Source organism: Colias eurytheme, chromosome 2 (assembly GCF_061535395.1).
Source record: "Colias eurytheme isolate Ceu_HAF_F1 chromosome 2, ilColEury1 Martin Lab GWU primary, whole genome shotgun sequence".
Classification (NCBI taxonomy): Eukaryota; Metazoa; Arthropoda; class Insecta; order Lepidoptera; family Pieridae; genus Colias; species Colias eurytheme.
In genome coordinates this window covers 10968825-11416305 of record NC_142981.1, presented here as the reverse complement: position 1 = coordinate 11416305, position 447481 = coordinate 10968825, and the positions used below count along the sequence as shown (strand labels likewise).

The window sequence follows — 447481 nt, the reverse complement described above, 5'->3', positions numbered from 1 at the left end:
TTTTGCGCGAAGTGACAGTAGTACCCACCTCAACGCTTCGCTTATGAGGCGTGCAATTGGCCTGAAAACTATTATAAATTCTGATTGTGTAAAATTCGCGCCAAATTGTGACATGTAGGACGCCATTTTGAATTTAGTGTGACGTAAAATAAGAAGAAAATTAAGCACTTAATCAATTTTAATGTTGGAAAATATTAATATTTAAACATTTGTAAATTCAAGAAAAAAAAAACTTAGGTACTTACTTGAAACGTACAAAGTTTTTATCGAACAATTTACTTTTTGCGACATAAATACTGTCGGATACAATTTTAATAAATGTATGGATAATAATGAATAAAAAATTTCAATATTTTTTTTTCGAAAATAGTTTTATAAATTTCCATTGGCTAACTTTTTGATAATTTATTACATCGCAAGTACCTATTGTTTTTTTAATAAATATGTAAATAACTACAAAATAATTTTTGAATAAAAAAAAGTTTTTATCATAACTAATCTCAGTCTGTTATTAATTAATGCTCTTAGGTTATTAACTTGTTATTAAATGTAATATTTCTTACTTCGATTTCTTACTTTCAGTCATTATTTATGTCATTAATGATAAAATAATAAACGATTAAGTTAAAAAAAAACCGTTTTATTCACATTAAAGTTATACTAACTACCTTATCTTTATAAGTTATAACATTATTTTCGTATTTTTGGTAAAAGTTATGGATTATGGATACCTACTGCTTTTTTGCAATGAGTAAAACAACACCTCTGTGGAAGAACAATAATTGAGGTACCTAGTGAAATTTAAAAAAATGTTTAAAAAAATTTATTAACACAAAATTACCCTAATTCCTTCTAGTCAAAATCTACGTACTTTTTACTTTACATGCTAGCTTTCTGTTTAGTGTCCAACCAAATACATTAAAGACATTACCTAAAATAAAACTTCCGAACATTATAACTAATCTCGTAGGCCAATTCACGTGAATGAGCACTGCATATGGCCATAGGCCAGTTTGGGCATAAACAATAAATATCCAAATTAAATACGAAATAATGTACACTTGCCCTATAAAAAGATTGATTGTCTTTGATGGATAGTCTATATTGGCTGTAAACATCTCTTTATTAATGAATACAGCAGTGATTGTATGCATTACATGGTTTAACCAAGGGGGATAAGCTCTTTCTACATGTTCAGGGTATATTAGGTCTTTCTGCACATGGTATATGCCCCAAAATGCTATTGACACGTAAATAGCTGAGGGATACGCTAAACCAAATATGATGTCCTTGATTTGTCTTATTGCTGGTGGTTTTCTGGGTGAAACTTCATTGGTGCCGATGACGTCATTGAGGAATGCTGTGGTCATGTACAGTGCTTGTAATATCTGAAATTAAGTAGTTTAGAATAAAATATTGCCACCGTAGACATATTTTATTGGACAGTAGTATTTTAATGGTTTAACGGGGATACGAGGTTTCACAATTGTTTTATGGGAATATTATGTATAATATCATATTTAAATATGACCGGACATTCTTGTGTGTGCATAGACCGTTACAAGTCCGTGATTAAATAGTGGTTAAGCAAGTTTTTTATAATTATTAAGATATGAGTGATCAGTGATTAAATGATGATTGATTTAAAAAAATAACCTCAAGATTAATCAGTGGCGGATTTATCAGCAGGCTGAGTAGGCTGGAGCCTAGGGCTGGCAAATTTTAAGGGGCGGCAAATTTAGTTCATAAATTTATTACTTCGGTTTACAAATAAAAAAAAAAAAATATACACACACATAATACGAATTTCGAAAATTGGAGAGAAATTAAAATATTTAACAAAAATCGAAATATTCTCACAGTGCTAATTAATAAATATTTCAACATCTTTGCATTAACAATGCCTAAACGCTTTAATAATTAATAATTATACATTAATGATTAGGTATGAACTTTTAGAATATCGCGATTCGATATAATAATCGAAATAAGAAATTTAGTAATTTTCACATATTATATTCTTCACTGGTAACTGCTATTATAGACTACAAGCCCGCATAGGACAAAAATATGGGTCAAATGAACCACCAGGGGACATATCTAGAACGATAGCAGATCAAAAAATAATAAGATTCATCACTATGCCGTCACTTGTAAGCTGTCCAACTGAGTGCAGATGAGAATTGAAAAGTACAGGTAGACTCGGTAAATTTTGCTCATATATTTTTGTACGGCATTCTTAACCATCGATAGATCCATTAAAAATAATAAGAAACCGCTCAGTGCCGTACAAAAATGGTGGTCCACCAAGTCGGAATTTTTATTTAATTTCCGAGAGTTACCGGGGGTAAATTTGGTCATTTGACCATGTACGGCATCTGTGTCATACTATTGCTATACTGCTTTTAATCCATTATTCCGCAACGCCGTACAAAAATCATGGGGACAAGGGGAAAAAATCGAGAGTTGTAATCCCCTCTCTTTCCCCACTCCAGGGGGTCATTTGACACAACACGAAATAAATTTATTTTTAAAGTATTTTATGCATAGATAATATTTTTTCATGTGCCGTACATTTTCGTTGGTTCAAAGGGGAAAAATCTGAAAAAGAAAAAAATCCATATAACGAAATGTTTGCTTTATATTTTTATAATAAAATATAAATATACATTAATATTAAGAAGCTCGAGGTGGTTAATTATCACCTTGGAAATTGACAGTCAGGTGGAATGGACTCCGTTAAATTGATGAACTAATAAAAAAGCTATGAACGAAAAGATGTGAATTATATGCAATCAGTCCATGAATACAGGTAAAGTCACAAGCAAATGCTAGTAATATATACATATTCAAAATGTACAAGTAAAGCGCTTTCAAATGATACCAAACACTGCATATTTATCTTAACTTTATTTTTTTACTCTGTATGTTTTGTCCGCTAGAGGGCGCCACATTAGATTTTGTGAAAACCCATATAGCCTTTAGCTAGCTAGTCGCTGGTTATCCAGTGAACAATTCAGACGCTTCTAATGATATGTCATTTGTCGAATTCTGATAAGTAGTTTAGAAGTTACGAGGGAATAGATGAACATACACACATGACCTGTAAACAACCATAACCCTCCTTTTGCTTTGCCGTAGTTGGGTAAAAATATGTTAATGCCGTACTGTATCAAATGGCCATAAAGCACCCTTAAAATTGTAGCTTTCGTCGCTTTCATCAGCCTAAAAGATGTGGTCTGCACAAAAATGTAAGGCATCGTTTTTTCCTAATTTATCTATGTTAATACTATTTAAAACAACGGATAAAGTGTAGAAAACTATTATATTTCATTAATCTACGATGTTTAAACTTTAACAAAATTTCTGGTTTTGCATTTCTCTATAACTTTTTTTAGAACGGTTTCTTTTGAACGGCAATACTATACAACAATTGAATTTTACAATATCATGTTAAAAAAAAAGTTCCCGTACAGGGTCAAATGACCTTACAGCTCTTTATATCAAGAATTCGATGAAATTAAGATGATTATTGGTATTACATTTAAAAGAACAATTATTTTTTGACGGCATTGCTTTTAATAGTACTTTTGAGTGCTAGATAATGTTTTGGAACCGAAGCCGTACTTAGTCAAATGACCCCCTGGAGTGGGGAAAGAGAGGGGATTGCAACTCTCGATTTTTTCCCCTTGTCCCCATGATTTTTGTACGGCGTTGCGGAATAATGGATTAAAAGCAGTATAGCAATAGTATGACACAGATGCCGTACATGGTCAAATGACCAAATTTACCCCCGGTAACTCTCGGAAATTAAATAAAAATTCCGACTTGGTGGACCACCATTTTTGTACGGCACTGAGCGGTTTCTTATTATTTTTAATGGATCTATCGATGGTTAAGAATGCCGTACAAAAATATATGACCAAAATTTACCGAGTCTACCTTTACTTTTCAATTCTCATCTGCACTCAGTTGGACAGCTTACAAGTGACGGCATAGTGGATATGTCCGTAGATATGTCCCCTGGTGGTTCATTTGACCCATATTTTTGTCCTATGCGGGCTTGTAGTCTATTATTTTTTCTCCGTGTGCCTAATAATTATGAGATCTACTTACCCAATTCAATCGATATAATATCGATGGTCTAATAAAATACTGACCAAAATTGACTAATTTTTATTAAATACTAGCGGTCCGCCCCGGCTTCGCCCGTGGTACATAATATTTACGTTTTCTCTACATAAGAACCATCCTCGTACTTCAAGGAATATAATAAAAAAAGAATTATCGAAATCGGTTCAGCCGTTCTCGAGTTATGCGCTTACCAACACATTTTTCGATTCATTTTTATATATAAGACTAGCGGTCCGCCCCGGCTTCGCCCGTGGTACATATTTACGTTTTCTCTATATAAAAACCATCCTCGCACTTCAAGGAATATAATAAAAAAAGAATTATCGAAATCGGTTCAGCCGTTCTCAAGTTATGCGCTTACCAACACATTTTGCGATTCATTTTTATATATAAAGATTAAACTAGTTCAATATCTTATAGAGATGATGTCTAAGAGATCATATCAAATAACTGATATTTGAACGACTGTGACTTGACAATAAAAAAAAATCCCTCCACAAAATATGAAGTGAAACAAGTGGGAAAAGTTGATGTAACGAGGATGATGGAACACAAATTATAAAGTTGAAATTGTATTGATAGAAAATTGATATGATTGTGGACTAAGATATCAAAATTTAGAGGCGGCAAAAATTGAATAGCCTACGGGCGGCAAATCTATAAATCCGCCACTGAGATTAATAATAATTTCGCACGAAAAAAAAATCACCCAGCAAAGACCGTCTTGCTTATATTTTTAGGTAGGTAATCATAAAACCAAATAAGCAATAATTTATTCGATTAGCGATTTATCGAAAATAAGAATAACGTACAGGTAGACATATAAACAGCTGGACATATTTTTAAATGCAGATTTTATTTATTATAAATAATAGTTTAAAGTTAATTTTTAATGTAGATGAGTAAATATTAACATGATTTTTAAAATGTTAAATAATAATAAATAAATATCTTGTACTTACCAGTGTCCAGATTGTTAATAGAAGAACTCGATTTTTAAAAGGATAACCATCTAATCCATCCATGTAATTAACTTCCACATATTTTTGATCGTACCACAAAGCATAGAAATATAAAATTCCCGCGAATAAATGTAAAATAGGGAGCGCCATTTTCTTTTCTGCCGAAAAGGCGCGAAGCATGCGCGCGCCCTCACTGACTATAATGAACATGAACCATTAATATTTAATACTAATACAACATAAATTTTAACGTTTAATTATATTTTTTACGTAAAACACGCAATGAGTTATCATTTAGATATTTTATTACATAGCTGTACTCTATAGTAACCACTTTTTGTTCCATTACATAATTATTAATAACTTAGGAATTTGTTTTGTCGTTTTTATTAAAATCAATTAATTACTTACCTACTTACAAATTTCAATAACAAAAAATATAATTTTTGCATAAATCTAAAACCTAAGATAGAAGAAGAAATAATTCTTTAAGCTTAGACTCTCTTCGCTATTTATTTATAAGATTTATTTTGTTCTATGTAAAATAACATAAATACTTTTCAAACATGTTTCAATCTTATTTAATTCGATCAAGAACAGTTTCGTCGGTACGTATATTTTACCTAAATCTAGGTACTTTTTATTGTACGAACGCGTCTATTTAATTATTTTTTAAATGAACATAAATTCATAAATATTTAATGAAGGTATACTTAGTACTTAAATACTCTTTACCGACGACCCCAAATTCTCACGGAATAAGTTTTTATAATGCATAAAATCCTCACGTATTTCTTTTTATTAATCATTAACTTGACCGTGATAATATTTTTAAGAGATATTATGTATTTCAAATGGAGAATTGTATTTTAAATTTCTGGTACAATTATATTTAATTTTTTTAGGTTACTTTTACTTACAGGGCACTCACCTACTCACCATGAAAATACGAAATGCTGATTATCCTTACTAATATTATAAATGCGAAAGTAACTCTGTCTGTCTGTCTGTTACTCAATCACGCCTTAACTACAGAACCAATTTGCATGAAATTCTGTATAGAGATATTTTGATATCCTAGAAAGGACATAGGCTACTTTTTATCCCGGGAAATAGGATAGGTTTTATCCCGGAAATCCCACGGGAACGGGAACTATACGGGTTTTCCTTTGACTGCGCGGGCGATATCTATATAAGTGTCGATGTAAATATGTGACTGAATATAATCGAAGTACGTAATTTAAAATTATTAAGGCTGTTTAAATAAAAAAAGTGCTATTAATCATTCTAACTTTATTAATTTATTGAAATTTAAGAGAAAAAATAGTTCAATATCCGCAAGGTTATTGAGAAATTTAATTTAATAAAATATTACTTAAGTACATCTATGTCTCAGAATGCTTTAAATAATCTAACGCTATGCCTATGTTAACTTAGTTTTACTCTTAGACAATTTTATGTTCAACGTTATTGCTATGGAATTAATACCAAAAGTTATTACAAAAATTCCGATCATAAAGAAAAATCGGCCGGTCCAATTCATAGAATCGAATATCACATACGGCCAATGTCCTGTTTGAATAAAAACAGTTAAAATCGTCGTTATATATGAGAACAGAAGAAATATAATCATCGTATAATTTACTTTCTTTGACGGATACTTAATATTGGCGGTAAACATTTCAATATTTATAAAAATTGACACAAATGTGTGCATTACATGATTTACCCATGGGGGGTAGCTTTTAAGGACTCTTTCAGGCAATACAAGGTCCTTGTCAATGAAGGAAAGGCCCCAGAAGTATATTGTAACGAATACAGCTGAGATATAAGCAATGCTGAATAATGCATCTTTGATTTTTCTTATTGTTGGCGGGTGAAGAGGATCTGGTTTGTTGGTACCGAAGATGTCGTTGAGACAAGCAACTCCCATGTAAATTGTTTGAATAACCTGTAATATCAAGATTATAATTAATTATTCCTCGTTTTACATAGTAAAGTCTCGTGTCCCCTAGTAGGGTAGGGGGAAGATGCATTATGCATACCTACATCTGTTTCTCTGATCGATTTTCTTTAGGGACAAGTAGGTGATCTACCTTCTGTGTCCTGGCAGACTAAGAACTTTTTTTCTTCGTCTCTACTGGGAATTGAACCCAGGAATCTTCAGTTCTACACTGTTTTACAAAATGAGTTCTATTTTTCTTTGTAAAAATACAGTAGACTCTGACTAACGATATTAGACCCTATGTGCTATATTTTCTTGCTTGAACAGTTTTGATAGTGAAGGAACGGATTATATTATTTTACGAGCAACCCAATTTTGAAAAAAATTGGAGGGTCGAAGCCAATATTCTTTCAAGTGACCCTTAGCATATAGGGGTCACTTGTGTGTTTAATATTACATATAAGCTAAAATTGAATTAAAAAAATAATAAAATTCATGTTACCTATTTTGTATTATTAGCACCTCAATCTCATGAATTCATAAGGGTTTTTTATAATTGATTATTTATAATACTAAATATGTAGTATAAATCGATCAATTTTCGAGTTCAAAGTCCAAACATTTTTCAAACCTAACTATTAAATGTATCGGGAAATCAGAAAAAAAAAACAGAACGGCTATCTTTAAATTTTTATAAAAAGGCCAAGAAATAAAAATATTGTAATTTGTAACGTAGAAAATAAAATACATACAAGGGTCCATATTGTCAGGAAAATGATGCGATTTTTGAAGGGGTACTCCATGCCTCCCAGACCGTCAAGGGTTATGTATTTCTGGTCGTACCACAATGTATATAGATCTAAACTACAAACAAATAAATGGAATAGAAAATTCATATTGTAGAATAGAATATTATATAGGTAAATATGTGGTAACGTGAGTACGTCAATTTTCAAACTAAATTTTAACTTTCATTTAAGGTCGTTAAGATAGGCTCACTTGATATAGAAAAACAAGAATTAATTACTTTAAATTAAATGATTAAATTCAATTGTAATGTATATTGTTCCATTCGTCATGATTAAAATTATACTATTCTATCTGTCTTGTAAAATGAAAAAATGCCTGTTTACATTGACTACGGGAAAAAATTCTATTATACCTAGGTACTATAGATAAAATTTTTTTTTCTAATAAATATTACTTGCACCTAGAGTGAAATTAGGTAAGTGTTTCTTCCCGTACGACTAGGGCCCTTCCGGCCTCCTCCACTCAAGCGACAGCCCAAGCCGAGGTTCGAGATCCCCGTCAAGGACGCCCTTGCGCATGTCGCTACCAGGGTGAACCTTCAGTTCACCCAAGCGTCCGCGTTAAAATGTAGAAGCCCTTCTGGCTAACATTGAGAAACGCCATACTTATTAACTTATCTTCCTTCCTTATTGAGCGTTGCAGGTTCTCACTTTTGCCTCAGTAGGTACCTACAGTACAGCAAAGAAAATATTTTATATATTATAGTGTATAACAATATACCAAAGTGTTACTACCAATTACTCATAGTATGTGTGTGTGTGAAATTGAGAGGGTTGTTAGAAATGAAAACTTCTATCTGTTTTCTTAGAAATGATGGAACGTCTTCCATGTACGTATATGTACGTACGTACATACGTTCCCACTGCTGGGAACGGGACTCCTATGAGGGTACAGGCCATAATCCACCACGCTGGCCAAGTGCGGTTTGATGGATGACACAATGTCGTCGAACTTTTGATTCTTCGAGCATTCATGTTTATAATGATGTGAAAAAGTGACTCCTTCGTCTGAATAACTGGCAGAAATATTTTCGCAAGATTTGCTCAATGTATTTATAGTAATTAGAGTGTATAGAGTCATTTATTTATCTTATGAGTATCTTAGAGAAACTTTACTGAGATATGGCTTTTAGTGTTTATATGTATTATAAGTAAAACACATTTAAAACATCATAAATTATTTTAATACACATTTTACAAACCATCATTTATTTACTTTTCACTTTAACAGACGACAATTGTCTATTCAACGTCCTACCGACTACATTAAAGATATTAGCTACGACAATACTTCCAGATATAAAGAATAATCTAGCTGGCCAGTTCAAAAAACCAAGAATGGGATATACCCAAAGTCCACTCTGCCCATACACGACAAACAAACACACAACATAAGATATTACAAATATTTGAGTTAAAGCGAAATTGATGAATTTTGATGGGTATTTAATATGTGATGTGAACATTTCCACATTTATGAAAACTGCAACTAAAGTGTGCATAACGTGATTGGCCCATGGAGGGAAGGCTTTTTCTAAATGCTCCGGGAATATGAGATCTTTGTCTACGTAGTAAATACCCCAGAAAGCTATAGATACATAGATGGCGAGGGGATAAGCTAAGCTGAATAGAGCGTCCTTAATTTTTCGTATTGCAGGCGGTTTCTTCGGTGAAGCTGCGTTGGTTCCGATGATATCGTTTAGGAATGCTATTGCCATGTACACTAGGGTGGATCGTAATTTTTTTTTTGGAATTTCGAAATGGAACTATTGCCAAAAGTTGTCAGATATGATTACATTTAAAACTGTATATTTAAATTTCTTGATATATTTATGGAAATACTGCCCCAAGCCCTCTGATATTTTGAGAAAATACACTTTTTAGACAATATTTAGATGTTTGATGGAGATCAATAAAACAGTAAATTTTCAATAAAAATTACTTTTATTAGCTTAGAAACTATTCCGTATTATCATAATTATAAAAACACGGATCTTAATTATGGAAAATTATAACTAGTGTTTCGACAAAAAAAAATGCAAGAAATAAAAAAATCAATGTGTTTTGTAATCTTTTTTTGTTTCAAAAACAGGCATAATTTTACGTGATAGAAGGCGGGTTCGTATGAATCCATCCCTTCTTATTGGACCACACACTGCAGCAGAGGCTTCTGTTACTATTTTAACACACCTCTCTGTAGCTTGGGTGTGACAAGGGTACTTTTTTAGAAGAGGTATTATAAAATGATCATTTTTTTCAGGCGTCTCAATGCACTCGAGTATTATGCTTGTGCTTATGTTTTTTTTAAAATTGGAGGCTCCGTGACGACCATATCATTCCAAATGACGATGTCAATGTAGTCAACAGCATTGAAATTCAATTGAGGAACCTTAAATTCTCTCACGTCCCTAACTGCTGAATCACGTGCCTTAAGGATTTTACGCAGTGCCAAAACTCTTATATTTTTTCTTTCGTCAGCCAACATAGCCAACAAAATATTCTCTGTATGACCAAAGAAACCATTTCGTTGTATGACTGGATCTACTATCATTTTCAGGTGTTCGGGGAGATACCTTGAAAGAATAATGGTTTTATGCAAATGTTTTGCACCATAAATACATGTTGGTTTTGTTTTGATGAAAAATTTTGATGAAATAGTAGTCTAATTGAATAAATGAATGTTTGAGTTTGAGTTTGAAACCACATAGGCGCGTAAACATTCAAAATAAATGTTACCAAGTGTATTAGGTTTTCCGTAGGAGACGTTGTCGAAACATATAATCTAAGTAGTCTGTTTGCCATCGTGAGCCACCTGGAATGAACAATTTTGCAAGGATTCTTTTTGGATAAACTTATACTACAATGACCGCAATTAATAGCCATACAAATATCATACAGGTACCTACTGTTGATCGGAGCTCAAATCTTGTACGTTAGAAATATCTCGATAGACCTTTATCCTTTTTATTACTGAGCGAACTTCAATAGTAGGTATTGATGCTGACTGCCATTCCAACAACAATTTCTCAGACAGCGTTTTGTAAGTGTCAGTAGCTAGGTTACGATACTGTTTCTTACCTCGACTCAGCCAAATGTAACATAGTATAATATCTTTATATGTAGGTAAAACATTCGATTTTAAATCACGTCCATGACCGAACAAAGGACACTGCAAATCACTACGAAGAGTAGACAACGACATTTTAAATTATTTACTCGAAAAATTACAACAGAACTTTATTCAAGTTTAAAAAATTTCCGTTTTTTGCTAGTAACTAGCGGGACCGCGGGGGTCGCGGGGGTGGTACTAGTGATGTCCTAGGCGATAATATTGAAAGATTGACTTTTACCTAACCTAAATTGTATTACAAAGTTTTAGAAATCTTATTAAATTATATAAAACAAAAGGAGAAAAATACTCGAAATTTTTGAAATTTCTCAAACTTGAAGTTACTTGGGGCAGTATTTCTAATTGACCAATTTCAAAAATATTTTGGCTATAGAAGATCTATACATTAACACAACTTTTGGTAATAGTTCCATTACGAGTTAACAAAAAAAAATTTTTTTCATACAACGACAATCCACCCTAATGTACACGGCTTGAAGTGCCTGTAACAAGAAAAAATGTGAATACTTAAATAATTAGCAGTAGCATCACTATATTAGGTACATATTGCACGACTCATGATGCGAAGCATCATAGAGTGCTTTACGATCGAAAAATTTTTTTCGCCTCATTTTTGCAGCTATTCTTATTATTATAGCCTTGTTAGTTCACGGAATCAAGATATTTTGCATACTATTGTCGAGATAATTTAATGGAGATTAATCCCATACTTTTTAAAAATTGATTTACTTCAATAGAATTGGAAAAAAACACCGAAATAGGTCAAAAAATTTTCCTGTCCGTCATGTGTGAAACCTGAAAACACTATAACTTGAGAAAAAATCCATCATTTGAGTTAAATTTTTTTTTTAAATATTCTAATCGACGATTGTAGGTCACTGAATGCGAATGATTAATTAATTCAGTGTCGTTTAATTGCAATTAATAAAAAACGAAAACTACAATAAGTTTTTTTTTTTATATTTCATAATTAAATGAGCATTTATGAGTTGTGCACTTTTGGATTTTCCAAACTTTATTGTTTGCTTTATCATGCAATCGCGTGAGAGCTTAGCGTGAGAGTAGTTCCTAGATATAAACTATGGACCAATCAATACTATTGGTCCATGATATAACATTTAAATACACTTGAGCGTCTCCAAAATTTCTGCATTCGTTTTGTTTACGGTCTTCGTAAATATGACCACGTATCCCAGTTTCGCAATAAACTCAAGTGGCTTCCTATAAGACTTCGCCGGAATGCAAATGCGTTGAAGTTGTTATTTTCCATCCTCTTCGATCCCAATTCTCCCTCCTATTTAAAAAAACAATTTAAGTTCCTTGATTCAGGTGTTTATACTCTCCGTTCCGCTGATAACCTTCTCCTTAGTTTTCCTTCTCACCACACTAGTTTCCTTGGTAAATCCTTTGTCATAACCGCTATCAGACTTTGGAATTCTTTGCCTATTGCTGTTAGACGAGCTTCCTCGAAAACTTCCTTTAAAACTCTTTTATATAAATATTTCTCTAATTTAGCTTTTCCTTCTAAATAAATATGTATGTACAATGTACATATTATATTCCCTCTTCTTTTTCATATAATATGTATTTAGTTTATTCTCTATTATCTTTACTTTTATTGCCGCCCGTGTATCTATAAATCATTAAGTCATTATCCTTTACCTTGGGCAGCCTGGAAGAGATCGCTGATAAGCGATAAGGTTGCCTTATGTGCTATGCATGTTTTCCATTTCTTTTAATATTATGTAATGTAATGGTACATAAAATAGTTAAATAAATAAATAAATAGTTTTTGCGGAAAAATAATTCGTTTTGTCAAGATTTTATAGCATATTTGAAATTTCATCAAAATGGGATCAGTTGTTTACTATAAGATGTTTTTGCATTCATAGTGGGGGATTTTTCAATTCACAAGTAAAGTTGGAAAGACATTCTTAGAGCTTTTAGTTAAAATATCATGGTCTATGGTCCATATTATATTTTAGGTTATTTGAACGGCTGACTGCTGAGTGACATAGAATCAATTTGACCGATGTTGTTTTTTTTATTTTTTTTAACTTAATTGGGTCTTCTGCCATCTATTGGAAAATTATAACAACAGTTAGAAACAGCTGTCTTGTGAATTTGTAATAGTTCTAATATTTAATGATAGATGGCGCGGTAATATATTTCCATACATATGAAGAATATGAAGCAAAATCATGCAAAATCAATTTAAATTTAATTTTCATATCAACTCAGAAAATTAGAGGACATACAATACCTACACGAAAAAAAAATTATTACGTACAAAATTAATTTATTTTTGTTATAACAAGTTTAATTTAAAATTCTATTTAATTAAAGTAACTAATTTCAAATATGTACTTTAACATTAAGTTAAATACTTAGGTTTACTCTCTAAATACTTAGGTGAGTAATTAACAAACTTTTGCGATATTTATTTTTAATGAGAAAATAATATAATGTTGTCAGTAATTTGGTGGTTTTGTCGATCAGCTAGTATTTACTTATAACTTATAGGTATTAGGTATAGATATTAGGCTTTATTTACTACTTTTAAATCATTCTATCAATGAAAGTACCATCAAAATTGCTTCAGCCGTTATGTAGATGAGAAGAAAAAGATATTTTTATAGCTGGTAGAGAATGGTGTTATTTTATTTAAATTTAAAAAATTTTGAGATACTGATATATTTTTTAATTATTTATAATGTAGGTAAGTAGGGTAACTACATACTTTATACATAAACTGATAAAGTACAATGACTTCTTTTATCGCGATAGTGTAGGTAATCAAAACGTTCTTTAGATATAGGTACCTAAAATGGTTACGAATATTTATGTTAATTAAGTACATAATGTGTCATTTTTAATTAACATACAGTGTAAACTCCATGTAAACTCTATATAACGACACTCCATTTAACGTCAAACTCCGTATAACGTCAAGATTTCTCGACTTTGGTTGGTTTATATTGTTGTCTATACAATAATACACTCCATATAGCATCACGCTCACTCTAATTAACGACCACAATAAGACATTACAACTAGGAACTAGGACTAGGAAGTACTGACTAAGTTGCCGAAATCAATGAAAATGTAGTTGTTTACATTCTTTTTTACTGACATACCGAAGATTCTCAGAAATGCAGTCGTAGAAAAATAAAGAAAAAATTCTACATGCTGAAGAAGATGGACGATCTGCCAAAAAATTGAAGAAACCTCAATATGAAGACCTTGATCAAGCGATGATAACATGGTTTCATAGGCAATGTCAAAATAATATTCCTGTCTCGGGACCAATCATGCAATTATTATCCTTTCTCTCCATTTAACGACCACTCTCTATAACGTCGAAAAATGCACGGTCCCTTAAGTGACGTTATATAGAGTTTACACTGTACCTATTTGAATTTCAGGTAAATAATTTGTTTTTTTTTTTTGTATAAAATATGTTTCCTTTTTGTAGTTAAAAACTTACGAAACGAAATAAGAATTATAAATGAGCATAATTAATTATTAAGGCTTATCAGATTATTCATATTATAATTAGTCAGGTTTAAAATAGTTTATAGAATACTACATAGGTATTTTTTTTCTTGTATCGCGGGCGCATAGTTTAAAAATCTCCTTACCCTTACTCCATTAATCAACTATTAGGTACATATGGGTAAAAAGTAAAAACATTTAATACAATATGTTGAATTTTTATATTTTTGGTTATATGGCATTCAAATGCTTTATAAATATGATAATTTACATTTATACCTTTTTATTTTAAATTGAATATTTTAAAGAAAATCTGGCCATAAACTTAATGCATATTAATGCATATATGCACGTGTTACAAATTATGATGAGACAATAGTGAAAGTGAACAAGCTAAGCAACAGTCAAACGACTGTATGTTTTTACTTTTTAATTTACTTTTTAAGTAACGATAACATTTGAAATAAATTGTATAATATAGGTACTGAGTACTGACAGTACATACACACATACAGATGAAGGTAACATTATAAACGTGTATGGTGAGAACCTTAAATTATGTATGTTCATATAATAAACTTTAATATAAACAGGTATTAGTAAATAATATTTAAAAAAAATCTTGTTCTTTCCTACGATAATTATTATGATTCATAATTAATAAACTTAAAATTTTAACTTTCATAATTAATAGTTACTATAATACCTATACATAATTGTTTTTAAGTCTTATATTATTCGTATTTATTCAGTCACCTTTAAAGCGTTCTTGTTTTATTGTTACAATATTGTTTGTGTAATTTTAATTTTTTTTAAATATATCAACGAACTAAAATTATTATTTTCGATAAATACCTACAGTGATTGTTGTAGTTTTATAAATATCAACTTCCTGCTCTCGCTGCGAACAAGTTTAAGATATTATTATTATCTAGGTGTCTTTAAATAAAATTAAGCGTTCCTTCTCATAAATACACAGTATACTAATATTATAAAGCTGAAGAGTTTGTTTGTTTGTTTGAACGCGCTAATCTCAGGAACTCCGATTAAAAAATTATTTCGGTGTTTGATAGCCCATTTATTTTATTTGATAGCCAGGAAGGCTATAGAAATAGGCTATATATCATCACGCTAAGACAAACAGGACCGGAGCCACGCGGGTGAAACCGCGGAGCACAGCTAGTTAGGTATAAAGAGTAAAATAAACACTTAAAAAACAGTGAAAGTCTGTTGTTACTAATCTCTGGACCATAGAAATCTAATTAGCCTTGTATTTAGATTTCTATGCTTTGGAGTTTGGACCTATTGAGCAGACATAAAAAAATATTTTACCAATAGAATTAGGTAGTCATGTTATCTATCAATCAGAGGCGGCTCGCCCTAAGGAGCGCTGGTGCAGTGAACTCCCATAAATAATTATAATAAAATCATACTCTTAATTTAATTATTAACATTAATTATTACTATTTAAAATCAATCGTAATCTTTAAAACTACTGTTAAATGTTAATACCAATGAATATATCCATCATTCCATCATCCCATACACTTGTATAATACCTACTGTATTATGTAACGCGCGAAGCGGAGCGCTCACGATTGCGCTCCAATGAAAAAAGATTTAGTTCATTTCCTAATACGAAATCCAATAGGAGTGAAAGAGAGGGTTTTGCCAGAGCCCTGCGCGTGAAACAAAAGATTTTCTATGGAAAAGTAGCAAAATTCGGAGCGCCGCACCCGCAAACGTTGCCGGTTCGTTTTTACCGCCCGGCAGGACAGCGATTGCGCGCGACGTTGCCAATTGCCACTTCTTTAATATAAACAAACACTCGAGTCAACTTCAATGCACGCGCGCGATTCATGCAATTTTCTAATTAAAATTATAAAATACGTGTTGAAATAGCCTGTAGTTATCAGTATTACTTGTGAGTGTTAAAATGAACAATAATTATAATGTGGCGTTCATTAAAAAGTGTGATAAAACGTTACAAATTCGGCTTGAATGTAAAGAAAGCTAAGGGACCGCCACGGCCTGAACATGATCTTACGCAAAAATGTACGACAAAAACGAAAACATATACGCGTGTGTTTAAATCTGAACAATATGTGAAAACACCGTGGTTGTGTGGTTGTGATGAAAGTAACAAACTATTTTGTTTTCCGTGTCTTTTATTTAAAGCGGGCGCGGCCGGCGGAGGTGAGAGTGCTTGGACTGAAACGGGCGTTGACGACTTAGCTCATCTTTCAATCAAGATGAAAAAACATTCACAATCTCGGTACCATTTGTTGAATGAACTGCAATTGGCGTCTTTCGGTCTTGTCGCTTTAAGTTATAGATATTTTTGCACACCAAAAAGAAAGACGTATCACGTACCTATGCATTTTCTTTATAAGTAATTTTTTTGATAAATTGTACTGCTTTACACCATGTATTTTCAGCGTTTTATTTCAAGTGAACACCCATAAAATTTTGTCACGAGCCGCCTCTGCTATCAATGCCACGGACTATATTGTATTGCACGCCTCATAAGCGAAGCGTTGAGGTGGGTACTACTGTAACTTCGCGCAAAACATCTGATTTTTCAAACTTAAAATGTCTTTATGTATCATACATTGCACTTGTAAGATAATACATACACACACATATTAAGAAAAAACACTATTTTTAACGTTCATGATATTTTTGATGTCATTTTTGTTATTTAAACTAGTTAAAAAACAGTTTAAAAAAGTTCTGTCTTGGACGTCCGTGTGTCTGTATGTGCGGATCCTTTTTCTTGTTAACACGATAGCGACCGAAATACCTACTTTACTAATCGAGTCTTTTTTGCACGCCTCATAAGCGAAGCGTTGAGGTGGGTACTACTGTTACTTCGCGCAAAACATCTGATTTTTCAAACTTAAAATGTCTTTATGTATCATACATTGCACTTGTAAGATAATACATACACATACATATTAAGAAAAAACACTATTTTTAACATTCATGATATTTTGATGTCATTTTTGTTATTTAAACTAGTTAAAAAACAGTTTAAAAAAGTTCTGTCTTGGACGTCCGTGTGTCTGTATGTGCGGATCCTTTTTCTTGTTAACACGATAGCGACCGAAATACTTTACTAATCGAGTCTTTTTTTTTCTCTTACGCTTGAGGATGCTCAGGAATAAAACCCTTTCATTTTTCAGGGTCTGATTCGATGTGGTTTAATTGTTATTAAATAAACAAAAATAATAATTAATAAATAATTATTAAAAAAAAATTATGAGGCGTGCACTTTTGGATTTTCCAAACTTTTTTATTTTTCTCTTACGCTTGAGTATGCTCAGGAATAGAATCCTTTCATTTTTCAGGGTCTGATTCGATGTGGTTTAATTGTTATTAAATAAACAAAAATAATAATTAATAAATATTTATTAAAAAAAAATTATGAGGCGTGCACTTTTGGATTTTCCAAATTATTTTGTTTTTATCCCAGATATTATACCTGGGCGGAGCCGGGAAGAGCGGCTAGTTATTAATACAACTGAAATATGTAAGTATATAAGAATAGAAAGACCATTTGCATAAAAAAAATAATGACATGACATTTTGTTAATCGGATTGTAGCACTATCATTGCATTGATTATCGTAAATTTTATCTTTATTATAATCTATTTGACCCCTTATGAAGTAAAACAGTAATAATTATTATCACTTCATTACACAATAATATGTACAATCTACCTTTATTAGCTTACCTATACGTATCTTATATATAAAATTCTCGTGTCACAATGTTAGTCTGCATACTCCTCCGAAACGGGTGGACCGATTCTCATGAAATTTTCTGTGCATATCGGGCAAGTCTGAGAATCGGCCAACATCTATTTTTCATATGTACCACGGGCGAAGCCGGGGCGGGCCGCTAGTCTATTTATATTTTACTAGCTGCTCCGCGCGGTTTCACCCCCGTGGCTCCACCCCTATTGGTCGTAGCGTGATGATAGCCTATAACCTTCCTCGATAAATGGGCTATCTAACACCGAAAGAATTTTTCAAATCGGACCAGTAGTTCCCGAGATTAGCGCGTTCAAACAAACAAACAAACAAACAAACTCTTCAGCTTTATAATATTAGTACAGATTTTTATGACTGGTTTAAGAGCAACTTTTAAGGGTTTAACTACCGGTTGTTCATTTAATTTTTATTTTCATAGAACAGTTATAATATCTTCTAAATAACTGGGTACATCTACAATTATTTTAATATATTATGTTTGATTAGTTGTAACTTGGTTCTTTATTTATTTGTAGTAAATGAATTTTCGCAAACAGATTACAGAAAAACTATGTACCTATGTTATCAACCAATTTCGCGGTTTTTTCAAAAGAGGAATAGGTACTAGTCGGGCGCGATAACTTGACACCTGCTACCTATACCCGTCTCTTTCACTCTCACGTGATAAAAGAATGGAATGAAAGGGACAGGACCATTTTTCAGGTGCCGAGTTATACCTACTACGTATTTAAATAAATAATTCCTCACAGTACCGGTACCAAAAAAACTAAAAAGGCCATCACATCTACACATATTTTTTATTTGAAAGAAGAAATATCTAAGTGAATTTATAAAAAACGTCTACATTGTTAACGTTAAATTCAAAAAGTCTAAATTAGAAGTTTTTTAATCGTTTATACCAAGGTTCCGATAACTATTGTATTGAATACTTTGCCTATTAAAATGATTGAAAGATAATTGCCAGATTAATTGTTTCTACATAACTACTTACCATAATTAATAATTATGCATAGTTATTATAGAAAGGCTAGGTTAACTTTTAGACGTTTTAGTTTTACCTCAGATTACCATTTAAAATATGTAGTTAGTTGTTTTACAAAACTATTATCTAATGAAAATGTCATATAACAATATATTATATAGTAATAATATAAAGCATCAATGTTGTAAAAATATGTGTGTAGTACTTACAAGATTCCACATAGTTAAAAAAAGTATCCGACTCCTAAACGGATAATTTTCAAGTCCCTCCGAAAATTTCACATTAATGTAATTTTGATCGTACCACAGTGTATAGAAATTCAAAACCGCGGCAACTAAATGTAAAAATGGAAGCGCCATTTTTGAAAAAAAAAGTTAAAAAAATAATAAAATAAGCGCGGGAAACAACGCCAACGTGCGCGCGCACTCGCGTCTGTCGTGAATATGACAATGGCATGCATAAATGCAATGATTGCTAATAATTCATTACATATTTTGTAGGTTGTTTTTATTGAACTGTATGTTCTTTTATTAACCTGAAATTGCACATTAAGTATTTTTATTGAAATAATCACATATTTTGAATAAAATTAAGTATAACTTCGTCGTTTATAACCTTTCTTCCCGCTGTTTCTTATGTTCGTATTTAAAAATTTTAAAAGTAAATACTGTTCAAATGACTGTACATACATTTTATTTGATCAAGGCTTAGCGCGTTTTTTTTTAAATTATCGATTTGAATTAAAAAAAAATTTAGCTTACTTCATCATACTTGAAAATTGTCCATGGCTTACCGTAGTAAGGAAACCTAAGGAAACCTTTTTTTCTTAGATTAAGGATTGGTCTCCGCGCGCGCGCTACGACTAGATACCGCCGGCGTACTTGAAAAATGCGGCAACTAATAGTACGCCGAATTCGGCGTACCCAAGCCAGTCACAAGCCAGTCGTGTCACAAGCATTGTGTGGAGAGGGCGAACCGATAGTTTATAAAGATTTTGAACAAAATCTGAAGTAAAATGCCTATTTGTGTCATAAAACTATTTAAAAATAATACAACAAAAAATAAGAAAGACACAGGGATCACGTACCATCACTAAGTATCGTATTATTCGAAATTTCTCCTTTACTTCGAAAATTTTTTCTACGAAAATACGACGCCATTCGGTGTTGCCGTACTGCATATCCAAAAAAATACACGTGGTTGAGGAAATCTTTTAGCAATAATTTGAACTTTTTTTTCAATACTATTACTAACACATGTATAAAAAAGTATAATAACAATAATTTATTTATGTTATTTTTTTATTTCTTCTTTTTTACTTTTAAACAACCTTTGTGACTATAGTATAGTAGCGTCGCAAGTGGATTTGAGTCATGCGACTCAAATCGTTCATGGATTCGATTCCCGGCCAGGTCAGGATGAAAAAAAATATTTTTCAAACTTCTTTCCAAGGTGGCAGATTTCCCATTTATGAGGCAAAATTTATGTAGCTGGCAGCCCAATTCTTCACACACACTAGCGTCTTTACAAATTGCCTAACACACACTACAGAAATGAGTTGCCGCACTCACAGAGCTATTGTTTTTAGGTGGGGCGGTATCTAGTCGTAGCGCGCGCGCGGAGACCAATCCTTAATCGAAGCTTTTTTTCTTCTTAATTTTTTTTCAAAAATGTTTCTGTTTTGACTAAATATAGCAGACCGCAAGTTCAATGTCAAAACCAGTTATGGCACTTACTAGACTTACTACTAACTTATAATTATACTGGCTATGGCATAGAACAAGAAGCTTATATCTCATCATCACCAACTTGCCAAGTTAGGTGTGAAAGGGATAAAAAAACATACAGACGTCATTCAACGTCATATTTTCTTGTTACAAGTTAATGGTCATTTATTTATTTATTTATATTGGTCATAGTGCAATCTCCAGTGTATTAGATATAAGCTTCTTGGCATAGAATAATAATTTATAAGTGGATAGGTTGTCCGAAATTTTAATTTCATTTTTTTAAATCATAACTTGATTATTTATTGTGAATTCTCACTTGATATTCTTAAGTGAGAAGTCACTTTACCACGCTTTTGTAGTCGGTTAAAAAGTAAGTGTACCTACCTAATTTTAGTCAAAGATCCCACAGCAGGATTAGTTTATAGTTTTTTTTGCTGAAACCAAAATTTAATGTAGTTTTATAATTAGGAGAATCTATATCGACTAGGTTGCCAGCACAGGTTGCGAGTGAAAATTTGGCCACAAGCATTTTTAATAAAAAAAAAGACGGTTTGCACTCCGGGAGTGCCGGCAGAAGTGAAAACTTGATTATTAACGTTGAGCATGTTTGATATTTTGGAATGGTATCCGTCTTACACTTTTTCGATCAGGTCACGTGTCCTGACGCGAGTTTAGATTTTATACCCATTACAGAAAAAGTGCTCAACACCGCTAAAGAAGTTTTCACTTCAAAAATTTCTAATCGATTTTTCGGAAAACATTTCGTTCACAAATCACTAACAATCCTGCAGTGGGATCTCATACTATTATCTACTGTCTAATATGGTAATATAATACAAACATATTTAATTAATTTAAATATTTATATTATCTGTGGCAATACGAATTGCCGTGCTGGTCACGGGCCATGACCACTCCCAATGTTTTCTTTTTTGTGGACATGGGCATTGGCTTATTTGTATAATTTAATGTACCTACTTATTACTAACTATATTAATGTTTTTCTTTGTATAAAATTCTTACGTTGTTTTTGAGAACCCACTTTGTTATTGTTTTCTATAAATTTTTGAGATACAGCGAGCAAATATAATTTATTTGTACATTCATAAATACATAAGTAATATTTAATTGTAAAAATAAAGTGTTTGAAATTGAACGATGCTTAAAAGCGGAGTGAAAGTAGATAAAAGTTGTTTTGACGGTGATTTCTCTTTGCAAACAGCATATTGTATCGGCATATGCACATATATGAACCTATATGTCTATTTATTGTACCTACTGTTCTCATGTAGAAAGTAGATACTTCACTACATAGTATAAAACATAATCACTTCCCGCTGTTTGTCTATCTGTCCCTATCTTAGATCATTATGATCTAAGGTCTATACATGCATCTTTAAAACAAGATGAGTTGTTTTAGTACATGTAGGTACGTAATTTTTTAATGTTTTTTAATCCGGTGAAACCAAAGGTGGAAAGCTAGTATGTATAGTATTCTAATTAATTGTTTGTCCTTTTATTTACATAATGTATGTACTTACATTTGTTTAAATTAAGACCTATATTTCCCTAGAGTCTAGACACAACTTGTTAAACAATGTTTAACAATGGCGACCGAAAAACTTTATTATTAAATTTTAATATAAATACCACAGAGAACAAAAAACAGGAAAAATTATAATTATTTTAATTATTGAGAATTTGAATAGTTAGAACAAAAGACGTCTAATTATGAATAATCTATGAGACTGGTGAGATAGAAATGTACCTAAATAAAAATAAAAAAAAAAATCTATTAATTGTTCCAATTTCAAAATGCTGTCACTATGAATGAATTTGTTTTCTTTTTATTTATTATTTTTACAGCAATCTCCGGGTTGGCAGGGGGAAAAGGTCACAGATAACACCAGATAATGTAATCAGATATTACAGCGATGGCCACACTGCGGCGAGTTTAAATTCATATATTAAGTAATTATTATAATACTGGACTAGTTTATATGTGTATAAAAAACTATAGTTCTGTCTTTTTTCTTTTAACATAATAAAAAATGACTGTAAAAAAGGGTTTCAAAACGATATCTTGTTTCTGGTAATAGAATAGAAGCAGATAGTGATAGATACCTATACATATTACCTACAATAAAATTATAACCTCAATTTAAATAGAACATTTAAAAATTTGTATATGATATTAAAATATAGGTAGGCTAATAGATAACTTTTTTAATTTATTAGTGCTTCGTGTAGGTACATATTATTAATTTGATAAATATTTTTAATTGGCTTTTTAAATAAGGTCGTTAAATAAATTATATGAAGAAAATTTTATTGATTGTTGCTATGGAAACGGAAGTTATTTTAAAGAAATACTTTATTTCATTTTACTGAACAGTGGTGGATATAGTTTTAGATATTTTTGAACATTTCTGTATAAATTTATGTCTGTCAAGGTTTACTAAATGATGATCATTCATCGGCATCTCTTTACGAAAGTACAAAAAAAAAATTGAAAAAAAAAACTTTTATTTTTTATTTCTGTTTCTTTATCAAACTATTTCGCGCCATTAGTTGTTATTGTTTTACGTTACAGATAATCTTTTTTTGTTTATTAAAAACAACCTTGAATGAATTCCTTATCTTATAATCACGATGTCGTGACAAGACAGCTATTAAATGTAAATTGTTTTTAATGAAAAAACAAATACTCTATAATTTTACTTAAGTAATAATTTCAATACCTACAACTATCATACTTATATATACCTATACCTATTACCTGTGCCAACTTGCCAAGAATAATATAATAATATGTATGTACATGTATTACGATATGTATTGTATGTATTTATTTTACTTATGGTATGTATATATAATTATAGGTATATACGTATGTATATATATATGATATCTATTATTATATCTAGGTATTATTTATAGTATATTTATTAGTATTTTTTTTTCTATTAGTTTTATATTACATAATTATTGCGTTTACTTTTTACCCACCTCCTTTTTTTCTATTATGTTATCCCATCTTCAGTTGGTTGCCTGGAAGAAATCACTTATAAGTGATAAGGCCGCCATCTGTGCTGTGTCTTCTTTTAGTATAAGTTTCCTTTTTGTAAGTTTTTTTGTTGGCAGTACAATAAAGTATTTAAATAAATAAATAAATAAATAAATATATACCCTGTGTGTATGTATGTTTTAGAAGTAAATTATTCAACCAACATTCATCATTAAACCAACACGTTTAGAATGATAACATTAAAACCTAAAAGCCATTAACTAATAGGTACAATTTAATGGATATTTTTATAGTCTACAAAAGCGCGAAAGTGTGGTCACCGAGAAGCGTGCTTTTAGACGAAGCAAGGAGATTAAGCTCTCTTGGGATTAAGATTATACCCTATATTGACCGCCAATATCTGCTGAGAACAAAAATTGTTACAATTTGTTGGATACTTCTTATAGTATATGACTTAATTGTCTATATGAGTTTTTTGGGTGAGCCAATCTATTCGAATAAAGCTGAACAGTTTATTTGTTTGTCTGCTTGAACGCGCTAATCTCAAGAATTACGGGACCGATTTAAAAAAATATTTCAGTGCTAGATAGATCATATTTTATCGAAGAAGGCTATAAGGCTATCATCAGGCTTAGACCGGAGCGGAGCAATAGAGTAAAACCCCGGGGCGTAGCCAGTTTCTTTATATGTATCTTGTATGTACCTACATATAAAATTTAATATAAGTTTTTAAATGACCCCATCTTTAACTAAATTCGTTTCACGAAGTTAATTTCTGTAATACACATTAACAGAAGTAGGTAGATTATCCCAGTTAAAGATACATAGATATATCCAGATCGCGAATTTTTCACAACACTTTCCTTCTATCATACCTTCAATAAAAAAATAAAAAAACACGACATACCTAATATTATAACACATAGGGTCGATTTTTCAATCCTTGGTTAAAATTTATCCGTCCAATAAAGTATTACACGAACATATTAAAATGTCACCTATAAACCGTCAAATACGGACAACTAGAATACATTTTGAAATGGTACTATAATACGTTATTCGACGAATAAGTTTTAACCAAGGATTGAAAAATTAGCCCATAATATAACTACAATCAAGAATGTACATAAATAAATAAAATATAATACAAAAACTTAATATTATGTAGGAATATTATGTACGATGTAGTTATAATCCCCCGCATATAGATATCTAAACTACATTGTCAACCGCATATTTTATCTCTATTTATACACAGACATACCGTCTGAGAGTTGTCTGAATATTCATGGGATATGTCTCAATTTCATATTCTTCGGCAGGCACAAAGTGACTTCCATGAATATGTATGCCCACTTTTTAACTGGAGACAAGCAGATAAGTTACGTATAGCATTCTTTTGTTTGTGATTTAAGATTATTCCAAAAATGGTGTATCATTTTTCTGTAATTATTTTTGCATGCAATGTGAATGTTTTTATAATGTAACTAGCTTTCCGCCCGCGGCTTCCGAATAAATGCGCATAGTTCTCGTTCCCGTAGGATTTCCGGGATAAAACCTAACCTATGTGTTAATCCAAGTTACCCTCTATATGTGTGCTAAATTTCATTGTAATCGGTTCAGTAGCATTTATAGCAAGAGTAACAAACACACACACACACATCCTCACAAACTTTCGCATTTATAATATTAAGTAGGATATGATCTGTATTTGATATGTATTTCAATAACAATGCATGTTATCAGCGATGTTATTGGTGAACTGATTGCAATACTTGAAAAAGTTGAAACTTTAGTTATAGAGTACATAAAATATTGATAAAATATCATCATGCAACATAATTTATAAATGAACTGTGAAAAATGATGTAATGTTACATCGCGTTTAAAATCCGTAAAAAATTAAAAAACCTTTATTTATAAACAGCATACAGTCTTGTTGCGACATTTAGAATTAATTAAAGACACATATATATTATACAACTTTATAGACCACTAGATTTCCGCCCGCGGCTTCGCCCGCGTTTTCAAAGGAAAACCCGCATAGTTCCCGTTCCCGTGGGATTTCCGGGATAAAACCTATCCTATGTGTTAATCCTAGTTACCCTCTATATGTGTGCTAAATTTCATTGTAATCGGTTCAGTAGTTTTTACGTGAAAGAGTAACAAACATCCATACATCCATACATCCATATTCCATACATCCATACATCCATACAAACTTTCGCCTTTATAATAGTTATTAGATAAGTTGCTAAATGCTCCATTTTTAAAAGGTTTATTATCCCTTAAACACTACAACCGCTTTCCAAAACATTCAAGTATCTTTCCTCATACATAATCTTAGGATATATCCGTTATACTAAATGTGTGTTACCATGTACATAGTTAAGTTGGGACCTAATTATTCCTCGCATAATCCCCTAATGAGTAAATGGCAGGATTAGTGTTAGTACCCTTTTAATTTATATATAATTTAATTTTACGCGTGAAATACGAGCACTGAGTAGAGAATTCAACGGTAATTTGAGGGTAATCTGTTATTACGGTTACAGTGTGTTACACCATCTAAAATCTAAATGAATATATATTATAATTTCTGGAAAACACAGGATATTTTTTAATGTACATTAAAATACCAGGTATAAGGATGGAGTTAAAAGATATAATATTTTATATGTGCTATCGAGGGGAGTGATAATATGTACTACGGGTCTTTCATATACCTTATTCAGGCAATAATTCTTAACAAGACCGTGTTATAACTAATACCACTCTACTATGCTAATACGTTACACGAACTAAACTAATATAAAGTAAAGCGTTTCAAACATAATATAACAATACAACGAAACAATCACGTGTGTAATAGCCACTACGTAATTATTGCAAGGTTCTCTCCCACCGGACAAAAGTTTAATTGAGTTGAGGCCATTAAGCAAGTATCAAGACCCTTCATAAAAAAGCTATAACACATTGTTTCAAACAAAAATGAGTTATGTGCGATCCCTTCACGTCTATTCCGTTGAAAATTCATTTTCTATTTGCAGCGTGCAGCAGATTTAACATCGTCACACGCTAAATACGTAATATTTAGGATGGAAACTGCAAAATTAATATTAATATTAAACCCATCCCAGCGGTTTGCGGCGGATTAAAGAGGTACGTCAGTCGAATGTGACAAGGAGGGGTAAGGGGTGGATGCGGTTGTATTAACCTTCTTTTTCGTAATTAAGACTAATAATATGTACTAAAAAATTAAAAAGTACATTTATTTGCTTTCACAACTTAAAATTATTAAAAACGAACTAAATATGTAAGCGTTTTCGTTGTGAAGGACTAGAGTCTGAAATAGGTCCGTGAAAGATCTGTTGTACAGATCACTAGCCCCCCTCGCGTAGCACTACTTCATACACTTATACATAGTTTCAAGAACAGCTATACTAAATATATTGTATAAGAAACATAATTAGTAATTACCCTTATGATGTGTGCACTGGTACATGTATCCAATGAATAATGTATGGAGGAGTTGGGATAAAAGCGAATAGTAAATAATCCTCACTAATATTATAAATGCGTAAGTGCACTGGTCTGTTTACTGGGCTGTGGTCGAGGATTCGAGACCAGAAGAAAATAAAATTGATGCAGGAAATAAAATTGATCATTAAATTTATCTGCAGATTATCCAAGCCATTAGCCAATGCTCGAAATGTGAAAACATCGTAAGGAAACCGACATGTCAAAGAATCAATAATCAGCAAGATATGTGACATCTGCCAAGACGCACTTGGCGTGTGTGGTGCATTCTGTCCTCAGTATCATAGGAGTCCCCCCAATGGTATATAATGGCTGATGATGGTGCTAACCGCGATACATTTTATTACCTTATCCAACTTTCCAAAATCAATGTAACTGTAATGAATGTAGAACGAGTGGTGGGTTTTTAAGGCTAGCTAGCGTCGCAACACTGAATTAAGGATTTCTCTTTTACAACGACTATTTTTATCATTTCAACAGACATACTGCATTTTCAAGATTAATTGTAAGCACCTGCTACATTGTGCTGAGGTAATAAGGTAATATTAAGGTGAGGTGGTTTTTCAGAGGCACTCTTATGAAAATGTCATAATATTATGGCGATGTATAACAGCTTAGTGCAGTGGTGGCTCAGTGGCGTGGACGTCGGACATCAAATCAAAAAGTCGGGGTTTCGAAACCAGGAAATACATACATAAATTCAATTTAAAATTTATCTGTGCATGTTATAACATCACAACTGCTCGAAGGGTAAATGAAATTAATATAACGTGTAATAATTATAATAAATAAAAAACACAATGATGTATCTTAAAATAACTAATGAAAAAGCAAATCTGGTTTACAAAACAAGTTGAAAAAATCTTTACTTCATATTTTCTTAATATCTCACAAACAAAAAAATCACCATACATCTTTATTCACATAAAAACTAGGCTATCGACCATCAAAGCCTAACACAGGACAACATTACTATCCAATTCCAGAATGTTCTAGAATGTTCTAGAACTATTTCGAACACAATATACAAGCGACCTCATACAATTTCGCCACTCCACATTGTGCAAGACTGCGGGTTGATTATATCCGCCGATATTCAAAGCGTATGAATGCACCTCGTTACGTCTTCAAGGATAGACGGAGCTTGGTTATCTAGCGTTGTATAGCGTCTGGGCTTCAGGCGTGTTCATGGGCGGATGTAATGTTAAGGAAAACAATATGTACACAATTTATTAATAGTTATACATATAAGGCAACATTAAAAATGTTACTCCCGAATATTTAAATATAGAACAACAAACGGCTAACGCCCTGGCTTCGCATGGGAGCAATTCTGCATTTTATATACTTACTAGCTGTGCTCCGCTCCTATTGGTCTTAGCGTGATGATAATTATATAACCTTCCTCGATAAATGGATTATCTAACACCGAAATAATTTTTCAAATCGGCTCAGTAGTTCCTGAGATTAACTCTTTCAAAAAACAAACAAACAAACTCTTCAGCTTTATAATATTAGTACTTATAGATACAAACTTAGATAATACATACCTGTGGATAATACATATCAAAATCAAATCAAATTCGAAGAATCGAAGATTTTATAGCATACCATGATACAAGTACAGACAGCAGGATCTGCAGGAAGCGACTTTGTTTAATAATTAATGCTAAATTATATTATCTGTGATACTATGTAGTGATAATGTTAATATGTAGTTAACTTATGACCAGTTCAGTGTTTTGTTAAAAAAAACCGTAGTATTGTGTCATTAAAATTTTTAAAATGCTTTGTTAGCAAAGGTTTTAGCATGTCAGAACTGATATATTGATTACGTTTGAGCTTTGAACAATTGAAAACCACAAAATGCTGATATGGTGCTGAAAAGGCAGCCCTATTATAGAATAGTCGATGACCGATGGCTTATTTTACAGTTCCAGTTAAAACTAATAACAGCTGGGATTAACAATACCCGACCCACGAATTCGTTCCAAACTCTGTATTTATAAAATAAATAAATATTTCAGGACATATTCCACACACGGCTCGATTTTTTGTATATTGAGCTTCGCCTGAGCTGTTTTTATACACTTACTGGTTGTGGGCTGTGGCGTAGAGTGTTGGATGTCCTTTTTCCCTCAATTATTGTAGAGTAGGCATGGTGTTTATTGGCCTGAAATATTTAGTTTTCTGTGTCCCGGGAAATCGCTTATTAAGGTAGATAACGTTTTAATTATTTCATTCAATTGATACATAACAAGAAATCTTCTTGTTTCATTGAAACAAGAAGATTTTTTGTTATGTGGGGCATTTCACGCCAAGCGGACACAGATTTCAGGGTCAGGTTTCAGATTTCGGTTATATTTTAGTATGTTACACCTGTATATATCCTCGGTATGTATACGAAAAATTTTTGCATTTAGAAGCTTAGTTTTCAAAATACAGGTCTTTGAAGATGTCAGTAAGCGCGAGGTATGGGGGACTTTGAATGTAATTATCAGTTCAAGAAAAGTAATTTTTAAATAAATTGATGACTGAATAATATACCCCATGAAATAAACTTTTTATGCTCATATTTCGAATTTTGAATTTATATTTAAATTCCTTAGAAAAATAAAAAAATATTTTTCTTTGTCAATTTTTACAAACTTTGCGTATTTTTAATTTTTTTAAAGATCATTAAATAAATAGCTTATATTATGTTTAAACTTCAGGCAAAGTTCTAGAGTGGTCATCGCAGGACTTTAGAATCTACATGTATTATAATGTCGAAGCGCGGCAATATCCCCATACTAGCGCTTAGTTGGTTAGCGCACCGTACTGCAGTATTTATCTCATTATAGTTAGTTAATAACACCGTTTCAGGTTTAAATAAGATTTTATAGTGGTAAATAACAAGCAAGAAAATGTTACTTTAGTTTTCTTAAAAAAAAAATATTCATTAAAGTAATATGACATTTTTACGACTTTGAATACGTATATCTCGTCAATTATTTATTTTAGCATAAAACTTATTTATAAAACTCTAATCAATTTTTAAAGACCTATCTGTTGACACTTCATTTAATTCAAATTTCTAGAATATATTTTTTGTCCCCGTTTCTATGGATATTGCAGTGCGTCGCGCTAGGCGCTAGTATGGGGATATTGCCGCGCTTCGACATTATAATACATGTAGCTTCTAAACTTCTGCGATGACCACTCTAGAACTTTGCATGAAGTTTAAGCATAATACATATAAGCTATTTATTTAATGATCTTTAAAAAAATTAGAAATACGCAAAGTTTGTAAAAAATGACAAAGAAAAATATTTTTTTATTTTTCTAAGGAATTTAAATATAAATTCAAAATTCGAAATATGAGCATAAAAAGTTTATTTCATGGGGTATATTATTCAGTCATCAATTTATTTAAAAATTACTTTTCTTGAACTGATAATTACATTCAAAGTCCCCCATACCTCGCGCTTACTGACATCTTCAAAGACCTGTATTTTGAAAACTAAGCTTCTAAATGCAAAAATTTTTCGTATACATACCGAGGATATATACAGGTGTAACATACTAAAATATAACCGAAATCTGAAACCTGACCCTGAAATCTGTGTCCGCTTGGCGTGAAATGCCCCATGTGCAAAATTGCATATCAACAATAAATATCTTCACTTTTAAAGTAGCTTTATACAAAAAAAACCTAAATCAGTGTAACTTTCATACCACACTCGGGCACCTTCGTTCAGAAATTGCTCTGAATTTTAGTTACGCGCGGAATTTACATAATTGTCTATTCATATTGGATATTGAAATTGTAGCCGCGCAACCAAATTGGATTTTGATGTGACGTTTTTGGATTTTGTTCGGTTTTCAGAATCGCTTAACTCGATATTTTAGGGATTGAAAATGTTTGTAGATGGCGAATTCTTTGACCATGAAGTGATTATTAAAGTGCTCATATTCCTACTCTAAGGACAATATACTATTTTTATAATTGGAGTTACTTTTGAGGATTTGCTTTGATAAAAAAAAAAATTCAATTCATGGTTTAATAGCTGCAAGGAAACTGAAAGAAAGAAAATGCAAAGGTTTTGCACCACGCGTTCTTTTGCAGATTAACAAAATATAAACGTTGAACCTTTCTGTTGTTTTTAGAAATAGATTTTTACCTTTGTTATACATTATAACACTTACTTTGCAAAGATTTAAATATTTTTTTGCAGAAATCACCGTACTTTAAACTGTACGGTGACATGTATAAATTTTTGCAGTTTGCAACTTCTAAAACGCCATAGCTCTTACTAAAATTAGGATGTGATTCTTCAATCTGGTAAATATATCTATCCCTTTGGGTATGGCGCAAATATATTTCGCACTCGTGTCATTGATCGATATTCTTTACGAGGAAGTGAACAACTTCTGTATAATGTTAGTTTGTGAATCCGCTTGGGATTGGTATGGCTGTATGGTCTCTCAGTTGCTACGCAAGCCCTTAAAGTAAGTATAAAAGTAGATATATAATATATGCCGAGCACACGTGTCAGAAGTGAAACTTCTTTGGCAAGATTCAAAGATACCAAAATCGTCGCCTTACTCCATGACGTGATCTTGAAATTTTACTTTCAAAGTGCCTAAAGAAGTTTCACTTCAATAATTTAAATATTTGAGCCATAATTTATGCTAGTACGGGGAACCCCCCACCCCCCTTTTAAACCTATAATGCATCAGGACTATATTTGCTTTTTGAGACTAATTTTAATTATTTCAAGAGCCTATATGTTCTATTTATTATGTGCTCCAGGTATTGAATCTACATATATCTTCACTCACTAGATATTTACTTTTTGTTAGAGACTTTATACATATTTTAACAGATAATATTAAAATAATCATTCTTTGTATCTTACTGTATAAGTCTAGTGAAGTCGTTAAATTAAAATACAATATAGCATGCTAATATTAAAGCACATAATATTATCATCCCCTTGTATCTGTCTATCATAGAATTTAAGGCAAAAATTCTAAATTTCAAAACGGTAAACTTTTCTAATTAACCACCCTTGTGAATGATCATAGAGTTTAAGGGTGTAATTAAACTTTTTGTATATGTTTTCAAATAAGGGAAACTTTGTTGTTTTCAACAAAATCTAAAATGTATTTTAAATTTATATTTTATCAGTGTGATGACAATAATTAAAATTAAATTAAATGTTGTCACTTACCATTGTCATAATATAGATGTTTAAAATGCTCGTATACCCATGAAAGTAGTATGCAAGTAATCATTATAATATATACTTCATGTATCGTTTCTCCAATTTGTTTATTTTTAATTAAATACCCCTATTTGTAAACATCGCAACAAATTGTTAAAGGGCAGCTAAATATTCCGATCACGGCGCAATTTACATTGACCCTACATACAAATTACGTTTACAACTGTTCTCCCAATGAAGTAAATATAATTTATACAAATACAACAGATTTTCCACCTGTATATAGCACAATTACCGAAAAACCCGAGTCTCGATAAAGTTCGTTTAATGGCTACTCCATCGGCATACTCATTCGATTTTAATTATAACTTATTGCTTGCTGAATATTTTTCGCTTTATTTTTTAAATTGTCACTTTTATATCGTTGTTATTTTTTACTGGCAACCGATGATTAAAATTATGATTAAAAACGTGTTAATGACGTATGAATGGAACGGCATTTCAAATTTTAAATGCCGCTCCGTAGACTGTACTTTTTTTTTAATTAAAGCAAGGTGCAAGATTTATATTGTTATAATTAAAATAATAATAACAACAGAAGTTTTTAATTCCTATATATAATAATATATATGCTTTATTTTTATGTTTTACACATTATTATAAAATTACTTAGTCTGCTCGTTTTTAAAAGTAAATAGGCATGACGAAAGATTTTGAAATTCTCTTCCATAATGTGTGTATACGTTTACTATACAAGAAAAACCCTATATTTCGGTAATATACTTAAATTTAACGAAGATTAAAGCCATTTTTCAAAAAATATTTAATATCTGTGCCAAAACAGCTCGCAGGTGTCATGGCGTAGGCGTGACGTCAAACTTTGGTAAATACGTAATTATTTGTACGCATTGCGAAGAAAACTAAAAAAGTCTTTATTTAATATGTGTTATAGAAACGAATTACAAAGTTTATAAGTGGTGTGCAGTATTGCAGTGTGAATCCACATAAAAATAATGCTCAAAAATGTGTTAGTAATTATTTCAAGCGAAAAAATAATAAGAAATTATTGTATAAAGTTGGCGCGGAGAATCCCGAACCATGTATTCGTGAATTCGCAATTATATTTTTGTTCTGAGTCGATAAAGCATACGTGAAACAATAGAAAATAAATAAAAATGCGTATTCTCAACATATTCATAACAACAAAATACATCTGACGTGAGTTGTTTACTTATGCGTGACGTCACGCGTGTTTTAGTCAAAATGGCGAACTTCAGAATTTCAATGTTTTATTTTATTGATAATCTCTTTAATCTTAATGTTTTTAAGATTTCTAAGTCGCTATATTTAATTTATTTATTATACATTTTCCCTTAAAAACACTAATACGATCATTTATGGATACTGTCGTCATGCCTATTGATACTCACTAAATTGATACTCACAGTCCTCAACAATTTATACTTATTCGATATTTAAAATTACTGTCCATTCCATGGTCCATTTATTAAACACTAGCGGTCCGCCCCGGCTTCGCCCGTGGTACATATTTCACAATAAAAGGTAGCCTATGTTCTTTCTCAGGGTCTAAAGATTGTTTGTGCCAAATTTCATCAAAATCGGTCCAGTAGTTTATGCGTGAAAACCATACATACATACATACAAACCTTTCCTCTTTATAATATTAGTATAGATTAATTATAGTTTGTATTGAAAAAAGGTGATTCTCAAACTTTAATTTACCTAACAGTCGGTTTTAATGTTGTTTTAGCTCAATTGCTATGAAGTTTATAATATTTAAACTAAGTTACACGAAGTTTAATAGCAAGTCAAGTTCTTGGCAAATATTGTGTTAGATCCAAGAAACCCTTAGCTATGAGAACCCTTCAAACTAACGAATATATTGAAGGCTTGATAACAATATCGGTTGGATATTCTGTAAGAAGCTTCTAGGCGTAAGTTTATATTGACGATTTAATACATTTTAAGTTAAGTTACAATTTACATGATTAATTGGTGAAAATAAATATTAAATTTTGTACCTTATAATATTTCATTGAAACTTATTTTACTTCAAGGTACCCTTACTTTACCGTACCTTTCCATTGAGATAATATGTACTACATAGTACCTACATATTATCTCAATGTACCTTTCACGAATTGTATGTTATTATTTGTTTTGAAAGGTAAAATATATAAATATCACTGTCATTACTTTATAGTAGGAACTATGAAATAATAACTTACCAGAATACATTTCAGGGAATAAAATTATTTTCTGTTAGCACAGTTATTTTGTAGTTTCTGATAGATATTTTAAAGGAATCTCGTAAGTATTTTTTAAATGTTATAGGTATGTTGTGCTAGTATAGCACTACATCAGAAATAATTACCTACACGGAGCCTTGGTAGTTAAATATTCTCAAAAATTTTGTGAAGTCTAGTCAACTGCGTAAAAGATAAATCTTCTCTATTACACAAGCATGCGTGAATTCACGAAGATAATCCTTATTCCTAAAAATGGTAATGTATAGCTTAAACAATTTTCTGCACGATTGACGGAGCATGTACTGTATAACGACAAAAAGTTATTAATGGATGTCTGTCTGTCGCGCTCAGTCATTCTTGCCTTCATTAATTATATAGAACGTGTTTTTTGTTGCCATTTTAAATCTACCTAGGATTTATTGGTGTCTAGTAGAAATATATTAGACTAGCTTTCCGCCCGCGACTTCGCCCGGGCCCGGGCCACCTGTAGGTCTACCATGAGTTTACGCACACGATACTCGCTAGCGATTGTAGTAAGCGGTTTGTATGAAATTTCGTACAGCGCCCCTAGTGTGCCGTATTAGAACTAAAAAGCCTACCATGAGGTGCATTATAGTATACTACAGTAGATAACGTATAGTAAACTATACTACACTCGCTGTAGTAACCATACAATTTTTGCACCATGAGTTCTAATTTTGACATATGTCATAGTTTATAACTATTCGATGATAGATACGTCATTCACGGAAAATAATCTCGTGAACTATTCACGTTTACTATTGTAGTTACGTCAGACGATTTAACTATGTCAACTCATGGTAGGGGTACTGATGTTAAGTGGTCACCACCGCCCATAAACACTTGTAACACTAGAAGTGTTACAGGTGCTTAGGATACTCTCTATTATTATAGTTTTATATTATCTGTGGTAAAGATTTTATTTCGTATCTGGTAAATATAATAAATATGTAAAAATATATAGGTATTTAAATTAAATTTCTTACTTATCTTTTATTTATGTGGTTGGTTTATAAATAACGTTTGTTGTTGTCCTTGTTATAAAAAGGTTTTATTATTCAGTTGCTATTTATGCAACTTTTGCGCATTGAACAAAAAAAAAACATCTTTTACAAAGGCAAAGTTTGCCCCTTTATTATAAGGTACATATCAACACAACGTCACTTGTATTTATAGTATTTTACAATCTCTCGATATATTTTACATGTTAAACAAAAACTAATAAATAAAGCCAATCTGTAAAAAATCAAAAATAAATCCTTGTATTTGTTATCAAAACAAATGCATACAAATTGTTTTATTTAAAATGCAAATACGAATTTGTTATCTGTGGCCATTTTAGATGCACGTGTCAATGGCCGACAGCGAACTGTCTAAATTTCCTGTCAAACGAAAAAAAAGTATGTGAGTGACCGTTCTTTTAGTTTTTCGAGGTTATTGTATATTACGTTATGGTAAAAAATTGCTGTTTGTTTATAGTGTGTAATGTATAATATTGACTTTTAAAAAGATTCTTGAACATTAGTGAAAATTCCACTATGCATAGAAAACTGTTGCAGATCAAGCTGATAAAATGCTCGACATAATATAGTAGGGGAGCCCAGGATGCTAAATGTGGATTTACTCGAGCGTCACGGGAACCTATTAGAATTGGTAGATTAGACCATAGCGAGAAAAAAAGGTCCTATAATGTTTTCACTTTTAGCGGTGGGGAAGGGTTTTTTGATTTTTTTTAATTTAAAAAAGAAAAAAATTGGCTTGGAAATACTCAAGCGCGTTAGATATTGATATTTTGCATGCTCCAGGACGTCACTGAAAAAAAGTATACGTTAATCTGACGATTTAAGTGGCGATTTAATCGCTATGAAGAAAGGGTAAAAAATTAAAGTAATATTATTCGAGCGCGTCAGATTAATATATGGGGGGATTAATTACAATATAAGAAGTCCCCATTTCGCTAATCTGACGATTCGAGCTCAACCTTAGGGAATTATGGATTATTCAAATTTTCCAGCGGGGCCCCTGAGCGCACCCACCAACCATAACTGCTCATATTGACTAGAGGTACTAATGAATAGCTAAGGTACCGTCCCTTATAGTAATCTGACGCGCTCGAGTAAATCCCAAAATCCCCCTCTTGGCCTCCCCTACTAATACTTTTATGAGTAAAAAAGAGTAGATTTTTAAACCAAATTTTTTTTAAATTTAATTTTGGACACAGTATTTGAATTTTCCTTAACTCAGTTCAGCGATGAATATTCAAAAATTATTTGCAAATAAATTTAAAAAAATCAACGATATTACCACAAAAACTGGCAACCCTACCTGCATATGAGAGCAAACGACGTGTCTCAGTGGCCCCGGATAGCATAGCTTCAATTTCATGTGTGTTTTCACACAGATGATCACGGACTCTTATCATTTGGGGCCCCGAGTGGAGGAAAATGGCAAATAGAAAATCATAGAAAATCTATTGTGTAAGGGTTATCTATGCGTTAGTGTATTCTGAGGGCCTTGCTACATAGGTACATATAATATAATGTCATAGTTTATTTGGTAGGTAAAAAATTAGTCTTTTTTATAAAAGATTAGACGTTACTAAAACCCTAGTTGTTAAGCTTACCCTAAATGTTAAGCTTACAAATTTTACTTCGTTATACATAATTTAATTTTCGTAAAGTTTGAAAATCTTAGTTTTGTGCTTCAAAAATAAATAAAAATAAAACCTTTTATTTATCAACTATAATGCATTAAACATCTGTTGAAATTGTTACATTACACAATGTATTTATTAGAGTAGGTATAAAATTGATTGTAAGAAAGTTAGTTAAATATAATTCTCAAGGGCCCCTTTTTCATCAGGGCCCCAATAAATTTCGTACAGATACGTACCCTTAGGAAAATTGTGCATTCCCTTCGCATAAGGAGCTTGCATTTCTTGATTCGAGTGTAGATTTGAACAAGAATATATTTATTGATACATCTAAGTGCATTCTGATGACGTGCTTCGAACATGGAAATATTTGTTGTATTTTGTGGTTTTGTGGCCGAGAACTGTTTTGTTTCTATTGTTAGGTTATTTGTATTGGGTGAAATAGTAGCAATTAAATGTTTTGATACAAATACAATGGTTTATATAAATAAGTTGTTATTTAGAAGCGTTTGATCTATCAAACGCTCTATCTATCTAAAACATTAATCTAGCAGTCTACTGCTAGATTAATGTTACGTGGTTAAAGTTTAATCATTTTTTAGTTTTAAAGCGAATAGACGAATGCCGAAGCCGCGGGTGAAAGCTAGTGCATACTAGACATGTGCGCCGATGCTCTTTTGACCGGCGGCGGCGTCTAGCATCTTATTTGCCGGCGGCGGCGGCGTCATCGGCGTAATCGGCGTGGATGGGGAAAATGAGTAAAATACGCCTAAATCTCCATTAAATTTCTTATTTATACCATTGGCGACAATCAAAATCAGAAAAAAAAACAAGGAATTATAAAATAGGGAAGTACGAGCAAAATATAAATGACAAGTACAAATAATATGCAAATTATTTTACCTTTTGTACTTGTTTCTTGCACATGTCATCTGAATCGGCCTTAACAAGATTGTCGTCATGTGGGATAGTGATGTCTACTAAGAAAATCCTGGAAGTTGCTCGGTCCATCACCACAATATCAGGTCTATTCGCTAGAATAGTCCTGTCTGTGATGATGGGCATGATCCTAGTACCATTTGGCACGGTTATTTTCCAGGACCGGCTCCGGCGCGTACTTGTAATAAGGCACTTTTCCGTCAAGAAGGCCATACTTCAGAGCGAGCTCTTGGTGGATAATCCTAGCTGCTAGGTTGTGCCTGTGCAAGTACTCAGTGTTGGCGAGCATGAAACAACCGGAAGTAAATTGTCGGAGAGTTTCTCCAGGACGGTGACACATACGACATAAGTCCTAGGTCCCGTCCTTTATGATGTACTTCCGATAATTATTCGTTTTAACCACCTGATCCTGTATCGCACAGACAAAACCCTCGGTTTCCCCAAAGAGGTCACCAAAACGCAGCCAGTGAACGGAGGACAAGAAATCTACATGAGGTTCATGCAGAATCCTGTGAAACCTACCGTGTAGCTCTTTCTCTTTCCATATGGCCTCCCTGTCGGAAATGCTGAGCACCGCCGGCTTTCCTGTCCTGTTTGGCCAGGGACAGGGGAGTGAGTGAGTGAGTCCTTTGTTACATTCTATGACTTCAGCATGGATTGCATAGCCAACATTGCGAGGAAATAGTCTCTGAGTTTGCATATCTCACGATTGTGCAGCAATATATTAATTTATTATTATTATATATTGCACGCCTCATAAGCGAAGCGTTGAGGTGGGTACTACTGTCACTTCGCGCAAAACATCTGATTTTTCAAACTTAAAATGTCTTTATGTATCATACATTGCACTTGTAAGATAATACATACACACACATATTAAGAAAAAACACTATTTTTAACGTTCATGATATTTTTGATGTCATTTTTGTTATTTAAACTAGTTAAAAAACAGTTTAAAAAAGTTCTGTCTTGGACGTCCGTGTGTCTGTATGTGCGGATCCTTTTTCTTGTTAACACGATAGCGACCGAAATACTTTACTAATCGAGTCTTTTTTTTTCTCTTACGCTTGAGTATGCTTAGGAATAGAACCCTTTCATTTTTCAGGGTCTGATTCGATGTGGTTTAATTGTTATTAAATAAACAAAAATAATAATTAATAAATATTTATTAAAAAAAAATTATGAGGCGTGCACTTTTGGATTTTCCAAATTATTTGAAAATACTAATGCTTTATTTAAACTATATACGCCGATGACGCCGGAAAAAAAATCGGCGGCGTCGGCGTGACTGAAACGGCCGGCGGCGTGCGCCACGCCGATCGGCGCACATGCCTAGTGCATACCCACAATTTATACTCGTCATATATAGATAGCCTCATTTCATAATGTAAATTACTTAGTAAGTAAATTACATTACATTTAAATAACTTGTGTCAGATCCATTTTACATTTTTCTTGTAATTGCAGTACTTTTCAAAATGGACGAACCTATTCCGTGACCGTACAAGTTAAAAAAAGTGATTAATGATATATCTTAAACCTGCGAAGTCATAAAAGCCACGTTTTGTATAAAATGTACACAGGGTACTAAAATATAGAGATATCCAATATTTGGCTTTTAGTAGTTCGACATGTGCCGGCTCGAGTTTTGTGTGGCCACAGTTGCACTGCAAAGTTTTCAAAGTTTTAGATGGTATTAGCTTATATATTTTAGTTGTACAGATTTTGAATTCGTGCAGACTGTAAATTTTGTAACATGGTCTATAAAGGAACTTTCTAAAATAAATATTAAGTTTATTGTTTAGTACTGAATCAAAATTTATTATTTGTTTATCAGTACTTGTGTGCAGTGAACATTGAATTCCCATCCGTTCCGTTTTAGTGTTTTCTAATTTAAATTAAGTATGTACAGTACATATTTGTAACAAAAATATGAAATAATATTTATTAGTTGTATAATCATTAGTTTTATGGTTTAACCTAAGTCTACTAACTACTAACTAACTACCTAGTCTAAGAACTGTTTTAAAAACCATTATTATATGTACATTTTTAAACTATTTTACACTATCAAATATCCAACAATCTCTTTTATTTTATTCATTAAATTCAGCACGAGCCTCTCACAAATGTTAGTGTTAAGATATAAAGATTAACAATAGAGGTATATGTAATGATTGTTTATTTGTGTTAATTTAATTTAATAATTTAATTTAATACACCAAAAAATCTTCAAATTTATCATACTTATAGCCATACTCGACAATCGAAGACGCCATTGAGAATTTTGTATCTATGTGGTGTAGTCTCTATATATTTATTATCTGTGTTAGAAAAGGGTTGTAATGGGGGTCACGTGACATGGAATCGTTTGAGCCGAGTTCAGGAAATGCCTTGATTAATGGGACACCCGAGCTACATGTGTTTTTATTCAATACTATTTGTTTACTTTTTCAGTTTCGGCGCTTTGGTAGTGGAACATATTTGCTGTTTTAATTTAATGTTAGTACACTATGTTTGCACGAATCTTTGTACTTTTTATGTAATGTTTTTAATGGCCTCAATTGAGCGTTTAGAATTGACTAACATATGGATACTAGCGGTGCCCCGCGGTTTTACCTGCATTACAATTGCAATTGCAAATTGCTTCTCTTCTATCTAGCGTGGTGATAAGTAAGTAGCATTCATTCCTCGATACAGGGAATATCCAACAAAAAAATATCTATTCACACCAGTATCTAATTCCTGAAATTCACAAACACTTTAGCTTTACATTCGAGGTATTAATATACTTAGTTAACATATAGTCCTACTTAATATTATAAAGGCGAAAGTTTGTAAGTATGGATGTATGGATGTTTGTTACTCTTTCAAGCAAATACTACTGAACCGATTACTATGAAATTTAGCACACATATAGAGGGTAACTTGGATTAACACATAGGTTTTATCCCGGAAATCCCACGGGAACGGGAACTACGCGAGTTTTTCTTTGAAAACGCGGGCGAAGCCGCGGGCGGAAATCTAGTATCATATAATACCGTGTAGTCGTGTATAATAATTAGGAAAAATTTAATTCTTTATTCCCACCAGCTACATTTACTATGAAATTATGATAATAATTGTAAAACTCGTAATTAGCGTATTGTATCATAGATATAAGTAGAGTAAGTCAAACTGTAAGCTGTGTAGTTTTCAAAATAAATAAATAAATAAATAAAGAACTTCTTTACCCAAATTCTATTAATCCCAAGCATAGCCAAGAGTCGATAAGTCGATAAACTAAAGTAGCGAAATGCAATGTTTAAGAGAAATAAAACTTCTTAAATCGCTACCAGAAATGTCTTTAAAAGGATTTACGTGAAGGCGAAGCTATTACGGGCGTTAACCGCTTGCTATCTGAGCTAGGATTAATGGACTGTATTTAGGTTTCCTTTTTAAACCTATGACGTATATTTAGTACATACTGGGATATAGGTATAGGGTGTAAACGCGCTGCTAAAAGTAGGTCATGGTAGTACCTACTCGAGATGTAATAGAAGATCCAATGTAAGCTCGAGCCTGTATTTTCGTTCGTGTTACTAGAAACAAAAAATATTGTTAAAAAAATCAAATTGAGATACAGATAATGTTGTTTTTTTCAATGTGTAAAAAATAAAAAAATACAGTTCAAATATGATGCTATAGATGACGTCGTTGGCCTCTGTATCTATGCTTAATTATAGGGGTGGGGCAGCAATGAAAAAAGTTGCAAAAGTTGGAAAAACATTTCTATTGCGAGCAGACGAAGTTGCATGGGTCAGCTAGTGTGCACTGTGCTGTATATTAAAATTTAATGTAAGGTGTTATGTGTTACAGGTACAGCCAAAGCAAAATAATAATAGTTAAAAAAAACTAAAAAACACGCTTAGTTCGGTTTTCTATAAAACGCGTGTTTTTTATTTATTTTTTAACTATTATTTATTTTATCAAATTAGGGTATTGTCATCGGTCCTAAATAAATCTACAAAGTTTGAACGAAATCTGGCCGTTTAAAGTGGGTCAAAATCAAGCCCAAAGAAGTCGGTTACAAACATACAGGTGAAGCTAATAGCGTGTAAAAAGCCAAAAATTACATTTCCCATTCTGAATAGTAGAGATCTCTTTACACACATAGATTTGTTGAAGTAAAAGCTAACATGGCATTATAATATTGTATGCACACTTTTACCAAGAATGTAATTACTATTGTAAAAGTATTTACAATAGTATCGTATTTCATATAAATAGATATCATATTGCCGTTTACGCTCTTCAAGGGTTTTCCTTTAACAATGAGAGTCATGAATTACTTTCCAATCAATCTTTGTAAAATAAAGCTAAATAATTGTTCTATGCCGTCTATTTATTATTTTTGTAGAGAAATCTTGTAAAGATATATACCACAGTTCCCCGGGAAAGAACCACAAGCAAGTAATGTCAATTTCTACCGAAAATTCCTCTGTGTTTCAAGCCGCTTTAATTCCTGACATTTGAATGTCAAAATATCTCCCGCTATATTTTATGTGTGGATTGACATCGGGTTCAAAATTCAAAATTTGCAGCATTTGTTATGCGAACGAGGGTTTTACATGATGGCAACCAGAGGGCGCTGTCGGAATCAAATGACGGGCCTCTGTACACGGAATAATAATTACGGCTAACACTATAGAGAGTAGAGGGTTTATTGTGTCCTTTTAGTTGCTATTTGGCTGTTTCTATGGTGCCAGTATTGATCGTTTCATAGAGTATGTATTTTTAGTAATAACTAGCGGTCCGCCCCGGCTTCGCCCGTGGTACATGTTTACGTTTCTCTACATAAAAACCATCCTCGTACTTCAAGGAATATAATAAAAAAAGAATTATCGAAATCGGTTCAGCCGTTCTCGAGTTATGCGCTTACCAACACATTTTGCGATTCATTTTTATATATATAAGATATAAATGTGAAAGCTTTGTGTGTCTTCGAAGATTCACACGTGAACTGCTGAACTGATTAGGATAAATATTGATATGTAGATAGATATAAACTTTTAAGACAATCGAACGTTACCAAGCTGTTTATATTTTTCGTGACTTTTTACTAACTAGACTAGATCTATAATATTTTATAATAATTTAATTTGCGAAGATCCCAATCTTGCCTCGATTAGTCAGACATATCATTCTACATCATTGCCTTATTCAATTTAAAAGTCCTAGGTCATTGTGTATTTTAAAGAAAAAATTTATATCCTCCTCACAACACATAACAAGTACCTAGCAAATTTTTTCACCAAAAATTGTACAAATAAAACCCTAACACATTTATAGCAGACAATACAATGTAACTCGCTGAAAATATTAAAGTTGACTCCCAGAGGGCGTGTACAAACAAAACCGACTTGTCTCTTGATAATTTCGTTTTTACTTTAGTTATTTCGCTATTTCTTATTTATGAGGAATAATATTGAATTTTATTTTCAGGAATAGTGAAGTGGATTTTTGGATAATTAGGCCCGGCGCCGATATGACGAAGCGCAGCGCAGCGCATTTTTCATTGTCAAACTATTTTCGACATTGTTTTCATTAAAATAACGTTCAAAAAAGCGCAGATCTATCTAATGATCCAGATTTTATCCCCGCAAAAAAAGCTACCAACAAATAATTTTTTATCCGTATTATAAATATTACTAGTGGTCCGCCCCGGCCCGGCTTCGCCCTTGGTACCTACATGTTTAAACTATCCTATCTCTCAAGTTGGATCGAACTGCACATGGTGTGCGAATTTTATTATAATCGGTTAAGTGGTTTAGGAGTCCATTGAGGACAAACATTGTGACACGAGATTTATATATATTAAGATAAGTGTGATTATGTTTTTACACGCTTCACCCTCTACCGCGTGTCCCGCCCAGCAGATGCCCGTTTCCAGGCCGGGTGGAAAGCCTGTAAGTACATACTTAATAGTTAATACAATATTTTAGATAATTTGTGGGTTAGGACAATTCCTAACCCTATTTCTTCTCTTCTATTCTATAGACAAAATTTTGTACCATGCTGTGATATAAGTATGGAATACGCCCCAATTTAAACCGTATAAAAAGTCCTGCAATGTAATGCAGTTTCATAATATGTAACACAAAGACTTACACCGTAAGTTGTAAACAGTATGGCCGAACAGCTGTTTACGTTAAAATTTGATAAAGTAAAACTTTGGCCGTTCGGTAATCCTGAATTGTTAGTTTCAATATTTTACAGGCGTGTGCATTTTTTTCTGTAATCTGATAGCTGCATAATCTTGGCCGTATGTTACACCGAAATGAATATTATAAGGTAATTTTCAATCAGTACCTAGGTATTCCAACAAGGTAACTACTAGATCGATGTGGTAGACGTACATAGAAATAATTAGTTTTACAACTTTTTGAATATTCATTGTTGACGCAAACTTTATTGAAATCGGTGGAATTTGTTAACTTATTAATGTCTCTTTTGCAAACAATTGTTTTAATTGAAATGGGAAAATTTTAATATTTATATTTTTCAACTTTCTGAATATTCATGGCATTGATATTATACCAATTATAATATTTATATTATGAATGTTTTTATTTTCATTTACCTATTGATGAACTGGTTGCAAGTAAAAATATTTTTTTCCTTTACTTGCTATGTAAAGTTTAAACTGTGAAGGTAATTAAATATATCAAGCAATCTTCTAAATAGATCTCAATTCACATACTTACATATTATTTTAAACGACCTATTTTCGAAAACACAAAAAATAGTCAATATGTTTTGAAGAAGATACGTTAGAAACACTTAAACTAGTTTTATATAGTTTACAAAGCACGGAACATATTCATAGTTCTATAAAATATACATACGAGTGTACAGCAATTCCCAACGGTGTGATACACAGCCCTTATTAAGTCCAGCTGACCTCACGTATAGTGAATAAGTCACAGTTTTGGCTCAGCATGTTTGTTGTGAGATAATGTGAGACAAACGGCTATGGTATTGCAACTATATATCGTGTAAGATACTACATACACGGTAATGTATTACTGTAGATAAAGGTAATTGTTGTGGCTACTAGGAGTTTGATACAAGAAGACTTTAGGTAGGTACTGAACTGAAAATAAGTTGTGTGGAGTGGAGAGACCATCGCTCGGCACTAACGGAAGACTCTTTTAGCGTTCCTACATTTTATTATAAGGTTATAGGTTTAAAATATAAAACAAAATCACATCAATCACAAAGATAACCAAGCGGATCAACCAGGATGTGTATAAAAAACATTATAAAGCTAGACAGATAGTAGTACCCGTGGCAGAATGAATACTAAATTCCTAGGTATGTATAAGTAGCCTGTGGACATCAAGCACAGTAAACAGATTGTGCTTTAAGGTTTATATTGCTTTTTTATAAACAATTTCAATTCCAAAATGAATTTGTTGATAATAAAACATTGAAAGCAAGGCAAATAAACAAACAAACCCGTAAAAGCTCGTATATGAAAGTTTCCATCACGCGATTCGTGGTCCCAGTACGTGAATTAGTAACATCGTCAATTTAACTCGGGAGCAAATCCATGTCCCGAGCATAGAATGGCTTTTAAACATTTATCTGTCGGTAGAATTTTCTAGAAACGATTACCAGTGGTTTTATGTTGTATGCAATTTTGTGCGCCTTTTAAAAAATAAAAGCAAGTTGTTGGATATTAATAATGGCTAGTTAAACCTTTAGATGATAAAGTAATAATCATTTTAATCGTATTATTATTTTCAAATTAAATTTGTTAAAATGTTATTCTTCGATGTCGAGTCTATTTCAATGCTACAATATATTTCCAGTTTAGAACAGTGCTAAAAGAAAAATATATCCACATCCAAACTTTAAAACATTATTCCTACGTATAAAATTAAAAATAATGTACATAATATAAAAACTTCGAGATGAAACTATGTTTACGTAAAAAATGAAAAAGCAACCATTTATTGCTCTAAATAAAATCAGAGAACGGGAATGTTTCTAGAACTTTCGCGAACAAAGGAGCCGTCAGACAATCGAATAATTAATTAATTTCGAAGTTTTTTACTTTCAGGCGAAGGAAAAAGTTCGAATTCACGCAATGCATCTGACTTGTACTTTGTAAATGAACAACGAAACACGTAAATGGGGAAGTTTGGAACAAGAAAATGTATTTAGACGAATTTGTACTTTGCTACTAATTCAAGTGAGTTTCTTTCGCTTTGAACTATCTCAAGTTTTCTTACAATTGGTTTCTGTCATGTAGTTTGTTTCCAGCTTATGGTTTATGGCCTTTATGGGAATGGAATTGTGATAAGATCACTGCATTTTGTGGTGGGGCTTAAAATGCAAGTAATATGTTATATGATTCTCATATTATATGATAATATTATCATGTTATAGACAGAAATATTATAAATTGATATAATTGAAATTTGGGTGGAATAAGAGTTTGGAAAATGAGTTTTTTAATAAAGATAAATTTCTGTGGCTTTCGCGTGAAATACTTAATCATAAACACACACATCCTCATCTTTTACATTTATAAGATTCTGCAGTTTTCCAAATTATAGTGTTTTGGTCTGTCATAGTTTGTAATATCATACTTTCTACAATATTGAGTCTTATTTATTTCCGTAACGCACAATATGGCAATGATTAAAGCACGCAATCATTGCTCATAAAATTTGGCCAGGCGCTACAATATCGCGTGAACGAAAGTTAATATCCAAATAGTAGGTATTACGCGAAGTTTCGCTGTTAACTTCCTTGAAACCATAGAAATCTAAATAACAAGACACTAGAAGTCGTAAGCGCGCGTGACATTGTCGCCGCTCAGGTGGTTACCATTCCACAAGTCTGTTCGTCGCTTGGTGGTCGCTTGTTCAGTTGTTTCTGACACGTGCGTGAGTAAACATGGTGTGTTGCAGCATTTCCCAGTGCGGAAATTCTTCCATAAATTGTAATTATACTAATAAAGGAATAACATTTCACCGGCAAGTATTTTTGTTTATAAATATTGCCGTTTTTCCTTAAAATTAAACAATATTTACAAGCAATACGAATGACACAGTCAACCGTTCCTCTCATCACGTTTAGCTATACATTGCCTTTTACTATTGTCAACATCTGACAGGTCGGTTGTTATAACGGCCAGATGTTATCAAATGACAATTACAAGAAGCAATGTACTGCATTGTTAACGATAAAGAGTAAATAGTCGCAAGCTAGTGATGTGATGTGTTAAAATTTTTCGATATCGTAATACGATGTTTTTTTGCGTAATATGACGACTGATGGAATAATTGGATTATATTTTAATTTGAATTCTATTTTATTTTTATAACTGATATATAACTTTTTAAACTAAGTACATCGATACAATCATTTTCGGACAATTTTACTGTCGATACAGAATCACATTAATTAAATATACAATAAAGGACATTCTTCGCTTAGGTTGACAAAACTATTTTATGTTAAATATATTCTTTGTAGATTTCCACAACGCCGTCCTGACATTAAGGACGAATGGATATCCGCGACTGGGAAAAGAAATTGGTTCCCTACAGGCTATAGTAGGTTATGTTCAAAACATTTCAAAGAAGATGATTTCAACGTCACAACAAAAAGACGTACATTAAGTAATTGTTATAACTCTTATAATTTTTGGTGGTCTGGCGCGGTTCTGCATCAGGTGTTCGAGATTTTCAAATTTAAACTCTCAGTTTCTAAACCCCCTCCATTTTTTTTAATATATAATGTACAGACACTGTTTTATTATTTGTATATACTAGTTTGTATATATAGATAAATAAATATTTAAGTACATAACATGTTTTTATTTCTTATACCTATATGTACCTACAGTCTGCCGTGGGCCCACGAGATGAGCCTACCACTGTATTAAAATCAACAACTATATATTTCTTATTTGTTAACTATCACTTAACTATCGATAACAAGGCTGATGAAGTCTTACATCACTAAAGCGTTGAATGAACGTTAATGAAATTTCAACCTTATTTCTATGCGTTGAGGTTAAAAGTTATATCTATCAAAAATTAACGCCCTCTGTTGTCGAGTAGCCGAACTTTTTCGTATTTGAAGTTTCTAAGCAAAAGGAAACAAAACATCTTACGTACCTAGGGATGTTATACTAAAATAAACCGTAAAGTCGTGATTTAGGGTACATATTAAAATGCGAAATTTATTATTTATGTTAGTTTTCATTAAAATGAAGCTTTCCAATAAAAGGCATAGTTTACTTGTGTGAACTGTCTAGATATCGTTTTAAATGTGTGGATTTTGGCGACAGTGGTTTTCATACTAATTATGACATAATAGCACTTCTATGTGTCTTGTTATTTAGATTTCTATGCTTGAAACTGATAAGGTTCTCTTGTTCCGGGAATTTATTCATATCCGCTTTGTTCAACAGACGTTTGTTCCAAGTTATAAGTGACTACGATGTTATTTCCCGAATGATTCGGTTAGAATCTGGTACTCACCAATTTTGCACTAAACTTTCCGCCTTTCTTGTAAATAAAGAAAGAGAATACACTTTTGCTTTAAAATTAGCAGCAATTCACGAAAATAGTAAAGCTAAAGCGCAAATTGTTGGAAAAAAAAACATATATCGTGAGCGAATTTTTTTTTATTCTCCAACGTACCTACTCGTTCCGTCGTACATGTTCCTAATGAACAATCATTAGTCATAGAATCGGTTCAGTAATGCAATAAACTTTAACAGGCATGTGAGAACTAAAAAGAATTGTTCTTTTCAATATGTGAAGTAAAATTTTCTAGCTATATTTGGTTAAAGTTTTAGCTTATAACTTAGCCCACCATTCTTGTAATCGACACCTATAACTAACTCGATTTCCGCGACGGATATAACATTTCTTGACAAAGACTGCTTGATTGATGGTCCCCTGATTGGGATCATTTGAATGCCTAATGGCGGACCTTTTTGATAAAAAAATCCCATTTCCGAATTATTGGTGCGGTTTTAAAAGGTTTTAATGGACTGTCATGGCTTGATGAGAAATTCCCAGTTCAATTTATGTTAGTTAGATCATGTTAATTTGCAATGGCTTCTATCAGATAGCTTGAATTTCGGATTTTCTCTTTCTACATTGCTTTCCAATTATCTATCTATCCTTCTCATCTCTATCAATCTTTTCTTTATTTCTGATATTCTTATCATCTGTTGCTTCAAAAAAAAGTAAGTACGGTTAAAAAAAGAGCGTATGTACTGAGCATACGTGTCAGAAGTGAAACTTTTTTGACAAGATTCAAAGATACCAAAATCATCGCCTCTCCATGACACGGACGTAACGGTATTGCCATGACAAGAGCTTGAAATTTTACTTTCAATGCGCTTTAAGAAAATTCATTTCAAAAATTAAGAAGTAATATTACAATAATTACTTACATACAATTAAATGCCACCTATCTATACACGTCTATCTAATTGGCAAAGTTGCCACAAAATCTTATTGCACGTGCAACTAGTAAGCTAGTTCATACATAAACCTCTCAGCCATTCCCTACATATGCAATTCGAGGGTAGTTGTTAAATCGCGCGCACTCGTGACGGCTCATTGCCATTCAAGCGTTCGCCGGTGAATGACGTGTTCTGCATACAATTTGCACCAAACGTGCTACGTATGCGGAGTGGCATAGTAAACAGTTTCAGTTGAGCGTTAAATAGATCTGTTTTGAATTAATTGGTTCTTCGTATCTGTATTGATTTAATAAATGTTTACATACCTATTTGTACTTTCACAGAGATGAATATGACATGAAGAGATGAACATACATGTGGTTCTTTAGAGCGAGGCTATTCTTTAAAAACATAAGATAAAGCCTCTTTTTGTTTAATCTTAATTTAGAATGTGTTTTCTTTTAAAATAGTAACATTGGGTAGTAAAATAAAACAAATTCTTCACATTACTCTTTTTATTAAAAAAACACAGTTACTTAATTGGATAATTAATTATATACGTTACGTACACTTACTTCCTAATATAGTAACATTCATATCTGTTAAAACTTGATAAAGTATCAAAAGCCACATTGAAAAAACACTCACTACACACTGAACGACGCTGATTGGTCGGAATAACCTCCAAAACCGTTCATTAGCTAATTGCGATTGGTTCGTTTCCCGCCACAAACCGACAGTTGGCAATTCGAATTTTAGATTTGTAATTGGAACGATAACAGACGTTGAAATCTTTGATCAAGATGGCGGAGTTTAATGGAAAATGATACGAAACGTTGTCATAGAAATGTGATACTTTTAGTAAACATTACGTTAATATGACGATGTTATTTTGCTGGAAAATATTCGTGTAACGAGACGAGACGTAGCGTATTTATCATAGTCGAGTTAATGAAATATATTATATATGTAGTTATGCTTACATAAATATCTAAAAATGATATACCTAATTTACCTTCTACGCGAACAAGCTATACCTATATTAAGAAGAGCTGGAACGTCAACACATTTACACATTTCACATGTTAGGCCGGGAGATAATGACACAAAATTTCGGGTCATTTGTAACAGGATTGTAAGATTTTATTCGTAGTTACACCGGAAAAGTATGGCATGACACTACCGACTACATCTTTTTTATGGGCTATCGGTAAATTCTAAAATTTTTGTGTTACAAATCGTTTGACTTTCGCTATTTATCCGACGAGTTCGACTAACGCCCACGCGACTAGTCCGCCGGTACCAGCGTTCTGACCATCATTTTTCTTTTAGTCATTGCGTAATAAGACCCCTGTAGAACCGCCATTCTGTTACAAATGACCCGAAATTTTGTGTCAGTATCTCCCGGCCTATGTGTAGCTTTTATTTTGCAATTGTTTATAAATACAGGGTGATGTAATTGGTGTAGTACGAATATCTAAAAATCTATGAAGAATTTTGTGATACAGTAAATGGAAGAATAATTATAGACTATTTTACAGTATTTAATAAAATCATTTAATTTTTTGTTCATTTTCATTAGAAATGTCAATTTTTCTCACCAATGTGGAAATTTGGATGATAAGGATCTTGTTAGAAAAATATAAATTTTGACTAAAATCGGCATTTTTTTTTCAAAAATCAAATTACCAATTAATAATCAGAGTTATCACCATTTACATTAATTTACAAACGATATCGGTTGTTCTTACTTAAAATTGAATACCAATGTCTTATTGCGGTATGTGTTTTTTGGAAGTGTTCGTAAAGTTGTTGATCCGTAATTAAATTTTGCGGAAAATCTTTTAGAGCGCTTAGTTGTGACATATCCTAAGCATATTCAATAGAATTAAAAGACGAGCGAATATGCAAACCAGTCTAAAACTTGAATATTTTGGTCTCGAAGAGCGGCCGTTCCCTGTCATGTCGTATGCGAAGGGACATTATCATTCATGAGTAAGAATTTCTGGTCCATTTTTACTTTGTATGAGACAATACTTTTTAATTTACTACTACTTTTTAATTTACTACCTCCTCGTGTTTTTATACTACCTTTGTAACCAACAAACGCGCTGGATTCATGCGCCAAAGTAGACTCCTGATCCGGACCCACATTATGATATTCCCGTGATGATATACATAGATGTACCTCCTGAGGATGCCACAGATGGCTAATTATCCCAAGCGTTTCTCCGGCTCGTGTTCTTCGTGGATCCGGATGAAAACCTAACCGGAATCATTGGTGTGTTGGGAGTGAGCGTACACGTGTTATTTGTATTGTTTTTATGACCTGAAATTTAATTATTATTTGATAATTGAATGATTATTAATACTTTTATCCAATTGATTATTATTAGAATAAATAATTAAGTTCATCAATTGATTTACTTTTAAATTATAATTTTACATTATGAGAGCTTTCATAATTATATTTGCATATACATAGTTATTTATCTACAACGCACCATTTTACAATTCAAGTCTAAAATGAAACTAGAGTCGCATTTATTTTTGAACATACTGTAAGTGAAATTGCATAAGTGTGAGTACTGTGAACATGCCAGCTTTCCTTAATTGACCGATACGTCAATTAAAATTATACGAACGAACAGTTTATTTTTATAGTTATACTAGCGGTCCGCCCCGGCTTCGCCCGTGGTACATATGAAAAATAGATGTTGGCCGATTCTCAGACTTACCCGATATGCACAGAAAATTTCATGAGAATCGGTCCACCCGTTTCGGAGGAGTATGCAGACTAACATTGTGACACGAGAATTTTATATATAAGACTAGCGGTCCGCCCCGGCTTCGCCCGTGGTACATATGAAAAATAGATGTTGGCCGATTCTCAGACTTACCCGATATGCACAGAAAATTTCATGAGAATCGGTCCACCCGTTTCGGAGGAGTATGCAGACTAACATTGTGACACGAGAATTTTATATATAAGATTTTGTCTTAAGATGTTGTCTTATATAATTGTCTTAGTTTTGTTAATTCAACGGTTCGATTCCATAAAAATATGTAAGTACAAAATACTTATTTTTTTTATTTTCTTGGCCATTCAGCGTCTTGAAAAATTCCCTCTTTATTCCTTTAATGCACATACTTAACATACTTAACGCAAGTCAAGGTAAGAGAGCATACCTTGTCATATAATTGCCGCTCAAAGGGGTTAAGTGTGACTGCGAACTATAATTAATTTAATGTGTAATAAGTAATGCGTAATAGATTTGTGCCAAGGCTCTTAACTACACTTTTCTTGAATATGACATCAAAAGGACGATATTAGTATTTTCAAGTCAAGTTTTTCATTTATTGTTGTATAGAAATAGATATGGTATTATAGTTCCTCGACACGCACTTTAAAATGTAATTTCTTAAAATGTCTAACAGTTATTATTGAAATATTATCCTAAACTAAGCGGAGTCAAATACTACAAACCAAAAGCTGTTATGAACGGCTGTTAGTCGTTATTGAATTATAAGTTACGATAATATTATCTCATTTGTAATATTGAATACATTTTTCTGAGTGTCTAATCGACATTATAATTTGAACAGCTTATTGAACGCACATTCAGGAAAATATTGTGTATTAAACTTCAATAACATTTTCGTAGGCAGCACATTTAATAATTAAAATGTTGTTACTCCCGTTAATTACTTAAAATTAATGGGGAAAATTTAAGTTGACACAGGAATTTCATCATTTTATAATGAATTCAAACATGAATAGGTTTATACACGAATATTTGGATGCATTTTTGATGCTTTGTAAAAAAAATTGGATTAATATTATAATGTCAGTAAACAAAACTAAAGAATATGCTGGTTACCTGTTAAAATAAACTACCACATTTCTTTTATTGCAAATATGCATTCGTACATAAAATACATACAATGTTTAAACATAACTAAATAAGACTAAAGACTCAGTTCATATCGGAGCGTCTAATAAAGTGAAAACTATAAAAGTTTGAAGCAATCAAATTTCGTACACGTTTCTCTTCGACATGAAAACATTCATCATATTATTAAAAGCCATAAAATAAGTCCAGTAATAAAGCACCGGGTTGGAAAATATAAATTTCCATCGCGGTGAAATTACTGGGTATCGTAACTTAACCCGTGTTTACAGGATACCTTCAAAATTGCTATTGGTGGCCACAGGTAGGGATTTCGCCTTTACGGAGCCCCAGATTTTTTTATATATGTATTAGCAACGCTCCAGAAAGTCCAGGCTTTTCGCTTTTTTGAGTCAGATTCCTAGGTGGAGAAAACAGAGGATTTACCTCTGTCACATTATTATAATTTTATTTAAAGAAGTGTCTACAATCGTCAGTACCGAAGCAATGCCAGCACCAATTACGAATAATTCTTGATGTCTCTCTGTGTTAGAAACAGAAATTGGATCTTTCATCAGCCTAATATTTAGTCTGTACATTATCATTTACGTACGTGAATCTCAGTAACGCATAAGTATCTCACAAACCTCCTTTAGAGGCCCCAAATATAATTGAGGCAATGGGGCCCTTAAAATGAATTTTACAACTGAATGTAGGAACAATTGTTCCTTTAAGGTTTTATTTGCTTTTAAATTCAGTATAATGTCGGTAGATAATTCTGCTATAATTTGTGTTTTAGAAACTTATGCCAAATATATTTGTTTGATAAATGTTGATTATACGTACTAAAAATTCGTGTTACTGCGGTAGGTAATTACACTTTTTACGTATAGTAAAATCTATTAAAATTACTGCAGTAGCGCTATTATTTTTTTAATGGGAAGATATAATGTAAAACTACATTACCTACAATAGATTTTGGTCGACAATACAATCGACACACTTTAAAGCTTTTGTTTTCAAAATTATTTGTTAATGTTTGTTTTACTTTTAACCCACCTCTTCTTCTTCTTTTTTCAAGTGGTAACTCCCGATCCCAGAGTGGACGGATTCTGCCAATGTCAAGTTTTGAACAGATGATCAATTTAAGTTAATGCTCATGTTATGCGTACTCTGTGCTGAGAACCCACCTCTAAGTATCAAAATTGTTACAAAACTGCTGGATTTTTAATTTGAGTTAGTAATATTAATATTATGCCAATTAATCAAACTCACAAGCAAAGTATTGTTTGTAAACATCAAAGAAACTCTTTATAAATAAAACAATATAGGGCAATTAAGTATAATTGGTATTTATTGAAATAAAACACGAATAAATAGAAAATTCAGTGGAGTGCCTTCGTTACATTTACCCTATCTTAATAGCCATTTTACGGCCTCTTGTTGACTTTTCGCTACCTGTACTCTTGCCTTGAATTAATCCGGTTTTTCGACTTATTTCAAACGGAGATTTTAAAATTTTTTTCATTTCTATTCGTAAGAGGAAATGCGTATAACATTTTGAAGTGAAACTTCTTTAGGCGCGTTGAGAGTAAAATTTAAAGGTCGCATCATGGCACGTCACATCATGGAGAAAGGCGACGATTTTGGTATCTTTGAATCTTTTCAAAGAAGTTTCACTTCTGACACGTATATAACCAAATAATCAAAAATGGATATTTTTATAGTCAAATTAACACATGTTTCTTAAATTATATATTCTATTCTTCAAATTTTAATTCCGTTGAACTACTTAATTCATATTAGTTATTATGTAAATAAATATTGAAAAATTCAAATAGAGTTCTAAGACCTAGAATGCTATCAACGGTACCTAAAGCTCTGTGATAGACAGACGGATGGATAGACAGAGGAAGTTTAGTAAATACCGAATTTACTCTACGAAAACTAGAATTAAATAAAGAATAGTATTTTCAATTCGGAGTAAACAAATTTCGATAGACCCCGAAATAACTCTACCCTCTCAAGTACCGCTTTATTGTTATTTTTATAGCTTTTAGTAATTTACGCATTTCTAATGTTTCTCCCAATTTGTTGCGAAGATAATATTTAACTGCACGAATAATATTTGTTAATTTGTGAATGCAGAATAAAATACAAATGAAATAGCTTGAACGTTTGTTTCCATTTTGTTACTAATGACCACTTTCCATTAAAAATAATGACGTCAGTAGTTCTTTATTATGAATAAATTATTTAAAATGTGTTGTGTTTAACTATTATTGTGTTTATTATGTACTTTTGTTGTCAAAGTCGTTAATACTGTCGTTGACTGACCCGTTGGCTTGGTTGGTAGTGTGGCCCTGCCTTCCAAGCCAGAGGTCGTGGCTGAGAGGTCGTGGTTCGATTCCCACCCGGGGCATATAATTATTTGTGTGATGAACATAGATGTTTGTCTGGGTGTTAATCCTATAATCCTAATATACTATTATAAAGGCGAAAGTTTGTATGTATGGATGATTGTTACTCTTTCACGCAAATACTACTGAATGTGATGAATGATAATATGTGTGCTTAATTTCATTGTAATCGGTTACAATGAAATTAAGCACACATATAGAGGGTAACTTGGACACATAGGATAGGTTTTCATTAGGAAATCCCACGGGAACGGATTTTCTTTGAAAACGCGGGCGAAGCCGCGGGCGGAAAGCTAGTTATCTATATAAGTATTTATTTAAAAATTATATATGTATGTATTTATCAGCCATCTGGTTTCCATAACTCAAGCGAAAGCTTAGTATGGGATCAGTTTGTGCCGTGTGTGAAAATTGTCCTGAAATATTTATTATAATATTCATATGGATTTATGGATGAAATAATTTTATGTTTTTATTCAAGTTAAGTTCATTATGTATTTATATTATAGACTAGCTTCCGTCCGCGCGGAAAAATTAAGAAAAATTAAGATTTATTTGTTTTCTACGTATTTTTCCGGGATAAAAAGTATCCTATTTTATCCCCAGGATAATAAGGTATAATTATACCAAGTTTCATCGAAATCGAACCGTTAGTTTTTACGTGATGCCTTCACATACAGACAGACAGACAGACAAAAAAATTTTTAATCACATATTTGGGTTTGGTATCGATCCAGTAACACCCCCTGCTATTTATTTTTTCAATATTTTCAATGTACAGAATTGACCCTTCTACAGATTTATTATATGTATATAGATAACATTTTTATAATTTGAATTTGAAAAAAAAAATTGCCTACTAGGATAATAAACTAAAAATTTAGCAAGTAGTTTAGGAAATTCGCTCCTTACGGTGCCAAAATAGCTAAGACCAAATTGTTTTACGCCAAGCAAAGTGGGCACGAGTCAGCTAGAAAATTGTAAAAACGAAATAAAATGCATGAAATTTTTTACTTCTCTACACTATTCTTTCAATAGATATTTTTTACCATTTTATAGGTAGTAGTTTTATGAAAAGTAATTTAAGTTAAAGTTCTCGATACAAGAAAACATTTTGCTACATTGTAATGTTTCCAGTATCACTAGATACATACATACCTAGTATAAAACAAAGTCGCTTTCTCTGTCCCTATGTCCCTATGTCCCTATGTCCCTATGTATGCTTAAATCTTTAAAACTACGCCACGGATTTTGATGCGGTTTTTTTTTAATAGATAGAGTGATTAAAAAAGGAAGGTTTTAGTATATTATGATTTATTATGTTTTAGACAAAGCGAGCGAAGCCGCGGGCGGAAAGCTGGTAACAAAATAAAAGGGTAACGATGATATAATAGTACCCTATTTCGTAAGTTGTTCACGCTGCAGATGCGGGGATATAATTTATGCCTTATGGTAATGAATGAACGAACAATGCTGCAACACCAAATGTGTAAATTAGATAGTTTGTGCAGGTTTGTATAAGATATAGTTAAACTGATGATATTTAAACGGTTTTAAGCTTTCGATTCTAATAAATTTAGTACCTAAGTTAGTAGTACTTTATGTAGTAGGTATCTAATTATTTAGTAATATGTGGTAGGTGGATAATATTTAATAAAATGTGTGCTGTTATTGATTTTCCTGATAATATCATTTATCTATCAGTGAACACCTCATCAAAATCGGTCAGGCGTTTCAGAAATTAACCGGTTAGGTTAGGTCATGGGCAAAAATATTAATAATGATTTGTGTTGCTATTTGAAACGATAACTTTAATGTAACAGTACCTATCCAAATTTTATTATTTCTTCAGCACGTTTAAAGAATTTGATTCATCTTCAAAAGAGCTGTTACCTACGAGTAGGTATAATTGCAAATGGATTTCGAATATATTCGAAATGTGTTTAGAATTCGACACATTTTCCAATAAAATGTTTTTTTAACCAGAATAGTGCATAGATTAGACTTGGTATGTTAATTCCTATTTTATAATTGATAAAGAATCGTATAGACTGTTGCAAATAAATAGATTTACAGATTCAAAATTAGCATATGAATTGTACTTCAATCACATTGACACATAGAGTGTCACCAGACGGTCTCGTGAGATGCGTTTATATCAGCAAGTATAATAAGTTTCCTATGTTTTAGTAGTGTTTTGTTTTGTGTGAAACGCTCTAACATTTCTCGAATTGACATTTGAGCTTAGTTTGTTGTAAGGAGCATGTATAAGAATATATTAAAACCGAATGGATTAATGTTTCCCAGGTCTAATTTAAAGAGCTAAATCAATACAGTGGTTGTGGTATTTTACGCCAAAATTCTTAGAAATTGGATCCTTTTTCACCTCCATGCAAATCAATAATATGGTACAGTATTTATATAATAAATAGTTGCTATTGACAGACACAATTTATGTCTTTGTTTAATGCAGCAAATGTTCTGAATAAATGTATCTTGTACAAAATGTGTTTATTACCATATTTCAGTAATGTTTAGGGAAATATCGTGTATAGTATTTACTTAATACTTACTTATTGAAGCACAGTTCAGGTAATAAGGTCAGGAATAAATAAAACAATGAAATTCAATGATGAAGTTTATTCTAATTAAATTTATGTGGAAACATGAATCATTACAACACGTATCTAAAGAAGGAAACGCTAATATATCTTAATTACCAAATACTTATACAAAATAACAAAATGTCTTTCATTGTTCGTTGAAACATAAAACAATCAATAATCGGCTAGTGCCAGTCGCTTGCTCTACTTCACAGATAACTAAAACATCATTTAATAGACATATAAATTAGTTAACATTTGATCTTTCATTTACATATCTAACCGTTTGAACCCTAGAATACTCCCTTGCGGAACACCATAACAATTTTCTATTCTATCTCCCAGTAAAATATCACATTACACAAAATTCTTGTAAATGTTGTTGCAGCCTATCACTTACAAACTTAAGAATAGCGTTCAAGAGATTTACTATATAGAAATTTATATAAAACATTGACACACAAATAGGTAGGTAATGTCTTCAATGCCAAATATAATTCTTCTTAAATCCTCAATACCTTTTTAATACCAGACCTTCACGCATAACATATAAATTTTTTCAATAAAAGTCGTGTAGAATTGATATCGTTAGCACACAATTCTGTCTGGGAACCTGAGAAGCGATTGATCGTGTGTCACACAATGAAAGGATGACTTAAAAGTCCTTTTGGAAGAAAATAAATGATCATTTATGAATTTAAGCTTGTACAATAAAAGGCCAAACTGGTTTTATATATTGTGTACAAGCAAAAACATTGTAAATTGATTGATAAAATAATTTGTAAAATATATATTTTTTATCTGTGAAGTAAAGTCCAGCGTTACAAATGTTCCTAATCAAGCCATACACATGGCACTCCGGTATTCGAAATAATAATTATTGTTAAAAACAATGCAACATATCATGTGCAAAATTGTGCCTAGTTCGAGTTCGTTGGTGTCAAGAAAACACTAATCGATATAGAAAATAACAATTCTAACTAATTCACCATTGGTTTTTCAAATAATGTCAAAATATATTAAGAATCGGATAAAATTTCGTTTCTCGACCACCACGCAAACTCGATATCCGAATGTAACCCTACTTACCTTTAATTACAAAAAACCGTACGGAAAAACGTTCACAATTTTATCAATATTATTTTTTTATTATTTTCAGAAGGCACATGAAAATTTCTTACAAATAAATAAACCGCCCAAGCGTTCAAAAAGGTGTTTTGATATACTCGTAAAATAAGAGAAACGGTTGTGTGAGGCGATCCCACAGCATAAACGCTTAGTAATACATACAATGAACAAATACTTACACACTATAAAAATACAACAATACGCGAAGCCTATTCGACTACGACATTTAATAGGCTTGGCTAAGGTGATATGCCACTGTATACCTCTTTACATTACCATATCCAATGATGTGCCAACGTAACTAATATTGGATATCATGATCTCGACTATAATTTACGAGAATTTCAAGATGACTCACAAATAATAAAACAAATGATTGAAAACAGTATTACATTTCCAAAATAAAACAGTATTGAACATTCTAAACAAGCGAACGGTACTACGAATATTTTAATTCTTACTAATTACAAGAGTTGTTCCCAAAACAGATAGATTGTATGATGGAAAACGTATATCTGATGGCACATTTAGCGTATGTACAGGACAGCTATCGGCAGCAGAGTTAACATTGAAATCCACTTTGTTCGGGCATTAAAAAAACAATTTGCTGACGGTTTACGTAAGCAAGATTGTATGATTCTTTGAGCTACTTTTAGATGGATTGCAAAATTCTACGATCATAAAGATCAACCTTTTTAAGACTTTGTAACTTTAATAAATACCTTTGAAACATCACGATTAATAAATTGACAAATTTTAATCCAGAATTTTTCTTCTTTCGCAAATATGAGTTCTTTACAAGTTTAGATGCTGACATACGAACAAAGTGAATATCAATGAAAAAAGTAAGCGAAGACGCAGTGAATGCTAAAACTTTTACTCAAAACCGTTTACTCCAAAACATCATTGCATAAATACAACAGAAAGACAGATACGCGCTACGTCTACACTAAAAGTACGAAAAATATATATGTATTTCCATAGAATTAATTTATTGAAAGCTCGTGAAAATATTTTTATCAAAGTTACAGTAAGAATTGTCTTTTATTATAATACTTGCTAACGTTATACACGAATATCATATACCTACGGTTTAAGAACAATCCAAATAAAACGCGTAAAACTAAAATTGGTTCCTCTTAAACGATAACACGCAAACTTAATGTTAAAAAAAACTAAGTGTCTTTAAATGTGCTGCTTTGACTATAAATGATCGACTACTTGATATTAAAATATCTTTGGAGAAAACCTCCGCTGTTACTTTGGTTATGATAAATAGAAAACTAGAAAATATCGCTGTAATTGATAAGAAATAAAAAATTATTGCGAAATCGAAACGTCGGTCGGTCTAATGAAGAAAACTGAACAAAGGACGCAAATAACAAAGAATCTGATAACAATGTTGATATCGTAAACATTTACTAAAGTATAAAAATCTTTTGAATTTTTCAAATATTTACAAATTGTTTCACTACTCAAACACTATGGAAGCCAAAGTGACGAAAATTTTTATTTTACATATTTTACGCTTTCATATTTATATTACCTAATAATCTTATTTAGATGTTATTCTTGTTTAAACAGTGGTCATATTTTAATAATTATATTTACTACGAAATTTTAATAGTGGTCCAGATTTCATCGAACAAAAAACAATTTTGAATAATAATAACTGCTAATTCGAAAGAGACAGGATTAAAACGAAAATCTCTATAAAAAATACAATAGCCGTGATGATCTTATACTCGTGTGTCAACACCCTGCTATATTAAAGCGATCTATTAAAATATTACTGATATTTTTTTACAAAATTACATCACTATATCTACAATAAGCTTGACGAAACATTTAGGCCCGACATATTTTAACATAGGAACTGAACGGATTAAACCTTAAATAAAACGTAAACGTTAGAAACGAACGTCTAAAAATTTAGGAGAAAACAATCAGAAAGTGCAAATAACTCACCAAACGAAAAGGGTACACTTACATCTAATCTTACGTTAATTACAAAACTTACGTCTTCAACATTATAACAGCCAAGATGATTATCGGTATCTGCTTCGACTCCACTGAGAGCGCGTAACTTAATATCATCACATTATCAACAACCTCATTTTTATGTTTAACAACTTCAAAATCAACTTTATTAATATGTGTATTAAGGTCTAAAATGATGTCCCCTTTAATTTCTGGATCTTCACTATGTTTATCAGTCAGTTGTATGTGTTCAATGTCTTCTGGATCTTTATTATCACTTGTTGTGTGTGTTCAGTAGAGATGTTTTATCTTTAACAACTTCAAAATCAACTTTATTTATATGTGTATTAAGGTCTAAAATGATGTCACCTTTAATTTCTGGATCTTCACTATGTTTATCAGTCAGTTGTATGTGTTCAGTAGAGATGTGAGGTGGCGCGTCCACAGTGGCGACAGTTGCTGTAACTATGAACAATCCTGCTCCTCCCACTCCACGCTCGCCCACTGTGGAAGCTCCGTCTCGTATTCCCAACCTGGTCCCTGTTATACAAAATTTATAGTTACAAATGTTTCTAATTCTAAGGTTTGTTTGCTAAAAAAAATATATTGAAATTATATTAATTGTGCGTTAGCTATTTCTTTAATTTCAGTAGCAGATAGCAATTTTATTGTCAATTTTTGGCAATCAGTCCAGTGTTTTAAAACAAATAGAACGAAACGAGTTTTAGTAACTAGAAGTTGTTTAAATAATCAATAATTTGTTTAAAAACTCTTAAATAATCTATAATTTTATTTAGTCTGTGAAATTATTATTACTAATTTCTCTTTCTTATCTTCAAAATTAATGTATAGCAATGCGACACAGGTAAAAAAAATCTGCCCTAATTACGTAATAACATACCTTATACTTCCAAGCGTGTAGATACATGATTAGGTCCCTCGGCCTGGGGTCCCTGTATCTCACTCGGCACTCGTAGCAGTGCGGGTCCACTGCGGGCTCCGCGGACCCCGGGGCCACTGTGGACCCCGCGGACCCTGGGGTCCCAGCGGGCCCCACTTGAATCGCGGCGCTACAGCCGGTTTGCGTGGCTACTGTGACTTTCTCCGACTGGATGATTGAAAGTAAATTATATGAAAATAATAATAAATATTGCAGGCAATGTTTCATGAAGAAAAATGTAAAAACAATTATTTGAAAAAAGTCATATCGAATAGAAATGGCTGAACACTTGAACAAAGACAAATGCAATCTTTAAGACTACGTTTGCGTGTATTAAATAATAACAAAATATGTATCAGCTAAATTTATTAAATACTCGTAATGTTGGCAAGATTTAATATAACATTCACAAGTTGTATAGATGAAAGTAGATTTCAAATGAAGTGAATATTTAATCACATCAAAATAATATGAAATAAAATAATATCAAACAATTTTACGACCGATTAAAAACATTAACAAAGAATATCCAAACTACTAAATAAAAGACTGATAAAATATGTACCAGTGACATAAAATATAAGACTTATAGATACCTTAGCATCATTGGAGTCCTCGTTGCTGTTAGGCGAGGCGGCGGGCGAGTGCGCGCACGCGTCCGCCTCCGCACCGCTCGACGGACTTGCTAGCGTCGCTACAGTAATACACACATTATTCAAATAAATACAAATATAAGGTTTTCATCATTCAATTGATAAGTCATACTGTAGTGACAGTCAATGAATAAAGAGAAAACTTAAAATAGAAGTAGTAGCAATATTTATGTATAATGGTACCAGAAACATTAATAAATATATACTTTCTATATTTTGATCGTTTTAAGAACTTAGGTTATTATTGTTGAACATTGTAAATAAATTGAATACGATATGGATATTTTATACATAAGCATATTTAGAATAATTATTTTTGAATGAATACATTCAATAACAGGATTTTTACTAGATCAAATACATACGCCATTAATTAATAATAATGATTCATAAAAAACTTACGTGTCATAACAGTAGCTGGCGTCAAACCGGGCGCTGGAGACTCTAATCTCGGAGATGACTCTCGTGACGCTGGTCCCGTGTCACATTCGTCTTCACCAACTGTAACAATATGATTAATGATAAAAATCATGCAAAAATCACAAAATATATTTAAAAAATATGGTTGATATTGAAATATAAATAATAAAAAGAGTATTAAGATGGATTGAAAATGCTCTCAGATACTATGTTCTATTGTATTGTGCATCTGCTTAAATGTGGTATACTATTTTAGTTCACAAAAAGGTGAATAATGTTTGTACTGAGAGTTACATCACTATTAGTCTCTTTCAACACCTTATTCGAGAAAAACTCATCGATCATAAAAATTATTGACTTCATACATTTCTACATTAACATATTTGTTTGTCCTACTCTACACCATTTGATGCCCATCATCATAATATCATCTATCTCACCCTTATCATCAGCAGCCGGTTTCGAGAACAGCATATCATCATCCCCCGCGTCCACTCCAAGCCAATTCTCAGCATTGTGTATCGCGATCAGGTCTCTAACCAGCTCCTCATCAGATTTTCCACCCGTGTCTCCACCCTTGCCTCGCAGTGGACCGAATACGGGGTGGTTGTAGAGGGGATCGTTTACTACGGGATAACCTGTACAATTCGAGATGTTAGAACATTTTGTAAATCTATAAACTCAAACATTTATTTATTCAATTAGACTCCTCATAAAAGCTTTTTTGAATCATCATAACATTTTTTATTTACCACCGATTCGGAAAGCAGTATCTATGGAGAAGGACCGGCAAGAAACTCATAGTTGCTGTAGTTATAGTTGTGTAATGCAAAGGATACGTATTTGTAAGTTTCATGTGACTATTTTGAAATATTATTTGTGCAGCTATAATAATAAATCTATAATGTACGTGGTATGGTAGGTATAAGTGTATTTAATAAAATTTTTAATTAACTTTAGATATTTAACAATTATTGTAAACTAGCTGCTCCGCGCGGTTTCACCCCCGTGGCTCCACTCCTGTTGCCCGTAGCGTGATGAAATATAGCCTATAACCTTCCTCGATAAATGGGCTATCTAACACCGAAAGAATTTTTCAAATCGGATCAGTAGTTCTCGAGATTAGTGCATTCAAACAAACAAACAAACAAACAAACAAACTCTTCAGCTTTATAAAATTAGTATAGATATACTTACTATGGAAATAATAGATATTCGGACGGTATATACGGACATACTTGATGTCAACAGAGTATGTAACTTAATTCTTAATTAAATCGTGGAGAAATAGTTATTAATGTTTAAATTGAAAATGTTTAATAGAGATCATATAAATTTGAGACGACCTAACAAAATAGCTGATACGTGAGTTCATTTAGGTCTAAGTATTTCGCAGAGAGAAATTCCTAAAGTAAACCTTAAATAGATAAATAGTGGATGTCAAAAGATAACGTAAATGTGTTTCTAATTGCGTTTACCTTGGATTTGAATAAATTTAAAAGGCAAAGGCTGTGTTTTTTCCATGTATTTAGATAAATGAAATAGTTAACTCACGTATTTGTAAAGACCGCATATTTTTAGAACGAGCAACGTTCTGTCATTAATCCGAATATAATTCGTGGAGCATTCGTTCAAAACAACACGGGGAATTGCCTAAAATTTCACGAGCCACTCATTTTCATAATACGGAACTAGCGAAAACAGGTATTGTTGAATTAAAAAAACATCGAGCGAGACGAGTGGTGGACCCATTGTGTGGAGTAGTGGTTAAAATTAAAAAATAAATTTTAACAAGCGCTGGAAATGAAAATTGGCAACACGAAAGTAGAAACTTTTCGCCAACTCCATGATTGCATGCGAAAAGAGTTTTTTTTAGTGGATATGATTTTGCAACGTTGCGGTTAGTTTGCCAGAAGTTTTAGAGGCTTATGTTAAAAATAACCTTGGAATCCTTGGCAAAGGGGATTACTCTAGTCTCCCTGAGCGTAATATCAAAGTAAGTGGATTGCTTATACACTGCTAACGGCGTATAAAGGGAACAGTTTATTATGTTTTATTAAAGAATATTACGGCCACATTATTTTTAATATTGACCTATAAATGCTTTATGGGTTTTTAAAAACGTATATAGTTTTATTTTTTTGGGCAAAGGTTTGTTATCGTAATTCGTAAAGAATTAAAAAGATTTTCTTTGTATTTGAGTGATGGAATTTTTTTGTGCAAATAGAGATGTGCACTTTATTGTACGTAAATATAACTGTTGAGTGTACTAAGCTACAAAATTGTCCAATAAAATTTTTACTTTAGTTCTTGCAATAAAACTTACCTAAATACTGCAAGTGTACTCTGATCTGATGCATCCTTCCAGTCTTCGGCTTACACAGTACAACACTGGTGTTCGTACGAGTGTTGTAGCCGAGCCGCTTGAACACGGTAGAACAGTCCTTGCCCTTGGGGGACACCTTGCAGACCCCAATCTTGTAGCTGACTACTTCTATAGGCTCCGTGCACTCGATCTCCTCACTGCTGATTTGGGTATCATTAGGATTGAGTTGGAGGTGGTTGCTATGGCAACGTCTATTGAATAATTCTGATATTGCTGAGCCGAGCATTTTTCGTAGTCAAAATATTATCGATAATGTCCTCATTAAAATCTTATTCAAAATCAAATAAAAAAAAATATTCGCGAGGAGCATCGAAGCGTCACATGCGAAAGGTAGCACGCTGTGCTTTTGAATGTTATTTTAATGAGGACAAAGGATCGAATCCGATCAAATTTGGTACATAAATGGATTTACATAAAGGGTGCTTGAAATGTTTTCATAGCGCGCGAGAGGACCTTTGTTCGGAAGCTAGTAAAATACAAATACTGATTTTTTATCAGATAAGGGTTTATTTTGGAAGTTTTGATTAGTCTAATAAAATTAGTGCTTGCGTCTTTACTCATAAAAAAGAATAAGTAAAAATTTTTCAACAAAATATTGTGAAAACCATTTATTATTTGTTTTCAACTAGACTGTTTTTCATTGTGAGTTCCAGACATTTCGCTAAAAAATTGTTAGCTCATTTTTTCATCGGTCGGAGCGTTTTAGAAATCAATATCGGACTAAATTCCCGGGGAGCTACAAGCTTGAAATTCTAATGTCAAATAGTATTGGATGATGACAATGCAAGAAAAATGAAAATACCCGTTGAAACTGTTTTAGAATGAAATTAAAAATAAATTCTGATAGTTTACAAGTTCTATCACTTTCTATATAATTACCTATAGTATAAAGTTTTTGTCTCTCTCTTTTGTTTCTTTTTCCATATTATTGTGTTGTAACTTGTAATAGGCGAAATTTCGTGAGCACAAATATTTTGTTCATTGTGACTAATTAACACAGAAACTGCTGACCAGAACTGAATGTAATATGACCTAGATAGATTCTAAATCTAATGTAAATAGGTTCTAGATAGTTCTAGAGATAATACCTATTTTTTATCGCCGTACCACGCGACTATGAGTTGAAGCATTTAAAAGAAACGATTGAACATATCATTACAAATAGACACATCTACAATTACGAAGCGCACAAGAGCCACGCAATCAACACGGTTCATTGCTAATCGATTAGATGCCGCAAATGAATATCTTAGCGCAATTAACATTCATGTTAAGACAATGTGTAATCACTTAATGGGACGACTGTGTAATTAGATAAATTGTGTTTTCAGATGTGAGTATAAACTAGCTGGCAAATTGTTACTGGTGTTCTGATTACAATTGACTAGATGCGTAATAAGGTAACAGGGATATTTAAATATATGGATAATATAATGAAGGTAATAAAAAAGGAGGATGGTAAAGTTTAATATGAAAAGATAGGTTTATTAAACCATGTAACAAAAGAAAATTGGATTGATTGACAGTTAACGTGAAGTTAGAATTAATAAGATATTATTTATTGTATGGAACAAAACTTGCTACAACTTCTATGGGAAGCGTGATTTATAATAGTTAGTAAAGTAGTATTTACTTTACAATAGGAAGGTATGCTCGAATTGCATAACTGTGCTTATTTAAGCATCGCGTGAAAGCCTATTGAAATTTCTAATTACCCGTCCGTAGCTCAAAACACATTACTCCCAACGTCTCAAATTTCCTCGCGATATACCACAAACTAATCTGTCACGCGAATCCCTCCAACCGCAAGCGTTAAATATCTCCAGTACAATTAATATTAGGGCGTGTCACGGCGAGACAATATGTAATCACGTAATGGTCACGCATTAAATCTTACGTGACAGCGTCGGACAGCGGCAAAGCCCTCAAATTATATCCTGTCCACATTGTATACCACATTGTAACCATTGAAGTGGTGCCAAACGGTCACGCGAAATAGGGATGGGACATTCTATAGGTAGGTAAGTTTATGAATGTCTTGATAAAGGAGTCTTCTACAAAGAATTACAAATAATATTACGCTAAAGGAAATCCCAAAATTATCTAAGCTGGATAAAGTTTACTGAAACCCTATGCTTCTATTCAAACGAAAGCACTTATAATTCTGATGCTAGAATAGAAAAGTGAAAAGACAATTTTTTTTGCTTAAAGGTTAAATATAGGGTTAACCTAAATAATAAATAATAACAAAGATTAGAAACAAAATAAATACTTACTCAGGGAATTCCCCATCTACCCTGCAAACGTATTCCTTCTGCACTTGTCGGTTCCTGATCTGGTGTTCCATCTGTCTCGCCTTCTTTGGACTTCTCCCGAATAACAGGAGACCTGATAAAGTGATTTAAACCATGTCATGCAGAATTCAGAAAAATACTGTAGTATTGGTATCTACCTACCTTACCAAGTCTAGGAAAGACATTGCAACAAAAGTATTGCATAGATAGTACAGCCTATAATATGCTCTCGCATTGATAATTTGTTTTATATATTAAAAAAAAAACTTAACATATTTTGTAAATATGTTGTGTAAAATGACAACAAGTTTAACAATTAATATTTATTTGCACAAGGACACTTTCACAGTTCAATGAAGTTCACGAAATAGATAAAGTTTAAAAAATTAATTGGCTGCAGGACTTATGAACATTTGGAATAAATATAATTTAGAATTCAATCGAAAACTAATACATTTAAATTAGTTTCGGCGCTATTTCGTTAGGGTTTTTATCGTTCAATATTCAATTGCTGTTTACAAATCAATGAGCTTAAATGAAAATCAGACTTTCAAAGACCACGTTTATTGTATTAAGAGTTGAGAGAAATTTAAAATTCATCTCGCAAATTTAATATTAAAAGCATCCTAATTCAACTAGTAAAGAATCTTGAAAAGTCGCGACCTCAACTTGAAATACTTGATAAAGTAAACCCCTTTCACAAACGTAAACATTTCAAAGTAGCTGAAAATAACATTGATATTTAAGCGGACAAAAATAGAACGTTAGGCAAAGATTTCCTAAGCCGTTCGTCCATTACCAGGGTACTGAGAGATCAACTCACTCAAAGGCTTTTAAAGGATCATAGCGAACCCACCGTGAATACTAACAGATGAAGAGTTCACATTTAAAAGGGAAATCGCGAGTGTTAGAAATCATTTTTACGAGATAAGTATCTATACTTTTGAAGCGTGTAAATTTCTAGCGAATTATCTTGATCGCTTTATCTTATATAGTTTCTTTGATATAATTTATTGTTTTATGCTATATTCGATTTTTGATACGATAATATCGATTATATAATAATATATAGGCTCTATCATCCATCATCCTTCAACAAAAGCCACAATTAATTTCTGAATATAACTAATTTACATAAATATTTCTCTACTGGTTGTATTCTAATACTTATTGTCCTACATGCACATACTATGGAGCTTACTTTTTTACATAGTATATTTTACCCACACCTATTAGTCTATCAGTATATTATTGTCCCTATTCTTGTCCCTATCAGTCTTATTACAATTAACTTCGTCCGCATGCAAATCAATATTTATGTAAGATCTTTTCAATTAATTAAACCAACATACTTTCAATCTTTATTGCATACTATATTTCACTCACATAATTCAACTAACCAAGCAAACTTCAGTTCTATATCACCACTAACATTAGCTGTATATATTTACCTGACGTCAACCTGTCCAGTCTATGAATGGTCCTCAGGTTCTTCAAGTTGTACTCCTTGGCAAGTATGAACACCACCGTGTTGTGACGGTATCGGCCGCATGGATGCACCTGTGTGTTCAATTGTTATTTATTTGTTAGAATTTGCGTTGTGTGCGTGTGATGTGTTAAGATGTACCATTTGATAGGTGAATTTAGACGGTTTTTATGTCCCTGCTTTGAAATAATTAACTAGATCACAAAATTATGAATTATTTTTAAGTAATAGGAATCATTTCGTATTATTAAAATGTGACTAATTGTAGGAATTATAGTGAATTTTCGGTTTAAATATTTTTAGAAAATAACGACAGTAGTTCGATTTAAATATAAAAAGTCATTTTCTATGATTTCGCATCTAAAATTCTAATCTAATAAAGAATGATAATAAACTCTTAGAGAAACATCTAATTCTCACAGCACACAACGCTACCAACCAAAATACTTAACTTAGGAAATAAAATTAAAATCAGTGTCATTTTTAAATAAATTTTTAATAATTAAACAGTGCGAGTTAACACAAGCTAGTGACGTGTAAGCGAAGCACTAAAAGCTGGGGTTATACGAAATATTCTTATTTCAGTTAGTTGCGAGTTTCGATGTAAAACATAAATTTCTCTCCAGCAGTTTGTTCGACAAAAACTTTAATGTTCTTTACGTGATTGTTATGATAAAATGTCAAGAAGTAGAGCTTTATGCTCCGTTGCTATAATGATTCTTCTTGCTTACGGATCGTTGAATTTTGACGTCACTTTCTTAGAATGAATAAGTCAACGGTTCGTAAGGAAAACGTTTGTAAGAAGGGTGTGAAATTAATTCAGGGTGTCCAGTGCTATATAAAACTGCTAACAAATATGGTGTCCTGAAAATAGACAAAACGATAGAACTATATCTATTGATATAAATTTACGAGTTCTTTTTGAAAAAGTAAATAAAAATTGCGTGTGGAGAGAAAATTATGTTAAAGCAATACAAACCTGTAAAAAATAAACATTTCGATATCCACTTGTAGGTGGTATTACCGTCTCAGCTATTGACCGAACTCCTCAATGAAAGTGTTACATATTGAAACAATCGTGTCATTCAGGTAAAAACGTAGTTTAACGCAAATAATATGTAACACTTGTTGACAATCTCATGGGCCCGTACACCCAAACCTACCTAGTAAGTACCGACATTTCTTTTGGCGCGAACCGCACGGTCTTTTTTTCTTCAAAATACTTCAAAAGACGCAAAGGAGTTTGCACTCAAAGAGCATGCAAAGAACATGCTAGCCTCTCCGAGGGCTGGTACAAGCGACTCACCGGTAGCGAGCACGGCTTATCTAGGACGAGGAGGTCCTCATCGGCGTATATGATGCGCAAGGGACAAGCTAGCACTGGCGTCTCGTGCCTGGCCCATCACAAAATAACAGTGGTCAGAGCCAAAACACATCTGGACGACACGACATTTTGTCGTGACCCGATATCGTGTGACGACCAAATGTCGTGTCGACAATTTCTCTGTTTTATTCGCGAGAGATGTGTTTTACCCCTTATTTGTTATTGATTATTGCGTCACACATCTCTGACATTTATTTACATTGCTATTTAACATTTGACAATAAATACGTTAGAACAAGAAGTAGGTAGGTACTACTGATGTATAAGTATATGCCAAAATTGTCGTTTCGCATAGCGTTTTGTGTTTTATATTATATATGTGTAAGTGTCTACAATAATGGTGATATTCGTGCCAAACTTCATACAACTCTTGAATAATTCAAAGTGCATACATGAATGTGCATTGCACTAAATACCTACATGAATATGATGAGTTGAGAAATCGTTTACTTTGCACTCTTCGTTCAAAGAGAGGCCTTTTTATGTGTATTTCGAAAATAGTATAGCTAACAAAGTTATTTTATTATTTCAATTTTAAAATGTTGCCTGTATAGTAAATTTTAAGGAATTGCTTTTAAAATAATTTTTAGTTGAGTATTTTGTGTGCTTTTGCTGAAATTTGGAAAAAGAATAAATATTTTTGAACAAAAGATCATGAACGGAACGGAAATAGTGGAAACTAAAGGTTAAAACGTTAATTGTGTGGAAAAAGTAAATAAAGGTAAATTCGTTGTTTATTTAAGCAGGTTGAGATAGTGCAAAGTAGGAAATAAAAACATAACTCCAATCTATTGTCAATCATGAAGGTAATTAAGGATATTATTTATTATACGCAAAGGTGCAGAATATTGTAACGAATTACTAATCAGTAAAAGAACCAATTCTAAAATTAAATAACAATTTGGAATTTATTCATCCAATTCATAAAATGTATTTCAATAATTACAGAATTCGTTTTATTGTTCAATTACCGAAGTCAGGTCAAGGTGCCTTAAACAATTTGAGGGTTTAAAATGTATTTTTATTGCATATAATCTTCATATTATACCAGATTTACGACATTTTCATGAAGTTGTTTTAACATGTAAATTATACATATTACGTAGACATAAATTAGTACAAATTGGTGATGTACACCTTAATTAAATTACACATAATTGAATTGCAATACACGATTATATCCGTTTTCGTATGTAGTCACGCACACATGCAGAGGTGTGGCGTACAAGTGTAATCCACAGAGAAGCCCTATGTGTTCATCACATAAAGGTGTTAGTTCTGATTTATTGAGCGCATTTTAAAGTAGGACGTGAGTAATTTTTAACGGTACTAAATCGCGGTTTATTACCTAAACGTAAACTGAATAAAAAGTTTATAGAAAATTACTTGAGATATAAAAACCGCAATCTCGTTACGAAAATGTGTCAATAACATTTGTATAGTATAATAATTTACTTTAAAATTGAATTACTAATGTAATTGAGAGATTTTTAATGAGCTATATATTTATCCACAAGCAGCGATTTTTAAATCCGATGTTATACGTTGTAAATAAAAATTATGTTAAGTTTCTTTAAATTTTCATATAAAGTTGCATTATACAATTAAAATTAATCACCGTCGCTTTAGAAAAATAGTTAGTTTAACTTTGAATTGAGTTTCAATTTGTAAATTCACCGTGGAGACAAAAAATGTTCAAAATAAAACTCCTAGTCTTTTTTAGTACAGATTTGATATCTTTATGAATTTGTTTAACATAGTATTTGGTACAAAGCTTTGTTCTATTCACAATATGCGAAAGGAATGCTTTATTACACTTACAATAGATATTCCAATCTCGAGTAATAACAATAATAATTACCGATCAATATACCTCATATATCACAATAAGCTTCCCCGAAATACATATTAACAATAATATCAATAGGTTTGGTTCTCTAGAATCACTGAGAAGTGAGAACAATCTCTCATTAATATACGTACTGATATTGGAACCTTCTAGAATATTTAACACACCTTATGTATATTAATTTTATAAGACTTTATATTGGAAACATTTTATTATGCAACTAGCTTTCCGCCCGCGGCTTCGCCCGCTTTGTCTTAATAAATATATAATAGTATATACTAAAACCTTCCTCTTGAATTACTCTATATAATAAAAAAAACCGCATCAAAATTCGTTGCGTAGTTTTAAAGATTTAAGCATACATAGGGACATAGGGACAGAGAAAGCGACTTTGTTTTATAATTTATACTATGTAGTGATGTGTTTTCATATAATAATGAGGTATCCATATTTTTCTTTGCCATCAATATTAACCGTCGGAGTCAATGAATTGTTTGAACACAATTATTTTCTGATGAATTAATTATTTAAAATCTCGAATAGTTAAATCAAAATAGATTTATTTTTCAATGATTGGCTTCGGATTGATTATTGTTCCCACCTCTCTTTATCAAGCTACTCCATTACGACAAAAGTATTGAAAAAGCTCAGTAGGTATCTAATTGAGAAACTGCATCGAAATAATCGTTAGACGCTCTTTAATAATATCATAACAATATTAACATAACTGTAACAAAATAAAAAAACATCACAAATTCTATCGTTCCATTTCATACACAACGCACCACGGAATGTCCGACAAAAACTACCCAATACGATTCGTCCATTGTATTGTAAACATACAGTGTACAATCTCTTGATTAATAACTCAGCCACCACCGCATTAGTTACGACTGCGGCCCGTCGCAAATAAAAATCGCACAAATGAACGCGTAATAATAAACAACTGAGACATCTACATGACTTGACTTCTTTGCTTTTTAGGGTTCCGTAATCAAATGTCAAAACGGAAACAAAATAAAAACGGAACTGAGACTTCACTGCCTGTCTGTCCGTCCGTCTGTAATTTCCAGGCTGTGTCTTATATGAACTGTGAGACTATCACTCAAAATTTTCAGAGATGACATATTTCTGTTGCCGCTATATCAACAAATAATAAAAAACTAGGTTGAGCAATGGTTAGCACGGTCATAAATTAGGTGACGAAACGACACACGCGGCAGCGTGTCAAGCCAAGTTCAAACAAAAGACGACTCAGCGCCGTGTATATACATATTTGATTTACAATTGCTCATTAAAATGTTTGTACGGAACCCTAAACGTCGCGAGTCCGACTCCTACTATACCGATTTTTACATCATTATGCGTTTGTTGATTACACTAATTTATTTGATGCCCGCGGCGACCGATAAGCAAATCGAAAGCACCAATATTGTCCGCAACTTATTATTTTCGCCCGAGGGAATATATTTTATTTCACAGCAATATAGAGCATCGCGCAATGTCTTCTTTATAAAAGAATGTTCGTTTTTTAATTATTAATTTGCTACGGATCATTGGCGCATTTCTCATTTTGATTATCGCATTAGTTGCATATCTTTATTGTGAATAACGTCGGACGATTTGTTTTGTATGAAATGGCTAATGTAAAATTGTACATTTTTAGATATTGATCAATCTACTGTGATAAAAATAGCGTTACTAATCTTTATTGTAGCACACTTTCTTGGACACAAATTCATTTATCTCGTAAGTGGTCATATCAAAAAAGATTTCAAATAAAATTTATCATCAGAAAAAGTGTATTTAGGTGTTATTTGTAAGAGCTGTGCATTACAGGTAGTATTACGATATTACAATAGACAACGTTCTCCATTATATTCAACGAATCACATATTGAATATTTATCTATAGCTTTCGTTGATATCAAAGTATAGCACATTTTATCGAGCCCTTGTTACAACTCACATACCTACTATCAGCATGAACTCAGACTACAATAAAGCTGTACTAAAACTCGATACGAAGTGACATGACGGTATTATTAAAGGCACTCCATCACGGAATATTTCTTGTTAAACTCAAGGGACCGTTTTACATCCCGTCAAAGGACTTTGTAGCGAAAGCGGATTTTAACCGCAACTTATGCTTTGAACGCAATTCATGCTCGGTAATGTTCAAATAATTTGTATAATGACCCTTTTTGTAAGTTTGACGCGACAGAAATGCTATCGAAGTTTCGAGAATATGAAATCACGGTGCGACTTTTACACGGTATTTTGTGTCGCCTTGCCTATAGAATTATGAAACACGATCATTAAAATCAATGTTTTAAAATACAACGTTATCCTTTAAATAATTTTAATTGTTTCTATAAAAAAACTGTCTCGTTCACCTTAAAGGAATATGTTTAAACATGGATACTACGAGCTTCGCAAACGATAATGCCTTTATTTACAAAACAATAAAAGCCGAACAACATAGACTAACTACGTACTCACCTCTGCTTTACCATCACCATATACCAACAAATATACCAACCTTGGAACTTAAACTAGCGCATGCAAAGGATAATGAAGACTATGAAAAGAAGCATACAAATATGGCCGTCTCATTTGCCACTTACGGGAATAGAGGCTGGTTTGTTGACAACCACTATGTCCTCGTCGATATGAACGAGGGTGATCGGTTGGCTGGTCACAGGAACTTCGTGCCTGCAACGATACACACGTCAGGCAAGGCTGAGCGGAGCCGGGGTACCAAACTCGTATAAGACTCTGAGCTGTTAGATATAGATGGGCAAGATTCGGAAGATATTTGATTATCTAATCATAAAGATATATTAATTGTAAGTAATAAGGTAGGTGAACAAGTTGGACAGTGTTGTGATTAATTTGAATTATACGCTAAATGTACTGTTTTATTACTTACCTAGGTTTCGTTAATAATTTAAGAAATAATTCACAAAAGTAAGAAATAAATGAAAAATTTTAAACACATTCAGTGACAAACATTAAAGTCTAAAATTAACAGTGTTAAATGAAAAACTTTAAAGTGGCTCAGAGTCCTCCGTACTTTTGCAGTGAAGAGATAAGATAAAACCAGACATAAACACAGCTAAAGACATGGGCGCAGTCATAGGATGTCAACAAAAATAAACATCTCATGATGACTTGTTTGCTTGCCCAAGCATAGTGCACTCACATGCTAATCCAGTGCTTTTAATGTCCATACTGTATATTGACAAAATATTTACAGATAATCGAACTGACCGAAATAATGGTGGTAATTCAACTTATAAATTCTTTCAGGCAAGGTTAGTAAACGTTCTACGTTCCAAATCCACCGGTCCATCGTTCCCGTGTGAGTAAAGAGAGAGAAGTTAAGGATGGAGTAGCAGAGGATCTGTTCACGGAGCTATAAGACAAGTGTCATGTTCGTTCATGTTTTGATCTCAGTGTAGTGCCAGATGACGTACTATATATCGTAAGCTATCTACAGATTTTGGCATCGCTATCATTAAGGATGATTTTGAAATAGATTAAGTACCTATGGACGACGTTAGCGAGTAGGTCGTTGTGTTTGAGCCTATAGTCTGGGTCGACTCTTTCGTAGTTGACCGTGAGGGTGCCAGCTCTGATGCACCTTTCGTACTCGGCGGCGGGGTGCGCCCTGAACTCTCGGGCGAACACATCTAGAATCTTCTCGCCGACCCATCTCCCTTTCGTGAAAGTGGTGAATGTGAAGTAGTAGGGGTACACTTTCCTGAGTCCTGCAATTTTAGGATTTTACACTCAGATTTGCGATGCGTTACGCTCGTGGTGGTTCAAAGTTTAAATACATACAATCAATAATATTTTGATCTCTGCAATGTATAAATGAATATAAAATATATAATGATAAGAAAGTTGTCCTTAAAACTAAATAATAACAATATAATGATGCATGACACAAAAATGTATAACAATATTGAAATTTTTGCCGCATTGATGGCTCGTTAGCACAAAAACTTTCCAAGGCTGCAATTTAACTATACCTGTTAAACTACAGCAATGCAGTAAGATGATTCGCCTCAAGATTGATTAGGCCTCCATTTAGTGGTAGTGGGTTTCAAGAAATTGAAAAATCCCGCCTCGTTAACATGACTCCGCAAGAATTATAATCCAATTTGTTACTTTTTGTTAAGTGTACTATATTTTATTGGATGCCTATTGTGTTCTGGGTTATGTAAATTGAACGTATTCAAATTAATGCACCTTGAAGGTTATTGCTATAAATAGTTTTATACAAAGGTCAACCTATGAGTAGTATGTCGGTTCTATCAATACCTTCAGAAACTGTAGTTCCTTGATTTACGTTCTTTCATTTAATATGTTTACTACCAGGACGACAGCGTAAACTAGCAAACTAAAGAAGTGCATTTAGAAAATGTAAAGTTCGTGAAAACCAAACACTATGTAATGCTGTCTGCCATTCGCAGGTGGATCTGGCATCCGTCCAAAGGTAAGGACCATATTTTACGCTTAATTCGCTTTTACATTTCTGATTCTACGCTTTATGTGTAGAACAAGGTGCATCGTAAATTAAACGATATTAGATGACATTGCTTTAATATTACAATACTAGCTAGTGAAATATACAGCTGCTCTACATTTTTGATCTATTCTATATAATAGAAATGAATCGGCTAAAATTACTGGATTAAAAGGCAAGATCTGTTGAAAATCTAATTGAATTGTTTTTACTCCTAACTAAACCAATATAGTAGAGAGGCAAACTAAATAAAAAATATTGAAAAAAGTATAAGCAAGAAAGAAGCTTTTTTATACAAGCTTTCAAATCTGTTATTTATACATTCCAAATATTATTTCATGTGTTTTTGGATACGTGGTTGGTCTTTCTACACTATTACATGATTTGGTCTTAATTTATGATTTCTTCGGAAAAAATGAGCATGTATTAACAAACATATTTAAATAATTCTTAGGAATAAAATTTTACATAATATAATTTAGTAAAATTCCTTACCGTTCTCAATGTAGTACGAAGTTTCGTTGTACCTGTCGTCCGTGAATCCCGGTCTTTTGGCTTTTAGCGCCTTTGTCTCTAGCTTAGCCTGTAACAAATGACAAATATAAGAACTTATTTATATAAGAAACTAGCCGTCCGCCCCGGCTTCGCCCGTGGTACCTACATGTTTAAACTATCCTATCTCTCAAGTTGGATCGAACTGCACATGGTGTGCGAATTTTATTATAATCGGTTAAGTGGTTTAGGAGTCCATTGAGGACAAACATTGTGACATGAGATTTATATATATTAAGATGATAAAAAATAGCGTCCATATTTATAACACTCCTCCTATATTCACATTTTATCTGGATATAAATATGTGTGTATAACAATTTAATGATAATTATACATCGCTTATTTCAGCTTTCACCCTCAGAAAAAATACAGTACATAACCTGTAATGTAACAACATGTCCATACAAACATCGCACATAATATTCATAAAGAAAAAAACCTATAAAATCAACAACAAAGCTTTAATTCAAAAGTATCATCTGCTGTATTATCACAAGGAAAAACATCTGCCAAGCGCGTACGAGATTTTTAATGGAAGGTTCCGTACATTTTCGTGCTAAAATAATTGATGGGTTCAGTGCTAAAATAAGGAGTTGATTTTGGACATAGTCTTAAGCTATTATGATAAGGACTATATTATTTTATAAGGATCCTTAGTAACTTGCTGAATTCCGTCTACTTTATGACTACTAGATAAAATTCCGTTTGAAACTTGGTTGTTCGTCTACAAAAGTGAAACGCACGAGTTACTTTTTACCGACGTGCAATTCATATGGTAATTATTATTAAATATTAAGCTATGATAACTTGCTATTAATATGATAATTTTTATGAAGCTTTACACTATTAAGTACACATATCTAGTATCTACATACATAAAACATCCTTCTAAAATAACACTCAATTGTACAAAGCACAAACAATTCCATTTTCACACGCGTCCCGAACTCCAAAAGGGGAAAGTATAGAATATTGAATCGACGTTACATCGGCCGTATTGTCGAGAAAACGCGTATAAAAACTTCGCTGGAGCGAGATGAGAAAAGTTTTAAAAACGACACAATCTACGCGTTGTTATGTGCTTATTACTCATTGTGATGTAAGGTTTGACGCGTGCGGTTAAAATGTTTGTTTATATTTATCGGGTAAAGCGCGTGACACACGGTGAAGATACTATAATATTTTATCTTAAGATACTGTTATATCTTCTTATATATAAAATTCTCGTGTCACAATGTTAGTCTGCATACTCCTCCGAAACGGGTGGACCGATTCTCATGAAATTTTCTGTGCATATCGGGTAAGTCTGAGAATCGGCCAACATCTATTTTTCATATGTAGGTACCACGGGCGAAGCCGGGGCGGACCGCTAGTTTTATATAACAGTATCTTAAGGTATCCGGTATCAGCGTTCGGACCATCATTTTTCTTTTTGTCATTGCGTACTAAGACCCCTGTAGAACCGCCATCCTGTTACAAATGACGCGAAATTTTGTGGGTCATTTGTAACAGGATGGCGGTTCTACAGGAGTCTTAGTACGCAATGACAAAAAGAAAAATGATGGTCCGAACGCTGATACCGGATGCGTTAAGATACTGTAATATAAAATATAACAGTATCTTAAGATAAAATATTATAGTATCTTCACCGTGTGTCACGCGCTTAACGGTGCATTTAGATCAAACGAGCGAATGCTCATTCTAACCCCACTATTTCATTACTTTAAGTGTAAACAGGCGTAGAGCATTCTTTCGTTGTTCTTAGAGCGTTCGAAAAAATTATATGCAATGTTCTAATACTGAATAGGTATGAGTTTTCGTTTACACTAAAAGATCACGAAAGAATGCTCCAGCTCTATGTTCGTTAGATGTAAATGCACCATAAGAATTAATCTTTTCGGTTGGGGGACAGCTTTAAGTGAAATTGTGTGTTATGTACGATTGTATGAGGGGTGTTTTTTGTAAATTGTACGAAAAGGTGCATTGTCTTAAATGTCGTTTGTTTAAATCACGGCCCTTTTCATTGTGAATAATTATTTTTTTTTGCAAATAGTTGGTTGGTACAAATGCTCATAAAATAAAAATAAAAAAATACTCAAATATTTTGTCTGATAGGTACCTACACCATGTATCTTGTGTGTAGGTGTTTATTATTATATATTTCTAATATACATGTGTGAATAAATTTCTTATTTGTTCGGTTTCAAATTTCAATATAATACTACAGGCTTCACCTAGTTTCATAAGACCTAGTGTTTGAACGGCAAAATGTATCATGTAACAACACAGATTTTAAATACCTATTAATTTTTTGAAATACTTCATCTCTTAGATTACAAAATAAAATACAGATGGAGCATGTCAATCATTCATCGACCTTGTCAAAGAAAATACGAAATCAAAAACGAATACGTTCCTCCGCTAGTGCTATAGCGATTCTAGTGTCATGCAATACGTCAAAAGGGGTTTGATATTTTAGTAAAAAAATGCTGTCTTGTGATATTAAAACGCTGTAAAACTTGTTCCCGAAAACAAACAAAAAGATAAAACATCGTTTTACAGATTTTCTGTAGATTATTTGGCTTATTTAATTTTGTATACAAATAATAATTTTACAAATACGAAGGAATTCAAAACTTCAACGTATGCTGCCAGTATTTTGAAAATGAATTTGCCATTTTTAGGGGTAAAATGGTTAAAAGATATTCGGGGTAGTGCTGTTGGATTTTTCGATCGTGAATGTGATTATTTGTATAGTGCAATAAAAGTTCATGGTCATTATTAGATTATTTTAAAAAGCATTATACATTTTTTTGTTACTTTTATAAAAAGCGTCGTTTTCGCTTGCGATTTAATTCATGTGAACACATGATGGATAATATGATGAAAATAAAATGTCCAGCATTCTCGACTAAAAACTACCGCTATTCGCATTCATATGTTTTGAAAAATAAAAACTTTTTTTAATGTAATTTATTTAATAAATTTAATGTAATTTATTTAATAAATTTAATGTAATTTATTTAATAAAAATTGAATAAAATTATTTTGTCCATGTATAGATAACTTTAGTAGATACTAGCTAGATAGGTGATAAAATAATTTTTACAATATTATAAAACAATATCAAAAACCCGAATTTATATTAAAATAAAAATTAAAACATGACTGCTAATAATTTATGTAGCCTACGTCACTACCACCACAGCTACCTTCATAATTCAGATGATTGCAATGACACCTCACAAGTCACAACTCAAAATCGATCCAACAGTTTATACTGCAGGGCGTGTCAAAGAAATATTATACATACATACCTACACTCGAAAAACATAACCCTCTTTCTTCCGTAGTCGGGTAAAAATTTGGGAAATTTTTCATTATCTGGTAACATAACACGCACACAGAAGCACCGTGTACGTACAGTGCAACGGCGAAATGACAGCACACATAGCTTTATGGAAATGACGATAAATTATTCGGTTTAGTTCGGCAACGCTCCATCTGTCTTTTATTTTGTAATCTAAGCTTCATCTATACTAGACAAAGGCCTTGTCATCGCCTTGTCATCGCCATCTAACATCAAAAACATCAAAGAAACACGCCAGTAAAACATAGCTAGATAAAATTCCAAGGGCACATAGGTACAAATCCTTACAAATACCTTCCACCCGAATTCTTATTCCCCTACATCAAACTCAAACTCAAACTCAAACATTTATTTATTCAATTAGACTACTTTTAGTAGCACTTTCGAATCGTCATTACATAAGTATTTTTAACATTTACCACCGATTCGGAAAGCAGTATCTATGGAGAAGAACCGGCAAGAAACTCCATAGTTGCTCTTTTAAAATCATATTGTCAATATTACATAATCTGTAACTTAAATCTAACTACATAATATATCATAATATGCCAAAGAACTGTCCTGTGGTTCTTACGCGACAACCCTCCATGGATTTTCATCTTCCATATATTCCTTAATGCTATAATAGGCTCTCTGAACTAATATATTTTTTACATAAGTTTTAAATTTAGCACTACCAAACTCTTTAATATTATGAGGAATTCTATTGTAAAAGCGTATGCCTTGACCCATAAATGAATTTTTAACTTTAGCTAATCGGAAAAATGGCATTTCAATTCTATTTCTGTTCCTTGTGCCATAACAGTGTCTATCTCCTACTCTTGTGTGTACGTCGGCATTTTTGTGTACATGCAAAATATTATTAAATATATACTGTGATGGTACAGTAAGGATACCAGTATTCTTAAAGAGATCTCTTAGTGAGTCCCGAGCACGTAAATTATATATAGAGCGAATGGCTCTTTTCTGTAAGATAAATATAGTTTCTATATCTGCTGCCCTGCCCCATAGTAGAATTCCATAGGACATAATACTATGAAAGTAGCTGAAATAAACCAATCTAGCTGTATCTTCATCGGTGAGATGCCTTACCTTTCGGACTGCATATGCTGCTGAACTGAGCTTACCTGCAGCGGTGTTGACATGGGCTCCCCACTGTAGTTTCTCGTCCAATGTTAACCCAAGAAATACAGTCGATTCTGTAGGGTGTAATACCTCCCCGTTCAAGGTAATATTTCTGCTCAACTTTTTAACGTTAGGTAGTAAAAATTCAACACAAGTTGTTTTTTTGGCATTTAATAATAAATTATTAGCAGTAAACCAGTCGGATATGTGTAAAAGAGTACTGTTCACTTCGTCAACATTTGGGTCATGCCTATCCACATTGAATATTAATGAGGTATCATCTGCAAACATAACTATTTCACACCTATCCTGTAAATAATAAGGTAGATCATTGATATATACCAAGAACAAGAAGGGTCCTAAAATAGATCCTTGTGGAACACCAATGTTAATTGACGCACCGCTAGAACGTTCTCCATTAACAACTACAGTTTGTATCCTATCATGCAGGTATGAGGCTATGAGGTTCTGAGCTTGTCCTTTAATCCCATAGTGATTAAGTTTACGCAATAATGTACAATGTTCAACGCAGTCAAATGCCTTGGAGAGGTCACAAAATATCCCCAAAGCATTTTTTGAGTTTTCCCATGCCTTATATATATGTGTTAGTAGTGCAACTCCAGCATCTGTGGTTGAGCGCCCCTTTGTGAAACCAAACTGTTTGGTGTGCAGCAAATTATTAGAAGCAAAGTGACTAGTCAATTGGTTTAATATTAACTTTTCGAATACCTTACTTAATGTTGGTAAAATCGAGATAGGTCTATAGTTGTTACAGTCTTCTTGATCGCCTTTCTTAAATAGAGGTATAACTTTACTAAGCTTTAGTAAATTAGGAAATGTACCATAGTCACAACACTTATTAAATATGAAAGCTAAATTGTTTGCAATATTTTCTATTATATTATTAACTAAATTTACGGACATTCCCCAAAGATCACAAGTGTTTTTTAAATTAAGTGTCTTAAATGCTGTAACAATATCATTAGCAGTTACGTGACGCAATTGAAATAATGTACTGCACCCCGCAACATGGTCCCTCAAAAAGGTCTCTGCAAGTACTGAAGACGAGTTTAAATTATTAGTAATGCTAGCAGGGACACTACTAAAGAAATCTTCAAAAGCAAGCGCAACATCAGCATTTTTGTCAATAACCATGCCATTATGTACAAGTTTTATGGTATTACTTGATTTGCTTTTACCCATTTCACCATTAATAATAGACCAAACTGTTTTAACTTTATTATCCGAGTCGCGTATTTTATCTCTGATATACAAACGCTTCGCAGTAAAACAAACAATTTTAAAAGTTTTTGAGTAATTTCTAACATATCTAAGAAAAGATGGGTCTTTATTATATTGCTTCATACCATATAACTCATAAAGAACGATCCTACACCTATGTATGCTAGGTGTCGCCCATTTACTAAATGGTAAATCCTTGGTAATATTTAAAGATTTAACTTTAAATATTTTTTCAAATTCATTATGAACTAAATTAAAAAGATTTTTAAACATTTCACAAGGATTATTATGACAGGATTGATCATTCAGTACGGGCAGGTTTTTATTAATATTATCTCTAAATTTATTAATGCCTTTTTTAGTTATAGGCCTAACATTAATTCTTTTAAATTCAGGTAAGCAATCCCATTCAAAAACTACTTTCTGGCCACAGTGATCCGAAGTGAGTGTATTGAGAATATTTTTCTCTAAACAGATGCAGTCGCAGTATATATTATCAATACAGGTTGCAGAAGTAGGTGTAATTCGTGTGGGTTCATTAAAAAGTTTATACAGATTAAATGACTGAAACAAATTAACAATTCGTGTTGCCGTTTGTGTTTGTAAAAGTATATCAATATTAAAATCACCACATACTATAACTTTTTTTTTACTCCTACTTAAACGCTTTAATATTTCTTCCATGACTGTCTCAAACATATTATAGTCACTGGAAGGGGGTCTATAAACGCAAACAATAATGTAACGCTCCAGTTCAACACAGGACAGTTCAATGGTCCGTTCTACAGAAAGACTAACAATGTCAGTTCGTTCTTTGCATTTTACACTATTATGTACAAAAATAAGAGAACCTCCATGAATAGCATATGTCCTGAAGTATATACTTTTTAATTTATAATTATCAATATTTATTAACAACTGACATCTTCAAAGCTCTATTCAAATGAGAGCAGAATACGTCTCGTAAATTTAAGAAACTCCGCGTTTGATAATGAAAATAAAGTGACCCCGAAATGGTTGAATGGGAACGACGTAATTTAATTGAATCACTTTTTTGACGCTTTCTCGTATAATTTGCGGGGTTAAAGCGCTATTTGTGAACAGTTTATAGGTTTTAAATGCTACCAAAATAAATGGTGGGCATTAACAGTGCGACTTTGTAATTATAATGTGTCTATATAATTATTAGACTACAGGCCCATGTTGAAAAAATTATGGGTCATTTGAACCACCAGGTGACCTATCTAGAACGATATAAGAGTATAAAATCACTTGTAAGCTGAGTGATGAGAATTCGAAAGTACAGGTAGAGATTTTTTCACCTTGTCTCCATGATTTTTGTACGGCGTTGCGGAATAATGGATTAAAAGCAGTGTAGAAATAGTATGACACAAATTTACCCCGGCCAAATTCACTGTATAGACGCGTCTCAAACGGTATGTACTGCGAAATTAAATTCACTGCAGTTAGCAGAAAATTAACATTATCCAATAAATAATCAACTAAAACAATCGCCCCTCGTCATTTTAACAATTCTGTTTATACCCAGTCATTATAAGATAATAGTTTATTACGAAACATAAGGTATGCGAGTACAATTCGATGTATTGGCTGCCAACCAAAAGAATCACTTTTGGCATCTTGCCGCTGAATGTGAGGCGAAAGTTTGACATGTCTACCCGTGCCGGCTTAGGGCTGCCAACCGAGAAAACAATATTTTATCGGATAACTGGTCTATATATTAAATTGTAGAACGACAGAACTATAATACAAAAATAACTGAAGAAATCGGTTAAAGAATGAAAACTAAATATTTTGTAGTATACGATGATAAACCTTTAAAATGTTTAAAAAGGTAGGTACGTTTAATACGCTATACATTTAATATTTTTATTTTTTATATCTTTAATGTTTTTACAAATTATTTATTAATATGCCAACCCTACGTCTCATTCAGAAAGATTTACGATACAAATAAAGTCGGAGCAAGTTAAAAAGTAATCAATAAGAACAAAGGAATCAGAAGTGAGACCTGGAATAGAAAATATTGCTATCATTTCTTACGAATAATTTCAAAATACAATTATTTTTAGTTTTATTAAAGTTCTTTATAATATTAACGATCACATCTTCAGTCTTGGCCAGCTACTGGGCAATGTGATAATTTTCCTGATGAAAATTCGACCTAGATTTAAAACAAATTTAATTCTTTAAAACCTAGGATTTTCATTTAAAAGCCTATTTTAAAACGGCATTTCGTATTTAAAACAGTACCCATAGATGTTTCATGTTAATAATCCCTTACTCTTAATTAAATCTCAAACGTATCTAACATTAGAGTCCTTTAAAGTCCCTCCTACACTTTTTCTTTGCTATTTAAATTTCGACCCAATCCCTATCCACTTAAAGTTTATTTACGATCGGACAATACAATGTGGCGTGACAGAAACTATTGAGGAGTACGCAGTGTTGTTAATGGCTCGTAATATTCGCGCCAATAAAGAATCGAATCTAAAATGAGACACTAATAGTTGCGTGTTTTTGCAAATGTTATGTCTATAGACATTTATATATAAATTCATACATCGTCTCTAGCTATTGTCATGCAAGACTATTCTAATTCTGTTATTTTATTTTTTATTTCTCATACTTTTTGAACAGCGGTTGTTTTGCTAACGCTACTTTATTACTCAACATAATTTCCGTACTTACAATAATACTATGGAGCTGGAAAATTCTCAAGTGCATTAAAATGTTGTGAAGTCGCAACCAAATTGGTACTTGAAGCAATTTCGTATTTTTACAAAGCTTTAGAGCTGCTCAGAATAAATTTATTGAAAAATAACATTTGAAAATGAGAAAGGGTTGCTAATGTACTAGTTACTTTGCAACCGTAAAAGTAAGTATATTCCTTATAAATAATTTACAACGAAAACAAAATTCTTGGTTCCTTACTTCACCACTTGCTGTATTTGTTATTTCAAGTCATTATCTACGTATGCCTTTCAGTAAAATTTATTTTATGGTAAAGAAAAAGGAGGAAACGAAACTTCACAGTTTTATAAATAGTTTGTCATGTATTTATTTACTATTTACTTATATATTATGCTAGCAAATTTCCAAGACCGATCACGACTACTCATGTAATTTTTCAATGGCCATACATTTTTATAGCATTTTCAATGTAATTTTTGCCGACCGTACATCGCATTTCGAATCGCTCCACTATTCGCACGGTGAGTACCGACAGAACGTCTCCATTACACTCGTTTATGCGGTATCGGCTTATCGCGGCCCACACGCTCTGCGCAATGAATGCATAAGCAATCGGCTTTATCATCATCTTTAGTGGAATAGCACACGATAGCATGCTATGGGCAGTGGTTACTAGTTTAATTCACAGGTTCAATGTTGAATAAAAGTATTGTTATATTACTTACAATTTTCTACTTTTACGACACAAAGGATCATCGCATACATTTTATATACAAATATGGATAAAATCTTTATTGAGCTTTTTCAACTAATGTGTTCAACAGTTCGATCGTTGAGATAATCTTTCGATCTTCTTGTACAAGTAAAAAGATTATTTATTTCAATCATATCATCGACCACCGAGTCTATATAGTTCTCAATACGCGACATCATATGGCACAAAAGATGTCCTACCACCTATAGCAATATCTACCAGAAATATGTTCTTATAATTGCCTACACAGCTAAATCTATGTCATACTATAACTATAATAAAAACGAAAAAAGCCTTACCTTCTTCAAGTCCTTATTAATGTCAGTGTCATCGGCTTTCCGCTTCTCGCAGGAGAGAATACAATTCTTGCCATTGTCCTTTTCGCCCTGTAACAAAGAAATGTACGTGATTAGATCCAGGAAATCGTTCCAGTTAGTTGTACCGTGGTTAATCGTCGGCATCGATTGCTTGTTTTGCTTGCTTGTTACATAACGGCGATATTATTTATAAGTACAGAGGGAGCAATGTAATTGAACATGTGTAAATCGCTCAACGTTGACAATGTATGGTTTTTGCTTTTTTGACTTATTTTGGTAGTTTGTTAATAACATACTAGGAAAAAAGCTCTATTTAAGTATGAAAATATGTTCCCTTACAGTGTGTATTCCATCCTTTTATAGGAAGTTAGGTTATATTATAGGATCTTGCTAGAAAGACAAGATATAACAACGTTTCATTCAACACACTTTCCTAAGAGTATATTTATTCCCAAAATACAAACCTACAATACACTAAGCTCACGTTTGCATAAAAATACCGTACAAATTTAACATTCTGGATACGCTGCAAATAACATTGTACAAAGGAGCCATAAAACTCGCGGAAAATATAGAAAAATAACGCGAACATCCAGCACTAGACCAGTGATCTGTTGGGATTTCCACCGTGTACCGTAATACAATTTCTCGGGAACTTTTATTCTTATAAGATTTGACTGGAAAGCATTACATTTTACTCCAGATCTAGTAACTTGACTCAAGAGAGTTTCTTGATAAATAACTCTATATATTTAGGAGTTGGATACGAATTTTGTATTAATGTCATGTCTGTGTTACTAATGGTATAAATGAAAATACCACTACTAATGTACTAATGGTTTATATTCCTTGTAAACAATGATAAAATTATGGTTTATTTCGGAACTCAATACAAATAAGACTGCGTATGAATGTACGGATATTTGTTTGTTTCTCCGCAGCTCATAACGTTAACAAATTGGTATAATTATCCTTAGGTATATACTTCTACAAAAGCAGTTTTTAAATGTAGATAAGGTTAATCTTATGTGGTAAGTGTTATTTTCCTTTAGACCAATTATTTTTAAATCTACTCATGTTATCCCAAACAATCGTTAATAAATAATATTCTGTAAAGCGCGTACCGAAATTCCCGCGTCGTTATAATAACAAAATTATTGAAATAAATCCGAGATATTTCATTAGACCGTTTCACCTGAGCTACTGCATTAATATAGAACGGCATTTATTGCGAGGGGGATGATGGCTCTGAGGCCACAATCTTGGTATGAGCGACGCGACAAGCGGTGATTATAGCGGGTTTATAGTAAAGCAATTAGAGTTTGATAATCCAAATTTGCTGTAATGAATATGGCTGTTTTTGTTATTTCAAAGTTGATTGGCTCATAATTTTAGAGTTTACTTACTAAATATTCTTTACAAATAATATTGCATTAACCATATAAATAAACGACAATAGGTAAGTGTATTGGATGTAGAATGTGTAGGGAGATTAATTCAAACTGTTTGACGAATTCCAATCTTTATATTTTACGTTCTTCCAAAAAATATACTACACTAAGGATACGCCGCAATTTAAACTACTGCGTCCGCGTACCAGCTACAACTGCATATTTAACATAATAAATTAGAGAGAGATTTAAGACAGATGTTTCACAAATCCGCTCCGCTAATCGCTCGTATCATAACCTCTACCTTAAGGGGGCAAATCCCGAGATACATTCCTGTATTCATACCTCAATAATCTTTTGCGTGCGCGTCGGGCTCGGCGGCCATGGTCTCAAATCGTTCCACTCAGTGAGATAAACATTGGATTGTATGATGAAAACGCAATAATGTATAAAACGGATGATAAAGAAAATGTGTGATATTACTCTGTGGTTTTATGAGGTCTCTGGGGTTGTGTTGCTCTGTAATTTATCATTGGAATAAAATTTTTTATTACAATGATATTTAGATTAATCTGTAGAGATTTTGATTGTTTGAAGTTGTAATTGATAAACTCAAAACCTACCCTTCCAATCAGATTATTATATTTTCTTTAGAAATAAGTGTAAACAGTATTTGACTTTATTATTCATTTGTTATCCGAAATTTTCTCAAATCTATCCATTAAATATACGTTTTCAATTGTATTTGGCACGGTATTCAGTTTCGTAATCGTAGGATTCTCTCGATGTAAATCCAACTTGCGATCTATGATGAAAACATAAAATCATTGTTGATTTAGTGAAGACAAGCTCCACGGTTTGATAATGCCACGGAGGAATAGCACGAACGCGAGAATTGAATTGTATTTTCAAGGAAATAAAATTAACTATAAAATAATACTGGTATATATCTACTGGCGAATATACTGGCCAAGTATTTAAAAGTATTATTAAGGGTTCACTTTGTTATATGTACAAATATGTATATAATAAACCTGGTTCGCCAAATATGTTGCTAAGAATTAAACTCGAGAACGGCGCGACCAATTCGGCAAAATTTTTTAAACGTTTTTGTTAAGGATCAGGAATGTTCTTATGGAGAGAAAAAAACATAAAAGGGGCGTGCTTAGGCGACGTATATGTTCTAATTTCTAATATTTACATTACGTGTTTTGCTAGATACTTTATAAAAGTAAAACAACAGGACGTAACGTGGGTGTAACTATATTAAGAAGTAGCTTTCCGCCCACAGCTTCGCTCGCGTAGTCAAAGGAAAGACCCATGGGAATGAGATGTTATTCCGCAGTAAAAAGTCTCAATAATTAAAAATATTAGTATAAATTATAATGTAACTCGCTCAGACTTCACCCTAAATTATTAATGCTAATTATAATTAATTAATAACTGTATTTGTCGAATCAAGTCTCGCTTTAATATTAACATAGGTCTTCAGTTAGACTAACATTAGTGCTAATTACATATAATCAATTAGTACAGAGAGATAAAGCCACTGGATTATCATCCACATCACATGATATTAATTGTTATAGATTACTAGCGGTCCGCCCCGGCTTCGCCCGTGGTACATAATATTTACGTTTTCTCTACATAAGAACCATCCTCGTACTTCAAGGAATATAATAAAAAAAGAATTATCGAAATCGGTTCAGCCGTTCTCGAGTTATGCGCTTACCAACACATTTTGCGATTCATTTTTATATTATAGATATAGAAGACTAATATTATAAAGCCGAAGAGTTTGTTTGTTTGTTTGTTTGAACGCGCTAATCTCAGGAACTACCGGTCCGATTTGAAAAATTCTTTCGTGTTAGATAGCCCATTTATCGAGGAAGGCTATATATCGTCACGCTAAGAGCAACAGGAGCGGAGCAATGCGGGTGAAACCGCGGAGCACAGCTAGTTATAGATAAAATACCGTTATGAAAATAAATTCAAATATTGAATTATTTCATAATACTTATAAAACTGTAATCCTATGCCTAGCAGTTTAATATTTAGGACGAAATTCAAAAGAAACTTTCATATTTCACTAAGCCCTTGTAATCCAATTCATTGTTCATTTTACTTTGTACTTTTTCTCGAATTTCATTTATCTTCAGAAATTCCTGTTCCTAACTACAGATTAAATAATTACGACGTTAATTAATAAGTTAAAGGTTTACCTTTTATCATGCAAATGTATTCAATTTGGAATTTTATTATAAGTCTGATAAGTCTTAAACTTCGGAAAATAATACGTCAAACTAATATTTTATAATCAGAAGACTTTTGGAATGAATAAGGAAAAGCTTATCTAAAAATGAATCGCAAAATGTTTTGGTAAGCGCATAACTCGAGAACGGCTGAACCGATTTCGGTAATTCTTTTTTATAATATACCTTGAAATAGATGGTTAACAGGAGAGAAAACGTAACTATGTACAACGGGCGAAGCCGCAGCAGATCGCTAGTTTCAAATATAACTCTTATAAACACACAGCAACTACAAAAATAAAGTTCATCACAAACCATACAATCACCAAGCCAGGTTAAAGATAAAATATCACACTTCCTACTTTATCGCGTTTCCAACAAAAAACAATCTTTTTTGGTCGCTAAAACAATACATTCGCTACAGAATCAGAATATTTCAGGCACGCGCAAAGCAAAGCCGGTATAATGTGTATAAGTTATTCATAACGAACATTTTCACCGGATTTTACGTGTTTATTTATGTACCGTCAACCGACTTAACGGTTTGTAAAAACATATGATTAAAAGTCCATTTTCATATAATTTTCGGGTTAAAACAAAAAAAAAATAATGTGTCAAAATCAGTTGAGCGCTCTACATAGAGTCAGGCAGAATAATACATAATTTATGATAAATAAAAATAATTATTTTCAAGTTGATACATTCAAAAGTTCACGAAAAATGCAATCTTTCCTATTGATATAAAGCCCTTGAAGAATACTTGAAGACTTTGAATGGTTGAAATTTTTAATTATTTATTTCCTTTCCTGCATAAGAGAAACAAATACTATAATCTTAGCAACTGTATGTCTATACATATAGTCGCCAATATATATTTATTAATGTCTACCTACTAATATAATTAATAAATCCCATAACCGTCAGAGTAATACCAGTAATTCATTGTGGAATGCCACACTATAAGAGCGAGCGCGCACGAGCAACTTTGTCTCCGCAACTATTTTGTCTCCGCAACTATTTTGTCTCTTCACCCATGGGCTAGTATGAAAGTGCGCGCACGTAGCGACGCAACTCCCCATACAAATTGATGGGAGAGACAAAATAGTTGCGGAGACAAAGTTGCTCGTGCGCGCTCGCTCTAATAATTAACACAGCCTTCAAAATCATTTACCTTGAAAGTACAAAATATTTATATTTTATTTCTTTACTTATTTATGTCTACTTTCATTAAAGAATAAAACAATCCTATAACTGTATCAACAATATAATAATTATAACACTTAACACAGTCACAAATCAATCTTTTACCTAGAGTGACCACACTTCATACAAGACGGGCTCATAAATAATATTGTAATGAACCCACTCGGTCATTCTCATACGCGATAAATCAAATAGGAGAAACGAGGGTAGACTGTCAAATCAATCCAGTCAGTGTGAAGGGTGTTTGAAATAATCACCCCTTTCGACGCGTAAATTCATATTGTTTTTTACGTTCGTCGATCGATATATGTTGAGGACTTATGATTAAAAGTGTAAGAGGAATCGAAAAAGTTGGAGTCGTAGTTTTATAAAAATTGATGTTTAATTTAAGGGTCTTTAGTATTAATTTTGACTATGAGCCATGAGGTATTTTTGGTGTTAGGTAATGAAATTTAGGCGCTCTATTTATTTCTTTTGTAAAAATATTTTTTTATACCTACTTAGATTATAGAAAAAAAAAGAGGTAGAGTTTGTTACATAAGCAACGTATTCTCTCACTTCTAAAGTAGTTATAAGCATAAAGTTTATTTTAAAATTCAATTGGTTAAGACTTAAGACTTACCGTAATAAAATATTAACATAACAAATGTAAAACAATAATAATACTTGTTTACTACAAAAACTGTTTACTTTACTTACTCTATTATAGCTACGTAAAAACTAAAAATAACGCTTCTAAAATAAAGTCATTACTGCGTCGAGAACGGCTACGTAGTGCTACGATCGATAGGTGCTACGCTGTGCAGGCCTACGTTGCTACGTGCAACAGTTTGATACACTTATAGGCGTAGCGGAAATCACTATATCAAGTTATAGTATGACGAATATTTATTTGCAAGTAAAATTCTATTAGAATATCGAATGAGAATATTATCATAAGCGATGTGAAAAATTCAAAGTACATGAATTGATAATAACTTTTAACGTTCGTTAAAAGTGGTTAGTGGTTATTTCAAATCAAATTTTCAAATCTATAAATTTAGTCATTGTTGTGGTGCGGAAACGGAAAATGTATGACCGTGTATATCGCGGCGTAGGCGCAGTACGATCTTGCTCGTACGCAGGTCACGCAATATATTGTGCACGGCCGATACACAACGTATGTCAATCTCCGCTGAGTGAACGCCTTCGAACGCTGGTTCACGCTCACTCCCGACGCTTCTGCTAGCGTCCGTGGAAACGTACTATGCCGTCACAGCCCGTTTAGACGCGAGGTATTTATTTCGCGAGCAAAGCACGCGGGCTTCGCAATAACGTATATTACGAAACGTGGCGAAATAAAACTGCAGCAATTCTTCTTCAAGTAGCTTTCGAGGGCTGGTGATAGTCGCGTAAGTTACGTGTGCTCCGTACCGTTGACTCCCGAGAACTGACTTGCCTACGCCCGGCGTGGGGATTTTATACACGTTTAACACGGAGAGCCCGTACGTTATGCTCAAACCGTGCGTATCGTGCAAACCCGTTTTGCTTTCAACCAGCCCTTTACTTGCTGGTAACTTTATTAATTCAAATTTACACAATACAATAATCTTAATTTCCAAATACAATAAGCTTTCAATTTCGTACCCATAGTACACAATATCATATAATATTTAAACATGTTATAAATCACATATAGTTGTACAACTCTACAATTTCAAGATAATATAAATCTACACAAAACAACTAAAATACAATATTTACAATTATTAAACAATATCATTAGTAAGTTACACAAATCATCACCAAATAGGTGAGCGGTTTCCAATGTAACATATTACACTCATAAGTGCAGCATAATGTTTATAAAAATTATTGTTAAACTAATACAATGAGCGCTTAATTAAATAACATTTCTAATTATGATCTACACTAACAAATTTTTACATAAACATATTTACAATGACGCTATGTCGATCGCTAACATCCTCCCTCTCGTGCATAGCACTAATCTCTGTGATTAGCGATCGAGCCTGTTTCATAAACGCTTTCTTTAGCGTGTATCCCATCAGTACCAAATTTTCTATATCTCCAATTCATGTATCGTGTGGGGGACCAGTTAACTTGACGATTCATTTCACCTTTGTGAATATTCGGCCTTTGTATGATGTTATGTCGTGAGGACACCTTGTCTCTAAATGTCTTTGTAAGAGACATGTTAGAAACATTGTTGTAACTTTTATATCGGCCCTTTCTCGTCACGTGTTCATGTTTATCAATAAATTTCAACGTGCAAGTTTTATTATGCGTTGTAAGTGCATAATTTTTCACTTGTAGGTCACGTGGGCTTTTTGTGCTTTTCATAAAATTGTCTGCACTTGCATAAAAACATGTATTTACAACGTTAACTGACCTTGTCGTGTTTGTAGTATCAACTCCATGAAGCACCCATCCAAGCGCTGTACGTGAAGCGACTGGTTGGCCTGGTTTTCCTTTTCTCGTTTGCTTGGATGCTAATAATTGCCAATTATCTTGACCGATAAGCATCATAGGTGCTTGGGTCTCATAGTAAATTTGATCAACGAGATTACGTAAATGCCGACACTGTTCAATTCGTTTTTTATCCAAATATTGTGGAGTTAATTTCAAATTGTCTATAGTACACACTTGTTTCAGTTTTAGCACTTTCTTACTGTTTACACCTTTCACTGTTAAGTTTATCACTTGTGTGTCACTATTCACGATATTTCCTCCACCCACAGTTTGTATCACGAGTTTTGTTTTAGCACCACTAGCACCAATACGATTCGCTACAGCTGAGTCCAACAAAGTAACTGTAGAGCCTTCATCTAAGAGAGCAATAATTTTTTCAGAGCCCTTTGGCCCAAATATTTCAATTTCAAGCATTTTTAAATAAGCTCGTGACGTCTTAGGTGCACACACATTGTTCACTGCATTCGTCGTTACAGGCTCTTGATGCACACTATCGCTGTCTGGCTTTTGCACGGCATATTCAACATGCAAAAGCGAGTGATGCCACCGTTTACAATGTTTGCATGGCGATTTGCGACAGTTCTCTTTGCGATGCTTTCCTTTTAAGCAATTAAAACATACGCGATGCTTCTTAACAATATCCCAACGTTCTTGTACTGTTAATTTCATGAAATGTGGGCAATCACTAAGCACGTGGTCTTTATTGCAGTGAAAGCACATGTTGATACTCTCACTCGTACTATAATATGACGCATGTTCGTGTTTATCGTCATTAATATCATTGTAGTATACATTTTTACTATTCATTTTCCAATTATTTGATCTATCAAGACTCACGTGTGATCCACAACGATCTGCTTCCCTGTTTAGCCATTGCGAAACACGTGTAATATCCGAAACACCATGTTCCTCGTCGCCGATAAAATCATACCACCGATATAAAAACGATTGTGGTAGCTTGTCTAATATCGTTTTCACAATATGCGGCGCTTGCAGGTATTCGGGTCTCTTCAAACCTTTGATAGCCGCCACACTGTTATTTATTTGACTTGCGAACATACACACATCGCGAGGATCGTCTGTTATTTTTCTTAATGCTTGTAATTTATCTAACTCGGCAAGAACCAAGGCATCTGTTCTTCCGTAGCGGCGTCTTAGTGAGTCAATGACGTCATACGGCTTAGCGGCTGAATAAAGCAAGCTTTTTATTGCTTCACGTGCACGACCCTTTATTGCCCTTCGTAATCTTGCCATGTTTTGTACATCATTAAACAATGGGGCTGTATCGTCATAAACTGTTTTGAATGCTATCCATTCATCACTAATGCCGTCAAAGTGCGGCAACTCGTTTATGTAATTCAGTTGCGCCGCCGTGTTATTTTTTGTGCATATAATTTCCTTTAATGCATCCGCCAATGTTTGCACTTCGATAGTCGGGTTTTTGCATTCTTCCTTAACTGGCTTTTGTATAGACGGTTTATTACACTGTTCATTATCATCGGCGTAATTTGTTTCTTTGATCGATGCAGCGATCCAATTTTCTTCATGTTCCGATTTTAAATCAGTTTCATCACTATCGGACTCTAACAGCTCATTTTCACATTGCGCGAGTTCCATCTTAACGCGTGCTAATCGCGCTGCCGCTTGAGCTGCTTCCAATTCGCGTTGAAGCAATTCTTGTTTCGCTTCTAATATACGTTTTCGTGCACCAGCCTGTGCCGAGCGAACTGACATCGCTTTACGGCCCTCTGTAGCCGATATAAGAGTATCTTTTGATCCAAAATCCTTACTCTTCGACTCGTAGGTGCCCATTTCAGCCATCGTGTGAGTGGCGTGGGTCTCTGTGGCTGGCGGAGTTCTCGGTAACGTTGATACAACATTAACATCTGCTGTCGTAACGTCGTGACTCATCGGCGTTAGTTCTAGCCGGCTTTCATCATCTTGTCTTGACGTACGACGATCAATCGGAGTTTTCTTATGCGACCTCGTGATAGGCATTTTCAATTCTTCGTACGTTTGCTTCTTATAAAACGAAGGACCAGGCTCCAATGAACCCAAAATATTCTGGCAGAATTCGGCTCGAAGAACCAAAAATGTTGTGGTGCGGAAACGGAAAATGTATGACCGTGTATATCGCGGCGTAGGCGCAGTACGATCTTGCTCGTACGCAGGTCACGCAATATATTGTGCACGGCCGATACACAACGTATGTCAATCTCCGCTGAGTGAACGCCTTCGAACGCTGGTTCACGCTCACTCCCGACGCTTCTGCTAGCGTCCGTGGAAACGTACTATGCCGTCACAGCCCGTTTAGACGCGAGGTATTTATTTCGCGAGCAAAGCACGCGGGCTTCGCAATAACGTATATTACGAAACGTGGCGAAATAAAACTGCAGCAATTCTTCTTCAAGTAGCTTTCGAGGGCTGGTGATAGTCGCGTAAGTTACGTGTGCTCCGTACCGTTGACTCCCGAGAACTGACTTGCCTACGCCCGGCGTGGGGATTTTATACACGTTTAACACGGAGAGCCCGTACGTTATGCTCAAACCGTGCGTATCGTGCAAACCCGTTTTGCTTTCAACCAGCCCTTTACTTGCTGGTAACTTTATTAATTCAAATTTACACAATACAATAATCTTAATTTCCAAATACAATAAGCTTTCAATTTCGTACCCATAGTACACAATATCATATAATATTTAAACATGTTATAAATCACATATAGTTGTACAACTCTACAATTTCAAGATAATATAAATCTACACAAAACAACTAAAATACAATATTTACAATTATTAAACAATATCATTAGTAAGTTACACAAATCATCACCAAATAGGTGAGCGGTTTCCAATGTAACATATTACACTCATAAGTGCAGCATAATGTTTATAAAAATTATTGTTAAACTAATACAATGAGCGCTTAATTAAATAACATTTCTAATTATGATCTACACTAACAAATTTTTACATAAACATATTTACAATGACGCTATGTCGATCGCTAACAGTCATCAAGTTGTATTTGGTAGATTTGGTTAGATCAATCAATAGGTTAAGTATCAGTCATTAAAATAAAGTTAAAAATCCATACATAAACGTTTAATTTTGTTTTAATTTCCCTTCAAAATCATCACACATCACTTAGGAAAAGAAATTAAACTATAAAGGAGTCACATACACATCGCTCGCTTATACAACATGTGTTGAGCGAAGACCCTTAGGAATAAAAAGGTAGGGAATAGTGCCCCTAGTAATTACGGCACATGCCAACATAGCTATAGACCCCAGTGTTTTCAATTAAGGGTCTTGTGCACTTCAAATTGAAAAGTTTTATAATTTCTCTCACCTTCTTGACTCGTATAATGATGCAGACTTATTATATGAACTATTTATAAGTAGTTATATATAATGTAAGTATTTATATTATGTTATATACTGCCTTGATGAAAATTATAGAGACGGGGTTTAATAGTTGAAGGATCTATTAATTAGTATAAATTGTAATTTACGTTTATTTTTTTAAAACGTCGCATTAAAATAGTAGTCCAACATATTTGACAAAAATACTCAACATTTTAAATAATACATTTAATTCGATTGTAACTTGTTTAAAACACTCTTCATTTTTGAATAAAATAAATGAATTTATTTCTTCAAATATCTGATTTTAATTGCCTAATGTTAAGTTCTTATCTGCAATTTTTTAGCTGCAATTATGTCTTTATAGAAATCTTTCTAATAATTGCAGCTATTCCTTCTGTCAAAATATCCAAACAACTTCTATTAAAAACTTTTATAACATATGAGGAAATATTGACTTCTGCAGCGGCTGTTGTTGAAAGGTACCGGGATTAAACCTTTCAAGGATGCCATGTTGCGTTTCTAAATTGCTTTTACATTTCATTAAAATGTGCAGCTTAGTTTTATTATTTTTCTATCTTGTTTTCTTCAATCTGTGGAAGCGTTAAGTATATGTATAAACGTACTTATTCCGAGTATTGATAAGTACTTTAATATTATGAATGCGAAAGTGTTTTTTTGTCTTTCTATCACGTAGCTACAGAGCAATTTTATGGTATGACTAGCTGTTCCCCGCGGTTTTACCCACATTGCTCCGCTTCTGTTGGTCTAAGCGTGATGATATATAGCCTATAACCTTCGTCGGTAAATGGGCTATCTAACACCGAAATAATTTTTCAAATTGGGCCAGTAGTTCCTGAGATTAGCGCGTTCAAACAAACTCGTCAGCTTTATATCTTACTAGCGGTCCGCCCCGGCTTCGCCGGTGGTACATATTTACGTTTTCTCTACATAAAAACCATCCTCGTACTTCAAGGAATATAATAAAAAAAGAAATAATCGAAATCGGTTCAGCCGTTCTCGAGTTATGCGCTTACCAACACATTTTGCGATTCATTTTTATATATAAAGATATATAAAATTCTCGTGTCACAATGTTAGTCTGCATACTCCTCCGAAACGGGTGGACCGATTCTCATGAAATTTTCTGTGCATATCGGGTAAGTCTGAGAATCGGCCAACATCTATTTTTCATATGTACCACGGGCGAAGCCGGGGCGGACCGCTAGTATTAGTATAGATTATGGATAGAACACTCTTTACGTTGGTAAAACATCTCATTCAAACTCAAACATTTATTTATTCAATTAGACTTCTAGAAGCGCTTTTGAATCATCATAACATAGATTTACCATTTACCACCGATTAGAAAAGCAGTTTCTACGGAGAAAAACCGACAAGAAACTCCATTCCTATGGGGATTTCCTTTGACCACGAGCGGAAAGAAAGCTATAGAAATAGAGCTTGGATATAACAAGTAACTAACTATAACATTTTCTTTCTAAACAGCAGACATAATCTATATTGAAGATGGTTATAAATATGAATATTTATATTGGACGTATATTGGAACATTATTATAATATTGGACGTATATTAGAAGATACATGTATTGCTACCCTTATTTATTCCGAATGACAAGAAATGCGAATAAATATCGTGAAATAAATAACAGACTCAGATGTATTTGCTATGTCGGTTTCTGAACGTTGTTCCGTGAATTCGCAATACGATATATACAATAAATATATTTTTATGGGGTTATATTATATTATATACGGTAACGGTTACAAATTATATTGCTATATGATCTATGATCAGCATTAAATCGTTATATGGAAAATATGGAGGAACGTGATAATAATTTAACAAAATACATAAACTATTTATGTATATACAAAAGTATATATATAGGTATATATTTTGGATAGGTATATTATATAATATATTTATATTTATACTAAAGATATTTGAATTATATGTCTAAAGTATATAATCTTCTCAGTTTAAAAAAGAACATCAAAACAGCCAGCATCGTTCAAAATATTCGAATTTATTAACATAAAATATATTGTATTGATATTCAGAACGGTAAACTAATTAAAACAATAAACAAACACAAATTTTGTTTAAATCAAGCCCCCAGCTGAGTTCAAAGACACCTGCGTCCTGCACACACAAAATCGCGTGACTGTCTTAAGTAAAGACATCGTATATATTGATGTGTGAGGTCTTAAGTTTTAAGCTGAAAGCGATTTTTAATAAAAAAGAGCGTGTGTGCCGAGCACACATGTCAGAAGTGAAACTTCTTTGACAACATTCAAAGATATCTAAAATCTATCCTAAATCGTCGCCTTACAACGTGACGTGACGGTATTGGTATGAAGCGACCTTGAAATTTTACTCTCAACGCGCTTAAAGAAGTTTCACACGATATTTTTTTCAATTGCGAAAATCGTGTCCAAGAATACATTTCGTATGTAAAAATCCTATAGTTTAATTTTAAATTGTAAATAATAAGCTTTATAAGCTAAATGTTTGTGTTATGCAATAACAGCTGATCAGATCGGTATGAAATTTGGTACGAATAAAAGAATATAATATATTATTAGCACTTACAGGCTACTTTTATTTAATACCACGCGTATTAAGTCCTTCGTACTTTTCAAAACGTAAAGAATATAGAGCATTCAAAATTAAATCGTATTCCCAACGCCATAACGTACATTTTCCACCACACACCATCACTCGTGACGTTCGCTCGTTAAGTTCAGAAAGGGGCAGTTCTGCTCCTTTGCGAACAATTTGGCGAAAGAGTGATTCAAATTCATTGGTTCGGCGAATTAAGACATGATCCTAAGGTTCAATTGAGTACTGAAAATTGTTTGCGTTATTTGAAAGAAAGAAAGGGCGCGGGCACACGATGCGTTGCGGCGCCGCACCGCAAAGATTTCACCGTGTCAGTGGGCACACGAGTGGTGCGGCGCCGTAACGTTTTGATGTCGCAGCGGCGTCGTAGCAGCGTTGCACAGCGTGTCCTTCCTTGTGACGCAAAACAACTGAGCGGTGCCGCTCCGACGTCGCACCGCCCCTCCCCGCCTCGTCTTGGTGGTTACAAGTCCGGTGCGGCGCCGGAGCGCATCGTGTGACATGCCACAGATATTTCTATGTAAGACGACACAGCGACACCGCTCCGGCGCCGCACCGCCGCCGCAACGCATCGTGTGCCCCCGCTCAAAGAAAGATCATTTTTTTGACTCCACAATAATAACAAACACAATTGACACAGAATACAAAACTATTAATTATACTATTATTTATTATTATTATTTATTTATTACTTATTTCAATTTTATGTTGAAATTATTTAGTTGTAGCACTTTGCTAGCGAACTGTTTTATTTTTACTGCTTTCAGTTTTAATAAATAGTTAAAATGAGTATATTTTATAGTTAAACTAGCCGGGTCCGCCCCGGCTTCGCCCGTGGTACATATTTACGTTTTCTCTACATAAAAACCATCCTCGTACTTCAAGGAATATAATAAAAAAGAATTATCGAAATCGGTTCAGCCGTTCTCGAGTTATGCGCTTACCAACACATTTTGCGATTCATTTTTATATATAAGAAGAAGATGAGTTTTTTTTTAATTGAACTAGGTCACGCCCTACACACAAATTCCAGCTTCAACACACAAAATATGTATTAGTTTAAAGTTGAAACAATTAACCCTGGAGGTTAATGTTTTGGCAATACGTTTCCTTTGTAATAACGACACCGTTAAAACGAACAATTTATTATCATCCATACGTACAATCGCGAAGAGAATCTTACTCCGATTCGATAGAATAAGATTTCCCATGTCGGCTGGGCTGAATTCTTTGTACAGTCGAGTGCACATTTTATTTGATGACAGCACGGAATAATAGACCTTATTGTTGTATACTTTTCTATTTAATGGTGTGGAGACATCTGTTTTCGAATCTGTTTGTTATTGAACGTTTGGTAAAAAATTATACTAAGATATTTTGAAGTGAAACTTGTTTAGGTGCGTTGAGAGTAAAATGTCAAGGACGCGCCATGTCAATACCATCACGTCGTGCGTAAGGCAACGATTTTGGTATCTTTGAATCTTACCAAAGAAATTTCACTTCTGACACGTGTGCTCGGCACACACGCTCCTTTTTTGTTGGTTCAAGTAACGAAACATGTCTTTCTTCTATAAAGCGTGACAATTTCTGATAATGTTTGTTTTCTTCTGAATTATAGGAATTAGATGAAATTATGTCTGTGCCAAACATATTATAATATTTTAAATCTTAGTTTTTTCCCTACACCACGAAAGTTAACCGCGGACAGAAACTTGTAATTGCAGTGAAATATATATTTACAATTAATATTCAAAACATATTTGTAAAACAAATTTAATTGAAACTAACATAGGTATTTTTTTTATTTATAAAATTCACCATAGTTAAAAGCACAAACGTGCTTTAGCTTACCACAAGCGCTTAATCCCAAAATTAACAGTATCCTTTACATAAAAATATAAAGAATAATTAACTTTAACGAAATCCCCGGTGGTCCGGCATTAGGCAATTTGTAAGAGGATCCCAAAAATTAAACTGTCAAGTACTCAAATGTGCGTGTGCGCAAGATTGATGCGAAAAAATCGAGCAAAAGTTAACCAAATTACAAGTTACAAGAGCACGTAAATTACCTGTCATTGATTTGATTTGTTAATTTAATATGAACATTTTTGGTTCAACGGTTTTGGAGGAATTTCGGTACGCACTGAGATGCATATTTTGTCGTGTTGTTATGAATTCATGCTCCTTTCTGCATCCTTTCCTTCTTTTCTCATACTTCTATACTAATATTATAAAGAGGAAAGGTTTGCATGTATGTATGTATGTATGGTTTTCACGCATAAACTACTGGACCGATTTGGATGAAATTTGGCACAGATAATCTTTAGACCCTGAGAAAGAACATAGGCTACCTTTTATTGCGAAATATGTACCACGAGCGAAGCCGGGGCGGACAGCTAGTTTTATATAAAGAGGAATGATTCCATTTTACTAGTTATATTTTACGGTAGTAATAAGTGTTAATAATTTTAATTAATCAAGTTTTAATTAAATATTTCCATGTCCTCATATTGATTATTTTTGTACGTAAAAAGAATGAGAGGTATATTGAATAATTCCTATCAATAGTGAAGCTTATCAAGAGGAATGTAACATTCCACATAATCGTTGCATCCTGCATTTAAAACCTTCAAACTAAGACCATAAGATCAAAATTCTCCACATCCAAGCCAAATATAACTTTCGGAACTCTTTCAGAAACATATTGACTCTGGCCGAAAAGCTGACGCTTATGTGGTTAGGTTCATACAAAACGGAAGCTAATTATTCCTTCTCGATCTAATATACCCTTGGGTCACCATTATTCTAAGATAAGTGTTGTAAGATCATTGTATATCGTTTAATGTAACAGTAAGAAGTTGGGTATTTGATAATCCGCTTATTACATCCATACTAATATTATAAATGCGAAAGTAACTCTGTCTGTCTGTCTGTTACTCAATCACGCCTAAACTACTGAACCAATTTGCATGAAATTTGGTATGAAGATATTTTGATACCCGAGAAAGGACATATAGGCTACCTTTTATTGCGAAATATGTACCACGGGCGAAGCCGGGGCGGACCTCTAGTACCATATATATGTGGTATGTAATATGAATGGTGATATTGGTAGCATTACGAAAAGACTATGTCCCTATTATATAATGGTTGTTTAAAAGCTAACTACCAATAACATGAACTCTATTCGTATAATTATGACATTTTACGGATTCAAAAAATATTAATTAGCAATGAATGATGAATCATAAAAGAGGACAGGACTTTTCCAGCATTTTCAACATTCCACATTTGTCGATTTCAATCGAATGTAATAAAAATGTTTGATTAAAAATTCTAATTAAACTCAATGACCTATTATACTAGTAGACGCGGCATACGCCAACATCATTGCACTAAAAAACAGCGTAATTAATACATACCTACTTACTCACGCATTATCACCAATACAGTTGTTCTCTCTTTCACTCTCACGCACGAGACATAATACATGTCTCACTCATGTACTTCGTAATAACAACTGCCGATTAAAATATAAAAAGAACGTCCAGCCACGACGCTGAATGGTGCGTGACTAAGTGAAACTCGGGCACTTAGCTGAGTTTTTTCTTGCCAAAATAGAGAGCGGGTAACGTATCTAGCTTTTTTATATATCATAGATTAAACTACATTAAAGTCAACATACAAGATTGCTCCACTAAATAACCAGATAAAATGCTCTTACATATCTTAATTACAAGCTAATAATAGAGATATAGAATACGTGGGAACGGCTCCAGTCTACGTCGCGAAATAGGCAAATAGCATAGAAATACAACGGCAGGTGCAGATATTCAACTATCGGCAATAAAATCGAATGAACATACATTTATGTCGCTTGTGACCTTTATTTATGCGCCCGGCTCCTTTATTTAATATATTTTATTGGGATTATAAAATAAACAACACATGTGTTATTGGCGATAAAGAATTTAACGTGTTCAGACGTTGTAAGTGTCTAAAACGATGGGTTGTAAGAAAAATTATAATAACAACAAATTAATAAGCGATGCAAAATTTAAATGTATAGAATTTTCGGTAAGTTATGTTTTCAATGTGAAGTCTTATTCATTTCTTTGATTATTTAAAACTATGTTATGATAATGTTAACAATAAACCACTTTTATGATCTATTCCATTTGTGAATATTTTATATAGAAATAAATATATGATAGTATAGGAAAGATTTCATGGTTGGACATGAAACCTTCCTTTATGGAATAATCTCAAAGATGCATGAGCATAGAAAACTAATAATAAAATTGTATAAAATGAGTAATTACTTAACAGCTGCAGCAGCATAATATTTCAATAGTCAGGTAACATTATCTCGATAATAAATTTTCTATGCCTCCCTATTTGTTTTCAATAATGTGTCCCTATATTTACACCTATCAATCTTTATAAGCGCCATCTATCTTCCATCATAAAATATACATCAAGAAATTTATCACTCACTAGGTAAGCCCCGCGGTTTAACCCGCAGTGCTCCGCTCCTGTTGGCCTTAGCATGATGATATATTCCTTATCCTGTCCTTCCTCGATTAATGGGCTATCTAACAACGGAAGAATTTTTCAAATCGGACCATTAGTTCTTGAGATGCAAGTTAAAACAAACAAACAAACTCTTCAGCTTTATAATATTAGTATAATAGAGTTATCACTAATTTCTCAAAAACAATGTATCTTAAAACCGAACAAAAGATACAAAGGTATATTAAAACGAATCAATACAAACATCCAATTTCCAAGACTAATTCGAGCGAACATAAAACCGATAATTGTATCGCTACACAAAAGATTGTAAATCAAAACAAACGCACTCAGTTTACGAAGAAAAGGAGTTATGGGGCATTAAGAAAAAAATTAAAACCATACTTTGTTGGGACTGTTTGGACTTGGCAATATTAGTGAAGGGTTATTATGTAGCTTTAGTAAATGTATGAGGAATATACACTGAAATAATTAATCTTGATCGAAACGGTAACTATTTGTCAGTAATTATATACACATTCCATAAATTGACAATTAATTTACAAATAATGGACTATCATTAAATTAATTAAAACTTGTATCTCCTTTGTAACAAAGTTCATACAACTAAATTTATTAAAGGAGCGCGCATGTTACTAATTCATACACGGAACGGAAATTATGACGAAAAATTTTAATTAAATTCCAACTCTGTACACAAAACTAGACACGAGCCAACTGGAAACGAATATAAAAATTAAAATGAACACATTCCGCGGCGCAAAATTGTAAACTCGAATGGGGAAACATTAAAATCCGTTTTCGTAAATTAATCCGGAGCCTAAACAAACAGGGTTATGTGGACGCTTCGGCACCGATCCCCGAAAAGAGGTTAAGTAAAAAAAAAAGTAAAAATTGAATAAAAAATATTCTGTGAAACTCGACGGGTGGTTATCATCGACAAAGAGTAAAACACGATCGCTAACGAAGAGCGCCGAAAAAAGGGCAACAATGCTAAACTGTGACGATGACGGGAATGAAAATAAAGCAGGATGAAATGCCTCGGCCCGCACAAAGGAACTGCGAATGGTTCTCGGAAATTGGTATACGGTGAGCATGGGAAGGGGTATTGTGGGACATTGATACTCATAATGCAACAAATTGAATTGAAAACAGTTCAGATTTATGCTGTTCCAATAGCCTATAATGAGTATTGCACAATTTTTTTTTCACAAAATCACTGTTTCAACTAATTAAAGCTTCAAAATATTGGCACACACATTCAAAATACAACAATGTATACACAATATCAATACTCAGTATTCATTGTACACTAATATATCAGTCCACGGCGTTACACAGAAATATGTGTTCCCAGTACAATGCGCCATAACGCTTCCTTCATTAGATATGTAGTGTTGTGGCCAGAGACACGTGCTAGTAACCCTGTCGACCATGTCATATACATTTCCTGTAACACCGTTGCATCATGCATAATTTATAAATTAAATTATTTTACGTCTGTATCAAATTTTACAATTTCTAGTCTGTCTTGATGGCCATTGTCTACAGTTGTAGTTTGCCGAAATTATTATCAAAATTTTATACATGCTTTAGATTCGTAAGAGACGGCACCAAAATCAATCTTCCATTGGCTTCCTAAACGGATTCTCGATTAACACTAAAGATATAATCGATTTCTATGACGCAAGAAACCATACAACTCTAATTCGATTGCACCTTACCCAAATACGCCCACGGAACACTTGACATTCCTCTGACATAATAAAAAAGTAATTGTTGAAAACGAGAAACGATTAATTGCCCCGAAACAAATTAATTCGGAACGTGGGGCATGGAAAATGCCAATACAATCGCAAACGGTGATTTTATCGAACTCGTATTAACTTTAATCGATGTTATTGGAATCGATTTTGACGACTGATATAGAATGCATGATGGAATAACCAGTTTTGATCGTTTTTTAAATTTGAGAATTGTAACAAAAAATATGTCTTTCTTGTGTAGCAACTGCGTGGAGTATCGTTTCCGAAACGAGATTTGGAGAAGTATTTTGAGTCTGTGGAAGTAATTTCGTCGTTGGTAATTTCTTGTAAATGGTATAATGAGCTTTTAATTACACGTATCACGTACTAAACGAGCGGTGCGCGTTTAATTGAGCATTATTTCTTTCTTCAAAGGGACGCGCTTATTTCTTACAAATTACCCCGAAATAATGAACTGTATTCTATAAATAGTTATTTTCTTATAGTAGGGATATTTTATTTCTATTATGTTTGAAGCGATAAACAACAAAAAAAAATTCTTATGTATGATGATTCTTACTAGTTTTCTTTGTAATCATGTTGATTATTCTATAATATCAATTCATTTGTTCTATGAAATGATAATTTAATCTGTTTTAAATTGCCTTGATATTACACTTAGTTTATATAAACTATTTCAGTAAAATTTCAACTAAATTTAACATTATAAGCCACCGTCAAAGCGAAAGCATTTTAAACTAAAACTCAAATGTTCCCGCTTCACAAAAAGAGTCAGAAGAAAAGTCCATATTCGTATTTCGTTGTTATTCAAATTTGCGGTCGCGTTGTTTTGGCGGCAAAACGAAAAGTTCACAAAAATGTCGTTTGACCCTTGTCAACGGTGACGTCACTGGCGGCCGCGGATCAAGATTGATCGGTCCTTCGAATGGCAGAAAAAGTTTTACGATTTTATGTGAAGCCGCTTTGGTTTTCCGTATTTGGTGATATGAGTAAGCGAGTGAATACATAGAATATACAAAAATATTTTAATTGGAATATTTTTTACGATAAAAACTAGTTTTTAATAGAAAAATCAATCTAATGATTGCAATAAACCGCATGTGTCTAGTTCAAATATCAATAGACAAATATATTCGTTGAAATGCAATAAAATTTAATAACTCCTCACACATCCGGGTAAAATAAACAGCATTCAACAATGTATGAATAAAAATATTCCTCAAGACCAGTTTTACAGGTCTAGTGACTCTTTCGAATCTATCAATGACAATATTAATAAATAAAGATCCAGTTATGGAAAAAATAACAAAAATACTCGTTTACAGAACGGGAGCAGTTTTAAAGGACATCTTGACCGATCATTAATAACTGTATTTAAGAGGTTTTATGCGCTTGTCTCAGTTAAAATGGTATAGACAATTATAGTTAAGGGAACTTGATTCTGGATGGAATTTGCTATTCTTTTATTTTCTTATCTTAGAGTGTAGAAGATAATTCAGGTAATATTCTAATTGGTGGTAAGTGTAAATCCACTGTAAATTTAATACAAATGTGTAAAAACTTGTGACGTTTTTTTTTACAAATATAAATTAAAGCTTCAAGTAAATAAGGTGCTACACAACACTGAACTCATAAATTATAAGCAGAGTGACGTGACCTGACATAATATTACGTCCTGCCTTCGCGCGTCAGGAATAAAGTATGAGCAAACTCGAAAACATAGCTAAATTAACAAAATAATTATATAGAGATAGATAAACTTATGGCGTATCAAATGGAGTATATACTTTTTACTTCCAGTTGACAATATCAACGCATTTGCAAATTGCCGACTCAATCGTGTCGGCTGACGTGGGTGACATACCGACGATACAAATGTATTGCGTTTTTTTGTATTGCTGTTTTTTATTTGTTTATACTGGATACAGATTAATAGGGAGTAGGGGACTGTTGTTAATAAAATTATAAGACTGTTGTTATTGCTTCTATGCTATATGTAGTAAGTTTAGGTTGCTTACTTTTTAATGGTTTGTGCATTGTATTCAAAAACGAAAAAAAGTATTGATATGAGTAGGTGCTTAATATGCTGTTTTCAGCGTTTTATGATTTTGTTTATTGCTTAGAAATAATGCATGATTTATGGAGTTAGATCATCGGTTTATACTTCAACATATCAAAATTTAACAGAGATTGATAAGCACATCGTAAGCATGTGCTACTAAAATTTAATACAGAATGATTTACATTTTTGTATATTATTCTTTTAAATCCATAAAATATTAAATTCTATTAAAGATCTGCAAACATCACATACCCGCGTCGAAATAACTTTTTTGCGATTAAAAAAGAGGAAAGTCCATAAATCCCCAATAAATAATTGATTTACAATCCACAAACAGCGCCCTCTATTTGTCACGGAGTACTTACATTTCAATATGAAAGCGGAACGGAAATTGGTTTCAAAGTACTGAACACGACCAGTGATTTGTAGGCACAAGTTACAAGCGATTTTCGACTTTACAACCTTGTTAATAGGGGATATCGAAAAATCGATTGGACATTTTATCTTAGCGTCAAAGGGCACTGTAAAATACTGGAGAAATGATTGGACGGAGTAAATTGTTTTTTTCGTTCTAATTTTGTTTCTCTGTTTTTAAACGTTGAAGTCTGGATTTATAAATTGTAAATATTCGGAAAGTTTCGGTAAGGTAAGTATAGATGTTGAATATAACAAATACTAACAAATAGATTTTCTGCTGTAGGTAAATATAGTTTCTTTCTTTTTACAATTTTAATTATGATTGGTAAAAGATTAGAATGGTATGTGGAAAGAAATAGTATTTTGTCTGTTCATACAACAGGGTTTAGAAAATCGCGTTCTTGTCTAGATTCAGTAGCTTGCCTTGTCTCGTCAATTCAGATTGGTCTTACTAAAAATATACCGACGTTAGCTTGTTTCATTGATGTAGAAGGGGCGTATAACAATGTTCTTACAGAAGCCGTAATTAAAAAATTAGACCTTTTAAATGTGGGTTATAAAATGTGCAATTATTTTTGGGAGTTTTTAAGTGAGAGACATCTACTAATTAATAATTCTAATTACTGTAATGATAATAGTAATAGTAGCTGTAGTAGTAGTAATCTTTTGGTTAGGTGGGCGTCTAACGGTTTGTGCCAAGGCGATCCAATATCTCCTCTTCTTTTTAATTTGGTTACTGCTGAGATTAGTAAAACCATTAGTGTAGGAATAGGTCAGTACGCTGATGATTTTGTGATATATTCGAGTAATCCCGTTATTAATAATAGCGTTCAGGACATTCAAAATGCATTAAATATTTTAGTATCCTTACTTCATGATATAGGTTTACAGGTATCGGTAGATAAAACAAATTTTTGCCTATTTAGCAGGGGACGAAGACAACATAATATTACTCTTAAAATCAATAATTTAGATTTAAAATATAATGAAAATATTAGATATTTGGGTGTTTGGCTGGATCGCTCTTTACGTTGGGGTAGGCACATAAATGAAATCTGCGGCAAAACTCAAAAATTCATCAATATATTGAAAGTCTTAGCTGGTAGCGGTTGGGGAGCTCATCCTAAGCACTTAAGAAGGCTATATATAAGTATCATTAGGAGTAGAATTGATTTCGGTAGCTTTTTATACGACAACAGTGCACAATGTCATGTTTCTAAACTTGATAAAATACAAAATCAAGCTTTAAGAATTATTGGTGGCTTTATTAAATCCACGCCAGTGCACGTAATGGAGAGTGAAATATGTATTCCTCCGCTAGCTATACGTCGGAAATATTTGGCTTACAAATATTGTCTTAAAGCTAAATCTTTTTGTAATAATCCCGCTACTAGTCTTTTGGACAAGCTCGGTGCTCTTTGTACAAATAATTATTGGTCTAGAAAAAAGCAGCCACTGTTGGCGTTAACTTACATAGAAATTAAAGATGAGAGGCTTTTTACCTCTAACACTTTAGAATTGTTTCGGTTTAAAAATTGGGTCCCTGGAGCAAATATTAAAGAATATATATGTGATTACTTGGATTGTATACGGGATTCAAAAAAAAATTATAATTCATTGGTTTTAAAAAATGAAGTTGTTCGTGAAATTAATATTAAGTATAGTCATTGTTTTAAAATATTTACGGATGGATCAAAGGGCACCGGGCTGCCCTCCGGTTGTGCTTATATCGATGTTACTTCTAAAGTAGAAGATTGTTATAAAAATTCGTCGCCTGTTTGTATCATGACTTTGGAGTTGTTTGCTATATCAGCAGCTTTATCCCATATTCTAGATAATTATAAGGCACAGGATAGTGTAGTTATACTTAGTGATAGTAAAAGCGCTATACAACATTTATTGCACTGTTTAAATGGGACTTTTAGAGGCTATCCTATGGCATACGATATTATAAGTAAATTAATTAAGGCAATTGAAAATAATATAAATGTAAAACTGCAGTGGATACCTTCCCATATTGGCTTAGCAGGGAATGAGGAGGCTGATCGTTTGGCAAAGGCAGCAATCAGTGACGGTTCGGAAATTTATATTCTTCCGAATCACTATGAACTTTTACCTAAATTTAAATTTTTATGTTTGGAGCAGTGGCGCGAGTATTTTGATGTCCGTTCAAAAACAAAGGGTATTTGGTACAAAATTATGCAAAGTCAGCCTCATCGTTCTCCTTGGTTTGTTGGAAATATACCGCGCAATATTGTTGTGTTGGCACATAGATTGCGTTCCGGGCACATGCCATTAAGAGCTTTTGCACATATGATGGGTAAAATAGAGTCTCCTTTGTGTATAATTTGTGGAAAGACCGAGGACGTGCATCATGTGCTTGTGGAGTGTGTCCGGAATGAGACGAAACGTGTGGAATTATTTCAAAAGCTAGATGCTTCGCGGGCCAATATGGGAATTTTTTATAGCTCGTTATCCAACCCTTGCTCGGAGGAGGCAGGGTTGGTGTATGGCATGGTGGGAGATTTTCTTTCAACGTATAGCGCTGGCTCCTAGGCGTTCTCATTGTTATTTAGATATATATTATGTTTATTAATTTGTGTTTAGTTTGTAAGTTGATTGTTACAATGGGGCTGCCATGAACATTCGTTCAAAAGCCTTGAATAAATGATTTAAAAAAAAAAAAAAAAACAATTTTAATAGATAATTCCTTGTATCTAAAAAATATAATTTATCTAGATAATAAATGGAAACAGTAAGAGGAATTTGCATTTTTTCTATATAATTCCAAGTGTAATTAAATATCAATATGCAATCATAATATTACAAATATATTTATGAGTTCTGTATAAGTCTGAATTACAAAAGTAATAAAGAAGTTGCAATGAAATTAAAATTGCAACAGTCTGCGTGCGGTTTATTGACTTATTGAATTTTAAAATGGAGCATTATTGAGTCGCAATTAATATTGTTGTTTCTTAGTTTATGTTTTTTGTTTTAGTTATAAATTATTGTAACTGGATAGTCAAATACACAATTGGGATACAAGAATATACTACTATGAATTAAATTGAGGAATTAATTTGCGTCTATAATGTAGATAGTTTCATTTATTCGTTTAGCCGTGGATATTTGATTTTTGTTACTGCAACATAAATTATTTCTATGAGCCTACTTAAAAAGAAAAGATCATTGATTTCGTAATTGAGTGTTTATATTGTAATCGATAATCTTAAAAAAAACAATCTACTTAATCATTCCACTAGGACATTTTCACAATTCTATATATAATATATTATCTACTAGCTTTCCGCCCGCGGCTTCGCCCGCGTTTTCAAAGAAAAACCTGCTCCCGTAGGATTTCCGGGATAAAACCTATCCTATGTCCTTTCTCGGGTATCAAAATATCTCTATACCAAATTTCATGCAAATTGGTTCAGTAGTAAAGGCGTGATTGAGTAACAGACAGACAGACAGAGTTACTTTCGCATTTATAATATTAGTATGGATTAATAATACTTGATTATACAAACAAAACATAACAAAGCAGAACAATATTACAAAAAGGCATCATTTGTACAGCAGGCGGCCTTGTTGCTGAACCGAAATCTCTACCAGCTAACCTGGGCCTTAGACAAAGTAACAATTAAAAAACGATAACGAAGTTAGAAAAGGCAAAAATGTATGGGATTGACATTAGATAGACCACGTGATCTAACGCGGCGTATGTCAATCCCATACATTTTTGCCTTTTCTAACTTCGTTATCGTTTTTTAATTGTTACTTTGTCTAAGGCCGCTGGTAGGAAAGGAAATATATGAAGTTTATGGGATAGCGCATATTGAATACTTATAATTAAAAATATTAACATACTACACGATACTTTGTCCATTTTAATCACTCCACCAGCATCTATCAATATTCCACACACTATATCATCCCTTCCCTATAAATAAAATAAATCAGAAATATACCATCAACACTTGTCAAGGCAACTAATTGCGATCCATCCAATACTACAGTATTTTCTATTTGGCATCACTTCGTAATAGTTATCGACTTTTATCTCAGCTTGTTATAAATCAAGCTGGAATACCGCGATAATGATATTCGCGGTTTAATAAGGATTAGCGTATATTAAAAGTTGTTATCAATTAGCACATGAGCGACATACCTTATCGGTGATAGTCTGGTTGTGATCAGATTACTGGCACTAGCGGTTTTGATGTACCTTTAGATTATTTTAATTTTATTGGTAAATTGTGGATAGTGATTATAGCCGATATAGTCAGGGTTCTTGCAGTAGACTCAATAATTTGCAAATAGCAAAAATGTTTAACTCTTAACGTGATTCTAAGTTAGGTTCAATTGAACCTAAAATTGATCAAAGAAACAAATGAGATTTTTTAGATAGTGTGTTTAACAAGAACAGTGATAATAGATAATAACCATGTAGTTATTGTACTCTCTAATTTACAATATTATCTACAAATGACCCATTGAACTTTGCACCATCAACACTTAACAACGAGACGAAAGTAGGTAAAAATGAAGGACGAAAGACATCAACATAAACCAATCATTTTATTATTTCAATAACGTGATAATAATGTAAAGGTTAACAAAGATAATGAATAAGAGATATTAACGTCTGTCAATCAGCTTTTTCAACTTTTATAATAAATCGCTCCTCGCCACCCGCCTACAACATACCACCACCCGATCTATCGTACCCTTATCTATTCTTCTAACTCCAGATAGGCTATGTACTAAGCCCCATGTAATTTATACCTGTCAATAAACTTAGATTACACCGTGATAGATGTTTGTTTCTCGAACACTTCTTTTTCTCTTAACACTCCAGTGTAAGATCATGCATGAATTAAAAAATGGGCTTAAGATTTATGGATACTAAGAAGTAGGTATATATGATTAAGTGGTCTTTTGAAAACGATTAAAGATGAATAGATATTTACTTAGTATAAAGTAACACAATGTTAAGGGAATATATTGAAAAATTTCTCACCTAAAGGGGTTTTATTCGAACTTTAACCAAGATTAAGAAAACATGACGTAGGTAATATATAAAGTTAGGTACAACTTTTTTTGATAGCATCTACACTAATATTAAAAATACACATTAAATCCAACAGTCTAAAGCTACTACATACGAATCTAATATTATAAAGGCGAAAGTTTGTAAGGATGTATGGATGTTTGTTACTCTTTCACGTAAAAACTACTGAACCGATTACAATGAAATTTAGCACACATATAGAGGGTAACTTGGATTAACACATAGGATAGTTTTTATCCCGGAAATCCCACGGGAACGGGAACTATGCGGGTTTTCCTTTGCAAACGCGGGCGAAGCCGCGGGCGGAAATCTAGTATAAATATAACTAGGCATTTTTGTCTACAACAAAAATTATCTCAAAACGTTGCAGTAATGACAATAAGCCATCACTTATAAATACAGCAATTATTCCACCTGCATTAATATTTTGTTACTGGGCGCTTTGCCAGGCTCCACTAAGGTTCTTTATTGCATCAGCTGGTATCTAGTATCCACTATCCTGCTTGTAATACACTTGTTGTATAGCATGTATGGAATATATTTACCTTCCGTTTTAATATATGGGCCAAATTTATTTAGACTAAAATTATAAACGCGAATGTATCTGCTTGCTGGTAACGCCTACTAGGTCTACTGTTAAGCACTGAACTGATTCTAATGTAATTCATGATAGAATGAGATAGAGTGGACTTTCGGAAATAACATTGGCTACTTTTAGTGAAAAAAGGTAAACTTTCGTTAAATAGGCGATGGAAAATCTAGTATTTTGTGGTCAGTTCTGTTTTACTGTTAATGTATTGAACAATGCAATGCCGCCCATTTACGGATACTAATTGTCATTAATTTGCAAAAAGTGTCAATGCATGTAGCTCAAAATATAGGATAACTTATTATATTCCATCGCACCATAAAATTACTCGTCTTTAAACGTTCCTATTCCTTCTCATCCTGAACTACTAATTACCCCCTTTGTTCCACCTTCGTAAAACATTAGTAATTCTCGCTACGATACCGACTAATCGTTTCAATTCAATTTGAAATTCGTCGCACACCCCAACACATCAAACGTTTGCTTTATTCAATGCACACTGCGTGACGCGAGCGGAACGATTGTAAATCGATAATTGTTCGATTCGAAAACGTAACGATTAATCGTAGTATAGAATATGTGGCGTCGAAATTGTTGATAGGGGCTTAATTAACACGAAGGTGGGTATGATTTGACTGTTGACCTTCTTGGTTTTTTTGAGGAGTGTTTTTTTTTATTTTGAAGTGAAACATCTTTTAGTGAGTTTAAAATTTCAAGGTCGCGTCATGGCAATACCGTCACGTCATGGAATAAGACGACGATTTTGGTATCTTTAAATCTTGCCAAAGAAGTTTCACTTTTGACACGTGTGCTCGACACACACATTTTTTTTTCAAAAATATTCATTTCTATAATATTGTTTCATCTATGGATCATATAAGTGTGCTCCTTAAAATCAAATACGTATGTTCGTAGTGACATTAAACCAAAGAAATAAAATAAACAAGAACACAATTACAATGTTTTATGAGAAGATCCCATCAAAGTGAGCTGCCATAAATTTAACAACAAACCAAATAAATTCACAAATGTATACAGCTCACAAAAAGTTTTGACGGCGAAATCCAAACTTCGCAACTATTTCGTTCATTCTCATTAATGAGTGTATTTCGTGGATTTTAACAAGCTTTTGTTTGATGTCGAGATATTTCATTTCCATGTTATAATAATAGTACAGTCGCAATGAAGCAAATGGAAATTATTTAGTTGTTAGTTTGACGCTGAGTTTTCAATCAGTGTGTTTTAAAAATAAAATGTTTTTCACTATAATAATTATATCGCAGCTATATTTATGCAGTTGTAAGTAAATATTTTAAAGCTCTTTACATTTAAAAATATGCTTCTAAAAAAAGATTAAAATAAAAAAAAATATACTGTTGGGGTGAAGAACCTCGTTATGTTCTTTTATCCTTTAAAACGTATTGATTTATAACTCTTCCTTCTCTTCTTATAATGAACTAGCTGTGCCCCGCGGTTTCAGTCGCATTGCTCCGCTCCTGTTGGTCTTGGGATGATGATATATAGCCTATAACCTTCCTCGATAAATGGGCTATCTAACGCTGAAAGAATTTTTCTAATCGGACCAGTAGTTCCTGAGATTAGCGCGTTCAAACAAACAACCAAAAAAAAAACAAACTCTTCAGCATTATAATATTAGTATAGATTTTCCAGATTTAATCATAATAAGCGTATGTTGTAAATTTCATAAATGTGAAGAAATGAAAAATTTAATTGATCCGCAACAGCAGAAAAAAGAATCTTTTTAATTCTAGCCAAGTATTCGTATTACATGAACCATACTTGAGTACAATCATGCCCTCAATAAGAAATAGTGTCAATAAACCACAGAGCAGCAAAAAGTTCCGCCAACGAGACATCAATAATCTCCTTTACCTACGCGGGAAAAAATTACTCTGTGATTCAATAATGCCTGCTTATAAATCAACACAGATCTATAATGGTGTGGTATTTATTGTTCAGAATTTATCCTTAAATCGTCAAATTAAAAAATATGACAATGTACAATAATTATGTTTCTATCATTACATAGCTCGCTGTCGCTGTCGCACAAAATCGCTGTCGCTGTCTGTCCCTAAGTATGCTTAAATATTTAAAACTAGGAAACGGATTTTGATGTTTTTTTCATAGATGGAGTGGTTATTGAGAATGGTTTTTAAGTAAATAATTTACTAAGAGGAATGCTAGTTTAAAATATATAAAACACTATACACACAAAAACTCCCTGAAAGTACTCTTTTCACCGTTTCAAACTTAACCAGTGTCTCAAATTGTTTCTCATCAATAAACCCAGTAGGACCCTTTCACACAACGATAAAAATAGCGCAGAAATTACCATAAATAATGGTTGTACAAATAAATCAATAGAAAAACCTCCCAGCTGCAAATCCTACACGGTTGCAAGTCCGCGCCATTGGACATGTTCAGATAAATTATCAACAGCAAGGTGTTCGAATATTAATAGACAGACTTAAATAACACGTTTTAAAATATTACTTCAGTGACTTCTCATAGTCGTAAAGTAATGTTACTGCCGCGACGGGAATACAAGTTGCGAGATAAAATGGCTGACGGCGTTTGGACTGTATGATAAATAGAATGCATATAAAATTGCCTAACTTGACTTTATGCGGGAAGTACACTAGCTGTGGTATGGCAGATGGCAGGAACCAGGATAAATAATCAAAATGATATCATGAAATTGATGCAATAGCAGTTGTATACCATTGATTGAATGTACTTTAAAAGAAAACAGTTTGAGATTTTGAAGTATCTCTATCTTTGCTTGTTGAGCTTTGTGTGTACAAACAAAATAATATTATATTGTTGAAGTGTTTTTTTATACTTTCTTTAGTTATTCTTACTTCCTTTACTTTTTATTGGTTGTCATATTTGAAAATGTTTGAATGAATACTAAGATTTGTCTTCATAAGTTTGAACTCGAGAGAAAAATGCTGAGCGTTGATATACCGGCTAGTTAAAAATACCTACATAAGCCATCCTAGTTAATGGCAAGAATTTCGCAATCTTAGTGTTAATAGTATGAAGTTATGTAGACATTGTGTTAATTTAGATTCTTTATATGATAGCGATGTAGTTAGAAAATTGCGGCGGCTTGTTATACGCTGTAAGTTCGCTAAGTTATGACTTATGTTATGGTTATGATTTATACGCGGTAGCTGTGAGAGGAGTGTAAAATAAACAGAAAATGTGTGACATTGTGTAGCTATTGCACGCCTCATAAGCGAAGCGTTGAGGTGGGTACTACTGTCACTTCGCGCAAAACATCTGATTTTTCAAACTTAAAATGTCTTTATGTATCATACATTGCACTTGTAAGATAATACATACACACACATATTAAGAAAAAACACTATTTTTAACGTTCATGATATTTTTGATGTCATTTTTGTTATTTAAACTAGTTAAAAAACAGTTTAAAAAAGTTCTGTCTTGGACGTCCGTGTGTCTGTATGTGCGGATCCTTTTTCTTGTTAACACGATAGCGACCGAAATACTTTACTAATCGAGTCTTTTTTTTTCTCTTACGCTTGAGTATGCTCAGGAATAGAACCCTTTCATTTTTCAGGGTCTGATTCGATGTGGTTTAATTGTTATTAAATAAACAAAAATAATAATTAATAAATATTTATTTAAAAAAAATTATGAGGCGTGCACTTTTGGATTTTCCAAATTATTTTATTAATATTACGAGGATACGAGGAACTTATCCCAGTTCTTTTTTTGTAAGTAAAATCATAGTTTAAACTACTGCAATAGTTAGAAAGTACGTGATTTTCACCGTTTCGTCTTCTGCTGTACACAATCTATCTGTTATCTTAAAATTTAACAAACTAAGCAAGAAGATTAACCAAATTATATTCGCTTTTTCTAGCTATTTATAGGTGAATTTGACTTGATCACGGCTCACAAAACTCGTAAGTTCGTATTTCTGTTTCCCTTTGATCCATTGCAAACGATTATACCCCCAAAAAAACTATTTTTAAAACCGTTAAATCTTCAAGACACGTATAACAATTGTACAGACTGGCCCACTCATTACCAAGCTACCCACATCAATGAGTTAGCAAACCATTCCCAGGAGCACGCCGCAAATAGACCGTGATTTATTGCCCTAATACCACCATTTAATGCCAGCATTGATCAGCTACATGTTAATATTGGAAGAAATATATCGAGAAACGTCGGGGGTGAAGCACCAAGGTAAGGCTTGGGTAATGTAATCGGTCCTATGAATGAATATTTATTGCCACGTTATTTTACAAATACAGTAATATTATATTTTGTAACGTAAAAATAAAATAATTATTTTATTCCTTGCTTTACAAGGTTTAGAAATTAAATAATTTCCTCTTTATATTTTAATTCATAGGTAAATTTAGGTAACGTTTATAGAAATTAAAGAGGTGTTATAAAACTTTTGCTGCATATCAATAATTGCAATCTAATTAGAGACTATATTTAAAAGCAGACATGAATTTACGCTCATATTAAAATTTTATAAAACCGACATCCAAAGGTTTACAAGACCAGATGAATACGCCATTGATAAAAGAAGCGGTCACAGCGAGCGAAAAATTTGCTAATTTAATTGCTGGGCGTGTTTGATCATCTTCGTAATTGGAGGTTGCGGCTTTAGTTACATTTTCTGATTTATTATATGGTTTTACTTGCAAATTAACTTGTTTTATGATCGAGATTAGTTCAATGTTTAATATTTTAACTGCATTAAAGATTCGATTATATTATCGATATATGCTTTAGATTTTACAATCAAAACACCATTAGCATAAGCAATGTTTAAAGTTTTATCTTTTAGCGCTGCATGAAGCTTGTATATTTCAATTATTTTAGTGGCAAAGCTTTTATGTTATAATTACTTATCTATTATTGATTTACCTTTAATGAAAACTCATTTACACAGCAATAATGAATATGAAAATTGCTTTAGAAGTATTAAAAATATTGGAATAAAACATGCCAGTAAAACCAGTATTAGTAATGCTAAGGATACTCAATGGTTCATATCTCTAGATCAACAATATGAAATACTGCAATCAAGATTAGAGCGGGCCTAAATTGCTCCCAAATAGGCTCCTATCTAGATAATTTGTGTCGCAAATTACTACCCTTTTGGAGCATAATACTATTTACGGATATATTGGTGACTACACTGAAAAGTAAATTAATGATAAGATTAACATTATTTTATAATAATTAGGTTTTAACAAAGGTATTTGTTAGCATAATCTGTTTAAGGGCGCTTTGACGGTAAAGGTAAGTCATTAATAAAAATAAGATATAGTAAAGGTCGTGGAATGAACCTTGTGGAACCCCCATTATTTTCCCATTATTATCCAAATTTAAGTCTTGCAATAAGTGTACGTACTTAATAAGTTCCAGACAACACAATAATTAACTTCTCCTAAATTTTCTATATGATTTGTCGAGCTAAAGATTAAAGCATTCTTAAATGACCGCCCAAATAGGTTTCTGTCTAGATAAAGTCCATAACAAATCACCGCGCTATTAAACCGAGTTATTTATATGGCACTGGCATAAAGTTGAGATTAATCCTTTGAAATGAAATGAATCAACTACATCATACGTGCTATAATGAAGACGTTACAGTTATTGAGCAATCAGAATACATTGAGCGATATAATCAAGAGATATTCGTAGTGATGAATTTTGAATACTCTCAAATGAAATACAGTTTGTAGGCTAAAATGTTAAAATATACGTCCATTATATAATGGTTGAAAAAAATATCGATTATCAAACGTAGGAACACCCATATTATATATAGTTATGTGACTTTGGAGACTCTTAAACATTTATTTGGATTTATTTACCTAAAGAATTTAAATGATAACCCTATAAAATGCTATAAAGGAGACGATTTTTTTTGTTTGGAGAATAGGCCCACCTCAATTTCTTAGCGTATATTAATGAAATGTGTGTTAATTTGTTCCTTGAAGTCCCCAGATTACAGTGGTGACATTATTTTTACATGTTTTAACCGGAATCCTTAGAAACACGATGTGCAAACATTTACCTCATTCCTACATAAAAACTAACTGATAATGAGCGATTTGTCTTGTGTGACCCATCTGAATTATTGGGTATAATATATTTAAATTAATGAATAAATAAATATTAGAAAACATCACATACATTGTCACGATTCCAAGCTCGGAAATCGGAAACAGCGAAGTTACCACAAACACAGAGACCCGATTTGGTTATAAATAGTATAGAAAATAAGTGATATAAGTGTGTGTACCTCAAGTTTCTGGACCTTATGCGATTTTAGCGAATGGGAAACTGATTAAATAAGAAATTATTAGTTAAGTAGGTAGGTAGGTACGTGATTTATGACTAGGAGTAGGTACATAATATTAGGATAGGTATCCATTTGCACAGCTATGCTATTATTCATGTTCTATTGTAATATTAAACGCTCTTAAGTTGTAGCAATTACATTTTAAAATAGGAAATAAAAACATTGTTTATGTTAAAAACATTACAACTACGACAGGAAGAATCTGACGTCTATCAAAGCAGCCAATAGATGTAACGTTTCGTTACACGGATTTTTTTAGCTTAGTAGAAACAAATTGTTTTATTTGAATTTAAAATCGCTATCAATCACATTCTTCCATATAAATAGGAATAAAAACAGTTTCTAAAGTGATTTGTTTAAGGCAGTTTTTTTTCGCTTTTTGGTTTTATTTTCATTCTATCGATAAAAACGTTTCGTTCCAGTTATTTTTAATGTTGGCCATTGTTCTTGGTTTCTAGACAACACTACAGCAGGGATGATATCAAAATAAAGCTTTTTAATTCGATTTCATGATTCCGGTTTCGTTTGTAAAACAACGAAGCTTCAAAATTCATAATATAATTTTATATTTTTACACGTTTTTTTTTATTACTATACGTTACCGAGTCTTGGTGGGCCCACAAAAAATAGTCTCCTTTAACGAGACATAAAATAGAAAGAGGCAAAGAATTGAAAGTGTCGCATACATTCCAATGGTGACAGCAATGTACATCAAAAAAGTGTTTCCAATAAATCCACACATCAAGTGAGTCTTGAAAGAACACGCCACATCAGAAATTCCCTCAAGTTTTTATATTTCCAAGTCCTCGCTTAATCAAAATAAACAAACGCTAAAAATAATTCAATACATGTAAGGAGTGAAGTAGGAAAACCAGTCCTATTTAAAAACAAGTCGCCAGCAAAAACTAATCTGCCGTCTTAGAAGACGGACGGAGATAATCCGATGTCTAGATGGCGCGCCTATTAGATGCAAGGTAGTGACGTCACGGCCTATCGGTGGGTGGTATATGGGAGAACATGTAGCGAAAGTTTAGTAGTAAAGAGGTAGGTCGTGTAGTTATTAGATAGTTGGGTGTTTGCCTCAAGTTATATTATAGTCGTCTTGTATAGAGCGCGTCAAAGTTAGCTGATTTCCGTCGAATATGAAGCATGTTTATTGTTTTACTAGCGGTCCGCCCCGGCTTCGCCCGTGGTACATGTTTACGTTTTCTCTACATAAGAACCATCCTCGTGCTTCACGGAATATAATAAAAAAAGAATTATCGAAATCGGTTCAGCCGTTCTCGAGTTATGCGCTTACCAACACATTTTGCGATTCATTTTTATATATAAGATTTTATTTTACAGAGATGTTAAGCATAACAACATACTTCTTTATGTAATAAGATGCTGTAGTTCGAATAAAGAGCTACAACTATGTTGTGACGTTGCTTTTCAAAAGCTGGTGTATGCAACAGGTTGAGGCGACAAAAAAAAAAATAAGTTAATCAAATAAACGTATGAGTTTTAATTACAAAATTTTAACGATAGTAATCTACATTTTAATGACTTTACAATTGCATAATTTTATCAATGTCTTATCTTTTAAACTAACTTAAAAAAAGGTCAGTTCTTAATGCAACTACTGTCTCGATCAATTTCAAGTCTAGGTGTAGAGCGGAAGTATAATGTTTTAAGTTTTGGATATTAAATATATTCGCGATTTCTTCCAACTTGCACCACACGAGTAAAAACCAATTGTTGCCGAGCTTACGTTTAAGCTTTTTATTAAACGCGAGCGAAATCGCCGCACATAAAGGTAACAACCTACTTTGCGAATTCTCAGTACATACATTGAGCTTTAAAAGCATATACTTTAGAGCTTTTATGAGTACTCAATACTCGCAGCTTGAAGTACTCAATACATTTATAACATTTTATTTAAAGCATTATTTGAGTAGACGTGTTTGTTTTATTAAATAAAATTCGAATTGGTTTTAAATGGAGAATATTTTATTATGAACTAGGTTTCCGCCCGCGGCTTCGCCCGCGCAGTCAAAGAAAAACCCGCATAGAGACACAGACACAGTTACAGACAGAGTTACTTTCGCATTTATAATATTAGTATGGTTTTATTTAATAATTTGTTTTCTGTTTAAAAGACTATTTATCATAGTAAAAAAGCCTATTTATTTATGTCAAACATTTACAATTACCAATTTAGTCAATGGAAAATGATGTTGCTTTTTTGAAGTTTTTCCTTTTCTATATTAAAAGAAATATTATTGTATTTGCCTTCAGAACACTCTGTACAATAGGATTCACGCATGAACGAAAAATTACTATAAAACGCAATCTTAATTAAAATCTTCACACAATTAAAACCTCGTTTTTTACGGGCACATTAAAGTCATTGTTTTACAATGCTTTTAAAATGTTTATCACCCATCTTATATTATTATTGTCCATTATTTTACGAGGTGTAAACGTAGTTATTAATTCTTAAGGAGGCTGCTAAGAAAAAATAAGTGAATTTATATGGGAATTTTGCGGCATTTAATTAAATTTACAAAAAAAATTAAAGGTCTATTAAAAGACATATTTTAAGTGTGAAAGAAATCGCTTGTTAAAATTGTGTTAGGTATCTGACAAAAAAATCATTAAAATTTACACACAAACACAGAGGCTGTAGCCTGTATTGCTATGACGCGACCTTGAAGTTATACTCTCAACGCGCCTTTAAGAAGTTCCACTTCAACAAACTGCCAGTTGTTCTGCGTATTCACCACCTAAATCGCAATGTAATAAAACTTCCAGTCCCACCTTCCTAGCCTCGTGCTGCATAGGCGGCACAATACCCAAATCTAAATCGCAAAAACTTCCAGCGCATACCTAGCCAGCGCACCTAACCATAGGCAGTGCAACCATACCTAAATCTAAATCGCAAATCTAATCCTACCTTCCTCGCCTGATGCTGCATCGGCGGCGCGATGAGCCTCAGCGGCGGCGGCGCGGGCGGCAGCGCGGCCAGCAGCGGCGGCACGAGCGGCACCACGCCGCCCATCGGCAGCGCGACCGCGAACTTCTGCATGCCCATCGTCCACGGCACGAACCACCCGCCGCCCGCCTGCATCGCCCCCCCGCCGGCCCCGTACCACGCCAGCTCGCCGCCCGTTACCGCATCCACGTTAACACACTTGGTACGGGGGCATTGGCTACACTACCTGTGAACAAGAGAGGGGAAGATTAGAAAATGATCTAGTAAGACAAGTTTATATGGAACGAAATAAATGTGAAATAACACATGTTTCTTGTGATAAGTACTATATTCATTATGCAAATCGTTTTTGTTTAAATTATAATTATGTACACGGAAATATCATATATAAATATTGACACATTGTATTAATTGGTCTGGGTCAAAATCTGGCAATAATTTTCTCCAAGTCAAGTATATTATTTAATTTTATTGATTTTCATAAACTACAAAGTTGTAAGCTGACTTCATCTGTATATATCGTGATAATCACATTGAGATAAAGATAAAAACTTCTATTACCTACATATTTGATTCAACACCACTAAACAAACTACCCGAAGCAATAGCACTCCTTCGACTCTGCGCCTACATTCAAGTATTTACGTTAAATATTTAAATAAGTACAGGAATTCGGGTCAAACGCCCCTAATGAGCTATCATTAGCCTGGATGAGGGTTATTAGCGAGATGAAAATGACATAGCATATTGTATGGCCGCACTAAACTTTTCCCTTGTGTCAAAGGTCGGAAACGGCGGGATGGCCATTTGTCTGACGTATGGAAATAATGTTTTGTTGGGCTCTGTGCCGCTTTTGGTCCGGCCACAACGATTTTTATGGTTCGGAGAACACGATAGTTTGGGTAATATTGTGTTGGAATGTTGCGGCTACTCTGTGCTGCAGAAATACATTTTTGCTAGTTACATTGAGAAACTTCGCCTGAAAATCATATTATGTTTAATACATACATTCATTTTTTAGAATATGAGATTATAGATCGATCTATTTATTTATATATCTCTGTTAAACTAAGAAAATGAACCATAAAGAGCTCTACTTTACAGTCACGCATAATTATAACCAATTTATTTGCCATCAATGCTTAAACATCGTTATTTCTGTCTCACAAATTTCTTCATAATAAGAAATGATTCTCTTCCTAACGGATGATTAAATTTTGACATTTGTTCTATAACACATGTCAGAATCCAACCGCCCGTAAGCGTTTCTTAGAATCTTTTCTTATAATAGAAACTGAGCATTATTCGTCTCTTATTCCGACATAATATGTCATCAGATTATAATTGTAATTGATAGATGTCACTCATAGGGTTATGACGTCATATTAAATGATTTTACTCATTTTATTAAAGCTGTTTTCTTTCGAAGAATAGCGAAAACATGCTCCTGAAAATCGAAAAGTACAGACTTCAATCCCAAAACAATAAAATTAAATGATCAAGATACGAAACGCGAGATAGATTTTGTGTAGATACAATAGATTTTTATAAACTACCACAACGATCTCGTATCATTAGCAGATGTGAAGTGACCTATACGAGTATATATGCTCCATAAGCAGAAATGGACAATAAGGAATTGTAAGAGGATGCTGATAATTTAGTCGTACAATAAGATCTTGAATGGCAACTAGCCGCGACTATGAGTTAGTTTGTCAATGGGAATATACTCTAAAATAGTTTGGAAAATCCAAAAGTGCACGCCTCATAATTTTTTTTTTAAATAATTATTTATTAATTTTTATTTTGTTTATTTAATAACAATTAAACCACATCGAATCAGACCCTGAAAAATGAAAGGGTTCTATTCCTGAGCATACTCAAGCGTAAGAGAAAAAAAAAGACTCGATTAGTAAAGTATTTCGGTCGCTATCGTGTTAACAAGAAAAAGGATCCGCACATACAGACACACGGACGTCCAAGACAGAACTTTTTTAAACTGTTTTTTAACTGGTTTAAATAACAAAAATGACATCAAAAATATCATGAACGTTAAAAATAGTGTTTTTTCTTAATATGTGTGTGTATGTATTATCTTACAAGTGCAATGTATGATACATAAAGACATTTTAAGTTTGAAAAATCAGATGTTTTGTGCGAAGTGACAGTAGTACCCACCTCAACGCTTCGCTTATGAGGCGTGCAATTGAACCAATATTGCATCACGCTGCGACTTGAGAAGTTTTACTTTCTTCTTCCTTAATATAAACTGATTAATAGCCATGGTGTCTTAAGACTATCACAAGTTGTTTAGTAAAATCTTATTTTTACATAAAAAAGTGTTACATCTATGTAGTACGCCCTATGTAATACACCCTTTAACTTCTACCACAAAACCTCCTTGACCCTTACAGATAAATTCCTTACAAACGACCCGACCATTTCTATATCCCCATAATTCTGTCAATACACGTCACCCACATCGAATCACTGGGAACGGCTTGGCCGTCCACAAATTACTGGTATCTTGGCTCTACTGAATCCCTCGTTTATATCGCAACATGTCAACAGCAAGGCTGGCGTGTTAGAGCCGGCGATTTACTGAACGACCACCAATCTGTGTGATTTGATGACGTAGTTACGTCTGCGATTTTGTGTTACCCGTTTTACATGGATATTGGGTCTATGGGCTTTTATTTTTTTATATCGTATGTGACCGGTAATATAAGATGCAAGAAATAATGTTAAGAACTCAATAAAATATAAAAAAAAAAATCAATACCAACTTAGCCTTGTTTTCTACTAAATGATTTGACTCCTTATTTTCCGGTGAGATTGTTTCCTTTACACAAAAATAGTCTCACCAAGGCTGACACAGAAACGTCAATCTAGAAAAGCACACGACCATTCGATCGTAACCATGCGACCATCACTTTTATAGATCAAAGAGATACGTAAAACATCAGTGACGGTAGCTGAAAGAATACACAGCAATTTGTTTTCTTGGCGGTCTGTGACCTGCGTTTAAAATTACAGTACGTCACTATCCCATTCACGTCGTTTAGCTGTAAAGTACTATGTTTATACGATTATATAAGAATGACGATCTTTCGTCTACGCTTTTAACTGCTAAAGAACCTTGAAAATAGTTCGCTTACATCTTTGAAGACACTTCTTTTAAGTTCATAATTCTGGTTTAGAGCTGAGCCGTGAAATACGTTCCCAAAATTTAGTGCAGTAGGTGGCCCATATTTGCGACATTTTCTTTTATTTACAATGCCTTATAATTCTTACCCTATTGGAGGTTAACAACCTGTCTAATTGTTTCGCTTGTGGGCGTTATGTTTCGTCTTCTATGGCAAGAACGTTCTCTACTTTTTTCTGAGACAAATGTCTCGTGAAGATCGTCTGAATGAAACTTGAAGTGACGTCAATAATAAACGTTGCATAGTAAAACGTCTTGCTCCGTTTTTTATTTATATTTTCACACGGAAATGCTGTATTTGTGTTGAAATGTGGCCAATAATTCAGGGATGTTTTATTAGTTTTTATCAAGAATAGATTCACAGGTTTTTTCTAAAAGCGTCTCGACTCGTTGAGTGGATAAAAGCGATCGATCAAAAGACATCAGAATATTATTTTCTCGTAAAGAAAGCCAGATGAGGCGTGTTGGGTATTTGTAGGCAATCTCTTATCCTAAACAAAATAAAGAATTTTGAAGAGCAGGTAAAATAAATGCTTTGAAATTGAAGTGAAAGATTTGACTAATTGGCGTTTAATATCTAAAAATCTAGAAGGGAAGAGCAGAGAATAAATATTTCGGGACTCCATGGGGATCCCATACTAAGCTTTCGCTTGTGTAATGGAAACCAGATTGCTGATAAACATACATATTTAATTTTAAATAAATACTTATATAGATAATTAACACCCAGACACAGAGCAATCATCTATGTTCATCACACAAATATTTGCCCCGATCGAACCCACGACCTCTGGCTTGGAAGGCAGGGCCACTACCAACCAAGCCAACCGGCCAGGCAGTTTCAGATATAAAACTATATCAAGATATAAATATAACAAACTAATGTTTTATATTATACGAACCAAGCATAATATCCCTTCATTAATAAATTGCAAACTCTTACCATTAACTGGAACTAGTCCTCAGGGACGGATTGGTGTCGTAAATTGCGTAATCTACTTTTCCTAGGATAGCTCATAAATATTATATTTTCCTTGATAAACTATCTTGTACATCTCATATTTATAGTTAACATCAAAAATGTATGAAACGAGAATACTAGGTAGACAGCTAAGCTCACAAACAAAAAAGATATAGCCCCGTTTTGTTACAGCATCTCGAAAAAATTGTCCTAAACAGATGATTCATCACGCATTGTGATGTCTTCAAAAGCGGTGCGATATCATTGTATATCGTATCTTATCTGAGGTCATTCCGACCTCACTTCCATAGAAAATAATAAGGCTTTTGTGTGTGAGCGTTATTGTGACGACGATCTCTCTACGGAGGTTTATTTCAGGAATATTTTCTGATGAGTCAGTCAGATGTCGACTTGAACAATTGAAGATTTTCTCCGAGATTCCGAATGGCACGATGTGCTTTGAGATACCCTGTAATACGGTTAATGATTTTATCCTAAACTGAGTCTTAAGGGATTTTACCAATTCATATAAACGTCCTACCGTCCCGACCTTTATATCGATGAAAATTACGTATTAAGCGTATTGGTACGTACTATTTGATTTGGATCTACACAAATCCATATTAGTCTGTGAATTCTCTGGATAGGTATTTACTGAAGTTTCATGACATGGTATTTAATACTGGACAAGCGTTTAACGACGTGTAGCCCTTACCTACCATATTGTTTGATTATTATATTTGTATTAATTGAAAAAAGTATAAAATCTTTTAATTTAAATCTAATTAAATTCAGTAATGAAAAACACGTAAAATTTGAATTAATCCTTAAAGATTACAATAATAATTAATTAAAACTATATCAATGCATTGACTTGAACTTTAGACCTTACACTTTTACTAGCAAAGTTTGTTTTTCAAAAGTTCAATAATCTTTATCTTACTCTAGCAGTTTTAGAATTATAAAATAGCGAATTTTATGGCACCTTCGTGACATCCTTCTGAATTTTTATGTTTGTCCTGTGGCATTCCTTCGGGGGAAAGATATTTGAATCAGCCATTCAGTAAATCCTTACAACGTATAAAGTTACAGGAAATCTTTTCCAAACCAATCTTTTGTGTATAACATACAGTTGTTTCAAAAGCATATTTTGATATATTAGCGACTAGCGGTCCGCCCCGGCTTCGCCCGTGGTACATATTTCGCAATAAAAGGTAGCCTATGTTCTTTCTCAGGGTCTAAAGATTGTATGTGCCAAATTTCATCAAAATCGGTCCAGTAGTTTATGCGTGAAAACCATACATACATACATACATAATTACAAACCTTTCCTCTTTATAATATTAGTATAGAAGTATAGATATAGATAATGTCGACTGTTTTACGAAATTACAAAACATAAAACTATATCCTAGCTACACATTAAAAATAATATTCTGTTGTAAATACTAGGTAAATAATATTAATGTAAAAATCTTGTATCTACATAGATTCATTTATAAACATGCAATTAATAAGCCGAGCATTACTCAAAGAAACGAGACACCGCAATAACTTCAAACAGACGCAAGCAACTGATGTTTATTTTATTTAAATAATCATTAACATATACCTCGTTATTTATAACAGCTTATGCTAGTAGTCTAAGATCCCACCGCAGGATTAGTGCGTTCATCGGTTTTTTGCTGAAAACCGAATTTTTATGTATATTTATAATTAGGAGAATATATATCGAATATATATATTAGCACCAGGCTGCCAAGATGTTGCGGCCAGGTGAAAAGCGGCAACCGTGATTTTTTAGAATTTTTATATCATTTGACGTGATGTAGACTACATTTTATTCAAAAAACAAGTGAACAAATTTTTTTCCCAAAAATCGATTAGAAAAATTTTAATTAAACATGCTTGCGGCCAAATTTTGATTGGCAACCTAGTCGATATATATTCTCCTTATAAATATACATAAAAATTCGGTTTTCAGCAAAAAACCGATGAACGCACTGATCCTGCAGCTGGATCTCGTACTATAGGAATAAAATTATCTACAAACGAATAAATCCATCGATGCTAATCAATTACATTCAGGGGATAGTGTGAACGAACCTTACACGCATCAGTCCCCTTACCACGATGTCTAAGCAGTATTATTTCCAGTGTGGAAAAAGGACAGCGCTATATAGGTTATCTAGCGCCATCACTTTCTCACACTGGAAATAATACTGCTATCAGACTTCAAGCTAACCGTGCGTAGTGTGAACAAGGCCTATCATATTACCGACTAGTTTTTCGCAGCCAACTGGTTTTTCTTTAATAGAAATGCAATTTATTGACTATAATCTCAAGTATTTCCTATCTTTATTTCATTGAATGTGTAAATAAATACTTGCGTGTGTGTCGTCCCCCTTAACAATTTTTACGATTTTGTTTTCATTTCTATCTATAGAAATTTCTATCTATAGGAAAGGTTTGTAATCATGTATGGTTTCCACGCATAAACTACAGGACCGATTTTGATGAAATTTGGCACATATAATCTTTAGACCCTGAGAAAGAACATAGGCTACCTTTTATTGCGAAATATGTACCACGGACGAAGCCGGGGCGGACCGCTAGTCAAATATAAAATGTGAATCTTTCTTGGACTTTATTGTTGTTGGCTACTTTCCTACTGACGTACATTTTGCTTATAGTCATAGCACATAATTATATTCTAATCTACTTCCTTTTAATGTTTAAACTTTGAGAAAGAAAAATACAATTTTATAGTTTTAAAATAAAAAGTTATTTATTAAGGTATTCTTCTTCAGCCCAAATATAATTAATTTTGACCGTTATTTTGTTCGTAAATAAGATTTACGAACGATTTTCTCTAAGGACATACAATAATACGAATATAATCTTATATATAAAATTCTCGTGTCACAATGTTAGTCTGCATACTCCTCCGAAACGGGTGGACCGATTCTCATGAAATTTTCTGTGCATATCGGGTAAGTCTGAGAATCGGCCAACATCTATTTTTCATATGTACCACGGGCGAAGCCGGGGCGGGCCGCTAGTAAGAATGTATTAAAATTATATCCAATACCATAAAACATGACATAAACAAAGCAAATAGGAAGACGTTTTGAATAACAATACTCTATATTAACTTCACGAATGATTTCAAGTGACAGGCCCAATATGAAATACAGTTTGTGACAGACAGAATGACAGGCGAACGTTTTGTAATAATATGTATACAATATGGGGCAAAGGTAACTCGATACGTAGCGAATTAAAATATATTAAAATATATAAATCAGGCGAATAAAGCAAAAATCGACAAGGCTGTTGTAAACGAGAACAATCTAAAATTAATAAGAGGTTTTTTTTTGTATGTTTGTAAGGGAACCTCAGAACCGATCTCGTATGTGTAAAAGACGTTGTTACTGAGCGACTTAGGGCTGATTTTTAAATCCTTGGTTAATACTTATTCGTCGAATAACGTATTAAACTACCATTTCAAAAATGTATTCTTTGCCCGTCTTTGACAGTTTACGGGTGACATTTTAATATTATCATGTAATACTTTATTGGGCGGATAAGTTTTAACTATGGATTGAAAAATCGGCCCTTAATTATAAAATAGTTTTTTTTATGTTCCGTCAATATTGGAATTAAAAAACTCACAAGTAAAAAGATCGTAGCTAAGTATAATATTTTAATTTTAGTTATATTTATTCCTTAACATACGGACAGTTCAGACAGAAATATCGTATTTTTTAAAAAGTTATAAATCTAATGCACCAAACCACTAACTTCTTATTTTACCTTAGATTGTTAGGCGTCTTCTCAAAAATTCACCAAGACATAACATAAATTTGCTCGAAGCGTTTAGCAAGTAATAAATTATGTTTTACGTGTGTTTTATTGTTGCTAAGACCCTTTTTGGGTGTCCAGTATAACATGTTTATTGGAATAAATATGGGTATTTATTGCGTGGGTCCCTAAGGTCACGTATACTCTATTTGTTCATAATTTCTTATGAATTTTCCTTATCCTTTGGCTTATTTAATTTACTTCGTGAAAGGGTTTTTGGTTTTCGTTTAGAAGATAATATTTCATATTATCTAAATTTTATTCAAATAGTTATAAAGTGCAATCTCTGAAAACATTATTTTTTCGCACTACTATTACTCCAAATCTACTGAATCGATATGGAGCTTTTTTTCAATACCAAAAATATGTAGAACACATGAATTCAAGAAAGTTCATGCAACAATACGAAGTTGGACGCTTTATCAGTATTTTTACGAATTACATAAATCCATATAATAACACAGAGGGTAATATTCCCGTACGAATTTAAGAATATTCCCTACACGTATCGCGAAGTTGTTTTCATATAAGATTTGCCGAAAGTATATTTCATCGCGATACGTGCAGTGGAACACAGCTGAGTCTTTAGATGTCAAAATTTCAACCAATCCTAGTTTATATCATCACTACATAGTACATATAAAACAAAGTCGCTTTCTCTATACCTATCTCCCTATGTATGCTTAAATCTTTAAAACTACGCAACGGATTTTGATGCAGTTTTTTAAATAGATAGAGTGATTCATTAGGAAAGTTTTAGTACATAATTTATTAGGTTTTATACAAAGCGGGCGAAGCCGCGGGAAGAAAGCTAGTTATTTGATAAAACACTAAACAAAATAAGCCCACAATGGTAATAACAAAAGGATAAATATCAATTTAATGGTATATAGAAATAATACAACAACATTGCGGACAACCGAATGGACAAACAAATCGATTTGTCAATCACAATAGATTTTTATCCGGTCGTTGCGTTTCAATACACGGGATATTAGCTATAAAATCATTTGTAGAAGTTATCAGGTCGTGGTGAAATAATAATACGATTTTGAAAGGGTTTCTTGTATTTTTAGATCAATATATTTTGCTATTTCGTTGACAAAAGCGCTTAAGTATCAAAATATAAAAAGAAATATGTATTTCTTATGTTAAACTTTAATACATGAATTTGTCAGGATTTTAAAATTTTAAAAATGAAAAAAAAAAAAAAATGAAAAATATATTTGTTTAAAAACCATAATATGTTTGTACGCTTTACACATATTCGTTTTACGCGTATTTATATAGGTAACGATACTCTTTTTTTATAAAACGTATTTAATCGCACATTTTCATTATCATTCAATTTCTTATGTATCATGATTCATGATATAATATTAACAACTATAAATCATAAACTACCAGTCTATCTTAAACATACGTAGTATAAAACTAAATCACATTCAATTTACATGTAAAAGTCGCCTATAAAATTCTATGCAATAAATGTACATCCTTAATACTTCAAACTATTAAAAGAACTGATGAATATCCCATAAAACCGTATCCATTACAAGATACGGCCTTCAAAATATTCCCATACGATAAAAGCCAACAAAAAGCGAAGGTCAACAAACCACATACTTTAGAAGCACAAAACGATCAACCGAGCATCCTTTCAACGCTCTAATCAATAGCTTTTATAATCGATATGATAGGTCCTTAAAATTGAAAGCCATTGCATTGCAATTTGAATCTAATAATATAGGGATAGAGACAGTATTTGTGTGCATTTTAAATTTGGGTCGGTTGTACCATAGTAAATAGAATACGAACAGTAATGTAAGGTAACTAAGCCTTTTCGATACAATAATTGCCTACGCAAAATTGAAGCGATAGGGATGTTACTTTGTTAATCTTTAATTCTTTAACTTATCAAAACGGCGATACTTCGCGGCCGTTGGACGAAGACGTTTCATGCTCTCTTCGAAATGGACACACGCTACTAATAACTCCACGACCGACGCGACGTCTGCTTACGAATTACGTTACGTTATGTTTCTGAGCCATTTCGAACGTCTTAAGGTACTTTCCGTACTGTTCTTCTCTGTACTGTGGTTGTACCTCTAAATGGGTTTAAATATTCGGGAATCCAAGCCGGTTGTTATTGTCCGAGTCATATTCGGGTCATTGTTTGAGGGACACCGCTGGACCATTGTTTGCCCTATTAGCGGCGAGATGACGCAATCGTAATGTAATCGATAGTCGATTAGATGACGATGATTGTTAAAAAGGATAACGAGTTGGGATTTGAAAAAAATCGATGGAATTATGGTTCCTTAAGGTGTTTGTAGTGAAGCTTGCTTGTATTTTTTAGCTTTTTTATTATTAACAATTCATGATGCTTATTTTTATATTTTATAAGTATGCTTCTTTTTATAACTTAAAAATAAATTTCAATGTGCTTAGAATCGATTTATGTCAAGATTTAAAAAAAATATAAATACCTTTTTCGGGTGCGTACGCATGAAATATTATAATATTCATTTATCACAATACGAATCAAGAATATATTATTTAATTTATCTTTTATACAGGTATTTTACATTTATACTACAACATTGTATTACAATACACATAACCCGTACCGAATACCATGAGTTGCATTAATTTCCACATGAATACGTTATAATAGCCGATAAGTAACTACAGTGATCACTGGAGTGGAATTTACGACTTCCCGAAGGCCGGTCCCAAATAACCATCCTATATCGATAGGATTTGCGTTGTGGTTGGCTGGTTTTATTCACTTATATGATAATATATTAGTAGCTAGAGCCCGTGGTGTCACTCGCTTAGTATATGAGAAAAAATTGTCTATGTAATCTACTAATCCAGTCTATAATCATGGCCTATTTTTTTGTGAAAAAGTAACAAATAAACATGCAAACATTGTTACAAACTTTGGCATTAAATTAGTAGGAAGTTCAAATACAGAACTAAAAATAGAAACTAGTTTATTTTAGACTGATCTTTCGATGAAAAAAAAAATGAAACAGATTTTATTTTCACTAAAAATAATCAAAAGTTTCAAGTTACATTTCAATGCGACAGCGTGCATATCATTAAGCGCGTCGCACAATAAACGAAAAAAAACGCGCGTTCCCATACCCACGCAAAAAGGCTACAAAATTCGAACGCGAAAGCATAATGCCTGCAAATTGAGAGCGTGTTCGCGCTCACCCTGCGACTTTTTCAAACTTTTGCGAATACGATAAATTACAAGATACTCTTGAACGGATGCGAAATAAATTTTGTTGTTGGACATTCGCTTTTCGGTCAGCAGCCGAATGGCCGAAGCAAAACGACACGCGACCGTCGGGCCCGTATACATTTTAGATGGAATACAGGAACACGTTGGCCGTTTTTAAAATATACGATGTTTTGTCGAGTTTCCATTTTTGATATTCGTGAATGGTATGCGCGCTTCAAGACCTTTGTGGGTTTCTTTTTGGGTTCGATAAACTTTTAAATTGATATGTGAGGTGAAGCATTTTTGTAATTTATCTTAATATTATGTAATAATTTATTACAAGCAATATAACATTTTAACATCTTAATTGGATGTTATCAATCAAAAAGTGCTGCCAAAAAATTATTAATATTTATTTGTTGCTAAAAAACTTATACAAAAACACGCACTAAAAACAAGAGGAAAACATACGACGTTATTACATTTTATTTATTACATACTTATTTTCAAATTTACTCAAATATTATTATTCATAATCCGCATAACATAAATACAACTAATTGCGACACACAAAACACGTTCCCGTTTTTCCAACTAAATATCTCAAGTCAACAGCCCTCAAAACAGGTTGAATATTCCGATCATATTTTATCCGAAGCCCCAAATGAGCTGCTTTGTAATGCAACAAATAAATATTTGGACTTATTTACGACTGTTGAAGATTTATAACAATATATAGCTACTTTTTGCCGTGTTTCGAATTTAATGATGTCACTCATTACTCGGTGCCCGCTGAGAGGAGGTGCAAAAAGGGAACGTTCAGCATATATCGGTCATAATTTACCTTTAATTAACGTGAGGTGCAAAAAATTCTGAGAGCGATTAAGAAATTTAATCGTTAAGAGTCACAGACTCTTCACTCTAGTGCTAACGCTTGAAACGCTTAATGAATGTCGAAAATTATTTCGAATATAAACTTGAATTAGTTTACGAGTACACCTATAGGCTATATAAGTGCGCTGATGTACTCCGATAATTATAAATGCAAAAAAATTGCAAATGATGGTTTTTGCTTAATCACACAATTCATTACAGTCATATGAAACTTGTAATGTATTTCCCAAAAACCTCTGTAATCATGTTTACTTTTTATCACATTTCGATTATTCAAACCACAAAACAGGTACTAAACAAAAACATACACTCAAAATCTTCCTTCAAATTTGTTGTTATTAAAAATACATTAAAATACGCGGCAACATGTACCAATGACCACTCATCTTTATTTTACAATACAAAAAGCGAAAATCGAGTTGACTGTCTTGTTAATACATACTGCAGCTGCGTTTTAACACAATCTTTTATATTTATGAATTAATGCTTTTTCCTTTCATTCGATACGTAATCAAATAATTAAGGTTTCGTAAATAATTAACTGGATACGTATCCAGGCAGAATTTTATCATGAGTTACGGCTGTTTAACTGAAAATTATGTTAATTTAAGGCACAATTGATAGCATTAAATGTGCATTTATTCAAGACCATTCGTTTTTATTTAACTCTTATAAATTTATCTCGTTCATTCATATATATATAAAAGACGAATAAAATGTTTGGATCGGTTTGAATGTTATCGATACGTGGTTTAAATTATATTTATAAAATGCCTAGCTTTCCACTCGCGGCTTCGCCCGCGTTTTCAAAGAAAAACCCGTATAGTTCCCGTTCCTGTGGGATTTCCGGGATAAAACCTATCTTATGTGTTAATCCAAGTTACCTCCTTTATGTGTGCTAAATTTCATTGTAATCGGTTTAGTAGTATTTGCGTGAAAGAGTAACAAACATACATGCATATACACATACATCCATCCTCACAAACTTTCGCATTTATAATATTATAGATTAGTAGGACTTTTTAAAATCGTGGACCACTTTAATCAGATTTAAATCAGTAACTTCTTAGTTTTTCATTTGTGGTTATAGCGGTATTTTATCATCAAATCACTTTATTTATAGTACTTGTAAACAGTAGCCATAAAAGTGAGTCATTTATTAATTATCCATGTTTTACTTTATATTCAGATTTCCAAGAATAATGGTCTATTTTAACATCAGTACCCTCAAGATCCTTATAAACAAGCTGAAGTTGTACTTTAGAAACTTTGTATGACTTTCCAAGTTATACCTTTGTTCGCGGTTTCGTACTTCCAACCGAGATATAATTTACACAAGTTTATACACTTAGATTGAGACGTTTTATTATATTCAAAGCAAAATAATTTTAAGCAAAAATAAATGTTAAAGTATTTTGTACCGAGCTTATTTGTACTTACTGCTATAATTCTTTTGAAACAACGTATAATTTTTCTCTTATTTGGTTTTGGGCATTTATTTTCTTATATTTCTTATTTCCGTTTCAAACTCCAGGAATGAGAAATAAATGGCATATCAAGCATAAACACTCAAATCCATCAAAATTGTTTAATTTCCATCCTCTGCGGAGTTTGCTGGTCTCCGTCGAAGTTGATTGCCGTGGCCTAATTTCAACCAGAAAACAATGAAATGACAATTTTACTTCTATCAAAATACTACGAAATAATTACAATCTCATCAATCAAAAGCTTTCAGTTAGTTAGTATTTTTACAACAAATTTAATAAATTGACAGATAGCATTGAATGAATGTTTGTAAATAATATTATTCATTCATCAAAATAAGAGCATTTAAAATAGTCCTAAAGTTACAATAAGTTTATCACTTATCAAGCATGCTGACTTTACTTCGTGTAAAAACTTTATGGGCCCTCGCTCATTTGATGGGCAGTGCTGCCAACCTGTGCGGCACCATTGCGGCGATTATGAAAACCTACAATATACCTGCAACCAAATCTACAGAGACAATCACGTAGGCCCTCTACACTATCGTGATTGTCTCTACTCGCCCAACGCTGCCTGTTTTAAAGCGTGTGAAGACCAATAGATAGCGCGATTCACAAATGTCACAATACTCCTAAGTACATAAACCACTAGAACACAAGGCAATTGCATTCTATGCCTGGATGCATCTCACATGTTAATAGCAGCCAATATTCTTATGCCATCACGTACTATCGTCACGATTGTAACTGACGATGTTACTAATCGATCTATGTTATTCAATTGGTATTGAGAAATAAATGACGCGATGATTTAAAATAGCACCTTTACAGTAGCTGTGGTTGTAAATGATTTTACGGCGTTTTATTTAATAGGGCATAGAAAAAAGGGCGTTTATCATGTTAAGTGTAAAGCTACCCTTACTTATATCTTCTTATATATAAAAATGAAGATTTTATCTTTATATATAAAAATGAATCGCAAAATGTGTTGGTAAGCGCATAACTCGAGAACGGCTGAACCGATTTCGATAATTCTTTTTTTAATATATTCCTTGAAGTACGAGGATGGTTCTTATGTAGAAAAAACGTAAACATGTACCACGGGCGAAGCCGGGGCGGACCGCTAGTTGTATAATAAAAGTTCTTACGTAGTTATATAACCAATACAAATTAATTAGGTAATTGATATAAATATGTAGATTTTTGCTGATCTTTGTTCTAATAACTTAATAGATTTTCTGAAATTTTATAGAAAATAGATCAATAATCTGATTATGAAAGAAGTAAGCATGCCGCATACTTGTTTGGTAATCGGATAAAGCTTTTAAATGCTGCTGCATGGTTAATTTTAGACTTTAATTTATAAATATAGTTCTCTACTTACATATTCTTAAATCATACATACACTATTCTACGCTATTTATTTCTTGCATAAACAAGACAACATGGTGAGTGGTGACGTACATCTGTAAATTACATGCTTGTTAAAATAAATTGGTTATTCGGTTCAATATTTAATTTTAATAACATCTTTAATTAATTACGTATTTTTTAATGTTTGTACTCCTGTAAAGTTGAGAGTAAAGTTTTTTTTTCTTTCTTTAATGGAATATTATGCATTGTTATATCAAGTTGATATTGTAGAATGTAAACAAACAGATTACCTACACTCAATAAAATCATTAAGGTCATAACACATTTCTCTTCAAAAACAAAAGTACAATTCAAAAAACTTTCTAGCTATATTTTAACAAACAATAGAAACCCACTGAAAAGATAGCTACGTGGTTTCAGACGATGCATGGCTTAAAAAAAATACTTCCAATACATATTCGCCTCATTTCTAAATTGTCGCCAGCTTTTGCCCCGGGGAAGTCCCCGTGGGACATCAACTAATTACCCTAAAAGCGTTCAGAAATCTCCCCAGTTTTGATTTGTATATGGACGTTTTTATGAACGTAGTCTGGCAAGCACTTTGTTATTAAATTGGAAAATTAATGAACGTGCGTAATATGAAGGGTTTTAAGAGTGTATGGCGTTAATTAAGTATTAACTTAATTTAGAAGTTAAAACAAAGATAAAATACATTATAATATATATTGGGTTTTGACAGAATAGTTAACAATCCTACATTGCTATTACGTTGGTAGAGATTGTCTAATCTAAAAATGAACGCCCCTCCACTAAACTTAATTGTTTCAATGTGTGAGGACAAATAATTATTGAACCACTTTATATGTGTGCGCGCGTCGATTCTACTGCAAACTTTGACACTCGCGCACTGATTTGTCAACTAATCGGGCGATCAGTTCAGGTGCCTAGCATTGTATGGCGGGGAGAGCGCGCTATGTACGGAATGACACGTCCGTTCTGTCGTGCATCGCGTCATTTATGCACTAGTTGGCCAACTGGTCCTGTCGTTCGGGCATGGACGGGACTGGAGGACTGAACGACCAATGAGGCAGACCAATTTGTGTGTATTGCGTCTATACACGTACTTTGAATGTGAGCGTAAGCCGTAAACACAGTGGAGGGGCGTTCATTTTTAGATTAGACAATCTCTACGTACATAATTATATAGAAAGATTATTTATAGTAGAAAACTATATTTCTGAGTGCTTGAAGCTATATATTTTTTCTGTTTTATCCGATCTAGTCTCCAGATAAAACCAGGAAAATATGTCTTTCTAATAATAGTATTATAATAGTTGACATATTAAAAGTCGAGATGTGCTTATAAGCTTTGTTGGTAGTGCAAGACGGAGAGCGTGGGATGCATTTTCTATTCAATTTTGTTGTGTATAAGAGATTTTCTGTTATATTTTTAACCTTTATAAATTTGTTAAGTCGTTCAATATATTTTTATCCTGTGTAAATATGATTTTAGACTCTAACATTTAGAGGGTTGCAAGTTGTATTATTGAAATTGATAAGGATATTTCACAGCCAGCTGGTTGAATCAGCCGTTTAATTATTAACCTAGGCTGTTTATTATATAACGCCGATGAATTAACTACTTAATGAATGATATTTGTTATCCATATCGTTAAATATTACAACTGCACATCGCTTAAGAAAATTCGATTGAAATAAAATAATAGTCACCTAAGTTACTGAAGTTAACAACAAACCTATGTTTGAATCCTTGAATTTGTTTGTGTAACAAAACTTCATCTATGAAAAAAAAACTAATAGACCTTAATCCATTTTATATCAAGACAAACCCAGATTTCTTAATCCACCAATAATTGTACCTAAAACCTCACTACTAATGTACTAACGACTATAATATAGAAGGCAATAAGCAGAATACAAATTAAATAAAGGATAATGCAAAAAGCAAACACTTCGCATTAAAATATCGTGATTGACTACTTATTGATGACATCAACACAAGCAGCATGTAGTACCACAGTAAACAGAATACACACAGTAGCGAAACTCCGTATAAAACGCCGTCACTGCTTGTGAGTGTCTGTGATGATCTGGTCGATGCGTATATTTGTGTAAATGAGCCATTTCGAACGTTTTGAAGGGAGTTTTTATTTATTTATTACTGATTTCTTATAGCTAGGTATTCTGACAATAATTATATAATAATAAATCAAATACGCTAATTAAAAGAAATTCTTCTAATAGAAATAAAAATATGTGTCAAATAAAGATAAGTAAGGTCACAATGTATTAAAAAAATTAGGACCAGAAAAGGAAAACATACCGTGTTCAAATATACTTTTGCTACTGTTTGTATCTGTTTACCGTGTTAGTACATTAATAACAAGCAATGATAGCGCGAACGTGCCTGCTTGATACTTATAATCTTTAATATTACGACTGTATTATTATTCAGTTATCGGTAATAAGATAAATGAAACCTTTTTAAGTTGTGTATTAAATAGTTCCTTGAATTTGGTTGTACAGCAGTTTAAAGTTGACAAATAATTTAACTCGATGAAATTGAGCAATGGTTATTTAATAGGAAGCTGTGACCTAATATTTTTATAGTGTACACTCTTCATATATGTAATATTGTTATATAATTTTTCTTATAAATATGTATTTCGACTATGTGTATCAGTTATCCGAAACCGTTATTGTAACAGTAAAGGCTCAAGCCCGGTCCTATAGAATTACATACAAAAAAAAAAAATTAAAGATTTATCTTGTGGTTAATTTATTACTTTATCAACATCGATTATTCAAAGTGTTGCAATAACAACTTATTCTTAAGCATGATAAAGTTTACTTAAATTCACTTGTGTTTACAAAAATGCTACCAAGTTTAACGTGTTCTTTTAAGGTAATGTTGTATCTCAGTTGATCGTGTCATGGTTTATGAACCGGTTACGTAATTGCTAAGAGTTGAGTAATTACATCATATTATGTGAAAAATATGTACGTACATCACGAAAAGGGCTAATTGTTATTATTTATGTATTTTGTAAGGCTTTAATATGTTGGGAACAAAAAAATATAAAGTTGTAAATATATTTTATGATTATTAAAGCTACGGTATGTAAATGGATAAGAAATAAACGTTTATTACTATAATTACTTACTAATTATGAATTATTATATTTCCAGGTCATGTAAATGCACCTTTTTTTTATAGTGGAGAATGCATTTAGGCATACCCAGGGCACTCGGGGGAAGAGCCCTGGGTTATGTCGGACTCACCCTGCTGAGTGCAGGGTCCTACCGACTAAACTCCACTCTGTTCCGCCGTGCCGCTTTATTGACGGGGCCGCGGGTATTCGGTAGAACCGCGTCCGCAGACCCGTCAGCATGTAAATGCACCTCAAACTCACGGGCTGTCAGTCTATCGGCTGATAGACTGACAGCCCGTGAGTTTAAGCTCATCTATGAAGGATTTAAATACCTTTCGAGTGTAAAACTTTCCTATCTAAACAATATCAAACAATACTAGAATATCATGCGCCTGCGTTCATTAACCTGTCTGCTGGCTTAATCCAAAGAATTATACGATAAACTGAATAAAGACCTATCGCGTTTTAGTAATAGTCTAGAGTAATAAAACGTGTATAATAAAATACTAACGACCTATATACTCTGTACCCACCAACCGTGTAAAAAACCACCATTAAATTTTATTAACGCAATTGAATGTTATTCTTAACAATGTATTATCGGCAAATTGTGAACGCATCATTGTTACGTTTAAAAATATCTTTAAAAACATATTCAAAGGTATTTTTTCAGATTTATTTGTCATCAAACATTTAAAATATCAAGGTGCATTGCTTCTACTATACTATAGCTATATTTTATCAAAACATAACGAACTCTTCTGGATATTTTTATCATATTATTTTACTTTGATATAGTACAAATTAGTCTCGTTACATTCGTCAGTAAAATTCTAGCATAATGAATGTAATTTTTTAATTTGTTACTTCATAAATTTTTCTGACTTTACACCACTATTCATGAAGCAAAGTACACGCGTTCGTTCAACTCAACTACTTATGTGATAGCATAATTATCTAGCTACATATACCTTGAAAACGTAACTTTTATAGTACATCGATTTACACGTTCTAGCTCTATGCGGCATAAAAATTGCATCGATTTGCCTTCAATGATCTTCATGTCAATTTATACGCGTATAACGCACTCGGCACATGCAGCTTTTCTATTTTGCAATATTATTTTTATGACGAGGCTTAGAGCAAGGTGTGAAGGTATCCTTAAGAATGGATTACATTGAAATAAGGTAAGGTAGCTTATATATGTGATATATGTTATAATTATACAGAAGTATCTCCAGGAATTGGATGAAATCTTGAAGCTTTCCTTCCAACTCGTAATTTCTATATAGGTACCAATTCGGAGTTTATTATTATTATTTTTAAGAGAACAACTATAGAGTTTCTTGCCGGTTCTTCTCCGTATAATATACTCATATCTCCATATATACTGCACTCCGAACCGGTGGTAAATGATAAAAATATGTTATGAAAAAGTGCTTCTAGACGCAGTCTAATTGAATAAATAAATGTTTGAGTTTGAAGTTGCTAGAAAAAAGGAACCGATATCTAAATTTTTCATTAGACAAAACCGTGAAACAAACACTAAAACAAAAATGGCGTCGTTAAATTAATTAAACCACGTCCAAGAGTGAACTATTCCGATTTCAGATTATACTAATTAGCGTTACGGAACATTGTTCGTTTTGTTTTATTAATTTGATAATATCGAAGTGAAATATTATGGGAATTCCTTTGCGCCGCTTTAATTGCCTTTTTTATTGTGCTCGTAATAATTGTAGGCACGTGATGTTTGGTCCTTGAACAAGTTTATTGTGTGCTTTTTTATTTTTCTCGTTTTAAGCTATTCCAAGGACGTTTAAATAATTTCACGCTCTCCTTTAAATATAATGCAGGTACAATATAACATCTCTTAAGATCTAGTCTGGGCTTGAATTTGATCTTCCATCTTCTACGGCCATAAAATGTTAATAGCTAGCTTTCAGTCCGCGGCTTTGCCCGCTTTGTCTGAAACTTATACACTAAAACCTACCTCTGGAACGTCTCTATGTATTAAAAAGGTACACCAAAATCTGTTGCATAGTTTTATAGACCTAACAAAATACAGAACCTTTTGAAGTGAAACTTTTACGCGCGTTGAGATTAAAATTTCAAGGTCACGTCATGGTAATACCGTCACGTCATGGAGTAAGGCGACGATTTTGATATCTTTGAATCTTTCCAAAGAAGTTTCACTTCTGACACATGTGCTCGCACGCTTTTTTTCTAAGTAGCGATTAAAAAAACGCACAAACTAGCCGTAAGAAGATGCAAAGATCCATTGCGCTAAGTGAAGTGACCTTCGGCCACAATTCTGTACAACACCGTTAATGGACTACATGCTCTGTTGGGTCAATGCCAATAAATGACGTATCGCAATCGTTTTGAAGCTTTGCAGTTCTTGTATTGAATTTAATAGGTGTTTGTTGAATGTGTGGTAAAAGATAACTTTTAGAGAAGTTTTTTCTTTTCCAGAGTCAGATTTACTTTTACACACAAATTAATTATATAATTTTATAGAGTAAAACAAATATATTAAGATTATAAAGAGATAAAAGATTAATCAATAAAATATAAATTATATTGGTGCCATCAAACTAGTTTCTCATCAATTACACTAAGAAATAATATAGCATTTGACTAATGAAATAATTTTACAAATCGATCTACTCTTTTCGGATATATTATCTACTGCCAAAAATCTAAGGTAAACGGTATATAGTAAACTAGTTGTGTCCCAGTTTTACCCAATAGCCTTCCTCGATAAATCTAACACCGAAAGAATTTTTCAAAGTGTAGATATATAGGTATAAATAAATGATAATCATATGAAGCATTTCCGTTTGAATAAATCTTTAATGACGTGAATTATTACAATAATATATTCGCTGCACACGTGTTAACATAAAATATTAGCGAATAGAAATATCCCTTTATACGACAGTTTATAGTATATTCGCTTGTTTAATGAGAATTAGCTATAAACATAATATTACGACCGCGACGCTATTTCTTCTAATAATCTGAATAAATAGGTGTAGAATAATGCATATTTGGATTTTGTATGTAAGATCACAACTGCTAAAACTTATATCTATTTTGTGTTACATTTAAGTTTGATTTTACAGATGAAAACGTAATAAATGAATTTCCTCAATCACAGAGTAATTCCATATTATCATGTTATACATATTGATGTTATTACCTATATTTACCTACTTTAATGTAAAGTCAATAGAGCCATTGATACCTTGAACAAAAAAATCGCCACAGAAAAAAAATATTGTTCACTTCAACGTACTTAGAGATAAGCTTAAAATAGTTTTTATTTTTATTTTTATCCGATACTAAAAGCTCTTATACCATAGTTCAACGAATCGAATCGAGATACGATCTCGATGGCACGAATCTTGTAAAAATGTATCGAGATATATTTTTATATGGTTCTGCACGTGAACAATATTAAAAAAACGGTTTTAACGGATTTCAAAAGTAATTTTTAGATTTTTGAAGTGAAACTTCTTTATCGGGGTTGAAAAAAAATTTAGTGTAACATTTTTTCGTTACGCGTGACATTTTTCCGTTACGCGCCATCTTTTTCTTATCCCTACCACGCGTGATTCGACGTATTTCTGTAAAGTTGCATATAGTAAATTATTTTTTGAAAAATAAGGTCAAAGAATTTTCACTTCTTACGTGTGTACACTAGTACACGCACACATTTTTTTTTCTGTATCATGATATATTCCTTGAAGTACGAGGATGGTTCTTATGTAGAGAAAACGTAAATATGTACCACGCGCGAAGCCGGGGCGGACCGCTAGTAGTTTAAAAAAATCATAATATGTAATACATACACACACCTATATTAATACATACAGATATATTGCAAATGTAGAATGTACCTAAGTTTCATCTCGATACATGCAGTGGAACACAGATGAACCTCGTCAGAATTAGAACTTCTAATTTCGACCAACACACGATGACTACAGTATATTCGAATAATAGTACCCTAAAACTTATACCATAAACCAAATTATCATCATTAGATACACTTCATATACTTATAATTGCCATAAAAACGTGTATTAATAATAGCACTTACAATACATTCGGTTTCAAATTAGTAATTGATGTGCGCAAAAAATCGAAACCCGATTTATTTCTGGTGATTTGAAAAAACAAACTCAAACACAATGGAATAGAATTATTTTTTACTTGTGAATTCGCAAATAACTAATACGAATGCTTTGTAATAGAGTTATGAGAATTATATAGTTTGATTAAGTGTATTCGATTTAATTAAATGCGGGCATTGACCTTATTTCTAGGAATACAGCTGTCAATCATGGTAACAATATGATACTAATTTTAAGTCCTTAAACCTGTGTAACATCCTGGAAGGTGCAACAGGCATATAAACAAATGTTTATGTCCAAAAATAATTTGTACCTATCTCTATTTTCTGTAGCGTTCTTCCTTCCTTACTTTTTCTATAGCTGTAAATAATTCGTCTTTTAATTTAAAAACCATCTTGGACAACACGAAACTTATAACATCTACAAAATAAACAAAAAGTATCCCTATTTTGGTCCCATAAAATATAGAGTTCATTTACGTATTCATGAATGCTGATACAGTCATTTCGCAATGACAGTAAAAATAACTCCAGTATATATAATATGCTCTCCGTAATCAGTTGCAGAGTAAGTTGTTATCCGGTACCCATACTATTTATAACATACACTTATTCCAACTGTCAACGTATGAAAAAATCTCAATGTATTTTGGATTCGCACTTGTATTTCCCACGCTGCAGGCTTCTCTAGTTATCAACTCGTATGTTATAGGACTTTATGTCTTATTGCATTGAAAATGGGGCGATAATGGAGTGTAGATAAGATGTCCGACATTGTCCATAACTAAGCAAGACAGCGTATTAAAGAAGCGCATTCGCGTGTTTGGTTAAGGGGATTTCACACAAATGTATCTTTGATACATTATGTATATATGATAAGAAGTGACTGGACTTTTTTATATAAAACTTTTTATGAAACTTTAAAAAGTCAGTTTTAAAAATATTAATCAATATTTAAAAAGTGAAGGAGCTACAGCAGAAATATTATTTTAATTTTGGTAGATACATGTATAGGTAAATACATTACAAATCGTATGTGTAATGAAATATTTAAAGGCCAATGTCATTATTGATATTCAAGTAATATTTTAAGCTGAATATTAAGGTATATTTAAACCATTTGAAGATCATAAAATATCTTGATCTTGAGAAGTCCATTTCAAACGCTTTGCGTTCAGAAGCGCGTAACAAAATAGTATTTTGAATAAAATATCCGCGAAAGATAATTCTGTAAATTAATTTACAATTTTGTTATTAATTTAAACTTTCCCTAACTATTCCGAGAGAAGAAATTACGGCAACCGTTTGAAGTTAAAGTTAGAAATTGTTTATTCATGTAAGATATAAATTTCGACGTAGTTTACGAACGAATGTTTACGAATACGAAATTATTTTATCATTTACCTATTTGATTTTAATTGTTGTTTCTATTATTTTGTATTTAACAACTTATTTGTTAAGTAATTAAAATAGATAAATAACTGATTTCTTGCTCTCGTTTTGTATAATGCTATAGGATGTTATCATAATATTGTCATATATTTTCTATTTGGAAAACGTAACTTATTGTTTTAAATAACATAAAAACGTTATAAACAAACAATAATAATGATGGCTTCTTCCAATCTCGTCTCTCTTTCCTCGCACGAAAGTAGATAAATACATTAATAGATATATTATTGCGTTTTCAAAAAACGCTGCGTTTAACGCATCACGTCTGAAGACGCTCTTATCAGCCAGGTGCATTTTAATTGCTCACTGGACCCATAACGAGGTTATTCATATATTGTAATTATTGGTGCCGGTTTATACGAAATAAATTTTAAAATTGTACCTTCAAAGGCCTTTCTTTATTGATATTTATTCGAGTGATATTTCATTTTGTTTTAAGTATTGTAGAGCATTTCTGTATGTAATTGTTTTCCTTTAAATGTAATTATAACCTACTCATATTATGTTGAGATGCATAGATTGTTTTATGTTACATCTAATATCTAATATTCTAATATATCTAATATATATATATTATAAAGGCGAAAGTTTGTAAGGATGTATGGATGTATGGATGTTTGTTACTCTTTCACGTAAAAACTACTGAACCGATTACAATGAAATTTAGCACACATATAGAGGGTAACTTGGATTAACACATAGGATAGTTTTTATCCCGGAAATCCCACGGGAACGGTAACTATGCGGGTTTTCCTTTGCAAACGCGGGCGAAGTCGCGGACGGAAATCTAGTATAAGATATACATTAAAAAGTGGTTTTTGAAATTTATAAGAGTTGTACAGAGTTTTTTTTTATTAGCAAGGAAGTATTTTATGTGCTTTTTAAAGAGCACCTAGAAAGTGATTTTTCCCATAAGACAATAACTTATTTCGCTATATAGAAGATCTACACCTGATAAATAAAAAACCAGTATTATTAATGCGTATTAGATAAAAAAAACTAAAATTGCTATAATATGAGCGAATCGAATTAACAAATACGATGTATTTTTTGTTCGCAAATTGATTTGCCTTCCATCATTCATTCATTAGTAGGCAATTACTTAGCTATTCCTTATGTACTTATTTAAGTACAAATTACTTTACTTGTGAAATAAGTTATGCCTTTTATCACTTGACTGGTTAGCCTTGATTGAAACCTTTTATGTGCCCTTGATGTTTTAAATATCGGAACATCGGCTTTTTTATAAATTTCTGGGTACTTACAAAACTTAATATAGTAAGAGGCAGCCAGTAGCCAATTCCTCATATCTCTCATCACCTCTTATAAGATGAAAAAGAGTGTGTGCCGAGCACACGTGTCAGAAGTGAAACTTTTTTGGCAAGACGGTAATGCCATGACGCGACCTTGAAATTTTACTCTCAACGCGCCTAAAGAAGTTTCACTTCAAAAACCCTGTTTTAAAATATAGCACGTAATTTCGTTACATTTATTTTTTTCGGCCTCATTTTGATCAATCGATCTCATATTATTAATTTGCTTTTAGCCTTCCTTTTAATAATTTGTATGTATAAACATAATTTCAAAATCATTATTCAGTTTAAAAAGACTGGAACATCATGTATCAATGAAGATGCATATTTTATTTTATTTTTCATATACCATTGTGGGAGGACAGAAATTAACATAATAATATGGTTTATCTTTGCGAGCATCCTTTATTAAAACGATTAAAAAATACTGTAATAAAATATTAAGCCCGCATTGATGCAGTTTGGTATTTTAAAAACTCGCCTATTCATAGACGTAGAAGGCAATACCGCATTTTACTTATTGAAGATATTTAACAACTATTTGACCTTTAAATAAATTGACGACAAATATTCCAAAAGTACAACCAAATAAACTTGCATTCTAGTAACAATTGATTGTTATAAAAAATAAGGAATCGCATTAAAATCTACAAACATAATTTTATCATATGTAACACTAGTTTTGCTCTAGTAAAAAAAAAAACCTGTTGCTTTATAGAGATACTAGCGGTCCGCCCCGGCTTCGCCCGTGGTACTTATTTCGCAATAAAAGGTAGCCTATGTTCTTTCTCAGGGTTTAAAGATTGTCTGTGCCAAATTTCATCAAAATCGGTTGAGAGGTTTAAGCGGGAAAGCGTAACAGACAGACAGATAGAGTTACTTTCGCATTTATAATATTAATAGAGATTTTTAAAATAACCGGTAAACCTATTTACTAATCTAATAAACTCTTACTTTACTTGGCGGGATTTATAAATAATAATCGAAGATTTTTTTCACGTAAAACAGCTGATCATTTCTGTATGTAACTTGGTATACAAAGATAGACCAGAGTTTGAATCGGCAAATTTACGGCTTAAGGCGTGAATCGGGTAGAATGACCTTTTAATACCGAAAATTAACTCTAGTTATAACCGTTTTTCTTCTTAGATTCTTAATGTACATATCTAAAAAAAATGTATATTAAAGTTTCGAATATGATAAAGGGCATGGTTGTTTTAATTTGTTTATTTTACAATCAGGTTTTTTGAAAAAAAATCATGAACTGAGGTAGATTTTTGGACTTTAAACCAAAACGCTAAATCGATATAACGTCAATTATTGTAGTATTTTTACAGTGTGTTTATGAAATTGAAACACAGGGCATGGTTGTTTTAAATTTTGATTCCATACCCAAATATCATTTTAAATAATTTTTATACGTACTTTTACTACGGTAGATTCGTGCCGGTCCCCCGATCTCGCCTTGTAAATCGTCGTCAAGGTCGCTAGCCCCTATTAACGCCTTAAACCACACAAGTAAAGTCGGGATCTACAACTACATATATGTAGTTCATAATAACTTTATTATAAGCACATATTTCTCTGAAAATAGAACAAACGATGTTGAAAATATGGACATTAAATTACCAATTACATAACACGATTTACAATGTATCTAAATCTGGCTAATTCGAATACATGATTAATTACTTTCGACCGCAAGTTACAAGTACGATTATATAAACGGAAGTTTAATAATAAACTAAGTATAACTAGAATACGGTAATAAATCACGGTCTAATTTATATGACTGGAGTATACATTCTTGCCCTTGGTAATAACTGCTGCGTTTTGTTTGTCGTAAAACACTGCTCAAGATGTTTTAAACAAATATTAACTCAATAGTATGTACCAATTGGTAGTAATTCGTTAAAATAAATATTATGAAATGTTGAGTACAGATTCATTAAATTATATCACTGATGTCTGATACAAAGAATCGATTTTCAATTTATTGAATGTTAAAGAGTAACTCTGGATTTCTTTAGATTATTGGTTCGCGTTTATATTACTTAATCCCAAAAAAGTTGTCTAAGTTTACAACCTCTATTCAATTTCTTATTTCTTTCTCCTTTAGTTATGTTTTTATGGCAAAAAATTGGTTTTGTACCTTTCGAAAATTGCAAAAAGGATGTGTTTCCTTTATGAATTAGCTTATAACCTCAGTTATTACCCAAAACACAATTATACATTTAACCATATCAAACCTTGAAGAGTCTCAAAGCACATCCATCGCAATGTATAATAATAGCCAGTAAACTTCGATCAAAGATATGACATATTAAACAGAATTGCACAACCTCCCGTCATTATACTTAATTGTATCCGTCTTTTAGAGGTCTCTGCCTGTACTTACTACCAGATAGTAATGGAAATTCATCAATGAGTTTTTGAAGGCCTAGCATTGCATTTACTTAAAATATTAGGTACTATTATCTATTTACTATATCTTTACTATAGCGAACTTTAGCTTTTTTTTAAAGGATCGCGCATAAGAGCTGTCAGGTATTAATTAGGTATCTATTATGCGCTGAATTAGCATCTTAGTTCGGAGTATGTAAAAAAATGCACAACTTCTTTACCATTCGGAAAAAAAGCCCTTATTACATAAAATCTCATTTCACCATACAATTTCAAAACGTATTTGAACCTTAAGATAAATGTTCATTTGATATGCATCAGCACTTGACTTGTTCTTACGTAAACAATGAACAGATTGTATCTTCACGGTAGCGGAATTAGTAGCAATGTTTATCATTATATGTTTGTTTCGTTCTTTATGTGGGATGGTAGAGCTTCTTTAGAGTTAGTTTTTTATTATGTTCACAGTTTAGTATATTTGGATAGTTATAGTTGAAAGTAACGGAATAAGTAATCTGATTGTTTGATATATTTCGACGCGAATATAAATTGCGTTTTAAATCCGTAAAAATCAAGGGTTTTTTTTTAATTTGCAGTAAAATATATATTTCTCAAAAGGTGCTTCAGATGTTTGTAAATAAATCGTTTAAGTTTTGCTCTTGTATTATAAATATAATGAAATTTTAATAATTTTATAATTTGGGGATCAACAAAATAAACTCTGTCTAAAAATAAATTAAGTGTATCATAATCAAAAATTCTAAAATAAACCTCATACATGTAGTCAAAGCATATGCTGAATAACACTAATTCAATAGCTTACTCTGAAATCTGAATCAATTAGGTTGAACAAGGCATTATCCCAAGCCCATCCTCTTGCAATTTGTCCGTAAACTCCATAGAGGAATAAATTTGATATCAGATATAAGCAAACAAAGCTATTTAAAATTATAATTCGTCCACATAAAACGTATAGAACCTCTGTTAATGCTGGCATCACTTTTTATGATCTCCACTTGTATGTAATTATCTTTTACGAATTTACATACAATTTTATAGGCTAGTGAAATCATTGGTACGAGTTGATATGCGGTTAAGTTGTCATTTTGTTATCATAATGTTTTCATTTTATGATATTGTTCTGCGAGTTCATTTGAGACACACTTTTTTTAGTTTTTTAAGTACCTAGGTATGATTTTACATGCGTGCAAATAATTGTGAAACAATAATCGTATGTATTGTAAAGGTCATTTTAATTTTAGTGCGATGTAGAAATAAAAATGGTAAAGGAAGCATTTTAGATTACCAATAACATTTTAAAAGTATTTATTCGTGATATTTGTATAAATTTTATCATACAATTACAAATATCACTTCGATAATATTTTGCTCAACTACAGTATTGCAAAATGAAATATTGTAATACTGTGGCTCAACGCGTGATTGTAGATTTTGTACGATAAAGGTTTTATTTTGATTTTTCGATAACATTCTGTTATATTATGTTCTTGTATGTTGTTGTATATTCGATTATTGCTAGAAGTGACTTTTCGATTGAAATAAAGAGTTTATTGCCTTGTTATCTTGTAAGGATAGAAACAGTATTGTACCTAATAAATGCGTGTTGGTTTAAAGTTATAAACCCAGAAAGATAATCGTCGTTTATATAAATAAATAAATAATCGTTAACGTTTTAGGGATGATTTTTCAATCCTTGGTTAAAACTTATTCATCGAATAACATATTAAACTACCATTGCAAAAATGTATTCTAATTGTCCGTATATGACAGTTTACAGGTGACATTTTAAAATGTTCGTGTAATACTTTATTGGACGGATAAATTTTAACCAAGGATTGAAAAATCGGCCCTTAATCTAATTTGAGTTATTCTGACGAATTAAATAGGCATTATACTTCTTCATAGAAACGAAAAATTTATGGCTCATTCAGGAGTATGTAGCAAATATAATCCATCAATTTCGATTGATTCTATTACCACGCAGCTGATAAACTTTCTGAGTCATCAAATCATCAATTAGCTGTGAACACCTTTTACAAAGGAATCTTATCAGTTGCGCGGTCACCCATCAATAACCTAACCGCGCGGTAAGTAGCTTAACCCGTTCATCCTCCACTGAGCGAAACCACAATTCCCTCTAGTATTCTCACAATAGCATACATTTAAATCAGCCATCTAACATGGAGACATCGAGTCACGCATTTTCGTATATTTTTCATATAAAAGCTTTATCTCGCTCGCTAAAACAATGAATGCACGTCTCCTATGATCCAAGATATGGAAACCAGCTTGTACAATGTAAAATTAATCTAGACTTTATCAGAAAAATGGAGGAGCTTCAAACATTAGCTAGGAATCCTTTGAGTTTGCAGAAGATTCTATAAATTTTTCTTTATTAAACGCTGAGTCTGAAAATAACGAACGTTAGAATGAAGATAAATTCCTAGCTAGATTGGTTGCATATTGCTAGATAGATTTTTCTTTAAGATAACGCAATTTTCTGAATTTATTTTGATAAAGTTTATGATATTAAGTTGGCAGACTAAACGCTTATTAAACTGTAAGTTTAATGATATGAGATATCAATAATAGTCGTATTGTTGATAATTTTAACTTGGTTAAAAAAATATACAAAGATTAACTAAGTTTGTATAAAATATTTTTAATTATAGATATTAATAGAGCCAATGATGAATATAAAAATTAATGTTTGTACATCAAGCTAAAAATTACTGAACGCTTTCGTTTGAAATTACACATACAGCTTGTCTTTTTATATTGATTCTACGCAAGCAAAACTGTGGGTGGAAGCTAGTTATAATTTTTTTTTACTAAGAACTCTGTCAAAATTTACGAAGTATCATAATAATATACTCCACACGTGCGTGTTTAGAATAATAATAATATTACATAATACATAATAATATTACATAATACGCACACGTACGCACTTTGTTGACACACATTTATTTATCACTAGCTCTTACCCACGGTTTCTCTTCTATATACGATGAGAAAATGATTTGTTTTATAGATATCATAACATCAACATATAATATAGATTATATAAGTACTACGAAAGAAGCAAGAAAATCAAAGTCCACGTCACTTGTAGGTATTGTACTATAGGCCTTAATTTTTATTAGGGGAAAGTATCCATCTACCTTTTTAAATATTTATTAGAGCAAAAACAAAAACATACTGTCTAAAATTTATTCAGTTTGATAATGATTTGAAAAGTTAAAAAATTATGAAAACATAACAAACTTACATGGAATGTTATGTTTCTATTAGGTACTTATTTGGTCGCTTTAAAAATAAACAATTACATTTTTAAATCAGTTCTAAGAACTATACTACAATATGTAAGTGACCGCAATATAAGGATCCCGGACGACCATTACAGTTATAAATGGACTACAATAAAACTATTTACGAGATACGTCTTTGTGTATAAGATATTCATATTTTCGTTTATTCTTTGATACCACTAGATTTAATTTGAGTGATTTTATTCGAGTTAATTCATATTAATTGCACCTTAATGCTATTTAATTGTGTCTCATCATTAATTGGCTTGAATCTATACTACATATCTATACTAATATTATAAAGCTGAAGAGTTTGTTTGTTTGTTTCTTTGTGTGAACGCGCTAATCTCAGGAGCTACTGGTCTAATTTGAAAAATTCTTTCGGTGTTATATAGGCCATTTATTGAGGAAGGCTATAGGCTATATAATATCATCACACTAAAACCAACAGAAGTGGAGCACTGCGGGTAAAACCGCGGGGCACAGCTAGTGCTATACAATAGCCAATCACTTATTGAATTTGTAAAATAAATAGAATAAAACTGTCTTTAAACAATTCGTTAAAAAACACCCTGTATAACCAAATAACCGCATACAAAGCATCACGTGCTACCCGTTCCAATAATCACACGGCCGATTAAAATCCACCCATGAATTACTTCACACATGCACCGAATTATCGCCCATTACTGTAATGCAGGGAAACGTCCAAAATACAGGGTGTTCAATTTAGCGAACCGTCAATTTTTTAACATTTTAACTTTAACGCGTCATTTAGGGAACGATTACTTGTAATTTTGTTCGTGGGAACGTATGACTCAAGGCAGTTAACAGATAAATCAAAATGGTTCAATGTACGCAATATATTTTTTATTCAAATAATGCTATATTGTAATTTAAGCTGTTTTTACGTGTTATCGTAAGTTATAAGATATGAATCGATACATAAATAAACCTATTGTCGATAGGTTTCATATCACTTACATGAAAATTAATAAAACAACAAAACTTGTTTTTAAAAATTAAACTCTTTACTTCCTCAATAGATGAACTATTCTACACATAAACATTATTTCAATTAAAACAAACCCTCCAGATTTTTTATTTTATAAGTAAAAAAGATAGAATTTTCTTTTCATCACCATTTAACTAGAGCAGGAGCGACAAGTAAAAAAAATAGTATCACCGCTACTGATTAAAAGCCGCGCCGCTCCTAAGGCTGCGTTTCCACCAGAGATGTGCGAGGATGCGTAGCGAGGGATGTGTTTATAAAGAACCAATAGTATCGCTTCTTTTACCTCGCCAATGCGATGGACACAATTGATGGATGTGTGCGAGAAATGCATTGAGAGGTTTGAGACATAAGGCGCGGGTCAAACACAAGCGGCGCGGGCGCGGGCGTGCCATAAGCGCACCTCTTCAACCTGTTTTGCACCACGTCCTTCTTCTACATTATGTATGAAAGAGCTTTGGAAATAGCCAATAGCGCACCCGATGCACGCCGGCAGTGCGCCCGATGCGCGCCGCGCCGCTTGTGTCTGTCCCGCGCCTAATGTACGAGCCAGTACATAGACGGAGTTTGTTGTATGTAAAAGTTCGCCAAATAGATATGGATGATTGGAAAGAGATACATTTAAATTTAATTTGCGATGTCAGAACGCAAGCAGAAGATATAGACTTTAATATTTTTTTTTAGTTTGTTAAGGCATTCTCGCACATCTCTAGTGGAAACACAGCCTAAAGGTGGAGACACATTACTGCATTAACCTCTATACTATCGTCGCAAATCAAAAGCTGCGATTAGTCGCCAACTTTCAGATCCGATAAGATTCTATCGTGTGTAACCTACTTAACGCCGCTTCGAGAAATAATAGGTAAGGTAAAAAAAGCTTGTGAAGTGGACACATTGACGGTTCTTTTATTTTTTATAAGCTTTAATGATATGAAAAAAATGAAAAGTTCTTGGGTATTTTAACAATAATTAACAACGATTACTTTGGAAGATATAAGAGCTTTCCGTATACAAATATTTATCACATCGGTAAACTTTTTCCGCTCTTAATTTTTAAGTAATAATTTCTTATATCATTATAATTGAATATCCTTAACTTCTATGAAAATCAATAAACACACACAAAAAAGTATGAACTATAAACCTTTTGAATTTATTTAATAACTTAATTATCATATATACATACAGTGTCGCAACAGAATCACGTGATTAATTTAGCGTTTTAAAATCCTGCGATAAACCTTGAAAATTGGGTAATTTTTAACCGCGTTAAGTAGTCACGAGTTAAATGGTTAAAACGCAAACGACGCATGAGATTGTGCTTGTAAGTAATCATCTTTGACATGGTACTTCAAGGTTATAAGCTTTGTAGGTCTAGGATTTATTAAGTTTAATAATACCTACGTTTTCGAATTAAGTGAACATTTCATAACATGGCTGTATTCCCCGAAGGTATGTGTAGGGTATGTAATAAATCCAAATTTTGCTACAAGATTGATCATTCAATCCCTTTTAATAAAACGATAGGAGAGAATGTGAAAAGAAGTTTATAATATCTATAATGTTGTTGTTGATCTTTTAATAAAGGTTTTTGCAACTTTTATTGAACTAATAAATAATTGAATGTATGTTCTAAGCAATTACCTTATACATTCCCAATCCTACTGTTGCGCTAATCAGACAAAAACGGTTAATCAATCATAATCTTATTTCACTGATAAAGAAAAAAAAATACATAAAAAAACCTGCTTTAAAACCGGTTAAAACACACAGTCGCCTCTGTGCGCACGGGAACCATCAAGTCTTATTTAGCTTAATTAAGTATAAATAATAAGTTAGATACTCATCTACTTAGCGGCACTTAGGCATCACAGGTAATCGACTTATTGCCTATAATCCGCCCAGCGGTCGGGCAAGTGTAGTAATCTTAAAAGAATTCATTAGCGCTGTAAAGGGCTTATAAAAGATAGGGCCGTAATGGTACGCTCATTCATGCAATTTTAGTTGTATCAATTAGTCGGTTGTGTCTTTGTTATAAAATAAATAAAGGAAATTATCGATTTTTTTTTAAGAACAGAACAAAATCCCGTCCGAACTCCGAAGGCGGGATTCTTCGAAACCGCGTCTTTTACCATATAGGGGCGACGAAATAAGAATAGATCGTAAGTGGAAAATAATAATTGGAATTTGAAAATTCTGGAGATGGAAACATAAATTATAATTTCACTCTAGCACAGAAGCCTTTCCCGACTTTCCTAGAAGATTATTTTACAGACAAATAATAGTATACAGAATATCAATAATCGTATAACTCTTATACAAAAATAACCTTCATGTAACCTCTAATAATAATTTTAGCAGAAATCCTTTATAAATCATGAAAGAATGTCTTTCAATAAAGTAAAAAATATCTGCGGCATTTAGTTACGAAGCTTCTAGATAATAATCCTCTCAGAGACTATTAAATTTCTCGAATATTCCAAGATGTTTTTATTTCGTCGGCACTTAATTAAAAATCAACCAACGCGTTTTATTTTAAATTGAGTATCCAATTGATTTTGTTTAATGAGTATTGAAAAAGAGGTTGTTCTATTGAAAGATAGTTTCTGTGTATTCAACCGAATAAAATGAATACGTATTTTAAATATTCGTAAACTGTGTTTATACATAATACGCGGTGAACCTATTTTCAATATGCGGTTGGCGCAGTGGTTGTATATGAATTTTAACCCTGTAGAGATAAAAAAGGCTAAAAATGCAAAACTGGTTATCCTTTACTTCTATGTTATATATTAAAAGTTGATTAACAACTTACTCTAATAAATCAGATAGTAGCAGGTGTGAAATGACCGGACGCATAGGACAAGACACACACACACACTCACATACACACACGGTCTATTTATTCCATTTAGACATCTTTGAGAAGAGTATTGGATCGTAAAGTAAGTATGCTTGGATCTTTAAAATTACATAACAGATTTTTATGTAGCTTTTTTAATAGATAGAGTGATTCAAGAGGAATGTCCTAGTATTTAATGTATTCGATTACTAGCTGCGCTCCGCGGTTTCACCCTCGTGCCTCCGCTCCTGTTGGTCTTAGCGTGATGATATATAGCCTATAGCCTTCCTCGATGAATGGGCTATCTAACACCGAAATATTTTTCAATTCAGACCAGAAGTTCCTGAGATAAGCGCGTTCAAACAAACTCTTCAGCTTTATCATATTAGTATAGATAGCGGGAGAAGCCACATGCGTAAAGCTAGTGTACTATGCAAGCTTTTATATATTTTCTTTCCTCCGATCACAATTCATACAGGAAGCGTTCCCTCAATAGTCAGTTTGATTTATATCTCCAATTACGTTCACTAAGGGAACAGGGATTATCTAAGTGGTCGGTATTACAATTTGTAACTTACAGCGTAATTAAAATCGCTGCAATTAGTCGGATAATTATATAGGTTTCAACGGCAACTTATTATTATATTTATTCTATCCTTTCCTAGTGATTATTAACGTGAATGATGGGAATCGAGGCATTGATGTATGTTAATCTTTTATGCAAAAGTAGTTTCAGCTAGAAATTAAATACTTTTTAGTTTTTCGTGATCGTGTGTAGCGCGCTTAACGGAGACTCCTCGTGACTACACTCGCTGTAAAATATTCTGTCTGGTTAATAATATAATGAAGAAAAAGCGTTTGAAATGCGTAAAATTAAAGTCTTTAATTACTACATATGCATAATACTAGAGCTCCATCTAGTTTAATATACAAAAATTTAGGAACGTCTATTTATAACAGTCTTTAGCCGCAGATACGATCGACGATTTTATACATAAAAAACTTACTATTTCAGGAGAATAAGACCAGCTAACAGAAATTAGCAACACTTACCTGTAAAAAAGAACATAAATTTAATTAGTTTTATGATTGAAATTATCCAAGAAAAGTGGGCGTTTCAAATCCATTCTGTCTAGCCATTTCAATGAACCTACAGATATTTATATAACGAACGAGACAAATTGCTTCATTGAAGTGAAAATAATAATTACAGAAAATATTTTCGCAATAAATCTATAAAAAATTCCATTGTCGACAGACTTAAGTAAAAAATAAACACAATATGATTAAACACTTATAGAGGAATAGCAAAACATATAATAACATCACAAATAATTAAATTATTAAAACTACATAGTTGAGAGGGGACAAAAACAAAAATAGCTGACAAAGCACTTATGCCTTATATAGATGGCGACTATCAGAGATGGAATATCCTAGAAATTTATGAAAAAACTCCGATCTCACGCTACCGGCTGGACAGACAAACAATTCCCATACTATTTTCTTTATATATTTATTTACAAGTCGTTAACCGTTGCGTACTAAGGGACCGATTATATTTATAAGATTTTTAAAATAGTTCTTTTATACTACTAGCGGTCCGCCCCGGCTTCGCCCGTGGTACCTACATGTTTAAACTATCCTATCTCTCAAGTTGGATCGAACTGCACATGGTGTGCGTAATTTATTATAATCGGTTAAGTGGTTTAGGAGTCCATTGAGGACAAACATTGTGACACGAGATTTATATATATTAAGATTTACTACGCATATTAATAAGCCTTGATGCGAGGCTCATAGAAAATTATACTCAATTTATGCCGAATTTAATTATTTACTATTACTTTCACACCACGTCGTTACAATAAAAGCAAAATAGTCTCGAGCAATATACTTTTCATTTCCAAAGCAAAAAGTATTTCTATAAATACCATATAAATCAAATAACTAAAGGACTATCTATTCCATTACAAGAAGTACGCAAAGAGCGACCAACACGTTTTGGTCATAAAAGACATGCATGTTTCTGTCAATCAGACAGAAAGCTGCAAATATTGGCGTCCTTTCAACCCACACTCATAAAACCCTTAGCAAAATGAGATTATTCAATCCTTACAATAGTTATTTAATTCGAGATACCATATGATGTTTCGTTACAACACGACCAAGAAACAGGTTCTGCAAGGCCTTACGCTGACACTTGGCTTCTTGAAATTGATAATTAACGCTTCTGCGAACAAGACGGTTTGATCCTTGGAGTGTTTGGTTTGTATGTATTTACGAGTACAATGTAGCACAACTTTGTTTCCCTAGTATAGGTCTTGTACGGCGTAGTTGTTCTATCCTACTAATCCGATGTCCTATTCTATCCTACTGATATCACTACATAGAGGTAGTATAAAACAAAGTCGCTTTCTCTGTCCCTATGTCCCTTTGTATGCTTAAATCTTTAAAACTACGCAACGGATTTTGATGCGGTTTTTTTTAATAGATAGAGTGATTCAAGAGGAAGGTTTTAGTATATAATTTATTAGGTTTTAGACAAAGCGGGCGAAGCCGCGGGCGGTAAGCTAGTTATAAACATAATATAATCAGGGGTTGATGAGATGTTTAAAATTTCCGGTTAAATCATCTGATCGGATCTGTTTGTAATTTGGCAACAGAGTTTTGCATGTATAAAGTGTACCTTGATTAGCAAAACTTTTTTCTAAGATCAGGCTATAATACGAGTAAAGCTGTGAGCTATAGTTATCAGAACGAATGGTCCTTTGCGACGTAATAAATGGATAAAAATAATGTTTGGCTATCTCTTTTCAAGAACAAACGCTCGCCGTTTTTTAATGTTGAATCAATAAATTATTAATAAAATACTGTTACAGTGAAAAAATATTTTTTAATCCTTACCATTAGAAGGGCAGTAAATAAATGGTCCCCAATATAGATACAATATACATTGGGATAATATTTTCCGCTACGATTGATACGCTTAAGGCCTTTATATGGCATACAGAATTGCTGGCGTCTCTCCAATGAAATTCATTAGACCGCGAGATAAATCAATTTGTTAGAGGATCCATCTTAATAATAACGTACTGCTTTGTTAAACGACACTTATGTGTGTGTACTATCGACTTTGTAAACAGCTGAAGATTGAGCGAAATAATAGTGTTTATGACTTTATACTATTTTTATTTTGGGCTAGGCGTTGCTATTTCCTATTATTGAGATTTTATTTCATGAGAATTATGTCTGTATTCTTAGGTATAGTAGGTAACTTCTTAGCTAAAACATTTTTTTGTTTGATGATCACACACAAACGTTACGAATATTCTTGTGAACATTCGTTCAAAACCATTGTTTTAAAATTTATTTAGGTATTTTTTTAAGTAATCCGTCTGTCTATATCTATACTAATATTATAAAGCTGAAGAGCTTGTTTGTTTGTTTGAACGCGCTAATCTCAGGAACTACTGGTGCGATTTGAAAAATTCTTTCGGTGTTAGATAGCCCATTTATCGAGGAAGCTATATATCATCACGCTAAGACCACCCGGAGTCGATCACTGCGGGTAAAACCGCAGGGCACAGCTAGTAAAATATATAGGTACCTAAATGATTTTTAAAAGTACCTACAAGATTTATCAATATTTCATATTTAAAATAAAAAATTGTATTGTTATAAATTAAAATGCTGTCATAACTAATATTGTTCTACACGTGACCCAGTTGGCTATTTGACTAGCCTTACTACTGCCAAGACACAACCGTACGGTGAACGATATTTACAAAGAAATCTATTATTCTTTAAAAACTTTGACAGGAATTCTAGTGTTTTAAATGTGGTGTCACAAGACGAATTATCTCTGAGCTAGAAATATATTAAAATCTAGATAGAAATTGTAGTTTTAAATCAAAACGTCAAAAATGCTGTCTTTATTAATTATTTTTCTGTCTTTACAAACATTATTTTCACTGATATGCCTTTGTTTCTTCCTATGCTATATATATTTTTTCACATAACAATATGTTTTTGTTTCTTTCTATCTTACGTTAAATTATTTTAGAGCGAAAGAGATAAACGAATATTGTGTTGCCAAGGAGTGATTTAAGAAAATATTTTTTCTTAAGCTCGCTTTAAGAGCGAAGTGTTGTCACGCAAAATAATTTAATTCTAAAAACTTGGTGCTGACAACAATAAAAAAAATTGTTCGTCCATTTGACCTAGAAAAACAAAAGGTGCTTTTTTAAATTAATTTAATATACATATTTGATCAAAAGATTATAAAAACAATCATTTTTGAAAATTCAAAATTAATTTATTAATTTTATGAAGCAAATGCTTAATTATAAATATAATACTCAAAATATAAACACAAATTTGCTAAAATTCCACTCGATTTCACACACATGTTTATTAGCATATATCAATATTAAGTACATAAATACACATAGCTTCAATTAGGCGAATTTTAGCTAAAACCAACAATCTTATACAGCCTGCGAGGCTCTGACGCAAACATTGTTGATATGTTTATTGAGCACACATGCGAAGGCACGGATTTTGATTTACAAGGCCTTAGTCATACGTGTCGTAGTATGTATGTAATATGGGGATTGTAGATATAGGAACGTGTACATATGGTCGTAAATTTGTGGGTTAAAATGCGTTTTATATAGGTCTTATTTTTGAAGAAATATTTATTGCAGTTTTAAAATAATTTGGAAAATCCAAAAGTGCACGCCTCATATTTTTTTTAAAATAATTAATTATTAATTATTATTTTTGTTTATTTAATAACAATTAAACCACATCGAATCAGACTCTGAAAAATGAAAGGGTTCTATTCCTGAGCATACTCAAGCGTAAGAGAAAAAAAAAGACTCGATTAGTAAAGTATTTCGGTCGCTATCGTGTTAACAAGAAAATCCTCCGCACATACAGACACACGGACGTCCAAGACAGAACTTTTTTAAACTGTTTTTTAACTAGTTTAAATAACAAAAATGACATCAAAAATATCATGACTGTTAAAAATAGTGTTTTTTCTTAATATGTGTGTGTATGTATTATCTTACAAGTGCAATGTATGATACATAAAGACATTTTAAGTTTGAAAAATCAGATGTTTTGCGCGAAGTGACAGTAGTACCCACCTCAACGCTTCGCTTATGAGGCGTGCAATTGAAAATAATGTGGAAATAATTTGGAAAATCCAAAAGTGCACGCCTCATAATTTTTTTTAATAAATATTTATTAATTATTATTTTTGTTTATTTAATAACAATTAAACCACATCGAATCAGACCCTGAAAAATGAAAGGGTTCTATTCCTGAGCATACTCAAGCGTAAGAGAAAAAAAAAAGACTCGATTAGTAAAGTATTTCGGTCGCTATCGTGTTAACAAGAAAAAGGATCCGCACATACAGACACACGGACGTCCAAGACAGAACTTTTTTAAACTGTTTTTTAACTAGTTTAAATAACAAAAATGACATCAAAAATATCATGAACGTTAAAAATAGTGTTTTTTCTTAATATGTGTGTGTATGTATTATCTTACAAGTGCAATGTATGATACATAAAGACATTTTAAGTTTGAAAAATCAGATGTTTTGCGCGAAGTGACAGTAGTACCCACCTCAACGCTTCGCTTATGAGGCGTGCAATAATCATGCCTGCTGCGAGACTCTGCTAAAATATAGGTTAAATAAAAACATTCAATATAGAGACGTTAGGGAATTTATGACCACTTAAGTCTTAAATCATCCATAATATAAAAGTTTTAGAAACAAATCCAAAAATGAATAAAAAATTTCCAATAATCCTAAAAACTAAAAAGCAAAGATATACTTAATTTAGTATTCACCTAAGTATTAAAAAGAACTACTAAGTACAGGGTGCTCCTAAATACCGCTTCACGTCAAACGCTACGATAGCTGTACACTACAAAATTCGATTGTAACTTCTCGATAGTTCGACAGTTATTGAGGTCTGACAACCAAATTACCATCCCGGTTGACGCTAATTTCGAATCCACCTAAATCGAAGCGATCAAACTCATCGAGTTACTATTTGTATCTACTCCCCTTATACATGGTGTTTGAAATGTAATGTTATTTAAATAAGTTTTTATTGCTTTATATTTTAGAATTATATTAAATTGTTATCATTGAGTGACTCCTTAATTAACCACATTTTTAAATGAATTCGTTAAAAAGTAAAAATTATTTTGGAGTCTTGAGTTACCTAGTATATTGGAAAAAGGAAGAGTTTAATTTGTTTTACTCACATGATGCATTCAATAGAAGTTTTAGTTTTTATCAGACATTTTAATTTACAAACCGCAAAACAGACACATTATTACTTCTTAGACTTTATTAATATTGCGTTACACTAAAACGATGACAGCCAATCGGCTTAACGAAAACAAATACCCCAATAAACTCTTGTAATAACACCTTTCGACGTCGAAAATACACGGCGCCGTAATATAAATTTTCCCTCACAAACACCGGCTATAAAAGATTCCATTTTATGAACACCCTGTAGAGCGTGTAGACATTGGAGAATTGAATGGGCCATGCTGTACCAATATGTGGTATCTTTAGCTAAAATCTATCTGGTTTATGTTTGTCTTTCGTTACGCATAATATGATAAATTATTACAACTAATATAGTGTAACAGTGTCTGTACAAACACGCGTTTAATATAGTTAATGAATGTTGTTAATGGAAATATATTTGCTTTGATAGTAGCTTTGGTACGCGGTTTGGCTTATGTTTAAAGATAGTTTTCTCAATGTATATCTCATAAAACAAAAACGTTATAATGTATTATTTTAATTCTTAAATAATAAAATGTAGTTTATACAGGGTGTCCCACTATTGGTATACAAAGCGCGAAGGGACTTGTAGTTTTGCATACACTGATCACGTAAAAAATACATAAACAACAAAATTACGTCAAAAATTTTTTGATAATTTTTTCCTGAAAATCCATGTTTTTTTTCTCTAGCTTCGCGCAGCCGTCATATACCGCTTCTCTGATGTGAGCATTTTGTCTATGAAAAATTGAAAACATAATCTTAAACGATAGCTCACGTGCTAGTGGCAAAAATGGGCGGGTTGCTTGTTATGGGTGTACACATAGAGTTTTAAGAATTCATCTATTTGAAAAAAAAAATGCGTCTGGAATTTTTTAAGTATTTTTTACGTACTCAGCGTATGCAAAACTATAACCTCCTTTGAGCTTAGTATACCAATAGTTAAAAAAAATCAATATCTAGTGTAATTAACATTATTTCAATAAGTATGGTATTGATGGAACGGGGCTATTTAGACCAGTCTCATGATCCGTATTTTCACTATTTTATTAAAAATAATTTAACATTGTAATTTGCGTATATCAATACTAATTACCGAACTATAAATCACTACTGAATTAATGTTTAATTATGTATTTCAAGGATTTATCCCAAATTACCACATAATCTTGATTTATTACCCTCAAAGGGTTTCTCACATTTCATTGACACCTACTCCCCAATTATTTACGGAACATTCCTTGTAAGGTCCAGTTGCTAAGGCAGGTTATTTCTATATGTATAAGGTTGGTAGACCGTAAGGTTTAATTATGAGTACAATATTCATTTTTTTGTTTATCTTTTTAACAAATTCTTTTTGGGCCGTTTGCTCTCTTAATTATTGTTTAAATCTTAATATACATAAATCTCGTGTCACAATGTTTGTCCTCAATGGACTCCTAAACCACTAAACCGATTATAATAAAATTCGCACACCATGTGCAGTTCGATCCAACTTGAGAGATAGGATAGTTTAAACATGTACGTACCACGGGCGAAGCCGGGGCGGACCGCTAGTATATTTATAATAACTTATGGTCACTTGGCACAGATCACTGGGATAGATAAGGTCGTTTTTGTAGCCATTTATCATGGTATTTTTCAATTTCTACACAACATAATATTATAAAATAATGAAATGAAATATCGCAAAATTAAATACAATATTGTATTTACATATTATCAACCTGAAGTTGGTATTTCATACAAAACAAAAAAAAAGTTCAAAAAATATAAGCTTTACTTTTAATTTACACCGATACGATGGCACCTTAATCACCGCCATACATCTTAACGTGTAATCACCCATCACATGGTGTCTGGACCAAAATAAACCACAATTGGCTCATTAACCGACCAGAACATTCGCCAAATTTATTTAAGGCGCGAAATACTTTTGCGCGAACGTGCACGATGTACTTCGATGAAAAAGACAGAAAAAACTTGTTTTTTCGATTTTTGGTATGTAATAATATATATTTTTTGTCCATTGACTTTGATTAATAAATACGTGTTCTTTTAAAAATTAAAAGAAAAAAATATATTTTTACAAAATTTATTCACGTAAGTAAATGAATTATGATATTCCATTAAACTTTTAACAAGAACGAACGAAGGTTTCGTTTTATCGAAATATAAAAATGATTTTGCGTTTGAAAAAATACTCTCATAAAAACAACCAGTAATGTTTATCAATAATTTACCGCTGTTACTTTTAACGAAGTAAAAAAACGCACGTGTTCGAATCAACGTTGCAACAATTTCCAAGTTCAAATCGAAGACATAAGATAAATATTATGCCCAATTAACGAAATCACGAAACGAAAAAAACGACCCACGAAACTTCGTGCAGTCACAAAGAGATTAAAAAGTATTACCCTGCCAAAATGAAAGTGCACTGAGTATTCTGCACATATACATTTAACTATATACACAATTCGGCCGGCTAATAACACGGCCGAGTGGCTGGATATCAATACATTCATACCAACTTTTACGACGTATGGTCTCGTATGCTATAACAAAATGTAACTCGATTTTAGAGGTCGGCTTTCTTGAGATACGAGAAAGGGCTTTAAATATTTTGCGATACAAAACATTCGTTTTGGTGGCACGTAAACGGGTAAATGGAATTTTTATCTGCTCCTTTTATTTCTTGTCGTATTTTGTTCGGATTTAGGACTATCGCGAGGCGTAATAAGTTTCTGTTTTGTTAGGGGCAGGAGCACGTCATTACTTGAACAAATTAGCAATTTCGGTTATTGCGAAGCTGCTATTTACAATAACCAGATTTAAGATACAACATACAATTGTTATAACATAACATATATCATGAATGAATAGAATGCTTTCTTTTATAGGAAAGCATCCGTTTTACAAAAGTGTTTAAACTAAGTAGCTAACAAATATAAATTCGCTACGAACATACGATTATAGTCCAACACCTACAGGATATGAGCCTCAAACTAATATCATTCTCTGATCTGAAACCAAAATAAATCCCAAATCCTAAACCATTTGCCTATTCGGTGCATCTCGCCAATGAAAACAATGCTGTGACGTCAGACATCCCATCATCGCGATGGAGTAGATGTTTGCCGATCAATTATATTGCGAATGCAGTCTGGTAACTGATGTTGTATGTATTGTTTTTGGTGTTTGTTTGGGCATTAATACTAATGCTAATATAGCTAGTTCATTGCTTCTTTACCTATATGTTTTCGTAAATGCAAAAAAAATCTTTAAAACTATTTTTGTTTCAATTTAGGTAAGATTTACGCATGTAAATTAAATACCAACTTATTTGTATAAAACCTCTATATAACCTTTCATACTCTATACATTTAAATACTTGTTTCAACCTTTTATTAAAATGGCGTCTCTCACTATAATATTGCTAAAATCTTAAATATGCACAGATTTACATACTCATACCTTCACTGACATACATATTATATTCTCTACATATACACAGACACACAAACATCAACTCCCTATCCAAGGCTATCCCATTTAATGATAAAATTAATAACAATAACGCAAAATATTCAAGCCGGTTTGAATAAGGTACAATATTGAGGTCACACCAATTAAAGCAGTCGATAGTTATGTAAAACAATACAATAAAACATCGATTGTACGATGTCACGTAATTTTTAGAATTACAGCTTCTTTAAATATGATTATTTTACAGTTTTTAGTAAATAATATCTATCTACTTGGTACAAAACATGATTTCGCTGGCGTGGGACTTGGTTTTAAATTCCTTATACATAATATTTTTCATAAAGTAGATATTAAACCAAATAAAAAATATTTGTACATATATTTAAAATATTATACAATAGCTCTACATAAAGTTTTAAATTAATGAAAAATTTTTAAATGAATCATATTATCTGAATTCTTGGAGCCCGTATGCTACATTCTTGTAACTGTGCATCCTTGACCCAACCGTTTCAGACACTAGCTGTTAACAACACAAGCAAAAAGACAAAAAATTTATATTTTCTACATAGGTACTATACAAAGAAATTCACTCAAAAGCTGGTTTATTTTGCACAAAACTTCAAGATGAGTACACATTATTTAGGATAATACGACAATTTAAAGTGAATCTACTAATTCAACAGAGTTATTTACAAAGGGTCTAGACCGCTCCAGCGCTGAGTAAACTTAATTTGTTAATGACGCAAAATGTTAAGTCAAGAGTAATATTGAAATAATTTTCGTTAAGTGCAAGTTCATGGAAATGTCGACCTTATTCAGAGTGATTAAGATCTGGGGTTGCTTTTCAAACAGTAAGTGATTATATAGTAGAATAATTTAAAAACATAGTTTTCACTTTTCGACACGGAAACTTGTAACAAAGTTGGTCAAAGGTCCTAGAATAGCTCAACGGATTTCAACGATATTTAATTTGTTGGATAAGTCACCGCTGCTATAAGAATATATTCAACTAACAAAAACGTCAAAAGCTTACAAAAACACGAAGTAAGTGACTATAAACAACTATAATACAAGACGCCAATTGCTTCTGATATCCTGGTATTGTAAAATTAAAAATTGTGTGCAATAAAGAATATATAACTATAACTATACAGGTTTTATAATACGATATATCTGTTCATAAGATACCTTATTTTGACATTACATACTCTAATTTTAATTGAGTTATAATACATAATATATTTTATCACAAGAGCTAGCACGCTAATAAAATTGCGTGCTGAAAAAATAGTAGTCGTTTTTAAACTAAAATGTCACAATCTTTTATTAAAAAAAATTACAAACTTTTTAACGCTCGTGTAGCCAGCCAACATTTTTTAATATTCTCTAGTGTAATAGTTCTACGAATAAAAATTTATAACTCTTATCATAAAAATGCGCCAATATTGTAAAAGCTTGGCATTTTTTAATTTTAACGTCGATAATGTCAAAGGTTTAGCTTTGATAGTAGATTTTTAGCTTTTTATTCTCTGTTTTTTATAAGTGCTACGAATAATTAACAATATCTTTGATTAGAGTTTACATAGGCCGGATATAACTGCTAAAATAACTCTTTTTGAACAAATAAAATATACAACTTAATTTCGGTTCAACAACGATACAGCAAAATCATTTTTTCCGTGTAACACCTTGGCCACGGACACCGGCGGCGCGACCGACGGCGCGACCGGCGGCGCGGCAAGTCGCGCGGCGCGGTAAGCACGCCACGGGCAGTTGCGTTCGCCGCCGCGACCAGTGTAGACGAGGAGACGAGATAGCTTTATCAAAGTTAGCTCGACGTTGTTTGGAGAGTAGCAGCTTTTTTGCTCAAGATTTAATGTTTGGAAGATATAGTGGAGTACACGAATTAAATAGAAATCGTGTTACAGACGGAGAATTCCACCAAAAATATGAAAAATATAGGCATGATGAAAAATTATGTTGCGGGTGGCTAGACTTCCAAATAGCTGGTCTAGCTAGAATTTCTGCAATAAAAGCTTCCGTCTCCATTTTCGCGAAAAAAAAACAAACTATTTTAAATTAAGTTCGCTCCGGGAGTAGTCGCCGCGTCTGCCGCTCGACTCCGTGGCCTGCGCCGTAATAACTCATACATTTGTTTCGATTAGGGATGCTCGATGAACATCGATGTTCGATGATCATCGATGTTGAAAGCAAAAACATCGCTGTTTTAACATCGATATTGCTATACGAAAAATATCGTAACATCGATGTCAACGGCATCTGTCATCGACGTTAACTCACGGCCTCACGCACGACACGACCAATGCAACTTACGAAGTTACGAAACAAAATATGTCTTTTATGAACGCATCCACAACACAAATCAAGTTTATTTTGAACTTTGAACGAGTATTCATTCATTCAGGGCGCACCGGTCGTTCCTTTTATCAAGAAAGAAATAGATTAAAAGGTTCTTCTTTATCAAAATTACTCTTCCTACAGTCAATAATTGATAAAAAATATCGGAATATGTAATCATTTGATCTCTTTCTTAATAAATTCCGAACTTTTACACTGTGTTTTATTTTTATGTCAGTTATTATTGCATAAATCATCGATGATATCCAACATCGATGTTCAGTTTTCGATAAATATCGAATATCGATGTCGGGCTTTCGATTATGACATCGATGTCAACATCGATGTTTTTCGAATATCGATCATCCCTAGTTTCGATCGCTAGTCGTGCCGCGCGATTCGCTCGGGGAAATTCGCCGGTCGTCTCGCTGGTCGCCGCTGCGCGTGGCATGCCCAGTACATTTCCATACATTTGATTCATTCGCAAGACGCGCCGCCAGTCGCGCCGCGCGAATTTTCGCTATAGCGAATTGTCCGTGGCCAGCACGTAACATCTGTTGTCCGATGACGTCAAGTGCACACAAGCGAAGCCGCGGGCGGAAAACTACCATATGAATGCAAATGAAATATAAAATTAGCATTATAATGAAACGATTAAAATAGATGGCGCTCAAGTCTCGACCGATACTTGTTTTCGTATCCGGTTGCTTTTCAATAAAGCTTACCTTTTTTCTTTTAATTTATGTAAATACCCAATAAGGATGAATCTAATAAATTACTGGTGTTATTCGCTGCATAAAAATAAATACTTAAGGCTTAGTTTCGATCGTATTGCGTTTATTTTATAGTATAAATATAGCTTTAATGAACATTATTAATAAGGCAGTTAAATGTTCAGACGCTTAATATAGAAGTATTAATGCCTGTTGGTAAAAAGCGAATTACGAACTTTTTTGTAATTTAAATACTTAAATTATTGTTTTTTAAGAAAAAATAGAGAAACATAGCGATAGAAGGATAATAAACATAAGATTTTTAAATAGCTAATTCATACGCTACGCGGCTGCGATTTTATTATCTCTACCGGAATCGAATTAAGGACCACTTCGTAACAAGTACCACTTCTTAACCACTATACTAAAGAGAAGATGTTCAAGTGTGTTTATCAATTTTATTGTCGTTTTATAACAAAGCTGAAAAGTATGTTGGAACGTGCTAATGTCAGGAACTGCTGGACCGTTTTCAAAAATTATTTCACCGTTGGATATGTACATGATCCTTGAGTGCTATAGGTATATACCATGTACCACGAGCAAAGCCGGGGCGGACCACTAGTTTGTAATAAGATGTTAAATGTACAATTGACATACTTTCGAAGTAAACACAGATTTCAAGGATATTATATAGGAACGAATTGCACCACCAACCGAGTTTAATGTTAAAGATTTTATCTGAACTTTACGATTCAACTTGACCCCTAAAATAATGAAGAAATATGAATAGTAATGGGTTATTAATTCATTAACAACACTTAATTAAATATACACAAATTACTGTAAAATTATACGCAAATAATTTAATGCTTTTTTAAAGTAGTTTTCCGCTTTTAGTTGGCTAGGTTAACAAATATAAAGTGATTTATGTCAATGCATAAATAATTCCAAAAAACCCGAAGAAGAAAAAATTAATAAGAATAAAAAATAGGATTAAAAATTAACATTTGAAGAGCAACTAGATGACCTTCTGACTGTCTAATTGAATTCAAATTGGTTTGCGTGTGTTTTTCTTCGCCTTTTTTATATAAACCACATTTTTTACAAGAGATTAACATCCTTATGCAAAACAAATCATACAGTTTACATAAAAAAATAGTACCTACCTAGTTACATCAGTTGTTAAAAGCAAAAAATTCATACGTGAACCATCCGAGCCGCGTCTTGAATACCTCAACTTAAAAAACATATCATAACCTTGTACCAGCGTCTCATAAAATAGTGAAAGTGACGTCCGTTCAAGGTCAGCACGTACGGTAGAAATGGCGGGGCGCGGGATGCGCGTGCGCATTGCGTAACACTACGTAATCGATTATGTTGACATTGATCGCGTATATCATAATATTATAATCGAGTCGGAATCGTTTTTTTGACGTGACTTTCGTACGGTAGAGATTTATTGTTTACGGTAACGATGAGGTTATGTACTAGCGATAGTCACGTCACACGTGGTGTTACTCGTGAAATCATTTAATTTAAATAGAGTAAGTAATTGTTATTAACAGAAATATAAATAGGTCAGATTCGATCAAATAGAAAAAACTTTATTGGCAATTAAATTTTTCCTTCAACAATTTTAATATAGACTTACATTTCTTTGCAAGTAATTTGTTCTTAAACAAAAAATATCTACGAAGAAACGATAGAGCGCGACGTCTTCACGCAAAACCGGAATAAATATATCTTGTTTTAATCTATGTCTAGGTCTATTAGTTTGCCAAATTTTATCTAATTACCGTTCAATCGTTCTCCATAAACAAACATTCGAACAAATTAATTATAAGCATATTTAATTTATAGTGTCATTAAAAAAATCAATCAAAATAAATCACTTTATTTCATAATTTTAACATCACTCTATGTAATGTATCTGTGTAATTGTGTATTAGCTCAAAATTAATTACAATTAAATACTTAAAACAAAAATACTTAACTTAATAAAAAATATTCAATCAATCTAATTTTAAAACCACTATCTACATAGTATAAAACAAAGTCGCTTTCTCTGTCCCTATGTCCTTTTGTATGCTAAAATCTTTAAAACTAGAAACGGATTTTGATGCGGTTTCTTTTAATAGATAGAGTGATTCAAGAGGAAGGTTTTAGTATATAATTTATTAGGTTTTAGACAAAGCGGGCGAAGCTGCGGGCGGTAGCTAGTCCACTATAAATCGCTTCCAAAAAATCTCACAATCTACCATCACCACCGCCTCGTTACCGCTCTATTTAATATATATTGGCTCTAAATATTTTAATATAATTCAAACTAGAATGAGAGCCAATTCGATCTATTGTTTCGCCTGCGTCTGGTCATCTAGCTGGTGATCTGCCAAATGTCCGACATGCTATTCTTGGCTGTAGTGTTACTATCCCATCGGAACGTTTTGCTAACTGTTTGAGAACCTTTGTTAATATTATAACCACTTTTATTTCATGCCACTGTATGTGAATATTATACCTTTTCCTATTATTTTATGCCAGTGTATCAGAACCTTGGTGAATATTGAACCAACTTCTTCTTTATAAGTGAATGAGAACTTTCGTTAATATTATACCTTGTATATTTAATAGTTCTACTGTTTGAGAACCTTTGTTCAAATTATACCCATTTTTTTAATTTTATGCCACTGTTTGAGAAGCTCGGTAATATCATACTGATTCCTCTCATTTTATGCCATTGTATAAGAATTGAGTACCTTTGTCAATACTGTATTTACTCCTTTTATGTTCAGCCAGTGAAAAAGTATTGGTATGGAACATACGATCATGTTGTCTTCCGGACTGCGGTCATTCGTAAAGCTACACACAATTACATCGCATTAACTAATTTTCCATAGCAAGAAATAAGTTGAAGAGTTGGTTAAAATGGAAATAAAAAATATCTAATTCTTCCATTACAACATTGGCAGAACATAAAAAGCAAAAACTTCGTAAAGATAATAAAAAAAGAACCTTATGAAATAAAACAAGTAATCATCAATTTCTAAGCAAATAATAATTGTCCGTCTATTATTAAATTCAAATGTTAATGGTGAATTAATTCAAAAGGCTCGCGTTTACAGAAATAGAATCAACAGACATTAAACGCAAAAGAAAACAAGGCGATGTGACAATCTGCGTAAATATCTTGCTTTTATTACTGACTAAACAAATTAAGTGGCACATAAAATTGTTTATTACGTCATAAATATTGTAGTGACAAACGATGTTAATTGATTTCCATTTAGACGACAATGCTAAAAGGACACATACATACCTACAAACAAGGTAACACCATAATTCTACAAACTTACACATAAATTAAGCAACGTCCTACTGGAATTAATACAACACGTTCGTTGCTGTAAATTCTGACGTATAAAAATAAAAAACCGGTAAAAGTCACGCGACTACTCGACAATGCGTACGCGCATCTATTTACGTACGTCATAAAACATCGGTTTGATTTGTTCGGACACTTGTACTTCAAAAAGCTGAATCGAGGTCGATATTCCGAGCCATTTACGACGCGGGCCATTATGAATCCGATTCGACGGAAACATAATGTTTATTCAAATGAATTCTCCGATAATAACGTACTGGTATATAAAAAAACGATGCAATATGCAATCAGGTACAAGAATAATCTGATAATGTTGAGGTTCGCTCGTTTTTATGGGCTTTTAATCTTAGGATAAAGGCTCCTCAAATTACATCTGGGTTTAGATTTCCGAACGGATAAGGTAGCGAGGGAAAATAAAAATAAAATTAATAACACACTGGGATCAGTTCGCAAATATTGAACCAGTTCTCGAATTAAAAACATAATTACTTCTATTATAAAAACGGTGGAATATAAAATTGAAAACGGAATGAGCAAAAAAGAGAAGTAAATTCGATGCATTCTAAATTGACCTTTACTTAAATAATAGCCACTACAACACACGTTAGTAGATCCTCAACTAAAAACCATCGAAGCATTACGACCATCGTATTGACCACAGCCTGTGACGGTCAAAGTCTTCGAATAATTAACCTTGGTAACGTCCTCACAAACACTAGTAGCATATTCTTAATGATACGAGTGTAATTATAATTATGATAAAAAATAAAACGTTGAATAATATTTAAGAACAAAGATACGGGTGAAGCAAAAAGCAAGGTATAATTTTGTTCGTTATTGACACGGTGATAATAGCTGTATTGCGTGCTGGAGGCACAAAGGAAATTCGTCAATGTGGCCACGATAACTGGGACCGGCTTATTACTATTGTTGAACGTAATTTATTGGTCTTAAAGACGAAACATGCAGCGTCACATCCGCATACTTCAGCTGATGTAATGTATAGACTACTCATTAATTATAGCAGCATTAAAATAATTACAATAGACATGAATATAAAAATAAACGCAAAAACCGCATTTGATACATTTGTTTTAAACACGTAATAAGCATTAATTTAATCGAGTGCTATGCCACAAAATAATAATAAATATAAAGCTATTCGTGCGAATATATTCCACATAATAACAATGTGGTTATTTCAATTATGAGTATAAACGTATATATCAAATTTCGATGTAATACAAAATTTCCAATCAAAGCTTTTAAATGCCATTTCATCGATAAATATATCGCATAATTGCCAACAGATGACCAAACATTCCATCCATGATAACATTTTGTGTACCTATTGGTTTCTAATTAGTCTTCAATTCGAGCATTACTATTATTTTAATGTACCAATAGCTTATTACATACTAATGAAATATGACTAGATTTATTCGCCAAAACATATTATTATTTTAAAAAGATACTTCTTTCTGTTAATTACAGCGAAATGTTTTATTTACGAAGCAAAGATTGTATAATGTAAGAAAAACAATTTAAGCGAAAGCATTGTCTTAAGATTCAGTAATCTAGTAGAGGATACAATATCTTAAACATTTGCCGCCACTAATAAACATTACTCCACCCTCATAATTTCCAAAACCGTGTACGAAAAACGCCATACATTATGTAAAGAGCGCGAACAATATACTGGCTATGTCAGAACTATGCCAGTGACCCAAATGTGGCGTCACGGAATGAGTAGCCCCCGGAACGTATAGAAATACGAGAACCACTCCGACTTTCATTTTTAAAGGCATCCCGCTTATGGAAAGTAATCTTAAGGTGTTCTTGGAAGCAGATGTAACAAGCAATAACATAGAAGGAACGTGTATTGGATCTGGTTGGTTAGGTATTGATATTTTATTACTTTTGCAAGTCTAAAATATAGAAGCGAAAATAGTTTTATAACCAATTTATTCTATATTTTTATGCTGTGCGCAAATACCTTCGCATGTTGGTATGTTTCAACTCTAAATAAATTAAGATGAATTTATTATGAATAGGCAGGGCTTAGAATAAGTAAAAAAAACTAAAATTTTGCTACTTATTTATTCTTTATTCTTAATGTGCAAATATATTTCCACGTTGGCATGAACGCTAAAAAAATTTACATGAATTCATCTTCAAAAGGCAGAGATTTGAATCATCAAGCTCATTGAATGGCAGAAATAGGGTCTAAAAATTTTCATGCAAAATGGCTGTAATGTCATTGCAGGAATTCAACTCAAGAGTACCTACCTATAGATGGTAGGCACGTCTGCCATAAATCACTGAAAACCATTACCAATTTGATATATAGACTAATTGCTTTCATTCACGAATTTATAGTTCTAGCTTTGTTAACACGACTGATAGTAAATTCCTGGAATAATAGCGTCTATCGAGCCCACGCATCAAAGGGAAATCCACAACCAGTAGCCACAACTAAGACATATCGGCATATGTTCGCAAAGTGTATATAACATGAACTAGCTGGATAAAGACGGCTATTCATCTTGCATCATAAAACAAAACCATCTGGCGATGTTTATTTATTGGACTGTAACTATTTAAGAGAATAGGTTATTCGCAACTTCAATTCATAAAACTCGGTTTGATTAATGTAACTCATACCATGTGGGATAGGCCATAATATAACCGCGGCGCAGTTTCATGTTAAGCTTTCTGTCACGGCGCCCTACCAACCCAACCTAGCTATCTATTTGAAAAGGAAACAGTCGATAAGGTCAATATAAGAATAGAAATTTGGTTAGGCAGAGAAGAACAAAAATTAAAAATATTAACTCAATGGGCGCCGCGGCGCACAGTTTGGGAACCCCTGCTCTGTACAGTAAATAACTACTAACCACTAAACACTGACTGACAGCATAAATATTTAAACAAGATATAGACATTCTCATAACAAACTCACTAAACTGTTAAAAATAATTTTTGAAAACAATACACTATAGAAATCGGAACTTCAAACTTTTTCCAACATCAAAGACTTCAATTAACGTAATTTATAGAACATGTATCGCTATATTTTTGCAACGTTAAACTTATCAACGGGTAAATAAAACGGATAATTTTATACATCATTACGAGCGTGAAAAGTGCGATGATAATCTTCTGTAAAGTTGACGTTAACTTCACACCGCGTCTACATTTTGTCTCACACTGGTCTAAATTCTCTTATAGATAATTTAAAAATACCGACGTCCGACTGCGTTACATCGTCCCTTCTAGTTGGAGATTTCTGTCATCGCTGGCGCCAATATAAACTGAGAGCGTTTAGACTGTAATCTTTAAATTGTAGAAATAATTGCGTGCCTTTTGCACTATTTAAAATTCTTATTTCAATCTATCTTGATGACTGCTAAGGCTAAAGATTCTATCAGAAACAAAATATTTTTGTTATAAGTATAAACGAGTGATAATTAAAAAAATAAAAGAGCAATTTAATGTCACAGGCTGTGCAAAGTTCGCATGTTTCGTTGACATTTAAATTGGAATGCCATTTAATATTGCACATGGAGTAGCATCGAAAGATATTTAGTATCTTAATTTCTAAACGACTGATCTATCAAAGAACAGACCAAACTACTGGACCGATAGGGCTGAAATTTGGCATGCAGATAGCCACATGACATAAGCATCCACTAAGAAAGAATTTGATAAAATTCGGCCTCCTCGAGATTAAATACATAACTAAAGTTACCATAAAAAAGTATTGACAACGCGGGTGAAGCTGGGGCTACATCTACTAAGTATATAACAAGGAAAATAGTAAAGCGTGCTATACCACTTACATGCTCTATACAATTAGCATTCCAGACAAGCATTGTCGGTACAAGCACTCGACGAAAAACCGCAAAAGCCTGCGAAACTTTCCGAATGTGATAACAAAACCGCTTGTTTTATGCGCAACCGAGATATTTCTATGATTTCGTATTTTGTTCGTACAATGCAGAGAAGCGTACTTATATTTTGTACTAATTAAATTTACTATCATTTTGTTTGTAATGGGTAATTGAAATTTTAAGAGCTCTCCTTGTTCTCTATCATACATTGCTTTTAAGTAATGATTGCAAGAAAAAAATATTATTTCAAGTTAAATACAACCATTATTTATTTGCTTTTACCTATATCATACATTACTTCCGTCCTTTAGTTTAACATTAACACTAGCTGTGCTCCGCGGTTTCACCCGCATTGCTCTGCTCCTGTTGGTCTTAGGTTGATGATATAATTATAACCTATAACCTTCCTCGATAAATGTGCTATCTAACACCGAAAGAATTTTTCAAATCGGACCAGTAGTTCCTGAGATTAGCGCGTTCAAACAAGCAAACAAACTCTTCAGCTTTATAATATTAGTAGGTATAGATTATAATTCTCATACATGACTTCCAATCAAACGATTACCAGAAAACATGATGCTTTTCGAAACAGTCATTTTAACATCACTAAACAAACCAGACAAATAAATTATGAAATGTTCGACAATATGCAGAATACGGCTCATTGTATTCACCTTTTGAAAAAACTGATGACTCACCTAGAAACTGCGGTAATTACATTTTAATCAACTGAAAACAGTTCCAACGAAGCGCTTACCGGCTTTTTATTGCCAAAACTTGATTATATTAAATAACACTGTATTACGTAACATTATTATAGTATTAAATTAATTAATTGGGATCAACAATGAAATACTGATAAACTGTTTTATAAACGTATTAATATAAATCAATTAGGATTATTAACAATGAAGAACGTATAAATTACGACTGCCAATCGTCAAGAGTTCTGTATGTCTGTGTGCTGAGCACACGGGTCAAAAGTGAAAATTCTTTGGCAAGATTCAGATATCAAAATCGTCGCCTTACTCGACGACGTGACGGTATTGCCATGACGCGACCTTGAAGGTTTATTCTCAACGCACTTAAAGAAGTTTCACTTCAGAAACAAATATTATATTTTTTAAAGTAAGATCAACAATAAATAGTGAATTCTAAAAACGTTTTCAAAATGAACGCGATAATATTATGTATGCAATTTTATTTTATCGAATCAGCGAATAAGATGTTTTGAATATGATATACAGAGAAGAAATAAGACAAAATAAAGACCTAATATAATAATTTACCCAGACTGAATTCGTGTTATAAGTAAAGCTGTAAAAGGTTTATTTTTGCATTTTGTATTGCTGGCTTATATTTGCATTTTCTCATTTTTACTTTATGATTAACACTATGTAAGTAGGTATGCAAGTTTACTCATCTATTCATCACTACATAGTATAAAACAAAGTCGCCTCCTCTGTCCCTATGTCCCTTTGTATGCTTAAATCTTTAAAACTACGCAACGGATTTTTTTAATAGATAGAGTGATTCAAGAGGAAGGTTTTAGTATATCATTTATTAGGTTTTAGACAAAGCGGGCGAAGCCGCGGGCGGTAAGCTAGTTTAAATATAAAATTTATACACACATATTTTTAATTCTAACTCAGTTTATATTTTAAGTTTTAATGAGATAATGGATAACACTTACAAAAACAGGAAATATTTAGTGTTTTATTATAATTTATAATCATTCGTTTTATTTGGATCAAAACTGTTGATTTTTTACACTCAACATTGAATAAATATAACACGAATATTATTACAAAAATTTTTTATTATTTTATTATTCCTTGAAATACTTCCGTGTAATAAATAATACACGTACAAAAACTATGAATTTATGAAAATTAACAGAATATTCTTAAATCAAATGATACTATCAAGTACATACAAAATAATCTAAATAATTTAGATACATACAAAGTACCTACATAATTTTATTTAAAACACTAGCGGTCCGCCCCGGCTTCGCCCGTGGTACATATGAAAAATAGATGTTGGCCGATTCTCAGACTTACCCGATATGCACAGAAAATTTCATGAGAATCGGTCCACCCGTTTCGGAGTAGTATGCAGACTAACATTGTGACACGAGAATTTTATATATAAGAAGATATTGAAACGTTATAGAAAAACCATCAAAGCAATAGATAATTAAAATAACAATCAACGATTTGCCCCAATTGGAGTTTAATGAAAATCGATATTTAATTAAAATAAACGGAATACGTTTTAAAATATTATGTTTATCAAGTTTTATGATGGAACAACACCGGCCAGGCTATTTCAGCCGATCTGATCATTAACTAACAAAATTATTGGTTTTAAATTATAATAATAGGTTTTTACTTTTTATAGTATGTGCAATTGAAACCTCAAATCTAAATTTGTTAACGCGGAATAAAACATTTTGATACTTTAGTTGACACAGATTTTTTAAGTATATTTTTAGCGGGAAATCATTTATCTAAATCTTCCATCTACGGTTATTTATACTAATATTTTAAAGCTGAAGAAATTGTTTGAACGCGCTAATCTAAGTAAATAGGTACTGGTCCGATTGGAAAAATTCTTTCGTTGTTGATAGCCAATTTATCGAGGATAGCCTTATACGGCATAAGCTATATTATATTATCATCACGCTAAGACCAACAGGAGCAGAACACTGCGGGTAAAACCGCGGGGCACAGCTAGTATTCTCATACATTTGGCAGCCTTGCACTTTACAATACATGTACTATATTTTTCAATTCTTCATCAATACATAATACATATATTGTTTAAGATCGTATACGTTATGTCACAGCTGGCCCAATTTGGCCCACTCTGGCCAAAGCTAATCGCAACGCTTGTCCAAACGTCTGCAACTGCATCTATTTCTGGAACCTTCCTGTCTTAACCGACAGACAGGCTACAAAACAAACGTTATTGATTGCGTATCTTGTAATTCGATTTGGTTCGAGAATATTTCGCGCTATGGGACTTAGGGATTGCGTTTTAATACAGAATTTCATATAGTAATGGTATGGAATATTGTGTAACATCTAAAGGTACATAGATAATAAATCTCTGTCTTATTTATTAATAATCACATATAATATACATCATATAATATAACCTTATAGACCAAGAGATTGAGCTTTTAAACGTCGGCTGATATAAAAGCTGAACAATATGCTTGATAATTCTCTATTTGCTCGATAAACTAAGGATGAACTATGAATATATTATGACACCAAAGTTACGAATAAAAGCTTCTCTAATTGTATACATTGCTTCCAAAATATTGCCGTGTTCCACTCAATAAAATCCCATACAAACATACCACAACCCTTCGTTTTCTGATTCGATGTTGAATTCATTACCTCACGGATCACCATTATTTACAACCATATGGTTTAAACATCCTAAACAACCCTTATGTCTGCGATACACCTCCTTATAGTTTAATGAATAAGATTGAAAATTCCTTGTTAACATTTACCATCTGTCAAGAATGCCGCTAGGTGTACGTTAAATTCGCCGTAGAATCACAGGACAACTTTTGGGTCGAACGACCGTACCTACGTAACTACGTAAATAACAATTTATCAGCTAGGAATTAAATTAGCATGAATATTAACTACTGGACAATGTGCTGCATATCATTAATTTAGTCGTGATAATTAATGCAAATTTCGTCTTTTAATTGTGCCGTTGTATTTACCATTTATAAAGCATGATTCGCACGATAAGTGCAACGTGCAATTTTTTGCTTCGATTTAATAATTTAAATACAATTATTTTTGTATTACTAATGCCATTGGTTCCAATCGCAAACAATGATGAGAAATACTATAGCAATTTACGCTTCGTTCGTGACCCAAATCAATAAACATCATTCTTAAAACGTGCTCTACGAGTACATATTATTTTAGTCCTTCAATCCAATGCTGAATATATAAAGCTCTTTGATTTGAGCTTTATATAAAAATCTATTTGTTTTACTTTCTTAAGTCTTTTAAAAAATCATTAAAATAATTGATTTTTATATGATGTTCCACCCTTTTTTAAGATGAACGAGATGGAAAGATTGCCTTTAATTTTACCCCTAGAGCACATACAAAGCATATCGCGTGATTAATATAATGAAAAAATCGTGTATAAAATCCGTTAAAAATCGTTAATCTCTATATGTACATCCGAACATTCCAATTGGCTTATCTCCTCTATTTATTCTAAGTAAAATTTAGGCCTACATAATATTCTATAGCTAAAGAATCCATAGAAATCCCCAAATTTCCATAGTCTGAAATATGATAAATCGCTTTTTAAAACAACATCGAACTTTGACTTGTAAAGTTGTTAAGTTCACCTTGAGCGATTTCGCTTTCCAAGTAAAGACGTGAGGGAATCAACTTGATAATAATAGAAATGTATTTTGCAAGTTCATATACAAAAAAATCTGGTTGTTTATTGACAAGTCTGTATTTTTGTAGATTAAACATGAAACCACTATAATATGAACTCAGACAATTTAAACAAAAAAAAAATATGCTAGACAAACGACTTATTTTTGGATTTAAAACGTGTTTAAAGCCGGTAAATCTTTTATTATTAAACGCACAGAAGTAGCTATAAACTTATTGTAAGAATTTTTTTTTTAATATACCAATATTATTATATTTACGAATCTTTTTATTAGCTTCCCGTTTAATAAATAATATGTTTAAATCTGGGATATAAATTGATTCATTTAATTTGAGGATGAAGCTTTGTCATTATTTCAACTATTCCATCATAAAATAAAGGGTTGAAAGTACAAATACTACTTCAAAATGAACAAATTACTGTACAAATGATTTACAGTACTTCATGAACTTGAACTTTGAAGTAATAGCTGTCAAAGGATTGTAAGAGCAGTGATGTTGAAAACAATAAATCCGTCAACCATTTCAATTAGCAGTTATAATTCATTAAAAACGGGAATAATGTTGTTTTTAATTACTTCGATTATTTTTGTAAGATAATTATATAATAAAAAATAAAATATGTGGACTTAAGACTATAACTTTAAAAATTAAATGCATTTAAACTGATTTAAAACGGAAATTAAATCAGATTATCTCGTACATATGCCGCAGTCATCTGGTTGAATCTGATATTTGATTGAATGACTAGCGCGTTCATTGAATTCCATAAACCACTAAATGTGTTATTTCTAGAAACTTCTACATCTTCTAAAGGCATCTCGAAGCTTCTATGCTTCTAAATTCCATTCCTACATTGTTAACTTTTCACTCAAGTAACAAAATATATTCATACAACAAACGAGTTTTATTATTATATTTATATAATAATAAAACTCACAAATACTGGTATACAATCAACATCTTTCGCCACTTAGCAACAGGATTCTGAAGGGAATTACTTTTTGTTCTTATTATATTTATTTTTGGGTGATATGTAAATTAAGATTAAGTTTGGATTGAGAAAATACCTACAGCTTTTGTCACAATTTGCTTCAGGATATTCGTACTGAAAGTCGTGATAAACAAATGTACTAAACAAAAATATATTAAAACATATAGGTATTATAAGGTATATGCTCCAAAACATAATCATCTTCCTAGTCAGTTCAAAAAGCAATCAAAAGCTCATCGAATTATTGCTATATGTCTGAAAATAAGCCACAGTCCAAAAAGGAAACAAAACACTCTTTAAGTATACGTTAAAAGAAAATAATCTATACTTAATCTATATATATAAAACTCAAAGGTGACTGATATAGTGATCTATCAACGCACAGCCCAAACCGCTGAACGTATCGGGCTGAAATTTGGCATCTAGGTAGATGTCGTAACGTAGGCGTCCCCTAAGAAAGGATTTTAGAAAATTCATCCCCTAAAGGGGTAAAATAGGGGATAGAAGTTTGTATGAAACTTTTTATTCCTTGGATGTATTTGCATGAAATTTAGCACACACATAGAGGGTAACTTGGAGAAACACATAGCATAGGTTTTATCCCGGAAATCCCACGGGAACGGGAACTATGCGGGTTTTTCTTTGAGAACGCGGGCGAAGCCGCGGGCGGAAAGCTAGTAATAATATAATATTGTAAAGCTGAAGAGTTTGTTTGCTTGTTAAAAAATATTTCGGTGTTAGATAGCCCATTCATCGAGGAAGGCTATAGGCTATATATATCATCCCGCTCCCAACAGGAGCGGGGCCAAGCGAGTGAAACCGCGAAGCGCAGCTAGTGTATTAATAAAAAAACACTTACACTTTTTGTTAATTGTTTGCGTGCGGGTACACTCGCGTTACAATTTATTGCAGTAGTTACGCGAATCCACTGTGTCATAATAAATACTGTATAAATTACAAAAACTATTATTTATTAAGACTTCGTTTCGTATCATTTATTTTCTTCTTCGTGTTTTTTCATCTTTGCTATTGTTGATGATCCATAAAAAGTGTGATAGTATGGAATCGTAATAATAAACCACAAAAATTTTATGCAATAAACACTTAAAAATATCAGATTGGTATCCTATAATATAAGATATTTTATCTTGCTCCGTACCTATTTAAAGAAATAAATGTTGTAGAGCTGTCAAAAAGCAATGGTATCATCCCTTTTAGATACCTTACACAATTTTTACGTTTATCTTTTCTTTTATTTCATCTGTGACAATTAAGAGCCAGTTTAAGACAGACCGCAGCTAATAAAGAACTACAAAACAATCAAATCATTACAAATCAAATCAAACCATTTATTTATTTCTCCTCACAATTCCCAATCACATAAATTGATCTACATGCATACAAAATTATTAAACAATATGGGAATTAAATTCCTGAATATTTTATTTACACAATATCCATAGACAGTTTTACTACCAGCAATTATAATTGGAAAAATATGCAAAGCGCTATTGAATTTTCTTGCATCATACTGATTTGTAGCGCCATAAAATCTCTCAACGCGACAATTATTTTGCTCCTTAATTATTGCCGTTTGCTACAGAAGTATGTGCTGTGAAATGATATTAATTTATTGGCTATTTGCTGTATGTCAAGTGTCATATAATAATCGTTGGATAATCTTCTTCTTATATATAAAAATGAATCGCAAAATGTGTTGGTAAGCGCATAACTCGAGAACGGCTGAACCGATTTCGATAATTCTTTTTTTATTATATTCCTTGAAGTACGAGGATGGTTCTTATGTAGAGAAAACGTAAATATGTACCACGGGCGAAGCCGGGGCGGACCGCTAGTGTGTGATATTTTTTACGATTGAATATGTGGACTACATTTTTGATGTGATTGATGAATTGAAGATTTTATTTATATACCTAGAGTCATTGTTAAAATATGTAATCATAATAAAATTTAATACTTCTTTTCAATAAAAGGATTTGTTTATTTCACAAAGAACCTTATTGCATAATAGTTTTTATGCAGCTAGAGCCATTGCTCTTGCTCTTCTTTCTTATTTAGCATTCTATATCACTTCATAGTATAAAAAATCGCTTTCTCTGTACCTATTCTACTGAATAAATATACTTTATATTCTAAATATACTTATTTAAATCTTTAAAACTCGCAAAGAAAGAAAAAAGTTAGAATAAAACAACTACAACATTACGTAAATAAAATACAAATTCCTTTATTTCATTTACTACACAGATTAGCTTGCTAATTCATAGTTAACTACTGTATTCCAAATAAATCAATCCAGAAGCGCATTAAACTGTGTATTATCTAAAATTATATCGCTATACAGATACGACGGGCGGTTAATAAACAAACAGACAGCGAATACGAACGGCGTTTATTACGTGACTATATTTAGAACTTACAATTAATAATAGAAAAACTAATCATGGAGATACAACCCGCATGCTCTTTAAGTAATGGAAAACGGAAGCCTACTGACAGACAAATAATGCCAATTTATTGCTAATTCATTACAAAAATACACCTTAAAGCTATGGTCACACTAGCGAGTTTAAAAACAACTATGGAGTTTCTTGCCAGTTCTTCTCCATAGATACTGCTTTCGGTGGTAAATGTTAAAAATATGCTATGGGACGATTCAAGCTCTTCTAGAAGAAGTCTAATTGAATAAATAAATGTTTGAGTTTGAGTGTCGCTTGCGATAGCGCTAAATTTACACGGCGATTTGTTCGCGCTTTAAAAATGTTAATGCATGTAAATTCTTTAAGTCCAACAAGAGGGTTACTAGGAATTGATTAGGTACTTGCTGGCTCTTTGTGCAGTGAACTTTGTCCATTAAAATACGGGTTATTATTCAGTTTGGTGCGAACATATTGTTTGTTACGAGTTTCGCTTAGCAACCCAGTTATGGGGTTCGTAGACTTGCAACTTAATAAAAGTTCCCTGTTGTACATACTTTCGCTTTTTTGTTCCGCTGTAGAATGCATAATATAATTAACTGTGTATAGTAATGTACTTGACCATAATATAAGGGTAAAGTATTTATTTAAATAGGTTCCATAAATTATAATAAATAAATAATATCTTATAATCATACTTAACTGTGCGATAACCCTATAAAAATAAATGTGCTTTTTTTTCAAGAATAATTTCTTACATCTAATAAAAACTCAACCTTAATTTAATAATAATATATAAAAACGTGTTTTATCATTAACTGATTAATAGTGTCGTTTAGAATCTTGCTGGTCTCTAGTGTGTACATACACTTAGTCGTTAGGCATGCGAATCCTGCCTAGGTCCGGAATTTCCTCTTCAGTCATTTAATGAGCTATAGAAAAAAAAAATTCTTAGAAACTACGACACTGGAATCTTTTAGTTGAATGCGCAAGATATGTTTTTACGCTTTTATCAAAGGAAATATCCTGACAGTAATTTTTGCGTGAATACGACGTATCCTTTGGTATTGAGGTATAAGGCAGGGCGTAGGCAAAAACGATCCTCAACTCACGCATGATTCAATAATCATATTCATAAATCATGTACCTGACAGTATTATACTACACACAAAAAATCGACAACACGCGTCATAAAATTCATTTCACATTGAAAAGCGCTCCAAAATCTCAGAATACATCTTAGAACAATCCGCGCGTATAAACATTGTAATTGGCTTCAATTTGCACATAATGGCGGACAGATTACCCGTATCCTCGCAGCAAGGCCATCTATCGTTCTTCATATTTAGGTTGCATTGTTCCATTGAATTATATTATTTTTTCAAATTAAATCGTCTGTAGATCTGTTGTCGATTGGGGGATCTTTTGTTCATGAAGGTTAAGGTTTAGATGTTAATGTTTGCCGGATCTAAAACACGCTTTATTGTTTCTAGCACTTTCAGAAATTCTAGAATTTTTTAACTCAAATAAAACACGATTTTAACAGTCAATTATTTTACTAACATGCCTCTAAAACTTTATATTATGTTTTGCCTCGTATTAATTATATACTTTTCAGTAGGTATATGATTATTCTTGTTTTTATATCTGTCTAGCCATTGTCATTTAATAACTCAAACACAATGGAGAAGCCAAACTGATAATATAAGGAAAAAGCGACCCCGGTTTATTACAATAACGTATATTTGTTATTTTGTTATATGTTATTACGAAATAGGAGAGTAAAATCTTACAACCACATCACATACATTTTATTGTTATATATCCTACTAATATTATAAATGCGAAAGTTTGTGAGGATGTGTGTGTGTTTGTTACTCTTTCAAGCAAATACTACAGAACCGATTACAATGAAATTTGGCACACATATAGAGAGTAACTTGGATAAACACATAGGATAGGTTTTATCCCGGAAATCTCTCGGGAACGGGAACTATGCGGGTTTTTCTTTGAACATGCGGGCGAAGCCGCGGGCGGAAAGCTAGTTTTATATAAAAACTAGCTGTCAATGATATCAAACAGGTGTACTACGTAAAAAGCAGGATGATACAATAAATATAGGAAGAGATTATGAAAATAAAAAACTTGGCACCACAGCACACATAGAACAAAAGATAAGTGGAATGTCTTAAAAATACTACGGGTTCGATGTACGCCAATTTCTTTAAAATTATAGGAATCATAGATTATACGAATACACGTGACTATTCACGTTGTATGATAGTTTACGTTTTTTAGCATTGAATATGTGAGTGACTTGTGGAGCTTTTTAAATTATGTTTAGGGGCTAAAGACTTCTGGCTAATTAGAGTAATTAATGAACTAAATTATTTTGTTTTTGTTAGTATTTTTTACTTTGTTATTTTGGCTATTGGGTGTGCTAGCATCTGTCACAAACAAGTTAATTTTATAGGTAATATTGACACAACAATTTTAACAGACGATATACCTACTAAAAAATGTTCATAACCTCGTCTTACAAACAAATCGCCTTCGACACTGCTCTACATTTTAATCTTTCAATTTCTATTCTTTAATTTAATAAAACCGTAATAGTACTAACTCTATACTCAATACAATTCAGAACATACAATTATTCTCTAACAGGCACGACAAAAACGAAATCCCGTAACACATGTTATATTCCTTTTAACATATACATAATGACATTTTGGTGCGTCTCAGTTCAGAAATAGCTGGTCTTCTGGACAATAAGACAATCGACTTGACGCGTAGCATCCGTCTATTTCGAGATATCCAGTGATCTATCTATGTTTAGAATGTTGGACAGTTATATAATTTGTCTTTGGAAAAATGTATCGCATCTGCATCGAATGAAAATCTATTGAGGAAATTATTAAATAAAGGATTAGATGCATTCTTTCCTAATAACCTAATTTAATGAGCTGTAAACGTTTGAATATTACAGGTCTTCATTAAGTTTAATTTAAAGAAAATTACGAGAAATGTATGTTTATATGTTATAGTCAAAGTCCGATACACAGTCTCTTCGCGGAAGGACTGGTTTATCCTAGGTTTGGCCAAAGCCATCAGGCAATCCCCGAAATACATTTCAATTTCGCCCTTTGCCTGAAGTATTTTTAGTCAAACCCAGGAGCTCCTAACTTTTCAGTCAAACGTCGAAAGTAAATTATTCTGTTTCGGTTTTGGCCTAGTCAATCCTAGAAGCGACTGCAATTCTCGGTCAAACGTTGAAAAATTTCTTAAGATCGAAGATGTGCCTGACGTTCGGCTGTCTCTTAGAGAAATCAGTGCAAAGGATTCAAAATTTGGTGGCCAAGGCTTTGTAAAATGCCACTGCAATAAAAAATGCTCTTCAAAATTATGCAAATGTAAAAGGTCTAATGTATTGTGCAATTCTAAATGTCATTCTAAATTATTAAAACAATTAACATTAATGCCTCACCATGTCAGAAAAATGATTAATTTGTCACTTTAATTACCTAAGAAATTATTAAAACAATTAACATTAAAGTTAATGCCTCACTATGTCAGAAAAATGATTAATTTTTCATTTTAATTACTTAAGAAATTATTAAAACAATAAACATCAAAATTTTAAAAATGTTATTTTTTTATACTTAATCTTATATACAAACTAACCTCCGTATATTCCAAAGAATTTATTTATTTATTTTATACTTTATTGTACATCGTACAAAAGGCGGGCCTAATGCCACACGGCATTCTCTCAAAGCATCTCAAATATGAAAGTGAAAATCACGTAAGCTGACCAATCAGGTGTCAGAACTGGCAGAGTTAAGCGGTTCTTAAGACTTGAAAGCTGCTTAAATGATAAAATGCTTCCAAATATACGAAGATAAGACACTTCATACCTATATCGGAGTTTGACTCGTCAAACCCCGATTTAATAAAATTGTGTTTTGACGTTTGCCTGACCAAATTAGTCTCTCCCAGGTTTGACGAAAATTGTTTAGTCAAAGGCCGAAAATTTACATTTGTTTGGGCTTTGACTAAGTCATTCAGTCTGACCTGAGGATTGACCAGTCCAACCTAGGAGCGCCGGAGCTTCGGAGTTTGCCTATAACATATACATTAATTCTAAACACATAAAGTCTGCAGTTTAATTGAATTTAGATTCCCTATTTCATACATGCAATATCCGGAATTATTGTGAGCTCTATATTTTTTGTTAACTCCTTTTTTGTTGCCATCGCAGGCAGATCGTTAATAAGCTTGTAATATACAGGCTTATAATTAACAGATAAGAATAGTGCAAAAACAGCACGCAACTAAAAAGTAAAACCACAGAACAGTAAAACCATAGTTAAACGTAAAAAACACGCTTGTTAAAGCTAGTTATAACTATAGCAGGATAGAATGTGGGGTAAAAAACCAGATTGCAATAGTCATGGATGATTTCCTTCATACTCGTTATTACCTAATGCAAGTGGCACAAATAAAACAACAAGTTATCATACAAATAATAATTGATTGCGTTAATGTAATGCATTTCGCAAAACACAAGGTCGTGGTGGAAATTTATATGCCTGGATATAGATTAAAACAGAATTTTTATGAGAGCATAAATTAGTTTATTGTATTCCGATACGTGGAGCTGCGGGGTTCTTTTTAATACGGATAATTTTTATAATTTACTTTTTTTTGATCGTAGATGAGTAAGTACTTTAAAGGAAATAAACTAGTTATTAAAACTGTTTATCATATATTAATTATTTATTATGAGGAAAAAACAATCCCTTTTATAAACATCCGGTACTGTAAAATTACCTTATATAAGATATAATTGGAGCAGATGGTTATTAAAATATAACTTTATACCTATAAAAGTAAACATTTTTTACACGCTTTATATTAGCTTCACCTGTATGTTTGTAACCGACTTCTTTGGGCGCGATTTTGACCCACTTTAAACGGCCAGATTTCGTTCAAACTTTGTAGATTTATTGAGGACCGATGACAATACACTAATTTGATAAAATTTTCTATTTTTTAGTTCGGTTTACTATAAAAAGCGTGTTTTTTAGTTTTTTTAAACTATTATTATTATCTTTATGTAGGAAGTGAAGACTAAATGAGTTTTTAAATTCATTTTCCATTTCATTTATAATTGCTCGCTATCCAATTAGAATAATTAGTTGGAATTAAATATAATTAAAGTTTTAAAGGTTTACTATGCCTATTTTTTTAGGTCATTAAATTTATATTTATTTGGAAAATGAATTTTATTATTAACTAGCGGTAAAACTGTACATTATAGGGCGTGGAATTTGGGGGTAGTGGGGGGTGGAGAGAGGGGGGGTGGGTACTAGGAACTTCCCCTGTAAAGGGGGGGGCGCGAAAATTAATAGTTTTCGAGATATTTACAAATTAAGTTTTGGTCCGCCTAAAGCAAAGGGGGCGCAAAGTAAGGACTTAGAAAATTTTTGATCTAAAGTGAAAATTGTATAGGAATCATAAAATACATAATTTTTATTCAAAACGCTAAAATAAGCATGTTTTATAAAAAAAACTTTTTCTCTAAAATAAAAAATGGCCGAGATATTCGCCCTCAAAGATTGATGATAAAACCTAACCTAACCCTTTCCCTATCTCCTCATGTCTTTTTTATATTGTCTCAGACACTGCCTTAGCTCCGGCGCTACGGGAAGTGCAGCCCTTCCGCCCTTGCGTGACAAAGCACGGTCGCCCGTACTCCACTTCGCAGCTTCAGCTTATTGGTCGCCTTCGGCGACCAGCCTCAGCCGCTCCGCTCCGCACGGCTCCCGAGCTTTGTCACGGCGGGCGAGGGCTGCTCTCCCTCCGCGCCTCCGGCTTTTTACATACACTCTAGGGGTAGGGCAAACAAGACCACGTGGAATTCGGGGTTGACAGCTTCGGTTCTGTGGCAAGTCTTATGATAATGCAATGCTTATTTTAGCGTAACGTTTTTTAGCTAGATTCGGACTTTCGCAGCTTAATATTGAATACATAATATTCCATCATTGAAAAAATTTACATTTTACAATCCGTCATGTATCTTGGTAATTATCAAGTTTAGAGAAAAGTTGCCCCAACAAAACATGCTTTTATTAGCGTAATCTTTACGATAAAACAATAATAAGTAGGTGTTATAATGATACCAACTCCATCAAAAATTTTCTAAGTCCTGCGCCCCCTTTGCTTTAGGTATTTTTTTCCAGTTCCACATTGATCTGAAGCAATTAATATTAATTATTACTTTACAATAATAGTTTTCAATACTAGTAATATTGCATTAGCTCTTTGATTTGAAATATGACAGATTTAATGTAATAGACATTAGTATGACCTGTAGTTTTTTTTTGTTTGAGTGGGAATCGCCCTAAAGTCGCTTCTGGCACTCGCCGGCCGCTGCCGCGGCACGCTCGCTTCGCTCGCTCGGCTCGTGCGGCAGTTCAAATGTTAACCTAACACGCTCGTCGCTTCGCTCCTCGCTACCTATTTGTATGCTAAAAGTAAAAGTTTAATAGTTTTGTACAGTTTTAGGGCTTAACAGGAGTACGCACGAAACGATCTCGACTGAAAGGTGGCAAACGAACGGTAACTGAAAATGACGTCGTTATTGTTTTGTTCCACGGTACAAAGCGTACAATTAATATTGGACAGCGCTAGTCGTCCGCTAAACGGATGAATAAAATAAATTAGTCGTCCGATTACCGGATGAATAAAATAATTTAATCGTCCGATAACATCTATTATAATATAGTTATCTATATAGTTAGGTTATCGGGGTTTCTTTAGAGAACTGCCGCACGTATTATAGGTTTTTTGTGGGGGGAGGAGGGCACACGTAGGTATTTGATTTTTTTTTTGCGCGTCGACGGAGCCCCGCTTCGCGGGGCTCCTATTTCTGTGTAGTTTTTTTTTTAAAGAAACCTAACCTAACCTAACCTAACGGCTAACCTAACCTAAACTAGATTTTTTTTTTGCGCGTCGACGGAGACCCGCTTCGCGGGGCTCCTATTTCTGTGTAGTTTTTTTTTTAAGAAACCTAACCTAACCTAACCTAACCTAACTTGATTTTTTTTTTGCGCGTCGACGGAGCCCCGCTTCGCGGGGCTCCTATTTCTGTGAAGTTTTTTTTAAGAAACCTAACCTAACCTAACCTAACCTAACCTAAAGGCTAACCTAACCTAAACCTAACCTAACGAATTGAGGGTGAATATCTCCGCCATTTTTGATTTTAGAGAAAAGTTGTTCCTATAAAACATGCTTATATTAGCGTTATCTTTACGATAAAACAATAATAAATAGGTGTTAAAATGACACCAACTCCATCAAAAGTCCTGCGCCCCCTTTGCTTTAATCCAACCCAACTAGCTTTAGTGTTAAAAGGTTATCTAGTAATCCGAATAATCGGACGATTAAATTATTTTATTCATCCGGTAATCGGACGACTAATTTATTTTATTCATCCGTTTAGCGGACTACTAGACACTTCGATTAATATTTTTGTTAAATTATAAATTGCGAATATTAATAATTTTATTTTATTTAATCTATTTTACAAAAACTATACCTAATAATAATTATTTTTAATGTTGTTGTTAAAAAATATACAAATTTCATAAATAAAATTTAAATTATAATATTTTTTTTGTTAGATAGAAATGTTTTACCTGAAATGAAACGCGTTTGACAATCGCTGTAGGTCAATTTGACACTGTCATAACAGTAAGTTCGCGTTTCAAAGATAAAATGGAGTAAAATTTTCCGATTTTCAAAAATTCGTGACTCAAAAACAAAAAGTTTTCGCGCTGTGAAATTTCAGATTTAGGTTCCATAGGACAATAGCTAACCACAAAAAAAATTACGACTCTCAACTCCACGCCCTATAATGTACAGTTTAGCCTTAACTAGCTTTCCACCCGCAGCTTCGCCCGCACAGTCAAAGAAAAACCCGCATAGTTCCCGTTCCCGTGGGATTTCCGGGATAAAACCTATCCTATTTCCCGGGATAAAAAGTAGCCTATGTCCTTTCTCGGATATCAAAATATCTCTATACCAAATATCATGCAAATTGGTTCAGTAGTTAAGGCGTGATTGAGTAACAGACAGACAGACAGAATTACTTTCGCATTTATAATATTAGTATGGATTAGTTTTCGTACATACCAAATTTATTAATAAACTAAGTATGGTTTCATACCTACTTTTGTAATTTTATAATTTTTTTTCACATAACTTATACCTACCGAATAAATTTTTAATATAAAATACCTACTTATTATGATGTAGGTATATTTAATAACATTATACCATCGCATCCGTACGTTTCTTTAATTTTTGTGAATATAATATTGCTTCTTGTTTTTATTATCGATACATTCGAACATAAATTATTGTAGACTGTATTGTAACAAACGTGTTACAATACAGTCTGCTATATTTTCTAGATTTAAATTGCATAACATAATTTACGACTCAATAAAAAACACAAAGCAGTCCAGGAAATCTGAAGTTTCAGCATTCGCAATACTAAATAAAAATAGCAAATAATTTAGTTTTGTATCAACAGGTTAATCAACAACTTAGTCGGTTGCGAAGCGGCAAATATAAAAATGAAACATTTTAAATTTTTCACTTCGTTTTTCAGGTTGATGAATTTCTTTTCAAACATTATGTAGTCGTTTATTTCTTTACCGTTTCAATATTAAAATCGCCAATTTATAACGTTCAAAAAGCATTTAACCAACTACAAATAACTTACGTGATATTTTGATGCGATCACTAGAAAAAATCCTTGCACAAACAAAAAGTTCCAATAAAAATCACTGAGCTCTCACGATCAAAAAATACACACAGACAAATCGTTGCACATTAACATAACATGAAATTTGTATGGAAAACGTTTCGTCCCTTTAGTTGTAAGAACAGCACCGATATATTACGGGCGCGTAAATTTTCGCGGGAAATGATTGCGGAGCGAAGACGTCCCACCCACGTGCCTGCCAGAAATCAACTAAGGCACCGATTCACCTGCAATGCGTGCGCTGATCGGCTGCGCTGGAAAGAGAGCACGTTACATAATATTATGTGCGTTCGAGCGAGACGGCAGCATCGCACGTGCTTTTCCCCCTCCCCCCGCCCGCCGCCCGCCCCGCAGGGTAAAGCCGGTTTCAGGAAAGGGGCGCGTTATTACAAAGCTTCAAAATGAAAAGGTACGTATTTGCATTATGGAGCGTTGGACAATAGGTTCGGTTGATGCCTTTTGTTTGCTGTTTCGAATTTCGCCGCGTCTGATATTACGGTTCGATTTTTATTATTTTATCTTTAGTGGCTTCTGTTATTGCCTCGATTTTAAAATCTTATTACAATAGGCGGTGACGGCGGCTGAAAACATGAGAGCCTGTACACACTAGCGTTACGTACGTACACATGAGATGGGTACGTCCTAAAAATGCTGCACGCACGAAAAAATATGACTCATGCGGCGTTACCTCGCTCTGAGGCGTTCCATGTAAGGCTTGCAGTGCAAGCGAGAGCGCGGAACGAGCGACAAAGAAGCACAATTGGCCTTAAGACGTTGTCACGTTCAACTATCGTCAGTAAACCGACTTTACAGACATCCAATTTTTTTTTCTTTTCTGTAGTCATTTCACTAAGAACAAATTGACTAAAGAAACAAATCTTAACTTTTTCATATGTATACAGGGTTTTACGGTAAATCTGTATTTTGCGCAATGGAAATTGATCGTAGAGCACAAAAAAGCTTCCTAATTTCATTTCATTGCTTTCACGGTCCTTTATTATCATCTGTGATTATCGTAATAAATATTAATATAATTATATTAATATAAGCAGAAGAATAAATTGTATATATAATTATAAATTAATATCGTTCAATAGTAAACATTTAATATCAAATTTATTATTTCAGTCAACATTTCAGTGAACATTATACAACTCATACAAAATATACATAAATTAAACCTTATGAATACGTATATTATTATAATAATATACGTAAATTATTATAATAACTGCGTACATCATAAATTTAATAATAATAAACTTCTAGATTACTTAGAAATATACCTACGATAAAGCGTGATTTTATATATAAATAGTTTATCGACGTTAACTACGAAGTGACGTCACCACAATTAACTAAGCGGATATATAAATATTGCTATCATCATTTGAGAATTTATATTGCTATAGAATATGCATTTAATTTTTCATCTAAACACTTGGTATGGAAAATTCTTGTTAACAGTCTATACAACGAATTAACTACTTCTTCGTATAGTACCTACTAGACAACTACAAGTAGATAAATATTAATTTAACTGTATCATAAGTAGTATATAATTTACTACAAAGAAAAACCTGCATATGCATTTTGTACTGACTCTATTTTCTTTCTCTAATTCTGCCAGATATTTAAAATTCGATCTTATCACCCATACTCTCACGCGTGTTCCAACTTCCAGTGCACGTATTCGTCAACCCTGCGCACAACAAACCAACAATTTATTTTATTTATTATCATAACGATAAACAGGTATTACAAAAAGGGATTTGGATCCGGGAATTCTTAGATTATCTCCTTTACAATAAAAAATAAAGAATAATCAAAGTTCTTAAAAGACAAAATTACCCGAATTGAGAATTCTCCTGCTTTTAAAAGACGGTTAAAAAGAACCCACTGCGTAACCATATATAAATATATTACAAACCCGTATGTTACCTTAGCTTGTTACCATGGCAACGGAACAACGACATAACAATAAAACGATTATATGTATGAATACACCCTTCGCGAATGTTGCCTTAGAGATTTGTAGTTACATTTATGTTATGTTTTCGAAATTGCGCTATTTCAACTTTATGGCTGTTTCACTTTGAGCGCTGGTCAAAGAATAAATTATTTTTGCTCTACATTAAATAAAAATTTACAGTAGATATTATTATTAGTAAAAATCTCTACCGTGTATATGAATACGAAAGTAGCTCTATCTTTCTACATATTATTGCAATTTACGTTGCAACTACAAAACACATTTTGATAAAATTTGCAATGTAGATAGACTCAGCCTTGTGTAAAGATATACCCTACTTTTTGTCAATAAAACAAAACTTTATAACAGTAGAATAGGGGTTGACTGTCACGCGATAAGAAGTGCACGCAAGCGAAACCACGGCATAAAGTTAGTCACTACACAATATTATAATACAAAGTCATTTTACGCCGTCTGTGTAACTGCATGCTTAAATCTTTAAAACTTCGCAACAGATTTTGATGCTGTTTTTTTAATAGATAGAGTTGGTTTTTGTATATAATTTATTAGGTTTTAGATAAAGCGGACGAAGCCGCGAGCTGAAAGCATCTTCATAGCATTAGCAATCTTCATAGCATTAGGAAATATATCTTATTCAAGATATACTTTCTTAATATGGCTTAAGAATTTGTTGGCCTTATATTCCACCATTAGCTAAAAGCTCTACTAAATCAATGGTAGGAAGGTCTCTTGGTAAATTAAAGAACAGCTGTATTTTTATCAAAACTCTCCTAACAAATTAATATTGAACAGTCGTTCAAACTCTGTCAGATACTGCAACTATAACCTAGTCAAGCGCTTCCCTATTGCCAATAATAAAAAAAAAAAAAAAAACTATAACCTCTAGATTTTAATGTCTTAATAACTCGTTCTTTTCGTTCTCGTTCTCTCGTTCGTCTTAATAACAAAAAAAAAACAGGACTTTCAAAAAGTTCCCTACACAGATACATGTCCTCATAAAATGCACAATACTTCAATGATGACATAGCCCCATATATTTATACAAGGAAAATTTATACTATAATATTATTACAGTCGTGATCCATTCAACACAGATGGTATAAAAACAACTAACGTGCATCCCTATGATGTAATAGATTCATTGTACTTGATGATGTAATTAGGAGCAATGTAAATTATTCTTTAACCAGTACTTGGTGTAAATTTATCGATCACGCGCTTAGCACTTTACTTGTAAATCCATTTATGCAACGTTTAAGCTAATCACTATTGCTTATTCAATATCCATACTAATATTATAAATGCGAAAGTAACTCTGTCTGTCTGTCTGTTACTCAATCACGCCTAAACTACTGAACCAATTTGCATGAAATTTGGTATGGAGATATTTTGATACCCGAGAAAGGAAAAGGCTACCTTTTATTGAGAAATATGTACCACGGGTGAAGCCGGGGCGGACCGCTAGTAGGACATAAATAATCAATATTAAAATGATATCGCTGCTAATGTTATTTCTACTTCGATGATTTTATTCACAAAATAAATATTGTAATTCCCAATTAGGTACATTATAGATTGAATATGTCCTTCCTTCCTTCTTTGTTTCACACGATTAATCATGAAGTCTTTATATAATTTACTATATAAAAATAAGTCGGGTATTCCTTCCTGATGCTATAACTTCAGAATGCACGAACCGATTTCCACGGTTTTGCATTCGTTGGAAAGGTCTCAGCTCCGTGAGGTTTATAGCAAAGAAAAAATGTCTCCGGTGGCGAAAAGTTCGCCCGGTTTGCTAGTTTATTCTAATTTTCAATCACTTTGTAATCATTAACAGCACGATTACAAATATTTATTTTCTCAATTAATTTGCTGTAATGTACCTACATTATAACCTTCCGTGTTCCCGAACTATACCTACACAACACTAAACTCAATCCTCACACAAAAAAATAAAGCAATCTATAAAAATCCTCAAAGCTTTAATAGAGTAATCCGAAATGACAAAATAAATCTAATAAAACTAAAGCCTATATCACGAATCCAATAACTTGAAGACGGTAGTATCATAAATACAGGCGTTTCATAACAACCACTAATATACCGGTTCGGTCTGGATAGACTCAAGGCCAGGGACCATAAAATAGACGAAGCTTTGCCACAACGCTGGGTCAAATATATCATTTTGGAAGCTGAGAATTACCTACGTATGTTATATGGCATGAAATGGAGCTTGCTTGAATGCGCTAATTTAGGAAAAAACAATATAGAACACAATACAGGACACATATTGAACACAGGCTCCTGAAAAATAGTTTACAACTATATTTGGAGCCTGGGTTATTAAATTTTTGTAACATATAAAGGTGCAAATAAATGATTTATTTATTTATTTATATTATAGGAACATAATACAGATCAGATTTGAAAAAATAATTCAGAGACTGAAAGCAGTGGAGCAATGAGGGAAAACCGCGGGGCACAGCTAGTCTATTATAGACCTAGTAGAGAGTGAGTGTTATTCGTTATGCAAAATTGCGTATTGAATAAAGATGGAATTTGGCTCAGGGATTCTTTCAAGAATTATTATAGTATGGATTTAATTGATTCCTGTTCTCTGTACATTTAGTGTTCCAAGATAAGACTTATTTTATGGGAACCCTCAAAAGCAAAATGAGGTAGGTCACTTGTTTTGGGGCCTTTTGATAAAATAACTACTTTAAAGCGTTTTGTTTTACGCAATCATAGTATTATATTTCGAAATGAAAAACTTTTAAACTGGTTTAAAAAGTGATTGATTCATCAATTTATAAACTTTTGAAATCGCTTTATATTTTTCGTTGAGTAAAGTATTTGTAGTCGAAATTAAAATTTAGACAGAACTGTTAACTCACTTAACTGCACGGAGCTAAACAACAACATTAGTTTTCTAGGAATTTCTGCTATTCTGCGCTAAATGAACGAGAGCATAACAAAATCAATAACGTAGTTTTCTAGTGGATAAATAATTTTTAAAATACTTTCAGTACTCTTGCAATTTTTCAATACAAACAAAGAAACAATAAGAGTTTCAAACATGATTAAAATAGCTAAATAATATTTAAATAAAAAGGGAACATAATTGACGAATAATTTGTAAAAGAAAAAACAATAAGATAATAACAACATAGTTTCATTACTTTTTGACATTCCACTACAATTTACAAAACCAAAATAATAAACTGGATATTTTTGTTCAATATTCAATTAAAATAGAAATTAATTTATTAACGATTTTTCTTATAATATAAGAAACACATCGTTCGTCGATATAACATGAGCGGAAATTCTTATAATTTCCACGAGTAAATAATCGTTCTGAAACATGATTATCCATCCAAGATATACGTACTTACCTACCTAACTAGGTAAAAACACTATCAAAAAACTATGGTATTTAACGTGACATTAGCACAGGTCAAGGATGCCTATTGTTATCTATAAACGTGACTACCATTAGCTTCAGACAAGGTTAATGAATATTACCTTATATTTATTAAATAACATTAATATTCGGAACACAAGCGAGTTATTGTTATGTTTGTGTGATATTGCTATGATATCGTTATCTATGGTAATATAGTTCACGTTATAGATAGGTATTTTATGGTATTGGAAATGGTCGGATAAAATCGATACTTTGACGGGTTGTACAAATTTAATCCTACTATATACTTAATATTATAAATGCGAAAGTTTGTGAGGATGGATGGATGTTTGTTACTCTTACACGACCGAACCGTACATATACTACTGAACCGATTACAATGAAATTTGGTATGTAGATAGCTGAAGACCCAGAATAAGACAAGCTACTTTCTTTCTTCGAAATCCCACAGGAACGGGAACTATGCGGGTTTTTCTTTGAAAACACATACAAAACAAAACCTTCCACTTGACGTATATCTTCGAACATTTTTTTTATGAAATGGATTTTTTGTTGTTAAAAGCAGATTGAGTTTTCCAACTTAAATGTCCTTTGTACAGGCATATTTTTTGCCATAAACCTGATAATAGATACTTCTTACATACATCGATGATATAACTTTAAAGAGGTTTTTTGTGTATCTCCGAAGACAAGGGTCTAATGACAATGAAATATATATGAGTTCAGTCCGTTTGTTTATTCTTTCGAACAAAAAAATAATTTAGGAACTCGAACTCGAAATAAAGTTTTCGAACATATCAATAAATCATTTTCTCTAGTCGGTAAAATACTAGCTATGAATAGTTGAGTTTATTTAAATTAAAAAATATTTCAAATAGTTCAATAAATATTGGAAAATACTTAACGAAAATATAATAACGTCACTATAAAAACAAGAAAAAATCGCAACAGTAACAATTCTTACAGTTGGAACTCAATTTGCGAGTTGTAAAAAATATAAGCCATCGTAAAAGAGCCCATAAATCAATGCGGAAGCGAATTGTACGGTGTTAATAAATAATATTAGTTTCTAAGAGCAATAGATACTTTCATGTACTACTTGTGACCCCGACTGTGCTCGGGTTAGGAGATACGTTTGAAATTCGGGCTCATGGATCATAACTATACTAATATTATAAAGCTGAAGAGTTTATTTGTATGAACGCGCTAATATCAGGAATTACTGGTCCGATTTGAAAAATTATTTCGGTGTTCGATAGCCCATTTATCGATATCATCACCCTAAGACCACTAGGAGCGGAGCAATGCGGGTGTAACCGCGGGGCACAGCTAGTTAATAATATTTATATATTTTACATATTTACTATACAATACTTAATCACTTATCACATTGTATCAATAAAACAATAATTCCGAAAGGCTAAACATATTTCGATAATTCTGGAACACCAAACAGTCTGTTTGATGTGCGCTTTTTGAGAGATATGAATACTATTTTCCTAGAGTCAAAACAAATTATTTCATACTTTTTGTATAAACGTAAAATAATTACTACAATCGAGAATAAAACGCACTAATAAGCCACAGCCCACAGCTATACAAATTTAAAAATGTTCTTCAAACTTCAATGTTAAAAGTACGTACTCTTAACGTTTAAAAAAAGTGGGGTTGAGAAACGAAAAATGCGAAATCCACGATTTGCTGACAAAGATTTATCGTAGCACATCGTCCGTACCTTTCAGCGGACTAAAACGTTACTAATTACTTCTGTACCAATTTAAAGACTTATTTATTTGACGGACCATTTGGCTCTCCTAACCGAGATTCTTTCCTCCCTATCAACGGAGATGAGAATAATTAAAATTCTTCGTTGTCTTAATTTATATGTTTTTTCGGCAGTTTCGATGCTTTTAGGTGGTGAGTCACGGAATGAGCAGTAAAGTGGACCATTCGGCCATTGTTTTGATACTATTGTGCATTTAAAACTTTTGTTTTCGTAACTTTTACATTTTATTTGCGTGTCTATCGAGAAGATTGACAAAATTTATCTCTAGAACTAATTTTGTACAACAATTCACTAGAATTTTAATTAATTGACTGTCTACCTACTGTCGTGTTCTTAAACTATGTTTTATACATCCATGTATTACTGTTAAAGAGATATTTAATACTTGTTTATTGTTTAAGCTTTTTAAACCTTTTTCCGCTGTTAAATATTCCTACCAGTCTCAGTTATATAATTAGGTCATTAATTGCCTTTAAAATCCGTTAAATATCTTTCATTTCTTATCTTAAAATATTACTATATTGATAGGTTTTATTATTTTTACTTCTTACAGTTGCTGAAGACACTAATTTTTAATTTCCTACAAAATAAACAATTTTGTTGTTTTATATTTCAGACTCTTAAAAGTTTTTCTAAGCTGCCCTATAACTATGCCCTTCAAGAAAAATACATAGCCTATATTCATATATATATGTAGTTTATTCAATAAGATGCCATATAGAATGTTTTCTAACCTAAATACGAAATTGGAAACTCCTTTCATATAATAAACACATGTATTTAATCCAAAAACAAGGAAAAGCCACCACGTGCTACGTAAGTAGGGACCCGGTAATTAAAAGATTACTATCTTTCGCCTTTACTCCCATTCACTTAAGGCTTATCTTAATAGGGTTGTCACAAATATGTTTAAAATGCATTCATATTATTTTTATAGTAGATAGTAAATATTTGTTTCTTGTATTGATGTAATTAATTTAGTTTATTGATTTATGCCTCTCTATTTTAAATACAGTATTGATTACACTAATTTTCGGCCCTTACCATTAGTTCAACATTCCAATCCTGCATAAAATACCTACTATTAATGAAATAATATAGATTTTGTGTGATGCTCGAAACGTACTTATTGCTTTGCGCAAAATAGAGACTCATATTTATTTTGTAAACCGTAACAATGTTTAAAAACACTACATGAAGTGAGCCGATTCCAAATTTCCGTTGAGCTTTGCAAGCTCCTTTTGCAACACAGGTTTGAGGGCTACAATCATTGTGGTCAAAACAATATAATTAAATTCATTCAGTACAATGGCTCTGACTAACCTCTATCACTTTAAATTATAAAAAAAATATATTTTCAACCAAAAGGGGTCATCAAATTACAATTCACGAAATACAACAAAAATCCTTTGACGTACCATCATCGCGAGGCGTGTCACAAAGCCAACGTACCAACATTACCCACATTACGTACATTATCCACATTACCCACATTACCTACATTATCCACATTATAATGAAATTTCGAAACTACAAACATCATTGTTGCGTACCGTATGGCGAGATGGTACAAATTTAATTAATTCCCACGTAATGAGAGATCACGAAGGATTCAGCGGTGCGATAAGCATGGAAATTGTGCGGTTTTAAGATGAGTTTTGGTATCCGATTTGCATTCATGCAAGCTTTATACGTTACTAGCTGTGCCCCGCGGTTTTACCCGCAGCCGTCCGCTCCTGTCGGTTTTAACGTGGTGATATAATATAGCCTATGCCCTATAGCCATTTTCGATAAATGGGCTATCTAAAACCGGAAGAACCTTTCAAATCGGACCAGTAGTTCCTGAAATTAGCGCGTTCAAACAAACTAATAAACTCTTCAGCTTTATAATATTAGTATAGATTAAGGATGACCGACGTATGGAAAAATTGTTGAGACACTTAAGCCGAATTTGAACATTATTGGAACTTCTGTAGTAAGTCTGTAGAAGATTTACAGTTGCTTTGTTGGCCCAAACACTTAATATGCTTTTCATGGCTATATAATCAATCATCATTCATCATGATCATACTTGACGATATCCCATTGCTTTACTGGCCCGTTTACACAGGTATACAGTGTGTCCGGACATGACATCCTACCGATATTTGAAGGGGCTATTCTCCAGGTATTTTTATCGACAATTCAACCCTCTACAGTCCCCTACCTCTCACTCCCCTACCCTCCTCTCACTCTTATCAATTAAATTTGTTTAGTGGTCCCTAGAATAACTTGTTATTGTTCAAATAAAACCAAATTTAGTATTTTGTGACACTCACTTTCGAAGTTATTACAATTTTCATAAATTCACTATCCGAATTGATAGGTTTGCCATTTTGAGGGGGGTGAGGTAGGGGACTGTAGAGGGGTTGAATTGTCGATAAAAATACCTGGAGAATAGCCCCTTCAAATATCGGTATGTCATGTCCGGACACATTGTATAGGTATGTTTATTTTTTGAAGGCTCTTGAATGTACTTACATTGATGCCTTTACACAATTATGATGATAAAAACACGTACCTGAAACAATAGAAGGATTTATTTATATTAATACTGTATGCTGCTGAGACACTGTATTTGTATATTATCTCCCCTATTCATAATAACGGTTTGACTAATGTTTCATTTACTTGAATATAATCATTTAAAATTTGGAAATCTTCTAGCCCTTTCTATTAAGATACCAGCCGAGATTTTCATTAAAGAAGCTTAATTCTAAAGTGTTCGTTCACAAGAAGATTTTTGAAGAAATGCATGCATGTAAGATTATAATATTATATGCATTTGCATAAACCTGCACAAAATTTAATGAAGACCTTTTGCAGAATGTCACATATTGATAACCTCATTTTCAAAGTCGGCTGAAAACGTAATTTATAGAGGCAAGATTAGCGTAATCCTCATAAATGTAATTTACCAACGTTTGGGTGCAGATAAAAATTAATATACGTAATATCAAAGGAGCGGCTAACTAATCTTTATGGTGTCTGCGATACGAACACTTTTATATAAAATTTATTAATGTAATGGAAAAAAATGTGTCACTTGTCGAAAATCTATGTGCATTAAAAAGTACTGTTATTTACACTTATATGAAGTCATAACTCAAGTACAAAACGTAATGAATTATTTGTTTCTTAAAATTGTCTTTGATTGGTTTAGAGAAGTAGAAGTAGTTTACGAATGCTTACTCATAATGTTGTTATTATGCACTTTTTGACATAAATTGCCACAGGTACATTATTTATCGTGTCAACTGATAGATAAGCTTAACAGTAAGTATATATTATTTGCGAAACTGGTCGTTATTAAATAATCCGGAAACTGTGAAATTTGTATGATAATATTATAATTGGCTTTATAAACTTTTCCTAGACGGAGCCGGGGCGAACAACTAGTGTAACGTAATTAAATAACTACACAATTGTCAAGCAGAGGGAACAGGTACTCGACCTGTCAAATTAAAAAGTTTGGATGGAACAAAAAATTTAATGAATTTTCATGAATAGCATGGGAGTATCATTGAACTGCTTGATATTAAGATCTGGAATTATTTTGTTTATTTTAATTTTGTGTAATTATAATAACAATACTTTTAATGTTTTTAACTCAAATAATAACTAGTCGCGTGAGTTGGCTTATTTCGGTAAATGTCAATATTATTCCATTGATTATTTTTCCGACCCAAATATCGACCAATAGAATTGCACCATTCGACGTCACGTGGTACAACCTACATGGTATTATACTGATAATTTTTTGAAAATTTTCTCTGGTAGTTGACGTCAAACTGACAGGTTGAATTCAATTGTGAAATTATTGGCCGACATTTGGGACGGAAAAATAATCCCCCGAATACCACACGAGCTTCAAAATTATCTGGCATTTCCCTCAAGGTTCCCTGCAAACAAATAAAGTCGTCAAGTTTTTTTGGAAAAATCAATCTAATCATCTTTTTTAACCTGAAAAACTTGACTCCTTCATTTGTTCGCAACGAACCTATCGGAAAATACCCGATAATTTTGAAGCTCTTGTGGTATTATAAGTGATTATTCCGTGATTTATAATCCATCATCGATTGTTATTAGAGCAGTGTGCTTAATTGGTAACTTTGGACATCGCTTCACTTACGTTAAGTATGGCCCAAGTCATAAGGTGTCTTGCTATTATTAGCAGTTAAATATCTTCCCTTGTTCGAAATGTTAACAGTTAGTGATAGAGCTATGAACAAAGAATAATGCATCATTATTTTACACCTAAATAAAATGTATTTTCATTGTTGTAACGTTTCCTGAATATGTTTCCTACTTAGGTATAATATACACGCACAAACAACTTAAATATACAATGCATTATTGCCTTGCATTAAACATTAATTTTCTTTTGTAAAAATAGATGAATAAAAAAGACGTGTGGCACTCGGGGACTGCCGCGGTAAAGCTATTGCATAGCATGACTTCAAGCCACACCTCCGTATCCTTCGGAGTGGGGAGCGTGAGGTTTTTCGTTACGGAATTTCTCGATTCGGTCCCTGCGCTCAAGGCCCGCGATAGAAGCTATGCAATAGCTTAAAATAATAATTTTCTTCGATGAATAATAATAGACACGTCATAGGAAAGGAAGGATAGATCGTGATTGATAATATATTCAAAATTTATCAAGCCTTCCCACAATTAATATCTAGTAAATAAATTAAACCTAATTAAATTATGCACTTATAAATACGAGCAAATTCAATTTAATTAATAACTTCCATTTTAAACACATTACTATTCCTTAAATCGCCATCACCCATCACTTGTACCACAACTAATCCGCCAGAGTGTAATTATTAAAGAAGTTTCGCCAATCGTGGAAGGTAACTGAATTCAATTAAAAGTTGAGTCTTCGATCGTATAGTTTTGTTTGATTTGGAATCTCAATAATAAACTTCGAAAATCCATTGAGAATTGTACGAATTCCTCATAAGGGTTTAGATTCTCATGTCAATTTGTTATCAGGGATTTTTCAGTTGTTAGCTTTAGGTAAAAATATTCGGTATTTTATATGTAGAATATTATCTATGGCTCGAAGTAATATATAGTAATATTATATAGGCAGCTCTTTTATCTTTTCAGCAGAAACAATACGCTCATTAACGTTAATACGAGTACACATTTTGGAAGATCGGATAATACTTATTTTCAATTTTTTTTCATAAATGATATTATATGTACCTATTACGAATTTTATTTATGTACAGTTTAAAAAAAGCTTACAATTATAAAAATAAAAAATCTATCATTTAAATCCTATTTAATAATTTAACACCAACAGATGGCTTTAGTATCAGATTCAACATCAAATGTAAATCACATAATGAGACCGCCAGAACGGCAAGATCAAATCACAGCCATCGGATCTTAAATTTTAGCTCTATATTTAAACTATTAGTCAATAGGCGGGTCTACACAGAGCGAGCAGCCTTGCGAATTGCTGCGCGAGGCGGCTCGGTCAGTGAAAACCCGCCAAATGGCGTGAAAAAGTCTAGTGTCGGCTCTAAATTAGTGCCGTGAATTCACGCGCAAATTAACGTCGCGAATACACGGCATAAGTCATGTCCTCCATATTTAGGTATGCTCGCAGTCGTGAAATGGACGTAGTAGGACGACGCCAAAACCATTATGTTACTTCAACGCCACATGAAGGAGGCGTGAATCTTTCACCGGAAAAAATACCTACTCTGGTCGCGGAATTGACGCGAACGCACGTGAACATTGGAAAAACCATCCACATTCACGTTCACGCCTATTGGCACGAATGTAGAGCCGCCATAAATTAATATCTGTCTCCTTATTAATCTATTTCCAACTCATTGTGACGTGTTATTTAAGCTCATGTCACAAGTCACACGCAATGTGCGTGAATAATGAACTTTTAAACTATTTAATGTTTGATGTGACAGTGTCTTGTAAAGTTTCCATTGTGACGCGCGTAACGTTTCGATATTGGAAACGGGGTTGTCACATGTGACGTGACGTGATGTGACGAATTATAATGTCAGAGATTTATTATATTAGAGCAATGTTTTTTTTACAAAATTTAAATTCAATATTGTGAACATGAACCTCTTGTTTACATTAGGTACACAAACTTTGAAGAATCTAATTTGAGCAATGTTCAAATATGAGCGTACCTAGTGTTGTGTTGTGACGCGTAAGAAACGTAAGAAGAGACGTAAACTGTTCACATAATATAACATTTTATCTATAGATCAATATATTAATTGCATAATTCATTAATTGATAGCTAAATTAGCTAATATTGTATAGGGCTGTCCATTCAGTTACAAAATCATTGCTTCAGTATTATTATAACAGTTATTTTATGTAAATAATGCCACTCAATATTTTGCATGTACATTGTACATAATTTGCTATTTTTAAAAGTGTAATCAAGTTGGTAAACAAGTAACTGAATCTTGACTCAAACCAATATACTTGTTAACAGCGGATAAAGCTTAACTGTTTAAATTCAAAGTGCTGAAATATTTTCAGTGGGTATAAAAATATTACAGGTTTATAAAAACCCATCTATTCCATTAATAGACATCTAAATCTGAGTGAAAACTATAAATATGTGAAAAAAATATCAAACCATATTTTATTACACGTTGCGGTTTATCTAATGGATTTTAAATGTTATGCGCGGTTTATCGGTAATAGTTTTACACATTTATTATTTTATAGCGTTGTAAAATTATGATTAGTAGAGCAGTGCATAATAAATATTATGGTACCTAATTTGAAAACAATTTCGGTTGAATTGGTATAGTATTGTGAAATTCAATCTATTTCATAACAATTAGGTAATTATAAGGGAAAATTATAAATATGTATATTATGTTAACATAATAAATTGATTAATATGAATATCGAATTAATACCTACTGATTTATTATTTATTATTCATAGATTATTTCTGTTATCAAGTAATAGTAGATACATTTATTTTTATAGAGCTATCTCATGATTTATCATGATTATTGATTACTAGCTATGCCCCGCGGTTATACCCGCAGTGCTCCGCTCCTCTGATTAATTGGCTATCTAAAACCGAAATAATTTTCAAATCGGACCAGTAGTTCCTGATATTAGCGCGTTCAAACAAACAAAGGAACAAACTCTTCAGCTTTATAATATTAGTATAGATATTATGTGCTGACACTTTTAATAATAATCCCACAACACAGTAAAGTTTTCTAAAGGGCCTCTGCGTGTTGGATCCGTGTCCCCACGTAAGCCTTCCAAAGGACCGGGTACCTTCCTTATGATGGTACCCGAGTATTATGGAATGAGATACACATAATAATAATAAACACATTTATTGTCAGAATCACATCACCATGATAAACATTTACAAAGGAAAAACAAATAAAAGAAAAATAATAAGAATAAAAAGAAGCTTATTCCTAAGAAACAGTTGGTAATGTGGCAGCGAGTGACCTGACAAATGGAGCCAACTCAGTTTATGATGGCAAGGTGATTAATACCTTACCACCACTGATTTTCAGTGACCCCAAGTGACTATTGGAGTTTCAGTCTAGAATTGCATATAAGTAATGAAAATTTAACATGAGTATAATATTTGAAAGATATATATTTCTATATATATATATATATATATATTTCTACTAGCGGCCCGCCCCAGCTTCGCCCGTGGTACATATGAAAAATAGATGTTGGCCGATTCTCAGACTTACCCGATATGCACAGAAAATTTCATGAGAATCGGTCCACCCGTTTCGGAGGAGTATGCAGACTAACATTGTGACACGAGAATTTTATATATAAGATTAATATGATAGATACTAATAAATAAATACATCAGTTAAAACATGTAATATAGGTAGATATAATATCAGTATGTAATTATGTATATAATGTAAATAAATAAAATGAAATTGTGTATACAATTTTAATAATTATAATGATAGATAGGCAGAGAATAAATACGTATATAATATTATGTTATAAAATAGATAATATTTAATGTGTAATTCGATACAAATGCACTAAGTGTAAATAGAATATAAATATTATGGAAATTATTTTTATGGAAAAGTTAATCATTACCTTTTGAAGAATTTGCAACTTTGATTCAAAATCACGCTTCAATCAAATAAATTAAATTTACAAAATTACTTTCATTAATAAGTTATTAGCTAATGAGCATTTCACATCAAACAAAACCATTTATTTTAACCTAATCGAAATCAATACATTTGATATTGCCTTCACAAAATGTTTATTTGAATAATTCTCTTCTAAAAATATTGAGATTGGAGTTAGGGCTGTCACTGACCTTTAATAAAAGTCCTTACCAACCCTGCTCACATTTCTGCTATAAGAACAATAATCCTATTAAAATTTGTGCGTCCAACCGTTACAACAGAGATGAATAACATTCGGTCTGAAATTAAATGTTATCTAAATGTGTTAAAAAGGAAGGTCATTTATATGCCAAGATTTTTTATTTACGAGTTTGAGTTTGAAGAAGTTAAAATACTATATATATACTTATATAGTTTGTATTATTTAATCTTATTTTGAAATGCGTTTTTTCCAAAAACAAAAATCACGATATAAGCTTTGAGCTGTCTTCTGTATATAATATGATCTAATAAAAAAAAAAAAAAACACAAACAAATTTATCATAAATACATTTCTAAAATTCCAATAATACATAAAATTCTTGTGTCTTTGTAACCAAACTCCTCCGAAACGGCTTGTCCGATTTTATGACTTTTTGTGTGTATTCGGTAGGTTTGAGAATAGCTCGTAAACTATGTTTTATACCCCTATACGATATGGCAAAACAACGTTAGACGGGTCAAATAGTGACACTATAAAATATTTTGCTCAACATTGCAAAAGAATTAAGTTGAATGTTTTGAGTTTCATACAAAAAGCGTTGTAACAAACCTTGTATAAAACTAGCTTTCTGAAACTTACAATATTGTATAGTAAATCCTTCCTCGAGAACCCTGCTATTCATTAGTGAAAACAGAATGCAAATCGCTACAGTAGTTTTTGAGTTTATCGCGTACAGACAGACAGACGCAGTCCAAAGTCCTCTGTTTTATAATATTAATACTGTGTATCATGTATAATGCTATTATTTAGTAAGTAAGTGTTTGTGACCCCTACGATAAAATTGTAAACATAATAATGAAAGAGGTCCATAATCACTTGTGTAAAAGGGACACGATAATTTCGGCAAACAGAATTATGTCGTGAGATTTATTATATTTATAGGAATTTATATGTATAGCTTTATTAAATAACTAGCTTCCGCCCGCGACTCCGTCCGCGCGGAAAAATTAAGATTTTTTTTTTTTATACGTATTTTTCCGGGATAAAAAGTATCCTATTTTATGCCCAGGATAATAAGGTTTAATTATACTAAGTTTCATCGAAATCGAACCGTTAGTTTTCACGTGATGCCTTCACATACAGACAGACAGACAGACAGACAGACAGACAAAATTTTTTTTAATCATATATTTGGATTTGGTATCGATACAGTAACACCCCCTGCTATTTATTTTTTCAATATTTTCAATGTACAGAATTGACCCTTCTACAGATTTATTATAATGTATAGATTTTAATCAACCATGTCGTTGGACCGTTGTGTACCTATTAAATCGAGACTAAGGTCAGTTGAAATGACTATGCTGTTGTATGGTCGAGTTTATCATCATCTTTTTATAAGTACCTATGTTTTATTATTACAAAAAAAATTGACTAATTTAATGGATTTATTATTCAAATAAAGGTGCATTAGCACAATAGTCACTCATACATAATATATACTCTAAAAACTAATGTGAAGCTATTAAGTGGAAATTTTTGGTTAAAATAGATTTAATTTTGACTAACTACAACAAATAAGCGCAAATTATATTAAATGTTTTCTATTATCCTTTCACACATATAAATGTTTCTTCCTCAAACAAAAACCGACTAATTATTTCCAACTAAGTGACTTTTTGTTGAGTGAAAAAGTCGCTTACTTCCTCGTCAGGTGAGGGTCGAGTAAAATTCCTTATTTTATACAAAATAATAATGAATTCGGGGATTATGTTTGACATTCTCAAGGTTTATCACGATTTTCCTTTGGCTTTAATTCGTTTTTGGCGTGAGCTAGTAAATACTTAATGTGCTAATTATATTGTTTAGCAATTAACCGAAATATGACCTTATTACGGTTCGCATGAGTTATTAAAAATTAGGTTTAGCGCCTATTTTACTAAAGTTAAAGTTATGAATAATTTTTATATTTATTGCCCTTCATTAACAACTTAAAATAACATTTGCAAATACTTATTTTTTGTTCTGAAAAATTCATCGTGTTGCATGATACAATCCCAAAAATATTTATGCTTGCGGCTCCTAAAAGCAAAAACTACAGGTAGAAACATTGCTACCAATATCTCTGTCCATAGTTAAACGGTGGCAAATCCGATCGTTCCTACGAATAAACTACAAAACAAAAACTCAAAGATTTAGTTATTCAACAACTAGACTTCCTGCAGAAGAGCTTTTGAATCCTCTTAATAGAAAAAGAAATTAATAATTTACTACCGGCCCGGAAAGCAGTTTCTGCACTAAAAAATCCGCCAAGAAACTGCTTTTATCTTTCCTTCCTTATAAAATTATAAATGTGAAAGTTTGAGTGTTTGTCTTTCAAGCAGTTACGGAGCGGTTTCAATGTAATATTTGTGTCTGGAGGTAGGTAGCAAGAGTATCATATGCTACTTTTTACCGCCCTGAAACAATTCCTAACCATAGAAATTACTTTCAACAACTCGTGCGATGTCACGGGTAAAGCCTTATCAGTCATAGTCTTCATCGTCATAGATTAACTCATAGAATACTCTCCTGCCTTAGAAGCAAAGCTATTGGTAGCTATTCTTCCAAAACGTTCAGAAAAACTTAAAAATCCTTATGAATACTCTAGCTTCACAAAACTGAACATCACGCTCACGCCACGTGCGCCGCGTATGTTACATGCATGAAAAAACCACGCTTGGCCGCCGTCCACGAGCGTAATCACGTCTTTTTCTGCCATTAATCACCCGTGACGTCACAGCTCCATTCAACTGTACGTACTATGGGAACTCGAAAGGACACGTCTCGATCGAAAGTCACTATGAAAGTCACGAGAGAATGCTTTGCTTACGCGTAGTTATTAACGTCAATGTTTTGAAAGCTTTCGTAGCAGATACATATTGCTATAAATGTAATTATGTAAATATTATAAATCACGGTGTAGAAATACAAACTAAATTCACTAATACAATTAATACTCTAACAAGTCATTGATTATGACCACATCACTGGTTTTGTTATGTTGTCCGTAATATACAATATTATATAAACACTAAACAGCCTTTAAGAATCACAATTAATCGACACTTAAAAGCTAAATACTATAAAACAATGATGAACTATCGAGTAACACAATTCCTGGTCTTGCTCATCACTATCGAGTTACATTAGTACTAGCACATAATAAGAACATAGTATTAGCATCATTTTTATTCTATTAAATATTCTTTACGACATATTTATGTGCTTCAGCCATTCAGACTCGATTCGACTGGCGTCTGCTTTCTATGAAACTACATTGAGATATTGATATCGGGGAATCGATTTAGTACAATGATTATATGCAGAGTATCGATTATGAAGGGAATTATATAATCGGATACTGTATAATATAATCTGTGGTATTATAAGAGGTTAGGCACAAAGTGCATGATAGAGCTTCCTGACGAAATACGTAATAGATTCGGCATTTATTTTAAAGAACATTTATTAATTGAAATTTTCCAGTTACTACAAACCAATAATAATATTTAAATAAAATCTTAGCATATTATTAAACTTCCAAGAAGACTTCAGCGTTCTTGATAAAAGTTTCACCTACGTCTCTACATTTACTATGTAAACTTGATAAACTTATAAACTAGTAGCAATGCCCTGCGGTTTCACCCGCATAGATAGCGATATCGTGACAGTGAAAAGTCTATACCTAGGTCGGACTATAGGTTTAATTTTTAATCACATGAAAATCACCTTTACCCCGTCCCGCACTACGGCCTGCTCGAACAGTATACCTAGGTACTATTTTCTGTAGATTGACACTTTTAAAAATTCGTTATATCTTTTGAATGGAATATCCAATTCTTTTCATTTAAAAAGTATTTTGCTGGTATTGAAACAGTCTATAATAAAACATCATTTAATGGGATAAAGATTAATATTTTTTAATATATTTGTTCTATCTTCCATAGATTCCGTAGCGCACGCGATGACAGAACTTTTATTGAGGAATTTTTTACACCTTGGGTTACATTATTGCATTTTTGGTAATGATCTCAGCTGATGCAGCTTTCTAATGGTGAAAGAATTTTTGAAATCGGTCCAGTAGTTTATGCGTGAAAACCATACATACATACATACATAATTACAAACTTTTCCTCTTTATAATATTAGTATAGATATGAAAAGTAACAAACTCACGCTAAGCTATATGTGACCACAACCCACTCTTTTACACCTACGAAACTAACCATACACAATTATTATGTTATACTTATATAACACCTACACGTTTCTAAGCTAAATAGAAAAACGGATTGCTACATCAATCTATGATTACGACTACCCACGAACAACATTTGAACACATCTATACTAATAAAGCTAAAGAGTTTGTTTGCTTGAACGCGCTTATCTCAGGAACTACTGGTCCGATTTGAAAAATTATTTCGGTGTAAGATAGCCCATTTATCGAGGAAGGCTATAGGGTATATATCATCACGCTAAGACCAACAGGAGCGGAGCCACGCGGGTGAAACCGCGGAGCGCAGCTAGTTATATTATAATTAAAAAGATGTACTTCGGTCACCAACACAACATTCGTTCCTAAAAAGACGGCAACTGATGTAAATAGTGTCTAATAAGCGACATAACATGCTACTTCAAGTTACAACTCTTAACAATCTATCTGCACCTAATTACAATATCATTGTATTACGTCCTATGATTTAACGATAACCACAAGTCAAACCCCATTAATATCAGAACCGAAATATTATAAATCTCATCCCGCAAAGGTTTCCCGTCGCGAATCCCATTTTTCCTGCCTCCTAGTGGGATTAATATCCGACAATATGACCCAGTTTCGTTGCCTTGAATTCTATGAACTAGCCTCGAGTAATCAACTGTGCTCGTATTATATTAATGTTTCTAATTTTAATTATGTATGTGGCGTTTATAACTTTTATGGTTCTGTTTGCATTGTGATACAATATTGCACATTTATTTGCGTTTGCAAAAGCACTTTGTTTTTAGAGATGTAGGAGTTTATTCTTTCAGAGTTTGTTATCTGTAGCTATTATAAAAAATGGATGAATTCACCACACTTTAAATTGTTACAAAAGCAATGATTTACCACAGGAAACAAAACCAAATTAAAATAAAACGCGTGCTTTTGAATAACACAACAAATTGACAAAAATCAAAAGCGTAATCGCAAAAGAAACGTATCTCCCGCCATTGTACGGCGGTGAAAAGTAAATTCCGAACAATATCTTTTTAAAAATACCTAAAAAAAGGCCGTGACACGCTTCCGTAAGCGCTTTGCCAGTTTTTGTACAAAAAGCATTCAAAAAAATCTCGCTCCGCGTTTATATACGTGTTTTGCTAAATTTAGGTCGGCGCGGGGGAAAACGCCTATTCAAACGTTGACAATTTTCTTCGTCTCCACTACAAAAACCATTTGACGCGCAAGCGCTGTCTAATTAAACATGTAACTGTATGTAAGTGTCAAAATTGACATGATTAATAATGGACTATGATATGTGTTGACAGTGACGCATTCTCGAATTGTGTCGTAAAATTACAAGAAATTGTTTTGTTCAAATCTAATTAGACACATCTATTGTACAATAATAATGAGGGTACACTAAATATTTAGAAATATTTTTTTGTACATAAATTAAAATTGTATTAAAAAAGACAAGAAAAAGAAAGAACGTCCAATAAACATCACCGTAATCTATACTAATATTATAAATCTGAAGAGTTTGTTTGTTTGAACGCGCTGATATATTTTTTTTAATCGAACCAGTAGTTCCCTAGATTTAGGGAACTACTGGTCCGATTAAAAAAAATATTTCGGTGTTAGATAGCTCATTTATCCAGGAAGGCTATAGGGTATAATGTGGTATAATATCATCACGCTACGACCAAAAGGAGTGGAGCCACGGGGGTGAAACCGCGCGGAGTAGCTAGTATAATATACAGCTACAACATTATTCGTAGTCTAGTAACCTAGTAGTTAGTTCTATAAATAAAGTACCAATAATTAGAAACTCAAGACCTTCTTATTTAATTCACCATTCTTCTAGTAACTGTTTTTCTATCCACAATAACAACTTCCATCAGGCCAGCAGATACATTAACGACCAATAATACATCAACAATATTCCCGATTAATAACTAGCCGAGGGAAATAATAAATGCTTCCGCTTTATGGTTATCAATAAATCTAATAGTTCTCATTATTTCATAATGGAACTTATTATAACACATCATTCTATGATTCATTAAAACTTGCAGAAGATTTACACGAGGAAGTCTTGCTAAATAAAACTATCTATTCAATCCTCTTCTGAGAAATAATACGCTGTTTTACGCTATAGTTAAAACTATGAATAATATGAATTTGGCGCTTTAGATCATAATATGATTGGCACTTATAATATTTATTGTGACTGAAGTGCTCTTGAAAACCTTGCTTAAAGATATACTAGACGTCTTTTGAACGAAAACTTATGGACCAATGCTATGAAAGATACTACAACCTAAGAGATCTGTCTCATTCCGACATAAACCAATCACCTGGATACTATCACCTTATTATTACAAAACAAAAATGTTCAGTATGTCCTACAAGGTATGTAAATAATCTGTCCATAGTGCCGATACAAATCGTATTACTTCACTACTTCAAAAGGATTTCAGTTATCTCCTTCGAGCGAATCATAAAATATATGTTAACAATTTCTCTTCAATACAAGGATGACCTCATTTTACACATTTCTTCTGCAAGTTTGATCGTGCAAATATATAATGGAATGTGATATGTCATGCAAATAGATTTTGCTGTTTATTTTTTAACAGAATATGCAGGATATGACATCGGGACACGATAAAAGCATTAGATAAAAATATGACTTCTAAAAATATTTTATGAAGAATGAGTCCTAGTTATTTGAATATAGGTTTTATTCAGTCGTTTTAAACGACATTGGAATTGCTCGCAGTCTTTTTTTGTTCCAAGAAAAACTCAGTGGAAGATAATAAAAAATAGTGTTTTCATCAATGTAGTTGAATGAGAATGCAGAGTGCATAAACTTTAAAGTTTTAAAATGGGCAGAGAGAAAGTATAATCTTTGGGTCCCGTCTCATAAAGGTAGGAAAATTCTAAAGCCTTAACATATGCTTCCATTTTTACACTGATCTTCTTTTACGGTGTAGTAAAATCCGTAGTGCAATGAACTGGTGAACCACTATACAATGCAAATGTTTATCTGTACTAATATTAAACAGAGGAAAGGAAATTTGTGAGATTTGTAATACACTGACTGAAAGCTACATTATTCCTGATAGTTTTGTTTTTATTTCTTCACTGGTAATTCTGGCAAAGCCGGGGCAAAGTATTAGTGTCGAAGTTTTGTTTTAAGACCAAATTAATACAAATTGCAGAACATTTCATAGACGAATTGAATGCCCTCAAATGAAGAAAGATCCAACATCAGCATTATTAATATGACGACCTCTATAAGACAAGTTTCAATAGATTCAGGCGATACCTTATCAAAGGCGCAAAAATAGTGAGTGACATAAAGGCAACATGAAAAGGGTCTCATAAACCGAAGGGAAACCTGGCTTAATATCCTAAAAGGGACCTTTACAGGTTTTGTTTGCTATGTCGAAGGTAGTTACGTAAACACGTCAAGAATGTCGACTCCAATTTTGTTTGTTAAAAGGAACTTTAGATTTTCCGGCGTGCTCTGCGATGTCAATATTTGGAATCTTCTTGATTATGTAAATAACTTGAATGAGTGGGAAAACATTTTTATTACGACTGTATTTATTAGGGTAAATTAAAACGTTATTACTACTGTTGCGACCAGGAATATTAGAATATCTATCTATGACTAATAAATTTTATTACTGTCTTAGACATGGGAAAAATTGAGCGGATTCGGATTCGCTTTTTTATTAGTTTATAGTTAAGGCGTTACCCGGCAATTTTGACTATGTTCAACCTCTATAAAGTCTGGTACAACATAAAGCACAATACCGAAAAAAATATATAAAATAGGATGGTCTTTGATTTTTAATTGCTCGCGAGGACTTTTTTCCAAAGTTAATAGATTTCTAGAAAAAAAATGTGCCGTGGTCATCGATTTTTCCGCAAATACTCTATAAACTTCGTAACCTGCTGACTTAGAGCTCTGAAAATTTTATGTTTAATAAATTATCAGTTACACAACAGTCCCTGACGAGGATTTCTTGTTTCACTGATTGGTATCTTTTTAAATACAAAATGCGAGGAAAAAAGAAGGTGCAGCGGGAGAGGTTTGAGATCCGTCAAGTATGGTCAAGGTTATTAGCGCATGTATAAGCCTTAAGGTTGTATCTCTTTGTAAGATATAATGAAGTGTGAACGTTTCCGTCTTTAGTCTCCACTGTTTTACAAAATTAATTGTTTTTCGATTAATCTTGCTAGATAACATTACAAACAGAATTAATACAAATCCAATATCTATCTAATGCAAGCAAGAGCTTGCATTACGATTTCAATTACAATTACCAAAGATACACCGAAATCCGTTCAAATTCGAACAATTAGAACATTAAAAACTTATTTTATGACCATCATTAAGGCGTCTTGCTCAAAGAGATTTTATGGGTCGTTTAGCGGTGGGATCCGCGATTATTTCTGGATGAAATGTTTGAAGTGCAATGTACAATCGGTTTTGTTGGATGAATGAGACCACTCAAGGCACCATTGGCGCCAAACACCTATCGTGTGATCTGTAAATAACAATTCTGTGTAATTCGATTCGATGGGCTACTGGAATTTCCGATTGATTCTATCTGTAGGTTCTATTGAAGTAGATGTGTTTTTAGTTAGGATGTTTAGATATTTAAGTGTCATTGAGTTATTCGAGTTTATTTTATAATGTAATAAAAAGATCGAGCTTTTCTTTATTTTAATTTTGATTAAAACATGATACGATAGTTTAAAATTATATCGCAACAAGATTAAATTCTTAAAAAACTCTTAGACTAGAAAGATAAGTGAAAAATAATTTATAACTGCAACTAAATTAAGGATTAAACATGTCGGCTAACCAAACAATAAGAAACACAATAATTTTCCCAACAATTAATATTCAAGAACATGATGAATGAATGAATGAATGAATGAATGAATGAATGAATGAATGAATGAATGAAAATACTTTATTTGCACCAAAAGCAAGGAAAACAATACGAAAAAACACAAACATGATATATGAGGGTCATAAATATTTCCTTCGCGAATCAAAAGTAATCCAACATTAATCTTCATTTTATAAAACCCCATTTAGTTCAATCTAACGTGGTTATTATTCAATATATTTTGATTTATGACGGCCATATTCTTCTCAGTTATTCTCTTGCAATTTACCTTATTTTCGGTAAAAATTTAAAATCTAAATATACCAAAAGGAAAACTGACCGATCATGAAATTTTATGTTCTAATGTGTACAATTAGAATATGAAATTTTGTACTGCGTTGGGTTTTTTAGTGCTAAGAAAGAAAGGCAGAAAAAAATGAAAATTCGTCCCTCAAGAGTCAACAAAAGTCGAGGTTTAAGTTTAGCGAAACTTTTCCAGATCAATGTAGTTCACGCAAACGAAGTCACGGCCAGAAAGCTATTATATTATACATAGATATAACATAATTATGCATGATTAATGTATTACACGTGTATTTCTGAATGTGGTTAATTGATTATTTGGATTCAATCCAGCCAAATACTGGTAGGTAAATGGTTTGAGTATCCCTTAAATATAAAACGATTTGCAATCAAATTTCTCAAATCTTTAAAAAAGTTTCGTAAAGAAACATACTTCGCAAAATTGTATTATTTTTAAGCTATTGCATAGCTTCTATTGCGGGCCTTGAGCGCGGGGACCGAATCGAGAAATTCCGTAACGAAAAAACCTCACGCTCCCCACTCCGACGGGCTCGGAGGTGTGGCTTGAAGGCATGCTATGCAATAGCTTTACCGCGGCAGTCCCCGAGTGCCACGTCTTTTTTTTGCAAACCAAATCATTTGTCAAACCTTTATGTATTTACAGAAACACGAAATACATATTTTCATAATAATCGTAAAAATAAACTAAGAATACATAGAAAGGGAATGTAGGCCAATTTTAAATGACGACCACGCTCTCAAAAATAAATTTAATTTAATTTTAACTTATACTATTAATAAACGAAAGGGTGTGAGAATAGATGATGTTATTTCACGTAAAAACAGCTGATCGCATGATGATGAAATTTGGCAAAGAAATTTATTATTATTGAGTATTATAGGAGTGTCCCTTCAATGGGACCATGGGTTTATGACACACGATTGCCACACGTCTTTTTTTATTTTTTATTGTGGATAGGGGAGTGCTTGACCACAATCTCGCCTGATATTAAGCTGAGATGCTTTATCCAGTTAACAAGTATATTAAGCCTCTTGCTGAACCTTGTAAGCAAATTAATGTTTGAATATTTATGTATACCAGCAAAGCAAATAAAAAGTGACAAAATGTAACACCAATCAACCTTGGCTACCTTTATGACTTACTAGCTGCGCTTCGCAGGTTCACCTGCGTGGCTCCGATGCGGTCTTAGCGTAATGCCTAATATAGCCTTGATTTTTTTATATATATATAGAAATAGCCAGGCATTTGACTACACCATTACCTGATGGTAAGATTAAATAGATTAGATGGTATTACATTAAATGGGCTATCTAACACCGAAATAATTTTTCAAATTGAACCAGTAGTTCCCTAGATTAGCGATATTAACAAACTCTTCAGCTTTATAATATTAGTATAGATTAAGCCTTTATTGATGGTAACATCAGTTCTCTCCCAAACTTCTAAGCAACAAAACATTTAACCAGTACTTAAAATGGTATAAATTTCGCTACATTTCGGGCACTATTCACCCAGATCCCATTAATGCAGCCATGAATGCGACAAGCTCGGAACGGGGAATACCCGCCGGTGTCGATTGTCGCTGCATAATCAAGTTGGGCCAGATGAATGAATGAATGAATGAATGAATGAATGAAATGAATGAAATACTCTTTATTGTACATATACACAGTGATAAAGTTACATAGTTAAGATAGCTTATAGTAGAGATGTACAAAGAGCGGCTTTATCGCTCGTGAGCGATTTCTTCCAAGCAACTCGATGTAGATAAAGATACAGTGAGCAAGAATTAAAGAGTAGAGTAAGACAAGGAAAGAAGAAAGAATAAACATAGAAAAGTATTATACATAATGAAGGACACATAAGTTGATACATTAATATTACAATAAGATTAAAATTATATAGAAGGAAAAACTTAAATTTAGATTTATTTTAACGATTTGTCAGTGATCGTGCGAAGGTAGTAGTTCTTCAATTGACTTTTAAAGGAGTGAAGGGTCTGTGCTTTTCTTATCGTGACTGGTAAGGAGTTCCACAACCGGATTGCTTGAACGGAAAAGGAAGAATGAAAGAAATTGGAAGAATGGGAAGGTATATGAAGGGTAAGATTTTCAGCTGATCGTAAGTTCGTATTCCTAGTGCCGAGGAATTCAAAATTAGCTTTTAAGTAGGAAGGTGATGTGGGATTAAAGATAATGGAATAAAGAGAGGCAAGGATATGTGTATTCCGGCGGAGGCGGATGGGGAGCCACTGAAGTCTTGACCGAAATTCCGAAACATGGTCATACTTGCGCAGACCATAAATGAACCGCACAGCAAAATTTTGTAACCGCTCAAGTTTATTAAGTTGTTCTTGAGTTAGATTAGTAAGACATACGTCAGCGTAGTCAAGGATTGGCAGAAGTAAGGATTGGGCCAGCAAAATTTTGGTGGGAATGGGAAGCAAATTACGCATTCGACGCAAACTAGAGGCGGCAGCAAATACTTTGGAACTTATGTTTTTAATCTGATGAGACCATGACAAAGTTTCATCTAGTATGATACCGAGATCTTTAACAAATTTACTGTAAGGAACAGTAGTACCATCGAGTGCAATCGGTGGCAGAGTCGTCCAATTAATCCTAGAAAGGAGACTTTGACTGCCAAATATAATTGCTTGAGATTTTAAAGGATTTAAACTCAGTCCAAAAGATTTACTCCAATCGGATATGTGTGAGAGGTTACGATTTATACAGTACACAGCTTCAGGTAAATCAGTCAAAGTGGCTTGTGAATAAATTTGGAGATCATCAGCGTATAGGTGATAATGTGAGGTCAGTCTTGTGGTAACACAATTTATAAAAATCGCAAATAAGAGAGGTGATAGAACGCCCCCTTGTGGTACACCAGCACTTACGTCACACCAGGAAGAAAAAGTATTTTCAACCTTAACGCGTTGTCGACGGCCGTGCAAGTAGGAACGAAACCATTCTATTGCCACAGGGGATATATTGACGGAAAGCAGTACACTCAACAATACATCATAATCAACTGTATTGAACGCATTGCTAAAATCCAACAGTGTCAAAATTTTAAGCTCTTTGTTATCCATTCCTCTACGTATGTCATCAGTAATTTTCAGAAGGGCTGTAGTCGTACTATGACCGGGGCGGAAACCAGATTGATAGGGATCAAGGAGACAATTGGCATGAAGAAACTGGGATAGTTGTTGGTGGATAAGACGTTCAAGGAGCTTTGACAGGAAGGGTAAAATTGAGATAGGACGAAAATCGGATAGGGATGAAGGATTTCTTTTCTTAGGAATGGGAATGATACTAGCCTTTTTCCAGATATTAGGAAATACTCCAGTATCGAGGGAACAGTTTAGGATATGAGTTACGACAGGGACAATAATATCAAGGATGGGAACGATCATACTACGACTGTGACGATGATATTACGACGATGTTATGTACTTGAGATCTATTTGCTGTGCATTTTCAGGATTCAGCCCGAACATTATATGATGTAAGGAGACTAGGTTAAATGGTAAATTTCAAAGTAATGCAAGAAAGAAGTGCATCTCTGTGTTGATACTTTGAATGTGTTTTGTTTTTTGATCAACTTTTTCACTTCTGGATATTATCCGTTTTGCTTAAAGTGTATGAAAATTTGTCAAGTTGTCTATCAGGAACATTATCAGCTCGTGAATCAACAGTACCATAACAAATTTTATGGTAATCATTTACTAATTTAGTCACTAAACAAAAGTTTATATAACCCTTGTAAGATATAATAATCGTAACGAATTTATAGCTACGTTGTTTCTTGCCGGTTTTTCTCCGTAGAAACTGCTTTCTGAACTGGTGGTAAATGATAAAACTATGTTTTAACGATTCAAAAGTGCTTCTAGAAGAAGTCTAATTGAATAAGTAAATGATTGAGTTTAAGTTTGAATTTTGCATTCGAAATTCAGTATTATATGTCCACAATTAAACTGGCCCACATAAACCATCTTCATTTCCCATAAACTGGTTACTATTACACCAATAAATCTAATCTAACTAAGACACATTAGCTTGCAGTGATCATTAAAGAGGCTACACTTTATAACTTCAGAATTCCAAACACGTTATTTCAATCATATTTTCTAGCTATTTCAAATTGCAAATTCAATGCATACACGATACCGTTTTATTTATTTCTTCTGCATATGAACGCCTGTCTAATGGATTTGTGTCTTTTCAGTCGTAACAAAATTTAAAAAAGCCTGCACTCACTGCTTTGGATTTTTTCGTTTTATATTGGTGCAGTAAAATGTGCAGCTTCTACGGGTAGTGTGTTTCCTAGAAAATTGGAGGAGGAATAAATTTAAATTAATAAATGGACACTAAGCTGTCGTTGTTGTTATGCAAGGATTTGTGTATCGTATTTCGATAGAATTGAGATATATTGTCGATTCAAGAATTAGTAATACATACTTATTTTTGTGTTACATAATATAACTTGAGATTCCATATCTTTCACTGATATAAGAGGTATAATATTTTTGTGTATCCTTTTAGACCAGATATAATGAAGTTTAAGAAATAACCCTCGAAAATCATTAAATTGGATGTCATACGTAATGTGCACATTACTATGAGGAATACTTCAAGAAATTAAATCATTAACCTAGGTACCTGAAAATTTAGTCGAACTCGAAAGTAAACAATTATTATAACTATTTTAGGCAGGAATAAACACACTTAACAATTTTACTTCTTGTATACAATGGGACTTTATCTATGAAAAATCATTTAAAAAGAGCAGTAAAAGCAATGCAATAAATGTTTATTTTTCACGGCAAGGGCTTTGAGATGCCTTAACTTAGCTTAATAAGGCTCCAGACGTTTTTTTATTGCCCTCTTTCTTTCACGATAACAATTTTTAAAAGTTGAAAAATATAATTATACTTCCTAGTTGTGCTCATCCGTTCCATAAAATGAATATACAAAATATGTTTAGGCCACAAATAATATCTATACTAATATTATAAAGCTGAAGAGTTTGTTTGTTTGTTTGAACGCGCTAATCTCGGGAACTACTGGTCCGATTTGAAAAATTCTTTCGGTGTTAGATAGCCCATTTATCGAGGAAGGTTATAGGCTATATATCATCACGCTACGACCAACAGGGGTGGAGCCACGGGGGTGAAACCGCGCGGAGCAGCTAGTAATACTATATTAGGTTTAGGCTATGCGCTTGTATGCCAGTCTCTACCTCAATGTTCCTTTATACTTGCATAGATAACAACATATTCAGAACACGCTGTAGATAACAAAGTCGAACAACACCCTGTATACAAGTGAGTTAGCACTCAGTAAGTTCTTATTTTCGCTGTTAGCAGAATACCATTATAAACTTATTACAGCTAGTTGTGTCGGGACTCTGTTGACGCTTTTAATTCATTTAGCAACTGCATTGCGCAAGTTAAATGTGATTACCTACTTATAAGTGTGAACAATTTTACTTGGTGAACTATTAGAATTCTAGAAGGATCTAGAATGTTCTAGAATGTTCAGGAAGCTTAATTTGGAAATAACGATGAAGAAGCCGATAGAACGAACTACCTACGGACACGCTGTCTGCAGCTCGTATATTAAAATCGATAAAAAATAGTTTTCAGTGCGTATCTTAATAAAACTACACACCAAGTGATTCGTAAACGAGCGTTGAACTAAGTGAAATAATAGAACTTTAAATAAACTGTTTACTTACACAGTTTTTATTGTAATAAACTACCAGTGCAATTTATGTGAGATTGTTCAATAGTGGGTGAAGTGAAAATAAAAACTGTCGTCCTTCCATTGTCCGTGCACTAACATCTCATAGCACAATCTATTATACGCTAAATTCAACTTCAATATCCAAGCATCTATAGCGTACTTCAACAGTGCTCGGACTTACCGGACATCGAAGATTGGGAGATCGAGGTTCGATCCTTGGCAGCGAGACGACATTGAATTATAATATATATATAAATGTTTTTTTTTTTTTTCTTTTCACATTGAGAAACCTGAGAACGTGGTTCATATCCAACCGAGCACCAACTAATTTGAACTTATTATTATTATTATTTTTTTTTTTCCTATTGAAGATGTCTAATAAATGTGGTATTTGCCTCTTGCAAATTAAAGATGCTAAGGGACCACAATGTTACAAATGTTCAAAACATTTTCACGTTGGATGTGCTTTTTCATCTCCCGACAAATTTAATAAACTAAATACCGCTGCTAAATTATCTTGGAATTGCGACAACTGTAATCAAAAAAAGAAGAAAAAAGTCGAAGGGGTTTTAAAAACACATACCTCTGTTAATCTTACTACGTGTTCAAATCGTTTATTGGATACAATTTCAGAGGCGTCATCAACAGAGACGCCTCCATCCATGGAAAAAAAATCATCGTCCATGTTTTCTGAAGAAATGCTTAGAAATTTGATAAGAGAGGAATTGAGCACGGTTTTACAACATTTTGTTGATGAAAATATAAACAAACAACTTAACATCATTAAACGTGAATTGGAGGAGTTTAAATCGTCTCTTTCATTTATAAATCTGCAATATGAAGAAATTAAGTCCGACTATCAAACAAAAATGAACACTTTGCACAACCTGACTACTGAAAACGAAACATTGCGTGAGACAATTCAAAATATGACCTCTCGTCTCAACCAAGTCGAACAACTAAGTCGTAGCAGCAACCTGGAAATTCAATGCGTGCCAGAACATAAAAATGAGAATATTTTAACTATGGTTACCCAACTTTCCAAGGTGGTTAAATGTCCTATTGTCGAAAATGACATACACTATTGTGCACGCATTTCCAAAATCAACAAAGATAGCGCAAGACCTCGGTCTATTTTAGTAAAGTTAAATAGTCCCCGCACACGTGACTCCTTACTAGCAGCAGTAATTAAATATAATAAGAACAATAAAACTAAACTTCAAAGCTCGGATATCGGCATAGGTGGTGACAAAGACACACCTATATTTGTTATAGAACATCTCTCACCAGAGAACAAATTACTCCATGCTGCGGCAAGATTACGAGCTAAGGAGTTAAATTATAGATATACGTGGGTCCGTGGTGGCAAAATTTTTTTACGAAAGGAACCATTATCTGAATGTATTCTTGTTAAAAACATCAACACTTTGAAAGCGCTATCCTAATATGAATAAAAATTCAAGTAGTGGTTTAGATATTGTTTAAATATTATACAATTCGATTCTAAACGGAACTTAAATGTATACTATCAAAATGTTAGGGGTTTAAATACAAAAACAACTGATGTATACTTAAATATTCTAAGTTGCGACCTTGATGTGATTTGTTTCTCTGAAACTTGGTTGTCTGGTTCTGTATTTAATGAAGAAATTTTCGATAGTCGATATAATGTTTATAGGCGAGATAGGGAGTCGAGCGGCTTTCACAATATGAAAAGTGGCGGTGGTGTTTTAGTTGCCGTGTCGAAAAGATTTCATTCTCGACGGATTCCAGAAATGGAATCCGATTGCGAAGATATCTGGGTGAGCATAGACATGAACAGTCGAAATGGAACACATCAAGAAATTTTTATTTGCTGTGTTTACTTACCACCTCCTATCCAAAGTCATATTCTTACTAATTTTGTTAATAACGTTAATAGACTCATGGAAACGCCCATAAAAACCGTAATTGTTGGAGATTTTAATTTAAGCAACATAGTTTGGCCAAACCAAAACAGCTACAACACCGCCGCTGCATCTCGCAGAAACGGTAGCTCTTTTGTTAATATTCTGATGGATTTCATAGCTTTAAATGGATTTTCCCAATATAATCATATTGTTAATAATAGAGGAAGGATTCTAGATTTGATATTGTCAAACTTAAATATAAGTAATGTTGAAGTAAGTGATGTAACACTCTCAATACTTGATCCAATGCATCCACCTTTGATATTTGCGGTTTCTCAATTAGATTTGAAATATATTTCGCGAAACAAAGATGAACGATTTAACTTTTTTAAGGCACAGTATGATCTTATTGCTGAAGAATTAAGCACTATTGAATGGGATAACGAATTTAAAACTTGTTTCGATGTCAATGAGGTTGTGACTACCTTTTATGGCATCTTACGCAAAACTATTGTCAAGTTTGTTCCTAAAGTTAAAAGTCATAATAATAAATATCCTGTATGGTACACAAAATCCTTAATTAGATTGCTTCGTCAAAAATATAAATATCGTATCAGAGTAAAAAAATTTAACAACCCCCTAGATTTAATCACTTATGAAACTCTTAAAAAAGATTGTACTAAACTCATATCCTCGTGTTATTCTACCTATTTATCTAATTTGGAATCTTCTATAAAATCAAATCCAAAATTATTGTGGTCGTATGTGAAAAATAAAAGATCAAACTCTGGAACATATCCTACTCCTATGAAGTTAGGTAATAGCTCGGCAACGGATGGAACTCAAATTTGCAATATGTTCGCCGACTATTTTTCTTCGGTATATGAGACTAGCTCACAACATAATGGTGATATGAGCTCAATGACCCACAACGCTACTTCTTATCTACACTCATTAACTATCAATCAAGATTTGGTATTCAAAGCATTAAAGAGACTAGACCAAAAAAAAGGAGCCGGTTCAGATGCAATACCACATGTATTTGCCAAAAAATGTGCTAAGGAATTATGTTATCCATTAACCGTTATATATAATTTATCACTCAAACAAAGTATTTTTCCATCAGCTTGGAAGGAGTCGATCATAGTTCCAATTCCTAAAACAGGCGACGCGAATTTGATCAACAATTACCGACCTATATCAATCCTATCTGTTTTTGGTAAGGTATTTGAAAGTCTCATCTGCCCAATTATCACTTCTCATATCAAACAATCAGTCAGTAAGTTTCAGCATGGTTTCACAAAAAATAGATCCACCAGCACAAATCTTCTACTTTATCTCGAATGTCTTGTAGAGGCTGTTGAAGCGCATACTTGTGTTGACGTCATATACACAGACTTCTGCAAGGCATTCGATAAAGTTGATCACAATATATTGATCCAAAAGTTACACAACATTGGTATTGGCGGTGGTCTGTTGGGATGGTTTTCGAGTTATCTTTTGGGTCGCTATTCTAGAGTAGTGGTAAACGGTTTTGCCTCTGAGCCCTTTTCAACTAAATCCGGAGTTCCACAAGGGTCGCACTTAGGCCCCATTTTATTTAATATATTCATAAATGACCTCCCACTTAACTTAAAGTACTCAAAAATATTTTTATTTGCAGATGACCTTAAAATTCTGAGAACAATTAAATCAACCACTGATAGTACTCTTCTCCAAAAGGACATAAATTCTTTGGCAGAATGGTGTAAAATCAATAAAATGAAACTTAACTCAGAAAAATGTTACCATATACGATTTAGCAGGCATAGAAGTAGAGGTATTATTGCACCCAGTTACCAGATTAATAATCATATCTTAGCAACAGTAGACAAAATAAAAGACTTAGGTGTTTATTTCGATGCAAAACTTAGTTTTCACGATCACTTCAACCATATAATTAATAACGGTTTCAAATTGTTGGGTTTTTTACTGAGAACTTGTAAAAATTTTAGGAACCCTCTCACAAAAATTACCCTCTTTAATGCCCTAGTTAGAAGCAAATTAGAATATTGCAGCGTAATATGGAATCCAAAATACAATATTCATATTAACAATATTGAACGCATTCAAAAAAGATTTTTGTGGCATCTTGCGTATAGTTGCAACGTAGCCAAAAAAATTCGTAGTTACTCAGAACGTCTTGATTATTTTAAAATACGAACACTTTATCAGAGGAGGAAGGTTTTGGATCAGGTCTTTTTACATAAATTGGTGAATGGTTCAATCGATTGTGTGTCATTGGTATCTCAGCTTAATTTTAAAGTTCCAGTCAGATTGCCTAGACATTCTAATAATATGCCGTTCCATACAAAATTCCACAAAAGTAATCTAGGCCATTATTCAGGCATTTCTCGCCTTACCAAAGAATATAATAATATAGTTTCTGGCAATAACAAGACTATTGACATTTTCTCAAACACTGTACATAAATTTAAAAAGGAATTGCTCTCGATTGAACCTTTACCAAAACCCAGTTGATCAAATGTAGTTTTATTTTAACATAAATTGATTATTTTGCCGTCAAAATTGGATTTATGTATTATGTATTATGTATATTATGTATACTTTTTACCTAATCTGCAGCTAGCTGCAGACTGTGTGTCTTTGATTTAATGTTATATTAATTGTTAGTGGTGGTTGCCTATAATTGTGACAGCACTATGTCTACGATTGTTATAACTTTAATGCTTTTATCTATGTATCAGTGTATGTCATGTTGGTGATCCTTAATAAAATAAATAAATAAATAAATAGAATGTTCTAGATCTAGAAGCTTAATTTGGAATAACGAAGATAAATTTGATGATGAATCATGTAATCGTTTGCCTCATTATTAGGTAATTGCGTGATAATATTAAGGATTATTTTTCTCTACAATAATAATCCATTTATAGAAAACTAGTGGTTCGCCTCGGCTTCGCCCGTGGTAAATATTTCGCAATAAAAGGTAGCCTATGTCCTTTCTCGGGTATCAAAATATCTCCATACCAAATTTCATGCAAATTGGTTCAGTAGTTAAGGCGTGATTGAGTAACAGACAGACAGACAGAGTTACTTTCGCATTTATAATATTAAGTATGGATAGAGTGTGCGATGTTTCGTTTAATCATCATTAAGCTAGTTTCTAGGTATTATATGTATTAAAATATCTCATTCCAATGAATATTATTAGATCATCTTTACTTAATCTTAAAAAAAACTGCTTTTTAATATAACCGCAGCTCAATAAACTAATCGAGTTGTCACATAAAGCAAGAAGCGCTGTCGTAAAGCGCTGAACACGCGCGCTTTAAACTTTGTAAGTCTTATATAAGGCAATGAAGTGATTATATGTTGGACTAGCTTTATCAGCGGGCTTTACTCGTATCGAGGGTGGATATCTTCATAGATATCCATCTTCAGCTCATGCTTATGAAGCTTATTTTCTGTAAAATTTCACTCGGATAAAAACAGCTTATTTTTTGAGAAGAGTGAAGGATATAAAGACATAACTGAAACACATATTATGTATGTCTCTATGTCCCTTGTTAAAAAACCATATTTGTTTCTCGTATCAAACGATTTTTATTAAAAATCAAAACATAGACAACAGGCATTTTTTGGCCAAAAGCTTTTTCATTAGAAGGGGAATAAATTCACAAGCGGAAAATTTAGTTGTCCAGCAACGAGCGAAAGCTAAATAATAGGTCGATTTAACTTCACTTTTCAACTAAACCCTACCTCAACACACGTCACTCCTATAAACCGACCAAGTTGAAACAACAATGACTCCCGTATAACTACACCGGGGTCTGCAATGATGCGCACTCGAGTGACTATTTGTTTAGCCGGTTAATACGGATATTCAGAGAAGTATACAAACACTGGCCAATAGCTGAAATCGCCTTGGGCGCGTTTACATTAAATTGAATAATGTGCAATACTTTATTAATTAAATAGATATTTGTTTATTGTTTGTATAACGTCTACTGTAATTTAAGAAATTATGATAACTTTCATATTAATTCATATATATAGAATATTTCTCATGTAGGTATTCCTTGTGGATAGCAACGGTATAAACGAAGTTATTTTAAGAATACATTATTTATGTGAAGATACTACAATAGCATTTTAACATCGTTTATTTTAAAGTAACTATTAAAAACATATCTAATCTACAATTTTAATTATTTTCCTGCAGAAAAAGTGACGTAGCCTTGGAAATATCATGAATATTTTTTGCGTCCAATTCTTGTATTTTTATTTTTCATTTCTAGTTCAATTGTATGATTATTCTTCCGTTTCCTGCATAAAAATTTCCTATATGTAATAAGGAGATTACAGAACTAAACCATTTCATGTTCATAAGAGGAACAGGATAGTAATAGATTAAATACAAACGAGGCACAACGAAGCAAGCTTGTATAAATAGTTGGAATTCATAGGCACTTTGGTTTTCACAGCTTAAAGGATTCGCAGAATTGTATCGAATTTGTTCAACCTGTGTTCTTATAAATAATTAGGTATACAGTTGGCTATAAATCTAAATGCATTGGCTGGAATGAAACTATGCAGTGATTTATAAATGGAAATCGAATTTCTGGGAAATCTAGAACTTTATAGGATTTGAATTTCGATCAGAGCAAGCTTTATTAACGAATACGGCATCACGCGTGAATGGGTGGACCGATTTCGATAATTATTTTTTATTAAATTCCTTGAAGATGGTTCTTATGTAGAGAAAACGTAAATATGTAACACGGGCCAAGCGCGGGGCGAACCGCTAGTTAACAAACAAAAAAAACATTTAACGTATGTAACGTATTTATTCATTAATGATCCCAAAGCTAAAAAATAGTATTTTAATATTAATAGTTAAAATCTCTTTATTTTCGGATTGTATAAACACTCCATAAAATCATACAATTTTTAAAATGAGGACAGTACCTTGCTATTAAATAAAAAAAAAATCATTACTAAAGTAACTCGCACTAACACAAAAGTCATTCGTTGCGATATCTCAGCTGAATATAATAACAGTTAAGTAATCCCGGGGAAGTGTCTCGCCTCGTAAAGCACTTTGATGCAATTTTAACAGCTCACATTCAGAAAGGCTTTGAAAAGTGCACTGTATAACTGAGTAGTGTATTAAGACGAAATAAATCATAACATCAGGTAGAGTGCGTTTCACGAAAGAGTTCCCCTGCCGTTATGTTGGCATACCTGACTGTCAAAAACGTCAAAGAGCTTAGAAGCGTTACAGAGTTGTCGATGTTTTCCGAGATTTATAAATGTTTTAGAGATAGGCATCATGCCGCATACGCTTAGAAGTGGTGAAAGAGAAATGGTTCTGTAACGCTTCTAAGCTCTTTGACGTATTTGACAGTCAGGTATGCCAACATAACGGCAGGGGAACTCTTTCGTGAAACGCACTATACTTAAGAACGATAAAACTTTTGTCGTATTCATTTTATTGAAATGTATAGGTAGAAGATTTCAGAATATATTGCTGATACGTGAAAATTAACTAACGAGGATCATTGTAAACATATAGGTATTTATATTTTTGGTTTTATGGCATTCAAATGCTTTATAAATATAAATTTATAAAGAATAGATACGATATATATAGATAGAAACATATAGGTATGTTACCTAATATTCATTTTACACAGCTTATATATATATCAATTATGTAGGTAGATGTGTATATTTTTTGCCCTTTTGCTCTATCATTTATAATAAACGAATTATTTATAGAAAACCTAACAATACTTACAGGATAATGTTTATCATGTCCTAATTTATCGGGTTTCCATAGAGATACATCTATGTATGAAACATTATCATCTCATTCTGCCTATTATTTGATCCGTAAACTTCGCAATAAATGGGAAAGAAAATAATATCTTACTATATTATGCCTATTATTTATGAAAAACTACTTACTATCAATTTAATAATAAACTACCTATTACACTTTACATTAACTACGAACTTAATAATAAATTAAAAATAATTTGGAAAATCCAAAAGTGCACGCCTCATAATTTTTTTTTAATAATTATTTATTAATTATTATTTTTGTTTATTTAATAACAATTAAACCACATCGAATCAGACCCTGAAAAATGAAAGGGTTCTATTCCTGAGCATACTCAAGCGTAAGAGAAAAAAAAGACTCGATTAGTAAAGTATTTCGGTCGCTATCGTGTTAACAAGAAAATCCTTCGCACATACAGACACACGGACGTCCAAGACAGAACTTTGTTAAACTGTTTTTTAAAAATAGTGTTTTTTCTTAATATGTGTGTGTATGTATTATCTTACAAGTGCAATGTATGATACATAAAGACATTTTAAGTTTGAAAAATCAGATGTTTTGCGCGAAGTGACAGTAGTACCCACCTCAACGCTTCGCTTATGAGGCGTGCAAAAATGCCGTGTCTTAATTTAAGAGCAATCCTCATCTCAAAAACGTCTGTATTTGACTACACAGAATCCATCATGGCCGCGCCAATCCATTCTAACATTCAAAAACATAATAGACCCTATATTTATTAAAATTGAATATCGCCGATTAATTTCCTACGAATCGGCGCGTCGCTCGCAGACGAGTGGATTAAATGAAAATTTCTGTTTCAAGGATACTCGCAATTAGTCAGTATTCGATAGAATGTGCGACGGAAATCGAGTGACTCTTCACGTTGTTTTCAGTTTCACAGTCGTGTTTGTTATTATATTTTATACATATTTTGATGTTTATGTGTAAGTAGTTCTCGTATTACGGTATAGGGTTTATCGCAACGTAATGAAGAAAGGAAAGTTAGGCTGTAGGCAATTTAGTTATGAATACATGAATTTTTTTGGAGACGTAATAATTAAAAGATGCACAAATGTCGTTATGTGTTTAGTGTTCGTGTTTGGATATAACACATTCATCTTACGATGTAAGTGTGACGATGTATATAAAATTATTGTTGTTTGATGCGCTGTTTTTTTGAAAATCCAGCAAGGAAGCATGTATTTTGGAAGCCCTAACAAATATGTACATGTTAATAATTTCGTTTCTAAATATCATAATGTATTGCGTTGGGTAAATAATCTTCGTTTTCAGAGTCACTTAAAATTGTTATAAAATAAATGTACCCAAAAACCTACTCTTTACCCAGTACATTCGTATAATTTCATTTCTATACTTTTAAGGGGTTCATACAAGCCAGGAGTAAATATCATTAATTTTCATTTGCGAGTCACGTACCGTTTCGCTTTTTCTATACCAATTAAACGATTTTCTTTGATGTTTTTACCTGAAACAATAAGTTGTGAGATTAATTTCTGTATCGCGTTTTAACTTAATGTTCCGTGGTCGAAGGAACGGGAAATCCAGGTTTTCAGGTTGTATCATTAATTTATTATACTAACATAATATGAGAAATCGTTATTCTTGCTTTAGCTTAGGTTCATTAAAATAGGGCTCTGTTTTAAAACAAGTTATTCAGCTATGTTGATATATTTTCTGTTTTTGCGTAGGAGTGGGTAGGTACAAATTAGGCGATTCAAAAAGCGCGCTATGCAAATACGACTTTTAAGAACCCTGTTCTATTTAAGTGTACACACGCCTTTTCTGTATAAATTATAAAAAAATCTGTCATCAAACAAATGCGTCCAAAGCCCGCCTTATACTGCATAGTTATTTCTCCCAGCCAAATCACCATTCACCAACGGAAGGGTAACGCAATCAAGCGCAACTCCATAAATCCACGGGTCAACATATAAAGCCCGTAAATCATTAACTACACAGGACTAGCATTGATCAATAAATCATACAGTTTAATTTATTTCCAGTTAGAAAAACGTGAGCCAACTGTGATGATAGAATAAATAGCAATGATTCAATTTTATGCGAAAAGTGTATTTATTTCAATGGTTACTGTTAACAATTCATGTTTTATGTAAATGGTCTCTTATGTCAACATATTATTATGGTAACTGTTTATGATTTGGCAACATTATAAAAAAAATAGAAAATTAGAGCATTATTAATTATTGTTGTTCCAATAACATACATTTGTGTCGTTTTTAATAAAAATACACGTGTTAAATTTTGATTTATACTTCCTATGAGACAGATAAAAATAGATTTAATAAATGACTTTTATGAAGCAGGTGTAATTTAGGGTTTTCTTCCAGGTAGTTAGATATAATTAATTAGCCTTAGATCTTTATAAGGCAAATACTTATGATGTTTCATTGAGCTACTTTTGCAGGCATTTAGATGATTAGCCTTCTGATCCCTGCCACATCGTATATTTGTCTTAAACGGGTCTTTTAGGATGCGTTGATGGGTTGAAATTAAATGAAAACTACTGTGTTTTTCCAAATACTACCCTTTTCGAAAACAGAATACCATGAACATTGAACATATTGAAAATTTGCAATATTTATTCACAACCACACAACGTGTCAAACAAAAGGTCCATAACTGGAAACAATATTAAAAATAATGGTCTCCTCCAAAGAATGTATTCAGGTTTATGGCGACTTACAATTCCTTTATCACTTTCTGAGGCTGGAACAATGCGTTCGTTATTCATTGTTAGTGCGGTTCCTTCAAACTGACTGTTGGTTTTATGAATGCTTTTTGAGAGTTTTGAGCTTTAAGTAAAAAGATACTTAGATAGGTCACTAGCACACCATTCGATCTTCAAAGACGTCACACTAACGCACACACGATTAGACGCCAAGAAAAGCATGATTCAAATATGGTAAGCGAACTAGAGACATTTGAAGTAAATTTTGGCTAATTAGCAGCATTTCGTCGTGCCAATACCGGAGCGCTATTAAGCTATCTACACATTTCACTCATAATATCATTGGTTTTGAGAAGATATTTGATGTGATGGTGGTTAAGTAGTACTGATAGCAAGCAAACTATAACATATAGGTAAGGTTAGTTTATTAGAATGAGAAAATAGAGGTAATACCAACATGAATTTACATGAGATAGAATGTATGTGGAAAATATTTTAGGTGGATGTTGGTAGCGTTATAGCCAACACACGGAACCCATCTGTTTAAAGCTAATTCGGATAAAACTTTTCTTACTGGTTTTGAATATCATTTTTCTTATTTTTTCGAGTCCATGGATATTTTTCTAAAATCTTGTTGTAGGTAGTTTATTAATGCTACAATAATATCTCCAGTAAACCATATAATCGTGTCTAATACCAACAATTTACTGACCTAGATCGTAAACCGTAAACAGCCCTATTCTTCTAGGGTCAGACAATTTTCAATGCATAAAATCTAAATTACGGATCCTAACCAAACAGACGATGATAGCAATCCATCTTCATTTGAAGAACGTGCGGGCTGAATCCATAACTTGGGACGCTGAATTTTATTACATAAATTGCTGAGAATACGTGAAAATCGATTTTAGATATTGTTGGAATAAAGGACACAAATATATTGTTTTGTTGAAAATAGTTTTTGTTTTAGTATTATTGTTATACATCTGTTCTTCTTTTGTAGTTACGATCACTAATTCCAGTGTGGGAAAGGGATAATCCATACTGGAATTACTACTGCTTTATGACATCACTAGCTGTGCTCTCCGGTTTTACCCGCGTGGCTACGCTCCTGATGGTCTTAGCGTGTTGAAATATAGCCTGTTGGCTTCCTCGATAAATGAGCTATCTAACACCGAAAGAATTTTTCATATAGGACCAGCAGTTCCCGAGATTAGCGCGTTCAAACAAACTCTTCAGCTTTATACTATTAAGTATAGATTGTAACCTCGCCGCATATTGTCAACCATTTAATTCAAAAACTCCTAATATTTATCTAAGCTATAAAAATACGATGGCCATTTACCTTATATAAAAAAGTGGGCTTGAATTAAACGCTGAATGCATTTAAGCTGAATGGCTATTTATAAATGTTCAAGTTTGGATGTTTCCATCGCCTAAAATAGCTGAATGGGCATATCATTTGTAGCAACATGAGTACTACAGAGTGTATTCTGATAAGAAGACAAACATAGATTACTTTTTGATAAAATGTAACAGGAATAAGTAAATTTGTAGAAGGAATGATTGTCGTAACAATGTGAGTTGAAAGTGAGTAATCAGTAAAGCCGCGGGCAGAATCTAGTCTACTATTAGCTTAATAGTTACAATTAATATAATTCCATACAAATTTAATACATTATTGTAATTAAACCAAACCGCGGCAATCCTACCCACAAACATCACCTAGCCATTTTGGAATTAATGATACAAAATTGTTTTCCAATACAACGGAAACATAGCAGTGGACTCATGTTTAAAGCCAGCTACTCACGAACCTGCCCCAGGGGCAATATTGAAACAATCTCGGTTGCACGGCGGTGAATTCAGTTGTTCTCTAATTTGCCCCTGCTTGCCTATACACATCATAATTAAGGAGCCAATTTAGTGTCCAATTCCAATATTGCCCCTGCGGCAGGTATATGAGTAGCCGGCTTTATTCCGCTATTATTTTAAAACAAAACATTGAACAAACAAAGAACTCTCGAGAAAGAATTGCTCGAGCATCTAATTAACTAACCACTTAAATTTAAAAGAACTAATCTAGACTTCATTAATTGTAGAAAATACTTCCCAGTGATGTTGTACGGAAAGGAAACTTTTATTTTTTGAAGTGAAACTTCTACCTATATCTATATCTTCTTCTTTCAAGGTCGCGTCATGGCAATAGCGTCACGTCATGGAATAAGGCGACGATTTTGTTATCTTTGTATCTTGCCAAAGAAGTTTCACTTCTGCCACGTGTGCTCGGCACACATGCTCTTTTTTCTAACACGTTATGTTGGTTAAGTTTATGGGAAAAATTGGGAACATTTCCTTTTATTATTTAGTTCTTGTTATTAATTTAAAATGTATTTCACGATTAAATCAAAAAAGCTCGTTTTATAAGCGCTAAGATCATCCTCTCTTTTCATATAGGTAGGACTTATAAATCAGTACAAAGCATTTTTCTACAAAGGTTGAGATGCAATAAGCTTATGCTTGTACAAAAGGCAAAGAATATTCAGCAATAAAAAACAGTAGGAAAGACTGTTCAAGTGTTCAATACACCTCCTTAGGAATTATTAATTTACTAGCGGTCCGCCCCGGCTTCGCCCGTGGTACATGTTTCCTTTTCCTCTTCATAAGAACCATCCTCATACTTCAAGGAATATTATAAAAAAAGAATTATCGAAATCGGTCAACCCGTTCACGCGTGATGGCGTGACCAAGGAAAACGGGTTTCAATTTAAAAAAAATATGGATGTAATAGAATGGATAAATGAATACAAAACTGAACTTACAACCACATAACAATCATAATAAAAAGTAATTAATTATGTTGAAAATTCATTGTTAAGTATTTATTTTTCTTCATAATCGTCATTATATCTTTTCTTATATATAAAAATGAATCGCAAAATGTGTTGGTAAGCGCATAACTCGAGAACGGCTGAACCGATTTCGATAATTCTTTTTTTATTATATTCCTTGAAGTACGAGGATGGTTCTTATGTAGAGAAAACGTAAACATGTACCACGGGCGAAGCCGGGGCGGACCGCTAGTTATATATATTTATATACCCCAAAAACATTTATTCCTGCATATTATAATCATTAAACAATATATAACGAAACCACGACCATTCATCCCTATAATATTATGACATAGCTGTCCTTTATTCCAAACCCGACCTTCTAAAGGGAGGAATTTACAACCAACGCAATCCAAACATTTGTGAAAGATAATACGAAATCATAATACGCGTAATAATAATAATTTATTACCTCTATAAAACATTGTTTTCGTCTTCATATAAATTGTGTCAAATCAAAATAAACTTTACTCTTCAGTTATAAATAAAGACGTAAAGTGAGATGATAAAAATTACTTTTACGCCTCTATTTTTAATTTCTATTTAGAAAACTGTGCGATATTTAACCTAATTCCTTAATACAAATAGTGTGGAATTTATTTTAATTTTAATACGAAGGATTTCTAGATATATAAATTGGATTTGTGGCGTTTTATTTAGCTACGTATAACAAAGTGACGTATTTAATCATTATGTGTGAGAAGACAAATTGTTTCTCTTTTTCGTGAAAATGTCATAAATTTATGTTACTAAATGACGAATGTATATACAAAATATGCATTGTTAAAAGTTTTATAAACTCTCATTATAAAACAGTCATTCATAATGCGGAAAATATTAATAATTTTCAACAAACGTTCCCGTAAATACCAAAAGTACTGAAATCCGCAATTAATTGCCTCTTAAAATCTGTTATATTGCGCCAAGAGGCATCTGGTTTTGGCATATTTGCAGTACACATACACTTGTAACTTACACACACATATACATGCTATGGTATAAAAGGCATATTTAAGATAATCAAAGGCATACATCGTACCTACATGGTTTTTATCATAAAACAAATGAACAATTAAATGATTTTAATTCAAAAAACAGTTTGTCGTCTGCCTATATTTTGTTCCCACTGCAGGGAAACAAGAGAGGGTTTGTAATATATTTTTTACATGGTCTAGACTTGAAATCTTTTTATACATCAATGAATTAGGTGAAGAAGGTTGAATGTGTTGAAACGAATATGAAGTAATTTTTTCCTCAACTGTACATATTTACGCGAACAAATTGGTACATTTATGCACAAACATTGCTTTGATGTACGCATTATAAGCGAGTCATAATATGTACCTACTTATATTTAGTCAGATGTTTCTTGTCGTAATGATTTAGCGTTCAGTTATGAGTTCCAATGGTTATTTTTAAAGTATTTTTTTTTCTCTACTTTCATAAGTACATTCTCTATGATTATACTTTACTAGAGTTCTAAAGTGTGTTTTTCTACCCTAATATTACAAAGAGGAAACAAGTTTTAGTAAAAAGTAGTTTTAAATAAAAAACAATTTAAGAAAATTATTCTATGAGTAGACAGCTACATCAGTATTTTCATCTCGAGAAAACCCGGGCGAAAAGGTAAGCCTTGTATTATTGTGAATATGACTGCTATACTTAGGTAATTTTTCATCCCACAACTTCTAAAAACCTATACAACCTTCTTAGAACTACCGCGGCTAATCCAAACTCAATGTAACCCACATCACTATATACATTGTAATCAATACGTCTGTTTGTCGCAGTTAGTACTGCACGTAAAATGCACCATAAATCACAATAGATGAACTGGGACATCATGTGGATTGTGGGCTAGTCGTCCAGTGGACTTAGCAGGCGATACTATGCTATGTAAGCTATTAATCTAGTTGATGAATAAATTCACAACTTTGTGATGCTAGTTTTTAGTCGAACATGGGCTCCACGAATGTAATGAGATTTTTCTTTTCTATTTACATAATAAACATAATATGATTTTTAATAATATGCGTTTTGGTCCATAGCAACTACATTCAATTTATTTTTACTCATGAATGAATCTGAACTAGTTTTTATTAGTGTACGAAATAATTAAAACGATTGTATTCAGGGTTCCATTATGGCCATTTTGCAACACATTTTCACCCTATGAATATATTATTCAATGTAGCTCTTCTGTCAGTTTAAATGATAAATATTGTATGAAATTTAAATCATAGAGTGTTGAATTAGCACTACTTCTATCTACTGTGACTTTATCGGCGAAAAAATGGGCACTTTGAAATAACAGATAGCAATTAAACGTCTATTACTTGAACTACCTTTAAGCTATTTAAAGCTACAAGTGTGCGCAAACTTTAGTCAACCATACATTGTATTAATAATGACATCGTTATGCATTTGAATGTTTTAGTGAAAAATATAAGTGATTTACGATCGCATCTGGTAAGACTGAGTTTATTCTTAGTTTATCGCCCATCACAATCAAATATACGCGAGTAACATTTGTTACATTATTATCTTGGAATTCGCGTAATTCTGGTATCCGTATTTTAATATATTCATACTAGCGGTCCGCCCCGGCTTCGCCCGTGGTACATATGAAAAATAGATGTTGGCCGATTCTCAGACTTACTCGATATGCACAGAAAATTTCATGAGAATCGGTCCAACCGTTTCGGAGGAGTATGCAGACTAACATTGTGACACGAGAATTTTATATATAAGATTTTAATAGTCAGTATAGCTAAGATAAGTGATATTAGATTAGTGATCGTTTATTAACAAATAGCTTACCGCGCGTTTTCACCCGAAATGTAGAGAACTTAACAAATTATATAAAAGCTCACTCAATAATGACTCTATCAATTAAAAGAACCACTTCAAAATCCGTTGAGTAGTTTTAAAGATGCATTGGTAAAGACAGACAGCGACTTTATTTTATACCAAGTAATATTGATATCGCGTTTTATACTTATCCAATTTCATTCGAAGGCGTAGTAGTAATGTAGCTGTTGACAATTGGTTGAGTAAATAGTTCTTTAGTTACACACAAATAAATATTGTCTGTTTAGGGCATTCATTTAAATTATGCTGCATAATATGCTAGTGTAGCTAGATATAAATTATATCCGTAACCCCAAATATACGCTAAATATAAAGTTATTTGTCCTACACGACACAGAGCGCAAAATATAAAATTCCTTCTAGAAACTTCACCTGCTACGTAATATTTTACTTGTCCCGAACGCTAGATAAGAATTTATGCTTTTACTGCGTCACAATGAATTCTTTGAATATCATCTTGCTTAAGACTTCCCTTTGTAGAAAATACTTTCATAAACGTTGCATTGATAAATTGGCGATAAAAAAGACTAAGAAAACAGGCAAAATTCTATGTGAAGTGGCATCAAATCCAGAAGAGCTACGGATAAAACTATTATCTTTTTTTACCTAAACAATTTATTTAATTCATTTTAATTCTAATATCACATACACAAACTCCACAGAACATATAAATATGTTCTGTGACTAAATCTTCACCAAAACGTACACGTAAACACTCGTAGAAAATTTGTTTAAAAACTGCAACATTTATAATTTCTTGTAACAATTTTAGCAGAAACGAGTCTCTTCAATATTACTTAAAAATTCCATCATGGACGCATCCTTTCATTTTACGTGACTCTTTCAACCGCATCTGTTAATAGCGACTGGTGAAAATCTAAACTAACGACACGAAATAATATTTTAAATGAGAATATAAGTTTGCACGTCTGTTACACTATCCTGCCTGAAGTGCTGAACGAATACAGATTATGTATAAAGAATATCTATTAAAAAAAAAATAATAAAACGAAGAAAGGTTATGTAGTTTGTTAATTTATTATTTTTCTATTCAAAATCCTACATTTAAATAATGCTTAAGTTTACCCGCCTTCGAAAGAAAGAGCATTTGTTTTTCGTACATATATATATATTTATCTATATTTCTTTGGCTAAGACCAAACCACTGGACGGATTTCTGGATAAATCAGCAGTCGAGTTTTTTTGTTTTCATAATTATAATATTTCGTACTAGCTTTACACCCGCGGCTTCGCCCGCGCAGTCAAAGAAAAACCCGCATAGTTCTCGTTGCCGTGGGATTTCCGGGATAAAACCTATCCTATGTGTTAATCCAAGTTACCCTCTATATGTGTGCTAAATTTCATTGTAATCGGTTCAGTAGTTTTTACGTGAAAGAGTAACAAACATCCATACATCCATACAAACTTTCGCCTTTATAATATATATTAGATATTAGATTAGATATTAGATTAATTAATATTAAATATTTCAAAGCGTACTTAAAACATAGACCGTACCCAACCGCCTCACAAACTTCATTCACACAAAACATTCTCAATTTTATTTAAAAATTCCGCCGCCGTGGAATCTTCCCGCGTGCCTGGTGTCCAAGGAAGACAATTTATCCTGGAAGGGCAATCAATTTCCATAGACACGTACTCTTCATACCTCACCCCTTTACTCCCATTTGCTTGCTGAATCTTTAACAATATTGCTTTTGAACGCATCGAAATGAGGGTAGTTACTTGCTGGTTTGATGATGTTTTGACACAAGACTCCATTAGTCAATAACTTATGGGGGTATTACAAATACATTTCTAACTTACATGCTACAATATAATAGAGAGGTCTTCATATACTAGTTAATTAATTGAAGTGATACTAGAGCAATGTATGAATAGCAATTGGTGCATATGAATTGATTATTACTACCTATGTAGAACTCTCCAAATGATGAGAGGAAAATCATACTGGTTAAATTTTTTTCAAGAATACAATTATCATGCAATTTATTTTGCCCTAGCAACAAAGTATAATATATAACCCTAAATAGGTCGAAAGCACCCACAGCATCTCACTTTAATTTTCCAGAACATTTATATCACATTAGTGGCATAACTCCTGGCTGGGTCACTTAATAGTTCTGGAAGGCTCTCGAAATAAATGACTGGGTATTTCCAAATAATCACTATTACTTGATCAATTAATTGGTTCTATTATTATAAAGGTAACTCCTATAATTGTTTCATTCTATGATGCCTTTGTTCGTCAACTCAATTTCAAGGTTTTTCTTTGTCTTTTCACATCCTATGACTTGTGTCTAGTCATTTTCAGTATCAGTTTGTCGATTTTTTCTCCCACCTTCTTTATAAATTTATTTATGTTTTATTGTTGATGTCCTTAACAAAAATAAAAGTTTTATAAGTACAAAGAACACTTCAAAGACTTCACAGAAAACTGATTAAGGTCCTTTTACATTGGTGGGCGTTTATATAATGAGCTTATTTGTCGCATATAATGGTCGCTCAAATCTGTCCTTATGGGCAAATGGCTCGAGCAGTATAATGATGCCGATTATAATAAGAACCTGCTTCCTTTATATGCTAAATGAGGTACGTGGAAGTGCTATTTGGCCGGGTAATATTACTTTGACGACTTATACTTTACTACCTACTCTATAAATAACAGTAATGTATTTACTACGGCAATTTTGACTCATTTCTTGCTATTTTGTTGAGTACTCTGCCATTTTATTGACATGCTCCTGTATTCATAAAATAATTTTGGTATAACTACATAGCTATCAAAGTTTAGAAGGATTAATTTGATTTAATTCTGGTTTCATTGATTTGTGTGCGCGTTTGATCGCTCAACTTTTTAATTGACCTGCTGGGTAGACTACTACCATTACCTAATCTTACTTTTATTCCACGTAGTTCCACATTCTAAGATTGAATTCAGTTCAGTATCAATATAACAGGGAAGCAAATATGTATAAGTTATTTGCTTCCCTGTTATATTAATATTGTTTTAATTGAATCGTCGTCATAATGAGAAAGCTTATTATTGCAACTGATTAACAAAACTACGGACAAACGCGGACGCAAACGCTCGTAACATTAAAACATCATTACGGAACTCATTTCAGCACTAAACAGAAAAACCACTTATGTTCCTTAAAATTTAATTTAAACTGTAAGCGCTGTCGTCGCTTAACTCTCTTGCAAATGAAAAACGATTCATTTCAAAGAAAATATGTGCAGCTGAAGAGCTTGTTAACTGCAACCGCTCGAGCGACTCTAACGTGTAGCCTTTTGACTTGTGGCTTAAGTTTTCTCGTTTTCAAACTGTTCATTAAATTGTCTTTTTAATTTCTTCAGTTTCGTCTCAATGGTGTGTTATCCTTGCATAATTACGACCCAGTTTGAAGTAAACATCCTCCATAGTTCTTCTTCTTTTTCTTAAGTGGCAACTACCGATTGATATAATTTAAACAAACGAACTTGACTGTAACTATCATTAGTGTTCCCAATTGATGAATGGAAAATTACTAACATTAATTCAATCGTCTCTCTTACTAAATGTTTACAACTAAGAAATAAATTTCATTATACTAAATTGCGAAGAGAAAGTTATTACTTCAAATTTTCCTTAATCGAATCTGTGAGTGGCATTGAATTTGTTTTAGAACTGTTATCTACGTTATTTTCGGCTATTAGAAAATGACTTTCATCTCCATCTGATATTCTATCAACATGAAGCTATCTTTTAGCATCGGTATAGAATTTTTCGCCAATATTCTCGAATTTGTCAATTTGTGTACAAGTAAAGTTTGCGAACTTGTGTTACTTTCCAGTTAGTTTGCTCCAATCAAACATCTAGGGTTTGTGAAAGGAAATTGTGGGCCGATTTTCTGAAACTACTTCAGGAAATATGATTTACGGTTTAACTACTTTAGTTCGAAAGTTTGTGATTTTTTGTGAAACTTCCAGAATTTGGGATACATCGGTTTGTAAGATTTCCTCAACTTTTTTCTGAAGGATAAACTAAATTTAGAAGACGGCATTTAAAACATGGTAAATTTGATGTACGTAATTAGTAATATATGAGATTGTTTAACAAAACTTATCTACAAGTGAACGAGGTTTGCTTTTCCCAGAAAGACCAATGTTACTTCTTCAATACATAGTAGGAAATTTGGGTCGAAATAATCAGGGTTGAATTTATATACATACACAGTTTATTGTGTTTCAAATTATAAGAGATGGTCGATATTTACTGAATCGTATGACTCACAATATATTTAAATTTCTATTATTATGTTTCTTCTTATTTGTTCTTTACATCTGCATAGGCTAATGGATGTATCATGTGTCACATGTCCATTAGGTAAAAACGTCTGACTCTAATGTTTTAGTTAAAATCGTAATTTCTTTATAAAATGTATACCTACTAGTTATTGTGGTACAATTTTATTAACTGCGAGAATAGTTTCTATTATATTAGACCAAACAATAAGTGTCATGACTAGACATCGGATTATATGCATTTGCATATTTGCATATGCAAATGCATAAAACTCTCTAATTACGGCGTTAGTGCATATTTTAGCCTTTTTCCCCAATCGTGCATATTTCGTTAAGTAGCGGGAGTTTTGATTGGTCCACTAACCTTTAGTAGCCAATCAGAACGCTCAGCGAGTAAACAAACCCTATTTTGGCATGGTAAAATGGCAAAAAATTACAAAATGGGCTCCATTTTAAGTAAATTTTGAGCCATTCAAAATAGGGCTAGATTACCCTTTTGGGGCTAAAAACTTAAAACACGGGTTGAATTCCAAAAAAGGGCTAGATTTAGCCCGGAAAGGTCTAAGGTGGCAACACTGGGCTCGCGGGTGACAAACGTCACAAATTTGCGCTCGAAAATTTGGTAAAAATTTGGTTGTATATTGGCACAAAAACTATACTTAATTTCAAGAAAATTTCAATGTTTTGTACAATCTTTGATTTAAATATCTTATATATAAAAATGAATCGCAAAATGTGTTGGTAAGCGCATAACTCGAGAACGGCTGAACCGATTTCGATAATTCTTTTTCTATTATATTCCTTGAAGTACGAGGATGGTTTTTATGTAGAGAAAACGTAAACATGTACCACGGGCGAAGCCGGGGCGGACCGCTAGTATAAAAATAATAAAGGTTTTTTTGATTTTTTATTGTGCATATTTTAGGCATATCAGTCGTTTTTAGTGCATATTTCGGCCTTTTTTAGTGCATATTTGCATGCATATTTTGGCATTTTGTTAGTGCATATAATCCGATGTCTAGTCATGACAATGCAATATTTGGAATGCCCAATGCTCTAGAAATGCCAAAAAAAGCTACATAAGATGTGATGATATTTCATAGATTAATATAATCTAGATTTTTATTTGATAAATCGCTTCAGTTCATCACTTGCACTCTCTCTGAAGGATCCTTACAGAGCCTATTCCACAAATCTGTTTTAATGAAGGTAAGTTAGCAAGTGTACCTTTGATACTATTAGGTACAGATTTTAAACTTCAAGTTTTCAGCTCGTCACGACGATGGATATTTTAGGGAACTGCCTAAGTTTTATATGGATTGATACTGGGAGATAAATGTTTCGATTTTGATTGAATTATTGGTTTATTTGTCTTGAATTTAGTCCTTTCTAGATAAATTAATTGAGTGAGATTAAAAATGAATTCTTGTTTTTAAAATCACTATTTCACAATAAGTACAATAATGTTGCCTGTTAAATTTAATAATTACAACTTACATATGTAATGAATATACTTATGATCATACTAATTATGGTGAATTTTTGCTTCTAGATGGAATTTTGATCTGATATTTAGAACATCCTAGAAAGAAAGTAGGTAGACAGTTAGTTATATAGACAGGCACATACTAGTGAATTACACATAGGGTAAAGGTAGTGTTCATTTAAACTAATTAAATATTTCATAAGCGAAGTGGTTTATTGTTCACAAACGTGTCTCGTTTCATTTTACTTACCTCTGAAACTGCTTTTAGTAAAATTAATTTCGCATAATCAAGCGGACGACAGTCTTTTATTACACATTGTAACAAAAACATTAAGCTATCTTAAGGAATATTAATATCAGCTTCAGGTAAAGTAGGAATATAGACTTATTGTTAAGGTAATAAATTAATTATTAAATATCTATTATAGAGAAAATCTATTCTATATTATTTTTATATACCTACAATAATCATAATATGAAATTCACATCAATTGCTCTACTATTTCAATTATAAGTAGCAGTCATAACCATAATTAAATATTTTAAAAACACCTCATATTTATCAAGAAAAGTAAGTGATCGAGCAAAGCCACAACTTAAAGCTAGTAAACAAAACAAATCAAACTCAAACTCAAACTCAAACTCAAACATTCATTTATTCAATTAGACTACTATTTAGTAGCACTTTCGAATCGTCATTACATAGTATTTTTAACATTTACCACCGATTCGGAAAGCAGTATCTATGGAGAAGAATCGGCAAGAAACTCCATAGTTGCTCTTTTAAAATAATGTCAATAAATTTACATAATATGTAACTTATATCTAACTACATAATATGCCAATGAACTGTCCTGTGGTTTTTACGCGACAACCCTCCATGGGTCTTTATCATCCATATATTCCTGAACACTGTAGTACGCTCTCTGAACTAGTACATTTTTTATGTAAGTTTTAAATTTAGAACTACTAAACTCTTTAATATTGTGAGGAATTCTATTGTATAAGCGTATACCTTGACCCATAAATGAATTTTTAACTTTAGCTAATCGGAAAAATGGCATTTCAATTCTATTCCTGTTCCTTGTGCCATAATCGTGTCTATCTCCTACTCTTGTGTGTAAGTCAGAGCTTTTGTGTACATGCAAAATATTATTAAATATATACTGTGATGGTACAGTAAGGATACCAGTATTCTTAAAATGATCTCTTAGTGAGTCCCGAGCACGTAAATTATATATAGAGCGAACGGCTCTTTTCTGTAAGATAAATATAGTTTCTATATCTGCAGCCCTGCCCCACAGTAGAATTCCATAGGACATAATGCTATGAAAGTAGCTGAAATAAACCAATCTAGCCGTATCTTCATCGGTGAGATGCCTTATTTTTCGGACTGCATATGCAGCAGAACTGAGCTTACCTGCAGCGGTGTTGACATGGGCTCCCCACTGTAGTTTCTCGTCCAATGTTAACCCTAGAAATACAGTAGACTCAGTAGGATGCAATACCTCCCCGTTCAAGGTAATACCTCTGTTCAACTTTTTTACATTAGGAAGTAAAAATTCAACACAAGTGGTTTTTTTGGCATTTAATAATAAATTATTGGCAGTAAACCATTCAGATATGTGTAAAAGAGCACTGTTCACTTCGTCAACATTTGGGTCATGCCTATCCACATTAAAAATTAATGAGGTATCATCTGCAAACAGAACTATTTCACACCTATCCTGCAAATAATAGGGAAGATCATTGATATATACCAAGAACAGGAAGGGACCTAAAATTGACCCCTGTGGAACACCAATGTTAATTGACGCACCGCTAGAACGTTCTCCATTAACAACTACAGTCTGTATCCTATCATGCAGGTATGACGCTATGAGGTTCTGGGCTTTTCCTTTAATTCCATAGTGATTAAGTTTACGTAACAAAGTACAATGTTCAACGCAGTCAAATGCCTTGGAGAGGTCACAAAATATCCCTAGAGCATTTTTTGAGTTTTCCCATGCCTTATATATATGTGTTAGAAGTGCAACTCCAGCATCTGTGGTTGAGCGTCCCTTTGTGAAACCAAACTGTTTGGTGTGCAGTAAATTATTAGATGCAAAATGACTACTCAATTGGTTTAATATTAACTTCTCGAATACCTTACTTAATGTTGGTAAAATAGAGATAGGTCTATAATTGTTACAGTCTTCTTGATCGCCCTTCTTAAATAGAGGTATAACTTTACTAAGCTTTAGTAAATTAGGAAATGTACCATAGTCACAACACTTATTAAATATGAAAGCTAAATTTTTCGCAATATTTTCTATTATATTATTAACTAAATTTACGGACATTCCCCAAAGATCACAAGTATTTTTTAAATTTAGTGTCTTAAAGGCTGTAACAATATCATTAGCAGTTACGTGTCGCAATTCAAATAATGTGCTGCACCCCGCAACATGGTCCCTCAAAAAGGTCTCTGCAAGTGCTGAAGACGAATTTAAATTATTAGTAATGCTAGCAGGGACACTACTAAAGAAATCTTCAAATGCAAGCGCAACATCAACATTTTTGTCAATAACCATGCCATTATTAACAAGTTTTATGGTATTACTTGATTTGCTTTTACCCATTTCACCATTAATAATAGACCAAACTGTTTTAACTTTATTATCCGAGTCGCGTATTTTATCTCTGATATACAAACGCTTCGCAGTAAAACAAACAATTTTAAAAGTTTTTGAGTAATTTCTAACATAATTAAGAAAAAATGGGTCTTTATTATATTGCTTCATACCATATAACTCATAAAGAACGATCCTACACCTATGTATGCTAGGTGTCGCCCATTTACTAAATGGTAAATCCTTGGTAATATTTAAAGATTTAACTTTAAATATTTTTTCAAATTCATTATGCACTAAATTAAAAAGATTTTTAAACATTTCACAAGGATTATTATGACAGGATTGATCATTCAGTACGGGCAGGTTTTTATTAATATTATCTCTAAATTTATTAATGCCTTTTTTAGTTATAGGCCTAACATTAATCCTTTTAAATGTAGGTATGCAATCCCACTCAAAAACTACCCTCTGGCCACAGTGATCCGAAGTCAATGTATTGAGAATATTTTTCTCTAAACAGATGCAGTCACAGTATATATTATCAATACAGGTTGCAGAAGTAGGTGTAATTCGTGTGGGTTCGTTAAAAAGTTTATATAGATTAAATGACTGAAATAAATTAACAATTCGTGTAGCCGTTTGTGTTTGTAAAAGTAAATCAATATTAAAATCACCACATACTATAACTTTTTTTTTACTCCTGCTTAGACGCTTTAATATTTCTTCCATGACTGTCTCAAACATATTATAGTCACTGGAAGGGGGTCTATAAACGCAAACAATAATATAACGCTCCAGCTCCACACAGGACAGTTCAATGGTCCGTTCTACAGAAAGACTAACAATGTCAGTTCGTTCTTTACATTTTACACTATCATGTACAAAAATAACAGAACCTCCGTGAATAGCCTGTGTCCTAAAGTATATACTTTTTAATTTGTAATTTTCAATATTTACTAACGACTGACATTGTTTAAGCCAATGTTCTGTTACACAAAATATTTTAATATTGTTATCATTCAGAAACAATTGTATCATTCAGAACCAACGTGTATCGAACCCTATTTCCGTAAGATATTCCCGCGGAAATCAGTTATATTTCTGAACTCTGTCTACAATCTTTTAACATCCCACTTTATCGTTACCAACATTATATTTTCCTTTTCATTGGTGCTGTTATTCAGGAGTTGATCTCTCACACTTTAACAAGCTTTTCTTCACATGTATGTTTGTGTTTAATAGACTTCTTTAGAGTCGATTATAGCCCTCCTTAAACAGACAGATTTGATTAATACAATATTAAATATAATTTGATTAATAATTTCATGAGTTTTAGCATGTTTTTAGAGTTTTTTTACAACTCTATGTATTTCATTCATAGGACGTTACCTTGAAACGCCGTATTAAAATAATCTTAGTAGTATTATAGGTTTCTACAGACATTTACTTTTGAGACTTTTTTTGCGAAAAGATGAGGATTACTGTGAAGGGAGTAGGGAATGGACTAAATGAGTCGCAAATGTACCTTCCTAAAAGCTTCATAATGTATTTACACATAGGTACGTATTAATTAATGTCATAATATTATATCCTATAAGAGTGTTTTATCGTATACCTACGCATCAAACACCACATTAAAACGTGTTACAATAACCAAAACATTACACTTAAAGTCTTATAAAAAACTAGCTGTGCTCTGCGGTTTTACCCGCATTGCTCAGCTCCTGTTGGTCTTAGCGTGATGATACATAGACTTCCTCGATAAATGGGCTTTCTAACACCGAAAGGATTTTTCAAATCCGACCAGTAAATCCTGAGATTAGCGCGTTCAAACAAACAAACGAATTTATAATATTAGTAGATACCATCAAATAGAGAAAACCTAATGGAATTTTTAGTAATACAAGGCCCTTTATATTTCAATACTACGTCTAGGTGCTACGGCGGAATTTTTATAGCGATATAAAGGCGAAACCGACGGTAAATATCGATTTTATTTACGGTCGAGTGCCGGTGCGTTTTATAGGGCTGCTGATGAATAGTTTTCGCTGCAACAAGTTTCCGGATTGTACCTCTGTTTTTATACTGTGTACGTGTTTACTGTGAAACGTTTTTACTTTGTTTGTGATGTTGGAATTTTTGTACTGTTGGACTAGAGCTGTTGGTAGGGAATATGTATTGTTTGTAAACGTGAAACGAGTGGAAACAGAGATTTATTCAAACAATCAAACTTAGATGTTGATTAAAAAGTAAAACAATGTCCATCTTATTCCACAGTATGTACATAATAACTAATGTCTTTACAATTTTATGCCTACGCGTGAATTTCGAACAACACAATAGAGACAATCTTGACAACAACAACACAATAGAGTGTCTCACAGAATAAACTCGTTAAAAATATAAAAATAAACTGAAAAAAATATATCAATTAATAAATAAAAATCAATTAAAATATGTATATTAATAAATACTATACCAAATAGCATTAAGTATCTTTCTGTTGTCAGCCCTACCAACTCTCAAACGAATAACTTTTCTAAGCCTACGCGGCTCTCCCGGCAAAATATTCTGAAGTAGTTATATGCACATGAGTTTATCTGTATTTATACAGCCGGCAACTTTATGGCAGTGAAGGCTAATCAAAATGTAAGGGTTTCGCGAATTCGGGACTCGACAATGACATTGTTATACTAGACGTGTAAGTTTTAATATTTAAGGTTTTTTTCTTCTGGGAATTGATGATAATTTAGTATTAAGTTTTAATTTATTTATATTGGTTTACTTTGAAAATCTTATGAAATATTTTAGGATTATTTTTGCGCACAAACGTTAAGTTTGTTGAACATTTTGTTACTGAAAATAATAAATATTACAACGACATTAAGTAAAAAAAAAAGCTCTGTTCAGTTAAACATATATTAACCTTATTCTTATCCACTTTAATTAACTGTTAAAACATTACATTTCAGTCATTAATTACCCTCTCATCAAACGAATTAACAAGCAATATATGTACTGAACTATTCCAGAACCTCTCCTATTCTAGAACTTTCGAGAACTATTCCCAACTTATCAATCCACGATCAGTTAATTCTAAACTGCGAACCAAGTAATGTTTACTGAACGATGCTGTACATGTGTCTCTACTTGAGCACAAACAAGGAACTTTGGCAACTTATTCCGTAAGTTCGGGTTGATGACAAAGGGTAATATGGTGCTAGTCAATAGACAATCGGGTATGGTTAGAGAAGTACGGTCAGCAAAAACAAAGAAAATGTTAGATATATTTTAATATAGTTTCTGATTAGTCGCAAAAAAGTGAAGAAGCAATTGAAATACGAAAAAAGATTATAGTATTTCCATTTGAGATGTTTTAAACAAAATTTGAATACGTGTTGAACTATTAAATAAGAATTAAAATCATGGTTATTAACCAACACAACTTGTAAAATTTAATAATAATTATTGTTCTTTGTATAAAAAATGTAGGTTCCTTTAAATACAAACTTCGTTACTAACATTTCGTGATATACGCATATTACATACCTAAATACGTGTACATATAAATTACATAGTAACTATTTAGTCTACAGATAATAAAATCGAAAAACAATCGAGATATCATGTTAGTGAACTTAGCAGATCATTTTTAGCAGATCAAAAAAAAAAATGTGAGTTCTTATCGCGTGCAGTTGAGTTCTACAGTTCCTGATACTTTTTAGAAATAGTTCTGGCGTTTTTACCTTAAAAAACGACATTTGAAAAAATGATCTGCCAACTTCCCGTAGCAGATCATTTTTAGCAGATCAAAAAAAAAATGTGAGTTCTTATCGCGTGCAGTACTTCTACAGTTCCTGATACTTTTTAGAAATAGTTTTGGCGTTTTCACCTTAACAAACGACATTTGAAAAAACCGGACCTGTACCCGGCTTAACGTGATGCTAAGACGTTATGCTACGACGTGATGCTACGACGTGATGCTACGACGTGATGCTACGGCGTAATGCTACGGCATGTGTTACGGCGTGATGCTACGCTGTGATGCTACGGCGTGATGCTACAGTGTGATGCTACGGTGTGATGCTACGGCATGATGCTACGGCATGATGCTACGGCGTGATGCTACGGCGTGATGCTACGGCGTGATGCTACGGCGTGATGCTACGGCGTGATGCTACGGCGTGATGCTACGGCGTGATGCTACGGCGTGATGCTACGGCATGATGCTACGGCATGAAGCAACGGCATGAAGCTACGGCATGATGCTACGGCATGATACTACGGCGTGATGCTACGGCGTGATGCTACGGCATGATGCTACGGCGTGATGAAATATGACATAAATAAATTTTCTAGTGTTTCATTTTACGCGAGTATTTCTAAAAAGTATCAGGAACTGTAGAACTCAACTGCACGCGATAAGAACTCACATTTTTTTTGATCTGCTAAAAATTATCTGCTACGGGAAGTTGGCAGATCATTTTTTCAAATGTCGTTTTTTAAGGTAAAAACGCCGGAACTATTTCTAAAAAGTATCAGGAACTGTAGAACTCAACTGCACGCGATAAGAACTCACATTTTTTTTGATCTGCTAAAAATGATCTGCTAAGTACACTAACATCGAGATATCCCCAACACTCGTATATTCACCAACGGTTGCAATCCCAGAGCAGTGAGTTAATTCTCAATTAAACTTGGTCTCCCGAGCGGCTGTTAATATTGTAGCATACTTGTGAAGGCAACCATTTTAGTACATTTTTAGGGTTCCGTAAATAAATGATAAAATGCCAGACCTTATTACTCAGACTTCGATAACTGTATGTCTGTCTATCACCACCAGGCTGCATTTCACGAACCGTAATAGATAGATAGTTAACATTTTGAGAGATGACTTATTTCTGTTTCTGCTATAACACCAAATAATATAATATTGAAATTAAGAAAATGTTGACACGGTCACTAATTGAATCGGTGACCAATTTTTTTACAGTTGCTTCTTAGCTTATTTGTATAATTAAATAAATTTTATATCACCTTTTGATTGTACAATATTGAATATGAGGCTCTGGCTCTCTTGCTAGGCATAGCCTGTGTTAAGAGAGCCAGTCCCTTCCCTTGTACGGAACCTTAATGTCGCGAGATCGACTCGCACTTGACCGATTTTTACTTTATTTAAAACTATGAATAACCACGCTCTCGCCCGAGAAATGTATTCAATTTGTTTACGAAGTTCTTAGTAAAAGTAATGAATGCTGTTGCGGGTTTTTAAATTGAACCTTTTGTTCTTATGGTTTTATTAACTTTAGTATTTACTTGTTAATGACTTTAGAATTTTCTCGTATTCGATTTTATGAGTGTTAATTAATTTTAATTTAATGCTTAACATAATATTTAGAATTTGTGAAAATTTCTAAATCAATTACAACATATTTATTTACTTAAAAGTATAAAGCAACATAATATGTACCTAGTGCCGACATTTATCTTTCAGAATTACGTGCTACTATAATATTATAATTAATGCAAAAGTTTGTAAGTCTTACACGCAAAAACTGCTAAACCGATTTTCATGAATTATGACACACACATAGGCGGTAACTTGGGTTAACACACACAGGATAAATTTTATCCCGGAAATCCCACAGGAACGGGAACAATGCGGGTTTTTTGATCAAAAACGCGGGCGAAACCGCGGGTGTGAGCTAGTATAACCTATTTATATTCTTAGTAACACCAGCAGCAAACCTCGTCCGTATGTTATAAGTTATTCTAACTAAAATATTCCAATAATAATGAAAATCTTTATTCAACCGTTAATAATCCTTCCTGGAAGTACGACAGCATTGTTTTAAAGTGTAATCCATTGTCTGTGTATCAAATGTTTACGTAATAATTATGAAACAATTTTAATGAGGAAAGGTTTTTATAGATTAATTTTATCAGTTTTATCCGCATTCGTTATAATATTGAAGGGCTCTACCAACCTTCTAATTTGGGTTTTAATTTATGTTTTTTATAGTAGCTGTGTAAAATGGAACACAAGAAAATACACAGCTGTAAATATCTTTTTGAATTCTTTCAATAGTGTTATTTATAAATTTATATAGTGTTATTTAATTAATAAAAAACGGTCTTATTTGAGCTAACCATTGGAAAAGGTATGAAATAAAAAAAAGGTATAAATTCTTATACGACATTTACAGAGGTATTATAATTAAAACTTTTTTTATTACAATTAAAAATTTATAAAATATTGTACCTACCTAAAAACTCACTAACATAATGATAATATAGAACGAACGTGCTCGAAAAGGTTAACATTTGCCGGTGGTTAATGCTTAAACTATGTCATGACGATTCAAAAGTGCCTCTAGAAGAAGTCTTATTAAATTCAAATTAAAGTTTGAGTTTCGACTTCCATCTTAAGGCCAAATATTTCCAATTTACGTACATTCTCAATACAAGCCCGATATATTTGCGTGGTTGTTAAAAAAAAATCGGACCGCAGCAAATGCTTTTCAAAATTTCCCGCCATTTTCCATCTGCAACGAGCTATCTAAATCTAGCTTTTGTCAGCTTTTTCTGGATTATTCTTCTTGACAATAACTTTTTCTTGCGCCTTTGTATTTAAGATTTATTGTTACGCTTTCACTTCGATATTGCCACATTTCTAAATGCTTAGCTGTTTTGTCTATTTTCGAAAAGTTCATAAGGATCGTAAATCAACATGTTAACGGTATCAAAGGTTGGAGGGTCTTTTAAGATTCATTTGTCACTTTTGTATGATTTATTCTTCACTTTTAATTCTGTGTTGTGTTGAGTGAATATATTTTATGTAGTGTGTTATAAAAATAAACAAATAATACACCTTTTAACTGTCCTAATATTAGTACTGGGGTGGATTAAAAGCTAATTATTAAGAAGCTTAAAAACTATCCGTATTACCTACATTATACCTACTAACTGAAATCAGCTGATTACTTACAGAATTAGAGGATCATTCATGAACTACTTTTAAATCGGAAATCTATACATTTTGACAAAATTGACGATTTTTTTAATATTGTAGGTGTACGAATGATATGCGTATTAAATTGTAAACGAATAGGGAACTTCATTTTCTGAAATAAATTAGTATTAAACGGTTTATACAGAAAAGTTTTATTAATAAAGAAATATTAATTATATTATAGAAACAATTCAATACTACAGCGGGCATGGCACCTTTCCAAGTGGGCGATTGCTTTTTTTTTTAACAAAATCTGACCTAGAATTCGTTTTCATTACAAAATAGACATATTCTTTAAAAATAATTATTTTTATAATGTTCGTTTTACGCATTTAGATGGAATAAACTTTTGTGTGTATTTATTACTTAAAAATTACTATCTATATAAAAATGCATTTTTTTTGCATTGACAGAACTTTGAAGAACATAGGCTGGATAAATATAAACATTTTAATAAGTTCATGAATTCTTTAACAACAAATCAACATTTTCATCACAACAAAAATCATTACATTAATAACATCAAATTAATAACACAACTGTTTTATGTATAATTTATTGCAATGTGACGTCAGGGGACGGTGTAGCGAAGTAAAATGTCATACAATTCCACCGGGAAGGGAATAAGGGCTTGATTTCATATACATAAATATAAATTGATGAAAGCTGTATTACATTATAAGCAGTTAGTATACTAATAATTAATTAATGATTTGACGTGTATTTGATCAGATATTATGTAGCTTAAAGTCTTCCTCAATAAATGGGCTAACACTGATAGAAAAATAAAATATAAATTAATTCACCATCTTAAAATTAATCTAATGTTTGTTAAGTAACGGTTCATAATTGTTTTATATTTTGAAGATATTTTGAAATGTATCTATCCTTCAGAGTAATCAAAATATTAGCTATTCCTGTCTGATATATGACAAACTTCATCCTCTAAATCCTGTTATAATCCATTTATTTATTAGCACGCGTGTTTAACACGTTCATTTCTTTGTAAAAATATATTTAACAAACGCACCATCATATTATATCACCATCAATTCCAAATGTACCGAAAATAGCATAGAATCTTTGTCAATCGAGCTCTATTTTAAACTAGCTTTCCGCCCGCGGCTTCACCCGTTTTGTCTATAACCTAATAAATTTAATTATATACTTAACCTTAAAGCTATATACTTAACCTGAAACCTTCCTCGAAAATCACTCCATTAAAAAAAAACCGCATCATAATTATCGCAGTTCTAAAGATTTAAGCATACATAGAGACGGACTGACAGGGACAACGACTGTTTTATACTATGTATTTTAAATGTATGTTTATTTATGACTTTATACCTCCCGATGGTTATAAATTACAGCTTGTTTTATGGTGACTCGATGTTAAACATATAGCAATAACTATATATTGCACGCCTCATAAGCGAAGCGTTGAGGTGGGTACTACTGTCACTTCGCGCAAAACATCTGATTTTTCAAACTTAAAATGTCTTTATAGACTACAAGCCCGCATATGAAAAAAATATGGGTCAAATGAACCACCACGGGACATATCTCGTACGAAAGAAGAGCAAAAAATAATAAGATTCATCACTATGCCGTCACTTGTAAGCTGTCCAACTGAGTGCAGATGAGAATTGAAAAGTACAGGTAGTCTCGGTAAATTTTGGTCATATATTTTTGTACGGCATTCTTAACCATCGATAGATCCATTAAAAATAATAAGAAACCGCTCAGTGCCGTACAAAAATGTTGGTCCACCAAGTCGGAGTTTTTATTTAATTTCCGAGAGTTACCGGGGGTAAATTTGGTCATTTGACCATGTACGGCATCTGTGTCATACTATTGCTATACTGCTTTTAATCCATTATTCCGCAACGCCGTACAAAAATCATGGGGACAAGGGGAAAAAATCGAGAGTTGTAATCCCCTCTCTTTCCCCACTCCAGGGGGTCATTTGACACAACACGAAATAAATTTATTTTTAAAGTATTTTATGCATAGATAATATTTTTTCATGTGCCGTACATTTTCGTTGGTTCAAAGGGGAAAAATCTTAAAAAGAAAAAATCCATAAAACGAAATGTTTGCTTTATATTTTGATAATAAAATATAAATATACATTAATATTAAGAAGCTCGAGGTGGTTAATTATCACCTTGGATAGTCGGAGTCAAGTGGAATGGACTCCGTTAAATTGATGAACTAATAAAAAAGCTATGAACGAAAAGATGTGAATTATATGCAATCAGCCCATGAATACAGGTAAAGTCACAAGCAAATGCTAGTAATATATACATATTCAAAATGTACAAGTAAAGCGCTTTCAAATGATACCAAACACGGCATATTTATCTTAACTTTATTTTTTTTCTCTGTATGTTTTGTCCGCTAGAGGGCGCCACATTAGATTTTGTGAAACCCCATATAGCCTTTAGCTAGCTGGTCGCTGGTTATCCAGTGAACAATTCAGACGCTTCTAATGATATGTCATTTGTCGAATTCTGATAAGTAGTTTAGAAGTTACGAGGGAATAGATGAACATACATACATGACCTGTCAAAACCATAACCCTCCTTTTGCTTTGCCGTAGTTGGGTAAAAATATGTTAATGCCGTACTGTATCAAATGGCCATAAAGCACCCTTAAAATTGTAGCTTTCGTCGCTTTCATCAGCCTAAAAGATGTGGTCTGCACAAAAATGTACGGCATCGTTTTTTCCTAATTTATCTATGTTTATACTATTTAAAACAACGAATAAAGTGTAGAAAACTATTATATTTCATTAATCTACGATGTTTAAACTTTAACAAAATTTCTGGTTTTGCATTTCTCTATAACTTTTTTTAGAACGGTTTCTTTTGAACGGCAATACTATACAACAATTGAATTTTACAATATCATGTTAAAAAAAAGTTCCCGTACAGGGTCAAATGACCTTACAGCTCTTTATATCAAGAATTCGATGAAATTAAGATGATTATTGGTATACATTTAAAAGAACAATTATTTTTTGACGGCATTACTTTTAATAGTACTTTTGAGTGCTAGATAATGTTTTGGAACCGAAGCCGTACTTAGTCAAATGACCCCCTGGAGTGGGGAAAGAGAGGGGATTGCAACTCTCGATTTTTTCCCCTTGTCCCATGATTTTTGTACGGCGTTGCGGAATAATGGATTAAAAGCAGTATAGCAATAGTATGACACAGATGCCGTACATGGTCAAATGACCAAATTTACCCCCGGTAACTCTCGGAAATTAAATAAAAATTCCGACTTGGTGGACCAACATTTTTGTACGGCACTGAGCGGTTTCTTATTATTTTTAATGGATCTATCGATGGTTAAGAATGCCGTACAAAAATATATGACCAAAATTTACCGAGTCTACCTGTACTTTTCAATTCTCATCTGCACTCAGTTGGACAGCTTACAAGTGACGGCATAGTGATGAATCTTATTATTTTTTGCTCTTCTTTCGTTCTAGATATGACCCCTGGTGGTTCATTTGACCCATATTTTTTTCATATGCGGGCTTGTAGTCTATTATGTATCATACATTGCACTTGTAAGATAATACATACACACACATATTAAGAAAAAACACTATTTTTAACGTTCATGATATTTTTGATGTCATTTTTGTTATTTAAACTAGTTAAAAAACAGTTTAAAAAAGTTCTGTCTTGGACGTCCGTGTGTCTGTATGTGCGGATCCTTTTTCTTGTTAACACGATAGCGACCGAAATACTTTACTAATCGAGTCTTTTTTTTTCTCTTACGCTTCAGTATGCTCAGGAATAGAACCCTTTCATTTTTCAGGGTCTGATTCGATGTGGTTTAATTGTTATTAAATAAACAAAAATAATAATTAATAAATATTTATTAAAAAAAAATTATGAGGCGTGCACTTTTGGATTTTCCAAATTATTTTATACGAATGATTAGTATAAAATAAATTAAGATATTTGGCATAGGAATCTGACACATATTGCGACAAATGGTAGTCTTACTAATTTATTTGGACATGATATTGCCTCACATATAAAACTTGATTTTTTGTATATCTCTTTACTTATTCAAAAAGGTAGATTTTAAAGGCAATCGTTACTGTAGCCGAACATGGATGTACATTAAATGTAACAGCTGATACGATATACAGTCAAGACAATACGCCTTCGTTCAACAATTACCTAGGTAAAAGGTAACTCCAAATAAGTGCAAGTTATGCGACTTTTCATCTACCACTTGACGACACCCATCCCTTTTAGCCTTATAAAAATAAAAATTTATAATAATTCATGGTCGTCACTCAATTCCGCGTTCCCGAAAACTAATAAGGAAAACCTTTTGACAATTTCAAATAATTTCCTGTTTTGGCAAAGGGCGGCATTGTAAATCAGTTTATTATAATTTCAATAAAAGTCTTTTTCAGAGGAGTTGAATAAAAAGCGAGGCAGAATAATATTCTGTTTGACAGATCAGATATAGAATATTTCCACTAGTCAATGTAGTGCTGGCTTTTGGCCAAATAATCGATATTTTTTGGCCCCACGCCAGCGTGTTTGTAAAAAGCCGTTCTTACCTGTTACCATACCGGGCATAGCGGTATTTTTGATGTGGTACATTTAACTATGAAAAAGTGGATAAAAAATTCAAAGAATAAAATAAAAAAATTAAATTTTGATAGATTTAAGGAAGTCAGGTTGAATAAAACGTATTTACTTTGCGTTCTAAATTTGTGTAACATAATTCGAAAAGCTTCATCATAGTGTTTCCTTTTGTTTGATCCTTTTTTTTTTTTTTTTTTTTGGTAACGGGGAGGAAATCTTCAAAAGATACTCCCTTTTGGGGGAAAAAGAGAGCATGTGGGATTCTTACCCACTAAAACCTCCTCGACGGCCAAACCCAAAGCATGATAGCGGAGACTCCGGGATCTCTCGCAGAACGCACCAGAGCTCCCGCAGCAATATGCCAGACTACGCGGCTTCCCTGCCTCATTATCGACTACCCAGAGTAGGTAGGACAGTCACAGGACCGGGAAGATGTTATAGGTGGCTCAATACCCCCTTGAACCGCCCTCGGTCCTAAACTAACAGTGTAGTCAAGTGTATAGCGCAGAATCGGAGAAGAAAAACATCTTTTCCGTTATTTCAATCCATATTTCAATCCATGCATATCAACGATAGTAGTCGTGATAATATATCACCTGGAACGTCGTCCAGCATTAGCTCGTTCTCTAGCTCTCTCCGCTGACTCTTTTTGGAGCATAATGCATTCACAAAAATTTTGAACGCTTTGCCATGCAGATCTACTGCTTAGCATAGCATTAATTACTGCTGACAAAGATAGATCAGATCCAATTTCTTGAATTAGAACCATTCTTTGCATAGCCCAAGCAGGACATACCTCGAGTGTGTGTTGAGCCGAGTCACAGATCGCATCGCAATGATTACAATTTTCCTGCGAAGACCGTCCAATTCTACGTAAATATTCACCAAAACATCCATGTCCTGTGAATATTTGGGTCATCCTAAAAGTAATTGTCCCCCAGCGTCTTTTAATCCATAAATGGAAATTCGGTAAGATTGCCGCCACTACCCGCTGTCTAGCGCTTTTTGGCTGTGTAAGGCGAAAGTTCCAGGTCTCTAACGCATCAACATGAGCCTGTCTTCGAAGATCCGTTATATCCACAGAAATGTTGGAGTCAGATCTAATCTCACAAAAGATTCTTGCGTCCATTAATGCTAGAATATCCAGTGGAGGATATCGAGCAAGAAGCGTAGATGCATCATAAGAGATTGTACGGTAGCCCCTTACTACTCTTATGGAGATTATGCGCTGTACACTATAGACTTTTCGCCTTATACGTTGTAGCAATAGTCTGTTCGCCCAAACAGGTGCACCGTAGAGGGCCATTGACCTGATGATACCTGCATAGAGGCGACGAACTTCCTCGCTAGGCCCCCCTAGGTTAGGCAGCAGCCTTTGCAAGTAGCCTGCAAATCTTTTTAATTTTGGGACCAGTCTATCAAAATGTTCCCCGAAGTCCCAGCGGCCGTCTAGGGTGAGACCGAGATATTTAATAAACAGGCCTATATTGACGTTGGCATTACCCACACTAAGACTTGAACTTGGAGGCTCTATTCTTCTCGGTAACTTATGGAACCACAGCGCCTCAGTTTTATGAGGTGCTATTTTTAGGCCAAGATCTTGAATTTTGTTTACAACCCGTGAAATACCAAGTTCTGCAAAATGAGTGGCTTCTCGGTAACTTTCACCCTCAGCAATGAGCAAAGTGTCGTCTGCATAACAAATTACAGACACGCTTCTCGGCAGATTCACTCGTAACACAGCATCATACGCAAAATTCCACAACATTGGGCCCAGTACCGACCCTTGAGGAACCCCGCAGCTTGTTCTTCTTCTGTGATTTTGTCCGCCTCTCGTCACGTAGCAGATAAACCGGTCCTGAAGATAAGCGTCAACAATTCTGCGGAGATAGGTGGGCACGTTATGATGTGCAAGGCCGTCCTTTATCGTATCCCAGGGGAGCGAGTTAAAAGCATTTACAATATCTAGGCTTACAGCCAAAGCAACTTTCCCACTGTTAGTTGCGCGTTCTGCGATGCTGCGTACATGTAAAATTGCATCTACAGTTGAGCGTCGTCTGCGGAAACCAAATTGTTTATCCGAAAGATCAGGGCCAGAGCTACATAAATGTTCATAGAGACGGGCGGCAATTATTCTTTCAAACAATTTACCTATTTCGTCTAACAAACATATAGGACGGTATGCAGAGGGGGAATCCTCAGGCCTATCAGGTTTTTTAATAAGAACCAATTTAGATTCCTTCCAACTCAATGGAAAAATACCAGCTTTAAGACATTTACTAAAGAAATTCCTTAACCTATGTTTTAGTTCCGGCACCGTCAAGGCTAGGGCCCAAGCTCGACCAGGAATCCCGTCAGGCCCTGGTACACAATTCCTGGCACTTAGTCGTCTAATCGCCATGTCCATCTCGCTTTCTGTTACGTCCAATTCATGTGTCCATGGTTCGTCGTTTTGGTCTGGGATAGACATTAAGTTTATTGAATTATGGTTATCTGGAAAAAGAACATCAACTACATTTCTAGTGAACTCAGGACGTAAAGTTTCCGTAAGTGGGGGAACACAAGGCCTAAGTTTCCCCAGGACCATTTTGTAAGGACGGCCCCATGGATTCTGGTTCAGTCCATCTAGAAGTTCATTCCAAGCTTTTTTCTTAGCTTCTGCAATAGCAGATTGAAGATTCATTGTGGCAGTTCTGTAAGAAGCGTACGCTGATGCTACTTCTTCGGCCGTTGCTCGTCTGCGTCTACGTGTCCTTGTATACTGACGCCGTAACCTTAAACAAACTTCGCGCTTCTTCGCTATATCTTCACTCCACCAATATACACTTCGATTGATGATTTTTTTGGCTCTGGGCATTGACATATCACAGATCTTCGTCATAACGCTATTCCAGTTAATTGCTTCTTCGTCAGGGTTATCAGTCTCTTGCCAGTCAGACCAACATATAATGTTGGTTGCTGCGACGAGAAGATCACGGTCTAGTCGCTTAAGAGACCAACGTGCTGGAGATCGCTCTCTGTACCTGTGATCAGCCTGTTTGGTGATCTCAATGAAAATATGTCTGTGGTCAGATAGCGAAACCACTTCCTCAGCCACACGCCATCCCGAAATCAGCGGTGCTGCAGGATAGGACGCCCACGAGAGATCCACAATTGATTCACCTTGCCATCGCACGCAGGTGCTTACAGATCCTCTGTTAAGCAATTGCAGATTTAGCTCAGCAGCCCACGATTCCACCGCTGTTCCCCTCGGATTGTCAACTGTATCACCCCACGTACGAGAACGAGCGTTAAAATCACCTAAAATCAGAATGGGGCGATTAGGATATCTGCGAATGCTTATAGCGAGTTCGCCTAGGTAAGCCTCATAATCTGCAAGGCTGCAGTTCGGGGACACATAACATCCTATGACTACAAACGAATCCCATTCAACTGTTATGAAGCCTCGACCCCTCTCCAAGTATGAGCACACAGAATTGACTGAAGTAGTCTTCCAGTATACAGCTACAGTATTAGTTGTATCTCCAAACCACCGAGGGTCGTTTGGGATATTGTATGGCTCTGCTATTATTGCCAACGATATGGACCACTCCGCAACTGACTGTAGAAATAAGTCTTGTGCCCTTCGACAGTGGTTCAGATTAGTTTGAAGAATTTTTTCTTTGTGATCCATTGTTAATTCTCCATACATTCAACTCCGTCAATTTTCTCGGCGTCACGCAGATTTGAATTTTCTGGTGCCGTTTCACAGTTAGCTAATCCATTAGTTGGAGGCTTATATACAACCTTCCTGGATTGGTCCTTCCTTGGCGGAGAGCATTTTTTACTCCCCAGTCTATGATTTGCAGGGAGACCAGCGCCAGCGCACACTGGGCACCTTGGTGAATCTGCAGTGCATTGGACTGCCTTATGACCGTCTTCCCCACAGTTAAAACAGCACGAGCTTCTGTCTACTAAGTTCGGGCAATTTGGTCGTGCATGACCTCTTTCAAGGCAACGGAAACATTGCAGAGGACGTGTAGGTAAAACACTTATTCTTGCCGAAATCCATCCAATTTGTAGCCTCTTCGTGGCTGCTATAGCCTTAACTGCCGATAGGGGACATTTTACCCAAACCGTTCCAAGCTTTTTTTGGTCTGCTTGAATTCTTCCTACCTTGACATCTTCAACTTTACAACTGCCAGCTATAGCCACGGCAGCTGCCACATCAGGTTGAGATACGGAATCATCAAGATCCATGATCCTTAACTCTCCACATTTAACGGGACGACCTATGTGAACACCTAAATCCCCGACAGCTTCACGCATCTTATTAGCAAGAGTGTCTGCCTTTTGTACATTATCATCTCCAGAGATTTCTAGCACTAAACCTCCAGTTATAGCCTTTCGCTGGCGTAGAGCTGTAATTCCACACTCACTTAATTTTATCTTTTCCTTGGCAGTTGCCATAACTGTTGCATAATTAGCAGTTGAACCTTCAGGAATTGTGATCGTGACTGCCGCTGTTTTTGGCAATCGAGCTACTTTAACCGGTTTTGGTCCTCGTACGGTTTGGCTTTCAGCTTTCTTTCGAGCTTTCCTACCAACCACCGTAGACCACGTCTCATTCCTGGGCTCCTCTACAGCTTGGATAGGAGGTGCAGGAATATGTGTAGAATCAGATACGGCCATCGCATTATCACGGTTTTTCTGCTTTTTCTTCTTATTCCCTCTTTTTTCTGGTAATGGAGAAGATACTTCTGCCGCAGCTTTTTCTTGTCCTTCATTCACATTAGCACGGGATTGGGAAGACGCATCACCCGGCTTCTTTCCTTTCCCCAAAGGCGGCCGACCCAAGATTTTATCAGGGAATATTGAGGCTTTGAAATCATCCAATTTGCTATCTATAAGCGCAGCAATCTTATTCATATCGATGGAATCATGATTACTAACGTTCCTTCGGCCACCCATATTCTGATTGTTGTTCGATGATACCTTACTCAGTCGGGCAATTTCTCCAGTTAGTTCCTTCATGCTATCTTCTAAAGACGCAATCTTGGCGTGAAGGTTAGTGTTCTCACGCTTAAGGCGCTCCACCTCTTCATCTGCCAAGTGTTGCTGTGTCCGTGAGGTCAGTTCGGAAGCTGAGGCTTGCACGATACGCGCTGCTGCTCTAAGCTTCCTTGCGAAATCAGCTTTTAAATTCTTCGAGGAATTAGCGACGAATTCAATCTCTTTCACTGCTGATGTAACGCATGCTTCAATGTCAGGAATAGGTTGATTCCTGAATTTATCCATCAAGTCCTCAATATTTGGAAGTGTCTTCTGAGATTTGGACGAGACTGAAGTTGCCGATAAAGACTCATTGTCATCCGATGTAAAATGTTTATCGGCAATATTCAGGTCTGATGGTACAGAACTTTGGATTCGACTAGACTGTCGAGTCACAGGCCGATTACGGCATCCTCTACGTATGCTTGGCATCTTAGGAACATTGGGTCCCTCAGTTGATGCACTATCATCTGAGACGTAGCGGTTTTCAACCCGTCGCTTACGTCTAACCTTGCTTGGAGCGCCGCTAGGCTGCGCTTCATTGTCATTTGTTGTAGGCATATCAATACTCGCATCAGCATTAGGGCCTGATGCCTGACCCGTGTGGTGGCCAGTGCCCCCTCCAGAATACGATGGGGCTGACGGTACTGTCCCGTCGGGACAGTCCCGTGAGGGATTCTCCACACTCGAAGCGAGGTGGTACCCTCCTGGAGTAGTTTCAGTTTTATTGACCTCCATTTTTGCTTTTTTGTTAACCAGGGGGCGCTCCCCTGAGACATCTCTATCTGCCGGACTCCCACCGACCATTCATCCTCTCGCCGAGTGTCACTAACTTAGGATTGGGGTAATTTTTATAGGGGTTGTCTTCCCCGCAGTCCCGAAGAACTCCCGGCCCTGTCAATTCAGGGTTACGGGTGCAGCCATCGGTAGTAAATAACTAAGCCGAAGCCAATCCGCCGCCTGCAAAAAAGATTTCACAGACCTTGAAGGTCTGCCATCCTGCGAGCAAAAGCTCCGCTGGCCCCTTTGAGCCACAGACACGCGCCAAAGCGCCATGCATCTCCTGTCTACTCTTCTAATAAGAGAGGTACTGAGAGCAACCAGCTCGGTCCATATTCGCTTCACTCAAGGTGCTGGCTTGCACCCCAAGCTACTGAGCCCCTCCGCCGCGACAAGGCTTGGACCACGGGGGGAAAAATATGTTAATGCCGTACTGTATCAAATGGCCATAAAGCACCCTTAAAATTGTAGCTTTCGTCGCTTTCATCAGCCTAAAAGATGTGGTCTGCACAAAAATGTACGGCATCGTTTTTTCCTAATTTATCTATGTTTATACTATTTAAAACAACGAATAAAGTGTAGAAAACTATTATATTTCATTAATCTACGATGTTTAAACTTTAACAAAATTTCTGGTTTTGCATTTCTCTATAACTTTTTTTAGAACGGTTTCTTTTGAACGGCAATACTATACAACAATTGAATTTTACAATATCATGTTAAAAAAAAGTTCCCGTACAGGGTCAAATGACCTTACAGCTCTTTATATCAAGAATTCGATGAAATTAAGATGATTATTGGTATACATTTAAAAGAACAATTATTTTTTGACGGCATTACTTTTAATAGTACTTTTGAGTGCTAGATAATGTTTTGGAACCGAAGCCGTACTTAGTCAAATGACCCCCTGGAGTGGGGAAAGAGAGGGGATTGCAACTCTCGATTTTTTCCCCTTGTCCCATGATTTTTGTACGGCGTTGCGGAATAATGGATTAAAAGCAGTATAGCAATAGTATGACACAGATGCCGTACATGGTCAAATGACCAAATTTACCCCCGGTAACTCTCGGAAATTAAATAAAAATTCCGACTTGGTGGACCAACATTTTTGTACGGCACTGAGCGGTTTCTTATTATTTTTAATGGATCTATCGATGGTTAAGAATGCCGTACAAAAATATATGACCAAAATTTACCGAGTCTACCTGTACTTTTCAATTCTCATCTGCACTCAGTTGGACAGCTTACAAGTGACGGCATAGTGATGAATCTTATTATTTTTTGCTCTTCTTTCGTTCTAGATATGACCCCTGGTGGTTCATTTGACCCATATTTTTTTCATATGCGGGCTTGTAGTCTATTATGTATCATACATTGCACTTGTAAGATAATACATACACACACATATTAAGAAAAAACACTATTTTTAACGTTCATGATATTTTTGATGTCATTTTTGTTATTTAAACTAGTTAAAAAACAGTTTAAAAAAGTTCTGTCTTGGACGTCCGTGTGTCTGTATGTGCGGATCCTTTTTCTTGTTAACACGATAGCGACCGAAATACTTTACTAATCGAGTCTTTTTTTTTCTCTTACGCTTCAGTATGCTCAGGAATAGAACCCTTTCATTTTTCAGGGTCTGATTCGATGTGGTTTAATTGTTATTAAATAAACAAAAATAATAATTAATAAATATTTATTAAAAAAAAATTATGAGGCGTGCACTTTTGGATTTTCCAAATTATTTTATACGAATGATTAGTATAAAATAAATTAAGATATTTGGCATAGGAATCTGACACATATTGCGACAAATGGTAGTCTTACTAATTTATTTGGACATGATATTGCCTCACATATAAAACTTGATTTTTTGTATATCTCTTTACTTATTCAAAAAGGTAGATTTTAAAGGCAATCGTTACTGTAGCCGAACATGGATGTACATTAAATGTAACAGCTGATACGATATACAGTCAAGACAATACGCCTTCGTTCAACAATTACCTAGGTAAAAGGTAACTCCAAATAAGTGCAAGTTATGCGACTTTTCATCTACCACTTGACGACACCCATCCCTTTTAGCCTTATAAAAATAAAAATTTATAATAATTCATGGTCGTCACTCAATTCCGCGTTCCCGAAAACTAATAAGGAAAACCTTTTGACAATTTCAAATAATTTCCTGTTTTGGCAAAGGGCGGCATTGTAAATCAGTTTATTATAATTTCAATAAAAGTCTTTTTCAGAGGAGTTGAATAAAAAGCGAGGCAGAATAATATTCTGTTTGACAGATCAGATATAGAATATTTCCACTAGTCAATGTAGTGCTGGCTTTTGGCCAAATAATCGATATTTTTTGGCCCCACGCCAGCGTGTTTGTAAAAAGCCGTTCTTACCTGTTACCATACCGGGCATAGCGGTATTTTTGATGTGGTACATTTAACTATGAAAAAGTGGATAAAAAATTCAAAGAATAAAATAAAAAAATTAAATTTTGATAGATTTAAGGAAGTCAGGTTGAATAAAACGTATTTACTTTGCGTTCTAAATTTGTGTAACATAATTCGAAAAGCTTCATCATAGTGTTTCCTTTTGTTTGATCCTACGCGTAGATTTATTATTTATAAACTTTATACAAAAATAGAGTACCTACATACTTTAGCAGATTTTATGACCACTTTAAAGTTAGCTATTTTCCATTAAAATCTTTTATTGATATTGTTACTTCCTCACAGAAGTAGATTAAAATGGATGACTTTTTCAAAGACAAAACACAATTGCACTTTATAATTCATAATTTAAACATTCTTACAGACTAAAGACAAATATTACTAATGCATAAAATATATGTTTCAAAACACAAATCATTCTTCATATATATCACCAAAATGCAAGATCTGGCCAATATTTACTCAGGTAATACACCAAAAAGCTGAACAATTATATTTTACAGTAATATATTAAACTGCGCTAACAATTAGGCTAGATGCTATTTACACAATTTATGGCCTAGGTATTGGATGCGGTCCAATTTTCTTATAAATACAAGCAAAAAGTATTTGGATTTATGATGGATTCCCGCTGAGACGTCTGTTCATTTTTATATTATTTTAAATTGTGTCGGACCTCATTATCTTAAAATAGACTAGCGATCCGCCCCGGCTTCGCCCGTGGTACATATTTCGCAATAAAAGGTAGCCTATGTTCTTTCTCAGGGTCTAAAGATTATCTGTGCCAAATTTCATCAAAATCGGTCCAGTAGTTTATGCGTGAAAACCATACATACATACAACCTTTTCCTCTTTATAATATTAGTATAGTCAAGAGTCTCCCCGTGACCACGCTCGCTGTAAAGTGCTCGAAACGCCGGGAAAATAATATAATGAATAAATCGCGTTTAAAGTCCGTTAAAAAGTCTTTCATTTCTAGACAAGACTTTTTTCATATGCTATTCTCTAACACGTTTTTTTCTATTTAAGTCTAACATTAGATAGATTTTACATATTGTCTCGTTATATACATAGAATGTTTAGTTCATTAAAAGATTTTTTAACATGATGAATTTTTTGTTTTGTCAAAACTTGTAACGAACAGACTCAAACAGAAATCACTAGCAGTTGATCCAGCACCGCTTGAGTTGACGAACGGGAAATCTAAATTTCTTTTTTAGAATTTTTGAAATCAATCCGTTATTTTTTGGGTTATACAAATATTCAGCAATATAAATTTATTCTCTTTGTTATAGGTATAAGTTTTAAAACTTCCAATTAACGCGTTTATTTCACTTATCTCACTGTTTACCTCAATCATAAGGAGATAATAATAGAAAGACAAGTCTATGTTGTTCAAGTATTTATGGTAGAAAATTTTGTCCTGTCTATATAGATTCCTGTTCATTTATAATGGTTGTTAAAATTGGGGGGGCAAGTATCTCGCCTCGCGGCGGTGTTGTGAACAACTCCGGCTGAGTGGCCCGACGGCCGGAGTCTAGGGCGACTGAGTGAGGAACCTACGGACTATCCGAGCGTTGTCCAGCAGGACTGCCCGCTGTATCCCCACTGTCATGGGCTTCACCGGTAAATCCAACCTCCTTAAATATTGTTTAAATGTTGTTTAAATTATTATTAGAGTATTTATTTTTCACATTTTCCACAACTCTGAACTTCTCATAAGATATATCATTGTTTATATTGGCTTTAAATATCCGGTGAACGTCTTCATTTTGAGATACGAGTAGCATTTATTTTGAGTCATATAAGAGTCGAGGTTTAATAAAGATGAATTTATAAAATTAAATAGTTTTCTGATGTATTTTTTTTATTGCTTTGATACTAAACAACTAAAATGACAGTATAATTATGTTATGTTAATAAATTCTTAATGTGCACTTAGGTTGATTTCCCAGTGAAAAATAAAAACGTCTACTGTCTATCGGTTTTATTTAATACTGTGATATTCTGAATTTTCACAGAACATCGAAAAGGGTCTGTATTAGATTAGATCATTAGATGTATTAAACAATATTTTTTCATCAATGTCAGTTAACTCTATTTATATACTTTTATAATTTACACGGAATGAAATCAGAACCCATTTGTAATTCTTGGCAATCTTATTTTTGTGATAGTTATCTATTACGTAAATAGTACATTATCGTATTGAATAACGATATCACGATGCTTTACAGTTATACGTTTTTCATGTGAAACATTAAATTCACAGGAATGGCAACCGTCCTTATGTCTCACAAAACATCACACGACTCGTCTTAATTACCTACTACCACAGATATTATAGGTAATGCTTCTACTACGATTGAAATCCGATCAAGCGATTCCAGTTTTAAACTTCCAATCCCATCATCAAAACCAATCAATTGTCAGGCATTCGCGTGATTTATTTACCAATCGGATTGTGTCAAAGGGGAGCGTGTTTTCGCTTGTGCCGCGGCGGCCGTGGCGTGCGCGCGTATTTGGGGCGGACCGCTCGCTATTTGTGCGGTGACCTTTTCTAACGTAGGGATTAGGGCTATCACCATTCGATTTTTAATAGAAGTGAATCTTTAGACGCGTTGAACTGGTAGGAAAATCATAAGGGTTCGCGTCACCGACATTGTTAATGAAACAAGTGATAACTGCGTTAAAAACAACCGACTTCAAACTTGCACTTGCAACATTTACAAATACAGACAAAAATGCTCATAAAATAAAAACTACTAGGCCTATCCGAATACAATTTTTATGGGACCAATTCGACACCATCCCGCATCGAACAAAAAAAGAATCACGTAAATCAGTTCAGAAACCTCGGAGTAATCGGTGTACATACATAAAAAAAAAAAACATACCGGCCGAATTGATAACCTCCTCCTTTTTTAGTCGGTTAACAACAAATGATAATATATAAATGTCATATATAAAAGTTTATAATATTTTAAGTACTTTTTTGTTAATTTCAAATAAATTTTCGTTTGTTTGAACTGGAAATTTACAAGTTATCAATCTACCAGACGTAGAGATTGAAGTTTATGAATGTTTAATATTATTCGTGGTTAAATATAAGTACTTAGTTACGCTTTTAAAAAGTGACAATTTGTTTACCTAATGTTTACAAGGGTTAATGTGCTCTTTAATACTTAGTATGCAAAATTTTAGCCAGTAAAATAAATTTAGACTAGTAAAAATACAAATGTACAATGATTCCAACACATTTATTTGAGCTGAAATTATATTCATCAAATGTCAAAAACCTAACCACTTGCTTCAATTAATGCGAAGATATATTTGTGCGATGACCTTTCCTCCCATTAGCAGGGATTAGGGTTGGCTCAAATCATTGTTGTAAATTTTCTAAACAAGAAATAAATTATTTATTTAAAAGTACCTATTCGTTTAAATGAACACAACAATGTTGATATCATGTTTATAATTATTTTGGACCATGAATCTGAAACTATTCTTATTTTTATTGCTCTACACTCTACAGGTTAGTTTTTTGTTATAAGGCCTAAAAAATTTAAAATGATGATGATGATCATTATAACTGTGTATTCTTCATATTTTTTTTTTGTTTCATATTTGATTCTGCGTGGAGCAAATATAAGATCCAACCTTCAAAAATATGTATTTCATTTACTGAATTTTTAGTTATTTTATTTTTTATTTATAAATAAAACGTGGGCAACCCTAGCTGAAAGTTTGCAGTTAATTGTTCAGTCCGTTTACTACGAATTTAAACGTGTTTGACATTGTGAAGTTTTAATATTATTTTGTTTATTGAATAGCTCAAGTGTGCTTTGTGCTAGGTACCTATATTTGTTAATTATACAACTTTTGGGAATATTCATTCGAATTTAAAAAAAGAGCGTGTGTGCACACGTGTCAGAAGTGAAACTTCTTTGGTAAGATTAAAAAATAACAAAATTGTCACCTTACTCCATGTAGTGATCATGACACGACCATGAAATTTTACTCTCAACGCGCCTAAAGAAATTTCACTTGAAAGCAGAAAAACATCGACTTTATCTCTATCACTACATTGTATAAAACAAAGTCGCTTTCTCTGTCCCTATGTACCTATGTCCCTATGTATGCTTAAATCTTTAAAACTACGCAACGGATTTTGATGCGGTTTTTTTAATAGATAGAGTGATTCAAGAGGAAGGTTTTGGTATATAATTTGTTATGTTTTAGACAAAGCGGGCGAAGCCGCGGGGGGAAAGCTAGTTTTTTATGAATATAAAATGTTACAAGTATAGAATAATTATTTATAGATTGAATACATTAAAGTCAGAAAAATAATTCCAGCTTTTTAGCTTTTATGCTTCAAATGCGATATGAGATCATAAAATGTAATTTATTCTAGCAGACAATATAAATGTACATGTCTCTATGAAATCTATCTTGGTTTATGAGTCAAGATTTATAAGAACTGCGCCAGTACCGGGTTCTGTATTAAATCTAATAATGAAATTAAACTAGAATACAGAAAGTGAATCATCTTACAAAAAATATAGAATAAAAGGTTTACAATCCCCAAAATATTCACCTCTATTTATTACAACACTCACCATATTTACAAACACTATAAATTCCGATAGAACCATTAAATTAAATGATTACCTTAGCTCATAGTTTGAGAGTGGCGGCCATTTTAAAAAGCTTTTAAATTCATAGTGGCAACAGATCAAGGCGTAATACAATTAAAACGCGATTCGTCTAATAATACTTCGATAATCTTTAAAACGACACTGCGAGTTATTGCAGTCAGCTGTGCCCGACCCATTTCGGAGACAATGCTGGTCTGAAATTGTGTCCTAATTAGAAGATATCCGCTTCCCTTTGTTCGTGCGATTACAGCAATGCATATCATTGGCTCTTTGCTATTGATTGGTAAAGAAAATGATTGTGCTATCAAAGACGCTGTTGTAATTAGACGCTGAGATTGTTTGTTTTTTGTAGCTTTTGAAGAAAGGAGGATAACAAGGTAGTGTTTTATGATTATTACCTAGTGGCTTTTAAATCCCGGTTAAAGTTTCCAATAATATTATTGAAGTATAAAATAGTGTACAAATGAAATAATTGATGATTCCTCTAACCATTTCATACATACGTCTTCAATGTTTAACTTATGTTTTATAAAATTCTAATACGTTTTTTATTTAAATTAATACCTTAAAAATGTACGTTAAATTGCAATGCAAAAATTTTATATTGAGTCTTAAACTAAAGAAACACCGCACGTCTTAAATATTAAAATAAATTAATTTAAATTTTATTACATTATAAACTAAAAATAATAAAAATCCGTGCGTATATTTGTAAAGTAGGACACTCGCAGATCGTAACACGTGTGACACTGCATGACATGTGAAACTACAAAGAGATACGGACATTACTCGTTCGCTATTTTAACAATTATCTCAATATAATTTTATTATTTACAATTCGTTTCGTGCGAATATTATTTCAGATGTAATACAAGGTTTATATGCAGACTTACTTTCCTTCCGCCTCGTTCGAATGTGTGAGTGTTTTTTATTACGCGTTTGCATTTATTTTGTAACGCAAAATAAAAATTATTCATCTGTTCAGGCGTAAAAAAATTTCGAAACGACGAAACACTATTCCGAATAGAAAAATTTTTGATTTGAGAGAGAGGAGACACAACTATTTATCCAAATATTATAACGATGATTATAGACCAATTAATTAAAAAGTAAAGGATGAATTATACTTACTTATAACATTAAAGATTTTATAACTATGGTATTGTATCGTAGCTGCACATCTACATATATATAAAAATGAAACCCGTTTTCCTTGGTCACGGCATCACGCGTGAACGGGTGGACCGATTTCGATAATTCTTTTTTTATTGTATTCCTTGAAGTACGAGGATGGTTCTTATGTAGAGAAAACGTCAATATGTACCAAGCTGGGGCGGACCGCTAGTAAATTAATAAAAATGTCTGAGATTGCCGCTATTATAATAATTAAGCACTGAAATGAATGATTAAACAAATTTATTATTATTATTAACGCAATCTATTTATACATTTAAACTCAGGAACGTTGCAGTGTAAACTAGAGACAATTAATGCTCGAAATAAATATACTTAAACAGCTGTCAGCGATAAATTACTTGGTCAATAAAAATAAAACCGCAAAGTGTATAACGACAGTTAATTAAAAATCTTTCAAATACGATACTTACATTGCATAGTAATAAATAAGGGACATTAAAATAACAGCAATATTATATGTTATCTCATATCTGTGACATTATATCAAGAGGTAGATTTCAGTTGTTATGGTTTTTTCGATAAAATACAATGGCAGATGGAAACATTAAGAAAGAATCTTAAATTTAAAACAGGATATTATTGAATAAATTTTAATTTAGGTAAGTACGTAAAATATGAAATTAAAGAAACGTTGGTTAAAACATTAATATTTGTGATATAAATTTTCGTATTATAAATTATTTAAAACAAGCAACACATTATAAGAATATCGAAATTATTGCATCCCTCTTAAATTATTTATTTGTAATGCCATAAAAATCTTACCACACTGACTAGCTGTAGACGACAAGAGAAGAAGGTTACCTGTAAAAGAAAATACGTGTTTAATTTTCGCTCCAATCAAGGCTACAATGTGAATACGCCAAAGGAAATTAGCGTTAGAAAATTGCTGTACACGTGCTCCAATGTACACTTTTAATGGAAGCTCCTCGAACATGAATATACATATTTTCTAAATTCCTTGTGAATACTTACCTCTTTACTAATATTATGAATACAAAAGTGTGTTTGTTTCATTGCCTTTCTTTAACTGTAATTTACATAAAACATAGAGCTAGAGCAAAACCACAATATACAGATACAACCAGTAGGGAAACTTCATACAACATTTTCTAAATGGCTCACGCACACAAGCTAGCGTGTTTACGAGAATCGTAAGGGTATTATGACAATTGACAGATATAAGAACACCCTTAGACATACTTGCTTGTTTGCGTGAGCCATTTCGTACGTGTTGTATGAAGTTTCCCTACTGGTTGTATCTGTATATTGTGGCAAAAGCATTCTCTCGTGATCTTTTAGTGTAAACAAAATCTCGTATTCAGTGTTATTCAGTATTAGAACATGCATAAAATCTTTTCGAACGCACTTAGAACAACGAAAGAATGCTCTACACTAAAATAAATTGACATAGTGGGGTTAGAATGACCATTCGCTCGTTTGATGTAAATGCACTGAGACGCAACGGAGCCATTATATGATATCCACGTAATTATGTATCTTGTGGTTAGTTTGAAGGCTAGAGCGTGACATATAGGTTACTTTTTACCACGGTGATAATCCCATAATTTGGTGAACCTAATAAATTTATTTTATTCATTAGAATTTTCTTTCATTACGCAGGCGTAGGCTTAAAACTATAAATACTATTTTTTTGGAATGATTGGATAATGTTGCTCTACAGAGAAAAGAACCATTGACTTTTTTCTACAATCTATTGCTCGCTTGCAGATTAATATGGGCCGGTCCCTTCTGCTAAAATGCGATGGGAGAAGTCGTTTGGGTCTGCTGGAAGTTGGAATTTTTATCGTTATATTATAAATAATATTGAATTTCGTAAATGCGAATGATACTAGATATTATAGTATTTTGATTGTGGCCTTCGCTATTAATCTTCGTAAATCATTCAATTAGGTGACAAATTTCAAACGTGTTTGATATGTAGCGCTATATATTATGCAGTTGTAAATCAATGAGGAGGTCGTAATTATAATTAGAGTAAAATCGTGTTAGAATATCCAATAGGTATTAAACCAATGACAATTACAAGTAACAAGTCTGCATTCAGAAGCGCCAAGCAAAACAAATTGTGTCCGACGAAATATTTTAACGTGACAAGCGATCAGACGTGTTCCTAATGTCTGGTCAAGGTGTGGTGTGACGCCTACGGCTTCTATTGGTCAGAGAGACAATAGACCGCCCACCATTTAGGTGTCAAATGTGCTGGGTACACCCACTAGTATCTGACATTTAACAGTGGCAACCTGCCAGCCATTTGTTTCCAGTGTACCAAGACGTAGGGCTCATTTGTTGAGCCGTTGTCAACATGTCTCAGGTACACAATACCGTCAGATTACGCGACGGTAATTATAAAGGATAGCGGAGAAAAGACGACACACAACTGTGACGTCACACCGAAGCTTTTAAGTGCGAACCTGACGACATTTAGCCTGCCTTTGACAGCTCTCTTTGAGCGGCCTTTAAAATCGTTGGAGCATTTCAAAATTCCGATGTATTACAACTTCACCGCTGTCTATTTTTGTTTTTTAACACGAAAGAATGCGAGATGGTTAAATTATAACGGAATGTGTTAAAAGGAATTAGTCGTTACATTAATTATGGAAATTTATGAGTTTATAGAAATAAAATGGTATATAAAACGCATTAACGTTTTCCAACATAAAATGTTACGTCTATTGACATCTGGCCCTTGTCTTAAACAAGTATGGCCCTCATAAAATTATGAAGTCTTTGAAGTATGCAAAATTTATCTTCAATCTTGTTATTTTCGTTTTACTATCTCCTTTCTGTTTTCATTCACGCATACCCCAACCACTTCCTTTCACATTCCTATATTTCTACCTCAAAAATTCCATTCTTCACACACATACTTCAAACAAAACAAATATTAAATTTGTACCACTTATAACGTCTATCATATATTTCAACCAGACCATCCATCATATTCGAGCAAAACACGCAGTAAATATAAAAAGCGCTTCTAATCCACGTTATTATGTTGTAATTCAGTCCAGACGTTAGGTCTCATGCGCCTGCGTCAGTGCAGGCTAGACGCTGCAAGCGCCGGCTGACTTGGCACACAGCCAGGGTTAGGGTTGGCAGATGCACTAAATAATAAGAGTAGAAGAAAATATTTGATTGAGTACTCGGATTCGTAGGAGAAAGAAATAACAAACGGACAATAAATATTTAGTATGTTTGAAATTGAAGTAGACAGATTTTTTTTTTTCTTTAAGAGCGCATAGTCTATTTAACGCAAGTCAAAAACTCCGCGATCTATTACGATAGATCGCGGCTTGCGCTATCCTTTTACTATGAACAGCATAGGTCCACAGGAGAGCGCCGAGCAACATGTCCTCTCTCTGGAAAGGCTCGCTGCCGACTGATTTTAATCGGGTCGAACGCAGTGTTTTATAGTACTTTAAAAAAAATTGTAGAAAAATAATAGAGGTACCTTAGTTGATTTTTTAAATTTTATCTTATAAGTAAGACATTCTTTTATTGCAATATGTATAAATTATATTCAATAAAGTCAAATATCTTGGTGAAAATAATCATTTTGTCGACTATAATTTCTAAAAAAATTCACATTGTTCGGATTTTAATTTCGTAAGTTAGGAGTCCAAAATAAAAAAATCTTTTAACTAACTATTTTAATAAGGATTTTTGCAGTTAGTTAAAAATAATTGTGTGTTAGATCTGTCAGCAATTTCAGATATTTTTAGCTTCGAAATTGACACTAAAAGTGAAATCAAGTAATCATCGGCTCAGTTATTTTGATGGTATTCAGAAATACTGTATTAATTGAAAAAAACTCTTAACTAACTACATAGACAATAAAATTTCCTAAAATTATTAGTAATTCATATGTTTGTAAGATAAGTGGTTGATGGACAATCTGGTTTGAAAAATCACATATTTGAGCCAAACAGCGCACGGACCGCGTACACGGCCTTAATGAGTTGTATTGAAAAATAGAGGTGTGATGATGAACACGATACGTGATAATGCATAATTATACTTTCAATGTGATTTTTTACACGCTTTATATTAGCTTCACCTGTATGTTTGTTTGTAACCGACTTCTTTGGGTTTTGACCCACTTTAAACGGCCAGATTTCGTTCAAACTTTGTAGATTTATTGAGGACCGATGACAATACACTAATTTGATAAAATTTTCTATTTTTTAGTTCGGTTTTCTATAAAAAGCGTATTTTTTAGTTTTTTTAAACTATTATTATTATTATAAGGGAATTTATGAAATTATGCCATGAATGCAAACGAGGCTGCGAAAAACTAGGCACTAAAATTATTTATTACCCACCCAACAAATTATTATATTCTTTCTTCCAAAGTTCTGAAAATATCACATAAATAACAAGTTCACCAAAATACTGGTCATTGTTAATATTCAACTCGTTGACAGCCCTACCACCACCTGTTGTCCTGTACTCCACCAGACGACAGGTACAACGGGAAGCGATCGGGAATTCTCAGTTCTGTTCTGGAGATTTGCTCGACTGGCTACACAGAACACGTGTCATTAATTCCATGTCTGCTTGCTGCTATTATAGAACTTTTCTTAGTAGCGCTTTTAGTTCAAACAGGTTTTAGTATGTACTAATTATTTACATTGTTTGTCGTGGCTTGAGAGAGAGATTATTTATGTATGCGTTTTTTTGTGTTATTAAAAGAAAAATTGTGGCAATGAGTTAACATATTTAATATCTGTATTTCAATTTACTTTTCCATTCGATTCGTTGTATATTATGAACACTTTGTTTAAGATTATGTAGTTTTAAAAACTGCAATTCATATATTTAAATTTTCTTCTTCCTCGTTTCTTTGTTCATCATGATTTTCAGTTGTTAAAATTAAATTTCACATCCTTATTCCTTCATCATTTACATGCATAATTTAGTTAATAATAAGTCGTAAATATTAAAATATTTTTGATAATATACTTCACCTATATCAAGAGCATAGACATTTGAACCCATGTTATAACATCAATGCAGACCATAAACCAAATTGATACAAATAAAAAGGTAAATTGATGGGATCAAAGCTCTTTCATTCCTCTGAAGATTGAGTCTTCGTGTCTGGTTGTTTGTAACTTGTATCTCATCTCAATATATATAAGAGTGGAACATCGGTATTTTGTTTGGTGAAGTTGATGGGTTATATGGGATGTTTTGAAGACAATTTGTGTAAGAAGTTGTTAGTTTTTAACCTATGTTATTTTAAGTTGGAATGTATCATAAAAGGTTCTTGTTTTTAATTTCTCTTTAGTATATATAGAAAGATGACATTGCTCCATCGGATTATATTAAATTAAATTTAAGTATATTGATGATATTGTACATGAGTAAACAAATATTGTAATTTTTAAACGTACTATTTTTAATATGTTCATGATGATTTTAAATTGTCATGCTTTGGTGACTGTTTACAGAAATGGTTAATGCACAAACAATAGAACAGATGAGTTCGAATGTAACCATCTATTAGTGATGTAATCAAGAAATAAAACTTGTATTGTATTCACTTGACAACAGTTAAAAATAAAACGTATTTAGTTCAACACCACACCACTAGTATCGTGCGTGAAACGGAATCCCACTTATTTTGGTCCATCTATTTCTAACGAACAAGTGGCCAAGCCAAACTAATTATACCCCACCAGAATATCACTGTCAACATAGTTTAAACAAAAGAACTTCCGTCACCTATCACAATGGCGACTTTGACATATTTTTAGTGACATTTTTAGAGAAACTGTTGCGAAGTTTGCGCTGAACATTTGTTTCTGTGATTGAAAATTTCGTGAGTTTTAACTGGATTGCGATGGATGGAGTTTAAAATGTATGTATGTTTATATGAAGATTTACCGAGCGGTAAAGCTATAGGTATTTGATGCTCTCTGCAGAAAATACGGATTTTAATACCAAGATTTTAAGTATGTGTAGCCGTATATAATTGAATAATATATAAGGTTAAAATGATATTTACAGACAGATTTTCTTCTTCAAAATATTTGATTTTTAAATAAAGTATCGTATAGCATTCAATCACGAAATGGATAGGCCCAGGATCCAAGAGACAGAAAGGCAGACCAAGAGCCCGCTGGGTTCATTATATTCTGCAATTGACGGGCAAAGACTGGATGAAGGCAGCTGGAAACAGGAGGAATTGGGGACAGTTGGAGGAGGCCTATACCCGAAAGGGGCCAGGACATTTAACCGAATTGCATTATTAATATTTTCATGTACTATGTATCTTTTGTTGCAAATTGTATCTAAATGTCATGGAATATAAGGGCTAAATAAATATATAAATAACATTCAATAGATATAGTGCCGCACTAACACATTAAAGCAAAACCCCAAACCAGCACTCAACATGATAAATTCGACAAATCCTAGAAAAAACCTCCCAAGCATTAACCCGATTAAATTTTCACAAATGAAACTGCATCCTCAAAACAATAACCGATGTTATTACGAAAAATTTCCCTTTAAGCCTTGCAATCTCTCCAATTGCGATTATTGTCCAAATGCTTGGTACATTCGTATTGAGAGTCCCTCATTGTTGGAAACCACAATACAGACGAGACAGCTTTGTTTCACTTCCTTTTATTTTAACTTTCAAAGTAATCCCCTATAAGTGCGTGCGTTTATATTTGTGATATGATATGATTGAGTTTGAGTGAAGACTTGATTTTTAAAACGATTTATTCATATTTTTATTTATGCCGATAACACACTGCTTTGCTGTAAAATGCCTTTCAGTATTTAATCTATAAATTGAATACCTAGTTGTAGAGTTTAATTGTTATGTATAACATTTTTGTTTCCTTGAATGATTTACTAGATTATCTGTGTTTAGAAATTCATTCAAATTTATACGGCATTTTAAGCATGATAATTTATTATTTCAACAGCTGTGTGTACATTTGTCTCAAGTTTATTTGTAACATAACTCCGCATTTATCCTTCCATTTATTATATAACTAGAAACTATAAAAACAACATTATTCCCGAGTCCCTTATTGGAAAGAATCCCTAATAAATTGCCATTACGAAATACAGCTACACCTGCTCTCTGAGAAATTCGGTTACTTCCTGTATCGATTTCATTACGTGGCTAATAGATAGAAATCGATTTAGAATCGAATAGATTTTTATCGAACATTTAGTGCTATCGAAAAAGAAAATTTAGGACTATAGGTGTAACAATAAGTCTAGATTTTATTTTATTGGCTAATATGTAGATAGAAAACGATATAGGATCAAATAAAAATCTTATAATTTAAATGCAAAGGCGTTTATGTTTGTTTTTCTTTTTTCAGCATTTTTAGATATAATTTTCTACTTTTAACCGTGCAGTATACAAAATCTTGGGAATTTCCTCTGAAAACTCGTGCAAAGCCACGAGCGAACGCTAGTAGCTTATAATATAGAAAAGAAACTGTATTATTGTATCGATTATATTAAGAGTCAAATAGATAGACATCGATTTGGAATCGAATAGCTTTTTATCGAGACTTTGTTTGCTAATATAATAGAAAATAGGCTGTAGGTGTAACAATAACTCTAAATATTAACTTTAACTGTGTATTTAGGACAGCTATAAACAGATATAAATGTTAAATATTTATTTTCTGTTTATTTCTTTCGGCTAGGAGAAATGTCTTCATATTTTCTTATGGAAGTATATTACAAGGCTACTTATAAATGTTATATTTATATAATAAATGTGTTTTAACAAAGAGAAAGTCAATTAAATAGTAAATTATACATAATAAAAAAATGAAATAAATAAAATAAAAATCATATATCGAACAAGGTTCCTTACATCAAAATATAGACCCCAGACTCCCAATATAACTTTCGCTGTGTTTCAGGAGTCTAACAATAATCATGTGTATTAGTCAAATCATGTTATTGGAATTGTGAAAACAAAGATAATGCAATCTTATTTAAACGTAGTTTGAATGAAAAAACATTTCATATCAGCTCGTTATTATCCTGATAAAAAATGTCAAGTTATAATAAAAATCACTTCATCCGTTCCATACGTTTTTATTTTATTGAGTAACAAACATAAAACATAATAATACAAATATAATAGGTAATACATTATATAAGCCCATTGATACTGCACGTAGGATTTCAACCCACGCTGTGTTTCCAATCATATTATGTCAACAAATGTCATGAATACTGCGCAATAACAGGAATTGGCCAAATTGTCCTGTCCATGTTGATATATGCTATGTATAATAAATTAATAATATAATATCAACTAGGATTCTATACTGTGTATCAATAACTATGTATAAATTAATAATGTACTATGTATATAAATTGCTTTCTGCCGTACGCTCGCGTAGACATTTGTGACGTCACAGCTATAACATGTTCAATACATTCTCTATTTACATTATGATAATTATCTGATAAAAGCTCCAGCAGACACACACACGCACGCACATGCACACACACACAAAAGTAAGAATTCCAAATTATATAAACGTATATTTTTCTCTAACTGATGGTTTTATAATGTAGGTATCTTTTAACATTTACGGTCTTGCGTGTAAAAGATTAAAAAAAAAAGCTACAGGAAGTAAACTATCTTTTACAAGAGGCACGTAGGCGGTCGTCGTTTGCCTGTAAGTCCCATTTACATACCAAGTCCCGGGACTTAGATTTATGTCCTGAGATAACTTATATACATTAAGTGCTAGCAATGTTCAGTAACTACCTATTCTAGTGTTTCACGCTAAAGGCATGTTATTTTGTGTTTAAATATGAGTGAAAAGATTTTGTTAAGTACCTATATTCGTTTTCGAATGCATCTTTGTCTAATAAATTATAATATACTTGCGAATAATATATTTTAAACAAGATAGGTTCAAATTTACTTACCATGAATAAAGTGTGTATCACTTTTACAATTTCATGACGATATGGTACTCTACTTGTAACTAGAAGTTATGTAAAATGTTACACATAACTGAGAGTATTCCATATTTAATATGTTATATTCAATAAACCCTAAACTAATACATAAATAGGTATATAATTAATTATCACATACAATACTCCACCAAAGAATAAGTTTCTATCCTCGCACAATATTGTAATGGCTTAACTTAAATGAACTAACTTTGCTGTCTAGATTTACTGAGCGAACAATACAAGTGAATATTATAAGTATTCGAGTTCGATTTATTTAAATTATCACTCGGAGTATAAGTGTATTTTATTTATTTATTCGAGCCTTTCAAAATTACTAAAAATTCAATTAAAAAAACATGTTTTAAATTCAAACTGAAACTTTCACTCCACAAAAAAGTAAGAGCCCTTAAATATCTATTTTAATTACGTAAATCTAAATTAAACCAAGCCCCTTAGCAATAAATACAAAACTTCAAACAACTGTAATTTAAAAGTGCTCCAAACAAACTTCTAACCTACAATACAATTACGCTCGAACAAAATGCTCTACAATGATGGCTCGACTCCACTCCAATGATCATTGACAAAACCCTTGCTCCATGAAGCACGACACGGTTCTTTTATAGCCATAAAAAATATCACAATATCCCACCGCGCCTTCAAACTTGCCCCGGACGTGACGTTTGGTGGCCGCCTACGAAATTTTTCCTCGACGGGACATCTCCAAATTACTAGCCTACAATACACACGAAATTGCTCCCAACCCCTTTTTTTTTTTTTTTTATAGTGGGGAAATCTTCTTAGATACCCCCGGCTCCCGGGGATGGAGCCGTGGTTATGTCGGATTTCTACCGACTAAAACCCCACTCTGTTCCATCGCGCTGCTTTGGACGGAACTGCGGGAACGGTTACGACTCTACCGCGTGTCCCGCCCAGCAGATGCCCGTTTCCAGGCCCACCACTAGAACCCCCCTCGCTGGTGGCTGCTGGAACGAAGGCTTACGCCACCAACGCGCAGACAATGGATCTTTCCCCGCTCCATCATCCGCGTTCCCCCGAACCCCCGACCCCATCACCGTCCGGCCGGAGGGTGCACGCCGGAAGGTCCTCCGATGTGTGAAATACACGTCGGGAGACCCTCCGGCGCACTTTTATAGAGATTACCTCGCAGCCCCCACCTCACCAGAGGTGGCGGCCCTCGGTCCGGCCCCACGGACCGGATTACGAGTTGGCAGACGGCCGTTTTACAGCGGCCGCCGCCCCACACCTCTCTGCAGGAGTCTCCGCGCGTCATCACAATGACGCGTCGGGATCCCGCCCTCCGCTGCACGGCGTGGCTTGCTAAATCAGCGAGCCCGCCGCGCCGCGACCTCTGGCCGCCATCCACCGCCGCATAAAAGCCGGCTCCTCTCTGGCCCACAAACAGGACCTCTGCCGTCGGGTCAGTCGAGGCTTTCCAACCCCAACTGCCGTTCAGCGCCACCTTTGCCTAGTGGACACGGGGTCCGCCAAGCCACGACCTCTGGCCGCCATCCCACGCCGCACACAGCGGCTGCTGGGCCACACCTAGCCCTGGCCGTCGGGCCGGTCGAATCTCCCCGACTCTAAACCAGCCGTTCAGCCCCTCGCTGGTCCGATTTCGCTTCACTCAGAGGGCCATAACTCTGAGCTACTGAGCCCCTCCGCCGCGACAAGGCCTGGACCGTTGGGGGGTGCTCCCAACCCCTGCTACATGGCTGTCTATAGTAGCTAGAATCGCGTGCACCGTCTGATTTTTGAGAGATGACTCCTACAAAGCCGTAACAGTTTCAAGGTGGAATATAATCAAGTTAATGAGATGGGTCGGCACTGGATACTCGGGACTAAAGCTGTATAATACGAAAATTCTTTGGTAGACACATCTCGTTACTACGATCCAAATGTACGTCATTATCATTTCTTAAGGAAATTACTGAGATAAATCAAATGCGCCTGAATCTTAATGATCAACCTGAGAATAACAAGGTATGAATGCTTCTGTAGGAAGGCCTTTCAAACGCTTGTATGTAATTAAAAATTGCGACGTAGAAATAGAAAACTAGTGTGAAGAAAGTCTGCAAATGAAAGAAGGGATGGAATAATTTTATCTCATTATCTGAATTATAGACTTTTTATGTTTTTTTTATTGACTTTATCTGTATGATTTTATGTATGTATGTAACCGACTTTTTAAGGCTCACTTCAAATGGACATACCTATTTAAATCAAACTTTGTACGGTGCATCAAGGATCGGTTAAAATAGAATAATTTCATGGGATTAAGAGGACTTTTTTTTAATACGTTATTTATAACAGAAATATTTACGAAAATGGCAGTAGGTTACAAAGGGTAGCAGTTACAGAAACTAGATCCTAGTTTCATATTCCGCAGCTACTCCTTTGGGAAGTTCCTGTTTCCTTTTTTTAAACTACCCCCGTATAAAATCAAACGAATATTCAATATCCATTTTCGGCTTTGCGAGACTAACGCAAAGCAATTGATTTTTATATGTATGAAAAAATATTAACATCAAACTTTGAAAACTCAATCCATTCAGTCGTTTGCCGCCAATAAAAAACCGACATGTAAAAAAACTTTAATTAAAAACGTGTTATATTTTATCAAAACGCCGCAACCATACACACTTCAAATGGGTCACGGAATTTTGTAACCAAACGAATCATCAATAAAGATTATTTTTCAGTAATGGCAAGTTATAATTTATTATTACCTATTTGACTCATTTTTTTATTGTGTACAAAATATTATAAACCTAATGCTTCTTATTGTAATGTTGTATACGCCTTAAATTGTTTGCAAAATATGTAACAAAGAGTTTAATAATTTAGTGAAATATTGTATATAACTGTTAGTGTGTGTGTGTGTATAGGTATATAAATAAATAAATCAATAAATAAACTCTAGTACTTGTTTCGTATTGGTTTAAAATCAGTTCGATTATTGAAAATACAGTCGAGTAGTAATTCAATAAGGTTTAATGTAGTTTACAATATTTAGATGAAAAATAAAAATCCAAAGAACTGTTATATATGTTTACATTCTTTATTAAATTAAAACAATATTGTGTCTATTGTAATTTGTATCTACCAGAATAATATAATTGAAATATTTTGCTGCAAAGTATTACAATTCAAATCAATTTCAAATATTGTTACACGACTCAAATATAAAGTTTCAAACCCAGTCATGAATTTACAAAACATAATTCAACTTGAACTCTTAAATATCAGTAAACCAAAAAACGGCGGCGAAAATAAGAATTTCTTTGAACCGGTCAAAGAAAATATTTTTGGAGTTATAAAATATTCACAGAAACGGAACTGTGAAGGGAACGGACGCGACAAACTGTTTCCTCTCAATGAAAGAGCTATTATAATCTATACTGTCTATACTAATATTACAAAGCTGAAGAGTTAGTTTGTTTGGTTTGTTTGTTTGGACGCGCTAATCTCGGGAACTACTGGTCCGATTTGAAAAATTCTTTCGGTGTTAGATGGCTCATATATCACGCTACGACTAACAGGAGTGGAGCCACGGGGGTGAAACCGCGCGGAGCAGCTAGTATCCAATATAATAGATCTCACTTAAAGTAGCATTTCTATACGCAAGGACGTGCGACGAAAGTTTTCTTTTTTGTTGATGCTACTACATAATGTAAAAACGCAAAGTTTTGGGTTTTCACGTTAAACGAAGGTCTGAAATTAAAAGTTCGCAAAGATCTTATTCGACTTTGGATTACCAAACTACTTATATTTATTCGAACAAGCTGCTTGAATAAGCTGCTATTCCTAATTATTACATTTTTTTACCGTGTGTATATGTTTATTTTATTTAAAATGAAATGAAATATGAATTATTTTTGAAACTCTATCACGTAGCCTACTTTACATTTTTTTCAACTATTATTTAATAAATTTTATTTAATATATAGCAAAATGATAGGCAACGATAATAATTGTACAAGTTTTTTTTTAGTCAAACGTTTTAAATAAGAATAATAAAAGTAAAAATAACAAACAAATTTATACATAGAATATTTCCTTCTAAATCGCATGCGACCCATATGACCTATGCCATACAAATAGCGATGCAGTAAATATATTATTTCACAGTACATTGCGCTCATACGTAAGGCTTATTTCCACAGCACGCCATTGTAACATCCGATAATCAAATTATTGATAAATGCGCGTATATTTATTTCATGCTTGGTTAGACTTATGATGCGGACACACTGTTGCAATTGCATTTTAATAAAATTTGGAAGATTTTGGAACAAAAAATTGTCTCAATTTACGTAATGTTTTCGTAAAAAGAAATTGTATAAATTTATAATTGAGAGCAACTATTCTTAAGTTCTAATTATAATTTGTATGCTATCAAAACAAAAAAGTAAGTTTTCTTTTGAGTTCATTCAACATTATACTACTTAATCGGTCTTAATCAGCGTATAATATCTACATTTTGTATGTGACTTAGCATAACGATAACTAAGTTGTTTCCTGTATCAACACCATCGACCTGCGATTTTATAGAAATCTAAAATAGCACTTGAAATACCCATTATAAACCAACCCAATACAAATGAACGTGTGAACGAACATAAGCGGCCGCAAGTGTGCACACACACTAATCCCTCAACAAAATATGGTGTATGGAGACATCTGTTTATTTACGACGCGTAATGTGTTCTGAGCTCGGTAATATTGTAATATTGGAAGGGTTTCGATTTAGCGGAAGGAGCTTTGCGCATTCCGCCTTTGAGTATTTCCTTGTTTTCACCATATTTTTATACGATACGATACTCAGCGTGAAGCTTTTCAAACTGTATATTTTGAAATAACATTTTCTGTATCTTATGAGTAGACGAGGCAATCGATAAGTAACTTCTATGTTCATTTTATTATTATTGAATAAAAATTTATTGTAGGAAGCATACTACATTCATGGTTGGTACGACTATTGTTGAGTTATAAGTCCATAGTTTTAATTTACGTAGACAATTGAAGTATTAGTATTTCTCACTTACTACAATTAATAAACAAAAATCTAGAGCAAAACCCAGTACTAAATAAAATAATAGGTATATGTAGCAGTTGCTATTGCACATAAGGCAAATATAATAGTTGTAAAACCAATTTCATATGAATCTGTCCCAAACCCCATAGTTCATAAGGGTCTATTATTTTTTACGTGTAAATAAAAAAAGACGTGTGGCACTCGGGAACTGCCGCGGTAAAGCTATTAGGCATATTAGGCATATATATTAGGCAAGGCATAGCATGCCTTCAAGCCACACCTCCGTGTCCGTCGGAGTGGGGAGCGTGAGGGTTTTTCGTTACGGAATTTCTCGATTCGGTCCCCGCGCTCAAAGCCCACGATAGAAGCTATGCAATAGCTTTAAAACAATGAAATCTGTTCTGTTCGTTATTGTACCATTTTGAAATTTATTTGCTACACCAAATTAAACGATTGTTAAAAAGTGTGAATATTCGGATCACGTAATATTACAAATAAAAATTTAAAACTAATTATCAGACAGACGGACAGATTGATGAGTAACTAAAGAAAGTTTGGATTAAAGATTGGAAATTTCTACACCTAAGATAAAATATTAACAAATCTTGGTTGATTGGAAGAAGTTTAAAGTCCCACAAAAAATAAAATATTTATCTTCCAGATCTTGAAATATCATTGGCATGGGAAAAGCATTGACAATACTGAAAAGGTTAATTTTCTTGGAAACAGCTAATCACCGTTTTGTACGGAAATAGATCGGATCTGTGGAACAATATTATAGCATAGCATTATGTAATGGGACTGTCCCATATTATTAAATGGAGCAGATAACACTTGAATGTTGTATAATTTATAGTATACTAGCGGTCCACCCCGGCTTCGCCCGTTGTACCTACATGTTTAAACTATCCTATCTCTCAAGTTGGATCGAACTGCACATGGTGTACGAATTTTATTATAATCGGTTAAGTGGTTTAAGAGTCCATTGAGGACAAACATTGTGACATGAGATTTATATATATTAAGATTCAATCTATCATTACAAGACTGAAAACCGTATTTCATTGTATGTATTTAGCAATTTTAAGAGAAAATACAAAATTCGAAAAAAAAAACCCCTTTGCACTATTTTATATGGTTTTTCATTATTACATCTGAGCAAAAAACATTATCTATTTCCCAATAACAATAAGTATATGATACAATTAATAATAGATAGCAAAACGCCTCAATTCCCCGAAGCGCTCTCAATTTAGCAAATAATAACCGCGACACGAACACAGAAGCTTCTAGACTAGAAATAATTAGCATAGCAATAATTAAAACAATTGTTAATCAACGTAAGGCACACGTGTGCATGACTAAAATGAGAAATTTTGTAACGGCGCGTCCACACAGCAAGCATCCTCGCGAAAAGATTGCAAAGGTCGGTCGGTTCACTCGGTCAGTGTGGATGTGGCTCACCCACGGCTCACCCGAGGAAAAATAATGATATAGGCTAAGCCGAACCGGGTCCGGACCGTGCCTGAGCCGGCCTGACATTTCAACGCCGTGTCCCGGCCATGCACGATCGAACCACTCGGTCAGGCACGAATCACTTCATACAAAAAGTATACAATAATATTTGACCCTGCCCCGGCCGGATCATAGCTCGGTCGCGACACAATGTAGAGTTATTAAACTAAACGAGTGTGTAGTCATGTTCCCCGGCACAGCCACGTTGACAAAGATAAAGCTGCTTCGCGTAGCAATTGCCTCGCGAGGCTGCTCGCTCTGTGGAGACCGCTTAATACGTCATAAATTCCTATGTTTACAATCACACATACCTCATGTACGCAATATTATACGCCTAAATTAAATTGTACACAAATGCCTATGTGAGTCATGCTAAATGTTATCGTTACATAAAATTATGTGAAATGAGTTTCGATTATTGTATTGGTTATCTGTTTTAAATTTTAATTAAAAAGCAATGTAAGTTCTTTTGATAGAGCCGGTTAAATAGAGTAATGATTACGAATTTTCATTTCACGTTGAGCATACGAGCTCTTGTATTTTATGTAACTATGCATAAAGCTATTATTGAAAATTGACTTCCAATCTAGTCCTTGTTAGTTATAAGTGATTTTTTTATTTTATTTTTTTTTTGCATGCAGTAAAGAGACGCTTTGAATAATTATAGAAGAATGGTTGATTTTATTCAATAAATGTAAATATAAGTAAATACCTTACCTTTAGTATTAAATTACACAGTATCGAAAAAAATTAAAACCATGAAAATGCAACAATATCAAATTCATAGTCTATAAATAGAATTATACAATCAAATTTAGCGTAAAAAATTTGATGGTAAGTAATCTGAATTAAAAATTAATCATTTATCTTCAAAATAGGAAAATCAGAAACCCAAATCAGGCTCATTATACGCACATTCATAATCAACCAACATACATTCTCTCGGTAATTGCTAATGTAAAATACAATAGCTACGTACTGTGTTATTTTGAATTCCTGTTTTAAATACATATTATATTATTGTAATACATTCTATCATAACAATCGTGAATTTCCTAGAATAAATATTGTATTGACAAAATAATTTCCACTCGAAATACATATTATTTCAATAACTACAGCTTTACCATATCGTAATAGATATCAGCTTCACATCTGCATGTGTATTCTTTACAACTAAAAACATACACACATACACACTCCATAATACACACATCTATAATCATACAGAAAAAGCAGCATAAAGCTTAAAAATCAAAACCCAGAAACCATATTTTCATCGATTTTGACCAATGAAAATTAATGACGGCGCGCTGAACGCAGGTGTTGAGCATCCTCCAAATAAATCCGGCCATGTGCGAGTCGGACTCACTCACCTTGGGTTCCGTATAAACCTATTTGTTATATATGTTGTAACTGTAAATTTACACGTTTCACAATTTTTTTCTTTATATCTACTATATAAAAATAAGTCGGGTTTTCCTTCCTGACACCATAACTCCAGAACGCACCAACCGATTTCCATGGTTTTGCATTCGTTGGAAAGGTCTCGGGCTCCGTGAGGTTTATAGCAAAGAAAAGGTGTCTCTGGTGGCGAAACGGAGTTCGCCGGAGTACTAGTTTGCTATAAGACGTTGTGTAGAATATTTCAATATTCTGTGTTAAAGGGTAGATAGTAGTTATGTATTAGGTAGGATTTCAGCTTGACACCTCAAAGTGAGCCTAAAAGGTAATTTTTTCCTTTTGAGTTTCGGAACCCTAAACGTAATTCACACGGAACACTCAACCGTTCGCGTGCTGACGGAAATTTTTATCTCCTTTAATTTATTTCGCGTTAATAAAGATTTAAATATTTACATTTTTCATGCAGTCCGCGGACGCGTGTGTAATTAACGGATTGATGGTGTTTTTCATCGTTTATATTGAGAATGTAAAATTTTGTGGCGTTTTTATCGGGTCGCGGCCTTGTCAGTAATTATTTTGATCCTTCGTTGCATAGGTATATTTTTCCTCTATTAAAATATAATTTTTGTATAACATTAAGGTTAGTTCCTTTTAAAATGTATGTATTGGTTGTTTATAGCAACGTTTGGACAGTGTTTGCACAAATGAACTTTTATAAGTTTTAATTTTTTATTCGAGAAGAGGAAGAATTGAGACTAGTTTATTTTAACCCATTGACCACCGAGCGGCCCGATTGGGCCGAGACACAATAGATTTTCTATTGTGTCTGTGATCCGAGGACTGACGGATTAATGTAGACATGTAAAACGGAGGACTGAAGTTAGTCATGTATCGTTTATTACATCATTACTAAACATAATCGCACTAAAGCGGTAATAAAATTGCGCATATCTTCACTTTAATTAAACTATACAATGTCTACACATAATACATGAAGGAGTTGACGGTTATGTGAATCATTGAATCAACAATAACAATAAACATAACCCGTGCGTGCGATCTTCTAAATGATTATTATGTTATGTTCCATTGATTCCAATGGTGATTGAGGCACCTACAGCATTATAGTGTTAACTGTTAAATGTTATTTGTTCATTTGTTTTTAATGTGAGAGTTTGCGTTTGTAATGGAATATAGAGACAAATTCTTTATTTTATTCACGCGGTTAGGTTTATAAATCAAAATTCTTTATTATAATTGCAATAGTAGTATGTTTCGTGTATTACCTATCCACAGGTAATGACAAAAAAGGCTTGCATAGAAACGGGCTGATATTATATCCTTCAGTAAAATCTGTATATATATAAATGAAAACCGTTTCGCATTGTCACGGCATCACGTGTGAACTGCTGAACCGATTTCGATAATTCTTTATTTATTATATTCCTTGAAGTACGAGAATGGTTCTTATGTAGAGAAAACGAAAATATGTACCACGGGCGAAGCCGGGGCGGACTGCTAGTCATTCAAATTAATATAAAAGAAAGATGAAATAATACTTTATACAAACATTGTACTAAAGCCTACCTACTCGTAGGCTTAATAGCTTATTCACAAAAACTAAAAACCAAGGATACGAGAGAAAATACGCCAACATTTTAAAATTGCGAAATATAAACTGGAATTTGTTCGTAAGGTTGTATTTGAAACTGTATTAACTGAAGCGTTCCTTCCATTCAAGTGTCCAAAGGGAATCTCTACGCCATCTATCAAGATTTTCTTGAACATCTGAACTGGCATCATACGTTATTTGAAAAATGTAGTGTTTAACTTTGGATTTTATTTATATCTATAATATAAAAATGAATCGAAAAATGTATCGGTAAGCATTTAACTCGAGAACGGCTGAACCGATTTCGTTAACTCTTTTTTATAACATTCCCTGAAGTACGAGGATGGTTCGTATGGAGAGAAAACGTAAACATGTACCACAGGCGAAGCCGGGGTGGGCCGTTAGATTAGAATAAAGTTTAAAGAGTTGTATAATTATGGCCTTTACATTCATAACAGGCATTTATCTTTGCAGTGGGAACAAATATTATGCACTAACTAGCTGTGCCCCGCGGTTTTACCCCCAGTTCTCCGCTTCTGTTGGTCTTAGCGTGATGATATACAGCCTATAGCCTTCCTCAATAAATGGGCTATCTAACACCGAAATAATTTTTCAAATCGGACCAATAGTTGAGATTAGAGCTTTCAAACAAACGAACTCTTCAGCTTTATGAAATAAAGTAGGTATTGAAGTATAGATGATTATATTGAAATAAAAAAAGAAAACGTTTATTTAATGGTACATAGCCTCACAAGTACATAATGAAACCAATTTATACAGTACTTATATGGTATTAAAATACACATTGAAGTGTGTAGTCTGTGAAGCATGATGCCATTAAAAGGGGAAATCACTCGGTGAACATCTGTGACGTAAAAACGTCACAGCACCGATTTTCAGTGAGCCCCGAGAGCAATAATTCTAGGCATTCTTTTCCCTAGCAATAATATTGATAGTTCTGTAACTATTTTCTGTTAGTATATTAAATAATTCCTATAAAACCCATGCCTATCACTTGTACCAGCTATCTTAACCTAAATCCGGCCGGAATCCAGGATTTGTGGCTGAAAAACTTTGTACATTAAGAGTGGACCGGACATTAGTTTAGCTCCCTACTGCGGTCGCAAAACGTTATTTATAGATCCGTGTTTGCTTTTTATGCAGACTGATGTACATTATTTGAGGACAATGTATGAAGGTACCTCTTTGCATGTTTAGTATGTTATCATGTAGTTATAATGGTATGTTTATTAGAGCGTCGTTTGTAATAAAGTAGAAAGCATTTAAATGCTGCAAATTTAGATATCTAGGGATAAGAAAGTATAATTTCAAATCTTAATTGATTCAAGAATAATATTCAATTTTATAATTTATTGGTGATAATATATAAACCTATCTAACAATGAAATAGTTTTTCAAATCGGACCAGTACTTTCTGAGATTGGCGCGTTCTAACAAACAAACAAACTCTTCAGCTTTATAATATTAGTATAGATTCTAAGCAGCGTACCATAATAAGAATCGAGAACCATATAAGAAATAAGAATCGGCTTGTCGTCTGAGTAATTTTAACACTAGTAATTACACAAAATATACGAAACTGTATACAATATAATATGTACCCACTTTTATTCATATTTTTATTTTTTTCGAAGGATATATATATAGTGCGTTATTTATTTTTTATTCAAAAACAATTGAATACCCACATTCCAAACAATCAAAGCTTAAATTAAACCATCGTAGCACGAATATGACGTAGCATTAAGCATTACGCTCTACGCCGTAGAGCTACATTATCGTAGCAAGGGTCTGTATTAAAATTTTAAGCATAAAATTTATATTCTCATCTAAATTTGACGAGTTTTCAATTATAATTAAAGTTAATGTAAATTTAATAGTTCTGGGCTGTATTTTTCTTATTAATTTCGCAGTTAGAATTAATAATTGTTTGATTAAAATAATGGTTTATATATCACAAGCGGTCTGTCCCGGCTTTGCCCACTGTACATAGTAGCCTATAGCACTAATGGATCTCGTATATATATAACAGTGCTTATTATTTTCAAATCGGTCTCGTAGTTCCTGAGATTAGCGCGTTCAAACAAACAAACTCTTCAGGTTTAAAATATTTGTATAGATCTACATCATATAATTGAATCATAATCAGTATCGATTTTTCAAAATATATAAAAAAATGTAGGTATATCGGTTAAAAATAAAAGCTTTTTTAACTTACAATATATGAACTATTTCAGCACATTTGTTTATACGCGTTCGGGATTTCGAGTTATGAATTTATTGCCCATATAGAACTTACAAATTATGCTAATTTTATTGCAGCTCGGTAAATACCGTGCATTTAGCACGTTCAAAATTATCTATAATATTTTTAAAATGATTCAATACATAAATTTATTAATCTTTAAAAAAGTTTCGAAGAGAAGGGCAGATGCATTATACATATGTTTCACTGATCGATTTTCTTTTAGGGATAAGAAGGTGGTCACTTATTAGTCTTCTGTGTCCTGCCAAACCGAGACATTTATTGTTTTCTTCGTCTTCACCTTTAATCGAACCCAGGACCTCTCGGTTCTCTTCTCACGCGTCAACCACTGTACCAAGGAGGTGGTCAATTGATATATACATTTATCAGTATATTTCTCAATATTTGCAAAATTGATATTCAAAACGGAACCAATTTTTGACACAATAAGTTTGGTTGAATTAAAGGTAAAAATATCAAGCAAAACCCTCAACTAAATAATGCTTCAATTTATTTAGAACGAATAAAAATCATAACCGGATGTTTAAATAAAAATCGCGAAAAACTGAACGAGAAGGTAAATATTATCTCAATTCGGATAGAGTTTTTGGAACTTTCTATTAGTTTTACCTGAATTCCGAAACTTCGCTTTACAAAAAACTTGATAACAAAAAACTCGATAAATTGCAAATTTCATACAATTGTTCTGCTTGGTGTAGAATTTTTTCTTTATTTTCATGTAATGAACTAGATTTTTTTGTTAAAGTTATGGACGTAATAACATTATTAACTTATGCTTCACGCTGATTATACGAAAACAAACATGTGTTTCTACATTCGACACCTTTATATAAATCTTTGATTCATATACCTAATCGTGTAGTGGTTTTACTTGCCGAAAACACGGCTAAAGCACAAATATATAAATACTATCTATAAATTTTATAAAGCTGAGGGCTTTGTTTGTTTGTTTGAACGTGCTATTCTTAGGAACTACTGGTCCGATTTGAAAATTCTTTCGGTGTTTGATAGCCCATTTATCGAGGAAGGATATAGGCTATATATCATTACGGTAAGACCTACAGAAGCGGAGTAACGCGGGTAAAACCGCGGGGCATATCTAGTACAAAAATATAAATACTACATCTAATTCACATCCGAACAGCTGTTTCCGTAAGAAAAATCCATTCATCCCTATATAAACCTCAATTTTCATAATATTAGTAAAAAAGTTAGTGATTGATTGTCGACTGGAGTTCCCAGAATAAAGGACGGTTTTCAATACATATATTTTCCTTACGAGTTAAATATATTTTGGGACGAAAATAACCCCATTTGTCACAATAGTTAAGCTAATTGAATTGAATATTTTAATTTCGTATCAATTAATGTTTCCAGACATTTGCAATATCCAATTTTGAAACTAAATTAAACAACCCACGCGGGATAATTTCATCTTGTTTTGGAGATTTTGCTATTTCTACATGTAAATTGTATACAATTTTACTTGACATCAATAGCACCCGTTGCTCATTATTTTTAATCAATACATGTATAAGTTGTTCCGGTAATTGTAACATATTGCACGCCTCATAAGCGAAGCGTTGAGGTGGGTACTACTGTCACTTCGCGCAAAACATCTGATTTTTCAAACTTAAAATGTCTTTATGTATCATACATTGCACTTGTAAGATAATACATACACACATATATTAAGAAAAAACACTATTTTTAACGTTCATGATATTTTTGATGTCATTTTTGTTATTTAAACTAGTTAAAAAACAGTTTAAAAAAGTTCTGTCTTGGACGTCCGTGTGTCTGTATGTGCGGATCCTTTTTCTTGTTAACACGATAGCGACCGAAATACTTTACTAATCGAGTCTTTTTTTTTCTCTTACGCTTGAGTATGCTCAGGAATAGAACCCTCTCATTTTTCAGGGTCTGATTCGATGTGGTTTAATTGTTATTAAATAAACAAAAATAATAATTAATAAATATTTATTAAAAAAAAATTATGAGGCGTGCACTTTTGGATTTTCCAAATTTTTTTATTTTGTTCGCCTGCAAGAAATTCTCACCTATTTGTTAGGGAAATAAAAGGGCATATGTTATGTAAATATTTCAATAAATACCTAATCTTATAAAATAAGCACAATATTTAAATCTTAGACACTTAATTTCCGTCGACAAATAAATCGAATTTTTTATTTTTATCCGACAACACTATCAAATTAAAAATTATTTAGATTATTTCAACAATATAAGTAATAGTAACTCAATAAATATTCCACCATCTCAGATAGAATCTTCCTTCCTAATTTCTTAATTTATGTACAACGGTGCCTAAGGGATAGAACATTCAAACTTAATGTACCTTTCTAGGGACAAGTTCGCAAATTAAGATGTCTTAGAGAGTGTTTTATTAAATCTATGTGGATCCCTGACTGATTCAGAACTGAATAATTTATACAAGTTTCAAATTCTTAGAATGGTGAGCATGTGTGTGTACACTGTACGCACACAGGCATAGATTACGAAATAGTTACTACACAGATACGAGAGAGCTACCGTTAAGTCCAATTAGAATTATTATAAACAAATCAAAAGTTGTTAAATATTTCGTAAATATTAAAATATTATATATGCATGTGTCTACTACAATATATACACCTAGTACTCTATTATTATTTATCTCTTCTTTATAAGCAGTAATTTCGATATAATATAAAACTCACTCAAAAAAATCATAAAATACAAGTATATATTTACGGAAAGATAATATTATTGTAATTTATAAAACATCTAAAAAGCTTTTCGATGTTAAGCAGTTTTTCTTGTACGTAACACACAAATTTACTTAGGAAATACAGAGCTGTTGAAGTTAACAAAAGGGCAGAATTATTAAAATGTATATTGACAGAGCCTAAATACAGTGGTTATCCTAAAATTGTGTTTAGAGGATTTCACTTTAGTATATTTTTCATCTTTTATTTTTATTAATAATTAATTACAAACTTGAAACTTACTTATACCAAACTTAAAGATCGTAAAGCCTTTTTAAATACCTACCTAACATCAACGTGTATTTATTTATAAAAAAAAATATAAATTTCAAGTGACTAGAGTTAAGAACGATAGGTACCTTTTTGTGTACAAAACATAACGAGGTTGTTATTAGAAATAGAGAAATCAATAGTGACTTGAAATAATGAATCAAAATGAAAATTTATTGAGAATTCGTTCTAGATAATAATTCCAATGCTTTTCCGTATAATAAAACATAAAATAATTATAAAAGGTTATCATCATAATATTACATCTTCTTCTTCTCTTCTCTTATATATAAAAATAAGTAAGCGCATAACTCGAGAACGGCTGAACCGATTTCGATAATTCTTTTTTTATTATATTCCTTGAAGTACGAGGATGGTTCTTATGTAGAGAAAACGTAAACATGTACCACGGGCGAAGCCGGGGCGGACCGCTAGTTAATAATAAAGTATCAGTGAACCCTTTTATACTTAGCCATATTGTAAAATAGAATTTGAAATGAAATTAAACATAAGTCGCAATATTTTACAACAAATCATAATACAAAGAGATTCTCGTGGAATTATTTAATTTTATATTAAATTTCGATTGAAACGCTTAAAATTCTCTTTTATTCAAAGTTGGATCCCAATTCTGTATTTTAGTTGAACATAATTGGAATTCATTGTTTTATATGAAACGGTTGGGATGTCTAAATGTTTAATATTCAAATAATTTCAATGCTTAATATTATGTACCTTTTACTGGTTATTTATTAAATCAATACTTGTACTTATTACATGGGTTTTTAGAGAGCTCTCAAAGTTCAATTGATTTTATTTGTAGATATACTAGCTTTTCACATGCAGTTTCGCTCGCGTTGTTAAAAACTTAATAAATTATATACTGAAACCTTGCTCTTGAACCACTTTATCTACTTAACAACCGTCTCAAAATACATATAAAGATACAACGGGAAGCGATTTTCTTTTATACCATGTATTGATGATAAATAGCAGCGTATTTACTCAATCCACGAGAAAAATATGAGAAAATAACATGAAAAGCATTCAAGGCCAACACACTAATATTATCCAAGTTCAATACCATATTATTTACAAAGAGCACACTTCGATCAAGTCAACATCCAAACATAAGGTAACCTCAATCAAACAAACATGCTATTGATATGAATGTCATATTAGTTCAATTTGAAGATATTGAACATAAATCTATAATATAAGGTCTACGTTTATACTTAATAATGCAAAGATGGAGAGTTTGTTTGTTTGAATGCGCTAATCTCAGGAACTACTGGTCCGATTTGAAAAAATATTTCATTGTTAGATAGCCCATTTATTGAGGAAGGTTATAAGGCTATATATCATCACGCTAAGACCAACAGGAGTAGCACTGCAGGTAAAACCGCGGGGCACAGCTAGTTTCCATATAAAACAAAACCCTTTTATCTTCCTATAAGTGGAAAATAACAAATAATTTTCATTTTAATTGGATATTGAAATCCGTCGAACTGTCGTTAATTGAATTGGATCTGGAAGGCTTGCGCCGAAAAATAATTGTTCTATAAATAACGACCTAAATACCAGTGTACTCGACTTATTTTACTTTACAATTGGCGTTGTTAGTACCTATTTTGAACAGAGTGAGTTAACTAGAGGATTTGTTTGAATTTCAACCTCGAATCTACGTAATGCTCGACTCGTATGAGGCGTAAAGTACTACATTATTAGTATTTTAGTTGTAAGGACTTTTCAATGATAACCGTACCGCTTATATTGTCTAGTTACATTACTTAAATAATGATGATAAAAGGTACTTAAGTCATAGAGCAATTTTGAAGATATAACAGAATAAACTATTCTTTATAAATATGCTGTTGCTCGATTAGATGCATTAATATTATCTCAGTCGAGTTCAAGAGATTACCGATTTTTTAAATTTAATGTTATGAAACGTTAATAATATGTTATTTTTCTAAGTCCCTTATAGTATTTAAATGTCTAAGATGTTTCAATGCTTGGATAAAACTTATTCGTCGAATAATGTATAAAACTACCATTTTAAAAACGTATTCTAATTGCCCGTATTTGACAGTTTACGTGACATTTTAATATTATCGTGTAATACTTTATTGGACGGATAAGTTTTATCCAAGCATTGAAAAATCGGCCCTTAATATACAAAATGACCAATAAAGTTCATGACATTTACAAAACAAATAGGTAAGCTTTGCGTATTGTAGAAAAAACAGTTCGTATTTATTTTTATTTGCTACAAAAGAAAACTCTTCACATCGAAAAAGTTAAGAAGGAATTACGGCTAAATCTTTCGAAATAAATGTTGAAACAGTCCGAAAGCCGTTTCTAGTTTGATAAATATGTTAGTTTCAAGGGTTATCAATCATTCCGAGTCGCGACGTTGACTATAGGGTTGTGTACTCGGAAGTTTTTGTACATTACTATTGTAAATTAAATTTTATTCAAAATAAATAAAAAATAAGGTGAATTTACACACCGAAGACAAAGGAACGATACATAAACTTAGATACAGCTTCCCTTATTTTAAAGTAAGTATCTTAATGTATGTAAATAATGTTTAATGTTTTCTCAGAATGCTATCACTCCAAACTAAAAGACAAAGAAATAAAATATCATCACAAAATAACCAATTAAAACTATATTAAAGCTTTTGCTTTTAAGCTTTAGCTAAAAAGCTAAAGCTATGAAGGAAACCCTTAAAACTAAATCAAATAAAATCTGTACAGCCCTATTTGAAGACGATTGAAGTTACACGATATTAGTTCCGGGGCGAACGTTTATTTCCTTTGTACTAGCTCTGGTCGTACTATTCATGTTCGACAGCCCTGGGATAACCATGTCTTAAAGCAGTATTTGATCCAGTGTGGGAAAGGGACGCAGCTAGACAAGTCGTCTAGCGCCGTCACTTTCGCACCCTGGAAATAGTCCTGCTTTAAGAGCGCGAAGTACGTCCCTGAACGTCAAAAGCTGTGTCAACGAAACTCGAAGCCATCGCTACGATATTGAAGTCCTTGCTGAGATCTATGCTTAATTTATTGCAAGCCTTGTGCAATGGTGCTCCAGGTTCTTGGGTGTAAGTAGGTGAATATCTTAGTGCTTGCACTTTCTTGGCACTAAATTTTAAGTGCAGTGAGTTTTGTTAAAACAGCAAAGGAACATCAAGTCAATGACTATATGCATCAGCTTAGTTTTTTTTTAATAATTTATTAAAGAACATACACGCACATACACAACCACAATATACAAGTTAGTCAGCAGCCTTTGGTTAGAATAATACGGTGATATGTCAAATAATTAAAAATTCCATACTTTGATAATCAGCAAATTCAGAACAGCGTAAATCGATAAACAATTACAATTTAAAGAAATCATGAATAAAAACTTTAAAATGCCACATATCATACTTATTAAAGTTATATGATATTCGTTAATAAATATTTATAGTTAGGGAGAAGATATCCAAAATATATAGAAACTTCACATAACCTAAGTCAGTCTACCTCATCTAACTTGCCAATGCTCCATTAAAGAAAATCGGATCAGCAAATAACTGAATTTATTATTGAAAGAGCTTTTACTCACTCATGTAGATTAACGATGGTTCCCTTAGGAAACATAATAATTCCTAGATAAAATTTAGTCTAAAGTTTATAATATAAAATTTTGCAATTGGATTCTCTTCTTTTGGGATAAGGGTGACTTTTTAACTTGTGATCAAAGGTTTAATAAAAATAAATCGCCCGCCTCTGCTAGCCACTGAATTGTCTATAATGTTTGATAGTAATATTAGGTACTACACTATAACAGATAAAAGCTTCGGTTTAAAGCTAATATACCATTTAAAACTAATATCGACAAAAGGTATTCAAATGTTTAAGTACATGAATTTTTCATCCGCAATTGATACAGAATTAACTATAAAACAGAAGCAAATAAAAACCCCGTATCACATTTAACATACAATTAATACTCCAGCATTAATTAAAATATACCCTTTTGAATAAAATCCATACAAATTTCCCAGTTATAATTGCTAAAAAACTCATAAACATCAGTGTTTGAACTACGCGGGGCGGAACAAATATGCGCTCTGCTTTCGTTATTTATATGGCATCCTTTGAAAGGAAGAAAAAATAGGCCTAAAAACGCGCCTCTGAAAATCTAAAAATACACGTTGCGATGTGCTTCAAATATATTTCGCATTTTTCCGCACACATCGATGAACTCGCGCTATTTCATGAAAAATATTGAACGTAAACTGTACTTTCCAATATAAATTAACGTTTCGAACAATTGCAGTCTATTCAATATTATATAAATTTCAATTACAGTTATTGATATTTTACTCGTGTATTTGTTTCTATGAGCGATTTTATTGTTGAAACAATTTTGCTATACAGTTTGTAAAATATTGTGCAGTGTTATAAAAGCATATTAAAATATGTTTTCTGAATGAGTAAGATCTAAGGTAGCTTCCCCTGAAATTAATGTTCAAATCAAATGATATTGCTCAGCATGTTAGTAATTCTGTTTTAATTAAAGAAGCTGTAATAATATAAGGTATTCAAATGTTTAAGTACACGGATTTTCATCCGCAATTGATACAGAATCCATACTAATATTATAAATGCGAAAGTAACTCTGTCTGTCTGTCTGTTACTCAATCACGCCCAAACTACTGAACCAATTTGCATGAAATTTGGTATGGAGATATTTTGATACCGGAGATAGGACATAGGCTACTTTTTATTGCGAAATATGTACCACGGGCAAAGCCGGGGCGGACCACTAGTTAACTATAAAACAGAAGCAAATAAAAAACCCGTATCACATTTAACATACAATTGATACTCCAGCATTAATTAAAATATACCCTTTGAATAAAATCCATACAAATTCCCCAGTTATAATTGCTAAAAAACTGTGTTATAATGCTAACGGCTTATCTCAAAACAGAAATATAATTATTGTTATGACATTTTAAACAAGAAAGCAAAAACAAATACAGAAGTTTTTACCTTAACGATAGAAGCTTCAAAATAATGCACTATAATATCTACCTATCTTTCGAAAAGCTTTTTCCTTTTATCATGTAAATCGGAAAATATATGATTGTATCTACGACCTCTCGATTCCCCGTAGACATACCTACAGACAGTCAACAGGTGTATTGCTATAGAGGAAAATGAAGTTACGAAGAAATATGCTCAAACCAGCAAATAACAAAGTTTCCATATAATAATAAGAGTTCGTTGTTTTAAACCAACTTAACATAAATAATTTTTTGCCTAACACGAGTTTAGCTATGCTATAGCCAAATATACAAATAAGTTGAAAGACTTCTTAAATTACGCTACAGTAAAGGTGTTCTAATCCTTAGAATTCAGTCTGATCTTTGTTAGAGCTTTAGGCTTGCCATACCAGCCATCCATGTTAAAAGGTTTGTAGTGACACGTTTTGGAGACACGTATTCAACAGCTGTTTATCTTTTTGTAGTACGGTTTCTTGAATATTTTTTGTATGTTCTATTCGTAATTTTACCATATTTATAGCGTCTCAAGCACATCACAAATTAAATAAAATTGCATTTCAAAGAGCTCATCAAGTAAATTATATGCAACAGTGTACGAAAAACACGCATTTTGAACGTAAAGCCTTGCAAGCCGGTTTTAGCAACAAGTGTGAAACAAAACCTTATACTTTCTTCTTAAGCACAATAAAAAGCAATATGAAACTTTCTTATCAGACATCTCAAAAGCAAAACATAAAGCCTTTCCAAATCTCGCCCAGAACATCTAAAAACAGTGCCCAAATTTAAGACCCAAATCTAAATACAAACCGTGAATGTTTCCACAGGATCTTGTGCAAATCTTGGTATCACGAGAAACTAGCACGACACAAACACGCGATCGATAGCGGGATGAAGACGTGCGCTCGTCTCGACGGCCAGGAATCGACTGGGGTTGGTGGCGCCAAGGGTTGAACCATCTGTTTACAGGACACTACATTCTTGCCAACTATTTGTTTTGAATCCTAACTTTTATACAAGCGTGAAGGGCCCGGTTTGAAATTTCGATTAGATTCATTGTATTTTATTAAAGCCCCGATAAGTCGGTTATTTTTTCTGGGAAGCTGTCAAAGGAATATATACTGGCTTTTATTGGGTACAGCGTTTATGGCTTGTAAATATCGCCTATAAATTACGAAAGTTATTTGAGTTATTAAATTTGACCTCATGCTAAGGGTAGAGTAGTTCTGAATATCTAGAGGGAATATCTTCAATCAATATATGAAAAATTAATCCCTACTTTTCTTGACCTTTCCATTACTTGAGATTTGAGAACGAGTTAAAATATTTCTTCATTTAATTTTGAAACAAAAGACAACTTTAGGTATTTCAATTTCGGAAAAGCTTTACAATTACTTAAACCTAACACCGACAACAAAAACAACGTTTGTCAAGTCGAATTAATAAGAATTAATAAGCTATTGTATCGGATTAAATTTTTTATCATACCGTAAATTGTATGAGTCTTAAAAAATTTAAATGCTCTCCAGATATTTATAAGGTAGAGTAAGAGTGCTCCTTAGCTTCTGAACAAAAATGAACTTAAATTTTGTATAAAAGAATTAAACTGCAATAATTTACACTAACTATTGAAAAAATGATTACAATAAGGTTACCTATTTCATAATATGTATATTTATTTTCATTACAGATGAACCTGCAACCATTCCCGGCACTCTACATAGCGAACACATGAGAGAGGGAACACAATGGGATTTCGGAGGTTTTACTCTAAAAACCCGGCTCCTCTCCCGTCAGTGGATATCCTATTAGGATTTGCCCGTTTGAAAAGAGCATCGTAACCAAATTTATACCACGGTCGATAATGTAGACGGAATAAGTGTAATACCGTTGTAAAACTTATATTTTAAAATGGTATAGCATGTTTGTTTGTAGAAGGTGATCTCTTGATCTGCTGAACTGGTTTTGGATATTCGTTTACTAATAGGAATATCCATACGTGAGAACCTATTATTAACCCTAAGCTAATATTATATGGGGGAAACGTTTATGAGGTTGTAGGGGTTCTGGATCTACTGAACTAATTTTGATAATTCGTCGTTCGAAAGGCACACTATATTTGTGTCATTGACTATATTATTAATCCCGTGTAAAACCGGGTGATGCCGAGCTAATTGGCTAGTCTATATTTATCGTCAGTACATAAACTATTATAAATAAATCTATACTAATATTATAAAGCTGAAGAGTTTTTTTGTTTGAACGCGCTAATCTCAGGAACTACTGGCCCGATTTGAAAAATTATTTCGGTGTTAGATAGCCCATTTGTCGAGGAAGGCTATAAGTTATATATCATCACGTTTAGACCAAAAAGAACGGAACAATGCGGATAAAACCGCAGGGCACAGCTAGTGAAATATATACCTACAGTATAACTAAAAGTATTCAGTTTAAGTATTAGGTAAGTAACGAGCAGTATCATCAAAAATAACGATTAAGTAGAAGCACAACATCAAGTTAGCGTCTCTTACAAGTCTGAAGTTACTGAAATTATATTAGCAAACTAGCTGTGCCCGCGACTTCGTCCGCGTGGAAAAGTGACTGCATAGTAGTTACTACTTAACAAACAATTATTGAGTAAACACGTCTTGAAACACGTACTATCATATACAACTAAATTATAAGTACTTACACATTATTATAAAGTTAAGAAATAAAATAAATAATAACACAAAAGAACTGTTAGTAAAATTTATTACTAAACTGAGCTATAAAACTTAGGTACAGAAGAGTTCAAAATTTCCAGGATGTGGTTATTCTCCCGCTCCCATATTCCTTCTACTTTCACAGACTTTTAACTTTTCCCTTTCACCCCTAGTAAATGGCACAACCGATTTTGATCTAAATTCTAAACCATGTCTAATCATACCTATATATTATGTACATGTCATATCCTTTCGTTTGGTACTCCATTTGGATTATACAGTATCCCCACTATCACCCCAAGGTGCCCTATATGTAATAAACAGATTAACCAATTTTGATAAAACATGACTAATTGTAATTCACACGTCATTTGATATGCCGCTTGATTATATTATTTGACCACATTCGATTATTCATTCCCACTTTTACCGCTATAAATCAATAAATGGATGAACCGATTTTGATTGAATTTGCCTCATCATACTTCTCACGTCAGGTCATGCCCTTTCATTTGATATGCCACTTGGGTATATTATTTGACAACTTTTATTCCCACTTTTATACCTATATCCAATAAATGGATGAACCAATTTTGATAAAATATGTCTTATTGTACTTTACACGTCATGTCTTTCATTAGATACGTCACTTGAGTATATTTGATAAAATTTATTTATTTATTCCCACTTTAACCCCTATATCAAATAAATTGATGAACCGATTTTGATATAATTTGACTTGTTGTTACTGACAGGTCGTCTTTTTTCATTTGATATATCACTAGGGTATAACAGACAACATTCGTTTTTTTCATTCCCACTTTTACCCCTCTACTATATAATAAATGGATGAACCGATTTTGATTAAATACCTATGCCTCATTATACTTCTCACGTCAGGTCATGCCCTTTCATTTGATATGCCACTTAGGTATATTTGACAACTTTTATTGCCACTTTTATCCAATAAATGGATGAACCAATTTTGATAAAATATGTCTTATTGTACTTTACACGTCATGTCTTTTATTAGATACGTCACTTGAGTATATTTGATAAAATTCATTTATTTATTCCCACTTTCACCCCTATATCAAATAAATGGATGAACCGATTTTGATAAAATTTGACTAATTGTTTCTGACATGTCGTCTATTTTCATTTGATATATCACTTGGGTATAACCTACAACCTACATTAACAACTAACATTCGTTTTTTTCATTCCCACTTACCCCTAAATAATATAATAAACAACTAATGTAACAAAAAAACGCATCTAATTCGTATTACCCGTTAGCGAGCTACGGTGGCACAGACAGACACGCAATACACACATAGCGGACATAACACCCCTCTTTTTGCGTCAGGGGTTAAAAATATAATACCTACGACATAATTTCAAAGACCTTTTATATAGAAAATTTACCTAGAAGTAACCATAATGCTATTCGTGCAGGTTTAAGACTTATGAGCAAAAATCTAAATAAAGTTCCTTTGACCCCCCCTACTACCCCCTCAGCATAACCACCCATAAATAAAAGATAAAAAATAAAAGATAAAATCAGTTTAAAAAAGTTCTGTCGTGGACGTCCGTGTGTCTGTATGTGCGGATCCTTTTTCTTGTTAACACGATAGCGACCGAAATACTTTACTAATCGAGTCTTTTTTTTTCTCTTACGCTTGAGTATCCTCAGGAATAGAACCCTTTCATTTTTCAGGGTCTGATTCGATGTGGTTTAATTGTTATTAAATAAACAAAAATAATAATTAATAAATATTTATTAAAAAAAAATTATGAGGCGTGCACTTTTGGATTTTCCAAATTATATTTTTTTACATATTTTCATTGTACAGACACCACTTTTCTAGAATTTTATTATATGTATTGATGATGATGATGATTGATGATTGATTAAATTCCAACTAGTTCTCTCATAGTTTCGAGTCATTTGAAACTGGAATCTTATTATTGTTAAATACCATTTCGTCTGGAGTAAAATGAAATAAATATTTACTTCAAAATAAGATTAATTTCAGTTCATGGGAATATTAAAATTTTAAATTAAATAATAAATAAATCTTTGCATTTTTTGAATTATATTTTCTTCTGTGTTTGAGTGGAAAATTATTGGTTATTTAAATGAGAAAATTATTATTTTACTAGCGGTCCGCCCCGGCTTTGCCCGTGGTACATATGAAAAATAGATGTTGGCCGATTCTCAGACTTACCCGATATGCACAGAAAATTTCATGAGAATCGGTCCACCCGTTTCGGAGGAGTATGCAGAGTGCAGACTAACATTGTGACACGAGAATTTTATATTATCGAGAATTTTATATTATTTTATAATGTACATTTGTAATTCCAACGCACGTTGACCATCAGACGTTGCACGTCATCGTCAAAGCTTGAGGCTATTCAATCATTTCATCTATTTCAATATGTATGTACTTAATATACATAGTGTATTACATTATTTTATTCTTTGATTCTGACGACATTCAATGATTTGATTGCCGACTTTGTTGAGCTTCCGTCTAAGAATATACACGCAAAACAGAAATGCAATTAATTTGTATGAAACAGTACCTATTTCAATGTTGTAATACTATAGCAATACTCTTTAACTGTCTGGATTATATTTTTCGATCTCTATAATATCTCACCTCAATTTCTTAATGACTCGAATCTCTTAAACATGTCCAAATAATGAAGAGTTACCTCGTATAACGCAAACCATAATGACTTTTAAGGCCATTAATATAAAGTCAAATTTTGATCGCGGTCAGTTAAAACGATTATCTTTAATTAATTGTATCCATAGCCCGAGTGGCCTAGCTTCTGCCATAGTATAAAGAGAGAAGTAGGCCGACTCCCAGCGTTTAGGAGCGCACGGTACTTAAACTCGCGAGGCGCAGGCTTATCACTTGTCACGTTGATATTTTAAATAATTTTATTTATAAACAAACACCGACCGCTCACAGCAATGGCACGCCCCTAACGAGAACGGTCCATGAGAAGGAACCGAGCGGCGTTGTGTGCGTGCGACAAGCTTGCGTACGTATATGAACGGGGGGCGTGGCTAAGCGCTACGCGTACATACAAACGGCGCGATTTTGTTCGAAGATAACTTACTTGTTCTCTTTATACTATGCTTCTGACGATTAATTATATCAAATTAATCAAATAGCTTGTAGTGGCGATGAGCGATATTAATTCAAGCATACCTGAGTTTGAGTACTTCTTCTCTGGATGGAGTTAATTAAATAATTTTAAAGAATTCTCAACTTATTCTCATTGCTTTTATAAGTTGGTTCGGAGCTTTTGAAAGGGAAACTGTTTAAATTACCGTTCCATTTCAATATTAATTCTATAAAAAAATTGTTAAAATGTGTTCGATGTATCTACTAAGTACTAACACAATAAAAATTTTTGACCATCTATGACCTTTCCTAGACAAAAACATTCTGGAACATTCCAGAATTGTCTCTCGATCCCTTCAATACGTTCGATACTTAATTTAGCGATATTTGCCCATATCGATATGAACGCACGCGAACAAACAATAACTCTGATGGACAATTACATGCCTAATTCATTTCTATACGCTGTATTGAATGGAGATATCTTTTATCGTAATATAATAAAGTGCTGGAGTGCTCTTTGGATATATTATGTACTATGGTACAATTGGTGCAATTATGTTTGCCAATTAGAGAGATAACTTTAAAGTCGATGTTAATGGTATTGAGTTTTGTGCTGATGTGTTTCAATAAATTGTGAAGATATCTTTTGATATTATTTCAATGCTATATGATAGAATAAGGGAAACTAAACTCATACTATATAATGAAAGATAGAAATCTTTGCGGAAAATCATGCGTCAATTTTTAACAGTGGATTGGTTCAATGCTAGCTGAAATTTTTAGACAACAATTATCAAAATCTATTTATTGATACTTATTTACTTAACGTAATTGGTTGATGATGATGATGATGATTTATTCGTACGTAACAATTCATCTTCATTCAAATGAAATTTACGATACCACTATAAATATTACCAAGTCTATATTCACAAATAGAAAAGAACGAAAAATAAAAATCTATCCCATATAATGTTATCACGCCTTTTAAAACTTCTCGCTACGATAACGCGAAGCTAAATTATGACTTCATAACCGTGGCTTACTTCAATTTCCTAGCCGTTGTACGGCTTTGCGCTAGACAAAACAATTTTCCCTATCTAAAGTGAGTGTTTATGTAATATTACTTTATTACTACATAGTATAAAACAATTCGCTTTGTCTGTCCCTATATCCCTATGTATGCTCAAATCTTTAAAACTACGCAACGGATTTTGATGCGGTTTTTTATTAGATAGTATCTTTTAGTACCTATGTAATTTATTAGCTCTTAGACAAAGCGGGCGAAGCCGCGGGTGGAAAGCTAGTCTAGTATATATTTGCAGCAGCCTGAAACTAATAAGAAACTCTTTTCGACATACTTTTTCGTCCCGGAATGGTGAAAAAAACTTGTAAAACTTTCCGTCGCGTCGCAAAGATGGGATTTAAATTGAATGTTGATCGGCTTAAGGGCGCGGGCACACGATGCGTTGCGGCGCCGCACCGCAAAGATTTCACCGTGTCAGTGGGCACACGAGCGGTGCGGCGCCGTAACGTTTTTATATCGCAGCGGCGTCGTAGCAGCGTTGCACAGCGTGTCCTTCCTTGTGACGCAAAACAACTGAGCGGTGCCGCTCCGACGTCGCACCGCATTCACCCCTCCCCGCCTCGTCTTGGTGGTTACAAGTCCGGTGCGGCGCCGGAGCGCATCGTGTGACATGCCACAGATATTTCTATGTAAGACGACGCAGCGACACCGCTCCGGCGCCGCACCGCCGCCGCAACGCATCGTGTGCCCCCGCTCTAAGTTTCGCTTCCTTGTTTTGTTTATAAATTTTCCATTGCTGGACGTGATAGCGAGATAATAAAGATATTGATTTAATGTTATGAGAGGAGTTAGGAAATATACGTTTAAATCAAATTTACGAGTATCATTCTGACGAGCCATTTGCCTTTTCTATACTACTAGCGTCTACAGCCTTTTTTGTCTTTGAAATAAGTAGAAAGTTAAATTAATATTTTTGTAATACATTTTTAACGGTATATATGTATCTCCAATCTCCTTTCCTCCATTTAATGATTTCAGCAATTAGGGATCAAAGTACATTCGCTACAGTTCATAATCCGCCTTCACAAAAAATTAACACTCCCATAAATTTACCGACTTCCACGAAATGCTTTCAGGACCATACAATTAAAAATAATCCCGAATATCGGATGTGTTTTTGTTTTATAATCCCCAATTAGGGAGGTCCAGAGTGACCTATTTGTTACTTTACTGAACAAGCTGATTCTGATTTTATACTGCACTTCTTTGCCACAAATAATATAATACCTACTGCTATATGCATACAAGCTTTTGCTTAGAGTGTGTACTGCATCCATCGCAGATTATGTTTGCGTGATTGTTTTGATTTCTGACTGTAATTATGTTGGTACTGCAACGTGGACAGACGTGAAAGTATTCTATTTTTTAGTACTAGTTGTTATTTTCCAATTACTGTAATATTAAAGTAGATAGTTATTACATTTTTTGAGGTTTTGACTTACCATTAAAAATATAGGTAGATACCTACTTCTTTTTATCGACATCCGCTCTAATTTTTATCCCGAGTGATATCCATTTTTTTTTTGCATATCTGGTTGCTTTAAAGTGATTACCTGAAAGAAAAATGTCCATTTAGAATAAAGGAAAATGCCCCTGCCCCATGGATCACCACGGAAAGGCGAATTCATTTTAATTAACCATCGTGTCTTAAAAAAGTTAAAAGTTTTTCTTGATGCGAGCTACGTATTTTAAATTTTAATAAAGTTATCTTGAAGTTATCTTTTTAGGTTACAAATATAATTTTTTTTTAATATTTTAATAAAATTATTGCTTAGGTAGGTATTATAGGTACACCTTGAAAATATAATTTAAAAGAACCAATATTATTAGTGCGCTTGCGCAAACACAACTAGTTAGGTAGACGTTCTCTATTATTTACATAGCACCTAAATGTAAATCGATACGTAATACGTTTGGATTTTCCCGTCATATATTTATTTTTCAAATTTATTAATACGCGAGTTAAATAAACATATTAATATCGATTAATTAATTCTTTTTTAATGATAACATGTTATTAGATTAAACATAACCGAATTAGATAGTTATTTTGGAACTCGCCCACATCGGTTCCATGGTGTAATGGTTAGCACTCTGGACTTTGAATCCAGCGATCCGAGTTCAAATCTCGGTGGAACCTAATATTTTTATATTTATTATATTTTATTTAATATGAAATTAATTTAAATTTTTACATTTGATTATAACTATTATGCGATATTTTGCAACTTTTTTTACTTCTTTCTAAATTTCATAGGTTATTTCAAGATTCAATTTTGAATATAGGATTATATTTAATTTGCTCTATGTTGTTTACAAAGTTCTTTTTAATTAAATAAATTGATTAATTATAATATAAATAAATAATAATATACCTTAACAAAAGTAAGTTATCTTGATAAAGGGGTTTAATTTTATTTAATAAGTAGGCATAGATCTTGTAATCAAACCACAGCCACAAATCACACAAATACTACATCCATCAATAATATTATACAACACAATTTCCTTTCCTCAAATATCACAAAAAAACATCAACTCAATACAACCCAAACCTAATTTAACTGATTAACTGTGGCCAAAATATGCCCAAAACCTCAGCTAAAAATTTCAATCCCTCCGAGTGCAAAAGGGTTAGATCGTAAGACAGCTGTGATTTCGATAAATGAATAATACGGAACGAAATTGCTTTTCTCGATTCCTGGGTTCCCTGGGAACGCATCCATTATGTACCACCACAGATAATATATATAATACTATAAAATATATAAATATACTATGTACCACTACGTGCTAAGCCTTGGTTAGGTTAAATCAAAATTTCCTAGATCAATTTTGGATTGATTTACGACGTTTGAATGTAGGTGAAACTAAATTTTCTTGTCTTTCGTGTAGCAACACTTTTAAAATGAGAAGGAATGATTCTGTGAATTTTTTATTTCAAAATGATTACTTGGTATTTCATATAACATCTCAGATGTCGTAATTGATTATTTTCTCTCATATTTCTTTATTTAATAAGTAACTAGAACTTCCTTTAGTTCATCCAGGATTTGGTGTTTCACCATAATGTTTTAATCGCAAGACATCTTGCTACTTTAACCACCACCTAATCAGACGCACTATTTAGTTCCTGCCTAACAACCACATACTCTGTCCAAAGTCTACCTAACCAGATTCCCATTAACCCCTTCAATGGAAACAAACACGGAACGTTGAGATGAAATTTATTTAGTGACATGTCAACAGCGACCAGTTACCAAATACCATCAGCTTATTTGTGGACCGTATTGACATGAAAAATCCCAGAGTTTTTCTGTTACGCTCTTGTTTGTCTCGGCTGCAAATAACAGAGCAAACAAACTGACGCAAATAAAGACTGGACAAATAAAGGCTTTCGAAAAAAACACTTTAAACTCTTTGAAGGTGGGCACACTGTTGTGGTTGTACTGTGAATTAAACGGATAAACACTTCTGTTCTGTGGTATCGTGTGTATTTTGTTTGTATTTTGTTTCTTTCGGTTAAGCGTAAATTAATATAAACGACGTTTATATTTTTCTTTGTCTTTAAAAAAGTTAGTTCTTTTACTCACGTAGAAAATAAACCTTTTTGATATAATTTTTATTACCTTTTGCTTCAAAAAGAAAGTTATCATAAATGATAACATATTTTCATAAGACTATTTTAAATTTTAATCCAGACACTAGACGACTATATAATTTCATTATTTATACGTAGTAATATCATTTTAGTATTAACTAGCAATCAAACGATGCACATCAAGGCGATTAATATTACCTAGCATAAACGGTACAATACGGTAAAATGTACAAAGAGCAGTTTGCTAATTGCGTAGTGAGCATACGCGAGATTCGTCTACTTCGATAATAAATCGACCCAAGTCAGTATATTTGCCAAGATCTTACAGCCTTTGTAGACCGTCTGGTTGCAGCGTGTGATGTCATGTCGGTTGGTGCTAACATACGGGCTTTTAATAAGGATTATTTTGGTGCAGACAGTCTTATGCTGGATTCGGACGTTTATGTGCGGTATGTGAAGACTAATTCCTACTATTGGCGCGATGCATCACACGATAAACGAACGCCCGTAGTGACAGTTTTGGGAAATAGTTTTGAGAACTGCTCTGTGTTTAGATTTAGTGTAGTCTGTGTTGTATGACAATAAATTCTGATTAGAGGTTTTTAGATGATAGCCATATAAATTTAATTTATAAGGACTTCACTTGTAATGAAATATGTTATTTCATTTTACCGGAAATAATAGCTTAATTTTTCTTTCTGTTTTAGAAATGTCTTCGAATCAAAGCAAACCCCTTTTGTATTTATAATACGAAGAAATACGTACTTCTATTATTCAAATATCCCTATCAATTCTTTCCTTACAAATTTTAAACATTTTAAAAGTCATCAACAACATTACTATTTGCCCCAAAACTCCTCATTTGCTTTGAACCAAATTCCAGTTTTGCTATTGATCTCTCGAAATCCATCCATCCAAAACCCAGATCCTTTGATAGATTCTGAACTAGATTTCAGTTAAACCGGATAATGTTTTGCAAAAGCGACCTTTGCGACATGGAATCCGAAGATTAATTACTCAGCAAACAAATAGTACGGTCAGAGTAATGTACTAGCGTTGTGCTGCGGCTTCCTGCTTCTAAATCTGGTTGCGTCTGGAGGGCACGCGCTTGAGTTCGTCGTTTTGTTGACACTCTGGTTGTGGACTCAATCGTATTGTTGGAGCGTTGATAGAGATGTTTATTTGCACTAATATAGTACAAGTAATGTTGTCATTCTTTTTAATATTATATACATAATTATAATTGTGTTTTATTGATGTTATGACATGATTTTTGTGTTTAGAGACTAGAGTATGGCACAGCTGTGGAAAAATTTACTAACGATGACAATATTTCACTAATAGCAGGCCACATTATTTTTTAGTCACATAGGCGTTTTTTTTTATCCCGTTTATTATTCCCCTGTCTATAAATTATTATCTGTGCCATATACAACCAGAACCCTGTAGGCACAATTCTTTTTTGAAGTGAAACTTCTTTATCGGGGTTGGAAAAAAAATTTGTGTAACATTTTTTCGTTACGCGTGACATTTTTCTGTTACGCGCCATCTGTTTCTTATCCCTACCACGCGTGATTCGACGTATTTCTGTAAAGTTGCATATAGTAAATTATTTTTTGTAAAATAAAGAAGTTTCACTTCTTACGTGTGTACACTAGTACACGCACACATTTTTTTTCTGTAACAACTGCCATGAAATCTACCTTCGAAAAATCGACACAATTTTGCAAACAAAACGATATATTTATCATCGCGATTCGGGGAAGAAACACTCTATACGGCAAGAAAAATCACTACATATTAATTTTCCATAAAGAAATATTTTCTAAGGGTGTTTTTTTTATTATGTGTACCTAGCATACCTAGGTATATAAAAATATTTATAAGTACCTATTATTTTTTTAACCAACATGTAATCGCAATGAATAGCTATCATAAAATTAGTATTTGCAAACAGCTAGGATATTCGAGTTAACTGCATTCCGAACCGGTGGTAAATGGTAAAATTATGTTATGACAATTCAAAAGTGGCGAAGAAGTGGAATTGAATAAATAAATGCTTGAGTTTATAGTGTTAGTTTGAGTATAACCTTTGCAATCTAAAACGTACTCTACGACTGTCCTCTTAAATGTTGACATACTTGTTAAAATACCACCAGTTAAGTGCAAAGCATCAACACCGATCTCGTTAGATTTTACGCCTAACTATCTGTCGAATTATCGACCTTAATGCACCGTAATACGACACTTGATATCCTCACTTTGATTACATCCCGCGTCTTGCAAATTAATTGCCTCTAATGAGACACGAGAAATAGTAAGATCAATGAATATCTCGATCGACCCTATTCCAAGGAGATAGAGTTCAATTTTCAGAGTAGAAGAATTCTTTTACCGAATATTTAAGCGGATCACCATTATTTCTAACATTGTGAGAAGCCAGGGATTAAAGAGCCAAATTATTAGTTGAATATTACGCGCTATAAAAGATTTCATTTGTTTTTTACATACAATTTCTTAAGTTAATATTATAGCATCTTTTTTGTTTTATTTCCACCCGAACTTGATTGCGGGACATGTCAACAAGATTTTGTGGTAAAGGTAAGAAAATGTAAACTACATATAATAATATGTTTCTCAATAAAGATTACTTTGTTGATATAGATATGCTTTTCGATAATAAAACCACTCAAATCGGTGTAGCTTTGATTCAAATAGTAACAAATAAGCCAATTCAAAACGTAGGTACTTTCCCTTATTAGATTTGGCATATAGGTTAACCTATATCCCAAATCAATCAAGTCGGTGTAGTTTATGGTTCAAATGGTAACAAATAAGCAAATAAGCCGATTCTTATTAGTTAACCTATCTCCCAAATCAAGACGGATCCCATCCGTTCTCAAGATGTCGCATGCAGCTAAGGCTTAATTAAGACACAGGCATTACGAATGCAGGATACGAGTTCACGTAATTGCATTCACTCGGCTTTGAATTGTTTACTGCGAAATGAGCTTCGTCACAGGTTGTCTTGTATCGATTGATGTCACTATTAGTTGGAATGATTAATAAAAGCGCACAATCTGTTGAATTAAAATACACAATAAAGAAGGATACATCTATTTGATTACTAGCGGTCCGCCCCGGCTTCGCTCGTGGTACATATTTACGTTTTCTCTACATAAAAACCATCCTCGTACTTCAAGGAATATAATAAAAAAAGAATTATCGAAATCGGTTCAGCCGTTCTCGAGTTATGCGCTTACCAACACATTTTGCGATTCATTTTTATATATAAGAAAGATACATATTACTGAGAACTAGGTACTTCAAGTACATTGAACTGATTTATGGGAGAATTATTGCAATGAGATATTTAGTATTTACTCAGTTTAAAAAGCTGTAATTGAGCACAAGAAGCTAGCAAGCGAAGTGTGTTATGGACGACTTTTAGTCAAATATTTATTGAGATTCATCTAGCACACAGAGATATTAACTTTTTTTAATATATGCCTTTATAAGGATACTATAGTGTCTACATATAAAAATTAAGAAAGATTAATTGTACTGATGATTACTGCAGTTCAAAATTAAATCACAATTATAAAGACGTATAAATTAGTTTCACTAGCACAAAATAAGGATTAGTGCACTCAATATCATTGCAATAATATTATCTCTAATCCCAAATCCACCACAAACCAAACGCTTCCATAAAATTTAATACAAATAGCTAATTTAATTCAAACCGTAACCATATCAAAAGCTCACGAATCAATAACAGACAATCAGAGCTGAATATTCGGTAGTTAGCCTTCGCCTGACGTCACTTGATTATGCACTAATTAATCGAATACAGTACAGCCTTTGACTATGTCACCGTACTGACTGCGAAACATGGCAATACAGTTGTGGTGAACGGAGAAACAATGTGTGACATAACTTTTGTCTACCTATCGCTTATACAATTCTGAAAGATATATGTAAGATTTTGGCTTGTAATAAAAATATTAAATTACAGTGGATCCCATCCCACGTTGGATTATTTGGTAATGAGGTAGCTGATCGACTTGCTAATGAAGCAGCATGGGATGGGCCACTATTTGAATGTTCACCAACATGCTCAGATATGTTGCATTTACTCAAAAAATATTGTATTAATATTTGGAAATTGTATTTTGATGAGCGGTCACTGTGTAAAGGAATATGGTACAAAACTATACAACCCGATCTTACTCGCTCACCATGGTTTGCTGGAGCAAAATTCAACCGAGCCGAACTAGTTACGGCGTTCCGACTCCGTTCTGGACACATCCCACTGAACAGTTTTGCATACCTTATGAAGAAAGTTCCGACTCCTAGATGTTCTGAGTGTGACATGATTGAGGATGTGTATCATATTTTGGTGGAATCTGTTCGGAATGAAGCGGAGCGATATTCATTTACATCTGTAAATGGTATATACAATTTGCGAGAGGTGGGACTGATAAATTCCTTGTTATCAAGTCCTATCTCTCATATTACTAGAAAGTTGTATAGTTTTGTACTTAAAGGAATTAGTCGTAGACCATAGATATTTTTTAGTTTGTACCTTAGAATTAAAATAGTTAAGATGTCCCTATGGGGATGACATGTTCAGTTTATGAACAAATCCCCTTTTATAAAATAAAGATTAAAAAAAAAAAAAAAAAAACTTTTGTCTTTGATAACTAATTGTTATTTTGATGTACCTATTTCTTATGATAGGTCTTCCTATGCGTAATTGAATAAAGTTATTTTAAACTTGAATAAAAAATTGTAGACTAACTACAATTACTTCAAAAATTTGATGGTCAATTTCGCATTCTTCTTCAATTTTTAACGCGAGATAAATAATGTACATAATGAATAAGTCGTTGTTCAAATGCAAACTTTTCAATAAAAATGCTGCATTTTAACTATGTATTCACTTGTCCGGTATTTCATGTCATTCAATTCTTTCTCTTTCGTTTATAATATGAGTGAGAAGCACTTCAAAAAAGCCAAGTTACCTACAAAGCAATTTACTTCCCCTCTTTTACAAACACCTCTTTATCAAAATATACACACACTACTTGGGACTATCGAAACAATAAATCTTACTTACGTATTTACATACATTTACAAGTTCCAAGTGAAAAGTTAACTAAATAACTAGGCTCGCAGACGGTGACCAATCATTTTGTGGTCTGGGGACCGCAACTTAATTGCCTTAGTTTAAATTAACTGTGGGTTGTTCTTGTAATACATAGCATATCATTTGAGGGATAATTGTTTTGGTGTTTGATTTTAGAGGTTGTTGTGTAGCAGTTATTAGATATATATTGAAATTAAAGACGACGCGACGTTTCGAACACTTTACAGCGAGCGTGGTCACGGGGAGACTCGGGTAAATAATATAATGAATAAATCGCGTTTAAAATCCGTTAAAAAGTCTTTAATTTCTAAATGTTTAATACTAGCGTAAAATCAAACACTAGAAAATAGTTATAAGAAATGTTTAGCTTATTTTTATCTTCATATTTAAGTTAATTTTCATTTTAAATAAGTATATGTATACGAAATGAAATGAAAACTAAATGAACGAATTGAGACATTTCATCATTACTAAGCTGTTTGAAAGACGACTGCTTACTAGCAATTTTGAAGCTCTATTCATATTTATGCAGTTACATTCGTCATTTTGCTAGTTAATTTCTATATAGCATTTAATAAAATCAGATCTTATGAACTTAGTAATAAATATTGCTATATTCATTAAATAAATATTTTGCAAAAAAAATGCGACCAAGACATGGTGTTCCTACAAAAATAAATTCTGATACCTGTCTTGGCGTGTCATTTGTGAAGTTTTTGATTTATGTTTGGAAGTGGGCTTTGTTCAGACTAATGCGACTTGACTGGATGTTTCTGTATATTATATGGAGAAATAGGTAGTAAATTTTCGACTTTATAGAAGAAGAAATAAGTATGTGGTTAAATAGGTGAAAATAATGTGGTTTGTTACACATATTAAGTTGACAATAAGTTATAAGCGTGAAATCGAATGTAGAAATAGTGTAAATGCTTGATAATTGTGTTAAAGTTTATACATAGGTTATCTTAACTCATTGATTTACCCACCGTAAAAAATGTTTACAATGTGAAGCAACCAAAGACAAATAAAATATACAGTTAGGTATTTCAATTTTTAATATTTAACTCAAATACTATTCAATCAAATGAATACTTCCACATATCATTCCCTCATCATCATTCCCTAAATTGAGATATTTTTCGAAACATCAAAAACATATTTTCTCAAGCCCTCTTTCACTCAATTCCAAACTTCCAAACAACATTAAACGCGAAATCTTAATAAGATTCACAGTTTTGTCACATGAAAATAAAAATGAAAAAAAAAACAGTATTTCCACAGAATATTTTAACAAACGCCCCCGGTGCGTCCATTCAACGGATCGCAGTGAAATAATTCTTTTCTCTGAAACTGCGTGTAACCTCGACTGTTTCACACGAAGCCCTTTGTTTTATTTTATTCATAGTGAATAGTGTAAGTTTGAATGTGAGATTTAATAAAATATAAATTCGCGTTAAGACTAATTGACTTAAACGTAGTTAAATCTTAATTATGAATTTATTTGGTGACTATTCAGACGTTGGTCTGGCCTATTATCTTTTTTCCGTGTTTACTCTCCATAAGAACATTCATGGTGCCAACAAAAACATAAAAAATAGCCGAATTGATAGAGCCGTTCTTGAGTTTTAGCTTAGCCACACATTTGGCGATTCATTATTATAGATAAATAATTTATTATGTACATTCAGGTTGTTGAGTATGAAACAAACTATAAAAACATTTATTTCTAACATCTGATTCAATAATCTTTCTAATATACTAACACTTGACTAAACAAGGTACATGATTGGTGAATTATTTTATTTTTGTAATCATAGTTCATGTTGCTTTCTTTCACAACGCATATATTTTTGTATGTAGATAGACAGATTTTGTAGTAGAAAATTTTAGATAATTCAGGTGAAGATGAAGACTTGCCATTCAAATACAATTTACCTCACCCTATTGATCCTATTTCCATTATTACCTACATAATAAGTTTAAATGTATCAATTCAAAACTATTCAGCAGATAAAAAATCTTAGATTATTGTCTCATTCATAATTCTTATATCCATCTAAACATATGAAACGATTTATACCAAAAAACGAGATCAAATATCAATCTCATGCCACTTGGCCATTCATTTTCATTCTTCACATCACATAAATTCACGTGACTTGCAGAAATGCTCTATTTTATCTCGTTAGTAAAGAATTATCTTGTCAATTTATACCAAATATAGATAAGTGAATACGAAATAATTTAATTACGAAAAGTAACAGTCATATTATTAGTTTTATTACTTGTAACATTTTCTTCTAGTATAGGTAACTACCTAAAATCTAAATGATGGGACTCAAAAAATTAATTAATATTCGAAAAGAACAACATTTTAATTACCTTCTCTATAAGTACAAAAATTACAAGATTAGATTTAAAGATTAAAAATACACCTACAATATTTTACGAAAACAAATATATCTACTGTAAAACCAACCAGCACATCATATTCAGCCTTTCCATGTAACGATCTAATTCAAAGGGAATTATCCACAAAGAAATTGATAGAAAACCGATCCCACAAAACCCGATGTTAGCCAGCCCAAAATCATTTTTATATAGACGGTCAATCTTAATCCTCAATTCACTCGAAACGGTTATTCGCAACTCGGTTTCATTTCAAGGAAATCCGTGAATAAACAGAGAGAAGCAAATAGCTGGTAATACCGGTCATAGTATAAAGAGAGAAGTAGGCCAACTCCTGACGTTTAGGAGCGCACAGTACCTTAACTCACGAGGCGCAGGGTTGTCACTTGTAACGTTGATATTTTAAATACTTGTATAACCAAACACCGACCGCTCACAGCAATGCCGCGGCCCTCATGAGACAGGTCCGCGAATTTCCAAAGGCTATACAATTACAGTGAAAGTGGAAACTCAAATGGCTTTGCTTTTGTATATGTAGAAAACTTAACGAATGCCCATGGGTAGGAACCGAGCGGCGTGGCCAAGCGCTCCGCGTACATACAAACGGCGCGATGTATCTTTGTTCGAAAATAACTTACTTTTCTCTTTATACTATGTAGCTTGTAATACCGGTGCACGGTGCATACGCAAATATCCAATATGGCCGCCAATATCGTGACGGTCTCATCATAATATCTTTGGGAGATTAGAAAAACGAACATTTCTGAGCGTACCGTATTTTCTGCTCTACCGTATTTAAACTCTGTGTTTGTAGAATTGAAGAAACTTATAGTTAGAACTTAGAGGATAATTTTTATTGAGTGTGTTTTAAGTATGCATGTTTATGGTAAAGTCATTTACTTAAACTAAATAGTTATCAAACCTATATCTTATAATGAATTCGGTATATAAATTCTTGTAGAGACGAGATATTTTAATAGGCGCTACAAGTTGTCAGCAATCAGATGTTTAAGGTTAAAACAAATAGGTTTGTATGCCAAGTATTAAATAGATAAATATTAAATAACAATTTTTAAGTAATATAATTTTTAAGTACCTTTTTTCTAGCATGATACCTTTAAACTAAAACAATCGCGAAACCAAAGTAACATGTACAAAATCATGATAATAATTAAGACCCTGCTACAATCGCTTGGCAAAACTGGCTACAATCGCTTGGCAAAACTTCCTAATAACCTCATGTATAACCGCTTGTTGTATTAACATTTTGATTAAGAAACAAAAAGATAGTTAAATAATAATAATATATATATATATATATATATATATATATATATATATATATAATAGTAAAAATTTTGAAATACTTTTTATTAGTCTCTTTCTTTTTTTAACAAAGTTTGCTAAATATGCGTTAGGGCTTCGTATATTTAGGGACGTAGTAATGCTGCTTGTCCTGACTCTTTAATTTAAAGAAAAAATTTTGATTCAATTGCCAAATCAGTCAAGCAGTTTATAGTTAATTCGTAGATAGTCATCAAATCTTTCCTCTAAAATATTTGTTAGTGAATATTTCTTTAAGACTTAGGCATATATTATTCTTTAAGAAAAGGCATTCAAGTCACCCAAATTGTATTCACTTTTTATGGTTTTCAGTGAACCTTTCGGTAAGGGCTAGAGCGATTACTCAACTACGAAAATAAGTAACTCACTTTATGTAGACATTACGTAGCGTCATAAGAAAACACACGAACAAACAAATTTGAACCTTATTCGTTTCAAATATATTCCATTTTTCCATAGCAGTGACACGCCAATGCTATTTTAGGGACTTCCCAATGCAAAAAAGGTTCGATTCTTAATATTCACAAACTAACTTATTGAAACCCCAGTTGCCCCTTATAAGAGAGAACCTAAATCAACGTCAATCTTCTGATAAATATTTATTTATTTAAGATGCTTCGTACAAACTGTGTTATATTGAGTAATTAGTCTTGGTACTTGTAGTTGAAGTCTATTTCAGCATATTTGATACTTGTAGTAATTAATTAGGACGCCGTGTATACTATTAATCTTAGTTTAAACAAATTTCATCTTAAATTAATGTTATAACCGTTGAAGATTTTGAAGCCGTTTAGAACATCATTAATGAGTATAATCCTTAGGTTTGTAGGTTATAGTGTTTATTTAAGGGCTTTACTATGTTTTAGATAAACCACAAAATGTAAATAGAGGTTCGAAATACATATTCTGCGTTATCTTATAATATTAATTCAAATATAATTTTGTATATTATTGTGACTTATATTTTATGTTAGCCGTTTACATTTATTCGGTTATAGGAATTTGTATCAGCTGACTACCGACAGCAAATGTTCACATGCGGTACCAAGTGATCACACCATCAGACCCTTTCTAAATATGTATGCCTACTTAAAAAAATAAGTAACAAGAAAGGTTTAATCATTTTTGTCATCGTCATGTACCTTCTTTCAAATTTGTCCATTGAAAGTGGGCCAAATATAAAGGTTAAATACAAACATACATGTTAAACTAATATAAGCGTGTTAAAACTGCAGCTCTGGCGTTGGTACGTCAAGTGCAACTAACCCTTCCCACTGAATTCATAAACAGCAAAGTTGGAAACACACTTATTTCGACATGTTTTATTAATTTACTTGCGAACTTCGAGTTCCCATTCAAGACTTTAATGACTTCGTTTAGTTACAAACACTTTGCTGAGTGCTATAATTGGCATTAATATTTTACTTTGGGATTTTCCATAACACCACTATTAATAGCTACTTATTAGATACTAGCTTACCGCCCGCGGCTTCGCCCGCTTTGTCTAAAACCTAATAAATTATATACATATACATTATAAACATTATATATCGCATCAAAATCCGTTGACCGTTAGTTATTAATTTTAAAGATTTAAGCATACAAAGGGACATAGGGACAGAGAAAGCGACTTTGTTTTATACTATGTAGTGATAGTGATGATAAACAAGTAATGATGATTGCAAGAGAAGTAGGTAGGTTTTAATAGACAAAGCTTTCATAGTTCACAAGAGGTGATATCTTGTTACGATAAATTTATAGTGACGTAAATATGATGTAACTATGATAATGTACCTATACGTTGGTATGCAAACCAGTAGGAACATTCATAAAAATAGCGTAATACACGCTGGTTACCTACGTTACTAACATTACATTTAGAAATTCAAAATTTACCATCAGCTATTTCATTCTAGAAGAAAAAACATATCCAGTACAGATAACAAGGTTCTTCGAAGCATCATGGAACATTCATCAATAGATTTCTACACAATTGCAAGATGGAATACCCAACCAATAATACCAAGAACCACAAAATCACGCTCAGCAGTTAATTAAACTGGAATCTCTTCAATTCTGATTTAGAAACTTCAAGTCCATCGAGTTGCAGTTTGTTTTACAATTAATTCCCTCAACATCTACGATTGTCTGCGATGGATACTGTAACTATTTGTTGGAAGGTTTTTGTGTGGAAGACGGATCTCGCGGTTTCTTGTTTTTAATTAATTTGTTCTTGAAGGATCGACTTTTGAGTCGGTATTCGAAGACGTTCATTTTGAACGCTTTCTTTTAGTTAATCTCTAAGTACATAGATCTGCTATAAAAAACTGGATAGTACACACACTTAATATCTATAGCAATTTATAATCTAACTTAATTTTTTTGCAAAATTTAGAGATTTTGTCACTTTGTCCTACAATTGTTGCCTATTTAAATTGGAATTAATGTTGGAGTGTAGGAAATTTTTATGACCTTTTTTCCATATACTAGGCATATGAAAGTAAAACCAACTGACTAAATTTTAAGTATGTGAAGGACTTTCCACTAACAATTTATCTCAATCGAACCCTTATTTATTTATTTATTTTATTTATTTTTTACATACATAGATTCCTTACAGCTATTTGTATTACAATATTTATAACTAACTTTAACAAAACAATACGCCAATAAAAAGGAATACCAATAATAAGACAATTAATGTGACAGTAGTTTTACATTAATTATAACAATGACAAAGTGGAAAAAATTAGTATCTTCTTCTTATATATAAAAATGAATCGCAAAATGTGTTGGTAAGCGCATAACTCGAGAACGGCTGAACCGATTTCGATAATTCTTTTTTTATTATATTCCTTGAAGTACGAGGATGGTTTTTATGTAGAGAAAACGTAAATATGTACCACGGGCGAAGCCGGGGCGGACCGCTAGTACTATATATATATTTTTTTTTGGACATGGTATACAAAAAAGAGGAAAACGTACCCATTATAGAATGTTTGGTATGGATATGTGAGTGTGTGTACTGTGTGTGTAGTGTATAATGGTGTAGTGTGGTGAGAATGTGTATGGTAAACTAAGAAATTATTGAATTGGTGATGCAGCTTTTTTAAAACTGTTACGGGAGAGATGAAATATGTCAACACTTGAAAATTTCTTGTTGTACATAAATATCAGGTAGACGGAAGAGTGTAGAATTTTGCAGGTGTTTGGTTGAAGCGAGATCTTGATTAAACTTTAAAATTTAAAATTAAAATTTAACTTGATCTTCCTTAATCTCCCATTAAATTATACTGAATTGTGGTCACCAACCCTTACCTAGCAGATAACCGGGATCGTTGACTATCCTATATCATGATATAGATATTTGGTGCAAACTTCAACTATTTTCCTTAAATAGTTCCCAAATACCAGGCGACCGGATACTGAACGCGTTTCCGAGATCCATTGTTTGCAATACATTCATGCGTTAGCGATTTCATTATAAACTTTTTAATTGATTTATGGCCTCAAATTTGTTCATGGCGGGAAATTGAAGATATATTTTAGACTTTTTGATTGTTATCTGAAACATTTTTCCATTATAAATCTTTTATTATTTAATTTAAACATTTCAGCATAATTTCTATTTTGGACATAGGATGCGACTGATGATTTGTTAATATTATTAGCTAGATGATAAAAAATACAATTGCATTCTTACTCTTGTTTTGTTGTTTTAAATAGCATTAAATATTAAACATAAATAATAATTGCGATGATAATAGTCTTCGTTATCAATGCAAAGCTTCAATTAAAATATATTCGTAAAAGTCACAGATGACCAAACGGGTGCTAAAAAGAAAAATAAATGTTTACTGCTTACTTATTCAGAGGTTTCCCAAATTCTACGTACAATACTAACCACCATTACCACTCAGAATGTACACATTATTTTAAAATAAACACTAACAAACTATACGACCGTGCCGCTGAAAACCTCTAAAGGTGCATTTACACGTTCATGATCGGCGTTCGCCTCGTCGCTTGACAAAACATTCGTATACAAGCAATCATATTCTTAATCTTAATACTATTATAAAGGCGAAAGTTTGTATGGATGTATGGATGTATGGATGTATGGATGTATGGATGTTTGTTACTCTTTCACGTAAAAACTACTGATAAAAACTGCTAAATTTCATTGTAATCAGCAATGAAATTTAGCACACATATAGAGGGTAACTTGGATTAACACATAGGATAGTTTTTATCCCGGAAATCCCACGGGAACGGGAACTATGCGGGTTTTCCTTTGCAAACGCGGGCGAAGCCGCGGGCGGAAATCTAGTGATATTATAATTTATAAGTAAAAGGGTGTAGATAGGCTATTAGGTTTATCATGTCGTAATGTGGCCGATTACATTTTACTCCAGAAGCCGCTTTTTCGCGCACGATAGTTGATATTTTATGTTTCTTCTCTTTGGACGTCTAATCGTATTTGTAATCTGTTTTGAAGATGAATGTTGTGCTGGTAACATATGTTTTTAATGATGTCTAATATCGTTAACTTATTATTTCAATAGTACGGTCAGTCACCTTTCGTGCCCTCTAATTCGCGTCCGAAAACTCACTTTTCAAACGAATACGCGAATCACAAAGTGGAAAGGGCGTGCACTGTTTACACATGCGTGTACGTTATAACTTATACGCCTCGCTATTCGCGAGCGTGTAAATGCGACATAAGCTGAATTTTAAAATCTCTTGGAAGAGTAACAAATGCTTGATTCATTCTGCATTAGGTAGCATTATATTCAACACGTACTCAACTAAGTAAGGAACGAGCGACGCAATGAGATGCAATATTTGCTTGTGCACGTCCAAATTTGGGTAATCAAAATAAGAATGGAAAATGTGTGCATGTTACTGCAGTCGTGAATAATTCTATGAAATAATGCTAGGATGCGCAACCGAAAATACATTCTAGGTTAAAAAATGTTACCTAAAAAGTTGTACGTTTTATATATAAAAGTCAAGTATATACTGCATGTTTTCTATTTTATGTGATTTTTTTAAATAAGAATAGTAGGAGAGTATTTTTCTGTTTTATCACTAATTAATTAACTTATACGCTAACGTAATTTCCAAACGATAAGCAAATCCAATTAATCCAGTTAAGTAATAAAAAAATAACTCGAATTAATAAGACTTGTATGTCTACACTCTCTGTTATTTATTTTGTAGTCTGATTGCTTATTGAACTGGAACGGAAACAAATCAAATGGCTTGTTTCATACGATTTGAATAGAAAAAATGTTATTCAATGCGACCCTAGGGTAAGCGCACAAATTAAAAATAACATAGATTATTCTCCTTTAGCCAAGCGCATTTGATCCTACAGAAAGCTAAATATCAAAGAGCGTAGTTCAAAATATCAAATACAAGGCACCTAACGCGAGTTTTCAGGCGTATGTAACACAATGAAATTCCATTTTTCTTTTGAATATTGACATACGTCAACAGAGCAAAATTTGTATGAAAAACAAACTTCAATCTATGACGTCACCAATTTATTATTTACAGTTTGGATTTATAGCTGAGCCAAAAAATACGTTTTTTTTTAATTTTATTCAAAATTTTAACCAAAGTTGCAAAGGATGGATTGTGAATCTAATGATGAAAGATCATTGTACATAATAATATGTACTATTTCAATGTTATAGCCGGAATTCTAAATATCCAATATTGGGTGGATAAAAATCAATAAAATTTTATAAGAAAATAATATTACGTGCCTATTATGATTTGAAAATGTTTTTAAATTTCGAACTTATTCGAATTTAGAACTTCGCATACATTTCAATGGCTTATTACCTACTATAAAATATCGCGACCCAGTTCCGAACAATCCATATTGCAATAAAATGCAAACAATAAACAAAAGATTCGTAATAAACTCTCCGAAGACGTTATTTTGGTGTTTCGAATGCGGAAAGTATAACAAAAGAATATTTTTTACAAAATAAGAACAGTTCAAATTGGTTGGTATTATGTAAGAAATTCTTATTTGAAGTTCAAATAATTTACGGAATAGTTTTTATCGCCATTTTTTTTTTAATAATTTCTTGATAGCATAATAAAAATAAACATTACGCATCATGAGAATACGAGAAAAATCAAAACATGACTTTAAAAAAAAACAAAAAACTTTTGTCAGAAGTGGGATTCGAACCCACGCCCTCAGAGAGGACCAGAACAACTCACACTGAGCTCAGCTCAGTAAGGGAACCTTGAGTCTGGCGCCTTAGACCGCTCGGCCATCCTGACATGACGCAAATATGTGAAATTAACAATCGTATTGTTATGATAATATTTTATGACATAATAATATATTTTATACACATTGTGTAACGATGCTTACCGCCATTACGGCGATTATAAATAAACATACAATGACGGCCGATCATAGACATTTAGGCGCTTTACACTATCGTGATTGCCTCTACTCGCCCAACGCTGCCCATTGTGTAGAGTTCCCATAATGCAATGTAATATTTAGTGCATCGAAGCGTGCTATCTATCAGACCCACGCTCGAAATGTTGACCCTAGCTGTTGTGCAGACTTTGTGCAGTAATCCCCAACCTATGCTCGAACGGACATTTAATTTATATAATAGAATCATAAGGGACCACGCTTTCGAGGAAGTAGAATTAAAACGCATTTAGATTTTAGACATTCTAGAGTCGAACTGTGGAATATTAATTAGTGAATACATTGTGGTATTTAACGTGTTCCGTGTTGGTGTGCATGTGTGTGTGTGTGTGTGCAAAACTTTTATTATAACATAGTCACGTTACGCTATTATAGATAATAGAACGCATCAAAACCGAAAACGAAGCGTTTGAATTACCTCCCTTTTGACATCAGTTATAAATGAACCTAAACAGGGAAATGCGCTAAAATAGATACACAAAAATGCATCAATTCACATTTCTAGCACTATATTTCATGCAATATTAGCTAACGTGCCCACAAAACATTCAAAACTTTCATACACAATGACGTCACAGCGTCTGTTTATTGCAGAGCCGTCAACACAACTTATTGCCACGTAATACGAATTTATAGCTCCATATCTGCTACACTACATCCATTACTAGTAGCACGTAATATCTCAAAATTGCGTGCAATACTGGCCCATATTGCAATGGAATAAGCGATAAATTAGTGTGATAAACGGCTCAGTTACAATTTGATGGTGCTTTTTCATTATTTTACTACACTCGTTGGTAAACAATTGCTAGATAAAATCTATATGGATACGGTGACGATTTATGAACAGAAACTGTGGGTTTATCGCTGCGGATGTGAGTACGCAATCATTGATTACAATTTTAACACAAACTTTTGAATTTATCCCTGCAAGTTTAATTTATATGAAAAAACTGACTCTTTCGCTTTCACACCATAACTACTGCACCAAACAGTGACAAAATATTGAACAGAAAGACTAAATAGAGGGAAAGTATTCTGGCTATTTTTTCCAAAAAAAAAACTGGATGGGCGATTATAATAGGGGATGTAAGTGTCGGCTGTAAGGCGAGCGATGCCGTGGGTCGAAAGCTAGTAATCTTCAGTACATACACAACATAAAGTTGCAACCGTAATATATTGTTACATCCTAGAAATAGATATTGAAGATAAACTAATATCTATATTGGAGAAACAGAAGCCAAAACAACAATTTGGAGAATTCCAGTTAATCCCCTAAAGGGCTTACCGATTTTATAATATAGAGAATTATACCTATGAGCTTTATTTATTTATGAAAACTAATTCTGGCTACTTGCAGTGAAAACTTTTTAATCTGGTTATTGACTAATTACTAGTCATACTTTAAATGTAATTGTTTGTTTACTTTTTGTTTTTTATCCGTTGTAAAAGTTATGTTTAATGTGTTTCATTCATCTTCATACTTTTTTTGCGAGTATTCAAAACTATAATATAATGTTTGAAACAACAAAAATGACGCATCTACGCTTTCTCTTCTTTGACAAAAATAAAAAAAGCTCCTCTAAATAAGCAAGTGATAAATTTTAATGAATAATTTGAAGCTTGCTGAAGAAATCTCATCCGATTAAAAAGTTATTAATGTGGCACTCGAATCTTTGGAATTTGTTAAGAAAACACGAATTTAGATGAGCACCCATAAGCTTGATTGAATATCGATTTTTAATCTGTACTTCGTAATAAGATAGCCTCAGGAATTAATTTTTGCCATTTCTGAACACCGTTTATCATAATTGGAAAAATAAAAAGGCCAAACAAAACATTGTTGTTTTTGTTTTTCTACGTACAAAGTAAACTGAAATGTAAAACATTTAAGATTAAAAAAAAGAAACAGTAAAAAATAAATAAAGACGTTCTAAAAGCTGTCCTGTAGTAGGTATGGTAATGTAATGTATGTCACGTCATAGTATACTTAAGGCGTATTACCCGTGGTCCCCCCGCTATGTCCCCCTGTGGGTCTACGGGTAATATTTTTTCCCCGTGGACCCACTGCTATAGAAAGATTTGACACATATAGTCCTGTTGTTCTTCAGTTGAATACAGTTTATGTCAGCATAATACAGCCTACAGTCGAATCAAGTGTTTTATTAACCAACACCAACCATTGCAGTCCTAATTATTAAATTTACCTTTTTTATTTCTATTTTACACTCTCATCTATCTATCGATTTATTCTAAACTTTCATACCTGAAAAACTACGCATAGCCGTTTGATCTTCAAATATACCATTTATATAGTTATTTATATTTGAGACGAGACGGAGTCGATATAAATAAGCTACAACAATATTCTTCAAATATTTTCATAAGTTACAGAACAATATTTCTTCATATAAATACTGTGTTCCATATTTTTTTGTTAAAGAAAGTACTTAAATATGAAATGAATATGATTCTAAATTAGATGCTATTGTATTTGAAAGAACTTCGCAAATAAATTGTTAACCATTTCGTTACCAAAACTGCTTAAAAACGGATAAATTTTAAGCGTGTGGTAACATGCTGTGAGGCAAAGACCTTTTTTTCCCTTGAACGTCATCTTCTGAATTTCATCATATATTTAATGCATTTCTAATAGTAAGTTTAACTTTCATAGGCAATCAAAAAAGTGTAGTTATTTTATTGTATTCAATTAATTTCAAAATGATATTTAATTTCAGTCCATGATTATGAGCTGTTTTATACCTGATATCAATTAATATCATACAAATAAACTTTAATATACAAAACGCTAAATATTTAGAGGCTCCAAACTGCAGTTATATGTAAATTTGTAAACATCGTGCAGATCAAATAAACTGAATCCGTTTAATACTATTTAAATTGCTTCCAAATTACGTAAGTAACGTTCATTTGAATCTAATTATGTAATAGCAATATCATTGAAAAAAAAAAAAAAGCTAAGCATGCATCATTTGTATGTAAGCCACCTAAACACACAAACAAACATATATAATCGCGTCCCAAATTTTATTTAAAACCTTGTCTTCTTTTCTACACACAACAACTTACACAATTCCCTTAAAGACTTAATTACAAAGACCTAGTAACAAATAACGTCATCAAGTCTAGATATAGCTAACACAGACAATGCCATAGCTCCAATTTCTCATCTTAATGAATGCAAAGCGCCTCACAATTATGTATCTGAATATTCATACCAAAGGAGCATCATGAATCAATAAACGCAGACAGTCTACGATGCAGACCTCTATGCCTTCGCGTGATGCACGCCACGTAGTACGAATGATAGTGTAGCTGATGAACTTTCAACCCTGATCCCGAGTGGCAAAGCACATTATCCCTTGGATGGTGCCGATCGAGACAATCTTATCATTTAAGTGAAAAAGCCTTTCAGTCACCTGTTAAAGCGTTTTGATTTTGGATTTGCGAGCGTGCAAATGTATAAGCAGGTTTATACAAGTCTTATTTAAGAGTAAAGAAAACCTTTCTTCAAGTTTTCTTTGTATTTTCCTGATTGGGAAGGGCTCTAACCATTTTATTAAAGAAAGGCTAAGAAAAGACGTCACTATAATTTGTTGAAAATTTGCTGCCAATTTCCCCAGGGTTAGTTAGCGAAGACGGGATAGACAATACAGACATGTTTCCAATACTACACTTGTCTCAAAAATGAGATGACACTAAATTATGGCTATAATGCTCATCTTTTGTGTAGCGTACTTAGGATGTTTTTTGTATAAATTTCGTTTAAGGTAAAACATTTTTTTTTATACATAAGTATGTATGTATTTGACTCCTTTTTCACGATTTCTTGAAAAACAAATAAAAGGAACATCGAATGTTTATTTTAAATACTTGAACAGATTTAAATGCATTCTGTTTTGTTTGTAAGTTAGATTAAAACATACGTGTTGCTGAATATTTACACAATAATTACAATACTCCAGCAATTCCAACCAGATTGCATGACAATGCATACCAATTGCATTCTAATTAAAGGCTAAAACATATTGATGTAACCACCGTTGAAACATGAATCCAAAATTATCCACTGACCGGACTATATATTATAAAACAGTATTATCTATACTATAATATTATATAATTGAAGAGTTTGTTTGAAAGAAAGAAAGAAGAAAGAAAGAAAGAAATAAATTTATTGTCATTTAACAACACAATCTGCCACACAATATAACAAAACACATAAAAAAAAAAAAATTAAAACTAATTACGTCATGACCCTTAAATTATATAGTTTTTTTTTTCAACATCAAAAGAAAAAGAAGGAGAAAAAAAAGGCCAAATCAATATACTGCGCGGCTCGTCGGTTGCTGACAAAAGGGGCTGACTCAGCAAATAGTTGTGTAAGAGCCAGGGCCCTTACACAACGCTGGTTTTCAGCAACCCCTTGTGACATATGGAGTAGACAGTACACTGTTTTTGAATTGTGTACATAACTAATAGAAAATTAAATAAATAAAATACATATTATATATATATATATATATATATATATATATATATATATATTTAAATTAGGTAAAGATTACGGTGTGTCATACATATACTATATATTATCTTATAATTATAATTATAGAATAGAGGAACATAACATAATGTAATATGTATATAAGTAGATACAAATAAAATAAAAAAATAAAAAAAATAGAGAGAAAATAATATAAATAGGTTTCAAATTAATTTTTTTTAGATACTCTGCTCACCAAGGCTAAAATTATTTAGTAGTACTATTTTAGTCTAAAATTAGAAATTGATTTGATTTGTTTTAATGGTGGTGGTATATCATTCCAGCACTTGGTGGCATTGTATCTAAAACCTCCCCTGAAGGCAGTGGTGTGGTGTCTGGGCACTGACATAACTTGAAGCGCTGATCTTGTTTTGATATTTAAGTTATGTTGTCCAAGCCATTCTAGTTTTGTGTATAGGTACTGGGGAGTTTTAAAATTGACTATACCAAAGAGTAATATACCAAGGTGCAGACGCCTCCGAGCTTCCATGTTCAAGATTTTAGCCTCTCTAAGATATGGACTGACATGCTCTCTTGGTGGAATATTCCAACAGTACCTAGCACACGCGTTTTGCACGCGTTGTATGGAGCACTTAGTTTTATAGAGGAGCCTAGGGCCATACAACGAATCAGAATAATTTAATTTTGATAATACCAGAGCCTCACATAAGGTTACCCTGAGTTCAGTAGTCAAGTACCGCCTTATCCTGTATAACATTTTCAACCTATAGAAACATTTAGATATAATATTGTTAATATGTCTTTCAAACCTTAGATGTTCGTCCAATATCACTCCCAGATTACGAGCCTCTTTTACCCTTTCAATATCGACGCTATTAATCATAACCCTAACACTATACTGCTCAGCCACTGCAATTGACTTAGGACTACCTAGTAACATATATTTAGTCTTTGATGCATTTAAAATCAAAGAATTTCGTTGTGACCAATTGTAGATTCGTTCTAAGTCAGCATTTAGAAGAGTAGTTGCATGCCTAATATCTTTGGGATAAAATGAAATATGAAGCTGTGTGTCATCTGCGTACATTTGAAATTTGCTGTGTTTAATGGTGGTCTGTAAGTCAGCGGTGTATAAAATAAATAAGAGTGGTCCCAGAATCGATCCCTGGGGAACTCCAGTCTCGATAGGAAGAGGGCATGAGAATTTTGATTTTCCATCATCACTGGTGACTTCAACAGTTTGAGTTCTTTGACTTAGATAGCTATTAAACCATTTTACACTTTCCGGACTAATACCATAATAAGAGAGCTTAGAGAGCAATAAGGATATATTTATGGAGTCAAAGGCACGTGAGAAATCAAGAAGCACCAACATAGTAACCATTCCCTCATCTTGAGCGGCCAAGATATCATCAACGACATCGAGTAACGCGGTGGTCGTACTCCTATTTTTCCTAAAACCGGACTGCTTATCTGGTAACACCGAATTAGCTTCCAGGAAACGCATTAGTTGTTTATGAGCAATTTTTTCGAGTATCTTGGATGGGCAGGGAAGAATGCTTATCGGGCGTAGGTCAGTGTAATTTATTGGATTTTCATTTTTGGGCAAAGGCCGCACCAGCGCATGTCGCCAAAGGTCAGGAAAAGAATTTGTCTTAAACGAGGTGTTAATTATATGTGTCAGTATAGGCAGTGTATGAGACAGGGTGAGAAGCAACATATCAAGAGAAACATCGTCCGCACCAACAGCATGTGATTTTATTTCATTTATGACGTTAAGTACAATTTTTTCATCAACTGGCTCAAAATTGAAGACTGCACTGCTATGACGATGAAATTCAAAATATGTAAGTCAAGTTTGCTTGTTTGAATGCGCTAATCTCAGGAACTACTGGTCTGATTTGAAAAATTCTTTCGGTGGTTGGTTTAGATAGGTAGCCTATTTATCGAGGAAGGCTATTGATTATAATCATCACGCTAATATCAACAAGCGGAGCATTGCAAGTGAAACCGCGTGGCATAGCTAGGTATGATAAATATAATTATTTTTAATAAAAAACTATTCGCCGTACTACAAGTCAGCTTTCAGTACTAGACAATTTGAACTTGACCAACTGGAAACTTTCAAATAAAAAGAACCATCAAATCCATTCATCCAGTCGAAAGATTTGAGATAGCAAAAACCAAAAAAATAACTATTAATATTGACATGATTTTTAAAGAGCAACTACTGAGTTTCTTGCCGGTTCTTCTCCTACTGTTTTCCGAATCTGTGCTAAATTGTAAAATTATGTTAATTGTTATGATGGCTCAAAAGTGCTTCTAGACGAAGTCTAATTGAATAATTGTTTGAATTTGAGATTGAGAACCTCCCTTTTTTTAAGTCGGTTGAAAATTCATTCAATTTTCCGTTATACGCGTACAATTTGTACAAATTGGGATTATTTAATAGAACCTCTATAGCACCCAATTTGTATGGAGTGTTAGGCGGGTTTTGAGATGAAATCGCTAACAATTTTCTAGAGAGATCTTTTGTAGAGGAGGCGAAATTATTTTAAGATTGAATTGGATGTTTTGTACCTGTTGGGTATTGATTGAGGACCGTGTAATACTTTGTTATTAACGATGAGTTGGTTTAGTAATCATAAAATAGTGTGATTTAAAAATATTTTTTTTTAATATCAATTAAAAATAATATTTTAAAACGTGTCTATCCATAAACAATCGAGAATATACGTGACATAAAAACAGTTATGTAATATATTGAGTAATTTACTATTGTTAATTAAAAAACAAAAACAGACCATTTAAACGTTTTATTTTTAATTAAAAACGTCTCTCCCCAGAGGTACCTATATCACCCTCTTCTGCAATTAAATTATCAAGAACAAGTTAACGAATTTAAGAGAACAGAGAACTTCAACTTTTCACTTAGAAATTAGGCTTTAATGAATTAATTAAGCAAAACGGACTTTCGTATTGAATTTGTCAAAGTTTCCTACAGTTTTATAGCCGCTTTTAAAATGACAAAGTACACGAAACAGCGTTGCGATCTCGTCGTTGTGGAAACTTTTTATACCAGATTTTGAGATACATTTTTATGGATTTTTGAAGGTTCTAGCACAATTTATTGCTTTTAAAGTGGATGAGCTTAATTACAGTGTGTTTGTGTTTATATCAAGTTTTATAAATATGACACCATAGCTGTAGGTAAACATCGTGAGGAAACCAATATGTCAATTGTCAAATTGCCATGCCATATCGTGTCCCAGCAGTGGAAATATAATGGAGGATGATGATGATGATGACAGCTATTTAAGCAAAGGTTGTCTTGATTTACCTCTACTTCTAACGGCTAACACACATTATTTTAGAACGTGTATCTAACACACACACGTATCGAACGAATACCGCCGAGCTGCCGAATCCCGCCTTTTGATAGAAAAATTCTCATTTATAAAGCATTTGAATGGTATAAAAAATTAAATATAATAGCTAATAATTGAATAAGTCTTAGCTTCTAATAGCGATTGACAATAATCTTTCAAACCTATACAAAATCGTCACAAATATAAGCGGAGTGTACTGACCGAGACTCGTGAGTCGAATACGAAATATCCCTTCATTCTACAGCCACATGTGATCTCATATGATCTATTGCTTTCTGTAAACCCGCAGACGTGGGGTGCGAACTCTGTTGTCGTTCTTAGTTATCGATTTGGTTGTGATATCAGAAGGAATACTGATCAGAAAGTTACAAGTATTTAGTTTTAAGATGCAAAGAAATGCAATAAATTAATGATGATGAACATAAAAATTGTTGAATAATTTACAAGTGGTATTTTTGTACTTTGTATTATGAATAGAATAATAGCTACATATAATTGGCCAGTGGTTATGTTCGAATGGTTGAATAAACAGCATGATATCAACTACAATTATTTCGACGACCTCCAAGAAGAGGTGTTTATATGGGTAACTAGCAAACCCGGCGAACTCCGTTTCGCCACCAGAGACACCTTTTCTTTGCTATAAACCTCACGGAGCCCGAGACCTTTCCAACGAATGCAAAACCGTGGAAATCGGTTCGTGCGTTCTGGAGTTATAGCGTCAGGAAGGAAAACCCGACTTATTTTTATATAGTAAGAAGATATATATAAAACCTGTTTTGGGTTAGTATCTAATCTGTGCTTTGTTCAGATATTTATTAAACATTATTATTAAAAAAAACCCTGTGAAAGAACATAGGCTACCTTTTATCAAAACACCATGCGGGCGAAGCCGTGGGCGGAAGCTAGTAGACTATAAGTTATAGTGGACAAAAATATAATCACACACATACATCTCTGAAAATACGGATGTTTGAAAGGTCTTGTAATAAACAAGATCCAACTCCAAGGCATAGGTATAAAAGCTTTAACACTTCTATAGCGTTCCTATATAGGCATTTATCGCAAATGAAATAGCAAATGTCAATGCGGTGTGACATTCAGGTTTTACTGTGGTTTTACTGCTAAATGGAAGTCTTTTTGTTTTGGAGAAGGATCGACAACCATCTTTTATTTTTATATTGCATTTATTATTTGTTTATTAAGATCATGTTTATAGTTTACTAATGTTACGTTTTCCGTCTCTTTTACATATTTTATGCAAAGAAAATTTGCTAGGTTATGGTAGTAATACCTAACACTTGATTTCCTAGGGAAGAATGAATCCTAACATACCTTGAACATTCCTCCAAAACTATCTATACGCAAAACGAATGTATTCTACGTCATATAAGTTGTTCTAGCAATTTCAAGATGTTTAACTTTTAAAAATTCAACGCTATACCAAACTTAAATGTCCCAGAAATTGAATCTACGCCCGTGCGGCCTAACTTCGCAACTTTCCCATTGTTCCATGCGAATGTATCTCGGAATCAATTTGATATAAGTATAAAAGTTCAAAACTTGTATACGAAACAACAGGTGCGTTTTATTGTAGTAGAGATAAATTTCGGTTGGATACAGCTAGTTGTTTAGCTGTGATTTGGAATATATGACGATTTTTACGTAAAACTTTGCCCTCAAAAAATGATAGGTATAGTAACTCTCAAATATTACGACAAAATTGTTAAGTTGTTTAATTCGTCTTTCTTTTGTGTCAGAACGGAGCTATTTAAATGCAAAGTTCTAATAAAGGAATACCTATTTCTTGTTTGAATTATAAGCAAGAAGAGTTGTTATACATACTATTTTCAATTCCGGTTCAATCGGCGCAGTTACAAAATACAAAAGCATAATTAACTTTTACGAGTCGATTACTAAAACTAATTGGCTGTAAGTACTTGGACATAATTTTTATCGCGTCTATTGCGAATAGAAAGTGCACATGAAAATTCGTGACTCAAGTACTTAGTTTTATTGTAACCTTTACGGATTAGGACCTTCATGATTGTTACATAGGTCAAGATTTATACGCTATTTGTAGGGTTCTTTCGTATCTAAATTATACGCGTTATACGCAAAATTAATGATATTAATATTTATTGTTAGAGAAAAAAACAAATATTACTTGATGCAATTACAAACACATAATATAATAACTTCAATTTGCCTAGTTACTAATTCTTGAGTTGTAATTATGTATATATGATCTATATTTGATTAACACCTACAAAAAATTAAATCATATAGCTATGAGTGATAGAATCGGGGGTATTATTTTTTTTTATGTAGATTGTACCTCCAAAATATTAGATACTTGTGCTCTATATTCTACTTTGTATTGTTTTTACAATTAGAGAACTATAAAATAAATCAAGAAGCGTCAATAAAGCTACCACAATAAATTTTAACATACAAATAAAACAGATTTTAGCAATAGAAACTAATGAGTATGTTTATAGAAAAACAGATTAAACTAAACATTCAAAAACAAAACACCTTTAAAAATCACTTTTATCTATCCAATAGCGAACATTACTTAAATCTCACACAACCATAATAAAAAAGGCATTAGCAATTTATTCCACCACTGAATTATCTTCTTAGCGTACAATGTAGAAGTTTCTCGTGGAAAACTTTAAAACTTCCAAGCTTAATAAAACTTACTGAGGCTTAGACTGATAATCTCTTACGATATACTCGGCTTGACTTTGTTTTATAATTCTGTATCTATTTTCGACTTATACACGAACAAACTTATAATGCTATACTGTATTAAAGTAAACTGATAAACGAGTGATAAAATTTTACGGCTTTTTTTAATTGTAAGTCATGTCTATGTACCTACATGTAATACCAGGGGTAGGTATGACTTCAATTTGACTTAGGTACCTCGTAGACTTCACAACTTAATAAATTCGGCTTTTAATCTAAAAAAAAAGCCTTTAAACATTAAGAAATATAATTCCTGCAAATTAAATCATCCTTTATTATTAAAATAAAACACTTATTTCTGAAGGACTGACAGCTTGCTAACATCCCTGTTGCATAAAACATTTATGTATTTATATTCAAACAGCGAATTGAATATTTTCCAAAAAGAAATCCTTACTAATTTATACAGCATCCCTTTAGCATCTGCGACATAATAAAATTGCAAATGTAATCTATTTGAGTAATGGAATTCGTGAAATATCACCGAAATAATTAAGTTCTATTTTACTCATATAACCAAAAACTTTGTAAGCATGGATAAATGATTGAATGAACGTTTTTGTATAGAATATCAAGAAAACATCTGATTTGGTCTGTATTTAATTTAGTACCAAGATAAATAAAGGGAGTATTATGTATTTTCTTACTTATTTATTGTGTATTTCACAAAAAAACAGCATGTACAAATATTGGTCTTACAGTAGGTCTTAACTATTTTATACATGAAATATAAATAAATGAACATCTGTAGACTAACATAAATGAACACTAATTAAAACAAACTTTTTGTGTATCTATACTAATATTATAAAGAGGAAAGGTTTGTAATTATGTATGTATGTATTTCACGCATAAACTACTGGACCGATTTAAAAAATTATTTCACCATTAGAAAGCTGCATCTTCACTGAGCAACATAGGTTAGGCTTTATCCAGGAAATCCCACGGGAACGGGAACTATGCGGGTTTTTCTTTGAAAACGTGGGCGAAGCCGCAGGCGGAAAGCTAGTAAACTATAAAGCAATCGTTTTTGCTATGACGTTATATGGAAATCAACATAATAAAAGCTATAGAGCATTGTGGAAAGGTGACCTTTTATAGCCTTTTAGCGTCGATAGAATTATAGAACGTAAGCTGTGAGAGTATATGTCCTGCAACATCCACTAGTAAAGTAAATTTAATGAATTTGGATTTTCAAAAGTGCGGTTATTTTGTAATATCCATTGAGATCATTACTGTCCCTTAAAATAACACAACAGTTTATGATTTATGAGTTAAAAACTGGTTTATAAAACTGACTTCAGTGGCATAAGGCAGGCACATAATATATCAACTATCATATTAAAAAAGCAACTTGTCGACAACTCTTCAAAGAAAAAAAACTAAAAGGAATCCTTCCTAACAATACAAGGTCACCATAAATTAACAACCAGACACGTAAACTTCCCAAACCCCAACCTAAACCGAATCAACCATCTCAATTACAACAAATACGAAGCAACAAATGGACACATTAATCGGGATGTAGTCACGGCTGAGTGGTCACTTAAATACTATATGCCGGCTAATGGAAGCCGATATAATGGTCCAGACGCTTGACAAGAAAATATTGGGATTCCGAAGCGTATTGGGCAGTTTAGGTGGAATATGTGAAAGCTTTGGAGACTTTAAAAGCGGTTTGAAGAATGAAATCTTTAAATAATGCAACCAGAAAAATAGACTTTATTATGTAAAATAAAAACATGATAAAATCAGAAGAGCTGTCTGCTATACAGGGTGTAATCGTTAAGTGTGCACAGGCGATTATTCCGTAACTATTACAGATATCAAAAAACTTTAAACTGATATCGAAAGTACTTAACCTAATGAGTAAAATGGCCATAATAAATTTTTAAAAATAATACGAGAAATATCTAAAAAATTAACTTTAAGCCCTCCCATACATTTAGTATGAGATATGAATATCCCATGTACATGGGTTGATCCAAAAGTAATGATAATCAATATTAAACAAGGTCATTACAGTTAAAATAATTATGTATTTCTCTAGATAGTCTTCTAACTAGATAATACTTCGATATTTTTTTTCCTTAACTTAGAAAAAAAAAAAACTTTGACTTCATCTACAAAAACCCCTCAAAATCGGCCATCACTTCGCTGTCGTCTTAAAATTTCTTATATCGACGGTGTTTCTTGTGCCGAGGTAAGAGATAGAATTAACTAGGAGCTAAATCTTACAAACAGGGTGGGTGTTCAAGCATTTTCAATGCCGATTTTTGATTGGCAGCCATCGCAACTGACGCTTTGTGATCTGGTGCGTTGCCTTGGTGAACCAACATTCAAGACCGAAGTTTGCCATGTCTCTTTTTCTTACTAACCTACCCGCAATCTTTTAATTTGGTCTGTGTAGTAAGAGCCCTGTGTAGTAGTGGCTACCTTCTTAAAATATTCCACATTTCTTCAGCGTCCCAAAAAACTACGGCTTTAATCTATCCCACTAATTTTCACTTTGAAAATCTTCACCGTCACTTTGGAAGCTCGCATCCAGGCCATTGATTGTTTCTTGGTTTCAGCATAAACATGGTGAACCCAGGTAACGCCCATGGTCACAAATCGTGACAAAAAATTATCCTGATCTCATTAAAAATTTAGAAATTCACCCTCTAAATGTCGAATCGTTGTTTCTTCTTTTCGTCGGGAAACATTCTGGCTCGCACTGTTCACATTAAAATTAATGTTAATACTTGGAATCGTGGCCTGTAGATATAATTTTTTTGTGATAACTTAGTGATTACATGAGCAAGCATAAAACATTTATTTTATATTTTTATGTGCACAGGAAATACCCAATTATCATTACTTTTGGATCAACCTATACATTTAATATGAAAGATTTTAGCTTTTTTTTTGTTTTTTTGGTTTTCTGCTTTAATTACTTCGCAAATTTGGAGGGAAGTTCATTAAGAAACTGTAAATAGACCTCCTCATTGTATTGCACAATAAGGACGTCACTTCGAAAATCTACTATGAATACAAAATGTATGGGAAATAAATTGTATGGGAGCGTTTAATGTAACATTTTTGGTTATTTCTCGTTTTATTTTTAAAAATTTATTATGGCCATTTTACTCATTAGGTTAAGTACTTTCGATATCAGTTTAAAGTTTTTTGATATCTGCAATAGTTACGGAATAATCGCTTGTGCACACTTAACGATTACACCCTGTATACGAATGGTACTGATTTGAGTAGCTCAAACTTTTAATTACAAAATAAATACTTAATATTTTAGTATTAATATATTTCTAGTCTCACGAACTCACGAACTCACCAATTAAAAGTCTGATTTAATTCCTATTGGTGATTAATAATAAACTGCTCAGACACTGCTACACTTTATTAGTTTGTTTATCAGCTATTTAGAAAAATATGCCCTCAATAAGAAGACGCACTAATTACTAGCAAAAAGGCATTGGTACCTTTTATTAGAGGTACTGGGCATTGAACTGCTTTAGACATCTAATAAATCTCACTAATCGATTCTTTAATGCGAGTTATTTTGCCTTCTTTCATTTCGATGTGATTTAACAGCAATACATGAAAGTTCTACGTAAAACCATCGTCGGCAGATTTATTAAATCCATGACAGTGCTCATTTGCGATATCACAACGTTCTATTTCATTAGTCACGAATGAATCAGCCTGTATTTCGTTAAAAACATCAATTTACTATGAATAGTGAATTTAAAAGATTTTAAGCAGAAAAATCACGTGACCAACGTTTAAAAAAACGTCACATAATAAATCTATTAGTAATTAGTCACTGTTGGCAAGACGACGGATATTTTTAGCGTTTTCAATTAGCTTTTAGCCGTCTAGTGTCTGATTACAGGGCGATGAAAGACAAACGTGTCACGCTTGTCTGTCAATCTAGACTTCCTAGACAGAATTGTTCGGAATTGCGCGGTATTTTCAAAGGAAATTTCCTATTGGCTTGCACATTTCTATTGCTGGCTTTGGCTGGTTCAGTTTTATTTCTGTTTGATCTTTCTTTTCATTCTTATTGTGAAAGTTAATTTGATATTGGTAATGACATTTTGTATTATTGTTCAATTGTGTATAGTTCAATATATTTTTGGGTTATAATAAATAGCTTCAGTTAATATTTTGAAAATGACGTAAATATTCCATTAATCATGAGTGGCATTTATTAAGTTATATAAAAATTCAAAGTAAATACCACCAGCTATTTATTAATATAAAAGTACTCGATTAATTAATTACAGAATCAACTAATGAGGAACACGGTTGATCTGTTACAAATTCGTCGAAATGGTATTATGCAACCACACAATACGATTAATGATTATGCTATGCTATTATTCATTCAGGTTTATTCTCTGCAAGGAAGCAATAATTAATTACTAGTCCATCTAAATTACCTACTTTATATAGTATCAGATACAATTTCACGATTCTCGAATGTTCCACTATTATCCCAAGAAATCCATTCAACAAATCAAAAACCAAAAAAGCTAACCCCTGATCACTGCCGCAATCAAACTATAGAAACTAAACCAGTTACTAGTTTAGTATCCAAAAGATTGACTTTATCTAACGAAACTTAACCAGTTACTGCTAAACCAAAAGTTGCACACGAAGTCACGTGCCAGCTCTAGTCAAGTAATGCAAATGTAAATCGCGCCCAAACCAGCCACGGTGTTTGATAGTTCCGAGTCACGGAAACACGAGGGGTTCAATTTCCTCCGCCGATAGTAAAGCGTTCACGTTGCGGGTTTTATTACAAACATTACATTAGTCATTTATTTGCTTGTGAAGACTTTTATTTTGGATGTTGATTTGGTTAGGCTGGGATGGGTGTGTTTTATGAGAGGATCTCACCTAAGTTGGGTGTTACTTGCGAAATGTCTCTTTATAGTTATGTGGAATTGAGTATATTTTATAAATCACTATATTAAATCTTTAACAGTATATTACATGTTATATTATGTAACAGGGTATATAAACTGATCAGTGCATTCGTTTTATCAAATACTAGCTTTCCGCCTGCGGCTTCGCCCGCGTTTTCAAAGAAAAACCCGCATAGTTCCCGTTCCCGTGGGATTTCCGGGATAAAACCTAGCCTATGTTACTCGTGGATAATGTAGCTTTCGAATGGTGAAAGAATTTTTAAAATCGGTCCAGTAGTTTATGAGCCTATTCATTACAATCAAACAAACAAACAAACAAAGTTTTCCTCTTTATAATATTAGTGTAGAAAACTTACTTTTAAACCTATTAATTCTTTAATGCCATATGCTAAGCACTCTTTTAAAGTTTAAAGATCTCTTAAATAACCATTCTTATTATTCACCGTGAAGTTAAACGACGCACGTGCTCAAATCTTTAAAAATGGCACCAAATTTTTATTTGGTCACAGAATCCTAGCAATTGAGTTTCATTGCAGATTTTCAATTTATTTGTGCAACACCCATTAAGCTTTGGCTGTATATAAATGTGTAAATAGCTTATCTCTTAGTAAACATCAGTTTCAGTAAAGATTTTTCTCAATAGATTTTATGGCCTATTGAACAATATACATTTTACTGTTTGTCTCGATTCCAGAATATCATGTCTACGTCTTAACAACTGTACCAAGTCATCATAGTTAGAAGTTTCATTTGTATTGAGCTAACGTGTCATCTGTCCATACATTTGTAACACATAAGTTTAATAGGCCACTGTGTCAACAAAACATAGGCTGTACTCGGCTTTGGATCGCTGCCATAGTTTGGCGCATACCTGCCCTTTGAAATGGCTTGCGGGCAATTTGTAAATAATGACATGACGCGACGGCTATTCGACAGTGAGAACAGTATTATTGAGCTAGCAACTGGTCTAGACTTTGTTTGAAGTGATTTTGTCCTCCGTGACAGTCTTATTTTGATATTATTAATTAGGTAATTTTCATGGTGGCTATAGAAATTTACACGCCTATTTTTTATCAGATTTAGATACTTCATATAAAATCACTATTAAATGTAAAGCAATTTGTTTCATTACTTCTCGTAGCATGTCTATTATATCTAGCAACATGTTTAACTGAGACACAGTTTTCAAAAAATTATTAGTCTATCTCGCATAGACATTACATTCCCAATGAGATTTCCTTCATTATTTCCCGGAATTTCTTCGAAAAACATTGTTTTTACGTATTCCTCCCCTACATCGTCAAGATACGTGCTCGATAGCCGTCTAATTACCCCACGTAATACAGCAATGTTATTAGTATGGAAATATGTAGAAAATTGTTTTACATCGCTACACGCGAACGCTTGGTTCTGTAGAATCTTGAGAATTGTATTATATTGTTTATTTTACGCTGCTATTTTGTAGGTACGATAAAAATAAAATACCTACTGTGTGTGACATTTCGATTCATAAGTATTTATTAAATGAATGATGTAACCGCATTCTTTTATTTTAATTATTAATTCCTAGAACCAAGGAGTCTTGGTTTCAATCTCGGATTTCTGTCGACTTATAAAAAGGAAATCTTACTACAAGATATTATAAATAGGAAGTTTAAGATAAGCTGGAAGAGCTCCGGAATTGGCACGTTGAAATGTGGCTAATTTGCCAGAATTGTCTTTTTTCCACGATAATAGAATCAAGCCATCTTACTTTGACGTCTAATCGTGTGTGCGTTAGTCCGCTTTTAAGATCGAAGTTATTTTAGTAGGTAACCTATCTATAAGACCTTTCTACAGTAAAAAGTCACATATAATATCATTGCATAGCAGGCTATCCACTACCTTCTTAAGAAAATTAATCAGTGTCCCAGATGCATATACCCTACAACGAGATAGAGAAATTTAATATGCTATTTTCAAACATTTTCATCCTCAATATTTCCACAGATATTTACAATTTTGTAATCATACACATGCGGCTACATATGAATAAGATATCTGATGAGATGTGAACATTGAGCCGTGAAATTGATCCTTCGTGTAATATGAATTTAATATTCATTTCGATTATATGATTAGAATTCATTCGATGTTATTTGTGTCAATATTTGAAGAACATGTTTAAAGATAATAGAAGATTTTGATGATAATGTTCATACTATAGGTAGATCGATTATAATGCTATTATTTTTAAGTCTTTGTAATTTTTCACCATCCTTGATAAGTTTTTCAAACTTGTAGTTCAGTCTATATAATGAGTCGGTTACAGTCACAAACATACCGGTGTAACTAATACAGCAAACACAAATCCATATGAAAATCACACTTTTCATCACTACATAGTATAAAATAAAGCCATTTTCTCTGTGCCATTGTCTTTAAAGCTACGCAACGGATTTTGATGCGTTTTTTTTTATAGATAGGGTGATTCAAAAGGAAGGTTTTAGCATATAATTTATTAAGTTCTAGACAAAGCGGGCGAAGCCGCGGGCGAAAATATAGTTTATTACAAGATAAATTCATTTAGAATTATGTACTCTGACGTAAAAGGCTCATGAGATAAATGCCTTCATCAATCCCTTCTAATTTCCTAAACTAATAGAATATGCACAAAAGACCTCGACCTTCCTATCCCAAGATCCCTTTAGGAATCGCCGTATCATTACATCTAGACTGATAACGTTATCTTAGAGAACCAATGGAGCAAATATTCCGATCACTGCACAAATACATAAAATCCGACCTAGCCCGTCATCTATATTTGATGAGATGTTTACCAACAGATTTGCACTGATTAGATACATATTCTACTAATATCATTGAGGATAGATAATATATATTTCTAAAAGAAACTACTGGACGGATTTGGTTGAAACTTTACAGTAATATAGATAGCAGAATTATAAATTAGGTATAGAAATACGGTTTTTCGAGTTCGTCCGCGGTTCATAAATGGTTCATAAAACATATCTTCGTAAATGTTATAGTCCACATTATCAAATGTCTCGAGCCCATTATTAAATTTCGAATTTATTGTTTACTAGGTTTCCGCCCGCGGCTTCGCCCGCGCAGTCAAAGAAAAACCCGCATAGTTCCCGTTCCCGTGAAATTTCCGGGATTGCGTCATTTTCCCGGCATAAAAAGTAGCCTATGTCCTTTTTCGGGTATCAAAATATCTCCATACCAAATTTCATGAAAATTGGTTCAGTAGTTTAGGCGTGATTGAGTAACAGACAGACAGACAGAGTTACTTTCGCATTTATAATATTAGTATGGATTCTAGTTCATAATATTATGTATATCTATAATATTTTGTATCTTGTATGTACTTACGACGTGCTTTCTATCCAACTATGCGACATGAACTAACATTTACAAATTACAATGCACCAAGTAGGTACTCTATAGAGCATATTTATTACAAATATTCAAATACCCGCATTCAACCCTAAATTCTACTTACTAATTGGAATTTCGTACACCCACATGTCTGTCCATTACATTATAAGTCTTTCAAATGCGAAATCGCTTTTCACAGTGTCGATTTCTTGCCTTTGATCGTACTCTATATTCATTGCCTAAACATAGCTTGGAAGCGGTCTAAAAGGGACGCAAGATATTTATATGAAAATGTGTGGAGTTCGGAATATTTATCATGTTTCATAAGGCGATCGGATTCGTACAGTAATCTGATAGTGGGTTCTGTATATCCTACCAGAATATTTAGCTATGCCAGCTTCCAACATTAAATAAATTTTTATTAATGAATAATGATCAAATATTTCCGGATACTAAAAATATGTATGGTACGACTTTAATTTCTACATATTCATATTAAGCACTCACGCTTACCATTAACCACAAAAGTCTGGTTCATAAATTATCGCCTAAAAAAGACATAGTCTTCATCACCTTCGACCTACTTATCTGCATCTGCTTACAACGCAGTATTATATTGTCCTACTAATATTATAAATGTGAAAGTTTGTGAGGATGGATGTGTGTGTGTATGTTTGTTACTCTTTCACGCAAATACTACTGAACTGATTACAATGAAATTTAGCACACATATAGAGGGTAACTTGGATTAACACATAGGATAGGTTATATCCTGGAAATCCCACGTGAACGGGAACTATGCGGGTTGAAAACGCGAGCGAAGCCGCGGGCGGAAAGTTAGTTTACCATAAAAAAGAACCCATGCGTCTATAAAGCGTGACACCCAATTTTGTACAACAGAAAACAAAAATTAATGAAAAATCCACTCGAACACGACGCGCAAATACTGTTTTGTAAAATAATGGCGGATCGTTTGTCAAAGTTACAAGCCAACTAGCATTATCCATTTGCCGTCAATATGTCCGCTTTACAGATTGTATTGCACAGTTACACCGAATCATGTTTATGATTGAATACGTCACTTTTACAACGTGAGAAGTGCAATGTGCAACGTGTAAACATGTTGGTTTGAAATCCAGTATACAGAGATCCGGGACTGCTAATTTAAAAATAGGTAAGTACTTGAAATGCATCCCAATTGAGTCGTGGTAGAATAGGTTGTCAGTTTGGTATTCTTGAAATTTATTGAGACCAATGCTCAATAATATTCACACTTGAACTACCCGCAAAGTATCAATTTGTTATGTAGATACTATTGTCTGGTATGGTATAATTATCAATAATATGATGTTCTTGTTAAGGAATAAATGAGCACTTTAAATTTATTTTCTCCAGACTATTTTAGGAAATAGGTAGAGAATCAATTTGGAATATAGGTATCAATTCCAAAAAATTCCGTGACCAAACCCGCATTTACAAATCGTCTGTACATTAAAAGATTGAAGAGATTAATCCTAAATTAAAGCTCTTATGTACGTGCTGCGTCAAAATTCTTCATTCGCAGGTTGCATTCAAACTCCTAGTTTTTACTTTGTAATTCGGAAACCGAGCAAGGCGAGACGCCAGCAACATTTTTCAACTTTGCATTCACCATGAAAGGATCAAATTTCGCGACACTCCAAAAATGCACCTTGTGACTTTTAAATTGCGTTTAATTTGGCATGACTTCAAATACTGTGAAGCACGTTGTTTTTCTAAAGAATAATTTTCAAAAGAATGTTAATATAATTAAAATTCTTCCGAGTTTATTACGTTAAAAAAGTTTGTTAACGAATTTTGCAGTGTAATTTCGAATGCGAAAGTTCCAACGTTTGTAAATTGTAAATATGTAGTATGTTTAAATTATTTTTATATTTTAAACGTTGTTTACGTTTTAAATGCTACTTTATGAACATTATTTTATATTAAAACAGGAATGACTAAAGAAATATAATACGTCGTTTGATTTGCGCATTTTTATTGACAACTAGCGGTCCGCCCCGGCTTCGCCCGTGGTACATATTTACGTTTTCTCTACATAAAAACCATCCTCGTACTTCAAGGAATATAATAAAAAAAGAATTATCGAAATCGGTTCAGCCATTCTCGAGTTATGCGCTTACCAACACATTTTGCGATTCATTTTTATATATAAGAGAAGATAAGTAGGTACTCCCAACTGAGACAATTTTTGTTAATACATGACAATTTTATGAACCTAGTCCATACGTTCCTTAAAATCTATAATATTATGTGTTCCGTTTGACGTCCGTAGTCCATTATGAGAGAGTACATCGCCTTTTTCCCCGTGAAGTCGCTAGATGGTGCTAGTTTTAAGCCCGTCACGTGGTACCGCCGCCAGCGCCGCGAGTGGTGGGAGACAAAACTCACCACAGTTCCGGCAAGCCACCAGAAATATTCTCATTGTTGCGTCGTTTTTCAAACCGTACGCAAGTCGTTAGATTATATGTAATTTTAAAATACTGTATTTTAAATTACATATATACATAATTTAAATTTAAATTTAAATAATAACTTTATACGAACTTTCGAGATTGAAGTAGAAAGTTCAGTTTTTTCTTTTTAAATAGTTTTTATTTAAGTCCGTTACGTTTCATAGTGAAATGAATATTCAAGTGTTACCTGCGTTATCGTTATTTCAAACGAATAACGAAAATCGGATTTATTTGAAGTATAAATCTGCAACCACGAGCGTGGCATCGCGACCATAAGTCTATAGCGCAGGCCAAGGGCCTACCGAATCGTGTCGAGCGTCTTAACAGCGCGTTTTCTACGTGTTCCGAGCTGAGTTCTTCTTGTTCGGGGTCCAGCGACGACGAGGAGCCGCCGCAGCGCGTATAGCGCCGCCAGCGCGCGTTCAGCCGCTCGTGTGCAGGTTTGAGATTTGGTCTCAACACGGTGAGTCATGTTATTAATACATTATACGTGATTTACGATGATTTCAATACAAATCGTTCAACGTTAATGGTTATTACTGGATGTTACGCGTTAGATAACCTATTTTCACAAATATCGGTTTTAAGATAGTATATTAATTGCCGAAAGCAGATTCGAAACGTGTTTCGATCTTTTGATTTTATTCCTCCTTGAATCGTATTCGCTACGCGGACATTCTAAATGTATGTGAATTGTGCCTTCCTTTTCCAAATTGAGGGTAGATATCAAAAAGGAATTCTCAATCTCGTTAGATTAGAAAATTCATCCGATACGAGTCGAATCAAGTAGAATGTAGTTGCCTATATCTTGTAAGCACAATAGAAATAGGTAAATTATTACGAATTCTTACAAATTTATCAATAATTTTTGCCTGACGCATTAAATTGGTCCGCGACTCTGTGCCTAATTACTGCTAAATTTAAAAGCGACTTCTATTCTCTATACAAATAAACTTAAGAATTAATAGAGATGCTTTGAAGGGGATTATTGATAAGTTTAAAGTCATATAAAATTCCTCCCGCTGTGGAAAGAATTTTTAACTTACTAACATGATTAGTAGCATATGCAGATAGGCGGATTTGATAAGTTGGTTTAAAACTCGTCACAATCAGTTTTTACCAGTACATTCAATAACCGTTAAGATCGACTTTTTAAGTCGTTTCAAATCATTTCATGAATACAAAAACAAAGAATAAAAAAGGGGGGGGGGAGATTTTCAACAAATAAAAGCTCAAATTAATCTCGTCACCCTCGAATACCATGTAATTCGAAAACCAGCCATAGTTTTCACATAAGAGGTAATAATACTTATTTATTCTTTAACTCTGACATCATACTTTATGTCTTTGAAGATTCAAGTCTCTATTGAAAATCAGGGGTTCGTCAAACGAACACCATGACTATTGTTAATCACCCCTTTTCATAATTAAGAAAAGCAAGTTCTGCAATTACAGAGTAATTTTCAATTTCACACCCACTGTTAACTGTGACATGACATACTCAACATAAAATCGTAAATTTTTGTATTTGCGAGGCTATCGACTACCCGTACGTATCGACGCCTCCTATATCCTTGTATCACTATTGTATACCATATCGATATTATAATTATAAATACATCATTAACGAAGGTCAATTACTTAAGATAACGTATCAGCCCTTCGGGCTAGCGTCAGCTCAAAGAATGTTTGAAGAACCAAGGGACTGTGGCCTTTACTTGGTGATTTACATGGGCAATGATTTGCGCTCACCAGAACAGCATGTACACCACATTGAAACGAAATGAAATGATTTATTTTGCAAGAAATGTGAAAAATTTACATATGTTATATTGTTTCATTATTCCGCACAAATCGTCAATTGATTGGCTTGCAGAGACTTTGGAATTGCAATTCAACTCAATTCAATTCGAAATAAAGTTCGTCTCTAACCTACTTTGGAGTATCAATCCGATAGAATCTATTCTGACACCCGAGCGTTGCTAAGATTTTCTACGAATGGTTTGGAGCACGGAAGCAAATTTGCAATTGGCGATGGAAATTAAATTGAAAGTGTCAGTGCCTAAAAACAGGCTTAATAGCAGGCAGTTGGTCCCTCAAGCAGGCATACCACCTCTTAGGGTTTCTCAACTTTGCAACCTTCATCACCCTCCGGGGAAGGATGCACTGCCGCATGCTATAGCGCCAAGGGAACGCCTCTCGGGGCTTATTACCTTTGCAACCTTCATCACCCTCCGGGGAAGGATGCACTGGCGCACGCTGCAGCGCTACAGAAACGCCTCACAGGCTTATCACTTTTGCAACCTCTATCACCCTCCGGGTAAGGATGCACTGGAGCACGCTGCAGCGCTACACGAACGCCCCACGGGCTTATTATTATTTTTGCAACCTCCATCACCTCCGGGGATGGATGCAGTGGCGCAGCACGCTGCAGGGGTACAGGAACGCCTCTCAGGCCTTTTATTTTGAAACCTTCATCACCCTCCGGGGATGGAAGCACTTACGCACGCTGCAGCGCCACAGGAACGCCTATCAAGGTTTGTCATCGTTGCAAATTTTATTACCCTCCGGGGAAGGATGAACTGACACACGCCACAGCGCTACAGGAACGCCTCTTTGGGCTAATCAACTTTGAAACCGTTGTCTCCCTCCGGGGAAGAATGAACTGCCGCTCTTGTTAAAGATCTAGTTCAAAAACATCTTTTAAAAGCAAGTAAGTGAAAAAACAAGTATAATATCTACCAGCCGTACCCAATTCACAGGATAGTCTTGGCAGTGAATGAAAGGACCTTGGACCCAGTGCCATTGAAATGTTTGCAGTAATAGCTTTCCTCATCTTGACTGTCGAGGTAGTAAGAAAAAATTTTATTCAAAGGCAGAACGAAATCTCTTTGACAAGAGTTATTAGTTTGAACGTTTGAACACTTCACAACCTTCTAGGGCTGTACAGCTAGGAAGCCGAATTCTACAAATAAATTTTAATCACAGCTCAAACAGCTTACGTTATTTCAAGTAAGACAGTCATAAACAACCGGCTCTATTGCCTCGAGTTCATTATAATAGTACCCAAGTGGAAGAAACCCTCTTTGCACCCAGACCTCAAGAGGCGTGCTACTATCAGGATAAGTCCTCTCAATCGTTCACTGACAAACACGCACAGGTTCAACTCCAAAGCAAATACAGAACCTACAGCTGAAAGTATGGCTCATTTTGAATAGGTCAACCTGTTGTACACCTTGATGGACAGTTTAAAAAAAAAAATAAACATACATAGACTGCTGGTGGCCACTGACCAGGCTATAAAAGGATGCTAAATACTTAGCTAAATTATGTATAACTGACGGTTTAGTACACTATTCTTATACATAAAATCAGTCGGTTTGTATTAAAATAATATTTTATTAAATTTCATCTGATCATTTAAGCAAACATTACCTTAGGGTATTTCCTTAGCTAGAACAAATCTTTCAAAATTACAAATCCGGAAAGTAAGGAAGGTTATTCAAAAACTCTTATCGAGATATTTTTAAAATAAATCAGCATAATAAAAATAATTATTTAACTATGTGATTTATAAAATTAATAAAAAATTGTTTGCATTTATTAACGCGCAGCTACTATACTGTTATTAGCTTTTGGACGAGTTCTCTATTTATTCCTGTTTACATTGCAATTCAAAACAATAGGTCGAGAGTGAAGACGCGTTTACCTCGCATTCCGCAAGTTAGCTAAATTATTGTCACATATTATGTAAATATGAATCCAGTTTCAAGCGCATTTTCCAATCCATAAGAGGTTCTCTGACTAATCTGTTTATTACTACACAGCATCCGGTGAGACCAGCTACAGCGGCTATCATAGGTGGCAGGGTAAAGTGAGCTCTTTTAGAGTGGAGTTTGAAATCTGGGTAATGTTACACAGTTATAGTAGCATCATCAATCTATTTGGAGAAATATCTAGTTATATCTAGATATGTTTATAAACATTATTATTTACTTACAAATTTTTAAAGAATATAATAAATTCGATCACAAGGTGGGATTCGAACCCCCGTCTTTCCACCACAGGGTGGAATTATTATTATATTATTGTCGTAGTGTATCTAATACTAATTCGTCATTAGTAATCACAATCGAGATATTTCAGCCTACTCAGGTTTAAGTGCATATTATACTGATTAAAATGTTGTCAAGATATACTTGTAGTATATTTATGGATGTATTTTATGCACGGTATTGAGACAAATTTTCAATAATTATCAGTCATGATTTTATACATTATATACTTTGTTTATAGGATGTATGTAAGCTTTTTGGGGCATTACTCTATCACATTGTTGCATCTTATTTATCAAGCCACCAGGAGATATCAAACAACTCTCTCATAATGGACTACGGACGTCAAACGGAACACATAATATATAAATTTTACCTTTAAATAAAATTTGTATTATGTTTCCTAAGACGTCCGTAGTCCAGATAAGGTCTTCCTGGTGTTATTTTTGCACCATTCATTCCGTATCATTTATGAGAAGAACAATGAGAATATTTCTGGTGGCTTGCCGGAACTGTGGTGAGTTTTGTCTCCCACCACTCGCGGCGCTGGCGGCGGTACCACGTGACGGGCTTAAAACTAGCACCATCTAGCGACTTCACGGGGAAAAAGGCGATGTACTCTCTCATAATGGACTACGGACGTCTTAGGAAACATAATACAAATTTTATTTAAAGGTAAAATTTATATAATAATTACCTATAGTATAAAGTGTTAAACATCGGATCAATTGATTTGTCCATTCACGGACAAGTCGAATCAATTCCCGATTGCCATTCCCAACGATTTTCATTGAACAAGAGTAAATCAAATCAAAACTTTGCCGAAGTTTCACAATGAAATAATATGGGGTGTTCTTGCAGGGGATTATTAATAACATTAATAGCTTAGGTATATCTAGTATTATTACTGATTAGAAAAAAATGTTGTTAGTATTGACTAGTAGATTAAAAATTAACTAATATAGGTAAATAGTGAAGTCCCATGTCCCCAAGTGGGGTAAGGGGCATCTGTTTCACTGATCGATTTTCTTTAGGGACAAGTAGGTGTAGTAGCCTTCTGTGTCCTACCAGACCAAGACATTTTTTTTCTTCGTCTCCACCGGGAATCGAACCCAGGACCCCTCGGTGCTACGCTCACGCGTCCACTGTACCAAGGAAGCGGTCGACTAATATAGGGACCTACTACCTAATCGTTACAATTGCCACTTAACTAAGAAATTAAAATAGTATGACCATTTCGAAAGCGTCATCATTTTCTAGATATTTTTAAATAAAAATTCATTAAAATCTCTTCAGCAGTTGACGTACAAACTAAAAATATCTCAACTTTTTTATTCACAAAATACAATAGCGACTTCAATGACGTTAAACGCATGCACCTAGTAAATAAGGGCATGGTTCATTCATTCTGTAGCACCCTTATATATTTTAATTATTGTGTGCCGTAGGTTACGAAATACGCGGAAAAACAAGCTTTTATATCGATATAATATTATATGTAAATTTATCATAATATATACTTTTCTGGATTTATACCTTTCCGTAAGCGGTTTTCGTCATAATGTTAAATTTTTTGCCCACACACAATTATCTATTGTATTAATAAAAGCACTTTTTTAAGATTTTATGTACCATTCAGAAGTCATTGAATCTTCGCGTTCATGATGGATTATTTATTATCCTACTAATATTATACATGCCAAAGTTGGTGAGGATGGACACAATACACATAGCTACCATAGCTAACATATAAAGTTTCGGCTCGTGTAATAACAAAGAATATATGACCGCTATTTTCAAGGTAACAACCATATTGATTATATGCCAATTAATGATATACAACACCAATTATATCAAAGCCTCAGATTGTTTTGTAAATAAGGTAGAAAATAGCTTGAACGTTTTATATTTCATTTAGCGGAGTGACGTCATCCATGTTTTATTTCACATTTGACCTTTTCATAATATTTGATACTAATAAAATATTACATAGTTGTTTTAACTTTCCTTAGTTTGTTGGATGCAAAATTTGGAACTTTTCAACCAGTGTGGGGTTCGTAAAAATAAGGCTGGAGCGATATGAATCAGATATCTGAAAGGTATGGATTTTTAGGGCGCTAACAAAAAACCAAAAATTGATTTCTTTTGCGAACATGCCTGTTATTATTATTATTTCTTAGAATTTAAATTTATTTTTTTATTTTAATATCCTTTTCTGAAAACTGACCATCTGTTCACGTGTCATGCTGTGATAATTAAAAAAGGGGTTTAATTTTATTTTTAGAAGGTCTTACTTGTATTTTCTTGATGTTGTTAAATAAAATCCATTCAACATAATTCCGCGAATATCTATAACACAAAGGATGAAATAAAAACATTTGATTTAAATCGCTCCGCTCATGCCTTGTCCCACGTTACAACGGAGCGATTTAACGCAGACGACCGACGGCGTGGACGCAATGACGTTATTATGTTGCATGCTCTAAACGAATTTCACGCTAATTAAACCTTTTTCCAAACATCTGTTTTGGCTGTGTCAAAAAATTTCATTAGGAAGGGTTATTTTCTATCTGTTGCTTGGTTAATTAATTGGGTCTTTTGTGTATTTGGAGCACGGAGTTAGGAATTGTATCGGAGTAATCGTGTAGCATAAAATAATTTCTGATATTAAATAGATTGTCTTTGTAGTTACTTACCATATATTTTTTTTACAATTACTCTATTACAGAATATGGTCATGTTCTTGCTTTTACTATGCATTTATTTAGTTTTTACATATTTATAAAACTTTATACAACTATAATACTAAAACCGCCGATCTTCTTCAAATGGTTGAAAATTTCTCGCAGGATCAACACGGCCTCGGCGTCCTACGACTCAGCTAGTTAATTAAAAATATATACAAACAATTGTGTGTAATACCAAATCCCTCTCACATAACCTTTAAATTAGATTCAAACAATTTTTTTTATTTTACACAATAATTATCAAAAGGGAATATCACTGGGCCTCAGGCGATCCGAATAATTTCATGATTAAGAAGCCCAATATGAAAAGAGATCCAGATATTCTCAAAAGCATAAATAGGTGATATTTATTTGACCGGACATCAGAAACTTTCGGGCGATATTAAATTCTCGCGCAAAACTATGAAACCGTAGTTGTGCGGGTAGATTGAAAAATTATTTTAATTTCCATATTGGATGGAAATTTACTCACGCAAAGTTTTAGCCCAGTAGATAGGTACCTGAAACAGAAAAGTAATTATTATTTTATTGAATTTCTTTGCATAGTAAATTACAATTTGTTAAAAATATGTATTGACGTTTCAAAAGTGCTTCTCGAAGAAGTCTAATTGAATAAATAAATGTTTGAGTTTGAGTTTTGACAATGGTGAATTTCTTTTCTTTTCGAACATAAGCCATGAGGCTATGTACATATAAACTTTACTAATATAGCTCATTGAACGTTCTTATAGATGTACTAGCTAAAAAACCCGGCTTCGCCCGGGAGTTGATATGAGATGACGTGGTAGAGTCGAAATAAAAAAATAAACTATGACGTAAAAAGTAAAAAAAAAAAATTATTGAAAACGTTTTCTCATTATTTACAATACTTGTTTATAAACAACATTTTTCATTTTATTGTCCGGAGTATATATACATAAATTTTTCGGATTTCCTACTCTTGAAGCAAGCTACATATAGCTGACCGTGAGAGAAGCAGGATTCTTTGAGGTTAATGCCACAATATTTTAAAGTTTGTCCTTGCGCTTTGTTAATTGTAAAACTAAAGGTTAATTTTATTGGAAACTACAGTCTTTTAAATTGAAATGGCAATTCCGAAGAGATCAGTGGTATTCTAGGTATAAATACTGTCTGTCCTTTGGTCTTTCCAGAAATAAGTTCAGCTTCAATGATATTATTCGATAGCTGTTTTACGATCATTCTAGTTCCATTACATAATTTTGGGGAGTTGAGATTTCTGAGTAGTATGATTGGAGTTCCAATTTTCAGACGAAGGCAGTGTAATGGCATTCCTGGTACTTGTAAAGAGTTTAGAAATTCAGTGAGGAAGTTGACACTTTCTTCAATAGATACCATCGTGTCGATCGATTTATATATTTTCTCTTCATCAGGTATTTTCTTCAGAATATTAAAATTGATATCGTCAACAATATTATTTTTAGTGGCCAAAATTGCTCTTTGAAATAACCACTCTGCATTAGTATAGTTCTGAATAATATTTGGATAAATTTTGTCGATTAGTTCGTCTTCAGTAGTGGCTATATTACAGAAATCACTGTTAAGTTCAATGAGGCCGGTCGTTTGGTCAGTAGGATATGTACCTTCGCCGATTTGTAAAAGTATTTTAGCAAATTGTGCTGTTGTTTCATCTCTTGATAATTCAACTCTCATGTTTTTTGTTAATTGCAGTATTTGGACTTGTAGCCAGAGATGTGATTTTTGCAAGCATGCATTGATATCGTCTTCTCATGTTGTCTTGGGAATAACTGGAAGTGTTTGTCGAAAATCTCCTGAGAGTATGAGTAGAGCTCCTCCCATTATTTCAGAGTTTTTTCGCAATTCTTGTAATGTTCTGTCCATGGCTTCTATAAATTTTTTATGGGCCATGGTGCATTCATCCCAGATGAAAATTTTAGCTTGTTTTAGAATTTACCACGTCCAGATTTTCCTGAAATTTTACATACCGGGAATTGTTGTTCGGCTATATTCAATGGTAGTTGTAAGGCAGAATGGGCAGATCGTCCTCCTTCCATAAGTGTGGCTGCAATGCCAGATGATGCTAGTGCCAGTGCGATGAGTTTTTTAGCACGTATTTCCGCCAGTATTAGATTTATGAGAAACGTTTTACCGGTGCCTCCTGGTGCGTCCAAGTAAATAATTCCACCAATATCGTTATTTATCCGGCTCATTATAACGTCGTAAACTTTTTTTTTATTGTCATTGAGAGTTGTGAGCATTGTATTCAAGTAGTTGATTGATGTTGTAACTTTTTTCCTTCATAATTTCGTAGTTTAGCACACTAAAAGCATTTCTTTGTGGTGCTGGCATTCCAAGTTCTACTTAGGCTTGATTATTTATTTCTAAACATTTATCTTCTAAGCGAATGAGTGTTTCATTGAAGATCTCGTCATTGAATTCTATAGTCAGTTCAGGATTAGCTTGTCGGACTTGGTACAATATATCATCACTCATACTCCTTTTGAAAGAGTCCCATAGCTGTTTTGGGTTTGATGGGTTACATGTTGTTAATATTATAGGGAAATTTCACGAAAAAAACCCACAAATAACTTATTTCTATTTCGTTTCAAAATCGAGAGTTAATTAAACACACTATTAAAAATACTCACACGTGATACTTCTAAATAAAGGCTCACAGATAACTTCTCTTATTTTCGTTTTGAAATCGCTCGTTTCGCTGTTCAAATTAAACTAACTCTGGTGAGCGACACCGGGCTCTTATATATTCAGAGAGCTAGGCTCTAGAATATTCGAGAAAATTTGAAAATATTTTCTCTCTCACACCTTCTAGAGTATTCTGGTCACTATCGTCCGCCATAATAAAAGGTTCTATAGCGGTAGCATTTGTACTAAAAGCGCGAAATTTTAAAACCTAAATTTTTTAAGGTTTTGAGAACTAATTTGGATAACTAAAATTATGTCGCTTTAACTCCAAAATATAAGTTAGCTAATGACGTACAAATACACAAAATTTAATAACTTTATTATAGCAACAAATTAAATTTAAGACTTTATTGAAATTTGCTCGCAACGCTTTTGGAAATGCAACCCAAACAATCGTTGTCCTGAATGAAGTTCAAATATTCGATAACAGATGGCGCCACTATGTAGGGTTGGAAAGTTCCTTATATCTTTAGAAACACGCCCTTAGATTAAAACGGGAACTTTCTAGCTTCTGTAGCGGTAGCGTATGTAGTAAAGGCGCGAAATTTAAAAACCTAAATTTTTTAATACTTTGAGAATTAATTTGGATAACTAAAATTATGTCGCTTTAACTCCAAAATATACGGTCGGTCTATTGGAGTGTAATATAGTCTCCGAAGTTCAAATATTCGATAACAGATGGCGCCACTGCACTTAATTTCCAAGTTGAATGGTCGGAAAGTCCCTTATATCTTTAAAAACATGCCCTTTAGATTAAAACGGGTACTTTCTTGTTCGAGGGGGGACAAAGGGCTATCACACCACATAAGTCCCTTTATCGTGTCGGGACTCCTTTTTAAGTTTTATCGGCACGCACATTTTATCGACTTAGTTTTATTATATATACAGGGTTACTGGTAATTAGACCGGATCCTTTTAAGAGGTGGTAGGGGAGGTTATTTGCAACAATTAGACTGCATATTGTTATATCCGGAAATGGCTCATTTTTGAGATATAATTTTTTGAATATTTTTTTAAGAAAATCCAGTTTCACTACTTTAAAATTAAATTAAAAAAAAAATATGAATCGATTTTAATTTTCTTTACAGTTTTAGAGAAACCTTGTTATAGCTCTTAATAATAAATAATAATAGCGTAATAATGTGGATCCATCTAGAAACTAGAGGCGGTTTCATATTTTTTTTTTAATAATTTTCGGAACTTGGTTTACAAAAACATTTATTTTCTCCAAAAAAACGCCGACAAACTTAGTCTGCGTTTTACATAAAAAACATCTACAATTCTTCAGCTATCCAACGACGTAAAAAATTTGGCCCTTTGTTGCACAGTTGCAGAAATAATGCGATAACAAAAGATTCAGGTAGAGACATTCCGAGAAAGGGTTGTCTTTGTTGAATGCGCCGTTTCGCTCTCGCTTTTGTTTGTTGAACGGGCAATGACAACCCAGTTTGCTCAGGCGCATCGTACTGTTCAGACGCTCTTTTCAACCCTCTATTACGATAAAACTTCGACCTTGATAACGTTATTGGACTTGTGTGATTTCTTTTTTCTGTGACTTGGCTTGTGAACTGGACTTTGTGATTGATTGCTTACCCGAAGACTTGGCTTGTACTACCTGATCATGGCTGTGGAGCCCCACGACCATCTACCTCGTCTTCGAGAATTCACAAACGAAGAGTATGCAGACATACTATTTTGTTATGGTTTTGCCAATGGCGTCGCTACTCATGCTCGAACGGAATATCAGTCTCGATTTCCACAGCGCCGTTTACCCCATGTGAGTGTGTTTGAGGGAGTGTACCGGCGACTACGAGAAACTGGTCAAGTTCAAAGACGGCAAAGCGATGCTGGAAGACCTCGTGTTTACCAGTCGGAGGAAGAGGAACAGATAATTCACATGTTTGAGCTAGATCCGACGACCTCAACAAACATCATTGCACGACGTCTTGGCATGTCACAGTGGAAAGTATGGAACACAGTGCACCGCTCAAGACTCTACCCGTATCATTTGACACCAGTACAAGTAATTCATGCCGGAGATCCTGCACGCAGAGTCGAATTTTGCAGGTTCATGTTGAACGCCGATATGGAAGATGTCAATTTTTTATTAAAAATCTTATGGACCGACGAGTCCAAATTTGATCAAGATGGAATAACAAATTATCACAATATCCATTATTGGGCCCCAAAAGTAGACGGTAATCCAGACAAGAAAAAAACACAAGGATCACAAAGAAGGTTTTCCCTAAATGTGTGGATGGGCATTATTAAGAATAAATTGATTGGTCCTTTCTTCCTACCCAACAACCTTAATGGTGAAGCATATGATTTTTTTTTGAGAAACGAACTTAATGAGCTACTCAGTGAGGTACCCCTTGAAACCCGCAGAAACATGATTTATCAACATGATGGTTGCCCCGCACATTTTTCTTTAAGCGTCCGGGAGTGGCTCAATTGTCACTATCCCAACAAGTGGATTGGCAGAGAAGGACCCATTCCGTGGCCGGCCAGAAGTCCCGATTTGACTCCCGTCGACTTCTACGTATGGGGTCACATGAAAAGCTTGGTGTATGACGAGACTCCCGGACCTGTGGCAACCATCGAAGAATTAAAACAGCGCATATTAAATGCAGTAGAAAAAATGAAAATTAATTTAAAGACAAGCGTTGTTAAAAGCAATTTACGCAAACGTATGCGTCTCTGTATTCAAAATAGTGGCTCACATTTTGAAAATAAGCTGTAAAAGTTAAGTCACATTCAGAAAGTATTTCTTTCATAACAACCTCTCATGGATACCTTTCTTTAGACAAAGTAGCCCTTTCTCGGAATGTCTCTACCTGAATCTTTTGTTATCGCATTATTTCTGCAACTGTGCAACAAAGGGCCAATTTTTTTACGTCGTTGGATAGCTGAAGAATTGTAGATGTTTTTTAAGTAAAACGCAGACGAAGTTTATCGGCGTTTTTTTGGAGAAAATAAATGTTTTTGTAAACCAAGTTCCGAAAATTATTAAAAAAAAAATATGAAACCGCCTCTAGTTTCTAGATGGATCCACATTAGTACGCTATTATTATTTATTATTAAGAGCTATAACAAGGTTTCTCTAAAACTGTAAAGAAAATTAAAATCGATTCATAATTTTTTTTTTTATTTAATTTTAAAGTAGTGAAACTGGATTTTCTTAAAAAAATATTCAAAAAATTATATCTCAAAAATGATCCATTTCCGGATATAACAATATACAGTCTAATTGTTGCAAATAACCTCCCCTACCACCTCTTAAAAGGATCCGGTCTAATTACCAGTAACCCTGTATAGATATAATCTATACTAATATTATAAAGCTGAAGAGTTTGTTTGTTTGTTTGAACGCGCTAATCTCGGGAACTACTGGTCCGATTTGAAAAATTCTTTCGGTGTTAGATAGCTCATTTATCGAGGAAGGCTATAGGCTATATACCATCACGCTACGACCAACAGGAGAGGAGCCACAGGGGTGAAACCGCGCGGAGCGGCTAGTTATATAATACATAGCGAATGACATCATTTAAAAAATGCAACAACAATAGAAATATTGCACTTTTACTAGGTAACAAATTGATATTTCTATAAATTACAACAATATCTTGTTTCCTTTTGTGACCTCGTTTAAAATTATAACACTAATTTTCGAAGTCGGTTAAAACTAAATGATTTGTTTGTATTTAAACTAAAATAACTTCCGTGACTTTTGCCATTAAGACATTCAAATGTCATGAAATAAAGGCGCGAACTGTGATAAACGACTTAACGACTGTAAAATTTCATCCTTTTCGCTGCAGAATTGTGAATTCGCTTTTGGTATGGAAGTTTATAATGTATAGTGTATGCGGTTATTTAGAACTTAGGTCCTCTGTTTGTTCTACTTACAAAATAAGGTATAACTTCTTTTCCGTCTTATATAGTACTACGTGCTTATTAATTTATGTTGTATTTATAAATTATGTGTGACGTTGTGCTTTATTTTTTTTCTTCGAATTTATTATTTTAAATTAATTGGTTATTTGGCTTCCTAGCCTTTGGTATATTATGCTCTGTTATTTACCTGAAGGTTGCCTGGTAGAGATGGCTTAGAGCCATAAGGCCGCCATTTGTACATTTTGAATGGTTTTGTTGTGCTTTTATTTTATAAGACTGTTGTACAATAAAGAGTAAATAAATAAATAAATACTTCTACGTCTTTTTATTTAGAACTATTTTTTTTTTATTAGTTAGAAAACCATGTAAAAGAATGAGTAGAGGAAAGGCTTATACATATTTTTCTATGTCTCCTGCTCAGCAAACTGCTCCATAAGAAGAGGAAAGGCTTTCTTACTCATCTTTTTGCATGTTTCCGTCCAGTAGCACAAAAACTGCTCAAACGATTAACGTATAATTAACCATACGGATAGATTACATGATCCTGAAATCGTGCCACGTACGCGAGCGAAGTTACAGGCTAAAGTTAGTTAATAACTCTTATACAATTTGCAGTTATCTGTCACCGTAAATCCAATTTGTTACAATACAATTATAATGTAACGTATAATAGGACAGCTCACTGGACAGTTTTGCGTAATTTTGTTACAAGGCTCGTTGCTATGACATTTAGGTTCAGATTAAAAAAGGAATACATAAATATAGTTACTAAAACACGCTTAAGATAGAATCAACTAATTTGTCTCAATTGGTCCTAATCAGGATCGTAATGGGATAACAAGATAAGCTCATAAAATTATTGTAATATTACCCATCCTAGATCAGTGTACAAAAGTTTGTATTGAAGTCTGTTATTAACCGACTTAAAAAAGGAGGAGGTTCTCAATTTTCACACGTGACATTCGACACACGTGACACCATACGTGACATTCGACACAGGTGACATTCGACACAGGTGACATTCGACACACGTGACAACACACAATTTTGTGCTTATTAAATTACTGTTGATATTATTATATAGGTAGAAGAATAGGCAATAGGGGGCATATTCGGCCTTCATGGAGGTGAAAGATGGAAAAGGGATTGCTGGCCAGTTAGCGAGGACGGTGTATACATGTCAGGCACCGCGTTCGATTTGGCTCTCTTGTTTTTCGACACACGGATCGGAGTCACCATTTTTCGCTTATTGTAATTGTTAATCTTAGTTGTTAATATTTTAATATTAAAATTGTGATTGTTCTCTGAAAGTGTTTTCTTTAGTAAATAACTGTCTAAAAGGCTAATTATATTATATCGCGTAGGTACCTACTGAAGCATTTCATAGACAAATTTACTTTTAAAACGTCGCCAAATAGTTCCAGTTTTATAAATTAAAACCAGTAAAGAATTTCCGAAATAAAGATCCAATTATATTTATTATATTCAATGCACATCTGGCAGCTTGCCAATGTCTTCTTTATATTTAAAATCGTGACATTAACTGGTTCATTTAATTTCCCCCAAGTACTAAAACAAATGAACAGAATGTTTAAAACAAGAGCATCGCTCGATTTTAATCAAGGTTTAAAATAAATTCAACATAAACTTTAACAACCTTCAAGTAATTATAATATTATAGAAGTTACGAAGCGAATTTTGATATTGGCAGCTCGAATTACGTATTTGGATTTAAATATTTCGTTATATTTAATGAACCATTATAAGTTTATTTCTAGGTAGATTTTAACGATGGATTTTAGTATACATTGTTGGTATGATTCTCTGAAAAGATAAATATTATTATTATTTTTGCTTTTGATAATAATGTTTAAATGATAGAGCAAAAAACATCTTCAAATCAAACTATATATAAGTTAATATTATTTATATGTAACAAATACTGCAATAATTCCTTCTTATAATATTATAAATGCGAAAGTAACTCTGTCTGGCTATCTGTTACTCTTTCCCGCTTAAACCTCTCAACCGATTTTTATGAAATTTGGCACGGACAATCTTTAGACCCTGAGAAAGAACATAGGCTACCTTATATCGAAGCACTACGCGGGCGAAGCCGCGGGCGGATGCTAGTTAAAGTAGAAAGACTTAATAAATCAACATCATTTGAAGACTGTATTTAAGTTACTCTAGAATCTGTTTAAAATCTTTAATTCTAAATGTCTCGAATAAAATCGAACAAGAAAATAACTGTATTTTAATTTAAATTTATTCGAACCATATAATTTAATGTATTAGACGTAATTATTATAATTAATCTTGAATATAGCCCATTAACTAACAGTTTACATCAAATAATTTTGTACAATGAACGAAAACAAGCGATAAATATCAAACATAACTGTTTCATGTTATAAATTGAAATAATTTTAAACGTATCTCATGTGCGTGCTATTTTATTTTTTGTTTTGACGTGCCTATCCGATTACTTATTTAGATACATTTTAATAAATTATCTGTGTTACTTACACGTGTTTAATTTTTCGCGAGTGTGACACATTTAGGAATTACCTAACTTGTAAAAGTCATTATATTGCATTCTATCTTCACTTTTATATATTTTTTCATTATTTTCAAACAGTTGGAGAGCGCCGATTCCTTATAATATGTTATACTATATGTACCTGACTAAAAGTCATCTATCTCATTTTCTCATATCCCATCTCTCTTTATATAAAAGCTCACTCGAAGCTATAACGTAAAAAGAACGTCTGTAACGTTTTTGATTGACATTACACACATTAAAGATAACACAGTAATATTGACAAGTAAGATTATTAAGAGTATAAACAGCGCTTCATTCTCATTGTCACAAAACAATTAAACATACGTCTCAGATTACGTTTCATAAATAGCATTAAAATCTTCATCCCTTTTATCCCCACCAGGCCTCGATTAACACAATGCTACGGCTTACGACTCGCTTATACAGATCTTGTTAAGAAACTCGGATTAGAATCGAAATCCTGCAATTGTTTGAGATTCATCTTGAGTATTCAACATATTAATGAACAGACTATTATGTGTATAATGAAATAACTTTTTCCAATGATACCTACCTAAGTACTTTTACTTAGATAGTTTACCAACACAACATGCAATCTTCAAAATCGGCACACGATTGGTATGGTAATAGATTGTTTCAACTGTGAGCGAGAAAAAGGCAACTAAAGTAAATTGTTCCTAATTGGCCACATTTTTTATATTGAATGCCCAGAGTTGGGCTGATGATAAGATAAAATGGTAATCCATTTAAGCATAGCGTCCAAAAGTCCTGAATTGAACGTCAAACTGTTTAAGAACGTGCACAAAATGAAGTCGCCTGCCGCAAACAGATCCAGCGAGGCATGCGGGATGCAGTTCATAGTGCACGAGCGGCAATCAGAGAAAACCTAACTTATGACGTCACATGTTCCGTCCGTCTAGCTGGGATTTAAGACTGTGTTCACAGAAATAGAAATATCTTTAGTTATGGAATAGAGCTCCATAATATGTTTTTTTTTTGTGTTTCTTTGAAAAAGCTTAACTCAAGTCACAGCATCATATTATGAGCTAGGGAACTCAAATACACTATATAAACAGTATTTCATAAATATAATTTAACTTTAGAGTTAAAATTGAAATAAAAAAACTATTACAAACATTAGCAAGAGCATAATTGCCCGAGTTTAAAGTAAGAAATAAACTTGATTCTATCATTTTGGAGTATCTTATCATGTAACGGTTGTACCATATCTTTACTTCTATCTACTCCTTTGCTGTATAGTTCACTACCGCTTTGCTTGTCGCTCTCGCTCGTAATATGACCGCTACCTTAAAACAGCTGTTGCAAACCTACCGAAGAATGTAACTGACTGTTAGCGACTACGCGTATACTGCATGCGAGTGTAACTTATTGAAGACTAGTTCTGAAACCGCTTTATTTCGTGATAGTTTAGGAAATTAGATAGTAAAATGAAGACTTTGAGTCTGTGTGTTATATAACTACAAAAGACTCGACGGTTTAATGTGGTTTCCACTGAAATTAATCATTGATTATAATTGATAAACATTTTTCTTTCAGTATATTTGCAGTATTATCGTTTCTTATAAAAGTCTTTTTTATAGATTTCACTTTAATACGGATTCTGCTAACCAACTATGCAAAGTTTGCGGAATAAATAAATGCAATATTTCTTATTCGCAGCATTCCTAGAAATTTTATATTTGTTCAGATATCAAAGGATATTATATTTCATTTTAATTTAACTTCGGCGAATCTTATTATTTGTAATGAAATCATACATCTTTTAATTTAAATAATGAAGAGAAAAAAGCCAAAGATGTTTCCCTTTTTTTTAATGGTAATCAGGTAAAAGACTTTATTATCAGATTTAAAATTTTATTGCACAAAGACAAACATCTCAATAGTACAATTATTTATTAGTTGTTACTTTTTAGTTAGAGTTGTATATTATGCACTTGTTTTTCTTTCAATTCTCATACAATTTTTCACAGTAATTCTCATAACATAACCCTAAATAGACCCAGAGATATTTATAGCATTCAATCTTATAACATGTAGCCTTATTATGGCTCTCGAATGCACTGATCTATCCCGTGGGAATCTTGGGAGATAATCTGATAACCGAATTACTACGCCAGTGATATGGAAATGTGATTTAGTATCATATTGTGTAATGTCTATATTGTATATAGATATAGGTATTACCTGTATGTTATAAAATATGTATGTGTTCCTGGGTCAAATATTTAACATTTCAAAAAACGATAATGCAACCATAATGTTTCAAAGTTGCATTGTTTTATGGTCTATCAACTTTGATGCATATTTTTGCAGCAATGAGCTACTTTTTTTAATACTTTTTCTTAGAAAAGTTTTTCTAAATATATACGAAAATTTGTATGAGGAGCAATATAAACATGCGAGCGAACCCGGGTGAAATAGTTATTATAGCTCATTATGCTGCTTAGTAGCATTATAACAACGCATACGTATAGCTCTCCTATGAAAAATACACAACAACAAAAAATCAAACGCTGACGCAATCTTGGTATACGAGTAAACTGTGGAGTAAACCCTATCAAAGATAAAACATTTACCTACTTAATTCATCTCACGAAGCCATGCTCGTTCTACATCAGAAAAGTGTACGAACCAAGCGCTGCATAATATCGCCGCTGTTAATGGTGCTTTTACACTAGAGATGTGCTACGTAGGTAGGCTACGAAAATGTAATACTATGATATGAAACTATGTGTCCCTTTCCTCTGATACTAAGCTACGTAGCGGTGCGAGTAAGATGTGCTGTGAAGATGCTGCAAGTAGCTATGCGACGAAGATGCACAGCTTGAAGTATACGATATATCTCTACTCTGCACATAGCACGCATCCAAAGCACGCATCCTTCAATATAAAAAGACATATCTTAGTTGAGACCGTTTCCATCAGTGCTTCGCTATGTGCATTAATGAATATGATTGGTGAATAACAAACGCGTCCACAGTAACGTAGCATGTCACATCTCTAGTGGAAAAGCACCCTTAACTCTACTCGGAAATACAATCCCAATTATTTCGCAATAGAAAACCATTTGGAATGTAAAATAATGCCCCATTAAAGCTACCCTCAATAGTTTATATTTTACCTTTTACTTCGAATTTAATAAAACGCTTTTTACTAAATACCTACAATTTATATAGAAGCAATTAGGATAGAAAATATGTTGATTAGTAAAGAGTTACACTTAAAATTAATTCACTATACTGATTATTAAGGTTCCGTACCAAAAGGGTAAAACTGGACCCTATTACTGAGACTTCGTTGTAGGTATGTCTCCAGGCTGTATCTCATAAACCGTGATAGCTAGAAAGCTGAAATTTTCACAAATGATGTATTTCCGTTGCTACTATAACAACAAATACTACAAATTAAAAAATATATATTAAGGGAGTCCCTATAGTATGGAACCCTTCTTGCGCGAGTCCGACTCGCACTTGGCTGGTTTTTACTTATATACATAGACTAGCTTCATCAGCCAACAAATTGCCGTTAAAAAGCGTCTTAATTAAACAGCGCTCTTCAATTAATAGTCTGTAGGATATTACTATGAACATAAAAATTGTTTATATAGATAAAAATTACTTTTCTTCTCTACACATTTTATCTACTCAAATATTGAAACAGTTTATGATTGTAGATGCAAGTTTCGTAGTTAACGAGCTAAAATAAACATTATTTAAAACTGTTATGTAAGCGATTATTGTTAATTTATTCATAATTTTAAGAACTACCCTCGGTTTGTATAAATATACTCCACTTGTATTCTAAAGATTTCATTGAATATTTTTGTAGGAGAAATGTAACTTTTGTAAAACTTTACCTATTCATAAATGTTTATTCTATTTAGTAGGTAAAAGTATTTTGTACGTTTTGCACGCGTATTACATACTTATTTTAGGTCATAATACTTAGGGGAGACTATTCAGATTTACTTATCTTTAGTGTTATTTCTAATCTAAACATGGCCGAACTTTAATTCTTATTAAATAAAAGTGGTTCTTTAATTTTTAATTACCATCTACAATCTACATACTCTCTTCAACAGACAAATGAAGTCTTCACAGTGATATTGTGAAATAAAATGTCTACAACATACAGAATACAGATAAGCAGATTGTATATTCCAATGGAAGTAGTATATCCTACAATAATAATAAAAATATACATTTATAGGACACTGCTTACAATCCGTTAGTCTTACAAAATACGATATATTACTTAAAACTTGACAACAAATAAAAATAAATACCAAAACCTGTCTACCCTACATTCGTTAGAAAAGCTTACATGTTCAATTAACTCTAGAGGTTACAATTAGGTTTGTGAAAAATGGCCGAAGTCGGATGAATTTACATATTATGGGTCTAGTGGGACGACTCAACGATAGTGTACTCTAGGAAAGTTAAAGCGATTAAATCAAATGTTGGGTATTAATAGGGTGTTATTTTTAATGGTTATCGCTTTGGGATTGAAAATTGAGTGTGGTCGTTTATAGTTTAATTAGTAATTTTGTGTATTAGCTTGGAGTTCTTATTGTATTAATTTTATATTAAGGTCCTAATTCCGCAGCTCTAATAACTCAATGAAGCATGCTATTATTCCTTTAAAAGATCTAAGCCAATTAGTATACTTTGTTTTATTACAGTAGGTAATTTAATTTTTCATAAAGTCGCCTTATACTAATTCTATAGCGATATATCCTTTTTTCGGTTGATTACTACTTATCTATCAAGCGATAATAATCTAAAAGTCTATTGATACAAGATAAAAAGTAAAACAACTAAAACCCAACTACGACAAAAAACGACGCTGAAAAAGTATAAAACAAAAGTTAAATTGATGAACTAATAAAGAAGCTATGAACGAAAAGATGTGAATTATATGCAATCAGCCCATGAATACAGGAAAAGTCACAAGCAAATGCTAGTAATATATATATATATTCAAAATGTGCAAGTAAAAAGCTTTCAAATGATACCAAACACGGCATATTTATCTTAACTTTATTTTTTTACTCTGTATGTTTTGTCCGCTAGAGGGCGCCACATTAGATTTTGTGAAACCCCATATAGCCTATAACCAGCGGACAATTAAGACGCTTCTAATGATGTGTCATTTGTCGAATTCTGATAAGTAGTTTAGAAGTTACGAGGGAACAGATGAACATACATACATACATACATACATACATACATACATACATACATACATACATAGCCTGTCAAAATCATAACCCTCCTTTTGCTTTGCCGTAGTCGGGTAAAAATAATTATAAAAATCCCTCATAACAAATAAAGCACTAGCAAATGAAAACAACGTATGGTATCTCTACTTCCTATCTTCAATTATTGTAACATAAGAGAACATAATTCTAATTAATTATTGCACAGCCGTTCCCGACTTCCCATTGCAACGTAGTTAGGAACCCGCTCTATAAAGGCTTGTTCAGAATGGGTGATAACATTTTGTTAAAATATAAATAATAAAATAGCATCAAAAATAATAATATAATAATTAATAAACTATTAATATAAATAATTAGAGTTTAACCTATTTATGTAGATATTCTATATTATACATATTATCAACAGATTTTATGACTGTGTAACTAGTTCTATAGTTATTCTTTATAAAGGGGTACTACGTAATAAAGGATCTGCTGTAATTCAACAGTAAAGTAAAAATACAGCCAATATAAAAACACCATAAACGATTCTTAAAAGTCTGATTGTGAAATAAAATCGTCTAAAATTATTACACGGCGAAAAGCATGTATGCAAATCGACAAAGCTTATAAAATTATTCCTAGTAAGAGAAAATAGCATTACAAATATTTAAGCTCAATAGTCGACAAAATATGCAAACGCAGTTAAAAAACATCCCTATAAACACGGTCTTACAAAAATTTGCATGCTAATTTAAAAATAGAACGATAAAGTTATTGCCTCTTCAATACAGAAAGCTATAAAATAACTTCCAAGTAGAACCGCGCTATTTTTATTACTTACCTACAACATAATTGCAATATTGATGTAGTAACGTTATCATAAACTCACTTGGCTCCGCGTAGGCCGTAGAACCTACGCGCTGTTTGACTCGTAGCTTATGGTTACGACGTAGGCTTATTGTAGACAGCTCATAAACGTACACCAAATTGAGTATTATTTGAGCGAGATAAAACTCGTTATTAGAAGTTAATATTAGAGAATCAACAAATTTTATCGTTTTAATAATAAAATGTTCGTCTTATGTGTGCTTGTTTGCGTATATGAGATTGATATTGTGTTTAAAGACAAGTTTGTAGAGCATTTAGTCTACTTAACTCTACACTAGTAAATGACTATGATTTCTTATTAAAACTAAAGCTATTTCTGGTTGCATAGTTACACCTGTGTCTAGTTTAAGTAGTTCTTGTATAATCCTGTTTGTTATCCCAGATAAATTAAAATAAAATAAATATATGGATCTAGAGTTGTGACTTTTCTACTCTCTAGATACCATAACACAAAGTACATAACTCAATACCATCTAATATATAAGAAATATTTATTTATCTCCACCCCAGTAGTGTATATGCAATACCGTTACGAACATAGCCAGTTTTCGTTTTAACAAATTGCAAGTACGTGGGCACAGCAGAGCCTCCCGAGGGCCTCATCTTAAATTTAAACTTTTGATATGCCACATTTATCATGTTTGCTACGCGAATTTTTGAGGAAGGATTTTGTTAACAAATTGTTTGCACTTCACTCTCTTATTATTTAAGTAGTAATTAATAATAACAATATGAGGTTATAAGTTTAGTTTAGCCACAGCCGGACGACATCCGAATATTATAACAGATACCTACATGTCGGTATACCGGCCTTCTTATCCTTATATATATTCAATTTCTGACCATTTTCTTGATTTGGTTGTCTTAATATCTGTACTATTTTTCTTAATAAAAGGTACTTAATGTAAATTATCTCTTTATTGTGCGAATAGTTTTTGATTTAAATAATAGAAAATAACTGCAAATAGAACAGCTAGGTATTTTAACACTAAAAATACGTAAACTAAAGTCTATTTACGCGCCAAAATTCGATACCAAGCGCGTAAAACCCCACTCCGGGACACATAAAAGGCTTCAAGAGTAAGACCATCACCCTTCCGTGAAGTAAAAACGCGGGAAACACCCCCCACTTCAGGCCCTCCCCCCTTCTGTAAAAGAACGCACGTGTCCTTTTGGATACACTTAATGAATTTTGCCCGTGCGACAAGGCAGGACATTACGCGAAAATAACTTGGTTGTGTATTGACAAAGTGCGGTGAGCGATATTTTAGTTTACGATTCAAATATCGTAGGTTAGCAGATGAAGCGGATGAATGTAATGTTTTCCATGCTATTAGTAATTTGGTGAAAAAAATGCGTTAACCGAACGCCCACCATTTATCGCTTGTTATCTCTATCTCTATTGTTATCTGCTCGCGCCGCCATATTGAAAAGATGGAAAATATCTACAAAATAAAAAAGACATGTTAATAATCGTTTTCGTCAAATCCATTGTTAACACGTGTTTCATAGAACTCTTCTCCACACCACCTAATGACGAAATCTTTTTTTTTAATGTTATTTTACCGCTTTCGCTTATCATTGGTACTACAACCAACCTCCATTCTTCAGCAAACACGTTTAAATGCTACCCTACTCACGGTTTGTCGCAACGTTGGATACAAATTGCGTTAAAACATCAAAAAACCCGCGCTTACTCACTGATACAGAATGCTCTTTTTAACCGTTTCGTAAATTTTCACTTTTATTGGAGACGTTTGTTTACTGGTAAAATTATCCTTTGTTTAATGTTCTAATAGCTCTAGATTGCACTTGATTTGACTTGAGATTGCACAGATAACCCTAATTTACTCAAAATTAGGGTTATCTGTAAAAGATACGGAATCCTAATAAAATGACACGTATTTCAAAGGCATTACAAAGCAGAATTGCCTCGTTAGTTGTTGCATCATTGTGTTCTACAGATGACTCTTAACAATCTATAATAGAATTTCAACTACCGCAAAATTTCTATAGAAACGATTTACGACAAATTTACTAGCGCGTTTTAATAAAGCACTTATCTTGGATCGGTGACAATATAATATTTTGACGCACTTATTAAATCTCGCTTTAATAAGATTGCATAGCGAAGTTTCTAATCTTTAACGTTATAAACAAATAACAACAAAATAACATCCAGAAATGATCAAGTTACGCATACAGATGTAAATTATAACCTCCCTTAGCATTTAGGAAAGCATTAGGTACCTCACTTATTTTCATTATAGCAAGCTATTAAGTTTCGACAGGCGTCTATATACTCATCGAACGGAACGGCAAATTCGGCTACTTTCACTTCATTAGAACATTAGGGGCAACGTTTGTGTACTTGGGGGTAATTAGTGTTTTAACGTCTGGGTGTTTTATGGGTCAAACTGAAGTTACTTAATTTCGGTTTGTATTTTCATCTAAATAAGATAATAATAATAATCTTTAAATGGATATATGAACGTCGCGCCTTTCGCAAATATTATTATCAATCAAGTAACGTGGGCGCTTTTTCATCGAGAGGACACATATTACCGATTGTATGATAGTTTCAGCTCTTATATCTACAGACTATTTGCTAAGTATTGACTTAATACGAAAATCACTTAACGACAAGTTTTAAACCGCTCTATCCGAGGTCTTCGTCATCTCTATTCCTACACATAGTGTACACTTATTCGATTCGGTCATAAAAACCATTTTACGGCGAGTTTCATGCGCTATTAATTATCATTTCTGCGACTATATAAATTACTGAAGACACTCGTAAAACGCTCTAAGTGTTTCCTAAATTTACTTGGAGAATAATAAATGATTTGTGTGTCGCAGTGTTTAGAATTTTCAGTAAGTTGTTTGAACAACTTCGTATTGTGATGGACTAAGTAATTATGCGAATTTTTCGTTGGCTATGGTACATTAAACTTATTATCCTAGACATAATTATGTCTATAATAATTATAAAAAGGCGCCTAATAGTTAGGAGATAATAAAAGAAATGGGTATGGTTTTTATAAATAGGTACCACTTATTCAAATATCTATTGCTATTGTTGGTGGAACCACAGAACTAAATAGTTATTCCGAGTAGAACCTACTTACAATACCTTACCTTACTTATAGTACCTACTCTAACGACTATAAACTTTTAGTTGCCTCCGAGAACAAACTAATCTTTACACAAGATATGGTTAATATTACTGCATTCCAAATCATATCTGATATATAATAAACAAGATGGCTTAAACATAAATATGAAATATCCATCAAAAGTAACAATACAATATATCCCACATTTAATACCAAGTCATAAAGCGATAACAAATGTACCCAAATATTTCTTTGTCAAACGGCGTAGGCGACAACCGCCTACAGCCTTCAGAAATGGGTCGCCTAGAGTAGCCACAAATCAAGTGTGATCAATATTTTCAAATCAAACACATATCCAACTATAGTATATATATTTACTAATAATAATATTGGAGTTTCTGTGTGTAATATTATCTACAATAAACACGGTCGGTTATATAGAAACATACTAGTGAAGCTAAGACAAGCGTGTTAATATAACCGCATTTTACATGCATATAGATCCATCCATCCATCCATCCATTTAAATGTGTGTACCGTGTATACAATATCCATATTGTATACACGGTACACACATTTAAATAGTACCTTTATTTTACAATTTTTGTCTGGTTCCGGCTTACCTCTGGAACGGCTGTACTGGACGTGATTTTCACTGTAATCAGTTACTACAGATTACTACTGAGATGACTACTGATTAAGATACTTCTTAGGCCCCTTATTTTACTGATATTTCCAAGACGTATATATGTTTAAAACCGCGGTACGCAACGAGTCTACTGATATAAGGTTCCCACGTAACAATCCCATATTTCAGGACCTTTCTAGCGTGTGCACTTTGTTGAAATTCGTCTTTGAAACCGTGATCGGAATGAGCCTATTTTACGGGACTTAATTTTTTATTTCCTAATAAGACAGGTCTTTAAGGCTGAATTTGGCGTGGAATGCTTAGATTCTGTACTAATAAATAGCGTATTTCTATCCTAATGTTTAGGTAAAAGACAAAATAAATCGGTGGACTGTTTAGTGAGTGACTAACAAATTATAGTTACAAGTTTTTATAACGAAAAACAGTAAAAAGATCAAAGCATTTGCCGGTAATCAATAGTATTGTTGGGTTTTTCAGACAGACAACGATTAGTTTGAAATTAGTTCATCAGGTAGGTTATAGGCAACAATAACACATACCTAACCTATTTATCCACATACTCGAAGAATACCACGACCCAAGAAAATAACTCCAAAATAGGCACTTAACAAATAATTACACGTCGAATCTGCTTCATAACGAAGCGTCTAAATGAATACTTAACCTTGGTTGTTTCGTGCACAATTTACTGCCTCCGAGTCATTATCAGTTTTAATTACAACCGGGGCTTAGCGTAAAATGTGCAACATTTTTGTTACCATTCTTATATTATCAACTTTTAATTACTTTTGTTTTTGTACTTGTTCCTGGTACGTACAGTTTAATTTACTTGGTTTGTTGTCGTGATTCCGATGTCTGTAGTTCATATTTATGGGTTAAATATCTGCAATGCGTTAATTTAGTAAGGTAAAGTTTTTATGGATGAACTAGATTTTCACCTGCGTTTTTAAAAGAAAATCCGCATAGTCCCTGTTCCTGTTGGATTTCCGCGATAAAATGCCTATGTCTTATTCTGGGTCTTCATGTATCTACCTACAAAATTTCATCGTAATCGGTTCAATAGTATTTACGTGAAAGAGTAACAAACATCCATCAATCCTCACAAACTTTCATATTTACAATATTAGTAAGATTTTCTCGAAATATTTATATAGGCATTAGAAACCTTGTACTTAAACAACAAACACACAAATATGTACCTAATTTATAATCGTATCTTTATAGTGGTACCTATAGCGTAAGACTGAAAAAATATAATATAAATTCAGCTTAAAATTTGCTGACAATAATTTATTAATACGTGAGGTGTTAATATATGAGCCACTTTATCACGCTTTATCAAGAACGATTTTATAATATTGTGCTAAATATTTAATTAAGAAACACGCGCTATATTTATTAGAAGTTAAAACATTATTTAGAGGCCTTAATTTTGCCTATATCCAACATGTTTAAATTAAGTTGTGTATTATCAAATCGTGTTCATATTCTGTTAATTGCTTAGAAAGATAAGTAGGTCTGTAAATCAACATATCCAAAACAGTTCAACAAAATACAATGGATGGTAGAATAGATGAATGGTACCTATATCTTATTACCTATATCTATAGAGTTGGCTAGATGTCAGATAAAGTTTAAACAATCAACCCCTTGCCTATAAATACCATAGCGTTTAAATACTGTCTCCCACGTATATTACTATTTGAACGCCTCATTGAACCTATTTCATGCCAATTCCCACTAAAAACAACAATCATTCACAATCTCATCTTATCTTCAATCAAACCAATCACGCAATAATAGAAAGCAAACAGACAAACAGTCAATACAATCTCGCTCATATGTACCTACCTACGTGACTGGACGAAATTATTTTACACCTGGACGTTACTATGACGTGATAAAGCAGACGTGCGAAAGTGATGGCACTATACGAATTATATAGCTCTGTCCCTTTTCCGCTCTGGAATTAATACTGTTTTTTCCGAATCAAGTCACTTATGTTTGCGAGACTATTTATTCGGCTATCAGCTTATTGCCTCAATGACTTGCAACTTTGTGAAATGATAAACGTCGATTCGCTTGAAGAATGATATCATTTATTGGAAGGTACATAGATTATATTTTCTTCGTATAAATTGAGTTTTCTCGGTTTTTATTGGTAAAATAGAATTAAGAGCACCTTATTTATTTACTTTATTGTGTAAATAACAAACAATATTAAAATAAAATAAAAAAGCTTTAAGAAATCCCACGACCACAAAAGGTTTTTTATTATAAGGTCTAGTCTACAACGTCGTTAATATATTTAAGTCAAGTATATCATTATTATCTCTATACCTACACAGATTTAACGAAAATTAATTTAAAAATAATTTGTATTTACCGTCTGTTGTAAGAATAAATGTTTTCAATATAAATTAACAATATAAAGATGCCTCCAATCATAACAATAGATTACAATAGGAACAGAGAATGTCCAAAATTCTCTCTACCGTCTATTCGACAAAAATATCAACCGTTGTCATGGCAACAGGCTCTTATACCCAGTCTGGTAACTCTCAGCCAAGCTAAAGCTTAATGAATGAAACCATTACATTCAAAAGGCATTCAGTTCAATTCCCTGTAAACATAAACCAGTTTACGAATACGCTAATTTAAATCTAAAAAATATTTTTCCCGTGACCTCTTCGGGTAAAGCAAATTAGTTTTAGCTATGTGTTTGCCTTTTGTCGACATGAGGAAATTGTTTTAGTGACTTGCAACAATTTCTATAGTTAAACAATCCTATACATATCTTTGTAATAAATGCACTCTTGTAGGTACTAAAACTTCTTCCCAATAATTTTTTTTTTCTAGTAGGTTTTACACAGAGATAGAAACAATATTATTCTAAAATACTTCAATGTTTCTTTCTTTAAAAATTATAATAAACTGATCTGATGAAAGGTATAATATTTTAGGGATTGGATTTATTTTGCGTTCAACATTTATACCTTTTGTGTTGTATAAAGCTTTGTAAGACAGAACAGTGCCTTCAGACATAAACCAAAAATATAAGGCTCTCATCTAGGGTTGCCAACCGTACTATAATATATAGTATTGTACTATATTTCGGGTCTGCGTAGGTACTATATACTGTTGAAAACATATATAGTACGCAAAAATACTATATTTTCAACACCGACAAATGTAACAAACAAATCCTTCATTAAAAAAAATAAGAACGCGCCTATTCATTGTTAAGAAGTCATATAACCTATTGCGCATATATACCTACCAGTGGCGAGAAGAAAGAAACAGAAGTAGTGTATCATTGATAAAAAATGAGCTTTTGATTTATATTAATCTAAAAATTGAATGTGACAATTTAAAACAAAGTTGCTTTCACTGTCCCTATGTCCCTATGTATTATGTATGCTTAAATCTTTAAAACTACGCAACGGATTTTGATGCGGTTGTTTTTAATAGATAGAGTGATTCAAGAGGAGGGTTTTAGTATATATTTATTATGTTTTAGGCAAAGCGGGCGAAGCCGCGGGCGGAAAGCTAGTTTATTTTAAACAAAAAGCTGTTACACAGTGCAAGAAGTGCAAAAAATATAGTATTTATAAAAATAATAATAGTTTAAAAAAACTAAAAAACACGCTTTTAGGTCGGTTTTCTATAAAAAGCGTATTTTTTATTTTTTTTTAACTATTATTTATTTTATCAAATTAGTGTATTGTCATCGGTCCTCAATAAATCTACAAAGTTTGAACGAAATCTGGCCGTTTAAAGTGGGTCAAAATCGCGCCCAAAGAAGTCGGTTACAAACATACAGGTGAAGCTAATATAAAGCGTGTAATAAAATATATTTGTCTATATTTTTTGTATTTCCCATTAAATACTATATTTTTTTTAAATGTACTATATTTTTTACACCTTATTTTGGAAAATACTATATTTTGATGATGAAATGTTGGCAACCCTACTCTCATCATAAATTATACATTCAAAATGTAAGAAAAATTATTTTTATTCTTTCGTTTCATTCTTCTTGGCAATTTATAACCAAATGTTCGTAGCTAAAAGACAAAAAAGCGAAACCGTAACCAAAAACCAAGTCGATAAGTCCTCGTTCATCATCATAGTCTTTTATCATAAACAAAAAAAGACGTGTGGCACTCGGGGACTGCCGCGGTAAAGCTATTGCATAGCATGCCTTCAAGCCACACCTCCGAGCCCGTCGGAGTGGGGAGCGTGAGGTTTTTTCGTTACGGAATTTCTCGATTCGGTCCCCGCGCTCAAGGCCCGCGATAGATCTATGCAATAGCTCAATAAATCAAACACAAATTACATCAAAATATAAAAATTAAAAATCATTATCATTGCCTTTTATGCAAAATATACAAGTAACGCCTTTCATCCTTTTATCAACCGCTCTGATAGTTAATACAAAAAAACACGAACGGTTGTGAATTTTTGTCAATATTTATTACGAACTGTATCAATACATTCAACTTTAATCACAACGGCTACTAAAATATTAAATTTCAGCATGGAAAACGTATTAAAAACAAGGAACTTATTTTGGTTTATTTTTGCAGAAAAAATATGCATCTCAATATACCTATTTGGGTATTGATCGCATAATAGCTTAAATATATCTAACTAAAAAACTGTCCAAACACATTATTGATACATAATATACTTAATAAATTGCATTTGAAATTGAGTAAAAAATTAGCTCTACAGTGTAAACTGCTCTACGGATATTGATATTACTTTACTAAATCTTGAGGTTAGATTCATTACTTTTCGCCAAAGAATGTGGACAAAGAATTAATAATATATTATATCGAATAATAATAGTACATTAATTACTTAATGATATTTCGGGATTCAATATTAAGTCTAATCTGACTGAACTCCCACAGCCTATCTACGACGGAAATAAAACCTCTTACTACTATTAAGTACCTTAAACAAATTATATTTTATTTAGCTAACCGCGTAGATCTTTAATATATGTTTAATATATCTTATATATAAAAATGAATCGCAAAATGTGTTGGTAAGCGCATAACTCGAGAACGGCTGAACCGATTTCGATAATTCTTTTTTTATTATATTCCTTGAAGTACGAGGATGGTTCTTATGTAGAGAAAACGTAAACATGTACCACGGGCGAAGCCGGGGCGGACCGCTAGTTTATAATAAAATAAAATATGCTTACTGTTTTTTACACTGCTCTACTTTTAAATCTTTGCCGTTTTACAACTTTTACAAAACAATGAACACACATAATATAACATCACGAGGGTTAAATTTCCAACGGGAAGCGAAACTCATCAAGTTTTCCGAGAAACCTTTTTCCATCGCGTTTGGGAAAATATAAAAACCATGTAAACAGTTTTGAAACAGCAAAATATATTTATTTTGATCGTGTACAGTTAACATCAAAGAGAGTTATGGAGTTTTGTGAAATTTGTGTTTAAGAAAAAGTTAAACTTATCAACGTTTTTATCGCTAAATAATTGAAGTATCACCATTTGACTTTCTTAATGATATTAAAAGATTAATCTTAATTTCTTAAAAAAAACTGTTTTAACCAAAAAACTATCGTAACTGAAAAAAACAAGCTTTTATTTTATTCGTGTATTATCCGAGATTCATGTAGAAGGACTTAAATATTTAACTAATAACTTTTTCCTAAACTAGTAGATAGTATTTAACGAAGCAATAGTAGATCCTTAGTATATAATATAGTATATTAGGTAAGTATAGTAGCAAACGTAACTCGACCTTTCCGCTCCCAAGATTTATTCCGAACCATTTTAAATATATCACCAGTACATTTTCATTCAATTCACACGTAACAAAGCGATATTTTTCACCATTTTAAACGTGTCCCAGCGACCGCGGAGAGAATCCAATTTGCGATCCGATATACCTTGGGCGATCTCAGATCGTTTCATGGGCCCTCTCCATAATGGCCACCGTTGGCCCAACAAATGATCGTCGATGTTTGCCGCTACTCACGCAACGCATTGAGAAAAGAGCCCATACAATGACGGCCGATTATAGACATTTAGTTTCCCACTATCGTGATTGCCTTTCCTCGTCCAACGTTGCCCATTGTGAACAGGGCATTAGAGTTAAGCGGGCCAATAAATATGCAATGAAGTCTGCGGCTATCAATCTACGCCAACCGAGGTGTTTATGAAGATGTGCGATTCGGCCAGCGGATTGCTAACTTATTGCTCGGTGTGCCCATATGCCGCTCAATAAGGAATTCATGAATATGATGGATGAAGTAATCCTGTTCAATCATTCGCTACTCGAATATTCTGGAACGTTCCAGCACTTTATCAAGCCGTCAATTCCGCTGCGTTTGCTGTTTGCGTGGGTGTGATTGATTTTTTTTAAATCTTTCTAATTCTAGACAATGAGGTGATAGCAAATTTTTTTTGCTCTTTTATGCAGTGATTTCTAAACTCCTATTGGTAGGTATCTGTGAATTGCAGTTTTAAAAATATCCAAACTTTTTCATATGGCATTATTCTACTTTTCTAGCTAGTGAATACAATTGAAACAATGTATTTGTTGATACCATAATCAGCAAAAAATCTTAAAAAGGGAGTTTCAAAACGAAAGCAGAAACAGCTCGTAAATCTAAAATAAATTGAACATTATTACTTTTAATGTATCAGTATAATTGACTTAGCAATCCGGTACCATTTTAATAAATTAATTTTTCCGTCTTATTAAAGGGCAACGACGGGCCGTCAGGGGCAAATCCGTATTAATTTAGGGCAGCATTGTTTGCCCCTAATTAAAAGGGAAGGCTGAAAGAATTAGACGCCCACATAACCGCATCCTGTAATCTCTCAAACCGCAACAATTTAGGGCTAATATTTGTTTGGATTTCACGTTAATGAGACTAAATATCTATATATTAATTGTAATATAATTTACTACGATTAAATTACCTAATTCTACTAATATTATAAATGCGAAAGTTTGTGAGGATGAATGTACATGTGTATGTGTCGGTATGTAAGTTTGTTACTATTTCTCGCAAATTACAATGAAATTTAGCACACATATAGAGGGTAACGATTAACACATAGGATAGGTTATATCCCGGAAATCCCACGGGAACGAGAACTATGCGGATTTTTATTTTAAAACGCGAGCGAAGCTGAGGGCGGAAAGCTAGTCCTGTATATCCTAATTACAACTTAACTTAGTTGTTGTTATAAAGACTCATTGAAACTTTCAAATTCTCCAATTATCAAGTTAAATATTACATATTTTGTGTTATCTTTTTGAACACGAACGCAAGTAAAATCTTTATAAGCTGTATAAACAAAAGCATTAATGAATTGTTCACACAAAAGTCCCGTAACTATCCCGCAATCACCGTGATTGCTAATTGTATAACCTGAGTTATCGCTCAAGTTATAACAGTTATTAAACTATACCCTCATTTATTTGAAAGCCAATTAAATTCTCGCAAACAAACCCTGGCTATACGCCAATATTCGATTAAGTAAATAGGATACAATATCCAGCTATATCTTTCAGAAAGCATGCTTCACAAGACTACATTTCACTCCAAACTTCGGTAATAAATTATAAAAAGAAAACACGCAAAACCATCGTTAATTTTTTGTAAGGGATTTACGGCGAAATTTATGAAATCTACAGGATTATGTAAATTACTAATGTTGTTTTATAGATATAAATTTACGATAGAAATACATTTGCATTTCATTAGCAGCTACAAATTTTCTGAAATCAATCAATCAATCAATCATCAGCCCTTCGATGTCCACTGCTGGACGTAGGCCTCTCCTAATGCACGCCACTGAGCCCGGTCGTTGGCTCTTTGCCGCCAGTTATGGCCTGCAACCTTGCGAACGTCGTCACTCCACCGTGTAGCAGGGCGTCCTACGCTACGTTTGCCGAGTCGCGGTCTCCACTCTAAGACATGTGTGCCCCAGCGGTTGTCCGTTCTGCGGCACATATGACCGGCCCACTGCCACTTCAGCTTGCTAATTCGTTGAGCTATGTCGGTTACTTTTGTTCTCTGGCGAATTACTTCGTTTCGGACTTGGTCCCTTAGAGAAATACCGAGCATAGCTCTCTCCATAGCTCGCTGAGCGACTTTGAGTTGGTGGACCAGTCGCACTGTCAGTGTCCACGTCTCGGCTCCGTAGGTCATGACTGGTAGGACGCACTGATTAAATACCTTTGTCTTGAGGCATTGTGGTAGTGACGACGAGAAGACTCGACGTAGTTTACCAAAAGCTGCCCAACCCAGCTGTATCCTCCTGTTGATTTCTCTCTCGAAATTGTTCCCACCTAGTTGGAGCGTTTGCCCTAGGTAGACATACTCTTGAACAATCTCGAGAGAGACTCCTTGGATGTTTATCGGCTCCGGTAAGACATGAGCGTTAATCATAACCTTTTACTTCATTACACACGTCGCTATAGGAAACAAAGTTATTTAAATATTATAATAAAATTATTTTAAAGAAACATACCCACATTGAATGAAGTGCCTTAGTGAATTACATAATATGCAACACACTAAAACTAATAACTAGGTACATTTTAATGAATAGTGATGAATTCTATAAAGACGGTTGATCTTATTCCTTCTCTTTCTCTTCATACAAGTATCTAAAAAGGTATATTTCGGCACATTTGTCTGTTAAAAAATAATACCATTTTAACCTAATAAGAACCTACTTCTTACACTTAGTTACAATAAAAATTTATAAGGAAAGGTCTTCATAAAAACTTAGTAAGCAACCCGTCGAACGGACAAACGCTTGATAAATAACTGGTTTTATTAAATATTGGGGTGTGGAGCCATTTTATTACTAACTTGACATTGATAGATACCCTCGTAATTTAGAAGATCATAAATAATTAAAATATCAGTGAAATTTTCGAGTAGCAACGCGACACTGGGATATTTAGCGCTAAGAGCTTTACAAATAAGTTGAGTGTTATTTAATTATTATATTACTTATATTATATAAAGTGAACGTTCCTTCCATCTCTGGTCGTATAAAAAATACCTAAAATGTTAATCCTGTATCAATGTCCTGAATTCATTAGGTTCGTATACCTACGTAGTGAAATATCGAACTTTTGGGTGGAATTTCATACATATCATTCACATTTAAATCTTATTTATTTAAGAACTAAATAAGATGTTAATACAAAAAATAACTAAACTTAAAGTTGGTACTTAATTGGAAGTATATTTGCAAATACTCGAATAAATACATTCGTTTTATAAAAAAAAAAACAATTTAAAATACATTCGCGCTGCTTATTTATTAGTTACAAATTGTACCTATTTAATTCAGAAGTGCCAGCTCCAATATTTGTTAATTAATTGACCTTCCGAAACTCCAATTAAAGTTAAGATATTGCTTATTGTACGATGTTCAACTTAAATTAGCGAAGTCGGTACACGAATATTATATTCAGAGAACCTTTGTTTGCAGATAGCAATCAAAACAGTATTGAAACAAAAAAATGTAATGTTTTCTTTTAACCCGATCCGTAATACATCTTCGAACGAATGTGGTATCCACTTAACCAACAGGGCAATAATACCTGTAGTGTACATATACATACTATAATAGATAAATGCAAAATTGTGTTTGTTTGTTTGACTTTCTATCACGTCGCAACGGAGCGCTTTTATGATATGATTTTCATGTCTGGATATAGGAGTTTAAAGTGTGATACTACTTTTTAACAAGCATTTTATTTCCGTGTAAGCTAAAAACTAGTCTGAAATACATCGCACCAAACGTCTTAATACGTCTTCCAAGTTTCATAAGTTCCAACACATCACAATCGATACAAAACAACTCAAATTATAACACTCAATAATATCAAAAACAACGGATAACAAATTACGTGCCAATCCGGTCCGCATCAGATCTAATTCAATCAGAAATGTGCGCGAACACAAAATTGTTTCAATTTGCTAACAGATTAGCGGTAATCGAATTATTCTAGAGTTTGTTCACACGGAATGGGATAATGCGATGTTTTTGTGTTTTGATGACTCGCAACGATCTTTGGGAGGTCTTACTTTGTTAAGGGGTTGTAGTTCGTTAAGAAATGAGCTAAGATTAAATTAGATAACCATTAAGACAATTTATGGCACCATGCAACATATTAGATTCGTTAAGAAACTACATTCTGTCAGATTGTCAGCTTTTTGAAGGTAGGTATAGTTGTTAATTTAGATTCAAGAATATGATTATGCAATATGTCTCTTCTCTTCTCTTCTAACTAACTACTTCTGGATTTGTAAGAGTTATTTTTTTTAATTGGTATAGGTATCTATACTTAGTATTAAACACTTTTCCTGGAATATAATTGTATACAGATTCCAACTACCAACTTAAAATACAGAACACACGCCGCGCCGCTTGAACTAAGCAGATTATTAATTACCATAATCTCATAGTCCGAATTCCGAAACGCTGTCCTACCAACAGTTTAAACCACTACAATTACATCATACATGTACATACATACATACACGCACGTATTGAATCTCATCAAACCCAGCACTTTCCAGTCCGCTGCCGCCGACCGCACAAATCAACACTATGCTTGAATTTAAACTATACATAGTGGTTTTTAATTGGTGTTCAAATGCGTGTTTTTGTTTTGTATGCGGGTTTAATATAGGGGCTGTAATATTTATAATATTTAGGTTATGTAATTTGTTTCATTACCTATGCATTTAATGTTTATGAACTTTGTACGACTGCTTGAATTTTCTTTATATTATATTTAAGCGAATTTTTCAATGCAGTATTGCTATTCCGCTAGCGGAGATAATTCGAACAATGAAAGATAATAACATAAATCGGTTCTGTTATAAATGGTGCAACACGAAACTTGAAGTCTTTTAATTCGCAAATTTTTATATCATCCACTAAACAACATTATTATAAAACGTATAAATAATAAATAAAGTATGAGAAATGCTCATCACAGAATAACCTGAATGTATCACTAGATTAAGGAGAGCAAAAAGCAAAAAACCTCAAAAACGGTTAGTTTACTATACCTACTATAAACAGTACTTAAGTGTTAATCATGTGTCGAATATCCTTAAATATACATAAGAGAATCATACAATCGTTTGATATCTAACAAGCGTTTTACTCGTGTGAAAGGCCAATCGCGAAGCACATTAAGAATAAACGAAATTCATTAGGGACTTGTAAGCTACGATAATAGAGCGTTTGCGAACTCAGAAATAATATCATCTTGCAACTTGCCGCATTAATATTAATGTTAGCCGGGTTCGAATCCCGGGAGCGTTGTAAAGATAGAAAAAAGTCGAGCCTCGCTTGCGTTCGCTCCATAATTTACTGCCGGTTCAGATCGTTTTTGGTGAATTTTAATTAGTTCACCTGTGAAACGTTTATTTTATTCGTTTTAAGGCTGTTTATCGGATTCTAAATGCGATTTATGCATTACTACTAACTTTCCGCCCTCAGTTTCGCGCGCGTTATTAAAAACTAAACAAATTATAAGTAACTATCTTCCCACGGCTTCGCCCGCTTTGTCTAAAACCTAATAAATTATATACTAAAACCTTCTTCTTGAATCACCCTATCTTTTAAAAAAAACCGCATCAGTATCCGTTGCATAGTTATAAAGATTCAAGCATACATAGATACATAGGGAGATGTAATGAAGAACCTTCCTCATCCGTTGTGGTTTAACGATTAAAGCATATCTACTTAGGGACAGATAGATAGAAGTAAGCTACTGTAGCGATATTATTTATCCCGATTAATGAGCATAGTCACGATACGAACCTGATAAATATAAAACGAACAAATTGCCTTTCAAATCCGTTAAAAACGCCTTTAACTTCTTAATGTGTAATAGTCGCTAAAAGAACTTTTAGGTGAGTTATTTATGGGACTATTTAAATATGTTTTTGTTGAATCTGTATATGGAGGAAGATGGATATGGTCAAAATGCTTCATTATGCGTTGAGAGACAATAAATATAGTAAATTAAGTAGGTATATAATGGAGGTGAATCGACTCATTTAATGGCGATGGTCATTTATGGTCCAGGTCCTCGATGTATGTGTATGTATGGAACTTAGTACATACCTACTAGATATAGAATTCTTAATATGTTGTTAGGAATAATATGTATTTAAAAAATCTATGGTAAATTATATTATATGGCGATACATTTTAATTACAAAGATAAATAGTTTTGATTGTTATAAAGCTACTAAAAAGGAGCGAAAGCTCATTGTATTAGGAAAGGCGTAGGTATATAAAAAATCTCGAATTAAAAACCAATACATAGTTAAAATAAGAGAATATTTATTATCGACATTCCGTAGGTATATCTTCCATAGGTAACTTAAATGAAATGACATTCGCAGCATTAATTGAAAACGTCAACACTATGAATAATTACAGGTGAAATCAAGCAGAAAATCTTAAATCATCGAATAGGAAGGAACAACTCTATTATCTCACAAAGGGATCCAATTAAATCGTTTATCTAGCCAGCGATTGGCGAATTGGGTAAAGGGTGAACACTGTGACAAGCGGAGCGATTTTCGTTTAATTCTAGGGAGATGACGTGTATAACAAGATACCAGCAGCCGGTTTCTGAATTGAGAATTGATTTGAGAAAGCTTTTGTCACATATTTACATGAAAATATTTAAACAGCATTAAGAGCATGGTTTGAGACATTCTTAGCGTCAATTCCTGAATTCAGACACAAGCCGTATGTCAGCTGCATTGCATAACATATTAATTTATCAAAGTCAAATTTTCTTTAGTTTAAACTTTATCCGAATCAAGTGGTATTGATATGACTTTGTAATCGAATGACTACTGTTTTAGTGGAACTGGTACTAAGCAATAAATTAGTATGCAAACGCTCGCAACGCGTGAGTTACACGCTAAGTCCCTGACCATAACCAGATTCTCCATATTGGCATCGATGGATGGCTAAAACCTGACAGCGCTTGATCGAATGATTGATCACAGGAGTCATATGGATTATTCACCAATTCGTACGGAATAACGTATGAATTAGATTTGAGTGATTTGGCCGATTGTTACAAATTGTATTGTTGGCGGCATCGGTTTGAACCGAAATAGTAATGGCAGATTTGAATTTGCTATTAGAATTAATTTTTATCGAAACTAAGGTAAAGTAATAAAGAGGTTTACCGTTGTTATATTATATTATAGATATACATTGACAATTCAACCTACTTTAAAAATAATGTTAATGAAAATGTTTTAAAATGTTAAATAGTGATGATAAATAATTAAAATTATGTTTTTTTTACCTACTGTAAGGTAAAGGTGGGTTAATCCCTTACAATTTATAACTAACTACGTAAAAATTATGTCCTTTCAAGAAACAGAATCAGCAAATAAATTGAAAAACATTTCCGCATTTCAAGCGTCACAGTAATGCGACATAATTTAGGTATATCACCGAATCAAAAATGTTAAAGTACAAAAAGTCATTTCCGAAAATCCACTAGAAAATCACCGCGAACGCAATTACTTTTTAAATGAGAACCTTAAGCAAAACATTAACGTTAATAATCAAGATCTAATACACGCTCACTGGAGCTTAGTGCGCTATTAGTATTAAAATCTTTGACCTAATTATTTGGAGGCGTTCGGAGAATATTAAACATGTCAAGGACGAAGGGTAGTCAAAATCTGCGATAGTCATTCGTCCGCCTAATTAATTTTTCCGATGAACATTCTGCTTAAATTGGAAATTCGCCTCCGTTGCTGACATTGATAAGGAGCCTTTAATATTATGCTGTGTTCCAAATATTTTTTGCTGTCATTAAGAACGAGGATAGTTTTTGTAATCATAAATTAAGGAAATTTTATGAAAGAAAAATTTTGTGTACAAAATAATTTACTTAAGCCTGAAGAGTAAATTGGTTACCTAGTTATTAAACATCGCATAATATGCAAGTAATTTTGCGTCGTATAGGTCAATATCGCATTAAAAAAGACTATGTTGTGTCTCTATATGTAAGGTCATTTTGTATTTAGAACAGCCATCAAAACATCAAGAAAGTATCAAGCAAACTCCGACCAAAGATTTTTCTGGAAATTCATTTCAAAAAATATTCTCGAGTGATATTAATGAGCTGTTGGACCTAACTGTTAAACGGCCCCTACAAATGAGAGCAATTAAGCGTGAAACCTCTTCTGAAATCTTATAAAATCTTCGCATTTCAAGGAGAAATGTTTACGAATGAGCGAACCCTTTATTTTTTCTCCAATTTGAACATTTTTCGACTCGACTAATTCAACTGTAGCTGCTTTAATTAATGCGGTCTTGTAGTTTATGTCTTTCGACTTGAAACGTCCAATTATAATTAGTTCGTAAATTGGTTGAAGGTAAATTGTAAAAATACTTTTTGAGTTCCGAGTTTTTTGTACTTATTATCCATTTAAGCAGGCAACTTGCATTTGTAATTAAAAACAGTTTTCATAACAACATTAAACTTCAACACTTCTTGCATTTAAATTTTTTATCAAGGACACCAGGATAATCCGTAGGTAATTTATCTTGGATCCTTTCAACGCATTCATTCCTTACCCACTGCTTTACCACTTACAGTACCCATACAGAGAATACGTAATATAATAATGTATTCCACATGTGTTCCAAAGAAACAATTGTCTGAGATATGCACGAACGTTAGCAACATCTATCCAGCAAGTACATAGGATCTCGAAACGTTCCAAGTATGAGGAATGTTCGGGGAATGTTGAAATTTTACGTCGCGAAGGCTTGATGCGGAGGCTTTTATACTTTATTATACGTCTTAATACACGAAGTTGACACAAAATATGCGTCTTAAGTTTAACGCGAGAAATTACGGCGTACGCAAATGTTCTGATTTTAATACGGAAAACGTAATTACAACTAATCCTACTCATCAATTAATCGACGACGGATTGCCGCCGAGTTTCTGGCAGTTTAATTTTCTTTATTCATTTTGTTTGGTTAAATATGGCAAATAATACTTACTGCCAATTTTTTTATTTATTATTATTTAACTTATAAATGTCTAGTAAATCGCTTTCACAACGTAAGAAATGCAAAAAAAGTTTGTCATTTTTTCTTCCGTAACTTATCAATTTGCTCTGTTGATCTCTCATACTTTGAACTATACGTACTTGTGCTCAAACAATATTTATTTCTCGAACAAATCCACCAGCTAGTATTTAAGAATAACAAGCAAGCAACCGCAGAGACCAGTCCATTATCTTCCGAGCAAGATCAATGGATACAAATGCAAAAGCATTATCTCAATTGCATTACGGATGCAGTTCGAAATAGCGGGAAAATAATCAAATCACGGGAACAAAAGAAGCGAACTTCCAACTTTAGAATCAGCGTTGAATCGATTCAAAGCAGTAACGAGTCGAACATCACTCAGCAATCAAAAGATTTTTCCGCCAAACGAATTGAACATTTCCAACGGGAAGATATTTCAGGAGGTATTTTTATAGAACTATTTGGACCAAATATAACGGTGTCTGAACTCTGAAACAGGTCTAAAATAATCTATGAATAAATCAGATGTGAAAGGGCAATAGTTACTTCTACCCAACAAAAAAAAAGGATAGCGGACGCACACCTTCACTGTTTTTTGGTAATGTTTTACAACCTCCTGCTTCCTTACTCTTGTATTTACAATGTTGGTCTGTTGTCAATTATATCATCAAACGTTCAATTGTAAACCAACTACTAAGAAGAATAGACTTCAATTCAACCAACAATAAGACAAATGAAAATCCCCTATTAATTTCGTGTTTAGTGAATCAAATCGCTAGTTACCCGACCATTTATAATGGCCATAAGCTGGGATCAGGTCTAAGCGAGGCATTAGCCCTTGACATGGGAAACGCAACTGAAGACAATATTGGGAATCCTTGTGAGGATTAAATTACTTGTAACGCTCAATCAGCGCTTATAAACATGAATTGATAATTAAAGAGGTAGATTGATATTATTGGCCTGTTTATTTGTCGTGGGTTATTTGCGAAACTATTGTTTCGATTGTGATGAGATTTTTTTAGAGAAGATTTCTTTTATATTTACATTTTAGAGAAATAAAGAAAAGTAGCGGAATGTGATATGGTGTGCCAAACTTCGGGCTATTAAGTAATATAATAATGTAGTTAAAATCCGTAAAACTCGTAAATATCTAATCAAACAAAAGAAATTATATTGTGTTGTTCTCCAATTTCATAATTAATCGATTGATTTTTTATTAATAAATTATACACCGTTCTCTAGAGTACCTACATACTCTTACAATACCACACAAATAACTAACACAATACGCATAACTAGGTATTGTATTCTACTTTGACCAAAGAGCCCCATGGAGGCACAGCAGGCTTTTAGCGTTCCTACGTTATTTCATTATGTGCAGCCGTAAATACACTTTGTACAATAATACGGTTTAACACAATTACCTATTTGAACAAACAAATGTTATTGAATAAAATTGTTTCATTTAATAATGATTATTGATAAGAGGATGTTACCTATGACGCCAATCAAATTTTACCTACATAATATTATTCATAAGCGGACTCGAGGCTGGCCACTGAAAACGGCTCGTTACTGAAATCTGTTCCAACAAACCTATGGCCTATTTTTTTTCCATAGCATTAAATAAACGCCTTCACCACCAGGTTATTTTCTACATATCTATGCTAAAAATTAAATAAACCTTATGCAAACATGACTACCTTATTACTTATCAAAGTAAATACATACATGACAACATACATAGTATACGAACTTAAATAAATTATTATTAAAATAAAGTTTAAGGTCCCCGCATTAGCTACCAATGCCACCTGACTGACTTGCTCTATACTGATAAGAACTGACATCGTGCTACTGTTTGTATTAGTTCACGTAAACTTCACTAGATGGCGCTGAATTAAATTTTCACAAACAGTGCTTATTTTAGTAATATACCACTTTTCCCATAGAGGGCGCTTTATTAAATTTCAATTCCTGTTTCTAAATATAAATTGAAAAACAAAAAGCTAGTCATTTTGTTTTACATAATATTATTCTGTGTAGTCTATAATAGTTAATTTTAAATACACTAAATTTAGAACATCATGCGTTTATATTACCATGAAAACTTCACAAATTTAAATCAATCATTTTTAACCAATATGTAACTGAATTATAATGATCAAGTTAAGTCTATTTTCAATCAAACTACATATCAAATTACTAAACTTTACTAGCTTTGAATATGTTCGCTCAAGCGCAAACTGACAGCTTTCCCGTGCTCACACGTGCACAGCATCTTGAAAGTGTTGTGCGATAAAGTAGATTCGCCAATATTAGAACATTTCTGTAAAGTTCTAATATATTATTAGTAGTATTGTGTTTTTTAATTTTTTAAGTTCTTGATTAATGTTAATGAATAAATATTTTATCTACTGAAAATTACTATAGTTAATTCATAATTAAGTACTATCATATTGACTAGAATAAAATTATGTATTGTTACTAACATAGATATAAGAATATTGTTACTAACAAGTAGAACAATGATGTTACAATAAATAAATGAATTGTTATTATTAATTATTTTACCTTAATATCATCGTTGTCACTCAGACTCGCCTCCCAAAAGTCTTCAATGTTCTCCGGAAAGTCACACTGATTTATTGGATCGGGGCTCAAAGCCTCCGTCCGCTGCTTGAACACAAATATCAGTCCACCATACTCCTCCTCTGGCCTCCACGCACCACACATCGTACCAACAGTCCTCACTTTAGCCTCTTCACTTTCTTTTTTAATTTTTTTCACGGGCTCATGCTCCATTTTTATCTCACTTTTTATTTTCAATGACTCCATTACGAGACTTTGCAAATTCAATTTGACTGATAATCTCTTCAAATAGTAGCTATTTGAAATAAGATATTTTAATTTATTCATAAGTCAATAAAACCCTCAGCTTCAATATTTATATTTTGCAAGAAGTAGATAGAAAATTAGAACAATTTTTAGTTGGATAGTTACAAATAGAATTGAAATTTCAAATGTTATTTTATTGATTACAGATTGCTTTATCTTTTTATAATAAATACTGAAATAGATACATAATAAAATAATCTGTCAATAAATTATAAAAATATTAAAGCAAGCATGCGGCCAATATATAAAATTTATTTTCGTAATATATATTCTTAAACACTCATGCACATAATATTTTATGTTGGCTTATAATTTTAATTTATAATATTTAAAAACGTTCTAACTTCGTAAAATAAGGTTATTTACCGCTCGTGTTTATCAACTAGCGCGCGACTGTTTATATCATCTGTCAAACTCAAATTTCGATTGCCGAATGTCAAATCGATGCAAAATCCATTTTACGCTATTTTACGTATTATTCATAACATATCATATTAGATTTTTGTGACAAAAGATTTATGTTATAACGAAAATTCATAAAACACGAACATTCTGTTATTACTGTAACTGACTGTGTTGGATCACTTGTATTTTTATTATTGTGTTTTTGTGAGTTGCCATTAGAGAAAAACGATCATTAATTTGTTTTTGTTGAGTTTTGTAAATAATTATTATGTATTTAAAAAAGATTTTAACACATTGAAATATTATTTAGGTATTCGTTTTATCTGTCTGTTATAAAACACAAAGATCTACTTCAGTAGAGAATCCAGTAGCCATATTTATACATAGGTATTTCATTTTAAGTTGTTTGATCTCGAATATCTAAATTTCAAAACACAATCAACAAAAAGGTTGGCATTCATGAAAACATCATAGGTTTACATTCAAAACATTGAAAGAATTGCTTGTAGACAGCTAACCCCATCGAGTGAATTTATTTACATGTAAAACGGGGTTAGGAAAAAATCAACCCGCTTTATAAACAGTCATTTGAATGTGAAAGGTATCTTTTACATTGGTACGCTTTGCACATCACAAAACCGTCGTTATTATAAAAATGATGTATTAAAGTAAGTATAATCTTTTTTTAAAGATGTTTATTATAGGTATGTTTAATTTCCAAAGCCCCTCATACTATAGGTAAACCAGAATCTGATGGCAATTAGGGAAATCAAAATTTAGAGTGTGCAACCCTAGGGAAAATGGACTGAACGATCTTGATACTGCATACCTATATTTTGTATATTCATTATTATTATGCCATGTGAAAATATGGATGTAATGATAATGCAGATCAAAACTAGATTGCTTATATTTTTTTATAAAATAAAATAAAACTATGTTTATTTTCGTAAGTATTATCAGGTACACACATTATAAAATTGAATTGGACAGCTCGGACTTGACGAATAGCCGTATTGGAAACTCCTGTTTTACATAAAATTTCCAGTTTACATAAAATTATATTGTAATCAACAGACAATATTATAATTACCTACTTATAATATTTTTAATCTAAAGTATCAAACCGGGTAAGTCCAATTTACCAATAAAATCTTCAAAATTGAAAATTGTGATGTGTTTGACCCTTCTTCATCGAATATTTTTCTATACACATTATAAACAATACCTCTTGCTTGTGATCGCAGCGGCTTTTTCGACATTTTCGAAGATTTTTTAGACAAAATCCTAAAAATTATTCATCAACTGCGAAGAAGACAAATAATTTGACAACCAATTTGATAGTTGTCAAATAAAGTTGCCATATGAAAATCTTTTATTTCTTAAATATAAAAATGCCATCAGATTCTGGTAGACCTATAACTAATGCAATTTAAAAACAATCGAAATAACGTACTGGCGAACTGGCCTTATACGAGAAAAAAAAATACCGGCATTCGAGAATAATTTAAAAAAATGTTTTGGAACATGAATCGTCTAATTACTAATAGAACCAGTCTTATGAGAAATTTATTGTTTTTGAGTGTTAAAAAATTCAAGTAAATAATATACCAAAGGAAATTGAACAAGTCACATTAATAATTTTAAAGTTCAAACATTAATTAGCTTATGCAAAGAAAACATAGATGGCGTGAGGATAGCCGTGGAATTTTACAACAAGAATAGTGTTCGTGTTGAATTTTCTAGTTTCGTGGCTAAGTTTCGTAGTATATAATTTTGAGTTTACAGTAAGTATGTTGAAGATACAATTGCCCAGATTCTTTTTTACTATTTTTAATGCATAAACAAGTAAAGCTAAAATACTGCACCGTTAACTGTCAAATTCAAAAACCTGGTAGGTATTTGGTTTAGTAGGTATTTATTATCTATTATTATGTTTTTAATTTATATTATAATTTTATGCTATGTTTTTTTAATGTCTAGGTAATTTTGGTTATAATTTGACATTTTTTGACGTGACAACGTCTTATAATTCGATAGCCGGCTACACGCACGAAAAAACATGACTCATGCTGCGTTACCTCGCTCTGAGGCGTTCCATCATCCATGTAGGCTTGAAGTGCAAGCGAGAGCGCGGAACGAGCGACAAAGAAGCACAATAGGCCGTTGTCACGTTCAACTATCGTCAGTAAACCGACTTTACAGACAACCAATTTTTTTATCTGATTTTCGTTTTAATTGGTAGGTACAACATTCAAACTGTAAGTAATTTATTCCTGAATTATATGTGACAAAGTAAATTGGTTTATGTATAATTATGTAGTTAACTAAAAATATTAGTAAAAGCCGAAGAGTTTGTTTGTTTGTTTGAACGCGCTCATCTCAGGAACTACCCATTATATAGCCCCTATAGCCCATTCATCGGACATCGAGGAATGCTATAGGCTATAATATATCATCACGCTAAGACCAACAGGAGCGGAGCCAAGCGGGTGAAACCGCGGAGCGCAGCTAGTAGTATAATATGTATATCGTTGTTTCCTGTATTATTTATTGTTCGCAAAAGTATACCTTCTTGGAAATTATTTATTCCGTGGGAAATTACATCTAAACCAGCAATAATAAAAACTAATACCTAAGTACCTATTGCACGCCTCATAAGCGAAGCGTTGAGGTGGGTACTACCACAGTATTACCATTATTTCCTACAGTAGTGCGACGAATGTACTTGTGCAGAGAAACGGAGGGGAACTGGCGGGGGTCGGGCGACGCGGGCCGCGTAAAGCAAACACGCTTAGTTTGCTTTACCTAGCGCGAAAGGATGACGCAGTCGTATTTTTTGTGTAATAATTTTATTATACATAGGTACTTACATATTCTATTATGGCGCGCACAAACTGTTCGGTTTACGGATGTAAATCTACATTGAAATCCCAGAAGGAAACAATATTTCAGAAAGATTGTATTAATTGTATCTGTTGAATTAAAATCAAAGCTATGTATATGTTGTCCTCATTATTTTCTAATCAGATTGTACATCCCAATGCGAATGCATTACTTAGTTAAATGGTATAATATACAATTAAGAACATCCAAAAATAAAGTGTCCACGTAAATAATATTTAGCAGTGAAATATCTGTAATTATATATTTATGAACAAATAATTACATGAGATTTAATAATCGCAATTATTTTGAATGTACATATGAATAAAGATTTCATCATAATATTAATAATCACAATTGTTTTATTTCCCATTTGTTGCAACCCTAGCGTATTTTCGTGTGGCAGCGTAAGTACCTACGCTGGCGGCGGCATCGCGCGACATCAAAGGCGATTCCTTACTGTAGGAAATAATTGTAATACTGTGGTACTACTGTCACTTCGCGCAAAACATCTGATTTTTCAAACTTAAAATGTCTTTATGTATCATACATTGCACTTGTAAGATAATAGTACATACACACACATATTAAGAAAAAACACTATTTTTAACATTCATGATATTTTTGATGTCATTTTTGTTATTTAAACTAGTTAAAAAACAGTTTAAAAAAGTTCTGTCTTGGACGTCCGTGTGTCTGTATGTGCGGATCCTTTTTCTTGTTAACACGATAGCGACCGAAATACTTTACTAATCGAGTCTTTTTTTTTCTCTTACGCTTGAGTATGCTCAGGAATAGAACCCTTTCATTTTTCAGGGTCTGATTCGATGTGGTTTAATTGTTATTAAATAAACAAAAATAATAATTAATAAATAATTATTTAAAAAAAATTATGAGGCGTGCACTTTTGGATTTTCCAAACTATTTAAATTTTTCTGTTCATGTTTGCAGAGAAGTTTTTTAGAAACGTATCATGTAGCTAACCTTCTACCTAACATGATGTTTTAGGTATTATTAATTTGTAGATGAGGCGTCATCAACGAAAAGCAAAATTTTTCTATAAGGAAATAATTATGTTTATTCGCAAAAAGCTAAAGTTGCAACATGCTACGTCATCAATCGCCAGCTGCTCTTTCCCAGTCAGATTCCATCACGGCTGTGACGTAGCACTTTCAGCAGGATGGCGTCTCAATCGTAAGTTTGCACTTTTTGTTTTTGTTAGAGTATCTACATCTACACTGAATATATAATATGTTTTGCGAAGATTTGTTTTTTTGTAGGTATTCTTGCATTTTTATGGGTAAAATAAATGAAGCAGACTCTATGTAGGTACCTACTTAAATTGTTCGATGAAAATTCATAAAGCAATACTTTACATTCCCTAGGTATCTTAGTATCTTGTGAGATTTATACAATAACGATTGTTTTCCAGACTTATGAAGAAGTTTCTTAAAAACTTGGATAGGTACAAAATAGATAAATATGATAGATAATGTATTTACTTTTTTGTACAAAGTCAATTCTACATAGAAAGTAAATAGGTAGGTAGGTACTTACCTTTGGAAAATACACTGCATCAAATTGTTCGGGGGTATACTGTGTATATAATATTATGTTTTCTATAACACTGAATTACTAATACATATAGCATTATATTATCTGTGGTTGAATTTAAACCAAATTTCGCTACCAAGTAGAGGAGAGTGAACAGCTACATTCTAGGGAAGCGCGCTCCATCTTAGGCCACATCTCAGCTTACCATCAGGCGAGATCGTGGCCAAGCGCTCCCCTATTGCAGCGTAAAAAAAAAGTACACCGTTAACCATACTGCAATATGGTCAGCAGCCAAATTCCACAGAGTAGGTAAGTACCTACCTTTATCTAGAGAATACCCTTTGTACATAAACAACTTAAACATCCAATTTCCAAGATCATTAGTATGATGTATGTTTGTTATTGCCCACTCTCAAGATTGGACGTGTGAGCGGTCTGAGCGCATAATCGTACGTCGCGGACATCTGTAAAGTATCAACTAAATGATCCGCGGACGTGACAAATGGGACACCTTAATAGTCGCTAGGTTCTTGGTTGTGGCCGCTAAAATGGCGAGGTTGAAGTGTATGGAGAATTGTTTGAAAGTTGGGAGAAGAAACTGCTCAAAAAGGTAGAAGTGGAATTACATTTTTGTATAGCCAAAATGTAGTAACAATTATTGAAAGTAAAGCCATAGAATATATTATTATTTATTATACTCTAACGCGACGTAAAACAGAAAATCATGTCCTTACTATTCTTGTATTTTGTACTTGAGATTATTGAGCATACAGTTGACATTTTGTTGTTATACGAATACGCTGTAAACACGATTAAAAACAGATAAAAACAGACACGTAGCTGCAGCTGTTAAAAATCAAAATACTGGTTGTTTTATACGAAAGGAGAATGAAACCTCTATAACACATTATTATTATTAAATTGAGCGCTGTAACCAAGCTGTAACACAATAACGTTTTAATATTGTATTTATTTCGAATGTATTATGATTTTCCGAAGACGTTTATCAGCTGAATTCATGGCCATCATCACAAGAAATGCTTTGTAACTAAAGATAGCGGGACACTTGTATTAGCGGTGGTTTTTCCTCGCCATACGTCATGGACAATCCTGTTTAGTGAGACACTGCAGTGTTGTTGATGTCACATCATCTTACAGATGCTGTTGTGTACTGAGTTATTGTTCTTTGATTAAACGAAACGCATGAGCCATGAGGCATTGTTGTTACTATCTATTATCTATTAGGTACTTACACTATATACTTACTATTATAATTTTTTTAATTATGCTTTGTTCAATGTTACATTTTACGTAAAAAAACAAGGCTGATTAGCACCTAAATTATAAATGATGAATACTTAGATCTAGATTTAACTTAGGCTCTAGATATCCTATATATTTAGGTACTCTATACCTAATAATATGTATTTGACATTATCAGACACATTATCAGATTTAGCGAATTCAACTTAAGCTTTGAAGTTTCATAAATGTCATAAGTATAATTTTATCATATAATAATTATTGATTACTAACAAACCGGGCGAACTCCGTTTCGCCACCAGAGACACCTTTTCTTTGCTATAAACCTCACGGAACCCGAGACCTTTCCAACGAATGCAAAACCGTGGAAATCGGTTAGTGCGTTCTGGAGTTATAGCGTCAGGAAGGAAAACCCGACTTATTTTATATAGTAGATTTCCTCTTATATATAACCTAAGTAACTGATAAGCCATACCTAATATTATAATATACAGATACCTAAGTAACTGATAAGACATAATATTATAATATCTATTTTAACAACATAGAACTTAGTCACAATATAACTAAACTCCAAACATCCTAGTTGAGCAAGATAGTTCCACAACCATTCCCATTAGCCGTACAAAAATACAAAGTAAACTACGGAGCATCCATTTTGTTTATAAACAGCGAACTAACTGTACATCACGCTAACTTTCAGCATGTCTGCCAGAATTAGCCGCGCCGTTACTATCGGCCCGAGCGCCCACCTCACCCATAAATTAGTTGCTGCTTGGCCGGTACAAGGGTTGGGTTTGTGTCCGTTGTAATACGGCACAATTTTGTAGCAAAAATCATATGAATTTTCCATGTAAGATAGTATTCAACGTCTTAGATATTTGCTTTTTTACAACTCTAAAGTAATGTTACATAAAAATTTTTAAGCTATTGCATAGCTTCTATCGCGGGCCTTGAGCGCGGGGACCGAATCGAGAAATTCCGTAACGAAAAAACCTCACGCTCCCCACTCCGACGGGCTCGGAGGTGTGGCTTGAAGGCATGCTATGCAATAGCTTTACCGCGGCAGTCCCCGAGTGCCACACGTCTTTTAATTTATAACAGACGTTCCTTACAGTGTCGGAAGATCTTTATTGGAAATACTTACATTGTTTTAATAACAAACGAATTTTACTTAATACCGTAATATAATGTGTTAAATTTAATTTCTTCATGTTGTTACTTTTTTCTACCGTTTATCTAAAGGCCATTTTACTAGTTAAATGCTGCATGAAATGAATATGTTTTAGATCATCAACTATTTCTAAGTACAATTGTACTTATCACCTTTCTGTCTGTTGATAATAGCTGTAGAAGGTATTTTACTTGTTTTGGATAATGTCCAATGTAATTTTTGTATGGTATTGCGAAGTCTATGAGCAATTTATCGTGTCGTACGTAGCAGTGGAGATGCGATATAAAGCATGGGCCATAGACTTTTAATCAATCTGCACGAGTGGTGCGGGACTGCAAAAATGGCGGCAGGTTAGTGCCTGACGCGGCTTAATTAAAACCATAAGGAAAATTGTCCGTCCGTTTGTTCCGCTTGTCTATGGCCGTATGTTTTTTGGCATCCGTTGTCCACGGTTTTTTCATTGGATTTATTGTAGTGATAGACACAGTTGGAAGAATGCAACGTTGTCTGTCTGTTGCTTTCAATGCCTTTTTTCTTTACAGGTTATTTCGTTTGAATTAGTTTGAAATAAAAAAAAATATCGTTATAAAACTTTTTTCGACTCAATAAAATATGTTTGCAACTTTGTACATAAAATTATTTTTTTCCAGTCGTTTTTTCTTGGTACAAGAGTTGAAGTATTATTTTAGTTTAGTCTTTAACTAAAACATTGTATATTGAGGCACTGCTTATAAACTAAAAAGTGAAAGAAAAGTTATAAAATATTAATAAATTCACAGGTAAAACCAGAAAATAATCCTAGCCACCAGGGGGAATTCTAAAAATGCTTACATACATTCTTATATATGAAATTTAATCTTCGCAAAATCGTTTCGTGGATTGTTTCGAATATTTACGAGCGTATTATTCAGGGACTTACATGGAGGTAATCTTTTTGAATATTTTGCCAACTGTTTTAATACTACTATAAACCCGACTTTGTTCGTTGATTTTGTTTAATTTTTATCGTATCTTTAACTTTTATGTTATCCACTACCATTGGATTGAAATTATACAGATTAGGTACTAAATAATTACTACCTAGGTAATACTAGTAATATTTAGTTGTCTGTAGAAATACGCTCACCTTTAGTAACAACGAATTATAATTTTATTAATGTGTTTATCAGGGATACATAATATAATGTTTGTTCTTATAGAAAAATCGGTCCAGAACGTTGTGGTCTATATTGAAACAATAAATTCAGCAATTGCAGATGGAGTAAATAAAAACTTTCAGCTTATATTATTAGTGTAGTATTTAAAAAAAAAATAAAAAAAAAGAAAAACTATTTATTTATGTCTACGAACCTTTAAAATAGTTGTTTGTCTAGAGGTTGACCTAAGAAGCAAACATTCAGTGTAATTGTAGATAAACACGAATAGGGTTTTGTGTTGGCTCTTGAATTAAATATGGCGGTCGCACGGCTTACGCCGATTGCGTGTTGACGAAATAAAAAAGAATTTTTAGTACCAGCACTGCTGGGATTTGGAGTTCATCCTTTTATAATTATATTTTTTCTTTTTGAATAATGTCCTTCTGGGAATAATTAAATAATTAATAAATATAGTATATACATATTGTCGTAACTATGTTGGCACTTACTATGTATAAACAATAGGTATCTTTTAGATCACAACTTATACCGAAAAGCATAGATAATGTTGCATAATTAATTTGATCAGAAAATAACGAAAAAAAAATCTATGTAAGCACCTAATTTTGCTTGAAATATAATACTTGTGTACATCTTGTACATCATTTTAAATTAAAAAAAAAACATACTTCCAATAGCGTAAAAAGTGACTACCGTTACCAAACTGCATTTGGAACCCCGAATTATTCACACACACCGACTTGCCTTAGCCGTAGTAACCAACTGTGGTATAACCACATGGTATAACCGAGTCTCCCGGGGGGGCCGTACACAACCTGCTTTACTTTTTGCATTGCCCCTACAAACGATTTCCATTACCTAAGTGTTTATTTGCATGTATGTTTTTGCTTTTGTTTTGTTTGGGTACGGGTTGAGTTTTGATATATGTTTATTGATGATAATTTAATATCTGTTGAATAGATTGGTACGATTGGATTGGTGGTACGATGGATTCATTAATTTGTGAAAGAGAAATATGTAACTATTACATTGAAGTATTTCTAAATTGCAATGATCATATTCATGATCTTTAAATTCTGTCGTTTTCTAAATATACCTACCGTAAATGTATTAAAGGTACCTGAATATACCATAATGTTATTCACTATTTGCCAGTTCATATTTGACACAAAAAAAAATATTTTCTTAATTTTGTTCATTACAGATTGCTAGAACGTATTAGACAGAAAAAAAGTAGGTAATCCTCTATACCTCTATACTCACGTTTAAGGAGGAAATTACAATAAATCAACACAGCCTTTGATATATTATCATAGCTACAGCACAATAGCCTTAATCCCCACCACATAAGCATCAAACTGGCTCGCAAGTAATTCCGTGGTACATAAAGCTGCGTATTGAACGTACTCTTAACATCTTGAACTCCTTTGAAATCCAACTGGCTACCGCTTAACGTCGTTTGTGGCGATTTGAATCTCAAAGATTTCGAATTTAAGTTTCGCCGCGCCCACGGCGTGTTGGCGTGGTCCAAGTTTTAGAGTGCTAGGTAGTATTTTTACTACGACAAAGTAAATAACGCCTAGATGATACATATATATACATACATACATACATACGTATCTAGATATATAGTCGGTCTTCATATAATCGCTTCGTCAAAAGTAGGTACAGAATAATTTTGCATTACCTGCAGTGCAACTGAGGTTGGTAGAAAAATAATTTGCCCTTGAAAATATAATTGTGGGTATTGTTAGTACGATATTCGTCATTGGCGGGACAAAATTGATGTGTGCTTTAATTAGATTTGATCGGGGTTTTTATATGAGCTTAAAGTTTTAGCACAAAATTATACCTTTATCTTATCATTTTATTGGCGTACGATTACATAGTAAGTTCTCCATATATTCATAAACTTTTCGATCTTCTATCACTTAAACCGTTCTTTTCTCATAATAGTCGATTTCAATAGCCTTTGAAATATCATCTTTGCGCTCCAAATCCACTCAGTTTTGCCTCAATTTCAACTGTGTCTAATAATGATTACTTATAGTTCAAATAATATAAGTATTTGCTTCAATAAAATGTAAAAATAATACTTGAAATATCGTAGAAAATATGTCATTCCAAACTTATCTCTAACTTTTATGTAAACAACTGAAATGTCTATAAGCTTATAAATAAATGATAACCACAAGCAAACTATTACCACATATTACTTAATTAAAGAACACGTTATGAAAATGATTCTCCTTATTTTCATATCATTTGCGTTTATTTGCGAAAGTTTTGCTGTGAAGTATAATTTATTGAATCAAGACTATTATGATATTGATAAAATTGATGATATATTTAAGCAATATATCGATAAATATGGCAAACAGTATGTAGGTGAGGAATATAAGCTTCGAAGAGATGTATTAAAGGAGAATTTGATAAAATTAAATAAATGGAACAAAAATGATCCTGGGGTTTATGGTGATAATGAATTTACTGATCTTACTGAAGACGAATTTGTCCAAAAACACCTTGGCCCACTCCGTTATGCAAGTAACATTCCTAGCGATAACAATGTGGAAGAAATAAAAATGCCAATAGATGTGAATCGTTTTATTAACGAGCGTAATATAACACATATTGATTGGCGAGACTACGGCGCAGTAACGCCAGTAAGAGCAAAGTTAAACTGCCGTTCAACGTATGCTTTCAGTGCTATTGGTAAGTGATTACTAGATATTTTGGCACACTAATGTTTTGCAGAACCTTCAAATCGAACGTTTGATCGGTGAAGGACAACGTCGTGAAGTAGCTGACATGTCGAAGAATCAAAAGTTCGACGATATGTGGCATCTGCCAACCCGCACTTGGCCAGCGTAGTGGATTACGGCTTGATTACTTAAGGGAGGCCCGTGCTCCAACAGTGGGAACATAATAGACTGATAATGTGATGACGAGTAAACTGTTTTTTTTTAATATTTTGCAGGTAGCATAGAAGGTCAATACGCATTAAAGCACAATACAACAGCAATAAGTCTCTCTGTACAACAAATATTAGATTGCGATACTTACGACGGTGGATGCTACGGTGGATTGGCAGTTTATGCAATGGCGTAACTATTAACTACTACATTAAATAATAAAGTTTTAACTTTTATTCGAGAAAGTGTAAAATTTTATGTCTGTCTGTACATATACATTCAAAAGCTACGGTTTTGATGGGTAATCTGTTTAGGTTTTTTGTATTTTATTTAAAGCATTATGATGATGGAAAAATTAAGTGGCCTTATTAAAGAAGAAGATTTCATTGTATTTACAATAGAACAATGTATAACGTAGATATAGAATTAAAGTCGTCTTGAACAGATAAGAGAAATAAGAATCACCAAGTGAATATTAATTAAGATTATAATTTATAATGAAAATAAATACTTAATTGGTTTTAGGTCAGTTAAAAAGCAAAAGGGCTTAATGCGAGAAATGGATTATCCATATGAAGCAAAAACAGGTGACTGCATGTTTGAGGAAAGTAAATCGGTTGTTAATGTCAGCAAAGCTTTAATGGCCTTCAGAATGCCCGAAGATATTATGACGATGTTTGTAGCTGAAGTTGGACCTTTAACGACAAGTAGAATTTTTTATTTAAATAATAATGGTATTGCCACAAAATAATTTAAACACAATCTTACTTTAAACCAGGGATTTTAAAAACACTTTAATAGCTGTCTAATGTCTATGTGAAATACGACAAGAGAACACGCACTTAAAGTTAAACCTGTCTAAAGTATTTTGTGGTAAGACAGTAAATGTTCATTTAACTGGTTCATTGGTAAAAATATATTTATTTAATATTCTAGGTATAATTTTTACTGAAAAGATGAGACACATAAAAACTGGAAAAGTTTACAAGCCTGACGATTGCCAAAAACATAAATATGCATTTAACGCGGAGGTACTCATAGTGGGATATGGAAGAGGTAGCTAAGTATATTATATTTTGCAAACATATTTATTTTTCGGTCTTTCACGCTAATAAGGCGACACAACGAAATGGTAAAAATGAAACCAGTAAACATATTTTTCAAGCTTAAAAATTCTTTTTCATTTTATTGATCGATACTATTCCACGATTCACCATTTTATTGAAAGTCCTCAATGATAATGATAGAAAAATAAATAGTTAAATAAACTATGATTAATATTAAAATTGTGTACATCAAATCTTGTTTTTACAGAAAACGACGATGATTACTGGATCCTAAAGAACTCCTGGGGAACGCACTGGGGCGATAGGGGCTACATGCGTATAATCAGAGGTTCTAAAGCCTGTAATATTGGCCTTCTGATTAGCCTTCCACAAATCAGTTGAATTTTTTTAAATATAAATAAAATACTTGCTTGATCGATTGTGTACTTCTTTAACTGTCGAAATAGAAAATTTCGATATACTTAGTAAATATATTCGTCCCTTACACAAGTTTTTCAATTATTGTAACTGTTACTCAATATTTGCAATATGTATTATGGAAAATAGTTATTTTAAAATTTCTAACATCTTAACATAAATGTCTTACCTTAACATCGTCGTTCATATCGTAGGATCCTCCATAATATGAAAACTATTTATTCAAGATTTATTTTATGAATTGTGCATGGAATGTCTTTATTTTATATTATTTTTATTGCTTTTAAGGGTTACTTTATAATGTTATTGTATTAAGTAGGTACATTACTTCAATATAATATGACAAAATTAATAGATAATGTAAGTAACTAATTCAATTTAAATAAATCACCCAAAATGTTTTGTGTTTATATTCTATACAAACCTTACAGCCTTTAAAACTTAATTACCTATTATAACTTTGTTAAATTTTTATGACCGGTCCTTGATTTATTTATATATTCTTAATTCATCTACAGCATTCAAATGAAGCCCAATTATAACTTGATATTTATAATGGTCAAAAATTTACTATAAAAGTCTATCTTAATGTATATGGTCCATTACACGGTATTGCATACCTTAATCGTCATCGACATATAATTTTCATTGACGTCATTGTACAACTGTGCCATACCAAAATTGTCATTATCCTTTTTATGCGCGTTAGCTAAATATTTTTCCTAGTATATAAGCTATATACAATACTCTATAACATCAGGAAGTGATTTGATCAACTATTCACAATGTTTCGTATACTACTTCTAATCTTCGCTTTATCTACCGAAGTCTTCACAAAGTATTATTTTCTAGATCAAAATTATTATGACTTAGATTACGTTGAATACATATTCCAAGAGTATATGGATAAATATAACAAGGAATACGATGACGACGAATACGCACATCGTTTAGAGCTTTTCAAACACAGATTGAGCAAAATCAACGAATGGAACGAAAAAAATCCAGGAATGTATGGCTTGAACGAGTTCTCGGATCTTACGAATGAGGAGTTTTCCCAAAAGTATCTGGGGATTGAAGGAAATTTTAGTAGTGATGCTGTAGATTTGGAAAAAGATGAAATAGGAAGATCTGGAATCCCAGAATTCTTGGATTGGCGAGACGAAGGCGTAGTTACTCCTGTCAAGCATCAACACACTTGTGGTTCTTGTTATGTTTTCAGTGCTGTTGGTATGAACTTTAATTTTCAGACATGTGAAAGTTTTCGAGCTCTGTGGTCTGTGATGTCAAAATTATTACACTTTGTAATATCAATAATGATTTTATGTTTTTAGCACACATTGAAAGTCAATTTGCGATGAAGCACCATTCTAATCAGGTTATTCTATCCGAACAACAGGCTCTTGATTGTGATCACTTCGATTGTGGATGTACAGGTGGACTACCAAGCAACGTGATCATGTAACTAGTTTATACGTTTTATTAATTAAAAATGTCGTTAAGTATTTAATTTATTTATTAAATTTTTCATCATCGTATAAATTAACACTAACATTTCAGTTCTTTAGCTTTACAAGGAGGTTTAATGCCACAGCAAAGATATACATACGTCCACGAAAAGTTATATTGTAGACTGAATAGAAGCGAAATAGTTGTTAAAGTTAACGGGCTCAACTTCGCAGGATCCCTAAGTGAAGATTTGCTTAAATACGCAGTAGCTACTTACGGACCTCTGTCAATTGGTATGTATCAACCACTGATGAATATCCATACTAATATTAGGTACTAGCGGTCCGCCCCGGCTTCGCCCGTGGTACATAATATTTACGTTTTCTCTACATAAGAACCATCCTCGTACTTCAAGGAATATAATAAAAAAAGAATTATCGAAATCGGTTCAGCCGTTCTCGAGTTATGCGCTTACCAACACATTTTGCGATTCATTTTTATATATAAGATAAATGCGAAAGTAAATCTGTCTGTCTGTCTGTTACTCAATCACGCCTAAACTACTGAACCAATTTTGATGAAATTTGGTATGGAGATATTTTGATACCCGAGAAAGGACATAGGCTACTTTTTATCCCGGGAAAATGACGCAATCCCGGAAATCGCACGGGAACGGGAACTATGCAGGGTTTTCTTTAACTGCGCGGGCGAAGCCGCGGGCGGAAACCTAGTTTATTATAAATATCATCAGATAGTATAAGACTATAATATTTTTTAGCTTTGTTTGTGAAATTTGTGATTTTAAAAAGCAAACCAGCAAACGTACGAGAGCTATGAAGCTAATTTACCTATGCAACCTTCCAATTCGGTCATGTATTATTTTTAAAATTTTAATATGCTGACATATTGTCTTAATATAGGTAAGAATACATGGTGCTTTAAATATAACTTCTATTGATTTTTAGCTCTTAACATCACAGAAGAATTTAGAGAGTTCAAGTCTAGTAAGGTTTTTACACCTTATGGCGGCAAAGATATTGGAAAGCATGCAGTATTATTAGTGGGATATGGAAGAGGTAACTTTGTTTACACATTATATGTTTTAATTATCTTTTTACCAAATTTTAGCCCGATTTATCCAATAGTTTGAGCTGTGCGTCAGATCAGTCAGTCACCTTTACGTTTTAACTCATTTCGCTGGCATTTTTTTGCATACCTTCACCATTATCTTCCGTCTGGTGGTAGTCGTATCTTAGTATTATGAAGGGAATAATTATATTTGTGCAAATGTGTATTTCAGACAATGATGAAGATTATTGGATCATAAAGAATTCCTGGGGTCGTAATTGGTGTGATAGAGGTTACATGCGTTTGAGGCGGGGCATTGGTGCTTGTGATATTGGCTCTTACGTTGCTATGGCGGACGTCGAATAATTATTTATTGTTAGTATCTATTATAATCTGAGATATCTATTTCAATAGAATTAATAAACATCTGTTTGATTTTTATTATATTTTTAATTTTTACCTCTTCTTCGTATTTGTTTTGTCCATAAATGTAAATTGTAATGATATTTTAATTGTAGATTAATCAATGTCAAAACAAAGTATTGCCATTTAGTAAACTGTGGTAGTGCCTTGTTGGCAAAAGTAAGTTCAGTTTAATATTAGGTCTTTATTACACGTAAAGACATTTTTAAAGAAAAATAAATAACTAATCAAATTTAGTTTTATCGCTATTATGATAAATAATTTAATGTTCATTATTTCTAAGCAATGTTAACATTCCATGTTTATCGTTAGTACAGGAACGTTCGAAATTTCTATAAAATGTTATAAATTAAAATGTACTGTTATAACTTTACTTACTGACGTTTGAACTATCACGAAGATGTTTTTAATATTATTCCTCTCATTGACATTCACGGCAGAAGTTTGGTCTAAATATGAATTACTGGAGCAAGATCATTATAATATCGAAAAAATATCCGCAATCTTTGAACAGTTTATCGAAAGGTACCAAAAGAAATACTCACCAACAGAATATAATTACCGCTTAGGTGTTTTTAAGGAGACCTTGCTAAATCTTAATAAATGGAACAAAGAAAATCCAGGAATGTATGGAATAAACGGGTTTTCTGACCTGACATTTGAAGAAGTATCTAGAACGTATATGGGATTTAATATTCATTTGGATACTAAAACAAGTGATGGAGCACCTAAATATCAGAGGAAAGGATGCGGTGAAACACCTAAATATATAGATTGGAGAGATTTTGGCTACGTTACACCAGTAAAAAGCCAGTTTACCTGCGGCTCTTGTTATATTTTTAGTGCTGTTGGTAAGTAATGTTATTAAATAAATTGGACAGAACTATATTTATTATATCACTTATAGATTTTATACTGTTTGTTGTGAATTGATAGGTATATACAACATGATTGGTCAAATTGTTTGAGTAAAATAGTCAATTCGATTCGCTGGCAAGTACTTACTATGGCATTTTTTTGTAAACACCATGATCGTAATATTTGCTAAGAATATTAGTTTATAAGTAACATCAAAATAAGTTTCTTCTTAATCCTCAAATTTTAAAATAGCTAATTTAACGATTTTTACAGGTCACATTGAAGGAATATACGCCAAAAAGCACAATACAACAGCGATTAGTTTATCAGAACAGCAAGTACTCGACTGTGATCCGTATGATGGGGGCTGTTTCGGAGGACTCCCTCACCAAGTCTTCAAGTAATATATTTTGCATTACATAAAAATTGAATTTATTATCTATATGTGTAAGATTAAAGAATAACATAGTATGCGTTCAACGCTTAGTATGATGCATAGAGTAATATAAGGTAATCTGTACTATGTATTGTAATAAAAATTCTCGTAACTAGTTAATTGTATCCATCATTTGCAAATTCTGATATTAGTTTATATAATATAGTAGGGAATGTGTATATGCATATCCAGGATCGGAACTATGACGGACTCCCACTATACTAGCCAGGGCGCAGTTTGCCTACTGATTTAACTTCACTGTGTCTTTCGATTAGGATATTTTTCACTTATTTATAAAAAAGTCGCTGTAGTAAAGGCGTTGTAGCACAGTGTTATAGTCTCTACATTTTTAATTCATAGAATTGAAAGTGCGAAATAAATACTATATTTAAATCGTTTTAGCTACTTAAAAGAAAAGGGCTTGATGCGAGCGGATGATTATCCTTACGAAAACAAGCAAGGAGACTGCATGATTGACAATAGCAAAATTGCAGTCAATGTGACGGGAGGCAAACACTTTTTTGATATCTCAGAAGAGGATTTGAAAGACGCAGTAGCAAACCAGGGGCCTATATCAATTGGTATTTGAATACTATTGTATAAGGACTGAAAAGTATTTGTTTCATAGAAAAATAAGTACAAATGTTTGTGTTGAACAACTCACTCTTTTTATTGGTGTATTTTTATTTTAATAATGTTTGATATTAATTTTGTAAGTTTTCTAGGTATGTTATTCACGGAAAAAATGCGTCACATAACAACAGGAAAAGTTTACAAGCCCGCTGACGACGACTGTACGGAAAATTATGTCAACCACGCTGTTCTCATAGTTGGATATGGAAGAGGTGAAGAGTATCCCAATTTATTTATTTATATAATGGGTTATAGTTTTAATAAATAAAAAAAACAACAGCCTTGGTGACTCAACATCATCATTAGCTCATATTTGTTCACTAGCTTCTCGTACACTATCTTTGTATAGAAGTTTTGGCCAAAATACACTACGCCGGCTAAGCTTGAATTGGCACGTTAGCGTTTTGGTTCCTGATACTGTGTGTGTGTCCAAAAGTTCTTTGGATAAGGACAGTCATATTGTGCAGATTGCCTGTGACTCGAATTTTTAAAGCACGTCTTCCCAAGTAAAACTACAAGTTGATACGAAGACTAAACAGACAGACAGGCTATAATTTTTAATCATGTAAAATTATATTCGAAAAAAAGTATCTTATTGTACTAACTGTTTCTTAGGTATAAAACATCTTATTCTTATGTAAAAATAATATATTTTATAGATAACGACGACGACTACTGGATAATAAAGAACTCCTGGGGCACGCATTGGGCTGATAGAGGGTACATGCGTATAGTGAGGGGAACTGAAGCGTGCTATATAGGACGGTATGCTGCTATGGCTGAAGTTGATTAAACAGAATGAAGATTAGAGAATACGGAGTTAGAATTAAAGAAAATTCGACTATTTTGTGTTTTGGAAATATTTTGTGCCTGTAATTTTGAGTAGAAGTAAAATAAAAGTGTTTAAAAATTGCTCGTGTTTGTTTTATTATTTAAAGTACATAGAGATAGGTTTATTGCTTTACGATGCTCAAATAATGACTGATAGCAAAATATAATCATATTAATGATACACAGTTAAACTTCATTTGAAATTTAAATCATAGAATAGGAACAATATTCTAGCTAGGAACAACAACGAACACTTATTGCAATGGAACATGATAAATTTTATCATAGATTGTGAGGCCAGATTGTTTTATAATCTCTTATCTTAGTGCCTTTAAAAATCGTAATTTCTTTATAACCGTAGAGTTTAAAATACTGAGTTTCAAAACTGTTAAAATTTTGCATTTTGTAATAATTGGAAATAATAAAACTAAAAGTACCTACCTAACTACCCACCGCTTATTTTATAGTTATGGTTTTTGTAATATGTAGCTACAGTTATACCCTAGATACCATATAACGTGAAAATTTATGTATATTTGGCTGTGATCTTTACCGTTCATCAGGTTTTATTTATCAAATAGAAACAAATCATGCACCGATTTTTAAAAAATAACCATTAGTTTGCCAAATATTCTGATAACTAGATAAATAATATTATTATTATCTAGTAGTAGTGGCCGCTGTCAACATAATTTCTCAAACAAATAAAAAATTATTATGGTTATATGGTATATTATGGTTCCAGAGATCTATGAAAGATGGGCAAACATACAGATAGAGAAATAAATTCCTTTAAAAGTAATAAAGTAAGCATGTTTATTGTTTTAGATGCAAGCCGAGAATAACCAAAATTTTTTCGATGCATAGGTATTATTTACATTTTCATAGAAATGCCACAAATTCGTTGGTGTAACACGTGCAAATAAATACTTTTATATGCGTTATACAACATGAAAAGCATAGCATTCTTAACTTATCAATACATTTTATGTAAACAATCGAAATTTCTTCAATGGTATATAAAGAAAAAGCCAAGGCATGTCGCGTCCAATCATTATCATAATGTTTTCCATATTGTTATTATTTACACTGGTTTCGCCAGGAGTGTTAGCAAATTACAATTTATTGAATCAAGATTATTTCGAAGTTGATAATGTAGCATCTATTTTTGAACAGTTTATCGACAAATATGAGAAAATATATACACTAGAAGAATATTACTATCGCATAAACGTATTTAAAGATACGTTAAAGAAATTAAATGAATGGAATACTGAAGACCCAGGAACGTACGGTTTGCAAGAATTTTCAGACCTTACCTTTGAAGAGATCTCAGACAAGTATTTCGGTTTCAACGGCAACATCAGTAATGTGGAAACAGTTCAGTTTAAGAGTAATATGTTCTATAAAGCCCCTGAAGATGTGGATTGGCGTAAACATGGCGTTGTTTCACCGGTAAAACAACAAAGTAAATGTGGATCCTGTTATGCTTTTAGTGCTATAGGTAAATATAAATTTAATCTGTACATTTAAACGGGATGGTGTATCAAATCCATTTAATAATTAAGTATGTTTAAATACAATAAAGATAATATTCTTTTTAGTAAAGATGGTACTAGCTAATATAGATATTAATTCATCTCTACCAGAGTCATAATATCATATCATACATAATATGATTAAATAATAAATGATGAAACATAATATAAGCAAATCATTCTACACTTCAGTCCAAGATACTTTTAACCTATCTTAGAAAACATTAAGTAGCTGTTAATCATTGAAATCTATATATATATATATATATAAAACTCAAAGGTGACTGATATAGTGATCTATCAACGCACAGCCCAAACCGCTGGACGTATCGGGCTGAAATTTGGCATGCAGGTAGATGTCATAACGTAGGCGTCCCCTAAGAAATGATTTTAGAAAATTCATCCCCTAAAGGGGTAAAATAGGGGATAGAAGTTTGTATGAAACTTTTTATTCCTTGGATGTATTTGCATGAAATTTAGCACACATATAGAGGGTAACTTGGATAAACACATAGCATAGGTTTTATCCCGGAAATCCCACGGGAACGGGAACTATGCGGGTTTTTCTTTGAGAACGCGGGCGAAGCCGCGGGCGGAAAGCTAGTGTTAATATATAATCAGTATTTAGAACGCAAAAAGTTATACACTCCTAAGATAATAAATGTATTTAACTTTTATAGCCCACATTGAGAGCCGTTATGCAATGAAGTATCATACAAAGCCGTTAATTCTCTCTGAGCAGCAAGCACTTGACTGTGATGATGAAGACTTTGGTTGCAACGGTGGATATCCTCATAATGTATTCAGGTAGTTTAGTGCCAAGGAGTTGTTAATAGAAGGCGTTATAAGAGGTAAATAGTTATTTTCCTCGGTTGAGCCACGTACACACGGACCGAGCTGCTTCGCGCAGCAAGCTTCACGAGGCAACTCAATTTGTGTAGACTCTCCTAATCTTGAAGCACTTTCTTTTTATGAATAAAAAAGAAAGTGCCGAGCACACGTGTTAGAACTTAAACTTTTTTTTTATATTCAAAGATACCAAAATCGTCGCCTTACGCCATGACGTGACAGCATTGCCATGACGCGACCTTGAATTTTTTCTTTCAACGCGCCTAACGAAGATTCACTTCAAAAGGTTAATAATAAAATTGGGAAATAAAACATAAATGAAGTCATTTATTTTCTAGATATAAGTTTGAGATCATACTCTACATAATGGTTTTTATTGTTCGTCTATTTATATGGTTTTGTTGTAGCATCCGACTTACTATATTTCTTTAACGAGAGTTTGAGATTTAATGTTAATATTGTTTATGAAAAAAAAAATTATTCGATTGTCAACTTGTCTTATTTGTCAGACCTCTAACAGTGCATTTACATCAAACGAACATAGAGCTAGAGCAAGAGCATTCTTTCGTGATCATTTAGTGTAAACAAAAACTCGTATTCAGTGTTGTTTTGTATTAGAACATTGCATAGAATATTTTCGAACGCACTTAGAACAACGAAAGAATGCTCGAATTTGACATAATGATTAATGGGGTTGGAATGAACACTCGCTCGCTCAATGTCAATGCACATAACACGAAAATAATTCATTCTTATTTATTTTTTTATTTATAATCTAATCTTATAAATCAAATTAATAATTAAAATATTATTATATAGTTCGCTTCAGGAAGGCGTGATGCTTGCGAGAGACTATCCATACGTACAGCGTCAGGGCTTCTGCAAAACAAATGACAGGAAAACAGTATTAAAAGTGAATAGATACACGGTGTTTAAAGATTTAGACGAAGAAGACTTGAAAGAGGCTGTGGCTAGTTATGGACCACTTTCAATTGGTAAATATTTTAGACCTTCATTACAGTTAAAAAGAGGAAAAGTAATAATTTTCATCAGTAGTTAATCGAAAGCTAAAAGAAAGTTAATATGTCATTATTGATCATGAAAAACATAATAAAAAAATCACTATAAATGTTTTAACATAATTATTAGCATTAAGCAGTTTTTGGACACTGTTTCACACTTTAAAAATATTATTATAAGGTTCCTCAAGTATTGATATTATCCTAACAAATTTAAAACATATTTCAGCAATGCTTTTCACACATAGAATGACGCACATTAAAGTTGGGCGGGTTTACAGACCTGTTGACTGTGGTAATGCACCCAACAACCACGCGGTACTATTGGTTGGTTATGGACAAGGTATATTAGTTTTTTTTTATACTTATATTACTATTTATAATGTCGATATAGTCTTGAAAATGGTATTGCAAGTGACCTCTGTTGGATTGGCCTTACGTTTCGATTGTGAGAATTTTTATAATCTTTACTAGCGGTCCGCCCCGGCTTCGCCCGTGGTACCTACATGTTAAAACTATCCTATCTCTCAAGTTGGATCAAACTGCACATGGTGTTCGAATTTTATTATAATCGGTTTAGTGGTTTAGGAGTCCATTGAGGACAAACATTGTGACACGAGATTTATAATATACCTTTAAATATTAAGACAAATAAATTTTGCACTATTATAATCTTAGATCAATAATGATCTAAGATTATAATATATAAAGCTCCGTTTCTATTTTGCGGGATGGATAATGGATATTGTAATGGGCAGATTTCCTATCAGCATCTGATTCAGCGTCGACTTTTATGTCGACGTATCTTTTTCAGGAATAATCAATGTACATAATGTATTCTACTAAGGGCTGATTTTTCAATTCTTGGTTAAAACTTATTCGTCGAATAATGTATAAAACTACCATTTTAAAAACGTATTCTAATTGCCCGTATTTGACAGTTTACGTGACATTTTAATATTATCGTGTAATACTTTATTGGGCGGATAAGTTTTAACCAAGCATTGAAAAATCAGCCCTAAATGAAATCAGTTATTTTCTAGATATAGGCTAGAGTATTCTATAGAGTGTTGAGTATATAAGCTTGATAAGAATAGTACTTTATTATTTGATAACTTTAATGAGTACTGAACTTATATCATCGCACAATTTAAGACAACCATTTGACAACAACCGTTGAGCATAAAATCCGTCATAAAAACCACGAATCTCAAAACTTCGGCTATATTCATTCCAGAGAATGACGATTACTGGATCATCAAGAACTCCTGGGGGACGATGTGGGGGGACAAGGGGTACATGCGGCTGCTACGGGGCTTCGGGGTTTGCAATATAGGGTCTTATGTCGCACTAGCGGAGGTCACAAGGAAATAAATGTCTGAAATGTTAATAAAGAACTTAATTTTTACTAATTAAAAAATAATATTAATGCAGCGAATGGCTTTTATTAATATACCTTCATAGACTTTATAATATCTTCTATCTGAGTAATATGATTCTAAAAAAAGGAAAAAAATGATTTAAAAAAGTATAAATAAAATAAATTAACGTGAAAGTTAGTTATAATTATTAGCATTTTTTTCTTTTCAACAATCTTTTTACTCTTAATGTCATCTATAGTCATCAAACAAGTATACAGAAAATGAAAAGACGCGATAATGAGTACATTGCTTTGAAACAAAAAATGTTCTATTCAACTATTATCTTTATCTTTACTAATTTATTTTAACAACCAACTTTCACTTCTAAGCAAATTTTATCTACCTGTTTCCTAAAGTTGCATCAATAATTTTTTAAGTTTCATTGATAATCATGTGCGTAGGTAATAATTATTATAATAGAATGCATATATCTACTCACAGAATAACAGAATCTGGCTTAATATGATAAAATAAATTTAAAAGTATACTTGCTAATTCAAAAACTTGCTAATCGGCTTCACCGTTGAGGGTATAAGCAAAGAAAGAAAGACAACGCTAATTTCAGTGAAATAGTATTTATTGACGGGTGTTTCTCTGTAGAACATAATTAAGAACTGTAAAAATTGTTACACTTTTGCTCAAAAATCCTATTAAAAAGGCGATAACATCGGAATGAAAATTATTTAACAATTTACTGGTATTCAAATGTTAAATGCCAAATATTAAAATAATTTTCATATTAGATAACTCGAAACATATTTTACATGAATTCTTAAACTGTCACTCAACCAGACATTCTAAAAATTACTGATACAAACATATATAAAGAACACTCAAAATGAAATTAGAAAAGCATAACAATGTTCTCTATTATATGTGTACTTACTGTATTTACTGCTGAAGTTTTAACTTCAGAATTTGATTTATTGGATCAAGATTATCATGATTTAAACAACGCTGAGGCAATTTTTGAACAATTCAATAGAAAATTCAACAAAGATAATGAAAATGACAAAAGCGATTATCGTTTCGAATTGTTTAAACAGAATTTGGCAAAAATCAACGAGTTAAATGAAAAAAGTAATGTTAAATCATACGGAATAACACAATTCACTGATTTAACGTTCAAAGAATTTTCTGATTATTATTTGGGTATAAGAGGCAATATAACTTATGAAAATGCAGTTAAATATGTACCTTCTGGATTGAAACTACCAGATTCATTAGATTATCGAAAAATCGGATATGTGACTGAAATTAAAGACCAAAAACGCTGTGGATCCTGTTATGCGTTTAGTTCTATCGGTGAGCACGAAATATTATTAAATTATCTTGTGTAGAGCGATTCTAGAGATGAAACATATACATCATTTATAGAGGTGTAAAATATACATCCTTTTTCAGGTAACATTGAAGGACAATATGCCAAAGTTCACAACACTAAAGCGATCAGTTTGTCTGAACAGCAAATAGTAGACTGTGATCGTACAAGTCATGGTTGTTATGGGGGCTGGCCGCACAATGTTTTCAAGTAAGTGTGTGTGTGTGTGTATGTGTGGTGTGTGTGAGTGAGTTTCCTTTAAGTATTTGGAAATAATGCTGCTTATCTCTGTGATAAAACTTGTTAGTCATGATGAATTTCGATCAGTTATGTGGATGTAAATTACCGAACGAATTAATACCAAATTTCATAAGTAGAAACAAAAACAATGAATGACAACATTCCTTAATTAAATACTAATTTTATATTAAACACACATAACAGTAGTCTGGCTGCGGAAGGTGGGTCTATGAGAGAAGAGGAATATCCGTATGCAGGTGTTCAAGGTCAATGCAGAGTAGATGGAAGCAGAATAGCAGCCAGGGTTACAGGTGGTCAACAACTGCAGATATCAGATGAAGCTGGTTTAAAGGACGCGTTGGTTCAATACGGACCGCTTTCAGTTGGTAGGTCTTGTTAAAAAACTTTACAACGATAATATAATATTGCCACAAATTAAATAAGTAGTTATTGGCTCGGTGAATATACACATAAGATGAGTTTATAAAGAATCCTGAATTTTCAATTTATGTGAACATTATTCGCATTGCTTCTGAAAAAAATTTATAAAACAACAATGGTTCCGAAAACTGCTCTGTGAGATGTTGTAACTGTGAAAATTTATTATTAAATGTTTAAATGTGTAAGAAGAATGTGAGAGGCTTTTTGTAGATATTATTTTAATTAATTAATCTAATTATCGGAGGCCAAGACTCACTTTGGGTCCCTGCGCCACTCTAGTAAGTAAGTAAGTAAGTAAGTAATTAATCTAAAAAAAATTGTTGCAGTCATAGGGGTAAACCGAGAATTCATGCTTTTGCGAGGGAAATCCGTCTTTAAACCCATGACTTCTTGTCAAGAAGATCTGCATGCTGTTCTTCTCATTGGATATGGAAACGGTAAACACAGTCATTAAATAAAAGTATAAAATAATAAGTTACAATCTGGTTTCAAAATATAAAGATTATGAAACTTACAGTCGAAAAAATGTGTTTAGCGTGTATTAATTATTTAGTCGAGAACAAAAAATGGCAATAAATTATCTAATAACACTTTCAAATTTTAAGTTAGAATGGGATTGACATCTTATTGTACGAAATCCCAAAATAAATTAAAAAAAAAGATTTCCTTAAGCAGCTTTAGCAGTCAATATTAAATAAGAAAATATATCACTATAATTAATTTTCTCTTCCAGATGGTATAGACGACTATTGGCTCTTGAAGAACTCCTGGGGCACCACGTGGGGTGACCAGGGCTACTACCGCATGGTGATGGGGCAGCATGCGTGTAACATTGGAGATTATGCAGCTAGCGCGACTGTTGAATAGCTGGTTGTCTGGAAGAAATCGCTTCGAATCGCTGTAATTTGGTAGTGTTACATTATCACGTAAAAGTAATAAAGAATAAATGAATTAAATAAATCCTGTTTCAGTTTTATTAACATTTTTGGTTGAATTAATAATGTTTCCTTTCTCCCTCTATACATATTTATTGTAATTATTGTACAAAGTTTATGAAAGAATTAAACAAATAGGTAGTTAGATACATCACTACATAGTATAAAACAAAGCCGCTTTTTCTATTCCTATGTCCCTATGTATGCTTAAATCTTTAAAACTACGCAACGGATTTTGATGCGGTTTTTTGTAATAGATAGAGTGATTCAAGAGGAAGGTTTAAGTATATAATTTATTAGTTTTTAGACAAAGCGGGCGAAGCCGCGGGTGGAAAGCTAGTCTCAAATAATCTTTTCGTTGTTTTTTATGTGTTATCTCGTAGCAGTTATTTGCTAAGTCTTATTCAGTTATTTTAAACCGACCTCTAAACCCTGTTAATGTTTAAACTTTTCGTCGCTTTAGCCGTGGGACGTCCACTGCTGGACAAAGGCCTCCCTCAAGGATTTCCAGTACGACCGGTCACCGGCGGCGTACAAAAATGTATAGCTGAAGTTATTTCATAGCGAATACATCCCATTGGATGACCCAATGGTCGAAGGTTACATTATGCGTGACTGAGATTGCTTAACATAAAAATTACACACGATTATATAATTGTTACATTATTTAAGCGAAAAAATAAAATAAGTACTTACCCTAATTATAATTAATTTACCATCCTTTAATAACTTACTTTTAATGATAAAGGAGTAAGACGCCATATTTGGATTCAGGAAACAATCTTATAATTTTATTAGCAAGAATACCAAAATAATATATGCTTTAAAACTAACTCTATGATCTGTAGAGTTTTATTGTCATGTTTTTAACTTTTAGATAACCCTATAAAATTTTGATATTTTCTACTGAAAATATTTCAATTTAATTTCATTCATTACAATATGTATACTCTTTCTCCATGTAGGTATACTCTTTATTATTTCCTTTTATTACATACTCTGCTCTTTAATTTGCTTACTATGTTTATCTTTATCGAGTCGCTTGGAAGAAATCGCTTACGAGCGATAAAGCCGCTCTTTGTACAGCTCTACTATACGTAGCTATCGCAATCATGTACATTGTACATACACAACACAACAAGTATATTGCTATAAATGTAGAATAAAGAGTATTCATTCATCGATTCAATTGTTTATTAGCATAAAATATCTAAACGGTCGACATGTTAAGCCATGAGATATGAAAAAAGTGATAGTGCCCATTTCATTGTTTTGCATTTTGTTGAATGAGATTTTCTCTAAATTATGTATTTGTGAGAAAAAAATAATTTTGAACATGACATGGCTTTGTAATAACATAATCGATATTTACCTCTTGAGTAATAAACTTACATATGGTGAAGTCCCGTGTCCCCGTAGTGGGGTAAGGGGCAGATGCATTATTCATACATCTGTTTCACTGATCGATTTTCTTTAGGGACAAGTAGGTGATCAGCCTTCTGTGTCCTGCCAGACCGAGACATTTTTTTTTTCTTCGTCTCCACCGGGCATCGAACCCAGGACCCCTCGGTTCTACGCTCACGCGTCAACCACTGTACCAAGGAGGCGGTCGAAAAAAAAATAAACTTACGTATACCTGCTGCAAAATTATAATATGGAAAATTTTATATAATAACATTTTATCATGAAAAGAATAAATCAAAATAGATTCTTTCCATACCATTTATAAATATGTGCTTTTTCATATTTATCATTGTTGGAATATTACTTTTATGGCGATAATTATTATAAAAGAAAGTAAAAAGAAATTATTCACAGTTGTGTAGCAGCAATGTTTCTCTTATTTTGTATTCTGTCTACTTTGACTTCTGAAGTATTTACTTCGGATTACAGTCTCTTGGACCAAGATTATTATGATTTAAATAATGCTAAAGAATTATTTAACCAATTTATTCAAAAATATGAAAAACAATACGATGATAGAATCGAATATCGCTTCGAAGTTTTCAAACAAAATCTACAGGACATAAACGAGTGGAATGAAGAAAAGGGAACCAAAATGTTTGGAATTAACGCATTTACTGATTTGACTTTTGAAGAATTTTCTCAATTTTATTTGGGTTTTAATGCTAACAATATTACTGATGATGTGGTTGTATATAAGCCAAGTGGAATTAAGGCACCGGATGCTTTGGATTGGCGTGACTCTGGATATGTTAGTCCTGTTAAAAATCAACAACATTGCGGGTCTTGCTTTGCATTTAGTGCTACTGGTATGAATTTTTTTATCTTCTTACATGTACAAGACGAAAGAATAACTTGCACCTGTTATGGATAATGTTTGATAGAATAAAAAAAGATATTTTTTTTTATTATCAGGTAATGTTGAAGGCCAATACGCAAAAAATCATAATACACAAGCGATTAGTCTGTCCGTTCAGCAAGGTTTTGACTGCGAACCGCAGGGTAATTGTAAAAATGGAGGAATTCCGCACAATGTATTTCAGTAAGTACCCACTATATAATTCTAACTAATGAAGTATTTATAATTTAGAGAAAAATATTTCATGCTTTATTTTTAATTGGGACTAAGAGAATCTATTTTTTAGGGCTTTAGCTGAACAAGGAGGATCTATGCGTGAAGAAGATTATCCTTATGAAGCTGTAAAGGGCCAATGTAGGACGCAGAGAGATAGAATAGTAGCAAGAGTAACTGGTGGCAGTCCGCTTGGTGTATCTGGCGATGATGATCTTAAAGATGCTGTGGCTAATCGTGGACCCTTATCTATCGGTGTGATACTTTAATGCGCATCACACACGATGAAGATACTATAATATTTTATGTTAAGATTCTCTAATATAAAACGTTATAGTATCTTAAGGTATCCGGTATCAGCGTTCTGACCATCATTTTTCTTTTTGTCATTGCGTACTAAGACCCCTGTAGAACCGCCATCCTGTTACAAATGACCCACAAAATTTCGGGTCCGGATTCCGGATACCTTAAGATACTATAACGTTTTATATAAGGGAATCTTAACATAAAATATTATAGTATCTTCACCGTGTGTGACGCGCTTAAGACGTTTATTAAACATCTGGCCGAATTAAAAGAAGCCTTTTGATATTTCGAACTTGTAAAATGTGAACGTAAATATTATGTTTGTTGCTCATTACCCATCACTCTATAGGCTGACATTAATTACAATTACAGAAATCTAGTATATCTAAATTTAAAATGAATATAACAGATTAATAATTTTTAACTCTTAAAAAAATGTATGTTGCAGCTCTCTGCGTTGACCAGCAATTTAAAGCGTATCGTGGAGGTGTTTTTAAACCCTCCACTCCGTGTTATCGATCCAATCATGCTGTCCTGTTGGTTGGATATGGAAATGGTAATTATTTAGCTTTATATTATATACTACTGGTTCGCCGTGTTTTGCCCATGGTACATGTACAGCCAATAACATTCAGATCATGTAAAGAATCATGAAATAATTTTTGAAATCGGTCTAGTAGTCCTGAGATTACTGTGTCCATACAAACTTAATTTTCAGCTTCATATAATTAGTATAGAAAGTGTAGTATTTAGTATGCTTCTTTACTATATTTTTTTATCACTTTTTGGGTGAGATTCATTACGATAGCGATGTGCGATAGTTCGTTAAATATTAGATCTATTTGCGTATTTTAACCGACTTCTTAGATTATATTTTGTATAAGACACATTTTTTTTTCATCAGATGGTAGCGATGACTATTGGATAATCAAGAATTCCTGGGGCGCAGGTTGGGGAGACCAAGGTTACATCAAAATAGTCCGAGGGCAAAGGGCTGCTAATATACCATCATATGTCGCTTGTTCTACTGTAGAATAAATAGCCTTTTGAATTATTATACACAAAATAATAATTAATAAAATATCTTTCATGCATTACTATAACTTATTTTTTTCTACCTGCATTTTTACCTTTTATGAGATAAAGACTAGATGCCGAAACTAGAATTTTCAGTATTGATAGAAATTCTTTTGCTCTGTGAATTATAAAATGCTTTATAATATTTTACCACTAGATCAGCGACTTTGGCTTAAATAAACAGCTGGAATTCGTTATGAATGACCAGTTTCATGAAATTTATTAATACACGTTGAGTAAACTGTTTTTGTGTTTCATTAACCATTTTTAATATAATATAATTATAAATAATATAATAAATATAATATAATTTTATTATACCTAATTATTGAAGTTTCAATACAATCAAACGTTTAAGATAGATATCCATTTACTTTCTAGGATCCCATTAGGTATACAAAAAATATCAAGCAAATGTCTATCGCATCTAAAAGCTGGATAAAATATGCTTATTAGTACCGTATTATGTACCGTGTAAGGGTAAAAAGGGTAAAAAGTATGAGTGCATTACGGTCTCGCGACACTAAGCTTTTTTTTTTCATAATATGAGCATTTTTAAGCTATTGCATAGCTTCTATCGCGGGCCTTGAGCGCGGGGACCGAATCCAGAAATTCCATAACGAAAAAACCTCACGCTCCCCACTCCGACGGACACGGAGGTGTAGCATGCTTTACCGCGTCAGTCCCCGAGTGCCACACGTCTTTTTTTCTTTAAGTTAACAAACCCATTTAATCGCAATACATATAATGGTACATATTAATAATATTTAAAATAAAAACAAACCTCGTTTAATTTTTTTGTTCAGCCGCCCTCGATAAAGTCCGCCGATATCACTGATCATATCTAAGAAAAACTTGTTATTTTAAATCACTTTGATATCTTGAATATTTATTGATTTAGACCCAAAGGTTCAGTGAATATGAGCACAAAAATCACGTTTCTTGTATGGAAGCCCCCTTAAATATTTATTTTATTCTGTTTTTAGTATTTATTGTTATAGTGGCAAGAGAATTTCGCATTCTCTTTATTGTTCAACAGTCTTATCGACCCATAAAAACTTCTATTTGTCTTTAAAAAACTTTCACTTTTGATGCGATTTCGATAACGCTTATTAAAACGCAAAACTCGCGCAAAACTCAATCTGTAATCTCTATTATATTTTAGTCGTTCATTCAAAAGACAAAAGAAATTGATTTTTCTCTCTGTAACAGCATTTGACATACAATTTTTGTGAACTAAATATTGTGGTTAACAACAAAGAAGTTGCATACAATAGAAGTATTCAAGAAACAAAAAAAATATCCTTAACAAGATAAACACACATTCTTTCCATATACGCTGCATTATTTTACAAATATGCGGTGGTTATCTAATATTTAGCAAATTTTAATTTTTATGAAGCTCATAAATGTTATATAAAGAAAACTAAAGAGGAATTATGCAACAGTTGAGTGGTAACAATGTTTCATTCATTTTGTATACTGTCCATTCTGGGTTCTGGAGTTTTAACTTCAGATTACAATCTCTTGGACCAAGATTATTACGATTTAAATAATGCTAAAGCGATATTTAACCAGTTCATCCAGAAATATGGAAAACAATACGATGATAGAATCGATTATCACTTCGAAGTTTTCAAACACAATCTAGAGAACATAAACAAATGGAATGAAGAAAAAGGCAGCAAGATGTTTGGAATTAATGCATTTACTGATCTGACTTTTAAAGAGTTTTCCCAATTTTATTTGGGTTTTAATACTAAAAATATATCTGAAGAAGGAATTGTGTATAAACCAACGGGAGTAGAGGCACCGAATTCTTTGGATTGGCGTGATTCTGGATATGTTAGTCCTGTTAAAAACCAACAATCCTGCGGAAGTTGCTATGCGTTTAGTGCTATTGGTATGGTTATACTATATTTTATTACAAAAATCCTATCCTATCCTATTCGATCAGAGGATGGATGTGTGTGCGTATGTTTGTTACTCTTTCACGCAAATACTACTGAACCGATTACAATGAAATTTAGCACACATATAGATGGTAACTTGGATTAACATATAGGATAGGTTTTATCCCGTAAATCCCACGGGAACGGGAACTATGCGGGTTTTTCTTTGAAAACGCGGGCGAAGCCGCGAGCGGAAAGATAGGTTCCTATAACGATATAAAAGTGTGATTTAACATCATAGTTATTTTTTAACAGGTAACATAGAAGGCCAGTACGCAAAAAATCATAATACACGAGCTATCAGTCTATCTGTTCAGCAAGGTATGGACTGCGAGCCTCAGGGCAACTGTATACAAGGAGGAGTTCCTCAATATGTGTTCAAGTAAGTTTATAACGCACTTAATATGGAGTGTTAATAATTAAAGAATATGAACTTTAGATCTCTCTTAATTTAGATTTATTGAGACTTGATATTTCAGGGCATTAGCTGAACAAGGAGGATCTATGCGAGAAGAGGATTATCCTTACGAAAATAAGAAAGGCCAATGTAGGACTCGGAGAGACAAAATTGTCGTGAAAGTAACGGGTGGCGGACAGCTGTTTGTAAATGGAGAAGATCAGCTTAAAGACGCTTTGGCTAGTCATGGGCCTTTAACAATAGGTATGCTTTGAGAATTGGCTTAGAATACTATTCAGAATTATTCTCATACTATGTGATATATTTTTGGTGCCTTATATTTGCGATGATGTAAGGTTGTTGTGGCAGATCCGTTTTTTTATGGCGGAGCACCGAGCATACAAAGAGTAGTGAAGCAGTCACCAGATACCGTAAACATTATATCAAAACTATCGAATATTTAAATGTGAATGTGGACATAAAAAAGGCAAAAAATTAAATGAGCCGCACTGGAATTCTGATTCTAATTTTTTTATATATTTTCACTGGTTTTTTTTTATTTTTTACTAAAAAGAAGTATTTTATTGCAGCTATTTGTGTTGACAATCAATTCTATTCGTACTCTGGAGGTGTTTTTAGACCTTCCTCTCCGTGTACTCAATACAATCATGGTACCCTTTTGGTCGGTTATGGAAATGGTAACTATGTTATTTATTATATACCTACCGTTTTATAACAGATTCAATTAAAGTTACGAAGTGTAAATCCAGTTTTTTTTTATAATTTATTATTAATAATAATAAAATTATTTACTATATATAACTAACCTAATTCTACGAATACGCACCCACGTGATATAAAATAAGTAATACAACTGTAGTAAAAAATACTAACTTGGTATCCGAATAAAGTGTGGTATAATCAACAATTTCGAACTCAAGTATTTTTTTTTAATTCACCAGATGGGCGCCAAAACTACTGGATCATCAAAAACTCGTGGGGCGCAGATTGGGGCGAGCGAGGATACATAAAAATAGTTCGAGGAGAAGGTGCTTGTGCTATCGGCAATTACGTCGCTTGTTCCACTGTAGAATAGCCAATCGGATATATTAAAACGACTTCATAAAGGTTATATCGGTGTCTTCTATCTCTTACTTGAAATCAATGCTTTATATTAAATGTCTTTCTTATTTTCGGCAATAGCAAAGTTTGAAATAACCTATCAAAATAAAGTTTCTTGCAAGTATAAGTATTTTTTTTTATTTCACCTCTAGTTTCGTTTTTTCGTTACCTGTATATATAATTGCTAAGGTAACTTTCACGCTTGATGTCATATTAGAATTCGCTGTATTCATAGCAAATTCTTTTTCCTTTGCATATGCTGGTTGTTTCATAAAATTTCTCGTTCAATCAGATGGTTTAATATATCGTTTTAGACATAGCAAAAGTTGCTAAATGTCAGTCAGTCAACATGATTTTTCCTAAATCAGAATTTTATTTAGAATAAATCAATCACACCAGGTAAAAAAACAAACAAGAAGAATCCCAATTTATTTAATTATTGTATCTGAACGCACCTTTATTAGTATTTAGACACAATTGTTCAATTAAGAACACAGTTTTGTCCCAAAATATTTATTAGCTACGTGGGGATAAAGCTTTTACAAGTAATAAATTAATGACTGCAATTAATGATTTTTATTATAATTTCACATAAGAAATGTTTAGTAAGTTGAAGGAAAATAATAATTATTTTCAACATTCTCCGTGTATTCGTTTTACCAATGGCATCTAATCTAATATTGAATCTTAATTAAATACTCATTTACATCATGTTTTAATAAAAAATGAATGAAAAATCACGTGAGGAAAAGTGAAACAGTTTGAAGACGAAGACGACCTATTCTGTGTCGCTGAGTGTGTGCACGATGACGGATTTGTCCACAGGTAGTACGGTTCGGGGCTCGGTTCAGAACTCGGCTTGCGGTGCGTGTCATCATCATCATCATCATCATCATCAGCCCATATATGTTCCCACTGCTGGGACACGGGCCTCCTATGAGGGTACAGGCCATAATCCACCACGCTGGCCAAGTGCGGGTTGGCGGATGACACATATCGTCGAACTTTTGATTCTTCGACATGTCGGTTTCCTCACGATGTTTTCCTTCACCGTTCGAGCAGTGGTGATGTTACAACATGCGCAGATAAATTGAAAAATCAATTTATTTCCTGCGCGCTCGCCCGGTCTCGAACCCCGGACTTATCGATTCGAAGTCCGAGGTCTCACCACTGAGCCACCACTGCTCTGCGGTGCGTGTAGTGAATGCTAGTCATTAATTCGAGCATACTTGGCCGACTCGTACCGGAGAAGATAACACACCCAACCAGAAAATTGACCTAAAATAGTAACATGCAAATGTTACTGTATAACGCTTTTCCTTACCCTTCCCAACTCTTTCCTTTACTTCACTCATCAATTCTTTCTTTAACCCCTACTTTGGCCTCTGCACAGAACTTCCGGCTCTGATGTTCATGAGCCGTGGCAATGCCATCAGGTGATCCACGTACTCGCTCTTTTGCTGACTATAATGTAAAGAAAAACTTGATAAGAAGAATGCGCTTAGAAACATCGAGGTATTATAATAATAAAACAAACCATTAAAATGATAAAGACATACCTACTTTTCACATACACTACATTGTGATGATTTCACAAATATGCGGTGACATATTTAGCGATGTTTTAATTCTATTATGTATAGAATTTACTGTTTCTAATGTTATATAAAGAAAGGGAAAAATAAATTATTCACAATACCACCATAATGTTTCTTTTATTTTGTATAATATTGTCCATATCTGCTTCTGAAGTTTTCACATCAGATTACAGTCTCTTGGACCAAGATTATTATGATTTAAATAATGCTAAAGCAATATTTAACCAGTTCATCCAGAAATATGGAAAACAATACGATGATAGAATCGATTATCACTTCGAAGTTTTCAAGCAAAATCTAGAGAACATTAACGAATGGAATAAAGAAAGGGGCACCAAAATGTTTGGAATTAATGCATTTACTGACTTGACTTTTGAAGAGTTTTCTCAATTTTATTTGGGTTTTAATGCTATGAATATTACTGGGGAGGGAATTGTGTACAAACCAACAGCTGGAATAGAGGCACCTGATACTTTAGATTGGCGAGACTCTGGATATGTTTCTTCAGTCAAATATCAAAAATCCTGCGGAAGTTGCTTTGTTTTTAGTGCTATTGGTAATATTATAATTTTAGAATATAATTTATTCATGTATGTTTTTTAATTCGAGCCATTGCCATAATTGTGAGGTAATGTTAAGTATAAAAATCTTGTTGTTATCTGGTAACGTAGAAGGTCAATACGCAAAAAAACATAATACGCAAGCTTTTAGTTTATCTGTTCAGCAAGGTTTAGACTGCGTATCTCAGGGAAACTGTGAAAGAGGAGGAGTTACCCATGATGTTTATCAGTAAGCAAAACTAATTAATGAATGAATAATTATGACGGGAAATAATTTCACTACGTCTTTATTTTGGGCCCTTAAATATTTCAGGGCTTTAGCTGATCAAGGAGGATCTATGCGAGAGGAAGATTATCCTTACGAAAATGAGAAAGCACAATGCAGAACTCAAAAGGATAAAATAGCTGTTAAAGTAACTGGTGGCAGTCAAATAAGTGTTTCTGATGAAGATGATCTGAAAGAAGCGTTGGCCAGTCATGGACCGTTATCAGCGTGTATGATTCTTTTGAAATAATAAGCGTGGACTTACATATGCTGTTATAGAGTTGTAGCCAGGACCAATTGTGATGATCAATATAAGGACGCATTTTTAAATCCTTTGGCAATATCTACTTAAATAAATTCAAATCGTTAAAAAGTTTCCTTCTGGGAACTTATGGTTCCTATGCATTGGGGGCCGTATTTTGTACCTAGTTCAAAAATATTTTAATATTAATTTGGCATTAACATGAATGTTTCTTTTACAGCTCTATGTGTAGATGATCAATTTAAAGCTTATACTGGAGGTGTTTTTAGACCTTCCTCTCCGTGTAATCAGCACAACCATGCTACACTTTTAGTTGGCTATGGAAATGGTAATAATAAAACTAAATTAAAAGTACTGATGCTAGAGAGAATTGTGTATTTCAACCAACATTTCAACCTTAATTTCAATGAATCGAACTTTGTATTTAGTGTGTTATTTGTCATTTATAACTTGGATTGTTGTTTGGCTTTTAGTCAATGATTCTTATCGTTTACTCGAATTCAAATCAATAAACTAAAGGCTAACTTATAGGTCGGTACGAGGTTAACCCTGCTTGCTCTACAGATATTAGACGTTTACTTTAGCGTGCGTAGATAATAATGACTAAAGCGCGTCACACACGGTGACCTACAAAATTTCGCGTCATTTGTAACAGGATGGCGGTTCTATAGGAGTCTTAGTACGCAATGACAAAAAGAAAAATGATGGTCCGAACGCTGATACCGGATGCGTTAAGATACTGTAATATAAAATATAACAGTATCTTAAGATAAAATATTATAGTATCTTCACCGTGTGTGACGCGCTTTAAGCGCGTCAAACACGGTGAAGATACTGTTATATTTTATAATATTTTATATTACAGTATCTTAAGGTAAAATATTATAGTATCTTCACCGTGTGTGACGCGCTTAATTGTTATCTAATAAATGCATTTTAATAGCTATAGAATCACCTAAAACTTAATGTATAAAGGTTATAAACTCCTATACTTTTTTCTTCCTAGATGGTCACGATAACTACTGGATAATCAAAAACTCCTGGGACACGATTTGGGGCGAGCAAGGATACATACGATTAGTTCGAGGAGAGAGTGCCTGTGCTATCGGCTCATACGTCGCTTGTTCTACTGTAGAATAAACTTAAATTTTTGAAAATAAACTTTATTACAACCACATTGAGCACTTTTTCAATTCCCAATTTGGACCAAGCCAAATGTTGAAACAACACAACAAAAAGAGCCTTATTAATTGTAATCTACATTTTGTTACAACTAGCTTTCCATTCACGACTTCGAATGATGAATTTTTTTCCGCTTTGTCTAAATCTTAATTAGTTAGGTAGGTAATAATAAAAGTTTTCTATAAAACCACACTCTCTATTTAAAAAATTAAAATCTGTAGTGTAGTTGAAAGATAGCATCCAGAGATATTTCTTGAATGTATAATCACGCCAAAAGTATCAAATGTTGACCATTTTCACACTGTTATACATTGATAGATGAAGATATATAGGTAAATCCTCCACACTGCTTTACCATTTTTATTTTCAATAAAATTCTGTGATTCAAACTTTTATTATATTCGTTATTTTAATTCGTTGTTGTTGGTAAAACTTTTGATCAAACATGTGTTTTTGCCAAAGTTGTAGCCAAAATTAAATTATTTTGGTGTTATTAAATAAAGTCAGTAAAGAATTACAAAATAAAGAAGCTTAACATACATTATTATTCTAGACTAGAATCATAAGACAGTGAGGTGAAAATTTTGAAGCATTTTCTTTTGTTTTAATTGGAACTAATTGTAAGAAAAATGTAAATAATAGCAAGAAAATACACTTAGCTATCAAATCCCTATACAATATGATCAAAAAAAGGTAAAGTACCTATGTAAAATTAAACATAAACAGTCAATGCATTTTTTGTCTGGTTGGTTGTCAAAAAGAGTGGGCACCACTTTTTTATTTTTGCTTGGCACTATAATCCCATTATGCAAACAACGTCGATAATGTTGATAAATACATATTGAAAAAGAAATGTTTTGTTTAATATTTTAATACATAATTGCAAATGTTATGTAATGTTAAATGCTCCAAATATGCATACAAGAATGCCATTTAAATTTAAAGCGAAAACTTTTGTATATAAATTCTGAACAATGCCATTATAAATTAATTATAAACTCACCATGTTTATTATATTTGTTGCCCTCTTCACTTTTGTAACTGGAGTATTTTCTTCAGAATTCAACCTTTTAGATCAAACTTACTATGATCTAAATAACGCTAAAGAAATATTTGGACAGTTTATTGTTAAATTTGAGAAAGAATACGACGAAAGAAATGAATATCGTTTTGAAGTGTTTAAAGAGAATCTAGAAAAAGTAAATAAATGGAACACACAGGGTATAGGAAGGTTTGGAATAAACCAGTTTTCAGATATGACTTTTGAAGAATTTTCTCAAACTTATTTATGTTTTAATGGTAATGTGTCTATGGATGATGGTGTGGAGTTTAAATCGACTGGTATTGAGGCACCAGCTAGTGTGGACTGGCGAAATAATGGCTATGTTACATCTGTTAAAGACCAAAGTCCTTGTGGATCATGCTACTGTTTCAGTGCTATTGGTAAGAATTATGGTGTTAATTAAACTGAAATAGAGAAAAGAGATGTCACTTCTATATTTTTCATAACAATAAGTTGAATATGTCAATAAAACTAAGAATTATGCGTTATTATGTTCGATGCAATACCCGCGGGTTATCAAATAAAGTGATTGTGTTCAGTTTAGTCCACTTGTATGTATCATATTATAATTTCAGGTGATATTGAGGGTCAGTATGCTAAAAATCATAACACGCAAGCACTTAGTCTTTCACCTCAACAAGGATTAGATTGTGAGACCACGGGCACATGCCAGGGGGGCTGGCCTCACAAGGTCATGCAGTAAGTTTTTAACAGTTTATAAACCGTTATTTTTTTAAAGAACTTCAAACCTTTCAAAGACATTATCTCTACCAAGACTTACTTTTAGATTATCCTTTTAAAACGATATATTATAAAGCTGAAGAGTTTGTTTGTTTGGCTGGTTGAATTCGCTAATCTACGAGTCCGATTTAAAAAAGTATTTCAGTGTTAGATAGCTCATTTATCAAGGTAGGCTATGTATATCATCACGTTATGGCCAAAAGAAACAGAACAATGCGGAGCAAAACGCAGGGCACAAATGCTATAGTATAAATAAATATAGTATTTACAAATATAAGTACCTACAAATGATTATAGGGCTTTAGCAAACGAAGGTGGATCCATGCGAGAGGAAGATTATCCCTACGAAGGTGCTAAAAGTCAATGTAGAACCCAGAAGAACAAAATTGCTGTAACAGTGACTGGTGGAAACCAGGTATTTGTCTCCAGTGAAGACGAACTTAAGGAAACAGTTGCTAATCATGGCCCTACGTCTATTGGTAAGAGTGGAGTAAAAGCGACTGATTGCTTTTATAGCACCGTCTTTGTATTTTGATTGTTATAGTTTTGCATAATTAATGGTAAGGCGTAGTCAAAAAAGTTGTGTAAAAATCTATTTTCACATGCCTTTTATAAATAAACTTTATGAGACACTGCTTATATGTTATCACCGATTTAATATAATACATTACTACTTGTAAGAATAAGAAATCACTAGACATATTTATTATATCTCTTAGGGCCGATTTTTCAATGCTCGGATAAAACTTATTCGTCGAATAATGTATAAAACTACCATTTTACTATACTACATAAAACGACCAGCTTCCAAATGAATTCACTAAGGTCATAATTTACGTGAACCATAAATGTAATATTAATTTCCTATTTTAGAGTGTTTTTCATTAGCATTGAATAATTATAATTTTTTTCGTCTAGCTCTATGTACCAATGACGAATTTATATCTTACATGGGAGGTGTTTACAGTCCCAGGAACGGTTGCTCAAATATAAATCATGCTGTTCTCGCAGTTGGCTATGGAAACGGTAAGACATATTTATGAAAACAGTATTTTAATTTTGACGTGACAACGTCTTATAATTCGATAGAGCCGGTTGCACGCACGAAAAAACATGATTCATGCGGCGTTACCTCGCTCTGAGGCGTTCCATGTAAGGCTTGAAGTGCAAGCGAGAGCGCGGAACGAGCGACAAAGAAGCACAATCGGACGTTGTCACGTTCAACTATCGTCAGTAAACCGACTTTACAGACAACCAATTTTTTTTTCCAATATAAAAGTTACTTTTTACAAACAATAATTAAACTAAATTTTTTTTCTCGAATATTTTATTGGCCAGTTCCAATTACAAAATATAATAATATTACGTAACTAATGATCATAAAAACAAAAGAAATTGTCAATAAAATATTTTTTCGTTTTCTGCTTAACTATTTAGTATATCAAAAATCAATTGAGTACGTATTTTAATATCGGGTACCTATATTAATAAATCGCGTTTGAAAAAGTCTTCAATTTTTCAGTGTAGAATACTCGCTTAAAAAAACACAAAAGACTTTTGAAGTTTGTATGGGTAGATGCACTATATGTACTGACTCTATAAAATATGCAAATAAAATATATTACTCTCCTTTACAGATGGTACAAACGATTACTGGATCATCAAGAACCAATGGGGTACACAGTGGGGGGAGCAAGGGTACATGAGGTTGGTTATGGGACAACGAGCGTGTGGTATAACCAACTATGTAGCGACATCTATCGTTAATTAATGAAAATTAATAAAATAATGAATTAAATATGAGCATTGAAACTTATTGTGTTTTCTTTTCATTAATCATACTTATCTACGTTTAAAAATTCGAAAACGAAATATGTATTATGTACCTACTTCAAATACTAAATAGAGATAATACCTATAAGATATTGATTAGAGAAAACATACAACAAACAACAACAAAAATCTTTTCAAAGATATTGAAGGGAAAGTTAAGGAATTTGTTTGTTGTAAAAATCTACTAACGCACATATTTCCTATTAATTAAAACTTACAGAAAAAAATATACCTCTATATATATACAAAATATTACGAAAACTTTAAAATATTATTTCACTGATTGATTGTAATGTAATATTTTAGGTATTTGAAGTAACTAATAGCATTTTGCCTTCTGCCTTTTCAAATGTTGTGCAAATTTTAAATATTCTCCTATCTGTATAGTCAACAATAATTTTATTACTCCGTTGCGACGCAAAAGAAAGACAAACAAACAAAAATACCTTCGCCTTTATGAAATTAGCAAGCTTAAGGATATATATGCATTATAATGAAGTAGCAAAGTGTAGGTAATTGTTTGGTTGAACGTGCTAATTTAAGGAATATGAACCAGTAGTGTAGGAAACATAAATATATTTTTATTAATTTCTTGGGTAGCTTAACTAGGAAGGCTTTAAAATTATAGGCTATTTAATATAACTAATTTTATTTTCGACAAATTATCATCATCATCAGCCCATATACGTTCCAACTGCTGGGACACGGGCATCCTATAAGGGCCATAATCCACTACGCTGGCCAAGTGCGGGTTGGTAGGTTTCACTTGTCGTCGAACTTTTGATTCTTCGATATGTCGGTTTCCTCACGATGTTTTCCTTCACCGTTCTAGCAGTGGTGGTGTTACAACATGCGCAGATAAATTGAAAAATTAATTTATTTCCTGCGCGCTCGCCTGGTTTCGTACTCCGGACTTAGCGATTCGAAGTCCGAGGTTTTACCACTGAGCCACCACGTCTTCGAAAATATGCAGGTGAACTCGGTGGATAATTGCTAGTAATTACTACAGAGCTAAACTTTGTATAGAAGCTTTAAATTAAAACTAGTAGTACAAATATTCTAGAACCGACATATTATATTGCAGGTGAAAAACACGATCGTTAGTGCGATAGTCAAACATGAACCAATAATTGGTTGAATATTCATGGCGTGCTTAATTTTCTCTACCTATACACTTTATTTTAAGATTACAATGAAAGAACAATTATTTGTTTTATAAAGTGTTGTAGAATAAACACATAATTTTGGGGTATCGTTAATTTAGTTTTTAACATTAAAGTTGTATGTCATTCTCAAGGTTGTCATTATCAAGATGTCCATAATTTCTGCTAGCACTGCCTGATACGAAAGGAACAACGCACGATGAAAAATAAAAAAAATGATTATTATAAACTAACGACTGCGTAGTTCATAACCCTTATCTGTTAAAATATTTCGAATCTAAATAGAAAACATAATTAAAAAAGAAAAGTAGAAATTGTTTCAATATTTACAGTTCCAACATTTTCAGGATTACTACACTTAATCGCAAATAAGTGAAATATATTAAGAATTATATATATGTATATAAGAATGAACGATATTTTGTAACAACAATAGGTAAAATGTCGTTACTGATCATTTGTCTTGTCTCTTGTGCTATAACCACAGTACTTGCTAATTTTGATCTTCTGGATCAAAAATATTACGATCTAGACCAAGCGGAAGAAATTTTCCAGCAATTCATTGAAAAATATGATAAATTGTATGAAGGCAATGAATACAATGAAAGATTTGAAATTTTCAAAGAAAGTTTGAAAGAAATAAATGAATTGAATGAAGAAGATGGTGATGCCACATTCCGTATAACTAGTCTCTCTGATATAACTGAAGAAGAGCTTCTTAATGTATATACAGGAGTAAGTGGTAATATGACAACGGAAGAATTCGATTTGGAATCTTATGTTGAAGCACCAGAAGAGTTAGATTACCGTAAAAAAGGTTTAGTCACTGACGTTAAGAATCAGAAACAATGTGGATCGTGCTATGTATTTAGTGCTATTGGTACGTATTTAAATAACATTAATCATTGCGTTTGTTTTTATGAATATGAACTCGATTATTAAGAGTGTGCTTACAGTTGAAGGCCAAAGAAGAATTTGTCAATAAACGATCACACAGATATTTCAAACAATGATAAAAAAAAACAAACAGTAAAATTTGACTCAGAACTCTTGTTGTTAATGTGACTTCATAATACATATTATGTGCTTTTTTGTTTCAGGTAACATTGAAGGACAATATGCTAAGAAACACGGTAAATTATTGGATTTGTCTGAACAACAAGGTCTGGATTGTGATAAAGCTGATCACGGTTGCAGAGGGGGACATGTACATCATGTTTTCAAGTGAGTAAATACTTTTATTACACCATGGACCAATATATATCAAGATGATTACACAAATGATTACACAAATGCTATCCTTACGAGGAGAGTTATGTTCTTTGGGTATATGTGTATATTTCTTAGGCATGCTCTACAGCTCAAGCCGCTGAACAGATTTTGAGATTTTTAAGTGTAGTTTTTTAAGTGAAGTTGCAGCTTACTGTGTACAATTTTTATTAGAATTAATTGAATATAATTAATAAACCAATTTTCTACTTGTGCATCAGTGCTTTAAAGAGGCAAGGAGGGAGTATGCTGCAGCAGGATTATCCATATAAAGCAGTTCAAGGTCAATGTAGTACAAAACGTGACAAGGTAGCTGTCAAAGTGGTGGGAGGGGGGAGACTGCGTGTCAGGGGGGAGGAAGCGCTTAAAAAGGCTTTGGCTAATCATGGACCTTTGTCAGTTTGTATGTATATTTTAATACAGATAATGTATATATGTGTATTTCGAACAAGTTGACCATCTTAAATACAATACAAATCATAAAAAAATACTTTATTGTTCTATTTTACAAGATTTTATTTTTACTAACCCTCACTTTTGAAAACTCTATGCAAGGTTTTCCGCCTCAATATTCAGTGCCGTATCGTATCGTACCGTATGAAAGTATATTTCACATTTTTTCATTTCATAATTTTACTGAATTTTCAATTTATTATACAAAAGTCAGCATAAATTATAAAAAGAACTAAAAAATACTGACTACAATACTACTACTTAAAATGTGACTTATTTTTTAATAACATTTTATTTCAGACATGTTCACGGCACCAGAAATGCGAAATTTAGGTAAAGGAGTTTTCAAGCCCAGAAGATGCGACTCCGGTCTACATGCAGTCACTTTGATTGGTTATGGCAAAGGTAAGATGGAGTTTTTTATGTAAAATAATGTACAAATAATGTTTCATTCAGGAGCAGAAAATTAATAAAAAAAATATTTTCACTTCCTCAATATTTTAAAAAGGACTTAAATTAAGCAGGATCTAAAATTAAACGTTCATCTCATAAAAAAATTTAAACCATGATAATAAATAACAATAAGTATTTTTTTATCACAATACAATAGAAGCTTTTTAATGCTGATCTGCAAGATGCCACACAATTATTTTTTACGACAATAACTATGTTTCGCTTTCAAACATTTTTTCTATAACCTATTAAGTATTATGTATTTTTTAATTTTTTTATACTTACTAAATATTATATTCACTCGACGATTTTTGATTGTTTTTGATTTTTCAGAGGGCTCCACCAACTACTGGCTGATCAAGAACTCCTGGGGCAAACAGTGGGGCGACCAGGGGCACTTCCGCTTGGTCATGGGGCAAAGAGCATGTGGTATTGGGCTCATATACACAGCTTGTGCTAAAGTTGCTTAACTTAACGGATTTGGAAATAAATGTTTTATTCTCAAGTTTGTTTTATTTTTCTTGAATCTAGTTATAGTTTTTTATTTATAATTTATTCCTGTTGCAAATGTGGTAACTGTGTTGCTGTGAAAAAAATATAAAATATAAAACTGTCTCAAAAGATCACAAATATTATTGTTAGTTAGCGCAGAGTAGGTACCTATATCATATTATTAATATATAAATTCTTATATTTACATTAATTGATTTAAATTAGTAAAGTTCCAAACATTTCGCATATTAATATCTACCAAAATGAACTACCACACACGTTATTACTTCATACTTTTCAGGAACATACATTCGTAGAATACACGACATAATGTGTGTGTAATATGCGCTATCATTTGATCACCAATGTATGAAAATATTAATTTTTCAGGAGCATACATTGGTACCATGACAGTTCTAATTGCGGCAAGTACGTAGCCTGATTATAGCTTCCCGGGGATTTGTTATGGCCGTTAATGATTGGCGTAATTACTCCCTTCCCGGTCGAGGTTCGTTCCTTCCTCATTAGCGTCACATATCCATTGTGGCTATGAATCCGCATTGTAAACTGCTTTGTAGGTGAATGTGAAGTGTAATGTAGACTTTTTATTTATAATTAGTTTATTCGTATATTTTTTTGCGCTAGTATCTGAAAAAATTAAAGAGAAAAAAGGAGCGAATGATAAAGTGTTGATTCTTATTTTCCTAGCTGCACTAGTACCCAATTAGTTAAGAGATTGAGATATATGTATCGTTAATAAACTCAACTGATTAATAATAAACAAATAATATTATGATTATTTTTCTACAAAGCTCTACAAGAGCAATGTCTCTATAAGAGCTAAATATAACGTAGGTAAATAATCATCAATTGATATCACCTATACGCATTTGCGCTAAAAGCTTTATCTGCTTACAAAAATATAGTTTAAGGGTGCTATAACAGTTTTTTAACAAAAACCGCTATTTTACGGTACAATTTTAACTCAAAGCACTTACACGTGAGAACAAAGTAATATCTTAATTTAAAGATAATATATTCAGTTCTACGATCATCTTATAAAAATTGTACGACGTCATACAAAATTGTCACTGAAATACGATTTTCCCAGCACAATGATCGCATAAAATGCAAAAAAATGGGGTCTAAACCGGTACACTTTTAAGAAAATTAAAAGCCTAATCTATCTTCTTACCTATAAATTATTGAGGGATATATAGTCCTTTATAGATTGTGATAATTTTTTTGTATCTAAATCAAAATTTTATTTCAATTATAAGCTAAATTAAAAATACTTGTCGATTTCTTCATACATTTTGCTCTCGCGGGTCGTCAGACCGCGCTCAGAAGCGCTCTTGGAAGGACGGGTGTATCGCTCTTCGTCCCAAAAATAAAAACGAATTAGAAAAAGATTATTGTGCGTATACTGTCGTTTTCGTGATTTGAAATATTTGATACTTTATAAGAGTAAACTGTATAAGTTTCATATTCCAGTTATTTGTAATTTAAAATTATGTTTTAAAAATTATGTTGACAGAGATCCTCTTTTTTTATGGGTTGTTGAACGGATTGGTGGGGTAAAGCAATTTGACAAAACTTAAATCCAAAATGGCGCCGACGAAAATTTGCCATCTTTTCGTCATGGGTGTCATTTTCATGGTTTTTGGGGTAGCTATTAACCAATATGAGGTCAAAAATAAAATCCAAGATGGCGCCGACGAAAATTTTACATCTTTTCATCATGGGTGTCATTTTCATGGTTTTTGGGGTAGCTATTAACCAATATGAGGTCAAAAATAAAATCCAAGATGGCGCCGACGAAAATTTTACATCTTTCCGTGATGGGTGTCATTTTCATGGTTTTTGGGGTGGATATTACGCAATATGAGGTCAGAACTAAAATCCAAGATGGCGCCGGTGAAAATTTGACATCTTTTCGTCATGGGTGTCATTTTCATGGTTTTTGGGGTAGCTATTAACCAATATGAGGTCAAAAATAAAATCCAAGATGGCGCCGACGAAAATTTTACATCTTTCCGTGATGGGTGTCATTTTCATGGTTTTTGGGGTGGATATTACGCAATATGAGGTCAGAACTAAAATCCAAGATGGCGCCGGTGAAAATTTGACATCTTTTCGTCATGGGTGTCATTTTCATGGTTTTTGGGATAGCTATTAACCAATATGAGGTCAAAAATAAAATCCAAGATGGCGCCGACGAAAATTTTACATCTTTTCGTCATGGGTGTCATTTTCATGGTTTTTGGGGTAGCTATTAACCAATATGAGGTCAAAAATAAAATCCAAGATGGCGCCGACGAAAATCTGTTATTTTATTTTAGTTTACTTCTTTATTATCAATAAAATTACACCTATGACGAAAAGATGTCAAATTTTCGTCGGCGCCATCTTGGATTTTGGTTTTAACCTCATATTCGTTAATAGCTACCCCAAAAACCATGAAAATGACACCCATCACGAAAAAAGTCAAATTTTCGTCGGCGCCATCTTGGATTTTGGTTTTAACCTCATATTCGTTAATAGCTACCCCAAAAACCATGAAAATGACACCCATCACGAAAAAAGTCAAATTTTCGTCGGCGCCATCTTGGATTTTAGTTTTGACCTCATATTTGTTAAGAGCTACTCCAAAACCTTGAAAATGACACCCATGACGAAAAGATGTAAAATTTTCGTCGGCGCCATCTTGGATTTTAGTTTTGACCTCATATTGGTTAATAGCTACCCCAAAAACTACCCACACTTGCAAATGTGTTTGCTACGTAGGAAAAGTTCAGATTTAAGAGTATCTTAGGTAATGTGTTATGTGACGAATACCTATAATTTATTTCATTCCGACTATTTTTCGGAATAACATACATTTACTAAGAATTGTATACAATGCCGGATTTAATACAGTGCCGGTAACATCATATGTATGATAATAATTCTACATTTCTTAAAAAGCTTTGATATTGTATACAATTCATAGATTATTATTCAATGAAATAATGATGTAAAATAGTCACACTTTTTTAAGTTGTTTGAATATACTAACATACTTATTAGGATCGTACCTACTAATAAAAGTAACAAAATGAATTTTTAAAGTTCCTAGTAATCTTCTGGAATCAATTTCAATAAAAATACATAATATCAAAAATTAAAAATAATATCAAGTATGAAGATGGTCTATAAAATGGAATGCGCTATGTTTACGTGAGCGTGATATTGCCGCGAACAAAGTTACGTCGTTAGATACCTAAATTTGAGTAACGCAGATTTGTGACAGCGTCCTTAACAATGCAAGCAAGCAACGCAAGCAATTAAAAGCAAACAAGAGATTTTTCAAAGTCTTTCCTAATCCAAAAGATCACAAATGTTATTGTTAGTTAGCGCAGAGTACCTACCTACCTATATTATATTATTAATATGTAATTTCTTATATTTACATTAATTGATTTAAATTAATAAAGTTCCAAACATTTTGCATATAATATCTAATAATATCTACCAAAATGAACACACGTTATTCTTTCATACTTTTTTAGCAGCATACATCGTAGAATACACGACACACATTACCTATGCGCTATCTTTTGATCACAGATTTAATGATACAAATTTATAAATCCATACTAATATTATAAATGCGAAAGTAACTCTGTCTGTCTGTCTGTTACTCAATCACGCCTAAACTACTGAACCAATTTGCATGAAATTTGGTATGGAGATATTTTGATACCCGAGAAAGGACATAGGCTACCTTTTATTGCGAAATAATAATATGTACCACGGGCGAAGCCGGGGCGGACCTCTAGTTGTCCTATAAGACATTTCCACTACAATCTATATCCGCTTACAAAAGCACAGTCCAAAACAAAATATAAAAACAAACGAAAGCTTTAATTTTCAAAGCCTTTCTAATCCAAAAGGTCCTACATAAAATGCACCTGTCAGCACTAAAGTCGCGCAAAGAAATTGCTTCCAAGTGATCCACTTTGCTCGTCGTTGATTGGTCGAAATCACGAAGACCAGCTGAGACCCAATCGTGTTAAGATGCTGTATAGGTTTTGGGATGTTGATGATTTTTTGGAAAAGTAATAAAACTAGGTACGTAAAGATAATACACCGTATGTCAATCAACCGTTATTAAAAAATTTTTACTCATTTTAT

The 447481-nt window shown here is 33.0% G+C and overlaps 10 protein-coding genes and 2 non-coding genes across 15 annotated transcripts; 8 read left to right on the top strand and 4 right to left on the bottom strand.

Annotated features, from left to right (window-relative positions):
* Nucleotides 1–780: 780 nt before the first annotated feature.
* LOC149910690 (androgen-induced gene 1 protein-like) lies at nucleotides 781–5288 on the bottom strand. Its single transcript, XM_090108331.1, has 2 exons — nucleotides 5097–5288; nucleotides 781–1388 (listed from the first exon to the last, which is right to left on the bottom strand). The coding sequence occupies exons 1-2, from the start codon at nucleotides 5274–5276 to the stop codon at nucleotides 864–866; spliced, it is 705 nt and encodes a 234-aa protein (XP_089964457.1). The 5' UTR covers nucleotides 5277–5288; the 3' UTR covers nucleotides 781–863.
* Nucleotides 5289–9011: 3723 nt separating this feature from the next.
* LOC149910689 (androgen-dependent TFPI-regulating protein-like) lies at nucleotides 9012–19638 on the bottom strand. The gene is made up of 3 exons (XM_090116018.1): nucleotides 19445–19638; nucleotides 11451–11462; nucleotides 9012–9574 (listed from the first exon to the last, which is right to left on the bottom strand). Exons 1-3 carry the CDS (start codon nucleotides 19592–19594, stop codon nucleotides 9059–9061), a joined length of 678 nt encoding a protein of 225 aa, XP_089972144.1. The 5' UTR covers nucleotides 19595–19638; the 3' UTR covers nucleotides 9012–9058.
* A 42801-nt stretch (nucleotides 19639–62439) lies between these two features.
* LOC149910686 (pseudouridylate synthase RPUSD2-like) lies at nucleotides 62440–398236 on the bottom strand. 4 transcript variants are annotated; one of them, XM_090115993.1, is made up of 15 exons: nucleotides 196818–197084; nucleotides 160983–161028; nucleotides 125252–125516; nucleotides 88135–88221; nucleotides 78570–78657; nucleotides 77091–77313; nucleotides 76168–76255; nucleotides 70274–70382; nucleotides 68805–68916; nucleotides 66469–66668; nucleotides 64583–64780; nucleotides 64125–64223; nucleotides 63666–63763; nucleotides 63031–63237; nucleotides 62440–62669 (listed from the first exon to the last, which is right to left on the bottom strand). In XM_090115993.1, the coding sequence occupies exons 3-15, from the start codon at nucleotides 125423–125425 to the stop codon at nucleotides 62595–62597; spliced, it is 1758 nt and encodes a 585-aa protein (XP_089972119.1). In that variant the 5' UTR covers nucleotides 125426–125516; nucleotides 160983–161028; nucleotides 196818–197084; the 3' UTR covers nucleotides 62440–62594. The 4 variants fall into 4 exon arrangements, with proteins under 4 accessions (XP_089972119.1, XP_089972115.1, XP_089972107.1 ...); XM_090115989.1 differs by lacking the exon at nucleotides 160983–161028; XM_090115981.1 differs by lacking the exons at nucleotides 125252–125516; nucleotides 160983–161028; nucleotides 196818–197084 and adding an exon at nucleotides 397958–398236.
* Nucleotides 316038–316109, top strand: TRNAQ-UUG (transfer RNA glutamine (anticodon UUG)). The gene has a single exon. It is a non-coding gene; the product is annotated as a tRNA-Gln (tRNA).
* TRNAL-CAA (transfer RNA leucine (anticodon CAA)) lies at nucleotides 332666–332781 on the bottom strand. The gene is made up of 2 exons: nucleotides 332744–332781; nucleotides 332666–332710 (listed from the first exon to the last, which is right to left on the bottom strand). It is a non-coding gene; the product is annotated as a tRNA-Leu (tRNA).
* A 10718-nt stretch (nucleotides 398237–408954) lies between the features above and the next one.
* Nucleotides 408955–411083, top strand: LOC149910685 (cathepsin L-like proteinase). The gene is made up of 5 exons (XM_090109863.1): nucleotides 408955–409435; nucleotides 409701–409827; nucleotides 410161–410342; nucleotides 410572–410691; nucleotides 410950–411083. The coding sequence occupies exons 1-5, from the start codon at nucleotides 408955–408957 to the stop codon at nucleotides 411081–411083; spliced, it is 1044 nt and encodes a 347-aa protein (XP_089965989.1).
* Nucleotides 411084–411904: 821 nt separating this feature from the next.
* On the top strand, nucleotides 411905–416779 carry LOC149910684 (cathepsin L-like proteinase). Its single transcript, XM_090109642.1, has 10 exons — nucleotides 411905–412349; nucleotides 412454–412580; nucleotides 412680–412861; nucleotides 413534–413644; nucleotides 413869–413961; nucleotides 414629–414910; nucleotides 415191–415317; nucleotides 415756–415934; nucleotides 416079–416198; nucleotides 416646–416779. The coding sequence occupies exons 1-10, from the start codon at nucleotides 411905–411907 to the stop codon at nucleotides 416777–416779; spliced, it is 1800 nt and encodes a 599-aa protein (XP_089965768.1).
* A 1100-nt stretch (nucleotides 416780–417879) lies between these two features.
* Nucleotides 417880–421597, top strand: LOC149910683 (uncharacterized). Its single transcript, XM_090111292.1, has 5 exons — nucleotides 417880–418321; nucleotides 419036–419162; nucleotides 420024–420199; nucleotides 420453–420566; nucleotides 421461–421597. Exons 1-5 carry the CDS (start codon nucleotides 417880–417882, stop codon nucleotides 421595–421597), a joined length of 996 nt encoding a protein of 331 aa, XP_089967418.1.
* A 907-nt stretch (nucleotides 421598–422504) lies between these two features.
* LOC149910682 (uncharacterized) lies at nucleotides 422505–428461 on the top strand. Its single transcript, XM_090109630.1, has 9 exons — nucleotides 422505–422949; nucleotides 423049–423175; nucleotides 423410–423591; nucleotides 424380–424512; nucleotides 426400–426854; nucleotides 426961–427087; nucleotides 427191–427372; nucleotides 427872–427979; nucleotides 428328–428461. Exons 1-9 carry the CDS (start codon nucleotides 422505–422507, stop codon nucleotides 428459–428461), a joined length of 1893 nt encoding a protein of 630 aa, XP_089965756.1.
* A 1500-nt stretch (nucleotides 428462–429961) lies between these two features.
* On the top strand, nucleotides 429962–431945 carry LOC149910681 (uncharacterized). Its single transcript, XM_090109619.1, has 5 exons — nucleotides 429962–430403; nucleotides 430708–430834; nucleotides 430932–431113; nucleotides 431440–431547; nucleotides 431812–431945. The coding sequence occupies exons 1-5, from the start codon at nucleotides 429962–429964 to the stop codon at nucleotides 431943–431945; spliced, it is 993 nt and encodes a 330-aa protein (XP_089965745.1).
* Nucleotides 431946–434467: 2522 nt separating this feature from the next.
* Nucleotides 434468–435796, top strand: LOC149910680 (uncharacterized). Its single transcript, XM_090109609.1, has 3 exons — nucleotides 434468–434624; nucleotides 434877–434984; nucleotides 435663–435796. The coding sequence occupies exons 1-3, from the start codon at nucleotides 434468–434470 to the stop codon at nucleotides 435794–435796; spliced, it is 399 nt and encodes a 132-aa protein (XP_089965735.1).
* A 1046-nt stretch (nucleotides 435797–436842) lies between these two features.
* LOC149910679 (uncharacterized) lies at nucleotides 436843–443283 on the top strand. Its single transcript, XM_090109597.1, has 9 exons — nucleotides 436843–437281; nucleotides 437477–437600; nucleotides 437940–438121; nucleotides 439280–439375; nucleotides 441126–441518; nucleotides 441739–441862; nucleotides 442129–442310; nucleotides 442661–442765; nucleotides 443147–443283. Exons 1-9 carry the CDS (start codon nucleotides 436843–436845, stop codon nucleotides 443281–443283), a joined length of 1782 nt encoding a protein of 593 aa, XP_089965723.1.
* The last annotated feature ends 4198 nt before the right edge of the window (nucleotides 443284–447481 follow it).

What these genes read in the sequence shown, in the direction of transcription:
- LOC149910690 (XM_090108331.1), bottom strand. Translation starts at nt 5,276, where the DNA reads ATGCTTCGCGCCTTTTCGGCAGAAAAGAAAATGGCGCTCCCTATTTTA. An exon ending in TATTAACAATCTGGACACTG is followed by an intron (nt 1,389 to 5,096) that starts GTAAGTACAAGA and finishes ACTTAATTTCAG; the next exon opens with ATATTACAAGCACTGTACAT.
- LOC149910689 (XM_090116018.1), bottom strand. Translation starts at nt 19,594, where the DNA reads ATGGCGCTTCCATTTTTACATTTAGTTGCCGCGGTTTTGAATTTCTAT.
- LOC149910686 (XM_090115981.1), bottom strand. Translation starts at nt 398,221, where the DNA reads ATGGAGTCATTGAAAATAAAAAGTGAGATAAAAATGGAGCATGAGCCC. An exon ending in TTAATAAGGACTTGAAGAAG is followed by an intron (nt 78,658 to 88,134) that starts GTAAGGCTTTTT and finishes CATTTGTTACAG; the next exon opens with GCTAAGCTAGAGACAAAGGC. An exon ending in TTCGTACTACATTGAGAACG is followed by an intron (nt 77,314 to 78,569) that starts GTAAGGAATTTT and finishes CTAAAATTGCAG; the next exon opens with GACTCAGGAAAGTGTACCCC.
- LOC149910685 (XM_090109863.1), top strand. Translation starts at nt 408,955, where the DNA reads ATGAAAATGATTCTCCTTATTTTCATATCATTTGCGTTTATTTGCGAA. An exon ending in AGTTGGACCTTTAACGACAA is followed by an intron (nt 410,343 to 410,571) that starts GTAGAATTTTTT and finishes TTAATATTCTAG; the next exon opens with GTATAATTTTTACTGAAAAG. An exon ending in CATAGTGGGATATGGAAGAG is followed by an intron (nt 410,692 to 410,949) that starts GTAGCTAAGTAT and finishes TTGTTTTTACAG; the next exon opens with AAAACGACGATGATTACTGG.
- LOC149910684 (XM_090109642.1), top strand. Translation starts at nt 411,905, where the DNA reads ATGTTTCGTATACTACTTCTAATCTTCGCTTTATCTACCGAAGTCTTC. An exon ending in TTATATTTTTAGTGCTGTTG is followed by an intron (nt 414,911 to 415,190) that starts GTAAGTAATGTT and finishes CGATTTTTACAG; the next exon opens with GTCACATTGAAGGAATATAC. An exon ending in CTCCCTCACCAAGTCTTCAA is followed by an intron (nt 415,318 to 415,755) that starts GTAATATATTTT and finishes AAATCGTTTTAG; the next exon opens with CTACTTAAAAGAAAAGGGCT.
- LOC149910683 (XM_090111292.1), top strand. Translation starts at nt 417,880, where the DNA reads ATGTTTTCCATATTGTTATTATTTACACTGGTTTCGCCAGGAGTGTTA. An exon ending in TATCCTCATAATGTATTCAG is followed by an intron (nt 419,163 to 420,023) that starts GTAGTTTAGTGC and finishes ATTATTATATAG; the next exon opens with TTCGCTTCAGGAAGGCGTGA. An exon ending in ATTGGTTGGTTATGGACAAG is followed by an intron (nt 420,567 to 421,460) that starts GTATATTAGTTT and finishes TATTCATTCCAG; the next exon opens with AGAATGACGATTACTGGATC.
- LOC149910682 (XM_090109630.1), top strand. Translation starts at nt 422,505, where the DNA reads ATGTTCTCTATTATATGTGTACTTACTGTATTTACTGCTGAAGTTTTA. An exon ending in ATACGGACCGCTTTCAGTTG is followed by an intron (nt 423,592 to 424,379) that starts GTAGGTCTTGTT and finishes TTTCTCTTCCAG; the next exon opens with ATGGTATAGACGACTATTGG. An exon ending in CTTTGCATTTAGTGCTACTG is followed by an intron (nt 426,855 to 426,960) that starts GTATGAATTTTT and finishes TTTTATTATCAG; the next exon opens with GTAATGTTGAAGGCCAATAC.
- LOC149910681 (XM_090109619.1), top strand. Translation starts at nt 429,962, where the DNA reads ATGTTTCATTCATTTTGTATACTGTCCATTCTGGGTTCTGGAGTTTTA. An exon ending in CTATGCGTTTAGTGCTATTG is followed by an intron (nt 430,404 to 430,707) that starts GTATGGTTATAC and finishes ATTTTTTAACAG; the next exon opens with GTAACATAGAAGGCCAGTAC. An exon ending in GTTCCTCAATATGTGTTCAA is followed by an intron (nt 430,835 to 430,931) that starts GTAAGTTTATAA and finishes TTGATATTTCAG; the next exon opens with GGCATTAGCTGAACAAGGAG.
- LOC149910680 (XM_090109609.1), top strand. Translation starts at nt 434,468, where the DNA reads ATGCGAGAGGAAGATTATCCTTACGAAAATGAGAAAGCACAATGCAGA. An exon ending in TCATGGACCGTTATCAGCGT is followed by an intron (nt 434,625 to 434,876) that starts GTATGATTCTTT and finishes TTTCTTTTACAG; the next exon opens with CTCTATGTGTAGATGATCAA. An exon ending in TTTAGTTGGCTATGGAAATG is followed by an intron (nt 434,985 to 435,662) that starts GTAATAATAAAA and finishes TTTTCTTCCTAG; the next exon opens with ATGGTCACGATAACTACTGG.
- LOC149910679 (XM_090109597.1), top strand. Translation starts at nt 436,843, where the DNA reads ATGTTTATTATATTTGTTGCCCTCTTCACTTTTGTAACTGGAGTATTT. An exon ending in TCATGGCCCTACGTCTATTG is followed by an intron (nt 438,122 to 439,279) that starts GTAAGAGTGGAG and finishes TCTCCTTTACAG; the next exon opens with ATGGTACAAACGATTACTGG. An exon ending in TCATGGACCTTTGTCAGTTT is followed by an intron (nt 442,311 to 442,660) that starts GTATGTATATTT and finishes ATTTTATTTCAG; the next exon opens with ACATGTTCACGGCACCAGAA.